We start from the raw sequence: 438405 nt of genomic DNA, 5'->3' as shown, positions 1-438405 counted from the left end.
GTACGATCAGCCAGGGTCCCTCAAAGGCTGCGTCAGGTCAGGCACCTGCACAGACAGCGTGGGGCACGGGGGACCTCGAAGCTGGGTTACGAAACTTCAGTGCCCTCCGCTAACAAGTCTCACCAAAGCCCGTGTGTGTCCGCAGAATCGCACAAGAGCCCGAAGTAGAAGTGGTGTCCTTAGGACGCTGGGGACAGACCAGCCCATCTGGCTTCGTGGAAATCCCGCAGCGCAGGGAGACCGGTTGGCCCCGGAAGGTTTAGAGGCAGATGTTCTCCAGCCATGCACAGGGGGCGAGAAAGGGCTGCCTTTGGCGTTGGGAAACATCACGGCCAAGCCGACTGTGGTTCCCTGAGCACGGGGGACCCATGGTTTGGATGGACCAGCTACCAAGGGGAAGTTCAGACCAGCCTGCTGGGACGAAGGAGGTATGAGGTGTCCACCCGCATGAGTCCCCTGGTCCCCGCAGCGTGGACCAGCCATCACAAAGCAAGCGAGTTGTCGCCCAACCCCCCCACCGCAGAGCCGCCCCCCCGGGCTCAGGGCAGCAACACACAGCTCCTTGGGGCCAGGCTGTGGTCAGTTTGCCGGATAATGTTCCGAAGCACAAACATTCAGAGCCGGGATGACCAAGGAGCTCATTGCAGCACTTCCCGAATCCGGACAGAGGCCCCCATGAAATGATTCTGTGTGATGCAGACCAGCTGGTCCTAACCCATCTAAGAAGAGCTTAAATGGCCGTGGGTCTAGAGCCTGACCCTCAGAGCTCTCACACCGTGCCCGCCACACAGTCACCCGCGCACGGAAAGGCTGATGCCATTAGCCCCCTAAGGCTCCTTCCAGGGCCGTCGCGCTGTGTACGATCCAGGATTTGGAGCACATGACAGGATGAAAGATAAAATTACCTCCTTCTTCGTCTCAGATCTGAACATTAGCAGTGAGGCAGAATGGTTTTGGTTTTTTTTTTTTAACGAAATGAAGTCTGCGGGGAGTCATTCGACACGTGCCGTGGCTGTCCACTGACCAGCACTGCGGCTTCACATCAAAACTGGGGGGGTTCGTGGAAATCATTCACGTTAAAACATTTGCACAGCCTTGGGTCAGAAGTGACTGCAGAGGTCAGTATAAAATACACACAGAACCTGAGCAAGTGCTGCATGTGTATTTAATAGATGGAACTTCCTGCGTGGTTAAACCAATTTCTAGATGCTTTCCTTCTTTGGTTACTGGGGGGAGTGGAGCTCACACTCATGAGTTGTCAAACGGTTTTCACACTCTAATTTTACTCTAAGCTTAGATCTGGCATCCGGCTAAGACTGCTCTTAGTTTCTTGATTTTCTAAACTCTGTCAGTCTATTTATACATCCCAATTACATGGTTTCCTAATTCTAACTGCATTTCCCTTTGCTGTCAAACATACAGGAGGCATTAAAATTTTGCCTTTGCCTAGGTGGCTAAACCCTCTAGCTGCTGGGTTATTTCTCAAAACTCCCTTATTTAAATGTGACCTATTGCTTCAAATTATAGTCTATGTGAAAATGAATTCTAACTTCCCGGCATTGCGGTAATATTGAAACCACTTCTCTGAGGCTCAGCTTCTCCCCACCGCTTCTTGAACGGGGATACCCAGCTTAGACAGGTGTCAGGAAAGTAAGAAGGCCAGAACCCAAAACCCCCTCCTGCCCACATCTAAGAGATTCTTGTTCTTATCGATCACTGTGTGAAAAGCATGACTCTTCTTTAAAATGTGGTGTCTTCACCTCAAAGAGTGACGGCGCTCATTCTTTGAACCTCCCACGAGAGATTACAGAGAGAAAGGGTTTTATCACACACCTGTAATTAATAGGGTTGGGAGACTTCCATTGCCCAGCCTGAGGCTGCTTCTGCTTTATTCCAAGTCTTTGGGTTAAAATCCCAAGTCTCTTGGCTCGACCATGCTTCTCTGTTACCACCTCTAACACTGCCATGTTTTTGAGTCAAAGAGGTCAATACCTTTCTTGCCATTCATGGCACTTAGGCTGTGTGGCCTGTCTTCTTGCCTGGCTCGAAATCAATCACGTGATCATCCACCCAGAAACCCATTCCATGACACCCCTGTCCTGCACCATCAGGTCCCGCTAACCCCCAGCAGCTCTCCCTCCTGTCACTCTCTCCCATCTGTCCCTCCTCTGCATCCTCTGTAGTGCCACTGGCTTAGCTCAGGGGCTCCTGGTCCAGATGCTACAGGAGCCTTCTCCAAGCTCATCTGTCTCCCTGGACTATGATGTAAATGACACCTCCCAGAGTTTTTGCAGTGCACAGCCTGCACAACCATTCCCAGCAGCTTGCCCACCTCTCCTCACCTTCACTCTATGTCACACACTGCAGAGGACTTCTACTGTTCATACTTGTCTTCTTCATTTATGATGGCTGAGAGCTTTTAATCCAGAGGCTGTTAAAATAAACCATGAGATGGTTCATGGTTTTGAAACACCTGCCTCTCATCTCTTTGCCTATCTGTAAATTATCCCAAACCACCTACACCCACATGCTATACAACAGTAGCAACAGTCCAAAAGGTTTACCCTTGTGATGGGGCAGTTCAGATATATTCATAGATATGATCTACTGGGCTTTTACATTAATATCATGGAGAAAACTATGCCCTCTTCCAAATTAAACTTTTCAACTCATAAAGGCAACACCTGAGTTGGGGTGAAGTTTGGCTTTGTTTGTTTAAGTCAGCCCATGAGCTCCAGGCTTCTTATCTGGACTACGTAAGCCAATAAATACTGTGCTAATTTCACAGCTCAGTACACAGGTCTTTGCACAAAAAGAAAAGCGCACACACACACACACGAGCTGTGAATCCTCATTCCATCTGGGCTGCTGACTAGCTTTGAGTCAGGCAAGTTATCAGATGCCTCTGGGTCAGCCTTCTCTGCTCCAGAACGAGACCTTGTCCATTCTGAGCTAGCGTGGCGGCAGGATTTGCAGAGCCCGATGGCCAGCGGTACGGGCCGAGGAGAGGTGCGTGTGCTGGGCCTCAGCCAGTGACTCTACATGCGCTGATGCCGGCCTGCTTTTGGCCAAGAACAACCACCATGCAATGACGGCCAATCTCGGCTTCAGTTGAGAGACCTCAGATACCCTTGAGTCCAAAGGCCAAGACAGAAATGAACAAACACGATTCATACCCAACTGTATGCCACCTGCCCTCTCTTCGTCTGATTTCTGTACAAAGCTCGGGGGCCGTGAGGGCCGGCCGCAGCAGTCTGTCTCCCCCAGCCCCTGGACACGGTGAGGACACGTGCTTGCAGGTTCGTGAAGCAAAAACCCAGATGTGGTTTCTTCACGGGTCAGACAGGGCCATGTCCCACCCCAGCTGCTCTGCCTTTCTGCCAGATGCTGCCCCGCTCCGCTCTCCGCCTTCCTCCCCCTACAGCTGGGGTGGCCACAGCTGCAGGATTCCGCTTTCTTTGGAAAAGAACATAAATGGGCCTCCACACCCCAGGCCGGCTGCCACCTAAGTTGGGAATCCAGTTTTGCGTGCTGCCGGGCGACCCAGTCGGGCCTGTCTCTAGTTCCCAATACGCACTGATGATCCCCAGGGCAGTTTTTCCAGTCCAGACTTGTTCCTGCATTTCAGACCAGTGACCTGCTAACCTCTCCCAGGGGTCCCAGACGGGCCTAGGCCCTTCAGGGCCTCTCTGCACACTTTCTCACCACACTGTCCCTGCCTCTCCGGATTTCCGTCTAGATGAGGCATTATCAGCCACCCAGAAGCCTCCTCCATGGCCCTCCCTTCCCTCAACCAAGTCACAAGTTCTCTCTCCTGGTAGCTGTCACTTCTGTCCCTCCTCTGCATCCTTAGTCCTTCTGGCTTAGCTCAGGTACTCCTGGTCACCCAGGAGCTTTCAGACCCATGTGTCCCCCTGGGGGAATGAGACCTCCTGGAGTTTTGCAGTACACAACCTACCCAACCATTCCCAGCAGGCTGATCACCTCCCCACCACTGATCTCCTTGCTTTTCCAAGCTAGCCAGGCATCCCTCTCCCTCTAGGCATTGGGTTGCTGTAACGAGGACCTCACACTTCACATGAGAGGCACTAGACTGAGCTTGGGCTCCGTGTCGTCAACAGGGCCCAGCCAGAGAGGAGGAGGCTCACACCCAGTGAGAAGCAGCATCACAAGGGGAGGAGGGGGAGGCGGGACTCCTGCAGGAGCCCAGCCTCCTGTCCAGATGTCTTCGTGCCCCGCCCATTCCAAACCCTGTTCCCTCTTTCATCCACACCCACTGTGAGGGCGTAAAAGAACAGAGTACATACTTGAAAAGAGCATTTGTAGAGACGGTTTCTTTGCAGAGTTATACTGAGCCCTTCTCCTCCTTGGGGATGTGTGCACAGACGTGATTTGCGGCGGGGCGGGGGCAGGGAGGAGCTCGGCACCTTACGCCTAGAGAACAGGGCTTAGAAAAAGGAAGCTGGAGGGGTTGCTGAATGGTCGAAGTTAAAAATGAAATCCCACCTAGTATCACTGGGGGAACAAGGAAGCAGGCCCTCCAGCACCTCCTGGGGAGCCTGAAAATTCTTACAACTTTTTTGGAGGGTGGTTTGGAAATACATTTCAAGAGCTTTATACGTGTTGAATCTAGAAGTGCCTAAAAAGGTTCATGAATGAGAATGCTTATTTATAGCACTAGTTATGATTATGAAAACTGGACCTATTCAGGGGCATTAAATGTATGCTCTTAAAAGATATATTTTAAAACCTTAATAGCATAGCACATTCCTCATGACCTGACACAATCAGGATGTGATCTTCAGGCACATTAGCCAACAATTACTGTGGGGTTGGCCTTTTGTGTTCTGCGTTCTCGCTGAGATTTTTGGAGGTGCCATCTCCCCCGTGAACAGCACAGCATGTCACAACCTGAGCGCATCTCACCTGCCCTAAACTACGTTCTAGTACTACTTGATCTGGGGAGACAGCAGGAACTGTGTGGAAGCCACTGTCCTAGGCTATAATAAATACGCTGCATCGTAACACGAAACTTCTCAGCCACCCTGCCACAGCAGAGGGCTGGGCGGCCGAGTGGGGGAAAGGCCAGAAAGTCCTCACGCACTATGGGAAGCTGGGAAGCCTGGGTCACTCTGTGCTTTTCCACCCCAAAAGCCAAAATCTGTTCTGCCTCTTCTGGGCCAGAAGTCTAGAGTGAACCCTCCAGATCCAGAAAGTCAGAAGGGGATTACCAGGCCACCCACTCTGTGCCCAGACAAGAGGCAGGGGTCGGAGAAGTGGGAAGGGGAGACCAATAATTTAGACGCCCTACAGAAAGAATGCCCAGAAGGTCTCCAGCAAGACAGAGAAGTGAAAACGGACTGTTGCAATACACACCCATCGTAACTACAGATGACACAGATGGTATTTTATCATTTGACGGGGTAAACATATTCTGAGGGCTTCCTAGGACCCAGAGCCTGCATCCCTGGTTTTCTCTACGCTTGCAGGGCAGTGGGAGGCCATGGAGAAATGCCAGAAACACGGCCCTTAGAACTGAGAACACGTGATTCAGGCAAGTGGAGGCAAAGTGTATTTATAGCAGATGTCTTGTCGATTAGCCCGCCGAATGGTGTGGCGGGGGAGGAACGCGGTCTGCTGCTGCTGTGATCCCAGGAAGGTCTCCGGCTTCCCACTTCCCGCCCGCGGCTGCTTGCTGACGGACGCGCACCGCAACAAGCGTTCTTCAGCGGCGTGGCACCATCCCGCAAACAGACTCCCGGACTCGGTTCTCAGACTCACAGGAAGGCAGGGCTCTGCTGACTCCAACTCCCTTCTCCGACCCCAGGACCCCCTCTGGGAGCGCGCTCCTCCCGCCTTCCGATCATTCCCGTCCTTCAGGGCAGTCGAACTCGCACGCAGTGCGGACAGCGTCCTTCCCACTCCGCCGCTCCAAGTGCACGTCCGTCGGCGAGCACCCACAATGTCACAGGCCCCGCAGGCCTCTCCCGGGCAGGCACCCAAGGCTAGGTCAGGACTGCGGCGGTGGCCTGGCTCTGCAGACCCCCGGGGCCATTGCTAGGGGGCTCGGTCAGTGTGCGCGCCTCACTGCACCACGGCGGCCCAGAGGACTGGCACTGCACCCAGACCCGCGGCAGGAACAAGGCGCCAGGGTGCCCCAAAGCACTGACTGATGGATCTGGCACTGTCAAGTCCTGGGGCACCACAGGCCCGTCCAGGGCTGCGGACAGAAAGTCACAGTACTGGGCCCGAGTCCCCCGGAGTCCTCAAAGGCAACAGAGCAACACAGCAACAAAGCCAGGCTTCTGATCTTTTATTTTCTACGTTTATTTTTGGTTATTTATGTGTATATCCCTCGGTGGCTGGGTTTACTAAAGGGAATCCACAGTGAAGCCCTGAGTCATGAAGTCACAGAGGGAACCCCACCTCAGCCCCCAGGCAGGCACCCCCACAACCGCAGGTGGGGAGCTCGGCCACACAGACAGGAGCCTCAAGAGCGCGTTTCTCCGAGCACAGGTACTCGAAAATCTGGCATTTTACAGTGTAAACAAACTTTGCTAAACAGGCCCAGAGGAGCAGGGCCAGGCTCTCCGGGGTGAGCTCCCTGCCATGCCCCCCGCCCTCCCAGCTCAGGGCCCCCGGGGAAGGAAGACGCAGACGCGTTGCCAAAGGCAGGAGTGGGCCGTTATCCTCTCCAAATCCACAACACAGAACGTCAGAAGCTGCTAAGATGCAGGTAACAATAGCAAAACATTCTCTAAAAACAACGGAAATGAGGCGGGAGCTCACTGGATACATTCATTTGGGCTTTGTGCCCACGTGGGGATACTGAGAAGCGAGCGCAGGTCCCGCGGGCTGTGGTGGCTCCTGGAAAGGGGACCGTGTGTTAGCACCATTTACGGGCACATGATCAAGGCGTTTCTTATTATAGAAAAGCTCTTAAAATCTAAGTACAAAAAAATGATTTTAAGGTTCAAAATTAAGCTCAACCATCCCTAGTTACTAGGAGAATGACGGCTAAGACCACAGGTATTTCAAGGTCTCTATCGTCTTCCTTCTATTAACCACGTTCTGACGACTTGGCTCCTGACCCAGGCTTAGACCCAAGAAATCAACGTGACTGACAAACTCCAGCGGGGGCTCTCCTCCATGAATAGCCCTGGCTAGTCCTGAGCGTTCAAAGTATTTAAATACATGGGAGGCCAGAAGGCCTGGGAACCAGAGGTGTGATATGATCAAATGGTTTGCTGATATGGAACTTCAATGCAATGAACACATCTATAGTTCAGACCGAATTAACCCGCTCCCCCATTCCTAGTAACTACTTCAACTGACCATGGAAAGAGACAAGCGGATAAGTCCCCTCGGGCCTCCGGAGAGCTGCTGGGCCCAGCAAGACCTGGTGCAGACATGCTGACATGCACCGGCCCCACATGGGCAGGGCCCTAACCTTACCCTACTGCACCCCTCCCCTGCCAGCACCCCCGCACCCCCCAACAGCCCACCGGACCAATTTGGTCTTGTGCTTTTCCAGGTGTCAAATTATAAACTGAATGACAAAGGCTTTAATCGTCAGCTGCCCTCGTCTGTTCTGCTTGGCACCGGCTCCCTGGTCTCTCGACCTCCTCAGAAGAGATCACCGGGGTTTTCCAGAAGAGTTAAGCATTGAACAGGAAACTTCATATGTTTTAGGAAAAGTGATTTGCAGAATCCACGCACAGAAGTCCTTCTACTCACACAGATGTTCATCCATGTGTAACACGGGCCAGGAGGTCCGTCAGGTATTTGATGTTTGGCCTTTGGGCTTCAAGTAGGCTCTGTAGCCGACACGGAGCCCAGTGTGGGCAGCCACCTGAGCCTAGACCAGGAGTCTGGCATTGAGTCAACTGAACTGCCCAGGTGCCCCTGTTGTTTTAAGTGACATTTTTATTCTAAAATCAGTTCCTCCTTCGATTCACTTCTTGTTCCTTTTGCCAATTCTGCAAGGGACTTGACTCTGCCCTGCCTTTTCCTGAACAATCTGGGGTTCTGTGCCTTTCACACACTTCCCAGATGCACCTCACACACACTGAGAACCTCCTTTTTGTTGTGCTTTAAGTAGGCACAGGCTTTTTTAAAAAAAAGACATTTATTTCTATGTAAGCCTAGAGAGAGGATTCCTGGAGGTTTAGACTTCTGAAAATACTTCTGGGTTTCCAAGGGGGAGTACCTGCAAAGTACTGCTTAATAAAGACAGAAAATGAAATATTCGAAATGTTATTTTAACATCAGAAAGAGGAGGCAGCGGGTAAGTCTGTTGGAGGCTGAAGCATGGGCAGTGACAGCAGGAGGGACAGCAGGAGTAGCAAAGGCAGGAGAGGTGGCGCGCACAGCTGTTCGCAGGGAGACCCGGAGACTGGAGAGCGGCAGGAAGCAGACCACGGACACGGACACGGAGCGACACAGCACCTTGGTGGGAGGGGCAGGGCAGGAGGGAAAACAGCCTCCAAAAAAGGGTGGGGGGAGGGCACAAAAGCCCACAACAGATGTTTCTTCTGACAGAGGTGTTAAGACTCATGTGGCCTGAGACTTTCACCTGCGAAGCCCTACAACTGGAAGGAACTGAGCAATGAAAGGATACCAAGACGATGCCTGAGAACTTGCATCAGATCTCACTTAACTCAGTGCCCAACACAAAATACAAAGGAAGCACGGCCAATCCCATCTGGTGCGTCTAGAACATTTTCTGATACGCTGTATTCTAAGAAGAGGAAACTCAAACACTTCAGGTCAAACCCTGCCTAGGTCTGGAGCACAAGGGCAAACCCACACCTTGGCCTCTTGTCCTCCACGGCGGCGGTCATCGCTGTTGCACGTGCGGGAGTGAAATCAGTGCGAGCCGTGTGCGCCAGTGTGTGCCAGTGTGTGCCGGAGCTAAGCTTCTTCTCCTAAGAGGAAAGGAGCCAGAAGAGGGCCTGAAGAAGCAGTGTTAATTCCAGGGAACCTGCTATAGGGAAAGTCTTTCAGGTTTAAATGTGCCTTAAAAAAGCTCATGCCTGCTTAAGACGGAGACCATCTTTCTGCTGAGACCCTAGGGTCCAGATCTCTGAACTCCTGCAGTGAGCTCTGCGAATGAGTAAGCTCAGTGTAGTCACCACGGCTTTCTCTTTTCCTAGGACACTGTATCATCTTAGAGGCCCCTCTAAATCAGTTATCCTGCATCTGGTTTGGTCTCAATGCAATTTCTATTCTGCTGCTATCCCCCGAGCAGCCCATGACCAGGAATGATTCACGGCATTAAGAGTGTGGGCAACTGAAGTTGCATGTTATAATGAAGAAACGTTATTTTTTAAAGCCAGCCAATCACTTATATTTCCCAAAGTACTGTTTCTTTGAAACCTTTGCCTCCCCCATGCTGCAATCACACTAAGCCTGTCCGACAGGCTGGGCGAAGAGTCCCACAAGGCCCTGGGTCAGAGAACTGCTTCAGCGCATGCTTTCAAACAGGCGTCACTGTGGTGCCGAAGACCACAACTTCCACACGCTCTAACAATGTCACACACAGGAACCAGAAAAAGTATGCATGTAAACAATTAAGCTGCCCAAAAATCCAGTTCAAATTCATGAAGATTAGAACATTTTCAAAATGCAAAGACAGATGGTCACGAGTATTATTAAACTGAATAGCAGGTGTGGACCAACAGTGAGACTCAATGCACCCCCTGGAGGACAGAGACCCCCACTGCCTCGCGCCCAAACACTAACTGCTTTAAAAATGTTCAAGAATGAACAGTAAGCATTACTGTTGTACAATTACAAATACTAAAATGAAGCATCAAAGCCAGTAAGAAGTCATTACTATTTCTTTAATTTGGCTTCTAGGCACCTCCTTATTCAAGGCACCATGACGTTTCACAGTGAAAAACAGAGCCTCTCCAATGCACTCAGCACATTCAGAGCAAAACCCAGTTCAAACAGTCTGAAGAATGAACACCTCCCGAAGTGTGGGGTCATGGATGAGGTAACGGGAAAATACTCATGTAACAGTCTGCATAGTTTTGTATGTCCTCTGAGTTTTCTCAAAAGAATTTTAATTTTTAAGTATAAAGCAAAACTTAAATCTTCAGAAAAGGCCCGCCACTCCCCCCAAACATGTGATAGCTTATTAACTACACTAAATTGAACCAAATCAAGATTGTAACTGTTATAAAATAAAGGTTGGTGCCTCAGGGTGCTGCTACCTTCACAGACGCGGAGCCCAGGCAGGAGCTGCTGACACAGCACTGCAGCGATGTGTCTGGTCCCAGGGAACCATGGACACGGCCTACGCCCCCCGTGGATGACTCCGGCCGTAACCGCAGGCAACCAGGCCTCCAGGCGGCATCACTCACCAACAGGTACGCTCCCTCCTCCCTCAGGCCTCCCGAAATCGAATCACACACCGATGCGCTCAGCCCCACTTGTGTGCTTAATTTTCTACTTGCTTCCGCTTCACCTTACTCAAGAAAAATCTAAGACACTTCGCTATGACTCACCCCCCGGCAGGAACACGAACTTGGCAGTGGCAGCACCCTCAAAAACATCCCGAGGAAAGGGCACAGGAAGCCCTAGACCCACCTTCCCCCCACCCTTGAGCTCAGATGAGAGGGCCTGGAGTCCGGGGCCCTGGCTTCCTCCTCTCAAAGACCTGGGGGATCGCTGCGCTCTTCTCACTATCCAGTGGCGCACCTGTGAGCCCGAGAATCATCCACAGCCCGACGCCGGAGCTCAGCTCCAAGCCGTGCCCCCAGCTGACAGCACAGCACCTGCACGAGGCACCAGACCAGCTGCGGCCATGACCTCAGGCGCCTGTCACGTTCTCAGTCAGAGGTTTCAGGTGCCATCGCATCCCTCCTGCGTGTGGCTCCTTCTCCTTTTAGTAACTCCTTTCTGGACCCAGTTTTTAATCTCCTGTAAGACAATCTGTTTAGAATAGCTTTAATTAATATGTAAATCCAAACCACTGATCAACAAGACTATCAGAGGCCATGATGACTGCCCTGGTGACAGACGCCCTTGAGTTAGGTCACGTAAGCTCAAGTGCACAGGAAGGGCCTACAGACACCCATTATCACCAACACAAAAAATTACTATGTTAGAAAAAACGGAGAGCCAGTTTACAATTAAAAAGAGTTTGATTCTGAGACATAAAGAACACATTTCTTTCCAAAATGAGTCTCCTCTGATACCAGAGATTTGCTTTATGGAGAAGACGCAGTCTGTACCTCCCACAAAGTGCTCTAAAGGCCCCTGAAACGTATTGCATCCAAGATGAGGGAAAACACTCGGTTAATTCTATCAGAAATTGTCCTCAGAACAGCCCTGTCCAGCCTGGTTCACAGGGCCCAAGAGTTCCCACAGGCCATTCTAAGAGACCCGGAGGCCCAAGGCCCAAGCCAAGCGTGGCCTGTGTACCTCGGCCGCATGGCCAGGCTGCCCAGGCGCGCCCCTCACAGACTCGTCTCCTCGCACACTCTGACGGGGATGTTGTAGTGCCGGTCGTCTTCGGCGATCAGCGTCACCACTGGCCAGTCCAGGGGCGGATCGGTGGGGTAGACGGTGACAAATTCTTCCGTGCTGTACTTGGAGAGCCGGTACACCTGAATGGTGTGGCGCACAGCATAGGCGAGGAGGAACATTTCAACCTGAGGACGAGAGCAGAGAGCTGTGCGGAGGGAAGCCGCCAAGCCAGGTGCGGCTCGCCACCTGCTCCAGCCCCGAGCTTGGGGCAGCTCGAGGCCCGGCCACCCAGCAACCTCTCCTCCTCTGTGCAGGCCCGGCCCCCAGCCTTCTCTACACACTTGTCACACATAAGCAGACCGACAAAAGTGGGCTAAACATCTGTTAAGGGACTTGTATCCAGAATATATGAAGAACTTTTATAACTCAACAATTTTAAAAAAAATGACCAGTTTGAAAACTGAGCAAAGGATCTGAACAGAAAAGACATTAATCCAAAGAGGATATGTGAGTAGACAATGAGCACACGAAGAGTCCTCAGGCGGTCGCCCGCCAAAACCACGGGGAGACGGACTCCCCTTCACTCCCACTAGAACAGTTATCATCAAACAGATAATAATGAGGCATAACTACTTAACAGGTACCACGTTTTCTTTTGGGGTGACAAAAATATTTTGGAACTTGATATACGTACTAAGAGCCACTGAGTTATATACTTCAAAATAATTAATTTTGGGTGCCTGGGTGGCTCGGTGGGTTAAGCCTCTGTCTTTGGCTCAGGTCACAATCTCAGGGTCCTGGGATCGAGCCCTGTATGGGGCTCAGCAGGGAGCCTGCCTCCCCCTCTCTCTCTGCCTGCCTCTCTGCCTACTTGTAATCTCTCTCTGTCAAGTAAATAAAATCTTTTAAAAAAAATAAAATCAATAAAATGGTTAATTTTATGTTACATGAACTTCAACTATAGAACAAAAGAAGTATATCCCAGGTATCTAGCCAAGAGAAATGAAAACATGCGTCCACACAACAGGATTACTCATAGTAGCTAGAAAGCAGAAAGACCCCAAACGTCTGTCAGCTGATGGACTGCAGTCTGTCCACTCGCTGGAATACTGTTCGGGACATGTGCTGCAAAATGGACGAGTCTTGAGAACATGAAGCCAGGGGAAAGAAGCGAGCCACAAAAGACCACATATTATACGATTCCACTTTTACAAAATTTCCAGGATAGGCAAATCTACAGAAACAGAAAGTAGACTAGTGGCTGCCTAGAGCTAGGAGAGGCTGAATTAGTACCAACTGGTATAGGGGTTTTTTTTAGGGTGATAAAACAGTTTAAAATTAGATTACAGCGATGGTTGCAAAACTCTATAAACACACTAAAAACCGCTTGGCTGCACACTTCAAAAGGATCATCTGTTTGGTATGTAAAGTATATCCCGATACAGCTGTTATGTTTTAAAAATGGGACTCGCCATTACAGATTTTGTGAGGACTCTTCAAGAACAAACTTCAGTCCAACACGCAAACCACCGTGCCCCAGGCTCTGTACAGAAGGGAAGGGCTGCCGTTCCGGAGACAGAAGGAGCCTATGCTCTCTGAGCGCAGATACTGTCTGAAGCGGTCCTCTTCAATTTCAGTCCTGCCTGACCGGGCCGTGACCATGAGCCTTTCCCCTTTGCTACATATCACAGAGGCTGCGCTTTGGATGGACAGCCTTAAATGCTACTTTTGTAGCTGGCTACTCCACTAACAAAGACTTAAGCTTTTTGAGATGACACAGGGCGCACACACCAAAGACAGGACAGGGTGGGTGTGGTGTCAGGGGACAGGAGCACACTGGGTCTGGGTCTGTGTGCAGACCTCCAAACTTAGCATATGTGTGAAAGATCCCAGAGCAGGCTGGTCTCTACTGGCCAAGGTGACTCCAATTCTATTTTTAAGGACACTATCTAATACAGCTCTGGCTGCCATGATTAAATAATAAGACCCTTTGCTGCATTTATTTGTAGCCTGCCAGGTGCAAGGTGCTGATCTCATCCAGCATCCTGCGGAAGCAAGTCCAGGCTGAAATCAACGTGGTGGTTACAAAATGGACCCACAATTCTTCTGCCTCCTCACTTGATAAGGTGGGTGGGACCCGATGCTCTCTCCCCTCGAGCGTGGGATGGATTTAGTGACTTTGTTTTTAATGGTGTATATAACACTATGTAACTTCCAAGATGAGATCGTAAAGCACACTGTGGCTTCCTCCTTGCCCTTTTCTTGGATCACTTCACTGTCTGGGAGAAACCAGCCATTGTTTCCCAAGGACACTCAGGCAGTGCTATGGAAGGGTCCATGTGTCAAGAAACTAAACCCTCCTTCTAACCACCCCCGAGGGTGCTGCCAGCAGCCGGGTGCTGCGCCATGTGGGAAGTGGATCCTTCAGCCCAGTCGAGCCCTCGGGTGACTGCAGTCCTGAACAATATAACACTGCTCCCTCCTGAGACCCTGAGCCAAAACCACACACCTATGCTGCTCCAATTCTTGACCTACAAAAGCTGTGATACAATGTTTAATGATTAAAGCTGCCATTTCGGACTAAAACACATTCAAAGGCACAACTCACCTGTTCAAGGCCACCGGTGTGTCCCACCTGGTTTAGATGATTCCTTAGCAGCTGTCCAGGATCATTCGATGTGTCCCGAGCAAACAGAAGCACGGAGAAAAACGGTACTTCCTTTCCCTTCTCTTTATCATCATATAGTTCAATGGCTCTGTTTAGCATTAGAAATTTTACAGCTTCATAGAGGCTATATTCCTCTTCCTCGTTTGTGAACAGTTCATCACAAGCTATCTGCCTTGCTTCGGCTGTTCTCAGTTCCGCCAAGCCTGCCCACTACAACAAGAAAGTTAGGTAACAATTAAACGCCTGCTCTAAAAACCCCTGGTATATTTCATACTACGAGCACAAAATTATTTTCAAAAGTAGGCGACCACGGGTCATGTACCCATGCTCACAACATTCAAGTTTCTAGCTCAAACAATGGTACTCTTTAGACCACACAAATTCCTTAATCAGCTTCTCCCCCATTAGTATGAAACAAAAGTACAGTGCACTAAGGAGAAGCACTGATGCCATGGGATGGAGCTTTCAACTGCCCTAACTTCCAAGACAATGAAACTGGACCAATCGAAAATAATTTCCGGAGGAGCGAATAAGGTGCATGTGTGAGGGCTGTGTGTGCAGCTGGTGGGGGGTAGCTAAAATTATACCTCCCCTTAAGGGGCTTACGGGAGGGAGCACTTAGCACCTAGAAGCACCAAGCCAACCTGCAAAAGTGAAAATGAGCAAGGAAGCCTGTGCGGGCCGCTGAACATTAGGGTTACTAAACTCATCCTTCCAACTTCCTAAAAATATACATGGAGTTCCAAATGAATACATCCACGCAGGAAATTTTTATGGACTCCTGCTTAAGAAAAAATCAGAGTCCTAGGAATACAGCTAACACAGGCGAACACTTTAAGTGAACGAGAAAACTCTATAAATACATGTGCTTTTAAATTAAAGTGAATGAAGACGAGAGATACCAACACGAACTAGTCCTTATGAATAACCAGTAACTATTGCTCCTCTCAGAAAGCCATTAAAATTCTAAATTCAACAGTGAATTTTAATGGTAATGACTATACCACAGGATTCTCTACTATATGTGGTTGAAAGCTGGAGCATCTCTTATTTTCCAGAAGTAAACCCAGTCAGCAGTCAAGAGCATGGCTCTAGAGTTACGGGTCAGGATGGAATGAAGGCCTTGCTACCAAGCAGCTGGTGGGTTTTGCTGGGCATTAACAGACATCGGGACCTTAGTTTCCTCATCTTTAAAATGGGGATAATATGGCAACATCTTAGGAGAATTAAATAACATGTGAAACATTTAGCGCACAGCCTGGCACACAGGAAGTACTAGTAATGCTGGCTTAGATTACTAATAAATAATTTTAATGTTACCGCAAATTGGAAACACTTAAACCGTTCCCCAAAATAAGGATCTGTTTACAGCACACATAGCTAATACAGCAAAAATTACAATTTCACAAGACCTTAAAAGAGATGAAAAAGAAACTGTCACCAATGGCTGAGTTGAAGAGCCTTCCTGTTCACCCACAAAGCCAGAGCCCTGCTCTCAGCTCTCACCTACCCTAGATCCTGGGGTCCCCAGCCCCTGTAAACCCCATGCTCCATTCCAAAAGGCAAAGAGAATACAAAGAATCCCTGTTTCCTTCTCCTGTCACAAGTTTTTAATTGCTAGACTTTCCATGAAACACTTATGCTTGTAAATAAGAACTAGGTTCTAGAAGGTCAAGGCCCTCAGTTCATTCACTAAAGAATGTATTTACCAAATGCCTATTGTGGGCAGGCTTGGTGCTCGACACTGGGTGAAAAGGAAGGAGCAGGACAGATCCTCATGGAGCTGAAAGTCTAACCGGGGGGCAGACCGCACTGGATGAAACAGATCAACACCCGGGGTAAGCGCTAAAGGACTCCTGAAGGCCGGCTGATGCCTCCTTACCAGGCTCCCCGCCATCTACAAAGCCTGAAGCAATCAGCAGGCTCTCAGCTTGGGTTCCTGGTGGGAGAGCTTCAAGCTCTTCTAAGGCAAGCAACCTAGCAGTCCGCATGGGCCAGTGTCCAAGCAGGACCTCCAAAACCCATGGAGTACTCCAGAAATGGAGTATTTTAATAACCAAATCACTGGGAATCAGTGTGCCCTATAATTCTGTTTCAGAGAAACCCTCAGGACACTTTTCAAAAGACAAGTTACTGGCATGCGTGGGTGGCACAGTCGGTTCCACATCCGACTCTTGGTTTCGTCTCCAATCACGATCTCAGGATGAGATCAAGGACGCCCCACCTTGGCCTCTACACTCAGTGCGGGAGTCTGCCTGAGAGTCTCTCTCCCTCTCCCTCTGCCCTTTCCACTCATGCTCTAAAATAAATAAATCTTAAAAAAAAAATGAAGACAAATTTCTGACAATCATTCAGAAATGAAAACAAGTCTAGTAAACAGGGACAGAAACTTAAAACATGAACATAGTTGGAAAGAATTTATAAATACGCATTCACGTCATTGATAATACTCTTAAGAAATAGAGACTAAATACAGACTACCCCGGAACTTGTTAGTATGACTTAAAACAAAGACCACATTTAAGGTTTCCTTTTAAGAAAGTCAAACGTTTCACTAAACATGATAAATGGTGTCGTTATTTCTCGATTTTACCAAAGACTTCACAGGAAGGGTTTATGTTCATTTAAATTGCCATGGACATTTGGCAATGCACTCCGTGAGGACTAAGAAGTGGTCTGCTGGGACGATCAGGAGTAAGAGTTTTCCACTTCCCAGAGGAAAAAACACTACAGATTCCAAACCTTCTTCCTTAGCAGCGTGAGGGACTCCTTAATTCTATCAACCAGGTCCTCGCTCTTCCCCTCAAATTTCAGTCCAAGTTTCCACTGCTTGATCCAGTTGTATTTGCTTATGAGCTTTTCCGGTAACTGGATTATCAGGAAACAGAGAGAAAAAGAGGTGTTAGCGTTCCAAGAAATCCACCACAGGATCCCACAAAAACCACAAAGCCTACAAAACCTACCTTTGTTTCCAGAATTAATTCCCGCACGTTTGTCTGCTGGAGAGACATGGTGGTTCCGGCTGAGATAACAGAGGCACAATCTACCTTGCTCAGCTCCCACCACACCCAGAACATTCCACCAGCACTTTGCGAGGGGGACATTAAAGCAGCATCCCCGACACGTCTTCACAAACCACCCAGGTAGCTACTGGGGTCACGGACAGCCTCCCTGCCACTCCCTAAAGCCCGACTTAGGAAGGCGCTTCGGGCAGGACAGATGGTCCAGGATCAAGTAAAAACCTGACTCTTTCCTGATTAGAAAAATATGGCCTAACTTCCGATATTACCACATATCCTCAAAAGCTTCAATATTCACAAAAACAATGTGTCTCTAGTTTAACTGCCTCATCAGTACAGTGTGACAAAACCACAGCAGGGAAGGGGGGGTGGGACAAGGTGTTAACAGCTGCAGGGGCTCAGCTCATTAAAGAATTGACAGCTCAGCTACTCCTTCTCGGTTCCTTTTTTTTTTTTTTCCTGGACCATGTTTTATTTTGTTTTCCCCTAATCATCCACAGAATCTGGAGTCTGCAAGGCAAGCTGGGACACAACAGGACGGATGACAGCATGGGAACTCCGACACCCGCCTTCCCCCAAGTCCCGGGTGTGTCAGGAGAAAATGCATCATAAGGCTGGGCACAGGCACGTCCCTTCACTGCTGAAACACTCAGACAGGAAGAGAAAGTCCACGGAGTCAAACGATCAGTAGAGAAGAATTCATTCCTACAGCATCCTACGTGGAACGCAGGCTTGTCTCACAGTCAAAAATAGTTTTAAATGAGGCCTCCTGTGCTCAGTTCCCAGGGAATCTAAGCCTCCAAAGGCCCCTTCACAAAGGGTGACTCCAGGTCCAGCTTCTCAACCCGCAGCCATCCTGGGAAACAAAGGTGGTCTCGTTTCCGCAAAAGCCAGCACCATGCAGGGATGTATACCCCGCTCTTCGGGAAAGTTCCCGCGGTGACGGTGATTTACACTAAGTCGGGAGTGGCTGCGCTCTCCCCACCACCAGCCCAGCTCCGTGCCCACAGCGCCCAGCATTTCCGCAACAGGTAGGTGGTTCTTCAGGGAACCTTCCATTCGGGTTCTCAGATTTATCACCAGAACCTAAAATGCCCCCAAGTGGCGATAAGCTGAAATCACAGCTGGGCACAAAGAAGAGTGCGGAGCGGAAATACCAGACGGTCAGCTGAGAAGTGGGGTAGAGAGAAGCCTGGAAGACCATTGGAGCCTCACGTGACCTTGCACGTACCCCAGCAGCAGTCACAACACACAACTGCACCACTTGGAAGAGCCCCAAGTTCTAACTACGTACAGCGAAACCCTGAAACCTCGTTCCTTCCACACACTGGGCAAACCGTTGCCAGCGTAATGACCTAGTTCAGGGTTGTAGGCCTCTGGGAGATGTGGAGATCCTGGGGAAAGTCCAAAAAACGAGGTGTGTGAAAGAAATACTGAGAAAAGAATAATGCATTTGCAATGATTAATTCAAAAATAGAAAAGGAGATCTAACCTTGAATGCTTTCCAGAGTCACGGTACACAGAACACACATACACACCCACTCTTCTAGGACACACAAAGAGACGGGGCTTTTGTCAGAATAAGAGAGATTTAAGCAGGTAACGAGATTTAAACAAGAAACCATGATTGGAAATATTTCAAAAATAAGGTTGGTAATTAGCTTCGATGGAATTTCATTTGTGCCTATACTATAAAACCAACTGCTTTCTCCAGGAAGCTGTCTTTAACTCTTGACATCCTGACCATGATTAAAAGGACTGTGGGGTAACAGAGAGGTGTCCCCCAAAATAACTCACAAACAAAGAGCTCCAGTAAACAAACACTGTCCCAGGTATCGCCTGCTCATCGAGACGCTCTATAACCTGGTAAACCTGGAAACCAAAGGATCCCTGCCCTGACTGACACTCCCTCTCAGGGACCAAGGCACTGCCCTCAAGTTTAAGAACAGTCAGACCAAGCCACCTCCAATGCTGGCGTCAGGGTCAGAAGATCAGGTGCAGTTAAATGCGGAGACTGGGACCCGGACAAGGGAACCCAAGCAGGGCAGGACGAGAGGGGCAGCGAGGGCAAAGCTCCACCTCCCACGATGCGGACGAAGCCGGGCCAGAGGAGACGAGTGTGGGCAGGAAAAGGGTCTCTTTCACTGAGCTCAGATTAAGGGGAAGTTCTCTTAGTCTAGCTTTCCTCTTTCCCTTTAATGTTCTGAAACCAAGGACATTCTGGAAGAGAGGGAAAATGGCAAAATGCTACAGAGAACATATTCTGATCTGCAAACAGAAGCATATCAGCCAGCTAAAGGGCGCCTGTGCCTTAGTGACAAAGCAGGGCTTCTGTGGGCTTGCCCAAATTCTCCATGAGGTCAAGAGATGCCCAGAAGTGCACGGCCTACAGGCCACCGGCCGACGCTGGTTCTCAGTCCAGACTCACCCACAAATTTAGGTGCCCCAGGACCTCTCTGACCCCAAAAGCAGACGAGATGGGTTAATGTAGAGCCAGTGCCATTCAGGAGGCCCTAATAGTGCAAAACTAGATTCCCTTCAAGCTGCCTGCTGAGAGCTACTTTTCTGTGTCCCTGGAAGCGGTCAGCATTCCCACACTTCTAGAAGCCCCATGGACACACAATAACAAAAGGTGCTTGTGCTCTCAACCGACCAGGACAGAAGACTGTCGCCAGGCATGGGGTAGTGGTCAGAGGAGGCCCCGGGCATTTTGGAAGGATCAAGGATCAGGGTAAATGCGGACAGACCCACTGTCACTGGCTCTGCCCCAAGTGTTTACCATGGCAAGCCTATGCCATCTTTAACACAAAAAATGTAGCACGGGCTTGAAGGGAGCGCAGGGTTTTACTTACTATGACGGGACACATCTTACTCTGATGTATCAGGAAAATGAGTAAGAAATGACTTTCATCCCCCAATTCCTGTAGGACTGTCTTGTTTGGCAGCAATAAAGTATCCCTTGATTTGCCTGTCTTAAGCAAGTATGTTACCAAATATATACTTTATAGTAAAGAGGTTACTTATCACAGTCACACAAGGAGTACTGGAGATGGGGAGATCCCACTCCGGAGGCCAGGTGGTCCAGGTGCCCTGCCACCAAGGGGCACACCGTGGCCTCCATTAGCCACACCCCCGCCTCCGTCTGCACGCCTGGTTCTGCCAGTCCCGCTGTCCCATCACGCACATGCTCAGGCCCCTGTCGGAGCTGGGCTTTCCGAGGGAAGACCGGCAGAAGGGCCAGAACGAGAATAAGAGTGCAAAGGCCTCCACGGCCTGTGCCCTTCAGGCCATGTGACCTCTCGTGTACCTAATCTCAGGCTTAGAGGACAACCAGCTTCCTCTAAAAGCATCTTGATTCCAGGCAAATACCCCGGCTCCTTCAACAGTTCCCGAACAAGAGGAATCATGTCGGCCACACTCCCATCTGTACTGAGGACACGGGCACAAACCCTCAAGCTGGGGTCTAACCAGCGCAGCTAAAGATGGGACGGTCACTGCCTGTGGTTCAGACGTGTTCAAGACAAGGCTTCATTTTCACTGCCAGCCACACGCCATGTGGGCTCAGACTGAGCATGCCATCCATCCACCCTGCTGGTCTCTGTGAGCCGCCAATCAGTTCATCCTGATGACCTCTGTAAGCTGCCGTTAAGGCAGATCTCCCACTGTGAGGACTCTTAGGTTTTGTTAATGTCTATAGTGTGTGGGTGTGTTTGTGTGTGTGTGTGTGTGTGCGCGCGTGCGCGCATGTGTTTAAGCACGGCGCTTCCAATTTTCTTCCGATGAATGTCTTACTATCAATTCTGCCCACCAGACGCTCTGAGATATTCTATCAGCCAACCTATCACGTGACTTCATCTGACACAGGTCATAGACACAAGTCACACTGACACGACACCCTAGGGCACCACTACCACACTGCCAATTTAAAACTAAGGCCAGGCACGGGACACATCCCATGACCCTGACCTCCCAGGAAGCCCCTCCCGGGGTGACACGCGCCACCCCCTACACTGATCCTCTTAGCACAAAGCAGAAAGTGCCCATTTCTTGAACTGGAGCGGAAACCACAGAATGTGCATTCTATAACCCCGCCAAGACTCTCAGATGAACAGCGTACAGCGCACTTACTGCAGACAGCAACACTGAAGCCAAACAACCCCGAAGTGCTTTTTACAGACCACAAACACCAGCTCTCGAATTCGGCAGAACCGTTCAAATACATTTTACCACGTTTCTCTTCTGGTACATTGCAATCATTCTTGGTCACTTTATTATGGAAAATCATCTCTGCCACCCAAAACCGAATCAAGCCGCATGCTGACGTCACACTGCGGACAGTACCGGCACCCGGCCCGGGCTGAGAAGGGAGCTTTCTCACAAAAACGATCGGAAACACGGTGGACTCAAACCTGCGGCAGCAGCGTACCAGCGTGAGCTCCGGGTCCTGCAGCCAGGGGGGCAGTGCCGCTGGCTGGCTCATCGCCTGGAACAGCGTGGCCCTCAGCGCGCAGTAATTATCCCCGCGGACGCGTCTGATGGAGGTGAACTTCTGAGACACTTCCTCATAGCCCTGGGTAAAAGCATCAAAGAATTCAAAATGGTCATTACTGACTTCAGACCGTACAGAAAGCTTTATTCCTATGGGAAAATACATGCCTCTGATCACCGGAAGGATGAAAACAAGGCTGGCTGAGTCCCTCACATAAGCCATTCTAACTCCTGTCTTTACTAGTCTAAAGAAATTACCAAATGTTAATACTGTATAAAACATCAGCATATGTAACAGATACAATACACAGGAACACATAAATATATCATTTATTAATGATTATTAATAATCAAGATTAATAAACATTAATAATCATTAAGACCAATAATTACAAATTACCATTTAATAAAATATATCAAATATTATGAAAACACTAGCCAACCCCGAGGTCAGGAGTTACAAGTCCCTCTCTAAACAACTGCTATAATACTCACTTACTGATAACCAACATCCTGAGGGGGTTAATCTGCATTAAAAGTGACCCTAACTCTAATGAAGAGACAGGAAAGAACAGAGAGAAGTACTAAGTTTATATCTCTGTATTTTAAAAATTTTTTGTAAAAATCCCAAGTTTCCACGGTATAGCAAAAACAGTCCACATGCTAGGAGATGTCTGGATAATTCTATGAGACTCTTTACAAAGTGGATTTTAAGTGTCATTTGGTCTGGAAGCAAAACGAGGACATGAAAATGTTGAGTGACTCAGAACAGTCATCCAAACGAACCGCTGTGAAGCATCCTCTGAAAACAGCCACCATACAATGGGCCACAGGCACGGGACAACCGGATTTCTCTGGCGGGATTATGCTGGCGCATCAGATCAACCTGCTGCCTTCTGCACTGCACTAGCCTCGTTCTGAGGGCCCTTCTGCTCCTCCTGCTCCGCCGTGACCGTCACCTGAGACTCTGCTTTCTACCCTGCACTTACACAAAGGAAGGAGCATGGCCCTCGTCGGGGGGTGGGCGCCATGCAGACTCTGCGCAAGCACTGGGCCCTCGTTATTAGCTGTTCTCGAGGTTCGAGTCATAGGATGACCTCAGTGGGTATGAGTCGAGCTTTCATTCAACGCTCCAATCGCTACAACATACTAAGGCCAGTGACACACCTTTTCCCTTGGGCGAACTCCTGGTCACCCTGGGAATACTGGCGACGGCTGACCCAACCGGAACTGCATTTTCCAAATGCATAACTCACTCGTGCTATTTCAGACTTCAAAAATTAAATCTGGGTTTATACAAACTTACTTCCAAAAGAATATCCAAAACAAAATTAACTGTAAGACAAGTAGGGACAAAAAAAGAACTTGAGATCCAAACTGAGGCCCCTGAGATGCTCTCATTACTACCATGGGTCCCAAAGTGACCCTGGTCCAATGATGTGCCTTTGATTATTTGGTCACTGGAAGAGTCCGACGACATGGCCAAACCGTTCCCTCAAACTAAAATCACAGAGAAAGGGTTTTAGCGTGAGTTCCAAAATATGGACGATGTGGATAACTTCAGAGATACTTTCGAGTTATGGACCCTGAGGTGCCAACTGTTAGATCCTTTAAAGAGGCTGAGATCATAAAATAAAACTGGAAGTCAGGGAAAGCATTTCTGGAAAAGATGAGAAAACATATGTTAGGTATCCAGCCACCTGGTTATCTAGTTTGATACAGGACTCAAGTCTGGAAAACCTGTAAGTGGCCAGAATTTACGCATTCAGCAGGCAGCCTCACAAGTGTCAACAATCATCGTCCCAGGCACTTCATGACTGAGCTCCCTACCAGTGCCCGAGACACAGCCAGCCCACAGCTCAGACCCAGCAGGGAGCAAAGCTAGCACGGGCTCTCAGACTGCAGCAGCCACTATGTTCAGAAGGCCGGCCAAGTTCAGGGCAGGCGGGAGCGCTGCAGGACATGTGAAAGGGGCATACTGTTTTCAATAAAAACAGCTCTGAGGAAAAGCACAGATATATACAAATATTTAAATATTTTAAATCCTGAACAATATAAATGTAAACAACAAAACAGATATTCCTATCAAACATGACAGGTCAGTGTCTCTAATATAAAAGAAGTACATTTAAATTCATAATGTAAATAGTCCCAAGAGAAAAATGAGCAAAGGATAAACGCAGAGGTTCTAAGAGGTGGTGGATGTTTTGGGTCGAAACTGCCGTTTTTGTAGTTCAGAAACGGTCAGAGAGTAGCAATTTCACATCGTTCCACTCACTAAGGAATGTTGGCTTCAGGGTCCGTCGAGGGCAGAACCAAGAGGGTGGTGGGCTCGACCAGCGTGTAGCGGGAGGGGGCCCGGCTGAACAATGGCCAGCCCAGCCACAGCGGGACCACCTCACAGGAGTCCCTCCCTAAGAGTCATCAATCACGTGATGGGACCGGGAGGGGCAGCTCTAGGGACACCTTAAACAAAGGAAGTAGTTTCAGATCCCTCTGCACAGGAAGTGTGGGAGAGCCCAGGCCCCTCGGACAGGAGGGCAGGAGACCAGACCCAGGTAGGGACAGCAGTTCGGATGGCATCTGCTGGTCCCATCCCTAATGCTTTTAACACAAAAGGCGAGAAAGAGATTCCCAAATGACCCCAAGAGGACAACCAATGACTGGCCCAACTGTGAACAGCACAGCATCATATTTTTCAAAGAAAAGGAGTTACTGAACAGCTAAAGCTGGCCCTATATTAACACTGTGACTCGAAACAAGCTCCTTACCTTTGGAGTCCGTTTCCTCATCTCTAGAATTAGAACACCAATATTTACCTAGTCTAAGAACAGTTGTTGTAACCACATCTAAAAATATAAAAGGACATATTACGTAATCACTTATGCAGACTACTTTAAAACTTGAAACTTTGTGTATCTAGACATCATACCTTCTTCATACACGTGGCTTTTTGTGTATTTCCCCGCCACTCTTTTTTGCAGTAGTCCATGATGTCCATTTCAGGAGCTACACTTAACCTGGCCTCTGCAGAAGAATCAAAAGGGGGTTGGGTGAGCAACGAACAGAGCACCATCAGAATAGCAGCACTGCTTTACTCAGCTTACTCTCCTTCTACCTTCATTCCAAAACGCTCCAGAATCCCGCCACTACCCACCACCATCCCCTCACTCCCCGGAGCTCTTCCAGTGGGTCTCCCGGGTCACCACACCTTCTCCACGCGGCAGCCAGAGCGATGCGTTTAAAACTTCAGACAACTGCCACCACTCGTGGGTTCTGAGAGCTCCAGAGCCTCTCCGGGGACTGGCAGCGATGTCCTCACTTCCTACAGGGGCCTCCTGTCCTGCGTGCCCCCTGCCACTGCCTCTCTGGCCTCGGCTCCTGCCGTTCCTCACACTGACTGCTCCGGCCCGACCTGTGGCCTCCCCTGGACCTCTCCCACATACTGCCGGACTCCGGCACTCCCTACAGGTCTCCACTCTAATGTCACCCAAAACCCATATATCATGTCACACATACACACTTTCACTCTGGTCCCCTTACACGGTTTTGTTTTTCTTCTACGCACTGATCAACACCTCACATGTTTCTTTTTCTCCACTTCTCCCTAAACTCCCACTCCCACCCACATCCACAAACACAGCAAAGCACGAGTTCCTCTGAGGCCAAGGGTTTATTCTGTATCTCAGCTGTGTCCTCAGTGCTCGGAGCTTCACTGACACGATGTGCGTATCATTCCACTCAAACCCACCGTGCAGGAGTCTGAGCTATGAAAAAATACACCTAATGATTGTTACTTAGTTTTTTTATATCCATTATACAAAGAGATAAGACCTACTAAAAAATGTGTATTTATTTATTTATACTCTGCCCCCATCCCAAAAGGCTACAAACTATTAATAAGCCAGAAACTAATGAAGCTCTCTAAATGTTAGCTGAGCTACAGACTTCACTTGACTCTTGTAAGATGTTTAAAATCCAAGTTGCAATCAGAAAAATCACGTAATAAAATAAATGGGCTTTAGATTCTCTTTGTTTAGCATACAAGGTTTGGGGGTTGACTTCGTGGTATACGTGCACGCACGCACACGGGTATGTGTGTTTTAGGAAAAAAGTGAAGTAATTCTCAGGCATAGCTTGACTTCCTTTTTAAACTACTGAAGAAGTAAATGTTAGCAAGGAAATTAAGATACAAAGACAGAAGTACCTTACAATGTACTTACTCCTGAGGAAAGACGTAAATTAACGACACATATTTACTGAATGTCTACCATGCGCCAGGCACTGAGCTAGAAACCAGGGTTACCAAGGCAGTGAAGACCCAGATCCTGTCCTGGACAGACTGGGAAGCGACTGAAGACGGAAAGAGCACGGGCACCGACAGGCCAGGGTGTGATGGAGTGAGGAGCATGAAGTCCTCCTCGCAGGTTACAGACAATTCTGCGGCGGAAGTTAGGACTGGCGTACAAGGGACACACACCCTTGAAGCACACTATGCAGAGACCACAAATACTGGAGCCACACAGCCGATCCTAAATACAGACCCATCAGTGTTTAGATTTAAGAAACATTTTTTTTAGGGTCTACTCAGCGGAAGGAAGAATTCCCTGCATGTGTCTTCTCACTCACCTCCCCACAAAGTAGGGGGAAGAGCAAATATCCAGAACTGAGGTCATCACTGGGACCATGTTTCCACCAGGAGGCATTACGAGCCTGAACAGAGAGCACGTTTCCAGCCCAAGAAGGACCTCACGAGCTCGAAGTGCAGCCTTCCGGCTCCCTGGCCTGCAGTCCTCATTCCTGCCCCCACGAAGGTAAGCCCTGGCCCGCGGGCGCGGTGGGCAGCTCCACCGCCTCAAAACTGAGAGGAGGAGGCAGGGGAACCTCACCGGGTTAGGAGGCCAAGCCACAAGCCGTAAGCCCTGCTGAACGAGGGGCCTGCGGGCGGCAGTGGAGTGCGAAACGGCACGCCCACACAGCTGCGGCCACCAAAATGATACTTCAAATGCCGCCCCGCTGCTGTTCTTGGGGAGAAGGGCTCCGACAGCCCCTGCATGCCCTCCTGCAGGATAGAAGATGGAGGCAAAGGGCAGGCAGCCCCGACCTAAAACGTCTTAGACTACAGGACAGTCACAGTATACGACCGTCCGTTTAAATGCAAACTACGCAGACTGTTACTATTTCTAAGAAAGAACATTAAAAATGTCAAAAACAAAACAACCCCAAAGGAGAAGCTAAAAACCAGAGGGGTAATCAGGAGCTCAAATAACCAGGAGGTCTGGTCCTTAATCACCGTATGGTGACAAAGACAAGGATTCAGAACCTGGAAAGATGGGAACTTAAAACTGAACTTCAGAAAGCCAGAACTCAGGGTTAAAGGGTGGACCAGGGCAAGAATCTACTTTTCCTGTAATGGGCCAGAGAGTAAATAACACAGACTCTGAGGGCCATAAGGTTTCTGTCACAACTAGTCAACTTTACCATGTGTGAAAGCTCCACAGACAATAGGTAAAAAAGAAGCTCCAATAAAACTTTATTTTAAAACCAGGTCGCACATCAAATTTGGCCAGGCAGCCATAGTTTCGCCAACCCTGGGACATCTTTGTTAGCGAAAAGAGTGTTTGTTGTTTTTTGTTTGTTTGTTTGTTTGTTTTTGTTTTTTTTTTACTAACAGAGAGCATAAGAAAACTTTCGGCCTTGGCCTGGGCTCTGGCTTGGGAAAGAGGAAGTCTCCCTGAGAATTCATAACCACAGGCTGGCTCTCATACAGGGTCAGGACAGGAATTCAGACGAGCTCCAAGACCCTGGAAACTCGATTTTAGAAACTGACATAATGTGGCCCAGGGTAGGTGACACGGTGGGTGCCCAACAGGAATAAGGCCGAAGCCTCCCACTCAGGCCAAACTGCACAAGCCCTCCGCAGATACGCAAAAGCTGAGCTTTCAATTCAAACTTTGAAAAACAAAAAGTAAGCAAAAACAGCAACCAGCATAATTAGACCCGCCAAGATTTTCAGCGAATGAAATTATGAGACCCAAAGGAGTAGGTCTTAAATACGTAACGAAACAAAAGGCGCAAGAAACATGAGCAAAGGGCAAAAAACTATCAAAAACAGAGCCAGGCAAATCTGGAGAAAATAGCACTTCTCTATCTCTTTTCTTTTTTTGTCTTTTTTTAAGACTTTACGTAATCTCTGCACCCAATGTGGGACTCAAACCTATGACCCTGAGATCAAGAGCCACAAGCTCCACTGACTGGGCCAGCCAGGCGCCCCCAGAACATCTCCAAAAATGAAAAAAAAAGAGAGAAGAGATCTGAAGAAACTACCCAGAATGGAACAGAGGCTACACAATAAAAATATCTATAGGGGCGCCTGGGTGGCTCAGTCCTTAAGCATCTGCCTTCGGCTCAGGTCATGATCCCAGGGTTGGGGGGGTCAAGCCCTGCACTGGGTTCCCTGCTTGGTGGGGAGCCTGCTTTTCCCTCTCCCACTCCCCCTGCCTGTGTTCCCTCCCTCACTGTGTGTGTCTCTCTCTGTCAAATAAATATATAATTTTTAAAAAGATTTCATTTATTTATTTGACAAAGAAAGAGAGAACACAAGCAGGCAGAGAGGCTGGCAGAGAGGAGGAAGCAGGCTCCCCGCCAAGCAGAGATCCAGATGCGGGGCTCGATCCCAGGACCCTGAGATCACGACCCGAGGCAAAGGCAGAGGCTCAACCCACTGAGCCATGCATGCGCCCCTAATAAATAATTTAAAAATATGTAGCTATGAAAGAGCATGTCATGAAGAGCCTCAGATGACTGAAGCAGGTGAGCAAACATCTACTCAGAGTTCTGAAACGAGTAAGTAGGGAGAATAAGAAAAGAAGATAATGGTGCGAATTCTCCCAAACTAATGAAAACTAGGCATGGAGGGATTCCAAAAGAAGACCTCAAGCAGTAGGCTTTTAAAAGTCCACACTCAACAGACATCAGAAAGAAAGCGCAGAATACTGAAGACAAAGAGAAGACAGAAAAAACGGACACATTATCTACGAAGGATCAGTCTGACTGCAGAACTGTCAACTGCCTTATCTTCGGAAAGATTAACCTGCTCATCCGGAGTTCTTAAAAAGCAAGCTGAGACTCAATTTGCAAGCAAACAGGGCTTCCCACGAACAGACCCTTCCTTGCAGAAGCACTTATTTCAGGAAGGACCTTGTTTCAGGAAGGGCAATGACCCCAGAAGGACTGAGGTGCAACCTCGGGCGAAAGCTGGAAATGACACAGCTCCCCCAGCCGCTGACACACCTGCAGAGGGAGGGCTTCCCCCGAGGACAGGGTGAACCACAGCAGAGCACCTGCAGAGTGACAGAGAAAGCAAGAGGTCCCTGCAATGGGACACACAGCACCGTCTCCTCAGGGCTATGACTAACAGCAACTCCAAGGTCGTCACGAACGGGGTGCGATGGTGGCAGCAGAAACGGAGCATCCTCTGCGGTTCCATGGGGGATGGGGACAGGTGGCCCGGGAAAACTCCTGATGGGACAACTACAGAGAAGCTGGTCCACGGGGCTACCCCAGTCAAGAGTTCCGCCAAGTCATTGTGAGGACGACTCAAGAAAAACCTCAAAATGACCCAAAAGCCTACTTTATATCATATGTTCCTAACTCCACACACACAATATTTTTGTGAACCGTAAAGCAAACACAAGCTAGTGCTCAGAACGAACCGGAACATGTACGTTACACAGGTAGTGAGAGAAAATGTCACTTGTGAGTCATTTATGGCGGATCCCCAAGCGCAGCATCCCCCCTCGGCTCAGCCCGAGCCAGCCAGGGAAGCGAGGGGGCTCTTCTCCTCAGACAGCCCAGCCGGCCCTGCCTGAGTGGAGGCGGCCAGGGGACCTGCCTCCTCCTCACAGCAACGGGCCCACGGGTGCGGGATCCGAGGAGCTGGGGGGCGAGAGCAGGTGTGACTGAGCAGAAACACAGATAAAAGGTCATGAAGCGAGAGAGATCCCACTACTGATCCCAGGATCCTTCTTTCTTACGAGGCCATTTGTGTGCAAAGACACACAGAGCCAGCTTCCCAAGAAGTCCTTCCACTTGAAATGGAAAGTGCATTTCAACTCCAAACTCTCCCTCCAAGAACGGACGGAAATCACAGAACTAGAGGGCGGCGTCAAGAGAGCGAACAAACCCTCACAGGGGCACACGTGATGTGGATGTAAACGACACAGGGAGAATATCTGCGCTGCGATTTTAAAACCTGAGAAACAGTACTCCCCAAACCGGCCCCAGCAAAATGAGTGATCAGACGCAGCTCAGACCACACGCATAATGCTTCCTAGGAAGCACATCCCAGCATTTTATGAAAAGGGCCATATCGACCTACTGCATTTCCTACTATAAACAGTAAGAACTGGATGAATAAAATGATTCCAAACATACCTGATAACCCTTTTTCATGTGTAAGTAATTCTTTCTCCTTTTCTATTTCTTCCGCGTCACGATACATGTCCTCCTCACTGAAATCACACCAAATCAGACATTTCAAAAACGTGTTGCACTGACATTTCCCTCCCGTTACAACAAGCACTTGCTTAAAAGATTTATCAGACACGAAAAGTGTAGCTTTTTTCATATTACATGATGATGATCTGATAAAATATGGATCTTAAACTCTGGACGCTCATGCTTCTATCGTTTCACTTCAGAGCTTCTTAATTTAAATGTGACACTTTCACATCACTCCGCTGGCTGCGTGGCTCTGAGGCCACTTGAACTGGAAGGTCTGTGAACGGGAGCTCAGCTGCATTCGTAAGCATCCTAGCATGCGTCTTATCAATGAAGCCTCGTCGCGATGCTATCAAGTTCCAAGAATGGAGACAACACTAATAAAAGTATTTACACAGAAATGCAGGCCAAGTGCTTGATTATGTCACAAGCAAATTTTACAATCACTGCTTTAAAAACAAGGATAGGAGACCATCCATCATTTTAAGTCCCCAAAGCTGAAAACCCTCCCGAGGCTTTTCCTGCTCCCTGACACCGGCCCACACTGCAGCAACCAGCCCCGCTCCGTGGAGCACGTCCCTCCCACATACATGAAGGGCCGCCACCCTGATCGACTTGGTACTTATACAGTAGGTTCCTGAAGTCTCTAGTTCCATCTAGTGAGTGAACAAGAATAGAAAAGCCCACTAGCTGCCAGACAAGGACTGAAAAAAGATATCTCCTTTACCCCTCATGAGAAGCCACAACTCGACAAGGAGGAGAAACAGAAATACCAAACCTATCTTTGCTAAAACCACAAGACCCAAACAGTCCAAAAAGGGACAAAGAAACAGTAAATGACCGAGGACAGGAAAGCCTCCACGCCAGCAGAGGAACATCTGCTGGACAGTTAAGACGGTAAACCTGCAGAAAACCCTAGAGGGGCTCAGGAACTGGCAGTGCCAAGCATTCTTCAGGGTACAGGAGACCCCCAGAGCTGAAAAGGAGGAAACTGGCCAAAGTACACATTAAGTGTAATCAGATGCCCAATTCCCTATACTTGCTCCCCATGGCTGCACAGCCCGCCCTGCCCTGCACACCAGACAGAGGCTCCAGGCGCCAGGAGACACAGGAAGGAGTTAGTAAGATTAGGAACAAGTACGGAATTAAGCAAACGACCTGAGATACTCCCATTCCCAATTCCCTCGACAGCCCAGCTCCCGGTACAAGGCTCAGCACAGCAGGGGGAGAGAGGAAGAAGAGGCGAGAGGAATAAGAGAAAGATGAAGGGATACTGAGAGCCATCTGCTACCCCCCCCTTCCCCCACCTCACCGAAACCCTCTACTGGCTCTCAAAGAAGCAGCGACGTCTATCTGTGGACCTGACCCACCAGCTAGCCTGGATTCCAAGATTCCTCTACACATACCCCCCTTCGGTCCAAACACCTGACCGACACTAGCCTACGCTTTTACAGCTGTGATTGGCTCAACCCACTCCCTCTGCTGGAATGACTCACTGCCTACGACATCAGGACACACGCGGCTGGGTGACGAGGCTGCAGAGTGCCGGAGCTAGAGCAGGGACCCCGACGTTACAAGGTCAGCTTTTAACGACTCCTCGCTCTGGCCCTCATTAGCCCTGTGAGCCTAAACTTAACCACTTAAACTTAACCACCACAAAAAGGACAGTGAGAGAACTCACCTCAAAAGACTGTTGTGAAAAAGGACACATGTAAAATATGAGCTCTCCCAAAAGTTAGCCGTTCTCAAACTACACCACTGGTGCACAGTATTAACAAATATTCTCCCAATGGTCATTTCTTACTCCTTTTTTTCTCTTTAAATAAAGGTAATGGTATGGGTATGGATGTGCCCATTTTTTTTTAAATACTGTGGGGCTGAGGGAACGTATTAGGAAAAGGTACTTTCCATGTTCTCTGACCCCCATGAGATTCCACGTAAAATGTATGCTGTCATGCCAGAGGTAAAAGAAACCAAAACCAGATTCACAGGGACTACACATCAAATGCCTAAAATAAAAAGTGACTAAATATGTTAGTTCTTCTTTTACTAACTTCATTATACCTTCTGGCCTCCTCCTTAGCTTTATCAAATAGGAGAGAAATTCTGGTCCAACAAAACAAGCATCAAAGTGAACCACTTTCTTGATGTCATCAGAAGCATGACTTTGGGCAAGCCACTTCCCTAATCCTGGCCTTAGTTTCTCTCATCTTCAAAGTGAGAAGAGCAGACAAGGTCTGTACATGGTTCCTCTTCCAGGTCTTAAGTTCTAAGAGACTATGAATCTATGTGTTGTTAAAAACTATACTTCAAGCGAATTCTGTGGCTACGCTGCAGGCACACTTAGCTCCACCTCTGTCCTCTTCCTTTTTAATCTGCAAAATAACCCAAGTGCGAGCGCAACACCAGTGCCCAGAGGAAGTTCTCTGAACAAGCCTCTCTTGTACACATACAAATTCCCACGAAGGCCAGCAGGAATGGAACGAAAAGAAATCAACGTGAGAACTAAATGCAAAGGGAAGACGGAGTAGAAAGGAAGATTATTGGAAATTAAAAGCACTGATTCAAGATACACAAAAGCAGCAAAGCAGAAATGGGTGAATGGGAGGCCCGAGTGCATTCAAATTACTTTAACCACAACCAGATTTCATTCAGATCCTGTACACAAATGTTTGCTAACTTCCCTGGCCACCAAGGACAATATCCAAGGACATTTGCTAACTTTAAAAGGCCACTAAGGAAACTGTAATATGGCTTTTAAAGGCTACCATAAAAATGATACTAAAGCTGTAATTTCTTGGAGAGAGAACAAATTTTAAGTTTAAGCAATACATTCAACTACTATGGTCAGAAAAGAAGATATTTAACAGCCAAAATGAAATAGTCATCCCACATAAGGACAACCAGCTGGAGAGAAAGAGAGAGAGAGAGAGAGGTGAGAACAAGAAAAATAATAATTTTACTTAGGAAAATAGTTGACTCAATAATCTATTGCTTTAACCTGTTTAAGTATCAAAATATTAAGGCTGAAAGTGACAAAATATTTATATATTACACAGATATATTTATTTATATTTTATATTTACGTATTATTTGTTTGTTGTATATTTATTATATTTAAACTAGAGGTTTGAATTTTTTGTTTTGAGAAGGGAAGATAGTGAAATAATGAAAAGAAAAAGGATATGCATTCTAAGATAAAAATTGTTGATACTGACCAGCTTCAGAAATTTAGTAAACTTTTGTGTTTATATGTCAACTTGGGATGGGGATGGGAAGTGTCTACTGTTTAGCACTCAACAGGCCACTGAAACCCAAAGACTCAAATGATCACCACAGCAAAAGGTTTCCTTCTAGAAAACATACAGATAGCTAGAAAAGTAAGCCAAAGTCTTAAATATGACTTGATTTCTTGTGGACCATGGCACGTGAGTCAGGCTCAATTACATAATTGAGTTAAATTTTAAAACCAAAATCCAATACATTCTACTTAGAAAATTCTTAGTTTAGCACACTGCTATTTTAAAGTGTGTATTTTCAAGCTCTGGTTTTCTTTTAAGCTAGAGATGAAATATCTTAATACTGAGGCAATATATGTGATTGAATAAATTATATGATTCTGCAGACCACATTATAATCTCTCTTGCTCTGTTCAAAGAACTGCATAACAATAAAATGTTTGAAAATTTAATTTTAAAATGCTTACTACATACAGACACTTATACTGTTGCCAAGAACAAAAGCTATCAACTGAAAACACAGAGCTCAGTGAAGCAAGACATTTCTGTAGAGCCAATTTTTCAAATTCTGATACAACATGTAATATGAAAAAAGTCAATTCTAACATATATGCAAAACTAAGAAGACAGATTGGAATCTCTCACCATTATGAACATTTGCATTAAGTTCCCTTTAGTTGTCTAAAAAAGCTAAGTATGGCTTTGTTCAGCTTTCTGAACTCGAACGTTGCAGTTCATGCTTAACTTGGCCTATCGCAGAAGACCCATCACCCAGGCAGTGTTGGTGAGACAGTGTCAACCACTGTGACACCAATGTATCTTCCCAAAAAGGTAGAGGAAAAGCAAAGGCCACTCAACCCAGCCTTTCTCCACCACTTCGCGGTTGTAGAGATGGGTGAACAACACATCCCATGCAGGAAAGTACCGGCACCCAAGCCAAAATTCCACCCCCCTCTGCGAGTGGACTTTCCATGACTGGCTCGTGCTATTCCACGTGACTTCCAGAGGTATCTGGGGACAACCCAGATATCCTCAACCATGAGGTTTGAAACAGTCTTTACTTCCCGGTTGGACAAGGGGCAAGAGAATGAGGGAATGGCTGTTACCCCATCAAACATACCCCACAGGAGCTAAGGAGTGAGACGAGTGGGAAAACACACTCCCGCAACGGCATATTAGCAACATCCAAGAACAATGGTTTAAAAACTCGTTGTGCACAGCCCTTTTGAAAATCCATAGCTCCCATCAGAATCTCCGCCCAGAAAAAGAAATACACATCAAATTTCACCTTCCATTTCAGAGAGGTTCACAGACATATGCTCCCCACCACATACAACAAGCCTATGGACCCTAGATTCAAACTATGTTGCACCATCAGGCAGGCAAAGACCGGCCTTGAAGTAGTCATGCTTCTCAGTTCCCTGAGCTCGTCTAGCCTGGCCACTGACCATGTCTCAGGACCATTTTGGTCCTCAGGAATGGTAACTTATTTAGCTAAGGGCAAGAAACAGACACAGCCTCAGTTTGAAATGCAGGGGCGGGGTGAGCAGGGGATAGTGCAGAGCAGGTGTGCTCACAGAAACAGTGAGGAAGCTCCAAGAAAAGTCAACCAAATCTGGTGTGACCTAAGACTTCTTCAAATCAGACCGTAAGCCATCTTGTGAGCCATCCTTAGGGTCTGTCCAGGGGATGCCAACCAACCCCGGTTCTCAAATGAGCTAGATGAGGTAAGGGGAGAGTCATAAATCATGTTCCTCTGCCTGGTTTTGCTAAGAAAGCCAGAAAACGATGGGTATGTTCCCATTGAAGCTTCAGGGAACGTGGCCCAGAAACCTACTCCCTGTCTCCCTGGTCAAGAAGGACCTCTGGAATCCACCACTCAGTTTCCTCCTGGGTAAGATGACAAACCTAGGCTGGTCCCCCCACCCCCATGTTTCCTCTCAGACGAAGTCTGTAAATCTACTGACAGCGGTTAAGGGGTGTGTCTCAAACCTTTTCATTGAGGAAGAGTGCTCCTTCCCACCACGGCCTATTTCCCCAGGTTCTGACTCTGGAAACCACATCCAAAAACTTGCCAAATAACTATACATACTTTTAGAAACATGGTTCTAGATTCAAAGTTTCTGCATCTAGAAGGGGCATTAGAATGCTCCACTCAAGGCTAAGGTGCTGCTTCTGAGGGGCAGGGTCTCTAACCAGGGAGTTACATCACTGGCCACCAGGGCAAGAGGAAGGCAGCAGCAGTTAGTAACCAGCACCGGCTGCGGAGGGGCAGAAGCAGAAGACACCCCCTCTCGCCCGCCCTACCCATTCTATTTTACCCTCTGTGGAGTCTGAGGTCGTTTTCTAACCCAAAGAGCAAACCAACATCAGCTCCCACCTGGGCCTGCACAGTGGTTTCAGTTAAAGAACAAAATGCTAGTCTTTAAAAATCAGGATATTTCATTAAAAATTCAGGACATTTGGACTCTTGAAATACAGAAAATTCAGTAAGCAGAACGTAGAACCTCCTGGACTCTGACCCCAACAGTGATGGACACAGCTCTCCAGAAACCCATGGTCCACACCTGGCCAGCCTCACTCACCTAGGTTACCCGCATAGGTAGAGGAGTTTGAGACTGCCTACTCCAAATCTTTCCCAGTAGCCATGAACACACTAAGTGTGGATAATACCATTCCAGAGGCCTTAGGTGCTCAATAAATGAGAAGGTCAACAGCCATGGTCAAGAACTGTGCACATCAATGTCATTATAATACACGAGCTGCACAGCAGGCCCACCAAGGACCCCTTGGCCAAAGGGGGCAGGGGGATCACATTTGAACACACCTTACAATTCAGCTTGCCAGCCAAAATTAAGCTGTCAGAATGGTTATCTGAGTGCTTTCATCAATTCTGAAATTCAAAGGCATTTGCATGCGCCTAGAACCTGAAAGCATAGGAAAAGTTCGCCTTCAAGTCTATATTCTGCCTGCACCTCACTCCCAGATCCTTGCTAAAAATATCCACGCCTCCGGTTTGGGCTGCCTTCCTCACGATTCACAAAACAACTGATCTAACCAGCGCTGCCTTTCCTATCTAAAAATAAAGGGGGAGGGGGACAGCTAGTTAAGCCGTTAATGGGCAAAAGAGAATTGGGTCAGGCTCCGACCAAAGTCTGTTCAACAGGTGGAGCGCTCAGCCAGCGGCGACTTGCCCTTCGAGAACCAACTTGTCGCATGGCTCAGTTTTCCTTTGGCTGTGACAGAAGCAACCTTACTTCCCCAACCAGGTCGGAGGAAAGATTCACTGAGTTAGAACTGCACGCTTTTCCGGTTTGTTTCCCAAGTTCCTGGAGCTTTCTTTTAACTTCAGAGCTATGCAGATGTAGAAACAGGGGCACTGGACGACCAGAACTGTGCGCCCCCGGGCCCTGCGGGAAAACATTCTGTACGAAGACTGGACACGAGTGTCTGAGTTCCACTCCGTCGCCGACCTTACCCAGAGCCGAGGGTGCGAAGGGCTCTCGGCCGGCTACCCCCCAGCCCAGGCCAGCCCACGCCCAGCCTCCCCAAGGGGAACGAGCCGCGCGCCCCCGCCCGCCCCCGCCGCGCCCCGCGACTCACTGCTCGGCGGGGCACAGCACCGCGGACCGCGGCTGCCCGCCGGCCGCCGCCTTCCCGCCCTCCCGCGCCGCCGCTCTCGTGGGGCCCGGAGACGCGGCCCCCGCCTCCCGCACCAGCTTCTCAGCACGGCTCGCGCCCGGCCACGCTCCGGGCTGGGGCATGGTGCCCCGACTCATGGGACCGCCGGCGGCCGGGGCGCCACAGCGGTTCCGCCGCTCCGAGCGATCCGGGGCCCCTCCCGTTGGGGGGCCCGGCCGCGGCCGCCGCCGTTCTACAGCCCGCCGGCTTCCGAGGCCGCGCAGGACGCTTCCGCACGCGTCACCCCCGCCCGCCCCCGCGGCCTCTGACCCGCGATGAGGGGGCGTGGCCCGCTAGGGGTGGGCGGGGAGCCCTTCGTCGCGGCGCCTGCGCAAGCCGCTGCACCAACTGAGCCGCGGGCCAATACGGCGCCTGCGTGGTGCGGGCACTGCGCATGCTCCACACAGCTGGTCCTCGCTGGAGTTCCCCGCGCGTCTGGCTGTCCCTGGATGCTGGGGCCCGCCCGGGACGTGAGAGGGAGGGAAAACGCTGGACGAGCGAAGGATCGCATCCTCGGTGAGGAGGAGGAAGGCCCACCCCGGGTGTGAAGAGCGCCAGCGCTTCTGAGCAGCTTGCAGTGGCAGTCTGGGCTTCAGAGCCGGCCGGGATTTCCTCAACCACAGAACGCAGGATGTGGGCGGACGAGCGATGTGCGGCTTGCCTGGCCTTCCCCGAGTGACAGCTCCGTCACGACCCGGCCTGGAGCCCGGAGAGCTTTGGTCTCGGGTGTGGGGTCGGGCTTGTCGAGGGCTGGGAGTTAGGTCCCTCCCCTCGGTGAGGGCGGCGGGGTGAACTGGTTCTGTGCAGCTGCGCAGGCTCCGCGCGTCCAGTGTGGGCCGTGGTCTCCGAAGGGAAAGTGGATGTAAGGGGAGCACGAGCAAAGGGCAGGTGCGTAGAGACCTCAGAGATCGGGAGACACCGAACTGTTTCATCTCCGGGGAGAAAGATGAGGAGCGGTCGGGGGTGCGGGGGGTGTTACTGGAAGGAGGATGCTGGAGACCAGGTGGAGAAAAGCTTCCTTAGCCTGGGAAGGCAGCTTCTGCGTGATCTTCGCTAAAAGTTGGAAGGTGGCGACTATTTGACAAGGTGACTTTGTTAGAGAAGAGATTGGGAGAGGGCAAGACGGGGAGTCCAGTTTGAGGAGACTAGATAGTAGTGGGCATCAAAGGAAGAAATTGGATGGAAAGACTATTTCTTCTCCAAGAATATTGGAGGAAAGTGGTCCAAAGACACAAACTTCCGGTTGTAAGATAAATAATACTAGGGATGTAATGTACAGTGTGATGACTGTGTCTAACGCTGCTGTATGATACATAGCCAAGCTGTTAAGAGTAGATCCTAGGGATTCTAATAACAGGAGAATTTGTTTTATCTATATGAAATGATGGTTGTTAATTAAACCAGTTGTGGTAATCATTTCACAACCTATGTAAATCAAACCATCGTGCTGCATACCTTAAATTCATACAGTGATGTGTATCAGTTATTTCTCAATAAAACTGGAAAAATAGGGGTGAAATATTTGCATTTTGAGGCAAAGAACAATGGAGTGGGTTTTTTCCTTTAATTGTGAAAAATACACATGCTAAAAATATTCAGAGCATGCAAAAGAGTACAGGAGTTATATTCCCAGTGGCTATTAAGGATGTGGGATTATAGTGGGTTGAATAGTGTCTCCCAAAATTCTTGTCCACTTGGAACCTCAACGTGACCTATTTGAAAATAGGGTTTTTGTAGATGAGGTTAAGGGGAGGTCATAATGCCTTAGGGTGGGCCAGAAATCAAATGACTAGTGTGCTTATAATAGGAGAGGATGCAGAAATATATATATATATATATATATATATATAAGTATATATATATATATATGAACATATGAAGACAGAGACAGAGATTAGAGTGTTGTAACAATACACAGAGCTAGAAAAAGGCAAGGAAAGATGATCCCAAAGAAGAAGTGTGGCCCTGCTAATAACATGATTTCAGGCATCTGTCCTCCAGAACTGTGAGAGAATAGATTTCTGTTTCTTTAAGCCCTCAGTTTGTGGTCCTTTGCTGTAGCAGCCATAGGAAACTAACATATCAAGATGAAGACTTATAAAATTTCTATCAGGCTGCATTTACTGATAAGGGCCCACCAATCAGATATTTTAGATACAACATGTTACCTCCAATGGTTAGAAAAAGTTTAACAGTTTGTTTGAATGGTTGCTGAGTATGTCTTTTTCTATTATGCATGTAAATCTGGGAACATAATCATAAGATGGGCTTAGGGACCCCCTGGACCCACTATGAGAAGGACTTGAGTGAAACTCTACTGATCACTTGACTTCTATCCTCCCCAAAGTGCCTACACTAAATGAAGTGCCAGAACTGCCTGGGATACTATTGAGAAAGGTATCCAAAGGCTTGGGGGTAAAGGGAGTTGACATGTTAGAGTGGATTTATCATGTAAGACCTGGCTGTTGATCTGGCAAATGCTTTTTCCCTTTATGCCTGTTGAAAGAAAAAGTCTACCAGAAGGAATTAACTTTCAGCTGACAAGGCCAGCGATTCACCTTCACTGTCCCACCACAAGATATATCAACTCTTCGGCCCTGTGTCATGATTTAGTCTGCAAAGACCTCCTATCCCTTCCACAGAAAATCACACTAGTCCGTTCCATTGAAGATGATATGCTGATTGGCCCTGGTAGGTAGGATGTAGCAATTACTGTACACATATTGGTAAGATATTTGTATATCAGAGGATGGAAAAATAAGTCCTCCAAGACTCAAGGGCCTTCTTCCTCACGGCAATTACTAGGGGTCCAGTAGTATGGGATTCATCAAGATAGCACTTTAAAGGTGAAGGACAAGTTGTTACTAAAGGAAGTAACTACTATAGGAAGAGGCCCAACACCTAGTGAGAAAAGAGAAATCTCTGCCATGGGTCCAGGCTATTGTGCAAGTGGCTCTGCCATTTGGGTCACAGGACCCAGTAGACCCAGTGGAGCTTGGAGTGGCAGATAGAGACACTATTTAGAGTCCTTGGCAAACATTTATAAGTGAATCACACGGCAAATCTTAGGATTTGGGACTAAAGCCCTGCTACCCTCTGTGGAAGTTACTCTCCCTTTGAGAAACAGATTTGGCCTGTACTGGACCTTATTAGAGGAAGAATGCTTCTCTGTGAGTCACAAGTCACCATGTAACCTGGGCTCAGCAATAAATCATGTCAGTCGATTGGAACCATGATAGATGGGATCTGATGAAAATGGCTCTGTGCTTCTGTGATCTTCCAAAAACCCATAACCCCAGTCCAGTCATGAGAAAAACTGGACAGATTACAATTTCCATTAGAGGGGCATCCTACAAAATACTTGACCAGTATTATTCAAAACTGTCAAGGTCATCAAAAACACCAAGAGTCTGAGAAACTTTAACACAGTCAAGAGGAGCCCAAGGAGATGGACTGACAGTAAATGTAATGTGGTGTCCTGGTCGGGATCCTGAAGCAAAAAAATCCTTCCTTAAAAAAAAAGTTAAGTAAACTATAACCTTCGTTAATAATAATGTACTGGGTGGCTCAGTCAGTTGAGTGTCCAACTCTTGGCTTCTGCTTAGTTCATGATCTCAGGGTTGTAGGATTGAGCCCCAGGTCAGGCTCTGTACTCAGCACAGAGTCTCCTTGAGATTCTCTCCCTCTCTCTCTTCCCATTACCCCTTTTGTGCTCTCTCTCTCAAATAAATAAATAAATCTTTAAAAAGATAATGTATCAGTACTGATTCATTAACTGTAATAAATGTACCATACAAAAGTAAGATGTTATCAGCAGGGGAGATTGGGTGTAGAGTATATAGAAACTCTGTACTAGCTTCTCCATTTTTCTGTAAACATAAACTATTCCAAAAAATAAAGTCTATTATATAGCAAAAATCAAATCACCACATCACAAACTGTTAAACCAAGACTTTCCAAAATAATGATGAATATCTACCTACATTGTTCTTATTTTGCACTTAGATAGAAAATTTTTAATGTCGATGTTTCATCTTTAACCTTTTTGAACTTCCTATTTTGTATATGTTTTATAGTATACATAATAAACAGAAGTACACATACATTTTTAATATATGCACATTGGGGATGTGGTAAATTTTTACTGACATTACAGGACTAAATTATTAGAGAGCAAGTGTGTTAAACTAATTAAAAAATTAGAGTTTCTTAGAGGAAATTGTGAGAGATAAACCTAAGAACTGTGAAATAATTATAACTAGCCTATTCTTATGTCAAGATGAATAAATAAAAATAAAAGTCCATAAACTTTTGTAAAAAGTTGTATGGACTTTGTAAAAGTCCATAAACAGATGGAAAAGCCTATGTAATGACATCACCAGAACAATCCCAATTAGTTTCCGGCTTCTCCTTTGATTTATTCCTCATTCGATAACTAAAAGTTACATGATGCCATTGTAATTTGTAAGTCCTTACACTTGGCAACTTAGATTTTGAATCGCCCTGGATTAAGGTAACTACCTTCAGTTGCCTTGCCTAAAATGGTTAATTCATGAAAGACTGAGTTCCTTTTCTTGGAAAACAGCAACCCTTATTTATAATATCTTCACAAGGAGCAGGGCCAAACCCTCTATTCAGGGTGTTTCTTGTTTGATGAATTCTCTGTAAGGAATTTTGTACAAGTTGGTTGAGTAGCCAACTTGGATCCATAGTAAAATTTCAGTACTACAAACACATTTTACAGTGAAGTCAAAACACCTTCCATTTTTACTCTATGGAATTTCCCAATGTCATAGCAATAAAAAAAAAAAAAGACTTCAAGTATATAATGTACATCAATTTCAAAAGTACTAACAGGAAAAGTACTTTTTAGTTTATTCTTATCTCATAGGTTATGTACCTCTCAAGCTTGAAAGGAAATATTATAAGTTTCACTTAGAAATTAACTACTCCAGGAATAGCCAACTTCTAATTCACTTTTCCAGCATACCCCTGGATTGTGGCATGCTCATTACTTTAAACAGAATTGGGGTCAGAGGGGCCTACCATGTTTTGGCAGTTCTGAAACTCAAAGGAATAACTTTAAATAGAAAAAAAAATAGGGGAAATAGTTCGTTAGAAAAAATATCTTGCAACAGTATTAATTTACCTAGAAAACCCCAAAACTGTCCCCAAGAGTTTTTCTTGGGAGAAGCATGGGTCATAATGAAATTTATTTTGTCATGAAAATTAAACTTATAAGGAGATGACAGACAGAGTGATGTTATACAAAGACGGGGGATTCTGGAAAATGTTAGACTAGTCATTGGCCTCTAGCTAAATAGAATTTCATCCTAAAGAAATCATCCAGGCAGATGAGAATCTCACTTTATTTAGAGAGCTTCTGAAATGAAATTCCATACTCTTCCAAACCTTAATATCTGCTTTGGACTGAAATGTATCCCCCATAAATTCATATGTTGAAACTTAAACCCCCAAAGTGACTATATCTGGTGTTCTCGACTAAACGTTTGTGCTCCACACCACCATCCCCCTACCTATGTCGAAATCCTGCTTCACAATAGGATGGTATTAGGAGGCAGGACTTTGGGAGGTAATAAGATGAATCAAATGAGGTCAGGAAGCTGGAGCCCTCCTGAATGAGATTCGGGCCTTTCAAAGAGTCATGAAAGAGTCTGCTTTCCCCTCTCTGCTCTCTGCCAGATGAGGATACAAGAAGTCAGCAGTATGCAAACCAGAAGAGAGCTCTCCGCAGAACCTGACCATACTGGCACCCTGATCCCTGACCTTCAGCCGCCAGAACTGTGAGAAAGAAATTTCCGCTGTTTATGCCACCCAGTCTGTGGGATTTTCTCCTGGCAGCCTACGCATCCTAAGCCTTAGCCTTAAGCAAACAGAGATGGTATCATAAACTACTTCCTTGTACTTGTCTTTTAGGACAAGCCTATGGGTTCCTTTGGCAAGGAAGCCCATCATTCATGTGGCACACTCGAACTTTTAAAAAACCCAAAGGGGCAAACTGTAGTGGTTTCCCAAGAAAATTAAGGCAAAGAAGAGATTCTTTGTCACTTCTGTGCCATAGCATATGTTGGATAGCTTCCCCTCCTCAAGTAGTCTGATGTTAGGTTGATGATTCACATCTTATCTTACCTCCATCACGTTAAGAGAGGAAAACATCACCCTACCATTACCCAAAACCCTCTGCTTGTGATAAGGTAGCTTGTCAACCTTACCCTAAAAATCATATCAGCCTATTGCTGACAAAGTAACAAGGACTTTCTGAATCTTGTGGCTAATATTTTGTCTCATGATTTTTTCTTTTTACTCGGCCCAGCATTTTAGGATAGTTGACTAGGCCTTCTTCAGAAGATACAGGATGTATAATTTCATCATCTTTGCATCATTCCCCAAAACTTCAGCAGCTAGAATCTATCTTAAAAGAGGGTCTTCAAACTGAGGTACCTCCATTTCCTGGAATATACGAAGGCCCCTTTGTACAGTTATACTGCAAAAGCCCAGGGTCAAAAATAGGGCATGGAGAGCCTTGTTTTCCTTTCAAGACACTTCTTCTGTTCAAAATAGTCTTTACAAAAACAGAAGACCTCTCTTATCCATCCCAAACCTCACTATAGTGTGTGCCTCAAGGACTGGGCTGTCCAGTACAGTAGCCACTAGTCCCATGTGGGTATTCAGTACCTGAAATGTAGCTGGTCAACATCCAGGTTTGCTGTTTGTATCAAATGCTACAGGATTTCAAGGACTTAGGACCAAAAAGCAAAAAGAATGTAAAGTATCTCATTTTCTGTTTTTTATATTGACTGTTGAAATGATACACCTGACCCTTGAACAACATGGAGGTCAGAGGCACAGACACTCCCCCACCAACCACGCCATCACAAATCCAAGTATATCTTTTCACTGCCTAAAACTTAATTACTAATAACATACTGTTGACTGGAAGCCTCAGTGATAACATAAACAATCAATTAACACATATTTTGTATGTTATGCGTTGTACGTTATATACTATATTCTTATAATAGGGTAAGCCAGATAAAAGAAGATTTTTTTAAAGGTTTTATTTATTTGACACACATATAGAGAGTACAAGTAGGCAGAGCAGCAGCCAGAATGAGAGGGAGGGAGAAGCAGGTTCTCCGCTGAACAGGGAGCCTGCTGTGGGACTCCATTCCCGGGACCCCAGGATCATGACCTGAGCCAAAGGCAGCTACTTAACCGACTAAGCCACCTGGGCACCCCGAGAAAAGAAAATCATAAGGAAGAGAAAATACTGAAACTATACTGATTGAAAAAATGTCACATTTAAGTGCACCCATGCAGTTTACACCCATATTGTTCAAAAGCCAAATGAATTGCATTATATACATTATTAATTTCACCTGTTTCTTTTTAATTTTTAATATGTTGCTAGAAAATTTTAGATTACATATGTGGGTCACATTATGTTTCTATTGGATGGTGCTACTTTAGAGCATCAAGAAAGCACCAAAAACTTGCATTCAGTCTTGGTGTCTTTCCTTCTCTTCTCCTAAGAGTGGGAATTTTGGTATTTCAGCAGAGTGTTTTGGCCGATATGTTCATTCAGACAGAGTGTAGAGCAGGGTTATTAGGATGATGATAACTTGACTCAAAGAAAACCTTGCTCCTGAGGAAGTGTCTTGAGAGAACAAAGAGAGAGCATGAGTAAGAGATGTTGGCATCATCTTATGTCAGGTGACAAACTCCTGGCAAGGACACTGTCTTCGAATGAGTGTTTATGAGTGAGGTGGTGCTTCCCAAAACCAGAAGGGGACAGGCTCTAATGATTGCAGAATGAGTCCTTCTGTAATCCAAGGTGGTTTCTAAGTCTTTGTGTTGAACAGGTCTGAAGAAGAACCTACAGATTTAGCTGATGATTTACAGTACTTCACGAAGGCACCTGGCTGGCTGGGCGGTAGAGCATGCGACTCTTGATCTCTGGGTTGTGAGATTGAGCCCCATGTCTCATATGGAGACTACTTAAAAATAAAATCATTGGGGGAGGAGTCAAGATGGCGGAGAAGTAGCAGGCTGAGACTACTTCAGCTAGCTGGAGATCAGCTAGATAGCTTATCTAAAGATTGCAAACACCTGAAAATCCATCAGCAGATCGAAGAGAAGAAGAACAGCAATTCTGGAAACAGAAAAACAATCACTTTCTGAAAGAAGATCAACAAGAAATCCAGCCGAGACCAAGTTCACCTACCAAGGAGTGTGGTTTCAATACCAAGGAGAGCAGCAGAATTCCAGAGGAGGAGAAAGCAAAGCACGGAATTCATGGCTTTTACCCTGTGATTTTTTTTAGTCTTGCAGTTAATTTAATTTTTTTCTTTTTCATTTTTTGTTTTTTTTCTCGCCTTCTGGTAAAATTTTTTTTAACTTTTACCTTTTTCTTTTTTAACGTTTTTTAACTAGTTTATCTAATATATATATATTTTCTTTTTTATATTTTTCTTATTAGTTTTCTTTTTTTAAATTCTTTTCTTTTTTTTTTCTTTTTTCTTTTTTTTTCTTTCTTCCTTTTTGAACCTCTTTTTATCCCCTTTCTCCCCCCTCACGATTTGGGATCTCTTCTAATTTGGTTAAAGCATATTTTCCTGGGGTTGTTGCCACCCTTTTAGTATTTTCCTTGCTCCTTCATATACTCTTATCTGGACAAAATGACAAGACGGAAAAATTCAACACAAAAAAAAAGAACAAGAGGCAGTACCGAAGGCTAGGGACCTAATCAATACAGACATTGGTAATATGTCAGATCTAGAGTTCAGAATGAATTCTCAAGGTTCTAGCCGGGCTTGAAAAGGGCATGGAAGATATTGGAGAAACCCTCTCGAGAGATATAAAAGCCCTTTCTGGAGAAATAAAAGAACTAAAATCTAACCAAGTTGAAATCAAAAAAGCTATTAATGAGGTGCAATCAAAAATGGAGGCTCTCACTGCTAGGATAAAAGAGGCAGAAGAAAGAATTAGTGATATAGAAGACCAAATGACAGAGAATAAAGAAGCTGTGAAAAAGAGGGACAAACAGTTACTGGACCACGAGGGGAGAATTCGAGAGATAAGTGACACCATAAGACAAAACAACATTAGAATAATTGGGATTCCAGAAGAAGAAGAAAGAGAGAGGGGAGCAGAAGGTATACTGGAGAGAATTATTGGGGAGAATTTCCCCAATATGGCAAAGGGAACGAGCATCAAAATTCAGGAGGTTCAGAGAACGCCCCTCAAAATCAATAAGAATAGGCCCACACCCCGTCACCTAATAGTAAAATTTACAAGTCTCAGTGACAAAGAGAAAATCCTGAGAGCAGCCCGGGAAAAGAAGTCTGTAACATACAATGGTAAAAATATGAGATTGGCAGCTGACTTATCCACAGAGACCTGGCAGGCCAGAAAGAGCTGGCATGATATTTTCAGAGCACTAAACGAGAAAAACATGCAGCCAAGAATACTATATCCAGCTAGGCTATCATTGAAAATAGAAGGAGAGATTAAAAGCTTCCAGGACAAACAAAAACTGAAAGAATTTGCAAACACCAAACCAGCTCTACAGGAAATATTGAAAGGGGTCCTCTAAGCAAAGAGAGAGCCTACAAGTGGTAGAACAGAAAGGAACAGAGACCATATACAATAACAGTCACCTTACAGGCAATACAATGGCACTAAATTCATATCTCTCAATAGTTACCCTGAATGTTAATGGGCTAAATGCCCCTGTCAAAAGACACAGGGTATCAGAATGGATAAAAAACCAAAACCCATCTATATGTTGCCTCCAAGAAACTCATTTTAAGCCCGAAGACACCTCCAGATTTAAAGTGAGGGGGTGGAAAAGAATTTACCATGCTAATGGACATCAGAAGAAAGCAGGAGTGGCAATCCTTATATCAGATCAATTAGATTTTAAGCCAAAGACTATAATAAGAGATGAGGAAGGACACTATATCATACTCAAAGGGTCTGTCCAACAAGAAGATTTAACAATTTTAAATATCTATGCCCCCAACGTGGGAGCAGCCAACTATATAAACCAATTAATAACAAAATCAAAGAAACACATAAACAATAATACAATAATAGTAGGGGACTTTAACACTCCCCTCACTGAAATGCACAGATCATCCAAGCAAAATATCAGCAAGGAAATAAAGGCCTTAAACGACACACTGGACCAGATGGACATCACAGATATATTCAGAACATTTCATCCCAAAGCAACAGAATACACATTCTTCTCTAGTGCACATGGAACATTCTCCAGAATAGATCACATCCTCGGTCCTAAATCAGGACTCAACTGGTATCAAAAGATTGGGATCATTCCCTGCATATTTTCAGACCACAATGCTCTAAAGCTAGAACTCAACCACAAAAGGAAGTCTGAAAAGAACCCAAATACATGGAGACTAAACAGCATCCTTCTAAAGAATGAATGGGTCAACCAGGAAATTAAAGAAGAATTGAAAAAAATCATGGAAACAAATGATAATGAAAATACAACGGTTCAAAATCTGTGGGACACAACAAAGGCAGTCCTGAGAGGAAAATATATAGCGGTACAAGCCTTTCTCAAGAAACAAGAAAGGTCTCAGGTACACAACCTAACCCTACACCTAAAGGAGCTGGAGAAAGAACAAGAAAGAAACCCTAAGCCCAGCAGGAGAAGAGAAATCATAAAGATCAGAGCAGAAATCAATGAAATAGAAACCAAAAAAACAAAAGAACAAATCAACGAAACTAGGAGCTGGTTCTTTGAAAGAATTAATAAAATTGATAAACCCCTGGCCTGACTTATCAAAAAGAAAAGAGAAAGGACCCAAATAAATAAAATCATAAATGAAAGAGGAGAGATCACAACTAACACCAAAGAAATACAAACTATTATAAGAACATACTATGAGCAACTCTATGCCAATAAATTTGACAATCTGGAAGAAATGGATGCATTCCTAGAAACATATAAACTACCACAACTGAACCAGGAAGAAATAGAAAGCCTGAACAGACCCATAACCAGCAAGGAGATTGAAACAGTCATTAAAAATCTCCAAAGAAACAAAAGCCCAGGGCCAGATGGCTTCCTGGGGGAATTCTACCAAACATTTAAAGAAGAGCTAATGCCTATTCTCCTGAAACTGTTCCAAAAAATAGAAATGGAAGGAAAACTTCCAAACTCATTTTATGAGGCCAGCATCACCTTGATCCCAAAACCAGACAAGGATCCCATCAAAAAAGAGAGCTATAGACCAATATCCTTGATGAACACAGATGCGAAAATACTCAACAAAATACTAGCCAATAGGATTCAACAGTACATTAAAAGGATTATTCACCACGACCAAGTGGGATTTATTCCAGGGCTGCAAGGTTGGTTCAACATCCGCAAATCAGTCAATGTGATACAACACATCAATAAAAGAAAGAACAAGAACCATATGATACTCTCAATAGATGCTGAAAAAGCATTTGACAAAGTACAGCATCCCTTCCTGATCAAAACTCTTCAAAGTGTAGGGATAGAGGACACATACCTCAATATCATCAAAGCCATCTATGAAAAACCCACCGCAAATATCATTCTCAATGGAGAAAAACTGAAAGCTTTTCCGCTAAGGTCAGGAACACGGCAGGGATGTCCATTATCACCACTGCTATTCAACATAGTACTAGAGATCCTAGCCTCAGCAATCAGACAACAAAAGAAAATTAAAGGCATCCAAATCGGCAAAGAAGAAGTCAAATTATCACTCTTCGCAGATGATATGATACTATATGTGGAAAACCCAAAAGACTCCACTCCAAAACTGCTAGAACTTATACAGGAATTCAGTAAAGTGTCAGGATATACAATCAATGCACAGAAATCAGTTGCATTTCTCTACACCAACAACAAGACAGAAGAAAGAGAAATTAAGGAGTCAATCCCATTTACAATTGCACCCAAAACCATAAGATACCTAGGAATAAACCTAACCAAAGAGGCACAGAATCTATACTCAGAAAACTATAAAGTACTCATGAAAGAAATTGAGGAAGACACAAAGAAATGGAAAAATATTCTATGCTCCTGGATTGGAAGAATAAATATTGTGAAAATGTCTATGCTACCTAAAGCAATCTACACATTTAATGCAATTCCTATCAAAGTACCATCCATCTTTTTCAAAGAAATGGAACAAATAATTCTAAAATTTATATGGAACCAGAAAAGACCTCGAATAGCCAAAAGGATATTGAAAAAGAAAGCCAACGTTGGTGGCATCACAATTCCGGACTTCAAGCTCTATTACAAAGCTGTCATCATCAAGACAGCATGGTACTGGCACAAAAACGGACACATAGATCAATGGAACAGAATAGAGAGCCCAGAAATAGACCCTCAACTCTATGGTCAACTGATCTTCGACAAAGCAGGAAAGAATGTCCAATGGAAAAAAGACAGCCTCTTCAATAAATGGTGCTGGGAAAATTGGACAGCCACATGCAGAAAAATGAAATTGGACCATTTCCTTACACTACACACAAAAATAGACTCAAAATGGATGAAGGACCTCAATGTGCGAAAGGAATCCATCAAAATCCTTGAGGAGAACACAGGCAGCAACCTCTTCGACCTCAGCCGCAGCAACACCTTCCTAGGAACAACGCCAAAGGCAAGGGAAGCAAGGGCAAAAATGAACTATTGGGATTTCATCAAGATCAAAAGCTTTCGCACAGCAAAGGAAACAGTTAACAAAATCAAAAGACAACTGACAGAATGGGAGAAGATATTTGCAAACGACATATCAGATAAAGGACTAGTGTCCAGAACTTAACAAACTCAACACCCAAAGAAGAAATAATCCAATCAAGAAATGGGCAGGGGACATGAACAGACATTTCTGCAAAGAAGACATCCAGATGGCCAGCAGACACATGAAAAAGTGCTCCATATCACTCGGCATCAGGGAAATACAAATCAAAACCACAATGAGATATCACCTCACACCAGTCAGAATGGCTAAAATCAACAAGTCAGGAAATGACAGATGCTGGCGAGGATGCGGAGAAAGGGGAACCCTCCTACACTGTTGGTGGGAATGCAAGCTGGTGCAGCCACTCTGGAAAACAGCATGGAGGTTCCTCAAAATGTTGAAAATAGAACTGCCCTATGACCCAGCAATTGCACTATTGGGTATTTACCCTAAAGATACAAACGTAGTGATCCAAAGGGGCACGTGCACCCGAATGTTTATAGCAGCAATGTCCACAATAGCCAAACTATGGAAAGAACCTAGATGTCCATCAACAGATGAATGGATCAAGAAGATGTGGTATATATACACAATGGAATACTATGCAGCCATCAAAAGAAATGAAATCTTGCCATTTGCGACAACATGGATGGAACTAGAGCGTATCATGCTTAGCGAAATAAGTCAAGCAGAGAAAGACAACTATCATATGATCTCCCTGATATGAGGAAGTGGTGATGCAACATGGGGGCTTAAGTGGGTAGGAGAAGAATCAATGAAACAAGATGGGATTGGGAGGGAGACAAACCATAAGTGACTCTTAATCTCACAAAACAAACTGAGGGTTGCCGGGGTGGGGGGGGTTGGGAGAAGGGGGTGGGATTATGGACATTGGGGAGGGTATGTGCTTTGGTGAGTGCTGTGAAGTGTGTAAACCTGGTGATTCACAGACCTGTACCCCTGGGGATAAAAATATATGTTTATAAAAAATAAAAATAAATAAAAATAAAATAAAATCATTGGGTGGCTTAGTCAGTCTGGGTAGCTTAGTCAATTAAGCATCTACCTTAAGCTCAAGTTATGATCCCGGGGCCCTGGGGTCAAGTCCAGCATTGGGCTCCCTGCTCAGTGGGGAGTCTGCTTCTCCCTCTCCCTCTGCCCCCTGCTTGTGTTCTCTCTCTATCTCAAATAAATAAATAAAGTCTTTAAAAATAAATAAAATATTCCATGCTCATGGATTGGAAGAACAAATAGTTAAAATGTGTATTCTACCCAGAGCAATCTACACATTCAATACAATTCCTATCAAAATACTATCACCTTTTTTCACAGAGTTGCAACAAATAATCCTAAAATTTGTATGGAACCAGAAAAGACCCTGAATAGCCAAAGGAATGTTGAAAGAAATCAAAGCTGATGGCATCACAATTCTAGACTTTAAGCTCTATCACAATTCTAGACTTTAAGCTCTATTACAAAGCTGTAATCATCAAGACAGTATGGCACTGGCACAAAAACAAACACATAGATCAGTGGAACAGAACAGAGACCCCGAAATGTACCCTCAACTCTATGGTCAACTAATCTTCAACGAAGCAGGAAAGAATATCCAATGGGAAAAAGACAGTCTCTTCAACAATAGGTGTTGGAAAAATTGGACAGCCACATGCAGAAGAATGAAACTGGACCATTTTCCTACACCATACACAAAAATAAACTCAAAAGAGATGAAAGACCTAAACAGGAGACAGGAATCCATCAAAATCTTACAGGAGAACACAGGCAGCAACCTCTTTGACCCCAGCCATAGCAACTTCTTGCTAGACACATCTCCAAAAGCAAGGGAAACAAAAGCAAAAATGAACTATTGGAAATATCATCAAGATAAAAAGCTTTTGCACAGCAAAGGATACATCAACAAAACCAAAAGACAACTACTGAATGGGAGAAGATATTTGCAAATGAGTTATCAGATAAAGGGCTTGTATCCAGAATCTATAAAGAACTTATCAAACTGGACAACAACAAAACAACAAAAAATCCAGTTAAGAAATGGGCAGAAGACATGAACAGACATTTTTCCAAAGAAGATACACAAATGGCCAATAGACACATGAAAAAATGCTCCACATCACTCAGCATCAGTGAAATACAAATCAAAATCACAGTGAGATACCACCTCACACCAGTCAGAATAGCTAAAATTAACAAGTCAGGAAATGACAGATGTTGGCGAGGATTCAGAGATAGAGGAACCCTCTTACTCCTTTGGTCGGGATGCAAGCCGGTATAGCCACTCTGGAAAACAGCATGGATGTTCTTCCAAAAGTTAAAAATAGGGGCACCTGGGTGGCTCAGTCATTAAGCCTCTGCCTTCAGCTCAGGTCATGATCCCAGGGTCCTGGGATCAAGCCCCACATCGGGCTCGCTGCTCAGCAGGGAGTCTGCTTCTTCCTCTCTCACTCACCCTGCTTGTGTTCCCTCTCTCACTGTGTATCTCTCTTTCTCTGTGTCAAATAAATAAATATAATCCTAAAAAAAAAAAAGGTTAAAAGTAGAGCTACCCTACAACCCAGCAATCGCACTACTGGGTATTTACCCTAAAGATACAAACGTAGTGATCTGAAGGGGCACGTGCACCACAGTGTTTATAGCAGCAATGTCCACAACAGCCAAACTATGGAAAGAGCCCAGATGTGTATCAACAGATGAAAGGATAAAGAAGATGTGGGGTGTGTGTGTGTGTGTGTGAATATTATGCAGCCATCAAAAAGAATGAAATTTTAGCACTTGCAATGAGGTGGATGGAACTAGAGGGTATTAAGCGAAGCGAAATAAGTCAGTCAAAGGAAGACAATTATATGATTTCATTCATATAGGGAATTTAAGAAACAAAACGGAGGATCATAGGGGAAGGGAGGGAAAAATAAAATAAGTTGGAATCAGAGAGGGAGACAAACCATAAAAGAGACTCTTAACTCTAGGAAAGAAACTGAGGGTTGCCAGAGGTGAGGTGGGTCGGGGGGATGGGGCAACAGGGTGTTGGGCATTACGGAGGGCACTAGATGTGATGCGCATTGGATAATTACATAAGACTGGTGAATCACTGAACTCAACCTCTGGAACGCATATAGTATATGCTAATTGAGTTTAAATTAAATTTAAATTAATTTAAATATAATTAAAGTACCTAATGAGAAATTGCTATGATACTTTTGGCATGCAAATCAGAAGCTGAAAGATTTGAATAATTTTGTTACTGCAGAAGTCCATTCTCATCTATTTAAGAAAACAGTGTTTCTCAGTGCTTCTAGCTGTAAAATCTGAAAATAGGAAAAAGAATTGAGATTAAATCCTATCTCTTTCTAACAATAAATAACATTCACTAATAGATTTTGAAAGGGATATATCAATAAAATTTGACTAAATGTGTAATAATTATCAAACTTCACAACATATTTTAATCACATTTTTACTATTAAAAATTGCAAGTATAGAGAAGACTTTGAAATTATTTTAAATAATAAAAGACTTTCAAACATAAAATTACGTTGCATTAGTAAAGTTGTGAAAAAGAATCGAGTGGAAATGAGATTTCAATGGGGAAAAGGAACGACGTGAAATCGCAGTCTTTTTTTTATGAATGATAGTGAATTTCTAATAGATACATTATTTCGATTCCGTTGGAAAATGTGAGTCATTGATTATCTCATTTTAAAATGTCAGTAATCACTTATAATACAGTGGAAATCATGGCCTTTAAAACTAAATTTCTAATGGAAAAATTTAGATGTCAACTTTCAAACGTGGAAATGACTTCTCAGTGTTTCAGAGCCTTTACAAGGGTGGGTGGGCAAAGATATTCATATGACCGGCGCCTTAGACGGCAACGAGTCAAAACCCCCTCGTTTAATATACGTGGCAGCTGAGCACCGGAAGTTCTGCTCTTGAACCAGAACCGAAGGCCACCTCAGTCCCTGACTCCGTCCCTACTCAGAGAAGGCCCATGGGCTTCCGTGAGAAAGTCCCACTTGTCAGTGATGAGGGGCCTCGAAGCAGGAGATCCTGTCTCTGAAATGTATTGGTCTCAGAAACAGATCTGTGTTCATCTGTCAAGGCCGCGCCCACCCGTCGTCAGGATTCCCTCTAAAGCAACCACCTATGGGTACGAGGCGGTCCTACACCTATCTGGCAACTGGGATCACAGTTTATCCAACTACTGATCTTCCTAACCCAGCAGGCAGCCCCTGGAGGGAAGTAGCTTCAGTTGTGTTCGTTAGCTCCGGCTGGGCTGCCATCAAAACCAGCAGGGTCGCCTGGGCGGTGCAGCTGCTTGAACACCGCACTCTTGATTTCCACTCAGGTCTTGATCTCGGGGTTGTGAGACTGAGCCCCGTGTTGGGCTCTGTGCTGGGCGTGGAGCCTGACTAAGATTCTCTCTCTCCTGCTGTCCCTCTGCTCGCCTCACACACTCATGCTCTCTCTTTCTCTCTCAAAAATCTAAACTAAACTGAGCAAACAAACAAAAAACACAACCATAGACTGAGAGGCCTGAGCAACAGGAATTTATTTTCCCTCAGTCTGGAAGCTGAAAGTCTCGGATCAGAGTGTCAACCTGGCTGAATTCTGGGGAGAGCGCTCTTCGGGCCTGTAGACACTGCTTCTTCCCTGTGTGTGCTCACAGGGCCTGAACGACGGGGCTGGTGGTTTGCTCTGGTCTCTCCCTCTTCTTACGACCTCATTTATAATCTTAATTACTTCCCTAAAAGCCCCATCTTCACATACAGTTACTTTACAGGGGTTAGGGCTCCACCACATGAATTTCAGTCACACACAAGCATTCAGTTCATAACACTCCTAAAGCTTCACATATCTTGTTCCTAACCCAGTGGATGGTACCAGCCTCACTAATAAATTCTTGTTGAATGAATTTAGCATTAATTCCTTATATCAATATCATAGTGGTAATGTAGATAGCAGAGAGAAAACTAGCTATATGACCTTAAGCTAGTCATTTAACCTCACTGAGCCTCTGTTTCATTAGACATAAGATCTAGATAGTCATTCTTATAGGTCCGTTATAAGGATTAGAAGGGAGGCACGAGAAGGGCCTGGAATAGTACCGGAAACAACAGCTCTATCTAATATTTTCGCTCGGCACTTTGTGGTTTGTGAAGCACCTTTGCATTCCCCCCAAGTCAAGACCCAAATGTCTCGGACACCTCTGGCACCAAGCCTAGGGATCTTTTCACTGTTCCAGCGGATCCAGCCCTTGTGAGAAGTGTTCGTTTACAATAACCCTGGACTTCACAAGGTCACAATTTCTGTTGTGTGGAATGAGGTGGCTCACTGAACTGGTCTAGTCCTCAGGGTAATCAAGAAGCCAGGTTAAGGGGTGCCTGGGTGGCTCAGTGGGTTAAAGCCTCTGCCTTCAGCTCAGGTCATGACACCAGGGTTCTGGGATCGAGCCCCACGTTGGGCTCTCTGCTCATCAGGGAGCCTGCTTCCTCCTCTCTCTCTGCCTGCCTCTCTGCCTACTTGTGATCTCTGCATGTCAAATAAATAAATAAAATCTTTAAAAAAAAAAAAAAGAAGAAGAAGCCAGGTTAAGAAATCTACTAGGTAGAGAGAGAGAAGTATTTAGGTGCTTTAATAGCTATTTTCCTGCGAAATTAATCAGTTACTTGCAGTTTCATTAAATAAGTTATTTTTCAGAATATTTATAGCCTTGGGGCACCTGGCTAGTTCAGTCAATAGAGCATGCGTGTGACTTCTGATCTCGGGGTAGCGAGTTCAAGCCTCACATAAGGTTCAGGACCTACCTACTTAAAAATATGTATGTATGTGTTTATAGACGAAGCTTTGTGAGTAAGTCCATTGAGGGACGCTAGGTGGCACTGTAAGAACCTCTCCTGGACCTTCTCCTGACCACCCAGAGACCACCACCATTTATTTACAGCCTGAACACTTGTAGCAAAGAGCTAGATGAAGAAAACAGAGAGAGATGTTCTTCCTTTTCAAGGCAGAGTCTATATGTTCTCTTTTCTAGGGGGTTGAGCTCCTACTGTGACTAGTATGTGGAGAAACAAGGTTCTCACTGAAAACTACAGCTAACATGGATCAAGTCAGGACAGGATCTGAGTCCCAGCACTCACACTTAGCATCTGGTTGTCCAGGAGAGGGTCTGTTTCCCGCCCGCGGGCCTCCCATGGGATTGCTAGGAGGACGGTAGGAAGTCGTGTGGAAGGACTGCCACGTGCTACCATTAAAGACCAAGGTTCTTTCCGGGGAGGCTCCTGCCTCGCATCAGCTCTGGGTGTCTCTGCTCCTGGGGTCCCTGCAGGTTCTTTATCAACGCCAAGATCACTCTCCAACATTTATGAAGAACTTTGAAACCAGATAGTGTCATTTCAACTTTCCCTCGGACAAGCGACTGAAACACAGCTCAGAGTGGCCTCTCTCCGAACGGTGTTTAACGTCAGCCATCTTTTCCAATGGCTACGGCCTAGACCTTGTCATCATGGGAAGTAAAGCCCCTTAAACTGGTCGACTTCACACTCCGCCCTCCTGTCAGGAGCCACCTCTCCTTCCCCTCTCCCCCTTGCTCATCAGTCTCCGTGGGACTTTCAGCTCCTTCATTCCTCCTCCTCTCCCTGTGTAAGGGGTCCCCCTTCTCTACCAGCAGAGCCCCCTTCTCTTCTTGCCTCTGTGTTCACGGTGAGCAGTTACTAACTCATCAACTTCTATAACCGCCCCCCATTCCCCACGCCTCCAGGGCTACCTCCCCTCAGGACCCCACCTGAACCAGCATGGCCCTTCCAGGCGATGCAGAGTGCCTAGAGGGGAGAGCACAACAAAGAACTGAACTACTACTGATTAAGAGCTCTGTCGCCGCCAGCACAGGGCTGAACGCCAGACTCACATATATTAATTCACAGAATTAAAAGAGGTAACCGTTGAAACGAGATTTTGTAAAAACAAAAAACAAACAAACAAACAAAAAAAAACCATTTTCATGCTTTTACCTTTAGCATCCTCTGCATCTGTGATGTTTCCCTGTATCCAGAGGTACCTACCCAGAGGGCGCGTGGATGAACAGATGGGCCTGGTGGCAGGATGTAATTTACTTCTACAATAGCTAATTGAGGGGCCACTGGGTGGCTCAGTCAGTCAAGCATCTGCCATCAGATTGGGCCATGATCCCAGGGTCCCTGCTCAGTGGGGAGTCTGCTTCTCCCTCTCCCACTCCCCATGTCCCCGCTCATGCTTTCTCCCTGTCACTCAAATAAATAAATAAAATCTTTTAAAAAGTTAAAAAATAAAATAGACAATTGAGATACAAACCTGAAGACCCAAGGAAAGTAGGACTTAGCGATTATGCCAACATATAGCTTGAGAAGACGATAGGAAAAAGCCAGGTGTATCTGCCCTTAGTCACCCACCATCCGTGAAGAGGAGCCTGAGCAGGGCAAGCCCTCGGAGGAAATGGAGGAAATGTATGAGGGCAGGAGAGGAGCTGGGTTTGTTGCTTTTCAAGAGCCCAACACATCCAAGCAAAACAAAACAAACAAACAAAAAAACAAAACAAAACATGAAAGCTAGGTGGAACCAGAGACCTGGAAGGGAAAACCATAGCATATATTAAGTCCTTTAGTCCTGAGCTCAGCTCCACGAAACCATTACTACCCACATGAAGACATTACACAAGACTATTATTGGCTCCATTTCGCAGAACAGGAAAGTCAGTGATAGAGGCAGGATTCTAACGCAGGTCCGCTAACCTCAAAGGCTGTGCCCTCACCATCCAACTACACAGCCTTTCAGTAAATGTCAGATCTCTACTCTCACCAAGCCCTAGTCTATTAAATATCAGAGATAAGAAGCCCTATCAGAAAGCTACCGTGGGTTTCATGCTATTACTGTTGGGGGTCTAAAGTCAGCTGGGCCTCGGTCCCATCACCTGTTCTTTGTTCTTGGTCTACGTCCTCTCCCACGTCCTGCGGTGGCCCCTAAGCCCTCCCCATCCTCTGCTCTCTCCATGTTTAGCAATGAACTTGCCTGTGGCTCACAGAGAAAACTAGTGTCATTCAAGGCGGACTCTCGGGGCGCGTGGGTGGCACAGGTAAGCATCCCACTCTTGATTTCGGCTTGATCTCAGGGTTGTGAGACTGAGACCCATGTTGGGCTCCATGGTCAGTGCAGAATCTGTGTGGATTCTATCTCCCTCTGCCCCCCTCCAAAAGAAATAAAATAAATCTTTTAAAAAGAGAGACAGACAGACAGACAGACTCCCTCAGCTTCTCTCCTTCTCTCCACTTACTTATCATCAAGAGCACAGTCTCACCCTCTTTTCCAGCCTGTTTCCAAGCAATATGTGTCTGTCTGTCCTTCTGTCTCACACCATTCCCTCCCTTGTCCTTTCATTTCCTCCAGGATTTCCGCCGAGGGTCCTCTCCAACGTCTCCAACCTCCCCACTCTCTGCCAGGCTCTTTCTCTCAGCCCATGAACAAAAGAGGGTCTTCCCTTCAAGTCTCCCCATCCATAATTCGTCTAGACAACAGGAACTTCCAGATCTAGTCCCAGAACTCCTTCTCAATAGTGATAAAATTTTACTAAGTCATTAAAAAAAATGAGAAAAACAGGGATAAAAGGGAGTTTCTCAGTAAGCTAAGGTAATTAAATTTAAGTGATTTTGTTTTGATATTTTGGCCTTTTTTTTTTTTTAAGTATTTATTCTTTGTATGCTGCCTTTCAAAAGTGTAAAGACCTCACGCGCAAGAGAAAAAAAAAATCACCTTTGCTGTGTTGACTTTGACATTGAGCTTCGGGCGGTTCTTTGTTACTGCACCTTACCTAGCCCGCTTCTCAAATGTCTTGTCTTTGAACACCTCTGCGTTCTTCACATTCTTAACTAGTAAGAACAGTGTTTGAGGAGGCTAGCTTATCTCTAGAGATAACAAGCTACTCCCCCGGGAGCTCACCTTTCACATGCAAACTAACCAATCCAAAGTCCTGCCTTGCCCACACACCTTTATCAGGCTTTCGTAGGGTTCTAACATTTGGACCAATAGTCTCCTATTCTAATCAGCCCAGGGCCAGATACTGGAAGACACAAGACAGCCCCGACACCCTAGGGCCTACTGAATTTATTCAAACTAACCAATTGTAAGCCTGCTTACGCTGACTCCCCTGTTCCTTTTTGTCCTCAGTAAAGGCTCCCACCTATGCTCTCCCCTTCTTCCTCCCTCCTGACTCTGGTGCTTCTCCCGTGACCTTATCTGGCAAGGCATGCTTCCTACTCTTCAGAACAAGCCACTGTTATTTACAGTTGTAGATACTAAAATTGACAGATTTTTTTAAAAAGATTTGTTTATTAGTTATTTGACAGAGAGAGAGAGGGAGACAGTGAGAGAGGGAACACAAGCAGGGGGAGTGTGAGAAGAAGGCTTCCTCCTGAGCAGGGCTTGATCCCAGGACTCTGGGTTCATGATCTCAGCTAAAGGCAGACGTCTAATGACCAAGTCACCCAGGAGCCCCAAAACTGATATATTTTAAATTCTTTTCAAAAACAAATCTATTATACATTAGCATAACATCTTGCTGAAGAATAACCATATTTTTGGGATGCCTGCCTATGAGGATAACCTTATAGACCCACTGAAAGAGTGCCAGGCCACATTTTGGGAATGCTGATTTAAACAATCTTCATTAATGCGACAAGTGTTTGAGCTCCTGAAATTTGCACACTACAAAGGAATTTATTGATTAAAAGTTTAAATTAAAGTTGTCCTCCTCATATTTTATAGTTTTTTTTTTTTTAAGATTTCTCTATTTTAGAGAGAGAGAGAGCACACACCCATGGGAATGCAAGTTGGGAGGGGGCAGAGGAGAGAATCTTCAAGCAGACTCCCTGCTGAACGTGGAGCCTCACATTGGGGCTCAATCTCATAACCCTGAGATCACGACCTGAGGCAAAAACCAAGAATTGGGCACTTAACCTATTGAACCACCCAGGCACCCCTTTTATGATCATAGTCTTTTTTTTTTTTTTAAGATTTATTTATTTATTTGTTAGAGAGAGAGAGAGAGCAGGGAGGAGGGGCAGAGGGAGAGACAGAGTCTCAGGCAGACTCCATGCTGAGCGTGGCGCCTGTCAAGAGCCTCCATCTCACCACCTGAGATCACAACCTGAGCCAAAACCAAGAGTGAGGCATTTGACCAATTGAGCCAAAACCAAGAGTGAGACATTTGACCAACTGACCCACCCAGGCATCCTTATGGTCATAGTCCTCATTCAGGTCTTCAAGAAAGCAGAACATTGTATTTGATTTAGGAGTCATATTAGTCTGCTAGGCTGCTGTAGGAAAATACCATCATAAATGAAATGACAATATTTAATAAATGAACACTGTAATCCATCTAATGTGTTCATCAATAGATGAGTCTTAACTTAGAACAGTCTTAGCCTATCACGAAAGTTTGACATTCACCGTATCCACCTCCTAATGAGATTGAACACACTGTATGATTCAGATTTGCTTAAAAGCCAGTGGAGTGAATTCCACTGCTATATCCTTCTAATGAAATGTGGGAAGCCTATCAAATCACTGTGCGACGTGTGAGAGCTCAAGATACATTCATAATGGCAACCAAATTGAGTTATCTTATCACCTCCAGGTAATTGTTAACTGAAAGTGACATTGGGAAATGCCTTGAGAAGGGAGCAGGCGTGGGTTACACTTACTACCAAACCTTTATGTCCTTGTTATTCTGAAGAACAGAAATATGTTAGCTCTCATTGACACCGGGGAGCAAGGACTATCATGGCTACCTGCTAAAGCATGAAACATCTTCATTTCCACTGAATCTTTTTTGAGTTTTCAAATTACTTATTCCTGTGGTATTTATGTATGCATTGTTAGTTTCAAGGTTTATCACATGATTGGTCAGGGACGTGTGTGTGTGTGTGTGTGTGTGTGTGTATTTAAAGATTTTATTTATTTATTTGACAGAGAGAGATCACAAGCAGGCAGAGAGGTAGGCACAGAGAGAGGGAGAAGGCTCCCTGCTGAGCAGAGAGTCCGACGAGGGACTCTATCCCAGGACCCTGAGATCATGACCTGAGCTGAAGGCAGCGGCTTAACCCACTGAGCCGCCCAGGTGCCTCTATGTGTGTGTGTTTTATGTTTAGGGAGTAGTTATTTCAAGTGGCTAATGGGAAAGCAGACATGGTCAGTGGACAATATTAAAACTCTGCAAAGGACTGAAGACGTATATACATTGTCACCTCTGAAATAAACTAGAGTTAATCCAGAGTAGACAGGGATAGCCAGGCAGGCCAGAGGAACAGGCTTCCCAGCAGTCTTAACAGCTCTAAATCCCATGTAGTGAAGCAGATGATGAAGACAAGAGTTCTGGTGGCCAGAAGTCACACAAAACTCTGAGATGCACACGAAGTATATAATGTCCCCTTAATTAGAAACTCGTTCTTTTACTGATACCTCAGCACCCATGGCTTCCAAATGTCAGTCGCAGTCGCAGTTCCGGACCACACATTCACTGTGACGCCCCCTCACGCTGCACACGGAGTCCACTGCCAACCTTCTTTTCCTTCTCTATTTCCTATCTTAGTCAATATCAAAATCCACCTCTTTTTTTTTTTAAACTCTCTTGTTCTCTACTCCTAATTGTATTTGAAGAACAGTAAATTGCCCTTTTCTTTTTTAAATATTTTGTTTATGTATTTATTTGACAGAGGAAGAGCACAAGTAGGCAGTGTGGCAGGCAGAAATAGAGGGAGAAGCAGGCTCCCCACCAAACAGGGAACCCGATGTGGGGCTCCATCTCAGGACCCTGGGATCATGAGCTGAGCTGAAGGCAGGTGCTGAACCGACTGAGCCACGCAGGCACCCCTCAAACTCCACTTCTTAAGTTAGCCATTTCATTCATCCCATATCACATGTTTCATGGTAGGCACTGGGGACACAACAGTTAATACAGTGATGTCCCTTTCCTTATGAATTTTATATTCTACTAGTGAAATGAACAACAGCTAATACTTACATGCATGTGTGTGTGTGTGTTAGTGGCAAGTTCTTCTATGGGGGGAAAGCAGAGTAGAGGGTCATAAGTTATAGGGTATGCTATTTTACATAGGTTATCAAGAAAGGCCTTGTTATATTAAATCACTCTCTTCTTCGCCTCCTGTCTCCCATTAATCCTCTCACCAATCTCCCTGTCTCTCTGAATCTCCCCTCCATCTCCTCCCATTTGCCATGCTTCCATCCAAGTCATTCTCTCTCTCTCTCTCTTAAAGATTTTATATTTAAGGGGTGCCTGGGTGGCTCAGTCGTGAAGCACCAGCCTTTGGCTCAGGTCATGATTCTAGGGTCGTGGGATTGAGCCCCGCATCGGGCTCCCTGCTCAGTGGGAAGCCTGCTTCTCCCTATCCCGTTCCCCTGCTCGTGTTCCCTCTCTCCCTGTGTCTCTCTCTGTCAAATAAATATTTATATTTAAGTAATCTCTATACTCCCTGTGGGGCTTGAACCCACAACCCCAGATCGAGAGTCACATGCTGTACTGACTGTCAGCCAGGCACCCCCCAAATCGTTCTTTTAAAATTCAAATGACTGTTCCCCATTGCTTATTATTGATGTGACGTTCTATGCTCTTCACAATTTGGTCCACCCTACTTTTTAAACTATAACTTCTACTATTCTCCAGTTGCCTGTGAGCATTATTTTCTCCATTTCCATTGGTTCTGAATATAGATAGGCATAAAACAGCTTTATCACTATTTGTTTTCCATTAGTCTCGCCATTATAATGTGATCTCCTTGAATAAAGACTGGCCTGGTTCCTGGCACACAGTAAGAAAGAAGTAAATATTTGCTTGGTTCATTTGAAATTTAAAAAATATTTTTCTTGAAAGTTAATTTCCTCCTTGTTCCTTTAATGGAAGTTAGCCCTGGCAGCATTTCAGGGTATCTAATTGTTACATGGTTATCCAATGCTTTGTGATTGTTGCTCTTGGAGACATCCCAGCAGAGTAACATTCTCTAGACCACCAAGTGGTAGGAAATTTGGTCCCCAGGTCTCGTAACAATTTCCAGTGAATCCTTCCCTAAATTTGGTTTTGCGAACTTTATCAGCTCTGTGCCTGCTATGAAATTTTTGACAACTGAGATGGTGGAGGTTGACAGAGCCCACGCCTCTAAAATGTTCTTATCTCTCTGATGCCATGTAGAATAAGGTAATGACCCAAGTCGTGACTTAGCTGAGGCAATTCTTAAGTCAGGACTTTTGTTGTTGACTATGAATTCCCCATAATCCAGTAGGGAACAGTGGTTAAAAAACAAACAAACAAAAACCAAAAAACCCAAAGCAAAACAAACAAACAAAAAAAACTCTTTTGTATTTATTGTGACTCTGATAATAGTACTAGAGAAAATTTTAAAGCCAGTTTTAGTTAATCATTCATGCGTCATCTGTAAAAGATATAAAATTAAAGCAGGAGCTCACTGTCTTCTAGAGATCATGGTAACATCAAAAACAGAACTCACTGGCTTGGAAGGTGGAGCCTACAACTCTTTTTTTAAAGATTTTATTTATTTATTTGACAGAGATCACAAATGAGCAGAGAGGCAGGCTGAGAAAGGGGGGGAAGCAGGCTCCCCGCTGAGTAGAGAGCCCGATCTGGGGCTCTATCCCAGAACTGGGATCATGACCCGAGAAAAAGGCAGAGGCCTTAACCCACTGAGCCACCCAGGCGCCCCAAGCCTACAACTCTTGATCTCAGGGTTGTAAGTTCAAGCCCCACACTGGTTGTACAGGTTACTTTAAAAAAATAAAATCTTAAAAACAGAACTAGACTTCTACTATGTATTTCTTTTAAAAAGCAAATCTACACAAGAACTATTTGGACAAAATATAAATGACCTTAACTGTTATGACTTTGGGATAGTAGAGTGAAAACTACATAAATTAAATGGGAATTTCAGATATTTGTACATAAAACTACTATATCAGTCTGATTTCTTTCCTAAAAATAAGCATTTAAAAATAAATATTAATAAATACAATTTATGCTATGAACAAATTAAGCTTTAAATGTTTGAATGATTCTTCAATTATGTCCACAATTATGTGGACAACAATTATTGATTTTAGCAGGAGGAAAACGATTCTCTTAGCTTAATTAAGCACATAGTGGAGAACTGCCAATAGAGGGGAGAGATATTTTTGGCTCAGGGCTATGAGGGTTAGAAGATATTTTTTCAACTCAATGTAGGTGTTGGATAAATGCTGCATTTTGAAACTTTCAAGGGAATAAAATTGACCCCAGTTAACTTACTAGATTATTTTTCTTATTCTGCTTTCCACTAAGGGGGCAGAAAACTTGCAGAAGGTAATATTTTTCAATTAAAAAATAGTTTAATCTCCGATTGTGTAAAAGAAATGTATTTTCTTGCCAAAGAACAGAATTTGAAAATAAGAACCTAATCTTTGTTGGGATGGAAAATGGTCCTATGTTTCCATTTATTTTTTTTTTTTTCTGGCAACATTTTCAAGCGGAGTTTGTATTAGTAAGAGGACAGTAGAGTCAGTATAATGAGAAAAGAACAGCATTTGAGGCATGCCTCTTCTCCTACAGGGGACAGAGGTCACATATTCTGCATCACCCAGTTTGACAAACAAGTCTTTTAACACAAAACCACTAAAAGTATTCTTTCATATGATATTTCCCAACAAGTGTATTGTAAATGAGTTCCCTGCTTCATAATGTGCTACAAGAGCTCAGATTTTGGAATTCTTACTACACTCTATTAACAAACCCTTGTAGAGATGCTGAGGAGAGGTCTGAGAAGAACCAGAGAAGGACCACTGTGTTGAAAATAATCCTTTACAACATCAAGAAAATGACAAGACAATCCATAGAGTGAGAGAAAATATTTGCAAATGGTATATTTGATAAGGGACTCATATCTAGAATATGTAAAGAGCTCTTTGACTTCCACAATAAAAAATCACCCAAGTTTTTTAAAATGGGCAAAAGATTTAAACAGACATTTCTCCAGAGAGGATAACAAATGACCAATAAGTACCTAAGGAGATGTTTGGCATCATTAGCCATTAAGGAAATGTAAGCACAAGTGAAAAACTACAGTGCAATACAATTTCACATCCTACTAGGATGACTAAAATCAAGAAGACAGACAATAACAAATGTTGGCAAGGATGTAGAGAGATTTGAATATTCATACATGGCTGGCAGGAGATGTAAAGTACTGCATCTACTTTGGAAAAGTATTTTGGCAGTTCCTCTAGATATTGAAAAGATCATATAACCCAGCAATTCTACTCCTAGATACCTATTCAAGAGAATTGAAACCATGTTCACACAAAAAAACTTGTACTCAGATGTTTGTAGCAGCATAGGTAAAAACTAGAAACAATAAATGTAGCATAGCCATACAATGGATTATTGTCTGTCAATAAAAAGTAACAAAGTACTGATACATATTAAAACATGGATAATCCTTGAAAACATGATGTTACAGTAAGACGCCAGTCACAAATCATCACACATTGTATGATTCCACTTACATGGAAAGTCCAGAACAGGAAAATCTATAGAGACAGCAAGTCTGAGGATGAATTTCCTTTTGCAGTAATAAAATGTTCGACATTAGATAATGATGGTAATTTTACAACTTTGTGAATATACTAGAATATGCTGAATTGTACACTTTAAAATGTAAAATTAATGTTGCATAAATAACAAGGTTATAATCTTAAAAATGGTCTTTAAAACGTTCAAGATGGGAAAATATTTTATAAATATAATTTTTATTAATAATATTGTCATTATTGGGGTATCTGAGGGCACCTGGGCACCTCAGTCAGTTAAGAGGTGGCCTTCAGCTCATGTCATGATCCCAGGGTCCTGGGGTGGAGTCCTGTATTGGGCTCCCTGCTCAGTGGGGAGTCTGCCTCTCCCTCTCCATCTACCTTTCCCCTAGTTCATGATCCGTCTTTCTTGATTGCTGTTGCTCTCTCAAATAAATAAATAAATAAAATCTTAAAGAAAAATAGGATTGTGATTGGTAATAGGAGCCCAGAAAAAAATATGTATGAAAAATTGGTGGTCATTTTTTTACGTACTTGCTTTACGGCAGTTTCAGCACCAGGGACAGCTCCCCAACATAGGCTATGCTTTCAAAGGTACCATTCAAAAGGCTACCCAGGTCCTACAGAAGTTTTCTAAAAGTGACATCTCTATTACGCTTTTCTTCTTTTTCACACTGTCATATATTACAGCAGACATGATTGCCTTTATATATACATATCATGAGCATTCAAGCAGGAAATGAAAGCTCTGCTGCACTACTTCATTAGTCCAGGTAGCAAGATATATTGATTGATTGTTACATGCCGGTACTCAGTCAACATGAGCTCTTAGACAAGTCACTAGCCTCTATTTACTTCATTTCCTTACCCAAAACTTGTCAACTATTACACATGCGATAAACTAAGCCATTATTTGTGAAATAGCTCAATATGGATTATATTCATGAAAGGTACTTTTATTACTGAATTCTTTAGCAAGTCATCATCCCATTGTGTTAGCAGGCAATCTTTTTTTTTTTTTTTTCCTGGGCACACAGAGTCTCCCATGACATCAGAAGCCCAGACTACTGTCCTGGATATACTGAGGTTATTCTGTTAACAGCCTTCATGGCAAGAACTGTCTTCTTAATCATGCTTCAGATGGGAACAAATTTCTAAGACATAATCTTGGATCTGGCCTAGAAATGGGCCTATTTCTAAGGATGATGCATAAATGAAAAGCTATGCATCTAATCCTTCACCTTTCTAAATTTAATTCAAAGATGAATTTCAGCACATAACTCCAGATGCATGTCCACAGCACATATTTCTATATGATCAATCCTGTCATAAGAGAATTTATCTGTAGGGTGAATGTAAATTTGAACCCCATATAACACTGTTATAAAGGAATTCTATAAGGCTTAATGCTTCAAAATAAGAAATTATATAGAAAAGTTCCACAAAGTTGGATAGCAAAATTGTGTCAGATCACATAACTTCATGTTTTCATCTGTATTACTACATTGGATTAGGTAGATAAAATGCTCTACAAAAAAATCTAACCAAATGTGTATGGTTCTGCTTCACTGTTTTCCATTCTTACTCAAATGGCTCCATTTTAGTTGCCATTTACTAATCTTACTCATATTTAAATATCAAAATAACTAGTATATGATGCTTAACTCTGCCAAATTTCATAAAGTCAGATGCAGCTTCCTTAAGAAGAAAAAAAAATAATTATTGATTTTTTAAAGGAAAAGAGTGGAAGGTAGCCATTTGATCTTTCAATGTCCAGCCTCTCCTTTACTTTGGCTTAAGTAAAAATGTTGTGTAAAAGGTCAGAGTACATTTCCATAGGAGCCCTGGGGTTCATTAACACAAAAGTTATAAATAAAACTTCTCTTCCTGAGGAAAGAAAGTGCATCAGTCTGAGTAGGCACAAACAGGAGTCCCTAACACTCTGAGATGTTGGAAGGTAGATCTTCAGTCCAAATGTTTCAAAAAGCAAAAGCTTCCCAATTCTGTTTCCTAATGATTCTTTAATCCTTACCTGTTCCCTCTGTGATTATTGTTTACTTCAACTATAAGCCCATCTGATAGATCGCTGTTCTTCTCTTATGGTACACATTATTCTCAACAGTTTGATGCTTTTCCTTAACAATTTCCTCAACTTGCCTGTCTGTCCTTTGCTGTTTGTTCTCTATTCATCCCATCTGTTCTCTGTTCATTTATTCCCCTATTTCCTACTATTTTAGTTTTTAGTGGCTGTGCTAATGTTTATGACATATCTCCTTAGCTTACCCAGTCTACTCTAAATAATAGTTGAATGTTCTGTAATAACCTTATAACAGTATACTTCCATTTTCCCCATCCATCCTTTGTGCTATTGTTGTCATACATTTTGCTTCTGTGTAAGTTATGAAACCAACGTTATTTTTGCTTTACGTAGTTGAATTTTCTTACGAAAATAAAATACTTTCATATTTGCCCACATATTTACCACTTTTTGTGTTCTTCATTCCCTTGTGTAGATCCAAGTTTTCACCTGGTTTTATTTTTCTTCTGCCTAAAGAATTTCCTGTAACATTATTTCATTGATGTTCAATTACAAAGTCTCTCAGCTTTTGTTTGTCTTAAAAAGCCTTTATTTCACTGTAAGTTGAATATTTTATTTTAACGTTTTATTTATTTAAATAATCTACACCCCATGTGGGGCTTGAACTCACAACCCCAAGATCAAGAGTTACATGCTCTTCTGACTGAGCCAGCCGAATTGGATACAGTAAAGGAGGTTTTTGCTGGATATAGAACCCTATGTTGACAGTACTTTATTTTTTCATTCTGCAATTTAAAAACGCCATACCATTGTATTCTGACTTGCATCATTTCTGAATAGAAATCTGCTTTCATTCTCATCTTTGTTTCCCTGTACATCATGTGCCTTGTTTCTCTGGCTGTATTTAAGATTTTCTCTTTATCACTGTTTTTCAGCAATTTAATTGTAATGTGCTTTGATGTGATTTTCTGTGCATGTTTATCCTCCTTGGGATTCATTAAGGTTTGTAGATCTATGGGTTCATTGCTTTTATTAAATTTGGAATTTTTTCAGCCATTATTTCTTCAGTTATTTTTCTGTCTCCTTCTCCTCCTCTCCCACTAAATTACAGTTCTCTGGGATTCCAATTACACATACAATAAACCACTTGATATTGTCCTCAGGTCACTGAAGCCTTATTTTTTCCATCTTTTTTTTCTATGTTTTTTTTTTTTTTAAGAAAAGGGTGGAATTTAATCTTTATTTACAGGACACTGCAAGAGAGGAGAGTCCACATAGAAATAAGAAACCCACTGGCAGGAGGAGCTTCATACAGTTTTTACAGTTTGGAACTGGTCAAGTAGAGTTTTGTTGTAAAAAGTGCTACAATAACAAAACACATTTAAAAAGAGTTCTTAGTAGAGAAACAGTAAGACAAACTTCTACCAAACAAAGCACACCACAAACAACTTTCTGCGTCGGCTGTACAAGCTAAAAGTTAAAGGTCCCAGCAGTGCCATCCTGAACCTGGAACGTATAGCCTTCAGAGGTAGTTTCTGGCACAACATTCTGATCTTCCTCTTCCTCTACAGAGAAATACTTCTCAATCAAGTTTAATGAAGCTTTGTACACAGACTCATTTTCATGGTTTTGTAGAGCCTCGATTTTGTCCAAACCTCCACATTCTTTAATCATTATACTAAGTTTCTCGGTTTCACCTAGTTTCTCAGCAGCCTGAAAGATGTTGGAAATGGCATCCAGAATGACCAGAATAATTTTGGTATCCTTCGCAGTTAAGAGGTTCATCAATGGTTCTATTATGCCACAATGGACAAGGTATACAATCTGTTCAACTGTCCCACCACTTGTATAGTTGGTCACAGCCCAGACAGCTTCCTTTTGTGTCTTAAAGTCTGCCTTACAGAGAACACCAACGAGGAACGGGACTAATCCATGATTCACAACTTGCTGTATCTGGTCCTGGCGGCCAGCTGTGATGTTTGACATTGTCCACGTGGCTTCCTTCTGAATATTAGTTTTGGGGTTTGTTAGCAGGCTGGGAAAGATAGCAAGCGCTCCTGCGTCTATTACAACCTGAGTCTGTTCATCTGTCCCAGTGACAATATTTCCTATGGCTCTTAGCGCAGGAGTCGCAATGGGCAATTCAGTAGCTCCTAGAAGCTTCACAAGCTGCGGCATAACTCCTGTTTTCACGACCATTTCAATCCGTTCGTTTGGACCATCCGTCAGGTAGGAGATGGCCCAGCAGGTATCTGCCAAGACCTCTGGGTCATCGTGATGCAGGAGACGAACTAAGGTAGGAAGAATCTGCTCGACGGCATCTAGCGGGGGTGCGGGGTTCCTGTTGCAACAAAGGTTTGAAAGTGTCCATGTAAGGTTACGCAAGTAGCCACATGCTAATGATGACATATCAGGAACCGCGAGGAGAGCCAGAAGCGGATCAACCGCACCGTACTTGATAACCAAGTCTCGAAAAACGGAACCATCCCCTGCAATGTTTCCTAAAGCCCACACAGCCTGTTCGCTGATGTGGGCGTGGGAAGATGCCAACAGGGAAATGAACGCTGGGATCGCGCCTCCATCGACCACAGCCTTGGTCTGTTCTGAGGTCCCGGAAGCAATGTTGGTGAGAGCCCAAGCGGATTCAAACTGAATGGGACTACAATCAGTTCTGCCCAAAAAGGACACAAACTTTGGAATCAAACCAGCCCGGATTATGTTGTCTATGGGGGGCTGCTTTTCCCGAGAAAGCAGTTTCCTAGCAGCTTGAGTAGCCTGGAGCTGGCTTTCCAAATTGTTGCTATTTATGCCCTTGACAGTGTCATCACCTGACCAATTTACAGTGCCCTGGTTGTTGCGGTTTTCCTGCAGTGGAGAGGTAGCATCATCGGGAAACGAGCTTACGTTTCTCCTTTTCAGCATCTGGTCATCCTTCTTTGCTTTCCTCAGCTCCACATTAACTTCTATTCGACGCCGCCTCATTTCTGTACTGTCTTTCCCCTTGTTCTTGAATCTGTTAAGGCGGGCAGCTGGTGAATTAGCATTCTCGTTGGTGGACATGGTTATGAGACAAAGGGAGAAAGCTACACGGCCGGCTCAGGCTTCCACGGGAGGCGGTCCGGGACGCGCAGGCTGCAGGTCAGCTGCCCTCAAAACGTCCACCACGAATCACCCCAAAGACGGTGGGTTTTTTTCTATGTTTTAGATTGAACTGTTTGTATTGCCTCATTTCAAGTTCACTGGTCCTTTCTCTTCCTGTGTCTAAGCTGCAGTTAATCCTGTCCAGTGTAATTTTTTTTCATTTCACCAATTTAATTTTTATCTCTATAAATTCCACTTGGTTCTTTTTGTATTTTAATTATCTCTCCATTCTATTCCCATTAAAGATCATTAAATATATTGAGTCTACAGTCAGTTAAGTGTCTGCCTTCAGCTCAGGTCATGATCCCAGGGTGCTGGGATCAAGCCCTGTGTCAGGCTCTCAGCTCATTGGGGAGCCTGCTTCTCCCTCTCTCCTCTGCCTGCCACTGCTCCTGCTTATGGTCTCTCTCTCGACTTCTCTCTCTACCTCTCTGTCAAATAAATAAATAAAATCCTTTTAAAAAAATATGTTGAGTCCATTTATAATAGATAATTCAAAATTAATATTGTGTACTAATTCCACCAGCTCTGTTATTGATGGATCTTTTCCTATTGACTATTGACTATTTTTTTCTCCTGGTTATGGGTCCCATTTTCCTGATTCTTGGCATGTGTAGGATTTTTTTTATTGAATACTGAATAACGAGTTGTTAGGTTATTAAGTATCTGAACTTTGCTATCTCTCTTTAAAGAGCATTAGCTTTGTTCTGGAAGCAGTTAAGCCACTGGAAGATCAGATGGGTTTGATCTTTTCATGGCTTTTAGAAAAACTGTTTAAGAGTAGGTCAGCAGTAGCCTCTATTCTGAGCTAGTTTAACCCTACTACTAAGGTGTGATCCTCTGGGTTTCTTAAGTAGTCAATTTGGAATGTGATTCTCTTGAAAGCATAAAGTTGGAAGATCCTTGGCTTGACCTTCAGAAGAGATTCACAAAATCCTCACTCCCCTATGGAAAAGTTTGAGACCAAAGAGTTTTGGGGAGGGAACACAGAATGTGAGGTTGGCTGCAGGTGCACTGAAGGACCAAACATGTGACTGTCTGCTGTGAAACAGAATGCTCTTGTAAAGAAAAGTGGCTGTCAGACAGTCAATCATCAATCACAAGGTCAAGAATTCAATGTGACAATTGATTCTCTCTGTATACAAGGATTCCATAGCTTTCTGGCTGGCCACATAGATAATGTTGAACTTCCTGTTCTCTGTTGGTATACAGTGGTACTGAAGATTGTGTTAATCTAACTGTGCATCTCCTTAGGACCATCAATCTCCAAATAGGAACCTAGAGGTAGGATTACAATTTTGAAGAGGTCCTTCCTCATCATGGGTCTTTGCTTACATTCCTAAACTTTAAAAACCTCTTTAAATGGTTTTATGCAGAGAGATTCTATTCCAATTAATATTTAAAGAATATTTTGTTTCATCCATTTGAAAGCAATTTTGGTTGCAACTTTTTATGACTGCCTCTCATTCAACATAAAAACTGACATTGAAAGTCTCATTATCTGGAGGCGGTTTAGAGTATAGTAGGGAAGATGGTTTGGAACCATTTGAAACTATTTCATCATATTTATTTATTTACTTATTTTTCCTGAGCTGGAGTAAGGAACTGTGGGTAAACAATAAGTAACTATGGGTACAGCACCAGTAATATCCTTTTTATATGGTACTTGCTTCTTCCCACATGGATAGTCAACTTGGTAACTGAGGTCATTGGGATAAAGCTTTCAGTCTGACTGCTTTTGTTATTGTGATTTTCATAGCACTGTTCAGCATATTTATATGTTTCATTAGGTCTTGGTGATCATTAACTTGTAAGAAATATTTCCTCTTCTCTGTATTTATTTTAGTTTTTATTATTGACGTGTATTTGACATACAATGTTATATTAGTTTCAGGTATACGACATAGTGATTCACCAATTCTACACATTACCCAACATTCACCACAATAAGTGTAGTTACCATCATTCAGCATACCACATTATTACAATATTATTGACTACATAAAAATATGGAATTTGCATGTCAACCTCATGCAGGGGCCACACTAACCTCTACATTGCTCCAGTTTTAGTATATGTGCTTGCAGAAGCACATGGCTTTCTTTAAGCCAAAAGTGCCCTTGGCTTAGTTTAGCAGTATTGTTAATCTTTGAAATGCAGGTAAGTTTAATGTGTCCAATACATACTGGTCCAGAAATAAATTTAGTGGATTACCCATTTACAATACCAGACTATCTTTTCTGATATCCACCATGAGGTCCTCCAAAGTTTTCCCACTGTTTTTATTTACTTAATGGCTAGAAAACCACAAATGCAATCTGACCAGTGAGAACCATCACCAGGTTTACACTGCTGAGGGTCTGAGTACTCTGTTTCCTGGCCCCAGGCTGTGTCTTAACAAACATAATATCCTGTAGAAGTCATAATAGGCATGGGGAAACAATATTTCATTACAGTAAACACAAAACGAACTTTTGATAGAGCCACTGGGAATTCTGTGCATGAGGTTCCAGGCAACCAGGTTTGACCTTCAGGCTTATGCTTCAGAGTGGGGGAGCCAACTTCCACTACCATGGAAATGTCCTACCCGTGGCACAAAGAGAATAACAAATTAAGGAAGTCGTCATGGAACCTGGAGGAAGTAGACAATGCCAAATCCAACCTTTGCAACATGAAGTGCTGAGCCAGAATGCTTTACCGAGCTAACCCACTGCAAACTAGAAGGGTTGCTGAAAATGCACCCGGGGAAGGTTTGGAGCGCCTGTAATCCGTTCACATCAAAACACTGCAGGAAAGCTCACAGGACTTTGGTTTGTTTTTGTTTTTGTTTTTAAGATTTGGTTATTTATTTGAGAGACAGAGAGAGTCCGAGTGGGGAGGTGGGGGAGAAGGAGAGAATCTCAAGCGGACCTGCGCTGAGCGCAGAGCCCCACCCAAGGCTTGTTCTGAGGACCCGAAATCATGACCTGAGCCAAAAATCAAGAGTCAGACTCCCAACCAGCTGAGCCACCCATGCGACCCTGGTCTGCACTTTTAAAATACCCCACGTGTATCTTATCATCTATTTAAGCAGATCAGCAGCAAGAAACCTGCACCTGAAGGTAATTACTCTGGGCACCTGCAAAGTTTTCTTCTTTTTATCTTCCACCCTGGCCACCGAGAAGACTACTTCAGGAGGGCACCCTTGCCTGACGGTTACCCTGCCCCCTTGGTGCCACCCATTTGTCTTTGCTCCTCTCCAGTGAGCTCACTAACATTTTTATCAGTGAAGATGCTCACTGATGAGATTACTAACCTTAATTGTACGGTGATCTGAGCTAGTTCTTCCACCGCTGAAGGTCACTCACGTGTGACCCTGAGCTATGAAAATCTCCACATACGATAGATACGGTTCAAGGCACACGTTGCTCATGCCTGCTTCGCAGAAATTTTGAACACTCGCTAGAGACATGCTGGCCTCCCGCACGGGCCACAGATGAATGGACAGCGTGGGGCGGGTGGTTCAAGGTCATGCGTGGGCTGAGCCAATCGGCTTCTTAGGGAGTTTGAACTGAGGGACGACCATGCAGTTTCCTTTGGTGGTAGGAGCAGCGTCGTGTGCCAGGAGGAGGAAGACTGGGAGACAGAGGTGGAGACAGACTGAGTGGGGCAGGGAGGCAGAGAGAAGACGTGTGCGGTGAGGCCCTGAAATCGTGAGCGATGAGACCATCTCTCATATGAACTGTGAGAGGCACAGCTGCAAACCCTAATTCTTGGCTCTCTGGGGCCCAAGCAACTTCCCAGGAACAGGCTGTCCCGTCCTGCCCTGTGCTCTGTGGGATTCTCCCTACCCAACTCACTTACGTGGGCTTCTGTCTTTGTAACCTACACTGCAGGAATGGAGCCCGGAGTCGGTCAGGAGCTCCTATTTCTGGCATTCCTGACAAGACTCAGGCAATATTTCCTACTAATCATACAGCAGCCGCTCAAGCTCCGTTTCTCATTCACAATCAAGCCCACACAGGACTGGAATTCATGGATTTGTCCAAAGTTCTTCCTTACTGCAGAAATTTAGCCTGTGACCCCTCTTCTGTACCCCCCCCCCAATATATGAGTGCTGCACAGACCAAGGAGACCGGTGGTCTCGTGGAGCTGGGAAGACCATCAGAAACGAGGAATAATGGGGGATCAGGTTAACACAGTCTAGTGGAAACCCCTGTTATTTAATTACACCCCCCGGTCTCACTTGCCACCAGGCCGCCCACCCTCTTGCTTCCCGTGGCCACACCAGCCTGGCCCTGCATCGCTGTCTCCAACCTGAGACCCCCCCCCGGAGGCTCGGCAAAGTCCAGGCTGAGGTCAGGCTCCGTCCAAAGGCATGGAAGGTGGCACGTGTGTTCCCCGGGTCCCTTAAGTTTCTGTTCCTTTTTAGAAGTCCATGACCCCCACTTCATAACATTCTTCCAAGAGCCATCATTTATTTAAAAACCTGTTTCTGGGTCCAGTCAGTGTCCTTGGTTAATTTTAAGCTCACTAGAGATACAATGTTAGCCAAGCTGGGTTTGACCTCTGATGTCCTCTGTGGTCATTCCATAGGTCGCCCTGACTTGATGAGTATGCCAGGTTATCAATAACCAGGAAGCGTCTCTCCCCAGGACATCTAAAAATGTGCTCTTTTTAAGTCTGGATCATTAAGAAGAAATTTCAGGGAGAAATACTCATGCTATTAGAGTCTTCGCTTCTTTAAGTAGTAACAGCTGTGCTAAGCCGTCTTCCGCTTTCAATGGGGAACTCACTTGGTATTTGTGTGAGGACTGTTCTCTTCACAACGATACAAGACCCACATCCCTTCCCACAGGAGTCTGATATCTAGTAAAGAAATAAAGTGTGATGATGAAAATTTTTATTAGCACCAAAAACTGAAATCAAAATGAGGTTCTTGCTACTTTCTGCCAAGGGACTGTAGAAACCTATGAATGAGGGGGGATGACAGCCCCCTCCGCCTCCCCGGGAGGTGCCCGGAGCGAGGTGCACCCAGAGCGACTCCACACAGCATTTCGGTTAGAGAAGTCACGGCAAAAACCTACAAAATGACAACACAAATGCACAAATGCAAAATTCCAAACTCCCAGATAAATAGCATCAGAATCTATTGATTCTTGCCTGAAACTCCTATTTCAGTGCTATTTAAGTGCGTTCTCGAGACCAGCATCACACCGTGAACTCTCTGTCGCCAGCGCCAGCCTGCAGTAACGCAGATGTTGAGAGGAAGGACTGAGAAACTTCTTTGATAGCAACTTGATCTCAGTGTAACATTTTTACTGTTTTTTTTTTTTTTTACCGGCAGTCTGCAGAGCATTGAAAAATTTGAGAACTTGTCCCTCACCATGAATACTTTTAAAAGGACTGCTCTGGCACCATTTTCAAAGGGAAAAAGCCACTTCCCTTCCTGCTCTAGAAAAAGAATTGTTCAGGGTTTCCTTTTCTTGCACAGTACGTCGAGTATCTTTCCATTCACCTGCACTTGTAAAGTGCTATACTATTATGTATAACTGGTCTCACAAGCAGGTCCAAGAGTTCCATTATTACCTTGTGAAATTTAAACCAAGTGGAAGCATTAATTTCTCATTTACCAGCCGCTGACTAATGCATTAAACGTGGCTCACACATCCACCAGGATGAGGTTTCTTTTCATCTATCTAGTGTGTTAAATGGTAGCCAAAGGTTGCTTCTGATGAGAGACATACATTTATCCCTCCCATTTATGGGAATATCTTATAACACCACTTTCAGCATTCATCAGCTCATCTCTGCTCCTTTTTCATTTAAGGGAGTCATCAATGTGTCTACTTGGAGTCACACAGTGAAAGTTCCAGAACATTCAAGCAACTTTTCTGGTCTTTGCTCTGACTGTCGGTCACTTTACACCGGCTGCTTCTCTTCACCTGGCCCTGAGGGCATTTCCACAGAGCTCGGTCCAGCAGAGAAGCCAGCACCCAGAGAAAATTCCTGCACATGTTGATGGGTGCGTGGAGCAGTTCTCAAGCTGTTTCCCAGATTTGTCCTGGGGGATGGCCGTGATAGCAGGAAATGGAGCCGAGTAAGTCTCAGGCTTTTGTGTTCTGGTAAACTTGTTGATCGCTGGTTAGCTGTGATGGGGTAAAGTTACACGGTGTGCACGTAGCATCTTTGCATCGCCGATTTGACCTTCCTGCCCCCTTTCCAAACTCCAGGGTGAACAAAACTGTAAAATGCTACACTCAGACCTAGTTTTAACCACTGAGCTCTATTTGGTTCCATCTGAATATTCCATGTGAGGCTTTATAAGTTAGGGGCAAAAAAAAAAAGAGAAAATTCTTTATTTACAAATAACAACCAATTTCAATGGAAAAAAAATATTTTGTACTTAGGAATGCTTCTTGGAACCCATTCCTGGTTTAAATAAGCTCCCGGTGCAGATGGGTTTTACAGCCTGTCTAGACAAAGCTGGAAATACTTACAGCAAGCATTTTTTTTTTTTTTAAATCTTAGGAACTCTTCTTGACTAACGTTTCCAAGAATCACAAGTAAGTGACTCTGGTGGAAGCAAAATGACTGAAAGAACAACTCAGGCCCCAATGATATTGACTGTGAAGACCAAGAGACCAATTATATACGGAAAGTTCAGTATTTGCTTATTATTTTATTTATTTATTTACTAATCTTTAAGGTAATCGCTATGCCCAACGTGGGGCTTTGAATTCATGACCCTAGATAGAGTCACATGCTCTCCCTACTGAGGCACACCCCCTCACCCCCCAAAAAGCTGGTCTTTAAACAGAGAAGAACATTTCTCCAGAGACACCAGCAAGGACAAAACTTGAAATGCCATGTGTGGTTCACCCACTGAGATGTTTGCACCACACTTGTTCCAACAGTGCTCTCCATTACACACAGTCTGTGGCCTTCAAGTGCAGACCCACAGCACGCGCCTTTGGCTGTTCCACAGAGCGCTTTGGTCCCGGGGCTGTCCGGTATGGGAGTGAGTGGTTTTCTATTACTTACAAACCCATGTTGATATTAAACATAAACATAATCCCCATAAGCTTTCCAGTCCTCAGCCTATAGGAGGATGGATTAAAACCAAAGTGAATTAAGGAAAGACCCAACTGTTTTGAACAAGTAACATAAGTGATTGCACAATTTGGACCCATTTAATTTTGTGTCTGACTACAAAACGATCCTTGTGAAGAAAATAGGCCTTGAAAGAAACTGAATGTCTGTGGAGAAAAGTATGCCTAAATACAGTCAGTACTCAGGTAATGAAACGGTAGCCGACTAAATGACAAGTAATCCAGTAGACTGTTGAAGTTTCAGATCCACGAAAATATACATGGCTATTTTTATGTTTTACACAGTAGGCAGTCTTAAGCAGCGTGAAGCACATTCTTGTGAGGACAATCATACCATCTGAGGAACTCGGTGGCACTAATTCTGAATTAGTCATTTCTATATTCGAATTTGTATAGGTTTTCACATATCAGCTTAGTTATCAGTTTAAAAATTTACCTTCTTTTTTTTTAAGATTTAATTTATTTATTTGACAGAGAGAAACACAGAGAGAGAGAGGGAACACAGGCAGGGGGAGTGGTAGAGGGAGAAGCAGGCTTTCCACCAAGCAGGGAGCCTGACATGGGGCTCAATCCCAGGACCCTTGGGATCATGACCTGAACCCAAGGCAGACGCTTAACGACTGAGCCACCCAGGCGCCCCAAAATTTACCTTCTTTAATATGGAATTCCCAACATTTCCAGAGTACTCAGAAGTCAGATTTTTTTTCTTCTCTAAGATTAGCTTGGACAGAATCAAAATGGTCTATTCCTTTAATCCCACTAAAACATGAGAAAGTCACCTGATATAGAACAATAAGTATTTTCACAATAATTCTTTTGCAGGCAAATCCTTGGAGAATTAATGTGAATTCCCCTTGATTTGGGCTGCTCTTCCCTCCCTGAGGCTTGGCAGATCCTACACTGGTTGGTCTGGGGTCTCCCCTGGAGAAGGCTCTGTGGCTTCCCCTCTTGGTGGAAATGACTTTGGTTTAAGACGATGAAACCCCACATCCAAGAAATGCAAGTCACCAGGGTGGCCCAGAATTAATACAGTTTCTTGGGGACCTTTTCACTGACGGTGTGCCCAGGATGAAACCAGAATTCACCTTTGATTATTTCTTTACTTTGGAGACAAAGTAGAATAGGATCTTCCTGACCCATTTGGTCCCTAAACCTCCTTCACATTGGACTTCTGCACGTAAGTCTGGAGAATACACTGAGATGAGAACGACCTGATATAAAAAATGTGAGAATTAGAAGAAGTACAAGTGCCAGATGGCGGAATTAAACTTGCCCCCTATCAAAAAAGTCTGTCTTTTTTTGTTTTTTAAAGACTTTAATTATGTATTTGTTTGACAGAGAGTGACACAGCAAGAGAGGGAACACAAGCAGGGGGACTGGGAGGGGGGAAGCAGACTCTGCCTACCAGGGAGCCCAAGGCGGGGCTTGATCCCAGCTGGGATCATGACCTGAGCCAGAGGCAGATGCTTAACAACTGAGCCACCCAGGCGCCCGGAAAAAAGTCTATCTTGAAGATAAAAAAAGTTATGAGGATGGATGTTGATGATGGTAACAAAACAGTGTGAATGTCTTTAATGTCACTGAACTGTACATTTAAAGATGATTAAATTGGTAAATTTTATGTTATGTACATTTTCCCTCAATAAGTCAGTCAGTCTTATACTGGTATTCATACACATGTATGGACACAAAATTTAAGTGAGAAATATATTCTAAAACCAGAAAGAGACAGGGTGCCTACGTAGCTCAGTCAGTTAAGCCTTCAACTCTTGATCTCAGCTGGGTCGTGAACTCAGGATTGAGGGGTTTGAGCCTTGCATTGGGCTTAAACAAAAATTTTTTAAAAATCAGAAAGGGACAAGGACATATGTTTTCATTTTTGCCGTAATTTTCTCATCATTTAAAACATATAAGGTTAGAAAAACATTAAATGTTCGTTGGCATCACACAGGAAATTCACCTCCAAGTTACTGCTGGCCTTTAAATGTGGTGCTAAATTTATACACACTTCCTTCTAATTCGTTTGTTACTCATTGTACGACTGCATTAAAAACAAAACCCAAAACACCCGGTACCTCCTCCCTTAAAATCTTGCTTGGACGACTTCCCGAAACATAGCAACTCTTTACACGTTGTTGCTTTTTACTTTCCTTGAATCGAAATGCCCTTTTTTCACAATTTGGTCTCACCCCACCCTGCCCTGCACCCCTCAACACGACATTAAGGATAAACATGATTGGTTAATAGATCACAGAGCTATAGGCTGCCCATCCCTGGGGAGAAGCTTTTCCTTTCAATCCTGGACTGATGTGGAAATCACTAGATTGGGGAAGGAGACGCGAGGTCCGTGGTCACGTCCACATGGTAGGTAGGTGCCCCGACGGCTCGATTAGAAGGGTTAAGTCTAGAAGAGACAATCCAGGAATATCACAGTCGCCTGCAGCAGTCTGTCATCACATCTGCTCATGAACACAAAGGATGGAGTTCATTTTTTCTTCTCCCAGTGACAGATCATGGGGAGAGCTTTGGACAGGACCAATGAAATGACAAGAGTTATACAAAACCATAGACACTTCCAAGCAGGAATGCACTGTAAAAATCAAATAAGAACTCCTAAAAACAGAAAAGAACTCCCATTTCTTGTGGCTATCAAGGTAACACGAAGCCCCTTGGTCTGAGATGATTGCTTTCCAGCTCTTCAAGCAGAAAACGAAATGACAGTAGGCACGACACAACACACCATTGGACATCTAGCTTAAGTAGGATGCTGATTATCCTCAGTACCAAAGAATCTGGATGCTATCTTCATATACCACAGCATGGAATGTCCCTTATTTTATTTACAGAGGACACAGTATGAAAATGGGAGAAAACATTAGCATCAAAAATGTTAAGTCACTCTTAGAACGGATTTGTACCTTTGAAGTAGTATAACATTGGCCAAGGTTTTAAAAGTTATTTTGTATTTATTGAAATTCAAGACAGACCAGCAAAGTACCTTCAAAATAAAGATTAACAAAATAAACTAGAAAACTATTTCTGAAATAAAGAGGACTAAAAAGTAGTTAGCTTGAATTTATTAGTTGTCAACTGTTGCTCTAACACGTTACCAGAAACCTAGTGACTTATACCACATAAATGCATTATCTTCTAGTTCTGTGGGCTAGAGATCTGACACAGGCTGCGCTGGGCTAAAATCTGGAGGCTCTAGGGAAGACTCTGTTCTCTTGCTTTTTCTGGTTTTCAGAGGCCACCCCCAATCCTTGGGTCATGGCTCCTCCCTCCATCTTCAAAGCCAGAAATGTTGTCTCTTTCTGTTCTGTATTTCACATTTCCCTTTGGCCTTGGCATTCTTCCAATTCCCTAGTCCCGTTTTTAAGGACCCTTGGAATTATACTGTGCCCACCTAGAGAACCCAGAATAACCTTCCTATTTCCAGGTCAGATTAGTACCTTAATTCCACCTGCAACCTGATTCTTCTTTGCCATTTAACCCAACGTATCCACAGGTTCTGGAGATTAGGACATAGACGTGGTGGGGGTTGGGGCGGCATGATTCTAGTTACCACACCTTAAATACACATGTAAATAAATACACCACAGTTTAATGTTTTGTAATGGTTCAGTAATTGTCATTCAGTTGCCTTAACCTACAGAATTAATCTTTTTTACCCATATAAAACAGATTGGACTGGCCAGATGCAAAGGTAACCAAAAAAATGTAAAGCGATATAAAACAAATTGTACAACATTACAAAGTAGTGATTATTTGTGTATGTGTTCATATATGTATATACAAAACTATACAATGTATACACGTGTGTATATGTGTGTCCACACACACACACAAACACACACATGACTTTACAGTTAATCAAGTGGTTCTAGAAAAATCAATATACCATAAAGATTCCGGGGAAGGTAATGCTTCTAAAATGAGGCCACACTTATGAAGATCCAAAATCAGTCGAAGACAAGGTTCCTAACGAGAACATCAACGTTAGAAACAAGGTCTTTCCTGTTAGTCCTATTTCCCTTTTCTTCTCGATTTTTTCCTGTTGCACTGCCCAATTTGCAGTCCTTGTGCCCTGAAAAGCCTGCCACATGTGAAATGACCAGAGCCCATATGAGCAAGGTCAAACCACCAACCCACAAATATTAGTGAGGCCGGTCTGGAGGAAATTGCTGGAAAACAAAGGAATGCCATCCACGCAGCCCTGTGTCAGCGCACCTGCCACTCCAGAGAAGAAGGTCCTCGGCCTTTTGGGGACTGCAACGCTACCTTTGGTTTTCCCACTGGACTTTCCTTGAAAGTGTGCCTGTTGTCACTGGCGAGAGCTGGTGCCCAGTCCACACCAGACTTAAAAGACGGGAACGTGGTAGTGGCGGTCATTCTCCGTCAGCAGGGAGATCTCTGGCCACTCCCTGGGCGGCACGTCTGGGTAGCAGACCTCGAAGTCTCTGCAGTTAAACTTGAACAGTCTGAACACTTTGATTTTTATTTCAAGGGAGTGTCCAAGAATAAACATATCGATCTGCAGAAGAGAGGAAAAAGGGTTTACAAACACACATCTCCGACTCCCGTGCCCCAGCAGAGGAGGGAGCGGGTTCTCCTGCAGCTTAGGGAGGAATGTGTAATGTGCTTACTTAGATCCACGCATGAACCACTGAGGGGCCACTTGCAGAAACACACGTCTGTGACGTGGAAGGCGCGGGAAGGCAGGGGAACATCTTTGTGGACCAGCGGGAAAAAATTACAGGGAAAAGCTGTTGGGGGCAGTGGGAGGACAACTAAAAATAAAGGAATGCTCAGAAGAAAAAGGTCACTTTTTCCAACAGTTTTATATCAATTTTGATAAGAATACCAGGTAATTTTGTATGTTGCCTAAGAGAACAAAGCAAGACAAAACCTCTTTACGACAGGGATAAGAAAGTTTTCTCTGGATGGAAAATTTTCTTTTCTTCTTCTTTTTTTTTTTTTTAAAAGATTGGACTCATTTAATTATCTGAGTATGTGTGCATGAGCAAGGAGAGAAGCACAGGGAGAGAGGGACAAGCAGGTCTCGCGCTGAGTATAGAGCCTGATGCGGGGCTGATTTCACAACCCCGAGATCATGACCTGAGCCAATATCAGGAGTCGGGCGCTTAACTGACTGAGCCACCCAGGTGCCCCTGGACTTAACATTTTTCAATAATTTTTTAAAGTTCAAGTTCATTTATTGTTTTTAGTAATCTCCACATCTGTGTGGCATGAACTCATGACCCTGAGATCAAGAGTTGCATGCTTTTCCAACGAAGCCTGCCAGGCGCCCCTAAAATTTTTCAATAATGTCTATTTATCTTCAGCAAGGAACCAAATGCTTTCCCAAACTTCATCTCATTTTCCACCAGGACTTTCTTCTGGTTCAACTCTGTTGTGGGAGAAGCTGCCACCATCTTGGAGGCAGAGTGAAAGGTTCGAAAGGCTTCCCGCCCTGGGGCTCTCTGGTCCCGGCTGAGAAGACACAGCAAACTGCATGGAGCCGTGAGGCTTATTCCTCTTCTTTCCCTTCTTCTTTTTTTTTTTTTTTAAGATTTTTATTTGTTCATTTGAGAGAGATCACAGGCGGGCGGGGGTGGGCGGGGGAAGCAGGCTCCCTGCTGAGCAGAGAGCGCCATGCAGGGCTCGATCCCAGGACCCTGAGACCATGACCTGAGCCAAAGGCAGAGGCTTAACCCACTGAGCCACCCAGGCGCCCTCTTTTCCTTCTTTTTAAGGGTCAATGACATCAACCCATTACCTCTTTGCAGTGGGTTTTCTCACTGCTGGAAGGAAATTCCAGACGCCTGTGCGTTCAAGGACGGCCAGTATCGTCCGGAATCAAACCCACAGGGTTCTTCTGCCCCCATTACCTGCTCCAGTCCACACGTGTCGCCCACAGGATTCAGGTGGTTCATCATGAAGCTTAAAGGGTCAGATGATGTTTCCCGGGCAAACAGGAGTCGAAAAAGACTGGGAATGACCTTGTTAGTCTTCATTTGCTCATAAACCTCAGTGACTTGATAGAGCATGATAAACTTTAAAGCTTCATATAGTTTATATTCCAGAAGAACATCAGAAAAAAGGATGTTGCACATACTTCCTCTCTTGTGGTAATCTTTAATTCCACTAAATTCAGCCCACTGAAAATACAGATGTAAAAGGGAAATTTACAGGGGAATGGTGAATTCCTACACCATGGCATCATTTTTAAAGTACTTGTAAAAATAAACCAAAGATGAATAGAGGGGAGCTTGAACTTCTCATTTTATAGCTTTTGACCCTGATTTTTTGTTAACCACAAGTATGTGTTACTTTTACAATCACAAACCAGTTTAAATGAAACATTTTTCAAAAAAAGCACTGTCAACTTCGTAAAATGCCAAGCAAGTGAGTCTCCTGACAGCTTAAGATAGTTGAGTCACACAGAAGAGACTCCAGAGATAAACAGTACTAACTAGTACTCTTTACTGCTCACTTGCCAAGCACAGATTAAAACACTTCGCAGACGTGAAATCACTGAAGCCTCACCATAACTGTAGAGGGGACATACGATTTACACATCAGTTTTACAGACCAGGAAACTGTGGCACAGAAATGCTATGGTTATCTACCAAGGAGAGTTCATTTCAACAATCCAAAATCTGTGTCTATTATAAAGGCAGGAAAAACTCTAAGTTCAAATTATAGCATCTGTACTATCCCCAAATTATTAATAGGGCACATCCCAGAAGGGCATTTCTGAGTGCCCTTCCTGGACTGTGCACCCCATCTTTCAAGGGGAAACAGGTAAGTGTTAAGTGTTAAGGTTTCCCAGAGAGCCCACAAAGGCCTCCTTAACCCATCACTCCAAACCCTCATTGTCACATGCAACATGGCTCGTTCATTACTTGGAAGGTGAAAGAACAGGAAAGCCAATCTCTACTTCCTAGAAGAGATGCTACTGGCCACGTGTTCCCCTTATGTGGAATCGAGTGACATGCCTGACAGAGAAGGGTCACTACATCTGGGGGGCGAGCTTTCATTCCTAGTCTTTTCCTCCCCCGGGACACTCACCTGTGTTTTCAATAATTCCACACATTTACGTAATTTTCCAAACACATTGGAACCTGTATACTTCTCAGGACCAAAACTGTATTGCTGGATCCAATTACAACCTTGTGAAAAGAGCAGTTTTTCAGGAAGCTTGAAAAGGAAGTAGATGCAGCCATGATTAGTACCTCCACATTTATGGCCCACAATTCAGAATACGTCACGGTCTATGGTCTATGATCTCATCTCCCTTAGTAATCTCCATTTAAAAACATGATGACAACAATTAAATAAAAGCATATCATTCCTTCTTTTCAATTTGTGGATTATAGGATTTGGATCAGATTCTTAATTTATAATTTTACAACTGATGAAAACATACATGAAGATTGTGTCTATGGAAACAATCTTTCTGCATAAAACACTTCCTAAACTGCCTAGTTATATCCCTTTAGAAATTGCTTTTGCCCAAACAATGCTAGAACACCACGGTTCATCAGGGGGCATGTGGACTTTAGGACGAGGCGCTGGGGTCCGATCTGCGCACTGTCTTATCAGCTGAGAGACTGCTCAACTGGCATCACCCTCTTGGCCTCACCCTCCACCATAAATCAAGGACAATACCACCCACTTTACAGAACCTTTGTTGGGATTAAATAAGATTACAAAATACATAAGACTCTGATCAGTGAAGGGATCTAATCCATTTTCCCACCCCGCTGAGACTGGGGAGCCCAGAGGCTTGGTTATAGTCTCTGTCCTCAGCAGGTAGCAGGCCTAGCCCACCATGCACACTTGACAAGTACTTGCTAGATAAAAATGAAACTAATAAAAACAAGTGTAATTTTAAAAATGGTAAGGAAATAGACCGTATATAGTTACATATATTCATATACTTTATATTTCCATGCTCCTCCATCCTTAAATGTACGCCCTAGATTAAACACCCTACATTCAAAATAAAAATTCAGGTTGTGGGGCGCCTGGGTGGCTCAGTGGGTTAAGCCTCTGCCTTTGGCTCAGGTCGTGATCTCAGGGTCCTGGGATCGAGTCCCATATCGGGCTCTCTGCTCGGCGAGAGCCTGCTTCCCTTCCTCTCTCTCTGCTTGCCTCTCTGCCTACTTGTGATCTCTGTCAAATAAATAAATAAATAAAAATCTTTTAAAAAAAATTCAGGTTGTTCATTAAGAGGGTTCTGCCTTTGAAAGAAAGCTAGGAAAGAAGGAAAGAAGGAATGAACAAACGATGGATGTACTACCTTACACTCTTAAAATGAAAGAAAAACAAACAGGGCACAGACTGGGAAAAAATATTTGCAAATCACATATCTGATAAAGCACTTGTACTCAGAATATATATAGAACTCTCGGGACACCTGGGTAGCTCAGGTCATAATCCCAGATGCTTAAGCATCTGCTTTCAGCTCAGGTCATAATCCCAGGGGTCCTGGGATCAAGCCCCATGTCGGGCTCCCTGCTCAGCCAGAAGCCTGCTTCTCCCTCTCCCACTCCCCCTGATTCTGTTCCCTCTTTGGTTGTCTCTGTCTGTCAAATAAATAATTAAAAAAATTTTTTTTCCTAAAGAACTCTCAAAATTCAGTCGATAATAAGATAAAAGTAAAAATAATTTTAAAATAAAGTAAAAAAATAAAAAAATTTAATAAAAATGTGCAAAAGACTTCAACAGACACTTCTCCAAGAAGATAACAAGGAAAGACATTCATCCTTCCACACTAGAGGAATGCCAACTAAAAGCAGTGCTACCAGTGAACGCCTATCGGAATGGCTAAAAATAACCCCAAATCGATCCTGGTTAGAATGTGGAACAACTGGAACTCTTATACTTTACTAGTGGAAATGCAAAAAGGCAGAGCCATACTGGAAAACAGATGGCAGGTTCTTATGAACTTAGACCTACACCTACCACATGTCTCTCCCAGGCATTTGCCGAAAAGGAAAAAATCCTGTATGGAGATATTTATAACAGCTTTAGTCATAGTTGTCGAAAACTGGAAATAATCCGGATGTCCTTCAAGTGATGAATGGACAAACAAGCGGTGTCATACTCATGTCCAGGAAAAGCACTCAACAATAAAGAGGAATGAACTACAAGTTCACGTGGCCTGGGTGGACAGCAGTGCATTCTGCTAAGTGAAAGAAGTCAGAGCCAAAAGGCTACATGTTGGATAGTTCCATGTCCTGGACATTCTGGAAAAGGCAAAATCGATAGGGACGTAAGACCTATCAATGGTGCCCCCCGAGCTAGAGGTGAGGGAAGGGCTGACTATTGAGGCATGGGCGGGGGGAAATCTCTGGTGCACTCTACAGGTTTGTCAAAACTCGAGTAAGTGTAGAGGAAAAAGGGAATTTTAGTAGACCACCTTGTTTATGAGGGACAGATGCCCTTCTTGAGAAAAGATGGTGACATTAAAAAGAAACAACACTGAGTAAGACAGCCTCTCTGAGATGGACAGGGTATGTGGGGCCTTCGAAGACTCCTTCACTCTTAGGACGCACAGAGCCGCCCACATAAGACCCAGCCACCTGCACGGCAATGCTTATCGACCCGCTGTTCCCCCTTGTTTCTGGCGTGCAGATGTACCTTCACGATGTCTTTCTCTTTCATCCAGGACGGAAAGGAGAGGCCCTGGCTGAAGACCTGGAACAGCACTGACCTCAGTCCATCATAGTTGTCTCTCCTCACTCGTCGGACACATTTGATGTGATGCCGCCAGAACAGCTCCTCGTAAGCCTGTCCGCACAAAAAGAAGTTGGTTTTCAACTCCTCTGGATAAGAAAATAAACAAAATGAATTCACTGTACCATCAGTGGGGCATGGCCCCCCAATAAAGTGGACGACAGAAATGAAAACAATTTCAAATTATGAATGCGACCACGTGTCATTTTAAAGGGACTCCCCTGTGTATTGAGTCCATGTCCTGCTCTTTCAGTCAGTGAATTCCTGGAAGCCCAGGGCCAGGGAATATCACTTAGGGGAGATGATGACTTCAACTGGACCACAGTGAAACAAAAGTACTGGATACGTTTGAGACCACACTAAAGAGCACTTGGAACGAAACTCTCTTGCTGCTAGCAAGGCTGGTCGTCACTGCTGAGAGGAGCTACCAACCCTGGTCCAATGGGCAATTCTAAAAATCCTCAAAATCTTTTATATCCAGGTAAGAAAGTCTCCCCTGCATGTGGAGATGGACCATAAGCCTGGGGGGGACAGGGCTGAAAAGAGTGCCACCCTCAAATTGCCCGAAATTACAGCCTCATTTACGTCCTCATCCAGGTCCTCAGAGGCCCTTGCTCTGGGTGATAGCCCAAAGCCACTGTGTGGCCGCTGCCTGACTCCACCATGAGTCACAATTGCTCCTTGTGGCACATCTGGCGTTAGCAGATCTCTGGGCTTCATATGGCCGAGTGGAATGTTTGTCTCCCAATTTTTCCACCTGCATTCTGCCTCGTCCGGGACCCGCAGTCACACACACACCTTCCTCATCAGCTTGGCACGTGGCGTCTCTCCTTTCCACTCTCTTGCGCAGTAACTGAGCAGATCAACCTCAGCCTCGACGCTGAGGTTCCCTGGACCAAATCAAACGGAAAAGGGATTTGAGTTTCCCTTTCCTCCCCCTTCTCAAACCCTCTCTGCACCTTAGAGGTAAGAAAACATCTGAAAATACTTACTTTTGAATTTTCTCTGCAGATAGCCAATCCACCTGCAAGATAAAAGGAATGGTAATGTCAAATATCTACTTGAAAGGGCAACGTAAACTGGAAGCTGATCCGACCACCTACCATTTCAGCCAGTGCCCTAAATCACAGTGCATCCTCCGGCAGTAGCAAAGGGCGGCCACCAGACAAGCCGCTGCCAACATCACCGACCCCTTCGCTAGTCTCCACACGGTACCCAAAGCCTGGCTGGTGGCTAGCATCCAGGAGTGAACCTGGTCACTTCCTAGGAAAAATAAAAAATAAAAAAATCACAATTACACAAGTATGCTTCGTTTAAGGGGGAAAATGTATTGGCTAATTTTACCTGCAAAGTCTCTATCACTGATGACATGAACGGATTTTATTTTTTAATTTATTTTATAAAGATTTTACTTATTTATTCGTCAGAGAGAGAACACAAGCAGGGGGAACAGCAGGCAGAGGAGGAAGCAGGCTCCCCACTGAGCAAGGAGCCTCATTCAGGACTCGATCCCAGGACCCTGGCATCATGACCTGATCCAAAGGCAGATGCTGCACCGACTGAGCCACTCAGGTGCCCCCAATCACATAAACAGTTTTTTAAATATTCAAAAATTCAATCTGAAAGTAAAAGAAACCCTGGTTCTCTGATAATCAACGTTCTATGTAAGAATATCTTTGTTCCACAGAATTTGCAAGGAAGAACCCTGAAGAAGATAGCTTTCAGAATCCCTTGGACTGTTCAAAAGCTGCCTCCCCTATACCCTGGCGGTGTGACCGCAGGAAACCTAACTTCTCTCCTCTGAATTGTCTTGACTGTAATATTGGGGGAAACGCTGACCTCACTGGGGCAAGACAGAATGAAATGATTCCAGAACAAGCACAGTACGCCTGGGCCCTGCACAGCATATCTGTTGAATCCAAGAATGGTTCTAGGAATTCCGCTCAACACGGGGGGCCTCCAGCGATGCCACCACCAGGTGCTTCTGCCCACTCAGATATTCTTTAATCATTATGAGCAATTACAGATGGTATCACCATCACACACACACAATGAGTGACCCAAACGGCAGGCTGGACATTGTTTCCAGGAAGTGGACCCCTTAGAAGAGGGATGAGGTGGGGACAGGTGCACTGTGCATGGTATGTGCTCCCATTCCTGACGTGACCAGGGGAAATGAACGGGCCAGAGAGCTCCAGCTGTGTACTCACAGGATTTTACTACGTGCAACTGTATTACGCTGGGGCACTTAAAATACTGACGTACAGGTGAGGAAGAGAACTTTTGAAGAGTGGCCCAGCCTCCCAGGGTTCATTGTGAAATCATTCCCTCTCTGGCACAAGGTTTGGTAAAATTCCAGTGATTAATAGGAAAAGCCTCAGCAATTCAGGATCTATAATTGAAGCGTTTTTTAAAAAGTCAGTTCTATGAGATGTCCATCAACAGATGAATGGATAAAAAAGAGGTGGTATATATATACAATGGAATATCATGAGCCATCAAAAGAAATGAAATCTTGCCATTTGCGATGACGTGGATGGAACTAGAGGGTATTATGCTGAGCAAAATAAGTCAATCAGAGAAAGACAATTATCATATGATCTCCCTGAAATGAGGAAGTAGAGATGCAATGTGGGGGGTTTGGGGGTAGGAAAAGAATCAATGAAACAAGATGGGATCGGGAGGGAGACAAACCATCAGAGACTCTTAATCTCACAAAACAAACTGAGGGTTGTTGGGGGAGGGAGAGGGTGGCTGGGTTATGGACATTGGGGAGGGTATGTGCTATGGTGAGTGCTGTGAAATGTGTAAATCTGGCAATTCACAGACCTGTACACCTGGGGCTATAAATACATTATATGTTTATAAAAAAATAAAAATTTTGAAAAAATGTCGGTTCTACACCCAATGTGGGACTTGTTCTCATGACCCAGAGATCAAGAATCACGTGCTCCACAGCCTAAGCCAGCCACATTCCCCAATTTTAGCACTTTTGATCATATGAATATTTGATATACATTTAAGCTCTGATAGGAAAGAATTTATCAGCAAATAAAGAAATAAAGTTACCAAAAAAGAAAAAAAGAACTAAAGGTACCAGTAACTAAGAATAGATACTTAAAAATGACTTAAAAGGGCATTTTTAAAAGCAGGTACTCATCTGTTTAACAATTTATTCGCTGTTCACTATATATTTACACCTGCCTAGATATTTGGTAAAACTTTTGGGGAGTTGTTTAAAATGTAACACGATACTACCTTTACATCAATAATTTAGATGATTGTTAATTCAGAGTAATTTCCCAACTGTAAAAACTCTGACATAGGCAAATACTTTTAGTAAATCCTTAAACTCAGCAAACACCAGAATTTTGTCTAGATGATACATAATTTCTTTTAATGTATTTATGAACATATTCTAGAAAAATGGAGTATTATATATGGTTTTACAGTTTGTTTTTTCTCTTCATACAAAGTAGATGTCTTTTCATATCACTACATAGAGGTCTACATTCTTCTTTTTAGGAAACACCTAACATTTCAGTGTAAAGACAGACCATCGTATGTGTGCAGTCACTGCCTCACTGATAAATCATCCGGATTGTTTTCCATTTCTCACTCTTGCAATCATTGCCAAGACAGACAGTCTCCTCCAACGGTCCTTGTGGGCCCATGGGGGCTTTTAGGATAATTTCAAGAAGAGGAAACTCTGGACCAAGGGGAGCGTATGTTTTTAGTTTTGACAGATATTGCCAAAGCACTTTCCAAAACAAACCGTCGGTCAACAGCCCCACCAGTCGGAGCGCCCGCACTGTCACTCTACCCCGGTCCTGGGCCCCGGTTGTGATTTCTCTCTGGAGTCTGCACTCCCGCAGGAACAAGGCACATTTCTTCTTCTGGGAAGAGGCTGGCGGGGGCTGGGAGGGCCGGATGTCACCGAGGTGGGGTCGGCTGCTGCCCCCTCCATAGGGCGCGCGGCTCTCATTTGTCACAGACTCTAAGCAACCCCTGGCGTCCTTTGGGGCCTGCCAGGTCCCTTAGGGCTCTAGATTTGAGACCCCCACACCAGGATCCTCTCTTGAGCATGAGCCTCTCTGGCAGCTGCACGGGGCCTCCACGGGATCCCCTACAGACGACGGCACGCCTGACCCCCACACACACGGACAGCACATGACCCTGGCCACTCTCTGGAAAGTAAACCCCACTCCGACCCAAAAAAGGCAGAGAGGATCAACTTATCAGGAAAACACAACACAAAACAAAACACGTGAGGGCTCCGTACGCCTCTCCTGTGCAAAGCTAGCACACAAGCTCACACGCCTTGGCCCCCCTCTACATAACTGGCAGTTTTTGGTCTAGTGGCTTAACCCAGGAAGGACCGGAGAGTGCCATCGTGGGGGCTGGGGTGGGCGCCGGGGGAGCAGCCTGGGGGAGCTCCCCGAAGCCCCGTGGGAGTGGCGGCAGCTCAGACAATCCTGAGGTGTTCACACGAGACACATGACACGATGTCATTACGAGGGCCGGGCTTCTTTAAGGAGAGGAAATGCAGTGTGTTGGTTTTTTTTTTTTTTTTAAAGATTTTATTTATTCATTTGAGAGACAGAGCACAAACAGGGCGAAAGAGAGAAGCAGACTCCCTGCCGAGCAGGGGCCCGATGCAGGCTCGATCCCTGGACCTGAGATCATGACCGAAGGCGAAGGCAGACGCTTCACGACGGAGCTACCCGGGCATCCCGGAAGCACGGTGTTTCAGTGGGAAAAGGTATGGCTTCGCCGGTCATTAGAATAGTGACAGTCTGAGTTTTGCTATGAGCCTGAGCCGTGCTAGGAATCCACCCCCTCCTGCTCCTGCCGGCCTCCCTCAGCTCCGGCCCCAGCCCAGCCCTGCTCATGCCCTGGTGACTTCACGTCCCTGAGCATCAGTTTCTCAGCCTGGGGATGGCCACAGGGCCCAACACCGCGGGAGTGCAGCCCGCACGGGAACAGAGCCGTTGTGAGCCAGGTGGAAAGGTTAGGGAAGCACTGAGCATGCTGTCTGGCAAACCCTGAGGCCCAAGTCCCTGTCCCTTATCATTTGTTTTGCTATCAGTCCAACCACCCTTCTTCTGAGGAAGCCGCGTGGGAGAGAAAGACTGAATACGAAAGCTGTAAGGCTGCGATTCAAAGCCCGGGCAGTGTGGCGCCCGAGTGGCCCGGGCCCTTGGCTCTCCGGCCCATGCATTACGCCCCTGAGTCAGTCTTCAAATTAGCTTTGCTACAGCAAGTGGAATTGAGACTCTTTAAAAAGAGACTTGAAAATCCATCTCCCGCCCCCGCAGGTATCAGTAACCGGATTACAACTCAAAAGCCGCAGCCACAGACGGAGACACCACACACCAGGGCTCCGCGGAACGCTACCATCATCACGACTTGGGGGATCTCACGGTCAAATCTCCTTTCCCCAAACACAGCAGAGAGGGGATAAAACTTCCCATGTCGGGACCTTCACTGCCCCCCGACCCCGTCCTCCAGCCCGGCAGGGACCTGCCTGGCCTCCCCTGCCCTGTCCACGAAGACCGGGGCTGGGGCGACGCTGACCCGGACAAAGCACCGGGAAAAGAGAGCTGGTCCCACCGCCAGGGATTCTGTCATTCAACCGAATACAAAGAGGGACAAGGACAAGAAATGCGGGGGGGGGGGGTGTGGGGGCCACAGGTTTGGCAATGAAGCATCTCCAGAAAGTGGGAGCCGCGAGGACGGGCCGGGGGCAGGACAGATCCCTGCTGGAATTAGGGATTTGGTCGTCGCCCATCTTTGTCAAGAGAGAAAAAAAAGAAATTTCGTTTCAGTATTTTTGGAATGGCCCACCTGGGTGGTGGTCCTGTTGGAAAGCGGATTAACTAGGCCTCACAGCACAAAGACCGGCCAGAGAGCCCAGGCCACACAGTGGGGAAAGGTCGCTCCGGAGTGGGTCGGACCTTGGAGGAACGACAGCAGCGGAGCCTCGCGGAGTCAACAGCGCGGCTCTCAGAAAGTCAGATCTCACCTGCCGCCTCTCAAACTATATATGGCGACGACACCACCACTACAAGTGAAAAAAAAAAAAAAAAGGCTTTTTTTGTGTGTGTGGTAAAAGTCTACTTAGAGTTTTTTCCATTCTCTAAAATGTACCAAAGCTGAAATAATTCAAACATTCAAACAGGAAACCAAAAAAAAAAAAAAAAAAAAAAAAAACACACACACACACACAAAAAACAAACTGAAAACAAAACCAAAAGACACTGCGACTCCAGAAACAGAGTGAATGTGCAGCCGGCAGTCCCACCTGGGAGCCCTGGGCTCCTTCTCATGGAAACTTCTCAGTGTCTCCTTCGCCCCCAACACTTCCAGGGGTGCCCCGGGCTGGAACAGCCCATCCCTCCGGCCTCTACTTCTCTCCCAATCTGACTCACTGAACAGCAGCCCGTGACCCCTTCTCCCTACACACGTCTGTCTACACTGCCAGCTGCATCTGGGTGATGACTTTCTCCTGAAGCACATCAGGGACTCCCCTGTGGACCATGGAGGGGGGACATTAGGCCTGGGCCAAAAGACGTAAAAGATAAGTTAGTGTACATATCTAAGCAGAGGCGGTGAAGAAATATATGCAGTAAAATCATCTTGTTAAGGAAACATAAGATAAAAGATGACAAACTGAATTTAATGATGACAACAGCTCTTGCCTCTGCATCTGTCCTGTGTTGCGGTTAATCAGCGGGATCTGGAGAGAGAGTGCCCGAGAGAGACTGGCGGATCAGGAAGCCGAGGGACCCGTGGGAAAGGTCCCAGGACAGCCACACACTCTCTGTGGCCAGAGGGGTGAAGGGCTAGGGGCAGCTGTGACCAAGCGAGGGACACAGACATGTCAGAGGTGTTGGTAAACTTCTCACACTCTTCTGAGCTGAGTCCTGGAACACTGCCCCCTTCGATAAAGTGGATGTGGCTTTCGGGCTGTTCTCAGCAAGGGCGGGAAGTGAGGCAGAGAAGTGCAATCAGAAGCCAAACAGTGCAGCAGACACAGGAGGGTCTGGGAAGGCCTTCTGTCCGCCCCCAACCATGCCCTCCACGGTTGTACTTCTCGCCCCCAACCCCAGGCTGGGCCCTGGGCAGGCAGGAAGTGAAGTGGAAAGATGTCTGCTCTGTCCTCAAGGAGCTCGTGGACGGACGGCGCGATGCTCTCCTGCAGGGAAGCCTACTGGTCGGCTTGTCCAGGTCCACGGGGCAGGGTCGGCCCTCGTCGGGCTGAGCACACCCTGGTGTGAGGCAGGAGGTCTCTCTGCAGGGACGCAGAATGACACAAGACCCGGGGCGCCTGGGTGGCTCAGTTGGTGAAGCGTCTGCCTTCCGCTCAGGCCATGATCCCAGGGTCCTGGGATCGAGTCCCACGGCAGGCTCCCTGCTCAGTGGAGAATCTGCTTCTCCCTCCCCCTCCTCCTCTCTCTACCCCCCCTCCTTTATCCTTTCTCTCTCAAATAAATGAATAAAATCTTAAAACAACAACAACAACCCGAGGCCCTCTGAACTGGACGCCGGTGGGGCAGGCAGACCTCCATCCCCAGGGGGTCGCGGCTCCCAGAGCTTAGTTCTGAGAAACTCAGAGGCTCGAGAATCAAGCCGACTAGTGCACGTTAGTCTGAACAAGTGACTAAAGAGTATACGAGCAGCATGACAAACATGCAGAGCGACTCGGGAGAGGCCGTCGGGGCTCTAAGCGACGCGGCGCGTGGCGGAGACTAGAGAGGAGCGTCAGCACGGCGGTGTGAAGGCCGGGGTTTCAACGGCCTTGGTTCTCGAACATTCACGGGCTAGCTGTTTGTTTTTATATCAGTTATGGAGGAAATATTCAGGAAAGAAAAGAAATCCTCTTAGCAAAACTTGGAAATACGGGGTCCAAAGGCTTTGTGTGCTTTTGCGTCTCAGGCATTAATTCTGCTCCATCAAGAAAGGCCAGACTTCCACATTGTAAAGTACCACAACCAAAAAGTGCAAGACCGGTAGCCCTGAGGCAGAGAGCCACCAAGCGGAAGGTTTTTACCCCGAAAGCCATGACCAGTAAGACAGTCAGCTGTCATCCTGTCCGGCAAGCCGCTCAGGCTTCCAGAAGCATCTGCGCAGGACTGGGCACGCTGTGCCCCAGGCTCCTGCTCAACCTCGTGTCAGGAAGGACGGTAGCAAACCGCTCCTTGCCAAACACTGACAGGATTATGCGTGTGCATGTGTAATAATGGCAGAGGTCGGAGTTTTTTTCATTTACTGGGCACAAGTTTAGGGGTGTTAACTACAGCCCATGACTTAAAAAATAAGTGTGATTTTCTAATCATGGGTTGGGGATTTTGAAAACCCCCAACTCTAAAAGCACAAGAGCTACGGGTGGGCTAGGCTTCCAGGTCCTAGCAAGCTGGAACGCCTTCTCGGGGCAATCTCAGCGCTCCAGGATCACCTTGCCAGCCCGGCGGCAAGTGAGACCAGTGACTCGGCGGGACAAGCCCAGGACTCTGTCTTTACTTTGCCATAGTCTATATGCAGGACCTCAGCCAAATCACTTAGCTTCGGGGATCCCAAAACATTTCCCCAGTGGAGAAGACCATCCGTGGATAACAGAGGGTTAGAAACGAAATTCACCCACGCCACGAATGGGTGCTTGCAAGGCGAGGGCCCGGGGCAAGTGGAAATTCCCCGGCTGAGCCCCCATGCCACCTCCCCTCCACCTCCGGGGTGGGGACTCACTCCCACGTGTGGGGAGACCATTTCTTTTTCGGGACTATTACTCTCTTTACTGATCCAAGTCTATTATTAGTCTATGAACACAGAGTAAGCTCCTCCTGTGGGCTGAGCCATGGGCCAAGGGCTGAAGTCATCACTGTGAGCCCTTGTCCTGTGTCTGGGGCACGACCGAGGCAATGCTCCACAGAAACAGAGCTCCAGCAGCAGATGTGACCTCCGCCAGCAAGAGGCAGAGTGGAGACCCAGGATGGACAAGCGTCCACAAGGCAATGGAAGCAAGGGAAGCGGGCCAGGCTCAGAGCAGCGGGGCCTGCAGATCCTGTTCAAGATGCTGACGCTACCTGAAGATCAGGGGATGGTCCTGAGCAAGAGGCCGGTGTGGCCGGATCTGTAAGCACGGCCTGAGAGGGTATTGCTTAGAGTCCTGAGGAACCTGTGGGATCGCCCTTCTACATGACACCTTTCAAGTCTTTCACGGAGTCACAGGATGCTCTAGGTGAGGGGGCTAGGGTTCCACTCGCTCCCCAAGGTCCAATGTCCACCAGCCCCTGAGCAGAGAGGGTCCCTCCGCCCCACCCCGGCGCTCCCTCTGCGCTCCGTCCAAGCTGCAGGTGGTGAGGCGTCTCCGTGACCGTGTCCCCTGCCAGCCAGAAAACACCTCTGAGGGGAAAGGTGAATCTTGAGTCACCAGGGACCTGGGCATGTGACAGGCTGTGGCTTGTACCCTTCACCCAGAGAACAGCGAGTAGAAGTCTGAACTTGAACCAACATGCTCTGGCTCAAGGTCAGTGCCCTCAGAGTTAGCCTCAGAGCCACCTTCCCGGAGCCATTCTCTTCCAAGAGTTCAGAGCAATCGCAAGCACGACCGTAAAAGGTGGCCATTGACTCCACCATGCCACTTCTGCTCTCGGTAAACATTCCCATCGCCTCGACCAGTCCTCATGTGACAGTCGGGGGAGGGGGTCCCCTTCCAGCAAGCTTTCTGTAGAGGCTCAGAGAGTAAGTATGTTAGGCTTCCCAGCCTTCTGCTTTCTGTCACAAGTTCTCCAATTGTCCCTGACAAAGAGCAGCCATGAGACCGTACGCAGGGGGCTGTGTTCCAAGAACTTATTTATGGACACCGATGTCTGAATGTCATGTAAGTTTCCCATGTGAGGAAATGGTATTCTTTTGATTTTTTTTCTTTCCCCAACCATTAAAAAAAAAAAAAATGTCAAAACCATTCTTTGATGACCAGCCATCCAAAAACTGAGTGGCGCCAGATTCAGCCATAGACTGTGCTTTTTGTCAAACCCTGTTCTAGATGATTCGCCCAAAGGATGCATACAGCCCGAGACCGTGGTAGTTAGGATTGCAGAGCAGTGAGAGAAACGGCCATCAGCTCGCGATTAGCCTGCCATCGACTTAAAGCCCTTCCGACCAGTTGCTGGAGGACGTCTCCTCAAGCGCCGAAGGGAGAGACGAGGCTCGGTGCTTTCATCCGGCCCTCCCCAGACGTCCAGCTGGGAGGATTTTCCTGGACACCCAGCTCTGGCCTCAGCCCCAGCCCTCCTCGACTCCTTCCCGAGGGAAAGCAGCTGGTCAGCTTGGCCTGCCCTCACTTGCCAGCAGAGAGGGACCCTGGGGCCTGACCTTTTGGGGGTGGGCTCAGCTCAGGCATTGCTCAGCAAGCCCATCTGGCCACACAGCTAGGACGTGTGGGTTTTATCTCTGAGCTGACATGTAAAAACCCTCTGATGCTGGGCACCTGGGGAGTGCAGTTGGACGCTCGACTCTTACTTTCAGCTCAGGGGGTGATCTCGGAGTTGTGAGGAGGAGCCCCTCTGCCCCTCCTGCTTGGACTCTCTCTTGCAAATAAATAGATCTTCTTAAAATTCAAAGAATAGAAATAAAATTCTCTTGACTCCCGTGGCTACCTTTCAGGTCATCCAGAACCTGGAAGGGAAGCGAGGCGGCCGTCACGCCAGCTCCATGCCCGACACCCAGGAGCTGACGCGTAGCCCCGCTAAACGTCACGTTCCGGGATCTGCTTCGCTGCCCGCCAGGACTTGGGTGGTGCGCTCTCAACTCTTAGACCTCTAAAGATTAAGCCTGTCTTCCACCTCCCAGTGCAAATCATTTATGAAATGGGACCGAGAGAACTAAAGGTACACTCAGACCATCCAGTCCTCATTTCTGCCCTGCGATGGTTTTTCCATCAGTCAGACCCGCTTGGGCTGTCACCACTGGTTACTCATCCCTCTAACTAGCTTCCCTTCCTCAAACCATTGTCCACTCTGTAACCAGTGGTGTCTTTTTCTTTGTTTGGGACTTGTGGCTTTTTTACATTCAATGGACGTGTCATCTCCTATTGAAAAATCTTTCCAGTTTTTTTCTTATTATTATTTTTCTTTTTTTTTTTTAAGATTTGTATTTATTTATTTGATAGAAAGAGAGAGGAAGCACAAACAGAGGGAGCAGCAGGCAGATGGAGAGGGAGAAGCAGGCTCTCTACTGAGTAAGGAGCCCGATGTGGGGCTCGAACCCAGGACCCTGGGATCATGACCAACCAACTGAGCCACCCAGGTGCTTCTGGTTTTCTTACTTGTCAGAACAACCTGACTCCTAGCAGCCGGTGAAGTGAGCGGGAAAGGCTTCTAAACAAGGTGTGAGAGGTAATGGCGCCTCACTTCCTAGCCCCAGCCTAGCCAGAAGCCACGGAGAGCCGGTTCTTCTGGAACCAGGAACCAGCCGCATCCCATAACCCACAACATCTAGGAACCCACTGAGAAGTGGAGATGGGCCTGCCCATGAGGGCGGCACAAAGCGGGGCCTCCCTGGGCTCTGGGTGTCTTCCTCCCCTCCCCGCTCACCCACCCCTGCCCCTCTACGTGGTCCTTTAGCTCTGCTCTCCGGGAAAAGAAACCAGAGGCTTCCAGCACTATAGACACGACACGCAGGGTCTCTGGACCAGCAACATCACTATCCAGCGGGTGCTCAGGAACACAGGTCCGCAGACCCCGCGGCAGCAGCGTCTGTGCTGGGCAAGGTCCCCAGCCACCGGGTCACACGCCACACCTGCGGGCCACTGCGATGCAGCCCACCTCCCCCCCGCGGCGCCTGCGTTTCCTGATTGACTACCTGGGTCCCCAAGGCACGCCAGCGCACCACCAACGCCGGGACGGGCCGCCGGGAGTCCTGACCGTTTCGTTATCTCAAATAACCTATTATCTCAGGCCAAGTGATTTCCGAAATTCCTCGCAGGAGGAAGCAGGCCCGCTGCAGTGTCAGTGGCCGTGGGATCCCCGGGGAGCGCCGCCTGCGGTATGCGCCTCCTCCCCTCGGGCAGCAGGAGGGCGACCGTGCCCAGCCACCCACCGTGCTTCCGCAGCGCAGGGCTCCGCCTGCCTGAGAAGGGACTTGGCTGAAATTCTCATTCAAGGCATCCAGCTGCTCCTCTGGCCTCCAGCAAGGGTGACGACAAATCCTGGCCTGCTGGGACTCCCCAGTGTCAGCATTAGAAGTTCCACGTCCCGGGACAATCTCGTGCCAGACAGGCCCACGCAGCCGCCCCGCGCGGCCTGACCCCGGCTCTTCCCTCCCCGCTCCCCGCTGCCTCTTGCTCAAGCGGCCTGGCTGTCGGCTGCTCCCTCAGCGCGCCGCGGCCTTCCCGCCTGCCTCCCTCGCCCGGGCTCCCTCTCCTGCCTGCAACACCCTCCATCTCCTCCGGCTCCAGCTGTCCGAGTCGCCGTCACTGCCTGGGGCAAAGCCTCTGGCCCGTTCCCACCCCCTCCAGCCCCCCAGGCTTGCTCAAGTCCCCGTTACGCGCTCGGCACACAGTGTCCCTTCCCTTCGCGGCACTTAGCACAGTTTACACAACCGTGTTTGTTTGATCAGGGCCTGTGTCCCCACGTAGGTCAACGTCTTGAGGACTGGGATGGGGTCTGCTCTCGCTGCACTTTCTTGGTGCCTAGGCACGGGGCAGACGGTTAATAAATATTTGTCGAACCAGTAAAATGAATCCACGCAATCAGGATCCAGGCTGCGTATCTCCGTGAGAGACACGGCAGTTCCCTCAGTGTCCGTTCTCTCTCCTCCCACAGAAAGAGAGTCCTGACTTCCAGCTGGGTGCGTGGCTGCTGGCAAAGGCTCCATCTCATCCTCCCTGGGTGCCGGCGGAGCTGCACCGGGGAATTCTGACTCGGCAGCATCAAGTGCACTTTTCAGGGGGCTCTGTTGAGAGGGATGCGGTCCCTGTCCTCCCCCCTCCCGCCTAGCCAGAACATGAAGGAAATAAACTTGATTCGCTTATTTGGGGTTGTTCTGTTATTCGGCCACACCGAGTCCTCACTAAGAGCCCGTGCCTCGGTGGTCCCTTCTGACTGGGAACACCACGCCTACGCCAGAAACAGGGAGCCGCCCGCGTTCTCTCTTCCCCTCACGACACTCATGGACGTACAAAGCAGGAAACGAGAATGCGAAGCGGTCACCCAGCGGGACGGCTTCCAGGTAGAGCAATGAGCCAGCCTCAGGGGCTCCGGAACCCACAGTCTGGTCCTAGAGAGCTGAGCGCCTCTGGACCGCAGCTTCCCTCCCCGCGGACAGACGCGCGGGGCCGTCCACCGCCAGTCCCCGGCCTCCACCAAAGGCCTCGTATGGCGACTGGTTTCTGAGTTGTCCTGCAGGCGCCGTCACACTGGGGCACAAGACCCAGGAGCTTCAGCAGTTGTGAAACAACTGAGCTTCGACGACGCTTAAAACGTTACCCACAACTTGCACCACAGGAAAGATGCCCTGAACACGTGCAGCGGTGACGTGAGAGGTGACAAGTGCCAGCAGCGACCCCCACCCTGAGAAGCCCACGCAGGGTTCTACAGATCGCCCGCAGCAGGGCCACATGGACGCGACCAGTTTCTCAAAAGAGCAAGAATTTTTTTTTTTTTAAAGGGACAGTGGAGGAGGAGCCTGGCAGGGAGGGAGAGAACTGGCCTTCAGAGGCTACGGGCTCCGCAGTTTGAGTGAATCAACCGATGAGGCATCGCTGGGCGAGTACCGCGGAATAGTAAAGCGTGAAGAACAAGACGGCACAGGTCAGCAGCCTTGGCTGCACAAGTCCTGACAGTCGGCTGCGCTGAGCCCGTCTGCGGAGTTCAGGAAATAGTTAAAAACCAAACTAGAGGGAGACACGGTGGATAACGTCGATCTCATACACTCTCTCTCCGTTCGAGGAGTTTCTCTCTCTACTTCAGACCGCAGGGGAAGGATCGACATGCCCTTACACCGATTCCTGTGCAGAGCTGCGGGACCCAGAAGTATTATATTAATAATGTCACTGGCGGGCGCCTGGGTGGCTCAGTGGGTTAAGTGTCCATCTTCGACTCAGGTCGTGGTCTCGAGGTCCTGGGTTCGAGTCCCACATCAGGCTCTCCACGCGGCAGGGAGCCTGCTTCTCCTCTCTCTCTACCTACTTGTGATCTCTCTTCTCTCTCTCTCTCTCTCTCTCTGCCAAATAAATAAATAAAAATCTTTTTTAAAAAATCTTTAAAAAAAAAATAATGCCACTGGCTAAGATTGCTTTTCAAGGTAAGTGGCCGACCTGATCCTTGGCTACAAATGAACTCCAAGTTCATTTTTAAAATGCCAAGTGAAATGTTGAAGAGCTGATCTGTCTGCCGGCATCAGGACCGAGCAGCCCTGTACATCTAGATGGCCACTGATTACACGCAGCCCACACCACACAGGCTGGCCACCTCTTTCACTTCCCTTTCCTGTCAGCTGTCCTGCTTCCTCCGTGTCACTGGGACAATCATTTTGACTTGTCCCAGTGACTTGACTGGGAAGACACAGAGCACTCACTTATCCTGTCACTCGAGAGACCTCACAGGAAAGGTGAGGTCCTCCTGGCACAGGTCCACAAACATAGCCACAATGTACCAGGCATTACTCTAAGACCTAGGGGACAATTCTCTCTTGACCAGGCAAGAAGGAATTTAGTTCACTTCTCCTAAATTTGGGGGATGAAAGTCTCCGGGAACTCTCAGCCCTGGCCAAGAGAGAGACACAGGTGTTCAAAGACCTCTGCCTGATGAGCTCTGCCCACCGGCTCCCCCACCCACCTCTGCGGCATTTGTACCCACTGCGGCTGTCCCAAGCCTGGACAGGGCAGGGAGCTAATGTCTGCTGTACCAGGAACAAGGCAGGGCAGTGTGCTCCTTTCAACAGTTAACCCTTGATATGGAATCAGATCCCACTTCTGTCTGAATTGGGGGGAAGGAGGTGTCTGGAGGAACCAACTTGCAATTATAGTACTTTTCCCTCTGCTAGAAGACTAACCCTAACATTCATTAAAGCCAACTACAGGGCAAGCAGAGAAAGTGCTAATACAATATTTTAAATTACTATAGATCTACAATCCAACAATCCCACATAGACTCAAGCCGTCGATACCTGGTTAAATCAACAACAAAAGGCTCACTATCAAATTCTTAATTCAGAGGTTCATGGAGCATGGCATTTTTCATGCGATGGTTTCTAGGATTCTTTAAAATTTATCTGACATAGAGAAAGAGAGAGACAGAGAGAGAGAGCATAAGCAGAGGGAGCAGCAGACAGAGAGGGAGAAGCCCACTCTCCATTGAGCAGGGAGCCCAATGTGGGGCTCGAACCCAGGACCTCTGGATCATGACTTAAGCTGAAGGCAGACACTTAGCTGACCAAGCCACCCAGGCACCCTGGTTTCTGAGATTTTTGTTTATTACTTGAAAATCCCAGCAACAGTATTGCAACAGTCCTTAGTCTCCTAGAAATGAACGTAAGCATTTTATCACCCTCTTATTTTAAAAACGATGCCATCTGTCTCTTCTGGCTCCAGTGAAACAAGAAAGTAGTAAAATGGGGTATGACCAGAACAAAAAGTGACTGGCAATATGGACACATAAACAAAACCTTTTCTCTGTTGATTTATTATGAAATAACATTGATCTGTTCTTCCATTAAGTTAATTACAAGTCAAATGTGTAAGCAACCTCGATTCTGAGAGCAGACTGCTTTAAGTTTACTGCTCGTTTACAAGCAATGTCAAGCAAACAGGAGAAAAAGGTCAAATCCAGGGGCCTGATAACTCACTCACTCCTCTCAAGATGATGCAGCGGCTTTCATAGCTACAAAGAAGCAACCACAATGCTGGAAGTTTTAGCTCGATCATGAAGACTTTTTCATAATCTCACTTCTTCTGTCCCCCAGACCTTTGAGTTACACGGAGCAACACGGTATTAAAGAGAGAACCCAACTTGAATTGGGAAGAGCTGACATGTAGGGAGGGAACTGGGAGACGACAGTGCTTGCAGGTAGAATCCTGATCCAAGTTTCAGGAAGCAGAAGAGGTGGACAGTGAAGAATCGGTTTTAGGTGGAGCCAGGCTGCCAGGGTTGGGTTCAAATTCTGGCCGCTACTCACTAGCTGGGAACTTGGAGCAAATTCTGACAGAGTGGCGGTTGTGGAGAGTCCCTGAGACTAGGCACGGGCTGTGTCACCGTCCAACGCCCACTGTTTCCCATGGCAAGGACAACTGTGGTACTATAGGCAGAGGAGACAGCGCCCACCCGCACCGGGAAGCGCCCACCCGCACCCACCAATGACCGGGAAGGTCATTTTCAAGTTCGTAACTGTGCCAGTCAAGGATTTCTACTTAGCTCAGCACCTGCTACTAAACGTACATCATGTCACTGTGCTTGGCGTCGAATCCATCGCACAGAAACATAAAAGTTTCAAAGTGGGGCAAAGAGGCGGGCAAGAAATACCAACTACGGACTGTTTGGTTTTTAACATTCTGTTGTGTGTGTGTTTAACTGCAGCATTGGGGGTTGGTTTGTTTTTGTTCCTAAGCCTTCAAACTTTTTCTTTCTTAAGATTTTATTTATGACAGAGATAGTGAGAGAGGGAACACAAGCAGGGGGGAGATGGAGAGGGAGAAGCAGGCTCCCCGCTGAGCGGGGAGCACGACGTGGGGCTCAGTCCCAGGACGCTGGGATCATGACCTGAGCCGAAGCAGATGCTTACCAACAGAGCCCCCCAGATGCCTCCAAATAGATTACTTTTTCTTAAATGTTTAAAAAATTAACATGTAATGTATTATTAGCCTCAAACTGTCTTTTAAAGATGGAAAATATTTCTCTTTAAGGTTATAAATAGAACACAAAGAACCTCAGCTACTCTCTCCTCTTCTCCTTGGCACCCACTGACCCCTGCCAGCAAACTCCGCCCTGCCCCCGGCCCACCACCCACTGTTCAGGTTCTGGAGGGCAGCGTCTTTGAAGGCGTTGATTCTAGAATAAGATCAAAACTGGTAGCACCCCTTTGCAGTCCACGCTGAGGAGGGAATGTATGAGCCCCACAATCCTCATCACTCTTCTTGCCATGGACCCGCTGGCTGCCTGGTCCTTAGCTGTTGGATCTGCCCACTCTCCCTTTAAACACAGAAGTGCTCACCAGGCGAACTCACCTGTCTCCCCAGTGTGCTACCTAGATTGCCCATGGGAACGGGGCAAAGAATGCATTCAGTGGATCATCTGCTTTGTACATAAAGCCATCCTGGAACGACTTTGGAATAGTGTATTCCATGATACGGAGAAACACATTTTTAACCAGTAGAGAAGTTTACATGGGAAATCTTGTACAAGTTGTATGTGACTTGGTAGCAATAAAATAGGGATAAAAGTAACGGTAACCTCATGGTGTAAGGACACGATGATGATGATAGTGGCAAGTGCTTACTGTGGGCCAGTCACAGTTCTAAGCCCTGTGAATAAAGACAACACAGAATAAACACAACAACAGAACTGAAAAATATTGGCCATGACCATGATTTTTAAACTTTCTGTTTAGCATTAGACTCTTTCCCCCAGGCAAAATTTTACTCAGAATAGCATATAAAACAAGAAAGGGTGTTGGGGGGACAAAAGGCAGAAGCAGAGCTGTTCTATGTGTAGCTGGAGGCAGGGGACCTGGCTGCTGGGTCCCCTGTCCCACCTGGGGCACTCCTGGCACCCCAGACTAGCCCCTAGGGACCACCCTGGGGTCCCGCAGCTCCTGAGGACATGGCTGCAAACTTGCAGCCTTCTTGGTGAAGAACCAGGGCAGAGTGTGAACGAATCCTAACAGTTAATGACCCGGAGGCTGGCCAGAGGCAAGATGAGACAGGAGCACATACCCTCCTCAAGCGCCCCACGGCCAAAGGTATGCGGAGGACTCGGAGTTTCTCCTCCAGTGGGTGGGTCTCCCCCGGCGTCCTCTTCCCCCCACCGGGTCTTGGGGCCTCAGGGCATTGCAGCAAATCATCTGGGGTGCCACTTCCCTAATATTCCAATTCTGACAGTGTCTTTCCCCTCATATTGTGCACAGATGCTTAGTTCAAGATTCTCAATGTCCCACCACTTAAAAAGAATAAAAATGGATACCAGAAAATTCTTTTCATCCCTGCCTGCGCTGTAGGGATGCTGTCCAGCTACTGTCCATTTGGTTTGTTACTGACAAGTGTGACTCGTTAGCTGTTGCCATTATCTCAGAACTGAACCTTGGTCTTCCTCTTGCCAAAAGAAGGGTAGCTGAAAATAACCTGCTCCTATCCTGCCTTGGGGAACTGGCCTTAAAATTCCCCCCGCCCCCAAACACCACCTGTGAAGAAGGGAAACTATGCTCCTAAGTCCTCAGAGGTTATGGGTTCTGTTTTGGAGGGAAAAGAAAAAAAAAAAGTTTTCCATAACCTGATCCTTGAATCACATTTTTCCACTGCTGCACACCAACGGCAGTTCCCACAGGCCGGAGAGGAAAGAATTCTCTGGCTCCCAGTGCTGGCACACCTTGGACTCGATGCATTGGAAGGAAAAATTCCTGGCCATTAGGTTAAGCCTAGGCAACTTTCTGCCTCCCAAACCAGCTTTCTCCTGCTGAGCCCTACCTCCATTTCCAGCTTTTAGCTTTCTCTCCCAAAATAAGGCAAGGGGTGGGGGGAATCACATCACAAAAAGTTCAAATGACTACACCCTCAGGAAATATTTGGCGAATCCTGTAATAATTCAGGGTACAGAAAGGTTGAATAATGAGTTTCTTTTCCAAACTTTTGAGATTAGGAGGTAAGTCAATCACAGGATTCTAGACTGGGAGGGGCCTTATGGCCTTAGGGATCTGCTACCCCCATGCCTTCATCCACGAGGATGAGGATATGAAAGTCCAGTATGGCTGCGGCTTCCAGCAAGTGGAGAACTCCTGTCCCGACTCCCAGACGGCACTGTTTCCACCACACCCAACAGCTCAGGTGTGAATCAAAAGTTCCTCCTGAGACCAAGAACCCCAACTAATAAGCAGTCGTGGCACCTGCCAGCTTCGCATAAACGCTGCAATACCTCGGGCCCCAACTTTGTTTGTGAGCAGGCATGCCCCCCAAATTCACCAGCAGCACCGGGAATGTGCTCAAAATGAGGAGCTGCTGGGTCCTCCCCCCCCCCCCGCTACCCCCCCACCCCCCTATCCCCCGGCGCTGGGGCTGAAGAAGGGAAGGAAAACAGCCTCCCCTGCACCGCAGCCGCGGACGCCTGGGAGCCGAGCCGCCCAGACGCGGGGTGGGTGGGCGCAGCGCCCCCGCCCCAGCCTCGAGCTCGAGACCTGTGCCATTGCTGCTCCGGTGTGTGGGGACACGGTTGTTCAAAAGCCAGTTTTCTCTGTTGTTCAGCAAGTCTTGACGGCTGCGAAGGTGTGGCCCACATCCTCCACCAGCAAAGCGCGAAACCCGTCAACTCCCCCCGCCCCCTGCAACTCCCCCGACAACAAGCAAGTTCTCAGACGGGACGCCGAGAAAGGGACACGGCCGCTCCCCGGCGGCAGGGCCCGACCCCCAGCGGCTGCCTGCGCCCGCCACCGCATTCCTGCCCGCAAGAAGGGCTCCCTCCGCCAGGAACCTGCCCTCCCCGCCACCGCAGGTCGCTCCCAGCCACGACCCAAACAGCTCTGCCTCCCGAGGCCAGTTCCTATATATGCAGATGCGACGCGACAGTCGTCCCCGACTGCAGCCCAAACCTTGCCGGAGGTGTTTGGGGGTGCAGCCCGTTCCCCACCGTCTCGCCCTGGGGCGCCCCCGGACCTCCCAACCCCCAGCGCACCCCGACCCCCGCCCGCCCCGCCCCGCCCCGCCCCGCCGTTCCCCGGCCCGGGCTCACCTGCGGCGGGGGCACGAGGACCCTCCCGCGCCCGCGCCCGCGCCCCCGAGGCGCTTCTCCGCGTCGCCATGCCGGCCGCGCGCTGCGGACGGGCGCGGAGCCTCCCCCGTCGGTCAGTCGGACGCCGCGGCCGCCCGCCGGCGCCGGGGATCGCTTCCCCGCGGCTGGCAGGCTCTCTAGGTGCGGGGTGGGGACGGCGGGCCGCGCTCCCGCCCCGGGAGCCCGGCGGCCGACGGACGCGCTGGGCCGCCAATGGGAGGCCGCGGCGGGGGTGGGCGGGGCCTGGGGCAGAGATGGGCGGGGCCTCCGCGCACCGACGGGGTCCGCCGCGGCTCCGCATGCTGTGCGGGGCGTGGGAAGCTGCTCCTCCGGGGACGCTTGGGAGCTCCACCTGGGCGGATCCCGCGATCTGCCTAGCACTTGACAGCGAAAGTCCCTGGAGTGGGAAGCAAAGAAACTCGGTGGGTGGGATGACGAGGGGGAGGGACCCGTGTGTTTTTCCTCTGCCCCGCGAGGGTACGGAAGGATTCCCATCCCTGGCCGGACTTCAAGCCGCTGGTGGGTCACGGCCATGGGAGCGCGAGCCTGGATCCAGATGTAACTCCCGGCCCAGGGCCTCTTCCACTAGGCTGGGCAATTTTTATGATCTTTATTTTCCCCTAGGTCAGCAGAACCGGGTAATGCTTACTTAGAAGTCACGCACAGTTTGCTTTGGGAGCGGGAATCTTTGCGTTATTGCCAAAATTAATCCTCTCATAAAACTGCTTATCAAAAGGAAAAAATAAACAGCCCAACAATAAAAAGGCGCTCACAACCAGGTTCTTTTGCCCCTGATTTTTCTATTCAGAGGGACCCTTTCTCAGAAGAAAAAGGAAGAAAACAAAAGTCTGGTGAACACTTCCTTTTTCTCCAGTATACACAGTTCCAGAGAGAAACAGACTTGCAAGTTTGGACACTTTTTGAAACAAATCCCATAACTAAAGAAAGGTGTGGAAAACATTGGAATTTTAGGTGGCCCCAGTACTGTTCAGGCAATGTCAGGGATGGAACCCCCTTCTGTTTTTCTGAATCTCGGAGTAAAGGATCATAGGTCTTGGGCAACTCCAGTAAAATTCCAACAGCCACAGCAGTTAATCTAATGCTGGGCATTTACCGGCTGCTGACATCAGGCCACGCACTCTGAGAATTCTTTTAGGTTTTACTTAACACATTATTTCACTTAATCCTCACACCCGCCCATCATGTGGAAACTGAGACTCAGTAAATGCTAATGCCGAAGCCGACACAAGATCTGATCTCTCCACCACCGTGCCACTCTGCAACCCATGATTCCCAAAAGATAATAAAATGTTCCCGAACTCTGCTGCATGTTTAGGAAAAAAAAAAATCCCTTTTATCCAGATCAAATGGGAACATAGAGGGGCACTTTTCTTCCTCCTTAAACCATGACTCGCGTGTATGGGGTCATATTACTCATACAAAGTAAATGGCTTAAAACTGCTGTGCCTAATTAAACCCAAACAAGGTTATGAGCAGTACTGAATAAAATTGTCTATTCTAGAAACTGAAAGGACCAGGACTAATTTCTTGCAGTGTGGTATGATGAGATAAAATGTACCGAAGTTCTTTAACCACAAAACAAATTAGCCAGTAGCCTTGCCCCCCTCCGACAAGATAATATTTATGAACACAGCTGTTTGGACTCAGCCTGAAATCCTTTCAAATAATTCATGATCACGGTTTTGTGGTTTGCTGTAATGTTCATTGTTTCTCCGAAAACTGCGTAGGAGGCCTCTTAAAGCGGTACTGTACTGACAGGCCTAGACCTTGGAGCCAGACTGCCTGGCTTGGCTGCATATTAGCCACACATCTTGTACAATTATTTAACCTTTCCGTGCCTCTGTTTCCTTATCTGTAAATTGGAGTTCCTATGAGTCGCTTCCCCATAGGGTTGTTAAGGCGATGAACTGATTAAATATGTCCAAAACCCTTGGAATAATGCTTGGCACATCATAAACACTACATAAATATTAGTCAAATAAAGGATGTGTTACATGTAGAGATTTAGGATTTCCGGTCTCCCCATGTGTGGTTTACTGCATGTCTTAACAAAACAAATATTAAATCCTAACTCCCCATTCTCCCCCTTCCTTATCCCCAGCTCCTAACAACCAGCATTCTACCTCCCGACGACTGTCAGAATTCGACTACACTTGCTACCTCATATAAGTGGAATCGTACAGGATTTGCCTTTTTTTGACTGGCTTATTTCACGTAGCTGTTCCTGTCTTTACAGTTCATTCATCTTGTAGTCCGTGTCCGAATCTCCTTCTTTTCAGGGCTGAATTATATTCCACTCCGCAGCTGTGTATGTATCTCTCACACTTTGTTCTTCATGCATTCATCAACGGACACCTGGATTGCCCCCAACTTTTGGCTATTATAAATAACGCTGTTGTGAACATGGGTGTCCAGAGAACTATTTCTGACTTTCTACGCTCAGTTCTTCTGGGTATAAACGTAGAAGGAGAATGGCTGGATCCCATGGTGATTATGTGTTTAACTTTTTGAAGAACAGCCGCGTTATTTTCCACAGCAAAAAACCCTCCCACGAACAGTGCATAGGATTCCAGTTTCTCCACATCTTTGCCAATACATCATTTTCTATTCTTTTAATAATAGCCATCCTAATGGGTGTGATGTGATTACGGAGGCTGAGTATCTTCTTATGTGCTTCTTAGGCATTTATATACCTTCTTGGGGGAAGTGTCATTTAGGTTCTCTGGCTGTACATTGTCATTGCAAACGTTATGCCATCGTTGCTGATATCTGTAAAAATAAAACCTAGAGAAACCCTTATCTCTACTTCCCTTTTGCATTGCATCTGAACATATGTTGCTTCTTATTTATATGAAGTCCCTGGATTACTACAAAAATGTCTAGTCCCAAATCAAGTAGGGTCAGTTTTTTTAGCAGAGGAAATGGGAAGAGGTTAGCAGGTGGTGGTGACGATGATGGTGATGGCGGAGTTTAACTGAGCACTGATGAAGTGCTCTGTTCAGGGATCTTTAGGTATTAATTAATTCAACCCCTCATTTGAGATATACAGTATTATTATTCCCAATGTATAGACAAAGGCACTGAGTCACAGAGGGTTTGAAGTATCTAGCACGAGGTCATTCAGCTAGTAAACGGCAGCCAGGCATTTGAACCCAGCCTCCAGGGCCATGTGGAAAGTATCCCCTAAAAAAAAAAAAAAAGTCCCTTCCCTTGAGGTTAGTGAGTCCCTGAAAACCATAGCTGATCTTCTTCCTGAATGAGCTGAGTCTACGAGAACTGTGGTGTATCCTTCAACTTGCCATCTCGGGCGCTGGGGAGATGCGCCACGTCCCCCATCACAGCACGAGGGGGAGTAAACGTGAGGACAGACACTAGTGTGAGCCAAGGCCCAAGCTGTCCTTGCACAAGCCATGCTAAGAAATCCAGGGGGTCCGGGCAGGAAGGGGGATGCCCAGGTGTGACGCTTAACCAGGCAGAGAAGCCAGGAGAGTCCTTGAGGGCGGGGCCCACATGGCAGGAGCAGAAGTAGGCCTAAAGGACCAGAGGCTGGTCAGGGGCCACTGGCAGCTCTCCTGTGACTCCCCCCTACTGGGGCCTTTAATCTGTCCAAGCCTGGGCCTCCTGCTGCTGCTTACTTTGCAAGCTGACCCCCTATGCAGAAAGCAAGGAGAGACAGAAGGTAGAGGGAGGCCACTCCAGCTTAGTACCTGACACCTTTTTTTTTTTTTTTTTAAGATTTTATTTATTTATCTGACAGTGAGATAGAGAGAGCCAGAGAGCACAAGCGGAGTGAATGGCAGAGGGAGAGAGAGAGAGGCAGGTTCACCACTGAGCAGGGAGCTTGATCCCAGGACCCTGTGAAGGCAGACGCTCAACCGACTAAGCCACCCTGGCGCCCCAGTAGGTGGCACTTTGAATAGGCAAGGGAACTCATGAGGCTTGTCTTGGGCAGCTGCAGGACGATTAGATCTCCGCCACCCCCTGCCAAATCTTCAGAATGTATAAAGAGGCCTTCATTGGGATCAGTCACGCATATGATCCAGATGGTAGCAACAACACTTTGCTCTCTCCAGGCTGTGTCCTTGGAACAGCTCCCGCTGTGGGACTGGTGGGCAGAACGCACATTCCAAGGACTGGGTGTGGGGCCTGTGGGGAGCCTCCCATTGCCCAGGTCAGCCTGCAGCCACATTCTCTTGATGGCCTCCGCTAACAAATGCTACAATTCAAAATGTGTCGCTTGGTCTGGGATTTTTGTCCACTGTGAAAATCATAATCAATGCAATTACAACACGATCCTATCAGTCATTTACACCTTAGGAGTGATAAACTGTGGATCTTTCTAAGAGCAGCTGTTGAGAAGCACAGTGCCCAGAGGGCCGAAGAGCTGGCTTGCAGAATGAAGGAGGTCAGCTGAGGGCTGGAAAGGGAACCGAAAGAGGAGGGGGTGGTGTGCGTGATTCCGTGATTCCGTGTAGGTCCAGACCAGAACTTAGCATTTCCTTATTTTGTTATTTTTAGCAAATTCCATGGCTTCCCTCTTCCCCAGATATCTGACACCTGTCCTGCTGGAGCTGCCTTAGAGCTGGGTTTGCTTACCACCTCTGGCCTTTTAGCCAGGTGTTTGCACCTGGGGGGGCTTTCCCTCTCCCTTCACCTGGCTGCCGGGAGTCCTCTTTCCCGCCTGCTGTCCCTTGGGAAGCAATTCCAGACCACCCACGAGCAGTCAGCAACCGACTCCACCCTCCTGTGCATTCCTGCTGTTCCCACAGCACCCTCAGTGCTGGAAGCTACTTGTCTGGGTCCTCCTGTCTCTGTGCACTTGACCGTGAGCTCCCAGGGACGGAGATCCATGTCCTCTGGGTTCTGCTCAGCGTCTTTTGAACACCGAACGAGTGCAGCCTGTGGGAATCCTGCCTTTCTTCAGGGGCTCACTGGCCACTTGCTGGTTCACCACCAGGCTCGCCGAGTCGGCAGACAGATTCCTTCTCCTCCTCTGCAAACAGGCTCTGAGCACTCAGACGTCTTTGTCAATGAATGTGCCTTCCGGAGACCACACTTCCTTCTTCGTGCCTGTTAGTGTTTCAAGATTGCAGGGAAAACAGGAGCCTTGCCACATGAAAACACAAATGAAAAAAACAAATTCTCTGTATCATTTGAAGATTAAGTAGAAATAGATGGAGAGTCACAATCTCTAAAACTTTTGGATATTTTATTGGGCTTGCGGCTCTGATTAACCAACAAAGCCTACTTTTTATAGTTAGTTAAAGAGGAACCAACAAAGTGTAACCTTTGTGGCATTGTCTAACCCACTCCATCCCCATTTTTAGAAGCAAATCGAGGAGCAGGGAGAAGAAATCACAATGCTCTTCTCTAACTCATTTATTTTTCAGGATATGGGCAGACTGACTCCATTAGTTCAATGCTTTTCTAACCTCAAATTGTGCTTCAGGGGTGATGTCTAAGAGAGAAAGCTGGTGAAAGAGCGTGAATCTTAGAACCATCTAGACCTGGCTCCCCACTGGTGATTCTTGAATGACAATGGGAAATCACTTATTCTTTCTGCGTCTCAATTTTCTTTGCTGTAAAAGGCGTAGAATGGACTGGACGATTTCTCAGACCCCATCTGATCCTATAATGAGGATTCTGAAATGAGCATTTCCTCAAACAGGTTGGTTTAAAAATGTATGTTGCATCTAAGGATTATGGATCAGGCAGCAAATACAACTCATGTTGTCAAAAATATTGAATGGCACCAGAAAGACTCATATTTTGTTTTGGGGGGGAAGGAGGGAAGGAATGCTCTTTCCTTCTGGGGGGAGTTGCTGTTATGTGAATTAGAACGGCGACGGGAACTTCTGCAACTAGTTCATGTCACTATGAGGAAAGAGCTCTTCTGATACTCAGATGTATATGGAGGAAGTGGAAACAAGAGATGGAGAAAGAACCCTATTACATTAAGCTCTGGATTTAAACATACCTAAAGCTATAATACTCCTGTGAGCCAGAAAACAACTCTTCCTCCCCCCTGCACCGCCCAACTTTTTTAGTTTAAGCCTACTTAAGATACATTTCCCATTGGTTACAAATGAAATAACACTAAGATAGTGTATGTAGCCAAGTTTTATAGGAAAAAAATACTTATTCACAGAAAAGTATTGGAAGAATAAACCCCAAAATATTCATAGTTGTTATCAGGGGTAGTAAGATTAAAGACTACTTTTACATTCTTCTGCATACTTCTCAGTATTTTCTAAATTTTCCAAAATTATATATTACTGGAAAAATTGCTAAACCTTATTTTAAAACATGACCCCTTAAGAAACTGAGGAGACTTTTCTGTTTTCTAGAGAATCTTGCTTCTTGCTTTAATTTTTTTTTTTAATTTGACACAGAGAGAGAGAGTTCACAAGTAGAAAGAGAGGCAGGCAGAGAGAGGGGGAAAGCAGGCTCCCTGCTGAACAGAGAGCCCGACTTGGGGCTCGATTCCAGGCCCCTGAGATCATGACCTGAGCCGAAGGCAGAGGCTTAGCCCACTGAGCCACCCAGGTGCCCCTCTTGCTGCCTGCTTTAACCCTTTTATCTGAGGTTGAGTTTTGATACACTATTGATGTTTCTCGTGAGCTAGGTCATCTCTCAGGCCCTAAATTCTGTAACGGGGTAGGCAAATTTTCGGCAAAGGGCCAGCTTGTAAACCTTTGAGGTTTGTGTGTTATAGATCTTCATGGCAGCCATTGGACTCTGCCACTGTGTCATGTAAGCCGCCCTAGATAACTCGCAAATGAATGAGCATGGCTGTGTTCCAATAAAACTTTATTTAGAAACACTAAAATTCACATTTTAGATAACGTTCATGGGCCACACAATGGGATGCTTCTTTTTATTACTTTTCAACCTCTTTTTTTTTTTTTTGAGAGAGAGAGAAAGAGAGAGAGAGAGCGTGCAAGCGTAGGCATGTGTGAGCAGGGAGAGGGGAGGGCAGACAGAGAGGGAAAGAGAATCTCCAGTAGACGCCCCACTGAGCAGGGAGCCCCACACAGCGCTCGATCCCGGGACTCTGAGATCATGACCTGAGCTGAAATCAAGAGTCAGAGGCTTAACTGACTGAGCCACCCAGGTGCCCAGTTTTCAACCATTTATAAATGCAAAAACCGGGGCACCTGGGTGGCTCAGTGGGTTAAGCTGCTGCCTTCAGCTCAGGCCATGATCTCAGGGTCCTGGAATCGAGTCCTGCATCAGGCTCTCTGCTCGGCAGAGAGTCTGCTTCCCTCTCTCTTTCCGTCTGCCTCTCTGCCTGCTTGTGATCTCTGTCAGCCAAATAAATAAATAAAATCTTTAAAAAAACATAAATGTAAAAACCACTGTCAACTCACAGACCTTACAGGGACGTGTGCCAAGCCCGGTTTCATCTGTGGGATGTAGCTTGCTGACTCCCTGCTCCATAATACTGGGATTTCTGCCATCACATGAGCTTTTTCTGCAATTTGAATTTGTGTGACCTTCTAGATTGAGTTTCCGTTAGGAACGAGAGTCCCGCCATGTCTGGCATGGTTTTTCAGCAAACCTCACGGGTCTGGGAGTTGATCAAGATGCCAGTGCAGTGTGTCCGTGGGTGCTGAAGTTCTTCCCTCCTGCTGAGATGCTTAGCAGAGTCTTCCTGCTTCGTCCTCCTGTTTCCGAGGCGTGCCGCGCTCTGCTTGCTCAGGGAAGCAGCCATGTGGGAAGTGACACTTGTCAAGCCCTGTTCTGGAATCTGAGCTTCAAGCTGACAGAACTTTAAAGGGCTTCTTGCTGCTACATTGGCTTTCTACCCCGTAAAAGCCCCTAAGTGGGACAAGTTTATTTCAAAAATATTAAGTAATGACCAGTCAATGGCAATTTCAATGTTTAAAAGAATCTTCCCCTTGGGAACATTTGTGAAGTTTCATTTTAAAGAAGGAAAGGAAAAGTAAAGAGGTTTGCGTTGATTGTGATCTTGGTGTGTCAGTTAAGAATGTTTCCAGCTATGACTAACGGCAAACTTCAATTCCACTAGATAAAATGAGTAAGAGTGTGTCAGGTCACGGGAAGTCGAGAAGCCCACATTGTTGTGTTGGTTCCGGCTCTCAACCCTGTGACTCTCGTGGTCCTTCTGACGTGAAAGCTGTTGTAGTTCTAAGCATTGTTTGAATTCAGGGAAGGAGGAAAGGGAAGAGGCAGCCCCAGCTACCTGTATCCTTCCCAGAAGCCCCCGGCAGACGAGTGGGGCTTATGACATTGTGTGGAAAGGTGTCCAGGAAGCACCCTGACTGCAGGGGAAGCTGGGAAAGTACAATTTAACTTTTTCAGCCTCTGTGCTATGGCGGGGTGGGAGGTGAGGGGAAGGATGGCAACAAAGAAGGGAGTTCGGAAGAGCGCGTCATGCATGTTACATGGGCACATGTTAACATAAGCTAAGATGGCCTTACCTGTTAAGATGGCATATCGTATGTGAAGATGGCGTAACATATATATGGTGCTGAAGATCATTTCCAGTGGCAGGCAAAGCTATTCTACCCGACACCAGTGGAACAGGCCACTCAAGGAAGCACGGACCTCAAGCGTCCCCCTGCACGCTGGTATCCTCAGCTCCTAGCCCATCGCAATCACTCAATGAATATTTGCAGAATGAATGAAGGGACGAGCCAGCGACAAGAACTATTAGAAACTCGTTGTTGGTATAATTTATCCCCTTCCAGACAACACACCAGCAAAGATCCCTTCGGTTCACTCATGCCCTGCCATCTCCAGCCGTGCTTTAAAGCCGCACCATCCAATAGAAGGGCCTTCCCGTGCTCCACCCGCTGTCACTGCCCATAATTTAAACCCTGATGAAATTCTACCTGTTGACGGACAAAGTGAGAGGAGGTACCCTGATTCTACCATCTTGCCCATTCAGAACGGAGCTTCTGTCTGGCTCCCCAGAGCCGGAAATCATGAGACGTATTAAGATGAAGAGAATCAGGTAAGGGCCGGGGGTGCTACCGCAAATCTTTATTCAGAACTTCTCCCTATGTCCCAGACCCTGTGCTGGGGAGTTTACCTATGACTACTCATGCTTTACCCACGAGTAAGAGAAAGCTCACACGATTAAGGGCAAGCTTTTGAGAAACATCTTGGGCTAAATAAAACAAGATTTAAAAAAAAATTAAATTAAGCCAAAAACTCATAGACAATGGTTAACAGGGGCAGATTGCCTGAGTGCATTAGCACATCTACTCTAAAGTGACCAGCGGAATTAAAAAAGAAAGACACAGAAAATCAACATAGAAATACCAGTGGGCAAAAAACTGCATCACATTTTTGGATGAGAGAAGGTAGATGAAGAAGGGATAACTGAACAGAGAAAGCTTCCTCTTAAATAGCAGCTACAGAGAAATCCAACAAGAAGAAGAGCTGATAATAATCTTGATAATATGTATGCAAACAGTAAGTACAGCCAAGAATGGAGCACATCCCAAGTTGATGGTCCTCTCTCTGGTTTTTCCTAGGTGAGCACTACAGTGGGCAGTGGGCACTGGGGGGGGGGGAAGCGGAGCGCTTTCTTTCAGGAATGTCCACCTCTCCCCAGTTCCAGATTGTCTTAAACAGGACACCAATCGCAAGGCCATTAGAGCACCCTCACCTCTTCTAGTTGAGAAGGGACCAAGGACCCACCCAAAGCCAACTGAAGCCTTCCCTGGGTTTGGAACACGGACCTGAGTATAAAGAAGTCACTTTTCATTAAGGCTAGTGTAGGAAAGGGAGAAAAATCTTTTTCCTTCACTTATCTTATGTTCTCCAGCTGGGGTCCTGTGAATTAGACAGGCAAAAGGCAGATTCGCATGAGAAAAAAATGAACACGTCTATTCACATATGCATTGCAAACACACGTGGGAGCGCCCAGTGATAAGTGACCCCAGGTGATGGCTGGAATTTGGCTTACATACCATCTGGGGCCAGAGAGAGAGGGGTTTGGGGCTCCTGGGCAAAGGAGGCAAGTTATGGAAAGGTAACCAGGAAAAGTATGGTAGAAACGGGTGGTTTAGCACAGTTTGTTACACAGATTTAAGTTGGCGCCTTCTTCGGGGTAAGAGCTGTTAAGATCTACCTGCTCCTGGTACAGGACAAGGATAGATCCTGACAAATAGAAATTTCCCTTGTAAATGTAAATTTCCTTTACAAGACGATAGCTTGGGTCTTGTTTTTCCTGCATCTGGTGACTCTCAAAGGTCTTTAGCTCAAAATAATCCATAAGCTAAAGAAGCATATTTTGGGGTGGTTTATTCTGGTACCATCATTTGTTAGGATCTGTGGCAAGGGTGGCCTCCTATAGCCATCCTCTGTGTGACGCCAGGCCAGCCCACGCAATGGAAAGAGAAACAGAGAACCCTGATAACACTGAGGGAAGTCCCGAGATGATAGCTGTGCAGCTGGTCCAGGAATTGATCTGTTTGCAGGGACAGGAAGCTAGAGGATTCCCAAAGGGCAGGCTTCTGGGAGGGAAAAAGGGGGCACCTGACAGAGCTGATGGAACGCTTGGCAATGAGTGACATACGGTACGTAGTCAGCAGACAAAATAAGGCGGTGAGCGCCTAGAACAACACACAGGTGTGCGAGAAGGGAAGCGTCTCTCAGTATCACATTTCTTGGCTCCGCAGTGAACTATATTGACATAGTCATAATAAAATTGAAAAAATCAAGACTTACCATACGGGTGGGTTGGGAGGATAAAACTGGGGGACCGAGTAACTGACAGAAATTTTCATCTATGATAACAGGAAGTCAAAAGACAGTGTCTGAAGTAATTAACAGTGGAAAAGGCATCTTATTTAGAAGTGAAGCTCTAGGATAAGAGGTGAAATTTTAGAACAAGACGCTTGGGAGTTCTGCTGTCGTTACGAGCTTTTAAGAACGAGGTGGTCTTTAAAGCCATACATGCTCGTATGCGTGTACACTCTTTTCAATACCTACACAGTGAATGCGTGTATCATGTTACAAAGAAAATCATAGACCCCAAGTGGAGTCACTTCTGTTAGGCCAGGCCATGTCATGAAGCTGGGGCTTAACATCCAATGATAGCTTCAACCGCCCCCGGAAATGTAGTTTTCATGTGTCAGTCAGGAACTTGCTGGTCAGCACCTTAATAAGCTAACCTGTCACGTGGGCCCTCGCCAGCTCCCAAAGGAAGATGAGATCATCCATGTAATAAGACCCTTTTGTCCCCAAAGGAAGGTGACCTCACCCAAAATAAGCCTTTTTTCTGTTTATGACTCCTTTGTCCTGCAGTTTCTTCTGGAGCTCCCAGCGACCTGCTAGGTAAGATGTTACCTGACTCACGATCTAAAAATAAAGTCATTAGATCTTTCCCTCACTTAAATTTGTTTTTTTAACAGAAAAAAAATGTGTATATATATATATATATAAACCATATGTACTATTATTTTATACATGTAGACATATATATATATAAATATATTTTTATTAAAAATGTAAGTTTCAAGGGCACCTGGCTGGCTCAACTGGTAGAGCACGCAACTCTTGATCTCAGGGTTCCAGCCCCAAAGCCAAGAATAGAGCCTACTTAAGGGAAAATATATATATATATATATGTGTGTGTGTGTGTGTGTGTGTGCGCGCGCGCACGTATATATGTGTATATATAGATATATACATATATACTTTTCAAAAATGATGTATTTTGGAAAAATATAATCAATAGTCTCTGAGAAACCAATGATGTGGGTTGTATCATGACCTTCAAAATAAATCAATTATCTTATTGCATTAAAATGAGTCAGCACGTAAGCACAAGAAACTAAATACAGATGCCTCCTTCAACATAAGCCTCTGTGAATATAGAGAAAGTTAACACTATGGAAGGAAGAAAAGTAAAAAAAAAAAAAGTTTTCATTAAAAGCAACCTCGGCGGAGCACCTGGGTGGCTCAGTGGGTTAAGCCTCTGCCTTCGGCTCAGGTCATGATCCCAGGGTCCTGGGATCGAGCCCCACATCGGGCTCTCTGCTCTGCAGGGAGCCTGCTTCCTCCTCTCTCTCTGCCTGCCTCTCTGCCTCCTTGTGATCTCTGTCAGATAAATTTAAAAAAAAATTAAAAAAAAAAAAAAAAAAAGCAACCTCGGCAATAGGACCTGCAAGGGGAGGTCTCTATCCTGATAGTGGGGAAGGGGAGGTAGCCATGGGTTGGCAGGACCCAGGCTCTGGCCCCAAGCCCTTTAGCACACCATGTTGAAGGGCAGGGCTGAGATCTCCGTACATAACATTTTAAACATCTTACAAATAATAGCCATGAATATGTGTGTGTGAATTTGGGCCAGAGAGAAACAAAGAGTTTCCGTTTTTCAGGAACCTGATACTCTCAGGTCTTCTTTTCTTGCGCATGTGATCTTGGGACTGACTCCCTCACCCTTTTCTCTTTGATCCCGGCCCTCCAAAGTCCTGCCAGTGATGCATGGGGTATCTGTGATGTTATCAGTTCCGCCCGAAGGCCAAAAGAATATTCCCGAGTTGTGTGAACCTCCAGAGAGGATGGCTGCTCGCCTTTCTGCCCAGCCTGAACTTCAGAACCACGAGGGGGATAGCCCTCTGGTTCAGATCACCATCTCTAACTCCACCTGGGAGACCACATGCGGAGGACAAAAGATCTGGACGAGAAAGGCGGACCCATGCCATGCAGTGTTGCCTGCCCTCTAATGTATCAGGCAGGACCTCATGGGGGACGGAATCCCAATCAGAACTAGCCTGTGCTAAAAATGGAATTTATTCACTCTGTTGACTGAGGGCCCAGCGGATAGCTCTGGATCCAAGCGTAACCGTTTCCCAACATTCAGACGATGCCATGTCATTATTCTGTATCTCTGTCTGTCTGTCTGCCTCTCCACATCCGGCCTCATGTGATCTTCAACACACACAGTCTAAAAGGGAAAGTCTTTCTTTCCCAGAAGCCACAGAAATCCTAAAGAATGGGTTGCGGCTGTGCACGCACACACACACACACACACACACACACACACACACACTGTCTCTCTCTCTCTCTCCTGGGATAATCCCAGCATGCATCGCTGCATGGGGCCATCCTAACTCATGAGCCCTGGGGCGAGACACTGGGGCTCTGGATTTATCAGCCCCACCAGGTCGGAGAGCAACAGCTCTCAGTGTGGACCCATCTGTTACCAGAGAAGGATCACGGAAGGGATCATGGACAGGCAAAAACCATAAAAATACCTGTTCGTTAAAAAAAAAAAAAAAAAAAAAAAAGGTGTAAATATGTATAACTTCTGCTTAACTGTGACTTAGGCCTAATTACATATTTAAGAGTGTTATGCTTGTATTAAGTGATTATCACTGCTTCCCAGGGCATCCGTGAAATCCATCGCCAGGAACAAGCCTCTATCCTGAGCTCTGCCATTTGCCGCCTTCGGTCATGCTGATGGCGCAGGCTTTGCTGGCGTCCGGGTCATTCTCCTGAAAGCAGATTCCAGGCCATGCACCGCGCTCGTCTCCTAACACGGCAGCCTGAGGTCGCTCGGCTACTAATACCGCGGCCTGAGACCGCCGGGTGCCTCTGCTGAGGTTGCCTCAAGCCCCAGCCGAGCTTCCTGAACTGCGTGTCCCAAGCTCCTGCTCAGTCGGTTCTCGTGAGCTTTCACGGAGGAACCGGCCAATGCTGGGACACAGGAAAGGCAGCTTTTCTTCAAAGATTTTATTTATTCATTTATTTTGGGTAGTGAGGTCCTGGGTTTTCTTCTAAGGCAAGTCGCTCCTGTGATTTCCCCCATCTGTCCCTGGGCCCGTGATGGCCGATTTCCAGGGGTGGCCGCACTGCCCCCCACCCCCGTGCCCAAGGCCATTCCTCAAGGCGACCCTCGCAGGATGAGGCGGCGTCTTCGCCCTCTTCTTGAATCCGAGTGGCTGGTGACTTTGTTGACAACCCACCGCTCAGCGCTGTGGGAGTGAAGCGGTCTGACCTGCGAGGTTGTCACGGAAGGTGATGCGGCTCGGCCCTTGGCCTCTGGAATATTTGCACCTGGATGGCCCAGCCGCCCTGTTAGCAGTCGGGCCGGCGGGCCAGCCACGCCGGGAGGAAGTCCTGTGACACGCCGATCCCCCTGGGAGCCTCCTGGTCCACAGGCCTGCATCCACGTTGCCTCCAGCCTGTGGCATGTGCCAGGATGAACGTGGTGGAGATGCCCCTGGCCCTCCGCTGTCCAGCCACCTCCGCCCGTGAGCCTCTCAGCTGCGGCCTCATACGTCGTGCAGCAGAGAAATGTCCCTGCTGTGCCTTTTCCAGATTCCTGCTCACGAAATCCACGCACAGAACAAAAGGATGGCGCATTCAAGTCACCAAGGTTGGGGTCGGACGTCAGGCCGCAGTGGTAGCGATGCCACCGGCCATACCCTCTAAGGGCCAACCGAGAACCAGCAGCGCCACGAAATTGTCCTGTGGCTCTGCCACATCCACAAGGAATCCTTGCAGAGAGTTTCCAGAGCCACGGATTGTGAATGTGTGGGACGCCGGGGCGCGGGGGTGGGGGCCGTCCCGCTTTACACACAGAGCCACTGAGGCCGTGGCCTTTGAGGCTGAGGCAAACGAGAAGAGTCCTTTTCTGTAGGGCACAGGGTGTGGCCTCGTGATTCGCGTGAGATGTCAGAGCCGGTGGCTGGAGTGGCGTGGAGGCAGCTGCGGCTCTCCAACGCCCGCATTGAAGGACAGCGAGAAGCTCACGAGCCACCGCGGGCCGCGCTTCCGTTCCAGTCTGTTCCAGAGCCCCGTTAGGTCACGCTTTACTCCTAGGGCCGCCGGGGCCAGAGCCATGAGTTGGCTCTCCGCGCCGGCCGTTGGAGCTCCTGGGGCCCGAGAGGAGAAATAAGATGCGCACACCCAGGCCGAGCGACTCGGAAACACATTCATCAGCTCCTGAAAGAGGCTGATCAGGGCAGCCGTGCTGGCGCAGGGACACCACACTGGCTTCCCGGACCCTGGGGCTCAGTCTCTGAGTGTGAACCGTGTCTCACCCCTGCCTCACCCCTGCCTTGCCCGGGCACCCGGGGCAAGTGCCTCAGCCTCCCCGAGCCCCCGGGTCCCGTCCGGACCAGCAGGATCACAACAGCCCCGTCTTGCTGGCGCGTTAGCAGGAGGGACCGGGGCGGTGCAGGTGCAGGACTGAGCGGCCGCCGGGCACATGGCAAGCATCAGCGACGTGGCTCTAGTCCCAGCACGTGACAACTGGGTGGTCGACGGGACCACGTTCTTATTCAAATGGCAGGAACGTCACGGTGAAGAGCGGAAGGCTTTGGGTTCAGGGCAGCTGGGTTCAAAGCCTGACTCTGCCATTCAGTAGCTAGGAGAGCTTGGTTAGATCACTTACCCTCTTTACTGCCTCAGTTTCTAACTCTGCCAAATGGCGATGACAGCGCGGTTGGGGGCTAACTCGGCCGGGCGTATACCATCAGCCGGCGCGCGTTAGCTGTTTTTACTACGACCAGCCATAGGTTTTATATTTTGAAGACTTTCCCGACTGCTCGTAGCTCACGTGTTGCTGTTAGATCTGAAGGGCTTACGTTTAAGACCACAGGTGAGGGGAGGGAGGGGGTGGCTCTGGCTTCCATCTTATCCGGGTTCGAGGGTGTGAGGCTCCAGAAATATTTTATGTCCCCCCGACACTGTGTCTAAAATCCTGGTGCACCTGCTCTGGGTTCCACAAGCAGCTGGTTTGCTGCCCTGCAGCCCGTGGAAGCTATGGCTCTGGCCACAACCTTCGCCCCCGGAGCAGCTTGGGCAAACACAAGAGGTGGGTGGGTGGGTGCGGCAGGAAAGAGCCCGAATTACCCCCCACTAAAAACAGGGCACAGATAAAGAGCCTGGGGCTGGGTTTATAGCCCGGTAGGAGTGCCCGCCGCGGGAGTCTCACCCAGCAGGGCCCACAGGAAACCAGAGAGGAACTGAGTTCACCACACCAGGCACACCACTGGCTCTAACTGGCTTGCTCTGAAGCAAAGTCTTAGAAACCACTTCAGCAGCCGAAGAGAAGAAAAGCATGGAGCCTCAGCCATGTCGGTCCTCTTGCTGGCTATCCTTAGAGGGAAGCGTGGAGAGTTTTCTTTCCTTTCCCATCCTGAGAAAAATCACAGGCAGCCGCCAGCTGGGTACTCTCTTGGGGGTTAATTCACTCTCCTTGGAGGCAAACCCTAAGTCTCCTCTGAAGCGCCCGGTCCTCGGGGCTGCTGCTTCAAGGGGCTTCTTCCCTTCTCTCATTCAAGATGGCGGCTTCAGGAAGCTACAGGCACGGAGGGGTTTCTGCGTAGCTTCCTTTGTGTTCTCCCATGTCCCCTCTGCGGGGTAGTTCCTGCTCATGTCCACACCGGCCCGGTGTCTGGGGAGGGGCTGGTGTGCGTTCTCCACACTCCTGCTCCCTGCGTCTTGCCTCACATCCCGCGGCCTCCTGGCCTTGTTCGCCGGCCCAGCGCTTCTCGGGTCAGCCCCGCGTCCTCCCACGTGACAAGGAGAAGGGGCTACGTTGACACAGGGTTTAGGCCTTCCTGGGGACTCTGTGTCTGGACACTTCCCTCCACCCGCCCAGCAGCGCCCTTTCTGTTCCATTTTGAACGCGGCAGGAAGTAGGGCGCTGGCCTCCACGGGTCTGGCTTTCCCTCCGCCGGTCTGTGGGAGGAGGGCCCTGCCTACGCACCGCGGCTCCCTCAGCTCGGGAGACACGTGCTCAGGGGTTTCTTATTTGGCTGGGGGTGGGGGTACTGGCTGTGGCCCGAGGCCCCATGAGCCTTCCCCTCTGAGAGGACTCAGTCTTTCCCACAGGTTGCACCGGGGCAGTTAGTCACGTCCTCAAGCTTTCTGTGCAGAGACTTCCTTCTCCACTTTTCTCCCCGGCCTTGGTGTTTCTCCTTGTCTTCTTGCCTGTGGGATTCTGATCCCAAGAAGCAGCAAAGTCTCTTCCACGACCCCCTCTGCACTCCCCCCTCCCCTCAGTCTGTAGAGACTTCCCCGTTTTGGCCTCAAGGGAGGTTCTTTTTCCTCCAGGAGGAAAGACTGCCTGAAAGACGGGGAGAAGGTGGAGGTGGGGCAGGAGGAGGATGAGAAACAACCCAGGGGACTGAGAGGAAAATTCTTCAGGAGGCATTTCACGAAGAGCTTCCTCCTTCCATCACAATAATGGAAAGTTTCCTGGTTTTCCGGTTGCTGAGGGAGATGTCAGTCAGCAAGGAGTGACTGGAACCCTGAGCTGTTTGTGTCTGGGTGGGCAGCCCAGGTGGGGAGATCAAGCCACCAGCCATTCTGACCTCCCCCAGATAACTATGGGGGTACCGATGTCTCCCCACTCCCCACACCTGGAAGATTCCACTGCAGGGACCCCTCGGTCACCTGAGTCCCAGAAAGAGGTGTGGAATTCCAACCATACCCTGGTGTGCTTCAACAAGGAGAGGGAAGTCATTTAATCCAGATCGTTCCCTTCTGGCCAATGATCAAAAGTAGCTTTTGTGTGAAACTTCAAAAGTTGTAGACTGTAAAGAATCATCACTCTGTCCTCATCCTGCTCTATACCCCCTCCCTCCTGCCAACAAGCTTCTGGTTTATTCCTGTTGTCAAGACAAACTGTCTCTCCAGAATTTCTAGGACATTCCCCATTCCCAGTCTTCTGGCAAGTGACCCACCAGAAGAACATTGATAAGGAGTTATGTAATGTCTGTTCAATTTCCTCTTTGAGGGCTGCCTCTGGTAAGCAGCTACAAGGCGAGGAGGGCTCCCTGGCAGTGTTCAGAGCTTTTCAGGTGTCCCTGCCTAACTAGAAAAGCTGAATGGGATTGTGTTGGTTGGCATTGTTTAAAGTGGCACTGCTGTTATGTCATAAAATGTCTGCAGGCGAGGCGGAACGTGCAACTCCTAGCCATGAGAAAGCATCCCTGGAATGTTTATCTATGGTGGAAATACCATAGATAAACATACAGCCTCATGATTCACTTCTGATGGGCAAAACGCACTTGTAATGTGATATAATATTGTAGCCCATAACATACTAGGGATATGGCATGAATATTGACATCCTTGGCCACGCCCTACGCCCCCACTACTGGGAGGATGCCTTGAGGTGTTCCCTAGGCTCCGACACAGAACCACCCAATTTTTCCATTCAGGTGTTAAGGGGAAAGAGGCCCTGCGAACCCACTGAGTCTGGAGCTTAGAGAAGCAAGTACAGGACGGACTGTGCTTTTCCTGGGCGTCCTGGTTGCCACAAACCTCCAGTTTGATTTGCGACGGACTCCCAGCAAATAACTCGTGCAAGTTATTGTTTATGCACGCAGGCACAGTCAGGACTCTTGCAGCCGTGAAGGGAGAGAGAGATAACTCAGCCATAAACAGAAAAGGGAAACCGTGGCTCCTGTTACTAACGTTACTAACATGTCTGGGGGCTTCCAGCTTTAAACATGGCTGGATCTGCTGTTTCCACCATAGCAACACCTTCCTTTCTCTTTCTCTGTAAACCTCTCTCTCTCTGTTTCTCATCTCCGCATGTCTCTCTACTTGGCGTAGGTTTCAAGCAGTTGGGAGTTCTCCATGGGGAAACCCACACTCACGCCCCACACACAAGTCCCAGGAAGAGCAGGCCTGGCTGACTGGACACGCTCACAAGGGCAGACTCTTCTTGTTGGCTTAGAATTGGTCCCCTGCCCACCACCGTCATCCGGGTGGAGGAGAAGGCAGGGCCGGGTGTGTGGAGTGGGTTTCCAAGGGGAACAAAGAGCTCTGGGGCCAGAGTAGGCAGACAAAACGAGAGGGGTCCACTGCAGGTGTCTACAGAAAAATGGATCTATTTCTAATTTTAGGGTCTGGGTTCAGATGTTCTCAACCCATTCTTCGTGTGTGTGTGTGTGTGTGTGTGTGTCCTTCATAGAGAACTCATTGAAAAATGATTATAAAGAAACACTGGCCTCTGTCTGAACGGAGTCAGGATTTTCAAAGGGTCTTAGAGGATGTTACAGCGCACGTTCCGGCAGAGAAGCCCTGATCAACGAACAGCAGACAGCAACGTGAACGCAGCGATAGCAAGGGGCAGACTTTCCAAGGGCCTCTCTGACCACGAGCTCAGGATTCTTGGATCCCGTGGGATAAAAGAAAATACGTATATCAGTCTCTGCCTGTTTCCTGACACCGAGGTCCTAAATCCCTTGTAATTTCCCAAGTGATAAGAGCATTAGGAACATCTTTTGTTCTAATATTTGGTCTTTGTACCTGGTTTTTGACACAGGGTACCGAGTCCTTCGGAATTTCCCGGGTGGCAGGATGCCTTCCGTTCTTGTGACACGACTCTGGTGGACTCCTGGACGGCTCCTGGGAGGGGCCGGCCGCCAGAAAGACCATGATTAGAAGCTTGGAACCCTCAGTCCTGTGCTCCATTTTCTAGAGAGAGGAGAGGGAGTGGAGATGGTGTTAATATTGATCATGCTTATATGAGGAAACTTCCATGAAAATGCCAATAGTTTGGGGCCAGGGGGTTTCCAGTTTGGGGATCACATCCACACCGGGAGGCTGATGCACCCCAGACTCCATGGGGACAGAAGCTGCTTGTGCTCAGGACCCTCCCAGACGTCTCCCTCTGTATTTCTTCATCTGACTGTTCCTCTATATCCTTGATCAGACCCTCTCATAAGCTGGTAGACATACATGTTTCCTTGAGTTCTGTGAGCTGTTCTAGCAAATCATCAAATGCAAGGAAGGGGGAGGTGGTCATGGGAACTTCTGAAGGGCAGCCAAGACGGACAGAAGTTGGAGTAGCCGGAGGCCTCCTGCTGTGGTTGGCGTCAGAAGTGGGGGTGATCTTACGGGACCGAGCGTTAAACCTGCGGGATATGATACTATGTCCAGGTTAGACACCCAGCTGGTGTTGCGGAATTGCGTGGTGTGGAGAAAACCCACACGTCTGATCTCAGAAGTGCCCTCAATGTGGCGGTTGTGTGGGAGTAATAAAGAAACATAGCCGCTTCAATCCACAAGCAGGGGATAAGCACGGTAGGGGTGCTGGAAACTCATGGGGCACTTTGTGAAGATTTCCCTGGAGCTTGATTCCACCTGTGAGGGTTCCCATCTAATGGTTCTGACAGAGGAGGGGGCGGGCAGGGCACTACATGGGGTGGGGCCTACACCCTAGAGTTGATCAGGACAAAGTTTACACGATGGTTTCCTGTCTGGGCCAGATGCAAACCGTAGAGGAGAATGAACCAATCTGGGACAATTTTTGAAAAACAAACTTTTAATAATAGTGAGCAGGGCGCGTGGGTGGCTCAGTCAGTTAAGCTACCTCCTCTTGGTTTCAGGTTATGGTCTCCGGGTCCTGGGATCAAGAGCTGCATCAGGTTCCGCGCTCAGCCAGGAGTTTGCTTAAATTTCTTTCTCTCTCTTTTGCTTAAATTTCTTTGTCTCTCTTTCTCTTCCTCTCCCCCTCCCCCTGCTCGCATTGTCTCTCTCTCTCATTCTCTCTTTTCCCTCTCTCTAAAATAAATAAATAAACCTTTTTTTTAAAAAAGGCTACCTAAGCCCTAAAACATAATACTAATGAGCCCACCTGTGAAACCTCCCCCCACCCAGAAATGGACGACCACCGCGCTCAAGAAGTGTCCCTCATACTCTTCCCAAATCCCCACCGCCATTCCTCAAAAGTACTTCTCTCCCATCTTCTGACAACTGGTTAGTTTGTTTAAATCTTTCATGAATTCATACGGTAGACTCTTTTTTGAGTGTTTGGCTTCTTTTCCTTGCCTAAGGTTGTTTCTTTTTAAATCATTTCTGTGTCCAATGTGGGGTTCAAACTCATGATCTGGAGATCAAGAGTCACACGCCCTATCAACTGAGCCAGACAGACGCCCTTGCGCAATGTTTTTGAGATTGTCATGCCACTTGTGTGTCAGTGGTTTGTTCTTTTTTATTGCTGCGTAGCAGTCCATTGTAGGAAGAAACCACAATTTGTTTATCCATCCTACTGTTGAATGGCGCACGGATTGTTTCTAGTTTTGGGTAATTATATATATAGTTTCTGTGGGTATTCTTTTTTTTTTTTTAAGAGACTCTTCATTTAAAAAAATTTATTTTAAATTTTAATTCCAGTACAGTTCACATAAAGTGTTCTGTTAGTTTCAGGTGTATGATTGAGGGACTCTCTGTGGATATTCTTTTACAGGTGTACACTTCCATTGGGTGAATTCCTAGAAATAACATTGTTGAGCCATATGGTATGAATATACACAATTTTAGTAAATACAGACAATTTTCCAAAATTGTTGTATAGGATATAATAAAGAGAAGAAATCAATAATATTTGGAACATTGAAAAAAATCATTAGCTAGAGGTCCATGAAACCAGCACCTCGATCTTTGTTTCCAAATATTATCCTTTAATAAAAGCCACCAGGATGCCTTGGAGGAATGGCTGATTCTAATGTTGGGCTGGGGAAGCTATAGATGAGCCCAAAGTGTCAGAAAGTAAGGAAGTACTTAAAAAAAAAAAAAGATGGGATGCGTGGGCGGCTCAGTGGGAGGACAGCATTTGACTCTTGATCTTGGGGTCATGAGTTTAAGCCCCATGTTGTGTGTAGAGATTACTAAACAAAATAAACTTAAAAGGGGGGGGGCTCTGTCAATGAGATATGAGAACCAGTCCAAAAGAGCTTCCAGTGACACAGCAGGGGGAACTTGAACAAGTTCAAGGCATGTTCACCAGGCAATGCAGTACACAGTCTCTATCGTCATAAATACTAACATGTTAAAGCCCATGGAAACAACTTAGAGAGGAAAAAAAATGAAATATAGGCTGCAAAACTCTCTCCATTAAAAAATGCATATGATAGGGGCACCTGGGTGGCTCAGTGGGTTAAGCCTCTGTCTTCGGCTCAGGTCATGGTCCCAGGGTCCTGGGATTGAGACCCACATCGGGCTGTCTGCTCCGCAGGGAGCCTGCTTCCTCTTCTCTCTCTCTCTGCCTGCCTCCCTGCCTACTTGTTTGTGATCCCTATCTGTCAAATAAATAAATAAAATCTTTAAAAAAATGCATATGACAAATAGTGAAAGGTCTTAAATATCCAAAATGTCAAGAGTGATTATGCTGGTGGTGGGATTCTTTCCTGGATTCCATAAGATTATATCACTTTGACATAATTTTTATGAAGATTAAATTCTTTTTTAAAAAGATTTTATTTATTTATTTCACAGGCAGAGATCACAAGTAGGCAGAGAAGCAGGCAGAGAGAGAGCAGGAAGCAGGCTCCCTGCTGAGCAGAGAGCCCTATGTGGGGCTTGATCCCAGGATGCTGGGATCCAAAGGCAGAGGCTTTAACCCACTGAGCCACCAAGGTGCCCCCTGAAGATTAAGTTCTTAATGCATCTAATCAATGTCTAACTTTCATGAAGTGGAGGTTTTTCTGTCTGAGATTGGCTTGAACACACGTTTATCTATAATTTCTCCAGGCTGCGGACTCTAAAGTTGAAGTTCATTTTATGTCTTTGGACACGTCATGGGACTCCAGGAGGATTTGGTATCACTTCTGGAAACAGACATAACTCTTTGTGACCGCTCAGATGGGCGCCACTCAACCTGGAGGGTGTACATATCGTGATAAATCTTGGGCAGTGAGCAAACACGTGAGGAGAAGGCGGTGAGCCGCTGGATGGAAGCAGGGTCCTGAAGTGTAGGGGGAGGACATGGGAGCTGGGACTTGTTGCCCACAGGGACAAGCTCGGTCAGGGGTTGCCAGGAACAGAAAGGGCGGCTCCTTCCATGTTGCCCAGCAAGAAGCATAACCCTGAGGCTTCCCTTTTATGTCAAATGCCAAGAAACAAAGACCACATAAAATATCTCGTTGACATGAGCACGTGAGGGGAAATCAAGCTCCGTGCATTATGTAAATGGGAAATCATCATGAACAACACACAAGCCATGAACTTTGGGATTTGGCTGGAAGAGTCTGGCTTTTCAACCACCGGCGCATCACAGGAAACACAAACATTTAAAAAGTCCAGTGGGATGAGGGGGGGTCCCGAGCCTACAAACTTACTAGCTCGGGGAGTCTGACATGACACATATTTTACCAGCAAGATCCTCTGGTGAACAGCAGTGGGGTCCCAGGCTGTGCAGGAAGTTGACTCAACCCACTGCCCTCTGAGCCCCTTGTCGCAAGGAAGAGCAAAAGCCTGCATAGTTATCTTTGTTCCTCTCTCTAGAATTCACGCGTCTGATAACAGTGCACTGAATTAATGGAGAATGAAGGAGTAGGGATGCCGCTCTTTCTTTACAGCTCTTTGAAGAGAACGTGTGGGCCCTGCAAGGACTTGGGAACTGAAAACTGATTCTTTGCAGTGAAGGCCTGTGTGTGTGTGTGTGTGTGTGTCTATGTGAGTGTGTGGGTGTGTGTATGAATGTATGTGAGTGGTTCTGTGAACGTGTGAGAATGTGTAAGAGTGTGTGTGTGTGTGTGTGTGTGTATGCGTGCCTTGCTGCGTGTGAGAATGAGGGTGTGTATGTTGGTGTGTGTGAGTGTATGTGTGTGAGTGGCTTGCTGTGTATACATATGAGGGTGGGGGGCCTTGCTGTGCATACATATGTGCATGTACATGAAATATACACCGTTGTATACACACCCGGCTGTGACAGATGACACCTTCTTCATCTTTTACATCAAATGACTCACCGGGTCCACTCCTAAAAGAGAAACGACAAGAGAATCCATTCCAGTTATTGGGGGGCGGGCCCCCTCCACTCCAGGCAATTAGGTAGAAACGCCTTGAACTGATGCTAAGAATTATGGGGCCAAGCCTCTGGCATTTCCCCAAATACTGGCAATAGCGGCCGCACTGATGATGTCTGACCCTGTTCCAGAACTTTACACATGATGAGGCTTTTCATTCATACAGCAGAAGGGAAGTGTCCTCACAACCCCAAGGAAGGGGCTGCCTCCACCAGCCCGACTGGGATCCCCCCTCGTCCGGCCCAGCTTCAGCTCGTACCGGGCTGGGTGTGCACAGATGTGGGGGTGTGAAATGCCAAAACTGAAGCAATTCCGTGACAAAGGTGATCTTTATTCAGGCAAAGCGATCTAGGGATGAATTATGCGTGTCCCCAGCCTGGAAGCGCCGTTCCTGGAGGATCCGATCCCAGGCAAGAGCGGGCGTGTAGAGCGTTAGGAGAGGGAACAGAGCGATGGGCAGGGAGGTCTGCGGTTTCCGGGCACCGCTGGCGGGTCCTCCTGCCCAGGGCGGGGACAGGTCCCGCAGCGGGAGCTGGACGCCTGGTGGGTGGGTTAGGTTCCTCCACAGGCGCTTCCATGAGTGCGGGCTGACATCGGTTTGGATTTGTCATGGGGGGCAGAGGGGCTGGACGGCGGGGGCACCCTCTGCTTTTGAGTCCCCCCCACCCATTAACTCTCTTAGGGGTCAGCCACATTCTGTCTGCCTTAGGAACGTCACTGGGGAAATGTCAGAGGAATGAGGCAGTCAGAGGTGGGAACAGAAACTTCTAAAGCCAGCGGGGAAGTTTCGAGCAGAACTGACTGTGTGAAGCCAAGAGAGGGCCGGCATCGTGGGGTAGAGGAAAGAGAGGATCCGTCCAAGAGAGGTTGGCTGTGACATCCAGGCCCCTCTAGGAGGGTAAGGGCAGGTCTGGAGAGACAGAGGGTAGAAGCCGGCTTCCTCGCAATCGCGGCTCAAGACAGAAGCGGTAGATGTCACTGAGGGCCGCTGGTCTTCCTGGAAAGCTTGGGGACCATGCTGTGGAGGCATGGACCCTTCCCACTTGCCCCTCTGTGGTGTTGGGCTTAGACTGGCCTTTGGGGTTACAGTTGTCCTGAGTCTGGCCTAAAGGAGCCGTGTCCCTTACCACCCTGTGGCGGGATGAAGGCAGGAGTGGGGGTGGGGCCACAGGCTGTGCTGACAGCGGAGGCCCGGGGAGAAGACCCCGGGCTCGGGCTCAGGGTAAGTAAGTACCGGGTCATCCTGCGGGCTGGCTCAGCCTCCGAGAGCCTCACGAAGTCATCTTTTGTCATGATGGTGAGGGGACTTTTGGAAAGCCCGGAAGGCAGCCGAGGAGGGGAACTGGGTGCCTTAGAGACAATGTTCCTGTGACTCTAGTTGGAACTTGCAGTCCCTTCCCTCCTTCCCGCTGGGGGTGGGGAGAGACTAGAGGTTCAGTCACCCAAGGCCCAGGAGTTCATCATGGAGCCTGCACGGCAGGAAATCTCCGTGGACATCCCGACGGCCGTTGGGTCAGCGATGCGGTGATGGAAGACCTCCCCCCGCCCACCCCCGCTCGTCCGTCCGGCTGTTCTGACTTCTATCCCTTCGTAATAAACCAGTCGTCTAGAAAGTGAGGAGCTTCTTTGCGCGCCGTGAGCCCCTCCAGCAAATTAATGGGACGCAAGGATGTGGCTGCGGAAGGTCCCCGCCTATCGCTGGTGCCTCGAAGCACAGGGGACGCCCCGGCTTGACGACGGGAGTCTGAAGTGGTGGGGTGGGGGGGGTTCTGAGGGACACAGGGGGGCAGTCCTGTCAGACGCAGCCCTCAACCTGTGGGGTCTGACATCATTTCCAGGCCATTAGTGGAGCTGAACTGAAGGGCGTCGGGCTGGGGTCCGAGACTCCCGCGGCGGTGCAGGGGGACGGGGTGCACAAGTTCAGGTCCACGACCCGCCTGCTGGGGTGGCCCAGTGCAGGTGGTTCAGATTCCCAGCAGGTGCCCCCACACCGACAGCCCCCCGGGGCCCAGCATCCCAGAGCGAGGATGGCACAATGCCACAAGGAGGCCTTTGCTCCGACGGGGAGGGCCCAGGGGTCCTGCCAACGTCCTCTGTGTCCCGGGGGGTCGCGCTGACCCCTCCAAGGCTACCAGCAGCTCCAGGGCCAACGTCTTGTCCTTGTCTCGGGTCTAAGGAGGTGTGAGGAGGAATGATGAGATCTGAACTCACATAAGGCACAATGAGAGCCCCTGGAAATGTTCCAGGGATCTTCTTAATTAAAAACAGGAAGCATTTTCAAGGGTTTTTAAAGAAGCCTGCTTCAAATACAAGGCTGGTTTTAAAAATACCACCTTTGTGGGAAGAGCATCCATCAGGGACTTGCAGGCTCGAAAATGACACCCCTGCTCTTGTCTCCTCCCCAGCGCTACCCGCCCCCCCCCCCCCCCCCGCCAGAGCCCAGGGCTCAGCCCTGCTGACTCACGAGGCCCTGACCCTGCTGCTCTGTGCGCAGCCCTGTTACCCCAGGTTCAGGCACAGCAGGGGGACTAGTCGTCCTGGTTTGTCCCGGACTGGAGGCTCTCCCAGCGTCTAAAACTGGGAAGCTCCCAGACACCCTCGTTTGAAACTGAGACGGAATGACTCTCTCGCATTTGCACGTGTCCATCCATCCTCTGGCTCCGGCCCTCCGACTCCTCTAGAACACAGACGCCCCTTTGGACGGAATGGTCGGTCTCTCAGTTCTTCGGCCGGCTCCACTCGAACCAACTTCTGGTAACTTCCGAGGCCACGTTACACTTGCTGTCCGGAGGACGTCTGGCCAAATAAGAACATAAACTTCAAATGCTAATTTCACCTTCTTTTCAATGATTTTTTTTAAATATTGTATTTATTTATTAGACAGACAGAGATCACAAGTAGGCAGAAAGGCAGGCAGGAGGAGGGTAGGAAGCAGGCTTCCTGCTGAGCAGAGAGCCCGATGTGGGGCTCGATCCCAGGACCCTGGGATCATGACCTGAGCCAAAGGCAGGGGCTTTAACCCACTGAGCCACCCAGGCGCCCCTGCAATGATTTTTTAAAATTGCAGCTCAACTGGGGGAATAGGATATTCAAGCATTAGGTGTTTTATTAGACGCTGCACTTTCTTTAGCAGGCGTTTAACTGCCATTTGACCCCCAAGTCAACCGAGGGGCTGTCCAGAGAGAGAAGCGGGGATGGCCTCTGCTGCGTCCGGGATGGGAACGCGCCTTATTTACACCTCCCAAGGCCCTGCTTGTCCCATGAATTCTGGAACTTGGCCCTGACCGAAGGCCTCGATTTCCTTCCAAGCTCTTGCCATAATTTATGGTTTACAGGTTTTTCCTCTCGCGGGACATTGTTTGGTGCGCTGTGTACAGCGTTCTGCTTGGTCTGTCGTGAAGACTAACAAAACCCGGCCTGTTTACCTCCCTTGAAGAGACGTGGCTGCTGCCCCAGACTCGGACTTCATTCTCTTCCGAAGTCCTGCTTTGGAGAGACGCAGCTAGTTACCGCCCAGTAAACCTACGCCAGGAGGCTTTGTGCCCCCGCCTCCCCCCCCCCCCCCCCCCTTCCCACCCTTTTCTTTGTCATTTTCAAGACTCCGCATTGAGGAGTGAGAAGTGAGATGTCGGCTCTGGGGCCGTGCTGTTGGTGCTGTTGAGGGCAATTCTCTCCGATCCCACAGCGCTCAGCCGTCTGCGTGCCTTATACCCAAACCGGGCCCTTCTCAGACTGGAAGGAGCCGATGCAGCCCAGGGGAATCTGGCTAAAATGCAGACTTTAGGTCTGGCTGGGGGGCTGACATTCTTCTTCTTCCTTTTTTTTTTTTTTTCCCTTCAGGCTGAAATATATTTGAATAGTTCCTTATTAATTATAGGTGTGCATGGACAGAACAGAAAGTCTAGGCCATGAATGAAGTCTTCAGAAGTCAGCAGGTAATGAGAAGACTTCAGATCAGTCTTCTTTTTGTGTGTAGGTCTCCGGGTCACTTCTGTGTCTGCAGGTTTGCAAGCTCTCCTGGGGCAATGCATCACCCATCTTGAGCCTGATGCAATCCTGAATTCTTTTTTCCCATGTGGATTTTTACGTTGACTACAAAACATTACGCGTGCGTTACACAGGTTAAAAAGAACATGGCGCCCATTACTTGGGTGACAGAAGGAAAGAAGGCCTGTGTTGAGAATCCGGCTAGGAAGGGACATCCCACGTTTCTAACCAGCAGCCTGGTGATGCTGATTCTGCTGGTCCTGGGACCACATCCTGAGCAGGGATGGAGTCCAGAGGGGCCAGGATGAAGTTATCCATCACATTCTTCCCAAGACGCCAGTAGAATGAAACACCCGTAACCATACTTTAGACCACAGATTCTCCACCTTGTGAACTTCTATGATAGGATTCGTTATATGTGGTTATGAGGATCGAGTAAAAATAACATTTGAATTCCTTCCCCACATTGAGAGATACTGTGTGTGTGGTTTTTTTTAATTGCTCTCATAATTTATTTTTTTCTGAATCCACATAGAGAGATGACCTTATTGATTTAATAAATAGTATTTCCTTGTATGACTGTACCTTCATTTATTCAACAGATCCTTCCATTTGGTTTAGCTTTATCTTTAGAGATTTTCAGAATTCCTTGAATATAAGTATTGTTAATGCCCCCCAAAAGTGACAGTGAGGCCATTTGTGTGTGCCTGACAGACTCTGGAACATTTGAGTGTTGGCCTGGTCACAGAAATCAATGCTAATCTAGTCAGTTGGCCTAAACCATACAGTTCCCAAGAGGAAGTTAATGAAAGGGGAATTTAGGAAAAAAATTCTTAAAGGAACAGTGATATCATTTTTTGAATAACCAGCTCAGAGCAGAGCTTCAGCTGTCTGTCTTCACTCACCTACCAGGCTGGCTGCTTTTCTTCACAAGACAGTTTAAGTACCTGAGGCTTCACCACTTTGATGATGCCCTGACCTGGGGGTCCAGCCCAAGCCTTTCTCTTAAACACCAGCCACTTGTCTCCAGGCTCTTCTCCTAGGCATCCATGGTCTCTGAACTCTAGCACGACCTAGAAACACCAGAGACAACTTGGGCTGCCCCCCATGGGTTGCCCGGCCTGGTGTCAATTCCAAGGGGTCCTGATTGCTGGAGTTTTAGATACGGGCTTGTCATTGGGCTCAGAATGGGCTTGTCATTGAGCCACAGAAGGGCTCCAGCTTCGTTGTTCTTCTTCAGGATTATTTTGGCTTTTCATGGCTCTTTGCCTTTCTAGATGAACTTGAGAATCAGCTTCTCAATTTCCACATAACTATGGGGACAAAACCCATCTGTGGAAGACAGAGCCAGGGCAGGAAGGTTATGACTAGGCAAATGGACACACATAATGATCAAGTCACCCTGCTCCCCTTAGCTTCTCAAATCTCCTAGAAACTATTTTAGAGAAGCATCCTTAGGTTTGCCTGCTATCCACACTTGGAAACATTTTGGGAGGCGAGGTGCCAGTGCGTAATCAGTGGTGTGGAATCAGAAATTCTTGCCTGGAGCTAGGATTTTATTTATTATTATTATTTTTTAATTTATTTTTTTTAAGTAATCTCTACACCTGACATAGGGCTCGAACTCACAATCCCGAGCTCAAGAGTCTCAAGCTCTACTGACTGGGCCGGCCAGGTGCCCCTGAGCTAGGACTTTAATCCAGCCGAGAACCTGTTAATTTTGATCACAAGGCAGAGTGGGTAGTAATTTTTGCTAGATGAAGTGAGTCCGGCTAAGTGAAGGGCCAGAGCAGCCCAGCCAGCTTCTTACCGAGGGAACCCCTTTCCAGGTCTCTGATTGAGACCACAGCTGTTTGCTTGAGCTCTTTTTCCTGTAATTACTTTGCTTATCTCTCTGCTATTTAAAGGAAAGGGAATGACTGCTGAATTCCCTGGCAAAAGACCAAGCACCATCTAAAGCCAATACCTGGGCAGATGAGTTCTCCTTCAGGTCATTGAAAAACGAAGGGCAGCGTTCCACAGTAAAATGCAAGAGATGATCTTTTCCATCTAGCGGTACAAATCTTACCTTTTTTTTAAGTTAATAAACCTATGCTCTCGTTTTCCTGGCACCTGTGAAATGACACAGGGTTCTATGAAAAGTCTTCTTTCGAGCATGGCAGAATTGTAAGCAAAGATTTAAGAATCTCAGGCTAAGTGTGGCAGCAAGCTGTCTCGTGAACACACGGAATGTGCCCCTGGGCACCGTGGCTGGAGACGAGCTGTGCCACCACCGGGCCCACACAGTCAACATGTCACACGCAGTGGAAGCCGCCCTGACATCTGGCCCAGTTTAAGGAGGTTTACTCATGGGGTTTGTGTTGGGATAAGGATGGCCTGGAATTTTCCACCTCCGCAGAACACAGCAGGTCCTAACTTCTTAGCTGGATTGCGGCCCAAAAGGAATCAGGGGTTATGAATAAAATTTCCTACACAAGGAACGGCCTATAGACAGAGGTGAGCTTTCCAGGGTGGCCTGAGCTGTAGAACAATGAAGTACCTGGAATCCCCTTTCCAGCTAGCCAGAAGAAGGCCATACCCTTGCCAACCAGAAGTCTGAACTCAGCCCCAGGAAGCCGTCTGCTCTTTCCATGGAGAACGTTGGTCCCGGCTGCAGCTCTGGGATTGCACTTGGCACCGGCTGTCGGGGTGTGGGGCCTGGGACTGAGGTGCTGGGTCGTGGGGCAGAGGGGCCCCTGAGGATGGAGCCCCACCCCCCGGGTTTCCGTGTTGGACTTGGCATTACTGACCCCGTTCTGGCCTGGTACTGGCCTAGCCCGGCGGGGTAAGAGGAAGGCAGGAAGTGGGGAAGAGCAGGGGGTGGGCAGGGGTGCTGCAGTGAGCCCCCAGGGGCGAGGGGAGGACTTCTGGCCATGGAATCGGGAGGTAGGGGTTCTCTTGGAGCCGTCATATTGGGATGTTCATCAGTCCAGGGAAGATGGTCCTGTGGTGGTCTGGGGAGGGAGGGACTCGTCCCACCAAAGCAGGAGTCCTGGGCCTGCTGTGCGTGTGCGGCTGGCTGGCTGGCTGTGGGAAGGTCAAGGCTTTTTGAAATGATTAGAAAGTCACAGGAAGTTGCAGAGATAGCACAGAGACGTCCCATTACCCTTCGGCCGGTGTGGTCCCACTGTAAGTAAGTACAGTACGACACAAGCAGGACAGACTGACATTGGTACAATGCACGTGTTTGCTTCCATGCTTTGAGTCTGGCTTTTTCCACCCAGCATTACTGCCTTGAGACCCGTGCAGACCGCTGAGTGTATGGGTAGTTCGTTACTTTTGATGATAACCCAGAGCGCCAGGGTGCGTCATCCGGGGGGGGCCTGGCCCCCATTTCCATCCGGGTTCTTACACCCCCGGGCGCCATGAACGACTGTGTACGGGTTTACATGTGGAGGTAAGTTCTCATTTCTCTGGAGTAAATGCCCAGGAGTATGATTGCTGACTTAAATGGTAAGTGTGGGCTTACTTTCTTGAAATGCCAAACTGTCACCTGGCGTAACTGTATCATTTTATGTTCAAACAGTGACATACAAGTGGCCCTCTTTCCTCTCTGCCTCCCCTGTATTTGGCGTTGATGCTATTTTTAGTTTAGCTTAGTTTTGGCTATTGTAATGGGGGGGTGGTGACATCTCCCCAGGGTCTTAATTCTCTTGCTTTTCCTCCATGGCTAGTGTGATCTGACTCAGGCTTCATGTTCTCTTTCCAACCATGGACTGTCTTTGGCTTCGGATTGCTGTCCTTTGTCCACCATTTCTGGGAGCCAAGGCCCTCATGCTTGCAATAAAAAACCCAAAAACCAACCCCCCTACAAAACAAAAACAAACAAAACCTAAAACACTCCCCCCCAAAACGAGAAAGAAAATCTTGATTTTTTAACAGCAGTCTTAGGTTCACAGCAAAATGGTGCCTGAAGCACAGGGATTTCTCATATACCCCTGCCTGTAAGCATGCACAGTCTCTTCACTATTAATATCCCCCCATTAATGAACCTACACTGATACATTGTAATTATCCAAGGTCCAGGGTTTACATTAGGGCTCACACTTGCTGTCATTCATTCTGTGGGTTGGGCAAGCGTACGCTGACGTGTACCCACCATCAAAGTATCATACAGGGTACCGTTGACCCTGACCAGTGTGGGGTTAGGGTACTGAGCCCCCGAGCAGCCCACATAGAACTTTGGATTCCTCCGAAACTTCACTAACAGCCTGTTAACCAGAAGCCTTACCAATAACATAGTTGACTAACACCTATTTCCTATGGTCTATGAATTATATGCAGTATTCTTACAATAAAGCTAAAGAAAATGATAAGAAAATCATAAGAGAAAATAAATTTGCAGTCCTGTCCTGCATGTATTGATGAAAAAAAAAAAAAAACCAGCAAGAACTCTGCATAGACGTGGACCCACGCAGTTCAAACCTGTGTTATCCGAGGGTCAACTACTTTGCCGCCGGATAAATCCTGTTCTGCTTATGCATCCCCCTCTCTCCGTTAACTTCCGCTGACTCACTGATCTTTTTACTGGCTCCATAGTGTTGCCCTCTCCAGGATGTCACAGAGCTGGAACCATACAGTGCGTGGCAAGCCTTTTCACACGGCGTCTTCCACTTAGTCTGGCACAGAACTTGCCTCGCTGTCTTTCCCTGGCTCGGGGGGTTCGTTTCCCGTCAGCGCCGATGCTGTTCCGAGGGCGGGAGGTGGCGCGTGTGTGGATGTGACGTGGTGTGTGGATGTGACGCGGTGTGTGTGTCCCCTCACCTACCCAAGGACATCTTGGCTGCTTCCAGGTTTCGGCAGTTATGAATGAAGCTGCGGTGAAATCCCAAGCGCGGGTTTTTGCGTGGACACGATTTCAGCTCCTTTGGAGAAATACTAAGGAACATGATTGCTGGGTTTTGTGGTGAGAAGAGGGTTAGTTTGGTAAGAAGCTGCTGAGCTGCCGTCCAAAGAGGCTGTAGTTTTGCGTTCCTGCCACAGCGGCTGGGAGCTCCTGCTGCTCCGCCTCCTTGCCAGGGTTTGGGGGGGCGGGGGGGTTGGATTCCGGTCATTCTGACAGGCTGCCTGCTCTGTCCTCTTTCCCTGGAGACCCTCAGATGCTCGCACTCCTCCAGCTCGCCCTGTCTCAGAGGCTGAAACCTACGCCCGGCTTCTGCTGGGCATCAGCCCGGGAGAGCACCCGCAGGGGCCGAGGGAGGTTGAGGAAACGCACACGCCCCCCACCCCGCTGTGGCATTGCCTCTCGCTGGCGGCTTCCGTCCCAAAGAGGCCTCCAGTCCTGTGAAGGCCCTCTCCCTCTGAGGACCAGTCCTGACTCTCGCTGCCTGAGTCCTTCAATAACCCTTTGTTGATATATCAGTTTCTCAGGGCCCCTGCGTGGCTCAGAGGCTTAAGCATCTGCCTTCATGATCCTCAGGTTGTGATCCTAGGATTCTGGGATCCAGCCCCACGATGGGCTCCTGCTCAGTGGGGGGCCTTCCTCGCCCCTGCTTCTCGTTCTCCCTCTGTCCCCCTCCTTCTCTCTCTTAGTTGCTCCCTCTAGAACAAATCTTTTAAAAAACAAAACAAGAGACTCCTGGTGGCTCAGTCGTTAAGCCAGGTTGATCCCAGGACCCTGGGATCAAGCCTAGCATTGGGCTCCCTTCTCGGTGGGAAGACTGCCCTGCTTGTGTTCCCTCTCTCACTGTCAAATAAATAAATCAAATCTTTATTTACGAAAAAAAAAAAAAAAAAAAAAAACCCAAATGAGCTTTTCCAACTTGAGTGACCTTCTGTTTCCAAAAGGACCTTGATGGATGTATCTCCCCATCCCTTCACCCCCAAGAAAGTTATTTTATTTTTCTTATTACTCACTTGCTTGGCCAGTTGGTCTATTCGTGTACATGCTCATTTCCAACGGTGGAATTCATTCATTCATTCATCCAAAAAATAGGGAGTGAACATGTTTCCTTAAGGAACAGGCGCATTCAGGTGTGCGCCCATGTTTGAGGAACTGGGTGTGAGGGGCAGAGCAGCAGGTGCTGTTTTGAGTGACAAGGAAGGGGTTTCTTCTGCGCCCGATCTCCAATCTTCCCTGGCTCTGTTGAGTTCTCTAAAATACCTCCAAGTCCTGTCCCTCCTGAGCAGTCCTGACCTCCAGAAAGTCTCTTCTTCCCGGTCCTCTGTCCTCTGGACCTGGTGCCATCTTGCTGGGCGGTTGGTCTGAGTGTCCGCAAACGTCCTAGCCACTCCGTTTCTCCAGCAGGACTGTTGGTCTCTGTCCTTCCATCTGACCTAGGTCAGAACTTCCTCTGCAGCCTACCTCCACGCAGCTAAACTCTTGTTTGCTTGTGGAGACGCTCACATACCTGGATCATGGCCAAAGCCATGCCCCCAGTGAAGAGTGTTTGGGGCTTTCCCCCCCATACCACGGACGCTCTCCCTTAGGCTTCTCAGTCACCACTGTTCAGAAACGTCATGAAGCTGCCCTCTGCTCACCGTGCCTCTGTAAGATCCTTCTGAGTTCACCTGGGACGGCTCCCTGAGGGTCCCTTCTCCCCACTGCAAGGTGTCTCCAGCTACGCTGTCCAATACAGGAACTATTTACATCTAAGATAAATGATAATAAAATAAAGGAAAACTCACTGCCTTAGTTGTATTAGCCCATTTCAAGGGCTCAATAGCCACATGTGACTAGGGGCTACTATACTGGACAGCACAGATATAGAACATCTCCCATCACTGCAGAAAGCTCTTTTGGATGACCCTGATCTAGATAAAACTTGGCTAGGGCCTGTGGAGCCTACGAGATTTTTGGAAAGAAACAAACACCTGACCATGTGTGCAGGCTTCCTGCATTGATTCACTGGGCAGTTTGGAGTCTACAACACTGCAGTTCATCAGGTGGCTAACAGTGCCCACACTTCAGAGTCAAAATGTAGAATCCTTCGTGTGGGCTTTGCTGAAATGAATGAAGGAAAAAAATTTCCTAGAACTCACAAAGCCTGAGCCCTGGACTTCTAATGTCTATTCCTCGGTTTTGCACTTCTCCAGTCTGCCAGGCACAAGCCCCCAGTGGAAGTAGAGCCTGTCCTGGAAGGGTTTGTAGGACGCGTCTTGATCTTATGAGAGGAGATTACTTATTGCACACAGACCGAGCACTTGGAAACAGTGATGAAGACCGACAAGCTCCCTGTCCTCACACGGCTTACCATCTGGGGGGAAACAAAGAAACAAAGTGCATCCGTTCATGCAGGGACGTGCAATGTGGGGAAGAACAGGCCTGAAAGACCAGAAGAGGCCATCCCTCAGGTGTCCGAAGGGCTTATCTCCAAGGACACCTAACCTGAGTTAGAGGATGAGGAAGCAGTCACATCAAGACAGGGTGTCAACATGGGGGTGCATGGTGCCCAGGGAGGGACAGGAGGGTGTAAAGGTCCCACACAGTGGGGATGGCAACATCCATCTGTGTCTGAGCAAAGGCAAGTGGCTGGTGCAGAGGCAGCGAGATCAGTGTGTGGTGGGGTGGAAGCCCTGTGGGGGCTGGACATTTCCTTACAGCAATGGGAAGCCTCCCGAGGACTTAGGTAGGGAAGACACAGGCATCTCCCCAGGCTGACTCTGCTCTGAGGGAATTGCCGACTAAAATTGTGTAGAACCAGAAGTAGGAGTCTGATTAGGAGGCCTCTGTGGGATGTACAGGGGCCTGGCGTGAGGTAGAGGAGAAAGGAGGGGGCTGAAGGGCATGTGTTTAGAGGTACAGGAAATGCAAGGGGCAGGGAGAGGCAGGGCAAAGATCAGCTTCAAAAGTTCTGGCCCAACACCTGGGTAAATGGCCATGGCTTAGGGGTTAGGTGAGAGGTGAATTTCAACGTCCAAGTAGAACGTTGGATATGGGGGGAAGGGGGAGGAAAACTGATTCTCCCCTCTATCCTTCTGAGCTCTTAGGTCAGGCCCCTGCAATAAAAGGCAAATTAACAAGGGAAAACAAGCAGAAGTTTATTAACATGTAACTCACATATATACATGGGAGATACACAGGGGGAAGTAACTCGAGGAGGTGGATTTGAACTCTGGCTTAAATGGCATCTTCCACAAAGAACAATAAATTTGTGCAGAAATTACCAAAAGAAGGAGTTTGTTATGCAGATTTCTCTGGTACTGACTCTCAGCTGCCAAGCTCTAAAGTTGTCTCTGGTGATTAACTTTTGTCCTTCCTAGTAGAGAGTGGAGGGGATCCTTTGAAAATTTATGTCCTACTTTCAGGCAAATGGGGGAGGGAAGGAAGCTTTTACCATATCTACTTCAGCTGCCTTCCTCAGAAAATAATCCAGAGTGGTACGTTTTGGGATGGTATTTGGATCCCCTTGATGGGTATGTGATGTGGAGCAGAGGGGACTTTGCTGGAGACACAAAGTCAGAATTGTGGGCACAGAGATGACTTGTTATGTTGAAAAATGGCCCTTTAGAAGACATCTCTGTCCTAATCCCTGGAACCTGATATAAATGTTACCTGATAGGGCAAAGATGAATTTAACATCTTCCCAGATGTAATCTGTTCTCATTCATATTTCCTATTTCACCCAATTGGCCATAACACTGAAAAGGAAAAAGAAAAGAACAATGACTTCTTCTTACCTTATGTGAGCCTGCTGTTCTAACTCCTGGCATGGTGGGTGAAGCTTAGTGCTGGGAGGTCATTTTCATGTTTGCAAAAAGTCAGTGCTTTGCATCTTTTCCCTTTTTGTGTAAAAATAAATACAGAAACCAGGTCATTACCATATCTTAACAATCCAGCAGTATAGGCAGTTCTCAAATTTTCATTAAGGTGTGTCTTGAAAATCGACTTTATGTCATTAGTTTTCTTTTTTTTTGTCATTAGTTTTCAAATATAATTTTCTGTGTAAGTACATTAACATGGGATGAATTTAGTTATAAAGAAATGGATGGACAGGGCAAACTGAGTTAAAGAGGTTTTTAACCTTCACAAACAAAGCAGAGATGTATATGTCTTCTATAGGCAGCAATTATAAATGAGGCAATTAGTTTTCAAGTCTCTGCTTTCCTTGGGCCTTCCCAAGGATTCTGCCCACACCAGCTTTAGCTGTCCTCTTCTCGGGACAGAGAAAGCCAGGAAATGCTCAGATACACTCAGCAGGCCTGCCAAGAGGCCCCTGAGCTGTGGTTTCAGTAGGATGAGAGCCACAGAGTGAAAGATAAAGCCCTGTGATTTTTCGAATTGTGAATAAGAAATGGCCAATGGAAGCTGAGATGTTGGAGGAGGCAAATGCTGGGTCAGTCTCAGATTCCATCAGAAGAAAACCTTCCTCTCCAAGGAGGACCACCTGCCCCTCTGGAAGTGATCTGAGGCCACTGCCTGGAAACCCTGCTCCCCCACTGAGGACCAGCACACACTCTTTACTGTTCTCTCACAATGTGAGGCAGTTCTTTGCACTCCACCTTCTATAAGTGACTTGAGTCAATTCTTGTCCCTTCTCTCCCTTCCAATGCTTGAGAGCCGAGTGGCCACACCCCTGCACAGCTCTGCCCACCCTGGGTGCTCCCTCCCCAAAGTCCAGACAGGCCCATGCACCTGGATCTTCTGGACCAGGAGCAGGAGACCTGGGTGGGTAGTAGAGTAAGACTAGACTGAGAAACGAGTGGGCAGAAGAGGCATCAGACCATGAACCAGGCCAACAGTCAGTGGTTGTGCAGTTCTTCCTTTGACACCTGATAACATCAGTCACTTTTGAAAATAAGATAAAGCATTTGATTTTGCCCAGGAGACCAGTGTCACATAATCCCAGCACTGACAAATAAGGGGAGAAGCATGGACACACCACTTCTGCTCTTGGGAGGCTGGGCCTCGTGCCCTTGCTCGGAGCAGCAGAAGACCCTGGACGCCAGGTACAACAGGAAGCAGGAACAACAGGAGACCATGCGCAGTGAGGAGAAAGCTGGCTGGCTAGGGGCCTTAAGGTTGAGGAGGCACAGATGGTGAGTTCTCTGGGATTTCTTTTTTTCCTCAGTCTTACATCTAAAGCTGCTGGCAACCTGGAAAAGTCAACAGATGCCGACAATAAAAGTCCCAATAAAGCTCTGCTCTCTCTAGACAAAGGGCCAGCTCTCAATGAGCTTTTGGACAGTAACCTCTCTCCTCTAACAGATGCTGTAGAAAAACTTGGCCCCCACACCCACCCAAGACTGAGTGGGGAGCCTAGGTTTCCATGCTTGATAGGCTATAATGGGGTATTCCAACCCCTGGCCGAGGACGTATTAGAGAAGTCAGAGAGCCTAGACTTTTAATCACTACTGGGCGGGAACAGGAAGCCCTGCTCCCTCGGCTATCAGCAGGGATTATGTGGGGAAGCCTGCACTTCCAACCCACTCCCACCAAGTAATAACCAGGTTCCTGTCCTACCCAACTGGGGTGTCCAGGAAAGCCTAGGGCAGAGTCAGGACCTCTATCATCCTTGTGGGATCTGGGGAGACTAGTGGAACTCAGACCACTGACCACTATTAATGAGGCAGCACCCAGCCTCCTTCCCGGCTGCAATGGTGGCAGAGGAAGCCAGCTAGATCAGAAGCCGGGAGTGATATCCAGAGCCACAGAACCCAATACCTGAAATGCCCCCATTTCATTGCTCAGAGGGAAGTCTACTTCTCCCTCTACCCCTCCCCCCACTTGTGCTCTCTCTCAAATACATACATACATACACACATAAAATGCCATTTCAAATGAAAATCATTCATCATACTAACCAGGAAAATCTAAACTTGTGTGAGAAAAGAATAGGCAATAGAAATCAACAAGATAGATGACAGGGATATTAGAATTATCTGACAAAAGTTAAGGCAGCCATGATAAGAATCCTTCAAGGAATAATTGTAAACATCCTTGAAATCATTTAAAAGGAAAAGATCAAACATCTCAGCAGAGAAATAGAAGATATAAAAAAAAAAACAAATAGAATTTTTTAATATAGAAATACCACAGCTGAAACAAACTCAGTGTATGGGTTCAAGGGCGGCCTAGAGTGGACAGAGAAAGACTCCATGCACGTGGAGACAGAAAAACAGAATTTACACAATCTCAATATAAAGCTAGTAGCTTAGGGCTGGGGTTGGGGATCGGTGGGGATACTGTCTCAAAACAAAAATGTCATCAGTGTCTTTGAAGAAGGCAAAGGATGGTAGGCCTCTAAAAGTACTTGAAGAAATGCCTGAAAACAGATTTGGTAAGAGACCTAAACATATAGATTCAAGAATATTAGTCTCAGATGGAATAAACACAAGTAAATCTAATGCTAAGACACTCACAGTCAAACTTCTAAAAACTAAAGACAAAGAAAAATTCTTGACAGTGAGAGAAAAACATCTCACTTATAAGGAGGAAAGTTTTTTCTTTTTCTTTTTCTATTTATTATTTTTAAAAAATTTGTTTGTCTGTTTGACAGAGAGAGATAGTGAGAGAGGGAACACAAGCAGGGGAAGCAGCAGGCAGAGGAAGAAGGAGGCTTCCTGCTGAGCAGGGAGCTCAATGTGGGGCCCGATCCTAGGACCTTGGGATCATAACCCGAGCTGAAGGCAGATGCTTAATGAATGAGCCACCCAGACACCTCAAGGAGGAAATTTAAAAATATATATATTTATTTATTTCTTTGAGAGAGAAGCAGGAGGACAGGCAGAGGGAGAGGAAGAGGGAGAGAATTTCAAGCAGATTCCCCACTGAGTGCAGAGCCTGATGCAGGGCTTGATTCCACAACCCTGAGATCATGACCTGAGCTGAAATCGAGAGTCGGAAGCTTAACCAACTGAGCCACCCAGACACCTCATGGGAGGGGGGTTGGGGCAGGATTTGAATGACTGTAGATTTCTCATCAGAAACCATGAAGGCCCAAAGGAAGTGGCACAATGTTTTTCAAGGGCTGAAAGAAAAGAACTGTCAACTCAGAATTCTAATCCAGGGAAAATATTATCGGGAACAAAGGGGCAGATCAAGGCATCTTAATTATCTTTGTTGGGGGTGCTTGGGTACCTCAGTCGGTTAAGTGTCCCACTCTTGGTTTTGGCTTAGGTCATGATCTCAGGGTCATGAGATTGAGCTCTCTGTGGGGCTCTGCATTCATGCTTGAGATTCTTTCCCTCTCCCTCCCCCTATACCCCTTCCCCAGCTTATGCTCTCTCTAAAATAAATAACATCTTAAAAAAAATCACGTTTGATGATTGAAACAAAAATCACAACACTGTGTGATGTAATTCTAAACCCAAGTAGAGGAATTATTTAAAACAATTATAAACTGGAGAAGGTAATGAAATATAAAGACAGGTGGGATTTCTATATTTTACTCAAATTGGTAAAATGATGACACTGGTAGACTATGATGTCTTACACACATGCACACACATACACACACTGTAATATCTACAGCAATGACTAAAGCCATACAAAAAGACACATTCAAAATCGGTACAGAGCAAAATGGGATTCTAAAAATGTTCGAACAACCCATAGGAAGGCAGGCAAAAGATAACAGAGAAATGAAAACCAGACAGAAAAACAGTAAACAGAAAAATAAAAGGGCAGGTTTAGGCCTTAAGTTTATTAATAATTACATTAAATGTAAATGACCTAAATACACTAACTAAAAATAGAGATGGGTGGGTACAGTGGATTATAAAACATGATCCAACCATATGCTGTTGATAAGCAATCTACTTACATATAAGGGTGTAGGTGTACTGAGAGTTAAAGGATGGAAAAAGGTGCATCATGCAAACATTAATTAGGAAAAAAGAGTAGGCATGATTACATTAATGTCAGATAAAGTAGATGCTGGAATAAAGAAAATTACTAGGGGGAAGAAAGGGATAAAAAATAAACACTCAAAAATCAATTTCAATTTCTAAGTAACAGCAATACATTCATAGACACCAAAATTAAAAGTATGATATAATTTATAATTGCTTTAAAAAAGAAACTTGGGTATAATTCTAGCCACCACATATAAGAACTTGTAAAACTATAAAATGCTGATGAAAAAAATGAAAGATCTACATAAATGGAGAACCATATTGTATTCACAGGAGACTCAACACAGTGAAAGTACCAATTCTCCCAAACCGATAAACAAATTTAATGCAATGCCTATAAAAATATGAGTAAGATGTAGACAGGACTATTTTAAAATTTATATGGAAATGCAAAGGAACTAGAATAGCTAAAAATTTTTTTGAAAAGGAAAAATAAGGAGGGAGAACCATCTACCTGATTTCAAGACTTCCTGCACAACTAAGGTAATCGAGACTATGTGGTAATGGTGGAGAAAGAGAATTAGACGAACAGAATAGAGAACCCAGAAACAAACTCACATAAACAGGCGCAACTGATTTTTGACAAAATCACAAAAGAATAGCCTTCTAACAACTGGTGCTGAAAAACAAATTGGTCTTCAATCTGCAAAATGTGAACAAAAATAAGAACACAAGAAGGCAAAAAATACCCCCAAAACCTTCAACCTAAATTTGACACCTTATACAAAAATTAACTCAAAATGGATCATGGCCTTAAATGTAAAACATAAAACTTAAAAACATACAACGAACAAACAAAACAAACCCTTAGGTTAAAAAAGTTCACTCTGGGGCTAGATCAAAGAAGAAATAAGTTCTTTGACTTGACACCAAAAAGCTTGATCTACAGAAGAAAGAATTAATAAATAGGACTTCATCGAAATAAAAATACATTTCTCTGTGAAAGATCCTGCTGTTAAGATGAAATGGGAGAGGGGCACCTGGGTGGCTCAGTGGGTTGGGGCCTCTGCCTTCGGCTCGGGTCATGATCTCAGGGTCCTGGGATTGAGCCCCACATCAGGCTCTCCACTGGGTGGGGAGCCTGCTTCCCCCTTTCTCTCTGCCTGATTCTCTGCCTACTTGGGATCTCTCTCCCTGTGTCAAATAAGTAAATGAAATCTTAAAAAAAAAAAAAAAAGATGAAATGGGAGAGAATATTTGCAAGCCACATCTCCAACAAAGGACTAGTATCTAGAATGTATAAAGAACTCTTAAAACCTAACAACAGAAACCCATTTAATGAAAAAATGGGCAAAACACATGAAGGGATGTTTTATGGAACAGGGTAAGCAGATGGCAAATAAGCAAATGGAAAGATGTGCAAAACCATGAACCACGAGGGAAAGAAAACTTAAAACCACAATAACATCACTATGCACTTGTCAGAATGGCTAAATAGAAAAACAGTGACAACACGAAATGCTGGCAGATTTGGAGAAACTGGATTACTCCGACGTTGCTGGTGGGAACATCAAATGTTAGTCTGGAGAAGTTTGGCTAACCCTTAAAAAACGGAATCTGTCATTGCCCTGTGATCTTCCAATTCTCTGACATTTACGGCAGAGAAAGAGAGACTTACATTCATACAAAAATCTGTACACCGTTGTTCTTAGCAGCTTTGTTTGTAATACCCAAAAGCCAGAAAAACTCCAGACACCCTTCCATGGGCGAACAACTAAGCTATGGTACATCCACCCCCACGGAACACTACTCAGTAATAAAAAGGAAAACTGTTGATATATACTACAGCCTGGATGAATTTTCCAGAGAACTGCGCTCAGCTAAAAAAAAATCGATCTCAAAATGTTACAGACTGTATGATTCCATTTATTTAACGTTCTTGAAATGACAAAATTGCAGAAACGGAGACCAGATTAGTGGCTGACAGAGATCACAGGAGGGTTAGGGGTAGGAGGGTGGGGCAGGCATGGCTCCAAGGGGCTGTGGGGATCCCGGCAGCAATGGGGCGCCCTGCATCTTGACTGCATCAATGTCAATATCCTGGTTGTGACATGTGGCATGTTTTCAAGACATTATCACAGGGGAGAACAGAGGAAAGGGGACATCTATCGCTGCAGGCACATCTATGGTGATCTCACGGTAAAGTTCAGCTTGATTTTAAAAAGTCCATTTTATGTGATTGTATTTACATGAATTCAAAGGTAAACTAACCTCAGAACGTTTGAAATCAGAAAAGCAATCACCCTGGCAGGGAAGGGGCATGAGGACCCTGGGGGATAGTGGAAATGTTCTGTTTTTTTTTGTTTTGGGCAGTGACCACAAATTCATGTCTCAAAAAAGTACATTTGAAAGGACCTCTCCTTCCAGAGGTTTAAGACAGCCTGATATCCTGAATTTAAGAACACATGCTCAGCATGTGTTCTGCTAAAATACTGCGTTTCTTCCCTTTAGAGCTGAAAGGAATCCCTGAGCTTTACAGGTTTATAAATGGTACCATGCAGAATACAAAGCATCATGATTTTTAAGGGGAAAGAAATCTAGGTAGTGATCATGACAGGCCGTTTTTCACTTGGGGGAATGCTTGGCTAGTCCTGTAGGCGTAACGACTTTCTTCGGCAAGTGTCCAGTGACAAGAAAACCCCCACTTGCCCCAGTCTCGCTACTGAGGTCTGCACTGTGGTGAGGCGGCCACTCCCCCCCCCCCGTGCAGGAGGAGAGCCTACCTGGTGTTTCTGGCCCTCGGGAGCCTCCTGAGCCATGGGCGGCCCTGAGACTTCGAGGCAGCACCCGTCTCTGGGTAGGTGAGCTTCTAGCGCCCTCCATGACTTAGGGCCTCGGCACAAATGTTGTCCTTTCACACCTGCCCGACCTTCAGGATGTCAGTGAACGGAGGAATAATAAGGCCTGTTCTACAAGTGCCCCAGGATCCCATGGCTCCTGGGGCAGGTGCTGAGGGCCAGCCACCACCGGGGGGTCTGCTCCGAACACGGACGCTTGAACCCAAGTGCTTCACGTTCTTCCATCCATCTGGACGTTAGGGTTGCTTTCCTGTGGCCAGGAGGCAACAGCTCTTCCCTTTGCTCGATTCGTGTGTCCATCGAGAAGTGGGGGACCTCAGCGATTCTGACCAGGATGAGGTGCAGCCCCACTGCACACCCCTGAAATCTGATTTACGCACCACTGTCTTTGGAGTCTGGGTTCTGGGAACCAATCTGCAGGCCCCTCACCAACTCCCATTTCTGGCCCTGTATAATGGATTCCCAATCCAGAACATTCTCCCCTCCGGCTCCCCGCCAGACCTAGGAGAGGCCAATCTTTCAGTCTCCCTCGATTCCATGGTGATCAATTTAAATAAAAGGCCTAACGCAAAAATCAGGCAAATATGTTTAATTTTTTAAAATAACTGATGGCAAAATAAAATATTTACATCACATCATACTGTGTAAACATGTAAGGTCTCTGTACAAAGAAATATACATGCAAAATAATGTAAAAACTTAACTGAATAAAAGAAACAATACACAAATAAACGTTGTGAGGTTACGAATACACATCCAGTTTTGAATCCAATTTCTTTTAAAAAGTTTCTGTACAATTTTACAAGAAACAAACAAAAACCCAACAAAGGAATAAATAAAATACACTGGAAGCGGCAGAGCTGAACTAGGCCAGTTTACGGCTCAAGACTCTGGTGTCTGGCCAGCTGGGGACGCGGGTGCTCTCTTTTGTGCATTTCACACAACGAAGGAAAAAGGACATCCCGAAAAATGCAAGTGTGCCCAGAAGCCCCACGGCATGTCCCAAGGCCTCCCCACCGTGGCGTGAATTCTGCCAATGACACCGACGTCGGATGCCGGCCTGAGGGTGGCTAGGGCTTAATTGGCTTTTATTTCTTACCAAAAGCTCAAAATCCAGCCAATTTCTGTACAGAAAGTTGAACGTCAAAAAGTCTAAAAAGTAGTAAATGTCCAGACTGATTTTGGGAAAAAAAAATAATACTTTGGCATTCTGAATAATAGCATAATAAATTTTAAAACATTACCCTATTATCCAGTTTTATATTCAGAGTATGAAATCACTTTTTACAGTCCTCAAAACTGACAAATTTCACGAAGAGTTAAATCTCCTTGAACTGATGGCACAGGGCTACAACCCCCTCCCCCCACCCACCCCCGACACACGCACAAAACCATAAAGCTCACTGTACGAAGTATGTGCTTTTTCTATATATTTATTACAGGTACAACAGAGGTCTTCATAAATAGTTGCATAAAATGTTAAAGCCACAACATTGCACATGATATGAAATAAAACAAACAAACAAACAAAAAAACCAAAAAAAATCCCCAAACCCCAATGAGTGCATTTACAGTATTTTCATCTGACTGTATACTGCTCAACAATCTGATTGACGGCTTGGAGGGGTGGGGAACACAGGGAAGAGACTACTGGGGCTCAGGGCAGGACCCAACCTGATGTCCTGGGTGGATAGGCAGAGCCCCCTGAGCTCCCCCAGAGGAAGCCCTGGGCAGCGGGTGGGGGCAGGAGAGAAGGCAGGAGGGAAAGGACAGACTGAAGGCAGGACCAGTCTTATATACAAGTAAGGCCTACATTTCATCAGAGCAGAACGATTCATTCTATTTTTATGCAAAAGTCTGAGGTTGAATGCACATTTCAGGAGCCCAGTCTGGCGTCCCAGCGAGACACACACAGACCCGGCAGCTGGGAAAGCTCAGAGCCAGGTGGACCCCGAGCTCTGGGCGATGCCGCAGGGACAGCCACCACGAGCGGGAGTCCTCCCTGGAGGGTCCACCATCTCTGTTTTGTTCGTGAACACCAGTGGTTGAACATAGGCATTTCGTTTCCTTGAATAAATCTTGGAAAATGTTAAATTTGCAAAATTCTATTCATGTTCGTTTAAAAAAGTTTCTTTTTATTTTTTGCAGAAACCTGAATAAAAGACTGTGATACAGCAATGCTGTCTCCGCTCACGAGAGTGTGCGAGAAGGTCCTCCACCCCAGCACTGCGTGCTCCCGAGTCCCAGGCGCTGCCGAGCACAGCTCGCTCGGAGCCCGGTGTCACACGATGAACATACGGCAGCTGATCAGTTCTGTTGGTTTGTGTTTCTCTTCGAAATTCAAATTAACAGCTGATTGGCAGGTGAAAGAGAATGAGAAAGAACTTCAAGATAGGTCAAACTCGAGGCAAAAGCCTGCTCTGTAAGAAGTTTTTAACACTACGGATAGGTCGAACATCGTTCTGGTGTTTGCGCCGCTCAATGAAGGAAGTCAGTCTGGACGTGTCGAGGACGCCCACGCCTTTGCCCCCGCCATGGCCTGCCTGCAGCCACTGCTCCTGGAGGGCCAGCGCAGCCGAGGGACGCTTGGCAGGGTCCTCTTGCAGGAGGAAACACACGAACTCCTTGGCCTTCTGGCTCACTCCTTTAAAGCAGTCCTCTGGGAAACTAAAGTCTAGTCGGCAAATGTTCAGGCAGGTCTCCTCCACGCTGTCGTCGAGGAAGGGCGACACGCCACTGAGAAGCACGTATGTGAGCACTCCGACACTCCATGTATCCGAGGTCAGGGAGATGGGGTTCCCAAGGATGATTTCGGGGGCTGCAAACTCGGGGTTCCCCAGCAACTGGTGGATGTAGTAGGTCGTGTTGAGTTGGACAGCATCTCCAAAATCAGCCAGTTTAATCGTTGGCTTGGCCAAACTCTGATCCACCAGAATGTTCTCAGGCTAGAAGACAGGGTAAGACAATGGTCATTTCCATCGATCCCTATCTCAAGCTCACGCGGGATGCGCACCAGGAATCAACGAAGTCAACCGGAAGAAAGCCTCCCACCCGAGACGGGAGGTGGTTCTGAGCGTGCAGCCCATGGAGGAGGAGGAGGAGGCACGACACAGAGGGAATGGCACCCCTCATTGCAGACAGCCCTCCTGGCAAGTGAGCATGAAGGCGCCGTGCGGAAGAATGCTGGCTCGGGAAGCTGGGCGTTCATTTGCACTCCTCCCTCTACTAGTAAAAGTCACCTTCCTTTCTCAGCTACCACTGACCCAGTCCCACATCAGCCTCACAAAGCTCAGAGGAACTTTCTGGAACTTCATGAAATGTGTGAAGATCTCAAATGTTTATCCTATACTTTGCTGACTGTTTATATTATTGAGAGCAAAATCCTAAAAATGGAGATTAGGTATCAGGGTTCCCACTACCCACCTCCTCCTGTTTGTCCGCCATCCCCCCACGCCTCCTGGCCTGGCGCAGTGGACACACTGGGAGGTTGGGAGGAGGCCCCTGAGAGCCAGGTGGCTGGGCCATGGTCAGACATGCTGGCCTTGGCCCCAGGAGCCCCACTAACCTTCAGGTCCAGGTGTGCTATCCTGCAGTTGTGAAGGTATCGGACGGCTTCCAGAACCTCCCCCAGATACGCCCTGATCTTCCCTTCGGTGAGGTTTCCCCATCGCACCACACAGTCCAGGAGACGCCCCTGGTCAGCCCTGTGGAGGCAGGAACGTGTGCAACACTCGTCACGGTGCCGGGTCACTTTAGAGGCAACAAACAGCTTGTCCGCGCCCGCTGTTAACGTCCTACTGGGCTGATGCCTCAGGAGCACACCTCTGCCTACGGGCACCACTGTATCGAGAGCGGGACTGCTGGTCAACCTCGTTATGGATGTGAGTGGGGAACAAGGGTGCCCAGCCCTCAGAGGCGGTGGGGAAGGGGGGGAGGAAGGGGCGCTCTGCAGGCACCTGCTGTAGGACGGAATGAAGTGACACACCTCCCTGAGCCTTCGTTCTGTCATTTGTAAGACGGGCAAAGGGAAGGCCACATGAGGTAACCTAAGCAAAGAGGCAGACCTCAAGGTGTGCTGAGAAGACAGCCACTGGGAGCTGCTGCCTGGGCGTTCCACAGCCCGACAGGCTGTCCCGCACGCCTCCAGGGTCTGGACATTTACCCAAGTTCCCGCTGTGCTTTTCCCGGGTGTCTCTGGAAACAACCAGTCACAGGGGAGCTGGGACCAGTTAGTGACCTCGGCCCACGCCCTTCTAAGTAACACCTGCTGCCGCTGCTCTCGATCTCGGGTTCACTCATGACCTGGGTTGGAGGGCTGCCCTTCCCCAGCTTGCCGCCGCCGCCAGTTCGGGGACCAGGGATCTGAAACTGTGCCTTCGATAAAAACGCCCGCAGAGCTCCCGTTGCCCTGAAGCGGGAGCAAGGACGCTGAGGGATTCATGCTGGACTCGAAAGGCTTCCTACTGTCAATGACTTTGACACAGGAAAGCCACTGATGGCAGCGCTGCCCATGGGCCAGGGACTAAACGCTTAGTGTCAATTCACTAGATCCTCACGCCAACCTTCCCAAGGCCAAGCAGCCGCCCAGGAAGGCCAGCACTGCAGCAGGCGCTCTGGCCCCAGGCTCTCTGAAAACCGGGCTACGCTGCCCGCTGTCTGTGGAACAGGAACTAAACGGAAAATCCGTCACTTGTCGGTAACAAAGAGGAACTGAGGAGAATTTGGTAGAAATCGGTTATGAGCCTATGGGCATACTACCCCGAACGCGCCCGATCTCGTCTGATCTCGGAAGCTAAGCAGGGTCAGGCCTGGTCAGTACTTGGATGGGAGAAATCGGTTATGAAAAGAAATCCTAGTACCAGTACGGTGAGACTAAACCCTTCAGTTTTCCACTAAGAAGAAATGGCAGCTGAACACACTTAAAATTTTCAGCCAGAAATGTAAGTCTTATTGACTTTTGACGAGGACTTTAGGATAGCTGTCAGACACCCAGCATCTCCAACCAGAACAGAACAGATTTTAAACACAGCTCAATGCCAAGATATTTCAGAGAGGCGGGAATGTTCTAGGGTGGGCTTCCCAACCCGGGTGCCCGCTTGGGGGCAGGTGATTCTCCGCCGCAGGCCCATCGGGCCCTGCGGGATGGCGGGCAGCACCCTTGACCTCCACCCTCTGGATGGCAGCGGCACCCCCAACCCAAGTTGTGACACCACAAAAGTCTCCGGACGCGGCCAAATGTCCCCTGGGGGGAGGCAAACGGCCCCCAGCTGAGGATCACAGCTCTTGCGTCAGATTTCACACTTGCTCCTTAGAAGAGTGAGTGCGCTGTTTAGCGGGGTGGCACACTGAGCTCACTGAGCCCCATGGGACTGGGGACTGCTCTGGCCAGAGGCCCACCCCCCTTCCCAAGGATGTTCTCTGCGAGAGGTGCATCTCACTCTCCCATTACGACCGTCCTGCAGTGGGCCAGAGCTCTGAGGGGCAGGACTGCAGGCCCGAAGCATCAGACATGAGCAGGGAGCCCACTCAGCAGCCATGAGGCTCCCAGGCCCCCAGCAGCCGTGCAGTGCCTCCTGCAGGGGAGGAGTCTTCAGGGGCCTGGCCCCTCCGAGAGCCTGGGAACCCGGGTGGTACTGAGGTGTTTTGATGCTGGGCGCACTGCTCCCTCATTTGAACAGCATGTGCTGAGGACTACTTCTTTCCACCATTATTGGAAAGCTCTAGAACTGTGTTTTCTGACAACAGGCATACACACATACACATACACACACACTACAGGAGATATAGATCCTGAAATCCTGATTTCTGTCTGTCTCAGAGAACAAACGACAGTAAAATCACTTAAGGTCGAGGCTGAGGCTTACGAACGGGAGGACAGTGGGTGCGTACGCACATTTCCAACACCAGGACGTAACTGGTGGGGGTCTCGAAGGTATCAAGGAGGCCAATAAGCAGTGGGTGCTGGAGGTTCTGCAGGATTCCAAGCTCATGGGTGACCTGGTCACGCTTCATCAACTTCTTGTTCACAAACTTAGTGGCCACTGCTCGTTTGGTTCCTTTCTGATCACATTTTTTAACGACAGAGAATCTGCCCCTGGAAAACAGGTTGAGAAGGTCACTTTCAGAGGACTCTGAGTATGTCACAGAGAAAAGACTCTGCTAACCTAAATGGACTGGAGGCCTGTCTGCAGGCCCAGCTCTCCCTGGGCACTTGTGGAGGAGCAGTGGCTCACAGTGACCCCGAGGGAGCCTGCCAGTCTCTGAGCCCCTCTGCCACTGACCGTGTCTTCTCCTTCCTAGAGGCAGGCTCCATTTCCTCACCCTGCACCTGGCTAGGCCACGTGCCCTCTTGACCTCTGGATGTGGCTGAGGTGACACCATGAGGATTACCAGGCAGCCCCCACCTCTGCTCTCATGGAAAACCTTCCTTACCACATCAAAAAGCTTGAGCTGCACGTGGTGGCTCCAGTCACCTCCTGCCCCCGCCCTTTCAGGAGGGATGCATGTGTGGGTCTGGTCACCCACTGATAGCCCACGGCCTCTGAAGCTCTACCCAGTAAACTGTCCCAAGAAGCTCAGCAGCAACTTGATCTGACCTCAATGATAGGGTCCTGGACCTCAAGTCTGAGCCTACTACCGATGATGACTCTGGGAGCACCGGGACAGCAAGGAATAGAGGTAAATCTGTAGATAAATGCTGAAATGGCCATACCACCTTGCTACTCCTCCCAAACAGAGGCACAGTCTATTTCTCTGGTGTTGAATCTGGCCTGGCCAGTGGGTTTTGCAGGCCCACACAATGCTGGGGAAGTGTGGTTGCAGATTTCTGAGGTTGGGCCTTAAAAGGCTTTGCAGTTTCTGCTTTTGCTGTCTTAAAATGCTTCCGCCATCAGGTGAGGAAGCCCAGTGTGGAAGTCTGTGTGGACAGAGGCCTAGGTTCCCAGCCAGCTAAGGCCAGGAGAAACCAACAGATCTGCCTGATCATTCACATATGTCAGAAGTGACAGTAAGTGTGTGTCTGGTGCAGCAGGGGTAAGCGAGGGTGTGTCAGCCTGACACACCAGCGGGTGAGCAGGTACCTGGAGGCGCACGGCCACTGTGGCCACAGGACTGCAGGAGGCTACTGCTGGGGCAGTTTCTTGGAAAGCTTTTTAAAAGAGACAAGCTCAGCTTTTGACCTCCTTCTCGCCACATGGGTCATGACCCTGCACGTGGAGAAGTGCTGTGTGGACGGGCAGCAGGGCCAAGTCAGAAGGAGCCTGCCTGGGGGTGAGGACACTTCTGAGCCACTGCCCCAGGCCTGGCTGCCCCTTCTGGAGGGAACCAGCCTCTTTTTTTCTGGGCAGGAGGAAGCACCCTGCCCCTCTAATCTACATCTCCAATGTGAAAATCCCATTCAGCCTTTCTCAACTGGGACCCCCCAAGAGAATTAAATGTCAACCAAAAAAGGTCTGAGCGACTCTCCTCTGACTTCCCCAGGGACAGGACAGAGCTAGCACAGTCCTGGAGGCACAGCAGGAGGGTTAAGTCAACACATCAACAGACGGCTTATGGCATTAGGCCTTAATTCTCTCTTGGAACCCAAGCTGAAAACATCTTTACTCCCTCGATGTTTAGTATCAAAAGGCAATTACAGATTATGTTTCAAATATAATTCATGTAACTTCTAACTGGTGGCAAAATTCCCTGCTAATCTTACCAGTCTACTCTTACAGAGAGTTAGGTCATAAACTCTGCTCTCCTGGGAGGGGCCCTGGGTTTTATATCCTACCTGCCAAGCTCAGCCACTTCACTGTAGAAGGAGTCAAAGTTGTCTTTCCAGGTCACCATGATCCCATCACTCCCTGGACCTGCAAAAAGAGCAGCATCTCCCCTGAACTTGGTTTATGTGGTGCTTCCTGGGAAGAAGTCTGCAGGCCTGCGCTGTCCAATATGGTAGCCACACGCGGCTACCGAGCACCTGACCTGTGCTGGAAGCGCGAATACACACCGCAGGCTGGGACTTGGGACGAAAAGGGATGGATTCACGGGACAGAAATAAACACACGCTTGCTTTCCCATTATTTTCCCACTCGCATCTCCAAGGTGGGAGTCTTCTACCGTCCTAAGCTCCTTTAGCTTCTGCTACTGATTTCTTACAAAGCAAAAATCACCTGCATAGTTTCTGTGACATCTTTCACAAATTAGAACACTGGCAATTCTTCCCTTTTAAATTCAAGATTCTCCTTCTTCCTTGTGTCATGATCCAAGAATCAGATCATTTCCTTTCTCTGGTTTAATGAGATTAAAATAGCTGGGGTGAAGACACATGGGATAAAAATGCTAAGCCAGTTCTGTTCATTGTCTACACACAGGGCGCTCCCGGACTCAATACACCTTTCGGGTCAGATTCTTATTTTTGCTTTTGGAAGCAGTTTCCTAGAGCCGGGGCAGCTGAAGAATGCACGGCAATGTCAGCAGCCCTGCACTGCACGGCTGGCTTCCGCGAAACCAGAGCTGCAAACCAACCGGTACGTGTCGTCTACTGAGTATGTACCCAGGTCAGTGAGATCAGTGGGAATTTAAGAGGGCCTGAGATGTGGGTTCTGCCTCCAGGAGCTCACGGTCCAGCCAAGAAGAGAGAACAAGGCCTTGCTGGGCCGTGGACAGAGCAAGGGCTTCAGACCGGAGCGACGCCGGGTCCTACTGTGGTTGCCCTGCGCTCCCAGGAGGGATGCTGTTAGGTCTCAGTGAGGCACAGAGTCTGCACAGGCCTCAGCCACGCTCCTTCCTCTCCTTCCGCAGTCTGCGAGAAACCAACTTATAGGACATTCCCTCAGAGCCAAAGTGTCAACTGAGCCACTACATGAAAGAGAAGTCAGATACGAGAATGTGTTTTGAGCACTGTGGGATGGAACACACCATGTTTCAACCTGGAAGATGGCACCGGCTGCTCGGATGCCCAGGGCCTGCAGTCAGTGGCCTGCACCGTGCACCTCCCTGAGACACCCTAGACACTGGGGTCTGCCACTTGCAGCTCTCATTGGGAAGGTCCCACAAGTGACTTACTGCCAATATTTTAGACCCTCTTGAGTGTGTTTGTGCAGGGGTGGGGTTTCTGGACCTGAGAATCTGGGAAGATGCATGCCCCCGGCTCAGGGGTGTCGCTTACCCAGCACCCTCAGACTGGCTGAGGACGAGGCTGAACCCATGTCGTTCACAGCGATGCATGTATAGATGCCGTCATCTTCTGTGGTCACGCCGATGATCTTCAGAGTGGCCTCTCCCAAGTCACTGCCACACAGAAAACAACACACTGTGAGTCACAAAGGTATGGCTCCCCCAGTGACGACCCCTACCCTCTCTCCTTTGGGGTCACAGAAGATGACAGAGGAATACTGACAAGGAATTTCAGTGGAATTTTAATTTTTTTGCACACCCGGGTATGAAATGCTCCCTTGTGGGCAGCGTCAGGGTACAGAGGGTAAGTGAGGGGTGGACTGTGGTGGTCACAGTGGACGGAGGTCATGCTCACTGCCAGAGAGATCCCCCCTCACCTGTAGGAGATGCTGTAGTGACCGTCGTTGTTCAAGGTGTTGTGTTCAGGGCCCTTCCAGGTGATTGAGGCCTTGGGGCGGCCACAAACTCGACATCTAAGAACAACGGTCTCCCCTGTCTCACACGTGACCTCACTCAAGGGAATGACGAATTCTGGGGGAACTGCCAGAGAAAGGAGTCACTGACACCTGTCACCCTTGGCTCCCTTCCCACACCCACCAGTCCCAACAAGAATGAGAACGAGTTGTTGCCCATGCCCTAGTACCCCAGAAAACCTGCTCCCCAGCTTATGCACCAGCGTTCTACAACATGCCCCATAGACCCTACACTATGCAAAAGCAGAGGAATAAGATAACAGAACTCACCGTCATATATGTAATTGGGGTTGAGAAGCTGAAAGGGAAAAAGCACACAGATGTTGGCCAGAAACATGAACTGCTTTGAGATACGGTACTTTAATGCCCAGGCTATAGATGAACAGGAATACAACTTGACTTTTGTGGGGTCTCAAAATAGAGCACATTTTCACTGCCTTTAAACGCTTTCAAAAAGCCTCATGTCATACAAATTTCAGCGAATTTTTGTTTTGCTACCCACAAACACAAAAGAGCCTCTTGAACTCAGAAATGTCCATTTTCCTCATCCAGTGGGCCGGGTTCGGCTGGTCCCTGGGCCCCTTCCTTCTGAAGAGCAGCCAGTGCCCTGACCCACAGTGCCCTTGTGTTCCCTTTAGGGTTGTTGAAGCAACCACCCCCAGCTAGGTTTAAGGCAGTCTGACGGGAATAAAGCTGACCAAAGCAAGCACGAGGAAATGTGCTAAGGCCAGTGAGCCTGGGTCTCCAGCCTCTAGTCACTTCCCAGCAGTGCGCAGCAAGCAACTGGGGAAGTCTGTGCCACGGCTGCTTCACATTGTGTACTTGGGAGAACCTGGGCTCTGCATCACCAGGGCGGCTGGCAGCCTTCTTTGTAAGCTACATGTGCACTGATCAGCGACGCAGGTACCCGGCGACCGGAAACGCGCATGCGCACCTGTGCTGGGAGGACCGTCCCCGCCAGCCCTCTACAAAGCGCTGCGGGAGCTGCCCACAGGGCAGGGAGGTGATGTTGGGAGGCAGATGGCGGCAAGTGAGGCCAGGTGCCAGGCCCGCGACGTGGGCCGCTACTAGCCCAGCTACTGCCCCGGGAATGAATGATGTAGGCTCCTGGGCCATCACCAGCCTTGCCCTGGGAATGAATGATGCAAGCTCCTGGCCGCCGCCAGCCCTGCCACTGCCCCGGGAATGAATGAGGCGGGCTTCTGGGCTGCCACCAGCCTGGACGCTTACCCGCAGGGACGGCCTAGGCTCCCGGAGATGCTCATACGCACCTTCACAGATACCTTGTTGCTGAGCCCCTCCCGCGACTTCCGGTAACCGTTCTCCAACTTGCCTTCCCGCTTGCCGTCTTTATCTTTTTTCTCAGATTTTTTCCTTAAACGGAGTGCTGTGTGCCAAGATGTTGACTTCCTAGGGGGAAAATAACATGTTGGTAAGTGTGAACATCTTTCCAGTGTTCAGCAAGCGACTCCTGAAAGCCTTAGAGAAAAGCTGAGTAGCCCACTTAAGGATTTGGGGTGACTGAGGCTCCCTGGCACCAGTGAGCTCCGCTGAGGGAAACCCGCCTGTGGGTCTCAACCATCAGAAGAGAAAGCAGCTCTTCACTTTTGAGGATTAAAAATACCAAAGTGCTGGTAATGGTCATTTTTATGTATCAACTTAACTGGGCTATTGGGTGCCCAGAAATGTGATCGAACATTGATCTGGGTGTTTCTGGATGAGATTAACATTTTAATTGGTAGAGTAAAACACACTACCCTCCACAACACTGGAGGCTCCCTCCAATCAACTGAAGGCTTGAGTAGAACAAACAGACGGGCTTCCCTGAGCACGAGGCAATTCTCCAGCAGAATGGGTCCCCAGCCTGCGGCCCTCACTGCAGATTCCGACTTCCTAGTCTCCGTAACTGTGTGAGCCAATTCCTTACATTACCTGCTTCCTCCCTGGAACACACACACACACACACACACACACACACACACATACACACACAATATCTCTTTCTCCTACTCTTCTATTGGTTCTATTTCTCTGGAGAACCCTAATATAAGGACCCAAAACACTCTTTGAAAAAACAAAGTACAAAATGGTAATCTTGAACAATGTGCTAGAATAAAACATGCCTATCAAGGAGAAACAGGACAAAGGGATTGAGGAGAGGCTCTCTGTAGCCTGAACTCAAGGCCCCCTTCCCTGTGGGACTGCAAGGTCCAAACCCGGAGGTGCAGGGTGGTGCTGGGATGCCGGCCAGCCTGAGCTGCGAACCCAGACAAGGATCCTCCATGCTTGGAGAGGAGCACGACCACTGCCACACTGCCTTTGGGTCTGCTGGTTTGGGCTGATCCCTACCACAGGTCAAACAGATTCAGGGAAGGGCAGGGTTTTAAACCAGCACCTGAATTCAGTTTTCTTTATAAAACAAAACAATCAGGCTCTCTGCTCCACAGGGAGCTGGCTTCCCCCTCTATCTCTGCCTACTTGTGATCTCTCTCTGTCAAATAAATAAAATCTTTAAAAACAAAACAAAATAAAACAAAATTTAATACAGCAAAACTGGTCATTTCTTAACTGAATGACCCTTCTAGTAGAGGTGAGGCGCGATGGTGATGGCACCACACAGATGTTCACCGGCAGCTCCCGGAATGAGCATCTGCCCGGCTGCACCCTCCGCATAGCCAGCTAAGGAGTTAGAGGTCCTTGGGGAATCCTCATCCCAGCCCGAGACCTTTGGAGAATACAGTACTATTGTAAATACCCTAGTAGCTTAAAAAGGCTGTCTGTTTGCAGATGGAGGTTATTAAAAGAGCCTGTCAGAACAAGTCTGAGAGATGAAGGGCTACCCCGTCCTCACTCAGGGGCTCCACACTGTGCGCAGAGATGACTCGCCCCGACAGACAACGACGCTGCTCTCTCACTGGGCCTCCCGCCTCCCAGGGCCTCTAGGCTTCCCTCGCGCGCAGGCCCCTTGGCCCTCGGCTGGCCTGCCGGGGACTCACTTGAGAGTCCCATCGGGGTTCTCCATGATGACTGCACTGGTATGCCCCAGGACGAAGCCTGGAATCCAGCCCTCGGCGGCGGGGCACTGGTCAGTGGCGGCTCGGAACACCAGAAACATGTTCTGTTGATTGCTGGCCAGAATTTGAACGACCTCTCCTTGACAGACGCTTATCTCATCCTCCTTCACTGCCGTGTAATCGTGTGTCACCAACATGGTGGAGATGTTGCTACTGCTGCTACTTTCACTCTGGAGCGGGAAAGACCAAAACAAAAGGCAGAGGGGAACTGAAACGAGATCTGATGTCAGGAACTGGCTTGTCAGCGCGCCGCAGCGTGACGGCCCGGAGCTGTCACCAGCCAGACACAGAGGCACCTGCTCTCCTCTCCACGCTCTTTACTTATCTTTGTGCCTCTTTTTGGGTAATTAAAAACCAGGATTTCTCTAGAAAGCAACGCAAGCAACAATCTAGATTCCATCACTGCAGTGGCGACACTTGGCTTTGGGAACTTCCTCCACTGTTTTATCCCATCTTCCTGGCACCCTCCCAGGAACGGCTCAGTCCTCCTGTGGATGCCATGCTGCCTCGTCACTGGGACTGCCAGGCTCATTTAAAAAAGTATTATTACATTCAAAGGCCACGGAGAGTAGCTCTTCAGCTCACTGACCCAGCAGATGATGGAGCGACCCTAAGTCTGCCAGAGAAAACGTTCCCCGAGAACGCATGTCCAAGGATCCTCACAAGCCGCTGACAGGCCTCATCACTGTTACCTCTTTCTCCTTTGAAAAGAACGAGGAACACCTGAAAAGGGAATCAGCGCTGTTCTGCTCTCATGGACAGTTACTCTGCCTGCTGTATGTGGCCCTCAGTGAGCGGCCCTGAACTTGCGCGACTCAACTGTCCCGAAGGTGCTGTTGCCACAGGAACAAAAGATTACACAGCAGCTGTGGACACCGCTGGCCCCATGACTCAAGCTCCGGGAACAGCCTTTGGCATGAGAAAACCTATTCTCTTCTGGAGTCCTAGCAGGGCCCAGTGTCTTGGTTCACCGTGTGTCTCTAAGGTCCACCACGGTGACGGACACGTAGCAGACACCCAATACATATTCAGCAACTCAATGAGGCAAGACTGCAAGAGTAAAACACAGATCGCTTCTTAAGGCCACCTACCTAGGCCCACAAGCTGAGTGTGTCAGCTGCTGAGAAGAAACACAAATGGCAAATGGCAGTATTTGTCCCCAGCTGTGATGTACCAAGTGACCCTTTTGTTCCAGGAGAGGAGGAGGAAGCGGACACCACGGGCACATCCTGAGCTACATCTTGCACAATGCCCCCTATTAACGGGTGGGATGCGGGAGAGGGCATCGAGCCCTGCTCCTGGTAGCTTGTCCTCAGAGGCTCCCACCAATGATGTCGTCTGGCTGCTTGCGGGTCCCCCGGGCTCCGAGGATGCTAGCCTCTGCTGGGCTCTCGGGTGCCCAGGGCAGCTCCCAGGTGGCATGGTTGCAACCGTCAGCCAACCCTGCCACGTGCCCGTCAGCCCTGGCTACTGAGCTGGTGTTAAGATGCGCGGGAGCAGATGGGCGGTCCGCCGTTAACAAGCCAGTGTGCGGAGGATTCCGGGGTGCGGAGCTAGGACTCTGGCCCCAATGCAGCAGGGTGCCAAGCTCTAGTTCTGTCTCAGCTGAGAGTCTGTTGCGGATTCCTGCTTCTCCTGGGTCCCCATGCTGTCCATGTTAGGCTACGGCCTGTGCATATTCATTTATGCCATTTTATTCTTTTAGCACGTACTTTATTCTGACTTATATAGCAACACCCGATAGTTTTGAGATCACAAAGCCAAATTTGCTGGAAAATGCAAACAAAAAGCAACTTACGTGGCACAGCTGCTTTTGGCCACAGAGCATCCCAAGCTCTCTCATAATTTTGCCACAATGATAATTGCTATTAGTATTTTCTGAACACCCCCTATGTGCCAAGCTAAGTATCAGTCATTTAAAATCTGTCTCCCTTAGTTGTCGAAGCCACCTTCCCAGCTGGCACAATTATCACCCCCTTACAGAACAGGGGTTGGGCATTTGTGTGGGCCATCTGGCCTTGGAGACGAAGGCAGGGGTGCACTTCTACCGCTGCCAGGTGGGCAGGTGCAGACAGATTGTGCATCCACATTTGGGGGCTGGCACAGTCACCATGTGGGTTGGTCCACATCCACTCCACTCCTGCTCTCAGCAGAACTTTCCAGAAGGTGCCCATGAAAGGAGCAAAAACCCAGGCGATGGGTTGGGCACAGCTGCTCAGCTGTGACTGCAGACAGCCCCGTGGAAGTAGTCAAGAAGGAAGGCGGTCACTGCTGACCCACTAGGAGGGTAAGATGACTCAACTGGGTAGAAATGGGGCAGGGCAACAGTTCCTTTTAACCAGAACATGTAAGAGTCCTAGAGGACATGTTCACATCCCGACTTAAGCCCCTAGTGGTCTTCCTGGCCTTCCAGGGCATTTCTGTACGGCACTCTGACTCAATCAAAAACACTGGCAATCTCCCTCTCTAGGTGACCTACCACCTAAGAAAAAGTGAGAAGCAACTTTTGCAGCTTAAAGCTGAAACATATGGCACCTGTGATTGTGCCTCTGTCTCAGGGCATTCTGGGAGGGAGCCGGGGGCTGACGGTGATTTGGGTGTGCTCTCAGGCGGCCCGGGGACCAGCGTGGCATCTGAGTCGGAGCAGCTGAGATTCACTCTGAAGCACAGACTCTGAGCACTCCTCATCCGTGGGAGGGGAGTGTCCAGGTGAGGCGGAGCTCGGGAGCAGTTCCCCAGCCTAATTCCCCAATCTGCAGGGGCCTCAGCTGTAAGGCCACGCCTGCCTCCCAAGTATTCAGGTGTGGACAGGCATGGCACCCCTGCGGACCTCTGCCTCTTTCCCTCTGGCTGAAGGCGCTCACCTGCTTTCCTAGCATTTCAGACCCAACTGGGGGCCAGGCTACCCTGCCAGGTCATTGTAAGGCACCCACAAAGACAACATGGGTCACAGCCACTGCAGCAGACGCCTGCCTGGACCACTTATTTTTGCAAATAAAAGTCAAGGACAAATAAGTATACCAAGACCCATTTCCTAATTTCTTCCTCAATTAAATATAAAGATTGAGTTTAACAAAATATGTAACAAATAGGAAGAAAAGAGAAGGCCACATCAACCCAAACAGGGCATTAACAGAAGTCCAGAGAAAATTAGAGAGACATGCAAAAGCCAGATTTGTTTTCATAAAGAGAGACACAGACCCTTTTAGGGAAATGTATTTAAAAATTTATAAAGCGATCAAACATACACTCATTAGAACAGTTCTATTCTCTCACGCATGCCTTTAGGAAAAGTGTTAGAGGTCAGGCCATCTGCCGTGTAGGAAAACAGCTGGGTAGGATAGTGAGGAAGCCACAAAATGGGGGAGAAACCCACCACAGCAACCTTTCTGCTTGAGGACACAACATAAGTGCCGGGCAAGAGGAGGGCGAGGAGGCCCGGAGGGCCCGCAGCACGCCCCCTGCTGGGCAGAAGGCAGGATGGTCGCGGCCGCCGGCAGGAGCCCGGGCTCCAGAGGCCCTAAGCAGTCTCTTCCAGAGTGAAAGTTGGGGGAAGCAAGTATTTCCACTGGAGAGATTCCTTTCCCCCCATTTTGTCTGCTTAGTTTGCTGTGAGTTGCTGTTGGAAGTTTTCTTGAGGGATTTTTATTTTTTTTCAGCAGAGGAGTCAAAAATGCTGCAAAGATAATTTAAGGCATAAAAGAGCACAACCAAGCCATGAGCAGAAAGCTTAAAGTGTACAGATTCCAATTTAAATAGGAAGTAAACAGCAGGGACACGGACCCCTCTAAAAAAAAACGTGTGTGAGGAAAGCAGGGGTAAAAAGGAAGTTCCAAAATATTCTGCTGGTCAGAGAGCGTGAAAGACGCACAGGTGTTGCGTTCAGGTTACCGATCTGGCTTCCCGGATGAAGGAGACACACACAAAGCAAGGAGCGAGTTAGTAGAGACGAGGGCAGCGCTGTTCCCGCGGCAGGAGGGGTTAGAAGGCGGCTGGTCCGCAGGCTCCGGGCGGAGAGCTGACCATTGCAGACGGTGCCGGCCGGAGGGCCAAAGTTAGTAGGAGGAGAGCGGCGGCCACGGGGAGGTTTAGAAGAGCTGGCGGGACAGAGGCAGTGGGGCGGGCGGGCGCAGGCTGCCGGGTGTTCTTACCCCGTTGCTCTGGGTGGACTGCACGGACTGCTCGCTGGCCGAGGAGCACGTGCTCATGCGGTCCGTGTCCTTGCCGGGGGCCGTGTGGCGTTGTGCCTGCCGCTGGAGGGAGTCACTGTCCCCCGGGAAGGTGAAGGAGCCCGGCCGGCTGGCGGGGGAGGCAGGGATGGAACTCCAGAAGGAGCCCCCCTTCTGCAGGGGGCTGCTGGGGGGAAAGGGCTCCTTGCCGATCGGAGAAGGGAACGCGGTGGCCACAGGCGAGTTCAGAGGCGAGACGGCCCCGGGCCTGGGCTTTCCTAGGGGCAGTGAGCCCAGGCTGCTCCGTGAGCGGCTGTCCTCCTGGTTGGCCCGTGCCTCCTTGGCGTCCGCATCGCGGCCGGCGCCGGCGGCACTCCCTGAGGACTTCCTGGGGCTCTCAATCACCTTCATCTTGGGGATGTGCTCGGAGTCTTGCTGGGGGCCTTCGGGCTCTCCCGGAGTGTGCCTGCCGGGCTGGCCAGGGCCGGCCTCCGGGGCAGGGCTGCTGCCAGGAAGGGGCGGTGCAGGGCTGGGAGTGGACATACCTGACATCTTGTCTGCCTCTGCCTGGCTCGAGGCTGCAGAGGAGACCAGCACGGGGGAGTGGTGTCGGACAGGCTGGGGGATCCGGGAGGGTCTGCTTCTGCTTGAGCTGGGGAGGCCACTGCAGCTGCCGGGGCCAGTGCTGGGGTTGCCGCCTCCGGCGCCTGGGGCCCCGCCGCCGCTGCTGCCCCCGCTGCTGCCCCCACCACCGCCACCCCCGCTCCCGCTGTGGTTCCTCTGATACTCGATGGGTGATGTCAAGGCTGTAGAGCAAGAGAGACACAGAGAAAAGACTGTCAGGGAACCAAGCAAAACATCCTTAGGGGGCAACGGAGAAAGGCAAAGGATCTCAAAGAAAGGATATTCTGGTCCTGAATGCCCCCTTCTCCAGGCACGTGGGGGCTCATCCACAAGCCTTCTAACCACGACAACCTTTAAGCTCCTACCCATCCTGGAAGCAGTGGACAGACACCATCCATCAGTAAAAGCAAAGGACTTAACCGCCGCTTGTCTGTTGATGAACAGCTCACGTGTATGGGAGCTGCGCCTGTGTGAGCGGCTGCGGCCGAGAAGGCCGAGGAAGCACCAGGTGTGTGAGGACTAGGGAGGCGCCACTGGGACAGCCTGGGAGCAGCGAGCAGAGCTCCTGCATCCCTGCCAAGTGGAGGAGGCCAACTGCCCGTGTGGGAGAATCCCAGACGGCAGCGGCTCCCACAGAGTGGGAAAATTCAGCCCAGCTGCCATAAAGGTCTTCTTTAAACCTGAGAGGTCAGGAAAAGAAGAACCCGGCTGGGAGCTAAGGAGTCCCTTGGTTTCCCTGCAGGCTCGCAGGATGGCAGCGTTAGGGACCACCTCTGCTTTGCAGATTTGGTACAAGAGACAAGGGATGGTAAAGAGCTCCACAAAGACCCCCACGGGTCGTGGAGCTGTCCCATCTCCCCTTCCGGCAATTGAGTTTGTACGTGCTCATCCGCAGGAAACTGAAGGGAACGAGCCGAACAAGATATGGGGAGATATGAACACAAACTTTTGAAGCGTTAAAACCTTTGAGAAATAAAGCAATTAGGCAGAACCCCTTCCTGCCAGGCAGGTGGGAACAAGCATTTTGTAGCCCAGTGACATTTTACTAAGTCTGTCCTGGCCACGGCCTCTTACTGGAACAAGGGGCGAGAGGGAAGCGTGTCACGTGTCCAGAGCTCCCAGGCCATTCCTGATGGTGCTCCATCCTCTGGAATCAGTCCTTCCCGTAGACTAAGGGCATCTAGTATAGTTTCACAGCATGGAATATTCTGGCTTCCAGTTTGGGAGGCAGTTCATTTTATTTTCAAGATGTAAAAGTTGACTGAGACCTCCCAACGGCTGCCTGCTGTGGAGGACCATGCGATGCGTCACTTCAGAACAGGACCGTTAGAGCAGCCTGCACTGGCTCACTGTCATGGGGGCCAAACTTTTTTCTACATTCACAGGGATGGTCCCCGACCCCCCATGAGCCCCATGAGCCAACCACAGGTGTAAAAAACGATCAGTCTTGCTTAACTACCAGGCAGCTGGCCATGCCTTGTCCCAACCTGCCTTGCCCTTGATTTTGCACTGAATGCCTGTGTTCGTGGCTCTTGAACATCATGCAGGTGTGAAGGTGGTTTCAGGGTGACAAAGAAATGACAACATCCTGTTGGACTGGGGCACAGACAGAGAACACAGACATAGAGAAAAGGACAAAGAGAAGGCCTTAAATGAGTTATCTAGTTTCCAGCCGAATTCTCAGAGCTCATCAGTGATGGCCCAGTTAGATGCAGAGTCAGAGTCGGCCATCAACAAGGGAAGCAGGAGGCAGTTGCAGGTCACCCACAGAACGAGTCAGAGGAGTTATCTAAACCGTAAGGTCAGTACGGTCACCCTCCTGTGGAGAAGACACAGCCCCTAAGGTGCTCTGCAGCTTCCTGTCATCACTCATGTCGTGGAAGCTGGGAAGGAAAACTACAGGCCTTGTTTTCTAACGGGAGGTGGGAGGTAGGAATAAGCAATGCAAGCAAAAGCAAGTTTCAGAGGTGCACTGGAGAATGTCTTCAATATCTGTGTCTACTTCTGTCTGCTGCCTCAGTCTTTTTCAAACACTCCCTTCCCAGGACAAGGTTCCAGGGCACAGATGGTGCGAGAGGCCGTGTGAACATGTGCCCGACACATGCCCAGGGCAAGGGCCGGCTGGGAACCTTGACTCTGCCACGAATTTGTGGGACTTTAAGTAACTTACTGACCTACCTAAAATGGGCTAACACCGGTACTTGCCACCAGGGGTCGTTGTGAAAAGGAACTGAAGTAACCCACAAGTGCTTATTAGGACAGAGCCTGAAACTCAGTCTGGGGTAACTCTGTCTGGCCATGGTGAGCAGGACGCAGCAGGAGAGAGAAGAGAAACAGAAATGTGTACCTCCAGTCCACCCACCCAATAAGAGAACATACATTACCATTTAAAAAATTGCGCTGGTTTTCTAAAATTTGGTTGATTTCATGGATCCACGTTTGCCGGACACTTGGACTGGATGAATGTAAAATGAAGGTCTCCACCACACCCCCCGTCCTCGATGTCAGAGCAAATTTACACGGATCGTTTTCCACATTTTCCTCCAGGCAAAGGCAACTCACCTTAAAAAGAGGAAAGCATTATTCACAATGGGCAAAAGGTGAAAGTAACACAAGTATGTGTTGATTGATTGATGGATAAAGAAAATGTGGTCTCTGGAATGAGGGATGGGGTATTACTCAGCCTTAAAGAGGAAGCACAGGCTGACATATGCTACAACGTGGATGAACCTTGAGGACGTCAAGCTTTGTGAAATAAGCCAGTCCCAGAAAGACAAACAGTGTTAGAATTTCTTATAGATGAAATAAGACTTTGAGTGGTCAAAGTCACAGAACCAGAGAGTGGAACAGTGGGTGCCACGGGCTGGTGGTTGTTTCAAGAGCACAGAATTTTGGTTTTGCAAGGTAAGGAGAGTGTGGAGGTGGACGAGTGGATGGCTGCACAGCAGTGTGAATGTGTGTAATGCCGCCGAGCTGCACACGGACAAATGGTTGAGATGGAGAATTTAAGTGTATTTTACAATAATAAAAACAAAGCACATTTATTCCCACTGGTCAGGTGCAATGTAAAGTTCATCCTATGTCAAAGTTGAAACAACCAGTTTTGGGTTGAGCTGTCATTTTTACTGCCTGGGAAATCATCTTGAAGCTTTTCAATAACTTTTCAAACTCAGGGACAAGGGGATTAACTAATAATGTGAATATTAACTAGAAACATGGGTCTGGGAATTGCCTGATTTCAAATGCCTTTATGATGAGCCAGTCTGTGTATCCCTCCCTTCTCTGCCCCAGGAAAAAAATGACACTATTTAAAAACCTTGACTATTCATAGGACATGGGTTATGAAGTTATACGTGATATTGCACGTGGGATGGTTTCACTGAAGCAAGAACATAGGATTTCTAAGCTGCTGGAGCGGAGTGGAGAAGTCAGGAGCCTTGTGGAAGAACAGGTAAGATGTCCAGAGGATGGAGGGTGCATAGTGACAACCTGGGGGCCTCAAGCGGCCTGGGCGGGGGGGGTGGGGGGGGGGCTGGAGGGCGGCAGGAGAGAGAAGAGGCCCGCAGGTTCATAGAGCCCAGCTTGAGCGCCTCCCTAGGTTCTGTTGGGCAAAAGAGCCTCCTGTAGCCCAGAGCAGCCCAAAGTAGGAAGGCTGCTGTAGGGGCCGACAGAAGTCTCACGGGGAGCGGGATGGTGTGGTGTCCCACCTGTGTGCTGAGACCTTAGGGCTCAGAGGGCCTAAGAAGGTCCCTGCCTCTGTTCCTGACAGGGGGCCGAGCAGCCCAGGGGAGGAGGCCCCAACACAGGGAAGCACGTCTCCCTTCTCAGCTGAGGGCCTGCAGGGCTGCAGAGGGGGGAGGAGCGGGGATGGAGACGGGAGCGGGAGGGGGAGGGGAGGAACCAGACTGCATCTCCCAGGGACTGTCTTCTAGGACCTCAAGCCCCCTTCTCTGCTTTTTTTTTTCTATCGGGCCCTTGGTTTGTCCCCTTTATAGGACTCGAGACCATCTGCAATTATTTTGTCTGGTTACTTGTGCCTCTCGGTCAGAAAACTAGCTACTCGAGGGTGTGGACGGCCTGTTTGGTTTACCCCCGCGGCCCCATGCCGAGCATTGAGCGCTCAGTGTCTGCACTGGGTGGAGGAGAAGAGTAAGACACTGGGAAGGCTTTCTGCTTTGGCCTTACAACAGTACTCCAAATCTGTGTCTCTTCACATTGTACATGGTTCTAAGAAAGGGGGTACACAGGAACTAACCAAGAAAAAGTCGTCTCATCATGGTCACACAGAGGTGTGTGTGAACCATGAGCCACTTCAGAATGTGGACAGTACAGGGGTGGAGTGAACTTTTAAAAGTTCTACAATGTCTTAGGAAAATTTTAAAATATTTAATAAACAAAGGATCAGGACAGATAATCACTGAAAAGGAAACAGCTTATCAGTATGATGGCTATGTGTATCAGCACAATCACACATTACCTTGATGCTATTCTTAAACAGGAATCCTGGCATCGAGAAACCCTTTTTTTTATCGAGTGGTTCACTGAAGATGACGATCTGCTCAAAGAGGAAAACTCGCCTCTCTTTACAGCGAGGCAGAAGTCCCGAGTCTTGGTCTGTGACCAAGAATGTGTCCTGTAAGAGCAGCTTGCCCTGGGCAACAATTTTACCCTAAAAGGGGGCAAAGGAAAAGGAGAGAACATTTCATTCTAAGTCAAAGTATCTGTTTTGTTCCCACAGAAAGTGTTTTTCTTCTATTAATTTATAGAGCTTAAAACTTTCGTTTATTGTAATGACTTCTTAACCCCCGATGGAGTAATCATCTAGATAAAATTCTTGCCAAATTCTGTGTAAGTCTCTGGCCTCAGTTACGAACAAAGACAGAGTGGGTGGAAAGTGTATAGTTTGCACTGGACCAGGTTCTCGAGGCGCAGTCCCTGGGCCCAGCTGCCCTGGCATCCTGGCAGGACCCTTAGCCCTTCAGGAGAGTCTGTGTGTTTTCCTGAGAACCATGGCACCAGAACTTTACATCCTAAATCTCTAGTAAAACAGTAGGCAAGAAAAGCAGAAATGTGTCCCATTTCCTTACTTAGTAGTTGAATTTGTGAAAATTTTGAGTATCTTTAAGATACTAATAAGGCAATACATGTAATATCAATAGTCTGACCACTCAAAGAAATGTCAGACTAACAATGCATACAATGAGCCTGAGGTCAAGCTCCCAGGGAGAGTGGAGGGGCGGGGTCCCCTGCTTCCCACTACCTGCCAGGGAAGGCACCTGCCACTACAGCAGCGGAGGGCCCACGAGACAGAGCAGGTCCTGCCTATTTCCGCCATCAGGCGCTGGGTTGTGAGCAAAGGAAGGTCGTCAAATAACAAATCAAATACACTAAAAGAAGTTGAAAGAAAAGATCAATCAGGTTCAAGAACAGTTAGAGGAGACAGAAAGCCAGGTAGAAAGGATGAGCTTTCTACATGCGGAGATAAGTAACGGAAGACCAAGAACACGAGGGAGGCTGGAGGAACAAGTGTGGAGGGCAGCCGCATTACATCAAACCCTTGCAGACGCCCCACATTCATCATGTCGTTGCAGCGCTTGGGGACAATGCACATGACTTCCACGGCTCTCTGCAGGGGAGAGAAAGCAGATGCACCGGTCAGCTCCCTCGGGACAGCTGGTGTGTCCGCCCTCCACCCCACCCCCGAGTTGGGTTCCCTCCGTCCTCCCCAACCCCAGGGTGCGGAGGGCACATCCAGGTAGAGGACAGACCCCTCCTAGGGACAGGCTCCTCCCGGGTAAAGATGCTTGGGGGACACTGGAGACAGGGGTGGGGAGGATTAAGTGGGGGGCCTGGCGAGCACAGGGTGGGCCCAGCAGGGGACCTAAGTACCTCCAATTCTGACGTGTCCAGGCTTGCTTTTTTGGAATACTTGAGGAAGTCCTGCAAGGAACGCGGGGAGAAGGACATGATCAGGGCAATAATCGGAACAACCGCCACTAAGCTGTTTGCTCGTTCCTGCCGTGCCAGGCGCCAGGCTAAGCGTCTCGGTTGTATGTTTTCGTTGTTTCTCCCTGGAACACAACACTCTTAGGAGGATTTTGAGCCACAGCAGCGTAGAGTCAACCAAATCTAAGCAGGTACCGGCTCCTCTTTTACTCCACGATGGCTCTGGGCTCCATGGATACCTGGTTTCTAAGTGTGGTAACTCAAGGACTCTCCACATATTACAACACCCACTTTCGTCATGGAAAACCGTGTGGCTTTGCCTTTAATTGCATTGACAAATTTAAACCAACCAAGGGCTTCTGAGCTCTGTCAGAGCCAACAGAAAACAAGAGGCGGGACTGAAATTTTAATTTCACCCAGGACCCCAGGAAGATCAGAAAACTCGAAAGGCCAAGAAAGCCAAGGAAAACCATTAGCATTCAACGATCTGTGATGGTGAAAAAAGTTCACTTCAAGTGACGTTTTGATTCAGAACTTGATGTAAATGAAAAATCGAGGAAATGGTATAAGGTGCTTTATTAGACTTGAAGGAATGTACTCTGAAATATTTAAAATCAGGAATCAGAAGACCACTTTAGATTTCTTTATAGGAAAGACTCCCCTCCCCTGCCCCACCCCTCCTTCTCCTCACCCGTCCGGTCCCCTCACCAAAACAACTGCCGACCCCAGAGTCTGCAGCCAAGTCGGCCCCATGCAAAGCCTCACCTTCAGGAGCAGCTGGTACTTCATGATCCTCTGCACTGGTTTGATTAACAGATCTGTGAGCTGCAGCCTGTGGCCCAGGCGCTGCTTTAAGTCCTGTTGTTTTAAAGGAGAAAAGACAGACTCGTAAGTGCTGCCTTTCAGAGGACAACTGTTGAATCCCCGCATGGGTCAGAAACGCTAACTACCCAGCGACAGACTCGTAAGTGCTGCCTTTCAGAGGACAACTGTTGAATCCCCGCATGGGTCAGAAACGCTAACTACCCAGCAGGAAAGACAGGCAAGGCGTGGGGTGGGGCCAGGGACCTCGCTGCCCCAAAACCAGTCAGGGTGCCACCAGTTTGCAGAATGGCCTCTTCCAACCTTTCAGGGCAGTTTTCAAAATAGTCTTTGTTTCCTTATTTAAAGACCTTCTTTCACTTGGTTTCTTTTATTCATATAAACACATGCTTTATTTTTAGGCTGAGAGTTTAGATCATGATTTGTGAATCTGTAGAGAGCCTTAAGTTCAAAATTCCTGAAAAAAACCCTTATTTTAACAATGACCCCAGTCTTCTGAAGGTTAATGGATATACAATCATAGACTAAATTCATACTAATTTCTCTAATTTATAGGAAAGGATTACTTAGTTCCTAGGAAAAATGGTATTTTAGGTTTGGGACATCAACCGTACACAGAAGATTCAGAAATATTTGTTTCTTTCTTGGGTCTTACCTCAAAAAAGGTATCAATGTATTCTGAGACAATGTGCTCAGACTTTGGTTTATTTTGACAATAAACTATGTACATGTGCAACCTTCTCTCCTAGGAACGAAAAAGGGAAACAGACGGGTTAAAACAATCGGAAGTTCAATTAGAATATAAGAGCACACACACATTTCAGCACATTCATCAAGGAAATTTTCTTAAAACAAAACTGTGGTTTAGGCCGGTGGGAGTGCATTCCAGAGACACGAGTAGGCCAGCATTCTGCTCTGTGGCTCCACAGGCCATCTTTCCTCCTAGCCCCCTCAGGTATTTCAAACCCCTCACTGCACCGGGCAATACAGGGGCAACAAGAGGACATAGTTCTTCATGTTAAAAGGAGAATTACTGCCACCCATCCAAATGGCCCAGGGCTCTAGGACGCCTCGTTGGCTTTGGCAGGGAAGAAAAAGCTCTTTTACTTCAGATACTAAAGGCGGGGAGAAAACGTACACACTGAGCCCTCCCTGAATCCGGTGATCCTCAAAGAGTGGTGTGCCCACCCCTGGGGGTCCCTGTGTCCTTTCAGGGAATCCAGTGGGTCAAAATTATTTTCAGACTAATATTAAGGTAAAATTTGGCCCTGTCTTTGTGCTACCATCTCAATGATGTGCAAAACCAGCCAGCACCTGACAAATATTCACCACTGCACATTTGCAGAAGACTGCCAGTTCCACCTCAGAATGTTCCGGCTGCAGTCATAAAAATCCATTTAATTAAAACTCAACCATGGACTATACATCTTTTTAACATTCTTAAGACAAAACAGAGGTCCACCTAACACTTCTGTGGCATACGACAGTTGTCCCAAGCAGAAGCACTTGAGACACCGAGCTGTGGGCCGCCATTTTTACTTGAAAGGAGAGGGGACACAAACTATATTTATACTTGGGTCTCTGACAGTCATCTCCTTGAACATGAACAAAAGAAGCCTGTTGTTTCCAAGGCAAACCAGCAGTATCTGTTGATAATGAAACTCTGAGCTTTCAAGTTAAAGATGAGAATTTTGGAAAACATGGTATCTGCCACTGTGAACTTAATACCTAAAGATTGGTCTAGAGAGAGGGTTGATGACATCAACAAATCTGACTTTTTGATACTGTGTAACAAAATGTGTCAGCATCTGGAAACTCTGTCTAAATTGTTGAGCCAGTATTTTCCAACTGACCAAGGCACAACTGCACAAGCTAGTGCATGAGTGGAAGCCTGCCCGTGGGAGGCGCTTCCAGTGAAACAGGAAGGCAGAAGTCCACCATAGAGTTTTCCAGATTCCCTGTGGCAGCTAACCTTTAAGATACTATTACGTGGTCGAGTTCTGGTGTGGCATCTCAGAAAACTGCTCATAATTATTACCTGAAAAGAGTATTAAAATACTTCTTTCCGACTCTCTGCTTATATGAGGATGGGTTTTTTTCCATATATTTTTAACCAAAAAACCACTGCACAACAGAATGAATGTACAAGCAGATATAAAAATCCATCTGTCTTCTATTAAGGCAGACATTAAAGAGATTTGCAAAAATGCAAAAACTCATATCACTAGCTTTTTATAAATGCAGAAATTTTTCCTAAAAAAAACCCATTAATGCTAATACACTTATTTCAGATACACACACATATATATATATTTAGCTACTACATTAAACCTAAACCTAAACCTAAACTGTATGTTCAGGTACTTCACTATCGTCACTAAACAACTGTCTGCCCACAGATATCCCCAAATGCTCCTGCTTCAAGTCTGCCTCTGGTCCCCCTTTGGACCACTCTGCACTGCGCTGAGCTGCACAGCCAGCTGGGGCCAGGTGACTGGGGAAGCACGTCATATGTGGGCAAGAGTGGGGTTTAATTCCAATTTGCTGACACTACACAGTTTGACTTGATTCTTAACACAAGCACTTTTGTAAACAACCAGTGAGTTCTCCTTTAATCTGAAAAAACAGTCACTGAACACAACGATATCAGAACAGAATATAAATAAATGTTATTGTACTGACATGTTTAACAAAAAGGGATCCTAGTTTTTCCGGATCTTCAAGGCACTTCTCCAACTCTCCTAAAAAAAAGCTGGAACAAGAAGAGAAATATTAGAGCCATTTCCAACTTGGCCTTCTGATTTTAGTCAAAATAGTCTGTTGTGACATGAGCAATTGGGAAATGTCAAGCATATACTTAAGAAATCGAATGTGCCCAGAAAACATTTTGTTAGGGCAGGAACCAAGAGAGATGTACAGGTGAAAAAAAGGCAAAATGAGACGCTCCTTTGACCAGCGACCTTTCCTTCTCTTAGACAATCAACATTTTTTGTCTCACTTTTCTTAAGGACACAAGCAATAACATACCACGGCTGAATACAGACAAAAAAAAGTTTCAACACAATTGGTCATTTTTATTTCTGAATACTTGAGTTTCATGTATTTTTACAGTCACTTTTAGGAGGCTCAAATTGAATAATCGATATAAAATACTGAGTATGTTACCTGTGCCACTTTTATAACATTTTCCCAAATACCATCCAAAGTAACCTCTAGGTTATGTATAGCAGTTCCCATTAGAGACAGAAATCGGGTATGACCGCAGCAACACAAGGGCTGCGGACAAGCACTCTAGCTCTTCTGGGCTGCAGTCTCAAAGATGCATGCCCCCCTTAGTTAGTACTTACCCATGTTGACATTTATGTCTGGTATTTTATTAACCCACAAACCAACATATCTATTAAGGTCATTTTGAATTTTCTAGCACTTGAGGTTTAATTACAGCTGTGCACACACTGTGCAGGCCCTATCTTCAGGGGCAACTTCTCTGTCTGGTCATCCCAGGAGCACTGTGTTGTTCCCTCTTTCCCATCACAGCTTCATAGCCAGACTCAGGGATGGCAGACTACAAAGAAGCACCAAATATCCCCTTTCTAAAATCAGGTTCACTGTAGGTTCATGAGAAGTCTATCGTCAATAGAGCGATCAGTTATGCTGTGACTGCAAGTGGCCATTCACTTACCTGTGAGTCGACTGAATTAGACATTAGGGGGATATGAAAATGATGACCCTGAATCTGGGTTCAAGGGTTTTACATTCTTTAAGGACAGATGAATTTAGAAATAATAAAACACTACTATACACACACTCTGATAACTCCCGTATCAGCACAGTATTTTAGTTTCAAAAGCACATTTATGTATGCTATGTGCAAGGAGAACAGAGCACATCTGCTTGGAGTGATGAGGTCTAACGGAGAGTGATCATTTGACCTGGGCTTTGAAGGGGGATGGGAGCACTCTGCAGGCCAAGGGGACAGCGATGCACATAGAGACAGTAAAGCAGGTGGCCTGTGCAGGTCATGGGAACAGATCAGGGCTACTGGAATACTCCACATATCAGTGGCTGGCATTAAGCAATCCGCAGATGATTCAGTCTTTTAAATTAACAGTAAGGTGACCTGAAGGGGCCTATGTGCTGTAGCACCAGCCTCGATGTGAATCTCCTTATTAGGATGGGTGTGACAAGGTGCTGGGGTCCAATGCTTTGGGCGCAGTCATATCTGCTTTTTCCATTTACAATCGTTAGAAAAAACAGTATCTTTAAAACTCTCTAACAGTAATTTGTATTTACTCAAAAGGTGGCTGCAGTTCTAATTAGAAACATTTACTGATGCTTACTCTACAGAGATGGTGTTCTAAGTGCTTTGCACGTATTAACTCAGTCTCTCTTCATGAAAAACCCCATGAGGGGTGGGTAAGACTCTGATCCACATTGTGTAGGTGGAGAACGAAGGACAGGAGAAGAGAAGCAAGTGGATTAAGGCCAGGACTGGGCTCTGAACCCAGGCGGTCTGGCTTGATGCTGGTGCTTCCAGCCATCCCCATGGGTGCTCCCTGGATGCACCAGGAAGCAGAACAGACTCGCCCCCCTGCCATGACATGCTACCACAAAACTCCTTGGCACATCAGTATTTCTTCTTCTTCTTCTTCTTTTTTTTTTTTTTTTTAAGATTTACTCACTCATTTTAGAGAGTGTGCACCAGCAGGGGGAGGGGCAGAAGGAGAGAGAATTTCAAGCAGACTGCACTGAGCAAGAAGCCTGATGCAGGGCTCAAGCCCAAGACCCTGCGATCATGACCTGAGCTGAAATTGAGAGTTGGATGCTTAATCGCCTGAGCCACCCAGGTGCCCTTATCAGTACTTCCTCTGTACCAGCTGCCTCTGGGAGGCCACACAGGTAATAAAAGAACATGAACAACCGCACATCCTTTACCATTTGCCTGCCACAAGGCAGTTTAGCAAGTGGTGATGCTGTGTACACCATCACACATGGCAAGTATCTTACGTACTCTCTGTGCCAATCATAAATCTGATGGATGTTGCCAAATACAATCTTGTCCTTTCCTTTCATGTCATCAGGAACGCCATCTTCTTTCATAAGAGCCATGTAGCCCTAGAATTGAATATTTAAAAATAACTTTGCTTCACTGAACGTATCTTGATCAAGTAATGACTTACGGACTAAAAGTCATCAAGAAAAAAACAGACATATACAACTGTCTCAAAACCCAGTATTTCTTTAAAAACAAACAAAAGCTATGCAGGAAAGAGTCCTGCCTGGCACTTGAAATGTCCCCCCATACACACTGCCATGACTTTCTCTCCTTGGACTGTGTGGCATTCGTAGATCCAAAGTCTTCTAAGGAACTGAAGACATTTAAATGTAAATGGTTTCATAAAACAAATCATCTTATCAGCTTGTAAACATTAAATATTTGGCCAGAAATATATTTTCTCTGTTCTTAGCATAATATAAACAGATTTCCTTTTCTTTTTGGATTAGTTACATAATTTGTTAAATAAGAATTTAACAGTATTCTTTCCATAAGTGGATTTTTAAATAACACTTGATTAAGTATGTTGATAAAATGTCATTTCAGCTTCTTGAGTGGGATTCAGCCTATACACACTTATCTCTTAAGTAATTCAAGTGACTTATATTGCAGATACAACGAGCATGCTAAATCTTTTGCTGCACACTTAACTGTGAATGCTGTTACTTTTAATGGAATGAACATCCCCAAAATACTCTCTTAAATACATTTATGAAGTCAAAGAAATGGTAAAACTGTATACCATAAAAATTGCTTTTTGATGAGTTGAGTTTATAAAAAAGATTACGCCCTGGACCTGAATGACTGGGTTAAGTGATGCTTTGTGAAAATGCCTTGATGCCTTGATGCTGTGTGAAAGACCATGGTTTTGTTATAGCTATACCATGCATAGCAACTTCTGGGCCATGAATATGGTGATGTTTGTTCTGGGGAAAGTATAATCAGATGGCCTACTGTAGCCACAGGCCAGTTCTGAACCCAGGTAGATTCAGGATGGAATTGATGCCACAGCTAGTCACAATGGACTTCTTCAACCAACGACGTTCTCAATTCTGCGATGATATCCATGTTTGTAAATAATCAAAAGCAAGATTCCCATGTCATAAATACAATGGCTGGATATAATTTAAAAACTTAATTGTAAAAAAAAGTAATTATGTCAAAGATATACTATGTGAAAAAGAAGCATTTACAAGTGAATACAGATGAAGGTGATTGGCTAAATTTCATTTTCCTGAAACTTGGTTTTCTTTTGGGGGAAAGGATGTCAAAATGTTTTTAAAGCTTTTGAGAAGGTATCAGTGTTAAACTGTCAAACATGATACCCCCTTGCCAACTCTTAGGGCTGATGCAGGTTATTAAATCTCTGAAAACATACCTCAACCACACAGCCAAGGTCCCGCACATAGTCACGCTCTGTCTCCACCAGTTCTTGCAAAACATAGCTGGAAAGAGAGAAAAACCAGTGTTTACAATTCAAACTCTTCTCATTTCCTGAACGATTCTTCAGCACTTTGCTTTTGTCAGGTGAGACTCCCACTGGGACTATCCTGTAATTTATCAAACTTGCACAACTGGGTCTCCAATTCCTGAATGTCCCAAATCACTTACAGGTTCATGTACATAACCCTCAAGAGCTGGGGACTCTGATCACATACATGGATAATCAAGAGAGACTTAGACATAATTTTTCTGCATAAAGGCATGACATTAAAGAAAGCAAGTTTGTTGTGTTCTGTTTTTAAAAGATTACATCATTTTAAGCTTCACTGGACCTACAAGAAAAAAACTTTAACTCAGATGTTTAAAGCTTTGGGTCTGATCACTGAGCCAAAAGTGTGAGCCTGAAGGCTCACAACTGTTTGCAAGGACTCTCTGATAAGACAATTAGTTGATCAAAAGAGCATAACACCTCAGCTGGCCTGGAAACGTCTGTTGGTCTGCTCATCATTCATTCAGCCCCCACAGGCTGCGCCTCTCCGGAGAGCGACCATCATTCTCCGATCCAGAGTGCTCCACAGAGCGCTCAGGAAAACCGAGTCTCTGCCCTCACATAAGAATTTCCTCTTCTCTGAAGGCAAGGTTAAATCCTTTTGTAATATTTCTCAGGATTCCCCTTTTCACCATAAGCAGCTTTACTGGAACTGAGAAACACTATCACTAAGGTTATATTAAAAAAATATTCAAGGTTCAGGACTCGATCTGATTTTATGTTGTCTTCTTTCCTTCACAGGTCATATGTAATATAAAGCATAGGAGTTTCTCACTAGAAGTGACAGAAGAAATTCTTGTATCATTCTTATTTATAAATAAAGTATAACATACAAATACCAAACACTGCAGCTACGGGGCGGGGGGGCAACTGGCTGGCTCAGTCAGTAGAGCAGGCTTTCTTGATCTTAGAGTTGTGAGTTCGAGCCCCTTGTTTGGTGTAGAGCTTACTCAAACAAATAACACAACATAAACATAATATAACATAAATAAAATAAAATAAGTGATTTCCAAACTCTTAAAAAAGAAAACCCTGCAGCTATGACTTCCTGCACCCTTATGAGGCTCTGAGAGATTCTCAAAGACCTATCCAACTACTCCAGGAGTGACCCAGAGACGGATCGCTGTTACATGTGTGAAGGTGACAGAGACAGGAGGAAATCTGACCAACGCGGACATGGAAATGTGTCTTACTGCCGTCTCTTTAGGGAGCTGGATTTTCTTTCTTCCATCTCATCAATGGGTGAGGAGGAGGACAGGAGGGAGTTGTCTGAAGGGTTGAAGGAGGGGCTGCTACTGTCTCCCTGGTCAACAAGGAGCGAGCTGGGACGATCCTCCAGCGCCTGAAAGAAAACCAGACCACCAGTCACGTTTCCTGCCTATGGTCCAGGAGCCTGGAGTTAGAATGAGGAAACTCTGTAAGTCAGAAAAGACAGAAGGCCTGATGGTAAAGTCAGAAGATCTATGTTTGTGATATTACATGGTATTTCATAACAAAACCCCCGACTATGAACACAAATACTGCGCAAGAGAAGCTGGATAAATGAGGAAGGCAAAAAGGACAGGACATTTATATGCATTAATAAATTCTATTCCTTTTCACCAGATAGTTAGAAATAGCCCAACTTGTTTCCATCACAGCACTGCCCCCATTTCTGGATGTAGCAGGCAGTCCACACGTAGCCATTTTTCCACAGTTCTGAGATAGCAGGACCATTTCAGAAGTGCGCAGAACCTCCTCCATCAGGCCAGCCTACCCCAGGCACATCACCCGTGTCCCCAGCTGGTGGGCTACACAGCAGTGTGGGCCATCTCTATTTTAATTTAGACAGTGTGGGGGCTGTTCTTGATTATCCGTGAAGCCTTGACTCTGCCTTCAGTGCACACACATTGCCCAGCTGAATGGAGCTCTATCTCTGGACGCTCACCACATCCTTCCTCTCTTCCATGGGAAGCAGCTGTCATGCTGCCTCAATGAGGTATCCTAAACTCCCTCTCCTCCACTGGAGTTTAGTTTCCACGAGTGATTGCTGTTAGTGCTGTAGTCTGTGTAGAACCTTGAATGAAGCTTTGCAGGTGTTCAACACATCTAAGATGAATCTCGACTTCTGTCCTGGACTAATGTGACAATGATAAGCGACTGCTTACTTTCTAGTTGGTACATATTAACTATGCTTTTTAACTGAATTCCCAAAGCTCCCAACAGGTGTGGGTTATAATATTTTGAAATTTTTAAAGCACGCAGCTGGATATATAGGATGATCAAGAAGTATTTATCTAGATGGGAGCTGGGAAAATGTGATTAACTTACCCTCCAACAAAAAGCTCAATCCAAACTGCAGGAACACTTCATATTCTGCATCAAATCAGAACTCCTAATGCTCGTCCCATTTTTTTCCCCTTAAGAGCAAAAGACCAATGCTGACCTCGTCACTGAGCCCAGATGCGAGGACACAAAGTCTGTGCATGTAGTTTTGTTCACCAAACCCATGGAGCTGTGGAAACACACTAACTGCTGCACTTATTAGTGACAAATCGGGAACAGCGTTCAATGAGAACATAGCACTCTGTTCTTGAAATAATTAGCTATTGGCCTCTACTGGAAGCAAGCACTTTGCAGGAAGCCTCGGGCTGGCTCTGTGCTCATCGAACTCCTCAAGGGGAGGCTGGAGTCTGGAGGTGGAGGGAAGGACTCTATGCACCGTCTCTGGTCTAGATTTGCGAGGAAAAAGCTAATGCTCACTAGATTCAGTTCTGTTCATTTCAATGGTGATAAAAAAAAGAAAATAGAGAAGATGTCTCCTGATGCCCCTTCACACAGTGCAGTGAGCAATGAGGCCAAGCAGTGGAAATGGTTGGTGTCAGTGAAGCCCTGGTGGTCGGCTAGCAGGACGGCTGTCTGGACGGCCAAGGGTGGAGATGGGAGGCATGGACCCCGCTGGGCAGCCAGTGAGGGCGAGGAAAGGCTTCCACCGGACTAGCCTTCGGAACCAGAATTCCTGGGACTTCACAGATTCAGGTGAATTTCTTGTGAAGTCCTCTGGGTTTGGTGGTGTTCTGTGGGCAGGTTTTGGTCAACTTTTATTCCTTGGATGAGGACAGGTCTGCACAGATAATCCATCTCTTCTAAGGTTAGTTTTGGTAAACTAACTCATTTGGTAAACTGCTCATTTCATCCAGGTTCTCCAATTTACTTTCAAAGACCTCAACAAAAAGTATTATAATGATTTTAATTTCCTTAGTTGGCTCCTCTCTTATAATTCTTGTATTGTGAATTTGCTTCCCCTTCTATTTTCTTGAGGTTACCTGATGTTTATTACTTCTTCAAATAACAAATTTTGGTTTTATTTATTCCATTTTTCTATTTCTCAACTCATTATTTCTGTTGTTTTTCTAGTATCTTGAGATAGATGTTTATTCATTTTTTACTCTTTCTCATGTCTCCCTTTATATTTAGATCAACGAAGAAGAGAAAACCCCAAAGTCAAGTGCAAATGGTCACAGTGGCTGTGGGCTTCCAGAGTTCAGGAAAGACACACCATGTTTCCCACACCGCCTGGACCTGGGATGTGGAGGTCAGGGAGAGGAGTGAAATAGTTTCCAGGGTGGTTTTATTTTGCAGATCAACTCTGCAGAATTTAGGGTTAGGAGGTTCAATTCCCTGAATATCATACTGTGTAACAGTTGAACAACTTCTTCCCAGGCCAGTAAGTTAGTATGTAGCTTCTGAAGGACGACCAACTCAGCCTGAGAGGTCACCCACAAGAAAACGAATGCGGATGACCAGGGATCTACAGCATATGGTAAACGTGCTGCAGTACGGGACCCTAGTTCACAGGCACAGAACAGGTGAAAGGATATTAAAATGATTCAGAGTTTTCATTGACAAAAAGCAGTTCTCCTCTGACATCAGAGGATTAGTGACAGGAAATCAACACAGAGCAACTTTTCCCTTGAGCCAAAAAAAGAGGGCAGAATCTAGATTATATTCCATGGACAGTGAGAATGGGATAAGTCCTTCATGAACAGCATAAACACGGTCCTCCGATGGGAAAGGCAAGCACTTGTGACTACCCACGTGGATGGAGCCTGGCCAGGAGCTGAGCAAACAGTCCTTATGCTGAGTTTACAGCTGAAGGACACAGGCTTGGAGAGCCCAAGTGTAAGTAGCAGCGTCTGAACGTGAGTGTATGCTCTTTCCGTGATGGCAAGAGCTTTGTTCCTGTTAAGTGAAGGAGAAAACTGAGTAGAAAGAATTGAGTTTCAACTGGTAAAGTTTAATGCTTTGGAAATGACAGGAAGGAATGAAGCAGTAAGAGCTGAAAGAAACCACATCCTAGAACCCCTCTCCATTTCAAGACCATGTGAATTAACGACAAATGCATCGCAGCCCACTTCAAATGGAATGCAGTTCCAACCCAGAATGACGACGAGAAGGCTGACAAAGGCAACCTCATAACCTTGCTTGGGAAAACTATTCAATTATTAGACAGAATGATTTTAATGATCATATAATCGAGGAGTATAAATGACTGTTTTTAAAATGTTTAAAGATGCGTGAAAGCTCACAGGGTACAATTTAAGTACCCTTTGTTTAGACCATCAATCAAGCTGTCTCAAAGAGACTGCCGGGATGCGGTTTAGCTCAGTTCAAACTGAAACGATCCTAAACTCTTGACCAGTAGAGTCAAGTTCTTGGGGTTTTCTACCAAGTACTAGCAACTTTCCTAACTTCTGAGCCCATCATGTCGCTTTCAGAACATGACTACCTGGGAAGAAATTCCAGTTATGGCACAGTGAAACAGTCTGAATTTCCCCTGATACAATTCCCACTTGACTGAATCAACCAGTTTCATAGCAAATATGGTCAATTCCAGTCTGTTTCATGTGGTATTCACAGACAGACAGGCTGACCGTTTTCTTGCTATCTCTGATGGTTAGAATGATCAGATGATTAAAAAAAAATCAGATGACTGGTTAGAACCTATGGTAGAAGAAACAGGGATGATATATTACCCAGTTAATACCTAATGGAAGGAAGAGAAATTTCCTTGAAAAAGTATATTCTTCGATCTGGCAATTCCAGTGCTAGAAATTTACCCTACACACACTTAACCAACATGGAGGTTTACCATAGTGTAAAACTGAACACAACTTTACACACACACACATATATTATTATTATGAATTTGTTTAAATAAATTATATAGTATAATCAGGTCTCTGCCCCTTACTGGCTAGTTAAGTTTTAAACTCTGCGGCTTTAGTTCTGTCATCTCTAAGATAAAATGACAGTAATGTGTACTTACCTCATTGGGCTCCTACTAAGTTAATACAGACACAGAATAGTGCCCGCTACAGAAGAATCCCTCAGTAGATTATCACTGCATCCACCCAATGGACTACCATACAGATATTACAAGGAATGATGTAAACCTTAAGTACTGATGTGAGAAACTCCTCGAAATTTATTAAGTCTTAGAATATTAAAAACAGAATGAATCCTTTTTGAAAAACAGAGCATGGACAAGCACCCTCCCCCTCCCCATAAATGTTTGCACCCTGCACAGAAAATGTCTCGAGGGAAACATACTGATCACAGTGGTTACTCTGGAAGACCGACTGCTGGGAGAGGCTGAGGGCTTTTATTTTCGGAGGGTGACTTAAAAGATATTAAGTAATACACCGTAAATCCAAATGAAAGATCTCAGAGACAGTGAGAGGAACCAACAACCCATGTGTGCCTGCCATTGACCATGGGCACACCTGCGGACCTGAGTGGAATTGACCACACCTGCTAAAATGCTGTGAGCTCTGCAGTCAATGTAGGTGCAAGAAAGGATTCATCCTGGCTCCCGGAAAGTGTCTCTAACCCCTGGAATGTCCTGCCTGATGGGCCGGTCTATTTACCTAGGGGCCTTGGGCCAACAACAGACAGTCCATGTCAACAGTGCCACTCTTGGTGGAGGCTCTGAGCCACGTGATATCTGGATTTCTGGGGGTAGGAGACAAAACGGAGCCATGCTAGCAGTCAATCTTGTGTATGTGACTGAGCTCAAATGAAAACGCTGAACACCAAGGCTCAGTTAGTGTCCCCTGTTGGGCAGACTCTACATATGTGACATAAAACGATGTCACACATCGTTGTCAGGAGAAGTCTGTGCTTTCCACAGCTGGATGCTTGACCCAGGAGCCTTCCTGCACCCTGCTCCACGCACCTCTTCCCTGGCTGGTTTTAATCTGTTCTTTCACAGTACAAACCGCAACTTGGGCTATCACACCTTTTCTGAGTTCTAGGAGTCCTTCATGCAAATTCTTGAACCTGAGAGTGATGTTGGGTCCCCCCAAACATGCAGCTGGTCAGGAATGAGGGTGGTCCTGGGGACTCCGCCTGGGTAACCCTTGCTGGCACCCTGTGCGGACGGGAGCATGACGTGAATGGGGGCACGTCCATCTGCACGCAGCCTCTATGTCAGCTTCCAAACCTCAGGCTGTCTGTGGGAAGCCTTACCATCTTGCTTTTCACGAGTTCTTCAATTGCACTCACGAGCTCGGCTGCACTCGGAGTTTCGGAGCTGGTGGGGCGGACTAATAACCGAGAAGAGGCCTACGGAAGAAGCGAAGAGAAAGAGAAGGGCGGGGGGGGATGCCTCATGTTAGTAGCTGCACGGACAGCAAATTCTCCTGCAAGCTCAATCTCTTTTTCAAAGTAATTCCAGACAAAAAGACCACAAGTTTGTCTTTGTTTGCAATTTATTTAAAGTCATCCTTTTAAATTTACAATATTCTGACACGAAATACTAAATAAAACCTGTCTGGGATACATGTGGAAAGCAGACAAAGTCTGTTTTTCATCCTTGGTCATGTAACATCAGAATGCTTTTCAGAGAGGTGACTGGGTGTGGGAGGTTGCTAACTTTAACTTTTGCAACTGCCAGCTAGGAGAGTGGCTAAGCAGGGAAAAATACAGAATCTGATCAATGTAAGAATGAAAGGCTGGGGGTCTAACGAGTGATCCTTCAATAATCAGGAAACCAAACAGGATAGTAAAAAAATGGCTCTCCTGTGTTTATGGGCTCAACAGAAAGAAACAAGAAAGAAAAGGAAAGGAACCGGGGGTGCACTGACCAGACAGGGAAGAGGGGGGACAAGCTCACCATTTTCTGTGCCATCCATTTCCCCAATGATTAGTGCAGAGTACAGAAGATCTGTGGCCTCACAAGCTATGAGATGCCATTTACGGCTAGAATCAGGGTGTACAGGGGTTGACAGGTAAGGAATTTGAGGGAGGGGCTGCTGAGTTCAAGTTTCAGTAATTAGCAAACACAGTGTGTTTGCAGATTACTTGTGCCATTGATTAACTGGAAACTAGAAGAGGGGCATAATATGAACCTTGCTTCATATTAAGGACAGCAGAGATGCATGCGACACACGGCTAGCTGTCCTAACGATGCATTTCTCACAGGAGACAGATACGGATTTATACATTCACAACGAGGCTTTTACATGTGTGGATCCAGATATGTGATTTGCAAAACAAATGTTGGTTTGGTCTAATGAAATCTGGAGTATGGGGTGAAGAAAACAAGAAAAAAATTCAAATGGAGAGGTAAGGAAACTGAGCCAAAACAGACACAGAACACAAATCAACGTAATGCTGCAGTGAAAGTTTACAAAAAGAGAAAACAGAACAAAACAAAATATTAGTCACAAGATAATAAACTCTCTGGGACTATCACTACAGATTTTTATAAATGAAGAACTGCTACTGATTATACCCAATGAGGTAACACAATAACCAATAAATGATTTCAACGCACTGAAGTATACAGTGTAATACAGTCCTGAAATGGAGAAAAATACTCTTACTGGGGGAGTAAGTCAACCAGGCCCCACATCTCACTTCAGCTAATCATCCAGATTTACAAAAATTTCAGTTTCCTGCTTTTCAAGGAAGGTACAGCTTGGGATGCCACAAAACAGTTTAGGAATTGTCTGAGAAAGGACACATTCCCCTTTCCTGGCAAGTCTGCTCTGCGCAGGGGGTGAGGCCCTCTGTCACCTCACCTCAGCTCCCAGAGCGGCTGGCCTGCACCCACATGTCCCCAAACTCCAGTTTCCAACCCAAGCCACGTCCTGCAGCCAAGCCCCGCAGTGCTCTGACTGTGCACCCAGTGCCACCACGGGGGAGGAGGCGGGTTCCCAGGAGCTGGGAGGTGGCCACCCACGTTAAGACTAAGGTGTGGTTTGCCTCAGCCTCACAGCTGCCTATCATTGGGCCGGGCCAGAGTCATAAAACACGGGTAATCCAGCAAGTGACCGTGTTAGCACTGAGGAAGGAGTCAGGGAAGGAAAAAGATGAAGAATGGGCAAAAATGATGAAAACACTGTTTTACTCAGAAAGCTTAGTTACTGCCCCCCGACCAAAACCCAAGGCTTTTAGTCATCTAGTCATCTAGTGATGACTTCATAGCATGGTTTCAAAACCTGGGCCAGAATGCAAGAGAATGTGCCAGTTACCAGGTTTCTTTGGGACAATTCAGCGCTCTGCAACGGGGATGTGCAGAATAGTTTTAGATCAGGTAAGAACTAAACAAACAAAAACCCAAGCCTGTTTTGAAGCCTCCACATGCACCCAAAGAGGAGATTTACGGTTTTGAACTGATCCCTACACCCTGACACCTATCCCCACATCCCAGCTGATCCGAAACGCTAACATCAGGCATGCTGGACAGAGGGACTAGATAGCAGTAGTATCCCATTGGAAACAATGCTCGTGTGCAAAAACACCCTGAAGGGAGAGCAGGATGGCCTAACGTTCACGTAGGGATGCCGTCACCAAGACTGCGCGTGACTTCTCGGACTCCTCTCTCAGGGACCCCGGGTGGCGCAGTAAACGGAAAATACAGTTACTTTCAAAGTAACAGTTACTAAAGCATTATTAAAAATGCTTTTAAGTACCCATGTGAGAAACTACACGTCGGCCTACTGCCTGGTCTAAATCGGCTTTGTTCTTCATACTTTTGGGGAGAAATGCACATTTTCCAGGTGCTTGTTCACAGCCCCAGAGCTGCCAGCTGCAGCCACGAGGCTAGGTTGCAGTGACACGGGCCCCTCACCTTGTCGTCCTGCGAATCCGGCTGGAGTAGGCTATGCTGCTGGATGGCCATGGGCGGTGGGAGAGGCACAGCATCGGCCCCCTCCTCCCCTTCTTCTTCTCCGCAGCTCTGCATGCCCGACGATGAAGACTTGGAGAGGGTGCCACTGCTCAGGCCCTCATTCCGGCCTCTCTGAAATCAAACCAACATTTGCTCATTATATTCTAGGCCCAACTGTAAACGTCAGCTCACAGAAATGAACCCTAAAAGGGTTAACTGGGAAAGTACAGCCAGGACAGCAATGGAGATCCCAAATCAAACGCAAACTCTTTCCACCCTGACAGTAACTGCTCATGCCCTTCCTGCAAGCCAACTACCTCGCCTGCCAACTTGGATAATGGAAGGTCCGCCGCATGTGTCTTCTGAAGGGGCCTGCCAACATTACCCATTAGGCTTTGAACACCTCTCATCTTCAACCCACCTTACCCCCCACCCCAGATCAGTTTAAAACTCTGAACCAGTAGTAACTTTCCTGTCAGTTCAGTTCCTTTGGTCTACTTTCATTTTTGGTAAATTGCTAGAATAAAATTCACTGGAATTAAAATGGCATAAGGAATAATATAACTAAATGCATTGGGAGAATCTGAATTTAGTCTCACCTCAATTTTCCTCTGTTTTCATTTTAGAAAAATTGTCTGTTTTATTTCTACTAAGAGGACACAGATGTAGAAAACAGACAGATGAGAACATAATAAACCATATACTCTAGTGAAAACCCAGGGCAAAACAGGCCCAGGAAAAAAACAGTAGAAAACGCACGTCTCCAAAAAAAATTAAAGGACACATATCTTATCCACTCTGTTTTTTTCTTTTTGAGGGAGCTCGGCAGGCAGGGCTGGGGGTGATCTCAGTTAAAAACTCTAAGGGTCCCTCACGGACACCGCCAGCCGGCCAGAACCAGCCTGGGGATCATGAAGGGGTTCTGTTCCTTCAGTATGTTTAAAGCTCTCCACCCCAAACAAAAAGGAAATTAAAAAAATTCCTGGCTGACCGATAGACATTCATCTGGAATGACATGGAAATAATCCAGTGGTTAGCGAACTAAATTCACTGGGTGTTCTCTACTGAGGACAGATGTGACTGACGTATGACTCTGGGGGAGGAGGGAGGCGCACACGCTCCTCCTGGCCTTCCATGTCTGAAGTGGGTGCTTCCCCACACAGTGCTGCCCCTGCCGTTTAGGGGCTGCTCAGACCTTCTGCAGCACCCAAGGGCGCCTCCTGGCTTGTCTGTGGTGGGTGGACAGAAGGACCACGCAGCAGTGTCCCCTTCCTCCTGGAGCAGGCCTGGGGGAGCCCATACCTGGGCGGGGGGAGGCTCACGGTCCTCTTGAGTTCTTTCTCAGAAGCCACCAGGGGCCCGACCATGTTAGGGCGGAGCTGCTACCAGGACAGCTTGTCCCCACCGAATCCAAGTTTGCCACCAAGGGATTTAAGGAGCAGCCAGTCCCAGGGGCCCAGTGAGACACAACCCTTCCTACGACTTCCCGAGCAACCCCGGGGGGTGGCCCTGCCCAGTGAAGCGGGCTCAAGCCTGGCCGGGCTCTGACCTCTTCCACGGTCTCGTCCTGCGGGGTGGCCGCGCTGTCGTCCGAGTCCTTCTGCGAGCCGGCGTCGGCGCTCTTGCGGACCTCCCTGCTCTTCTTGTGCTTGTGCGCGAGCTTCTTCACGTGCCCGTCGGCCTTGCCGCTGCTCAGCCGCCGCACCGGGCTCGTCAGCCACTTGCGCAGCGTGTTTCCTGGCCGTTTGGGGCCCGGGGAGCTCTGGGCCCCCATCATGTGGGGCTGGAGAGAAGCCACGGATGCCGGCGGGCTGGCATCGTTACTGGAAACAGACAACGAGTCTGAAGGACAAGAGAGACATGGCAGGTTTGACAGAACCGCCCTCCAGGAAACCCTCCCACCGTCCTGGCGGCGCCCTCTTGCCGACCCGCTGTCGCAGTGGAGCCCGGCGCGGCGCGCAGGACACGCGGCCGCCTCCGCTGTGGCCGCCCACTTCCCTGCGGGGCGGACGCCACGCTCACACGCACACGCCTTTCAAAGTGTCCCAAACGTGAGTCGCTCCCAGTGACACTCTTCTCAAGATGCACCGTTCCCTCCCCACACCCCAAGTCACCAATGCTGAACACCAGTGTCCTTGTCACACAGACTGAATATGTCATCACTTAAGACATCACAGGGGTCAGAAGACAGAATTTTAAAATTATTTTCATCCACTTTCTTGATAAACAAAAGCTACAAAAGAGGACTTTAAAGGAAATTAAAAACGAATTGTGACAGATGAATGTATAGTCTGAACACAAGAACAGCTCCGTAAGCCAGTGTGTGTGCGCACGCACCCAGATCAGGATGGATTTGACCCCGTCAGACTTTGGGACAAATGACACCCATCTGGAAAGCTGCGTCACGGCAAAGTCAGCGACTGTGGAAGGGATAAGGCCTGGCTGGCTTGGGGGAGACCCAGCCTGTGGCCAGACTCTGGAAATATGCTGGTGTGGGGGGGTGGGGGGTGTCTTTGCTCTCAGCCTTTCAGTGACTTTGCATGGAGGTAAATGTCAGCAGCAATGAACAAAAACAATAACACATTTTTAAAAGAAATGTGAGGGGAAGCCGTCCTCAAATAACCAGAATGCTTTACAGAAAATATATCCAAACAAATCTTTTTACTGGATCTCAAAATCTAGTCAACCCTGAAGTGCTGATTCTTTAGGAGAAAGAAAAAAAGAAGAAAAGCTTAGGAAACTGTGGTGCTCACCAAATCCATGCAGTTATGAGGTTTTACTTTACAAATAGAAACCTGGTGATCTTGGACACTGCCTGGCCCTTTCCTGAGCACTTGACTCTAGGGTGTCACTATAGTGGAATGGAATAAAACACTTTACACTTCAAGAAATGGAATGAGATCATCGCTATGCTTGTTATTTTCTTAAATCTTTTGAGGCCTTAAAAATATTAAAATTAATCTTTGAGAAGATCCTATCCTACAGACCCCTGTGTTCCCTTTATCCACGTCTGTGGCACCGGAGACCATCGTTCACTGTGGTTACAAAGCAGGAGCGCTAATCCCCCCAATCCTGTGATTATATGTAGGAGAGTCAACAGCAGTTTCCCACTTATGCTCCAGACACCAGAATGAGACGGCAGATCCAGGTCTCACTGCTGTCCCATGCCTGCCCTGGGCGAAGCCTTGCGTGGGTAGAGGGTACAATCTTCCATAAACAGATGACACATTTCAAGCAGGATCACTCATTCTTAAAAATATACATTTTCTCAGAACCAGACTTTGGTTTCAAGACCAGTCAATACAGATGTAGCATTTTGTTAAAGAGTAAAAATCTTTTTTTTTTTTCATCTGTGTGTATATATACACATATGAATGTGTGTACATATACCCACTCGTTTCTTTAACTTTATTTTAACATGAGAGTCCCTGCCAGCCTTCCATGTCACTCCCCTTTCCTTAGGTACTGTCTGGAGAGGAAGAAGAGCATGAAACCATTAAGGTGGCAACACGCACACACTGTGAGGACTTCCTAGAAACCTCCTCAGGTGCGGATTTAGGATGAAGGGCAAACAGGGAAACAGTGCCTCAGGAACTCTTGTGGAGGGACAAGAAAGACAAAAAGAAGGGGAAGGTCTGGGTAATCTATGTACCAAATGATAACTAAGTTAAGCTGTTTTAAGTTCCAGCTCTCAGCAAGAATCTGTGCTAGCCACAGCAGGTGACGTTTCTCAGCCATTTACTGTGCTGGGATCCAGAGCCAAGCCCTTACCTGCCACTGAACACAGAGGAATAAAACCTTCCTTCACCCATGGTGTCCACCATATAGTGCTTTCTAGGACCACATAACTATTAGGCCAGAATATGACACACAATGTAAGCGAGTACAAATCCTGAGGGAGGCTGAGAAGAAGGGGAACCGAGTGGAAGGATCACAGAAGGTTTCATGACGAGGGAGCACGGAAGCGGCCTTCGAACGAGCTAGGCTCGAGTAACTCACGTAGGCAGCTCACGAGAACGGCAGTTCCACGAAGGCAGGGGCCTCGTCGGCTGTTATGTGAGGTATTCCCCAGGCCTGCCACGGTGCCTGGCATACAGTAGGCACCTACTACATATCAAACAGAAACATCAGAAATCCCAGCCTCAAGATGTAGAGGAAGCTGAATCATCACCCAGATTTGAAGGACAATCATGTCTTTGATGTATATTTGTCCCGCTGGATAATGACACCGAACAAAGGGCTGTGGAGGTGGCACACAGCTGGACACATCCTGGGCTGGCCAACCTCTGACGAGCTGCGCCTTGGGTGAGCCAAGGGGGCAGGAAAGAGATTGAGGCCCACTTGCTGCAATACGACCGAATCAATGCCGGGTCTTCACTTTCCTAAGCAGAATCCTTGCCCATGACGAGTAACAGGGAGCATGACCTGAGCCCACGTTAAGAACCTCACCTGCGTTCCGTGCCCAGAAGTGAGAACTGGAGGGAATGTGGCATGAGGGCAGTGAGCACACCACGTGAATCTTAGGAGGATTCCTAGACGCCCACTGGAATTCTGACAGGCTCTGTCCACCAAAGCCACAGGGCCACCAGGAAGTGGACGAGAGCATGGTGGGTGGGAACGCAGGACAGTCCCCTGAAGCATAAGGACCTCTCCTCCGGTCACCAGACCCAGCAGGCCTCAGGAGGCATCAGGAACGCTTTGTGCAACCGGACTGGCCTAAAAAGGATCGCGCCCAGGACATTCTAGCCTTGCTCAGAGAGGAGCTGACGGTTGGTCGTAAGAATGGTTCAGAAAGAACAACAGGAGATGGCGTTTTCTAGCTTCTCTCTGTGGGCTCAGCTGCACTGGGCTTGGTTCTTTGCACTGGAAGTAGGTTCAAAGCAGAGCTCCTCTTTATCTGGCAGGTCAGGGAAGATAAACATGGCCGTGGCCTGGATGTACCCTCCCAGACCCAGGAAAGAGAAAGAGCTGCGCAAGGCCAAAGTTCACCTGTGATGAATGCAGTTCTGAAGGGGAGAGCAGTTCTCTTCCTGAGGTGCTGTTTATCAAACCACTTAATGATACTGTTTCACTTTACTGGAATATTCAGACCTTAGAAAAATCTAGGAGTAATTACAAACTAAGAAGAAAACTGTATTGAATTTTAAGTGCATTGTTTTAGTTGTTGTTGTTTTTAAGTAATCTGAGTACCCACGAGGGGCCTGAATTCACAACCCAGAGGTCAAGAGTCACACGCTCTACTGACTGGGCCAGTCTGCCTCCCCTACACAATGTCGTTGAGTTTTACATTTTACTTCGGAAAACAATGTCATTTCAGGAGTGTGTAAAGGTAGAGGGAAATTTTCTTCATCTGTCTCTAGGATTAGCAGATACTTTGTCTAGTGCAGGTCTGACATGTCGGTCCTAATTCTGGTGATTAGCAATAAAAAAAATGACCAAAACCAAAAGCAAAATAGATGAATTCCTTCTCTGTCCACTTCAGTCTTTAATAGTAATTAATGCTCAATTCTTCACTGGTTTGATACTCTTTGAGAAAAACAACAAATTGTTGTTTTATAATACACAAACTTCTTTGCCCAAATCAATGGATGCTAACAGCCCATTTTATGGTCTTCACTGGATTGCAAAATAATGCGTAAATCAGAAATTTAAAAACTTAAAAATTATTTAAACCTAGTATACTCATTAATAGAATGAAATAAAGAGCTTTTTTTTTTTTTTTTAAGTGAAGAAGAGACTTTAACCACTAGACCAACTGCTCTGCTGCAAATCTGAAATTAAACATGTCCTAATGGTACCTAGTGGAATTAAGGTCTCTAAAGCTATTGGGCACCAGGTAAGGGTAAGTCACAAAACAAACACAGAGCTTAAAAGTCTCCTTGGGAAGACCTTAAATTACTTGTCTGCACATAGGTGACTTTCCCAGGGGAGTTCCTGGTGTCTGTGATATGCAGAGTCGTAAGTGTCCTGCCCAGGTATAAGTAAGCACTGTGTGGCCAGGCCCCCTTTCTCCAAAAGTCCACCTGCTCTGGATTAGAGCGAGGACGGCTCAGGCCAGTGACACAAGTCATCTGCAGGTGGAGGCCCTATGGCCCCAGCTCTGTATAAGCATCTTCTGCCGGTACTTTCCCAGCTGGGTACCTGTCAAGACAGGAAGCCAACTGTGACTTCAGACTCCAGGCTTCATGTTGTGGGCGCTAAGTCTGGTGTGTTTACAACTATGTGCCCAGCTGCCGGCAGGATGTCTAGCACATCCTTGGCGATGAGTAAGTTAAGTATATGCTGAATAAATGACAAATGGTTGGGAGAGCAAGGCTACTGCCGGTAATGGGCTAGCTCCCCGACTAAGTATATTGCCTGATAACTTAAGCTGACCGCAATGAATGGTCATGTCCTGACTTGGTGGCATATATCCTCCTTAGCTGTAAGGGGAGCTCCAAGTAACATCTAGTTTTGGCCAAGTTCACGAGTCTGTAAATCACTTACTCAACAAGACGGTTACTTCAGAGTGGACTGAGGCTATTCTCGTAACGATCTGCTCTATGTGATGCTTCCTCACAAGGTAGAGAGGCTGCTGTCCTGGTGGGGGCCAGGGGACTGAAAGAGGGTTCAGGAGTGAACCGACCTGAGAAATAGAATGGAAACTCATTTGTCACTCAGAGAAACCGTGTCTGTTCCTGTTTCCACCTTCATTGGTGTCTCTTGCCTTCCCCTCAACTCCTAACTTCTTGGAATAGAAAAAGACCCAATGCTCAGTACTGCTGCTTTCTCACCCCATCCCCGGCCTTCCCAGCCCCCAGAATGGCTCCAGTCACATCGTGTCTGGTTTGGGGATGTCATTCCTCTTTTTAGGGAAACTCCACCAATTCAAAGGTCAGAGGGAGGATCAATTATGTGACAGAAGGAATTCTAGACTCGCCAAAGGGTCTCAGTCCAAGTCTGGCTCTCCTACTCAACAGCCATGACCCCAGGCCAACATTCTGGCATCTGGATTTCCTCATCTCACGGGGCTATCATAGGATTGTATGAAATAATGGGGTGAATGAGCTTTACAAACTGTAAAGTGCTATTTACAAAGGTAGGATGCTAGAGGTGACTTTCTCCAAGACTCCTCAGTACTACACAACTTCCTGCTACACTGTATTTATGGTCCTATGAGCACCCAGAAAACGGGGACTCAATGTAATCATCTTGGTAATCACAAGCCTCATGTGGTGACCAGGACATCCTCAAAATCATTTTGAGATGAAGGATTTATGAAGGCGCCCAGGTGGGTTACTTCATTTTCTTTCCATTTGTTTTTAAAAAACTTGTCCTGTATGAAGAAGAAAAAGCAGTGTAAGGAGAGGCTATCAGCCCATCGCAGTCTTTTAAAAAAGGCCCTTGATTGTGTACACGAGAAAACCATTTGTGGCCTGCCTAAAGCCTAAGAGAGGAAATCAATTCAGGTTTATCCCCTTATTTTGAGGGGGAAACCAAGCCCACATAGACGGCTTCTTTGCTAAGGTCAGAGTTCACAGAGCGTGCACACTAGATTTCTTACAAAAAGGGAAGAAGCTCAAGAAAGGAGGGAAGGCAGGAGTGCAGGAAGGAGTTGCCCCCGTGAGCGCACAGAACACCGAGACCGGGGGAAGATGAATCGCCTTCTCGTTTCAGGCACTAACTCTGGGACATCTGTGATTAATAAAGCACTTTTTTTTAATGTAAGGAGAAAAGGAGAAAGGATCATATCCTGCTTGCTGCAGAGTAAGGAGTTTCACATTTCATTTAGGCCATGTCCCTACTCGACAACGGCAGGACGTCTCAGGATGTTTATAATCCCACAGTGCTGAGCGCGCCCGGGTACAGAACGAAGAACTTCAGCCCCTGGAGTGGAAAACATTCCAACGACACCCCGGCATCCCCTTGCGGCACTCCTGCTGCCTTTCTTCCTTCTCTGTCCCCACGGCACGTGGCTCTAAGAAGGCAGGGGTGTGCTGTCTGTCCCCCCCCACCCCCCCCGTCTCTGCAGAGTTTAAGCCTGCTTTACCCTCAAACAAGTCCTCTCCGGATGCATATTCATTCAAACCCCACGGGGCCGGAGCCTAGTCCTGTCCCGCCAGGTCTTGGGCTGGGTACCATTCAAGTCCTTCAGTTTTCTGAGGGTGGAGTGACAGTGAGTCCTCCCCAGGCTGCTGGGAAGACAGGAACAAGCACGGTCTTTGTAAAATCACGGTCTGACACACACAGGAGGCAGGACCCCCACCTGTGCACACAAACAGAACTTGCAGAAGGAGGCAAGTGGAGGTAAGGGAGGCACCCCGGGGCCGCAGCCCCTCACCGCACGCGGCCCATATGCAGAGACATGCGCCCCTCACCCCATATAATGTCCTCCAAACACGCGCACATGGGACTGGCGCTGACAGACGTCTAATGACGCATGACCCCCACACAGATGTGTACTCTCAATCTTGGCAGACTCTCCAATAACCAGTTATTGAAATATCTCACATTTCAAATTCTCCTGCACTGAGTGTCCCAGAACAACTGTAGCTCATTTCGAAGGAAGATATTCCCATCTTTCTGTCCACTTTCTCTCCACACATTCCTGTGCTTGAGAATCCCTGTCCGGTGGACAAGGCCATGTGAGGTCTTGATCCAGCCTCTAACCAGAATCAGCCCAGCTCGGAGCTCAGCGCCCTCCCAGGGCAAACTGCTAACTTCTGATTCTAGTGATAAGGACGTGAAGCCATGTTTACTTAGTAGCTATTGCTAGAGACAGATTATGTGCTAAAGGAAGATAAGCCAAGGACACTTTGGGGCAGCTGCACCTCATATCTAAAAAAAATCCCCTCAGACTGTTTCTGACCAGACTGGGCAGCGTTTAATCAGGTGCATTTGGTCTTCGTCAGGTTCTCAAACCTCTTGTCAAGAATTCAATGCAGCAAATCACAGTTTAAATTAGGAAATTGTTGTACCATACCAGGAAGGTCACAATGTATGGAAAATCAGATCTAAAATTTATTTGATCAAGGAGCAAAGAAAAAGTTGCTTGCTTATGGTTGCTGACTGGGTGGTTGAAATATTCCAGAGCGAAATTTTCACAGTAAATGATGTCATCTCTATACTTATCAAACTGGCTTTTAATCCCCTGCTTTTTGGAATCAAGGTAATAGCTTTTTGGAATGGGGGGATAAAAAGGTCATAATGTACTAGAAATCCTCTTGAAGATCATAAAAAGTGAGCTAATGAGTAAATTACTCCCCCAGATGCGTTTCTAGGGATCGCATCCTCTCTTTGTGTCACACAGTGACTACAATGACCTCCACAGGTGAAGCGTGTTAATTTACGACAATGAGACTCGAGAGAGACGAGTCTGGGGTGTTATTGGGGGGAGCTTCACATAACGAAGGGGAAACTGACTGGCCCCAGGATACGGTTATACTTCTGGTGGTTCGGTATACTGGAGCAAGTATTTTTGTATTTCCAAACTTAAGTCTATATTCTATTTGTAAGTATCTGAAAATTTCTCTTGATTGACTTCTTTTTCGTTCTAGTTACCTCACTCTTAACTGTGTTTCACTCATCTCGTGTGTGATTCAGCAGCAGTAATGACACCTCAGGGGCTGAGACATACCCCGGGCACCCCGCCTCAGTCAGTTACCTGCTGCCCTCCACCCGCCATGGTCCGGTGTCCTGCATTTCCCGGGCTTCACTCTGGCTTGAAACTGTCACACAAATTCACGTTAACACAGGAAATACTCATTTTTAAAAAGTTAGAAGCTTTTAGAAGCTGTGCAGAGGTACCAAGCAGCACGAGAGTTTGCAGAATGATGATGAGTGAAAAAAGTGGCAAGAACATTAGAAGCAAATTTGCAAGGGGAGTCCTTAATGCTACAATGTGGGCTCTGTATTTGCTTTCAAAGATGAGGTAAACACAGAAAACATGAAGAGAAAGATTAAATTCCCAAGTTGTTTGTTTTTTGCTTTTTTAAAATAATCCCTAGATTCACCCAGAGGTCCGGCATAGCACTGTAATGAAGAACACATGGTCTTGGCTGCCTGAGAAAATGTACATCTATGACCAGCACATTCGCCATTTCCTGTGCAGCCGCTGTCCACGAATTGACACTAGTGTTCACTAGCAGCCCACCTCAGGGGACCCCTGAATGGAAGGACACAATGTAATCCTGGCATCAGTTCATACACTGCCGACCCAACTAGAAACAACTGGCCTGGAAGAGAAACAATCTCTCCAACCTTTCTCTTGGTGGAGGTTGAAAGAGATGGATAGTGGGGACAGAAAGCATAGTGTCCCTTTCCTGGGCTTAGGGAGTCACACCATGAAAACTGAGTGGCTTCTCACCACCACAGAGCACGTGGAACATGAGAGACACAAGGTTTGTAACCTCTATCTAACCAGACAGACATGCAAATGGAAGTTGCACGTGCAAGTTTTGCTCTTTTGACTCTTAGAGAAATCTCAAAGTGCTCTTTCTGAAAACCCTTAAAAGATTACACAATCACTTGAAAATGTGGCTGTTTCAACAAATGCAGAACTGCAAGCATCATTTTCCCTTGAATTCATTCTTGGGAGGGGAATGCTAACCTGTCAGAACTTCTAGTCAGGAAAAGCATCTCATCTTAAAGATCTTTCTCCACGTGAATTTCAACAGTTGAATTTCCAATAAGGAAACCTGAAGAAATTCAGTAAAAATGAAAGCAGATGGCATAATCCTTTGCTTGGCTAATCAGATCAACATACTGCCAAAGGGGAAATTTGAAAACACCTCAGAAATGCAATCATAGGAGTCATTTTTGATAGTGGAAAACACAAAGGCTGGATTAGTCTGGATCAGTGTTAGGAATTTAACACAAATCTAGTGAATGGCGTTATCCGTGCCCTGAACAAAAAAGGCTCTGGCTCATTGGCTGGATGAGGAATTCTCTAGGGACAAGTAGATCTGTGGCTGGTGACAGTTCATCCCCAGGCTGCTGGCTTCTAGGAAGAGGTGAGCTAGGCAGCCGTCCTAGCTTGAGACCAGGACACTGGCAGGAGGCAGCGTAGTGATGGTAAAGGTGGAATGCTATGGTGTGCCTTGCTGGTCCGACTCCCCCCCGCTTCCAGGGTGGTGGCGGAGAACTGGGCACATGTGGACTGACGGCTCACCTGATGCAGACATCCACACATGGAAAACCAGACTGTTACAAAACTCAACCACAGTGTCAGAGAGTTCTTGTCTTCGTTTTCAAGCCCACTTTTATATTGCGGCATATTTCTTCGTGAACCCCCTCTGCCTGGGACAAACACTGGCTTTCCTGGAAGAAAGCTTCTAGCCCATATTCCTGTTTTCTCTGGATAACAGGGACATTTTCTTTGCCTCTTATGCAAGTTAGCCCTGGAAATATATGTTTCTGAGAGATGAACAGCAGGCTTTCCTGCAACCAAAAGCCTAAAGTGTCACAAAGGGAAAAGAAATCCCCAAGGATCTATCTTGCCAGCGATGACAGGGTATTTGGGCTCATTCCTGACTTTTACACAAGGACAAAAGCAGATGTTTAAAGATATCCTTGCTGGGTGGAAGAACAGACAGTTATTTGAAAAACTGCATAAAAGCGAGACTGGAAACACACACACAAATCCTGCAAGCTGCAGACATTTATGTCTACCAGAGTTTTCTGACACCCTCTGGCCTGTCCCCACACTCCTGATGTATGAGCTACGTGGCTCTCCAGCACACATCGGCTGGGAAATAGAATGAAATGTGGTGTAGCCTCGGCGCTCACTTGGAAAGTTCTCCAGCCACTGAGTGGCCCCACTGCCCATACTGGCCCCCACCATGCAGCTCCATGTGAAGTCCTGGGCACAGAGGGGCCTCCGACCCCTCCCCAGGTTCTACTGCTCTCTCCACACCAGTGAACAGAAGCTGTAAAGCTCCAGGTCAGGCTGCTCCCGTGGAGGGTCTGCAGGAGAGGGCCCTGCACGTGGTGCATGTACAGCTGCCCAGCACCACCACGGGGTCCATCAGTGACATCCTGGGGCATGCTGCCCTCGGCCCTGGTCTGCTGACAGCTCAGCAGCAGGAAAACTTCTGAATGCTCCTCTATCTGTTTGGTTTTTTCAGAAGCTGAGAACCTCTGTGTTCCCCAAAAGTCAAATGGCTGTTCTTTCCACAAGCTTACTTAAGATGAATACCACTTACACAAAGAAAGATTATTACAAACATAAATACCGTGTGTTTACTAGATTACTTAGTATTTAGTGTAGTATTTAGGGATAATGAGGTTTTTCTCTGAGATAAAATAATGGGTTCTTGATTCTTAATTTCTTCATTTGGGAAGCTATTCCCAGGGCAATACAGCATTTATTACTGCCCTGAACAGATAATCATCATTTAAGGGAATAGAAAGTTAATTTGGGGGGAAATAAACAATTCTGTGATGCTCACATAACATTCCCTTCGTCTGATTCTGCCTTTCAGAGGTTCAAAGACTGCTAAAAACATGAATGTTTATCTTGTGGGCATAACCGTTCCTGAAATTCAACACAAAGTGTTAGCAGTGAAAAGACCTACCCTTATTTGAAGGAAGCTTACTTGTTCTGTATTCTTCATGATGAAGGTTAGTGTTTTTGGTTAATGTCTGATTAGTTATTGGTAAAAAAAAAAAAAAATGAAATAAATCAGCCTACCTTCTTACAGAAGAAACCGAAGATTTTCTTAGGGGGCAATTTGTAGATTTTCTTAAAGTTGAAAATGTCTCTAAATGAAGCGGGAGGTACACAAAGATACTCCCATGCAAAATGGTTTAAAAGAACATTCTGTAGTTAGTGGTTTAAACTACATGACTGATTTGTGTCAGGCGCTAACAGAGTTCTCCTCATTCATACACAAATCTATTATTTTTAATTAAGACTGGATCCAGAATGCCAACATTCAAAAGCCTTTTTCCTACACTCTAGAAAATGAATTGCCTAAGAACATACCCAACCAAAATATGCTATAAACCACGCAGACTTATGTTTTCATAGAGCCACATAACTCATTTCATAACTGTATACTGAATTTTACATAGAATTAAGAAGAAAAAAAAAACACCCAACCTTGGAATGTTCTGCAGTGAGCTTGCCAAGCGGTATCACTCTTCATGTCCTCTACGCAGCAGGTTAGCTGAAGCCCCGGCCTCTAGGGGCACGGAGTATTAGTTCGGAAAGAGTTACAGCCATGGAGAATGAGGAAATGGATGGCTTCCCCCCCCCCCCACCAAACCACAAAGCAAATATCTAGTACATTATATTTTAGGGTCCCTGGTCATTTGGTTCAAAAAAAGAATAAAGAAAACAAAAAGCCCTAACCAGTTAGGAATCTCTTTCACAATTATATTTTAGTAATATGTCTACCAAAGGCAAAATGCTGCTCTAACTTAAAGCTAAGCACTTGAGAACTGGGATTAAAATGTTAACTACAGTGGAAGAGGCCAAAAGCCCAAGGTGTGTGGGTAGCAGTCCCGTTGTTCCCACCCACTACCAAGCACACAAAGGGTTTAGGGGCTGCAGTCCCAAACTTTAATCTGATTTTAGGACACCCCACCCCACCCCACCACTGCGCTACAAGAACTGAATGGCACTGAATTTTAGTTTTTACATGACCAGTCTGTAATTTCTTGAAAACTGCCCACTCTCGTCCTCGGATGTTACATAGCAAAACAATGACAAAAGTAAAAAAACACAAAGAAACGAGGGTCAGGGCGACTCTACTTGGAGCTGTTCACGGACCCAGCACTGGAGGCGAACCCTCCTCAGGAGAAGCCCCGGAGCCCAGGATGGGCCGCTTTCTAAGGATGCCCACGCCTCCCCCGGCCTGCTCTGAGGGAGGGGCAAGCACAGGGAGAGAAGGAGGGAAGGAAGGGGGGAGGCCTGGAGTTATTCCAGGAGGGAACAAAAGCCAGCGTGGAGACAAAGGGAATGAAAAGAACGCCTCTGCTACGAACGAACGCCAATCAATGGCACAAATCCTGTCCTTGGTGTTAATTAGCGCCCCGTGTGACAGAATGGCACAGCCACAGACCGGGAGGAGGCAAGGGTAGGAAGAGAGCAGCCGGCCTCCGCGTGGGGTGCAGAGGCCGGCGGGGGCGGGCGCCGCGTGCCGGCTTTCTCCTAGCTGCAGAGAGACAAAGGGAGAGTGTTCAGTGTTTAGCTCCGCGTCCCAACAGGCACATTCCCTCCTTGTTATTAAAGACTCCCTCCCTCTGGTGTGCTTCTGGGCCACAGGGCCACTGCGGACCAGACCCCTGCGACTTCAAGAGATGGAGGCGGGAGGGGGTGGTCTTCGGGTTCCGGACTCTGTCCCTGCACAGAACAACTCTGGTCCTATCATGCTGCCAGGTGTAGGTCTGTTTTCGGGACGGTGTGACTTGTTCTTTATTTTAACAAGAAGTAACAAGAGAAACCTTACTCAGCGATGCATTTGAGAAAATGGACAATGGATATGACAGAGGAGGTTTCTTAGAGTTGAGTTTTCAAAGTAGGAGTAAAATATGCAACATTTCACGTGGAAAAAGATTAGAATAAAACGAAACTGTGTCCTAACGTTATCTGCCAATGTTTTCTTTCCCTCTGCTGCCCCTTCTGTAAATTGTCATTTTTTTTTTTCCTATTCCCAAAGAGTGTCAGAGAAACTGTATGTCTTGGGCTCGTATTTGTACGGTCGGATATGAGGGCTGTCAGAACTGACTGGGCGCATCTGGGCTGTGGCTCCTCCCCCGGTGCCCCCAGCCCATCCTCCAAGGCGGGAAGAGGAAATGGGGGAAGTCTCCACGGACTAATTTCCAGGCTCATTACCCCCACACTCCCAGACAGCCTACCCTGGGTTTATGGTCTTGCTTGCTGACCATGAGGCCAGCTTTGAGCACCTGGAGGAAATTCTTCTGAATAAAAACCCATAAATTTGTGTTCATCCTGAAGTCGGGCTAAAGAAATATGCTTAGAAAGAGCACATACCAAAGACAGATCACAGCTAAGAGCAGGGCTCTGCTCCTTGTCGAGAGAAGAGGAAGAATGCCAGAACCAGGAAAGGTCATTTTGATTGAAGGCTTCTAACCTGGGGCTTCGAGGGAACTTCTCAGTCTATTTTTCTTATTAACTGCAAAATGTTAATACTTCAAAATTTCATGTTCACCCTCCATAAGGCAAATAATTTTATGTTTCTTTGCATTCTGGCTGGAAATACATATAAATCCGGTGTATTCACACTGTTTTGATTTTTGTTCCCTGAAACTAACACCAGAAGCTCCGAGAGACAATTAAATACGTGTTTGATCAGTGAAAAGTGAGAAAACAAAGTTATTTTTAAAATTGCAGGTATTTTAATCTCACGAAGAAAAAAGAGCCTTTAATGTAGTTTTTAGAGAACACAACCATAGCAGCAGCAAGCAGGTGTGTGTGTGTGTGCGTGGGCGTGTGCATACATATGTAAGGTGAGGAGAGCACAGTTGAGTGTGATGCACAAGGAGTTAGCTGAGGTCACACCAGCAGGGGTCGGGGAGGACAGGAACACTGGTGGTGGGACTTCTACAGTAACACTATTCCCATTGTACTGTCGCGCATATCCTGTCTTAAACTCTGACTCACTTAAAAATACTTAAAGAGCAAAAAAAAAGATTTGAGATAGAATTTAGTTTGCACAGTAACTTGTGTGAAAGGGCTTTCATAGCTCAAACAACAGAGTGCTGTGCTAAGCACTTTGGTGGTTTTCCTTTCCTCACAGGAAATGGGGTGTCCTGTGCACGGGCCCCCCTGCTAAGCCACAGGCAGGGCTGCGAGCCCACGTGCACACTTTCAGAACAGGTGCACACTGTACGTTCCCTGCATTAAGTCTTTCAAATGTTTCCCTTTAATTTATAAAAACAAAAGCTGCACTGGTGAGAATCCACATTCTTCAAAAAAGAAACAGGATTTGAAGTAGTTTCGAGGAGAACGATAAGGCACACAGTTCCCTCTGTGTGTCCATCTGTTTCACGTTAAGGAGGATCACTCATTGTTCTTTTCCGTAGGAGAATATGTACAGCACTGGGATAGATTCCATGTGTCCTACAAAAGGGTATACTTAGTTCAGAATGAGCATAAATTCAACAGTTCCTCTATCTTATCAGTGTAACTGGGCTCTCCCACTGGAACTGTCTTAAAAGATAATTGATAGTTCTATAAAACTCGAGTTCTTTTCCTAACAAATGCTTTGCAGTATAACTCTCCAGGTTTATGGCTGTGTAAGTTATTGGTAATGGCAAGGTCTGCACATGAAATGGGCTTTCATGAAGATTATTCCAAGCAAGACTAACTCACATTTGAAGGAGAATGCTTCAATGACTATGTCTGAAAGCAGAAAAACAGCCCTTTCCCCAGGGTGCTTCAATAAATGAACCCCTAGATTGCTTGGGGCTCTAAAGGACAGCTTCGCGGGCTAAGGTTTGTGGGCTATTTTAATGTATTTCGGGGTTTATTTTTTGGGTATTACTCAAAAGCATTTTTTCTTTTTCAATCTGATTTATGTCTATTTCTGCATAATCAATTTTAATAAGTAGAATCAGAATGTATTAAAATATCACTCTGATATAACACGGCATTCTGAAAATTGTCTTGGAATTGCTATGAAGATTTGGGAAGAGATGGACTGTTCCATTTTGCTTTCTCTCATCTGTTCTTAACTGTGAAGAGATTGGATTTTTTCTTCCCATTTGAACCAACAAATTCAATATTCAAAATTCGAGGGGACATGAATTTCCTTCCAAATTTGGGATAGCTTAAAAATTTTGTGGTGACAGCATGGATAACATCACTTGGACTTCCCATTATAGTCTCAGAACTGCCAGAACAAAACTCTGTCTAGGGGAAATGAAAATGTTACTCGCTCCAGTATTTAAAAAGTTAAATAATGTCCCTTCAGAAGAATTTCTAAGGAACTAATAAAATAACGCTAGGAATCATAGTCTCTCTATAAAAAGAATACTCTGTCTTTTTAAAATCCATTATCTCTTGGCAAAATTGCTCATTAAAATATTTTGGTCTCAGCTTTTGGTGGTGCTTAGGCTACACTGCGGGGAGGCCCCTACTTTTACTCCCATTATGCAGACAAAGAAGTGAGGTTCAGAGACATAAGGTAATTTTCTTAAGACCCAGAGCTATCCAGTGGCTCAGATTTTAAATGAGACTTTTGAGGTTACCAACTGTTTCCTCTCCTTTACAAACACTCTTCTTTCCATCACTGAAGAGAACTCATGGATCATGTCTGTCCACCCACGCAGTGCAGAACGCAGAGCATGCGGTGTTACTACGGACCCGCCCGGCCTGGCCACCGCCACAGAGGAAGGCCGTTCTCAAACAACATAACAAACACAAATGGGGTAAAAGTTAGGCTCGGTGACTTAGAAATGTCTTGATAGCTTTGCCAACCAAAAATACACAGAATATTTATAAAAAATAATGTGTAAACCAACAAATTCAATATTCACGCAGCCAACACTTATCTCTTCCAGGGCCCACTAAGCAGGTAATTTTCTTGTCTTCTTCTGGTATTTCATGAACAAGCAAGTAAACAGTGTCGCTTCCCTCAGATGCTAAACGCACACTTTTTGCTGTTTTCCACCAACAGCAACAGCGGGTCCCTCCGCCTCATCCCTTCTCCCTTGAGCTCACAGTAAACTGGAAATCTCCGGAAGGTCTCACCAGGTCCCCGGGGGGGTCCCCCAGATGCCCACTTCTGAGGCACCAGTGTGGGTCATGGCCGGTCAGATAGTGGGGGCAAAGCTCTCGAGTGCACCAGGCCAGGCCCGAAATCCCGGCCGAAGCCAGCCTGGCCTGCAAGGGAGAGACGGCCTCGTGGGAGACTCGTTTTAATGGCTGCACCCCCTGGACAGATGTGGAAAGTGGCTATTGGAAAGCCAGCCTGCTCCGGAGCGCCACTGGGCAGTTCTGTGGAGACCCGCAGACCTCGTTCCTCCCCTCACTTCATTCTTTTGTATCCTCTTGCCTTTTCCTCAGTGTTGGAACTTACTGACTTCTCAAATGACCTTTGCAGGAACCACGTTTTCTTGCCTTAAGCCTGACTGTGTGTGTAAAGCCAGAGCCTGGCACACACACGCCCTTGAACACATGCGGGGGGCTGCGGGAAGCACACTTCTCCACTATCTTATTATAGGGCCGCAGTTCCTCGGAGAAGGAACCAGAGAATCTACACATGGATGCGGGACAGTGCCTCCCCCAACTAAACCTGGAACAGACAAGAGACTAACTGACATCGTAAGAAGGCGACGTGTGGCACAGATCACATTAGGCTGTTTACATGCCGTTTACGAGAAAGAGAGCATAATCAAAAGCAGTCCCCTGATATTAGAATGCCTCAGAGCCCAGCTGTCAGTCAACACGACTGCTTCTTGACCCACTCCGAGAGCCCCCCACCGAACAGCCCCCCGCACCCCCAGCCCAGGCAGGCAGCAGCACATTTCAGCATGAGCCGCTTGTTTGAAAGCATGCAGCAGCAGCACCGGCAGCCCCCGGGGAACCCGGGTGGAGGGCGAGCAGGCTGGAGGGGGCACGGGCGGGGCGCGGGGGTACCTAGGTCGAGGATCCAGTACTTGCAGGTGCCGGGCGGCCCGCCGCTGCGGTAGGCAGAGCTGACGGCGGAGAGCGAGTCCAGCGCCTCGACGGGCTTGATTCCGTTGGGCATGGTGGGCGCTGAGCAGGCAGCAGGCAGCAGGCTCGGAGCTGCCACCCTGTCCGTCCCCGCAGGCAGCCAGAGTGACCCCCGCTGCAGCCGAGGTGGGCCCTTAGAAGCCGGCGCAGCGCGCCGGGGCGGGGAGCGTGCGGCCCACGGGCCAGGCCATGCTCGGCGGGCGCAGCTCCCAGGGCGGCCGCCCCTCTGCCTGGCTTCTGAGCACTGCTTTACAGTGGGGTTTCACATGTGGGACTATCCAGACGCGCCGGATTACAGTCTACCACAGTGCCTCTAATTGGAGCTCAAGGAAATTCTGCGGGTGCGCTGGGAGCCAGCTGTCTCTCGTCTCCTGCGCGAGCCAGAGCGGCGATTTCCTGACGCTGAAATGTGGAGTGACGGCCGCCCTCCCCACGCGGGCCCTCCGACTCGGGCTTTGTGCACGTTTGGACGGAGGGCTTCTCTGAGGCACAGAACAAACAGTGCCTCCTGATGTGAATTGATAACAGAAAGAAACGCAATGCAATTCGGTCCCTAGCCAACTGGTGACATCACTGTGCTAAAATGCCTCTCCTTGCTTATTAGAAACATATCTTCCTTCCTCCGCACAAGCAGCGGCCAGCCCAGTGAAAGTAAGCATCTTTACTTGTGATTCGTAAAGACGTTTTTAGGAAACCATCTTAAAAGCTCATTTTGGTCCTTTTTGGAAACTTGAGTATTTTCTTTAGCCTGCATCAGGTCTTACTATTTCCTTGAGAGTTGCCCTGGGGTCCCTCCCTTGTCTCACCCAGCACGATGGCTTTGTGGGTGACAGTTCACTGTTTAACAGTCATGAAGTCAGACTTTGCAACTTCAGGGGAAGTGTATGCACTCTCCTGTGTATCATGAATTCAAGGAGCGCACAGAGCTCTCCAAACTGTACTGTGATGGCCCATCTCCTGCTTTGAGGCAGGCACCTAGAATATTCTTCCCACATCTCTAACTGTAATGTGCCCCTCAGTTACTTAAACATTTCCTGAGGGGGTGTTACTTGTTGAAGCTTGTATGTAACAAAATCACACCCCGCCTTCCTGAGTTATTAATAATTTTCTATCTCTATTTACCCTAATTGCATCAATGATGTTGTTGCTTTATTGTTTGCTAAGAGAAAATGTTCCTCTTTAGTTCCTTAAGAGTTAAACTTGTGTTCTCCCTCCCCCACTGCCCACATTAGTTGCGAAGTAAATTTGGAAAACTCTCAGAGTAAAAAAATGTGAAAATAGCATAGACTTCTAGTTTCTCAGTTTAATACAATACACAACTACAAAAAAAAAAAAAAACAATAAATTCAAGGCACCCAAAGAAAGCTGTCTTGAGTGCTTGTTAACACCTCTCCAAAACAAACTGCCACAAAGTAGGATTTGTGTCATATTCTTCTCAAAAGACCAAAAGCAAAGCCCAAGGTTGTTTTTCCCCATGATAGATCCAGATGGCGTACTCATGCCAGGACCAAGCAAAAGGCAGAACTCTGCACAGAGCACTTTTTATGAAAGAAAACTCTATTACTGAATAAATAACCTTCTTTCTTATTGGGGAAAAAAAAAGCAGTAAAAATTATGTCCTAAAGGAAATCGAGTTAATTGACATTCTAAGGTTTCATTTACTACAGTCTTTATTAAATATTTCACTTTGTCTCTTTCCAAAAACACAGGCTGCCAAGCAAGGGCTATTAATTTAAAAAAAAGAGCTGTCAAGGGAAATTAATTATTTATGGGTAATATATGTTCTCTGCTACAGAGGAAGGGAATGATCCTTAAAAACAAATACAACAATTTTGGCTAAGATACATGTAACATTTCCCCAGTGACTGTCTTCTTCAAAGGCTGAGCTCAGGTCTGCGAGAGAAACACAACACAGAGGGGTGAGGGAATCCAGAAGGAAGCCTTCGCATTCCCTCCTTCCTTCTGTCCGTGGAAGTGCAAGCTTATCACAGAGTGTTTAGTAGGTAACATGCCCCTTTATAAAGTATGTAAAGATAAACTGTTTTAAAGGCACTGCGTGACTCCTACCTGTAAGTTGTGATCATCGAACCCACTGGACGGACAGGCAAGGAAGCAATTGAGAAGTCAGTGTCGGTAAATGCAAGGTGCCAAGGCAAAGGGGGAGAAGACCCAAACCGTGGGGCAAAAGCTTCCCAGAAGTAGGTTCTGAACTCTAAGACTGACTTCTACGTTGGTGGTAGACTGGAATTGGCTCTAAGAGTCTGCACCAAGTTCAGGCCAGAAAGACCCAGGGTGGCCTTGGCAGCCTACGGACAGAAAAGCTTGGTGAGGACCGTGGCCGTGGGTGGAGAACGGGAAGGGGAAGGCAGGAAAGACAAAGGCTGGGACCTCAGTTTCCTGGGACCTGCTATGGAAGGGGTGAGGATGTGCTGCAACCAGCAAGGAAATCGGAAGCAACAGAGAAGTTGGAGAATGGGTGTGGGGGGCAGTCAGAGCTCTGGCCACGGAGTGAGCCACCCTGGAGTGTGAGAATTCTTTCAGGTAGGAAAAGAAAGGAATGGTGAGCTCAGGCTAGCACAGACGGAGATGAGCTTTGCCAGCAAAGGGGACAGACATGTAACTACTCCTAGAGGGCAGGCTGAAAAACCATCTTAGGCATTTGGGATTTCTGATTTGTCTCGGATATTTATTTGATGTCTAGATACATAATTAAAAGTGTCACAAAGATGGGGCGCCTGGGTGGCTCAGTGGGGTTAAAGCCTCTGCCTTCAGCTCAGGTCATGATCCCAGGGCTCTGGGATCAAGCCCCACATCTGGCTCTCTGCTCCGCAGGGAGCCTGCTTTCTCCTCTCTCTCTCTGCCTACCTCTCTGCTGCTTGTGATCTCTGTCTGTCAAATAAATAAATAAAAATCTTAAAAAAAAAAAAAAGACATTTAAAAAAAAAGTCACAAAGAAAAGAGAAGCTCCAAGGCCCAAGACAGTGCTTTTAAAAACATTACCCAAGGTTTGTCTGTGAGGACCAAAAGCAAGGGGTACTTCGAGGAACAGGTGAGAGATACCTGTGTGTCAGAGGTTGACTGTTGACTCCTGGCACCATGGTTGTGTTTCACAACCCCCCACCCCCAAATAAATCATCAAGATCAACTAGGACTGGGATGTGTACAAATATGTGCTCAAAATGTAAGGTAAACACAGTAACAAAGGACCTAGCCATATTACAAAAGAAAATGTAGTCACACTAAAGGAAGGAGTTTTCCTCAGTGACTCTGAAAAATGGTATTTTGATTCTATGCTGCAAACCAAAGACAAAAGACCTGTAAGTTTGTGTCTCACAGGGGTGTGGGTCAGCAGTACGAGTGGGTAGAGTTGAGTGTTTTAAAGTCAAGTCATTTTAGGTAAAATACTCCCTTTCCAAAGAGGAAAAACACAGGCTTCTAGACGAGGACGAAAATGTATTTTGAGTGACAAGATGCAGGTGTGTCACTGTCACAGAAGGTTACAGGTGAGGAGAAGGGAAGGGCTAGAATGAACTCTGTGCTGTTGACCAGGAGTTGGGAGGTTTCAGGGTGATCTGAAGTCCTGTTTCTTTACATGTGTGCAAACATTCAGAGACACAGAGAGCACGAATGCAGGCGTGTGTGTGCCCGTGGATAGGTACACATACTTGTCTGCTGAGAAGACCCAAAGGTCATGATCCCTATGGCCATGAAGCATACCTAGCACCCAGATCTTAGTTTTTAAGATCATTCTCCAATAAGAAGGAACCAGGGCTTCTTGGAGAAATGGCTGGTCCAGGACTGCAGCAAGGAAAACACAAGATGAGCTGGGAAAGTGCTGTACTGTTAGGAAGCAAGGAAGCACGCTTGAAACGATGGGATGTGTCCGAAGTACACAGAAGAGAACCCAAAGGAGCTCCTAATGGCCAAAGCCGGGATAATCTGAGTAACAAAATAAATAGCAATAGTCCTGGATGAGGACCCAGAGAATAAAATACATATCCACGACTCCACATCGAGATCTGTAACTGAGTGAGTGAGGCAGAGGGACGTCTTTTCCTTTCAGAATTCTAATGAATACATGTAAAGAAATGAGGAAGATAGCACAGAGCAGGTGAGAACCACTGATGTTAAAATGAGTGGGTTAAGGCAGGATGGGAAACGATATTTGTATAGTTTCAAAACATCTCCCACGAGGTTCTTACTAGATTACAACAACAAAAGCAGCAACTTCACAATGGACAATCATTGCAGTCCCTTCCCTAACCAGGCCCTCAAGGTCACCACCATGAGCAACACGGCGTGTCCGGAACTTCCCGAGCCTCTGCTACCACAGGGGTGGACACAATGTCATCTTTGTGGTATTCTTGCCAGAAATCCATGAGCTCCGTTTAGTCATGAGAAACATCAGAGAAGCCGGGTGTGAGGGACCACTTACAATATAAAGGACTGGTAATACCTTAAAAGTGTCAAGGTCATTAAAAAAGGTGTGATGGTCATGAAAGAAAGAGAAAAAGGCAGAGGAACTACCATAAATTGGAAAGACTAAATATGACATGGGTCCTGGATTGGATCTGAAGCCAGGAAAAAAGACAAAGGCAAACCCTGAGAAAGGGCTGTGGTGTAATTAACAGCACTGCATTAAGGCCCCGGATCGTGAGCACTGAACCAGGGTCAAGTGACACTGGGGGGGGGGGGGAGGATATTCTAGGTAAAGGGGATCCAGGGATTCCTTGTACTATATCTGCAGCTTTTTTGTAAGTCTAAAATTACTTCAAAATAAGCAGTTTGGTTTTTTTCTTTTAAGAATTTATTCATTTGACAGAGACACAGAGAGGAAACATAAGTGGAGTGGGAGAGGGAGAAGCAGGCTTCCCACTGAACAGGAAGCCCGATGCGGGATCAGGACCTGAGTCAAAGGGAGACATTTCACCGTCTGAGCCATCCAAGCACCCCCAAATAAGCAGTTTTTAAAAAATAAATTGAGTGTAATGGGTATATAAATACAAATAGCTAAAGAACTTGAGAGTGTGAAAGAAGTTACTAGAGAAAAACCAGCAAATTCAGAGAAGAAATTTTGTGGGAAAGAAACATAGTAGGCAAACTAATGACTTGTGAATAAAGGATCTACGGTTTATTGAAAAAATAGACTGAAGGAATATAAATTCATTGTTTGTTTGCATGTATATGGAGCGACATATAACCATCTTGTCCTCATGGCAATAAAGGTACTTTTATTAAAATTGGTTGAAGGGCGCCTGGGTGGCTCAGTGGGTTAAAGCCTCTGCCTTTGGCTCAGATCATGATCCCAGGGTCCTGGGATCGAGCCCTACCTCGTGCTCCCTGCTTTGCAGGGAGTCTGCTTCCTCCTCTCTCTCTCTCTCTCTCTCTCTGCCTGCCTCTGTGCCTACTTGTAATCTCTGTCTGTCAAATAAATGAACAAAATCTTTTAAAAAAAATTGGTTGAAAAGAAAAATTGTTTTGGTCAAAACACTCCCCCAAAATCACTTTTCAGGTACCCCCTCCCATGATAGCCATTCCTCAAATATTTAAAATAAGAAATTCGATGTTCAAGTGCCTACTATTAGCCTATCCAAGAAAAAAAAGGTATGAAACAAGGTCATTTTTGCCAAAGGAGGTCTTAAAAAAAGAGGGCCATATACAAAGGGTGCTTTTAAAATCAGGACTAAAACGACACGTAACAGAAAGCTGTTTGTAAAACTAGACTTCAGATAAGCCAAAGGGCCTACCTAAGGTCTTTCTACTCTAACAGAAGAGGAAACCACCATTAATAATTAGGCAGCTAAACCAGGATGACAAGGGCCCCAAAGCCCTAAACGCAGCAGGTGGGAAATACAGGACAGCCGCAGTGGCATTTTGATATCAAAAAACTCTCCCGACATGACTTGGAGGAATATTGCCCATCGTCTCCTCTAGCGACTAGTGCCTTCCTGAGACTTGAAACACGCGCCACGAATCTCAGGGCTTCCTGTGGCCTAGCTTCCTGCGGTCCCGAACCCCAGGCGGGGCTGCCCTCGGGCCTGGCCTGCCCCAGCTCTGCACTCCTCCCGGCGGCATTTCCCCTCTGCGCAGCAGGCCACGCGGCTGGCTGGGGTACAGCTGCGCCCCCGGGGTCGAGCTTCTCAGGTTCCACGCACAAAGATACTCCTGTTCCGAGGGTGTTTTGTCCAGTCTCTGAGCCCACAGATAACACCTCCTGCTCTGGAGGGAGCGGGCAGGATGACTAAATCCTGCTCTTAGGGCTCCATTCAGCACATTATTTCCTGCTGCTTTCGAGCACAGTTGCCCATCCACAAAAGCACCTTTATTGAGGGATTCAAACACTTCGTGTGGGTGCCAAAAATTCGATAGGCTCCTTTTCATTGCTTTCCTTACTATCTTTTCAGAAACGATGTGAGTTTTTTCTCTTATGTTAACAAAACACACATTCAAGTGCTCCTTTTTCACGTTTCACTCTAACTCGCTGTGTGACGTTCTCTGTCTGCACCAGCACTGGGGTTATGTGCAAAATGGCAACATGAGACGGGACCCTCACAAATGTGTTCCCTAAAAAATAACAAAAACAGCAGTGTTCAAAAAATTAGGGTGATGTCACCAACCCCTGATAGCCAATCCGTGCTCTGATGTCCCAGTTCTGCTAAACTTGCGAGAGTGGGAGGCAGGCCACAAAAATCACTGATGGGGGGAGCATGGGAAGACAGGAAGTTTATTTCCCCAGATTTTTTAAGAAAAAAAAAAAAAAAGCGGCAGATTTTGATTATTTTGTGGGGGGGGGGGATTTTTACTTTTGGGAATGGTTTTTCCATTCCTTTGCTCACAAAAAGCTCACAGAGGAGAAAGCTCTGGTCTTAACTAGGGGAGAAGGAAGAGGAGAGATGTGGCTCAAAGGAAAGAGAAAAAAGACAGATTCCCACGAAGATGACTTCTCTGGATGAGGGAAGGCAACTGGAATAACCATAATTCAAATGAGAAAGTTTAAATGGAGCCTTTTCAGACAAAGGGATGGCTGGAGGGGGCTGTGGCCTCTCAGGAATGTACAATATAGCTCCAGGAAGGCAAGCAGTCTCAGCCTTAGTGGCCTTTGGAGACCAGCTTCTGGAATCAGCTCGTCCACAAATGGTGGCAGGCCTGGAGCAACTGAGTTTGTCTCTAGAGGTTACAGCTTCTTCCCTGGACCGAAGGCTCCCTCCAGCTCGTGTGGAGACAGGATGCACAGTGGTTAAGAGCCCGGAAGTCAGACTGCTGTTCTCGAAATCCCGTTTTCCAACACCTACTAAGCTTGGTCCAGTTAATGTCTCTGTGCCTCTATTTTCTCATCATACAAAGAGGATGACAAGGGTACCCTGAAGATTAAACATAGAGACAAGCACAGTGCCGGGCATACGGCAAGCCGTCAACACATCCCAGCTGCTACTACTGTGAGGTTTTCGGGGGAGGGAGGGAGAGTATGCGCGAGCACCTGTGCCTACATGGGAGAGGGGCAGTGGGAGAGCACAGGGACAGAGAATCTCAGCTGATGTCGGGCTTGACCCCATGACTCTGAGATTAGGACCTGTTGAAGTCAAGTCAGATGCTCAACGGACTGTTAGTTGTTAAGGCTCCATAGTACCCTCTGCTATGGGCTGACTGTGCCCCCCACCTCCCTATTTGTATGCTGAAGTCCCAAGCCACAGTACCTTGGAATGTAACCCCAGCTGGAGACGGGGTCTTTAGAGAGGTCCTTAGGTTAAAACAAAGCTGTTAGGGTTGGTACTAATCGGACTGGTGTCCTTGGAAGAACAGGAAGGTCGGACACACCCAGAGGCACCAGGGTGCACACACAGGAGAACTGTGTGAGGACGTGGCAAGGAGCTGGCCGTCTGCAAGCCAGTCAGAGGCCTGAGAAAAAACCAGCCTTGCTGGTGCCTTGATCTTGGACTCGGAGCTTCCAGAACTAAGAAAAAATACACTGCAGCTGCTGAATTCAAGTAGTCTATGGTATTTTGGTAGCCAGAGCTGACTAACACACCCCTCCTCCCTTGTCTGTTAACAATCTCCTCCATAACCCAGGACTGAAATGGTCTAATTATTTTTGAGATAGGAGGAAACTAATCTCTAAGAACAGTGCTTCAATGTTCTTTCCTTCTAGTAAATTCAAAGCTCTACAGACTCTGGAAAAGGGGCGGGGGAAGGAAAAGATGCACTAGAACACACAGGGCTACGTGACAGAAATAGTACAGGATTCCAGAGCTGCCTTGCAATGTAGCTGAGGCAAATGAGTCTGTTTACGGTCCTCTTCAATGTATGAAAGGGCCCTTCAAAGAATAAAACATGTTGGGTCCCCTGTCCTGAGCTTGGCTAGAAAAGTTTTGGGAAAATGGCGACCCTCTGGAATCGTGAGCCTTGTGGAATGACCGAGCTATCCGAAGCATCCCTGTCACTGTGAATCAGACCACAGTAAAATGCCCCTTAATGGCTCAGACACTAAAGCGACTAGGAGGATTCGTGGCCCCACTCTGGAGGGTGGCCACTCGGAGGGTGGCCCTGCTCTGGTCCACAGAGAATGCTGGGAAGGGGAGCCAGGATGCTCCTTCTGGACGGCGCTGGCTGTAGAGGTGACAGTTCAAAGGTCAGTCTCCTTAACCCTCTGACTCCGTCCAGCCCTACATGCCCCTCTTTCAGCCCCTCCGAAACCTTTCCATAGTGTCCATAAAGAAGGAAGGAGATTGGACGGGGGAGGTATTCAAAAACAGGATTTTTAAAAATTCACTGTGAAATTTTAGTGATGAACTGAATCCTTCAGAAAGTACAGAGATCACTCGGAGGCTTTAGAGCCCAATATGGAACCCGTGACGGTGCTGCCGCACGCCGGTGCTTCTCAGAGGCGAGGGTGTGCTGCGGGTTCACAAGCAGCTCTACGTAAGTGGAAGGCGAAACACTGGCGCCGCAAAGAGCTGTTTATTCTCTGGAAACTACTACCCTTGGACATTTAGCGGCAAACTCCTCATTTGCACCCTTCTGACTAAATCTGGTATAAAAACACAGAAATTGGTGAAATATTATTTACATTAATATTCCACTGTATGCTGCAGTACGGAGTTCTGCAGGAAAATGTCCATCAAAAATATCCCCTCCTGGAGTGAGACAGAAACTTGTGATTTCATTGGTATGTATGATTTTAAAGAGTAACCTTATTCAAAGGGCACAGTTTTAGGGTTTTTTGTTGTTGTTGTTATTATTTTCATAAATGGATAAAATGATGTTAGAGACCTCAAATGGTGTGGTACAGATCACATGATCATGACTCCCATCAAAATTAAAAAATACATAAAAGTAAATGTCACCATATAGCACATTCGCAACTTTCTTTTTATAGTTAATTTATGATTCGAGTGATTCTTCTTCAAAAGTTTGCTTTCCATAAATGCATTTACCCTTCCCCCCCATCCGCTGGACTGCAAACATTCCACTCACCACTCTACCAGTGTGGCAGGGACAGCAACGGCCCCCCAACACCGCGGAGTGGCTCACATGGGCACCGCTTGGGGACAAGCTACGTGCACAAATGACGACGGCACGCCCTGTCACACAGAACAACATGTGTCTCTACATCCCCATCTGGAGTCATTCCTATAAGGCTTGACCAAGTGAAAAAAAGCCAAAATATGCTACCTTTTATGTGAGAACATGGAGGCAAGAATAAGCGTGTGTGTATTTGCCTAACAAAATATGGGAAGAAGTTGGAAACATTATAATAAAAACGGTTCTCTGTACATGGCAAGTGGGATTGTGGGACTAAGACGGCTCAGCTTACACTTTTTCACAATTTAATTTCTGAGATGCCCAGAAGTGAGTTTGAAATCAGTTTTCCTTCTCTTCTTTAGAAAATGTTCTGTGTGTGGGGTTGCGGGAACTGTGTGCAAGTGCTCCCTGTTCGGGGAACTGGTATGGAAGCTCTCGTCATGCACTCCTGTTCCCACAGCTGCTCCACAGGCAGCTGGGGCATCGGGAGGCATCTGTCCTTCTCCCTGTGGTGGGAGCAGCTCGGCTGTCAGGACCTACAGTCCCAGCTATGAAAATCCTCACCACTCATGGGAAAGTCAGCGCTGGGAACAGAACGACAAAGTCACCTCCTGCGTCTCTGAACACAGGAAGGAACGCAGAGGCAAAAGCCAAAACACACTTGGGTTTGTCTGGCGCCTGCTTCTTAGGTGCTGTTTTATCAGGTGTTCTCAGAGCCACGACTGGCTGCATAAATCACGGCGACAAGTGCAAACCCCGTCTGAATGGGATACACTGTTTTTTCCAACCGCGGACAGCACTTATTCATGGTCAAAACACTTAACGGAAACCAGCACACAATTTTTAAATGGTTTTTCACCAAACACATCTTCTCTGTACTTTTTCCCAGCTTCTGCAGACCCTCACTAGAGACATTTAAGAAACCCCAGTTTGTCTAATAAATGGCAAAGTCTGACATGTGCCAATGTCAGAGAGGAGACGGTTGGCAAAGCGGGATGCAGACACCTGTATCTTGTCCCTGCGGCCACTCCCTGCCCAGCCCGTGTGTCACGCTGAGGAGAGTATGCTCCTATTTTCTCTGGTGAACTTTCTCCCCTGATGACATTTCTTTCCTAAACACTGTCTCATGGCCATTTAAAGCAACTGTGGGAAGACGGTTTTCTCATTGGTGGCTTATGACTTTGCTATGTATATAATTTTGTGATCATCTAATATGGACAGTGTTAATACCTGCTCGTGGTTTTCTCCTGTTTCCATAAACACTTTAATATGAAGTTGGAACATGAAAATACCTCCAACATAAAGCATTCCCAGAGTAACAGCCCACTTGTGTGGCTCCATAATTACATGCTGCACAGTGAACGAGCCTTAATCATAGGCTGGGATTGATCACCTCGCCTAGCTCCGTGGCACTCGGGAGAGGGACCCATGTTCCTCAGTTTGTCTTCCCACAGGGATTTACATTAGCAGCTGTTCTCAGAGGCTAAAAACTGTTTTTTTCCAAGCTAATTTTCTGAGAAAGTATATATGGCTTCCATCATACATATATATTTTAAAGACTATGTGGGCAGATACAGGTTTGACACGTCTATGCCTGGGGTGTGTTTTCAGGTTAACAGTGGCAATCTGGCATTAAACGTCTGAATCCACCAGAATCACGATATAGTCAACTAAATTTTTTCCTATCACTAAGGTCATTTTAATGTCCTAGGGTTTTTTTTTGAGAACTTATTAGGTCACTTAAAAGTCGTAAGCAGTTACAAGAGGTAGGAGACTCTGACCCACCTTCGGGGCAGAGTGTCCCATGGTTTGGGAAAGAGGCTATGTGAGATGAACAAATTTAAACCTAGTCATCCCCAATATACTTGAGGAAATGCAAGAGGCCTCAGATGGCAGAGCTGTGTTTTTAGTCGCAGAGATGTCTAGAGAAGCACCTTAGTCTCCGCAGAGCTGCTGTTTCTCTGGGTGGTGGCTGTTGGACGGGGTGGGGGAGGGGGAGCACAGGACGAGGCCATGACTGCTGTGAAAAGAGGACAAGACGTTCCCCCGTTGGCTGTACTGTGCTAGGCTGATGCTGTCCTGGGAGCCGGGGGAGTGGTGTGGACGGGGGTGAGGAATCTTAGCACCTCCTGCATTCTGAGGAGAGAAACAGCTCTGACCTGCCCTCTGAGCTGGGCGGCCAGCTGATGATGGGCACAGACTGGGAATGCAGTCGGTGGGGCCGGAGTCCCTGGGAGAGGACACACCTGGTGGCCTGCCGAGTCCTTCCTTTCCATGACCACAAACCTCTGCGAAGGTCCTGTCACCTGGTCTCACTTCCACAAAATGGGGAGAAGGGACATGGAAGCTGAGGCCGCGGGAGAGACCTGGCTTCTCCCCAAAGCTGGGGATCGCACAAACAGGCAGGGCCACCAGTTCACAGGACCCCGATGCTGAGGCCGAGAGGCTGAACACAGAGAGCTCAGAGGCACTTCGTTTTGGCCCTTAAGGGAAACGCAGCCTAATTCTACACATAGGGGTTGTGATCAGTGGTTCTCTAAGAATCAGACATGGAGCTCGGACCTCCAGGCATGGCGCTGGGCTCACTCACTCATTCATTTTAAGAGACTACAAGTGACTCTGAGGAGCTGCCTCTGGTATGCGAGGTATGTCCAGTTCTCTGAACTCTGATGAATGGCCCCGGGAACATATCCAGATGGAGTAAGAGACGTACGGCAGACCGTGACAGAGCGGGTGACAAGGAACTGTGCTCACCTGCCCATGGAGACCCTGCTGAGGGAGCCTCCTGGGGAGCCCACCGCCCTCCCAGGCCTCCCTGCATAGCTTCCCTCTGTGCCCTCTCAGGGTGATGGAAGGGTTCTCTGCCTCCCTCATCAGTCCTGGTGTTGAGAACCTGTGTTGTGTCCACTTGCAGGATCATGTTCGTAAGTTTAGCACCGTATCTGCACCCGCTGTTCGGACTGAAATCTGTTCTAAAGCGCTTGCAGTAAGTTCCTGTGGGCTTCCTGTGGGTCTGGGTCCCTGAGTACATCTCATCGGGACTGTCTCAGGTTATCCTCAGCTTAGCCTTTGCTCTGAAACACTGTTAACTGCCCCCAAATTCACTCCGTTCTCCCTCACCTCCACAGACTCACCGGATACATTATTTTCCTCCTTTAGGGTTTTTCATTTATTTGGTAGGAGGGGACAGAGAAAGTCAGGTAGGGGCGAGGGAGTAAGACAAACCCCTTCTGTTACATGACACCAGGGGGGCGGCTGCGTGCACACCTGGGGAGGGTATGTCACGAGGCTCCTGAGCGACAGCAAGTCACTGAAGGACCCTGAGGAGCACAGCCTGACGCGATCTGTACTTTAGCTGTAGTAAGAGAGGAAGGGGCACCAGGGCTGGGAGGGCTGCCGGCCAGCAGCGATGGCGGCACTGGAGAAGTCTGTCTGAAATATGTTATTTAGATCAAGGTAACCCAATGTGGTGGGCATGCTCAGAAATCTTTAAAAAAAAAAAATTATTATCATAGGACAGTTCCACTTCTGGGTACACTCCCCACAGCAGGAGAAGCGGGGACTCAGGACCCCGGAACACTCCTGGTTACAGCAGCATTATTCACGACTGCAGGCGGGAAGCAACCCCAGTGTCTGCCGTGGTCGAAAGGAGGGACGAAACGTGGCCTGCACATACCGTGGACTCTTTTCAGCTCCGGGCATTCAGACACACAAGCTACAACATGGATGAGCTTGAGGGCATCGTGCTGGGTGAAATAAGCCAGTCACAAAAGCAGAACTACTGCAGGAGGACCCTCGAGGGGTCAAACTCCTAGACACGGAAAGCAGACGGTGGCTGCCAGGGGCTGGGAGAAGGTAACCGGGGTTAGTGTCCACTGGGGACACAGCCTTGGCGGACGATCGGTGAAGGGGCGCCGTGTGAAGAAACTCAATGTCCCTGAAGAGAACACTGGTTGAGATGGTTACGTTTTATATTATGTGCATTTTACCACATAGAAAACCAATGTGGCATCACCACCAGCTCCAGGTTTCGGTATCGGTCATGTCCCCCCGCAGCAGGTGCACAAGCTAGACTATCGCCGGGACCGTGGGGAGAAACGCCCCAGCGCTATCACGGAGGGTCACTTGAGATGTGAGGAGAGAGGAAAGCTGGATCACTTAGCCAAAGCAGCGTAAGAAAAAGGACGCTCTGAATTGGCCTCATAAGGAACATAAACGCAGCTGATACTCCTGTCTACTTTTTGTGACCAAGACTAAGTAAAGAACAGAACAAAGTGACAAGTTTTACAAGTTGAGACAGCAGGAAAGAAAAATCCCTTGGATTTACTAAGAGATTAGACATAATTACGTGGCATCGATTTCAGCAGTGAATCCATACGTGATCCCCAGGCGAGTGAGAGAGACCCATGCCTGTCAGTCCCCGCTGCGGGTCAGACTTGCGGGGCACAGACACGGTCTCCAAGTCTGGGACCCCGCCCCAGATGCTGACGTAACACAGACAGCACAACCCAAGTTAGACGGGATGAGCAGGAGGATGTGCTGAACCCTCTTCTACCTTCATGTTCTCAGGGTCCATGTAACTTCTGGTGGAGACTCCAGCAAGAACATGGAATGGTGGCCAGAGCGACGCAGGAATCAAACACTGAACAACCACACCACCCGTCTGCAAAGACTGCTCCCCCAGCAACCTGCTTCCACAGGCCTTTCCCCCAGGACGGAAAGCATTTCTCAACAAATAGTGTTCACACTGGAAAACAAATCAAGCAGTTACATGTCTTGTTCCTTTTAAATATATTTTTAACCTCTTCCTACACCACTCAAGTTTAACAGAAAAGAGAGAGGGGCTCCTGGATGGCTCAGTCGTTAAGCATCTGCCTTCAGCTCGGGTTATGATCCCAGGGTCCTGGGATCGAGTCCTGCATCAGGCTCTCTGCTCGGTGGGAAGCCTGCTTTCCTCTCATAGTCCCCTGCTTCTGCTCCCTCTTGCTGTGTCTCTCTCTGTCAAATAAATAAATAAAATCTTAAAAAAAAAAAAAAAGAGAGAGAGAGAGAGAGAGAAAGAAAGGATAGAGACCTATTGCTCACAAATTCCAAGTATTCTCCTTGTCCAACAGATTTCGCGCATTAACAATGCTGAAAAACCATCACATGAACCTGGGCAGCGCTATCGGTGAGTACTGGGCCTTCTTGGATGATGTATTTATGACCTTAACAGGCATGATTTTCACATTTGAAATTTATGGAAATTTAAGGTTTTTGGACTAAGGAATTATGAAAAAATTATTTAGGCAATAAAACTGAGAAAATTTTGGAATCAGAAATCAGTAAATGTGCCTCCTCCCTGGGAGGTCAGAGCAGTAAAGATTGAAGGCATTTAAAAAACTGTCTAGAGACAGATACATAATGACAACTCCCTAACTGTCACGAGTCTGGAAGTATGTGAGAGGCAAGACAACCTGCTTTCTGGGATGGCCAAGAGGAGATGCACCAGCGATAGGCAGCAAGCTCTTGGAGAGAAGTAGCCACATGTAACTCGTCACTGTAGCGTCCTACAAGCCCAGTCTGGGACCCCACATCAGGTAGGAGACGCATGTGTGTAACAGGTGTTAACAGCCCGATGCGTGCCAGGGTACGAGCAGTATGGTGGCATCACTCCTTTCCAAGTAAGGGCAAGAAGAAGGGTTGTGGGCTGAGCTGAAGCAGATCTAGATGTCCTAGGAGGCAGTGGCCTCTTGCTCCCTAAGTCTCTGTGTCTTTATCTTGGACTTAATTCCCAGATCCTCATCCTAGTTGATGAAGGTCTCTTCTCCTAGGTGGAGAACCTCGTCACTGCTGCCCAATTTCCTGGACTTGAACTTGGACAGGACACTCTGGCAGAGGCCTGTCCATAGCTCAAAGAAAGACTTCCCCTCCCCTAATCTACGGCCCAGGTCCCAACACTGCAAGCAAACAGACAATCTTAAGAGGTTCTTTGCATTCTAGGAAAAATAAAAATGCAGGAAAGTATTTAAAAATGGAAAAGGTTTCTAAGCCCCCATCTACTGACTGGCTGTTAATTCACAACAGGGTTTACTGAGTGAAGACACACCCTCTTGTTAAAAAGACCGTGATGGGGTTTCTTGGGGCTAAGGAGTAACTTCCCAGGGGCCAAAGTGTCACAGAGTAAGAGACAAAAAGCCCAGGCAACAAACTGGTACTTAAACTTAAAACCCAGCAAAAACTCCACCTCCATAAGAACTTTTCAGAACAAAGTCAAGTGTGATAAATACCTAGTTCTTTCCTCTCAGCTAGCCCACAATTGTGAACACTGGGAAGCAAAGAGCACACCACGGGGAAGGAACATATAAAAAGAAATCTTTCCGAACAAGTGTTATTTGTAGCATGCTTAAACTCACCGGGGCTCCTCTGTGTGAGAAACTCGAGGGGAAAAGTTGTTCTTTATTTTCAATTCCAACTCAAGGACTTAAATACATTATGCAACTTTGGAAGTACTCTAACGATGGGCTGGCCCAGAGCAGAACCCTACTGGGGCTGAAGGGCCACAGGCGTGGGGGCGGCAGGGGGGAGGCGGGGGCCCAACACTGCTCTAAACTCACAGCTTTGCCAGGAACGAAAGCCCACACCTCAGCTTTTGGCCAAAATTGGAAAATTCTCTTTCTGTTTGGGTCCCTGGAGAAATGATAGCTGAATTCTTCTGGTTTCTTACTGGGGTGACATTTAGGTCACATCTAGGCCCTAAGGGATCTGGACCAGGGTTGTGCCCATAATGAATGAGGTGAGCTAATCAGTAACCGTATCCTCTGCAGCCTCACTGAGCTCAATGCACTGAGCTCAGTGCACCTGGCAGCCAGAGGACGGGCCCCAAGACGGGTCATGAAGAAAGCAAGGAGAGCACAGATGACAAATGAAGGGAGTGACCAGAATATTCCAAAATTAACAGAAAAGAACTAGAATATGGCTGACTGGAGTGATCTTCTCTCAGGAAAAGAAACTGCACAGCCCCAGACCGGGAACAGTCTGCCATCTGCCAGCGTCACAGAGGGATGGAGACTGTGACACAATATGGTTTGAGGCAGAGAAACTCTACACCTACTGCACTTTTCTAGAAGCTGTAAATGACCAGTGTTTCTCAAGAGGGCTTAAAGTCTCAAGTTTGCTTTTCCCTGAGGGGAAACCAGCACTAAAAGAAACGTATAGCAACCTGCATATGCCATTTAAAACCTTCTAGTAGCCAGTTTTCAAAAGTAAAAGGAAACAGGAAATGAAGACATTAACTCTAACAAGCCATTCTATTTAACTCTACACGGTATCTTGTCACTTCAGCCCGTCATGGCTCTGAAATAGTTGTGCACGGTCTTTCTCACCACAGCTCTTGAAATCTAGCGCATGTCCTCCCCCTGCAAAGCATCTCGGCTCAGACCGGCTGCCTCTGAATGACGCCCTGCGCCCACCCTTGTCCAGCGGCTGCCACACTGGACACTGTGGACAAAGCGCCCTCGTGCGCCTGCTAGGAGCCCCTGACTGACCCATCTAGACACACACAGTAAAGCAGTCTCGCCACCATTACCTTTCAATAAAAGAATCACCAAGGAATGCCAAATGCTGTTTGGTTCAGATGGTCTGCCGTTTCAGGGGAAAAGTGCTTCTTTCGGAAGCCCCTGCCAGCAGAGCCACAGCAGAGCCACAGCAGAGCCGCGGCACAGCCGCGGCACAGCCGCAGCACAGCCGCGGCACAGCCGCAGCACAGCCGCAGCACAGCCGAAGCCGTCCTCCCGAGCCCTGCCTGACCCACCACCCTCTCCCTCAGGGCCGGCTCCGTCCAGATGCTGCATGGGGAGCCTGGGCATTTTGGTGAGTTCTGAGATACTCTACAGGGGTATCTAACAAAACAAAAGAACCCACAATGTGAAAACCTGATGAAGGAGAAGCTGAATGTGATCCCACCTCCCCTACCTGCTTTCATCGCCTGGAAGAGAATGGTCCCTGCTCTGTGTTCTCAATTTATGAATGACACTGGCCGAGAAAGAGAAGAGCCCCCTTCTCATTCTCCAAACAGATACCATTTTGGGAAATGACGCAATCATTTCTGATCATCACATGAACTCCTCGTTTCCACTCCAGCTCTTGATGGATTAGAAAGGCCCAGAGCCACAGTGACAGCGGCCTGAGTCACGAGGGACCAGGCTGCAAGGAAACAGGGACAGAAGCACCAGAGTCATTTCCAGCGGGCACGAGCCAGCCATGCCTCAGGATTCCTACCTTTGTGGTTGAAGATGCCCTCCATTTCCATGCTACTTCTCGAGTGGGCGATGCACAGAGAGCCGCAGGGAACCAGGCCCTCTGCAGCAGGGGACCGGTCAGTGGTCCGCACCAGACACCAGTCAGGCTTGTCGTGGGGCCGCTCCAAAACCTCCACGGTCTGGCCACGGCGGATGGTCAGCTCCGTGCTGTTGCAGGCAGTGAAGTCGTGGATCACCACTGTCAGCTCGCAGCCGCCGGAGAGCTGGGGAGGGAGAGACACCCGTCAGCGAGCCCCAGTCACTGCCCCTGTGGTGGGGGAGGCTGACCTGGGCCAGCAACATCCTGGGGTCGGGGCAGTAACTTGCCCCCAGCTTGAGTCTGGGCTCTCCAGTTTCGCTGCCCCTTCACTTACCTTCAGAATTACATGGGCAGCTATTGACTGTCTTGTGTTTTAATACATGGTTATGATTTTTGAGGGTTTCATGGTCAGAATCTGATACAATTTTTCAGATGAGTGCCCGTATCATTTTGGGCCCGAGACATTATTATCTCCCTGCTCAACATGTGCTACAATAATCATCTTTCAAATCTAGGGCAACCCTGTAAAAGCTCTGTTTCAAGGCCACTGGGGGATCACTGCACCACAGGGTGCTAACATGATCGTTTTATCTGAAATTTCCCTTCCAACTTGGCACCACAGCAGCCTGCGCTGTCAGCATTGGGGCTCTTGGTACCACGTGGGTCCAACATTGGGCTGTCGCACAGCAGGGAGACCAAAGAGGCCACGAGATCCCTACATACGGGCAGAGCATGCCTTGTTCTCTCTCCGAAGCCCTCCAGGATGACTCTTAGTGGGCGCTCCCATCCCAGGCCTTTCAGAACCCCTGCCCACACTGTGCTTCAGCATGCCGGCCCACACACTCTGTGGACACTGGCTTCTTTCCCATACGCTCGTGCGTTCTGGCCGGAAGCTCCTTTCCTTTCTTCTCTCCTCTCACTAAGCTCACTCCCATTTTCTGTCCATTAAAACTACCAACGCTTAGGCCCTCTGAAGCGTATCCATGAACTCCAGAAAGATACATCCACGCCGTGATTTCTACTTATAAAAGAGGTGTGTGGCCTTCTCGTGGCCTCTCGCTTACTGTGGCCAGGGCCCTCTGCCCCTCGGACCGTTCACACGTGGGGACAGCTCATACACACACACGCTCATTAACATCTCCTACACGAGAGAGTTGTGAACCCGTTCCCCCTCTCCGGACTGTCCCCTCTGGCTCTTCAACCCAGGCAGCCCCGTGGCTCCAGCTCTGCTGCCTGTTCACTGTGGCCTGATGCAGCCCCATAACCACACCCTCTATGCCGAGGACTCCCCAAGCAGACACCCCAAATAACAGCTAGACACTATTCCCCTCATTGTTTTGGACGTGTCCCTCCAAAGCAGTCCAGGACGTGACCCACCTCCCTAGTTTGTCCATCTTCCAGTGTGGCTAATGGTACCATAATTAAGTTACCCAAGTTAAAAACTCTTGCGCTCCAAACGCTATCAAATAGACCTAAGGCCGTCTCTCGGGTTACTTCCTTCCTCTGCCCAGCCATGCCACATGTTACGTGGATTTTGTGGTGGCCCTCCTTACACACTCCAGGCCCACTTTCCACGCCACGTGAGCACTGCAGGCAGTTGCCTTTTTGAAATGCTAAGCCTCCCCTTCAAGGACCTCCGATCCAAACTGCTGAGCTTGGGGTCCAAAGCTCCCACAGCCGGGTGCCAGCCCGCCCTGCCAGGCATGCTCGCCGGCTTCTCCTCATGGGATTCACAGCCTGGAGTGTGTCTTCCCTGTGTGCATGAGATCCTGGCTGCTCGGAGCCCCCATGTCCCCTCTAGGTCTGCTTCAAGCTCTGTCCGCCCATCAAAGCCCTCTGGGAAGCTGCTCCTGCACCTACCTCGTCACTCAGTTTGTAAATAAATTGTGTCACAATTCTGAAATAAAACGTGACTTTGGGAGCTAGCTCTGCCTGCGTTCAGCATGTCACATGCCCAGCCTTCTGTCCCCCTGCAGGGCAGAAGCACGGAGAACACACAGTCCAGGACAGCCGGTGGCCTGGGCTGTGGCCGGCCGGTGGGTGGAAGGACCAGCCAGGCCTCCCACTGGGGAGCAGCCTCCCTCCAGAAGCCTCGCCACTCCCCCTCACTCGCGGAGACCTGGGAATCCATGCCTCCTGCGCAGGCTCACGGCCCCCTGGGCCCCGTCATGCCCTAAGCTGCTCATTATCCTCCGGTCCTAATGGCCTCTCTTTTGAGAGAAAGTTTAGATATTTACAATAAGAAACACATGTCCACAAGACAACCACAGAAAGCAGAACACAACAGAACTCTTCCATAACAAAGCACACATATCAACAGATGGACTGTCTTTGCTAGGCCACAAAGGCAATTTCTCACGAATGTTTAATCCCCTCCAAAACGGTACACATTCCCCACAGGGAAAACCATGCTAAATCTTACACACAGCTCCGTGAACCATCAAAGATGCTAACGTTAAAAGGTTAAAGGTAGAGGCCCAGGCTGGAGAATTTTCCCTGTGAAACCCCACATTATGGAAGTGCTTAATCCCTGTAACAAAAAGGAGGAATGTTTCCTGCCCCAGGGGAGGCGTGACCAGGGAAGGAGCCCCAGCACGGAATCCAGCGTGCTGAGGCCCCGCAGGGTCCACATTTCCTACAGCCCCCTTCAGGCCTGCTGGAGCTCTCCCACGGCCACCAGTGACCTGCCCGTGCGAGTGAGTCACCCCCTGCCCGGAGCCCCACGCCCCCAGCCCATCACGCTGCCTGGAGGTTTCTCTACCCGCCCCCCTGCCCTGGGAAGCACAACTTCAAGACACATTATCTCATCACCAGCTCTTTGCTGGCTTCGTTCTTGAGCGTTTTATTAATTTTTCAGACAGCTCAAAGCCACGTGGTGCATTCTGCGGGTGGGGGAAGGGTGGGAAGGAGAGAGAGGGGCTGCCCAAGAAGGAACGTTAAGCTCGACTTTATTTCTGGCCCTGATTCCTTAGCCCCTCACAGAGTAATCAGAAACTATTGGAAACATCTGTGGACTTGACAGAGCATGATAAAAATCAAGCCTGTTCTGACAAAGAATCCCATACTGAGTTAAAATTCTTTTTCAAAGACTTCGGAGAACTTACTAACAGAATCTCCTACAATAATCTGTTTTCAAATAGTACTAAAATTATCATTAGAAAAACAACCTATCTGCTTGGCTTTACCGTGAGAATCTCCTCCACAAATCTTTAAGGGAGGACTAAAAAGGGTGCTTTCTGGGGCACAGAAGTCCTGAGGATTTCTATCTCAAGGTTCACATCTGAATGTTTTAAACTCACTACAAAAACTGTCTTTAAAACCAGTTTGCTAACTTTTTAAAAAAAAAAAAACCTTTTAAAAATAAAAGACTTAAAATAACTATTTTGCGGAAGCAATGCAAATCATCACTGCCTTTTAGGAATTAAATTCTTAAGTAGAAAAAGTTCGGATAATGGAGGGTGACTGAGATTGTACCTGCTTTCAATGCTATTTCCACCACCAGTGACCCGATTTCATTACTATACTGAGTTACCATTCCACTGATGTTAGCACTGTGTGCTTCTAAGCACACCCTGAGAAAGTTTTCCCGGGACCCTGTTCACTTCTGTGTGTTTTACAGACTTCTGTCAGGGCTCCTGACGGCATGCATGTAGTTGAGGATCACAACTGGTGAAAATCTCAGCTTCCACGATTCACATTAACTCTTGTGAAATTCACACGAGGAGACAGTGCTCTCCTCCCCTCCAATCTTTCTGCTTTTCCCCTTTAAAAAGTAACTGTGGTGCCTAAAAACCATGGCCATGACTAAGCCTTAGTGCAACACAGCATGGAAACTAGCCATGAAATGCCTCCTGCAGGACCAGACCACCTCTTGTCCCTTGCCGAGGGCTTCCAGGGGGCACTCTGACAATCCAGACACACAGACAATCAGCGGACTCGAATCAGGGTCCCTCTGACTAAATTCTCTCTAGAAAGACTGAATGTGAACAAGCTGTGGGCGCTCACCTAAAAGAATGAAAGGAGGAAACACTCATCTCTGGTTGCTGGCATGTTGAATCTTCAACAATTACCACACAGAACAGAATTTTACTTTTTATGTTTTCTGGAGAAAGCGTGTTATATTGTTGCTTTACCTGAACCCAGTTAAGAGCAGTGACTCAACTGTTTTAGTCCCCACGGCTGGAGACTTCTGAGAAGCCCACCGCTCCTCAGGGCAACTCTCTCTGGTGCACAACGAGGCAGTTTGACATTGCAAGAACACAGAATTCTGGAGAGACCAAAGCAAACATGTGCTTTGAAGGATGGCGCTCCCAGGTGAGCTCTGGGGCAGGATCGGCTGGAGGGAGAGCAAGCCTGTCACAACGGCCACAGGGGACGACGCAGCCCCTGCAGCAAATGATTCTACTTCGAGAACCGAAGTCAGCTGCAGGTGGGTGTCTGGCCAATTTTGTGAGAGCAATTCAAAAGGAAAGTGGCATTGCAGTCTAATAAAAGCCATTTCCCCCCAAAAGAACAAAGTGTATCAACTCTGTGAACAGTCCCTCCTACAACCCAGCACGGTTCAGTCATTCAGAAACCTCACAAAAGAATCTTGTGGTTTTGTGGCGGTTTCACATGGAGCGGACCAAAGACAGACCAAAGACTGGCCGCTTGGGTCAAGGGGATCAGGGAGTACAGTGCCATTACTGGCAACGCTTCCGAGAGAGGCCACCACCGGCAGCCAGAGATCCCCAAGGGAGTGCATCCTGCCCCAGGCTCTCACCCACCCAGGCTTCCCACTAGGCAACTTCACCAAACCTGGGCAGCAGAGCCCCCGCTCACGCCAACCCCAATGCCAAGTCCACAGGGGAAGCCTCCACCAAGATCTGCGGCTGAGTTCTAGTGAGGACCACTGTCATGGGCTCTCACACATCGAGGGCATAGAAAGAAATCTGTGAGAACTCAACAAATGGTTATTAGGGTAAATTTTATATGGCTTTTACCACACACACACACGCAAAAGAAATCTGTGAGAGAATTTTTTTTTCCCCCGAAACGGTAGCTTACCATACCTAACATTCTATCGAGAAAAGAAATACTGAGTGTGGTATTCAGAGATGTTAATTCTTCACTCTTTACTGACATGATCACACACTGGGTTTTCTAACACAAAAATAATTCTTAGAACCAAGGCCTCCTTGACCGTGTGATATACATGAGGTGGAATGGAAAATGAGATGTTAAAAAAAACCCAATTTAAAAGCCACAGCTAAAAAGGCAAACTTTAAATGTAAAATGTCAGGCCAAGTGGAGATAGGACAGTGATTATGTATCGGGCTTCAAGGCTTCCCAGACCCTGACCTGCACCAGCAACCCGTTTCCCCTCGCTCACAGCACCTGCTGAAGAAACAGGCACGGAGGGAAGGTGGCCAATGAAAGAGAAGTTTAGTTGGTTCACACAGAAAAAGGCACGAGAGCTGGAAAGTAGACAGCTGTCCACTGTTACCTTGAGTCATCTGGTCCTGGAAACCCCGAAGCTATGTAAGACACTTTCACCCAAAGAAACCCATTTGCTGAGTTTCCTGAGTGAGCAAGACCATCCTTCATCCAGAAACGTTAAAGTGAAATGACTCTTTGTCTTTGATGGAGGAACACTAACCAGAAGAGCTAAGAAATGACAGTCAGTTAGCCAGGTGACTGGGCTTCTCACCAGAAGGAAGAACAACTAGAAGAAACCTCTGGGCTCAAGTCCAAATCAAAACTATGTCATCACCTTCAACAGTAACTTTGATCAGTACTGTAAAACTTACATTATTAAAAAGCACTTTTCAGTGCACCACTATCTTAGTAAACATTGTTGTTATATTTCTACCCAAGCTTTGTATTTAAAAAAGAAAAAAATCTGCTTTTTCTTAGAACCGAGGCTTTCTGGGGAGCTCAGTTGGTTAAGTGTCTGACTCCTGATCTCAGCTCAGGGTCTTGATCTCAGGGTTGTGAGTTCAGGCCTCACATTGGGCTCCATGCTGAGCATGGAGCCTACTGAAAAAAAAAAAAAAAAAAAAAAAAAGGAAAAGAAAAGAAAAAGAACTGAGGCTTTCTACTTTAGTGTGGGCAATTTTGTTTTTCTGATTAACTAAAATTATCAAAGACTACATTCCACTTTGTGGTTTCATGAAAGCACTTAAAAAACTTGTCAAAGGTTACAAAAAACCACAGCCACTTAGGAAAATAGAAAACAAAGATTAGCAAAAGGAAGACACAAACACCAGGTGCGCTCCATCCCCCAGACTGCTGGCGGGGGCCTCATCTCCCGGGTCATTCCTGTCCTGGACCACCTGTCCTGGACCACCTGTCCTGGGCCTGCCCACAGTGGGTGATGCACGGACATCCGTGAATAGCGTGCAGTCATTTTACACATGTGCAGCCACAGTACGGCTCATTGTGTGGGGTTAAAGATGAGTGGGGGGGGTAGGTTTTTAGCAAGAATCCCCCTCTTCTTCAGTGACTGCCCATTCAGTATGGGGCATTTCACTGCTAAGTGCCACCCCAGTGCTTATGTGCAGGCACTAACACTGAGCACTTTATTCTTAGGGCAGCTTCTAGCTCCTAATCAGCACAGTCCAAATCCACTGCCATCCAGAGCGGGCAAATACAAGGACAGAGAGGCTGACACAGATAGCCATGTGCAACCACCAGGAATGAACAGCAACAGTCCAGGAAGGAGGGAGCAGGCAGCACTTTTGACAAAGACATAGCAATAGCTGGGATTCATTAAGTGCTCAGTACGTGCTCGGCACTGTTCTCAGCACGTCACACATTTTCAGTATGCACAGCCCCGTGAGGTGAGTCGTTAAGTCCTGTCCCCAGTTACAGATGATGACACTGAGGCACAGACTGGTGAGCTAACTGCCCAGGGCTGCCGAGGAGTAGAGCCCAGGGGTCTGGCTGGTGAGCACTTCCTCGTTGCTAACCATCTGCTGTCACACTGCGAGCAGCGGCCGGTATACTCTGTCTAGGGAGACTAAAATTCTGCCCTGGAGAAAGGCTTCCGAATTAAAGCACTTGCTGTCATGCCCACACAGGGGCACACCAACGTGAGGTCCTGGGAGACTCAGAGCTCTGGCAAGGCCAGCAGCTTGAGCTCCTCCTTGGAGCCCACGTGCCCTCTTGCTTCCAGCACCTTCAGCGGGGGGAGAGCGTGGAGCCAAAGCCGTGGGAGATCAGAACCAGGGCTCGTGTGGCTCCTGGCAGGGCCACTCTGTGCCCGGTATGCCAGGGAGGTGGGCTGGAAGGGAGAGGGAAGGCATTTTCTAAATAGGCTCAGTGCAAGTTTTCTTTCTCGAAAATGTGAATTTGGCCCCATTTTAAAATGCACACTGCAATTTACATAAATCCGGCCAAGTTCCTATCATTAGGATGTCACTTCATAGAGGAAGTTGGTTGACTTTTTAAACTACATAAAACCCCCTATCCCCAACACAGTACTACAGCACCTTCATTAAGAGTAAAATGAAATCATTTATTCTAAATACGTGGATTCATAGATTCACATTGTAAGCTTAGGGCAGTTCATGCCAAGTGTCAGTCTCAGTTGAATTTCTCATTCATTAAAAATCAGAACTGCATTACTTGACGATGTAAAAAAGCTCACACGGGCCCCGAGGGCTTGGGGCAGCTTGTCCACAGGCCCCTCCATCTTGCTTCGGTGATTCATCTTGACCTCAAGATGCTTTGTTCTAGAGTAGCCTGTATCTGATTCCCATATTTTCTATTTTCTTTATAATATAAGTTTTTGTTATATAAAATAAACCACAGACTAATAAGGCAAATAGAAGAGAAAAAGATTAAAAATGCTTCTTAAATACATTAAAATATTTAGCTCCATAACCAGCGCTAATGTGAATAATAAGGTCTGGACTCGAGCTGGTAATTAAATCCACATTTTGTTCTTGGCTTTAGCTGTCCGCTGCTGGGTGGCCCTGTGAGGGTCATCCGACCTCCCTCATCTCCTCAGTGTCCTGAAGGCTGGCTCAGCACTCTCCTCCCTACCTCAGGGAGACAAGCTCAGGACAAATGAGATAAGAATCTGGCAACCATCTGATTTCTTTGGACTCCGAATTATATTTTTATAAGATCATTTTATCAGCGTAAGTACCATGAATATGGACAAGAATCGCGGCTAAACTCACTCCCGGAACAAGGGGCCGGCATATTTCAAAACTGATGTTTTCAAAGAAAGAACTGTGCTTGCGAGGTGTGTTTGTACCCGGCTCTGTGAACAGTGCTCCTTGGAAAGAGGGTGTCTCCAGGAGCCCCTCCTCAACAGACTCTTCCAGAAACATCTGTGTGCCTCATAGAGCATTACTACAGCACTGGGCACATAACTTTTCCTTACGAACGCTCCAAGAGGCCAAGTCGAAAACATCCCCCCACCCAGTTTCTGAAATGTAACCGAAGTCCACGATAACAACTAACTCACAACAGGCATCATAAATTAAGCCCAACAGGCAGAATATGGTTAAGTAATTTCCCTTACCAGGTCTATCTGCCTGTGTCATCAGAAGCTGCTTTAAACCTAAAATATACACAGTGGAAAGAACCCCGAGACAAGAAAACTTACTGCCATCAGACCGGAGAGGGTTTTCTGGCTAAGCCGAGTTCAGTCCAACAGTGCATTCTAAAGCTGACTCGAAAAAGGATGCAGTTTCCTAATCTTCAAAATGTATTTTCCTGACACATCTACTGACCCTGAAATATCTACTAGAAGTATAAGCAGGGAGACAACAATAAGAAAGCCCTCTGGAAGCTGAGGATACACAAATCCTGGTATTCGCGTGGCAGCAAAGTCTTCCTTTCTTGCTCATTAGGCCGAATGGGAACATCCTCTCCAAACTCCAGATTTTGAGTTACCATCATGAAATCTCACATGCTCTTTATTCTCAGCCCAAATACAGACCCAAGAACTGAAGAAGGCAACTGGCTGCAGGTCTGTGGTCTTAGGAAGACAGCTCATCCCTGTTTGGTACTCTTGAACCTAACAAGGACCTACGATCTTAGGGAGTGGTATTTAAGGAAATACATGCCAGGTCTACGTAAAAGAGCAGTTCTGGAGTGTCATTACTTCCAGATGGCTAGGAGTCATGGCAACGCCAGGCTGGGAGCTGCCCAGCGGGAGAGCTTCTGTACAGCTCAGGTGGGGAGTAACGGCTGTTAGCTGCAGAAGCAGTCATCAGGGAGTTCTGAGCTCCACAGTGACGTTCGGAGAGAGGGCACCACATGAGGGAAGCAGAAAATGGTGAATTACCTCTACACGTAGAAGACTCAATAGATAGTTCTTTAAAAAGCCTAACATCCCAGTAGAAAAGCAAAACTTTATACTTTTATTTATCTCTTTGACAATTTCATTCAAATTTCTTATTTCTACAAAGTAAATTTTAAAACTCATTTCTAGAGTAAATCTATGAAAGTAAGAAATTCTAGAGTAAGTTCTATGAGAGTGTATCTGGGAAGAACATGAACTTGGGACCTGACAGGCCAATCGGTGGCTGGTGATGCCCACCACGGTGAGTCTGTGAGGGGCCTGAAGATGAGTGGCCGCAAGAAACATTGCTATTACACCCCAGATGCCTGACGTGTCCCTTCTCTCCTTCCTCATTTCTACCATTGGCGAGACATATTTGCCACTGGGCTCTGAACAAAGTAAAAGGAGACACTTTTTCTTCTCCATCCTATTACTCCAACCATTCTACTTTCTAGGACTTAGATGAACTCAAAAAACTAAATAGAAAAAACAAATGACTCAAACCAGAAGGATCTTAAAAGAGAAATCACTGTAGGAAAGCAATACTTTAAAGCTCACTTCCTTCTCTCCTGGACCCTGCATTACACACCGGGAATCCTCTGCAAAACTGGGTGAGGAAAGTGCCCCCATCTGGGCCTCAGAGACCTGCCAATGGAAACAGTCCGAGACTGGACCCTCACTGGAAGTCAGCAGTCGCTTCCAAAGGACGGTGAAGTCAGGACACTTCCTGCTACAAATACGCTGTGCAAACACCAGGCCAAGAACAGACTCCCACGTGTCCCCCCGCCCCCTGGTCGGGACGAATGCAGAAAGAGCAGCCTGCATCACATAGTGGGAAATGCAGGAATTCCGAACCGATGGCACTCAATAAAATCACTATTCACTATCAAATAATCTTTTTGGAGAATTTGGTCTAGCAGTTTAGAAACAGAACATGTGCTCAGTGGGAACAGAAGACTTATTTAGCCGATGTGAATGTCCCCCAACTGGCTTTTATGGAGGACCCTGATTAGCTGTGCCTCATGTCAGCCTGGATTCCGAATTCTCCTGCTCATTTATTTTGTTGGTTTTGGGATTTGATCGGGACAGATCATGAGGTACTCTACACCCCTTCTGGAGAAGGGAGAGCTTCATGGATGTTTTGCCGACCAGAATGGCTGCCCAGCCGTCAGCACCAGCACGGGCTCCTTCCGGGGTGCCTTTCCTGCACCTGCTGCACCTGTGTTCCCAGGAGGAGCTGCAAGGCCCACCTGAGGGTGCCGGCGCCCCTACTGATTCACAGCAGCTTCTCATCTGGGCTCTGTGCAGCATTTAACTTAAAATAACTAGTTTTTCTGCTTCTGTAAAGTTACAGCTTAAACACCTGCCCTAGAACACCCTGACAGAAAACCATGTAACGACACTGGAAAGGTCAGGCGATTTTTCCTGAATCCTCAGGCTTTACACCCAACACCCCCAACTTTTTGTCTCTGCTTCTACTCCCAGCACCACTTAGCACATAGTGACTGTCTGGAAATGTTGGTGCCAAACTGTCATTTATAGATAGAAACAGGCTGCTTCCTAGCAGATCCAAGACTGCATCACCCACCCGCCAAAGAAAGTGCTGGTTGCAGCTTACCTTATCACTGTCCAGCGTGTTCTGAGACGTCCGTGAGGCGATGGAAATTGTGTCCGGCTGGCTGCTCCCATCGCCCTGGCTATCCAGATCCTCTCCATCCCTGAAGAAGCAAACAAAGTTTTCATTCCTGACACTGCTGGATTTCTCAAGACTGGTGGAGGGTAGCTGTCAGTCACTGGAGAGACAGATTTGTTCAAAGAGGCACAGAGCCATCTGTGTGACTGCACCAGCATTGCGAGAACGGTGACAGGAGGCCACCTTGGCTGCGCGCCGGGCTGTGTGTCCAAAACGTGTCCTCCGGGTAACGCACACAGTGGTAAGACACGGTTGTGGTCATTTCCATCACAGAAACGAGAAACATGAACACCTAGGATAAGATGTAGCTTGTCCCGGTCCCACGCATGACCTAGACACACATCCAGACTCACACGTGCTGTGGGAAGGGCAACAGAAAGGGATGTGCACAGAGCCCCTTGACTTTAAGCTGAAGGAGGTTCTGGTCTTGACAAAGCAACTTATTTTGCTAAGAATGAGGTTATACATAAACTATATTAAAAAAAAAATTCCTCAAAATATTTAAGAAAGATGATCTTTGGAAAACACTAAGTTAACACCGCCTTGTTCCCTCCCTACCAACTAAACACACCTACCCTGAGTCCCAGCACTAACCTCCTCCCCTTCTGCCTTGCTGCCGGCGCCGTCTTGGGGATGTGAATGGGCTCCTTCAGGGCTCCTTTCAGGTGAATAGTCCTTTCCTGTATTACTTCGCGGATGTGCTTTATCCAGTCCTGCTTGTTCTCTATACTGGAAGCCTGAACGAGGTGTGAGAGTCAGTCAGGATACGGAAGCGCTCCTTTTCAGAACCCACACTAACCACACTCAGGTCACCCGCATTCCTTGTTTCCCAATTTCAAAATAACTTTCCAGCAGAACAGCAACCACATCCCATGTTTACTTTTATATTTTGAGTATTTTTCAGCCAAACCGTTTTTATCTTACAGCACATATGTTACTCCAGATCTCCAAACATTGTAATAATCAATCATTCCCCAGCCTGCAAACCTTGTAAGCAGCTCTGGGTAAATATGAAAGCGCAGCTCATCCCAAGCCCAAGTGTCCCTGAAGCAATTTAGGCAAAGACCAGCGGTCGGGGGTTCCCAGCCACCCGCAATGGTGCCCATGTCCCTCTGCCTTGTCCCCTGCACTCTGTTTCCAGACCAGCCCCACCTGCACCCATGCTCGCTGCCCCAGCACTCTGTGGAGTCGGGCCCCCCCTTCTCCTCAGGTCAGAAATGGGCCCATGGTCACACGGCTGGCATGGGAAGCAGCCGGAAAGCTCAGGCTGGACAGATGGCATCCATGTGGACATCAGAGCCCGGCCTCCCAAGCTCTGCCTTCACCTACACCTGGTCACACCAGTAGCGTAAACCAGTTAACCTACTGCCAATCATAGATGGCAACACCAATACAACTTTTGAGAACTATTTTCTGAAAATGACACACAGTCGATACTCAATAAGCATTTGCAGAATGAACACAGGGCAGTACTCCTTCCAGATTTTTTTCCTTTCTCTTGGCCTCAAAGAAGGTTTCTTTCTTTCTTTCTTTCTTTCTTTTTTCCTTCTTTTTGCATGTTCTGGGGCTTAGTAACAGTTTTTAATTTCCTTGTGGAAAACATCAACCTCCTATGACATAAGCACAATTCCCTGTAAATGACTCAAACAGTCGTCAGAGGGATTACAGCTGAGATCCTGACCAAGAGGGAGCATTTTCTCATGGCGCACCTTGTTTTCAAAAACAGAAAGGTCAAGGCCCAGGTTGGGAAAGGAAATTAGAGCTGGGACTATCTTTCTCCTGTGTACAAAGTTTTAACTGGAGGCTGTGTCTTTAAAGTCACTTAGAGCTAGGAACAGGGAACTAAATAAAGGATAAAAGCAGCTTCTGGCCTCCATTCCCAGACCTGAGACTGGAAAGCAGTATCTCAAGTTCTTCTGAGGCAGGGGGATCAGGGACTAGGGGAGTCTGTGCATGGAAAAGAGGTGTTCTCTCGGTGCAAAACTCTGAAAACTGCCGATCTACTGGCATTGAAATGCCTGATATAAGCATTCAGGTTAAACTGAGAGAAGAATCTGAGAAAGAACATTTGGCTGGGTTTAGAGACAACTGAGGGAAACTGTTAAATATGGTTCACAAAGAAATGGAATTCTCATGATTTAATAGGATGAAGTGATCATTACATTCATGGAGAGGAATTCTCCTGACCTTAAAGAAATTAAACAAAGAAAACGTGCCAATTTTTCAGAACAATAAGAGAAAGGTAAGCCAGCTAAATACTAAATAAAAGGTCCCACTTGTCTAAGAGATGGGAATAGTTTGTTTTGGACTCTAAGTAGTCTCCATCCATTTATGGAAGGGTTTGGAAATCAGGTTCTCCCTTCCAGAGGACAACATAAAAAAGACCACAGCTTTGTTTTCTAACTACTAGGCCATCAGTATCATTGTCATTTCTATCAGTACCTCCTCCACCACCATCATCAGCTCTACCAGCACCACTGTCTCCCCTGCCACCATCACCTCCACTACCATCTACAACACAGCCACCGCCATCTCCACCACTTCACCACCACCTCCAGCACCATCACTTCCACCACATCTCCATCTCAATCACCTCCCCCATCATTTCCCCCACAACCATCTCCATTTCTACCACCACCACATCCATCCCAAACTCCTTCCCTCCACCATCATCTCCACCACCTATATCTCCACCACATCCACCACTACCTCCACCACCATCACCTCCACCATCATCTCCATCCCAACCACCTCCTCCACCATCTCCACCACTACCACTTCCATCCTAACCACCCCCCTACCCATCTCCATCTCAACCACCTCCAACACCACCTCTACCACCATCACTTCCATCATCATCTCCATCTCAACTACCTCCTCTGTCATCTCCACCACCACCACTTCCATCTCAAACACCTCCCCCCCACCATCTCCATCTCAACATCTCCTCTATCATCTCCAACACCTACATCTCCACCACATCCACCACTACCTCCACCACCATCACCTCCACCATCATCTCCATCCCAACCACCTCCTCCACCATCTCCACCACTACCACTTCCATCCTAACCACCCCCCTACCCATCTCCATCTCAACCACCTCCACCACCACCTCCACCACCATCCCCACCACCTCAGTCCCTGCCTCCACCATCATCTCCATCTTAGCTGGCATTTCCACCTCCACCCCCACCTTCTCCATCTCCAGCTCCACCACCACAAAGTAATTTCTAAAATGAATGAGGACATCATTTCCTTTAGTCTCTCCTTGGAAGGCAGAGAAATATTACTCGAAATTCCCCTAGAAAGCTTTCATCTGATAAAGCCTGTAGGGAGCCTTATCCTTCAACTGCATCATGAGTATTTTATTATATCCTAAATGAAAGTAGTTCAAATCTGACTAAAATATCTGGCACTATTTCTCAGATTCACCCTTTGACATCTGTCACTGTAGCTAATCTGGATAAATACTTACTATGAGTTGGAAGTTTTATGGTTTTGAGAATACTTTAAAATTTTATGGCTTAGGAAAGTTCTGTTATCTAATATTTAGCTATCAGTGCAATTTCTATTTTATAGGGCTTTATGCCAATACTAACAAGAACACACTGGGCTGGTAATCATATATTCATTGCAAAACAATCCATCATTTCCATGGGAATAAAGATCTTAGAAACACAATGGCTTCCATTAAAGTACAAATTCTTTAAGAGCAAGGTACCGATGAGAAATTCATAGTTGCTGGAAATACTGGTGAGAGATTAAAAGGAATGTATGAGACAGAATCCCTGGCATGCAAGTTCATACACCAGAGTCCCATTAAGCTTTTGGCTCATCTCCCAATATTGTACAAATCTTCAGCAACATCTTCCACAAAACATCCCAAAATCACTTATGGCCTTCCCAGAAAGCTAAAAAAGATAGTTTTATCTGTATTTTCTCAAACACAGGAGGGAGTACACAAGACACCTGAGTGCCCTGTGTCTTTCCTTGGAGAGGCTGGTACAATGGAGGCAGAGTTCAAGTCAAATATGCAAACATATATGCCTCCCCCATCCCAATATATACCCCCCAAAAGCACCCTTGGTGTTTTTGAACACTCTGAATCATAATATTATCAACCCTTGTAACTGATCATTATCTCCCTTTTTTCTCTGTCCCCTAACCAGAAAGCCAAAGAGCCTGGGACCCCATGAAGACTCTCAGCACATTCAGCCCTGGAATGGCCCAAGGCCTTCACAAGCTCATCAGGTGCCTATCTGCCTTTGGAAACTGGACGAAGTGTGCAGTGAGAGCTGTCGAGCCACATGTCCTTTCTCCTGTACCTTAACCTCCTGCACTTCTGATGGAATCGACTAATTCTTTTTCAGACAGAATGGGAGAAGTTTAAAGAGATTTCTCTCCATCTGACCTTTATCGTAGAAGAGCAAAGTTTATTTCAAGGCATTTTATCACTAGAGTACCAAACTGAATTTATTCTATTATTCTTTTTGTGATAATCGCCTATCTCGAGAGAACACAAAAAGAGCAAATAAAAGCATATGAACACCAATATATTTCAACAACAGGAAAAAAAAAAAAAACATTAAACTTGTCCCACAGCACATTCCCAAGCTTCAGATGAACATACCTTAAGGACAATTTTATTATCTGAGGTTGGCGTCCTCCCCACCCACAGTGCAAATTTGCAAGGATCTCCTTCAACGTGTTCCGTGACACCCAGCTCTGAGGTCTGGATAAAAAGGTAGTTACATAATTAGATGACTGTAAGATTCCAGCAGGATACAGAACAAAGACCAAGAAAATGGTTTTTGGTGGCTTGTGGTCACGCCAGGTTATAACAACATAGTTTATTTACGGTAACGGGTAAGCCTCCGATCTTACTGCAGTTAAAATGAGAAGGTTTTGTTCTCAGGCCGCCATGATTGCTTGCATCCCTTCTACTTCCCCTGTGCACATCTACTGGAGATCCTGATGAGGGTCAACCAGCAAATCAAGAGGAAGGAAACCAAAATATCTAAAAATCCTCTTACTGGAAAATCAAAGAGTTGACCATTTTCAACTCATAAACAACAAACCAAATAGGTCTGAGTTGCAAAGGAGTTCCCGCCATGCATTTTCCGCACGAGTGGAGTAGGTTGCAGAAGGCACATAATAATGTCTTCACAGTTATTTCCCGATTTGTCCATCAAGAGCACTTTTAGTATTTCGCCAATAATTATAAGGGCTAAGAGATAAAATTTCTCTCTGTGACATGTGCAGTTGTGATGGGAGCACATGGAAGAGCAGAGGTGAAGGTCAACATCTTCAGTCCCTCCCCCACAGTCAAGTTCACCCTCGTGTGTTTCCCCTCTCCGGCAAAGGAAGTGATTCATAATGGTGGCCTCTAAGGGAACCTTAACTTTTGAAAGATAAATTAAATGAAGATGTATCAGCTTCTAAAACAGACTAGCTTGGTCTCTGAGGATAGATTAAAGGCAGCTAGTGAAATTACTAGCCAGCAATGGTGCATTTTTTCTTTCCAGTTACAATATGATCTAAAATGATGTAAGGTGGGCTGTGAGCCAAAAGACAATCTCAGACAGGAAATAAGCCAAAGAAAATGGTATGAAAACCATTAGTTTAAACTTGCAAATTCCAAATTATTATTAAAGATGATTTCTACATTGGTAGTATTTTATTACTTTGGGAACTTGATTAATATATGGATACCATAAAAATACATAATGTAGATGATGTCTAAATTCCAAATATCTACCCGTATTTATAAGTGATCTGTCATATCTTGTGTAAAGAAGAAACCAAATTCTATACATTTCCTATTCTTTCTCAGATGGTGATTTTTCATTAGTTTTGCACAATCCTCCCCCTGCCTGACCCTGCCCAGCAGTTCTGTGATGACAGCCCGAGGTATTCCCACGAGGGGAACACAGAAATACAACGGACCCTGAGGAGGACACTTGCTTGAGGCTTCTCGGAGAGTCGGCATGTGGTTTTACCCAGAGACTTGTTATTTGTTGGAAAAAAGGCATCAGCTATATTCTTTTGGCATAAAGTACAGTCACAGGTTAAAAAAGAATTCAAATGCAACACAGTATGCACCCAGCACTCAAGGGTGGGAAGTACTCTCTGCACAGATGGGATAGTGGACCTTTAGAACTATTTTTGCATATGTATATTTTCTCTAATAACCATATTTTGTTAGTGTAAAGAACCCTAAATTTACTTGTTTATTTTCCACACATTTACCTTTATTGAAAGAAAAATTCACCCCAGACTATTAAGAGCCTACAGTCAGCCACCCAGGAAGGCTGCTTAATGTATCTTCCAACATTGGTGAAAGGAAAATTAATTAGAATGATATGAGAACTTAATCGTAGACTCATATGATCAATTTATTTGTAAAGCTGGTTTGGGTACATAAGAGGTAAATTTAAATTCACTTTAAAAAAGTGTTTTCTCATCCTTAGAGTCTATGGAATTTAGAAAAAGCAGGTTTTCTCAATCTAGCGAAGCTAAAACCCATGAGCTCCCTCTAGTGGACTCCAGATTGTCAGAGATGTTCACTGTGGAAGATCAAAACCTAACAAAACCTAAAGTTTCACATTTTAGGGCAGTTTGGGAGGTTAAATTGAAAGCAATGGTGCTTTTTTTTTCCTGCCTACAAGAAGATTTGCAAGTGTGTTACCTTTAAATTAACAATTCTGAATGCTGATACTTACAAATAATTTGCTTTTATAAAGGTACTTGCTTCTGCCACTGGAATCTTTCACTTCTTTACTAAATACTAAGGACATTTCAAAAAGGAAGAGATGCCGTTCTCGACCCTTTCGAATTAAGGTTTTTGGGTCCCACACTTGGAAGGATTCCTGCAGGATGAGTTCTCCCTGAGACTCAATATTTTCATCAAACCCTACAACACAAAGACAAGAAGGCACAATCAATTTGAAAGAAAATAAAAAATGATGCACAGGACAGCATTGTGACGATTTAAACATTTGTTCAATGCCCAACAATTACATCACAGATTAGAGTTCCCTTTCTGGACCCCCATTCCAGTTTCTCTGCACTGATCCCACCTGACGAAGGATAATTTTTCCTTAAACATGACTTTGTATATATTTTCCCTTGCTCAAAAAAGGAGGGAAGGAAAAAAAAAAAAAAGCCAGTGCTTCCTCATGGCTTTAACTCTATCTGCTGCGGGTGGCATTCACACCATGTGAGATTTGAATGAACTCCCTGCTTCTCCTTGGCCTTCACTCACGGCATCCCATCACACAGACCTCCTCCTCCCCTGGCCCAGAATGGTCCACAGACCTTCCCCCAGGCCACTGCCTACTCCCAGGCTGTGACCTGATCCTCTGCCTCTTCAGCCCAGAACACCCTCCTCGACATTCCACTGCAGTCCCAGCCTATCCAAAGGGCTCTGGTCTGGCCTTCCTTGGTGAGTTCTCCCAGCTTTGCAGAATTCTTCCTGTGAATCAGTCACACTCCGGCCATGGAATGGCTTTCGCTCTGCTCAACTCTTCCCGGAAGTGGCCCACTGCATGGACTTCCAGCGACCAGGCTGCAGGAAGTGGCTGGATATCTGGGGCAGGGGCTGCTAGTTCTCCCTCGACCATGGCTCTCTCCTACTTCTCCAGAGAGAAGCATCCTCTGTGGTTGCTCAGACAGGCCCTGCATTGCTGCCCCCGTGGCGCTGGGACAGCACGTGGCCAAGCACAGGCCACGTGGCGCAGTCTTGCATACAACTCCTCGTTTCTGCCCTTCCAGCGGCCGCTCCTTCCCCGCCCTCTTTCCCCACTTTCTTTCTGCTGGATGGAACATTCCCATGGTCTTGACATATCCTAAACCTTCCCAAGCAAACAACATTTAAGCAGTGGAGAGAAAGTACAGAGAACAGAACCTGAGTCCTTGATGATGCCAAGAAGGGCTGCCGCACCAGCTCAGGGTCTCACATCAGAGACAGGAAAAGCTACCCCACCTGGCCTCTGACTTCTGCGTCTCTACTGCCAACAGCAGCACCTCTGCCCCAACCGGTTACACTGCTCAATACTACTGGGAAGACACAGGCTCGAAAAAGCATTTGGGGAAAAGATTACTTTTTGTACATAATTGTGTATCTGATAATAGGAATTAAGCTCTACAATACAGAAAGAACCTCTTTAAACACAAGCATCCATGGAAAGTTTGTTTGCAAGTGTTTCGTTTCTCTGCCTCGCTCTTCACCACATCACACACTGCCGTGTCACATGCCGCCATGTTCGAGGATCTTGCAAGTGATACAGTGGATAGAGATACAGGGAAACAGCAAGCTTTTTAAAGGATTTTATAATCACAGGGGCTGATCTTGCCGTCCGTCCATCCATCCATCTACTGTGGACACCTGATTGCCTAAAACAAGTGACACACGGTGCTACCGGGGTCCAGGAGAGTGGACAACCTGCTCTCCAGATGATGGACAAGAGCGTGCTCTTAATGAGGCTAAAGCACTTCAGAAACTAAGGGGAAGCAATGAAACCAGATCCTTTAAAAAAGAAGGTCCTTGGGGCGCCTGGGTGGTGCAGTCGGTTAAGCATCTGACTCTTGATTTCAGCTCAGGTCATGATCTCAGGGCTGTAAGACTGAGCCCTATGTGGGGCTCCATACTTGGCAGGGAACCAGCTGGAGGATTCTCTCTCTTCCCCTGCTCTTTACCCCTTCGCTGCCTTGTGCCTGCACACTCACGCCCTCTCTCTCATACAAATAAATCTTTAAAAAAAAAAAGGGTATTCACATCTAAACTCTTAACTCCTAACAGAATACAGGGGCACAAAGCCAAGAGTTTCAGGGCATGGGAGAGCCCCTCATACACAGTGTCAGCAGGACGTGTGCAGATGCTTGTCGGGGGACGTGCAGAGCCTCGTACCTTCCAGCATGCTGAGGTGCATGGCGTCGTTGGCTCGCTTTGGCACACTGAGCATCACCTCGAGGCCATCTTTTATCTCCCCCTTTCCTTCCTCACAGCAAGTGAGTAGCTCCTGTAAGAGACCGATACCATGAACCATCCAAAGGCCAAAAGCTTTGCCCACAAGATCTTTGCCATGAAGAATCCATGAGTTTCAAGAGAACAACCGACCACGGTTGGCTGGGCACATCTTCTCACAGTAAATGAATCACTGCCTCTTTAAGGATGGAAGGATCTGTCCGGCTCAACTCAGGATGCTTCTTCAGATCAGAGGAAACCGGATGCAGTCACAGTTTAAGACAAAATCAGTGTACACCTTAACTACCAAGCCTCAAAAATAATAATAATTAAAAAATAATTAGCACAGCAAAGCATAATCAGCTACTGGTGTTATCTGAACGTCATGGCAGAGTGCACCGAGCATCCCCATGTGATCGTGAACACGTCTGTGCTGTTAACGCCGCCCCCAGCCCGGACCTCCCGGGTCCGAGCGGGAGCAGCACCACCGCGCCGGTATCCACAATCACACACTGTGTGTGCCCTTGTGCACAGGATGGTTAGCAAAGCGCAAGTGATCCGATCACACCTCCCGAGTGTGATTCCATTTCAGACGCACTTAGAGGAACATCTGCTATTAAACGGAGGGTGACAAGGACAATAAATGCATGTTCTGGCAGGCTCCAGGGTATTTTCTTACCAGCGTATGAATGGTGATAGTAAGCAATAGTAACCAGCACTCTCTGGGTCCTAGCAATCCCCAAGAGGAACAGGGCCCTGCAGGGAGCTCTGGCCTCATACTGGATAGTTTTAGAGCAATCTGGCACCAAACAAGCACTTTCACTCATGACCAGATGGTCTTTACCTATTATTCTAAGGAGCTTGGCAAGAAAAAAAGTGCTTAAGAATGCTATGTACAGAAATTAACCTCACTGGCAGAAAACACTCCTCGTTGGGGAGCTCAACAGAGCTTATTACTATTCTGCTGAAGAACCCCTGGGCAGAATAACGTGAGGTTCATAAATTAAAGTCCCACTTTAATGGTGATTAGCTAGATGTGAGGTCACTGGAAAAGAGATTTTTAGTGGAAACACATGCTAAAGACAAAATTCTTAAATCCTGAGGACACCAAGAGGTACTTTGCAGAAGTAAAAAGCAGAGGGCTAACGTGAATATAAAGAACTTAACCTCCGGACTTCTATTTCACGTCCGTGGCAAGCTCATATTGCTGCAGTGAGGGCCATAAAAGCACTTAATAAGATTTTGATACAAAAGTGCAGGAGAGCTTTCCCAACAGAAATGTCTCATGATGGTATTACTTTAACAAAAGAATATGGCCACTTCTGTTTCTAGAGTTTTCTCATACCAGAAAGAGAAAGTGTTTCAGGATTTCATAACTCCATCTCTGAACTTTTTTTCTATCTGGGAAAATTACAACATCACCTCCTACTGCTGTGCTAGGGCAGCACCAGGGACAGAGTTAGATTCACAAAACAGGGGTCCCAGGATGAGGGCAGGTGGCTTACTCTCACGCTGGGTAATGTTCTCCGGCCACGTAAACAGCACACACATCACTAGGTAGAGCTGGTAGATTCTTATTCTCATAGTTAAGAAAACGTACAATACGACGCATTCTGTGACAACAATCACAAATTCCAAGTTTCCTCTCCCATTCTACTGTTAAATCCTTAAGATTATTAGAAGTGGGTTTTTTTGTTTTTTTGTTTTTTTTTGCGGTATAATTGACACACACCATTATGTTAGTTTCAACAGTATGACATAAGGATTTGCTATTTGTATATATTGCAAAATGATCACAATAATTCTAGATAACACCCACCAGCATACCGAGTTATAGGATGACTTTCACCCACCATTCATAACCAAGAGAAAGTGGAGATCAGTTTGCCTTGTGAACAACACGCTCCATAAATAAGTGTGTGATACGTGACTAGACGTCACAAGGAGGACTAGCCGAGGGTGAGCTACTTGACCCGCAGCTCCACATGGGTTTAGAACAGAGCCCAGATGCCAGTGACCCAGGGATGATGGCGGGCACAGCCCTTCCCCTCACAGGCTCACTTCCAGATCTGCAGACCAGGTGAACTTAACACACGCAGAGCACAGAGCACAGCGTGCGTCCCATAGTCAGTGAGCCAGTGTCAGCCTGGGACACAGATACCAAGGGATCTAGACTTCACAATCTCTTTTCTCAGTGTATGTTAGGGACCAGGGTCAGTCATCAAAGTTCAGGTGCCTAATCAAGGAATAGTTTCTTATTTCCCCGCTGCACTGAGAAACTGATCAGGGTAACAAATGACAATGCATTAAAAAAAAATTAATTGGCTAGGTGTTATTTCAAAAATTCAGGGTACTTGACATAAACAGAGAAAAAATGTCAAAATAATAATGCACAGTTCACAAAATTCTGCAAGTAGAAAATGCTTCATACATACTTTCAAAAGAAGTTGATACTTTGTTATTCGCTGAACTGGCTTAATAAGGTACGAAGAGATGGAATTGGCTAATCCGTGCCGCTGCTGTATTTCCTGAATTAAGAAAAAAAAATAAATGGATATATACTGATGAACATTACTGGGTAAATTAGGTAGCATGAACTAAAACTACATTTTTTACCTTCAAAATGACTATACACATATCACTCTTAGCCTAAGAAATAAAAGTAGAAATCACTATTTACTCTTTCAATATGCTGAACATAAGAATAAGCTAATCACTTTGAACCAGAAGACAGCGTGTTGTCTGGGTTTCTGGCTTTCACGTGCAAACATCAAACAGGCAAGCCCATGACTCCCAGCCATGGAGCCATGGGGCCCACACTGGCCTGGCAACCTCCGCCCACCCTCCCCTGCCCCGGGCTAGCCCTGGTGCGTCAGCCACGAACACTGAGCCACAGACCACATGTGCCCTGTCTCCCACAGCAGCTCTGGCAACTTGGGCCACCGGTGCCCTGGAGCCACAGACCACACCCCTTCCCCCAAGCCTGACTCTCCTGCACAGGGACTCCTCCTTCCTCACTGACACAGTCACACACAACTCAGCCATTTTTCCACCCACGCTCGCAATCCATCTCCTAGCCCAGACTTTCACACAAACCCACTGTACTTGTGCTATCTTGGCTCTTAACGCTCTTCTCAGAAAACTAACTAACTAACTAAATAGATAGATAAAAGGGGTGGGGCACCTGGGTGGATCAGTGGGTGCAGCATCTGCCATCAGCTTGGGTCATGATCCCATGGCTGAGCCCCACAACAGGCTCTGCTCACAGCGGAGTCAGCTTCTCCCTCTGCCCCTCCCCCCTACTCATGCTTCTCTCTCTCTCTCTCTCTCCCTCTCGCTCTTTTACTCACACTCTCTTTGGAATAAATAAAATCTTTTTTAAAAAAGGGTTATCAGGCACCTGGGTGGCTCAGTGGGTTAAGCCTCTGCCTTTAGTTCAGGTCATGATCCCAAGGTCCTGGGATCGAGTCCCGCATCCGGCTCTCTGCTCAGCAGGGAGCCTGCTTCCCCCCTCTCTCTCTGCCTGCCTCTCTGCCTACTTGTGATCTCTCTCTCTCTCTCTGTCAAATTAATAAATAAATAAAATCTTTAAAAAAATAAAAATAAAAAAGGGTTATCTACTAATAGTTTGCGCTTCAAATGTGATTTAAAAACTACCACCTCTTTGTATTCTCAATATTCTCAGTCTGTGGGTCATCTCGACTAAGCTCCTCAGGAACCGAGCATCGCTCAGAGATTCATGTGGCCACTCTCCCTACGGTGTGCCGGCTGCCAGAATCACCGAATCACGGGTCACTCACGCAACAGGCAGATTAGAGTAAAAACTTAGCAATTCTTCCTCTGCCTTCCAAATCACAAGAGGAGCCTTAAGTTTCTCTTCAGTGACAGATGTTCAAAAATGTGGGATTTATGATTTAATGATTATGATACATGTATTCATGATGTCCCATCTAAATGATATCTTTTCATATACAGTATAATGTACAAATCCCATGTACGGGCCACCGAGTTCTGACAATGTCAACATACTTGCAATCGAGTACATACAGAGTATTTCCAACATCACAGGAAGTTCTTCATACCCCTTTCTAACCAGTTCCCCCCACACACAACCCCCCCCACCACCAAGAGACAACCCCTATTCTGTTTTCTATCACCTAATCAGTTCTGCATATTCTAGAATTTCATATAAAAGGAATCATACAGAATATATTCTTCTATGTCTAGCTTCTCTCAGCCCACGTTTTGGAGATGAATCTTTGCTATTTCTGTATCAGGAGTTTATCCCTTCATACAGCTGAGAAGTATTCCGTTTCATGCACACCCCACAAAACATCTGAGACATATTGCAATGTGTTTTGAATACCATTTTAATAACATTCAGAAATGCATCTCTGATATTTCTAAACACCAATCTCACTATTTTTGTTGACATTTTTAATACCTTATCATAGGATTATACTGCTCAAAAATGACAAGAGAGAAACGAATATCTAATGGGAAAAAGATAGTCTCTTCAACAAATGGGTGTTGGGAAAGTTGGACAGCAACGTGCAGAAGAATGAAACTGGACCCCTTCTTACACCATACACAAAAGTAAACACAAAATGGAATAAAGGCACAAATGTGATACTATAAAAATCCCTGAAGAGAGCATAGGCAGCAATTTCCATGACACTGGCCACAGCAACATTTTTCTAGAGATAATGCCTCCTGAGGCAAGGGAAATAAATGCAAAAATAAACTACTGAGACAACAGAAAAATAAAGAGCTTCTGCACAGTGAAGAAAACAAGCAACAAAACTAAAAGACATCTTCTGAGTGGAAGAAAGCATTTGCAGATGACATATCTACTAATACTGGATTAGTAACCAAAAATACAGAAAGAACTCATACAACTCAACTCAACACACACAGACACACACTCCAATTAAAATGGGCAGAGGATATGAACAGACATTTCTCCAAAGACATCCAGATGGCCAACAGACATAAGAGAAGACACACAACATCACTCGTCATCAGAGAAATGCAAATCAAAACTATAGTAAGATATCATTTCACACCTGTCAGAATGGATAAAATAAAAAGTATAAGAAATAACAGGTGTTGGTGAGGATGTGGAGAAAAAGGAACCTTCTAGTACTGTTCCTGGGAATGCAAACTGGTGCAGTCACTCTGGAAAACAGTATGGAGGTTCCTCAAAAAGTTAAAAATAGAGCTACCCTACCCTACAATCCAGGAATCATACCACTTGGGTGTTGACCCAAAAAATACAAAGACACTAATTCGAAGGGAAACATGCACGCCTACGTTTATAGCAGCATTATCCATAACAGCCAAACTATGGAAGCAGCACAAGCGTCCACTGACTGATGGATGCATGAAGAAGATGTGGTTCATCTATACAATGGACTATTATGCAGCCGTCAAAAGAATGCAAGCTTGCCATCTGCAATGACACGGATGGAGCTAGAGAGTATTCGGCAAAGCAAAGTCACTCAGAGAAAGACAAATACCACCCGATTTCACTCAGCTGTGGAATTTAAGAAACAAAACAAATGAACAAAGTAAAAAAAAAAAGAGAGAGAGAAACACACACACAAACCAAGGAAGAGACTCTGAACTACAGCGAATCCACTGATGGTTATCAGAGGAGAGGTGGGTGGAGGTATGGGAGAAACCGAGATGGGGATTAAAGAGTTTACTTATCATGAGAAAATAAAATGATTAGAGAAAATAAGACCAAAATGGCTATGAGATCAGAGTATTTTTCTAAAACCCCATCAGAGATTTAATCCTGCTGAAATAAGAAAGTTCGCTTTTTCTAAAAAGCTGTTAAAAAAAACTTCTGTGCTTCTAAAATTGTACTTTGGATGGCAGGGGCAGAGAACGGGGCGTTAAGAGGATGGCCTCGTTCACTGGTCAGTGGTAAATCTCAAACACAGACACCCGCGGCGCTCATTGAGCCCCAGAAAGATGGGCAACATCCCGTAGGGTGGGAACTGACAGCGAGACATCTGTGAGATCCCTCAGTTAGATAAGCAGAATTTCCTTTATCCTTAAAGGTGTTTTAGGGCAAAGGGTTTTGGTTTTTTTTTTTTCATTCGATTCCATATGCCACATGCTCTCTGTGCTTAGACCATACAGAATTCTAACTCTGCATATGGCCTTGATGTTGAGTTTCATCTGATGGTAAAGAGCGAGGAAGGTGTGAAAACCTGACAAGAAAGGGCAGCACGAGGCTGGGAGAGCTGACCTGGTATTTACAAAGGCACTCATGTGGGCTTACTGGTCACAAGAACGACCACTAAAATAGGGCCATCTCCAGGGCTCCACGGCAAAGACAGAAGTTAAAATGTACCCTAATTTCCCAGATGTCCAGAAAAGAGCATCACGCATGGCCACGCACACACATAAGAACAGAAAAAAATCTAAAATTCTCACAGCCTTTATACCAAATTACACGTGATACTGAAAAATACTCTTTTAATCACGATGTATTCAGCACACTTGTCTATATTCCGGAGACCCAAGAAGCTTTCTTTATATTACTTCCATAAGGCTCCAACTGCCTTTGTACAAAATCACCTCCCTGCAATATCTTTCAAAAAAAGAGGACCTACATGTATGCTTACACCAATGAGAATATATTTAAAGAGCCTCCCAATGATCTTAGTTGTTACAGTGCTAGTTGTAAAAATTTTACTGATAAGCCACTTTTGGAAATCAATCACATGATAAAAATGGGAAAAATAAATGAATAAAAAAGATTCAAAGGTTCAAAGATTCTTTTTCCTTCATAGAAGGTAAAGCAGGTTTATAGTCTACACCTTCTGCACATGATATTACATTTAAGAATGGCTATATATAAATAGTAAGTGAGCTCATATACACACGGACCTGTTGAAATCTTAGAAGGATCTTTTAGAAACACAAGACTATCCCACCATAAATGCAACAGATAAAAATGAAAACACTCCCTCCCATCCATTAGGTGAAAGCTATGAGCAGTGTGGCATCTTGATGTTTACCAAACACAATGCAGACGACTTTACTGCTTCACCAGGGGTCTCTTACTTACGTCAAAGTAGGATCCCGCATGCTCTAATATCAGCTGAGTAGAATCAGGCTTATTTTTGCAGTAGGTGACATACATCTGAAACTTGTCTGCCTGTAAACAAGAAAAATTAGAATATCTCTTTCAAATCAAATGGCAGTAAGTCAAAATATGATAGACTTTTATGTAGAAAAGTAGCTATGGGGATGAAGGAAATTTAAGCTCTACATAAAGAGACCCTATTTTATACTGAAAGTTGTTAAAAATAAGAAATGCCATCTCCTGCTACCATACCTGCAGAAACCTCCCTCAGCCCAGTAAGTCAGGGCTGGGCACACCCTCCCTGCTCCCACAGACACTGAGGCAAACCCCGGCGTCCTGTATGGAGGGCAGGGCACAAACACAAGGCGACCGTCCGCCTCTCTTCTGGATTGAAGACCCCTCCCACCCCATCACTGGCCCCCCAGGCGTGGCCGGGCACTCATGTGTCCCTATGAATCCCCAGGGCCACTCACAGGCCCCATACACCAGATGTTCAAATGTTCCACTTCAAACCATCGCAACTACCAATAAAAAGCTCATTCCACATGACTATCTGGCTAGAAAATGTAATTCTTAGAGGCAAAGCCCACTTCTCTGTAAGCCGACACTGCAGAAGATGGTGACAGAAGAAAAATGAACCATATTCTTTCCAACTTCCTGCAAAGCCACAGCTGTGAGAATGAGGAGCCGAGGGTCCTCACCCAGGTGACAAAGCAGTGTCCCACGTCCTCCGGCAGCTGCTCGTATTTCTCCAGCTCCTTCAGGAATATGCTGCAGAGTCAAAATGGTATTGTATTATTAATAGGGTTTAACACACTTTACCAGTGAGCTAAGCCAGAAATCAGACCAAGCAGGCCAAGCATACCATTTCAACCAAATGCTGTGACACATCTACACCATCTAGATTTTAAAGATTTAACAAAACAGGTAGCTCTTAACTAGGCTAGGTTATTGTGACTTTCAATCAGCTAACATGTTTAGCCCTTAAGCACTTCCTAATACAAAGTCTACCCCAACAGCCTACTTCCGGGGGAGTGCTTTGTTCAGTAGCTAAGGATGTTATTTAGGGATACAGATAAACAGTCAGAAGAAGTCACTGAGATTTCAGTGTGTTTTGCTGGGGTGTGTGTGGGGGGGGTGGTGGCTGGGGCGTGAGGAAGAGTCCGGCAGCTTCGGCCCCATCATTATCCTTCCACAGGCTACTGGGCTGCAGAGACTCTGTCCAAAGCAACTTGTGCCTTTTCAAACAACAACAACAACAAACAAACAAACAAACAAAACAAAAGAAAACCCTTAAAAATAAAACCAAGTGCCTCCTATGGCCAATGGACAGAGCATCTTATTTTGGTCAGACTACACATCTGTTCTGTCCTCAGTTTCTCCTTTCTTCTTGGAAAAAAACACATGACCACACATCGGCCAGCAGCCCCGGAGAGCTCTCCTTTAATTCTGAGAAGGAATGGACGTAGCAGCTGGTGACACAGCTTCCTCCAAACACAGTGTTCACACTTCCCCTGACCTTACTTCTGTGGCAGGGAAGCACATGGAAAAAGCTGAATCTCTATAAAAAGCGTCTCTACAGTGTCGGGGTCTTTTGACGAAAGCCCAACAGGGATCATTCATATTTCAACAGATTCAATGAAACGGATGCTTAATTCAGTTGGAAGCTTCCATTTCTTGTTGTGACACTGCAGCACAGTACCTAGATTTCAAGAGTAACCGGCTCCCCAAAGATAAAGCCACTCACTTATTATGAAACTCATAGATTTCCTGCATGTTCCCGAAGATAACAAGCTCTCTGTTTACGATGCCGGCCGGGATCTCCTCCACCCCGCTGGTCATTTCCCACAGGTACGTCTGGTCAGGAGGGAAACAGAGGGATTATACAAAAACTGACAGCACACGTCCAAGAAACAGCTACTCCTGACATCTGTAATACACACCCAGAGTTCAGGAATCACTGAAAAACACATCTGAAGACTGTAGCTTTTTATAAAACAACATGAAAAACCTTTCCCCAAAAAAGTCCCCGCAGTTTCTATAAGCACTTGGAAAGAGTTCCTATACATTCCAGCTCAAAACTTTCTATCCCCGGCTGCGAGTTTTGGAGTTACCCTATTTTGCAAGGTATGACAAATATTCTTTCAAACTACTGAGAGGACGAGCTGCCCATCACAATTAGTGGGCACATTTCTCTGAAGCTGCTGTAAAATTCTGTACAAAGAGACTGTCAGCCAGGCCGTCATGTGATGAATGGAATGAGAGGGTTACTGCTGTGTCATCTCTGGGATGAGCAAAACACAGGCTGGAACCACACCGAAGAGCGGAAACAAGAGAAGCAGGCTGCTGAGGCACACTTCAACTCTCAGAAGCAACAAAAAGTGTGATTATTTTAAGAATCGCCAACAGGTTGGGATAACAAACTCGCTTAGACCTAATCTAAATAAACACGCAAAAAAACTTACTTACATCCATACACTCGCGGAGGTCTCTTACGTAAGCCTTTTCAGTTTGAATTAGCTCAGCCATGATGAACCTTCAAAAGAGGAAGACAGCGGGGAGCTCAGCTTACGGGCAGGACACATGCTCTTTTTAACTACCTACTTTGATGGTTTACAAAATAATAAGGCAGTTTTAAAAGCATCAGTCAGTAAGGTGTACTGACTGAGTTAAGAACAGATAGGACAATAATAGTACACAGCCACCGATTCAAAGGAAAAACCATTTTGGAAAACATTCTGTTGAGGTCCCCGCAGGTCAGGGCTTCTCACTCAGCACCGCTGACACCTGGGGGCAGAGAGCGCTCTGCTTGGGGGCTGTCCTGTGTCGTGGAGGAGGTCAGCAGCATCCCTGGTCTCCAAACACTGAATGCTGTTGCACATACCCCCTCCCCACGGTGTGACAACCAAAAATGTCTCCACATGGGGCGGAATGTCCCCCAGCCAGGAACCCCTGGTTTAGGACTATCCTGTCTTCATGAGTGTCTAGTACAGTGCACCAGTCGGCAATTCTGAAACGGCCCCATGTGTGTTATTTTTCCCCTTGGTACTACTACTTACTCATGACCTACTGATGACCAATGACCCTAAAACAGTTTGGCAACCCTGTAGGAAATGGAGGCACAGGGATGAAAACAAGTCACGGTTTCTGAAGCAGGTGACAAGGGACAGTGGCGTCTACGCTGCGAAAACGCTGCACACCCAGAGCAGCACAACGGATCAGCGCCATTTGGTTTCAGACACACACACAAGCATGTCTGTCCAAGTGACGGTCCCTTCACTTGCTCCGCGAATCCCAGCAGGTTCGGAGACCGGCTTACTCTTTCCTGCGGGCCGACTTCCGTTTCTCTTCATTGAGCTCATGAGCGGCATCGCGAAGCTTCACCTCCGACCCAGGGACACTGGCGGGGATTATGTCTAGCTGAAGACTTTTGCTCTGTGGAGGAAGAGAGCCAAGCAACTTCAGTTAATTCAACCTGGGCATGACACGAGCAAGAACACCTTTACTCTGTGCGCACAAGGCAATTTACCGATTTGTTGGAATCTGAAGAAATCCCCAGGGCTTTCTCCAAAGAGGTCCTGTACTTCTCCATCCGCAGAGAGAAATCCCTGTACCTCTTATCCACTGCAGTCACACATTTTTTTATCTCTGCCGCATGGGCATGCCCTTTTTCACAAAAGCCGTCAGCCAGCTGTATCAATAGCTTCACTCTCTCTTTGGTTTGCTGCAAAAAAACAACAGGAAAGTATTGTGAGGCAAATGAACTCAACTGCCAGAGACCAGAAACATAGTGGCAACTTGCCTACCGCTCTGAGCTCCCAACAGGGAAAAACCACAGGGGACAGAAACTTTCACCAAAGCTCCAAGTCCACCCATTCATCTCCCTGATTCTAGCCGAGCTACCTCTCCTCCGCTTGCCACAAAGAATGGCAGGTTTATGACCTTGAGAACCACCAGGCAAAAATCTAGCTTTCCCTCGGCAACGTCTCCATTGGGTCGATGCTCAGGAGTACCCTGTTGAAGGAAGACAGGAATGCTCGCTCAGACTCCCTCAGCGCCCTGTGACTCTCCACCACGGACCTGCTACATGCACCAGCTACAGAGACGCTCCCTGCTGCCCGCAGGTCCATGGCCCGCGCCTTTAGGGCAGCAGTGGTCATATACAGACGCCAGATTTCCAGCCGCCAGCGTGGCAGAGGATCTCCCCCCGGCAGACCCTCCACGGATCCTTGGAGCAAGTCCACCTCGCATGTTCATTTCTCCTTCAGCTCTCAGTAGAAATGGAGGAAAAATCACTAGTCGGGAAATTATCTTCCTAGAGGTATTTTAAATGTCCTTCGCTGTTGTAGAGCTCCCTCTCAAAAAAGTTATTTTGTTTGTGTATGTACTTAGAGAAGATATCTTAATTAACTTAAACATAACTTGCTTACTTTTCTTCAAGTTAAAGATAAGCCTAAAACATTGGTTTAGCGTTTATGGCAGTGACTTCACTCAACTGATTTTTCCACCACATCCTTCCCGTGTGTTCCGACAAGGAGGCTTCCTTCAACGTTCCCGCTGGCTCTTGCAACGAGTACAGTTACTCCTCTGGCAGGGAACCTGATTTTTTCCACTGGACTTTATCGAGAAAATCTCTATGCCTAATATTCAGGAAGCTGACTTTAAACCCCCCCAACAGGTGTACATGAGAGCAGAGGCCTCAAAAAAAAAAAAAAGAAAAGAAAAGAAAAGAAAAGAAAAGAAATCCCAAAAGGATAAAGGTCAGAGCTCAAAACCTGGATAAATTATCTTAGTTTATACAGTAAGTCTGAGGCAGAATTCACTAGGCTACCTGTAAAGCCAGCTGTCAAAATCCTTGGGCTCTGCACAGAACCCCCCGGGGTGACCTCACTGCAGCCGAGCACCCGACTGGCCAGTGTCCAGCATGTGGGCCCTACAGAGGCTCCCTGTCTCCATTTCTTTGCCCCAGCACCCCTCCAGCCCGGGATGCTATTCCCCCAGATGTCTCCGTGGCTCCTTTTGGTCTCCGCTTGACTAAAGGCCCCCTTCTCAGCAGGCCCCTCCCTGATTCCCTTAAAATTACGACTTTCCCTTCCTTTCATAGCTATCAGCTTCCTTACCCTATCAGCTCTACTTGTCCCCAAGGCACAGATCACCTCCTAACAAGGACCCAGCTTACTTACTACCATTACTGCCTGTCTGTCTCTTGTTAGAATGTAACCACCACAGGACCAGGATACCTGTTTTGCTCACTCATTGCCATCTGCCTGGCGCATAATGGACATTTACCAAATATTTCTTGAAAAAATAAATTAACATTAGGTTCTTTGTGCAAGTATGTATATGCCTGGAACTTTAACTGGCGTGGTAGTTACTGTAACAGGCATTAATATAATACTTTTCAAAAAACAAGTGAAAACAAAACTCAGATACAATCATGTCTCTGTGGAAAAAAAATTAACTACTGCAGATTCTATTCAAGCTGTTTATTGGAAAAAGTCAGCAAAACTTAAACTACCCTGAAGTTGACAGAGCTTTCATCTGGTATGGAAATGAACTCGGGTTGAGGGAGCTAACAGGAAAAGATTTGTCATCAGATCTTTTCTTTAAGAGAGGGAAAGGTGGAGGGGAGGTACAGAGGAAGAGGGAGAGAATCTTAGACAGACTCCTTACCCAGTGCACAGCCCAACATAGTGTTTGATCTCAGGATCCTGAGATCATGACCTGAGCCAAAATCAAGAGCTGGACATTCAACCGACTGAGCCACCCAGACGCCCCTCAACCAAATCTTCACTTACCAACACATCTTTCTGGATATGTTAAGAAGAGACTAAATATAAACCAAATAAAGAAGTCAAAGTTTCAGACTTGGAAGCATACATTCCAAGAGGAAGTTAACTTATTAAATTTTATTATGAATTTTATTATTATTAAATTTACTATGAATTTTAATTTGAAATTATTAAATTTTATTTTATTAAATTTTAATATGAAAGACAATTAATAGGAGTATGGTGGGATTATTAACAAACTGCGTTGCCTAGATAAGGTTACACTGCTGTGTGCCCAGATACTACTGTGCTGAGAAGCACAAAGAAGGTTCTGTGTGACAGCCAGGGAGCACCTATCTTCCCATGCACCATCGGTGAAGGGTACTCAGAGTTATGCGTATCGTTAACGAGGCAAGAAAACTGTGTCCCATCTTAAGCACCAAGGTCACCAAAGTGAAGATAAAAAGGACAACTGAAAGGGAAAACAAAAACACCAAGAACGGGCAGGAGGGTTTTTGCCTAGTACACATCATACAAAACAGACCAGGTGCCAATGTGTAACACCACCAACAGGCTACTACTGAATAGGACACTAGATGCCGCAGAAGGTGGCCTAGAGGCAGAGCCTGGTAGCTTGCAACTTTATTTAACCATCGGTAGTCAGTTTCTCCAATAGCTGTGGCCGAGCCACTCCCTCAACCATGGCCTCCCTCCTCCCTCCCTGATGGCTGTCTGCTTTCTCTCATTACTTCGCACGCACATGAATATATATTTACCCATTCGTCTTGTTATTGCCTGTTTCTCTAACTAGAAACGGCAGTCCATGAGGCCAGCACGAGGAGTGGTTTCTGGTGAGTGGCAAGGGCTCTGTGAATAATGACTGAATTAATGTGATAAAAGTGAAGTATGATGAATCTGCTCATTCATGAACCTTTTATATCTTGATATATATTTTTTTAATTGGTGTTTTTTAAATGTATGCATTGAATTCAAAACTCAAAAGGTAAAAGAGGATACAAAGTGGAAAGTCTTCTTGCCCTGCCTTCCCATGACCTGTCTCAGTGATCAACATCCTATGTTATCATTCCAGAAACGTTTTAGTACAGAAGGGATTACACCTATATTTTATTCTCTCTCTCATTTTGTACCTAAATGCTTGCACAGAATAAGCCCTGCTCTACACCAAGTACTTCCCATTTAACAACTCAATTATCCTCCGCCACTAGAACACAAGCAACACCCTTGTTTCATGTTGAGAGCAGCATATTGTTTCTATGAGCTAATGCGCTTGCACTGATGGGCCCTTCATGCTGCTCCTGAGCATGTTCATCTGCGCACGTGCAGAGGCTGCATTTCGAGATGTGGGCCTGGGGGGCTGGGCAGAAAGTGCGTCTGTGATGATGGTTGGTGATACGGTGACACCCGCAGAGGTCACCTCCATTCACCACTCCCAAGACAACAGCTGCAAGCTTCTTGATCTTTGCCAATCTCTTGGGTGAAAACAGAACACACTGCAGTTCTGATGTGTAATTTTATTTTAGATAAATTTGACAATTTCATATATTTAAAAGCCATTTGTAATTCTTTTCCTGCGAGCCCTCGTTAACATCTTTTGTTTACTTTCTTGTTTTGTCTCAGTGATTTAGAAAAGCTCTTTACTTCTAAGAAATCAGCCCTTTGTGATATGAACTGTGTATTTATCTTCTCTGCTTTTTGTCTTTTAGTTACAGTGGACTGCCCGTTAGCAATTTTCATATTTTATTGTGTGTGTGATTTTTATCTTTCTTTTATGGGCTTGGGTTTTGTGTCCTGTTATTTCTTCTAGTGGGTCAGGTTTTCACTGCTGCTACTTCAGCCCTTTTTCTGACACTTACCTTGGTATCAAGGTGGGATATGAATCCAACTCAGTTTTTCTCCAAAAGGCTACTTAACACTATGAAAAAAAACTTTCTACCTCTTTTAAAATGAAGTATTATACAAGTCTTCATCATTATTTCTAGAGACTCTTACAGAAGTAGATTTTTATTGTAAAAGAATGCAAATGTTGTAATTTGAACGACCTCATCAGTCAGCACAATCAGGGGCTTGTAGAAAAGTAAAAGCAAACTGAATTTCTGAGTCTACCAGCTCAAAGGATCTTTACTCATTATGTTCTTAAGTAAGCAGAAATCCAGAAAGGACGCACATTCAATGGTCTTGGTCACTTTCTGGCAGATTAAGGCATTTGGCGCTGGGGACACGGGTGGCGGAAGTGTGAAGGCAGGAGGAGGCCGTGGATCCGACTCCAGTGTGCTTATGTAAATACCATGTGGGGCCTTGCTTAAATTTGCTCATTTTCAGATCTCACTCCTAAGGAGTTTAAGTCACTAAGTCTCAAATAAGGACAGAAACTGGCTTTTAAGTAAACTTATGACCTGGATGCAGGTGATGCCTGCAAAACACTTTGAGAAATTATTACATTAAGAGTGGCAAAGGAATGCAGCTGAGTCATAGGTCAGATAGTAACCAAAAGGCTTTACTTCTATTACACTAAATATGTTATAAGAGTAGCCACTGTAACAACAGAGCTGGAAGACCGTCAAGTCAAAGCAAAAAAGAGTCTCTACATAACAAAAGAAAAATGGTTTCTTAAAGACACTGTGAGAGGGGAACAGAAGGCGAGCAACACCTCCAAGGGCCAGAGCAGGGGCTGTCTAATTAAAACAAAGGCAGCCAGAAACCAAAAGAATAAAAAGGCTAAGAAAAAGAACAAGAGGTATTCTTTTCAAAATCTACCAGTTCCTTTTGCCAAAACTGATTCTGTATATTCAGTGAAAGAAAGAGCTCTGTATATCTGGGAAACAGCAAGGTCAGATATTACCTGTGATTTTAGATGCTTATTTTTTACAAAATGCAAGGGCGAAAAGATGCCTGCTACTGCTCATTCTTTAAAAACCATACCCCAAATTTGAGAAGGGAAATTCAGAAATAAAAAATCCTTTCGCATACAGCCCACTGGTGGAACATAGCTGCCATGCTAGTGCACTGCAGAGAGTGGCATTCACATCACATCTGTGTGCCTGGCGCCCCCTGGGGTTGTGCAGCGACAGGGGTGTTTGTGCATAATGACCTGCAGAGGGCAGCATTAACAGAGATGTAAGCTCGTGAAAAGGAACCAATCTTAAATCTACCCTCTGAGTGGGATCTTAGGCATTTTCTTAATACCTATAATCAAAGGCTATTCAAAGAAACAAAGATAGATCATATGAGGCACACAACTATAATTTATTATCCAACTATTAAGAAAAACAAAAATTATACAGCCAAAGTGGTGCTGTATCTAGGAAGCAAAAGGCACGCTCTTACCTGCAGGGGCAGGCAGGTCAGCTCTCCTCAGATGAGTGGGTGGGCGACCTCTGGGTGCTCATGGCCCCTCTGCGTGCAGCTGTCATTGCCTGATTGCCTGAGCCTGCCCCCGAGTCCCAGTGCTCACGGTGCCCCCACCCCCCACCACCAGTGCCAGCTCTTGCCGAGCCCCGCAGGGGTCAATAGTGCCCACAGTGGCACTTGACTGTGTGCTCTTCCAGAGCAAAGACCGGGGGTTCCCAGAGCCCACATCTCGTGGGCGGGCAGAGGGCAGTAAGGAATAGCAAGAGGGGTCAGAAACAGTTACAGAAAACAAAGTACAGATAAACATAATACAAAGTAGCTGTTGCCACTCTAGAGGATTTAACAATTTCCCACTGACGATTTTCAAAGCCACCTTAAGGGCAACACGAGAAAATCATTTTTTTTTAACTTTGCGGGAATACTTCTTTTTAACTAAATAGACTATCCAGCTTAATCACTTATTTCTACCAGTAAATCTGAATTTCCAGTTTTAAAAAAAAATACCACCTCAAATCTATCATCAAAAACAGAGGCACTTCTGAAAATATTACAAAGAATGTATATTCAAAAACTTTGAAAAACAAAAATAAAAATACCACAGGTTGAGAAGGGAACTCTAAAAATCTCAAAACTGTTTTGAGGTAAAACAGCCTCTGTGGGTATATACTCTAACGTGGAAAATGTTCGTGGCAATGTGTGGAGTCTTACAGATTGGCTTAAAAATTCATCTTTACTCACGTATATTACATATGCCATGTGTTTAATTTTACTTCACCTTTCAGGAAGAAAGTGAAGATGAGTCCACTCGCATAAGCCCATGTACAAGCACTACAAGCCCGCAGAGGTGAACTCTGCCAGCCGTACCCCAGACCGATTCCCGACCGGACCGGGCGGGGTGTGAGCAGGGCTATAGCAGGAAGTGTCCCTGACCAGACACCAGGCCAAAGAGTGTCCACAAAACACACCCACACCAAGTCAGTAACACCACACAGTGTTTCCTGAAAATATCAAGTACTCTGAAAAGACCTCGAAAAAGAAAATAAAAAGGAAAAAAAAGTAATGGAAACGACAGAAGAGAAAAGATAAAGGTATTCTGCCAAAATCAGAGGATCCAAAGGGAACACCACATAAAGGGAGGGACAGCTGAGGACAAGCATGAAAGGCAGAAGGAAGTGTCACCTACATTAATGTATGATGAGCCACTGGGGTCCCACTATTTCTCCAATTTTGGGTAAGGAGTTTAAGTGACTTATTTTTTATTTTATTTGAGAATTACCTTATGTACATGAAGTGTCCTGTTCTAGGTTATTCTGGAAAACCTGCTGGGCATCTATGTGACTGAAGAGATGTTTATTACCAACCTGAACCTACCTTGGCAGTGATCTGAAACTCCTCGTGCTCTTTCAGTAGCTCTTGGGTGTGCTGTATGCTTGAGCCCGTGGAGGTGTGTGTGGAAAGATAGAACTCCCCGTTGTCATGGATCCATTCTAAAGCCTAGAGAGGGAAGGAATAGAGACGTTCATGGCTGAGCCCTGGTAAAGGCAGCCCCATTCCATGTGCAGAGCAGGCAGATGTGAAGCCACAAGCCAAGGCTGGCACATACCTAGAAGTACTTGCCTCAAGGACAGATGAGCTTCTGAAATAACTATTGTAAGTCCAAAAGTAAAAGAAAAACCCTGACATTCTAGGAAGCACATCACTTATATCACAATGATTAAACAGTTCAAGAGGTTCTTAGAGCTGTGAAATACAATCACAACAGAAGCAGCGAACACTAAGATCCTTTCTCTAAGATACTGAGAAGGTGTGGATGGGGGGCAATCTGAGAGCCTCACGCTGCTAAATGTTTAGGTCTTATTTCCTCTTCCTGCCTTCACTGAGTATCAGTGGGACCCACCACACTTGCTTTTTGGGGGTCCCATCCCATGATGCCCAAACATGCCATGGGGTTGGGGGACGCCAGCAGAGGATGGGACCTAATCCTTGTGGTGGCAGGAGAGAAGGGAGCACACCTGAGAAGAAGGGGGCCAGAGAGGCTCAGACTGCAAAGACCCAGTTCTAGTGCATACGCAATCTCGTGCCCTTAGATGAAAGTGGTTTTATCACTTCTATTTCCACGAAGCTAAAGTGAAATCAGACTTACTCAAACATATGCATCTAAAAACCCAACACTGTGGGAAAGAAACATAAAAATGGAGAAGCTTTTACATTTGCCGTTTGTAGTCTCTGGGTCATCTGTTGTGCTGTGCTCGTCTTAGAGCAGAAATGTCACCGTGTCTATTAGCTACGTCACAGCACCTACAGCATTTTAGAAGGCCAAGTGAGAAGGAAACCATGACCTGGCCAGATGACTTACCATGCAGCAGATTGCACGGGAATTATGGCGGTCAGGCTACAGCCCGCCCAGGACAGTGTTAACACTGCTGCCGGCTGGAGGCTGAAAGCGATGCTTGTCAATTCCCTCCAAAGGTCCCTGGTTTTTTCGTACTTAATCACACTGTCTCCGGGGGCCTACTGTTGAGTCAGGTGCTACCTGGGGGACTGGGGAATGAGTGGAGCTTCGGCCCTGCCCCTGCAGACTGGGCAGGAAGTGGGAGACGAAGAAAGACACACAAAGACAAATGAGAACTGGGGCACCATACTTAGAACGGAGATCAGCAGAGGCGATGTCTAGGCCAGGAGAGGCTGGCTGGAGAAGCAACAGGTTCGGAAGAACAGGGAGAAACGCAGCAGCAGAGCGGAGTGCGCCGTGGCCACAGGCTGCTGAGCTGGTCTGCTGCGGGGCCTAGAGGAGAAGCTGGAGAGAGACTGGAGGGCAGGAAGGCCCAGGAGCTCACCAGCACAGCCTCGACTTCTTTGTGAGAGCGAACAGGGCTGCCGTGTGGAAAAGGAACTGCAGTACACAGCGAGTAGAAGAAGTAGCCGGTCAGCAAATGGGCTCCAAGACTCAGGGGGGACACGGCTGGGGTTCCTACGGCGTGAGGGGGGGGGCAGATCTGGCAGGGGTGGGAGGGCCGCACCTGTGGGCCTCACGAAGGAGTGGAGGTGGGAAACTGGGAAAGAAAGGAACCAGGTACTACACACCCTGGAAGGTGAGAGGGCACGGGACACACCATGGAAGAGGAGGAGATCCTGGGGGACACAGCTTATAAGATGAGGAGGGGGACACACCCCATAAGACAAGGAGGCCAGGGGGGACACCCACAAAGGACGATGGAGGCTGGGGACACACTCCATAAGATGATGGGGGCTGGGGGACATACCCACATAGGACAATGAAGCCTGGGGGACACACCCCGTAAGATGAGGGGGGACACCCACATAGGAAGATGGAGCCTGGAGGACACACTCCGTAAGACAAGGGGGCCAGCAAAATCAACAAGACAGGAAAAAACAAGTGTTGGCAAGGATGTGGAGAAAGGGGAACCCTCTTACACTGTTGGTGGGAATGCAAGTTGGTGCAGCCACTTTGGAAAACAGTGTGGAGATTCCTCAAGAAATTAAAAATAGAGCTTCCCTATGACCCTGCAATTGCACTCCTGGGTATTTACCCCAAAGATACAGATATAGTGGAAAGAAGGGCCATCTGTACCCCAATGTTCATTGCAGCAATGGCCACAGTCACCAAACTGTGGAAAGAGCCAAGATTCCCTTCAGCAGACAAATAGATAAAAAAGATATGGTCCATGCATACTATGGAGTATTATGCCTCCATCATAAAAGATGAATACCCAACTTTTGTATCAACAGGGACAGGACTGGAAGAGATTATGCTGAGTGAAACAAGTCAAGCAGGGAAAGTCAATTATCATATGGTTTCGGTTATCTGTGGAGCATAAGGAATAACATGGAGGACGTTGGGAGATGGAGAGGAGAAGGGAGTTGGGGGAAATCGGAGAGAGAGATGAACCATGAGACTGTGGACTCTGAGAAAAAAACTGAGGGGTTTGGAGGGGACGGGGTGGGGGGCTGGGTAAGCCTGGTGGTGGGTATTGCGGAGGGCATGTATTGCATGGAGCACTGGGTGTGGTGCATAAACAATGAATCTTGGAACACTGAAAAAAAATTAAAAAGAAAAGATGAGGGGGCTTGGGGGACACCCACAGAAGATGAGGAGGGGGGATAGGGTTCATGAGTCCAGTTCTGGTCTCAGCAAGGCCAAAGTAGATACCACGGAGGCAGCTGGGATTTCTAAATCTGCAGACCCGAAGTGGGGGTCAGGGCTGGGAGGTACCAGCAGAGGAGGTAAGAACACAGGAAAGAGAAGAAAGAGCCATCCCCATACAGCCTAGGAGAATGCCAGCGGGGAGCCTGGGGAGAGCACTGAGGAGGCCAGAGGAGCCTGGGAAGTCCGAGGGCCGGGACTCGCCCCCAGAGCCGGGGCCTGAATCAGCACTCTGCATTCCTGCCAGTTAAGCTCAGGGTGCCGTGCATCAGGGAGCGCCTCCAGAACTGGGGTTATAGATAAGCAGTTTCAGTGCAGGACTGTGAGCACAGTACAGAACAGAACCCAATAGGCTTGCAAAGGCCAGCACTTCCAGATTTCATTTTGGGCAAATGAACTGACTTCAGGAAAAAGCAACAACACATTCCATTGTTTTTCTCTATTAAAGTAATTATTTACAATTGTGTTCTCTGTAGCTAAATGACTGCTAGTCTTTCGGCAGAGAAACAATAAAGAAAGACATATGAGAAGAGATTATGAGACAATCTCTACTTAGAAACAAAATTAGGCCCCGTAAGTCTGAAATTTGGTTGAACTGTCATTAAATAAAATATATTTAAACACTGAAAAATGCTGCTTGCCACTTCTGTTGGGACTCTAACTACTTCTGGTAACATCAGCAGAGATAAGGGAAGGGCTGAAGCTGGTGCCAGGTCTACAGTCCAGGAGCTCTGGCTTACTAGCCTCAGGGGAACTAAGCCGTTCTGAGCCCCTCACTGCCCACCTGAAACCAATACTGACCAAATCGAAAATATTCTCCCTAAGTGGGAATGAGGAAAATTCAATCTTTCTTGAGCTAAAAGATTTAACTGAATGCCAACTCTGTGGCAGGCACCGGTGAAATTAGAAGACTGTCCATGTCTGATACAGTGACCACGACCCACAGCACTGAAGAGGCCCCAGTGACTTTAAGCTCCCCGACATGCAGAACACGAGATGGCTCACACAGGTGTTCTGCAAGCAAGACTTCTGCCCTCCGTGCCCTCCCGACTCTCTACATTCTGGACCAACAGCTTACGGATTCCTGTGCTACCGTTAATGCCAAGAAGTAACAGGAATCGTAGTTCATGTTAGGGTCAGACAGACTTTACCCTAAAACGATCTTCCACGATTAACCATACTGGTGGAAGCACTTATCCTAAAATGACTTCAGAAGACGGAAACTCTAGCCTTACCTTTTTACTTATTTTTTAAGTAGGCTCTACACCCACCATGCGGCTTGAACTCATGACCCTGAGATCAGGAGTCCTGTGCTCTACTAAGTGAGCAAGCCCCATGCTCCGCAAATGCACTCTCTTGAAGTCTCTGAATTAGTTAACTGCATGAACATTTTTTAACTGCTGAATTCTTAGAAATTCTGAAACATTTCTTACCTAATTTTAGCTCAAGTTATCTGAAGAACAAAATTTTATCTTGAAAATATAATTACAGCAAAAAACAACAAAAAACCCACCCACTATAGTATTTCTACAAGTACAGAACCTAGCTTCTGCAACAATTTTTGAATCATTGTCATTAGGGCTTGTACCTGGTGGTCTTATGTCTGAGCTAATGGCAGGGGAGGCCAGCTGTGTGACACACTTGCTGAGGGCCCAAATCACATTTTTACAGGGTAGGGGTTTTCTTTTCATGATAAATTTATTTAAAAGACATGACTGTTTTGATCATTTGAAAGTGGTTTTCAGAAACGGCTGATGTGTCAAGAGCCACCCAGTGGAGGCCAGAGAGCATGGGGGAGCCTGGTGTAATGACCGACCTGCTTGGCACTTCGTTCAAAGACCACGTACTGCTGGCACTGGTCTAGCCGTCTCTTTCTCATGGTCCAATAATGCAATACCCTGTTCTCCCGCTGGAAGAGTTCATTCAAGATATCTAAGAGAGCAAAAACAAAGACGTATGTTGGTACTTACAAGCAGTGGAAACACTTGCAAAATCCCATCCAATGTTATTTAAAGACTTTATGCAAATGTCAGTGCAAGACAGAGTATTAGATTAAGGGCCACACAGCTTGCTCTCCCCACTCAGTGAGTGAGTGTGTCCACCAGAGCTCTCCTTCTGCTCTTACCCCAATCGGTTATCTTATGATTGAGGTCATGGGAAACTGAAGGCTGACGTCCAATATCTCGCGTTATCTGGATGAGTGGGATAAGCTATGCATCCCCTGAAGGGCAATCTGACAATGGCTGGAAAAACTTCAGGAGTAGGTAATTTGTTCAACAACATTAAAACCTTCTTGTAGAAGTTATTTAGTATATAGGATCTATATCATAATGGTGAAGTACTAGAAGAAAAGTTTTTTTTCTTCTCCTTTTTTTAAAAAATAAAGACAAAAACAAAAATATAAATCATTAGGAGGAGCAAGGACACGAAGCAGAGAAGCATGGAGCCAGAAAGGCCAAAAAACCCCGATAGATTAAAAAAAAAAAAAAAAAATCCCACCATAACAGTACAGCACCAATAAAAAGCAAGTTAAAATTATTGGAAAAATATAAGACACAGACAAAATGTACTTGCTAGTCAGAAAAAAGATGAAAGGTTCATTAGAAAAATGAGCAAAGTGTAAAAAGATTTATTTTTATTTTTAGATTTTACTTATTTATTTGAGAGAGTGATCGTGCAAGAGAGCGTGAGCACAAGCAGGTGGAGGGGCAGAGGGAGAGGAAGAAGAGACTCTCCTCTGAGCAGGGAGCCCTACATGGGGCTCAATCCCAGGACCCTGGGATCATGACCTGAGCTGAAAGCAGACGCTTACCTGACTAAGCCATCCGGGTGCCCCGAGCAAAGCATATAAACGTGAAGCTTGTAACATGACCACTAAATACACACAAACATGTTTAACCTCACTCAAACAAAGAGGCCATCCCGCACGCTTTTCCTGCAAGCACTGGTGCTATCCAGCACTGGCAGGATGGGGGGAGAGGAACATGCATGGGTGACCCCGTGTTACTGAGGGGAAACAGCACCACTCTTGCAGCGGGCACTCTGGCAATAGGTGGCATCACCGGAAGCGCGCACATCTCTGAACCAGCAATTTATCCTTCAGATGTACGGCGCTTACACAAGCCATATGTACTCGGGTGCATGAACATGAAGGCACTGTTTGGAAAAACTGGCAGTGACATCTGAGCCCAACTAGGGGACAGGTTAAGACAACTATGAAATCATTTTACTGGACATTAGATATCCATATGATAGAGCAGATCTTTAAAGTCTGATATAGAAAGAGGACTAAGATACATTATTATTAAGTAGACTCGACACCCCGTGTTGGGAGCCCAATCTGAGGCTTGCACTTACCACCCTGCGATCAAGACCTGAGCTGAGATCAAGAGTTAGATGCTTAACATGAACCTGTGAGCAGGATTTACGAGGGAGCTCGGTGGTCATGCTCCACTATCTTTACTGAAAAAGGAAACTAATGTAGTGACACAAATTAAGACTTTGAAGTTTGAGGCTAGTTAAAAAATTAAGCTACCATTTAAATAAAAACATCACGTGTAAAACTAACATGAGCCAATGGGTCATTTCCAGGCTCTTCTTTCTACAGTCCCTGCCTGGGGCCCGACTGACTTGGGGAGAGTAAGCGGCCAGGCAGAGCATGGAGCACCCCACCGGGACTAGGACGGAAACCGTCCTGGGGCTTCCTCATGCCCCTGAAGGACTATCTGGGGTCCTGGGACACAGTCTCTTCCGGCACCATCACCCTTACGTGGATTTACTGCACTGTTACACATGTAAATCTCTTGTCCCCAAGTGCCCAATGAGAGAAACGGGACATTTCGGTTTTAGCTCTTCAGAGCATCCAGAATGATAACACAGAGCAGCAAACACAGTGACCACCCAGTAAGTGTGCATGTGGGACACACACTCCTCACACGCACACACACCCCTCGGACTGGTACAACGTGGTAAGGATCCTTACATCTGCGATCAAAGAAAGCCGAGTACAACCAACAACCAAAGGCAATACTGATGGAGGAGAGAAAGGCAGTGACGGTCATAGGAAATGAGCCAAATGAACTGATCACCAATGCCAGTAACTTGCTGAGAAGTGGCTGTGTTAGTCACTCATCTCCCCGAGAGAGAAACCCACCAAAGATGACTCTCCTCTGTGTAGCCTGGGGACTCTACCAATGTGACATTTTTCTGTAACAACTCTGACAGATGAATCCAGATGAACAAGGAGGGAATATAAGGTACAAAAGTTTCTGCCCATTGTATGGGTTTAAAAAGTGAGATGAATCATTTGTTAATGGGTTATGAAACCCAACTCTGAGCGCTCAGGCTGTGGGCCCAGGTTCCTCCTCTGCTTACTGCCAGCCTCTGAAGCCCCCCGGGAGGACGGCAGGGGCCTTGCTGTCAAGACTCTCTCAAACTCTTATTCATTTTTCTGAGGATCTATTTCCAAGTCATCTTAATTGTAAAAAACAAAACAAAACAAAACAAACAAACAAACAAACAACTATGATTAAATCCAAGTTTTAAGTTAGAGAACACCTTCATGTATTTTCATTGTTAAGTACTCAGTCAGAATTCTAAAGTAAAAACCCTCGGTCCCCCTTGCTTCTATTCATACTGATCCTATTAACAGTTTAGTATCAAATTTTCCCAGATCAGTTTCTACGCACTTATATTATATATATGCATACATAAAAACATACCTTTATAGACTTTTACACTCAAATGATACCAAAAGGTATGATATTTGGCAATTTGATTTTATTAATGTTTTAAGTATATAGAATCAATAATACCTTCCAGCAAAAATTTGGTGTACAATTTCCTGACTTGAACTTTTAAAAGTATTTGACTATAGATAAATTCTGGTTTTCCCCAATTTACAATATTTTCCCTTGCTTGCACAAAATAGTCCATGCTAATAAATATCATGCTGCATTTTGTCCCTGCTTATACTCTTCAACTTTATTCAACAAAGTATCAATCTATATCATTTGCTTCATATTTTATTATTAGTCAAAGGTAACTGCCAAGAATGTTAATATGAAACAGACATTTAAAATGAAGCCGTGGGTGGCTCAATCCGTTAAGCAGTTAAGCGGCTGCGGCTGCTTGGCCCAGGTCATGATTCCAGGGTCTGGAGGTCAAGCCCCGCATCAGGCTCCCTGCTCACTGGGGGGTCTGCGTCTCCCTCTCCCTCTGCTGCTCCCCCAGCTTGTGCTTGTGCTCTCTCAAATAAATAAATAAAATATAAAAATTTAAAAATAAAACATAAAAACAAATAAAATGAAGCCCTGGATGTCAGGATCTTCGAACACTTCTTGCCAAACAACTCGTACTGCTCGCCAGTAGAATGACTCGTAGTGGTACTCACTTTTTACTTGTTGTTCAGGGGCTTTGATATGTGTCACCATTCCTGGCATGTTGACACTGTTCCTGTGCAGGTATTTCAAGAAGACATCTGCATTCCTTCTAGCGAGTGTGCAAGCCTAAGAGATACATGGAGGGCAGCGTGTTGTTAACATGACTTAGACAAACACGTGTTTTGAGTACATACGGACGACAACACCATACAGCTCTAACGCATGTCTTGACCTAAAACATTCATCGGGCCAACTTGCGGTTTGGAGAGTGCATAGGTTATATCCTCTTTCAATTTAAAAAAAAAATCTGTCTTGGAGCTCTTGCTCTGATGAAGCCAGCTGCTGTGTTGAGCGCCACCCTACAGAGAGGCGCACGGGGCAGGGGACTGAGAGTGGCTGCTGGCAGTCAGAGGGAGAAGCTGGAGGCCTTCTCCTGCTAGGTCTTGAGCTGACCACATCTCCCAGGCAACACCCTGACTACAGCCTTGGGAGAAACCTTGACTCAGAGCACCCAGCTAAGCTGTGCCCGGATTTCTAGAAAAAGCAGACAGTATTTTCAGCTTTCCAAGTCATAGATTTTCTGTCTCCCTGTTGCCAGTACTGAACCCAGCCACTGTGGAGGAAAGCAGCCACGGGCAGCACGGAGATGGGGAGAGCAGATGGATTCAGCTCTCAGGGGCTTAGACTGCCAACACCTGGGGTGAGCCGTCAGTTTGGGGGTGCCTTGATTTGTGGTGTTACTATGGCAATAGATAACTGGTGGATTCCACATTTATAAACCAAATAAGTTAATTTTACTAATATATTTTTAAAAAACAAGAGGAAAAATATTCTTAATTATATTTGAGTTGGAAATATCTTATCCATTTCCTATCTCCTTTCCGGAGTTACTCTTTCTTCCAGAAGCTCTGTCTCCTCCTTCAGATACAGGGTATTTAGGCCACAATCTGGACAAGACACAGGGAGCTCATTGTTTCTGGGTGGTCACTGTTTCCAGGCCTTTGCAGTAGATGGAGTTGGGACAGTTTTTAATTAAAAGAAGAACGTATCCTGAGTCTCCTCAGATTAGCCTGAAATCGGCTGCGTTCCAAACAGTGAGGAAGCGGCAGTGGACGACCGTGGTTATGCGAGGAGGACGTCAGAGCCAACCTGACTGGAAGGAGCTTCCATGAATGGGACGAGTTGAGTATAAAAGGATAAATGACTGCAATTGATCAAAATATACCAAATATCTTAAAATCCAGGAAGACAGAACAAAAATTAATCCTATGTAGAGGTTGCCAGGGCAAACAACCCATTATTCTGAAAATGATAAGCAAATGGAAAGATTCAAGCACTTAGCCTGCCTTCTCTGGACACATTCTGTTTGAGAGTAACCAAATAGCTAAGGAGGGAATAATTCTAGCTCATCAAGGCAGAAGAAGACAGAATCTCACCATTCTGCCACTCCTAACGTGGCATTCTCACCCCAGGGTACTAGGCCCATCAGGTAAATGCAGACAGAGAAGCACATGATGGATGAACGGACTCCGCACATCTGAAGCACTGGGAAGTCCTCGTATCACACAGACACAAAGAGAAGCGGAACTCGTGTGCCTCCTAACAGAACACCAGGTATGCGGAGCACACGCGCACACACACTCACACTCCAGCCTGAATTGAAATGAGGCTCTCAACAGAACACACTTAGAGAATCCAGGATGGCACAAAATGACTCCCCAGGATGCAATTACAGAAATCCAGAGGGAGAGAAATGCTACAGCCTGGGTGACTTACTTCTTCAGCTAATAGATAGTAATAAAAGAGGGGCTGGTATTTAGATTAAAAGAGGCTTCAGAAATATGTCAATACAGTCAACAGGCGGACCGTGTTTGAATCCTGATTAAAACCACATATAAAAGACAATATTGGTCAATTTGAACCAATTGAATTCAATTGGACAATTGAAATGGGAAATTTGAACACTGTTGGATTTTGTATAAGAGATACTGTTAATTTCCAGGATCTAATAATGATATTGCAGTTGTTTCAGAAAGGCAGAATTTACTGTTTAGATACATATGGAAGTATTTACAAATAAAATGATGTAACATCTAGAATTTAAAGCAGCCCAGGGAAGGTGGGCATTATGCCCAGGTGCCGATGTTTACAGACACTGGATAAGGACCCAGGAGTTTGTTACCTGTTCTATTTTTGTATGTATCTTTAAACTTTCATAGTGAAAAGTTTAAAGATATCCAATACACAGACACTAGTGAACCTAGCTGAGTAAAGGAATGTGAACAGATCAGTGAGTATTTTATTTTATAATTTTATTTAAGTATCTGTCTTACTTAGACTACGGAGTATTTAATTCTGCTTTATTCTGAATGGACTGCAGAAAAAGAGAGGCAAATTATGAGGGTTCCAACCGAAATGTCCTCACAGTGGCGGGCATTTCATAAACGTAACAAGCAAGGACACATAAGGCCGGAGCTTTCAAGTCCCCTTTGAAATGGTTCAGCTGGAGGCTGAGGGAGTCACCAGCCGCTTTCCCACCCTGATCAGCTAAAAAGAAAGTCATGTGATGGAAACTCAAAACAAATGACCAGATAGAATTTTCTAAGAGTTACAATCTGTTCTCCCAGACTAAACAGTAACTCTGTCAGGACAGACATCACCTTCGGGATGGAAACAGAAACTATGAAATGTAACAGGAAATGGGGTCGGGAGGTCAGAAGGCCAAAGCAAAACTCAATAAAGTGACAATGAAAAGCACACACCGCACCTATTCTTGAAGGTCTGAGTGACGACAGGTAGAGCCTCAGAAGATTGTCAAGAGTGAAAGAACGCATCACAGAAACATGGAAATGTTGCCCAATGTTTTAAGCACCTTGTAGAACATCTGGGTGATTTAGGTACACACACGACAGGCAACTAGAGAACCTCCTCATTTAAAGCTTCTCAGAGTCCAGACTTCCAGCCGGGCTTGAATGGGATTAAGTTTCTTTTGCAGGAAATGCTTCCTGAACGAAGTAACCAACCCTGCATACCACAAGAGCTGTTCCTGCTTTGGGTCTACTCTGCACTGGGTTCAGGCTTTATTTCTAAAAAGGCTGAATTTCCAAAGGAAGATTCTTTAAGCTATAGGCATTTCTGTCTCACCAAATCAGTCAGTCTCTGCTCAGAATCATCTGGTGTTCTGATGTCCACCCAGGCCCTATTCACAGGGGTTTCCAGCTCTCTGGGAAAACCAGAGTGCAAATCACAAATGGAAGATTTTAAGACTTTCTCTGACCAGCTGGCCCGGGGCTGATGCAATGTCACACAGGGGAAAGCTGCAGGTGGGGGGAGCCCCCGGGGACGTGGAGGCAGCCAGACGCCTGGCACGTGGGGACATCTGTGGTTCTCTGACGGGACAGTCCAGACCCTGCCACCTTCAGGCAAACCCTCCCACGTCTGTGTCCCCTGTTCAGAGAGGCACCAGCACCCCAAAGGGCTGCCTACATACCTTCAGGAATGCTTCCTTTTGCTCCAGATGCTTGCTGATCATTGGAGTGACATGGTCTGTCTCCGAGTTGGGGCCCAGCTTGTCAGCTCCTCCACACCAGTCCTCTTCTCTCTTGTACTCCTGCTCCAGGCTCTCGAGGACACTGCAGACCTGTGAGCAGAGGAGTTGCAGGCTCAGAGCAGGCCGGTCAGGCACAGGTCAGCATCTCTGGCAAGTGTGGCAGGTCATATGCTGGGGACAAAGGTGCTGGCCTGGGGACCAAGACCATCGGAAGGAACCATGGGCTCTGTCTTAAGCGAGGACAAATGCAGGGGACAAAGCAGGCAGTAGACAGGCCTTTCAGAACAAAAACCAAATAAAAGCAGAATTCCTGGTCTCTCTCTGGTGTGTTTCAGCCTATGTATTTAAATGAGAGGAAAACGAAGGTCTTCTCAGCTCCTTTCCAACCTATTACTCTTTGATTCCTGAGATAAGCAGTAATTCTTCTACTTCTAGAATGCTCTTCCCTGCCTGCAGTTGAACTGACGGGCTTAGTAATGACTGCGGGGTTAATGACAGAGCTGTCCGATAAAACGCAGCTCAACATAAAAGGCTGGTCAGGAGCCCAGGGCACAGGACCTGCCTCCTCACCTGCTCTGAGGTTTTGTAGAAGGCGACAGACGCGTTCACGAGCTTGAGGCGGTCTTCCATCTTGAGCATGAGCTGCTGCCAGTGGGAGGCCACCTTCTCGGCGCAGTCCCGAATCATGTCCATGTCGTAGTGATTGGCCTGCAGCATGGCTTCTGCCTTCTGCTGCACCTGCAGGGCGCTCTGGTGTGTTTTCTAAGGAAATAGAAAGGAGAAGGGATGCTTACTTAACAGGGCTGCCATGCTTTTACTGGAAAGGAACACGGAAGGCTGCTGTGGTACCGCTCCTCCTGTTTTTATAGAAACAACTTCACTTAATACTCATTAGGACACTTCCACAAACACAGCAGACTGCTCGGTCAAAAAAAGAAGAAGAAGAAGAAGAAGTTGTTTTCATAGTTTTCATGCCTAACAACAATTGCATTTATATTTAAATTACCTAATGAAGATGAAATTCATTATGACATTCCAGAATGGGTCCCCATCGTGGGGTTCTCAGCTTGAGAAATAGCAGAGAAAAGCCTTAAGAGCCAATACTCTGAAAAAGCTGCTGAAATGTTCCAAGTTTATTCTTCCTATTGAGCTTCCTTATAACAGCAGCTGGAGGCACACAGACACATGGAGAAAAGGTGGCCACCCTGAATGCCTTTTTCATTTTTACCTTAAACTTTAGACTTGAGTAAAAAGTTTTCAAGAACTATAGACCTTTAAAAAGAGAGAGAGAGAAACCTAATTCAAAGCCAGGAAGGAGCTAAGGGTATACTCTGGAGGCTCATGCCATATTAAAATATGAAAATAACATCAGAAACCCAGTAGGAATTCCTGCTTGTGGATGTTCATTAGAAGATTCCGTGAGGGGCTGACAGGTCAGATTCTCCCAAAGAAGAATCACAGCACCAGACAGAAGAGCAGTTAGTGGGAGTACATGGGTCTCTGTGGACACAGAGTAATTTTCTTTTTCTACTTTTTTTTTTTTTTGCCACAGCAAAATTTTGCATTTTACTAGAAAGGTACTAAATGACCCCACAAAAGATTATATGCAACATGACCAACGCTGTCCTTCACCCAGACACACTGACACGTATTAGCAACTTAATTATTAGAAATCACTAGGCATAGCGTATAGTTTTCAGAAGATGCCTAGAGTCTGGGCTTCAGGAAGAAGTGTTAATATGTGTCTGTTGGAGCTGAGTAGTTGAAAATACGTCCATCTTGAAAATAAATTAATGGTATTTTCTGTGGCTTTTTTCTCAATGTATATAACAAGTAATCTGTAATCAAATGCTCTTTTTCCCAATACCTTGAGACTACCTACCATAATTAACTCCCCCCTCCCCAAAAACACAACAAATAATTAATTCATGTGCCGTGACAGTGAATCTGAGCGGGCCTGGACCTGGCCTGGCACTGACCCACGAAGGTGAGGACTGCTGCTTGGAACCAGGGTCGAGGAGTTCCATGGACGGTGCTGTTTATTGGTGATGTGCACAGCTCTGCTCTGTCCAGGAGCATGTGGCAAGACCCGCAAAACGTAAAGCCCCTCAGCCCAGACTCCAGCTAGGGTTCTCAGGTGCAGGTGCTCCTGGCAGCGGGGGCTCAGCAGACCAGGAGGGAGGCGGGAGGCGGGAGGCGGGAGGCGGGCCGGCATCCCTACCTCGATGGCGTGCTGGAACTGCTCGTGCTCCCTCTGCAGCTGCTCTGCCTCTTGCAACGAGCTGGCTGTGATGAGTCCAGCGTTCAGCATCGACTCTCCGTTGCGGATCCAGCCCAGCACCTGAAACACGACACGGGGACCTCCAAGCATCAGCCCCCCGCAGGAGATCCCCCTGTGGGCCAGCAGGGACACGAGCCACTCGGACAAGGTGCTCAAGCTGCTCGTGTCAGCTGTGAAGCACGGGTTTCCTTATGATCCCTCTGCCGACAGCCTGACGTCTTTCCACAGTATCCGATCCTGAGTGCTGCATTTTAAAATTAAATCAGTTCTCTTACAGCTTCAAATGGGTGCCGAAGAGGTGGGGAGTCCGGAGGATTGTGATTATTAGGCCACAGGTCAAAACAGATTATGATGACCTATTAGAATATCTACTACCACAATTCCCTGAAAATGTGGTGCCTAGGTGGCTCAGTCAATTTAGCCTCTGCCTTCCCAGGCATGATCCCAGGGTCCTGGGCTCCCTGCTCAGCGGGGAGTCTGCTCCTTCCTCTCCCTCTGCCCCTCCACTCCTGCTCATGCGTGCACCCGCACACTCGCTCTCTCTCAAGTAAATAAAATCTTTAGAAAAAACACGAAATAATTCCCTGATAACCAAGAAAAATATTTTTCATTCCTTTTTAAATAAATATGCAAAATTAGCAAACTGTTTAATAAGGGAACTGTTTTATTTCACCAACATACTTTCCAATTTAGTGCCAGTGCTAAACGGCCCGCTAACCGAAGAACAGATTCCCCGGAGCTCCGAGGCTCAGGGTCGCCCCCTGGGATTCTCAGCATCACACACCAACAAGAGCAACCCAACTGTGGCAACCACAGGACTGTGGAAGGTCACCACGGGTAGTTATTTGTGGCACAGACCGTTGCTTACCTACCCAATACCTACTTCTCCTCATCTTCTGTCTCAGAAAGCCCTGACTCTGGGGGGTGGGGAGCGGAGGTTAAAAGAAAGCCACTTCACTGCCCCGCCACCATTGCTCCGTTACAGTCAGGACTCTCTCTCCAGCTACTGAGACCAGCACCGTGTGAACACCCTTCTTCTCTGAGGCAAATGCTGATTCCTCCCCATTATGTCTTATCCCTCCTGCTGCCTGGAAAGTGCTGGGGAGCCAGGGCTACAGCAGCCGCCTGACAGCTTGTCGCCCATGTATCTACCTGACCTGTCCTGTGCCACGCAGACGCCAGTCAGTAATTTCTGAGCACCACTTTTAGACTGTTATAGGCGAATGCAATTCCTCGTGAATAGTTTATGCCTTTGTTTCTCAGACACACTGTTTTGTTTTTAGCAAGAAGGAACGTTTTATTAACTGGTCTTTAAGAGGCAGATCACGATACCTCATCTCACCACATGGGAGACCAGCAAATGCTCCTTAAAGCTCTCCAGTGTGAGAGTGTATCTGCCGGAGTGTGGGTGCCGCCCACTTAGGGCCCACACCTGCTCACACTCCAGAGGCCCCTTCTCCCCCTGCTCAACCTAACACACACTTTTCTGTGTCTCCACCGGAATCCCAGAAAGCCCTACTTTCCCTGTATCACGGCGGTAGGAGTGGTTTCTCTGATCATGAGATAAAATGTCACATACACGAGGAGTGTGCACAGGAATCCCATCGGCCAGGAGCCAGGAGCAGCCCCTTGCTGACGTTCCATTTTCATCTGGCCATGCTCTCTGAGATAGGACAGTGGAGCAGGCTGCCCACAGGAGACAACCCTAGCCCTCTCTGGCCTGTGACCCCATGCAGACTGAAAACAGCCGATCTGGCAGAACAATCCTACAGTTATTTAGCCTGAGAAGCAACGTGCTCAGTTTCAACAAGAGACCACCAAGGACAAAACAAACTAAGCAGACGTTCCCTTCCGGTGATCCACCTGCTGGGCGGGGAAGGTCTCCCACTGCAGAGGAAGCACATGGCGGTCCAGGCACTGGCTCTGCCCTTGCCTCCGAGCTGTGGCCATATGGAGATTCACACCATGCTTCCAACAGCTGTGCTCTGTGTCCCAGGTGGCCAGGAGGTCCCTCCCCGGAGGGCTAGTAGCGTGGGGTCCCTCGAGGCCGGCAGCTGGCTTACCTGCTTCACTTCGGCCTGTAGATGGCGAAGCTGCACGCACTGCTCCAGGTGCTTCCGATGCTGTTCCGCCGCCACGTCCAGCTCCTGCTGCTTCTCGTGGAGGAACTCCAGCAAGTCCTGGACCCGAGTTGCCATGTCCACGTCTCTATCGCAAAGCAGCTCCACGCCTGCGGACAATGAAGGGAGAGCCCAGAGGTTGATGGGCACATCTGCCGCTCTTCAGCCACACAACACACACTGCACTTTTGTGAAGATGATTTGCCCCACCCGGAACAGGCCTGTTACCTAGAATGCCAAGTGCAAGGAAGGCGGAGTGGGCAGAGGAGTGTTTACATGTGCATGCCAGGGGGTCTGTAAGAATGTATCTGATGTGTTCCAAAGCAAAACGGAATGTAGAGCTAATCAAACCAAACCCATTTCCCATCAATCTGTTTCTGCAGTGGTAACTGGGCACTCGAGCCCCTTGGCTTGACCAGTGAGCGAATTTGGGCTTGTTTTTGCTGCACCTCCACTGGCACCCAGCTTACTCTTCAGGAAGCATTTAATCGGATTTGTGTAAAATGAGGAATGGAGCAGCAGGTTGCTGCTAAGTTTCAAGCACTAGGGACATCTCTCTACATTTCTGAGCCTAGAGTGACATCTGCTGGTAACACATCAGCTAAGACAGGAAAGGAAGGATGTGATCATCTTGAGATTCCCATTTCACTTGTGGATGTACAACCGGAGTTCACGCTCCCTGAGATGACAGGCAAGAGTAACAAGGGTAAGGACACTAATCGTAATGTTACACGTGATCACAGGACGTGGAAATAAAACGGCAAACTGTTCCTTCTGAAGAGCCGGTACCCAGAATATCTACATCACGGTGGCTCACTAAACTTTGCGGCCGGCACACTAACAGGTTGAGTTCCTGTATGACATGATAACACCGCAACTGACAGCATGACATGCACTCCTTACCGGAGGCCTGAACTTCATTGACATACTGCAGAAGGTCCTGCCCTTGGTGGATGACATCGAAGGTCAAGTTGTTCATGGTCAGAGCTTTGTCTGCATGGTGCTGGAGGCGCTGTTCTGCTATCGTGAGATCTTCCGTGTCAAAGTCGTTCATTTGCTGAGAAAGCTCATCGTTCCAAGACTCAAGGTCTGAGATGATCTGACAAAGGAGAGTACCTTCTTAGGATCAAGACTTAGAAAATAAGTATTTGCCGCAGCATCTCACTGTGCCAAGCAAGGAAGGAAGGGACTAATGTGACCATGTCCAAAGGACATGGAAGCCAGCTATAGGGGCTCCCACAAGCCACAGATGGGGCAGTTAAATTAAAAAAAAAAAAAAATCTATCATGAGTGAATAAAATTTAAAAAATCTATAAAAACACATTAATTCCTAATGATTTTTTTTTTAAAAGAAGAAGGGTAAAAAGCTTAAAATTAAATGAAAAACTCCTCTGATTAGAAGTTGTCTGCAAACCAACCTTTATCTAGAACCTGGTAAAAGAGATAATTATTTAAACCTTTGATAACAATGAAGGAAGGTTTCCATTTATAGATAGATCTAGTTATTAAATGTAGAAACAATAAAATTATAAAGTTCTTTTCTAATCCTGTATTGAAATCCTAGTGAAGTAACGCTTCGGGCCAGGACCATCAATGTGCAGTCAACTACAATGGAAGGGATGGAGGGACTTCACGGGAGGGTCAGGCCGCCAGCCCTTAACCCCACAGACCAACATGAGCTCCCTAAAGAAGTGGGACCAGATAGGACCAGCCACCTAAGAAGTGAAGCCGTGGCCCCTGGGAGCATCTGGCACAGAAATGGAATGCGAATCTTAACCACGTCTTTACGCTGAACTTTCAAGTTTATAGGAAATACCAGGAAAAGAAAAAACAGAAGAAAATCACTAAGTGAACGTAGAACATGGGACCTAATTTCTTCTGCTAACGCAGTCATTCCAACAAGTCACAAGCAGGAAATAAAAGAAGGGTGGATGGAGAGATGATTCTGGATGGAAAGACTATCAGCCACACAAGCGATGCCCACACCTCCCCGCCCCCAGGCAGCTGCAGAGGTCTAAGCAGGGGCTGGGTGTTAGTTAGCGATCAAGGACTCTGATTGGTGAGGGGTGGTAGACTGTGGTTATGTGGGAAAAGGCCTTACTTTGTAGAGATATTTACGAAAGTCAGAAGGTGGCAAAACTTGGCTCTAGGACACTACCGCACAACAGTAATAAGAGTGGGGATGTTTGCAGCAAGAAGACACAATCCTGCCCCATCTGGGAGACAGGCATGTGGACGTTCGCTGCATCACCCTTGCTACTTGGGAGTCGGTTTGAAAACTTTCATAATCTACTTTTTAAAATTAAGGCTAAAAATTATGAAACCCAGAAAGAAGGAAAAAATCTCTTGTGAAAGAATACTATATTACCTCTACCTCAGTGGAATAACCTTTCCCATGAGTCCCGATTTCCTTATCCAGATGAGCAGTGACTACCTGAGTGTAAAAATCTGACGTGAGAGAGGTCACATTGAACCTAGCTAGGAGATGGGAAGTAATAAAAACTGCAAGCTTCCCCAGACTCCTAGAGCACAAATCTTCTGGATTTATTCAGTCATTAGTAGGGTCTGCATATAGTATGTGTATTCACATTAATTTATTAAATTGGGCTAATTTATAAGATTAATAAATTTTAAAAATATTAAATTATGCATAAGCCAAAGTCACTGAGGGAAAATATTTTTTAAAAGGAAAGAGTCAGGGCACCTGGGTGGCTCAGTGGGTTAAAGCCTCTGCCTTCGGCTCAGGTCATGATCCCAGGGTCCTGGGATCGAGCCCCACATCTGGCTCTCTGCTCCGCAGGGAGCCTGCTTCCTCCTCTCTCTCTGCCTACCTGCCATCTCTGTCAAATAAATAAATAAAATCTTTTAAAAAAAATTAAAAAAAAAAAAAAGGAAAGAGTTTAATCTTCATCTCTACCCTAAGGGGAATTTTCTTTCTTAAGGTCCCTTTTCTGACACTGAGGTAGGAGAGGGTTAGATGTGGCTGAGACAGACTCAGCAATATGTCTCATGGAAAATGCATCAGGCTCAGACAACACTCAAGAGCAGATAACAAACAAGGATGAATGTTCTAGAACCAGCAGGATTCAAAACTACTCACTGAGCTTAAAGAAACCCTGGCAATGGCCGTGATCAAAGGATCATCAGGCAAAAATCCCACCCAAAGTTTATCATTAAAGCTTCTTAACCATACAAGAGAAGACAGGAAATCGGTGACAAAAACAAAGCTCAAGAAAGTGGAAGTCATTTTTGAACACAAATTCTTTGGAGAAGTAACTTTGTTTTTAATTGGATCCCAAATGTTTATGAATTCTACAAGTTCCTCTTCGTCAATGTACATATAACTGTGCTCCATAGTGACTGTCACAGAATGTTAGTCAGATTTTGTTGTTCTCAGACCAACAGAGCAGACTTTATCTGGAACATCAGCAGTCTGAGACTACAGTATTCCTAAGCCATAGAAAACCTAAATCCACTTTTGAGAGATGGCAAGACTATGAGATAAAAGAGATATCAGGGATTTTTTTAAAAATTGGCCAAGGAACAGTAAGTTTCTTCCACAAAGATAACTCCATGCCTCCTACGGGCAGTAGGATGGAGCATTTTCCCAGATAAGGGACAAAATCCCAGGCGAAGCCTCAATTGTTCGGGTTTTCCTATTTCAGGATTATTCCAGAGAAAAGAGATTCTTGGGCTAAAACATTCTAAAAGCTTTTAAAGTACATTTTAGCTGGCCTGTGACTGAACGGCAGGTTTAATGCCCTCACCTCAGGGAAGCACTAGCCCCTGGCCTGACACACTGGCTTTCTTACGGCCCCTTGGAATTTTGTGGCTTTGGGGTGGGGAAAACTGTGTTTCTGGTTCCTGAGCTACATTTTAAAATACTGCTTTGTTGAAAATGGAAAGACAATTAGAATCTTTTTTTTCCTCTAAAGTTGCAGCAATGCAAATGAAGGCAAGAGATTTTCTTTAACTATCACAAGGTCTTGAAGAAAAACTTCAAATCATGCCTGATTGCTCTATGTTTCCTCACTGAAGCTACTCAAGAGCAGCTAAGTTTATCAAAGCAATTCATGTGAGTAGAGGCCACAGAGGAAAAGAGGCAAGCTGGGTCCTCTGTTCATACGGTCTGCAACCTAGAACTGGCACACGGCACCAGCCACGGGCAGGCCCTTCATGAGCTCCGCACAGGGGTCCGTTTCTCTACACGGCTTCATGTGGCTGCAAAGGCCATGACACTGAGAACAGATTTTACCAGACAACGTGCCTGGGATTTAAGTCTTTTCTTGTCATGAACCAATGATGACAATGAAAATAGCCAAGAAGGCTTTTCTTTAATGAAAACACTGATGAAGTTTAGATAGATGGTTGACCAGACTCCCAAGAGGCCCTGCACCAGACCTGGCCCAGTTCCTGTACAGCACATCAAGACCCCCACTCAGAACTGGGCCTACAGACAGGCCTGAGAGAAGCAGGCGAGGCCCACTCCTGGCAAAGGGTCCTCCCCTGAGCGGAGAGAAGTGAAGCGGTCTGCACACGGCCCAGCCATCACCCCTCTGCCTTCAGCGGCACTGAGGGTCTGGGTCTGCACGCCCTCGAGGCACTAGCATGGGGCAGGCAGACCCGACAGACTCTGCTGGGCAGTCACAGGACCAGTGGGCAGGCTGCAGGTACCTGGACAGGGACTTGCTCTCCGAGCTGACGGGCACAAGGAAAGAGGCCTCCCCAAGGCTGGAGTGAGTTTTGGTTCATCACGTCCCACAGACAGATGTGGCGCCATCCAATTATACTTACTTCTGCTTGTACTTCATCAAGTTCAAAAATAAGACCTTCTCTGACACAGAATTAAGAACCGCCCTTTTGTCGAAGAAAAAGAAAAGAAACCTCACATATAAGGTGTAATATTTAGATAATAAGAATGAAAGATCATGTGAACACACTTCTGTGAAGAAACTGGCCTTCAGACTGCCAAAACTGCCATCGGCACAGGCGAGGCCTGTTCTCACTGTCTGGGAGGAGGCTGGGCCGGGGCAGCAGGAAGGAGAAGTGAGGGCCCGGAGCGCAGGTGGGAGCCTGAGCTGCACAGACCGGGAGGGTGGCGTAGGACCCCGAGTGGCTTACACAAGCGACTTGGAGGCAGCTGGGCTTCCCTCCCCATGGGCTCTGCTCTTCCCTCCCCTGCCCTGCAGTGCGGCCTCCAGCAGGGGCCGATAGTTCCCAGGGCCAGGGGCGCTCCCCCCTCCCTCCCTCCCTCCATCTGTCCGTCCGTCCTCCCCCTTGCAGGAGGAAGGAGAGGAGCAGGTGCGGCAGCAGCCATGCCGCAGAGCAGCGCACACTCACGTCGATGGCGTCCCTCTCGAAGATGCGCAGCTGCAGGAAGAGCTCTAGCTTGATCTTGCGCTCCTGGAAGAGCTCTTCCATCTGTGCTTGCGCCTCGTCCAGCTGCTGCAGCACCGTCTCGATGTGGCTGATGGAGCTGTTGTGGGGGGTCTTGTTGCTGGAGATGGCCGAGTCCCTGCGGAAGGGCAGAAGGGGCCGGGACAGGCATGAGAAAGTCTCCCATTGTCAGACGCCAGATCCGGCCGGCCTCGCGGACTTCGGAGGGGGAAGAAGGCTGGCAGGAAGCCGGCCGCTGGCCTCCGAAAATGGAATCGGCAGCCCCTCCCGCCACACAAGGCTGGGCTTCCTCCCGCAAGCAAGCTGCCAGGTTGGAGGCCACACCGGAGGAACCCCTCCGCAACCCCCCACCCCCGTCGCTCTCAAAGGAAGTCTCTGGCGGAAAGTAACTTCAGGGAGGCTCCACGGTAGCCGCTCCTCTCCTTAGGCAGAGAGAACAGAATAGACGCTCCCCGTCTGCTGCACGTGGTGGGGTCGGAGCGGCACCAAGGGGTTCAACTCCAATGCAATCAATTCAGCCCCAAAAGTCACTTTCGCCCAGCTGCTGGCAAAGTGAGCATCCTGTGAAGTTCTCAGTCACGATTCAAACACCGTCCTGAGTGAGCCACTAACACGACTCTGCTCCGGGCCCACTTCCCGCTCGGAGGAGCACCTCAGGTCAGGTCCGCCCCTCCCCAAAGTCCTGGTCTCCCTGAGCCCCAACTCTGAGGACAAGGACCCCCATTATCCTCTAGGGAGGAATGTCGGACACAGTCCTCGGAGATTTAAATCAATCTGGTCTGTGAAGAAATTTCAATAATCATTAGGTAAGTGTGAAGAGGAAATACTACTAAAAGCAGAGCGCTGGGAAAGCATCTCAGTCTGCTGCCATGAGAGAAACCCTCGAGTCAGAAAGACGGTGGGAGAGAAAAGCAGAGAAGAGAAAGAAAGGGCTGTTGCTCTCCTCTGCGTGCAGAGGGAGTGCCTGTTCTCCACCGCGCCGGGCGGGCGGGGGGTCACGGCTCATTGTTCAGGGAAGGGGAAATCTCTGGCCCGATTTCAAAGCGCCCGCGCCCGGCAGGAGGACGGGGACAAGGCGGCCCACCTCAGCTGCTGGATGAGGTCCTCCCCTTCCTTGATCACGTTGACGGTCACTTGCAGGGTCGTCTGCTGCTGCTGGCCGAAGCGCTTGATGAGGTCCTGCACGGCCTCCACCGACTCGGCGTACACGTCATCCAGCAGCTCCTTCTGCAGCTCCTCTAGCCATGTCCACAGCTGCGGAGGGCAGAGCGCGGTGAGGCCGGGCCACGGCCCCCGCCCCGGCTGCGCCCCCGGCTGCGCCCCCTGCCCCCCGAAGGCCTGGCGCCTGGCGCGGATGCCAAGCGACGGGGCTGAGGGAGCGGGTAGCAACCCGCTCCCAGGGAGGGGAGGGCGGCGGGAAAGGGAGCGCCCCGAGCGGGCCCGGGGAGCCCAGCACACTGGGCAGTTTGCAACCACCGCCTGGTGAAAATAAACAGGCAGAGAGCCCAAGGGGACTGTCACAAAAGAGAAGAGGAAAGGGAAGGGAAGTTACTCTTTCCGATTCTTCTTAGGCTCAATCCCAGCGTAAGAGAAGGAAGAAAAGACCCCCTCCGCCAACCGAAACATCTGCTAAGCATAACGCATTCCTTTACACATCCTCTGACTCTCGCTTAGCAGATGGACAGTTTTATTTTATTTTTAGCAGGGGCACTACAACCCATTATTAATTATTAAACCACTGCTCAGATGGGGCCACTTTACAGGGCTCAGAGAAGGAGGCAGCGTGCCGTGTGCGGAATAAATTCACCACCAGGCCTGGCAGAGACTGCAAGGTGGCCCCGCTCAGTAACGTCGCCTCGGGCCACGGCCAACCCGGCCACGACGCAGTCCTTTTGGGGAAGGAGTGTGCCTCTCGAAAACACATCAGACCTCACTGGTACGAACACTCAGGATATGTCTGGGGACGTGGAGGGGCAAAGACAACTTGGAAGGGCAGTGGCAAGAACCAAGAAGGATCTCGGGTGCCGCGGGAGCCCAGCACATCGCCCAGCTTCCCGCAAGCCCGCTACCTCCCTCCACCTCCGGGGGGAGCCACTGAGCAAACTGGGAAAGATGGCTGATTGCACCGGGCAGGCAGGCCCTGGTGGCTTGGAGGAGAAACAGCTTCCTGCTTCCTCAGGGATGTAAGATTCACCCCCTTCCCCGCATCTTCCACGTGTCCCTGACAGACCGCACGTCCACCCCTGACGCTGACCAGCCTCGGTGGCCCAAATGGCAACACCGTGCTTGCCAAAATACACGCTGTGTGGGGTCTTCTGAGTTCATCTTCTTTTGAAAATTGCTTTCCTGAGGTAAAGAAATGACACTCAAGAAACTGCAGGAATTTCCAGGATATAATTTGCAAAGTTTTAGAACATGGACTCACCCACGAAAATACCCCTGCTGTCCACAGTGAACAGCTCCATCGCCCCAAAAAGTCTTCCTGCGCCCTGCTGGGCAATCACCTTCACTATAGATTAGCTTGCATTTTCTTAAAAAGTATACAAATGGAATCATACCCTAGGAACTCTATTTTTGGTCTGGTTTCTTTCCTTCAACACTTGTTGACATCGCCCATAGTACAGTGTGTATCAACAGCCCACACCTTTCTTACTGTGGGACAGTGTCCCAGTCTCTGTGTGTGACACAGGGTAGCCGCTCACCTGGTAAGGACATCGAAGTTGTTTCCATTTTTGGCCATTACAAATATAATTCCTTTGAATACCTGTTCACAGTCTCTGTATAAACTATGTTTTCCCTTTTTAAACAGTAAATAAATAGGTGTACAGTGGCTACATTGTATGACAGGTGTATGTTTAAATTTTTAACAAACTGCCAAACTTCCCACATGCCCGTACCATGGCACATTTCTGACAGCAGCCTTTGAAAGTTCCAATGCCTGTGCATCCTCACCAATATCTGAGGTCAGTCTTTAACTTCAGTTGTTCTAGAGAATGCCATCTCCTTGTGGTTTTAATGAGCAATTTCCTACTTGCTAACGATGGCAAACCCAAGCTAACCCTCTAAGAATTCTTTTGTTGTTAAAGGTAGATTTAGTTATGTCAGTATTTTAAATACAGCAGGTCAATTTAAAAATAAGGGAAGTGGGGTGCCTGGGTGGCTCAGTAGGTTAAAAATAAGGGAAGTGATAGCAAAGGACTTATTGTTCAGTCAAGCTACCTGTGACCCGAGGAGTTCATTTTACTAAAAATGTTAAATAAAACATCTGTTAACTTTTTACTATCCACACATTTTTGTGTATAAGTTAGCAAACTTATTCCAGAATTTTGATTTAAAGGGGTTTTAGAGGTAGGCTCGTTCACCTCTTTGATCTTATAGATTAAGGAAAAGCAGCCCAAGTGCTGAAGTCACCCACCCGACACGGGCAAAACCAAGTGCTGGGGCCGAGCTAGTGGCAAAGAACCCTCCAGTTGCCATCACACTTGGCACTAATACTGTCCATCGACACCAAAAGTACCATTTGTAGAGTCACCATATAAATACGGACAAATGCCCTGCACCCTCAATAAAGATCCATTATTAAGAACATACTCTTTCGGGTTTGTTGTTGTTTGCTGTCCTCTGAACCTTGTGAACATGGTTGCTGCCTTTGTAAATACCAGGAAGGATGGCAGCATCACGGCCAGGGGGACCCTCCCGGTCTGTTCTGGTACTTCCTAGGAAAACCTTCCAAGTCTACAGGCGACACTGTGCAGCAGGGGTATGGGGGATTCAGATGCTCTAACACAGCACTGCCTCTGTGACCTCAGAGATCCTCGACTTTCCCTGAGACTCGGCTCGCTACAGCAGGGACCCTCAGACCAACACTGGCCTCAGCAAGTCACTCCGAGGGCGGGAGACAGACGCTGCGGGAGCACACCGGCGCATCAGAGGTGCCCTCAACAGACTTAACTCCTTAAGCATGGTGACCCACTCCAATCAACTCAAAAACCAACATTCGCTAAAACAAACCAAGAATGTGCCAGCGAGCAGTAACAGTTTTACCAACACATTTTATCGAGTCAAAATATTTATCCCAAAACATCCAGGGTCCGTTATCCAATAGGCAGGCTTTTCCAGCTGCAATGGTTTCACCAACTTCCTGGTAACCTGCCTCCCACGTGCTGCCCACAGAGAAGACCCCCTCAGCCACATCGGGGGGCGCTATAGCCCTCCCCACCCTCGCCTTCCTGTCCTGAGACAAACACTATGGAAGGTGGACCTCAATTATGCTCAATTATGCTGATTCCAGTGTAAAAATTAAAAACAAATAAACACTTCAAGTCCCTTTCTTTCCAAATCTCACTGTCATCTTCCGCCCTCTTCACAGGCTGCACCAGAGCTGCTCCTACCTCGTCACTGTGACAGAACCCAGGGAAAGGAGGGTCCCCGGAGCACAGCTGCCTGGGAACTGGTCCTGGCTCACGGGTGAACCACGGTGCACACGTAAGGAATGGACAGAGGCGCCACACGTCACACAGCTGGGTCTCTAGACTCAGGGGAGCTGAACGCACAAGCAAATGCACAGCCAGGAAGGGCGGCTCTCTTTCACGGTCACTCAGCAGAAGCTGCACTGAGGAGAAGCAGCGTCAGGGTGCCAAGCCCACCCCACAGGTCGACCCCGCATCACGGAAGGGGGTATGGGGCTTCTCAGAGAACCAGCTGGTCCACAGAGCACTGGAGCCAGTGGGGGCCTCTGTTTTGACTTACACCACACACATGATAGCCGGGTCATCGGAACACCAAGACAGACGAGTATCTCTTCTCTCAAATTTATGGAGAAAACAGAGAGACAATTGAAGACCGCTAGAAAAACACTACGATATCAACTCAACAGAACAGCACGAATGCAGACATCTGGTAGAGACGGTGCCGCACAGGACCCATCTGGTCCCTCCAGGGGCACACACAGCACGTAGGCGGCCCAACCCTCCTCGCTGCCCCTGATCCCACAGCTGGGGCAGGCCTCTGGCTCATCAGCTTGCCAGGCCCCTCCAGGAGCCCTGGCCCAGCACCCTTCTTGCCCCAGGTGCCCTAGATGCCACGTGGACCCAAGAGGGCTCTGCGTCCCTTCCTGATGCTTGCTTGGCGGCCTCTCCCCAGACTCAGCTGTGAGCCCTAACTCACAACCCAGCCTGTGGGACAGGATGGGGCATGGGGTACAAAATCCCTCTTCTCCAGCAAATCTGACCTAAAACACATCACTTAGATTACGAAACCGTATTAACGAGCCTTTCTCCTCTACACTGCAGGGAGGAAGAGACCAAAACCCACAGCTGGAACTGCCCCGAGGCACAAGCACAAGTGCTCCTACAGAACTCCACCGCCGCAGCCCACGAGTTCCACGAGTTTCCGGTTTATCACCTCTCCTAAGAGGTGATCTGGAGTAACAATGAAGAGTGTGGGCTCTGAATCTAGACTGCCTGACACCCCATCCTGACTTAACATCCCAGGCCGCAGCCTTGGGCCGGTTACTGGGCCGGTCTCCATCTCGGGCTTCTCATCTCGCACGAGCCTGGCAGCAATGCCTCCCTAAGGGAGCCGCGGCCCGGAGGAAAGGGGACGGCACACCAAGCAGAGTGAAGAAACAAGTAGATGTGAGCCGCGAGCGCAAGTTCTGTTCTTGCGAGAAAAACACATCTAAGAAAAAAACACAAAGTTTTAAGTCTTTTTTCTCTAGATATTTTTCAAAACATATCCAGGTTCCTACCTATTGTTCAAAATATGTCACTGAGTCTGGTAGACTCAACACCATCCCACGTTTAAGTCTTTTTACACCTAAAAATAGGAGGAAAAGGTGCTAGAGTGAGTATGCCAGAGTCCGCAGAACTCACTTCCCTTGGGTTGCAGGGGAAACGCCATGCGGACCTGCGGGTCACACCTCTTCCTTTCCTCGACATCCTGGACACTGGACACGCATCCACAGAGGAGCATGCGGGGGGCCCGGCCCACTGTGGAAGTGGGCAAGGGCCGCGGCTATGGAGGAAACCACAGAAATGGACCTTGGGCTCTGGCAGTGGAAAAGGGAACAGTAAATGAGGTACAAGGAGCAAGGTTATATTGAAATCCATAATGTCAAAATGCCTCCAAATCCTTTGCCCCTTTAGAATTTTTCTCCCCTGCTTCTACAGAAAATATTCTCATTCAATTTGGAGAAAAAAGGATTCTCAGATAAATGTCATTTCTAACATTGGGGATGAGCTGCTATATACCATAACCCAGTGTGATTCATATAAAGTCTATTTTTAAGCTTTTACATTAGTATATGATGCCTAAAATAACCTCTGAATACAAGAATGAGAAAAGAGTCTCGAGGAACCTGTGGAATTTCTACCATAAATCTCCTAAGCATGAAAAAACCCTGCACTTCTGTGCAAGCTGTGAATTTCCAATAAAGAGCTACATCTTTGCAGATAGCAGGAGAGTAGCTGCTTTCCACCCAGGTTCTCAGCAGCGTGGATTTTATTGAGAACTGGGGCCCACAGCCAGTCAGGCAATGCTGCCCCCTTGAGGTTTCCCGAGTGGTCACCAGCAACATTCCAAGGATGAGAACTTGAACGCAGCCCACAACTGGGCTGCAGTTGTCTACAGACCTGGTTCATGGACCAGGATCCATCCACAAAGAAGGCTGAGCTAGGGAGACACAGGAGATTCTGCGGAGAGAACTCCTGGGGCAAAGATGTGTGAGTCCTGGTCCTGGATCCAGTGCCATCGTGCCGGGCTGGCCCGATCCAGGTACACGTTCCCCCACCGGCCCTCACCTCTGTGCTGGGTGAGGCCTAAAGGAGGTGAAGGCAACTCTGCTGGGAGCAATCTCCTGGAAAAGCCCCGTCCTCATTAATCGGATGGGAGACTTTGCCAGAGAGATCTCTCAGAAGAACCCACTGGCCTGGGGGAATGAACCCCAGGAAGGACTGAGCCTCTGGTCCTATAGCTCCCAGTCCTATTCTGTAGGTGGCAGGATCTGAGACCTGAGGTTTGGGGATTGGTTCAGCTGCAACCCCTTTCAGATGCAAAATCTGAATGCAGCCTACCGGCCTCTGGAGGCGGAGTCCAACAGGTCAGATGTGGGCCCTTATTTGCACGTGGCCTTGTGAAAATCCTGGGGACTCTCCAGCCTCAGATTTCTCATCAGAAATGGGATCATTTTACCACATGCCCTCCCCTAACTGGCAAAGCAGAATCTGAAAATCAGATGGAAGTGACCACAGGCCTGTGAAAGTGATCAGACACTCCAAGCACTTGGAAAACAGAAACAACCACCTATGGCTGTCTGCTTCCCCACCTTTGCTTGTGACAAAGACAATCATCTGGGTGCCAGTGGGGCTGGGTGAGCTGAAAGCCCAGCACAGGAAGCACAGAAGCCTCGGTCTGAGCAGGAGCTTCGAGCCAGGAGCAGGAGTAGGTAGTTTCGGGACTTCAGACGGCACCCGGTGTGCATGTAAATCATGATGAGGTTTCAAGTCCAAGCAGCGGGGTTCAGAGGGGAGTTGTTCCTGCACGTGCGGCACATTCTTTAGCCTGAAATGGTGCACGCTTTTGGTGCCCTGATCAAGGAGGAATAGGGCCTGGGGAAGTACCTCGTTATTCCGGGGTGGGTGAGAAAAGATGCCTTGATATGACGAAAGGAAGTCTCTGAAGGACGTACTGGGCGGGGCCACAATTCAGTAAGTGTCATGAAGTAACAGCCACGCAAGTATGTGTAAGAGGGGACAGAAGGAGAAGCAGGAGCATGTCAGAGCAGCCCCCATCGAGAGGGCATGCCACGTGGGCGCGGCAGCACCGGAGGGCGGAAGCCGCAGACACCGGATCAAGGACAAGGTGAGGCCCAGGAGATGTGGCTGGAGAGAGGGCCCACACAGAGACCACGGTCAGAGCAGGAACCTCAACGACCCAGATATTTACATGAAGTCAACTTGGTGAAAGAGATTTTGAGATGAGGGATTTTCTTTTTTCATTTTATGTCCCGACATCACCAAAACATAAAACACTCTTCCTGATGTGTCCAATTTGGGAAGAGCTCCTCCTCACCCCCACGTCATTCTGAGAGCAACCACTTTCCCCTCTGAAAGTCTACAGTTAGTCAAAGTGTAATTCCTCCTTCAGTTGTCAAGTGCCTGGTGATAGAGAGCACTGACCTAGTCCTTCCCCCCTACCCCACGGGCAACACTTCAGTCCTTGGACTCCGCCAGCGCGGCAGGATCTGAAACTCCTTCCACACCAGCTCACTCTCCTCTGAACAATGCCCCCGGCCCCCCGCCTCGTGAAGTGGGGACTGGAGAGCAAAGGTGACCTCACATGAAATCCAACCAGCAGTGCACAATGAGATGACTGCCCCCCACATTGGGAATTTTTTTCAGTGCTTTTTTTTTTAAAGATTTTATTTATTTATTTGTCAGGGAGAGAGAGGGAGAGCGAGCGAGCACAGGCAGACAGAATGGCAGGCAGAGATAGAGGAGGAAGCAGGTTCCCCGCCGAGCAAGGAGCCCGATGTGGGAATCGATCCCAGGATGCTGGGATCATGACCTGAGCCGAAGGCAGCTGCTTAACCAACTGAGCCACCCAGGTGTCCCTTTTCAGTGCTTTTGCTCATTACAGCCATGGGGCACAACACCACTGCGCACTCTGTTCATGAACATGTGTAGGGTCGTTGTTTTAACAAATGCTATGCCCCGCCTACATGACCCTTACTCTATAACCTGTCTAGATGTGTGTTTATGATTCAAAAGACTCATAGTAAAACCCATGAATGACATTGCTGTGATGGACTTTGACTTATTCCTGCTGACATGTTTTGGGATCCTACATATTTTACAGACCGGGCTAGGCTTTGATCAGCATGCCTTCTGTGCCAATCCACCCACTCACAGGCTCTCTGCATGGGGACAGAGGCATACAGGGGAGACATTGCTCCCCAGCTTCGCCGAAGCCACTCACTGACACCCCCCATGATTATGGTCTCACTGGCAAGGCTTTTAAGGTAGTCACAGTTATTTCTGCTGCACCAAGTCTGCCCTTGCTTTGTGGCCATTTTGCCTATTTTCAAGATATATAGGTCTCCACACAACAAAGGCAAGCTTTCAGGGTGCCTAAGTTCCAATGAAGTGGCACTGGGACATAGAAGTTCTGAATACATTAGTGGAGTCCGTTCAAAGACAGGAACTGCACAGGTCGCTCGCCTACAGAAGGTGACAACCAGGGGTGACACCCACACATCCGCCAGGTCTCAGGTCCAACTAGGACATCTGATCTACCATCTCCCATGGCCACCACTATCAGCAAGTCTGATCCAACCACAGGTCTGAACTGGAAATCACTTCCTTAACTCACAAACGGAAGATGACGCATAATACCTTACTATCGAGCACTTTCTTCCAGCACCTTCCACTTGGGAGCGGCACTGGAGGATAAGGACAGGGTGGTCTTGTGATAAGGGACTCCCTCAGCTGACATTTTTTCCAGCCATTCAGCAGTCTGAGTCCAGTGACTGCACTAACAGACTGCCCAGACTTTCCTATTTTGTCTACAAATTAAATGTCAAATGTCTGATCAAATGCCCACTAATTTACACTGCCTGCCCCTCCATCAAACCCAGTCAAGAATGAAATCAAGTTAACGTGCTATAACTTGTTTGTTCACTTCTTCCTCTACTGGTGGTTTATAAACTGCCTTTTCTAGAACTCTGCCTAGGGCTGACCTCACCTGAGTGCTGTGTGAACCCCACCTTCTGCATCTCCAGCCCCCTGGCGTGTCTCCCCTCACATTTCCTTAAAGATCAACAGAGCCAACCATCAAGTTCTCTCATTACCCAGGGGTCTAATTTGTCTTGTGACAGAGACTTGAATTCACTTAGAAGAAGTAAGTCCTTTCTTACAAAACCTTCACTCATGATCTTCCACTTCTTCTAACTCTGAAAAGTGGCCTCCTTGAGGAGAAGAAAAAAAGCAAAGTGAAAGTGCATGAAGTCTGCATTCTACTCGCGTCCACGGACTTCACTAGCGCCAGACAGAAAGCCCAGCCCTTCCTTGATCTTGGGGTTCTGAATTTTGGGCTTCAAAGAGAGGAAAACAAACAATAACAAAACCAAAAAAGCATTTTCTTATCTAAAGATTTTAAGCTTTCCTGACAAAATCCTCATTCTGTTGCTGGTGATCAACCTTTCTACCACTTATTCAATAAGAACAATAATCAGTTGCAAACAATACGTGCCAGAAATGCACATGGATGATGTGTTTCTCGCAGTTAACTGAGACCTAGCCCATTTGGTTTATGAAGCCAAGTATCAAAATAAAAATTAAGAATATTAAAAACGCCCCCCCAAAAAAGAATATTAAAAATGCCCTATTACAAATCTAACAAGCAAACCAGATTCCGCATACATCCATTTTCAGCTGGGCATTTTAAGACCTAGCACACAGCACTGGCTTGACATTCAGTTCAAGTGCTTCCTCTTTCTATCAACTGAGGCCAATCTACAAACAATGCCTTAAGCAGACATTTGCAACTCTCCACTGAGGGCTGACCCTTCAACAAGAAATTGTAAAATGTGGAGTCAGCACAGTAACAGATTTTCAATCCCCATTGTAATACTGAGTTACAAATAAAGTTACAAATAAAGATAATACAGTGCACTATTCATTCATTCATTCTTCTAATAATCACCTACAAAGTGACCATTATGTGTCAGGTATGTTAGCATTCACTATACTTCTCTGCACTAATGTCTAATTGCTCTGTTGACATTAAAATTTTCTCTACCTGAAAATATTGGACCAATATTAAGAAACAGAAAATTCATGAATTTAAACTAGTTTAAAACTACAGGGCGCCTGGGTTGCTCAGTGGGTTAAAGCCTCTGCCTTTGGCTCAGGTCGTGATCCCAAGGTCCTGGGATCGAGCCCCGCATCTGGCTCTCTGCTGAGCAGAGAGCCTGCTTCTCTCTCTCTCTCTGCCTGCCTCTCTGCCTACCTGTGATCTGTGTCTGTCAAATAAATAAATAAATCTTTAAAAAACAACAACAACAGCAACAAAAATCTATTCTACAGAAAAAAAATTCTTGTTTTACCTGAAGCTATTTGGATAGAAGGAACTTCCCTTTGGATAATAACATCCCTCTTTCCCCACAGTCTAACAAAATGTTTCTCACTCATTTGGTGAAAAAACACTCACTTATTTTGTAGCTTTGGCTGGTAACAAAAGTACTGAGTGATGTGTACAAGGGAACACATGTCAGTATGGACGATCTTGAAAGAGCCAACTCAGTCCTGACAGAGCAGGGCCGGGGACCGAGCAGGGCCGGGGACAGAGTGTACATTCCAGGAAGGCTTCCTTCAACCTGGGATCCTAAACACCGGGGCCAGGGCAAGGTGCTTCTCAGAACGAGGGCACCATGAGCAGCTTGCAAAGTTTCTGTGATACAAAGATGAGTGAGGAAAAGATCAGCCACACCGGGGCACTTAAACCGCGGCAGCTCATGCTGAACTCGGCCTCATGCTGTCCGTGTCCCACAAACTACAGATGGCCTGAGGAGGCCAAAGTGGGACATGTCCCAGTAGCTCCTCCAAGATGGGCACCGCGGTCGCTACCATACCCGCAGCTGCGCTCAGCTGAGCCGCACGCCCAAGAGCCTTAGTGTTCCCATCCTGCAGGCAGGAAAGCCGAGGCTCTCCAGAGCACCTCGCCCCAAGTCACTCAGCCAGACGAGGGCACACAGTTCTCTGATATACTCTGTTAATTATTTTAATAAAGGTTATATGTTTACAGAAAGAAAGCTTGAATGCCGAGGACATACCCGTACCAGGAAACACTAGGGAGTAATGAAGAGGAAAGAACTATTATTGATGGATCACAAGGGAATTCCTGTGCAGTAAAAAGGTCACCCAGAGTACGATCCCGTTACGTAACAGTTCTGAATGACAAATCACAGTCGGAGAGCAACAGGTAAGTGGCTGCCAGGGCTCAGAGATGCCATCGCGGTCAGGTGTGAGCAGGAGGTGTATCGGGGGGTGACAGAACAATTCTGTAGGATTCCGTATGTTGAAAGCGGCAGTGGTCACATGAATGTATACAGGATGACAGTGCACAGAGCTAACCACACGCCTGCTCACACATGCCAGCGGGTACACACCTGTGGCACTGACATAAGCTCAATGGGGCCGAGCAAAGTCACTTCCCGGCTTTCATCACAAACTGTAGTTACATAAGACATGACATGATGGGGGCGGTGCTGGGAGAAGGGGGACAGACCTCCTTGTCCATTTCTTTCTTGCTAACTTCCTGTGAACTTATAATTATTTCAGACTGAAAGCTAAAAAAGAAAGATGGGAACATGTTTGCAGGTATTACATCGTCTTTGGAGGTAAATACGTGGGGGTGGCACTGGGAAAGGAAGAATGTATAAATCATTTTAGATGACGCAGACACAGGAGTCCTCAGCAAAAGCACAGCCAAGAAGGCCGAAATGAAAGGCTCGGAAGTGGGGGTCACCTTGTGGAGAACAGAGCCCAGGACAGGTAGGAGAGCTGGAGGGCTCGGAGAACTAATGTGTCTCATTCCCTGGGACAGGCGTGCCGGGGGGAGTGGGCTCTGCCAGTGAGGACAAGAGTCCAGTGGGAGCGCAGCTGGTCGATGCAAGGAACAGCACATACCATCAGAGAATTTTCCTGAACGAGGTTAACCAGCAGCTGCCCCATCTCTCTCCAGCAACATCAGAGAAAGGAGAGAAAAGAAATCTGGGGTTTTTTTTTTAAAGCAGGAGGCTGACTGAGAAAGCACTGGGGCCGTTTCAACACACTCCTGGAGCAAACTAGGTGACGGGCCGAGGAGAGGTAGCCCCGAGAGGTCCATCCCCCAGGGAGCTACGCAGTGGCTGCTTCCTGGAAACCCTCCCCGATCCGATCCCAGTGACCGCAGAGCAGTCCATGAGGGCTCTGGCCCTGCTCCCCACAGAGAGGGAACAGTGGTCTGAGCATAAAGAAAGAAGTCTGCTTGCTTCACTTAGGCATGAAAATAATGCCAGACGGGTAGACTATGACAAAAAAAATCACCAGGTGGTTGGGAGGTCTTTGCTTTTGACTTCTGAATAAAATGAAAGGTTCCTCTTTTCCCAAGCATTACCCCCCACAAAAACTAGTCCCAGTTCAGTGTGAAGTTTTGCAGAAACAGAACTAAAAGGCTTCTTTACTTACACCCAGCAAGAGTCATAGCCCGATTCAAATGGGAATGGTCTTCCCTAGGAAACCAAGGCTTTCAGGAATCCAGCAAACAAAACCGACTCAAGGCCACTGAATCAAATCCAGAAATAAATCACCACCTGGTTGCCTCAAATAACCCATAAATTTCAAAGGTAATTATCAATTAACTCAGGACCTAATTTTGAGAACAAAGTACAGATGGATGAAAATAATGATGCTTGTGCTATATTTGGAAATGGAGAGATGTCCCTCTATCATTAAATCTTAGAATGGTCAGCTAAAAATAGGTATCATTTCTTCCCCACGCTGACAGGGGCTATGCTTAGTCTGGAAGGCAGGCTCACAAGTGAGATGCAAAGATAAGTGACACATAGTTCTGGTCATGGAAATTCACATCCACCACGAAAAACAAACAAGGGACTAAAACAGACAACACACACGAAAACAGAAGTACGTTTCTCCACTGGCCATTCATCTTTGTCCTGGCACGCGACGGCTGGCCGGAGAGACTCCTTCCTGGGAAGGAGTGAAAGAGCGAATATGTGATTCAACAGTGGGAAAAAGCCTCGAAAGGAAAGGAGGGCAGGTAACACAGGAAAGATAAAGGGAGAGTACAGTCAGAGCTGGTGTGACTGAAACACAGACAGACTGAGAGGTAGAAGACAAAATGCAGGAGGAGAAAACTCCTAAAATAAAATCCAAATCCATATTAGGCTAATGAGCATTCTTTTGAAATACTACTTTAAAAACACTGTCAAAAGGAAAAAGGAGACTATCAGTCTTCCAGCTCTGAGAGGAGGTAAAACACCTCAAAAATTGCTTTTAGAGGGAAAAAAAAAAAAACATCAGAAGGGTCCCAGAATGCTTCCAAATTTGGGTTGAGGGGTGAAACTGAGGCTAATACCTCTACTAACCACCTTCTGCATCTAATCTCAAGGTAGAAAATATTTCCTCAGGGCGCCTGGGTGGCTCAGTCCTTAAGCATCTGCCTTCAGCTCAGGCTCAGGTCATGATCCCGGGGTCCTGGGATTGAGCCCTACATCCGGCTCCCTGCTCAATGGGAGGCCTGCTTCTCCCTTTCCCATTCCCCCTGCTTGTGTTCCCTCTCTGGCTGCCTCTCTCTGTCAAACAAATAAATAAAATCTTAACCCCCCCCAAAAAAATTTCCTCTCTATTCTCTTCCTGGGAATGGGAATTCTATATTACGTCCTCTGAGGTTTGGACAGCAAGGAGTCCAGAGGTCTTGCGCAGAAATCACGTGCTTAGTCTGCAGCGATGTGTAACCGCCAACTCCCTCTAGGTGGGACTCTTTTTTTTTTTTTTTAAGATTTTATTTATTTATTTGACAGACAGATCACAAGTAGGAAGAGAGGCAGGCAGAGAGAGAGGAGGAAGCAGGCTCCCCGCTGAGCAGGGAGCCCGATATGGGGCTCAATCTCACGACCCTGGGATCATGACCTGAGCCGAAGGCAGAGGTTTAACCCACTGAGCCACCCAGGTGCCCCCTAGGTGGGATTCTTAAGAAGAATCCCCAACCCAGCCCTGAGCCGACATCACCTCCATTCAGCACTTTTATAGTTAGTTGTTAATTATGTGGTCATCACTGAGCCAGAAATTTACAACTAAAAGGGGAGGGCCACTGCTGTGCTCCAGAGGAAGGAAGACACCAGCAGGGCTGGGCACGGGGCAGGGGTGGGGGACTGTTAACCTACATGCCACACCCATCACCACCATCAGGGAAGCCTTTGAAAGTGAACTTCCAAAAAGCCTAACTGAAAAAAAAGACAACCTGCTTTTTCTCTCATCTACGTAATTTTAAATTGTATGATCTGCTAGAAAAAAATTGATTCAGATAGCAGAGATCTTTCAGCAATTTTTCATTCCTGGTATGTTAAACTATTAAGTAATTTTACGCAAACAGGTATTTAATTAGTATGACTTCCTCTCCTTGGCTGCTCTGTCACTTTTCATCTCATTTTCAGCTAAATTTGCTCTAAGCAGATCTAAGTTTTCATTCAATAAGCAGTTTCAAAACACAGTGACTGAAGAAATCATTCCTTCCTGCATAAAACCTACCAAATACCCCTGTGGGTCTTTGGGCATCATGGATATAGCACGGAGAAAGAAGACAGAGGAAAATTCTGGAGCTGGTCAGTAAAAAAAATGAATGTCCTCTGATACCAGCTGGGGCTAAAAATGAAGTCCAAGCACGTGGCAGAGAAGAAATCAGGCAGCGTTCCATGCCTGTGTGTGGCCTGCCTCGGGGCCACCCTGCCTGCTAGGTACCCCCCACCCCACCAGCTGGCCAGCGGAGGAGCCCTTCCTCGCCTCCTATCACTCAGGAAGGACCAAGTCAGGGTCAACATGTAAGCTTCTCTGCCACTCTGACAGCTTCTCATATAACAACAAAAGAATGAATGCACTGAAAATTCTCAAATTGTGACAGCGAATCACTTCACCTTGAAACCAGGTTTGAGGCCTCCCTCAGTCCATCAATCTCATCAATGCTAGAGGTTCCCACAGCCTAAGTCGATGAAAACAAAATGTGTTTTCACTTTTCAATAAATTTCCAGGCCTAGTGACAAGACAGACCCTACTGTTTGTGAACTGTTTTTATTCTAAGATTTTTTTTAAGATTTTTTTTTATTCTAAAAATGCTACAGATGTAAAAAACCAATGAACACAAACTGAATCTCTGGGGGGTAGCTTTTGTAAAATGCTTTGCTTCTAGCTTCCTTTAGTGTCTGCTTTTTGAAAACTGTAACCAAGTTGAAAACGTGATATAAATCATGAATGCTGCTTTGTGTAAAAAGTCTTCTCTGTCCTAGAGGCAAGTTAAATCTTCACAAGTCCTGCTGAAGAGCATCACTAGGCATGTCACAGAGACAAACGTCGGATTACCAGCACGGGGCTCGGCTGCAGTTCTTCCCTCTCCCACTGTACAGGCACCCCTGGGGCCACAGCAGCCCCTGTGGCCCCCGCTGGCTGTGCTTCCTTGGGAAAAGCTGCTCTCGGCTCCCTGCTACTGGCTGACTGGCTGCCGCAGCTTACTGAGCAAAGTCACAGTCTTTTTTCACACGTCACCTTCCCCCTCCCAACTTGGAGGTTCAAACGCATAAGATAAAGAGAAGTTAATGTATCCACACTGAGGAGAAACGCACAACTGTGCTGCAACTAGGCCAAGGGCTATGACAGGTGCATGGAAAGAAAGGTCCAGAAAGGGCAAGGGAAACCACTAACTGCCTGAGGAAGGAAGGGAAGCAGTTAAGTCCAAGTTTCAGGGGGGTCTGAGTGCCACAGGTTTGGGGACACTGTCCTGAGTACGAGGGGCTGGAGGAAAAGCGGAAGTAAGGCCACAAGGCCGTTGAAAGGTTTCAGGCTGGTGCCCGACGTACAGACTCACTGATGGCTTGAAAGCAAGGCTATGACATGGTCAAATTTCTATTTCTGGTGGCAGTGCTGTGGAGGCTGGGAAAGAGCTGCCAGGGGAGGGAGGCCAGTTGGTGGTTACGGCTTGAACTGAGCAGAGTGAAGAACTTACAGCCCGCTACCTCTGAAACTAGGAATTGCTCTGGACAAACAGAGCATCTGGACGTCTCCTCAGAATGACCCTGTAGCCTCAGCTTCTCCACAGATGTGGTAAAGTCATTTTCGTTACAGCATTATTAAGGGAAGGTAAAGAAAGGAGCAGAGTTGGTTTTCTACGCTGATGGCCAAGCCTACCACCAGCCTGGGTGCAGATGAAGTACAAGGTTTTGGGGCCTCCAGTTTGCCACACGGGCTCATAGAGTTTCAGAGTAAGAGCAAAGGGTGCTCTTCCAGGAGCCACGCTTTCAAGTTACGAAAGGCCTGGCTGAGGACTGACTGCCCAAGAACCTAGAACGGGCAATGAGGTTCTTTCCTCCTGAACACATCTATTGGTTCCTGATCTTGGATGCTCCTCCTGCTTCTCCAGCAGCCTTACTCTTTCTAGATTCTTCTTCCCAGCCTGTGCCTATAAGCCTTCATGTGTTTAATTCCAAATTACCTGGAAGAACTCCTTAATTCCAATTTATAAAGAGTTTGAAGTAGAGAATTTTTTTCCCCTTAGAAATAAGATGCAGTAAAGTTGATATGCTTACTGAATTTGTAAGCCCTTTTTCTCTCAAAAGCTACAGGAGTGGGGCGCCTGGGTGGCTACCAGTGGGTTAAGCCTCTGCCTTCAGCTCAGGTCATGATCTCAGGGTCCTGGGATCAAGCCCCGCATCGGGCTCTCTGCTCAGCAGGGAGCCTGCTTCCCCCTCTCTCTCTGCCTGCCTCTCTGCCTGCTTGTGATCTGTCAAAAAAACAAAATCTTAAAAAAAAAAACCTACAGGAGTTTCTTGAATTGTAATTTTATGTGATTTCTACTAAAAATAACACATACAAAAGCATAATTAGTATCTTCTTATTTCTCATATAAATATCATATCAGATAACATATATTCATTTCATATATTTCAAACAATGTTTCATATAACATTATCTCTTACAATGCAGTAAGTGCACTAACAAGAGCAGACCTATGACATTAGCATTAATACTATTTACGGCCAGGTTGGCCTTGCTACCTTTACATTTAATATTACGTAAAATTCACTTCTCTGAGAATCTGAGAGTAGTCCCACAGTCTGATAAGATCGGAAGCCAACCATGACATTGGCCACATGACAGACTAATACACAGAAAGGAAACCCAGCTCTGACCACAACGTTCAAGTCGTTTACTGACGCTAAAATGGCCATGCTCTGTTCTCTCTCCCAACTTAAAGGCAGCACCTTCAGCTCAACATTTCCCTGCTCACAGGCTACTCCACGCCTCCTGTTGGCCAGCCCAGCCCCCATGGGTCCACTGCTGCAGACACACAGGCTTCCACCTCCCCTGGCAGAGGCATGGCCATCCCCGTGGGGCTGGAGGCTAGGAAGACCAGCCAGAAGCCTAGTGCCTAACACACCCCTCCCCACAACCCTGTCCTCGCTGGCTCGCTCAGTGCAGATGGGCTGCACCTCATCACTGCCCACCTCTGGCCCACTTTCTCACACAACCAGTCCACACTCTTCCCCAGGGGTTCACAGAGCCTCTCAGACCCTTACCTCCTTGACATGGCTATGAAAGGACACGGACATGTCCAGCAGGATCTTGCGCTGCTCCACGCGCCGAACAAAATCCTGTATCCGGTCTTCAAGCTGATGGGCAGCCTGATAAATCTCTTCTGGGTCACATTCCCCGGTCTGAGCCAGCTGTTCTGCTGCTTCTAGTAATTTATCCGCATTGGTGTATGTGTTCTGCACAAGGGAAAATCCAGAGAAACAGAGGGTAAATTAAAAAAAAAAAAAAAAAAAAAAAAAATCTAGCTGGGCCTCCTACCAGACTGCAACTAAGTCAGTCTGGGACGTTCCTGATCATTTCTGTAAATCCAACAACAAAAAAAAAATGATGGAAAGAGAGGACTTTAGGAGCTCAATATACCTCTGTCAGCAGCTTTTCCCATTACTGTTCTAGATCGTTAAACACCGAAATTTCTGGCAAAGCCCTTCCTTCTCCAGCAGTGATGGGGTGTCTGCAGCAGCTTCTGGCTGCCCCCTGACTCAAAGAAGGCCTTCCACTTCTTGTTGCTGCACACCCAAGATAGCTCCGAGCACAAATGCCCACTTCACTTTCCCTTCCAGTCTTGTGATGGAATGTGGGGTTCCAGTTTTATTTTTCAGTATGATGTACGATTTTAAAATTCCCCAAATGCAAGTGGAAAGATTAGGTTGCAAATACAAGTTGCCGTCTTCTTAACATGTTTCTACTTATCAGTAATCTGTGCTTATCTTTTTCTACTTAAGGGGACATATGTTTTTGAGAAAAAGGAAATAACCATAATAGCTTATACAAAGTAGCCAGAGTTTTAAAGAACTTAAAGTTATGTGTAAACAGGCATCAAAAACACTTTGACAATCATTTCATTTTAATTCATGATAAATGAAAGGCTGCAAATGGGTTCTGCAGATACAGAGGTGTGTTAGGGGCCTGACTGTATTCGTGGAGCTGCTGGAGAGGGGGCTGGCCGGCAGGGGCCGGGGCAGTCCAGACAGGCGGGGGGGCTTCAGCACAGCGCGAGACCAGGGGAAGGTCTTCCAGGAAGGCCCACAGAGCAGGCTGCCGTCCCTCCGAGAAACAGGTGGAATCCCTCATCCTTCTCCAACACGACAGTCCCACAGCTGAGCGGGGTGGGCGTCTCATCAGTGGCCCAGAGTGTGGGGCGGTGTCCCCAGCAGAGAGCCTGAGCCTGGGGGAGGCTGAGGGCGCCCCTGCACAGGCAGCCTCCCCCTGGGGAGACTGATTACATCCAGGGACATTCATCTCCTCAGCCGATAGGTTAAGGATAATGACAGGCACAGTCCTCACCTCAGAGGCGAGGAAAAGGGGAAAAGCCGAGTTGACCTGTGTGACTGGGCTAGAAATAGAGGTATGAGTGTGAACACATGGTTTTCACAGATGTGTGAACGTGCTCCTCTCTCCCTCTGTCCCCTGAGAAGGCCCGGGAGCAGCAATGACCCAAGAGTAGACAGCGTGCTTAGCACCCGGCTTTCCAGCCGGGAGTCACCATTTTCCTCCACAAGGAACCAGGGCTCCTGGAGACACGGCTGACTCGGGGGGGGGGGGGGGGTGGTTACAAGATGAGGCTGAGGCGTCTTACTGTATCCACGAGTAAGGAAATGCTTAAGAACAGTGTGGGTGGGTCAGGACACAGACGGCAGCTTCGGCTTCCCCTGGCCCAATCAGGGATGGTCTGAGAGTAAACAGTGATAGCAACAGAGGATAACCCACCAAAAACAAGAGGAAACCACGAGTCCATGCAGACATAAACAAATAAATAAAATTGGCTGAGGAACAGGATGTTTACAGAATTTCAGAGTAGCTCCCCGCTAAGTGCTTACTAATTACAAAGGGCAACGGAGACTCATCTCACGACGGAGAATGTGGCTGACCCCACTTTAACCGAGAAATCCGCCGGAACAGCACACGTAGCAGGACAAGTAGAAGTCGGGCGCCGACGGGTGGGAAGACACAGGGACTCAGCGGCCCTGATGCGCCGGCTGAAGATGGATGTAGAGGCGCAATGTACTCACGACCGAACGTCAGACAGACCCAGAGTGAGGAGCAGGCTCCAAAATAACAGGCTTGAGATCTTCCAAAGTGTCGGGTCACCAAAGCTCAGAACAACCGGGCACGCGCTACAAACGCAGGGACAGCTGAGGTGAAATGGCTCAAGGCCACGGCTGATTCTGTCCTGGGTCCTTTGGCCATTAAGGACATCACAGGGTCCGGGGACCAGCACATAAGCCTGCAGCGGGGCTCACTTCCTGATTTTGACAGTGACATTGTGGGGGTACAGTCTAATGTCCCTTCCTGCTGGAAATACACGCTAAAGCCAATGGCTTAACGGAGGATTAAGTTCTTTGTGCTATACTTCCAACTTTCTTGCAAGTTAAAAAAAAATTTTTTAAACAAGTGTAAATACAGCTTGATAGGTAGATGGTCTCAGGAAGGATGGTCTGTGAAGCATTGAACAGAGCGGCAGGCGCCCCAGGTGTCAGCGTCGGGGCAGAAGCCGTCCCTCCTGGCGCACGCTGGAAGTGGGGGTGCAGTGTCTACAGAGAATTTGGAGTGTCCATAAAAACCAACAAAAATTCAGTCTATGCTTTTACCATCAACACAGGCTGCACGCCCACCTCTCCCTGCGCCAGAGCCAGAGCACTTACTGGGCCTTGGGTCTACACCTCAGCACGGCCCCTTCCTTCCACAGATCAGGACACTGAGGCAGTCACTGGGCTGGGCCAGAGGCTGAGCATGGATCCCGTGCCCCCGCTCCCCTACTGTTCAGCCCACGATACTAAACCAGCAGTTCCCAGCAGCATTGTCCACGCACTGCCAAGAGGCAAAGCTCATCGCCATCTCGCCCTGACCATCTGAAAACCCGTTTTCAGGAGACTTTTCTTTTTGGTGTTCTGCATTATTAACTGAGGATCTTTGAACTCTTTCTGGAAATGACTGAAGAGATGTCAAAAGACCCAATCCTTTAAAATATACCATTTACGGCCGGAGCTGGAAAGTGCATCCATGTACGTCTCACATGGTCTCTGGAAACAACTACCGTAAGTCCTTTGAAAGCGCAGTTTCCGATCTGACTGCAGAACTCAACACTGCCACTAAGGGGTTGTCCGTGCACTCGACGGGGCCTCCTCAGAAGCTAAGTTAGAGCGACCCTGCGTGGAGCAGAGACGATGACAGGCCACTTCGGAAGAGCTTTGTAGTGACAGCAGCACGTTTCATAAACTCCGCTCTCCATCCTGTGCAACTCCAGACCTCCGCATCCCCCAGGCGCGTCTGGCACCCTGCCAAGGAGGACGGGGGCCACGAGAAGCCATCCACACACAGATGTCGAACTGCTCGGAGATTCCGGGTGCCCGGGAGCAAAGAGTCTCACAGCAGATGCCCGAGAGCCAATACCAGTCACATCACTGGCCTGGTGCCCCTGAGCTGCAGGCGGGAAAGCACCACGGCCTTACGGACAAACAAGGTGGGAGCTAATCTATGAATGAGAATCCAAACGGTGTCCTGATGAGCAAAAGGCTTTGGGTGCTATTAACAACAATAAAAAGTAATGACAGAAACTCTTGGAGTCGAGAGGAGCCTCAAGACACGACAGCTAAATGCAACGTGGCATCCTGGATGGGGTCTTGAAATGGGGGAAACTCGGGAAATCTGCACAAAGGAGGGGCTCCAGGAAACCCATCGATCTCAGTTAATGCTGACAAACGTCCCAGACTAAGAGCAATCATAGGGGAGGCTGGGGCCGGGTATGGGAACGCTTTGCATCATTGTCACAATTTTTCTGCAGACCTGAAACTGGTCTAAAAAAATAGTTTCAAAGTATATGTGTTTATACAGTTGGCCCTTGAACAGTACATTTGAACCGCACGGTCCATATATATGTGGATTTTTTTTTTTAATGACAAGTATATTGCAAGTATACTTCATGATATTACTAACTTTTTTCCTCTGGTCCACTTTATTATAAGAATACAACACACAACACGCATAACATATAAAATATGACAATTGGCTGCTTATGTGATCACTAAAGCTTCTGGTCAACAGTAGGCTACTAAATATGTTTTCGGGGGGTCAAAAATTATACCTGGACTTTTGAGGCACCGGCTGGCAAACTGGTAGAGCATGTAACCCTTGATCTTGGGGTTGCAGGTTTGGGGCCCACGTTGGGTGTAAAAATCACTTAGAAATAAAATCTTTTAAAAAAGTTATACATGGACTTTCAACTGCAGTGGGGGTGGTGTCAGTGTCCCCAATCCCCACGTTGTTTAAGGGTCAGCTACATGTGTATGCATATACACACAACATATACATATACACACATATATACACATATACACAACATATACACACATACACACAGCAGATTTTTCAAAAATACTTTCATCTTTGGAATAATCCTTGGGTACTTTCCACAATTATCTGAGACATTCCCCGAGAGGCTGGCCCCTGGGCACAGAGAAAGCTCTCCTTGTGAAACTCAGTTAGTAGCATCGAGGGCTCCAGCCACTGAGATTCTACGGTACATTGCTGACAAGGGTCTGTGACCGTTGGAGGCTGTTCCAGGTAACCTTTCTGGGGACGATGGCTTTTTGGAGACCCAGGCATCCCCCCATGGAGCCTCACCCAGGAAACATGCTCTGCACCTCTGGGCAGAGAAATGAAAGAAGCTACCAGAGTATCATGCTTTATTCAGGGCGCACACATTTTTTTTTTTAAGAGCTAAACCCTATTTTCTTATTGTCACCACGACCATGAAGTCGCTTACCTCTTGTGTTTGATAAGGGGATCGGCAGGGGATATTGCCTCCCAGCACTGAACACTTTGTTTCTGAAAGCTTTTCTAACGCTTTGTCAGCAGGGAAAGATATTTGAGACATACGTGAGTTCATTTCAAACGAACAAGTGCACTTTTTAAATTTTCAGAGACACTACACAATATTTACTTCATCCCACTTCTCATTTCATACGCGGAGAAAATGAGCCCACACAACGGTCTCCACGGCTTTCCCTGGGCCCCCAGGATGGGCTGCTGGAGCCAGGGTCGGCATGCAGCGTCTCTGAAGCCGACGGCCTTGCTATGGACAGAGCCCCACCCTGGATCCCTCTGCCTCAGAAGGTAACAGATTTCCAAACTGGTCATAAATGGACGCTTTGGAGCCCCCGGCCTGTGCCCTGCGACAGCTTTATCCCAAGGATGGTGAGGAAACAAGGTGCAAAGGGGAAGTGACTCGTCCAGGTCAGTCAGGAGAGCCAGCATGCCCAGATGCCCAGGCCTGGGCTCCTCCTACAAGGGGAGACCTAGCACTTAAATCTCTACTTAAGGGGAGGCGGTGTCAGGAGGCTGTTTTAGAGCCGGAAGAAGCCAGCCTTCTCCTGCCTTTGGCCTGCCATCCTGACCCCAAAGGCACTTCTCCTCTGAGACGTGGGCCCACCTTCCCTGTGAAGAGGAGTAAAGGAGGTACTGGACGGCCCAGGCCTGGGTGGGGCTGGAAGGGTTTCCTCTTTTCTGGAGAAGTATATCAAAATCGCGGAAGAGCCCGGACTGGGCAACGCTGCAGTGCAGACAAGACCTTCCTTTCTCCACAGATCCTTATAGCTACCCTGGTCTGGGACCAACAGAAGATTGCCGGGGGCTCCATTTAGACAGAATCCAGTGAAAATCACGGGTTTTCTGATCTTAGAGAACACAGGAGAGGAGGAGAACATAAGTATTTCAAGGAATGATTACTTCTATTCCATCTGTTTTGTTTAAAAAAAAAACAACAGACCAAAGTCTGCATATAGAAAGCTTTCAAAGTATCTTGTACTACCAGGACAGAAAGGAATGGTGCGTCAGTGCATCTACATTCTGGGTTAAAAATCTCACTGCCCTGGGGCACCAGTCTGGCCTAGTCGGTTAAGCGTCTGCCTTTGGCTCAGGTCATGATCCCAGGGCCCTGAGATGGAGCCCCGCATCCGGCTCAGCAGGGAGCCTGCTTCCCCTTTCCCTTTGCCCCCCTCCCCCGACTCGTGCTATCTCAAATAAAGAAATAAAATCTTAAAACAAAAAAACAAAGCCAGTGTTCTGAATCATCTAAAAGGCCCATAAATTGCCAGGGATCATTCCTTCATCCACGAAGGGCAAGTGCAGGACACAAGCCTGCCACCGCTCCCCCTGTCGCCACACACACACAGGTGATACAGAACCGAAGTGCACTACAGCGTGACAGGACTCGAAACACTAAGAGCAGAAGTGAAGAGGTCTGTGTGGCGTGTATTCAGGTCGAGCCAAAGAGTGACTGCTGACTGCTATCCATATGTGTTAGCATTTTACCTGAGAGATAATTGGGCGGGGGGGGGGGGTGGTATTTCCTCGGCAGGGAAACGGCACAGCTAGTCTCCTTACAGCTACCTGGCGAAGGTAGGAATCAGGTATCTTTTCACAGCTAGGGAAACTGAAGCTCAGGAAGATGGGGGAACTTGCTCATGGTCGTAAAAGCAGTGAAGGCCTTAGGAAATGTAAGAAGTGTCTGTGATAAGGGAAATCTGATATCTTGTAAGCACAGGCCAACCTGAAGGAAATCTTTGATAGTAAACATCGGGTTGAAATTCTCCACTATTAATTTATTTTAAAAGACAAAATGCCACACCTTACATCAAAAAGTGAACTTTTTGCGACAGAGCAGCCTGTCGTATGGAAGCAAGGACCTAGTAACTACAGCAAATCAGAAATGTAGGACATGCCTTACACAGTCTCCACAAAAGAGGACAATGAGCTCGGTAGCGACCAGGGAACTGGAGAACAGGCCTGACTATCTTCTGCAAATCTTGCCCAAATGGAACGTCTCCTGCTTTCCTAAATGCCACACTTCTTTACCCTAGAAGACAAGACAATTACACGGCACCCACAAAAAGCTGTTGACAGAGACAGCTTCAAGGAGAAAGCTGTCACAATACGTTTGGAAGGTGATGGGACTCTCAGGGGACAGGCAGACGGGAGGGAAGTGCTCACAGGATGCCCGCCTGTGGGAAGATGTGATGGCAGAGATTTACTGATCGTATTCGAGAAATCTGTGCTCTGGAAACCAACTTCTTCCTTGAACCAGAGTTCTGTGGGCTTTAGTTTGCCAGCTACTGGAATCCTAGCTCTTTCTATCTAAAGAGGAATGTCAATCTGATATCTACATAGAAGGTAAAAGAGAAAATGCCTGCCAGAGAGCATCTCCCTTCCCAACAATCACATGCAGAAAGCTTCCATGGGGAGAGTAAGGATTTCATCTTTAAAGCTCCTGCATGGACATGTGACATGGTTGCCCAGGCCACACCCCATCCACTTGTCAGCCCAGATTCATGCGATAGGAAATGGCTACTCATGTCACTGTACAAAGTAAAGAAGGGACGGATTGTCAGATTAGTAGAGAGAAGGTTCTTGGCTCTGCAAAACTGCACATAAAACGTAACCCAGTGCTTTCTGATGTGGCAACAGTGGCGTGAGAAATGAAGAAAGGCCCGGGCTGGTGGCTCCTCTGAGAAGTCCCGCCCGCACACGGGACGCAGGGCTGTGCAGCTCACTGCCACCAACCTGCCCTGACTCCTCCGCAGTTCCTCCTTCCCAGAGCAACAGAACTGCTCCACATAACACCTCTATATTTAGTGCCTTTTAAATGAATTCAACCCCAAGACTTTCACCACTTCCTTCTTGTACCTGTTACTTCACCACATGACACAACTCACCGTTCTGAAGACGCTGTCTACATAAATGGCTAACTCTAGATCGCTGAAGATAATTTAGAGTGGATTTCCCAAAAGAACCATCAAGACGCAACCCTAAAAACAAAAAAATGGCAAAAAGGCATTTTCTTTGCCCTAAACCCCCAAGTATGTTTCAGAGAATGAAATACAACTCCTTATTAAGGACTGACAATACCTCTGCTTACATATTTAAGGGGCCTCCAAAGGCCATCCTGTCCAAAAACTACCATGAATCTAAAATGTAAACTTCGATCTCTACTAAGCACCTCTCCTGTGATTTGCTTTGCCGGACAGTCAAGGATGGGGGCGGGCAGGGAGAACGGGTAGTGAAGGTCACGTGGCGGAAGGCCTCGTTTGCCTGTGCTGCCCCAACACGGAGTCTGTGTCCCTTGGGAAGAGCCAGAAAACTTCAGTGAAGGAAGCTACAAACCCAAGAGCAAGGCCACCGTTTGTCAGGACCAAACCTGCGGCACATGGCCAGTATCTGAAAACCAGAGGGAGGGAAAGTGGGTGCAGATGTTTACAAAGTGAACAAAGTGTTTGCACTCAAGGCTGCTTTTGATGCACAGCTCAGATTTGGGGTGTAAGCAGTTTCAATGTAAGGGGAAGAGGGTTAGGCACCCCTTATGATCCCAGGGACAATGAGCAGAGATAAGAAAGGACTGGGACTCAGCTGAGTAGGCAGAAGTGGGTGCAAACAAGCATCTGCCTCTCTCTGAACCAGGGGTGCTACTCTGACTCTCGGCTTGCCCTAGACATCTGTGGACAGAAAAGTTTCCTACAGAGAAAAGTTTCCTACAGAGAAAGTCTTCTCACTCCTGCTGCCCCCTGCGAACTGGTGTTGACAGCTTTGATGTCTTAGACCTGAGACCTTAGACCTAGATGATGACAGCTTAGACCAGAGGAAATGAGTTTACCATGAAAAGAAAGGGCGTTAGGCACAGCAGAGGCCTACTGAATTTGGAATGGAGGGAACCACAGGAAGTGGAGGGAGAAGGGTCCACAGAGTGCTGGACACACGAGGATGATCGGCAGGCCATCATCGTCCCATTAGTGGGAGCGTGGGAGGGCGTGACGTGGGGAGAGGCAAGGGCAGCCCAGCCTACCGCCGCGGGGGACTGTGCTGCTTGAGGGGAGCATCTCCATCTCCAGAGCCCATCTGTTCGCAGTTCTGCCTCTTACTTTCCTCAGTGCCTCAAGTCTTTGCTCATAGGACACATTTCATGTCCATCCCAAACCACACCGGTCACAGCAGTAGCTTACCGCATGGAAAAAATGAAGGGGAGATAAGAGCACATATTCCATATTTCTTCTACAACAGGAAGACAAAATATTTCCCAACAGGCATGAAGTATGGACACCACACATAAAACAGACAAGAAAAATGCTCCGAAGATGCCTGAGGCAAGGCTGCTGAACACACCATCCTTTCCTGCTCCTTTCTTGAGATGGAGAAAGTAGAAAGGCCGAGATTGCCATTTTTACTCTCAATGTGAAGACATGCAGAGAAGGCATTTTCACTGAACAAGACTTAAGTGGAGACTGTTTTGCTATCCCATAAGTAGCCCCGATTCAGTTCCCTAAAGGAGTGTGCATCTGAACCCTGTCATGCAAAACTACGGACACAGAGTACGGTTTACTCCTCTTTCTTACAGATGAGACCACAGTGTTGGATCTGTTGACATTCTTCCTTTTATAAGGGAAGAACCTCTTTATTTCTAATAATGTTTTTATTAGCACAATTTTTAAGAGATAATCAGAGAATCTTTTGTCTCTTTACAAGTAAAATCTATTTTGTTTTTATTATAATTACTGATACTTATGAACAAATTACTACATCTTATTCTGTGATTTCTATCATGATTTTTGTTTTGTTTCTTTTGCTTCCACCAGACCCATTTCCATGAATTTTTATTTACTCAGTTTTCTGTGTTTCTTTTCCTGCTAGAATTCCTAGGAAGCAACACTTTCTATCCCTAGACTGTACGTGGTCACTCTGAAGTGCTAACATGCCCCCAGGCTTACAGGCGTTAGGAAAGCAGTGGCTCCTGCCAGCCCCCAAACCCATGTCTGTGCTGTCCTGTTTTTAACTACTCCAAGCCTACCTTTAAATGGTCAGTCCTTAGATTTATACATACACTTGTCAATTTCTATGCTCAATCTTGATCCCAGTCCTTCCTTCTGATGCTTTCCTTTTTATTAACTAATTCATTTGATAAACACCTGTTGATCACTTAAACGCACCAGGCACTGTTGCATGGGTCAGTGAGAGAGAAGCGAACAAAACAAAGGGCCTATTCTTGTAGAACTACAATGTAGTTCACATTGTAGCGGGTGCTTCCATTATTCTTACTTAACCACATGCCTTGGGGCACGTGGGCGGCGCTGACATTTGAGCATCCTACTCTTGGTTTCGGCTCAGGTCGTGATCTCAGGGTCAAGAGATCAAGGCCCATGTGGGGCATGATAGTGGAGTGTGGAGCCCGTTCAAGATTCTTTTCCCTCTCTCTCTGCCCCTCCCCACCACTCTCATGAACATGCACTCTCCTTTTCTCTCTCTGAAATAAACAAATCTTTTAAATAAATAAACTAGGGCGCCTGGGTGGCTCAGTCGTTAAGTGTCTGCTCAGGTCATGATCCCAGGGTCCTGGATGGAGGCCTGCATCGGGCTCCTGCTCAGCAGGAAGCCTGCTTCTCCCTCTCCCACTCCCCCTGCTTGTGTTCCCCCTCTCACTGCCTCTCAGTCAAATAAATAAATAAAATCTTTAAAAAAATAAACTATATGCTTTAGTTCTTCTGGTAAGCATCTGAGGAGTAAACTCATTCAGTCTTGGTCTGCATTTTGTCATCATTGAACGATCATTCCCCTGGATCTGGAATTCCAGGTTCAGAGTTAATTTCCCTTAAGACTATCCTACCAACTTCCAGAACCTGTGGTTCCTGGTGAGAAGTGGCCTTCCTTATTTCCTTTCTTCCTTCCTTCCTCCTTTATTTTTAAGATTTTTTTTTTTTTCTAGAGAGAGAGAGAGAGTCAGTGGAAGGACAGAATGAGAGGGAGACTCCCTAACAGACTGCCCACCGAGCACAGAGTCCAACGCGGGGCTCGACCTCATGACCTCCAAGGATCACAACCTGAGCAGAAACCATGAGTCGTTTGCTCAACCAACGGTGCCCCGAGAAGTCGACTATCTTTCTAATAGTCCTTCTCAGAGAAGTTGTTTTGTCATTTCTTTTTGTTTTTAAGACGTTGTCTTTGAGGTTCCTTGGTTTTACAATAATGTATTTCAGTTTGGCTGCATCCTACTAGACAACTTCTTTTTAAAGTAACTTTTCCCCTACACCTCCTTATAACTTCCATATCATACAGAACAGACACACACAATACCCACATTATTGTCATTTCTCCCTCCTTCACTCCACTTTCTTTCAAAGCACATTTACCAAATAATAAGTTGTAGGAAGGCCCTGGCCCGGGTGACTTCCCCGCAGCCCCATGCACACATGACTTCCTCCCAGAAGCCTTTGCAGTGCCTACTTTCCAGATAAGAAAGTTAATATGAGAAATGTGAAGAGATTTTTCCCAATGACACAGTGAGCATCACAGCCAATGCTCCAACTCACAAATCGCGTGCCCTAAACACACTACACACTCTACATCCTCTTTCTAAGTACACACATGTAAAAAAACTGGAGAAGGACAAGAAACGCTGGTCTCTCATTACAGAAATGCAAGAAGAGCCATTACTGTTTGAGTATCAGGTGAAATCTCACAAATGAGTCAATAGGCATTGGTACAATAAGTATGGGAAAACATTCAGGGCAGTTTTCTGTGTCAAGAACACCTTATTTTATGGCCCAACCAACAGACAAAATCATCTTTTTGAGCAGGTAAGAACAACCTTACTCTCAAATCTGAGCATTACCTCCTCTGAACCACCTTTAAACGTATCTAGCCAAGGGTCACTCATCTCAAATGCTAAAACGAACTCAAAACCAACGACACAGGTATTTATGGCAGAAAACAGTGAAGCTATGGTTTTACCTGTGCTACTTCTTCAAAATCTTCATGACGTTTCTGTAGAGCTCTGGCCCGATGAAGAGATTTCCCCACACCCGTATGTTTGCTCAGAAACGCTTCTCCGTGGTTCTCAATCCAGTCGAGCACCTACAATAAAATACAGGTATACATGCCATAAAAACAATGTTCTGGGGCGCCTGGGTGACTCAGTGGGTTAAGCCTCTGCCTGTGGCCAGGTCATGATCTCAGGGTCCTGGGATGGAGCCCCGCATCGGGCTCTCTGCTCAGCAGGGAGCCTGCTCCCCTCTCCCTCACCACCTACTTGTGATCTCTGTCTGTCAAATAAGTAAAAAAATAAATCTGTTTTTTAAAAAAAAAAATGTTCTGTCTCATTTGATGGCTAGGCCGACCCAACCCCCACCCCCCGCCCTGATACATTCTGTTGTCAAAACTATAACAAACAAGAAGCAGAGGAAGGAAAAAACTGGAAGCAACTGAACACTAATCTACCATGTCTGATCAGCTCTCCCAATGTGGTTTTCAGCAGCTCTTACTGTAAAAGCATAAGTCCATCTCTGTATAAATATTATGTGCAATAATGATTAAGTCTCATATCATTTTATGCGCAATGGAGCATCCAAAACTGAGTGGGTTTTGGATAAGATAGTGGTTATCAAGCCACAGACAACCAGTTTAACTTGACATTTTTATAAGGCTCAAAGCTTCCCAACTCAGGCAATTCAAGTTTAACCACAGAGTTAATGTTTTCCTGTCCCTTTCTAGACCACTGAAAACATACAAATACAACCTAAGAAAACAAGACGCTTCAATGCCTCTGTCCTGGTCTTTGAGGATAATTTATTCTGTAAACTACTAAGCTATTGTCAAAGCTAAACATTCCATAAATTTAATTACATAAATGTTCTTGCAAGTTGACGTCCACCACATACAGAATGGGAGTAAAAGTTAAGCAGTGCCGCCCAACACTTCTAGTTTCAGAGCCGGGGCCGAGGAGTTCACTGGCTCTCATACTTGGGAAACCACAGAACACTGACATGAACAAAACATTTACATTACCATCAAATGTACTCTTGGCCTCTCTGATGGGGAAAAGAGAACTAGCAAACAATAAGTCAGTGACATCTTTCACTAAAAACTAAAATTTTAGTATGAGGAATTCAAATATTTGAACACATTTGTTACCAAACTGCTGAATGCCACCTCTCATACTTCGCATTTCATTTTATGGTAACACTGTACGGATCAAAAGTATCTCAGATAGAAGTGGCAGCTGGAGCAGGCACAGCCAGGACAGCGGCTGTGGGGACAACGGAAGCAGACCAGCCACGGCACCCCACTAATGGCAAAATATAAGGGCTCTTAACATTCAGTGCTATGAAAAGGATCCCTTGCCCTTTCTTGCCTGCAGTAGAGAGAGATCAGAGGTGCTGACAAAACTGTTAAAAAAAAAAAAAAAAAAAAAGGCGGGTGGTAAGGGCCAGCCGGCGTCCAGGGACACCTGGCCTTGTTATACATCACTCCAAACCAGCGACCTTCCAAAGCCAAGGGTCTGGCCGAGGGCCCTTTCCGAATGGAGTTTAGTGAAGTTAGTAGCACACATAAACAAAATAGCTTGCAAACGCGAATAAATTGCTGGTGGTCCTCTTAAAGACCCTGCAGAATTAGCAGAGGTGTTGGTGCATGGGGGGAGAAGGCGGGCGCGGAGAACCCAGAGGCCAAGCCTTATAGCAGAGGCTTGGCTAAAGCCACATACCTACCTTATTGCTACGGCTCATTTCTGAACCTCTTTTGTCAATGCCTCCCATCTGCTAGCCACTCAGGGTCACACTACCAGAGTGCTTCTTCGTGGATCTACCTCTACCCTGTCACCTGGCTCCCAGTCCTCCTGAGAACTCACTCATTCCCACCCTCCATTTCTAGCCTCCGCTGCATACCCCGGGTCGGGCTATGTGTTCTTGGTCAAGTTCTTTATCCTTCCTAGACTGTGGCTTCCATGGGGCTCAGGGATGGGGGGAGGCGGGCATTGTGAGGCCCGTGTCAGGCACATGAACACCAGCGTGGTGGATATGCAGTCTGAGCAGCCTCCCCACCCAAACCACAGCGCATGGCAGACTGCCATCTAATTTACAGCCCGGTGGTGGCACAAGCTATAATTATGCGTAGCTTTTCAGTTTCACTTTTTTTTTTTTTTTAAAGTAATCTCTACACCTAACACAGGGCTCAAATGCATGACCCCAAGATCAAGAGTCACACGCTCTCAGACTGAGCCATCTAGGCACCCCATCGATTGTTTTTTAGTTAGTGTACATTATCTTCCTTTCTTGAGGTGAGAGAGAGAGAGAGAGAGGGAGGGCACTCCAGTACTACCATCAGTAAACAGTGCCACATTCACGCCTGACTTCAAGGCAGACATAAAGATGCTCAGGTTTACATGAGTCTCTTAGTTCTTATTATAAAACACAGACCCTGTTTCACTCCTACGAAATGTTCATTGACAAGTTCAAGATGTCTCAACCTCAAGGATGGATATAGTTAAATGGAATGTGCCTCTGGGCTAGGCGCCAATACCACACAGGAGACAAGGATCAAATATTTTAGGCTTGAAAAGAACTTAAAGACAGGTAAGTACACCTAAGCTACAGTCTCCCTGACTGTCAGAAAAGGCTAAGAGATCTTTCTTTCTTTTCTTTTTTTTTTTTAAAGATTTTACTTATTTATTTGACAGAAAGAGATCACAACTAGGCTGAGAGGCGGGCAGAGAGAGAGAGGTGGAGGCAGGCTCCCTACTGAGCAAAGAGCCCGATGTGGGGCTCGATCCCAAGACACTGGGATCATGACCTGAGCCTAAGGCAGAGGCTTTAACCCACTGAGCCACCCAGGCGCCCCGAGATCTTTCTAACTATTTATTTTGCATATTCCTCAACTTTACTGTCAAAAGAAAAATTAAGCCACTTGCAAGCAGTAAATCTGATAATCACCAGCAACAAAATAAAGACTTGAAATAAGGGCACAATTTCAAAAAGTAAAACATAAACATTATTTGGTAGAAACGGCAGAGGAAGCAAAATACAGTATATTTAAAATAATAAAAGTTTGGTTTTGAAGCCCAAGAAGTCTTTCAGGGAGCGAAAGTTGGAAATTAAAGCTACTATGAACCAAGCGCTTAGAGTTACAATTTCTCTTTCATTAGAGGCTCCTTTAGACAGAATTGTAAATACCAAGTAAAAATTTATTTCCAACAAACATGAAACTAATTCAAAGGTGTATGAACGCCAAGCACTTAAAAAAAAAAAAATAGTAGCAGACAATTATGCAATCCAGCTCACATTCATAACCAAATACCCCACGAAGCTTTTGCTTCTTTTACAAGTCTGAGAATACTCCTCAGATTGTCCAGGAATCCTGAACCAATAGAGCTGTCCAAACAGCATCTCAAAGACATGCCTGCAGAATCTCCTCCATTTAAAACATAAAAATACTTGCAAATCAGGGGCTTCATCACCCTCTTCCAGTCAGCCACTTCCCTGACCTCAGCTGTAGCCAGCAGCTGTCCTCTTGTGACCCCAGCCTCAGAAACACACTGGCCCAGGATCTGTGGTGCTGCTGCTAGACTGGAGGAAAAGGACAAAAGTGATCCCTTCCCACGGGCTACCTGGTTCCTGGGCAGAAGAGCAAAGCTGGGAGCCAATGCCACCTTCCTCTCTGGGCAGATGCTGTGCCAGGAGTTCATTTCACTGTATATCAGTGCCCTCTAATGGACACAGTGACAGCACCAAGGTCAAGGTCACTTCAAAATGAGACACCAACACAACACAAATACCATCTCAGCATCTAAGTCAAAATGTCAGATGGGCAGGACATATTACATATAGTTTAACTTAACTCCCTGTTTGTAATTACAAGATAGATCATGATGATGGCAAGTATGATTGCGCTCATTTCCTCCCTAATAATTATACCGTTGTCTGAGAACCTGCTGCTGCGGCAAGCACCGCCTGGGCTGTGTGCACGCTAAGCCATCAATCCTCACAGTGGGCTGGAGCCGGGAGACCTAGCACGTCCCCATTTCACAGATGGAGACACAGGACCAAGGATCCTCGACTACCAGGTGGAAGAGCCAGTCCAGGGGCTAAGACCCAGAAAGTCTGCTCAGAGGGTCCATGCTCTTAACTTCTGGTCTACACAGCTCTTGAGTCGGCTCAAGGGCCACAGAAGTGGGACAACAGGGTCTGGAAGGAAAGAGCTGTTCTTGTCTGCAGACAGCTGGGGGTTCCTGGGGGATGACCTCTGCCGAAGTGACTGTTACAGTGGACAGCAAATGCCACCAAGTCTCAGGTATGGCCATGGGCACCGGCTGCTGGCACCCCTCCCCGCCCCGCGGCACACTTCCGGCCGTCCCGGGCAGACTTCCGGCTGCCCCGCGGCAGACTCCCCGGCGGCAGGGCAGACTTCCGGCCGCCCCGCACGGCCCGCGCGCTCTTCTGGCACGAGCCCCCACCCCCACGCTCACTGCCTCCTGGATTACTGTTTCCGGTGACAGCTTCCTTAAGCATTTGTGACTAAACACTACACCCCTGTCAGAGGAAACGAATTCTCACAAACCTGTGTCTCAACCGTAGACAGCATGAAGACCATGCGTTGTCTACGGAGAGAGGATTCCACGCTGTCCGGGAAGGCCGCATACGCAGGTCCAGAGTCCCTTAGCCACAAAAAAGCTGAAACGGCTCTGAAATTCTGAATATTTTTTCAAAACCTGGTCTCAAAAATTCATTTGGCACCAAGATCTGGCTCCCTTAGTGTAGTTGAGAAATCTCCACGCTTTCCTTCAGATTACGGGGGACGGCCCAGACGCCCGGGGTGTCCTGTATCACACGCCCTATGCACTGTTACTCCTAAAGTCTGAAAAACTCTTAACCCCCAAACGCATCTGTCCCCAAGGGCCACAAACGAGAGCGTGGATTTTGATTACTGTCCCTATGCAACAAGAAATGGGGGCTCAGAGACGTGAAGTGACTCCCCCAAGAAAGAATACTGAGAAAAGAGATTCACGTGAAGGTCTTCCCAGCCCCAAACTCAGGCTCTAACCCGTCGGTACATTACATCATGGCTTGTAGATACTATATGAACGCTGTAAAAGTATTTCTAAAATTAGAGTTCTAGCTGTAGGATAGCTGTTTATAAAAACATCTACAGATAAGACCTCAGACATAAAACCACCAAGAACACAAGAAGCCATCTGGTTTTACTGGGAATTCGGGATCCAAAGAGTATTCAGGGAAAGTATCCAAATATCTGTGAAATCCAGCCATCATTTTAAAGAGACATAATCAGTGAATAAGCGTTTTCTGTCGTAATAATAATGAGAACCCCTTCTAAGTCACATTTACTCAGTTCACAAAACACAAACACATGAATCAAGTGAAAAACCAGGGTAATTGTAAAATACCTAAGTGTGTTCTTTTTTAATATGAAATCAGATTTTTCCAGTGGCAAAATATTAATTTCCTCCCTGCCCATTTCCAATAAAACCTATATTAACCCAGTTTCATTTAGTTACTTCCTTTTTCGACCCCTGTTGGTTTTCATTTAAATCACCGGGATGCCAATCTTGAAACAGACATACCATGTTTCCAGGGCTCCCTATTTTTTAATTTTTTTTTTCCCAGTGCCATTTTTAAAATAAGTGGTCCTGAAACAATCATTTAGATCAGGGCTTTCTGGATTATCAAATCAACGTTATTTTAACAATTATAACAATGAATGAGTGATTAAGCAACGTCACTACAAATTTGCTAAACATAAACAGGAGACCAAAAAAGGAGGCCTTCGCTTTCAGAGTGTTGTTATGAAAGCCTGTGTCCATCACTGCCGTGAGGATATCCAATATTAAGCCACTAATAAAATCTGCTCACAAAGTTAAAACCACAAAAGAAGGATACTCGGAGTTTTGTATTATTGAATTCCACATACACACCCTCTCTCAGGCTGCCTGGTACCTTTCCCCAAAAGCTCAGAGCATATTTCACCCAAAACCAGCACCCTTGTTCATGTCCTTCTCTTTCTGGTGGAGGCCAGGCTCGCTGAGCACCTGCACAGAGAACAGGAGAAGGAGACAGCCTGGGGCAAGTGTGGGGAGAGGGGCTTGAGACTGCTAGAAGCCACGAGTCAGTGCAGAGGGGTTCTCTCCCCTGCCTTCTCCACCCCCACTTACCCACTCCCAAGGGGACTAACTGAACTGTCACAGTGGTGAGCAACTGTAGCTTCTAGAAAGCCCTTCCCCAATCTGATAAGCTCTACTTCAATATTCTTTCCTAAGTAACATGTCAGTTTAATTTTGCTCTTTAATTAGCTCAGAAGTGAGCAATCCTCAGGTCAAAAGCTGTGAAGCAGTTAGAAAACCACTGGGCTTGCTGGAGCTTTGGTCAAGTCATTGGTCTTTTTCTACCCTCAGTTTTATTAACTCGAAAATAAGGAGCTCAGCTTAACAGGATCATGAGGGCCTCTGGCTCTAAATTCTATGCTCTGCATGGCCCAACTTCCACAGTGAGATATGAGAGACACAGTCAATACACATTTGTGGGCTTTTGGGGACAGAGGGAAGAAGAGGGAACTTTTTAGGCCCAGCATGCACAGGTGCCTGACAATAATGATAGTCCTCCAATTCTTTATTTCTCTCCACTGGGGCCAAGAACTGTTTCTTCATTCATTATATTCCAAAATTAGAATTAAGTTTGTCCTAAAAATCTATAGAATTATTCTTAATATGGAAAGATATTCTTTAAAAAATACGGTTTCTAGAACATTCTTTAGTATACTGAGCCTAATGCTCACTTGGAAAAATGGGCTATTTAAACAAAAAAAACCTCAGCAAGTTACATAAATATATAGCAAATAGTACAGCAAATATGGAATACAGAACCACAATGACCTGTGTTGCAAGAGCTACTTAAAAAAAAAAAGAAAAAGAAAAAGATTTACTTATTCTGAGAGGGAGGGGAGAGCCTGAACACAGGGGTGAGGGGAAGAGAGAGAGAAAGAATCTCAAGCAGACTCTCTGATGAGTGGGAGCCTGACTCGGGGCTCAGTCTCGTGACCTTGAGATCTGGAACTGAGCTAAAAATCAGGAGTCACATGCTTAACTGACTGAGCCACCCAGGCACCTTAAGAGCTACTTTTGTTTAATCCAAGAGCATATGAAATGTCAGGAACACGTGCTCCATGTACACTTTCTGGGCTAGAAGGGAACACACATGAAGTCAATGAAGAAGGCTCACAGAGGGCTTGGTGGGGATTCAAGATCTAAATGTGAGACCTGATACCATAAAAATCTACAAGAGAGCATAGGCAATAATTTCACTGACACTGGCCATAGCAAAATTTTTCTAGATATACCTCCAGAGGCAAAGGAAACAAAAACAAAAATGAATTATTGGGACTTCATCAAAATAAAAAAACTTCTGCACAGTGAAGGAAACAATCAACAAAACTAAAAGGCAACTTACTGAGTGGGAGAAGATATTTGCAAGTGACTTATCTGATAAAGTGTTAGTATCCAAAAAACACATAAAAAACTTAAGACAATTCAACACCCAAAAAACAAATAAGCCAATTAAAAATGGGCAGAAGATTCAAACAGACATTCCTCCAAAGCAGACATACAGATGGCTAATAGACGAAGAGATGCTCAACATCACTCATCAACAAGGAACTACAAATCAAAACTATAATGAGAAACCACCTCAAACATGTCAGAATGGCTAATTGAAAGCATAAGAGACAACAGATGTTGGCGAGGATGCAGAAGAATGGAGAACCCTCTTGTACTGTTACTGGGAATGCAAGCTGGTGTAGCCACTCTGGAAAACAGTATAGAATTTCCTCAAAAAATTAAAAATAGAACTACACTACCAACCAGTAATCACACTACTACTTGGGTATTTACCCAAAGAATAGAGGAACACTAATTCAAAGGGATATAAGCACCCTGATATTTATAGCAGCGTTATTTACAACAGTCAAATTATGGAAGCAGCCTAGTGTCCACTGACAGGTTACTAAAGAAGTGTAATGGAAGCGTGTAGCTATGTAATGGAGTATTATCCAGCCATTAAAAGGAATGAAATCTTGCCATTTGCAATGACATGGATGGAGCTAAAAAGTATAATGCTAAGTGAAATAAGTTAGTCAGAAAAAGACAAATACCATGTTTTACTCATATGTGGCATCTAAGAAACCAATGAGCAAAGGGAAAAGAAAAAGAGAGAGAGACAAAGCAAGAGATTCTGAACTACGGAGAACAAACAGACGGTTACCAGAGGGGAGGTGGGGGAAGGAGGGTGGAAAGGTGACGGGGACTGAAGAGCACACTTGTCACGAGGAGCTCCGAGGGATTACAGAACTGCTGAGTCACCGCACTGTACACCTGAAACTGATATAACACTGTGTGCTAACTATACTGGTATTAAAATTAAAAACTTAATAAAAAAAGAGGAGTTGGCAGAACTTCAAACTTTTACATCATCTACCTCCCCATCTATCTTCTAAAACTATTTAAATCACCAGCTCTCATGGTTATAACCCTAGTTTTAATTACATAAGTACATGAAATTTCTTAAAGAAAACAGAAAAGCTAAGGAAGGAAAGGAAGGAGGAGGCTGGTAGGTAGGTTATTATTCATATAAATAGTCTTGATCTTGGATATTCCCATCAAACTCCAACGAAATCATTATTCTGTCAATAGTGGCTAATCCGTATCTTTCCCATTCCTAGTTTGGAACTGAATATAAGAGAGTCCAGAGTTATCCACCCCCGGCCAAATCTTCCTATGTCCAGGTCTTACTCTGGGACACTGAAGTTCTTATACACAGCTAGTCTTGTTACTGAACACGTGTGCAGGCGTGCACTATCCCCTGTCCAGCTAATCCCTGTGCATTTTCCACTTCGGAGCCCCAGGCAATGTGGCTGGCACTCAATAAAAGGGAATCCCACGGGGCCTGGGGTTTTCTGGGCTCTCCTGCTCCTCAGCACAGAGGTCCTCAAGGGCTTGACGACCTCTGCTCCCTGCTCACTTCCGATTTGCCCTAATTCCCTGGGCTCCAGCTCCCTGTCCTGCTGGCTCACAGAGCCAGCTCATGTATCCTATAGTCCTGGATCTGTCTGCTTGGGGGGAAGAAATTCACCCATTTTCCCACCCTTTGAACTCCCACTGTTGGCTTTTAGCTCCTTCTGAGCTTGGATACTAAGATTACCCTCACAGTCAAGTGTCTCCCCAGTTCACTATCACAAAAGGTAATTAAAGCTGGCTCTAACCCCACCAGGAAGACCAGCACCAGCCTCCACTGGCCCCCAGCAGGTCCCCGAACACTTACCCTCCAGCACTCCCTAATTCCAATGGAGAAGCTCTCACAAAAGATGGTAATCCTCTAACCACTCTTATCACCAGCCACATCAAAACTGTGAGCGTGGGAATGTAAACAGAAGAGAATGTTAAGTAGGTAGGGCAATATAATGATTCTGGTGAGTGGGACGAGAAAAACCCACCCTCCTGACTTAAATTAATGAGCAAAGGACAATGAGGTTCAGAAACCTTCGCTCAAAAGCTAGGTCCATTATGGGTGATACCAACCAAGAACTCCTACATCAAGCATCACAATGAGATGCCTTTAGTGGCATAAGGATAGCAGCCGAGGTAGGACCCAAGGGAAACCAGTAAAATAGCTTTTCTGGGCACCTGAAACCTCTTTCTTTGCCTTGATGGCATATCCTGACTTCCCTCCCCCTGCAGCATTTAAGACCCTCACTTTGTATTCAAGTGGCCAAAATCCGTACTAAGACCTCACTGCATTTGCACAATTGCCAGGCACTGAAGTTATCCCTTCCTTCCTGAGCCACCCCTGATTCCCCAACATCAAGCAACACTCCTATTCTCCCATCCAAGTACTAACCAGGCCCGACCCTGCTTAGCTTCCGAGATCAGACGAGATCGGGCGCGTTCAGGGTGGTATGGCCGTAGACACAACACTCCTATTCTTTCAAGCAGATCTCCTAGTTAGATCACTTGTCTCCAACATAAGGCCAACCCACCCCCATTCCAGAATTAATAAGCTTTTAACCCAGAAGAATCTTTAATTAGAAAAATTGGGTGATTCCTTAAATTTCTTCATCTATCCATTTACTCATTTGACAATTACTGAACTGAATCCCAGACACTTGGGAAACAGCAGTGAGTAAAACCCAGATCAGCGCCCCACGGACCTCACACTGCTGCTCTGCACGACTCCTCCGCGACCCGCACGGACGGCCGCGAGGGGACTCAGCCAGTCTCCTCAACTGCAGCCTCCCTCCCTTCACCACTTGCCTCCCTGCAAACGGGGCGGGGCGAGCGCTCTAAGCCATGCAGCGTCCTGTCCTCCACCCACCACCGCCCAGAGCATCGCGTCAAAATGCACGAGGCACAGGCCCTGCCTGGTGTGAGCTCAGCAGAGCAGGGGGGAAGCGCTGGGTCAACAGAGCGGCTATGAGAGTCAGAGAGGCAAGCAACGGACCCGTGAGTAAGCCCCCGAAGCACTGAGACAAGCCGGATGCCACGTACGTGTTTCTCGCGTAAGCCTCACAGCCACTCACACGTCACCCAGGCCCTGGCCCCCACATACAGCACTCAGGCAAGGTGCGCCGCGCCCCTTCACTGGCATCCCGACGCTTACAGAGCCACGTCGCAAGCTTTCATCATGAGGTCACCTTCCCAGCACCTGCCCCGTCTCCTACCTCCACACCCCTCGGTTCCACCCACGCCGGGCTGCCTGCCGCTCTGTGGACAGGCCCTGGCCTTCTGGGCCTCGAATCTCAGCGCAGGTCCCGCTGCCCGGTCCTCGGCCTGCTAACTTCCTACCTATCCTTCAACGAGCAGCTCCAAACCTACCTCTCCCGTGAAGGTGTTCACAACCTGCGCCTCTATTACGGGTCTCCTCACTTGCCCTGTATACCAGACCCCTGACATTTGACACGGAGACAGACGAGGCTTTCTGGAACCCCCCCCGTTCGCACACATCATTGAAGCACAGATAGTCACCCTCAAGATGCCTGAGCAAGGTAGGCAGGTAACATGGAGGAGGGCGGCGAGCTCCCTCCCACTCCCTCCCTCACGCCAGCGAACCCCGTCGGAGGCATGACTCACATCCACGCCTGAGCGAAATTATACCTGGCAACAACCAGAGGCATTAAACACTAAATCTGAGCACGTTATGGTATAATTTATTAGACTATCAAATGATCTGCTTTTACTAGATTACAATTCCTCGAGAAAAAGACCTTTGACATATGCAACACAGTTACCTCTGTATGTCTGACTGTCTGTCACACATTTGAAAAAGAAAAAGGAATGAAATGTGGGTGAGAACAATCTAGAAGAAACTGGATTTGTTTCACTGTTTTCTCAGTTAATGGCCCCACATCAGCCTGGAAGGAGTTCTTCCATGAAGTAACTCAAAGGGGTGACATTCACACTCGCGGGTGGGGGTGGCGGTGGGAGGCTTTCTTGGGGAGGGCTGCCTACTTCAGGAAAGGGAATTCTGGGGCCCATCCACCTTGCCCAACGTGCTGGAGTGAGTAACTGGCACCCGTGTGAGAGGCAGGCGGACTGCAGCGGGAGGAGGAAAAGAAGCGGGCGAGCAGACCACCGTGGGCTACTTCCACACACATCTTCGCCCTTGAACAAGGTCAGCCAAACTGCTGCCGGAGGAGCGACCATGGAGATAACCGCACGGCAGGAACGCAAGCGCAACCCACGGAGGGCGGCTCCAACAGTGAACGCAAGGCAATGGAAACACATCCATTGCTCTACCAACAAGAAAGGTGGCAGGGTATTGGTTTTCTTTTCCAGTGAACAGTGACGAAGGGTTCTACTTGCCAGCAGGCAGCATGTGTGTCTGAGTCCGTCCCTAGCCCACTCCTCCAAAGGCAAGGGGCCCGGCAGCAGGGGCCTCCCCGCCCCTGCCCCCACCCAGCATCTGGGTATCTGAAACACCTTCCATGCAGAATCAGAACATTCCCTTACCTTGTGAAAAAAAAATTTGAACACTAAACCAAAATTATTCATGCTTCGAAGATCATGCCATTCTTCCTGGAGAACACACTACTGACCCTCTGGCTTCTATTCTTTGGAAGATTTCTCCACAAACAAGCACGTCCTCTGTTCTCTTTGGGAGGGCTGTTTCCATAAAAGTGTCATCATTCCATCATTTCTCTCAGCAGGATTTATGGATGCCTTTGCATTATTCAAAACAACCAAGCAGTTTTAAAAGCACCTGTGGTACCTAGTTGACTTAATATTTTTTGTAGATTTTGTGTTCGTCTTTACAAATTTACCTTTGGCTGACAATGTCTTTGATAAGGACTACTGGTTGTTGTTGTTGTTGTTTTTCCCCATTTATTCTCAGCTTACCTCTCCCAGTCTATATGTTCAAAATAGCAAAAGTTTCCACGTGTTATAATTGCTTCAGTTTCAGAAACACACTGTTGGTTCTGACATCCTATGGACTCCTTCGAGGTAAAGTGCTTACTTTGCGTAATCTTATCAACTTCAGTTCTTGCTCCACAAGTCAAGCCTACACAGCAATTTCCTGTTTGCATAACATGTCCAGACCATTCCAGATCATTTAATCAAAAGAATGTTTCCCTTAAAGAGCAATTATCTATTTTCTATGGAATGCTAATAGGACCATATATGCATTATGTGTATTGCAAAACACTTTCTCCCGCTGACATCCAACCCAACCTACTGATGTTTGAGAAAAAAAAAAAAAATCTAGCTTAAAGAACTGGTCTCATAATTATCATAATTACCTTTCTACATATAAAATGTAATGTTTGGTGTTTCAAATTCAAGGGCATTAAGTACTTGGTGCCAAATTAGATGGCTAGACTCCTCAGCCTATTCCCAAAGGTGCCTCCCCCCACCATAGACTGCCCAGTGGCTTGTTCTCATGCGCCTGGCACCCTGTGGAGCCCTCAAAGTTGGGGTGACCCGGGAAGGGGAGCCCCTGCTGCTGCTTCAGACATAAGTCCAAAAGGCATGCTGGTCCATGCGTGTGTAAAGAACACTTGATCCAAGGGACAGAGAGGTGAGTGGGAAAATCTTTGAATAATTGCACTGAAACTATTAACACTTCATGGTCTATAGAAGTTTTTAGACAATTAGGAGAAGCTAATATTCATGCTTTCAACCACAACACCTCTTTTCTCACAAATAACTCCCTGACATTGACTCTCCCTGTTCACTCCCTAAGCTATATTCTTTCCCTGGCAATTATCCTCTTTAATTAAAAGAGCATTGGAAAGAAACATGAATAACATCAAAATGATCATTTTTGAGGCACCTGGTACATGGAATCTTCAGAGAACTCAAACACCCATAAGCAGAATCAAAGCACTGTATGTGAAAATTAAAAAAGTTATAGAGCCATTTAAAGTATTCTGAACTCACCAGGCTCAAATTATGTGAAGAATGACATTCAATGAAATACAGGAGAGTCTATGTGCTCATTGGAACACACCACAACTCTCCACCATCTCGGCCCACTGAGCAGGAAAGCCCACTGGCCCCTGGATGACACGAGGTGGGAATGAAATCTGAACCTGTACATGTCTGAGCAATGCTCCTGGGCGCTCAGGGAAGAGAGAGAGGTTTTGTTCCAGACTTACCAGTGTGACCGCCCACCACCTCCTCGGGCTTCCCTGCACACATACCCCAGGATCTTCCCAGCCCCAGCGTCAACACCTCATCCACACCCTTTTTCCCTCTATTTTAGAGCAAGGACACAACTATTATCTTGTTTCTCACAAAAGTTGTACCGTACTGTACCTGCTACCACAGCTTTAACCCTCAAAACCCCGGCAGCAGGCCAATCCTCTCTACCCCATAAGAAAGGCATGAACAGTACTAGGGCCTAGGCTTACGTTTACTTTTGTAACAGTAACAAACAAGATGAAAACTGCTTAGACACTGATAGTCTTAACTCCACTTTCTGTGAACTAGACTCGAACCTCTTAAGCACCTGCAGCGCACCGGGAACCTCAGGGCCTTCCAAGTGGGAAGGGGCGCGCGGAGAGCTTACTGCCCCTCTGGCACTATTCTCAGCAGTCAGGGTAACTGGGGACGACCTGCTTCAGGAACACATGCCCCAGTCCCCAGCGGCGGCCCTGCCCCGGCTCACGTGCTCTGCCTACGCGAGCTAGCAGCTGGGGAAGCCCGGGCACACATCGTCAGCACCACGGCCACTCACGGAAAGCAAAGCAGCTGCGCGCGCGTGTGCACGTATGTGTGCGATCCCCCCATCTCCCCCGCTTGAGCTCTCAGCACAGATCGCCCGGGATGGTACGCGCTCCCCAAGCGCCCAGCTCCGTCCCCTGGCGGCAAAGCGCCCAGAGACTGACCTGCTGCACGTCTTGCTGGAACACACAGAGCTGCAGCCTCTGGTGCAGTCGGACCTTGCGGTGCTGCCAGATGTTCTCCAGCTGCCGCTGGTGGTGCAGCACCTCGTGGATGACGTCAAGGACGTGGTGCACGGCCTTGGAGTAGTTGGCAGAGGCTGTCAGGGAATCGGAGCTGCCGGGGGTCAGAGGCCGCTGGAGCTTGTCGAGGAGCGACTTCCCGTCCTGGCTCACCTTCCGACAAAACAGAGGGGCGATTAGCCAAGGGCCGCCGCTTTACCCAGGCCGTGACCCGGGCAGTGCGTGCGGAGACATGTGCGCACGCACACACACCACTCACACTCATACACAAATATAACTGTAGTTTTACTCAAAGATGTATTTTATAAAGAACAAAATAAAATCTAAAACAAACCCCTCAGTTCTCCAGTGATGACACAGGACCAAATGTGGTCGAACACGGAGTTAAAAGAATGTTCACTTTCATACATGATAGTTGATGCCATTCGTACTGAATAAACATCATATTTTGCCTTAAGTGGCACATGTCAGTTAATATAATTACATTGCTGAGTTATCTGCAAATTAAAATTCAAATGTAATAATTTTCTCTGGAGATATTGTTAGAATTAAACAATCACAGTGGAGCAGTTTTAACACTGAATCTCAAAACTTCAGTTAAAAAAATACTATCTAGCCCTTGGCAAAGAATCTGTACTTAAACTTTCTGATGTAGTTGGATAGCAATTTTACCTCACAGGATAAAAATTTTAAAGTGTCATTTTAGGGGCGCCTGGGTGGCTCAGTGGGTTAAAGCCTCTGCCTTCGGCTCAGGTCATGATCTCAGGGTCCTGGGACTGAGCCCTGCACCAGGCTCCCTGCTTCCTCCTCTCTCTCTGCCTGCCTCTCTGCCTACTTCTGATCTCTGTCTGCCAAATAAATAAATAAAATCTTTACAAAAAAAAAAAAAAATAAAGTGTCATTACTTCATTCATGAACTTAAAGAAATTTTAATTAAAATGCCATCATTTTTTATTATTTTTTTAAAGTATCCTTTTTTTTAAAAGACTTTATTTATTTGACAGAGATCACAAGTAGGCAGAGGCAGGCAGAGAGAGAGGAAGGGAAGCAGGCTCCCTGCTGAGCAAAGAGCCTGATGGGGCTCCCAGGACCCTGGGATCATGATCTGAGCCGAAAGGCAGAGGCTTTAACACACTGAGCCACCCAGGTGCCCCAAAATGCCATCATTTTTTAAAACAGATTTCAGTATTATTTCTATACTCTGGCAGCTAACTCCCAAATTACATTGAAATAAAAGCATTCACAGTAGCCAAAGAAATAAGCAAAAGATAAAAGTGGAAAATGGAAAGAAAAGCACTACGTATTTTTCATATTTAAGTGCTGCTTCAGATTTATAAAGGACTATGCCAGATGCGGTAGAAAAAAAATATGACATCAGACAACAGAAAAGCTACGTGGCCTACAATGTAGGAGGCTGTGATCTGGGGGCGTCTTGTGTCAGCCCTCACCTTCATCCCTGTGCTCAGATACTGCTGAGTCTGGAAACCTCACTGGGTTTCTATGGAAAGGAGGAGCAAATGGGAGCCTTGCGGACAGACACAAGCAGGGTTCAGAGGCAAACCCGCAGGAGCGGGAGGAGGAAGGGAACAGAACACACCGACACAGGAAGCCGGTAGCAGCCAGGAGCCCATGGAAGAGCCTTCCAGGGTCTTACAACCTCCAGTCATGCTGCAATGGAATGTGTCTGATTTCTAAGACCTAATTCTGAGACCTCCGTGGGAAGTGCTGACTATTCCCCACAAAGGCTGGTTGTCAGCCTTCCTAGATTAAAACTGATCAAACACGCCAAGACACAAACGTCACCAGAAACAGCCAAGGTGACAGAACCAAAGAAAACAGGGGAAAAAGAACCAACTAAACCACTCAGTATCAGGCATGTGTAACAACAAAAATACTGAAAACAGAGAGCTGTTCTAAAGCAGAGAGCTTTCTGCAGGAGTCACTGAAACTCACATGGGCATTTTCTATACAGTGGAGAGGGATGTGGAGAGGGGCGCACCGTGATGGATCTGGGAAGGGACTCGTGGGGAAGGATCCAGAGAGCCAGGATATTACCTCGAAATGAAGATCTTTCCTGCTCAACTGTCTGAGCTGGGCTCTATTTAGCATATACGCGTGTAGGTCCTTCCTTCTACTTCTTCTTTTTTTTTTGGCTACTCTAACATACACTGATTTTTCCAGGAATGCGATTACCATGTTCATCAAAGCAAGGCAGTGCCTGGTTTTCTTTTGAAATTTGTAAGAGCTGCTTACCATTTCAAATTAGCAGCATGATAATGCCATTCTCTCTATCGGAGTCACCAATATAACTCATGTCCAATCTGCACTTGCTATATTCGCAATGGTTTTTTGATCTATGGCCAACGTAGATAAAGATCTTAATACCTATTTTTTCCTTCTTTTGTGCATGTCTTTAGGCATTTATAGGAACACATTTTATTATAAATCACCTTTGTCTCTAATTTATACTGTAGCATATGTGATTTACATATGTGTACACACATAAATTTTAGGTGAAGATAGATTATTCATACATTTTTTTATAGCAGGCATCAGAAAATGTTTTGTTAATCATTGAGGGGTGTAGCTTCTCTTAGGATTGAAAATCAGTGCCCTGGAGTGCCTGGGTGTCTCAAAGGATTAAAGCCTCTGCCTTCAGCTCAGGTCATGATCCCAGGGTCCTGGAATCAAGCCCCGCATCGGGCTCTCTGCTCAGCAGGGAGCCTGCTTTCCTCTCTCCCTCTCTCTCTGCCTACTTGTGATCTCTGTGTCAAATAAATAAATAAAATCTTTAAAAAAAAAAAAAAGAAATCAGTGTCCAAGTCACACACTTCACATTCTATAGAGCCTAGTAAGAATTCCTAGAAATATTTCCTCTAAGTTTTACTCCTTATAACAAACATAAGTCAAGAAACCTACAGAGCATACAATTTGGTGAATATGTGTTAGAAGGATATAGATCAGAGGTATGGCAGAGGAGGCAGTTACCTCCTTGAAGTCCACTGGCCCCTCCTTGACAGCCAAACCCTGATCGCCAGGGTTGGCAATTGCCCAGTATAAAATTGCATTTCCCAACCTCACTTACAAGCAAGAGTAGCCAACACACAGAAATTAAAAATGTCGAGGGGGCTTCCAGGAAAGACATTTGGGGGTGGTGTATGCTCAGCCCCTCTTGCCTCTTTCCCCTCCCTGCTCCCAAGAACTTGGTGAAGACGAATGGAGCTTTGGCAGCTATTAATACCGCTGAGGCAGCCTTAAGAATGGCAGCCTCCCTGCTAAAAGGGCAAAAGACAACTGTATCCAGAGATCTCTTACTAACAGAGCTACTGCACCAGCCCTGAATGCCAGCCTTGGGACTTCTACACTGGCAGAAAGCAACCTTATCTTAAGCCACTGTTTTACAACATACACTAGAAATACAAAATTCTCAGGCCTCAGCAGGTGCCCTCAGGCATTCGGGAGACACCATAAATGTTCTACTATGAATAAATAAATAATCCGAGCAAGAATATTCCAATGAATCTGTCTTCCCTTGGGGGTCTCTACAATATGTAGCAGAGCTCTGGAGCAGATACCATTATCAGGTTTAGAAGAACACGCTGGCTCATGACGGATGGGTGGTGGGAAACAGCTGAGTTCACACACAGAACGTGAACACACAAATACCTCAACATAAGACAACTTACAAGTAGAACCCCGCCTTCTGGGAATTCCTAGGCAGGGACTGAGGTGCCAGTGTCAGTGTGACCGCTGGTGCTGTCGGTGGCAGACGGATTCCAGGCAAGAGAACATCGCTTACGCCCACTGAGACCAGAGGCACACAGCGCGCGACTCGGGCACATGCTCACTGTAGCATTTCTGTCACACTGTAGCATTTCTACACACAATTCTGTCCCTGTGCAGCTTTTTTTTTTTTTTTTCATTTTTGTTTCAAAGATTTTATCTACTTATTCGGGAGAGAGCATGTGCAAGAGAGAAAGAACACGACCAGTGGGAGGGTGGGGCAGAGGGAGAAGCAGGATCCCCGCTGAGCAGGGAGCCCAAGGTGGTGCTCAACGTGGGGCTAATCCTAGGACCCCGAGATCATGGCCTGAGCCAAAGACAGATGCTTAACCAACGGAGCCAACCAGACGCCCCACTCAGTACAGCTTTTGTAGATGTGTCAATTGAAAAGAAGCTATGCAAGCCCATAAAGGATATCACTTCTATTTTAGTGACTTGCAGTAAAACGTCTGCCTTCATTAGTACAGTAGTATTATGTAAGGAAAAAATATGCTACATATTTATGAAGGCTACCATTCTATAGCAAAGAAATAAAGACTTTTAAATGGTACAAAATAACCAGAAGAGAAATAATGAAAGACACTCTAAAGTATACAGCAGCCAAAATATTACTATATAGTTTAAGTACTGAAACAAATAGGCTACATTTATAGTATGTGAGGCAGTTCTAGATTTCTTAATCATTGAACCAGGTGAGTTAATTTACTGAAGTTATATGTTTTGTCTAAAAATAATTTTCTAGCTTTCAGGCAGTTCAACCCTGTCCCACAAAGGGATAATAGCGCAAGAAAAAGATCAACCTTTATTAACAAATAACAGGACTTCTAGAATTTTTGAAGAAATCAAACTAACCCATTTTTTTCAGGTTCTGCTCTTTGTTTTGCTTGGAATACAGTGCTCGAGGACTTCACAGATACTGCAAATTGCATTTTACAAAGACTAATAATGTTCTATAGGTGTATGAACTAACATGTTCTAGTAACTAAATCAGTTAGGACAAATGAAAATTCTTAAGTGTTAAAAATCCAGAATAATGGTCTGATCCTCGAATTTCTTTTCTTTTCTTTTCTTTTTTTTTAAGATTGTATTTATTTGAGAGAGAGAGCATACAAGCAAGGACAAGGAGAAAGGCAGAGCAAGAAGGAAGGAAGCAGGCTCCCTGCTAAAGAGGGAGCCCAACACGGGGCTCGATCCCAGGACCCGGAGATTATGACCTGCACCAAAGGCAGGCACTTAACCAACCAAGCCACCCAGACACCCCTTGAGTATTTGCTTTTAATCAAACTCCACATAAGATTTGTAAAATTGGGGATCTCTGGATTCCTGTGTGTTCCACCGCACCCCACAGAGACCTGCCTATTCTTACTTCGGGTACTCCACATTTCCTGTAAATCAATGTGGTGCTCCACATTTCCTGTAAATCAGATTAGAGCTAAGAGACTCCACTAGGAGTCTTCCTCACGTGCACAAAGTAAGAAGGCTGCTCTGATCTACGGAAAGGGAATAGCACCTGGACATTATTGCTTAGGGCTGCAAAAACTGCCACCTCCCAAAGACCACATATGACCTACAATACGTCAATTAGGTCCAAATGTGGCGGTGCAGACCTGAAGGTGCTAGGGAATGTTAGTCCCCAGATAGAACCCAAACAAGCAAGCAAAACACACAAAATCTATAAAGGCATGATGAGAAATGACGACACTTAGCATGCAGTGAAGAAACACCAGTCCTTCTTCGAAACTTTCAGGAAACAAGTTGCACCATTTGCATCAACTCAAACCACCATTTTTGTTTTGACTTTTTTTTTTTTTTTTTGGCAGGGCTTGGCCTGCAGAGCACACCCCTCCACGTGAAGCCTGGGAGTGGCTCCACGGCCACCACTAGCCTTTCTAGCTCGTGCTGAAATGATTCTGAAATCCAAGTTCTAATGTGACAGGAAGGAGTGACGATGAGTCCGCACGTTCTGAAGCTGTGGTCGATGGTCCTCAGCCCAACAGGAACACCTCCTCCCTGGATTAGGAGGTTAAACCTGGCAGAAGACAGCTACACTAAGAAGGTCCTACCAATAACAGAGGCCAATGACGTTCTGGAAGGCGCTGACCTGGCAGCAGCACTTTCCCACGCATCAGGGAGGCTACCCGGAGAGAAAAGCAACATTTTTGCCTTCAGATTTCCCGGCTCCCCTCTGATGATGGTTCTTTTTCCCGGCCAAGTTCTCTAGTGGTAGGTTTCTTGATCTTTCTGCTATTGGGTTTCTTACTCACAACCAGATCCTCCAACCATGTCTGACTCTCTGCTCCCTCTCCCCGGGATTCTCCGAAAGGTAAAACCAAGAGAAGATGGAAACAGGAAACGGCTGCAGCAGCCCAGTTAGTTACATCAGGTCCATGCGGAGAACTGGCTATGTGGCAGATTCCACCTGGGCCCGCCATTTTCTACTCTTTCCTATTTCAAGCCCTTGCACGGCTTCCAGGTTGCGGGTGTGCAGAGATTGCTGCGCGGTCTGGCACCTCTGATACCGCGCCAAACGCTGACCCCAGCCCCTGAGCCAGAGCAACGCTGCATTACTTAATGAGGCTTTGGAACAAGCGGTTTACAGAAGTTCCTGTATGGCAAGGCCACCGAGCTTCCACGTACACCAAAGACGAGGGGTTTTAGTGAGCGGACTATCCACGTGACTCAGTTTGCTGCTTTCCTTACATGCCGCGGACACTAATCGTGCCGTCACCCACGCACGCAGTGCCTCACGGAAGGAGGCCCACAGGCTTCATGGGCAGCAAACCAGTCACCTCCAGAGCTGCGCAGGATGTCGCCGGCACATCTGCTACACGGAGAAGCTGGTACAGAAACGAAACCCTGACGTCACTGCAGATCAGAGCAGCCCGGGCCGCCGTGCCACCTCCCGTCCTCCCGCTCCAGGACTCGGTGGCCGCGGCTGCAGCGGCGAGGACCGTGGGCAGGTGTGCGGACACGCCCGCCCGACTCCGGCCCGCCGTGTTCCGCGTGCGGGGCCACGCGGGCTTCCTGAGCTAAAAGTCCTCCGCAGGAGTTTAGTTTGTGGGGAAAGTGGCTGATGAGTTTGTTTGCTCAAAAACAGTGTTAGAAATGAATGCTCTACATGCTGTTTCTGAAAGTATAGCTTCCCCAGACGAGTCTGTGGCTTCACTCTCCTGTGATCGACCTCGGCAGCCAGGATCAGCCCCGACCCTGGCAAGGGAGGCAAGTGCAAGTCCACGGGGCAGACGCACGCTCTCGCCGCCGAATCACAAACAGCGACACCACGGGCCGGGGCTCGAGGCAACACCGAGAAGCAGGGGTTTGCGACTTGGAAAAAAAAAAAAAGCTGGGAAGATTTCCCACAGCAAACCGGTGTCACCAGAGAATGGAAACTGCAGACACGGTTTAAAGAACAAAGTTCCGGGAGGAGAAGGGGAACGTGAGAGGAGAAGAGAAGGGAAGGGTGAAGTCCCGCTCTCCGCGTCCCTGCCCCTCGAGGACCCCGCGCCCATGCAGGGTCTCAGAGTGGCCCTGGGAGGACAGCCTCCTGGGGGCACCGCAACCCTTCAAACCAGGGTGAGGACCGGCTCCGGCGTGGGGTGGGTAAGCCTCGCGGCAGGGACCCCCACCGGTACGGACATCCCTTAAACACGGACAGCGACTCTGCATCTCCGAAGCGTGGCACCCTGCAGTTAGAACGCCACTGATTCAGGAGAGGAAAAATCACTTCAAAATCAGAAGGAGTGCTTCCTTTCCTCTCCGCTCCCTCCCTCCTGGCGTAGAGGAAATGGCTCCCAGGGTCTAGGCGGGGAGATGGGGGCGCCAACACAGGTGTCCCCTGCAGGGCCTTCTAAGGCCCCGAGGAGTCGGGAGGGGGCAGACACATACAGAGAACGCAGACCAAGTGGCTAGAAGATGGGGCGGATGGAGAAAATACGCTCCCTGAACAATCGGCGAATGCATCTGGGGGTAAAGGGAGCCCGGCTTCCCATGGTCTGAGAAGGAATTTGTAAACACAGAAAGGGAAAGGCTGGAAAGAGCCCCACCGCGCTGGATTAGGGACGGAAGCACCGGTATGGACATGCAGGTCCTGACCACAGACGCGGTGCGATCCAGCAGCAGTCCCGGGTGGGGTGGGCACGAGCGTGCAAGGGAGTGCAGGGACACAGCCGTGCGCAAGGGTTTCCCAACTGTGCACAGATGCCCCACAAGCAAACAGGCGCTCCCGAGCGCCCCCATCTTAGTCTCTAAATCCCACACAGCCCAACTCCTACAGCTCCTCAGTGAGATGGTGGGTCCCAGGGATGAGGCCCGGAAAGAACGGAGTGAGCCTGAGAACGTTCTACCGGAAAGTAAAGGTGTGCTCCAATAATGGTAGGGCATTAGAAAAACCAAAAGCTGACCCAAAATCACACACAAAAAGGGGCTCCTGCTCCCTAAATGAGGACAGTTTACGCATCAAAATAGAGTATCGGATTATAACCCCAATAAATATACCATACGTTCACACTGAAATGATGATTAAGTAGGAAAGACAGACAATACAGTTCTTTCTCACAGTAGCAGAGCACATAGTAAGTGGAGGAGGAACACTGGCCACCAGGCGGCCTCAGCAGTGGTAGCTTAGAGGGGTGGAGGCAGGTGCAGTCTGATGAGAAACACTGGTCAGTGTATCTCCCACAAAATGCTCTTCAACACCAAATCTTTTTAATGACTACTTTGCACCGGAGAAACCTTGCAGACACCAACCTCACCGAGGGGTAAGGTCAACAACACCAGTGGCGCAAGAGGGGTCAGCATCCTGTGACCCTGCTGGGACACTGGGCTTTTATCAGCACAGGAGGAAAACTGCCTGGGTGGGCAGGAGGCTGAGGGTCATCCTAGAGACCGAAGGTGCTTTGTTCCCAAACCCTGTCACAAAGACTAAACAATGCTCCACCGTAAAACGAACCCAATGAGATGAGTCCACCAAGTGTGACACATGCTGTTGACAGCATCCTGGGAAACAGCCCTGGGTCTGGGGGAAGGACGGCTGTGTTGCCACATAGCTCGTTTGCCTACTCCAGAGAGCAGGGAGGGGAGGAGTGATGGAACAAATGGGGGAAAATGTGAAAAACTGAGAAATCTGGGTAAGAGAACATGGGAGCTCTCTGTTCCATTCTAACACTCTTCTATAGCCTGAAACTATTTCAAACACTAATTAAAAAGAAAAAAGTTTGTTCTGTTCTATTGGAAGGCTTTTCTGTTCATTTCACGGTGAAGTTACTGTTTCCTTGAGTTTATAGCTCAGCTGCAAACATGTTTTTAGGCGAAAAATTGTGGTTTAATCCCTCAGCCTGAAAAGCAGTTTACTTGCCATCAAATTATTTAAGACTTTGTACCAAGACAAACTCCCATGAAACTGTACAGTAGGTAAAAAGAAGCTCCCACGTCAAGATGCCCCATTCCTATAGAAGGCAGTGTGCCAGAATCATGTACTTTGCCAGAAGCACAAGGACACCAGGCAGACTGAACTGGCCAAGGTAGCCAGAGAATGACACTGGTCAGGTCAGGCTGACTCCAACATAAGTTGTGTCCTCTAAGACCGGAGCCTGGTTACAAAGCACCTTAATAGCGAACTATTCAGCCCCACAGGGGTCTGTAACCTATCAGAGCAATCCAAACACAGTTCCCAAGAAAATCACTAATATGTAGATGAGTGAAAGCCCAGTTACACGGCGGGAAACACTCACTTTCCTGATTACAGGTCAAAAATCAATGCCTTGAGATGGTACGCTAGGGAGAAAGAAATTAGTATTTTTTTTTTTGGAACTCACAATAATCCTCAAGAACTAACGCAATGAAAAAAATTATAGATCTGTTCAACTTTCCATTTTACTGTTTAAAAAAACTATCACTCGGGGAGCCTAGGTGGCTCAGTGGGTTAAGCCTCTGCCTTCAGCTCAGGCCATGATCTCAGGGTCCTGGGATCAAGCCCTACATCAGGCTCTCTGCTCAGCAGAGAGCATAATTCCCCGGCTCCCTGCCTGCCTCTATGTCTACTTGTGATCTCTCTCTGTCAAATAAATAAAATCTTAAAAAAAGAAAAGAAAAAAAAAAGCTATCACTGGACACCTGGGAGGCTCAGTTGGTTGAGTGTCTGACTCCTGATTTCAGCTCAGGTCATGATTTTGGGGTCGTGCAATCGAGCCCCACATCTGGCTCCACACTGGGCATGGAACCTGTTTAAGAGTCTCTCTTTCCCCTTCCCTCTGCTCCTCCTTTCCACTCTAAAAATTAAATAAATAAATAAGCAAGCACACAAAATTAAAAAGGCTATCACTAATATTTATATAGTTCCTGATAAATTAGATTATTAAATTAACTAAAGTACATTGGGTTGGGTACAAAATTAAGAAGCATAATACGGAGGACTCCTTTTAAATTCCAGGGACAAAATAAAGCAATACTCTCACACACACACACACACACACACACACACAGAGTGGGAGATCTTTTGGATAAAAAGGTAGCCAGAAAAAAATGAAACAAGATGGGATCGGGAGGGAGAAAAACCATAAGAGACTCTTAAGCTCACAAAACAAACTGAGGGTTGCTGGGGGTGGGGAGGGAGGGAGAGGGTGGTTGGGTTATGGATATAGGGGAGGCTATGTGCTATGGTGAGTGTGGTGAAATCTGTGAGCCTGATGATATACAGACCTGTACCCCTGGGGCAAATACTACATTATATGTTAATAAAAACAATTAAAAAAAAATAAAGGTAGCCAGGGAAATAATCATGTAGATTTTAACCTTCAGGGCAGGAGGTATGACCACATTCTGAAGCAAATATCACAACCATTCCGTACATCTGTTCAATTCACCCAAGGATGCTAAGGGATCAGGAGACCAGGGCCCAAGGACAGGAGACTGGCAGCCACTTGGTGAAGCAGGAAGTGCCAGACTGAAAAGCCGATGGCCAGTTTCTTCCCTGTGATTCTGACCAGTGTCGGTAGTTCTGGTCAAAGAAGACATGGGTAAACCGAGCATCCTCTCTGTGCCCTGCCCTCTACAGGGTTTTGCGTATTTCTTACTCGAGTCTCCGGCGATCTTTCATCTCTGCATACACGGCTGCAGACGCCCACGATGAAGGGAGAGCGGGGGACACCTCGCTGAAGACAAGCATGCACCCGCAACCCCCTCCGGGAATTTAACGGGAGTCAGAAAGGCAGACTGGTCTCACCGGCCTGATGACCACACCATGGATGATGGCGGGCACACGTCAGGCTCTCTGCACCAGCTGTGCCCACCCTGGAGGCAGCAGGGTGGCGGCTGGGAGCATGGAGCCGGCCTGCCCGGGTTTGTGTCTCTGCTCCACCGCTTCCAGGGGCTGACCTGGCACAAGTCGCTTGATCTCTGAGCCTCGGTCTCCTCATTTGTAACAGCACAGCCAACAAGGACACATGCCCCAGAGTTGTGAACATGCAATAAGTGATCCCATAAAGTCCTCACAAAAAAGCCAGGCCCAGGGGTGCATAGGTGGCTCAGTCGGTTAAGCGTCCAACTCTTGGTTTAAGTTCAGGTCATGATCTCAGAGTAGTGAGATCGAGCCCGCATCGGGCTCTGTGCTGGGCGTGGAACCTGCTTCAGATTCTCTCTCTCCCTCTCCCTCTGCCCTGCTCCTGCTGTGTGTGTACGACCTCTTTCTAATAAATAAATAACAACTTTAAAAAAAAAAAAAAAACACGCCCAGAGAAAGGGGGCAGAAAATAAGACAGGGTAAAGAAATAATTTACATTAAAATAAAAAAAAAATGCTATACTTAGATTTCTAAAGCAGCTAGTAGCTTCAACCAGTATGTGGTTTTTGGGATGCCGGGCTGGCTTAGTTGGTTGAGCACTCTTGGTTTTGGCTTAGGTCATGATCTCAGAATTACAAGATCGAGACCAATATTGGGCTTTGCACTCAGCAGGGGAGTCGGCTTGAGATTCCCTCTCCCTGTCCCTCCCACTGCTTGTGTGCTTTCTCCCCCAAATAATCAAATCTTAAAAAAAAAAAATTTTTTTAAAGACAATGTGTTCTTTTTGATCTAGAACACGAGGCAATATCAGGTTTCCCTCCTTCTACAAAGTTTCATTCAGGAAAATTAAACTGGGTTCAACTAGATGGAATAGCAGGTGAAAACACCTATTTTTAAAGTACATGCAGTCCAGAAAGTTGGAATTTCACTTTATCAGGTGAAAACATAAGCAACTCCAGAGGAAATCCACAAACATCACAGGGGCAGGGGAAACGAGCTCATGGCCGACCACCCCGTTTTACAGGAGCCCCACAACCCCGTCCCAGGACACACACATCATTCAAAAGCCACAACCAAACTGCATGTTAACACAAAATCTACAAGCCATGTCTGGGCTAAACAAAACTGTCTTCTTTCTCCCCAGCTCCTGGGACGAGGACATAAGACTGTTGCCTCGCATCTCAAGTTGAACGGAGTGGAACTGCCGGCTCACCTCGGAATAAGCAAGAGTGATGTGCTCATATATCCCCTGATGGTGATGGATGGCGTCCTCCAGATCCTGCAGCTCGGAGGGAAGGTCTACCTCACCACAGGCTTTACACCACGAATCCACGTTGCTCATGTACTTGGAAGATTAAAAAAAAAAAAAAAAAAAAAGATTACTTCTATCAATGGCAATTTATATTGAGAAGTACATATTTTTTAAACATGGTTTTGAAATTAGGGTCATTGAGAGAGAGTCCAAGAAAGCAGCAGGGTTGAGTCTCCACCGCAGCCAGTACTGAGGTGAGCCCTCAGACCACAGCTGGACTTCACCCCGAGCTCACATTCTAGCAGGAGCGGGGCTGGGCCCAAAGACCTGCTGTCTGAAATGACAACCCCAGGTCACTCGGAGGCCCACACGGAGCAGCACGCCTGGGGCCACCCCGCCCTGAGTTCTGTTTTGGGCCTCCTGGTTAACTCCCCAGCCCTCCTCTGACCCACTGATGCCAACCAGCCTGCGCCACGAGCTGTGGGGGACATGGAGGCCCGGCCGCCCTGTGCCTCGGCCCCAGCCAGGAGCTCCACCCAGCCTTCCCGCTTTCCTCTAACACGGAGATGCTAGCAGAAGCCCGAGTATCTGAGATCGTTTACCTGAACACAGGAAGAGCGGCAGGCCCAAACGAAGGCCACCCAAAGTCCTCCGCCGTGCCCTCCGAGCCCACGAGAAGGCTGAGGGAGGTGGTGGACTGACCCAGAGGTCCTTCCCACTTTGCACATAAACGAGAAGGGAAACGTCTCAGCTGCAGTCCTGGCTGAGGACTGTCATTCCAACCTCTCCTCAGTTTTCGGCCCCTGCCAGTGCCGCAGCCCTGGGATTCATCGAGTGGAGAAATCACTGCCAGACTTCCAGGGAGACCCTATCAGTACCCACCGCAGGTAAGTGGCAAAGGCAAGCGGCAGAAGACCCCATTAAAGATGCTAATTCAATTAAGCCAAGTAGGCATGGACACGTTTCCCTGGGCTTCACCTCACTTACTCTAATTCCCTGGCATCTTTCTACGTTTACCAAGGAATGCAGAGGGTGATTATTCGAAATTGGGTGAGGACCTGCTAGACAGGAAACGTGCTAGGATTCTCTTAAAATACATAGGAGAATCACCCACCAGTTACTTATGACTTTTTTTAGGAACTTAAAACAGGCAAGTCACTCAAGTAATAATTTGTTTATAAAAATCCTTTTATCATTAACGTACTGGCTCGGAAAAATATCTCTATGCAGACCTCAGGGCTTGAAAGGAATTCGCAGGGCATTCTGCGTCCTGTGATAGCAGCTGATGCTTCAGCCACCACGAGCGCCGGGGATATCCTCGCTACGGCGCCCTCCGAACACCTTCAGGCCCGGAGAAGTAGGAACAAGGCTGCCTTATACCTTTCCCCTCCGCATGCGTGCATGTGGGACGACACACATATTTCTAGGGATTTCTTGTGTGGAGCATTCCAGAAATGTCAAACAGGTGAGCCTGAGTGATCTCGGTTTCCCTCCTTTTCTCTGACTGCATTAAACACCAATCATTGAAAACCTTTCTCAAATATGAATAAAGAGAAACATTCGAGAAGTTTTATATATGCCTGTAATAAAAGTAACTTATAACTTCTTCAAATATCTAGAAAGGGTACTGATTATATTCACCTGAAAAAACACAGCCAGGTCCTAAATACGTAGAGAGGGATGGCCTGCCATGAGGAAGCCACTGTGGAGAAGGGATTGCACACGCCTAAATGCACTGGGCTGAAGTATCCCAGTGACAGACATAAACCTGGGCATGGTTTCACAGGGCTTTTGTGCAGTGTAATTTGTCTCTTGTTTACGAGATGGCAACTGGAGACCCCAGAGTACAAGCTCTAAGCCCTGAATGGTTTCTCAAAGAGTCCGAACCCACGCCACAGGACAGCCATCTCCATCTAATAGGTCTTCCCCAAGGAAATGGCATCCTGGTGGCAAAGTCCAGTAAGTACCTATATCGAGTAGAACCTCTCTGGGCCAGTTAATACGATAATGTGCACTGAGGATGGGCAAGGGGGGCAGCCCAGTGTGTTCATTCCCTGAACTTCTCGGACCATTCTACGGCCCTCCACCCTCTCCACCCCCAGGCTGGGCACGTATCACCATCTTGAGACATATGGTTGGGACTACACCACCAGGGGAGTACGTACTCCGTAAAGGAAGGTTGCAGGAGGTGGTTACCGTACTCTAGGGAGACCAGAGCAGCCAGTTTAGCCTCTGATGCTTTAAATGCCTAAATACATGAACACACAGTATCCAGCTAGGCAAGGGCAAGAGAATTCAATGCTTCTCCATGAATTCAAATCGGGAGCTGCTACAGAACTGGGAACTCTGAGGCTCAGCAGAATGGTGACTTTTTAAAGCGTAGCTGAACATAGGCTGAAAAGTCTGGATCAGTCAGTTTGCAAAACTGAGGCAAGCAGATGAGGGCAGAGTAATTAGTACACATAGACATAGCTTCACCAGGAGAGCTCGAATCATTAATTAGGTTTGTTTCCATAAACATTGATTCCACTCCCCTCCATATGCTGAGAGTGGGGGCTTCCAGTGTGGGAGCTGCTCAGCGCTCTGGCCTGCTCTGCTGCCCGCCGCCCACCTCCCCCCACCCCCGCCCCAGCAGGCCTCATGACAGGGCACAGCTGAGCGCAGATGCTTAGCTCATTTAGGAGACACAGAGACAAACTGCCCAGAATGGGAATTTTTCAAATGTTTAGAGAGATTTTCTCTTCTTTGAGAAAAATAACACCAGTTTAATATTACAGATATACACAGACATACATGTTTAATATAAATATGAACTCAAACGCCAGAGTTCTTATTTTAATTTCTTCTTTTGTTTTCACTTCTAGAAAATATTGCCCTAGAAGTTTTATATTTGCCTAGAGTAAAGTAACTTACAATTTACTACTTTTCCTTAATACTTCATCATTTCTGCTCCTTGAGTACTCATCAGCAGGCCCTCTTTCCCGGTTGTGCCAAGGGAGACGGGCTCCCTTCTCTAAAGAGCGTGAAGAGCACAGGAGGGAGAAGCCTGTCCCATCTGCGAAGCTCTGACAGTATCAGCACAGTAACTTGGAGGAGGCAGGCTCAGTTTGAAGCAAAATATGCCGGTGATCGTGTGTGTTACAACTGTTCTCTTTAATAACTTTTTATTTTTATGCATAATTACTCCAATTCCTTTCTATTCCATGAGCATCTTTGTTTTTGTCCACAAGCCAAAAGTCAGGCCTACACTTTTATAAAGTAAAACACCATTAAACTGGGACCAATCGCATGTGTATTATTTGCCTTAAAAATTCAAAAAGGAATAGTGAAGTATTATTTTCCTCCGAGTTCCAACCCTAACTTAGGATAAAGTTATCTGGATAACTAGGATAGATGATGTTTACCATAAATGTTTTTTCTAAAACTTTTTATGGAAAGTGAAGTTTTATAAGGATATTAACCGAATAAAGAGTGTTCTATTACATTAGGAACTAAAAGACTGTCACAGACCTCAACAGAAGTCCCAACATAAGCAAATCACTCCCCAAACACAATATAAGGACAATAATACCACTGGTCCCATCTACTTCACTGGGCTTAAAGATTTAAAGAAGAAACGACAATTTGTGTCAGAGAGCTCTGTAAATTCTAAAGAACTATACAGATACCGGCTCTCACTTTATTTTTGGCTATTATCAAATTGCAGAGCTCTCAAACTCACAGATGAAGTGAGGTAATCAGATTTAAGGCTCACGTAAAGGTACATCTTTATCAGCACTTGCAGAACGTCCAGCAGGTCTGTCTGTGCTGTCCGGTACAGCAGCCAGCAGCCATGATGTGGACACTGCATGGAATTTTAATTTACTTTTACATTCTTTTAACAAACTTTAAGTAATTTCAATGGTGGCATGTGGTGACTGGCTACCACACTGGAGAATGCAGCTCTAGACCTTGTTGGTGTTGTTTTCCTTTTCAGAAAGGCAGACAGCCACGCACAGAAGCTCCAAGTTTGACTGTCCTCCTTTCTTTCCACAAAGGGACCCTGACGGTCTGTGTGGGGGCTCCGGCAGGAAAGCACAGGCACTGGCATGCTCCTGACCAAAGACTATCCACTTTCGGGAACACTCACCCTCCTGGATGCAGCGAGCAGCCCTTGGGAGGGACACACATGGAGCGGGGACAGGGCAGGGGGACACCCGCCTCACCAGCCAGATCTCCCCTGGTGATCAGTGAGGTGGCAGATGTCATAGCCAGATCACCCTCACACCCCAGACCATTTTTGTTTAATAATAAAAACGGGAGATGTGAAGGTATAATAAAATCAATCACTTTCTCTGGTTTCATAAAAATGTAATTCTAGTGACATTAGCTATGAAAGTTCCCTATCAAGAGGCCATCCAGCAGACAGGCCATGTGACCAAAAGCAGTGAACACCATGTACCGGTGAGACCGCCAGCCCCACAGCCCTGTCTCCAAGCCTGCAAATGGAGACTCTGGGGGCACCCAGAGCATCCCCAGAGGGGGCGGCCTGAGAGCGAATGAACGGCCAAGACGTCTGCCCAAGGCAATGTTCTCCTCAGCTAGTCTCCATCTCAAGATTTATGCTTATAAAACCACAAGCAAAGCCCAACACCAGAACACCCACCGAGACCACAGAGGAGACAGAGGAGCGCAGCTGTGCAGGGCAGGGCACGTGTCGCCCCAGCTGGGAGCTGCACTCCTTACAGGGAAGCTGCTTCCTTCCATCAAACATGAACCATGGGCTCCCACGGTGGAGCTCCAGGCCTTCCTGATCACACTTCATTTCACACTGATACATCTGGATGGGGTTCAGAGAGGTGGCCAAGATGGCAACCTAATTTAGGATGTCCAAGTTTCTGGTCTTCTCCCCAGTGAGCATATGAAAACAGCTTCATCGTTAACTGGAAAGCAAAGCACTTTAACAAAAGACCAAAGCTGAGCTATTTCTCTCCTGGGAAGAGGGCAAGTACTGAGTAGATGTGATCTTCCTTCATGCATTAGAATTTCAAGGATCTTACTTCTGTTAAGTGAAGGAGAAGATTCCCACTACCTTTCCAGTCAAGACTAAAGGCGCTCTGGACACGTTCTAACGCCCCACCTGTACATTTCAGATGCCTGGGCAGGCCTTGGTCGAGGTCCATCAAAAACCCTGGGGCCTCTCTACACCAGGTCCCTCTGTTCCTACACTTGTACCTGGCTTCTGGCTTCTTCTCTGGCTACTCGTTATGCACAGAGACTCAAGCACTGTTAGACTTTACGAAGGATCCCACAAAATTGTGTTCAATAATGCATTCATCTAGTTTCGTTTCTTTCAAATCCATAAATTACAGTCATTCATCTTATCCAAATGAAAACACCCCATGCTCTTTTGAAATTTTGGATAAAAATTTTGGAGGAAAAAAAAATGCTCCAGGGCACCCTCATTTCTAGATTATTCTCAAGCAAGTTAGAAGAGCAATTAACTTCAGGGCTTACTTACAATTCTGAATCCTATCCTGTTTACAGGATTCTTCCCTGTGTGTTACTGTGGCTCAGACTCTGTCATTCGCCCACGTAGCTTGCCCTGTCTCACGTTTGCTCTATCATCTTCACGGAACCTTCCGTGAGCCCACTACCAATGAGCACACTTTGACTTCCAGGGGTTGCTGTGCCCCTAACATGTTACCATTCCAGGTGATGGATGCGCAGGGACCATGACGTGGTCAATGCCGCATGCTCCTCTGGCCGACGGCCGGTAGCACAGGTGAGCGCGCTGCGGGCTTCTGCTGAAGGGGTTTCCTATTACTTTTTAAAAAAGAAACTTGTTTTTCTCTGTGGGCTTTTTTTTATTCTTTATCATAAAGCCTATCAAATACCTAAGTTTAGGGAGGTGAAAAACCCTACATTGGAACCTGGAAGTCCCTATTCACAGCTTTCACGTGAGGCTACTATCGTTTTTTTCTTTTCCTGTTCCATTTAGTTTCCTCTCTTGCTTCACACTTGAAAGGTTTCTAGAGTCGAGATCACTGCTAATTAGGGTCTTGTGCAACACTCTTGTTGACTTGTCTAAACCCTGGGCAAGCTGGGACCTTTATCTTACCTTCCCCGGCCTCACTCCTCAACAGGGACTGCTTCTAGATTACAGAACTACCATTTCCTGCCTAGCACCATCAGTACAGATCCCTACGAATGTAGTCTCCCCTCAACACCAGAAAATCCTCCCCAATCAGTATTTCTCCCTTACGGCAAGCCCTTACTTCTCCCCCGTATGTCGTCCTGGCGGCTCAAAGTTCCTGTGTTGCTTCTCCGCCACTTGAGGAGGTATCTCCCTGCCCCGCACACTTCCCACTAGGAAGTCTGAGTCATGAGCAAAGCACTCCTTTCGCGCTACTCCAGAGCGTTTGCTTAAGTGAGCTCGCTGGGGGCCTGGAGAGGCGTGGGGAGTGTTATGGGCACATATTAGATGTTCCCTCTTCAAGTATTCTGACCAGAACATCGGCAGATGAAGCCAACGTGAACTCTGAATCCAAACAAATAGCTTCATCAATAGAAGACACTGGAAGCGGCCTATCCAAAAGCCACTCTCCAACCCTAGCCCCGGCCAGCAGAGCCTGCCTACCACTGTGGAGGCGAAAAAGCCGCACTCACCTTTGCCCACCCTTCCTAGAGCTAGGGCACGGCCTGCACCCCACTCCTGGCCAGTGGGAATGGAGGCGAGGGACCTTCTGAAAATAATGCTTCCCCGACTACAGTGGGTGCCGTGCTCGAGGTGCAGGGGCTGGGGCAGCATGTCTGTGGCCATGGCAGGAAGACCAAGGCAGCCCGAAAGGAGCAGATCCTGGCCTGACATCGCTGTACAGCTCCAGTTCCCCAGACTTTGCAACATCTTATTTTCTGAGAAAAGCAAACCTCTGATATTTAAAACCTCATACTCAGGCATTGTTACTTGCTGTCAGAGGGTCGTATTAGAATACTAAGGTGACAGTACTGAGGAGAAGAGGAGAGGAGGAAGGGGACGGACAGTGGGGAGAAGGGAGAGGAGGGAAAAAGGACAGCGGCTACCACGGTTAGTACCGCTGTACACCGGGCACCGCACAGCGGCTACCACGGTTAGTACCGCTGTACACCGGGCACCGCACAGCGGCTACCACGGTTAGTACCGCTGTACACCGGGCACCGCACAGGCCACCTCACAGGAATTCTCTCATTTACAGGAGAAAACATTCCTCTCAAGTGCATACTTTTATTTCCATTTTATAGATGAGAAAACCAAGGAACAGAGAGGCGAAGGAACTTGCCGAAGATGGCACAGCACACGGTCGGAGAGCTGGGGTTTCAGCTCACAGCTGCCTGACTTCAGAGCTCATGTTCTTAAACACTGTGGGTGTCACACCAATGTCGTCCAGGGATTGGGCTGCGGGGAGGGCACCGGGGGAGAACGTGTTCCTGGTCACTACCTTGCGGGCTGCAGGCCCCAAGCACTGACCTTTTCAGCCTTCTGGTGGAAAATGGAGGACATGTCCAGCAAGGTACTCCGCTCATCCAGGGCTGCCGCAAACGCCTTCCACTCCTGCTCCAGCTGGTTCGCAATCTGCTTAATCTGCTGAGAGGCGTAGTGGCCAGACTCGACCAAGCGATTTGCCACCGACATTATGCGGTTTATATTTACATACACGTTCTGCGAAAGGTAGGGGAGAGAAAGAGGGCTTGTCAGGGGAAGGCAAACAAGAGGCTTCCTTGCAGGACCGGCGGATCATAGCGCTCTCTGAAACACAGCCCACAAACTCCACTTCTGTTTTTAAGGGCAGAATCACCTGGTAGAGAACAGTGGACGTACTTGCTATCTGATTTCCAGAAACCCTAAATATTGGTTTCAATTTCTATTTCTAAAACTGCAAAATTACAGATCAACTAGCTGAGGGGCAGACTGGTAGGCACAAAGCAATCAAGTACACAAGTGGGTGCGCAGACACACTCTTACTCACTCGCTGGCTTCGGATCCTGAAACGGGGCCAGACGGCGAGCCCACAGAGAAGCAGTCACCCAGAACCAAGAAAACCCAACACTGCAGGTTTTAACTGGAACCCAGGAACTACACGCTGCACGTGGAGCAGCCACAGGCTGTTCTGTGTGGAAACAAGTTCTCCCGTCTACACCAGCCCAAGCCGTCTGGGCGGTGCCAACAGAGAATCCTCTGCAGACGGATCCGCTTTCTCCACAGCAGAGGAGTGGAGGCACAAAAGGGAACAACGCTGGGTGCAAACCTTCAATCAAGTTTTCTATTCTGTGGAAATGCCCATCTTCAGGCCCAGCAGTTTAATGCAAAAATAACAGTGTGAGGCTGGAAAAAAGGGCACATTTGGCCCTCAAAACAGGTTCTCGCTATGCTGTGCTCCCTTCCAGCTTCTTTGGCCTTTGAGGCTGCTAGTCTGGCAGAGGCAGCGGTGGGGAACGCACGCCTTCAACACACCCCCATCTGTCACCACAACATGCTCCTCTTGACGGGTCTCCCCAAAATCATGTACCCCTGTTGGCTCCTCCCAACTGTGCTGCTAAATCTAATTCCTCAACCTGTCCAAACCTCTCTCCCTTTTTCCTGCCTCCTGTCCGCTCTAGCCGTGGTTCTCTGGGCCCCTCTCCCACCGCACACACCCTGTGTGGCTCCTCGCGGTGATCTTATCTGCAGCCACCCCAAAGCCCTCTGAAGAAGGTACTTATCCATTCTTCCTTTGTACCATCTTCTACTCATTGTTTCCTCTCCACTTTGACCCAAATCAAAACTAGGTAGAGTCACTCTGGGACTAGAAAGGCACAGACTCCAGCCTTGAATTAGCTAACAGGTGACCGCTGTCTACAGTGGCAGGGAGAGAGGGCACCGTGAGGCTAAGACAGTCCACCAAGGCCATGGTCAGTGGGAAACCGGCCTCCCTGGCTCTTGTGGCAATAATGCTCTAACGAGTATCCTTTAGGCAAAAGTAATGCCCCCTCTTCACATATGTGTTCTCTCCCTCTAGTTGCAGGTGATCAGAATTACTAATTTTTGTTTTGTATCATTAAAGATGTAAATCAACCCCAAAGGTGCTGGGAAGACCATATGCCAATGCCCTCTGTTAGAACCCAGAGCAGAGCTCTCCATGCAGATGGGTCTGCCATGGGAACCACTGGGGGGACTCATTCCCACTGAGATTCTGTTACGGTGTCCCGTGTCCCTTTCAGATCCTCAACAGGACTGTACTGCGCGTGGAGGGTCTGTGGACTGGACCTTTACCATCATTCCATCAATGATTACACAGATAAGGAAAGTGCTGGCACACCAACCAATAAACAGTCTCTAACATAAAATATAGAATTCCCCCTTGTTAAAGTACCTACCTCTAGATCTTATCATCACAGTTTTCAAAGAAAAAAAAAGATTTTATTTGTTTGAGACAGAGAGAAAGCTCGAGCATGGTGAGGGGCAGAGGGAGAAGCAGGCTCCCCACTGAGCAGGGAATCCCAGGCAGAACTCAGTCCCAGGACCCCGGGATCATGATGTGAGCCAAAAGCAGACGCTTAACCAACTGAGCCACCCAGGCGCCCTCATCACAGCTTTTAAAAGCATCTGCGATAGTACCATGAGCAGAATTGTTGGCATCCCTGAACATGCTTCAGAGACTGGCAACTTGGCAGACTGATATTCAGCATTTTCATTTTATCAAAAAAAAAAAAAAAATGTTTAAAACACTGTAGGAAGCACAAGACAGGGCTGCAAATTAAGAAGTCCTTGCTCTGCATAAAGACGTGTCCTAGCTGGGTCCCAAGCACTCATGGAGGAGTGGCGGACAAGGAGCCAGACAGGCCTGGAAGCTTCCCCGGCAGCTGCCGCCCACAGTGACACAGGGTTATGCCACTCTTCCAGTTAAAACTTAAGCTTAGAGGGGCACCTGGGTGGCTCAGACAGTTGAGTGTCTGCCTTCTGTCTTTGGCTTGGGTTGTGGTCCCAGGGTCCTGGGATGGAGCCCCAGGTCAGTCTCCCTGCTCAGCGGGAGCCTGCTTCTCCCTCTCCCCTTACTTGTGCTCTCTCATAAATAAATAAATAAAAATCTTCAAAAAAAAAGAAAAAGAACGTTAACTTAGAAAAATAAGTTTATTGTAAAGAACCAGAAAATAGACTTAAGCCTTTAAAAATTAAAAAAAAAAGTACATTACTCATACTTCTAAGAGTTTCTTTTAACAGTGTTTTTAATTGATGATAACATGACTGTTAATAATTATCATTTATCAAGTACTTACTTTGCATTGAGCACGATCTTAGTGTTTTACATATGCAGAGGAAATAAAATTATATCTGCCATGGAAGGCAGATAGAATCCCCACTTTACTGATCAGGAAATCGAGGCTTGCAGAGACTAAATGGACTAAAGTCACAAGGTAACTGGAAGGCTTAGATTAGACACCTCTGCACTCCTACCCCAGCCCATGCTTCTGTCTTCTACATCATACTTCCCATTTTCTTGACCCTAAATGTCACACTAAGAATGCTGGGGGGTGGGTATATTTTCTGTTCTTGTTTTTCTAAAATATATTTTAGCACTTCTTGTTCATATATTATGTGATACAATAGACTGAATGCCTTCCACCACTAGCTGCGGTTTCAGAATAACTTGAAAAATTGATAAAAATTTCTTGGGAAGAAATTCTAAGATGCTTTCTCCACCAGTAACATTTTGGAACTCTTCATCTATGCCTGGGTTTAAAATTCCAAACCAGAAATTCTCTTACCTCAAACTCTAGAACAGACACTAAACTTTTTTGATGGAATCTATTACAAAAATTGTATTGCTAAATGTTACCTTTGAAACTGCCTAGAGCACTCAGTTACCCAAACTTTAATTAAATAGCATCTTACTGAATTAATTTAAGCAAAGACCCTGTCTTCAAACCACTTCAGTGTTCTGGTACAAATGTTACAAGGCACAAGAGTGGTTAATTCTCATAAGACTAGCTCAAAGTCCAACCCAAAACTCGTGGTCCCTGAAAAGGAAATTTTCATAAGGATAATTGTCTACAGAAACAACATATATCCTGTAGAACATAGTGTTTTATTTTAGTTATATTAACTCCAAAAATGTAACAAAAATACTATTTAGAATTGTTTGTTGTTTTGCTTAACGGTCCTACAACAACCCAACACTGGTCACAACAGGCCAGTGGAGTCAAGCGCCTCAGCCTCAAACAGAGCAGGGTGTTCTAGGCATGGCCTATGTCCAGACCCTAGTACTTCAGTTCAACCTGGAGGGAAATGTCATGTTTTAAGAGAACTGGAGTATGCCCTGGAGGGAGAAAGCAGGCAGGCTGGCTTATGTCCTCCTCACAAAGGGCAGCCAGCAAACTGTCGGCAGATCTGCTCAGAACATTCCCTCGACCACTGAGCAGCTTCTCTGGAGCCCCTACAGGCTCCTAAGAGGTACAGCACAGGAACCAGTCTCAAAATCACCCATGTAAACTGGCCAAGTAACTGGCTCGAGTTTCTCCGATGTGTTTGCTTGTTCTCACATTTTCAGCTACATAAAGCTTAAAAAGAACCTGTAGGTACTGCTAACACCAAGAACGTCACGTGCTCGGAGGTCAGCTACCAACACCACCGGTACCTCTAAAGGCCCCGCGTGGCCTCCTGGCAGAGGGCTGGGGCACCATCTGTGTAAGTCCCTCCCGTCCGCTGGAATCCTCTCTCATACATGCCACCTCTGTGCCCACAGCTTCTTACCATGCAGTTCATGGCAAAGTGGTTGTGCTGCGTCTGCAGCTCCATCGCGTGGGGGTGGCTGGTTCCGATCTCAGTGTAGCTGTTCAGAAACAGGCCCTTGTTGTGTGTGATCCAGTCAAACATCTACCAGAATGAAGAAAGACAAGCTGAAGCAGCTCCAGGAAGAGGGATGGCTGCCACAGGCCCAGGAGCAGGGCCAAGCCAACCAAGGGCAGTATCTTTGCTCTGACAACCTCTCGTCTTTTGGGTCCAAAAATATCCTTGACTTCAAAGTAAGCTGTTCTGAACGGACCCGGTCTGCAAGAAAGTCCTACCGCATGTGTTCCTTCAGCTGATGAGGAATTAAGGGGCAGACAGGCAAAGAGGGGTGCTCAAATCCCCCAGGCTAACTGAAACCAACCTCTGAGTCTCAACCCAGCCTCCCCATTGTTGCGAACTGCTTCCCTGACCACATTGCTCTCCAGTGAAAGACCTGTTGGGTGAAATTAGGGACTGGCAGGTATCTGGGCAGGTTCTCCTATGCCCACAGATGATCGACAGCAACTCCAGTGACTACACGATCAGATCTGCTTGAGAGCAAACAGTATTTTAAAAACCGTGCAAATGCAAACAATAAAATTTACCATAAAAATAGAAAGGACTGGAAAAAAATTTAATGATGACATACATCTCTCTCGAGGTTCAATACAGATACTCCCTGGAAAAGGATGTCAGTTACGTTGCTCACAAGGAAAACATGAAAGCAAAAGGAATTAACTATCATTATTTGGACTAGTATCGTGACTTGAATCAGAATCCTAGAGACAGTCACCTGTTTTTCCCTAGTAATTGAAAGGAAGATTTTTCCAGTGTCTTTGACAAGGCTTTTCTTTAAACATAAGTACGCTGACGGGTAGGTTAAAAGCTTGCCAGACAACAGTAGTGGATTGTCACTGTTTGAAAGGTCCTTTTGTATCAAAGATTAGTGATGTAGTTTTTTTAACATTAGAAAATATTCTCCTGTGAGAAAAACTCTGTGAAAAAAATTCAATGAGCTCAAATTAAGAGTGATCGGTTCACCCACGTTCATGGCTTGCGACACAGTCCTCTCAGGAAGTGTCCTGTTCCCACTGCCAAGACAGAGTTAGCAGGGGACAAGAGCATCCGCTCGGACCAGCTATCTCATCTGGAGCAGGAGAACAAAATGAGGCCGTAAGTAATCACTGCCCCCATTTCCCAGAAGCTATTCTTTTTAACACCTGATACATCTTTGATCTTAAAAGCATGGTCAACAATAGATCGGAATGGTATTCTGTCACTGGCTTCACTGGGGCAAAACACATACCTCCGTAATTACTGCTTTTGGTCATATAAATTCTATAAGATGTTCACTCTTTTAACTCAAGATACCCTTCTCGTCTATCTTACAGGCATGCCAAACCACAATGTCAGTCATTAAGAACCCAAAGCTCCTCAGACAGCCCCGGCCTACAGTACGAGGGAAGCTGGAAGGCGGATTTCAGGCAGATGGCTGGAGTGAAAAGACACTCTCTCTCTCCTGACCAAAGCAGCCCCCTAGCTGCCAGGACCCGATGATCCAGGAAACCCATCCGTGTCTCATTTCAACTCCTCTCCCCCTACTCCTTTACCTTTTCAGCATCCTGCTCAAACAGCCTCAGCTGAAAGCACTGGTCCAGCTTCAGTTTTCGTACGTGCCACATCTGGTGCAGATGCTGCCGTGTGGAGTGCAGCCTGTCCAGCATGGCGGACACCTTGGGCAGGAGGCTCTGCAGGTCCGCATTGCCTGACCCCGAGTTCTTTTTGGGAAAGCTGTCACTGCTCTGAATCCTCTGGAGCAGTTTCTGTCCCTCTAAATCCAAGTCTTCTATGGGGGCCTTAATCACCTTCTTCTTCAGCTGGGAATGTTCCTCGATCATATTCCGAGCCCCCTCTAAATCCTGAGGCAATTCTTTCTTGGCCAGGATGTCCTGAAGTTCCTCCAGCCGAGAGAGCATGTGGGTTGCATTGCTAATGTAGTCTTCAAAAGCAACTCTGATTTCAATCCATTCTTCATGGTTGTATTCCAAGCAGCCATCAAACTCGGGAGTTAGCTGAGAAGGATCAACTACTTTGGTAAGGCCTTCTAAAGAGACCATGTTTGTCTTAAGGGGAAAAAAAATCATGTATGAGAAAATGAACCAATTTTCTGTGGCCTTATCATAATGCAATTTGCAATACTTACTTATAGATATTCAAAATGTAAGGCAAGTGATCTCTTTACAGAAAACATACCTTGTTCTGGCCCCATAAAAACAAATGTAGATGAAACTAACATTACCAGTATAGTCAGTGAAACAGAAGTCCATTAGAACAACACATTAGTTAGAATACCTAAAATTACAGGATGTGTATCTCATGAGAGCTAAAGAAATGAGATTTCTTCCCAAGAATGTGGAAATTAACCCACTATCTTAGGCATGTTAACTGGGAAAGGTCTTAAATCGCAATACAGAGCAGACGATTAAGAAATTTTACTTTCATCAATGCACTCTTTCTCCTCCAAACCACTCCACCATCTCATCTCACTCACTCAAGCAAATGTCCTGTTCGTGGGCTTCCACAACCCTGAGAAGAGCCATCTCCCTCTGAGGACACGTGTTTGTGAGCTCCTTATTCAGTGACAGACATGCTCCAACCAGACCACAATCACGGCTCATCTTTCCCTGGTCCACCTCCCATCAAGTAGCAGATACGAGGCTATGAATGACTTTTTGAAACTTTCTAAAATATATAAAAGTTAGCCAGACAGGGGACAGAAGCTCTTGCCATAGAGCTGAAGACAGACGGGATGTTTCATGCACTACAATCATCTGTCACAATTCTGAGTAGTAGAAGTTTTGTATGTTCCAACTTGCACTACATTCCAATCTAACAGCGACCAAGTTTTAGTCCTTTATAATCTAAGCAAAAATCTTACCCTCTCCCTACCTATGCCACGTACCACAGGGTTACAGTCAATATTGTGCCTCAAGGAAAACATCGGGGCTGGGAGAGGGTCATTAAATGCAAAGACAAAGTTAAAGGAAAAAGATCTGTAGCCTAAGAGCCAAAAAACAAACCAAAGAAAGGCTGGCTTAGCCCCACCTCTGTCACCTCCAGCCTTAGAAGACCTAGAACTACATCAGCCCCATGCTAGCTAGCATAATAACCTGCAAAAAGCAAGAGAGCTAGGAAGAGGGGCCACTCCTAGTCCCACACATCTGCTTGCGTGCAGACGTGACTGTAGGTTCATTTCTATCTCATCTGTCCAGACTTCTAGTAACATCCATGGAACTAATCACTTCACAGAGAGAGGCTGGTAACAATGTAGAGACAATAGAGAAGCTGGTCTAGGGAACTTTGAAGGCCCAGGGGAAGATACCAAAATCAGACTAGCAAAACTTTTTTGTGCATTCTATAATGCTACACCATTGTTTCTGCTTTAAACACGTATAATTAAAAGCAACACACTTTATATTCTGTATCATGAAAATAATAAGACCCAATAAACTGTTGTCCAAAATGACTTTTTAACTGTGTGAAGATAAAGGCTTATGGGTTTTATCTTTTACCTAAATCTCTTGAATGAAGTTTCAAATTCAAATTAAAACTGAATTCCAATTTCTGACTGAAAATCAGTACCATGGCAAGAGATTTAAAAACACAAGTAATACACATGTGAAAACACTGAAAAGTTACCATGGAACATGAAGCTTAAGAAGTACTATCGCGTGATGTGCTTACATCTACTGTCGTGAAGCTTAAGAAGTACTATCGCGTGATGTGCTTACTGCTACTGTCATTTATCTTCACACCCGGGAGGACATTCACTGACACCTGCTGTTTGGGCAAACTTAAAGAAGGAGCACAAGCTATTCCACCAAATATTATGAGATCTTATTAGAAAACATTGTACTACAGATTATGACATGAATTAGGTTTCAAGCTGGCCAGAACACTTTCTCCCCATAATCATCTCCTTCTACTACCTGCATCAAAGCCTAGGCAGAGCCTTCGTAGCTGGAGGAGAGGGACAGTAGAAAGGAAAAGAAGTCAGCAAGCTGAGGCCTGTTTCACACACCATCGAAGACAGTGACCCAACGTGCTGCTAAATTCCAAACTCTACAGAGCTTTTAAAGGAGTATCTCCCTTTCCATCAACAAGAGAACGGACGCATGAAATACAGAACAGATCATTCCCTCCATTTTCAAGGACAAGGTGAAAACTCACTTTCTTCAGGACACGTGAAGTTGGGTATCTCTCCCTAACATTCCCTTATTTCCAAGCCGAAGGCAATGATGATGGATCTGGTGCCACATAAAGCCATCTGGGCTGAAGGGTGAAGCTGTTTTATCACGAGAAGTAAGAGGGAGCCTCTTTCAATGGTACACACCTTACACCTCAGCAGCCCCACCAACCAAAACCAAGAGAACTAAAACCTAAATCGCCTGTGGGTGAAATAATCCAGTAGTGTCATGTCATAAATGAACCAAATTTTGTTTTATTCGGTAACTGATTTTACATGCCATCTGTATGTAAGATGTGCCATTCCCATTTAATATGTGCTTTTAAAAATCTATTATCTAAAATGACGAGGAGAAAGTCAACTTTTAATGAACCACGCCTATTGGTTTAACTGGTCTGGCTACACATGGAAGTTACCTCAAATTCAAATTTAGAACTGCCAAAATTCGTCCTCTGTTTCTGCCAAAAGTTGTCTGGCTTGATTATCAGTGCAACATGAATGCAGCAGGGAAAGGACTCTTGCAGTATCTTCAGCAGAGGCTTAATGGAGTCCCACTTGGACCCGCGCATGTCCACGATCACTGTGAATCCTCGCTTGCACACCTCTTCACTAGAGAAAAAGAAAGAAACAGGTTTAAGCCATGCAACTCCTTCTCTGACCAGAGTCCCACTGGGTGAGGCTGACTCTGTGACCCTCACCCTGATGTCCATGGGGCTCCATACTGTGAGGTGAGGGTGGGTTGGGGAGGGGAAGGGGTGTCTCATCTTTTGCTTATTAAATGATCCCACAAACTGTCTAGGAACTATCACAGCAAAGGTCCTCAGTGAGCACTAATGGGGACAGACCCCTAACAGTATGCACAGAGCCCAGGTGGGGAGGGTAAAAGACCAATGAACAGCAGTCACAGGAGCCTCCCAGGACCACGGGCACTGAAACCACCCACACCAGTGCACTGAGGATGGCGGGAGCTTTTCAATTTCCCGTTTTGTCTCCTTTAACTGGTTTGGGTCCTTAGCTGTCCTAGAGGTTCTCCAAGTGTGCTCCACTGATCCCTTGGGCTCCTTGGTGCCCTTCTGGCAGGGTCTTCAGAGTAAAGGGATTTTTACAGTAATGATAAGACTTATTTGTCTTTTGCACGCGATTGCACTGGTGACACAAAGGCCATGGTGGTGACGAGGCTGGTCCTCAGCACCGGCCAAGCAAGTGCTAGAGCCTCTGTGCTCTTCCCCTCCACGTTCTGACCAATTTAAACAAAAAAGCCAGTTTCTCTTAACAATGACCCTGACAAAGCAATAAAAATTATTAGTCTTATTAAGTCTTGACCTCTGAGTACATGAAAAATATAGGCAATGCACTTCTGCCATAAAGAAAATCCAAGAGTCAAAATGTCCTTAAACGCAGGTGAAAATACTCTGTCACACTTGGTTATAACTTCAGTGTTCACGGGGAAGCTTTTAGAAAGGCTCTGGCACAGCCTTCCACTTCTGGAACAACCATAACTCTGTTTTGTGGTGGATTCACACATTCCATGCAGGCTTCTGGTCCTAGCGCCAGATGTGGGCCGGATAATGCCTGAAGGAAGGGATCTGGACACACACCTAAGACCCTGAGTGGGTAATGACAACTTTTTCACCCAGCGTGAATGTACTGGGCCCAGACAGTGGAAAGACACTGGACATTTTTCTGCCTCAGGTAATCACCTGAGAAACTAAAACCTATTTATAGTTATAATCTCATATTAAAAAAACTCAGGAAACTAACCTCTATCATCAAGTGTTGTTAAAAGGCCAAAATAAATTAAGTCAAAATTAAAACCAATTTCATGCTCTCCTGCATTAGCTCACACCTTTACTCTTCCCCCCCCATCCCTGCAGAACGCCATTCTTTTCCTTATCTTGAGGCACGCCATTACAGTAACTTGCTCCAAATTTCACAGACATAAAGTTCCTGTCACAGCTACATCCCCGTAAGAGGCATGTCACAAAAAATTCTACAAAACAAGTCTGTGGGGTTAGAACCTGAGTAGGCAGCAGTGCAGGTGCTGGAAACATGGTGTGGCGAGCCATCACGGGGACACAGACTGACAGCAGCCCAGCTTCTCAAAGGCGAAAACTGCCAGGAATGGTTTGATGACCTCCTGTCTGCCACTCCTACATGAACAGGAGCCCCAAATGAGTTAATGCTTGGCTCAGGCCTCTCTCATGATACCGCTTCTCCGTGTCTCCAGTAGGTCCTGGGCCATAAACCAGGGAACAGCACAGCACGGACCTTCTTCACAGATCCTGGAAGCAAACAGGGCTTCCAGAAAGGTCTCCTCAAATCTCCCAAGTCACCGACATGGAGCATTCTGGGCCTCTTAGGGCTCTGATGGGGTGTGCAATCTGGCAAGATCAGCCAGAGCACAGAGAGCCTGCCCCCACAGAGACCCTCTACTCCGGATACACCATCTACTGCCACACTCCAAAGGCAGGAGACCACACGCCATTTCCCTAATGGCCTCATTGGGTACTGTCTGCTAGACTGACTTCAGCATCGGCCTTCACCAGATCCGGGTACGCTCTCAGGCAGACTGTGTCTCTCCTCACAGAGCATGACACGGTGGGCACAGCCCCTCCACTTGGAAGGGGCTGGAAAGGCATCCTGAGTAACTCCAGACTCAACAACAGGAACACGTCAGAGAACACCACACCAGAAGGTGCCTGAGCTTGTACAGGTCACAGAAGGACTCACGATCCGCCTTCCTCCACAATCGAACCGACCACCCACTGACTTCTAAATAATGAAAATCGCACACGAACTGGGCTGGGAGGGCATATCCTTCCAATCCGTCTCTTTACCCAGTTAAAAGCCAGTCCTTGTTAAGAAAGCAGTGACCTGCAAAGATTCCCAAATCCAGTTCTATTCAGGAGCAGCTACAGAACGTGGGCAGCTGTCTCCAGGAGAAGGCACCCATGCCACACCTCCACCAGAAGACACGGCTCGCTGGGACGTGTGATCATTCACCAAGTACTCCGGCAGTTTCCTTTAAGAACCTCATTTCATCAGGAGATAAAAAAATGTTAGATAAAATTAACATCCCTTCTCAATGCTGGTCTCTGAAAAACAGAAATGCTCCTTAGTTTCTACATGAAGAAAGTACCTTTTAATATGAATGTTCACAAATGAATCAATTTAAGTCTCACATTATTTTGCTAGTGACAAAAGTTTATCCATGTAGCTACTATAAATCATCCTAAAGAAGGGAAAATGCTCTAAAACATAATTAGTATACGTGTAATTCAAACAATAAGAGCAATAAACACCTAGAGATGTACCAAGACCAATGTTATTTTCATCACTGTGTGGGAATCCCAATTAGACCACCAAGAAGTTCTACTGTGACTTGCTTCTCCTACACATAGTTAATGGAAAGTTTCTTTGCAAATTGATTCTATGAAAGTCACTCCATCACTCCAATTGCCTTTTTTTTTTTTTTTAAGATTTTATTTATCTGTCAGAGAGAGAGAGAGGATAAGCAGGCAGAGAGGCAGAGAGGCAGAGAGAGAAGCAGGCTCTCCACTAAGCAAGGAGTTCAATGCGGGACTCGATCCCAGGACCCTGAGATCATGATCTGAGCCAAAGGCAGTGGCTTAACTGACTGAGCCACCCAGGTGTCCCACTTTTTTTTTTTTTTTTTTTTTTAAAGGAGAGAGGAAGGAAGGGGAAGGTGACCCAAGTAATAATGCTCAAACTACCCATCACCGCTCAGATCACACTTAGAATTACCTCTGAGGGCCACATTTTAAGAGGCACACAGACAGAGGCTATGCAGAAGAAAAATAAGATAACTGGGCTCTAGAGCACATGTCAAAAGGAAAAATAAAAGAAGGGAAGTAGGACAAATGGAAATTATCGTACTTTTTCCTAGGGAGCTACTGTGTATCAGGCACTGCACTGGGCATGTGCATACGGAATCTTACTCCACACTCACAATAATCCCAAGAAATACTCATTACTGTCATATTTCACAGATCAGAAAACTGATAAAAGGAACAGCTGGTCTGATTCTGCTGTCCATGCTTTCTGGATAGTGTACTTCTCCACATCTGGGAACGTGGGGCCCTGCAACTATCCAACGTGGGGGTGGCAAAAGGCTACCTTAATGCCACAGAAACTGTCAGGGGTAATGGATAGGAAAAGAAGACTCATGACCCCCAGGACAATTTATACGGCTCTGGAACTATGCCAACAAAAAATCAGACTTAAGTGCAAGCAAACCCACAAGTCAAAAAAAAATTCACACACCATCATTTTGCTGATGATTTTCTTGGCCCTGCGCCTCGGCTCTAACAAAACAATGTTCCCACCACCAGGCGCACAGTGGGGCGGAACAGCTCCTGTGTGGTCAGGGAGACCCACGGGTTCTGTTGCCGCTTCCATTATGACTTGAGAAACTTATCATTCACATGTTAATCCCACTTCTCTTATCATTGACCGAGGACAAGAGGACAAGCAACGTGACATTTCTTGTCACTTGGAATTATAAATACAAAAGCAAACTTAGGTGATGAAGTGGCAGTGCTCGACAATGGAGGGGGGGATCACCTTATATGCTTATTATTTCTAAGTGAAATGATAGGAGGCTTGGGACTTTTTTTATTACAGGGGAAACTTAGAGAAAAACAAGACTGGCGACACTGGTCATCACTGACGCCGGATGACAGGTATGTGGACGTTTGCTGTGTTAGTCTCACTACTTTTGTGTATGCTCATCATAATGAGGTTTTGTAGGCTCAGGCAGATCATCCTGATGATCTACACCAACCTAAATCAAATGTTTTACATTATCAATGAAATAGAAGAAGTTTTTAATAGTTACAATCCATCGAAATTTTTAGGCCAGAAAGGCAGGGGCCGCAATTATATACAGTCGTTCCACAGTTACACTGTATGACAAGTATCTCTGACTGGCAGAGATTCTGACACCGGCCCTTGTGCTTCGGTTTCTTCTTCCATCAGCAGCACAGTACCGAACACACAGAGCTCCCGAAGTGGTCCTCACCAACTAGATTGTTCTTCGGAAATGACAGTGAGTAGTACAGAACCTTTGAAGCCCTTTTTAACCCCGTGGTTTCAACCGTTCAACTGCGGAGAAAACACCGGAGTGCGGGGAGAGAGCGAACCTTCCCGCATATACACGCAGGGCTCCATCGCGCAGTCACGGGCGATGCAAAGTGGTGGCTTTCTCGGAAACGGCGCCCGAACAGGCGTCAACAGGGCGGACAGTCAACAGCCCAAGCGGACCTGCCCCGGCCACGGCCGGGCGGGGTCACGGCGGGACACTGTGACTTCCCTGCCTGGGGCGGCCAAGGGGGCCAGCAGTGTCCCAGCCCGCGTGCCGGGGCCGGTGCAACGCAGTGCCCTCCGCCTCCGAGAAGCCATCAGCAGTGCCACTCCCCGCAGGGAAGCCAGCGCCCCCGGCCAGACGCGCGGGTCCCCCTGCGGGCGCGCCCACCGGCTCGGCCCGCGTCCCAGCAGGATGCTCGGTTCCAAAGTCACCAGGAGGACGAGGCTTCGCCCCGACTCGCGTCTCCTCAGCACCCACGGAACGACCGCCCCGTCACGAAGGGGTCTCGGACTGAATGGCGCTGCCGCCCCTGGCCCCGCAGCTGGGCAAGACCCGCGCTGCCTCACAGACCTGACGCCACAAACGCAGAGGCCGCTTCCCAGAAACTGAAGCGGACACGGAGGCAGACACGTACCATCGGCAACAGCCGCCGTTTCTGGCCCCGCGGGGCGTCGCGGCCTCAGAGTCCCCAAGGCCGGTCCGCCTGGGGGCCACCTCCTCATCCCGGCCCCGCCGCCCCCCAACAACGCTCTCCAAGCGAGGCGCGTACCTTCTCGTCCCCACACCCCCACGTGTCGTCAGCGCGACAGAACGGTCGCAAAACGGAGCGAAGGGCAGAGGAGCCGGAGCCCGGTCTGCACTGGGTGGGCGGCGTGGACCCCAGGCCGGCGCGCGGCTGCTCCCGGCGGCGCGGTGTCCGGTCTGGGTCGGCCCCAACAGGGACAAGCCCCGCGGCGCCCACGACTCACCTCGGGATACAGGCGAGGTAGGAGATGAGCCTGCGCAGGTCCTCCTGTCGTATTCTGTCGTGGTTGCTGCGCGCCGGGAACGTCAGGATGGGGCCTCCCCGCTTGTCTCTGCCACCTGCAAAACAGCATTCGGAGCGCGCTTAGGCGCCGGCGAGCGCACAGGACTGCGCGGCCCCGCGCGTGCACACAGGACTGCGCGGCCCCGCGCGTGCACACAGGACTGCGCGGCCCCGCGCGTGCACCGCAGACGCGCGTGCACCGCCCACTCGCAGCCGCCCGCGCGCGCTTCCCCACCCGCTACGCGGCCAGGCAGGAGCGTGCAAGCGGCAAGCGTCGGGCTCTGGGCGGACACCGGGCTGGGACCCGGGGCCGGGCTACCTCGTCCCCTCCCCGGACTCCGGACAACAGGCCTGAGTGCCATCCGCCATGTGGAAGCCGTGAGAGAAGGCGCCGACTGTACCTTCCCGTGGGTCCCCTCCAGCGACACTTTTAGGGGTGGAGAACGTTTCCCCTGAAACCACTCAGCCTTCCCAGGCCCTCCCGTCGCCCTCCCACACCACCCCCTCCTTCCTGCCCCCAGCATTCTAAGCTCTTTGCAAAAAACCACATCGGGGTTTTGTTGTTGTTGTTTTTGTTTTTTTGTTTGTTTTTGACAGAGATCACAAGCAGGCAGAGAGGGGGGAAGCAGGCTCCCTGCTGAGCAGAGAGCAGGACCCTGGGATCACGACCTGAGAGGAAGGCAGAGGCTTTAACCCACTGAGCCACCCAGGCGCCCACTACATCGGGTTTTAAGTCTTGAAAACGGGAAAGGACTTCAAACTTTATGCCAACGATGACCTTCATCATCTGGGATCTAGGGCATCATCCTCTCCTGAGAGCAGCACCTGACCCCAGTGGTCAAGCCTCACCAACCTCTCACACAGAGCCACAAAGACAGAGAGACTAGCATTTAAGAATTTTAAAACAGAACTAAATTAGCTTGAGTTTAGAAAAATTACATCACATACAAAGTATAAATGTCAGGGGACTGTCTTGGCAGATGGAACCCTCATGAACACACATACAATCCTCATGAGGCCTGTGGGTATCACTGAATACTTCCAGTGAAATTTCCAGAAGTATTCTATTACTCCACCAATGTTTTCAGAAAATAAAACAGAGGAGGAAAATCTAGCCTTCCCAAGAGGATCTTTCCTTCATTTCACAGCTCTGGTCATATGTCCTCAGAGGTAGAGCAGTAAGACCACAAAATTCAAGTCACAGCATGAAACTCCTCATTATTTTCTCATCTTATTTACTTCATTAGCAGAGGTAAAACTAAAAAGCAAGAAAACACTAACAACAGAAAACCAGATTCTCTCCTTTTAGAAAAGCCAAGAAAGGATTCAGCACAAGATGTTGGTATTTTAAAAACATATTTCACCAATATGGATTTTCACAATTTCCTAGAATGATTAATAGTCCCGCTGAACAATAATGAAACTCAATTTTGATTCTGAACACTAAAATGATCCACATGTACTGTTAGGTCATGCAGTCTAGAAAAGTGTTAAATTATAAATCCAGTAATTCGTGTATTAAATGGGAACAACACAAAACCACAACCACTGATAACATGCTAGGTATGGTATCAAGTCTTTTACATGTGCTCTGATTTCAACAGCACATTGACCCTGTCAAGGTTTTATTCTTCCAGCTTTATAATTAAAGATACTAAAGCTCAAAGTGCTTAAATAAAGACGGGGGCAGGGGTGGGGGGAAACTGCCTCCTAAGAAGAGCATGCAACTCCTGATCTCAGGGTCGTGAGTTTGCATGCCATGCTGGGTGTAGAGATTACTTAAAATAAATAAATGAAACTACAAAAAAAAAAAAAAAAAAAAAAAAGACAAGAAGACTATTTCACATCGTCATAGGTGGGGTCTTTGCCCTGACAAAAACTTAAGAAAAATTTTCAAACTAGTGGCTTTAAATCTCTCTAAAGTAGCGAAATGTCAGGACAACTGAATGATGGTTCCTGAGCTTTTCAATGAATGAAAGGTACTATTAAAAGTAAGCAGCCGTTCTGTTATAAATGCCAGAATGTAATCTTCTGAAATAACAGACAGTATTTTTAGGGTCAAATCAATGGCCCTAGTTTTGGGGAAATAACTCTTATCCCCAAGATTAAAAAGGCAACAATTCAGTATTTTTAAAAAATCTCTGAACATCTCTGATACTTTCCAAAAAGAGACTCAGTCTCCTTGATCGAAAAATACTGTGTTTTGGGGAGCCTGAGTGGTTTAGTCAGTTAAGTGTCTGCCTTCAGCTCAGCATCTGCCTTTGGCTCAGGTCATAATCCCAGGATCTTGGGATCAAGGCCCACATCGGTTTTGCTGCTCAGCGGGGAGTCTGCTTCTCTCTCTCTCCCTTGCCCCCTGCTTGTCCTACTCTCTCAAATAAATAAAATCTTCAAAAAAATGTATTGGAACACTGTATTTTTCAAAAATTTGAGCTCTTAAAAATACAGTATGATATTTGGGTTAAAATACTCACCCCACTTTTGATAAACAGAATAGCATCTAACATTTGTCTGGACCACCATTCTGAATTTTTTAAATGCAACGTTAATATCTGATTCAGCAGGGACACTAGATGACAATGACCCATGCTCGACCCTCCTCCCTCTGGGGTCATCATATCTCACCAAGCAAGCAAAGGAATGCTCCACGTGGGTATGAAAAATAGAATCCAAAGCCTGCCCATCAAAGACACTCACACAGGCAATCAACAGGTGTGCACACCACACGCAGCCATCGGCTCACACAGAAGTGAGAAGGAAAGGCAAGGGTGTGCACAGGTCCTACTGTTGTACCGCTTCACCTTTTAACTAGAGAGTCCCCCCAGCTGGTAGCGCTAATGAGGTGTCCCCTGGGAGATGCCAGCAAGCTCATCCACCAAACAGGCTCTCACTTATGTCCTAAAGAAAAGCTTCCATAAACCCCAATTTGACTTTTAAGAGGAAGAAAAAAAAATTCACCTTGTTTTTTTTCCTTTTCACAGAACAGAGCTCCAGAAAACTCACTACAATAGTTTTAAAACGTCATCAAAAATCACTTATGAAGTAAAAACTGCATATTCTTTTTTTAAATAATTTAATGACTGGCCTTCACTTGCTAACCTCCCTGCATCAGGGCTCATCTTCCGACCTGTGCTGTGTCACCATCAGTGACAGGCAGGTGCCCAATCTCCATCTGCTGACCCTCCCAGGGAGGTTTATTTTTATTTTTTTTTTTAAGATTTTATTTATTTATTTGACAGACAGAGATCACAAGTAGGCAGAGAGGCAGACAGAGAGAGAGGGGGAAAGCAGGCTCCCTGCCAAGCAGAGAGCCCGATGGGGGCTCGATCCCAGGACCCTGGGACCATGACCTGAGCCGAAGGCAGAGGCCTTAACCCACTGAGCCAACCAGGCGCCCCCCCAGGGAGGTTTAAAAAAGAAAAACCTAAGACCTGAAGAGACACAGTATTAGTTCAAAGCATCCTGGTCTCTGAACCTTGAGGAGCCTGAAGTCAACGCCACAGATGCATTCGCCAAGCTTGAACACAGTGCCAACGTCACAAACGGGAAGGCACAGAAATGAATGCTGCCCGGGCTGTGAAGCTAAAGAGTGACCGCCTGAAAGTTCTCGTTCCGGAGCTAGTAACAGGAGTGAGGCTGCAGCTCATGGAAGCTTCGTCTGCCGGATACACTCGAACGGATGTGATGTCCACCTGCAGCCCCAGGGCGAGGCAGGTGGGACACACGGCAGTCGCGCGGCACGGACGGGAAACCCAGCGCCTGGGTTTCCGCCTTGAAAAGGGCAAGAAATCCGTGTCCTGCACCTACCAACGTCCAGTACATCTGAGAGCGGCACAGCCTCTGGGCTGCTCCATGCCTGTCATCAAATCTAGCAGCTCGTCAAGGGTTAGCTGCCTGTCCAAGTGCTGTTTTAGTTAAACCAAACCAAACAGAAAGTGTGGTTTTTGTTCATGACACTGTTTATTTTCAACTCTTGCAATTCTCCCCATACCCCATTATATCCCTGCAAGGCACCTCTCCCCTTCTAGTACATCATCTGATTGACGCAGTCTTTTCCTTTGTCTGTGAAGTTCTACGGAGGCAGGCTTGTCTGCTCATTCACGGACGTCAGTACACACCTGTGAGGCCTCGGAAGAGACCGGAACAAAGAGTGTACTCGATACAGACCAGCTGAATGAATGGATTCCTCATCTGTACGCCACACAAAGGTAATTCGAAATACCTATCATTGGGATCAGGAAGTTAAAAACAGACGTGCCTGATGAACTTTCCTATAGAAACACAGAGGTAGGGACGCCCAGCAGGGGCACGGGCTGGAGGTGGGGGGGGCAGGGTGGGAGCGGTGGGCTAAGCGTCTGACTCTTGATTTCGGCTCAGGCCATGATCTCGGCTCAGGTCGTGATCTCGGCTCAGGTCGTGATCTCGGAGTCCTGGGATCCAGCCCGGCATCAGGCTCTGTGCTCAGCATCAACTCGTCTGCTTGACGTTCTCTCCCCTTCGCCCTCTGCCCCTCCCACCTGTGTTCTCTCTCTCTCCTCCCCTCAAATGTTTTACACACACACACACACACACACACACACATACTGGAGGTTCTTGTCAACATGAGAAAGAAAGCGGAGAAAGTCCTGCATTATGGTTGCAGCCATCTGCGTGACCCTTCCTCAAACCCAGTGATGCTAATTTTCGTCTTCTGAAAGGGGAAAGCCCAGGGCACTTGGGCTCTGGAGCAGCACAGTGCAGAATGACCCCAGAAGCAGCTAGCTTCAGAGCTGCCCCTTTTTCTTTAAATCAATTAAAAATTCAGCTTTCATCCTTCTCTTCAAAGGCAGGCATACCTGCTTTGAGGAGTATGAGGTCGATCTCAGTGAACCAACTGTATTTGTCTTGTATGGCCCTTGTTTGAATTTCTTGATTACAATACAGTCTGGAAAATGATTCTTTATGCTCCCGCCCCTGCCCAAAGAACAGTCTAACTCACTGATCATGAAAAGCAGAGCTTTATAAAGGAAGCTCTGAAAAGGCACGGTTTGTGAAGGAGAAATTATGGCTGCCACTATTAAGGCTGCTGTCAACTAAGAAAACTCTGTTACAAAGGTGAACACCAGGCCACTGCTCTAGGAGGGACCAAGGAGCAGCTCCACAGCCCCGTACCCTCCCACGCCCGCCTCCTGCAGCCCCGTCCTGAGAACTAGCATTTGGAAGGAAGACTCTCAGGGTACTCTTGATGGGGCGCTTGGAGAGCCTCTGGCAATTTCCGATCTTGGTCTGTCGCTGTCGCCTCAGACAGTGCCAGGGACTAACAAGAATCTCCTAGACAGGTGCGCGGCGCCCCTTCTCTTTCCAGAAAATGAAGAACTCAGCAAAACTGGAACAAGAGGAACTATGGTCAAAAGCCCCAGTACTAACAGCAAACCTCTGGGCAATCAAAACCTACACTCCCGTCAACACCCACACTCGCAAAGGTGAATGATCTTCACCTGGCCCCGCCCCAAAAATTCCTTCTGAAAAAGCAACCCAAATGTCTATCAATAGGCAGCCAACTGAACCAATACGCTATATACCCACAATCCAGTTCAAACAACTGTAAAAGCAATGTGGCATCTCTGTATGTACTAATACTCTGTTCTCCAGAAAACTGTTAAAATGAAACCGTAAGCAGAGAAAATGGTCCATAAATATATGACTGTTTATCTCGGGGGAGGGAGGAGAGAGCTCCTGTTTTACAAGAAAAAAAAACTACAGAAAACAAAAACAAAAAAGGTTTCCTTTGATGGAGGAAAGGCATGGGGTCGATGAGGCAGGGTAAAAAAAACTGCATTTCTTTGTACTTTTTTTTTTTTTTTTTTTTTTAAGTTTTTAATCCTGGAATGATGTACACATTTTACTTAACACTGATGCAAGATTAGGTGGTTGTTTTTTTAAGCTTTAAAACTATAAAAACAAAATGAAACATATGATCTGGAGTTTCAAGTTGGCAGGAACTTGACCCACACAGAGAGGAGCTATTCTATGTGATTTTAAAGAACGGTAACAGGACCATATGTTCCTAGGGGCATATACCCTTAGGACAACAGAAATATTAGATGACATCTGGTAGTCACTGCGTGGCAATAAAATCAGTATTACAATGTGAATAAGCAATTACGTGGAGGAGGGTAGGAATGCGGATTTTTGGTATAAGGAAAAAGAGATACAAATATAAAGTCAAAGAAAAATACCTGTAAATCTAAATCTGAATTAGAAACTTTAGTTATGAAGTCATGACATCCTACTTAATAAAAGTCATCTATACACGTGTTTCCTAGATGTGTCCACTGAAGAGCGCAGAAACAGTGGCCCAGCCAGGAACAGAGAGCTCCCCTAGCATCTTGCGCCTTTCTCCCACGCAAAAGAGCCAGCACACTTTGGAGAGATGGCTGTCTCCTGATGCGGAACAGGGACAGACGAGCTGGGCCGGAAACATCCTGTCTCATCAGCAAAAAGAGAACCTGTAGGGCTGCACTGCATGGATTCAGGAGCCAATCTGAAGACACTCCCATTGGATCAAAGAGAGAAAATTTTAACTTCATAAGAGATATTTAAAAATTGGCAATCAATTGAAACACATCAAACATTAAAAAGAAAAAGGTTCTTTTTTTTTTAATCAGTCTGAAATAATTATTGGACCAAAAACTGGTAAAGGACAAGAATCAATCATTTAACCTTCTTCTCTTTTTCTTTTTTTAAAGATTTTATTTATTTATTTGACAGAGAGAGGTCACAAGTAGGCAGAGGCAGGCAGAGAGGAAGGGAAGCAGGTTCCCTGCTGAGCAGAGAGACCGATGTGGGGCTCAATCCCAGGACCTGGAGATCATGACCTGAGCCAAAGGCAGCAGCCCAACCCACTGAGCCACCCAGGCGCCCCTTAACCTTCTTTTCTTGCATTAACTGTATTCTCAGGATAACGACAAAACTGATGATGGGACCTTTTTTTATTAAGTTATTTTTTTTTTTTTAATTTGACAGACAGAGATCTCAAGTAGGCAGAGAAGCAGGCAGAGAGAGAGAGGAGGAAGCAGGCTCCCCGCTGAGCAGAGAGCCCAATGTGGGGCTCAATCCAGGACCCTGCGATCATGACCTGAGCCAAAGGCAGAGGCTTTAACAACTCACTGAGCCACCCAGGCGCCCCAATGGGACATTTCTTTTTATAAAATATTTAAGTTGATGAAGAAGAAAGGAAATAATCAGAATGTCACTATTCTACAACTGTGAGAAAATACTAGTTCTAAACCATGATTGTCAATGAATGCCTGACATTATAAAAAAGAAACAGCGAGACTTCCCCAGTAAAACTCCCAGTAGGACTATCTGCCACCACCCACTAAGGATTTTTGCCTTCTTCCTACAAAATCTAAGCAAGGTCTGATCAAGCCTCAAGACCCAGCTTCCAGTTTATAGGAAACAACAGGGGAAGGAGAATATATTAGATGGCCACCCATGAGTGCAACGAGCAAAAGCTAAAATGTAGGGAAATCTACAGGAAAACAGTTCCTCACCTAATAATTAACATAAGGGGATAAGACAAAAAGAAGGAGAAGGAGTAAGAACCTACAGATTCAGAAACAGAGTGATCAACCAACTGCCATGTATATCCTGTGAAACAAATTATGACACAAACAGGAAAATTTGAATTGGGCTTTTTTTGTTTGTATTAAAAAATTACTACTCATTTTTTAGGTCTCTTAATGGTATTGAGGTTTTTTCCTAAAGCTTTTACAGGCATACAAATGACAAGATTATTGAAGTGAACCATGGTTCCTAGAAATTCATTACACTATATTCTCTCTCCTTTTGGATGCTGAAATGTTTTTTGATTAAAAAGTTAAGGGGGGAAAAAAGCATTCTTAATTCTGATGGTAGTCTGTGAGTTCTTTTGGCGCCCAAACCCTAGCCCCTAGTGGCACAAGGCTGACATTTTATATATATACATATATATGTATATATAGTTATATATATAGATGATATCCACACTACAATATATATAACACATCAACATATATATTAAATAAAATGTTAAATATAAACTATCAAACACTTCTTTTACTGCCCCTACTTCTGACCTGAAGCATGAAGTCAGGTTTTACCTGTAGGACTTTGCAGGAGTTAGGAAGGACTTTGCTGTCTTACCTATATGCGGTGAGGACTGCTTTCTACAGTACCTGGAGATGAGACTGAGAATCAAAAATATTCAAGTTCAAAGAATCCCCACTGGGTTTTTAAGAGCTTTTGACCGAATAAGTATCTCAAGGAATCGCTGATCTCTTGGCCTGCTTTTTCAAAGCCCTAGTTATTCCACTTAGATTTACTAAAAGCTACTCATACAGATAGCTTTTACAAACATACCACAATAAATATCCCCTAATATTAAAAAAAAAAAAATGGGGTGAGAGGAGAAAAATAGATTAGCAGTTGCCCGAGCCAGGTGGTAGAGGAAATGGCCCTGGGCATGGTGCTCTTTTGAAGGTAATCAAAGTGTTCTGGGATTAGACCATGGGGATAGTTTCACAACCTTGTGAATACCCTAAAAATCCACTGAAGCATACATGTTTAAAGGGTAGATTTTATGGTTGTGAATTATATCTCAAAAAAACAGATTTTAGAAATCAGGATCAGAGGTATACATTTTTCAAAGATTTATTGCTTCACTGTAAACCTTTCACACACACAAAGAAATCACTATGCAAGTAACGAATTTGTTTTTAATTTAGTGGGTTTTTTCCTTTTCCCTTCCTAAACGAAATAACAGCAAGCCTAAAAAAATCAACAAATGACATCGGCTAACATAATGTGCCAATTCTGATCATAAAGTAGGAAATACTATTAAAATGCAGTGGCAGCTACCAACTTCACTTAACCAACACAACTGGCAAAAGTCCCACCATCTCTAATACTGAAAAAATGGTTCCAGATTAGTCTGCTGCTGGGCACAACTTCCCTCCCCACTACAGAGATCCAACTTTAATTAACCCTGCGGAATTCAAGGCTTGAGTAAAGAGTCCTGACAAACTCTGAAAGACTGGTGATTTTATTTCTTCGAATAGTTAAAAGGTAAACAGTTTTAATTCTGATAGTGACTTGGACAAAAATGACATCAAATGAGGCATTCTGTATTAAATGCCCAAGAGAAAATGAGTACAAATAAAAATCATCAACCTTAACCTTCCCCTGCTCTGGACATGCCCGTCTCTGGATGCTTAACCAAAGAAGCAAGTGCTCTCACCACAGATGCAGACTTTAGACATTTAAAAAAAACTGCAGAACATCTGGAATTGGCTCTAGGCCCTCCTATGGATGCCTCTATCATTTATAAACAGAGTCTTTTCACTATTATAACTTTAAAATCCACCTGCAAACTACAAAATCAGGAGTTGACAAAGTGCGGCATGAGTCTGCCTCATGCAGTCTGTTACAAAGTGATTAGGAATGCGCAAAGCCTACTTTCAAAACTCCGTGTGTAACAGAAGCCAGGAGGGGCATTTTCTGCAGCATGTATTCCCAACTACCAAAAGCAACCTCTTCTTTCCATGAACTTCTATTAACAGTCCAAATGCATTCTGAATTAGACTCACTTGAGCCAAATCATCAAACAGTTTAGGAGGGACGCCAGGAAACACCACTGGCCGTCAAGTTGAGATTAGCAGCAGCACCACGGGGAGCGCTGTCCTAAATACAGCCCCGTTCCACAGCCAAGGGGACACACCCAACATATAAAAGCAGCTGGTAGTGTTATACGTTTAAAATAAAATGTGTTCAAAAGGAGACATCAGATCAGTATATTACGCCTGTTTGAGAAAGATAAAAAATTATCGGGGAAACATATCCGGGAAGACTGTCTGAAAGTATGTGACAATCCACACATTCACTTCCTGCTATAACAGAGCAGAAAACTCTGCAGACCTTTGTTTTGTAACAAGTGAACTGGGGCTAAAAAGGTAAGACACTCAATGGCTCTTCTGTTCATCTAGGAGAGAGCCCTCAAAGAAACAGCCCCAAAAAGCCAAAGGTGGACCCTCTAGTGCCCCAAAGCCCGAGAGACTGGCTGAGACTGTCCTCACCCCAAAGGGCCAGGCTATACAGGGAAGCGGAGGAACCAGTTGGCAGAGATCACGAGGACTTTCACAGTCCGTAACACGGGTTCTAGGAACTCCAGGGTGAGGGGACAAGAAACCAAAGCAAGGAATTCGGGACATACCCACTAAGGCCATGTTCCCATCTCTTCCAGGAAGATGACAGACTTTTACTTTTTTAAAAAAAAGATATTTATTTATCTGACAGAGAGAGAGCACAGGCAGGAGGAGCAGCAGGCAGAGGGAAAGGGAGAAGCAGATTCTGCCCCCCCCCACCACTGAGCAGGGGCTCGATCTCAGGACCCTGAGATCATGGCCTAAGCCAAAGGCAGACACTTAACAGACTGAGCCACCCAGGTGCCCAGATGAGGGACTTTTAAACTTTTGAACAATCAGTTGGTTTACTTAATTGAGGAAAAACATCAAATGTCTGTTAAGTGACAGGCACAAACATATCTTACTCCCCAGTGCCATCTGACTTATACTGTGCCTACCCACTAGGAGAAAATACTTTGGGCACTGCTTTCTCAGGAAAATGCTTTAAGAATAAAGCAGTCAAAGTTCTACTGAAACACAGTGTTTTTATGTGTGTGGCAGGTGAGTTAGTATGGTATTTCAGATTCTTGGCACTGTATCAGAAGCAGAAGAAACAGTAAGCAGATTAGAAAGTTCCAACTTTACCTGAAAGGTACGCAACTTTTTCCTTTAAAATTGGCAAAACATCCATAGCTTTCATTTCATCATTTTTTCGAAACCCTGAAATACATAAGGAGAAATTCGAGTTACTAGGTTGCTTGAATGACATTTAAACTTCTTATCCCATCTATCCAGTGCCAACACAGCAGCTTACTCACACCCATTAAATCAGCTTTAGAAATAGCATTTCAAAGCATCTGAATTCTATAAAGGAAAAAATTACCACAGAATTATTTTCTATTTTAATGTCAAACAGGGATTTGCACACAGACCCAAAGGCTCCGGTACCAAGCAGGCTCCAGGCCACTTGTAGCAATAAAGATCTGGTCCCCAAAAACACAAGATATGAAACCAGTCCAGAGCGTTTCAAAATTCTTCGTCTGGATCCTGTAGATGAATGCATAAAAAGCAGCAGTATCATGTTTTAAACACTGATGCCTCTAGGGGGCACTCAAAGCCGCCTCCAACTCGGCATCCTCCTCCTCCTCCCAGAGTCCAGAGTGGTTAAAAATAAACGGTGGCAGTGAGGAGAGCAGGGATTATAAATAGCCGGGGACTGACCACAGCTCCCTTTAGGCTCTATCCTTCCAGGCTTTCTGGGTCATGTCCCCCTGGAGGAATGTCACTGGCTACTGGGGTAAGATGGCCCAGTGCCACCTGCTTCGGAAGGCAGCTGAGACCCTCTTCTCACTGTGAAACTAACTCTCCGCACAACCAATATTGCCAAAGGCAAGTGGAGAGATAGATCATGGAAGAGAAGCACGAAGTAAGCAATTGAGGCCAAGCCAACATCCAAGATAAGGAATTCTCAAAGCCCGAACGTGTCTGGCTTGGCTCACCAGGGCAAAGGCCCACATGAGAGTCTGGGGTCAAAAATGTTCATGCTCCTAATAATGCCTCGGAGGTCTCAAACAGGAAATCTAGGTTCAGGATGCTGGCCATCCTCATCAAAACAAGAAAATATCATCACTGGCTGAGTAATCTCTAAGAAAAATAAAAGACCACTGCCCCATCACTATTTTCCTGTTTGTGCCAAAACAGTACAAGGAATGCTCCAGAACGGTAGCTTGGTAATAACACAATGCAAGGTGCAGACCTGGACTGGGAGAGCAGGGAAAGCTCTCTCTCAGTGACCTGGGGTCTTCCGTAACATGTCTGAGCAGCCCCTGGGGGACCAGGCCTGCCTGCCACAGAGGAAACCTATTAAAAAGTGAGCAGTCTCAAGGCTGCAGAGTGATGCAGAGCAGGGCAACGTGCTTGGGCAAAAGAGAATGGCACTGGGAGCGCTAGGTGGGGCTTTTAGCCTGAGGACAGGGCACAGGCTAAGCCTCATGGAGCTGCCAACACAAGAACCAGACACAGCTTGGGGCAACCTCAGCAGCTGAGGAGAATCGTGGAAAGGAGCGGGGGAGCCCCAAATTCTGTATATAATCTTGGCCCAAATCTCTGGCTCTCCCCTGAGCCTCGCTTGTAGGAGGCAAGCTCCAGGCTAAAGACAGAGTGTCTGACTGAGATTCGTGCTAGGGCCCACTGCAGGAGATGGGGTTCGTAGCTCAAGTCCCCCCAGATTAGCAGCCTGCCAGAGTAAGCAAACGACGACAAAATTAGCACTTTGAGGAAGGATGTAACAGAACCCACCCCCGCAATACAGCATTCAGATCAGCAAAGAATGACAAAATCAATCTCTCCTGTGTACCAAGAACCCAGTTTTCACGGTATTAGCCATGATACTGACCATCACCAGAGACGCTGCAGAAAGACAGCAGCAAACACATCCCGAGGAGGACCCCAAGGTCCAGAAGATACGGCGGCATGACCTCTCTGGTCATGTAAGGGCTCAACACAGAACCCACAGCTCTATATCATCGGGCCATTTTGCTTTCCAATATACCAAGCTTTGTGCTGGCAACACACCAAGCTTTTAAAAACAGTGGCTATTTATAAAAGGCCAAACAAGAGCCAAGAGTTCTGCAATTTCATCCTGAAGGTTCCTTCAAAGCTCTTGAATGGATGCAATCTAGTGTCAGCGGTCGCTGGTAATTCACCGGACGCATCCACAAGGACAGATTACATCTCAGTGCCCCCGGGGCGATCTAGAGGTGTCAGCAGGGCAACGCAAGGAGGAACTGGGCAGCGCAGCACGGCGGTCCTCGTGACGACAAGCTTATAAATATACCTACGGCGCAACATCCCACAAGCGGCCAGGGGTGCTGGGAACCTGGACCAAAGAGGAGGAAATCGAATGACAGAACAATAGGAAGGATTGAGCCTTGACTGTGGATCCCAAGCTCCAGGGATTTGAAAAGAGGATCCCCCTCCTGCTGCTACCAGTTAGGAAAACATTCGCTTTTCCCCATCTGCACATGCTCTCTGTCCCCACAGACATCCTGGCCAAGACACGGCTAAGCCCTCCGAGAAGGACCGCCGTTGACCGCGGTCCTGGGCCCCAAACACAGAAATCGAGCCCCACTTGAGGGTCTCCCCTGTCTCACACAACCCTCAGCACGCAGAATGTCCCAAGCCCAGTGCCGGCCCCTCATAAGAGGACTACATGACTTACGTGGCAATCCCAAAGCGTTCTTAGCAATTCCAGCTGACTCTCTGAAAAAAGCCATTTATTACCACCCTTTACAGAGTGGGTGACGGAAGCTGCCCCAGGCCGCCCCACGGGATGCACAGCTCACGGACATGAAAACAAGGTGAAGTAAACACAAGCTCGCAGCAAAAATCTCAATTTCCTCTGACCCACCAGAAAACACAGACTCACTCCCATGTTTCAGTTTCCAAAACCTAGAGTTACTTGAGGCCTATCAGTTCCTGCATTTCTCCCCTCAATTAAGTAAGACTCACAGTCTTGTTAGAGGAGCAAAGGCACATAAATCCAGAGTTAAACCAGTGTTAGAGTATGTTACATTTCTATTGTGATATATATACATGTCCAAACATAGGGTAGAATATGAAGTCTTCAGTTTTACTAGTCTTTTTGTTGAATATATCACAGAAAAAGAGACGGGAATTTCATTAAAATCGTCAAAACTTTTAAGATAGAAAACTTTTAAAAGCAGAAGTATGAAACTAATCACAAAGAGACTGAGTTTGTGACTATTATGACAGTCACCAGCTATTATCTTTAATCTCATTTTCATTTAAAAAAATACATCCCATAAGCAAAAGGCTAAGTAAAGAAGCATGTACACATACCACAAAATTAATTAAACATATCACGTAACTTTTAATAAAAAGCAGGCAGAACTCAGCCATGAAATATCCTCAGATCTGGGACGCCTGGGTGGCTCAGTTGGTTAAGCGGCTGCCTTCAGCTCAGGTCATGATCCCAGCGTCCTGGGATCGAGTCCCGCATCGGGCTCCTTGCTCGGCAGGGAGCCTGCTTCTCCCTCTGCCTCTGCCTGACATTCTGTCTGCCTGTGCTTGCTCTCTCCCCCCCTCTCTCTCTCTGATAAATAAATAAAATCTTTAAAAAAAAAAAAAAAAAAAAGAAATATCCTCAGATCAAAAAGGCAGATTCAGTTCTATGCCCCGAAGAGCGATTTATTAAAGCAGATTGTGCAATTATTACAAAAAGAAAAAAAAAATCCAAATACATGGCTTCTGTGCTATTCCAGTGAGTCTAGATTATACAGCAGATAAGACAACTCCTACTGTGTTCCATCTTGTGTATTAAAGGAACTTGCCGTGGTGTCTAAACTTTTAGATCAAAAGGATACGCTCCAGGACTATCCTTATAAACACACAGCCCCTCCCCCACCCATGCTCCTGAGGAGAGAAAGGGATGGCAAATGCCACGTTGGGGCAATGATTCTGATGTCTCAGACTACATCTTTATGTCACAGACCACGAGCCAGCAGCAGTCTTACCTCTAAGTGCCACCAAGAGACTTTGAAAATGCACTAACAGGTGAAAGGTGGTGCCAGAGAAAGACTTTCCGTAAAATTCCACGAAAAGAAAAGCAGCTTAAAAATGATAAGGAGAGGTCAAAGTCAGAGGACATTTAGTTCTACCCATTTCTTAAATTAGATACTTTTTAAATTACACAGAGCCTAACTAGAGTACAGAAAGGCAGACTAGATTCTTGTTACAATTTAAAGTAAGTTTCGCTACCTTAGACAAAGAAGCCAACGTGAATTAAGTCAAACAGCTAGCTTCAGGAGATAGTGACCAGAGAGAGTGTAAGGATGTAGTCAGCCAAGGCTCCTTTGAAGGTGCAGAGGATGCTTCCCAGGGGAGCTCTAAAATACATGCAACGACCACTCTTTTGAGCCAAGTCTACAAGGAACCTGATTGGAATGTCTACATGATAACATCTGTCGTTACTCAAACATCTTGATATTAATATCTGTTGAATGATACTGAAAAGAAAGGAGTGTGGGTTAAAAATCAGATGTTACCCATTGTTAAAATAAACGTGAAGCCGGAGCTTAGTAATTATCTCTGTTCTTTCCAAAAAATAAAATTTGAATATTTAGAGGATTTAATATATTCATTTAAAAACATCCCAACTCAAAGGTTCACATATTATTTGCCAAAACTGATTCTGTTATCACCTTTTATTTATTTATATTTAAGAATTTTCTTTGAGAGAGGGAGAGACAGCATGAGGAGGGGCTGAGGGGCACAGAGCGAGAATCTCAGGCACAGCCCATGCTGAGCACGGAGCGCAACACGGCGCTCGATTCCATGACCCTGAGATCATGACTGGGGCTGAAACCAAGAGTCGGCCACTTAAGCAAATACGCCACCCAGGCACACCCTATTATCACCTTTTAAATTGCTATTTGGTTCAAAAGCATGTCAATCTGGGGGATACTTTACACCCCTGCTTCCGAATTGCTCATATTTCTTAAAATGACAAGCATTATGTTGCCCATCAAGAGGAGAGTTTTTCTCTCTCTTCCTCTAAATTGTCCTGCTAACCAGAGGATGGGTTTCCTTTCTTCCCTGCCATATACCACATGCCTAAGACAGGACCAGGCACAAGGCACTCAACAAACACAGGACAGTAGAATGGATGAATGAATGAATCAGTGAATGAATGAATGAATGAACATACTTCTCCAGTTTCTTGCCCCTGAGGCCCTACTCAAACACTCCAATGTTCCTTTAGCACTTTGTATTTTAGGTTTATGAAATATAAGCTCAGTGTTTTCAAACAGCCACTCCAATAGTATGTATTATATTTATAACAAGGAAATTAACCTCTGCCCTGAGAAGAAATATTCCACAAGTTAGCATTCAGCAATGGACAATCTTTTAGCTGAATCAATGGTCTGAAACTTCGGCTATCTAACACCCACCTGGTCAAATCAATTTCTCATTTTTTACCCTGAGACTCTGTGAGTAGGTACTGTATTGTTACTGCTAACAAATGCCTTTTGGACTGAGTCATTGCGGACCATAACGCTCATTCATTTGGTCTCTTTTCCATATCAGATTTTAAAAACAACAACAACAAACAAACAGAAAAGAAACAACCCCGAAGTTCTCTTACTTAAGGAGGGGGGGGAAGCACCAAGGAAATCGTTTTACAATGAGAAAAAGCTTTTGTACAGCACATTCAGATAGTATTTTTTATATAAAGGTCAAAAAAATTAAGGTGAAATAAGTCAGATGAGGTAAAAATGAATCAAATTTAAGCTTTTTAAACTAAGAAGTCATTTTTCTTAAAGGGTCATTTTTTTTTTAAATCCCTTATTTCTCCCAGGACTACTGGCAGTTATTAGTAATTTGAAATTTTATGTAATCGTCAAATTAAACTAGTCAATGGTTTGGGTTTTCTTTTCTCTCTCTCTCTTTTTTTTTTTTTTTTTAGGTAAAAACAGTCTTAGGAAAAACCACAGTTCTCTCTTGACCATTTGGGCTGAATGGGATGGACTGATGCCTTGTTCTGAACCGTCTGCCTCGCCTCCTGCCCTGGGATTTGTCTTTGAAAGACAATCCACAAGACAAACTGTGCCCTTCATCCATTTTCAAAGGCCTCATTTGCCTGTCAGCTGCCCTACTTCAGTACTCGATGGGAGGATCGAAAGTGGGAGTAACTGAAAACTCAAATTCTCCACCTTCAGAAACACGGGTTGTAGCAGTAATAACGTGTTAATAAATACAGCAGCATTCTGAAACCACAACAAAAGGGAACACTCCGGTAAGCTGGAGGGTTACTATTAGTACCAAGTCTTGGTGGTAATTACCCAATTTTACTCATTAGTTTATTTAGGGGAAACGAGCGCGCGCACAAGCGCCCTGAGCACAAAGAGCAGGATGATAAATCTCTGCATCAGAGGCGCCACACCGCGCCTGCGCCTGCGCAAGTGGGGGTGACGTCACCCTTTCCAGGCAGCCCGTCCGCAGTTGCGACTCCCTCACCTTTCTCTGCAGTGCCTGCAGGATGAGTCACAGATCACAGGGAGCGCTGGTGCGTGGCGTGCAGTGTTTGTGCTATCGAGGGCTTCAACTAGGCAAGCAGTCAGACTAGCGCTGTGCAGGAAGGAAGCGTTTTTAACTAGCCTGGATCCTCCATGAAAAACGGTCAGGGGGAAAGGAGGTTATAAATCAAATGACAAGTAATGCCATTTTTGTTAAGGCTCAAAAAAATCAAAATATAATGTAATGTTCATATTTTTATGTAAATCTACAACCACAATCCACACATATATAATGTTTATAAAATGCATACGAAGCACATTAAATACTTATATCAAGCCTATAGGCATGCTCACAGACCACCACACGGGAATACAGATGGGGTTTCATAGAGCAGTATTACAATTTTCACTTAAACCTTCATGGTTGTAGTAATTGTCAGACTGCATAATATATTACTTCACATAAATTTAGAAGCAATAATCTGTTTCTTTAAGGAAGTAAAAAGTAGTGTAAGTTTGATTGATCCAAGGAAGTTAAGGGCATTTCAACTTAAAATGGTGCTGGCTTTTTAATGTCTTGAGCACAAAACACAGAGGGCAAACCAAAACAACCAAAACACCATAACAAAAAATATTTTTGAACTATTACATATATTTTAATGTAAATGAAATGAGTTTTTAATGTTTGATGATTTAATTATATATTAGTTATGCATTAGAATTTAATTAAAAACCACAGCTAACAGACCAATGGAAGGGAATATCTTAATAGTCAAAAAAGTAGTAGTATCATAAAAGGGGATTCTACCTTCCTACAATCTCATAGACCTAAAAAGAACCATGTGCCCAGGTGTGCTGTTCACCTTTGTATCCCCAAGGACCAGCCAGGGAAACCTTATGCTGTTGTTTGCCAAATGCCAAAAGAAAGAACACATATATCTGTCTGTACCTCTAACAGTATCAAGAGATACCTCTAGGGAAAGCTCCCCCACTGTGCTCTGAGACTCTAGTCACCCATTCCAAGCCACATGTACACACACACACACACACACACCTGCTTATGGTTCTGTGCTACCTACTCCAAATAAGGCTTGCTTTACATCAAGAAACAGCCTCTCAGGAAAGCTAGTTAGAAATGTAGTTTCTATCAAATGAACCACAAAGATATAACTGATACAGTTTGGTCACTGTTAAATGATTTGATGTAGAATAAATCATCCAAGATTGACAGCTAAAAGAAATCATGTTTAATATCACTACAATAAACATTTCATATATGTTAGCACCCTTGCCCTCTATCAAAATAGAAGAGAAAAAAATTCTTATGTCTTCATATTTTTTAATGCAGACCAAAACCATTCTTGCAAAAGGCTTTGAAAAATAAAGCTATATTATAATTCTCCTTTTCCTTTACGTACAGATCTTTTTGATTATTATAAAGAATAAAGGTGTAATTACAGAGACGCAGTATAAATCAGTGATGTTGAAACTTTGTTCAGCATACAATGACTTGCCATTCTGGCCGGACGGGGAGGAACTTGTACATGAACTACTAGAGCACCCGTGTTACACTCAGTCTGTTTGAGAAAGCAACACCTGAGTGTTCAGACTTGGAGATGACTATGGTGGGTCTTGATGGCCAAGCAGAAAACACCCACCACTGGCATCAAGAGGGATCAAGAAAATGGGGGCAACCTGCATGCCTATGACACAGCCGTCTCTGCCTGTAGCCATCATGGGCCCCGCAAACCTGCTCCCCATCATATGGGTCCCAGCACAGTACCTGGCCCCACAAACCACCTACCCAACAGAAAGACAAGAAACCCAGGCTTCCCCCCGACTCCCATCCTCTCATGCACTCCTGTGGGCTCCACACATCACGGGAGTAGCGCGGCTCCCCACCCCACTGGCTGGCATCTACCTCTCCATGTAGATCACCCCAGCAGTCTCCTTAAGGAGCTGCAGGACTGCCTCTGACCCATCCTGCCACTCTCCGCAACCCACACCTCATCATTTTACTCCCCTAACATTTGCCATTGGCTCCTCAGAGCCCTCAAATAAAACTGAAACTCCCTGACATGGTACAAAGTCCATGATCCGATCGCGCTGACCTGCACCCCCCTGAGCCCCCATTCACTACCCCTTCCCTCATCCGCTCCCACAGGTTCCACAGGCCTCTGCTCCCTCCCCCACTGCCTCAAGCATCCCCTCCCCTGCCCACACACAGGCCCACACATTCTTCACCTTCCTGAAGGCTCCAAGCAGACCCACTCCTTGGCCAGAGTCTTGCTGGATCTGACCCCCGACCTGGCGTGGTAATTATCTAAGCAACACCTGGGGGGGGGGCGCCCCATCCCCTATCAGAAGGCAGGCTTGTGCCTCTCATCTCCCAGGGTAGTTTGGCTGCAGCAGAGCACACAGCACCCGGGAAGGGCCTCATACCTAGCGAGGCAACCCAGTGGTTCATAACGCTCCAAGCAGTCTGACATTCTAAGGGACAGTCTACAGCGCGGAGTTCCGAGCAAAGTACACAGAAAGTATCACAAAGTATACTCACAAAGTATCACAGAAAGCAACAAGGCCACACTCAGCCTGCTGCACACTCATTTTGAGGAGGCTAACGTGACTGTATTACTGCGTCTGCTATATTCAGTGACAAGTGCATAAAATCACATTTATATATTTGGGATTTTTAAAATGTAATTAAAAAGGTATTTTCTGCCCTGGCCACCAAAATTTTAATTCATTATAAAAAGCTTCTCTGGTGGGAAGACCGGGCTGTGATTTGTGAAAAGAGCATTCAGTGGCTTTTTGTTTTATGTCCCCAACAACCCAAAGAATGCAGGCCTTCAGGGAAGTGGTTTCGAAGTAGGAAACACAGGCCTGGAAGACCAGCCTCTTTGCAGCGGGTGGGGTCATGGTCATGTCTTCACCTGAGAACTCCAGGTTACCCCGAAGAGCCTTCACCATGAGGTTCTGTAAACACAAGAACAACAGGGAACCAGCAAGCCAAGTAAATGCCACTCAGCTCCAAACCACATACCTTTCTGTCTTGTTGTCTCCAGGCCCCCAGAACCAGCAGGCCAAGTTCAGCCTGAGGCGGCCTAACCGGATACTCACACGGCAATGTCTTTGCCACAATAAAGACAAGTTAAGCCTCTGTAAGTGTCATATATCACAAATAGTAACGATCCCAGAACACCTGCATTATGTCACTGACCTCCTTCCTTGTTAAGGACCACAAGTATGAAGGGAATAGAAAACACATCAAGCAACTAGGCAAAAGCAACACTAAATTATACACACATGTATACAAAATATCAAAATGTCTCCTAAAGTAGCCAGCAAAGTATTGTGTATCCAATTCTGCTTCAAAGCTCTTGAGTTAATTCATCTATCCTTATATTAAGGTATCACCCAAAGGAAATGCCAGAAACAATTTTTAACCCAAGGACTGAAAAGTTATTTCCAGTTAGATTTAATTTCAACAAAAACTCACTAGAAAGATATATCTTTAGTAACATCAAAGAATTTGGAAGAACTTTCCAGCAGTCAATCCTCTGATGAAGCTCAGAATTGTGTTTTCAACCCCTTGGCATTCACAGAGGACATACTTACACACAGAGCTCTCTTTTAAGCCCCAGAGACTTTCCCCCTAACTGATTTTAAGAAGTTTGTAATCTAAAACAAAATAAAACACACATTTAGACCAATGGAAAAAGCCTGATGGAGATGGACAAATGTCTTGCAAATCCATGTACTGTTATTTTTAAGCAAGATGTAGAGATTGCTGTGAGGAGACGATGCCACCTTTAAGTGTTGCTTTTGTCCCTGAAATTTCCTATCAATCATGGACACTAAGTCCATGACATAAAAAAGGGTGTTTGGGACCGTTCTGAAAGGGATAGAGACCCAGACCCCTGTTCTAGGGATTAGGGAGTGAATAATACAACTAACATGTTCAAAGATGACCATGGTGATGTTTCCATCATTATGGATCCGCATGACTCTGTTTACATGCAGCTGCTGTGCCTAAGTCATTCCGTTCCCCTACTCTGCTTTGACAACTTACTTTTCATCATTTTCTGAACAGATCACAAACAGGTCTAAAATACATTGTGATACATCTGATGCTTGAGAACACAAACCAGAACAAGCTACCTTCTGACCTTCAGATGGCTACTGACCAACAACGGACGAGAGCCTCGAACAGTATGAGCACCCTAGGAGAAGCAATTCTGTCGCCAGTATGTGAGGACGACTCAAAAAAACAAAACAACAATAAGAAACCTAGCGCTTTGTAACTTGTTTTCAGGTTAAATTTGTATACAAGCTAAAGTTTTAATTTTTCTTCCCAATCCTTCTATTTGTCATAACGAGATTTGCCTGCTGAGGACAGGTAACGGGAAGGGCCAGGCCCACTCTGGGCACAGACAATGTGACCTCTTTTACAATTAGACCATGGAGGGCAGCTCAGCCTTTACAACTCACCGCATTTTAAGGTTCAAGTGCCTTCTACTTCAGGGGCTGGTGTCCTGTCTTACCCTCATTTCCAAGAAAGGGGAAAAAAAAACATACTAGTGAAAAGGTCGCTACCATTTACCTTCCTATTGGATTCCTATAAATTGAAGGAAATGAATAAATGGGGCATCTGGGTTGCTCAGTGGGTTGAGCCTCTGCCTTTGGCTCAGGTCATGATCTCAGGGTCCTGGGATCGAGCCCCTTATTGGGCTCTCTGCTCAGCAGGGAGCCTGCTTCTCTCTCTCTCTCTCTCTCTCTCTCTGCCTACTTGTGATCGATCTCTCTCTGTCAAATAAATAAATTTAAAAAGAGAGAGAGAGAGAGAGAGAGAGAGAGAAAAGAGGGGGGAAAAAAAGAAACTACCAGAGTTGACAAAAGCCACCTACCATTGTAAAAAAACAAAGAGCCAAGTGAAACTCATTGCCATTCTCTCATTGTCTCTCTTCCACCTCCCCTACCTCAAATCCCCTGTGCATATACATATAAAAGTAGGGTTTGTTTTTTTTTAAAATTCTGGTTTAAATGTGCTTATTAAATCAAATAATTTAGATATACTGAAGAGAAAACAAATTGTGCCATGCAAATGTATTTCACTGCCGACGGACTCATCCTCCTTTGGTTTTACACATCTGCACTGAAGAAGCGAACAGGGCACAAATTCCCAAGCGTCTGAGGACGTGAGCCCTCCGGGAAGGAGTGTGGGATGCTGCCTGGAAGGAAGTCACTGTCCGGTGCTAGGCACATCCCTGGTGTCCCCGGAAGCTGTGGCGGGAAGTCGGTAAGCAGACGCCCGCACAGCTAGAGGAATGAACCACAAGTGCTCCGAGAGGGCTACAACCCCCACAAAAGGTGGGGAAGCCCCACCTGTGGGACCGTCGCTCACCAACGCATGCGGGACACTGCTGAAGCGCTAAGGGCAGAACGGACATGTGACAACGGGGCCTGCGCCACAGGGCCTCCTCCCGCCTGCCACGGGGTCCCCTGGCACACAGCCTTGGTGGGGAGCGGGGCGGCCTCTCCTCTCTGCACATTTATTTCTTCAGGTTCGTCCTGCAGTTCCCAACCCAAGTGGAATCAAGCCCAGAGGCGCGTGCCTTGTGGACTGGGGAATCCGCTTTTCCTTTCGCCATTCCCTGACTGCCACATTCCTGACGGAGCCACAATGTATGTCTACCAAGGAACACTTTTCCAAGTTAACTCATTATAGAAATGCAAATGGAAATGCGACAAGGACCTCTCAAGTAAACGGCTTAGAACTCCTCCAGCTCCCGCACCTGCGGGCCCTCTGCAGTGCTCAGCACAGACCTCAGGACACCTGCCGCCCAGGTGCTCGTGCCCAGGGACAGGACGGCACAGGGTTGCAGGCGACCTCCTTCCAAGGGAGGCAGGAGAGACATGAAGGGCGAGGAGGGGTCTCCATCTCTCACTTCTGTTAGCATGACCCCTGAAAGCCACAGCGCCACAGCTCAAAAGAAAACTGTCAGCAGCACCTGGATGGCTCATCCCTGAGGCATCGGCTTTCGGCTCCGGTCACGATCCCAGGGTGCTGGGATCGAGCCCCACATCGGGCTCCTGCTCAGCCGGGAGCCTGCTTCTCCCTCTCCGGTTTCCCCTGTTTGTGTTCCCTCCCTTGTGTCTCTCCCTGTCAAATAAATAAATAAAATCATTTTTAAAAAAGAAAAGAAAACTGTCACGGTAATACTACAACGACTAAGGAGCCAGGGCCGAGGGCGGGCTGCCTGGTCTTCTGACTCCCAGCAGGGACACAGAGGACTCCGTCCCTCCGCACCCCTGTTTCGTCATCTGCAAAATGAGACTCCGGTGACGCCGCCTCACACGACCAACAGACAGCGCCGAGACCGCTCGCTGTGACTGCCGCTGCCACTGCGTAGATGTGCACATTCGGTAACTGTTTTAAATAAACGGATTTGAGGAAATTTTGCCCATTTACCTGCCATTTCTGCATTCTATATAGAGATGCATCTTACTCAAAAAGAAAAAAGAGGAGGACTGAGATACTCAGTTACTGTCAAAAGTCACCAGAGAGAAACCACTTATTTTTGGAAAATCAACAGTCACAACAGATTAACCTTGGCAATTTCCTCTTCCCAGACTGACAGGAAATAACTTAAGTAACTATGAAGCGATTCCAAAGTCAGAACACTCTCCAATCAAAGAGCTCTCGATCAAGTTCATCCCGACCCCTTCGCCACCCCCCCACCACAGCAACACCCCCACCCCCACCCCGGGTCACCCAAGCACTTTCAGGATCCTGCTTACTAGCCTGCTCCTGTCTGTGGGAAGGGGCGAATCAGAATGCAAACAGGAATGAAAGCACATGGGCCAGCAAATTCGCCTCAAGGAAAACATCTTCATAAGAGGTCACCTCCTCTCCCTAAAACGGTGGCAACAAAAACTTGAATAACCCCAAAAGGGCTCCCCCTTTCTGACACCTCCTCCTTCACACCCCTCTGCGGTTGAGATCTGTCCGTGGGGGCAAGAATCCCTCTGCTGCTGCTGTGAGAGTGGGAGGGGCAGGGAGTACTTCAAGAGCCCTTCCCGGCGGGGTGGCTGGGCCAGCTGGGGCCCCGAGCCCGCGAGCGCTGGAGCTGGTGGGGATGCCAGGCGATGCCGGCTTGGCCCCACATCCAGGCCCGCCACCTGCACCTGCCCTTCCCTGCCCTGCCTCTGGGACACCTGCAACCAAGAGGAGCTCGATCTCTAGCCCTAACGAGGCCTCCTGAGGCCAGAAGGCCCGGACAGACCAGACTCTTTCCGCTCGCTCCGTCCTCATCTTCCACCTTCCTGCTGTTTTTAACGGATGATCAGGAACAAACAGGATTTTCCCACTCGGCCTAGAATCGCAGTAAACAGTGCAACGAGCAGCCAGCTGTGCACATACAGAAACGCCGGCCTCTGTACACACACCGCCCGTGGCTGCCGGACCCGCGCCTGCCGGACCCAAGGGCCGCACGGCTGAACACAGAACTCATGCGAAGGTAACGTTTTACAATGATGAGAAACCACTCCACTTTGTCCTTCTTTGTTCCTTGCAGAAGCCAGCCAGCCCGGGAAGATGCTGACAGCGCGACATCAGTCAACTCTGCAACGGTACCTCCAGCACCTCCAAACAGGAGGACGGTGGGGCTTGCTATAGGAAATAACATCTAAGAGCCCTGATGGCTGTAAATACTCAATTATTCACTTTATGTTAACACAAAAAGGCTTTCAAATCCATTTTTCTAATTCTTTCAGCTACTAAAATGAAAGCCCAGGTAACACAGGCCCCACACAGAAGAGAGGGCCAGTCTGGTCTGCACCGAGGCCTGTGTGTGCCGTGTGCACGCCTGAAGGCAGCGTCCCGTCTAAGAGGTGGGACCGGCCAACACCTCGGAAGCCTCCTGCCCCTGCCTGATGCTGCGCACCCCTGACACAACCACGTGCTGAGACCCCGGGGAACCATCCCTGCTCTTCCTTACAGCTACGCTACTTCCTGGTCCGGAGCTGCCTGACACAGGCCTTGGTTCCCTGTTTTGGAGCTTCGCGTGAAGGCGGTCCTACTGCACGGATCCTCTCGCGACCTGCCGTCGGTCTGTCTGGTGAATCTGCCCTGCTGTGCGCCCTGAAATTCATTCGCTGCTCCACTCCGTGACTATCCCGCAAACGTCCTTGGGCGTCTTATGAATGGACCTCGCTCCGTCTCCCACGTGCGCCGTTACGAATGACGCTCCGTGACGGCCCCGTCCAGCTGGCCCACAACACACTTCTGCAGGTCCCTAGGCCTACAGGGAAAACTGCTGGGTCAGAACTGACGCGCCTACTTACATTTATGAAGTGATGCCTAATTGTTTTCCCAAATGGCTGTGCTCCACATCCTCTCCAAAGCCTGCACTGTCAGATGAATCTATGTATTTTTTTTTTTAAGGATGCAACCATTTCATACTTTTTACCGAAATGAATTGAAGAAAACAACAAAAACAAGCACATTAATGAATAAGAAGGTCAGTTTGCAATTAATTATGGGTTCTAATCTCTCTGCACCAATAGAACAATAAACTAGATTTTCACATTTCGTCCTGCAAGTTTAAGACTGAAAGAACAGGATACCCCAGATGTTTCCCTTTCTATTTCTATCTCAACTGAATTCCTCTAATAGTTCCTCCTATTTAAGAGTCCTACAGAGTAACTGCCAAAAAGGAACTGCTGTGGAGATCTGCACCGAAATTCAGTCTCTAACCTCCAAATGGCCTAGTGTCCCAAAACTTTGTCAAATCCACCGTTACTCGATTACAGGAACGGATTTTCCCACAGAAATAATGCTAGGGATTGGTCTTAGGGTTTCAGGGGTTCCCACAAAAGCCTATTTCATGTACAATAACCCATGTAAGCTGCTGACACGGATTAGAGCAGATGCAGGGTGTGTGGGGAAGAGGGAGCCCAGGCAAAGGGAGAAAGACAGCCCCGGCGTTCGTCAGCCCCTGGGCTTCTGAGGGGCCCTTCCCCAGGGCTCCTTACGCACCACCTGGACCCATCTACCAGGCCTTGACCAAAGCAGTTCTCAAAGGCTTTGGTCTCAAGACTTCTTCACGTGCTTAGGAATTACTGAGGATGCTAAAGGGCCTTCAGTCATGTGGGTTCTGCCTGTCGTCTACACCATCCGTAGAATATCTGGATATCTAGTGTGGATACTTACCATATTAAAAATTAAAACTGAGAAAAATTTAAAAGATGTCTTTAAAAGACCATCACAGATTAGCATAAATGACACTTTCTATTAAACCCTCTGTATTTTCTAAAAAAAATAAATAAAAAGCTAGCATTGTTTTATACTTTTGAGATGGGCTTCAGACTCCGGCTTAATAGAATACATCTAGATTCTCACATCTGCTTCTGCATCCGATTTGTTGTGACATTATATGCCCCGCAGACCCTAGAAAACATTCCTATACACTTTGGAAAGAAGGGGTGTGGAAAAAAAAAAAAACCTAAGACCATAATGTGTCTATTTTGGAAATGCCACTTGCTCACAGACCCCCTACAAAGTTCGTGGGAAGCCCAAGGGATCCTGAAACCACACTCTGAGAACCAGTGCCCTAAAGCAATACTCTTCAATGCTTTCTCCCGAGAGTCCTATCACCAGAGACTTTTACTACATGCCCCAGATTATAGGTTATAAATGTACTACTGTATTAGTAGATTACATACCCACAAATAGATGTTTGAATATAAGCTTTAAATAAATAACTTTGAAAGGCTTTTGATATTTTCTCCCCTCGCTCAGGAGAGCCCAGCACACATCCCTTCTGGGCAAACACAGAGCTCCGTGCTCCCCGGAATCAGCATTTCCTTTTCTTCGGCAAAGTTCCTCTGAATTACCACTGGACGTGACAGATTAATCTACACCCATGACTAAGAACAGTGCTGACACAGAGGGTATTCCTGTGATCCAATGAACGGCTACTCATCAGCCCGGCACCAGGCTCCCTCAGGGAGAGGAAATGCTGGCAGTGTGCACAGTCGACCCCAAGTCCAGAAGCCTTGAAGGTGCGGCCAGTTCTTGCTGGGAGTCTATGCCTGCTCCCCACCCGCTCGCACCCACTGTGAGCTTGGCCGAGATGGGGAAGCCTGCACACCTGTCCAGGAGGCAGGACCTTGTCCCTCTGCTCCCCTCGCAGTTAAGGGCAGGGACTGCGCCTTATAGTCTGCAAATAAAGCAAAAACCTACACTGGTCATACACAGGCAGCCTAATCGAAGGGGAGTAATTTAGATGTGGAAAGGCCAATTTTAAATAAATGTTCAAAGAATGGTTTAATCATGTCAGGAGAGATGGCTCTCCTGCCATCTTCTGTTCTCTCTGCAGGAGGCAGCAACAGAAACCACAGCTCGAAGCTGGAAGGGAAGTGATGGGAGTCCCTCAGTGACACAGATGAGGCCATCTAAAGACTCTGAGTTCAGCCCTTAGAGGGTAAGTGACACCCTGTGCGGGCTAATGATGGGACCTGGTCCTCAGCAGGTACAAAACAACAGATACACTGAAGTCAGCGAGGAGACAGCGCGCCTGGAGCAGGCAGTCCAGTGAGGTGGCCAGGCGCTGGGTTAGGCTACAGCAGGACAGTGCATAACAAAGGACTAGAAGCTCAATGATCACGATTAGAAAAGGAATTAAATCTGCCAACAGACATGATGGGAAAGCAACAGCCCTGACATACTAAAAATGTCTCCAAAGAGTCTTGCACAAAAGATGTTTAATTTGTGGGGCGCCTGGGTGGCTCAGACGGTTAAGCAGTCTGCTTTCCGCTCTGGTTATGGTCCCAGGGTCCTGGGACCAAGTCCCATACCTGGCTCCCTGCTCCCTGCTTCTTCCTTTCCCTCTGTCTCCCCGTACTTGTGCTCTCATAAAAAAATAAATATATTTTAAAGGTTTTATTTATTTATTTGACAGAGAAATCGCAAGTAGGCAGAGAGGCAGGCAGAGAGAGAGGAAGGGAAGTAGGCTCCCTGCTGAGCAGAGAGCCCATGCAAGGCTCCATCCCAGGACCCTGAGATCATGACCTGAGCGGAAGGCAGAGGCTTAACCCACTGAGCCACCCAAGCACTCCATAAATAAAATCTTAAAAAAAAAAATTTTTTTAAAAGATGCTTAATTTTTAATGAGACAAAAATCTTAAGACAAAAGAAATCATAACTAAGTACAGTAACAAAGTGACTTCTTTTGTGAACAAATGTAACAAAAGCAAACTGATACTTTTATTTCAACATCTTATTTTACAGGATCTAGTTAAAGATATCATAAGCTAAGGAAAGACCCATTTTAAAGGCCAGCCTCTCACAGGTTGGCCAAACGGGGTCAGCTGCCTGGATCCACCATCCCCAAGCACAAAACCACACACCTGGTGAGCAGTCACAACGGACGGTCAGCCCTGAGCGTGCCGGGACTGCTGTGCTGTTCTCACCCCCCGTCTCATGTCCTAGACCTCGCCCCTTATCTCACCCAGAAAAGCAAGATTTTAAGATACTAACTCACTTCATACTCTTCCCTTCTGACTTTTGAGACTCAATTCCAGCTTTTCACGCACCACCTCCTCTGATCCCGTGGCTTCTGTCGGCACCAGCCTGGTCTATCCATAAGGTCAATGCCACCCCCCATCACCCCGCAGGCAGACAGACAGATCAGAGGCTTGAGCTTTCCTCTGCAGGGAGCTGCCACCTCTGGGGCACTGGAAAGATTCAATGAGCTGATACAGTGAAGCACTGAACACTGCTGGGTACTGGTGCTCCGTAGACGTTGGCTCGAGAAACAGACACCACGCCTCTGCGTGCCACCACCCAGGCCTGCGCCCGCACCATCACGAAAGCACGCAAGGCCTTTCCCGATGGCCGGCTCAGCCGGAGGTGCGGCCAACAGAACGGCCACCAAGAGGGAGGTAACGAGTGTGCACGGCAGGCGTGAGCACGCACACGTGCTCCTGTCTCCCCATCCATCCATCCCACCTCCAAATCCTGCACAAAATACAGCACGTTCAGAATCTGGGATTAAGGTGCAATGATTTTTAATTATACAGGAGTTATGCTCTATCACCTGATGTGCAGGCCATAAATGCTGATCACAATCAGCGCTCACACAGCTTAACAATAAGGTCCTCAAAGGCATCGCACCCCTGAGTCAAGGAAACTCTGTAATTCCTTAAACATTACGGGAATCACGGCACTCACGTCACCCAGAAAGCCAGGCCCAAGAGGGCAAAGCTGGCCTGATGTAATTAAGCCTCAGCGGCCAGGAGCACACACACCCGGGGGGCTTTTAATAACTGGCAAGAGAACACCAAGGTCACTTGAGGAGAAGGAAGGTTCCAAACCTAATCTTTCATTTAAAGAAAAAAAAAAAAAAAAATCAGCCGGATAAAACGGAACACATTCCCCTCGCCTGACTCCGTGCAGCCGAGCACCCTGTCTCCCCCAGCTGCATCCCCTCCTCTGAGCCGTGTGTTTCAGAAGCTGGTGGCACAACGTAATGCACAAATACGCAGGGAAGCGTTTAACCCAGAGCTGGAACGAAAAAGGGCACAGTCCACAGCAGTGACTACGTCGCTGTTCACTGCACTAAATCAACAAGACGGTGTGATGGCCACGAAGGAAGGGCACTAAAGGGCAGAACATGCGGTAGGATTCATTCCACTGAAAAGGATGTGTGTCTGCGTATACGCAGCTAAATGCAGTCGTCTTCCGGGCACCCCGCTCGAGGGTACGGGCGCAGGTGGGCTACTGTCGTAACTCAGAAAAAAGCAGTGGGAGAAAGGGGAAAGCCGGAGCCCTGAGCGTTTCCCCACACTAATAAATAGCCAAGTGGTTGCTAATGGCAACGGAGCATCTCTTCCCGTGTTACATCTGCGCATGCACATGGCCCTCATGGCTCCCTACAACACGCTACTCTGGTCCACTTTTTGCAGAAAGTCACCCCCGCTCTCCAAAATCAAAAAGGAATGCGTGAGCGCACACAGGTGAGGGACAGCCTTGGCAGGAGGGCAAGGCGCTGCGAGAGGAATGCAATTTAATTCCAAACACACAGTCCTTCCGAGCTGCTCAAGTGTTGGCAGCGCCGAGGAAACCGTGTGAAGACAGTGGCGGCACGCTGGCCACGTGGCCCACAGTAAAAAGATTACATCATCTCCTTTGTGCACAGCTGAACTGCAGGAGAAGCGACTGCTCGCTAGTTGAAGCACCGCAGGAGCTATACTACAGACGGTGGCAGATTTTTTAAGGTGAAAATCATTCCTATTTCTCCTCTGCATCAAAAATAAAACATGTCCCCAAAGACAATAAAATCAAGCAGCATGGATTCCCTAACAAATTCATATTCATCATTTCCCTGTGCCTTCTCAAGCATACTGTTTAGCAGGTTAATTTCTAAAACTGGAGAGGAAAAATATATATACAGGTCTTCTTATGAACTAGGTTAGAAAATTCCCAGAATATCCATCCTTCCTCTAGCTCTGCTTCAGCTCTCCATTCCACACACGGTGGCGTGCGTATGGGTGTGCACCTGGGGTCCGTGTTCTCTCCCACCAGAGCTGCTCTGGGCAGTGTGGAGCCAAGCCCATAGAGTCCCTAACCAAGCCCCCGGGCGGGGCCAGAACTCCACTCTGCTCCTTTTAAATGATTCTATTCAACAGGCAAGTCAGGAGTCAACTCAGAATGACGATATTACCAAGGACCCTGCTCCTAAAATGTGTCCTGCAAACAAGCATGCCCGCCCCTCACAAACAAATCTCTAAACCTCTGAACATAAACCACAAAAACTAAAACTAAACCACTAAACCTTGCCTGCCAGCCTTGGCAACAAAGTAGCTGTGCTGAGGGTCTGTCCAGCTGCTTGACCAGGACACATGCAAATTACACTTACACAAAGGAAGGAATGAAGCCTGAACCGCATGGACACATTCTCCAGCAGGAACTCCCTCTCTAAAGCCCGGAAAGTTCAGCTGTTTTTCAAGCTGAAGTAATGACTGGGGGCATCTGCCTCAGCCCAAGTGATGGGCAGCCAGCAAATGGGGAAGCCTCGCCAGGGGCTGTCATAAGCCTCCAAATGACAACATCTCTCCCCCAGTTTCAGAATGGCTCCAGAACCCAGAAATCAACTAAATCAGAAACTGGCAACCTTTTCAAGTGCCCTGCACCAATAAGGTTCCTTGTACATTTCCACGGCTTTCTTCAACACAGAAGCCACATGTCCCCCCCCCCCCCGAGAAATCACCAGTCAAACCTGCTCTCTGTGGCCCTTGAGGTCAGCGGTTCCATGACCTGCCCGTTCCCAGCTGTGAGCAGCTCAGACCAGGAACTGGGTCTCACTCACGCTGGCCCACCTGTGTTGAATCAGAGGTTCAGCAGTATTTTAGGGGGTTTGGAACAGTGGGAAAGATCATCACCTTCGGGCTGTCAGTCAGGCTTGGAATCAAACCTCCGAAGTGCCATCTCCATGTTAGTCAAACTGTCTATCAAATGGGAGTAAGAATTTGTGTGCAGGTTTGCTCTGAGGATTTAAAGGAAAAGTCTACAAGCACTGAGCACAGTGCCTGGGACCTCAATTATGTCCAGCAAAAGTCAGCTCTGCTGAGTTCTATTTGTTCCAGATCAGAGCCCAACAAAGCAGTTCCTGGCCATGAGGGAAGATGGACAAGAGAGTACCCACCAGCCAGGGCAACCATTCTGGACAGAGGCAGTGCTAACTGGGCAAGGGGCTTACCCCTCAGGGGGGCCAACCTCCAGCATGGAGCGGTCCTCCTCTTATTGCCGGCAGGACTTAGGGCTCCTCTAACCTCCTCACCTAAGGCACTGCATGCAAGGATGCTGCCTGCCCCCCCCCCCCGCCCCAATATTTCTCTGTGTATATCACCTACACAGTTAACATAAAATTACCATTCAAGTAATCAACAGTTCAAATCAAAGTATTTTACTTTCCTAATCTACTCAATGTCACTGTGAATTGGCAGTGGATATTGGTTACTAAAACGCATTCAACACATTTTTCAACAGTAACAGTTTTAACAAAAGGGTACAACATGGGCTTTGTTACTTAAGGTTTGACATTCTATTTCTTTCCAAATTCGTTTTAAATGTTAGAAGGCTGTAACAAAGAGGATGCCTGAGTGGCTCAGTGGGTTAAAGTGTCTGACTTCAGCTCAGTCATAAGGGGTTGTGTGGTGTCCTGGGATCAAGCCCTGTGGTGGGCTCCCTGCTCTGAGGGGAATCTCCTTGTCCCTCTGCCCCTCCCCTGCAACCCCATACTCTCCCTCTCAAATAAAAATCTTTTAAAAAAAAAAAAAAAGGCTGTAACATAAATTGATGATGATTCCTTCAAAAGATATATTGATCATTTTAACTTGGTATATTACCAATTTCTAACTCTATGATTTCCTAATACACCATGAGGTACAAGATCTATTTAGACTCCCCACACTCAAGCTAAAAAAGTAAAAAACAAAAGCAAAAAAGCAAGTCTTTTTTATTAGCATGTCACAGATTCTAACTTGTGAACTCTATTGTCAGAATGGTATACTGTCTTAGCATGAACTGTGAAGTCTCAAAACAAAATTAAGATGTATTTTAATTCCCACAATGGAAACTTTTTTACAGATCTAGATGGAATATATATGTGTATGCTGTAAGAAACCTATTAAATTCAGTGAATTTTCCAAAATAAGGTTCAAATAATCAAGAATTCCTTTGACATAGGACTTCAATTTTTGAGTTAGCCTATAAGAATGGATTCCTTAAAAGACTTATTTTTTATAAGATGCAAGAACAAAACTGTTCATGTAAAGGTGTGTACAGCTATATCTGAAAATATGCCAGTTGCACATTAAAAATATTCCTAATTCAGACTGATCTTCCCAAAATTCTGAGGTTTATATCCATATATCAAAACAACAGATTCCAGCAGCAAAGTCCAGATCCCCAATTGTGACAGGAACAGTCCTGTTGTCCTGAACTTGGCTCAGGCCCAAAGCCAAGGCAAGAAGAGAGAAGCACCCACGCACTCTAAGGACAGATGTCAGGCCCATTTTTCCAGGGCTCCACGCAGCCCAGCACCCTGGTGCCCGCCCTGAACTCTACAGGCTGAGGTGGGCTGCACAGTCCAGGGAGAGGCAATACCGGGTCACCTAGAGCTTCACCAGGCCCTAGGAATATTCCACAAGGGAATGTCTCTGAAAAAACTTGTAGGACAGATGCAGAAACAGGGAAACAAAGCACAAGAAAATGGTAGACAATAGCCCAGGTCAAAAGAGGTGTCACCCTTGCCCTTTCCCCCGGTTTCCGCCCCCACCAGGAACGGCCAAGAGAAAGGGTGGGTGAAGGGGGGGGGGTGTGTAGAGAGGAGAGAGCAGCATAAACAGACACGGTCGCACCCCTGCCCTGTGGCTGACCCACAGGAAGGGCCGGGGGCACGGACCTGAACTGGGAAGAAAAGGACTCTGAGTTGGATAAGGGAGGAATGTTTGGGTTTGGCCCGGTCTGGTCCCTTAACACACAGAGCAAGACCTTTCTAACAATCCAAAGAAAACTGGACGGCTCTGGGACTGCAAGAAAAGCCACCAAGAGGTGGAGGGAGATGAGGCAGGTGGGGGCAAAGCCAGCCCAGGCCTGACTGTGCCTTCCCACAGTCTGACAGTTCAGCAAAGTAGTGATGTGACTTCACAGACAGACTTGCTATTTTAAAATACTGGCGAAGATACTAAGTTCCAGGAGCACATGAACCTCTCAGCCCTGAATGAAACTGCACCTGAGAATTCCCACCTAGTTTAATGCCTAGTAAATCAAGTTTCAAATTTAAGAGAAATGAGGAGTTGAAACTTTAATACCATTAATCCTGTAATTAAATTTTATTTTTCTATTCTTAAAAAGGGATTCTGTTTATTTTGAACTTTTGCCTTCTGATTTAAAATTTTTCAAAGGGTACAGTGAAACAGTGTAACTGCTTATCAGATAAAAAGAAATGGTTTGAAGGGCACCTGGGTGGCTCAGTGGGTTAAAACCTCTGCCTTCAGCTCAGGTCATGGTCCCAGGGTCCTGGGATCGGATCTCACATCGGGCTCTCTGCTCAGCGGGGAGCCTGCTTCCCCCTCTCTCTCTGCCTGCCTCTCTGCCTACTTGTGATCTCTCTCTCTCTCTCTCTGTCAAATAAATGAATAAAATCTTAAAAAAGAAAGAAAGAAATGGTTTGAGAGGGGAAGTAAAGTTTACAAGGGATTTATGAATATTAAGGGGCCAGAGAAGGGGGGGTGTTTTCTCATTATATCATTAAGAGTTACTCCGCAGAACAATCAAGCAGCATTTAATACACACTCTATCCCTAAGTACCTATAATCTTTTCCTGCTTGAAACAGATAGCAAGTTCTCAAAATAAATAGCTAATTCCATAGCATGAATCATTAACTGGAATGGGAACCATCTGGCAAACTGGGCTCTAGCAGGGTCAACCCTGGCCTAGCAGTGCTGACAACAAAACCACAGGCCACCAGTTATCCTGGATTCTGAAGGACTGGGCCAAAATATCAAGTCCCTGGCACACCCTTCACCCACTCATTGCCCTCCCCACCCCCCCGCCCCCCAGTAATCTCTTCGTGCACGGGCGGACACAGCCCTACAACCCGCTCTGGGGGTAGACAGGGCCGGCTGCAAAGGCCACTGACCTGCACGGAGAAGCACTTCCAGGCCGAGGCATCGCCCATTCACGGCTGTACAATTGTCACCAGCTCGGCTGCGCATATACTATCATTAAGTCATGACAAGCACTGCCCTTAAGAAAGCCAGATTTTTTGTTAGCAGCTGCCTCAAAAATAATGGAAGCCTTTCTGTTCTTAATTCCACTCGTGGAGGAGGGGAGGGAAAGCACTGGGGCACCCCCTGAATAAGAAACTTTGTTGTTGCAGAGAAAGACTCAACCATCTGAAAGCTGTACACTGATCCTATCACACGCATTCACCAAGAATGTTCTCGTTGAAATAAGAAACTTCAGTGAAAGAAGGGCTCAGATTTCTGGAGTTTACTAATGTAGAAATTATGCCAGCCTTTTCAACAGGTGCAAACGAGCTCTCCCAATAACCTAATCTAAATACCACAGACAAATGGATACACCGCAAAAGGGTGAGTGGGTGTGAAAAGCTGAGAATGGTTACAGCCCACGGAACAGCGTTCAAGAACAAAAGCTAGCTCTTCGCTGACCCAAAAGGCTCACTGGCTTTTTCAAACTTCACGTCCCTATAATATCTTACTGCCTCCTGGAGAGGACTTGTACATGTAAGCCCTCAACGCGCACACCAAAATCCCAAACCTCATTCTCCCTGTGCTCTGGGGACCACAACCTCCATACAAGAGCCAGCCCCATAATGGATGCAGCCCACCTGAGTCCCCCCAGGAACCACCCCCCCGCCCCACCCTGCTCCCTAACTGAGGACAAGGAGCAGAGCGCGGAGTCCCCCCAGGCCGCTGCCGACTCTGCTGCTTCCTGGGCTTCACTTGGATACAAATGTGGTCCCACTGGCCCATCAGATCACCAGATCTGTTGGGAGGACTGCTGCTCGTTTGCCCCAATACTCTTAATACTGTGATTCAGCAGCATGACAGAGCAGGTCAACTTGTAGGGCCTGGCCTGAGGCCTTAGCCACTAGTAACAATTCTATAGGAAAACACGTTCAAGAATGTAGATAAACTGGGGCACCTGGGTGGCTCAGTGAAATAGGCCTCTGCCTTCGGCTCAGGTCATGATCTCAGGGTCCTGGGATCGAGCCCCGCATTGGGCTCTCTGCTCGCTGGGGAGCCTGCCTCTCTGCCTACTTGTGATCTCTGTCAACTAAATATATAAAATCTTTTTTTTTAATGAGGATAAACTAATTGAGAAACAGTGGCCGTAAGTTACTTGTATTTATACAGTACTATGAAAACCCCACGTCACCGATGCCTTCAGACGAAGCATCGATTTTTACCTTCTCTGCTACTTCAGGGAGATTTCAGCTCTGTTTATGCAGACGTGGGGAGCCACCTTTCAGAAAGCTTATGCATTTTTACACTGAATGCTGTAAATTAAAAAGGAAAGCACAATTTCAAATACCTAGAAAACAGCCACCTTCGTGAAAAATGGGTTTTATTTTCCTAACGTATCAGAATCTCTCACATGAAAAGAAAATCAACCCCTCTGCTAAAATACTCTATCCAAAGACTCTCCCAACTTTAACTAATGAAACCAAAGCACAGAATGCTAATTGGCCAGCTCCGTGAGGCAGAAGGTGGCCCACAGGCAGGAGCTGAGTCATGAACTTGGTCCCTCTCCCGCCAAGGGGACGCTGCCCCCTCACACAGTGTCAGGGTCTGAGCAGATCTGCCAGACAGTGTGTGGGAAGCTCAGACCCGGCCTGTGCTATTTTCCTAGAAAATATTCTCTGTTTGATGAATTAGGAAGCTCTAGGCATGTCTATTCTGACAAAAACTAATAAAAAATGTACACAATTAAGGGGAGAAAAAACTACCAGCATACAAAAGTCAATACGGTCTTTTAATGCACCTAATTATTTTCATGACAGGTTTTCCTTATAAATGTATGAGAAAAGCAAATGCTGGGGAAAAGGACTAGGGTGCTAGTCTAGTGGACTAGCAGCTCCTCCTGCTGAAGACCTTTTTTTAAACCCAGGACACTACATGTACTGTAAGACAGACCCTTCTGTCATCATCATGTCCAGTGGAACTATATCGTTCTAAAAATCATTTTCTAATTCAAGACATGCATAGTAAAAGTGGTCATTATAACAAGCACAGGGAAACTTTAATCAAGTCCCACAAACATAAAAAAAACAGAAGGGGTGGTGAGAAAGTTTACTATGTTAAGGAATAGAACCTCGAAACAAACTTAAATTTAACTTAAAAAAGAACACAAAACAAAACAAACAAAAAAATTCATTTCTAAGGTATGTGCTGAACATTAAGGGAATGGGGTAAATGCCAACGAAGAGGGAAAGAGCCCAGGCTGGGGCCGAACAAACACAACAACACCCAAAACACTGCCGGAAACCCAGACTGAGAGAAGCCTGAAGCCCCAGAGAAAGAGCCTGGCCTCGGGGCCAGAGTGCCCCTAAGTCTCCACTCAGCATTCCTTCCGAGCTCCCTCTGAGCTCCTCCCCGAGGGCTGAGAAGACCATCTCTGGCCAACACCTGCCCCAACACCTGCCCAACACCTGCTGGGTGCTGCTGTGACCGGGGGGCTCACCACCACCCTCGTCCCCTCTGCTAGAACTCACTCACTGACCAGGCCTTTGGAGGTTCGCCCATCATCTACCTCCCCAAGGACAGACGGAGTTTACAGAGGGTGGGGACTGTGTTTCTCATTTCTAGTTTATTCTTCAACGATGCACACTATGGTGGGAACTTAAGAACTGGTTGACTTCAAGCAAGCAAAGGTAGGTTTAAAAAGTCCCCACATTATTATCTTTTCCCAAGTGAATGTTATATTCACTTGGGAAAAAGAGTGAAGCAGAAACTTCTCTATGCCTGGTGGATACCACTTTTATCTTCTTCCCATGAAAACTCAAGGGAAAAACTGCATTAATGTCAATAATATTTTTTAAATTAAAAACACAGACCAGACTTCAGACTTGCACTGGTTTGGTCTCCTCTGTTAATGACCTTCACTCTGTGTACAGAGGAGCAGGTTGGGAAAAGTTAAAGATCTAGCATCTCTTCATCATACCCAGAGCTGCATATATTCTGATCCCAAGGCCCTATGAACACAACGGGGAGAACAGCTTTCTCTCAGTCGGCTGAGAACATCAGGTCCAAGGGCAGCACGAGCACAGGAGTAGGACAACCGCGTGTGTTCCAAGGAGGGCTTTGCTTCTCAGGAGCCTCAAGGCCTTGCTAAGTCCCTTCATGTCTCTGTTTCTCAGTCTCCATACCTGTAAACAGTACATGCACCGCGCAGCACCACAGGGAAGACAATCAATTAAGAGTTTACACCAGTGTCTGGTGCAGGGGAAGCAGCCTACGTGGCTCTGGTACCCTCGTCATTGTTGTCTTCAGCAAGATGCCCTGCAATGTAACTTACTTGTAATTTTGGTAAAAATTACAGCACCAAATGCACAGAACTGCTACAAAAAGTATTCCAAGCTTCACACGAATATAATTTATCCCACATTTGGCCCTGAGAGGCAGGGCAGACCCTAAAAAGCACAGCGAGAAGGAAATACAATCATAGACCACGTCTGGGATAAGAGAGGAAACGAGAACACCAAATGAGCAAATACATGTTTTACTCGTTACTGCTTCGCCTTCTCCAAATTATGCTATTTAAAATGATGAAATAGAATGTGAAGAATGCTAGAATCAGAGTTTTAGAGCTGAAAATTTCTCTGAATCCACGATATAAAAATCAGCCTCTAATACAAATCAAGTTTCAAAGAAAACCTTAATGAAAAACCTTTTAAAGGCACATAGTCCTAAGCAGGGACCGGCACCTGATGCCGCCTCTTCTCAGCTTACTCCCATGGTATCAAAAAATCCTGAATACTTGTTCAACTACGTACGGATTTTTAGGATCACACTAAATGATTACTAAAAGTTTACAAAATCATCTACCAACTCCGTAATTTCTACCTGGTTTCCCTAAGTCAGTATCATTTAATTCCCAACTATGATACAAGGCAAATTTGTAACATTCAAAGGATAACTACATACTATGAATCTGAATACAAGAGGCCCGAAACAAGGCCTGCATTTCTAAGTTAATATGAAGGAAAAGTATTTAGGAAATACTCTTTGAATAAACCCTCAAACTGTTCTAGCAGTCTTCACTGAAAATGAGCTGGGGCCGCATGGAGGTCCTTCATTCTGACACTGGTAACGAAGAAAGAATCCAAGTGGCATTTTTGTTCCTTTCAACCTTCTGAAATGCATTGCTATTTTCAAAACGAACAAACAAAAAACCACAACTATCACCAATACTTTAATCAGAACACTCTAGGATCCAAGAACTACTCTTAAAAACTGTTGTTTCACAATTCCTGAGAACATAATGTAAATTTCCAACTGTTATCATATTATATTCCCAAATGGGTTTTGCCAATAGCTTTAATGAAGAAATCCCATCTTGACCGTAAAAACAAAAAAGCAGGGAGAAAAATTCACATTTTAATATCTTTTCAAATTAAAACCAATTAAGAGAACTGCAGAATCTCATCAGATACTGATAAAGGGGGGGGGGGCTTGTTTTCCACAACTTAGGTGAAAAGTTAGTCTTCTCTCTCGTCTGAAAGGCCGCCCCACACACGCACAGCCAGAACTCGGGCAGCAGAAGCACACAACGCGCAGAGCCACTGTTTGCAGCTGAAAGGGTTTTGGAAAATGTCTGGCTGGCTAACAGATGCTTGGCTTGGATTTCCTCCCAAATATGTTTTTAATGCTGATAATGCTTAAATGCAACTGTTCAGAGCAAGGGAAGGAGTGAGGAGAATGAGAATCTGCCGGCATGTGAAAAAGGGGAAGGGGACGGCCTCACATTAACAGCTTAGCTGAAATTTTACAGTGATTTCTGCATAAACACATCAGCTGTTCCCAATCTTCTCACCACCAAGAACCCCTTTTTCTTCATTTACCCCAGTAGATAATAACTGATCCCATCTTCAGAAATCATGTATCTGTTAGAATAAACCAATGTAACCACACTGCATTCATGAAAGCAAACAAACTTCAAGCTTCACTTAGTTTCTAAAGCCTTATTCCAGACATCTGCATGATTCCTATTAGCTGTTTTATTTTAAAATCCATTACTCACAGACCAAGACAAAATCCTGAAAAACAGCAAAATTTAGGTTGCAAAAAAAGGCAAAGAGTTTAGGAAGGAACCGCTGGAGAGGGGGAAACCTTGGTAACATTCTAGCCAGAGTGATGGAATACTCTCAAACGATCTGCAAATTACGTGTGAATTACTTCAAAATTGAGAAAACAGTCCTTCTGCTCCTATCACCCTCCCCTCTCTCCCAAAGCATCCTTCTTTGAAGGCCAGCCTCTAACTTCTTGAAGCCTTTCCGAATACCTGGGAGGAAATGCTCTCCTTGTGGACCCTGTGCAGTACTCAGCCATCGCTCAGCGTCCGGAGAACTGAACCGGGTACTCCTGGTGGGAATCTCATCGTCATTTACGTTCCTGTATTGGCCCCTCCACAAAACACGGAGACAGACAATCGTGGCAAGAAGTCGATTTTTTTAGTTTGCTCAACCAGATCAGAATGCGGTTCTGCAGCGGGGTGGCCCCCTGTGTGGATGGGATGGGGCGTTTGATAAGGTCGTGAGGATTCAACAGGGAAGTCGGCTCCCAGGCAAGCACCTAGGGAATGAACACACGTCAGGTCCGTGCTTATTTGCTGCAGGGGGGTTATCTCTGCATCTCCAGGGGTTTGGGGGGATCCGGGCGGGAATGAACACTGCAGCTCCGTGTTGCTGTGCTTGCATTGACCTTCTCAGGAAAAAGACCAACAACCCACACTTCCGGATGCATAAAGGGCTTCACTGCAGACTGAATTACTACATAAAGTTCTCATTCTGTACACTCCAACTCAGTATAGGAGGAGGAATCACCAGTAGCGTATTGAAGAGCACCCGGAACCACCCAGAAAGGCCTGGGAAGAGGTCCACATGACTCACCAGAATAGAACATCACAAAATAACTATGAGACTTTCTCTCAAAAACAAACATATAGACATATAGACACAGGATGTCAGAATGCCATTTACATACAGGTGTCCCTTAAACATGGGGTCAGGGGCACTGACTCTTACACAGTCAAAAGTTCAAGTATAACAACTTCTGGCTCTCCAAAAACTTAACTACTAATAAATAGCCTGTGGTTGACTAGGAACCAAGAAGACACACAGGTGATTACACGTATTTTGTGTATATATCGTGTACTGTATTCTCACAATAAAATGACTTATAGAAAAAAAATTAAGAAAACCATAAGGAATAGAAAGCACATTTAGAGTACTGTACAGATGTACTGGGGAAAAGAAGTCTGCACCATGAGGGGTTGTGGAAGGCAACATGCCCACACTCGAGCCCACACAGGGTGACAGAGCACTGACACTGGGAATCAGGGTCACAAACATGGTACCACAGACACCAGGCTTCAAGTTGACCTCCCACTGCTTCGTGCAATAGGGGCCAGATTGTGTCACTGACATTATTATATGTGTTTTAAAGTAAAGAGCCAATTAATGAAAAATTTCGAATCAGCATTTTTCACCAGCTAATTACCTTCTTACAGAAAGTCCTTCGCGCAGTTCACCTCCAGCACTGGCCATACTCCTCCAAAAATAATACCACTGTGCATTTTTTCTAACTTCTGTTCCTATTAAAATCTACTGCATGCTCACTGTCGAAAGAAATCTGACCCAAACTCTACTTCTGCAACATAAATATGGTATCTGACTTCATCCGAACATTACGACCAACTTAAAACTTCACCGCAGATGGAAAGGAAAACATACCTGTGTCGCTAAGGTCGATCACAGGCTGGACAGGGTTAGTAGCTGTATTAACCACTTACAGTAACATTTTAAATTTTGTCCAATAAATAATAAAAGCACTACTGGTAAGAAAGACTACAAATCACTGGGCCATAAACTCTACTTCAAATAGTAGCCAGCTCTAAGCTAAAACTAGGCAAGGAGGTTTTCGTTGAGCTCATAACCAATCTCCCTGTTTAACACCCAGGTATCAAGACCTGACCAGTACTACCGGCCACATCATTCTCTCTCAGTCCACAGGTGTACTGAGAGGAGAGGCAGCTGCTGAGCTGGGGCATCAGGGATTTTAAGCGCCGTGCTGGTAAGCCAACGAAGTGGCTGTGCAGAGGGCTTTCTGGCTCATACTTAAATGTGTCGCGGTCACGGCCATCTGTGTCAAGACTCCAACTGCTGGTTTCCACCCAACAACTGCTGGTAGCAGCAGGTGTGTGCGCCGCATGTGCATGCACATCTCCGACGGACCCGTCGGTCAACCTCTGGTGTTCAGAGCAACATGCAAGCCTCTCCCCGTCAAGGCCACATCACACCACAAGACAGCAGACGCACCACACGACAACAGCCCCACAGCAGCACCGGACCTAGTCCTTCTTCAGCCACTGCATCGACAACCACATTAGTACCAAAAGAAAGGGAAAGAACTCGCAGGTACTGTCAGAGGGAAAAGGGCTCTGCAATGCGACAAGAAGGCAGGCACGAGGCCCCAGTCCTCCCCCAGATGTTCATAACGGTACAGCAAGTCACCACACACAGTGCCAAAGCAGACGGGCCTAGAAAGTCTGTGAATATCTTTCTCAGGTTAGAAAAACAGGTTGTTTTGTAGGCCAATCTGTAGCGAAAAACAGTGGCTTAGGATGCATGGGACCAGAAAAAAATCAGATGTTTGGAGAGATGAAGGTTAAGGAGTGTGGGGCTCTTTCTGGTGAAGACATTCCAAAATTAACTAACTGCCGTGATGGTTGTACTACTCTGTGAACATACTAACAAGCCACTGAATCACACACTGGAAATGGTGATTTTTTTTTACACTAGATCAGTTATATCTCAACAAAGCAAACCCAAAAAAGTTGTTGAGAAATGTTTCAAAAACATTCTACATAAAACATGCCATAAAAGATTATTAAAAATATTCATATGGAAGGGAGGAGAGGTCATTCTGAATAGAGGCAGTACGATCATCTCGTCTCTCCTAAATGGACACAGGGTTTGCGTGTATTCGATAATTCTATCAGTATTAATGTTTATTACAGCTCTGTCAGAGACTCCTCTGGGCAGTAAGTGCGCACCTTCTAAGTTAATCCACTCCCGATCCCAGCGGTTAGTTCAGGCTGGTGTCCTGAATACAAAGAGAGACGGCTCTCTAAGTATCCCTCATCTCTGCCTTGGCAAACAATCCACTCAAGACGAAGGCTTGAAGAATAAAAACACAGATTTTATAATTAAGACAAAAATTTTTTCCACAAAAGGATTTTTGGTCACTGTATAAAAAATGCAAGCATTTTAAGATTTTGAATACATTTAAAGGAAATACCTTCAGTCACCATCAAATATTTAGTTGGGCGGGGGGGGGGGGCTTTTGATGTTCTGGGAAAAAGAATTTAAAAAGCTTTATTAAACTGCCTTGTGAAGGGCCAAACCACCGTAATTCCATATGATCAGGCCTTTCACCCGAAGGAACCAAGAGCTCAATAAAATTAGGTTCGCCTCGTTCATAATAGATCATTTGTCAAATAGGTCATCCATCTAACCAACCAGGTCAGCTGGCTGACTCCACAGTTGTAAGTTTTAGGTTTTATCAAAGATGCATAGTTTATCAGTAAAACCACAAAAAACCCTGCATCCTTACCCAAAAGCTTTTGATGACTTGCCAGTGAACTCATTCTACAAATACATGTTTATTGATTAGAATGAGTATATACTAAGTGCTAATTTCATTCATAGTTTAGTATTTTGGCTTTGGAAGAAAAAGCTTTCATTTTTCTAGATTTTCATTTTATGTAAATTAAATCACCTTTGGATCTAGCAGAAACATCACTGGTCAATATCTTACTTTTAAACAGTTAAAACTATTAACACTTTATATAGTTCCTTACAGTTCTTTTTTTTTTTTTTAAGATTTTTTTTTATTTATTTATCAGAGAGAGGGGGGGGGAGAGAGTGAGCACAGGCAGACAGAATGGCAGGCAGAGTCAGAGGGAGAAGCAGGCTCCCTGCTGAGCAAGGAGCCCGATGTGGGACTCGATCCCAGGACGCTGGGATCATGACCAGAGCCGAAGGCAGCTGCTTAACCAACTGAGCCACCCAGGCGCCCCTAGTTCCTTACAGTTCTTAAAGCATTTTCCAAACCCAATTAGCTCATCCATTGACTAAACCCAGACTGTAAGATACATACATTTATTTTTTATACATTTATGGTGTACACTTTTTTTTAAAGATGTTATTTATTTATTTGACAGAGAGAGGGGGTGGGGGACCTGAGTTACTCGTCCAGGCCTCCTGACGGTCCTGCTGAGGCCTGGACGAGTAACTCAGGTCGTGCTTGTCACGGGAGCTGCTGGCGGCAGCCGAGGCTGTTGTAATTAAGTCCTGATGTTCTCAGCGAGACAAGAACACCCACAAGACCAGAGTCTTCACCTGAATGAACTTGTACATGTAGATTCTCAACAAGTATTTGCCTCCCCCTGACTCCTTCAGGGATCTATGATCACGAGACAAGATACAGGAGGCCCCCCTTACCCGCAGTGTCAGTTCCCCACGGTCAACCACCATCCGGAATCCAGGACCCTCCTCCTGCACGCTGTCGGAAGGTCAACAGTAGCCAAGGCTACGTCACAGCGCCTGCGTCACTCACCTCGGGTCACCTCATTGCACAGGCATGAGACACCATCTCCCAGCAAGAGAACGGTACAGCACAGCGAGGTGCAATGACAGAGACCACATTCACATAACTTGTGTTACAGTGACTGTTGTAACTGTTCTACTCTCTTATCAATCTGTTACTGTGCCTCACTTAGAAATTAAACTTTATCTCAAGTACGTATATACAGGAAAAAATATGGTATATATGCAGTTTAGTCCAATCCATGGTTTCAAAGGCCAAGGGTCCTGGATCGTATTCCTCACAGATGGCGGGGCGGGGGGGGGGGGGCAGGGTGTACTACTGTTATTAAAAAAAAAAATTGGGGATGCCTAGGTGGCTCAGTTGGTAAAGTGTCTGACTGTTGAATTCGGCTCGGGTCACAATCCCCGGGCTTTGAGATGGAGCTCCACAGTGGGGCCATGGAGCCTGCTTGGGAGTCTCCCTGTGTCTCGCTCACTCACCTCCCTCCCCGTCTCTTAAGCAAAAAAAAAAGGAAAGGAAGAAAGAAATCAGTCACTGTTTTATGCCTGTATAAGACTGTCCAAAGGAGTTCAAGTCCCCAAGATCAGAAAGGATCCTATTATGACTCTACAATATATAATTTCGGTAACTTTGCTTAACACAAGTTTTAAATATCTGATCAAAATAACACATTTTGCTGTTGTATACTTTATGTTCTAACCACATTATTCAATTAAACTAATAACAGCAGAGAAGGAAGCTGGTCAATAGCTCTCTGTCCCTGCAGAGGGGAAGGAAGAAGAGTCACCGAGAAAGCGGCCGGCTCCGAGAGCAAGGCAGGCCCAGGAACAGGTGTTAACAGACTTTCTACTTAACCCCGAGGGAAAGTTTTCTCCCCTTCACTTATAGCCTGGAGGGTCTAGGAACAAAAAAATCTATTCTCTAGCTTGTGACAATTGAAGAGTGATTATGATTCATTACTGCTCAACTGAAATTTATAAAAGTCAACTGGAAATTGCCAAAGTTCGTTCATAAAATAGAACTTTAACTCTTTCTTGGTTCGGACATAACACTAATAACAGCACTCCTTCCAACATACGCTTTCCGGCACCCACAGGTCATCCGAGGGTCCCCACCCGCCCCTGCCCACAGATCGGGGGTTGGGAAGGACAGGGGCCGTTACTGGAAAAATGGGCCTGTTCAGCATGTTCGAGCCAAATGCAGTGGGATCACAAAGTGAGAGACAGAACTACTGAAGCAAAGCAACTTTCTGCACCTTTGGACTGTTGAAATTCCAAATAACAGTAAACATGAAAAACTATTCTTTGCTTTTCTCTTCTTTGTAACAGTGACCACTAAACACATTTGATGGGCCCTGCAATGCGAATCATCCGGAAGCACGGTCTTGCACATTTAATCCTCAAGCAACATCATGGGAAAGGTACTGATGTGGCTCACTTGTCGAATTATGCTATGCGTGAGCCTTAACTTCACCACTTTCTCTCCAGCTCCGGGAAAACACAAAAACCAAAACCAGGCCAAGTGGTATAGGAAAACGTAGATTGCAAATTTCAGTGCTTTAACAGTTACGGTGATAGATGATTCTCACCACACATGACAAATGATTAGGACTCAGCAGTTTCGGGAACATCAAGATAAGAAACATTACCTTAGAGAATCATACCCAGAGAAATGACCAAGTAAAATGGGGGTGGGGGGGGGTAAGGAAAAGGTAGAAAAGGAAAATATAAGAAATAGAGAGGAGATTCCAGAAAAAGCACTCAGGAGCTCAGAGAAAGGTGGGGTGGACCTCGAGCCGCTCCGCTCACACCCTGCACTCCGTCTGCACGATCAGAGCACAGACAAGAGTCAGTCTGCACACTTAACCACGTGCTTAACACCCTCCGCGGAGCCTCACCTGACACTCCTTTGTTCTATTTGTATCGGAAGTCCGTGCGGGCACTTGTAATTGTCACAGTGATTCGGGAACATGACTGGCCTCTGGAGGATGAGGACCAGGAATGCCGGACAGACCCCGCATGCGACAGCCCCCAGCACACGCACGCTCCATTAAACATCTTGCCTGACTTTCCAGTGTCTTGTCAGATATTCAAGGAATTCAAAATCCTGAGCTTAGAACCAAACTGCATTTTTTTTAAAGATTTGATTTATTTATTTGACAGAGATCACAAGCAGGCAGAGAGGCAGGCAGGGGGGGGGGGGAGAAAGCAGGCTCCCTGCTGAGCAGAGACCCCCCCCCATGCGGGACTCGATCCCAGAACCCTGGGACCACAACCTGAGCCAAAAGCAGCAACTTAACCCACTGAGACACCCAGGCGCTCCCCAAACTACATTTTATGCATAAACAGAAACAAATTTTTGGCACAGTTTCTATACACTACATTTTTCAGGAGAGAAACGATCTTGTAAATCGAGGAAATCTACTTTGGCTTAGAAATGTTCCAAAAACTGTTCACTTCAGAAAATCCTGTCACCAGCAGCAACTGGGCTCCTGGCACCTGAGCCACCAACACAACACACCAGCCGCAGTAGGCTTCCATGGACAGGATATCCCATCCGTGGAGACGCTATGACAGGTGCTCCCTCTCCCAGAGTGCTTCCAACCAAAGCATGATCCCAGAACTGGCCACAAGTCCACAAGCTCATGAGCACTTCTCTGCGCTTAGGAAAGAGTTCACAGGTCTTCTGCCGACCTTTCTTTCCCACGGCGAGACTGTCAATGAAGGATGCTCCCAGGTGGTTTACAGATTGACATTCTCCAAGGAGATCAGCACTTCCAGGACCACGAGCTAGTGGTCAAACAAATGTTTGTAAATTAGGTTTCTCTCATTTCTCCTGTTAGTTTTGATTTAATTAGGTGCTAATTACATTATGGGACAGTACACCGAGCATTATACAACACTTTATCAGCAGAGGAGCTGTGGCTGATGGAGTTAAGAGCCACCGCCGCAAAGGAAGAGAAGAACCACGGAGCCCAGCTTGGAATGCTGTCTTCTGAAATGTACTGGGAAAGATCAAAACAGGCCTGATTATTTGGACCGTTCCAAGGTGGTGAAAATTACATCACCCCCAAAACCTAAACTCCTGGAATAGGTTCCAGACATTGTCTGCTAATATTTTACAGTTTTACTTTATTAAAAAGTATTTATTAAATAAAAAGAGAGACCTTCTCTCTTTGCAAGCTTTGAAACAATACTGCAGGAAGGGCCTTGGTCACAAGGAGGGCCTGCAGGCCAAGCACAGGCCTCTGCCACCGTCTGCAAGTGGAGTCTCACTGAACGCAGTCAAGCCCCTTCTCTACAAATACTGCTTCCACGTTCCACCTACGGAGCTGAGCAGCCGCCCTGGAGACCCGCCCTGTGGTCCACAGAGCTTGAAAGACTTACTATCTGGCCATTCCATTTTTTAAAAGTGTCAATTCAGGTTTAAAATCAAACATACCTTGATGTTTTATTCTTTATCTTATATCTATTTGAAATACACAAAAATCTATAATATCCATAATTGATATTACAAATTTCAATATTTAGAGGATGTCTGAGATAAACAGGATGCTCTCAACTCCCTTTAATACGTTTGAATTTTATACCTCCACTTTATGAACATGTATCTAAAATTTCCCGTCCAGATTTTGGTTTGTCCCAACCTAAAACTGGAGTGGTTTGAATTTGATATGCTCAAACAACCTTAGTAGAACTTTTCTTATCAAGTAAATTCCTCTATAGTCAAACAGTTCTAGGAGTACAAGTGGTGATAAAGTAGACACAAATCTCATTCTGATGTTTATTTAAAATGATGTGATTTGTGCCCACGCAGACCACCTGTACTTCAAATCCAAATGCAACCTCCTGGAAGCTCACATGGTTGTAAGAAACAAGATGGGCTACACTGAGGTCCTTCTCCGTCTCTACCAGCGTTTACGTTGTCTACACTGCTGGAGTTACATGGTGCATTGGCTGACCTTCCTGGGCCAGGCTTCTGCTTCCCAGACACACACTGATACTCCTGACACACCATCAGTCAGAGTCCCATGTTCACAGCAGCAGATCATGTGTCCACTTCAGAAAGAGGTTCAGTGCCGTGGGGACCACAGGAAGACCAAGCAGGAAATAAAGACTCAAACTGTGGGCACACTGCTCTCCTCAGGACAGCTATCAGGAAGGGATTTCTGTTCTTGACGTGCCCACACCAAACCCTCAGAATGCAAGCTCAAGGTGCAGAAAGCCAGATTAAAACACACAAATGTGATTTTCCCCCAAACCTAACCAGGTACTAATGAAAGTAAACCTGTTTTTCCTTTGTCCTTTATTGGGCATGGAGGCAGGGGGTGGGTTTCGTCGGTTCCGAAAATGGCCATCAGCAAGCCTGCAAGGGCTGGTTCTCGCTGGCCCCACACCCTGGCCCTGACACCTTCCCTGTAAACTCAGAGAGAGCTCGGATAGGAACTCTTCGGGGCCCCTATTATGGAATACTTGGCTAAATACTAACCCTGAGCTGTACTCATCCTGAGTTTCAAATGTAACAAACAGGATATTAGCAAAACTGAATTCTAACTTTATTCACAGGAAACTTTTCCAGAACACAGAAAATGGGACTTTACTCTTATACCATAACCTCTCAGTTGAGGTTGAAGAGCAAAGCTAAAGGTGTAGCTCTAAATTTCATGCCAGAAATAAACAAGTGTCGGCATCTTTATCTCGGGACTGAAGACAAGCCTTCCCCATCTGACTTCACCATACTCAGTGCAGCACCGTTTGCTGAGCTGCACTTGGTGGAAAACCACATGAAGCTCTCCATGTCTCTTCCACACGGGCCAGCCTTCCCAACCCAGTTCCTGCCATTTCCCACAGCGCTCAGAGGGACGGGGTCCTGAGCACACAGCGGGCACTGACAAAGGGCTCCCCGGCGGACTGCGTTACACACCAAAGCCCAGGCACGCCGCTTAGTGAAATAAATCTTCCACTCGGAAACCACACACGAGAAAGCCCACTCGGTAACCAACGACCTACTTGAGGATGTAGTTTCACTGCGCACACAACGACAATGCCCCTGTCCTTTATCACAAAGGTCAAAGGATTGCTGTTTCTTGGCTTTCTCCTCGTGCTATTCTTTACAGAAAACATCTTCTTTTACCTCCCCAAGTGGCCATCTCTGTCAGCTCACTTCACCCTTGGGACACAGTCTGAGCCGCTGACAGCAACACACTTCCTGAAGGCCCAAAAGGGAGGTGACCCACCAAAATGCCTGAAATTCCTCAAGGCCTGAGGGCTTCGAACAAAACAAACCTGGCCAGAGAGCTGAGTGCTTAGAACAATACTGGACTGATTTCCCCAAAGCGCTCCCCTGTGCCGCAACTCCTGATATCACAGAGCTGTGGGCTTCCTGCAAGTCCCCGGCTCTGAGGACACTTAGCCTTGCTCCTGCTCCTCCTGACTCCAACCCTTAAGCACTACGCTAAGGGATCCCCAGTCCCCCGCATCCTCCTGACTTCCAGCCATGTGCTCACTCGGCCCACACCTGGGGAAGAGCTGGAACCGCTCACTCCCCATGGAGTCTCTGCTGAGAGCAAAGGCCCTTTCAAAATACCGGATTACCCAGGCAACTGCCTAAACAGGTTGTTTAAATGAAGACAAAAACAGGAGCTTTCACCAAGCTTCATGGACAACATAAAACTATGTTCATGATTACTAGAAATTCCACACGTTAATAGACATTGCCTCCTATAAATACATAATCTGGAACAGTACTGTAATAAAGTATTGGGAAAAAACAGTACTGTAATAAAGAAACCTGCTTCCACAGACCCTTGCAACTGGATATGCTCAGCCTCAAAGATAACGTGCAGATTCCTTGGAGCTGAGGCTCACTCCGTCACTAAAATTCTGCTCACCCCGAGGCACCCAGGTAAATCTTATAGCGTCCAGAGAGCTGCATGCACCTGGCATTGGCCTCGTTGTCAGACTCCACAAGGTCTTCTTAAAACTAACTGTAGGGGCACCAGAGTGGCTCAGTGGGTTGAGTGTCTGATTCTTGACCCAAGCTCAGTTCTTGATTTTAGGGTGTTGAGTTCAGGCTCTGCACTGGGCTCTACACCAAGTACGAAGCCTAATTTAAAACACAGCCTGTATTAGCATGCTGGAAAGGCTGGGATTTTACAGGACAAAGGACGGATCCAAGAACATCCTTGCTGTCATCAAATAATCTGAGGCAGGAGGGGGGTCGGGAGAGGGGGGTGGGGTTATGGACATTGGGGAGGGTATATGGATGGTGAGTGCTGCGAAGTGTGTAAACCTGGCGATTCACAGTCCTGTACCCCGGGGCTAAAAATACATTATATGTTTATTTAAAAATATTAAAACATTAAAAAAAAAGACATTAATTTTACATATATTTAAAAAAAATAACCCGAGAGATGACAGGCACTGGCACTTTGGAACTTTCCATGCTGGTCGCACTGAAGATCCTCCTGCCAGGAGTCCTCTCGGGTCTGCACCACTTCCACTGAAGCCCAGGGCTCAATCCGCTCCCGCAGGCCTGCAGGGCCACGCCTGGACTGCCTCACCGTCCCTGGGATGGCTTCCGTCCCATTCAGTCCCTCCCACACTGTGTCCTGGTGAGGGGGCTTGAGCACCCGCCCAGCCAGGCAGGAATTCAAAGCTGACTTTTCCCGCATTTCTTCTTTGATTCCTTCCGTCCTTCCGCCCATTAGTGTCCGGCCACTATGCTATAAGCGCTGGGGCAGGCACACCCTGAGGATGCCCCAAGACAGCCCCGGCGTGTGCCCCTCGGAATCCCCCCGAGGGTCATGGGGAGCCGGCTCTCAGCTAACCAAGCAAGGGGGCCCGGAGATGAAGGCCAAGCCTCAGAGAGGTTGTCCTGCTGGCCTCGACGAAGCACACCGCCACCGGCTGCAGCAGGCCACCAGGCAGCCACCTGAGAGCGACGCCCATCGGCCAGCAACCCGCAAAGAGCCTGGGGCCGCGATCCTTCGACCAGCATGAAGGGCGCTGGGCCAGCAGCCTGCGCGCACGCCGCCGAGGAGCCCCAGCTTCGGGCCCGGACACCAGAAGGGTCTGCAGAGCAGACCCGAGCGCGGCCCGGGAGACGCTGGGCCGGAGCCCGACCTCCACAGAGTGCGTGTGGCGCAGTGACGCGTCTGCGGGGACCTGTTCCCGGCCACAGAAATGCAGGCGCCCCAGCTCGGCCGGGGTCTGCAGGCTGCCTTCCGCCCGCTCTTTCTTTTCTCAGGGAAGCGAGTCCAACCTCCTCCCTCCCGCCGGCCCCACCGACCTCGCCCCCAGCCACAAACAGCCAGTGAATGCTCTGCGGAGCCAACAGCTCCACACTGACTCTCTGTGATTCAAGCACAACTTAAGGGAACACTCCCTGCTTTCGGTAACCTGTGGCTTTTAAAAGTGACGAAAACTGCTCGGGACTTCTGTGTTGGATACGATGATAGAGCACGAGCTCTTCAATCTTAGAAATGAGCACAGAGGCCAATTTTTAAGTTTTAATTCACAGACTTTAATCTTGACACATGATATCAAAAATACTGGGGCGCCTGGGTGGCTCAGTGGGTTAAGCCTCTGCCTTCTGCTCAGGTCATGATCTCAAGGTCCTGGGATCGAGCCCCGCATCAGGCTCTCTGCGCAGCGCGGAGCCTGCTCCCCCTCTTTCTCTGCCTGCCTCTCCACCTAGTTGCTCTCTGTGAAATAAATAAAATCTTAAAATAAATAAATAAATAAATAAATACTTAACATAATGTTACAGATCTTAACCTATATACAAGTTTAACATTCTGGTATTCTACTTTCTCTTTCATTTAAAAATTGGTAGCAAGTCCTATTTCCTGGGTCTTTATTATTCTTCCATATTTATAATTTCCACTTCCATGTCTGGATGCATTAGGGTCAAGCCCCCAGAAAACCACCCAAACACAACTGGTTTTGCCTGCTGAAATATATCTTACTCATGGACTCCTACCACTCTGGTTTTTCTACAAATCTCACTTACTATTTGTTCGGTATTGCCTGCTAGCAACTTGTAGCTCACCGTAAAAGCAAGCAGCCAGCCATTCTTCCAAGTCACTTGCTATCCTTTAAAGCCAGTATGAAGGCTGAGGTTTACGATGTACTAAAATTACGGACCTCATCTCCAGTGTAACTTTTAGCATATCCTTCACTTTATTCTTTCTTGACCAAAAGACCACAGGTTAACTCAGCTGTATCTCCTCTTACTTCAGGAGCAACCGAAGTACTAAAGTAGCTTTTAACTCATCAGCCCTGCCCCATTTTAAATTTTATAAAATTGCTGGAATTTCTACTTAAAAAAAGCAACACAGATAAGGTTAACTGAAGATGAGACAGGATACTGGCCTCACATACTTTCTGAAAATCAATAGATAATAATAATTGTTTCTTCTTGCATGAAAAAAAATCAAGAAATGGACAAAGGTATTGACATTAACCAAAATTAACCAAGTAAATTTTCAAAGTACAAATGTGATTTACTGAGAAATCAAAGAAATACGGCTGCAACTTATGCCTGAAAAACATTTACTTCCGTAAATACTATTTTCAGGCCAAATGTGGGTTCTGCCTCTCTCCTCTCCAGGATATCAAGCAGAAAGATAGCAAATATAATGACTTGCAGATCCAAGTCAAGGGCTTGGGTATATTAAGCAGTGACTGATCATAAAATTATATTTTGAGAGGATATGTATCTGTATAATACAATTTAGATTATGACTAAAATTAGATGGGAATTTGAGCATATAAAATGTCACATATTTAAAAGGAGAAGGAAGTGCGTATGCCAGAGGCAGGGAGCGAAAGGGTAACCTTCAAGTTAAAAATAAAGTGGCTTTTCAGGGCCACAAAACGCACAGCTACACAGCACCAGCCAAGCTTCCCGGAAACGTAAGCGTTTCCTCTGGTTCTCACAAATCCCACTGGCTAGAACTTCCCGCTTACAACCTATCAGAAGCAGCTGCCTGGTCTTGAAAGATAATCACCCTCCCTTTCTTTACATAATGAGATTAAGCTGTGGCCCTGCATCCTGGGGAGGGGGTCTCTCCCAGCAGCGGCCAAACCCTGTTCCAGAGTCCGCCTGATGGACACGAGACCCAGAAACGCCACCCACTGTAAAGCCCCCCAGTTCCCCAGGAGGAGCTCTGAGAGTGAGTGGCCGGGGACTCGGGAGTGTGACAGCCCAAACTGGGCAGCCGCACCCCAGTACGTGACTGTCCCCGTGGGGGTCCGAACACTTCCTTACATTCTGTTTAGCCATTCAGTATCTGTGGCAGGGTAGGGGACAGGAAATACCACCTTTTCAAAAGATAAGATCACAGGATTTGCGATCTGGAGTCGCTCTCAGGCACTGAGGCAGTCCTCTGGTTTTAGAAAAGAAGCAGTGAGAACCCAGCCGCTGAAGCCATCACCTAAGACCCCAGAGCAGAGGCAGGGCCTTCCAGTTCCGCGCAGGAATGCCCACCCACCTGAGCGTGGGCTTCCTCTCTGTCCAGCGTGGAGCTCCAAGCGCCTGGGTCTAAAAGCAGCCCAGAAGCCACAGGGACAGGATCTGCTTGCAAAGCAGAAGGCTTTGAGACCCATCTTCTCTCTAAACCTTTCATTTTGGGGGGGGCACCCGGGTGGCTCAGTTGCTGGGCATCTGCCTTCGGCTTGGGTCATGATCCGGGGTGCTGGGATCGAGCCCCACATCCTGCTCAGCAGGAAGCCTGCTTCTCCCGCTCCCACTCTCACTGTGTTCCCTTCTCTCACTGTATCTGCCAAAAAAATAAATGGAATCTTTTAATAAATAAGTAAATAAAAACTCTCATTTTTAAAACAATCTTATTTTCTTCCCATCAGGGCAACCCCCCAATCAGGAGAGCGTATCCTTCACATCTCATGGCCCCTGATTCCCTCTGAGGAGGGTCTGGGACACCATGTAAGTCACCAAATCAAATCAATGTGGCTGCAGCGTCCTTATCTGTAAAATCGGGAGGAGGGCCTGTCCCCTCACAGACTTGTTACAAGGTCTAAAATACAGCACGTTAAGTGCCTGCACAGGCCCATCCCTATTTCCTAAATGGGGGGGTCCTGCAAACACTTGCCTCAGAATCATGAGGGACGCTTACTTAAAATGCAGCCTCCTACGCCCTGGCTCACGGATTCTGAGACGGTCGGTCTGGAGCAGGGCTGCATTTTACTCATCTCCCTGGGATATCCAATGTGCACTGAAATCTGAGACCCACGGCAAAGGATGGATTAAAAGCGTCTTCCCGCATCTTTTATTTTTGAGGTTCCTCACAGAGTAGGTAACTTCCTGGCCATGACATGGGCTGAGGCTGCAAACAAGGCAGGAGGCTGCAGTGAGGAATACACAGGAACTCCCAGACATCATCCCCGCTCCTGGCTTCCACACTTCACTGACCTTGACCCACAGTAAGAAACACATTCTACGATGTAACCAAACCAGAACACATGTCAGACATACGGATTTTTCAGTCTCACCAAATAACGCTCGGTGTGTGCGGTGAACTCTGATATTTCCTGGACTATTTTATTTTAGTCTACTCTTATTTTTTTTTTAGAAATGTTGGTAACAACCTACTGCTTGAAAAATACCGATCTATTTCATTTCCTCCAGAAATAGCTCTTGAACATCAGTTCAGTTCTCACGCAGAGATGCCGGCATAACGCAGGGTCCTGAGCTCCATCCCAGACTCTGGTACAACACCCAGGGGAGCTCTGGGTGATGCTGCTGCATATGATCCCTCACCGCCAGGGTCCTCTGTGGGGCAGGCCACCCCGAGGACGGTGAGGGACCTGCGGAGGCAGAATCCTCAAGCCTGGAGGTCTGTCTCCTAGAGCCTGAAACAGCCACGGGCTCTGCCAGAAGCATCCAAGCAGCATTCCCATGGGGGCTGGTAGGACAGGGGAGGACATGGCGGCAGAAAGAAGCAAACTTCTCCAGAGGCCCTGAGGGGGACCCAAGACCTGCCCCCACTTCCCCACCCGCTGAGCACTCGGAATAACAAAGCAACTGCTCACAGAGGGCAAAGCAGGGCTCCAGAAGGAGATTCCCTACTCTGTGCAGGAAGGGGTAAGGATCAAAGCAGACCCCATTAAAAAGAAAAAAAAAAATACAAAAACAAGTACTCTCTCTCTCTCCCCCTACCCCACATATATACCCAAAGCGGCTGGCCCTAAACTTTGTTCTCATGCACCACAGGCTCTGCTAAAATCTTACAAGTACTTTTCCATGTAATAAACATTCACCAATGTCAGACCACCACATTGGCCATGACCTATTTCTGCAAATTCTGGGCCACCTGCTGTCACCCTGGGCCAGGACTCTCTTCACCTCTGACAGCATCAGAAACTGAGGCACTGGTCTTAAACCTCGCAAACCCAACAGGCAAGCGCAAAGCAACAGCCTCCTTAGGGAAGGAGCTACTGACCGGCCACAGTGACGGGCTTCCAGCGTCTAACACCGCAGACGACCGCACCGTGCTACTGGCTCGTGGACCCCACTTCAACAGTTCCAGTCCCTTTTGTAGGATTCTACTCATCTTGCTAAGTTCATCAGCTTTTGAAATGACAATTTCCCACATTTCAACAGCAGTCATGGTTCTATTTGACGCACAAGGCCTCGTGCAGGGCCAGGAAAAGGCCAGTGGCTCTGGTTGGAGCCCTGGCTCTAGCAGCTGTGCAATCCGGACATGCCCTCGACTCAGCTTGCTCTGAGGACTACTGCGGCCAGTGGGCTGGCAGGGGCGGTCCGGCGCCACTGCAGCCACGGTGAGCACCTGTGGCAAAGCCCTGCACAGAGCACACTCCCCCACTGCCCTGTCCAAGGGGACAGAGATGTTATTTTCCCTACAAATCCCTCTGTTCATTTTTTATATTTGGGTATCATTCCCCTGATATACCTGACCCTCAGTCAGCTCAGGTCCCTGGGTGCCAATTACTGAAAAGGTTGTTTGTTTGTTTGTTTGTTTGTTTTTCCAAATTAAATGATGTGACAGCACTGGAACAACCTTTCTTTGGGGGTCTTTAGTATCAGCCTTCTTTTGTGTATCACTGTGGTTTTATAATAAGATAATGAAAATTACTTTCACAATAACTAGAAACTTACTCTCTACCAGACATCATCCTAAGATTTTTATGCAACAACTTCACTGAATCATCCCAACAACGTACTATAGTGGGTCAGTGACACAGAGAGGGCAAGTGTTCTCCAGATATCACAGGGAAGGAGGCTCAGAGCACGGGTCCACACCAGCACTCTGCTCACAAGAGCACAATGCGGGGGTCCTGCACATCTTCCCTTACATAATTTGTCAAGGAAGAAGATACCAAGTACTGTATTAAAACAGCATGCTCAGGGCACCCAGGTGGATCAGTTAGTTAAGTAACTGCCTTCGGCTCTGGTCATGGTCTTAGAGCCAGGATCAAGTCCCCCATCGGGCAACCAGCTCCATGGGGAATCCGCTTCTGCCTCTGACCTTCTCAGCTCTCATGCTCTCACTCTCTCTCTCAAATAAATAAATAAAATATTTTAAAATACACACAGACACACACAGCATGCTCATGTTCCATGTCATTTCTTACTGAAGCTGGTGACTATGATAAACTGAAACATGTCCCCATGGATGGGTCTTATTTAATTTTCCAAAAGTTATATTTAAAAATCCAACCTGGGGGTGCCTGGGTGGCTCAGTGGGTTAAAGCCTCTGCCTCCAGCTCAGGTCATGATCCCATGGTCCTGGGATCGAGCCCCGCATCAGGCTCTCTGCTTGGCAAGGAGCCTGCTTCCCTTCCTCTCTCTCTGTCTGCCTCTCTGCATACTTGTGATCTCTGTCAAATAAATAAATAAATAATCTTTTAAAAAATAAAAAATAAAAATAAAAATCCAACCTGGGGGCATCCGGGTGACTCAGTTCATTAAGCATCTACCAAGGTCCTGGGATCAAGCCCTGCCCTGGGGTCCCTGCTCAGCAGAGAGCCTGCTTCTCCCTCTCCCCCTGCTCTTCCCCTGCTTGTGTTCCCTCCCTCCCTCTCTCCCTCTCAAATAAATAAATAAAATCTTTTAAAAAAATAACAATCCAACCTGTTTGGAAAAGGTAAAGGAGAATCTTCCTCCCCAAGAGACACAGATCATAGTCACATTAAAAATCAACTGATTAAAAACACCTTTGTTGGTTTAAGAAATGCAGAATCTTGTTCCTAAAAGTTTCTGAATAGTTTAGGAATGTTTGATTTCAAAATCATAAATACCATTTGTTCATTTAATATTTTCCCACACCCAAGACGATCTCACATTATTAGCATTAGAACACCGAAAAAGTAGCTATTTTCAGATTGCCTTCCACAATACAATTCTTGGTGAGAAAGGGGACTGTGGTGACAGCGGACATGCCCTGCCGGCCCCGCGGGGCTGTGGCCACCACGGGCCCCAGACCTTCAGAAATGCTACCCGTATCTGAAACAGCTGTACATGGTTTACCTCTACCATTTTCTGATGAATGCGGTCAAGTGTGCCCTTGTCCTCTTCGAGAAAAGACAATTTTCCTATACATCAGAAATCTAATTTGAAAATTGAGCACATCTGGGAGTGAGCACACGGCAGCTGAGGTCAAGTGGCTGGGGAGAGCAGTGCATGGAACCCTAATTCCCCACCTCCACACCCAGACAGCGGGGGCTGCACGTGTGTGCCAGGGGAGACAACAGTGAGGATGTGTGCACACACAAAGCTGAGAGGGAGCGAGAGAAGGGCGATGGGCAGGGTCATGACTAATGGTAAGAAAGGGACCCGAAGAGTTTACAGAGAGATCTCCTTGCCTTTCTGTGAACTCTCTGGCAGTCATGTGACCAGACGGAGTTAGAATGCCTCAAAGAGTGGACACTGAACTACCAGGGTTTAACCACCACATATCCTCTGGTGGCAGGTATCTGGGGTTCTGTTTTGGTTTGGGTTCTTTTTAAGTCCTGAGAATCTTAAAAATGAACACCTGTAAGTCAAAAGTAGGAGGAATGAAGTATGTAAAATACATCAAAACAGACGCACCATCAAGACCCTCTATATCCAGCACGATGCTGGAAAAGGATGCACAATCTGGTCCTCTAGCCACACATTCAGGGCAGTTCACCCCACCAGCTCCATGCAGCGGGGTGGCCCAACAGTCCTCCGGGAAATTTCCCTCCGGGGACTTTCTGATTGTTTCCGCCATCTCAAGAGAGGTGGCCCTGCAGGGAAGAGCCTAGCTCCAGGTCCCGGGGCTTGATTGGAACGCTGCTTCCCCTCTCCAGCCATGGGACCTCAGGCAGGCTACCTACCACACACAGTGACTATAAGGATCTGTCTAAGCCAGACAAATGGCTTAGAAGGGGCATCTGGGTGGGTTAAGCCTCTGCCTTCAGCTCCAGTCATGATCTCAGGGTCCTGGAATCGAGCTCCACATTAGGCTCTCTGCTCAGCGGGAAGCCTGCTCCCCCCCCCCCCGCGCCTGCTGTCTGCCTACTTGTAATCTCTCTCTGTTAAATAAATAAATAAAATCTTTAAAAGGGGAAAAATAAAGAAAAAAGGAGAGAGGAGAAATGAATGTACTGACCCATTCAGGACACATTCGGGTAGTTTTACCCAAATCACTGAATCATGTTAAAAGATAAACATGTTGGGGTTGCCCAGTTGGCTCAATTGGCAGAGCACATAATGCTCGATTTCGAGGTTGTGAGTTCAAGCCTCACAAGGGGTGTAGAGATTAGTTAAAAAATAAAATCTTAAAAAAAAAAAAAGATAAACCTGTCTTTATGCTGCTCTTGTACTAGTACATGCCAAATGAAACTATACAATTAACAATCTACCATATGACAGACACGGTCTTTAAAATCCAAGAGGTATGGCTGAAAGCCACTTTATAGAAGTTCACAATGCGCTGAAGAAAAGCCCTTCATGATCAAGATACCTCAGTGTTGTCAACATGATAACCGGGACCAGAGGTTATTTCTATGAGACCATCAATACGTCAATGACCATTCAGTTCTCTCTCAATGGTCGGGGTCTGACGCGCCATCCCCAGCAGTCCAAAAAAGGTGCAGCAAATACAAGAAAGCACATGATCATCTTATTTGAAACATCACTTCTTTTAACATAATCATACACCTAAGTGGACAGGCGAAACCAACATCAACAGTTAGACAAGTGTGACTCTATGCACAGCACAGGGCAAGGCAAGTCTAGGGACGCCAAAACCACGCGTAACCTCTGGAGAACAGCATCTGCAGGATTCCCACAGTCAGACCAGGTCACGGGGCAAGAGCTGAGGGCCACTGAGGGAAATCTGACAAACTTGTGGAAGGAAAGGCTGTAGGCTGCCCACAACTACAACCCAGAGAAAGTCACGGTCACAATCCAAACAGCCAACCTTTGTGAAGCTGTGGCCACAGGCCAGTCTCTGCATGGCTTCTCTCACCAAAGCCTCATGAACACCAGGAAGCACATTCGATGGCTGCTCCTACCTCAGAGAGCAGAAAACTGAGGAGAAGGAAAATGACACACACCCAAAATCAAACAGCTATTGAGTGAGAGGGGATGGCATTCAAAGCTGACCCCAGAACAAAAGTTCTTAATCACTGAAGTGCAAATTTAAAAAATAATCAAGTCAGCATAAATCAATGACTAGTCCTCACAAGTAGCTTCTATTCTCAAAACTCAATTGCCTATCTAGAAGGAACAAGACTTGTGATTTGGTTGCTCCATTTCTACACGCTTTGCAGCAGACACTGGTAAAACTGCAAACAAAGACCTGGCACATGAGATCGCACCCCTCACAGGATCACGGGGCCTCAGAGCTAGAGAGACCTTAAGAGTCAGGTAGTACCAAGCCTTCATCTCACAGATGAACAGTCAAGGTTGACAAGGATGAGTTGAATCATGTTCTCAAGGTCACATATGAAGAACCCAGGTCTAAATGAAGAAAGCAGTGGTGGGGGAGAAGGAGATCAAATTTTATCTCTAGCACACTCATTAAAAATATAAAAGCATAATAAAGTGTGATATGCTTCAGATCACAATCAAATTTGTCATTGCCACCAAGTCATTAATAGTATGTGGCAGCAAACATGATAATAAACCCACTAAAGAAGAACGCCCCTAAAGAAAAGGTGACAAATGTTATAGTTCCGTAATCTCTTACTTAGCATCATATAAACAAGATGCATGCTTTCCAGGAAAACCGGTGGCAATATTTTTTTAAGCTTAAAAGTACTTATTAATAAGGGACGCCTGGGTGGCTCAGTTGGTTAAGCAGCTGCCTTCGGTTCAGGTCATGATCCCAGCGTCCTGGGATGGAGTCCCACATCGGGCTCCTTGCTCGGCAGGGAGCCTGCTTCTCCCTCTGCCTCTGCCTGCCATTCTGTCTGCCTGTGCTCGCTCTCTCCCCCCCCCTCTCTGATAAATAAATAAAATCTTTAAAAAAAAAGAAAAAGAACCTTTAAAAAATACTTATTAATAAGATTTGGGACTCTAAGTCATCTATCTTAATGTATACATGCAGAAACTCAAGGCTATTACATAAATTCATTTCTCTATTCTGAGCACTGTAGCTTCTTTCTAAACTACACAAGGTAAAAACCAAATATATTAAAAAGAATAATTCTCCTCAAAAATAAATGTCTTGGGGCACCTGGGTGGCTCAGTGGGTTAAGCCTCTGCCTTTGGCTCAGGTCCTGATCTCAAGGTCCTGGGATCGAGCCCTGCATCAGGGTCTCTGCTCAGCAGGGAGCCTGCTTCCTCCCTCTCTCTCTGCCTGCTTCTCTGCTTGTGATCTCTGTCTGTCAAATAAATAAATAAAACCTTTAGAAAAGTCTTATCATTTTACTTTCTTCCTCCAAGTTTTTAAAAATCATACCAAATAACATATTGATTTTTTTTTTAAATGTAAAAGGAAAAAAAATTACCACACTTGCTGACTTGAAGTCACTGAGTAAAGCACAGTGGTCTCCCACTGGAGGTGTCTCCCCTCACCTTGATCAGAGACGAACAGAAAACACGCTACACACGCAGTAGCTGATGACACAGACAGATCAGTGAGGCCCTTGATCAAATGGGAACATCCGTCTCGGTTTAATCCATCCGCTGAAAACTAACCAGATGAAATAAAGGGACGACAAGAGTGACCTCCGGTTTTTAGCATTGCCAAACCCCCATAAGACTTGGACAAACAGCTTCTGTTACCCTGCCCGTCAAAGGACCACCCAGTCTCCAGTCATTCTTCCTCGGTGACTGACGGAACCTTCTTCACTTGGGCCTGGAAGTTCATGTGATCGTAAACACTAGAGGCTTACTGGGCTGCCCAGTTAGCCAGGGGACAAGTGACACCAACACGTCATTTTCGGCCTTCATGGCGGCCAGTCCCCCCCAGTCCCTCTGTAGTCTTCTCTGCACATGTGATTCCAACAGGGAAACCGACCAACCCTGCAGTCTAAGTGCACAGCTGACGCTCCCCACCGCTGGAGAGTCTCCGGCAGGGGCAGGAGCCCTCTTTCTCGGTGTGGTCACTAGTCTCTGGTCAGCTCATTTTAAATCAAGTCAGTTAAAGCAGGAAGCCTTCAAAAAGACGCAAGCCAAGTTCTCTGTTTCTTTCTTCCTCCTCATCAACAGGACACCGAGGGGGCCTCTGCTGCCTCTTGCTGTCATCTCAGGCCCCTGCTGAGGTCTTCCCTTGGAGTACGAGTCTCAAAGGGACGGGACGCTGTCATCACCTCTCCAGCGCGCGCTCCCATAGGCCAATTCCAGCATTCACCCTTCAGTGGAGCTAGAATGCAGAGACCCCCCACCCCCGGAAAAAGGTAAGGGCGGAATGCTTGTACTTACATGGTCTCTTCCACACTTAACTCGACAGGTATTTTAAAAGGACAGCCTTTATTAAATCTCCCCAAATCATTCAAATTTAGCTTTTACAGCAATATTATCTTTTCCCACTCATGTCTGAAATGCTTAGAGAACATTTAATTGCATTACATGGAGATAGTAAAAGCACGCCCAGCGTAGGCCAGTTGGAAAAAAACTGCAGCTCAGTTTCGGAGAAGCAAATTGGTCACGTGGGAGAGCACAGCGCCCAGGCCGGCCGGGGTAGCATGCTCTCTGCTGGCGGCTAGAGTTCATCCCAAGGTTAATATTTATTTTTAAAAGGGACAGAGGAAGAGGAGGGAGAGAGAAAGAGGCGGGAGGAAGGAACGGAGGAGGAGGCAGGAGGGGAGGAGGACAGCTGAGGGAGCGAGCAGGGCAGGCAGGGGGAGCAGGGGAGCAGGGGGAGCAGGGCGAGCAGGGGAGCAGGGGGAGCAGGGGGAGCAGGGGGAGCAGGGGGAGCAGGGGAGCAGGGGAGCAGGGGGAGCAGGGGGAGCAGGGAAGGGGAGGACGGAGAACGGAAGGGAAAAGTCATTTCCTTCCCCTTCATTGCACTCACAGGAATCCTTCCGCCTCCGTTTAAACTACAATATTCCTTAGAACAAAGCAGACTTGTTTCCCTCTCATCTGTATCAGTGTTTGTCTTGTTATTTGTATAAAACACACAACCCCCAAGGAGGGAGAACCTCTCCCCTGCGCGGAATCCCTCTCACACACACCGTGAGGACTACTCAATGGCACGCAAACCTCTCTTAGGCTGGAAGCAAGAGATTCCAAACGAGAAGATCAGGCTACTCATCTCAACTCTGTCACTAGACTGATAGTACACTGAAATGACAGCTTGCTCTATTTGGTGCTTTTGATTGCTAGAAAAAAATGAACAAGTGTGCATAAATAAAAGTCATGAGAATCACTTCCTCCAAAGATCTGACCCAAATCAAAGTCAAATACAATCAAAAAATAAACCAAACCTCATCTCCCCAGTGACAATCAGCAAACTCAATGGACCCTGCTCAGGGGTCACCTGCTGTGTCCCTCAGCAATCAGGGAAAAAATGAGCTCTTCCTTTGTTCTTCAATAATGCCAACAACTCTTACCTACCTGCTCCAGCCCTCCCCCTGGCCCTCTGCCATTCGGCCAGCACTGGAACTGCAGACGGGCTTGGTAAAACACGCTGCACGCCTGACACAACTTCAAGGACAGCAGCACGTGCACCTGTCGGAGCGTGTGGGCACACGTGCGTGTGCACGGGTGCACCCGGGTGGGGAATGAAATGGCCCGGCCAGGGCCTTCTGTGAGTCAGTGCGGAATGACCGTCCTCAGAGCCACGAACAACTGTGACACAAGCTCTCACAGACGGCAGTCCTTTCCTTTCAAGATGAAGAGAGGATGTGGCCAAACCAAGAAAAAAGATTAACAATGTATTTTTATAATAATTTTAAGAACAGCTGTCACCTTTTATATTTATATTTAAGGCAGTACTATAGGCAACTAAGAGTATATGCAGCAAGCAAAACATCGTTTAAAACAAGCATTCAAAACTGATTGTTTCAAATATTTAAAATTTTAGTATCAATCTTTTATCTAAAAAATCAGGTCGTTCCTCCCCTATATACTGATTTCTACCCATTCCACACTCAAATACTAAATTATGTCAGAGAGAATATACACAAAGGAATAAACATTGTAGCCAACTAGGGGAAATGTTGGGGTATGGTTTTTCCTTTTGTTTTCCTTTTTTCCTGGTTACACATTAAGAACTATACTGATAATATCGAGCTGCTTCTTTAGTACATTATTAATAATCCTTTAGACAGTAGAAAACAAGATATCAAAAGCACCTGTGTGTTTCATGATAATTCTGTCTTACTTCCAGGAATCGCAAAGTAGGCTTCTCTGTCCACACCACTCCCTTGCCCATAGCGAGCGCCCAACAATAACCGTACTGACTGAGAGCCTTCTAAGTGAAAAAGACATCTATGGATATAACCGGTCCTCCCGCCCTCAGGATTTCGTGCACTCGGGCCGGGAGAAGCTGATCCACTGCGCTGGCTGGGGCTCATGAGGGAACCACAGCCCACACCCCACTCAACTGGGGTCCGAGGCCCACCTGCATGGGCAGGAGCCTTCCTGGCCCCCAGAACCCTGCCTGTGGGTTTTTGAAGGGATGAAGCTGGTCCGTGTTAACTATCTGATTCTTTATTTTTTCTTTTAAAATTTATTTATCTGAGAAAAGAGAACACACAGGTGGGAGGGGCAGGGAGAGGGAGAGAGGATCTCAAGCAGACTCCATGCTGAGCTTAGAGCTCAATACGGGGCTCGGTCTCATGACCCTAAGATCACAACCTGCACGGAAACCAAGAGTCAGACACTTAACCCACTGTACCATCCAGGCGCCCCAACTTTCCGAATTCTTTCCATTCTGAGCACTCCATGTGAGCATAACTAATACACTTAAACCTCTATTTTACTTTCATCTGTTATATTTCTCTTTATACCTTTCATTCTGCTAGGAAAAATTTGCCCTCATAGTTCTGATTTGATCAGAATATTAAAAAAAAAAGTTTCCCCATTGTTTCTTAAACACCTATCTACTCAAGAAATCTGTTTAAAATCACATCATCTACATTCTGATCTAGCCAAGAGCAGACACATGTGACAGACTTCTTAGCAGCTGCTAAAGAGCAGATCTTAAATTTGCATAATAAAAAGGAATGTAACAGGGTTTGCACAGTTAAATCCTATATATGCTTCAGGTGGAAAATGCTGGTTCTAATACTGTAAACCCTTAGTCACACAGGGCAAAATAGTCCGTTGTTTTAAAAAAGATTTTTATTTTTAAGTAATCTCCACACCCAACGTGGGGCTTGAATTTACAAACCCGAGATCAAGAGTCTCCTGCCCTAGGGACTGAGCCAGCCAGGCACCCTTGTTTCACACTTTAAATTAGCGTATGAGCCAGTATGTTCCACCAGAGCTTAATTCACAGTAGGGGCAAGTTTACAATAATAATGACCACTTCTGTTGTTGGTACATTTACAGTCAGTAATAGTGAGCCATTTCATATGGTGGGCTTCGTGCCAGGTTCGTTTATAGATAGACCCGCGGTACTTATTACTCACATCAAGCATTTTGTAGACCGTTAGGTATTACCTGTTAATCCTTACGTGCAGAAAATCTCTGAGGTGACGGTTCTTTCTGAGACAGTAAACACCCATCTCTTGGATTCCTCCCCTCCGGATGAACTGATTTTGGTAACTGTAGCTGTTACAACTATCCATCACTGGTCTGACCACAATCTATAGTTCTCATTGGAAAGTCAGGGGAAGATGAAGTTAAAAAAAAAAAAAATAGGATTTTTTGACAAGGAATCCTCCTAAGCTCTAATTCCCTTAGTGGAGTGACTACAAGTGGCCAAATGTCAAGGGAACAGATCCAAGCTTTGGCCTAAGAGCTCATGAGGGACTCCCAGGTGGGAGTAGGCAAAGAGGCCAGAAAGGAAAGAGCTAATGAGCGGCAGCCAAAGGGTGAGGGAACAGAGGGCGTTGACGCAAGAGCAAAGAACAGACAAGTATGGATCATTCTTGGAGATCCGCCTCATTTTTGCTGACTTCAAATTTTTAAATTTAATTTAATTTTTAATTTTAATTTAATCTGTGGTTGGACCACAAACAAGGCTGAACAGAATCAGCAGGCACTTTAAAATTATACTGTCATAATCTATGAAAAAATGAGGGTGATAATATCTACAATTCGTGTTGAGATAAAAATTTGACTATTTCCTTTTTCTTTCATGGTCTTCCCCTTAGACAATTACAAAAGAAGAAAGCACGGCTTCCGGAAGTGCTTGGAAGAGATTTAGAAGAAACGAATATTGCAAAATGACCTCTGGACGGGGTCCCGGCGGGTCTAGGAGAACGAGACCGCGCAGTGGCTCCGGGTAACGTGCGCCTACGTCAGCGGAGTCTAGACGGCCCGTCGGAGGCTACACGGCCAAACAACCGGCTCCAGAAGGGGTCGACACGGAGGCCCGTGGCAAGGGGTGGGGAGTGGTGGGGACACACATACCTCCATCTGGCAGTGCACGCCACAAGCCACTGCCCCCCTGGAGTCAGTTTCTCCCCATGTAAATGAGGAAATTAGACAAAACATCATCCTCGGAAAGGGCATGTGGTTTCTTTCAACGATCCTGCCATTTCCTGCTTCCAACCTTCACCGAGAGCCAGCCCGGTCATCTGGCCTGGGATCCTACCGCAGCAATCCGCAGCATTCACCTAAAGGGCCCACCAGTTCCTCCTCCCTCGGGTGCCCATGCCCCCTGCGTGCCCGTCCTGGCCTGGATCATCTGTTCCCCACTCCCCGACAGGCTCCTCAGCCACTTGGGGTTCCACAGGCCTGACGCCTCCCACAGCAGCCCCCACTCAGGGTGTTCTGCAGAGAGGAAGAAAGGAGAAGCAGCACCCTGGGGAGCCTGCCTGCCTGTCGGGGGGGGGGGGGGGGGGGCACAGCAATGCTCCTCCCCTGCAGGTCCCTCTCACCTAAGAGTGGAACCAGGTCAAACTGCCGACAGCCGAAGGACTAACAACTCGAGAATACCGCCAGGCATTCTTGTTTAAAGACCTTCAGTGTAAAACTTAGAGCTCTGCTCAGAAGACAGTCACAAACGTGAGCAAAAAACGTGGGGGCGGGGGCTGGGGAGCGCGGATACCGACGATGTCCTCGTTTCCAAGAAACCAACTACAAACAAAAGAAAGCGACCCAGCTGGGCTCTTTCACTGTGCACATGTCCTGAGACAAGCAAAATCCCCGGAGGGCTACTTTTATTGTGAATCTTCAACTTTTTTCAAAGTCAGAGTACACTTTAAAGCACTGAAAATCAAAAGGGTTCTTCCGTACGACCCCTCAGACAGCAGCACGGCATCCGGCAGAACAGGGCTGCTCTGAGCACAGACGCGAAGATTTGCCGGACAGGGTGCCTGCCTCGACCTCCTTTACCAAAGCAACACACAGCAGTCACCCCAAAGGACCAACGATCAACACCCCAAAGGATCAACAATCAACGCCTGTCCTAACTAACGCCTTCCTCTACAAGCAATGGAATGGTAGTCGATGGCTTACAGATAAGGATACTGAAGTGCTCCCAGGAGAGAAGATGATGGCTGGGACTTGCCTCCGCGGAATCCAGGCAGTAAGAAACGAAGCAGCACGGAGACAGGCCAGGGGATGATCGCGGAAGCCAAGTGCTGAGTGCCGGGTGGTCACGACCAATTCTATTTTTATGAACGTCTCAATGTTCCAGTTTCAAGAAGTGATGGCAAATATAGTTGCAGGCACAGAAAGGTATTCATTAGATGTTCTTGAAAATGTGTCATGAGGTATTTTCATGAAGTAAAATTTATAGACTATAAAATTCACTCCTTTTATCAGATGGGGTGCTGTGCTGAGAACGCCTGGATGCGGCCACCGGGTCTGCCAGTCACTGGCTCTGAGACCCGAAAATCATTTACCACCCTTGGTCCTCAATGTCCTCTTCTGGAAAACGGGCACCTCATCTACCTTTTAGAATTAAATGAAACAAATGGCAAAGGATTTCTGCACAGGGCAATTTGTTGGACAAATTTTGATTTCACTATTTTTTAAGACATTCGCCCATTTTAAACGAACTGCTCAGAGAATCTCAGTAAACGGAGAGCTGAGCAGTCACCACCACCCCTGGTCTGGACACCTGCCTCCCTCCACTGCTCCCCTGGGCCTCCTTGAGACCATTCTCTTCTACCCAGAGGCCAAAGCAACCACTGACCCATCCGCTTTCTGTCTTTACAGTTCTGCCTTTTCTAGAAACTTCCCACAAACGGAATCAAACAACAGGTGTTATTTTGTGTTTGGCTTCCCTGACTCAGCACAGCGTTGTCCCTATGGTAAAGCTCAGGGTTCTTTCCGTATCGCTGAATTCCACTGTATGGACAGGACAGGTCACACCCTGCTGGACGCGGAGACCTGCATTCTCGGCCCTCAGGAGAAATGTGCTGGACATTTGTTCGAAAGCCCATGCAGGGCCGTATGTCTTTACTTCTCTTGAGGCAGATATCTGGGAGTGGAATGCTGGTTCATACAGTAGCATATATTAAACTTTTTAAGAAACTACAAACTATTTTCCAAAGCTACTGCACAATTTCATGTTCCTACCAGCAGTTGAGAAGCCTCTAGTTCCTCCACAGCGTGCCCCCCTCTGCCGGGTGCTGCGCCCATCTTTTCCATTACAGCATTCTAGCAGGCGGGCAGCGGCTGCCGGGGCTCAAATCCACACTCTCCTAGCAGTTAGCGATACTGAGCACTTTCCCATGTGTTTATTCGCCCCCCACACCCCATGGACCTCCTTTGCTGAAGTATCCATTGAAATCTTGTGCTAATTTTTAAAAATTTGATTGTTTATCTTCTTGACTTATAAAAATTCTTCTTATAATCAGGTCCTTTATGAGATATATGATTTACATGTGTTTTGTCCTGGTTTGTGGCTTGAATATTCACTTTCTTAATGGTATACTGTAAAAGGCAAAATTTTTAATATTCATCCAATTTTTCTTTCAATGTTCCTGCTTTTTATATATTATCGAAGAAATCTTTTATTAACCCAAAATCATAAAGATGGTTTCTTACACATCCTTCTAGAAGTTTTAGTCTTACATTCAGTTTTGTGGTCTATTTCCATAATTTGTTCCTTGCTGGAGAAAACCAGTGATAAAACCGTATTGCAAAATGACCCCTTTAAAACACATGATAAATGTGGTTATATCTGCTTCTATGTAGTTACGCTCAAACATACAAACATAAATAGAAAGAGAAAAGCCTAAACGGATATACACCAAAACAGCAGATAGGTACTTAGGTTGTAGAGAGTTTTAGTTTCTCCTTTTTTGGTGGTACTCAAGAATAACATATAATAAAGTGGTTTCAGAACACCACACTCCAAACTGGAGGCTCCAGAATAGAAGCAGCAGACATCGTGGAGGTTAGCGGGACAGGGGGGGAAAGGGGCTACTAAGACCTTGGAGAGTCTCACAGTCAGAAAAAGAGCTGACCGAGCTCCACTTCCAAGGAGGAGGAACGTCTGGAGAGCCTGGCCGCAAGCTGGGCGCACAGAATGCAAAGTACTCAAGACCGCAGCAAGAATCAGGATGAAGGGGAAAAGCATGTTTTTTAGAAAGCTCCTTCTTCTGAAAAGTACATTTTAAAAGGAAAAACTGGTATCTTCTGGAACACCGGTAATTCTTATATGCTGCGTTTTTAGCAATACAGTGGCCAGAGTTACGGGGTGTGCTATACAGTTCTTCGTGAACTAAATGTAATTATAGCTACCACTGGAAGAGTCCCATTTTTGCCCAAAGATTTTATCCTTCTACCCTCAGCCAATGAACTTCAGATACAAGACAGACCTTCACTGTCAGCCAGCCACAACAAACCGCGGACTTATTTCAGATGCGGAGGGACTAGCGTCTCCTGCTGTGAGCGCCTCCGAACGACACGGGCAGCGGCTTCACTGTGCTGGCGAACTTTTTGATTCCTGTTTCTCTGGATCCCAGCTTGTACTTTCCAAAGAATTTCCAGTCCACAAGAGAACAGCAGAGGCGGCGTGCGATGGCGGTGTTCGGTCCACTCCACCTCCTCAGAGCTCCAGCCCCCAGGCAGACGCTTCCTGCAGATGCAGCAGCACAAGGATGCTCTCTGGATTTTTCCGGCAAGAGCTGGTAGTTTAGGGCAACAAAATCCTGTGCACTCCTTAAGACACAGGCACTTCCCTTTACACCGCAAATACTGCCATTTGTCTCTCCTGACGTCACTAACGATGCCTAGAGCAGGGGAAAGCTTGGAAGTGAACATTTTAAAGAGGGGCAACACCGCGTCCACTAACGAGTCTGGTGAACGGGCCCCGACAAATGTCATTAGTAAGACGTCCACAGCGCTCCCCTGGCATCGCGGCCTGTTCCAAGCACCACACGACAGTGAGTGGGTACAAGAAACTGGAGTGGGTACTACACTGCCCCCACTTCGGGGTGGGGAAACTGAGGCCGGGGACGGCACAGTAAGCTGCCCAGTTAGGGTCGCCACGGTAACATGGTGCCCCGAGGGTAACGCGCAGGCTAAGCCACACCGGCCCCGGCGTACCTCCGCTCCCGAGCACCTGGAGGGCATCCTGGTGGAGGACGGCCCTTCAGACCGCCGCTTCCGCAGACGCCCTGTGTGAGGACGCTCAGTCACTCGTCCCCAATCTCTGCTCGGTCAGTGCCGCTTCGCTGCACTTGAGAGCACGTTCCCAGACGACCTGCCACCCGACGCTGACCGCACCACGGCCGCCTACTTAAAGCAGGTGTTCGCAGTCATAAAGACGGGAAGAGGCGCCACTGCCCTGTGCCTCCAACAGAGAGAGAAGCAGCTCCTCATCCTCTCGGGACCCCACACACCAGCAAGCCAGAACCCCGTCCCCCTCCTTCGCACTCGGCTCCAAACCACCTGGTACAGTAAAAAGTCAGGCGGATGCCTTCAAAACCAGTATTTTATTGCATGAGGTCAAGACGAAATCTAGTAGTAGCGCAACCACAGATGACACTTTTTTGGCTCCAAACAAGACAAATTCCAAACAGGCAATTTCCCAAGAAATAAAAAGCATCATCAGCTTTTCAAGTCTATAGCTACTGGCAGGTTCTGGTGCTTTCACCAAGGTCTAAAAACAGTCAAGGCATCCATCAAGACCCCAGCAAGATGACTGCAGTTCTTTTACTTAAAGCACCAGATTGATTTCTCAGGTACATATAACGTAACAATAACAAAATCACTAAAAGGAAAAAATTACCAGTTTTAAGTACAATCAACTAGAATTCACTTTCCTCCATGAATCGTGCACTCCACTGCCTGCGTGTCCTCAACAACCAGCAGCCTGTGCCCTCCCCACCACCTCCAGTGCCACCAGCTTCAGCCCAGCCCAGAGCAGGCACCTTTGTCCAGAGGGATGGAGGCTCCCTGGCCCCAAGCCCCCCACTGAGAGGACAGGGCCCGCCATGCCTCGGCCAGACTCTCCCAGAGAGGGCGGGTCACAACATGCCACCGTGACTCATCCACATTCTTGAGAAGACAGAGTCACACCGGATGGTTTACAAAATTTTTACAAAGACGGCTTCTTAGAATTTATTTCTTTTTATAGTAAGAATATAAAAAAGGTAGTCTGAATATAAGATCTTATCTTCATATCCTTCCATTATTAAATGCAAAGCCAGACATATCTGACCAGGAAACATGTTCTGAAAAATATCACCTCCCTAAATGGATTCTGAAGGATCCTGTCAGAATTAAGATAATATCTGCAAGGCTTTTGTAGTCCTTGGGGGGAAAATGTTTCTGAAAACAAGGAATGAAGCTTATTATTTTCCTTTTATTTCTATTTATTTTTAACGAAGATGCCGGTGAAGACTCTAGCATGGTTCCCTTCTAAGTAATCACCTTGGGAAGCTAGACTCATTCGAGTACCCACTACAGAAACGCGGCCAGTGCGCAAAGCCATCTGGAAGCTCTCTTTCCAAATTGCCTATTATAGCCTGTGGCACTTTCTCTAATGTAGTAAACTGTTATTTTTTCAGAACCCATGAGAATTTGGGAAATAAGTAAACTATTCCATGCCAAGTATAGGTGAATAGAATAATGAAACTTGGCTACTCTGTGGGAAGAAAAAAAAAAAAAGGCATGAATGTACTTGGTCAACCAGGTATCTAATTATTGCATAACAGACCTCCCCCAAAACAATAGAGACTCAAATCAATGACTTATTATTTCTTATGATCCTGTGGGTTGATTAGGTTATTCTTGAAAATTATAAATAAAATCATTAAAAATTATAAATGACTGGAATGGAATACTGGTATTCACAGCGCTAGCCATGGTGTTTAAAATTACTTCAGCTTGGGCGCCTGGGTGGCTCAGTTGGTTAAGCGACTGCCTTCAGCTCAGGTCATGATCCCGGAGTCCCGGGATCCACAGGCTCCCAGCTCCATGGGGAGTCTGCTTGTCCCTCTGACCTTCTCCCCTCTCATGCTCGCTCTCTCTCTCACTCTCTCTCTCAAATAAATAAATAAAAATCTTTAAAAAAAAAAAATTACTTCAGCTTGTGTGCAAAGCCTTTAAAGTGCCCAGAAATGTTGGGCTGGCTATATGCTACTTTCATAAGATGATAAACGGAACTTTTATTTTTATCTTTTTCCCTAAAACTGTCAAAGCAAATTTCACTGCCAGAGAGGTCCACCTACACCTCTGGGCCTAGATTTCCAATCACTTTCTCTGTTTTTGTTTTTACTCAGTATGGATCTTGTGATTTGCAGACAACCTATATTTTAACAAAAACA

The 438405-nt window shown here is 46.9% G+C and overlaps 4 protein-coding genes and 1 long non-coding RNA gene across 9 annotated transcripts; 1 reads left to right on the top strand and 4 right to left on the bottom strand.

Moving 5' to 3' along the window:
* Positions 1-9827: 9827 nt before the first annotated feature.
* On the bottom strand, positions 9828-37323 carry OTULIN (OTU deubiquitinase with linear linkage specificity). 2 transcript variants are annotated; one of them, XM_045082030.1, is made up of 7 exons: positions 36999-37323; positions 30091-30167; positions 24587-24681; positions 21593-21736; positions 16889-17014; positions 14087-14356; positions 9828-11663 (listed from the first exon to the last, which is right to left on the bottom strand). In XM_045082030.1, exons 1-7 carry the CDS (start codon positions 37172-37174, stop codon positions 11469-11471), a joined length of 1083 nt encoding a protein of 360 aa, XP_044937965.1. In that variant the 5' UTR covers positions 37175-37323; the 3' UTR covers positions 9828-11468. The 2 variants fall into 2 exon arrangements, with proteins under 2 accessions (XP_044937965.1, XP_044937966.1); XM_045082031.1 differs by having other exon boundaries at positions 37112-37240.
* Positions 37324-68733: 31410 nt separating this feature from the next.
* On the bottom strand, positions 68734-70696 carry LOC101682139 (importin subunit alpha-1-like). The gene has a single exon (XM_045082029.1). It carries the CDS (start codon positions 70575-70577, stop codon positions 68988-68990), a length of 1590 nt encoding a protein of 529 aa, XP_044937964.1. The 5' UTR covers positions 70578-70696; the 3' UTR covers positions 68734-68987.
* Positions 70697-81333: 10637 nt separating this feature from the next.
* On the bottom strand, positions 81334-107656 carry OTULINL (OTU deubiquitinase with linear linkage specificity like). Its single transcript, XM_045082028.1, has 8 exons — positions 107428-107656; positions 88600-88759; positions 88489-88520; positions 88295-88386; positions 87401-87550; positions 84824-84952; positions 83641-83910; positions 81334-82283 (listed from the first exon to the last, which is right to left on the bottom strand). The coding sequence occupies exons 1-8, from the start codon at positions 107495-107497 to the stop codon at positions 82110-82112; spliced, it is 1077 nt and encodes a 358-aa protein (XP_044937963.1). The 5' UTR covers positions 107498-107656; the 3' UTR covers positions 81334-82109.
* Positions 107657-151436: 43780 nt separating this feature from the next.
* TRIO (trio Rho guanine nucleotide exchange factor) lies at positions 151437-376427 on the bottom strand. 4 transcript variants are annotated; one of them, XM_013060766.1, is made up of 56 exons: positions 376289-376427; positions 365443-365557; positions 359784-359976; positions 356732-357244; positions 355104-355226; positions 350844-351035; positions 343319-343450; positions 330969-331199; positions 316542-316664; positions 304757-304948; positions 287498-287667; positions 286357-286531; positions 281920-282115; positions 280960-281126; positions 278837-278956; positions 277186-277377; positions 276556-276705; positions 273077-273191; positions 269501-269616; positions 264891-265013; positions 257909-258103; positions 257699-257814; positions 256849-256915; positions 256127-256236; positions 255081-255150; positions 254362-254451; positions 249713-249805; positions 247221-247332; positions 245035-245225; positions 242943-243044; positions 238904-239046; positions 238235-238334; positions 227277-227520; positions 192384-192676; positions 190796-190966; positions 188188-188283; positions 182871-183019; positions 181564-181630; positions 180141-180244; positions 177812-177881; positions 175785-175874; positions 175073-175165; positions 174251-174301; positions 173910-173987; positions 172839-173030; positions 170746-170923; positions 167720-168543; positions 163491-163738; positions 161766-161904; positions 160765-160792; positions 160399-160561; positions 160014-160135; positions 158634-158712; positions 156756-156956; positions 154428-154566; positions 151437-153807 (listed from the first exon to the last, which is right to left on the bottom strand). In XM_013060766.1, exons 1-56 carry the CDS (start codon positions 376410-376412, stop codon positions 153259-153261), a joined length of 9219 nt encoding a protein of 3072 aa, XP_012916220.1. In that variant the 5' UTR covers positions 376413-376427; the 3' UTR covers positions 151437-153258. The 4 variants fall into 4 exon arrangements, with proteins under 4 accessions (XP_012916220.1, XP_044937961.1, XP_012916221.2 ...); XM_045082026.1 differs by lacking the exons at positions 330969-331199; positions 343319-343450; positions 350844-351035; ... (3 more) ...; positions 365443-365557; positions 376289-376427 and adding an exon at positions 327457-327549; XM_013060767.2 differs by lacking the exons at positions 151437-153807; positions 154428-154566; positions 156756-156956; ... (3 more) ...; positions 160765-160792; positions 161766-161904 and having other exon boundaries at positions 163623-163738; positions 168283-168543.
* Positions 369573-386989, top strand: LOC106006645. The gene is made up of 3 exons (XR_006607331.1): positions 369573-369709; positions 382131-382460; positions 386774-386989. It is a non-coding gene; the product is annotated as an uncharacterized LOC106006645 (long non-coding RNA).
* Positions 386990-438405: the final 51416 nt, after the last annotated feature.

This window comes from Mustela putorius, unplaced genomic scaffold (genome assembly GCF_011764305.1).
Source record: "Mustela putorius furo isolate JIRA1106 unplaced genomic scaffold, ASM1176430v1.1 tig00000589_pilon_pilon_pilon, whole genome shotgun sequence".
NCBI lineage: Eukaryota > Metazoa > Chordata > Mammalia > Carnivora > Mustelidae > Mustela > Mustela putorius.
The sequence above is the reverse complement of the archived record's forward strand: the minus strand, read 5'-3'. Positions and strand labels throughout refer to the sequence as shown.

Coding starts and splice junctions, on each gene's coding strand:
- OTULIN (XM_045082030.1), bottom strand. CDS start 37,174: ATGAGTCGGGGCACCATGCCCCAGCCCGGAGCGTGGCCGGGCGCGAGC. Junction 30,168..36,998: donor GTGCTGTGCCCCGCCGAGCA/GTGAGTCGCGGG, acceptor GTGTGATTTCAG/TGAGGAGGACATGTATCGTG. Junction 11,664..14,086: donor ACACCGGTGGCCTTGAACAG/GTGAGTTGTGCC, acceptor TCTCGTCCTCAG/GTTGAAATGTTCCTCCTCGC.
- LOC101682139 (XM_045082029.1), bottom strand. CDS start 70,577: ATGTCCACCAACGAGAATGCTAATTCACCAGCTGCCCGCCTTAACAGA.
- TRIO (XM_013060766.1), bottom strand. CDS start 376,412: ATGTCATTCAAGCAACCTAGTAACTCGAATTTCTCCTTATGTATTTCA. Junction 331,200..343,318: donor TCACTCTTGCTTATTCCGAG/GTGAGCCGGCAG, acceptor TTTTGTCGGAAG/GTGAGCCAGGACGGGAAGTC. Junction 258,104..264,890: donor AGTTTCAGATCACTGCCAAG/GTAGGTTCAGGT, acceptor GTTTTTTTGCAG/CAAACCAAAGAGAGAGTGAA.
- OTULINL (XM_045082028.1), bottom strand. CDS start 107,497: ATGGCGACGCGGAGAAGCGCCTCGGGGGCGCGGGCGCGGGCGCGGGAG. Junction 88,760..107,427: donor TCCTCGTGCCCCCGCCGCAG/GTGAGCCCGGGC, acceptor TATTTTTCCTAG/GAAGTGACCAGGTTCACTCC. Junction 88,521..88,599: donor TTAGGGCACTGGCTGAAATG/GTAGGTGGTCGG, acceptor TTTATCTTGCAG/GTGGATTGGCTATCTGCAGA.